Genomic DNA, 576,716 nt, shown 5'->3' on the forward strand with positions numbered 1-576,716 from the left:
ACAGAAACAGCACTTTCTAAAGTCTGTAATGACCTGTTCCTTGCCAAATCCAGAGGCCACTACTCCATCCTCATCCTCCTGGATCTATCCGCTGCTTTTGACACTGTCAATCATGACTTACTTCTTGCCACACTGTCCTCATTTGGGTTCCAGGGCTCTGTCCTCTCCTGGTTCTCCTCCTATCTCTCCCACCGCACCTTCAAAGTTCACTCTCATGGATCTTCCTCCACCCCCATCCCCTTATCTGTTGGTGTTCCTCAGGGATCAGTCCTTGGACCCCTTCTCTTCTCAATCTACACCTCTTCCCTGGGCTCCCTGATCTCATCTCATGGTTTCCAGTATCATCTCTATGCTGATGACACCCAACTGTATCTCTCCACACCAGACATCACCGCGGAGACCCAGGCAAAGGTATCGGCCTGCTTATCCGACATTGCTGCCTGGATGTCCAACCGCCACCTGAAACTGAACATGTCCAAGACCGAGCTTATCGTCTTTCCACCAAAACCCACTTCTCCTCTTCCTCCACTTTCTATCTCAGTTGATAACACCCTCATCCTCCCCGTCTCATCTGCCCGCAACCTCGGAGTCATCTTTGACTCCTCTCTTTCCTTCTCTGCGCATATCCAGCAGATAGCCAAGACCTGTCGCTTCTTCCTCTTTAACATCAGCAAAATTCGCCCTTTCCTCTCTGAACACACCACCCGAACTCTCGTCCACGCTCTCATTACCTCTCGCCTGGACTACTGCAACTTACTCCTCACCGGCCTCCCACTTAGCCATCTATCCCCCCTTCAGTCTGTTCAGAACTCTGCTGCACGTCTCATATTCCGCCAGAACCGATATACTCATATCACCCCTCTCCTCAGGTCACTTCACTGGCTTCCGATCAGATACCGCATTCAATTCAAGCTTCTCCTTCTTACCTACAAATGCACTCAGTCTGCTGCCCCTCACTACCTCTCTACCCTCATCTCCCCTTACGTTCCCGCCCGTAACCTCCGTTCACAGGATAAATCCCTCCTCTCAGTACCCTTCTCCACCACCGCCAACTCCAGGCTCCGCTCATTCTGCCTCGCCTCACCCTATGCTTGGAACAACCTTCCTGAACCCTTACGCCAAGCCCCCTCCCTGCCCATCTTCAAGTCTTTGCTTAAAGCCCACCTCTTCAATGCTGCGTTCGGCACCTAACCCTTACCGTTCAGTGAATCCAGACTGCCCCAATTTGACTGCCCCGATCGGACCGACCGTTCACTTGTCTATTAGATTGTAAGCTCTTTGAGCAGGGACTGTCTCTCTTTGTTAAATTGTACAGCGCTGCGTAACCCTAGTAGCGCTCTAGAAATGTTAAGTAGTAGTAGTAGTAGTAATTTCATAACCGTGTACCATCTGCAAAAAGTCCCGAAAGCTGCCTTTTTTTAAGCCTATTTAATAAAGGCAACTTAGACCCCTCTGTAAAATAGGCTCCCGGAAGCAGCCCAAATAGCGTGCAAATAGTCAAATATATATTTATATACCTGCTGCAAGGAAAGTATAAATGTGTGTATAAGCCCTGCATATTTTATAGTACATTACCCAGACTGTGTCCCAGGAATGCCTATATGCAGTGAGAATATAAATACAAACTATTTTTTGACACATTTATTTGGCCACATAACTTTATAAAAGTCCTCCTCTGCATGTAAAACAAGGTTTTATACAGGAAAAATGCTTCATAAAACTACCACAAGAGTTTGTGCCAATGCAAGTTATTTGTTTATTTATTAGGTTTTATTTACCACCTTTTGGAAGACATTCACCCAAGGTGGTATACAGCAAGAATAACCAGGACATAGGTAGTATGCAATAAAAGCAGTAAAACAACAATACATAGAAACATAGAATATGACGGCAGATGAGGGCCCATCCTCAGTAACCACTAACTCTTCATTTCCTAAGGGATCCCACATGCCTGTCCCATGCTTTCTTAAATTCTGACACAGTCCTCATCTCCACTGCCTCCACCAAGAGGCCATTCCATGCATCCACCACCCTTTTGGTGAAAGAGTATTTTCTTAGATTCTTCCTAAGTTATAACATAGAACGCTATTTCCAATGTCATTGAAACATCTGAATAGACAGTGCAGGGGAAGGTGGAACATATGGACAAATCAGAGTAACAGGAGTTTAATAAGCGTGACTAATTTAAGGAAGGAAATTGATCATGAGTTTATAAAAGTTATATATATATTGTAAGCTTAGCCTGCCCTTTGGTACATGAATTTTGGCCACTAAGAGGAAGACAGTTTTCAACCAGGAACCTGTATAAATTCATTGGTATTATACTTCTTCAAACAGTCTTAAAAGTGCCTGTAGTGTTTGCAGCCCTTTACAATGGAAAGATACATTTTCTTTGTCTTTCCTCTTTCCTGTTAATGATTGATTTCCATCATGCAGTTCTGATCTTCCAGTTAAATTGCAGTCTGTTCCCTCTCTTTCTTACAGGAAGGAGTATATATTTATGGACTATACTTAGATGGAGCTGGGTGGGACAGACGGAATGGAAGACTCACCGAGTCTACGCCAAAGGTTCTGTTCACTACTCTTCCTGTAGTACACATGTTTGCTATTAGTATAACTGATAGCAAGGACACCAAACTCTACACCTGCCCTGTGTACAAGAAACCACGGAGAACCGATCTGACCTATGTTACTGCCATCTTTCTGAAAACCAACCAGCCGGCAGACCACTGGATACTTCGGGGAGTGGCCCTTCTGTGTGACATCAAGTAAATCAATTCGTTCAAGCCATACTGAAATGCTACAAAACCCCTCTAATTTACCAGTCACTTGCTCTAATTTTAGTTTGACTTTCCTGACAATGTACTCAAGTTCCATTGGCATTATTGTGATTTATGCAGGCTTCTTTTATTGCTTGTCTATTGTATGCTACAGTGTAACAACAGGGTTGAAATGACACTTGTAAATGGATTTCTGTCTGATTCATCACCAGAAGTTAGCACTGGTTTCAGGTTATCTTTGTAGTCGTGCAACTTTTTAAAATGTTCAGACTAATGATATACTCATTAAACATATTGAAGAATAAACCTGTGAAAAAGTGAAATTGATTAAAAACAAACACTAGCGTTTCAGCAGTTTAGTGACATGGCTTTCCACGTCACACACATATGAAACGCACTTTTACTCTCCCAACTGGAGATACAATTCTCCTCACGGTACAGTGTCAAACAGTGCCGTAACTCCAGGTGGGCCTGTGGCACCCCACATCAACATCTCTCCTCCTTCGTGGCGTCCCGGCATCTTCCCACCCATTGCTGAACCCCGTCCCTTCTTGGTGTACCTTACAAGCATCCTCGGCGCCTGCAGTGAATCCATTATTGCTGTCTGCAGGCTTCCATCGGCCGGGTCCCGCCCTCGCCTTTATCATTTCCTGTCTGGTGGGGTAGGGCCAGCACAGACAGCAATAATGGAATCACTGCAGACACCAGGGATGCCTGTAAGGTACACCAGGGAGGGACAGGGTTCAGTGATGGGTGGACAGATGGCAGGACGTCGCAGAGGAGAAGAGACGTTGATGTGGGGTAGGTGAAAAAAATCTATAATTTTTTTTAATATCTCGGGGGGAGGGCTGTGGAGTGCCATGCCATGCCATGCCATGGAAGGGCCCGTCTAAGTTAGCTCTGGGCCCATCCAAAATACTGGGTCTGGCTACGCCACTGATTCAAGCAGAAGTCAGCAGGATTTTTTTTTTCAATGCTCACTGTGGCGGTCAAAAAGTATCTTGTATTCAGTGCCATTATCCAGATAGTGGCCAGCGCTGATTATCTGGATAAGGCGGTCAGTCTGGAACTTATCTGGATACTGGCATTATACAGTCTGCTATTTGGATCTGAATAACTTAAGACACCACTAGAGTCAGTATTCAAAGACACCAGATTAGCAGGTGCTGATGAGCAGATATATGCCGGCAAGAATAGCATTAAACATAGTTTAGAGTTATTCTATGAAGACTAGTATAAGGCTGCTGGGGGCAGAACATTGAGTCTCAGAGTGCCCCGACAGCCAGAAATGCAAGACTGACACATCACTGCTAGGCCTCCTCATCATTCTAGCAGACTGCACTTTTAAAGATTAGTTTCTTATAGAAGGATGAATGTTCACATTCGGAAACTGTATTGGGAAAAGACTTTTAAGTTAAAATGATGTGCACTGCTAGATAATGGAAAACAGTTATAAAACAAGTTATACGAAAGGGAATCTTTCATCTGATCTCACAAACCATGAAAGCTGTTTTCAGTGCACAGTGATGACCTGCCACTTAACTGTCAGATACTTAAGTATTTTATTCATGATTTCCTCATGAAATTCAGTACAGATTTCTGCTGCAAAATTGCTGTCTGCAAACACAGGAGTTTTATACTGTGACGACCTGGAAGTTTAATTTTTCCAACTTCTGAAATGTGTATGTGAAACTACTCTTCCCATGTAGGTAATATGGAACATGACATTGAGATGTAAAAGCAGAAAGAACATCAGAAAAGAAAGGCAGGAAGGAGGATGGGTAGAGTAGAAACATAGGAAAAGTTGTAATGGATGTAAGGGGCTAGTTACTAAGCTGCAGTAAAATCTTGCAGGGCAGTATTCAGCCCATGGCAGCTGTTTAAGCCGCTGATCTCTACAGACCCGAAAGCTATGGACTCCTTTTACTAAGTTGTGCTGAAAAATGGCCTTCGCTATTGTAGATGCGTGTATTGGATGTGTGCAGGTCCATTTTTAAGCGCGCCTGCAAAAAATGTCTTTTTTTTTTAGCCAAAAATGGACATGCGGCAAAATGAAAATTGGCGCATGTCAATTTTGGGGCTGAGACCTTACTGCCACCCATTCACTTAGCGGTAAGGTCTCACGTGTTAACTGGGTGGTATGCGTGTGACGTACCCGGAAGTACGCTGACGTCAATTCAGGAGATGGATACAGCCTTACAGAGAGCACGAATGCTTCAAGGCTTCACTGCCACGGAGTCAGCTTCAGAACGTTGGAGGTGCTTTTTATTATATAGGATAATGCATGATTTTGCTATTTAATGCATGCTAAGAGACAAGTATCATGCATAATTCCCTTAACACATTAAAATTGTCCTTTATACGGAGGCTAAAACTTCATTCGGGTTTTCATAACCCACATACTTTTACCCATATTAATAAAAAGCATTTCTGAGGTTATGTTTCAATCATAGAGTGAAACAGTGCATGCAGATGGGATTTTGAAAATGTCATGGACTGTTTTAAACTTTCCAACTTCTGCCCACAAAAACAGCAGGTACAAATTTACAAAGCTACTTTGTGCACTTGTTTCTAATAGGCAGTTTTTAAAAAGAATCTACCTGGGCAATTTCCTTTTGAAAAATAGCTACAAGCTCCCTGTGAACCAGATGGGAGCCTGGACTGGGCTTATGCCTTGCCTTCCATTCTCACTGCAATGGGAAAAAAAGGGAACCTAATTACAGGGTTCTGGTTGACAATCTGACATGAGCACTGTGAATACTTGAGTGCTTGTGTATTTTGCAATTCAGCAGGCTATTAAATATGGTCCCCTATTGTTTGACAGAAGATGAATTCTAAACAAGGGTCATGATATGAAGCTGAATGAAGGTAAACTCAGGAGTAATGTAAAGAAATGTTTCTTCAAAGAAAGGATTATAGCTGTTATAGAACTTGTAAGATGTCATCCAAGCCACCCAACAGCTGAGGGATTCTCTGTCCTGGTAGTTCATCCAATCAAATGTGGCTCGGGCATTTCCTTCCAAGTTCCTCCTACTAAAATTGTTCTAAACATGGATGTATTAAGAGCCGGCTGAGGAGTTAATGCAGATGGACCTCCAATCTGCTTGGGAGAATCTTCATTAGATAAACTTTTAGAGATAAATGCAACAGAGAATGCTCTAAAAACTTTCAGAGAACAAATGTAATACAAAACCATCCTAATTCACAGAGACAATCAGGTAGCTATGTTGTATCAGGTATGGTTGTCTTGTCTGTTATGCCCTATATTTACCCTTTTTTATAGGCTGTATATCAAATAAAGTTAAAGTTGAACTTCTATGTGAACAAGCATGGATGAACAAGCTCATACCTCCTATGTTTGGAGACTATCAGGATGTAGAACTACGCTTCTCACATGAGATGGCCCTCAAAGCCATGTACTTGGCAAGAAAGGACAATATCTTGGTAGACATGTGAGCGCATACAGATACAACCCTTTTTGGGGTGTTATTGAGGTATCTGATATGCAATGAAGCTACAAAGTAGTACATTTAAAATGAATCAGATAAAAGTTTTCTTCACTCAATATGTAAAACTCTTGAATTCGTTGCCAGAGAATGTGGTAAAGGCGGTTAGTTTAGTAGGGCCTCCTAAAGGAAAAGTCCATAGACAATTATTAAAATGGACGGGTAAAATCCACTGCTTATTTCTGGGATAAGCAGCACAAAATGTTTTGTACTTTTTTGGGATCTTGCCAGGTATTTGTGACCTGGATTGGCCACTGTTGGTCTTTCCCAGTATGGCAATACTTATGTACTTAGCATAAATTCTAACAGAACTAGGTCTCTGGTGATGCCAGCCTTAGTGAGTGAGGTGTCAGAAGCAAATACGTCCCCTCTTATCCTTAGATCCAAGTTCACTGTGCTCTAAATAATAGAAAGAACCAATTCCACAACCAAGTATTATAAACAATAAAGTGTGCATTTATTTACAGGAGCAGCAAAGATAAGGTGCAAATAAGGCAAGGATAAAGACAAGAAGTCTTGTCACAGAAACAGCTTAGAGTACACACACATGAATCCTTAACTAGACCCCCTAAGTAAAAGAGACACTCTGAACCCACAGCCCTTATACATAAGTACATGGCAAACATACAACCTGATGCAGACCTCTAGATGGCAGCATGTTCCTCAAATGGTCAATCAGGTCCAACACAGTTCTGCTCCTTGGATAGAATGTCAACACAGCAGCCCCTTGCCTCAGATAAGAGCCCCCTTTTAATACAGAAATCATGGGCTGCAGCTGTGCTGATGACATATATTCTGGCTTGGGGATGACACACACATAACTTTGTTTACCCCAAATATTGTGGCTTCAAGGGCCAACTGATTGTCTCACTGGCACCACACTGAAGGAGTCACCTTGACATGAAGCCGGGGTTTCATAAACAATGTGCAATTTGCCAGTCACAGCGTCTCTCCAGCTGCAAGGGCAATTCCAAGAATCCTTGGCTGTTCTGGCCATGACATCAATGCTGATGACATTCTAACACATTGGAACCTTTGTCAGCAGTCTTTGTCTGTATGCAAGGTTGCAGCTTCAGCTAATACTAGGCTTTGCATTGCAAGATGGAATAAGTTTATGTCTGCATTTTTGAAGTCAGGTTATTAATGCTGGATAGTGCCATGTTGTACTATAATCCCATATAGCTTTGCTATATAGGAACACATTATTGGCACTAATTGACGATGATTAGAATTTACACACGCATCTTTATAGTTGCTATTCTATAAAGACATGCACGTAAATGTTTCCACTTAAATCTGAAAAGGGGGCATAGCCATGGTGGGTCAGGGGCATTCCTAAGATTTGCATGCAGTGTTATAGAATTCAGGAGTTCAGTTGGTATAAATCCATCATGCCTAAAACTGGGTGAATGGGCTGTGTTGGCATTACCGCACGGCTTTCTAAAGAGCGGGTAAATTTGGAAACTTCTATAACTGGAGATGTTGAATACGCCTCTTGCTTTTTTCAGTAAAGAATATTTTTTTAAAAATCCAACTTTCCTCCTCCACACCCCCATATCCATTTTTATAATTTCCAGATTGCCTTCATTAAAAAAATGGAAAATGTATTTGTTCCCAGCAAATTCTTGTTGCTTTTTGCTTGTTGGTCTGCTGGGGGGGGGGGGGGTTCTTTCATTTTCCCCATTTTTGTTAAAGGCAACCTGTAGCTAGGGATCACCATGTGTGAGGACTGCTATTCTGCTTGCCCTTGGGAAAAACAAATTTGCTTACCTGTAAAAGATGTTCTCCAAGGATAGCGGGATTGTCCTCATAAACCTACTGGCCTCCACTAGGAGTTGGCTTCTCTGATAAGTACACCATTGAGAAAGGCAAAGGAAAAAGGAGACAAATCCAAGGAAAACAGCAGAGGTGGTTCACAAACAGACTTTTATTGAAGAATGACCCTACTTGGCCAAGTTTCGGCACTAGCCTTCATCAGGAGTCTACAAACAGAAATAAAAGTAACAACAAAAACCATACATACAAATAAATAAATACATGCACTCATGAAAAAATTATAATCTAACCAAAATAAGAAAATATAATATGATCACCGATCAGATATTTATCATCACAGTCTTCAATATTAGCCCAACTGAACATATATAATCTCCCTGTGGGAACAGAGTACAAGAATCTATATAAATTGATATATGTATATAAGTAGTTTAATGTGATATCCAAAGTAAAACACTATACAATACCCAGCTGCTACTTAAAAATTAATCAAAACCATAATATAAAGCCATGTGAGCTTTGTTTACCATTTCTAACCAGGGATCCATCCATGAAACCATCTTAATATCCTACTGTCCTCTGAGAACACGTCTTACAGGTGAGCGCTTTTATTTGCTTTCATGTTTTTCAGTCTGTGAGTTATCTGTGTCAATATCATGGCACTGGCTTATGATTAAAGTTTCTTGTCTTTAAGTGTTATAAATTTGGGTGTTTATATTCCTACTAATTAGGGATTATTTTGAAGGTACAAAAATTGGTTTGTCAGAGTTTTCTTGGTGCAGCCACCTTTTCTGGCTGAAATAAATACTATAAATTCCATAGCAAAACAATACAGGCATTGCCCCTGATAATTAGCGTCAGTACTTACATGTTTTCAATCACTAGAACATGCCCCCACCTAGCCCTATTTCCCCTATAATGTTCACAAAGCTAAGAATTTCCCCGCCCCCACCCCCCCAAAAAAAATAATACCAGACTCACGCTCAAAAGGGTCAAGGACCTACAGGAAACCAGTTTGTCTGAAGCCCTTTTTATTTTATTTTCTTTGGGGGGGGGGGGGGGGGGGGGAAATGATTCAAACGAAGTGCCTTCAGTGACGAAAAGAGGAATAGCTGTGGGCTAGTAGCTACCCTCAGATTTAAAAACAAAGAAGTAACACATGAGGCATCCAGGCCACTGATCTAAACAAGAGGAAGGAAATGGAAAGTGTCTTCCTTATACAATTCCAACTCATAAACTGGATTGAAATGGGGATGTGTAAGCCTATTCCTCTGGCCTATAATGTCTAGCATCACCCTTTGCCAGGAACACAGTTCTCAGTAAAATCCCCAGTGCAGCCTTACATACAATGAACTTGTAACTCATCCCTAATAGGATATCAAACATAAAGATGGATACAAAGGAAAGGGGTCTCAATGTCATCCCATTATTCCGTCCCCCCTTAAAGCCACAGGGGCATAATCGAATGTCGCCGGCGATCTATTTTGGTGCCAGCGCAACAGCTGGCCGGAACCGTATTATCGAAAAAAATGGCCGGCCATCTTTTTTTCAATAATACGGTTTAGCCCAGCCAAATGCCAGAGTTTGCCAGGGTTGAGATCGCCAGTTTTGTTTTTCAGCGATAGTGGAAAAAAATGCCAGTCATCTCAAACCCGGCGAAATCCAAGGCATTTGGTCGTGGGAGGAGCCAGCATTTGTAGTGCACTGGTCCCCCTGACATGCCAGGACACCTACCGGACACCCTAGGGGGCACTTCTAAAAATTTAAAAACAAAATACAAATAGCTCCCAGGTGCATAGCTCCCTTACCTTGGGTGCTGAGCCCCCCAAATCCCCCCCAAACCCACTCCCCACAACTCTACATCTTTACCATAGCCCTTATGGCTGAAGGGGGGCACCTACATGTGGGTTTTGGGGGGGGGGGGGTTTGGAGGACTCAACACTTAGCACCACAAGTGTAACAGGTAGGGGGGGGGGTGGACCTGGGTCTCCCTGCCTGGAGTGCACTGCACCCATTAAAAACTGCTCCAGGGACTTGCATACTGCTGTCAGGGAGCTGGGTATGACATTTCAGGCTGGCATAGAGGCTGGCAAAAAAGTGTTTTATTTTTTTAGTGTGGGAGGGGGTTGGGGACCACTGGGGGACTACGGGGAGGTCATCCCCCATTCCCTCCGCTGGTCAATTGGGGCACCTTTTTGAGGCTTGGTCATGAAAATTAAAGGACCAAGTAAACCCAGCGAAATACTGCTTAACGCCGCTTTTTTTTTTCCATTATCTGTGAAAGCCGGCCATCTGGTAGCCACGCCCATGCCCACCCATGTCCTGCCTTCGCTACGATGCTGACACGCCCCCTTGAACTTTTGCCGGCGAGGAGACGGGAAAGCGGCGATGCTGTCAAAAAAGCAGCTTTCCATTATACTGATTTCACCACTTTTGAGAGATCACCGGCCATCTCCCGATTTATGTCGGGGAAATGGCTGGCGATCACTTTCGAAAATAAGCCTGAACGTCACCTTAAACATCTTGCATAAAGCCAGAATGGCAATGAATATTCAAAATAGAACTGATTCAATCACAAAAAAGAACTGTCCAGCACAACAGAAATGTAGAAACTGGGGGTGTAACACACCAAGAATTGCTTTGAGGAAATGAAAAAACGTAATGGGGGTGTTAATTTCCCAGATTTTAAGTTATATCGTTATGCTTACCTGATAGCTGCTGTAGTGACATGGCTTACGGATGGGGCAGATGGGAGGAGGGTGCCTAGGTGGCTACAGTTGGCAGAAGGTAATGGCTAGTGTATTTCTTCAGAGTAGTTTGCTAACAGATCAGGCTCGGAAAGCGGTATCTCATAATGAGGCAGCCATGGGCAAAGAAAGTGTTAACTCTGAGAAATAATTATATATATATAAGAAATGATATTAAAAGCTTGAAGTTTGAATTCTTTTCACTCTGCCAGCAAAGTAGTGAAGGAATGCAGGCTGGAATTAATTAGAGTCTAGTTTGGCCGAGCTAAGGTTAGGAAAGGTCAGTGAGAAATGAAACTCTGTCCCTTGTGAATTGCCAATGCTAGCTGGCACATCTGTAAATTATTAGGCTTACTGAATAGTTTTGTAAGCAGGCACGAGCCAGACATATGACATATTGTAGTTTAAGAATAGGCTGAAATACTATTTAGAAGTGCTTAATATGTAGATAGCTTAGATATAGATATATCTGATTATGCTTATTTTAGAATATGCTGTATTCTGTGTAAATTAATAAGTTTTGTGTCTATGTAGAATGTCTGTTAAATCCTGTATTACTCTTTGTCTGACATTTCAAGCAAAGACTGCTGTGAGGAGATCAACATGTGTTTTGAATTAACTATGGTCTTAGCTAGTTCTGTGTATGGAGCTGAGAGGTGAAAAAGGTCAGAACTAGTCAGCTCTCTTCTCCTTGATTAATTATAGGTAAAATGCAGGAATGGTCTTGGAAGTAATAACCTGATATGTATGCTATTAATTAAGATTGGCTTTTGACCTCTTTAATGAATGCCAGAGTTTAGTTAGCAGTTAGTACTAGGAATATGAGAAATCAATCATAATAACATGTAAGAGTTCTGGAGACCAAATGTCTGGCTTGAGGGGCCCCAGGTCACAGGTCAGTTTAGGATGTCTGGAACCTATGTAACTGATATTTCAAAAGTAATGATTGGTTGAGGCAAGGTAGCCAATCTAATTCCTTAACCAATTGGAGAGTAAGGGGGCTGGGCTAGGCTAGGCTGGATAGAACAGTATTTAAGTGGGAGCAGAAGCAGTTTACGTCAGAAAGAACTCAGAAGGAGCTCAGAAGAAAGAGAAGGACAGAAGGAGCTCAGAAGAAAGAGAAGGACAGAAGGAGCTCAGAAGAAAGAGAAGGACAGAAGGAACAGACAGAAGAAGGAGAAGACAGCATAAGAAGAGAAGCAGCTGAGACAAAGACACAGAGAGCTGAGAGAAAGAGAAGAGAGCTAGAACTGATGTCTTGCTTTGTTTGCTGGCAAATAAAGAAGATTTTTCTCTCATACTGGTGTGTGCTGTCTGACTCCTGAGGCATCACAAATTCATGCATCAATTCCTGCAACAATTCTTGGTGGCAGCGGTGGGATCCTGAATCCTGCATTAATCCCAGCACCTAACTGACTGGAGAACATTCGCCGGGTATGTATTTTGTATTCTGTATTGTAATCCTAGCTAGGAAATTGTAAACCAGCCCCTCAAGAAAATTGAGGAAGGAGAATCTGATCAATTCTCAGCAAAGGCCCTAGTACCTTCTAGTCGCGGGGACTAGAAGCGAAAACGCTTGAGCTTATCTGTATTTGAGAAATCTGAAATTGTTGGGTGGGATTTTCTGTATGGAATGTGTGATGCGTGAATGCTAACTGAGTGCGGACTTCTTATAGCTGCATTTCCAATTAACGCGAGTTCAATTGGTCAGCAACGGAAGGAAGCGATTGCTGTCTGTCTACCTAGTGTCTCGAGAGTGCGGACCCCTTACTGCACTCTCAAAAATTCCCTCCCTTTTTGTGTGTTGTAACTGTAAGCATTATGGGTGGGACATCATCTAGACAAATTGTTACCCCCCTAGATTGTATGCTTAGAAATTTCAAAAAAGGCTTTTTAATTAATGACTATGGACAGACTTTAAGCTCAGGTACTTTAAGAACCTTGTGTGAAGTTGAGTGGCCATCTATGGGAGTGGGGTGGCCCCCTAGTGGCAGCTTAGATATTGAAGTAATCCGGAAGGTATACAGCATAGTTGTAGGAGAATCAGAATATTCTGAACAACTCCCTTATATAGATTCCTGGGACAGCCTTGTGACTGACCCTCCCTCCTGGTTGAAAACTTATATGGGATCCCCAGTAAAATTCATGTTAGGCCGTGTTCAAAGAAAGATTAGAAAATCTAAACTAGAAGAGGGAAAGAGCCCCAGGAAGCCTACCACCCAATCGGTGGCTTCCGCCCCTACCCTGTCCGAGAAACCCATACTCTCTGATGACCCCTCAGACCTTGAGCCACCACCTTATGGCCCATTGTTGGGGTTCCGTGCCGCCCCTAGAGATCCACGCCGCCCAGCTCAAGCCTCTCCAGTACAGGCTTCTCCGGATAGTTCTTCCCCTCCTGTGCGAACCCCACCACACCCTAGGTTGGACTTTTCACCTGGCCTCTACCCTTCTGTGCCAAATCCTCTCCTGTTAACCTCTGTAGACCCACTTTGGGCTCCACTCCCTGACTCCTCAACTCCTGACAGCCCAGCCTCTCCCTCTAGTACCCCTACCCACTCATTAGGGGCCCGGCATCCCTTTCAATGGACTGAATCACCTGTGACCACCTCTCAGTCTATGAGTACCCCTCCCCATCCCTCAGGATTTCAACCTACCTCCACTGAATGGGTTAGACCCGCTGCAATTACCTTTGAGCATGATAGGAGGGTAGCTCCTAGCTCTACCTCAGGTTCCATTCCCACCTCCTCGAGAGTTCTGCCACTTCGTCAGGTAACTACCACTCGACCGGATCCTAATAATCAGGGTCAGGTTATACAGGCACAGGCCTATCAGTATGTACCCTTCACAACCACTGATCTCCTGAATTGGAAGACGCATTACCCCTCTTATACTGAAAAGCCTCAGGCAGTGGTGGACCTAGTGACTAGCATTATGGCCACCCATAACCCAACCTGGACTGATTGTCAACAACTTCTCCTGACCCTCTTCACAACTGAGGAGAGGCGGAAGATTTTGCAAAATGCTGAGGCCATCACGCGAGAGCGTGTTCCCGACGGGACACAGGATCCAGAGGGATGGGTTAGAGCTCGGTTTCCTCGCGCAGCTCCAGCTTGGGATCCAAATGATGGGCAGCACTATGAACTGTTGTCTGGCTATTGCCGGGACTTACTGGAAGGTATGAGGAAAGGCATAAAGAGGCCCATTAATCTGGCAAAGGTCTCTGAAATTCTCCAAGGGGCAACTGAATCCCCTGGGGCCTTTCTAGAGCGACTAATTGAAGCCTACAGAACATACACCCCATTTGACCCTGAAGCCCAAGAAAACCAGAGAATGGTGAATAGCGCATTGGTGGCCCAGAGTATGCCAGATATCCGGAAGAAGTTGCAGCGTCAGGAGGGATTCGCAGGGATGAATACCACCCAGCTAATTGAGATCGCAACCAAGGTTTTCATTAATAGAGATCAGGAGGTGCGCCGAGAGGCTGACCGGAAGATGCAGAAGAAGGCCGACCTTTTAGCGGCAGCCATTACTAATTCCACCCTTAACCGAGGTCGACCTCTAGCTAATGGGAAGCCAAAGTGGGACCCCGGACCACCAGCCAGGCCCCGAGATTCCTTCAATCAATCCCGGCCAAGGGGGGAGAATCCCAGACCAAGATTGGAGAGGGACCAGTGTGCCTATTGTAAGGAAAGAGGGCACTGGAAAGATGAATGCCCCCAGAGGCGCCAGGGACTGAGAAGGGGACCAGGAGATCGAGGAAGCCGAGGCCGAGTTCGAGAGGGAAGATATGAGCCTCCTGAATCTGACATCATCGGGATAGCCGAGATGGCAGAATGGGACGAATAGGACAGACCGGGTTCCTACAAACTGGGCTCCCAGGAACCTATGGTCAAGCTAACTATAGGGAGCCGCTCAATTCCATTCATGATTGATACAGGAGCTGAACATTCTGTTGTGACAGAGCGATTAGCGCCTGTGTCTGGAAAAACTGTCCGAGTGGTGGGAGCCACGGGGGTGCAGAACCGGAGGCCTTTCCTGACAACCCGTAGATGCCAATTAGGCTCACACATAGTCACTCATGAATTCTTGTATATGCCAGACTGTCCAATCCCTTTGTTAGGTCGAGACCTGCTGTCCAAGCTTAGGGCCCAAATTTCTTTTGACTCTGATGGCCAGACTTCAGTCTCCTTTCGGCCCCCGACATCCAGCCCTAAGGGTATATTGAGTTTCTGTTGCCCTCTTGAAGAAGAATGGCGGCTGCATCAGTCACATGGCCAAGTTGACCTACCCCTGGCAGACAGCTTTCAGGTCAGTGGGGTATGGGCAGAAGATAATCCCCCAGGGTTGGCCCGAAATATTCCTCCTGTACATGTAGACTTACTTCCAAGTGCCCGGCCAATCCATCTTCGCCAATACCCAATTCCCAGAAAGGCTCTGGAAGGGATTCAAGCACATTTGAATCGTCTGTTATCCCATGGAATTATTCGTCCTTGCCAGTCTCCATGGAATACGCCACTATTGCCAGTTCAGAAGCCAGGGACTGAGGACTACCGGCCAGTCCAAGACTTACGAGTGGTCAATAAATCCACTATCTCATTACACCCTGTAGTGCCTAATCCATATGTCCTGTTAGGATTGATACCTTCTGGAGCTACCCATTTCACAACACTAGACCTAAAAGATGCCTTCTTTTGTATTCGGGTGGCCCCAGCCAGTCAATTGCTTTTTGCCTTTCAATGGGAAAACCCAGTAACAGGAAGGAAGCTTCAGTATACATGGACTCGCCTGCCACAGGGGTTCAAGAATTCCCCCACCATTTTTGGGACTGCCCTAGGACAAGACCTTAAGACTTTTAAATCTGAGCCTTCCAGGCGAGTTTTACTCCAGTATGTAGATGACCTCCTGATTGCAGCAGTGACCCAGGAAGAGTGTTTTGAGGCTACCAGAGAATTGCTGGAGCTACTCTTGGATGCAGGCTATAAGGTCTCACGCTCAAAGGCCCAACTTTGTCAGTCAGAAGTGAAGTATCTGGGCTTTTGCATTTCCCAGGGAAGTCGGAGACTGGATGCTAGTAGGAAGCAAGCGGTAGCTGCAATTCCCCAACCCAAGTCCAGAAGAGAAGTTAGGGAATTTCTGGGAGCAGCCGGATTTTGCAGAATTTGGATTCCAAATTTTGCATTGATGGCGAAACCCCTTTACCAAGCCACAAAGGGGGGTGAAAAGGAACCATTTGAATGGGGACCTACTGCTCAACAATCCTTCATTGCCATAAAGAAAGCCCTACTCCAAGCCCCTGCGTTAGGCCTTCCTGATGTGGAGAAACCTTTCTCACTGTATGTCCATGAGCGACAGGGGGTTGCTCTGGGTGTGCTGACCCAGATGATGGGATCCTGGCAGAGGCCTGTTGCATACCTGTCTAAACAGCTGGATGGAGTGGCTAAAGGATGGCCAGCCTGTATGAGGGCCATTGCAGCAACAGCCTTACTGGTCCAGGAAGCTGATAAGTTGACCTTGGGGCAAGAACTGGTTGTTAAAGTCCCCCATGCAGTTCTCACCCTCATGGAGTATAAGGGCAATCACTGGTTTACAAATAACCGTATGGTTAAGTACCAAGCTAGCTTGTGTGAGAATCCACGGATACACCTGGAAACAGTGGCTACATTCAATCCCGCCACTCTTTTGCCAGCATCTGAGGGACCACCGGATCATGACTGTATCCAAACTATGGATGAAGTGTACTCCAGTCGACCAGATCTTAAAGATGTTCCGTGGAGGGACCCAGATGTAATTTATTTCACAGATGGAAGCAGTTATGTGGAGAACTCCAAGCGATTGGCAGGCTATGCTGTGGTGACAGAAGACAAGGTGATAGAAGCAAGAGCCCTGCCCCAAGGAACTTCAGCCCAGAAAGCAGAACTTGTGGCCCTCATACGAGCTCTGGAGCTAGCAGCAGGACTGGTGACTAACATTTATACTGATTCTAAGTATGCTTTCACAACCCTACATGCTCATGGAGCTTTGTATAAGGAAAAGGGACTCATAAATGCTGCAGGCCAACCTGTTAAGTATGGACCCGAAATACTTCAGCTGCTAGAGGCTGTGTGGGCCCCTAAGAAGGTAGCTGTCATTCATTGCAGGGGACACCAAAGGATAGATACTCCAGTGGCCCGAGGGAATCGCCATGCTGATCGGGTGGCCAAGGAAGCTGCTCGAGGACCCCCAGCAAGTACTGTGACCCCCCTGTTCCAAATCCGACTGCAAGAATGGACACCTATATATACCCAAATGGAAGAGAAATGGGCTCAAGAAGAAGGTGCAGTAAGGAGACCTGATGGCTGGTTACATCTCCCTGATACCAGAGTTCTGGTGCCACGCCACCTAGCTTGGCCTGTAGTGTCTCAAGCTCATGACCTATCACACTTAGGGAAAACAGCACTAGCCCGCCTACTCAGTCGAGTAGTGGTGCTGGAAGGATTGGATAGTCTGGTTGCCACTGCCTCTGCCCGATGTACTCTCTGTGCCCAGAATAATGCCCGTCAGGGACCCCGTATTCCACCAGGAGTTCAGTCTAGAGGTCTAACACCCTTTGAGTCCCTAGTTATAGACTTCACAGAAATGCCCAAGAGCGGTAGGCTCCGATACCTCTTAGTCATGGTCTGTACCTTTTCTGGGTGGGTGGAAGCATATCCTACAGTCACTGAGAAAGCCACAGAAGTAGCTCGAGCTCTCCTTAGGGATGTCATCCCCAGGTATGGACTGCCCCTTGCCATAGGTTCAGATAATGGTCCCGCCTTTGTTGAAGCTACACTTCAGGCCCTGTCCCGCGCATTGCGCATTACCTGGAAATTGCATTGTGCCTATCGTCCCCAGAGTTCAGGGCAGGTTGAGCGAGCAAACAGAACCTTGAAAAATAGCCTAGCAAAGATTTGTCAGGAAACCCAATTGAAATGGCCACAGGCATTGCCACTAGCCCTCTTTCGCCTCCGATGCACCCCAACTAAAGGAACAGCCCTTTCTCCCTTTGAAATTGTGTATGGGAAGCCCCCAGCCATTTTACAGGGAATTAAGGGAGACATAGGGATTTTAGGGTCTGCCCAGGTGCAGGAACAGGTAGCCCTCTTGGGTAAGATAATTTCTGAGCTTCAGTTTTATGTGAGAGAAATAAACCCTGTCCCCTTCCAGGCTCAGGTACATTCCTTCCTGCCAGGGGATAGAGTTTGGGTGAAAGACTGGAAGCTCCAGCCTTTGGGGCCCCGATGGAAAGGACCTTTTACTGTTTTGCTTTCTACCCCTACAGCTGTGAAGGTCGCAGGGATTACTCCATGGGTCCATTGGTCTCGAATTAAGTCTGCTGACCAGACTGAGCCCAGCACGGATCAGACGGAGCCTAAACAGTGGAGAGCAGAAAGTGATCCAGCGGAGCCATTGAAGTTGCGCCTGACCCGAACCAAAGAATCTACTAGCTGAAAAGAAGGGTCAACTGCATACTGCAGGAGCGGCTGAACTTCGGCTTCACACTGAGACTCTTTCTTGCCTGATTCTGGCTTTCTTGGAATTTGAAAGCTTGATCCTTGTCAGTTGAGGGTCTATCCCAACTGGTATAAGAACTCAAAGACTGAGAACATTATATGAGAGTAATCTGTGATTAGCACAGACTGTTGAAATATTATTGCTTAATTAGTTTGCTGTATTTGTTTTAGATTAGGAAGAAAGAAAATGTTAGTAGTTTGGATGCTTTTGTTGTTTTCTACTCCTTGCCTCCTTGTTCCTAATATCCCAACTCGCTCCAACCTTTGGTTACACTCAGTCCAGGAACTAATTAGCCAGGCAAAGATTACTTCCCCTTGTATTGTGTGTTCCCGATTTTCTCCTTATACCACAGATGTCCCAGCTGTTCCTGTTCCTGTGCAACTCCCAGCTCTTATACCTCCCTACTTTTCGAGTTCAGGTCCTTGGAGCCAGGATTATACTTGGTGGTCCTTTTATAATGCTACTTCCCCCTCTGAATCTTCTCTAAGGCCAGTTTTTACGTCCCCCTATCCAGCCTCTGGAGTGTTTTGTTTAACAAGAAGCATCTCAACTGTTCTTCCCATTCCCTGTAACTATACTAATGTTCTCCCAGAAAAAGGAGAATCTGTGTGGGTAGTTTCTCCAGGTACTCCTATGTGCCCTGCTACCATACCTGTAGATTATGACCCAGGTGATTATCTGGCTCCTAAGCGTACCACTGAGAAGACTATAGTGTCCAAGCTTATTTTCTACTTTCATAAGTCCCCGGGGTATGAAGAGTTACTAACAAATGAGCAGCCTGTCACAATTGGGGATTGGCGCCTATGGTGTGCAAAGTCTCCATTTCGTCTTCGTTCCCCCTGGGATAGGGGCTCGCATTATGGGCACCCTAAGTACCCTGTCCAGCCTGAGCCAACATTTATTGGGAACTTTCCTCACCCTCTCCTTGGTCATTACTGGCTCTGTGATAATGTCCTCCACATGATTCTTCCCTCCACATATGATTTTTGTGTATTGGTAACCTTGAATTATTTTCCTAAAGTTATTCCTCTTAAGCCGCTATCCCCGCACCGCTCTAAGCGAGAGGCTTTGTCCTTACCTTCCTCCGTTGCCACAGAGGATGAGGCGATTGAATTAGCCCTCCAGTATATTAATTCTACTTATCCTCTGACTAAAAAGAGACTTGTAGCCCTTTCTGCCACGGCCTGGATTCCAATTGGAGGCCCGGTAGCGGGTATTACTGAACTAGGTATGGCTACCCGGAGACTTCAATCCCTACTCCATGTTTTAGTTCATGAGCTGAACGTGGTAGTCAATGCATTGCAGGATCAAATTAATGAATTAAGTATAGTTTCTCGGTATAATCGTATGGGCCTTGACTACCTCTTTGCAGCTCAGGGTGGCCTCTGCACAGTGCTAAATTCTTCAGAGTGCTGTACTATTGTCATAAATAGGACGCATGTAGTTAGGCATGCTATGGATAAAGTCCTACAGTTGGCCAGCCTTAATGTGGAGGATTACCGAGGAGGATTAGATCTTACCTCCTGGTGGTGGTCATTGACCTCCTGGATACGTCCCTTGTTCATTTCCCTAATAGTCTTAGTTTTAGCAGGGTTTTTGTTTTGTTTCTTGGCCTCATGTGCTTCGGCAGTATGCCGTCGAACCTTAACAAGTAGGGTAATGGTGATTCACAAGTCTATTCCTAGTTAGGATCACTATAATCTCCAGAGTTTGAGATGTGAGACTTATTTCTGCATAAGCTGATTTTAGTCTCAAAGGGGGGAATGAGGCAGCCATGGGCAAAGAAAGTGTTAACTCTGAGAAATAATTATATATATATAAGAAATGATATTAAAAGCTTGAAGTTTGAATTCTTTTCACTCTGCCAGCAAAGTAGTGAAGGAATGCAGGCTGGAATTAATTAGAGTCTAGTTTGGCCGAGCTAAGGTTAGGAAAGGTCAGTGAGAAATGAAACTCTGTCCCTTGTGAATTGCCAATGCTAGCTGGCACATCTGTAAATTATTAGGCTTACTGAATAGTTTTGTAAGCAGGCACGAGCCAGACATATGACATATTGTAGTTTAAGAATAGGCTGAAATACTATTTAGAAGTGCTTAATATGTAGATAGCTTAGATATAGATATATCTGATTATGCTTATTTTAGAATATGCTGTATTCTGTGTAAATTAATAAGTTTTGTGTCTATGTAGAATGTCTGTTAAATCCTGTATTACTCTTTGTCTGACATTTCAAGCAAAGACTGCTGTGAGGAGATCAACATGTGTTTTGAATTAACTATGGTCTTAGCTAGTTCTGTGTATGGAGCTGAGAGGTGAAAAAGGTCAGAACTAGTCAGCTCTCTTCTCCTTGATTAATTATAGGTAAAATGCAGGAATGGTCTTGGAAGTAATAACCTGATATGTATGCTATTAATTAAGATTGGCTTTTGACCTCTTTAATGAATGCCAGAGTTTAGTTAGCAGTTAGTACTAGGAATATGAGAAATCAATCATAATAACATGTAAGAGTTCTGGAGACCAAATGTCTGGCTTGAGGGGCCCCAGGTCACAGGTCAGTTTAGGATGTCTGGAACCTATGTAACTGATATTTCAAAAGTAATGATTGGTTGAGGCAAGGTAGCCAATCTAATTCCTTAACCAATTGGAGAGTAAGGGGGCTGGGCTAGGCTAGGCTGGATAGAACAGTATTTAAGTGGGAGCAGAAGCAGTTTACGTCAGAAAGAACTCAGAAGGAGCTCAGAAGAAAGAGAAGGACAGAAGGAACAGACAGAAGAAGGAGAAGACAGCATAAGAAGAGAAGCAGCTGAGAGAAAGACACAGAGAGCTGAGAGAAAGACACAGAGAGCTGAGAGAAAGACACAAAGAGCTAAGAGAAAGAGAAGAGAGCTAGAACTGATGTCTTGCTTTGTTTGCTGGCAAATAAAGAAGATTTTTCTCTCATACTGGTGTGTGCTGTCTGACTCCTGAGGCATCACAAATTCATGCATCAATTCCTGCAACAATAATCCTGTGATAAGTTTTTTAGGGGTTATAAAGTTTGTGATCCATTGTTTGAAACTGTCCTGGCCTAGGCCAAAGTTTCTCTCTCTCTGGTTCAATCATGAGCTAAAGATATATGAGGAAGTGTTTAGCTGGCCTGAGTGGAAGGCTCGGGGTGTTTGGTTTGTGCATCAGCTTTATCAGGAGGATAAATGTAAGATTTTGGAGCTGATTGACAGGGAATTTAAAACTGCAAACTAGGCCTCATTATCAGTGGATACAGATAAAGCTTTTCCTGCAGCACATGCAGGCATTTTGCTCAACTGGTGTGGCTTTTGAATCGACTGATTTTTGTGCGACTCTGGCAGACTCTCCCAAAATGGCATCTACTCTGTACAAGCTGATGAAGTCTTGTAGTGGATATACCTGTGTTGCGCCTGAGTGAGTTTGGGAGTTTGATTTACGGAAGGGCTTTCCTGAGCCACACCGGGCATCTTTTTGGACTGAAGTTTGCAGGTCATCACTGTCTGTATTATTTGGCTCACACAACCTTATGGACCCCTTCGAAAGTTGCAAAATTAGGGACTGGTGGTTCTAACAAATGGTGGCCTTGGGCAGGGCCGCCAAGAGCGTGAGCCGGGGCAGGGCCACCGCCCCACCCACACACACAGAATCGTCATTGCCCCCGCCCGCCCGAAGCACCTTGGCTGGCCCCCACCAGCTGCAGGCAGTGAGGCTCCTTCCTCTGCTCAGCATTGCCTGCCCCTGCAGCTGCTTTCCTCAGGTCGCACATGCCTGGTCTCAAAACTGAGCATTCACGGCCTGAGGGCCCAGCAGCTGTTAGGCAGGCAATGTAAGGGGGGGCCGGCCACCTGAGTTTTCTCTCTCCTGCTCTTGTCAGGACGCGATCACCCGGGTCCCGTCAGGAGCAGGAGAGAGAGAGAGAGAGACTCCGGCGCCGGACCCCCTTGGAGGCCCGGGGAATTTTGCCCCCCTACACCTCCCTCTCAGCAGCCCTGGTCTTGGGGGTCTGCTGTGGGAACTCTATCTCATATGCTGTTTGCCTGTACAAATTTAAAACAATGTTGGGCCCCAGTATGGGGTAGAATTTTAAATGTGTTAGCAATTCATGCTGAGCTCAATTATAAGGTTGTTGTGTTGCAATCAGTCACTTTATCTCATTTATTAAGGGATCCTTTTACTAAGGTGCGCTGAAAAATGGCCTGCACTGTTATCGGTGTGTGTATTGGACGTGCGCAGGTCCATTTTTCAGCGCGCCAGCAAAAAAGGCCTTTTTTTTTGGTCCGAAAATGGATGTGTGGCAAAATAAAAATTGGCGCGTATCCATTTTGGGCCTGAGAACTTACCGCCACCCATTGACTTAGCGGGAAGGTCTCACGCGTTAACCGGGTGGTAATCATCAGCGCACGTACACTGTCGATTACTGCCCGGTTAGCGCCACACGGTAGAAAATAAAAAATATTTTATGCCCGCGTATCGGGTGCGTGTAAAAACAGGAATTACCGCCCGGGGCACGCAGTAGCCGAGTGGTAGTTCCAAATTGATGCACGTTGGATGCGCATAGGCGCCTATGCGCCTTAGTAAAAGGGCCGCTAAGTAAGGAGGCTACTTATGGCCATAGCTATATGGTCTATATTGTCTGAGCTGAAAGATAATACAGTCTAGTTTGAAGAATTGCCTGATGGAATACTGTGCGTCTCACTAGGAAGGAAGAAATTGCTGCAGTTAAGAGATGGAGTTTTACAGTATTAAGAAAGATCTGGGCTCCATTAGATTTGTTTTGTCAATTGGTTGATATATACAGTGGATTGAATTTTGGTCTTTGTTGAAAGGATCCAGACTTGGAGGGGGGAGGTTTAGGTTTTGTTTGTTTTTATTATTATGTTACTATGTTGGATTTGGTTTGGATTTTTGGCACCTCTGTTTGTGAAAATAAAATGTTTAAACTAAAAAAAAAAAAAAAGGAAACTGGGAATCCAGTATGTACGTTGGCATGGTCTATAGCCACTCATGATTTTTACAGAATATCAGCACTTTTTCACCAGCACCAAATATCAAATCAATCACCGGAGTCAGGTTTGACACATGGGTTTCAAACTTATTCTAGAGGAGGGATTTTGGGATCTATCAAGAGCAGGACTGAGGTATACATTGCAATTAAAAGGATAGACTGGGAATTGAGACAGGAGAAAGAAGAGTTAAAAAGGGTGAGTCAGGGGTAGCAAGAGATGAAAAAAAGCAAAAGAGGAGAAAAGGAAGGCTTGAAAGGGAAAAGAGAGAACACATGAAATGTTGAAAAGAAATAAAGGAAATAAATGGGGAAATGGGATGATATACCGTCTTTCTGAGGTTTTGCAACTACATTCAAAGCGCTTTACACATATTCAGGTGCTTATTTTGTATCAGGGGCAATGGAGGGTTAAGTGACTTGCCCAGAGTCACAAGCACTTGCAGTGGGAATCAAACTCAGTTCCCCAGAATCAAAGTCCACTGCACTAATCACTAGGCTACTCCTCCACTAGCAACATTCCATGTAGAAGCCTGTGTGGCCGCGTTGCTGATCTGCAAGGGCAGGCTTCTACATGGAATGTTGCTAGTGAAATAGCAACATTAACATTCCATGTAGAATCTCAAATAGTAGCAACAGAATCTCAATAGTAGCAACATTCCATCTAGAATCTCCAACAGTAGCAACATTCCATGCAGAATCTCAAATAGTAGCAACATTCTATCTAGAATCTCCAATAGGGAAAGGGAACTGGGACTTGATATACTGCCTTTCTGTGGTTTTTGCAACTACATTCAAAGTGGTTTACATAGTATATTGAGGTATTTATTTGTACCAGGGGCAATGGAAGGTTAAGTGACTTGCCCAGAGTCACAAGGAGCTGCAGTGGGAATTGAACTCAGTTCCCCAGAATCAGAGTCTGCTGCACTGACCACTAGGCTACTCCTCCACTAGCAGCATTCCATGTAGAAGCCTGTGTGGCCGCATTGCTGATCTGCAAGGGCAGGCTTCTACATGGAATGTTGCTACTGGAATAGCAACATTAACATTCCATGTAGAATCTCAAATAGTAGCAACATTCCATCTAGAATCTCCAACAGTAGCAACATTCCATGCAGAATCTCAAATAGTAGCAACATTCTATCTAGAATCTCAAATAGGGAAAGGGAAATGGAACTTGATATACCACCTTTCTGTGGTATTTTGCAACTACATTCAAAGCAATTTACATATATTCAGGTACTTATTTTGTACCAGAGGCAATGGAGGGTTAAGTGACTTGCCCAGAGTCACAAGGAGCTGCAGTGGGAATTGAACCCAGTTCCCCAGAATCAGAGTCCACTGCACTAACCACTAGGCTACTCCTCCATTCCACATAAAGACCACATAACAAAGAATGTTTAGAAAAATATGAATGAATGCAAACATGAAAACTGATGTCCCAGAGTTAGCACATAACTTTGAGCAGTGCAGAAGTATTTTCTACTCTTTGCCACAGAAAAGCAGTGTTACAGGTAAATAACTAACCCTCCCCCCTCCCTGGCAGTTTCTCCAGGCCCAGATTAAAGAATAAGCATCAAGGCAACTGCCTAGGGCATCACTAGTCACTCTGCCCTCCCACCACCCCCAACTTTCTCTTCTGCCTATTGTAATCAACGTTTCAAATCCAGCCCTATGCTTCTCCCCCACAGAGCCTGCTGTCTGTGTGACTCATATCGTCTTAGCTGATTACTAGCCAAAGGGTATGATTAATCCTACGCAGAATCATTCTGTCCTTCTTTCAATCTTTATTTTTATTAAATAATCAAGCAATGTAGATAGGTACATGCTGCAATATAGGCTCCAGTGTAATAAACTCAAAATGCTGTATCATTCACACCATTAGAAGGAATGACATAAACAGGATGCCATTTAGCAGCTATGATCCAGACACTTAAGTGGATATTCCCCACTGAGCTACAGCACCAAGCATTTTTATGTTGATATATATTGAATAAACCTGATCAAAATTAACAACAGGTCTGCGTCGTAAATGTTGGCCATGAGTTGTTTCGTTTTGCTTATGTGCAAGCCAATCTGAAACCAATGGTGTATGCATTTTCTGTTTTATTATGCACGCTAAACAACTTAATACGACCTGGTAACAAACCAATTTAAAGGGCCCTTCGCCCAGTGATAAGTCACTGTCAGGCTCATTTTCAAAACACTTACAACTTACAAAGTTCCATAGGTTACTGACTAACTTTGTAAGTCTAAGTGCTTTGAAAATACGCCTTTTTTCCATTTAATAGTTATACTTTCTGTTATATTCGGTTCAATAAAAAAGAGCAGTATTTTGGCACCATCAGGGGGAGCTCTTCAGCTGGTGGACCTTGGGATCTCCAGCAGCTACCGCTAAGAATGGTGCCACTGTTAGGTGGACCTGAGCCCTAAATGGGCGGGGCCTGGCCTACCCAGGCCCACCCATGGCTACGCCAGTGGTAAGAGTATTCAGACGCACTATCCAGAGTGAATATCCTGGTCCGTGGCACTTCTCCAGATAGCAGGTCCAGCTACCAGATAAATATCTGGATGTTTGGGGGCAAACAATTTGAATCGTTCATGATGCCCTTGACACTTCCTTTATCCTAAGATGTTGTAAATGTGTTATTAATTACAGTGATGCTAAATATAGGGGAGAGGGTGCTGTAAGCAAGTAAGATTTTTCCTTGATGCTAAACGTTTATTGGATCACCCCCCCCCCCCAAAGTAAGTGGGAGGAGACTATTTCCTCATTAATCTCATTAATGTTTTTTCCACCTGTCCCTATTTTAAGGACTAACTTAAGCTGAAGAAATTACAATATTATGGTTTCTTCTTGTGAATTATCTTCTGGCTGGCGTAAGATGCACTTTTCAGCTGCGTTTCTTAAATGCAGGTTTATCTTGGGATATGTTTTGTTTGAAATAAATGTTTAGAAGTGTGGTCGAGAGGCTCTGCATATCGAAGAAAGGAATGTTTCTACTCCAGTTTCTCTTTTACGTGTATCTCATGTGCGCAAAATGATGAAATAAAATGGAGAAAAATGAAAAGACGTCCTGTCTTTTCCCTGCCAGACCTTCCATTTCTCCTCTTTTGCTTCTTTCTTATACTGCCCCTGTCTCAGTCCCCCACTCTATCCTTTTAATTGAAGCATACACCTCAGTCCTGGCCTTGATAGATCCCAAAGTTCCTCTAGAATACGTTTGAGACCAGTGTGTCAAGCTTGACTCCAATGATTATTTTGATCTTTGGGTGCTCATCGAAAAAGTACTGATATACAGTAATACCTCGGTTTTCGTTGACTTCGGTTATCGTCGATTTCGGTTTTCGTTGATTTTTTTCCACGAAAAATTTGTCTCGGATTTTGTTGGCATGCCCATGTGACCTCGCTGCTAATTTTGCAAAAACAAAGGGTGACCCACGCGTTCTCCTGTTCAATGTGGCATTTTTTCTCCATCATGGGACCAAAGAAAGTTTCCAGACCTAGCAGCCCGTTGAAGAAGAAGGCCAGGAACAAAATGTGTTTTTGGTATGTATTTTGGAGTGCCTCAGTTTTTGTTGGGTTTCGGATTTTGCCGATACTTTTCAGACGGATTATCAATGAAAGAGTGATACCTCGGTTTTCATCGATAATCGTAAAGATGGTGGATGCCTGGAATGCCCTCCCGGTAGAGACAAAAATAGTGGCAGAATTCAATAATGCATGGGATAGACACAAAGGTGGCGGAGCCAGTGGGGGGAAGAGGGGTTGGTGGTTGGGAGGCGAGGATAGTGGAGGGCAGACTTACACGATCTGTGCCAGAGCCGGTGGTGGGAGGCGGGGATAGTGCTGGGCTGAGATATACGGTCTGTGCCAGATCTGGTGGTGGGAGGCGGGGCTGGTGGTTGGGAGGCGGGGATACAAATCAAGGTAAGGTATACACATGAGTTCATCTTGTTGGGCAGACTGGATGGACCGTGCAGGTCTTTTTCTGCCATCATCATTATCTACTATGATCCCTAAATAGAAAGAGGATAGTATCAGAATAAAACTTAACACATCAACAGCTGCAAGTTCATTTATTTATTTATTTATTGCATTTGTATCCCACATTATCCCACCTATTTGCAGGCTCAATGTGGCTTACATAGCACCGTGCTGGCGATCATCAGTTCCGGTATGACAAGTACATAGTGATAATATGGTAGAGATCATGTGTGACAGACACATTATGGACTAGGAAAGGAAAAGAGTTATGTCACGTCCATTTCGAGTGTTAGATTCGTTGTGTTGCACGGTTTAGGCATTTAAGTTGGATCATTCGGATATAGACTTTTCCTCTAGGAATTTGACCAAACCTTTTTTTTAAACACAGCTACATAAATAATAAAAATGAATTTATTAAAATAATGTATAGTCTGCGAGAACCTGTTCTAGGCCGGTAACAATAAAATATACATGATTTAAATATTGAAGATCAACAAACCAGTGGTGTAGCCAGACCTCTCATTTTGGGCAGGCCCATAGTTTTATTTTTATTACATTTGTACCCTGCGCTTTCCCACTAATGGCAGGCTCAATGCGGCTTACATGGGGCAATGGAGGGTTAAGTGACTTGCCCAGAGTCACAAGGAGCTGCCTATGCCGGGAATTGAACTCAGTTCCTCAGGACCAAAGTCCACCACCCTAACCACTAGGCCACTCCTCCACTGTTGCTACTATTTGAGATTCTACATGGAATGTTGCTATTCCACTAGCAACATTCCATGTAGAAGTCCGCCCTTGCAGATCACCAATGTGGCTGCTTCTGTGAGTCTGACGTCCTGCACATACGTGCAGGACGTCAGACTCACAGAAACAGAAGCCTGCGCAGCCTTCTACATGGAATGTTGCTAGTGGAATAGCAACATTCCATGTAGAATCTCCAATAGTAGCAACATTCCATGTAGAATCTCCAATAGTATCTATTTTATTTTTGTTACATTTGTACCCTGCGCTTTCCCACTCATGGCAGGCTCAATGCGGCAGGCAATGGAGGGTTAAGTGACTTGCCCAGAGTCACAAGGAGCTGCCTGTGCTGGGAATTGAGCTCAGTTCCTCAGTTCCCCAGGACCAAAGTCCACCACCCTAACCACTGGGCCTTCCAAAACTCCCCCCTTTTTTGTCCTGCATCTATCTCCCTCTCCTCCACTCCCGGTTCCAGCATTTGCCCCCTCCCCCACCCCTGTCCCAGCGACTCATTTTTTCCAGTGGTGGCAGCGACACACAACCGCTGCCCGCATTGGCCCTGCAGGCTTCCTTCCACTGCTTCCTACCAGAGAGGAAACAGGAAGTGACACAAGTGAGGGCGGGATGTGACATCATTTATGATGGGCAAGACTGGTGCTTAGATGGCAGATCCAGCAATGGAGAGGTGAGGCTAATGCTGGATGAACTTCTACATGGGCTGGAGTGTGTGTTGATGGCAACTCCAGTAGTTGGGAAGTAAGGCCAGTGCAGGGCAGACTGGATCGGGAGCAAGTATACATATTTTATACCACATTTATAAGTGTGGGTCTTTTATCTCTCAGTGAGGGAGGGGAAGATATCACACAGTGGAACTTAGTAAAATGTTATAATAATACTATTGGATTCTTGGTTCAGTAATGCTTTAGTAATGAATGTGACTGTTGGGCAGACTGGACGGACCATGCAGGTCTTTACTATGCAACCACACATACTAGATCTCCAGTTTCTAAGAGATATAATGCAGGTGGCCATACTGTGTAACCGGTAGCCGGGATGTGTCTTTAGCAGCAGGGTCAGATTTAAAATGTGGGCACGTATAGAGAATCGAGAGACAGCTCCTGTCCCTTTCTTCCTTTTCCTACGTAGTTCCTACCTCTTCACTTGTCAACATTTGCAACAGGGCAGACATCCAGGATAGTGTAGATAACATGAGAAGGAATCTGGCAAAGCCTGAAGAGTGACCTAGAACTTAGCAGCTTAGATTTAATACTAAAAAAATAAAAAATGCAGGATAAAGTACAGTAGTTACCATGTTATTTCAGTTTAATAAATAATAAATTGTCTTGAATGAAAATGCAACCACAAATTTTGCATCTCAAGGGAGTGGTACGGTATAGGAGTTGAAGTACTGGACAGGAAAGAAGAAAGAGACCTGGTGTGATTATATCTGATGATCTTAAGGTGACCAAACAGGTAGAAAAAATGACTAGAAAACCAGAAGGATGCTTGGGTGTATAGGGAGAGGAATGGCCAGCAAGAAAAAGGCGGTGATAATGCCTCTGTATAAGTCTCTGTTGAGATCTCATTTGGGATACTGGGAACAATTCTACAGACTGCACATTAAAAAAAGATATATACAGGATTGAGGCAATGCAGAAGGGTAGCTACTAAAATGATCAGTAATCTTCCACATGGAAACTTTACCATAACATCCCATATGCTCTAACAAGGGCAATGAGCACTGAATCAAGACTCCACTTATCAGGCTGAAAGTTCCAACAAAAACTAACAGAGCAGGAAAAACCTCCACCATACCTTTTACCAATATGGAAATACACATGTGCCAACCAGGCAGAAAGCTGTCTGGATCCCGCTTCTTAGTCCCTCATACACTCAGGGTGAGGAAATGATAAATTAATATATTATCTTCTACCTTCATAAACCATATGGATAAGTTCTTGGCAGGCAGTGTGTTATGCAAATTAACTCCACTTTCCTCTCTGGCTAGAAGCAGTGAAGACACAGATTAGTTTCAGCTTCAGGAAAGTACTGCTCACCTCAGCATTTATCCTCTCTCACAGGCAGCTGAGCTTAACTTGGGGTTTACTACTTCAATGTCCAAAAACAAGGCTGGCTCTGTCTCTCCTCGGCTTGAGCTCAGCCTTCAACAGCCTTCACACCCTGGATAGTACCAAAACCTTTTCTTATCCTTTACAACCAGGGCAATTTCTATACTAACCTACCCCCCTCCCCTTTTACAACCAGGGTAGTTCCTTGTCATAACCAGGACAGTTTCTAACCAACCCCCCTTTTCAGGGGTGTGCTGGTAAATTTTTAACAACAGGCTCTTTTTCCGGATGTAGCCAGCTCTGCAGTTGGAAGGGCCGGGGTGGCCGGGTGGGGAGGGGGGGGGGGGGAGCAACACTTGCCTCTCTCTCCTCCTTCCCTTTGTGCAGGCACGCTAGGCATACCTTTGCTGACAACCAATAAATGGACTGCCACCACTCCCAACGTCTTGCTCTGAGCAGCATGCTGGAACTTCTCAAACATGCTGGAGAAGTCCCAGCCTGCTGCTCAGAGCTGGAAACAAGGAGCGGGGAGCAGCAGTAGTCTATTTACTTGGCTGGCAGGGCTGAAAGTGAAGTAAAAGAGAATTCAGCAGGGGGCCCAAGCCCACATTTTGGGAGCCAGTTGTTAAAGTAGCCATGGAGGGCCCTACTTTAACAACCGGCTCCCAAAATTCTTAAAAACTTAACAACCGGCTCTTGCGAGCCTGTGAGAGCCTGCTTCAGCACACCACTGTTCCTTTTACATTTTAAAGGACTTTTACTTATCTTAATTCCTTTACCATTCCATTTCTCTGGCTCTTTCCCTCAGAAAGCTTTTATCTTCAGGCCTTTCCCTGGGTTTCTCAGCCTGCTTGTCTCACCTTTCTGGGGATCTCTTTTAGGGTCCTCAGCTCTGGGAGATCTGGCTCCCCTTCTATCAGCTTCCTCCTTGAGGTTTTTCCCCTTTTTTTTCTTTCTTAGTGCTAGCAAGTGTTGCCAGATGGAAAAAACCTTTCCCCGCCCAAAAACCGCCCAAAGTCATTTGCATATGGATGACATCATCAATAAATATTAATAAGGCAATTTGCATACAAATAACGTCATTAAGCCCGCCTCCGTGGGGCTTCTATTGGCCGCGGCCGCAGGAAACAGCCAACCCACAGCCGGTAAAAAAACCGTGGCCCGCCAAAAAAACGCGACCAGCCAAAAAATAGCCGCCCAAAATCCCGCAACCCGCACGCAGCGTAAAAAAGGCGCAGCGGGTCACGGAAAGGAGCCCAATTGGGTGGGAAACCCGCAGCCCTGGCAACAGTGATGCTCACAGGTAAATTAGCATCTCTCCTCCTCCTTCTCTGTGATTGGAGCCTTAAGTTTCCTGGATGGAGCAAAGAAGCCTAACATGCTAGGATCAAGGAGGTTTAATGACAGGAGGTGGTATGAGCCTATCTGGCCCATTATCTGGTCTGAAGCCAGTGGGTGGAGCTTGCAGCCATATTGGTATGTCCAAAACAATAGCTAATGCTATTGAAAACAGTAGCAAACCTATGAGGTTTATATTGTTTTGCTTTATTTCTGTTAGGAAGTGATCAAGGGGATGGAAGGGGAGTTGGGGGGGGGGGGGGGTTGGGGAGTTTTACAGAAGTCTGTGAAAGAGGAGGGTGGTTATAGTCAAAATGTTTTTGTCAGTGTGCCAGAGCTTGCTTTGTTATTTGCAAAGCTGTTTTGTGGATTCAGTGCTTATGATGACAATAAAGATATTTCTGCGTAACGAAAATAGCAAACGCTTATGACTGCCTATGTGCGGTGCATCTGTAGAAAGTCTAAAGTTGTTCCAATTGGATAGGCAGTGCCTTAAAAGGTGGAGGATAAAGGATTTAAAAAAATGTATTTGACAGTTTGTTTATTTATTTGAAAGCGTCCCATATGTACATATATATTATGAAATAAAACTGAAAATCACTAAACAGCATAAAAAATTATTGTCGGACTTGACTTGGCTTTATAAATGCAGCTTTCTCAGCGGCCCAGCGTGAGTATAAAAATGATTATGTGTTTACAGGGCACTCTTAAGCCTGTGCCATGTGTCTTTCTTGCAGCTTTCGCCAAAGAGTGACTGGGATGGATTCACCGAGGTCTAGCAGAACGCGGGTCAGGACTGGGAATCTCAGGTGTGTGAGCGTTAAATAACTGATGAACGAATCCGCTGCCACATTTTTATTACTACCCTCTGTTAAATTACATCCCCCCTCCCCCACGGAGCTGTTATAGGAGGAAACTAGAGAATGACATGGGGACAAAGTTTGTCTCCGCCCCCGCCCTATCCCCGCAGGTTCTGTCTCCGTCCCCGCCCCATCCCCGCAGGTTCTGTCTCTGTCCCCACCCCGTCCCCGTGGGCTCTGTCCTCATCTGCAGAAGCCTGGAACACTTATGATTTTATATTTAAATATTTTTATTAAAATATAAAAAGGAACAATATGCTGTGCAACTGTTGTGTATAAATTACAAATAGAGAACAATAATAACAATGAGCAGCTATAATAACCCTCCTTCCCACCACCACCCTCTACCCTTCCAACCCCAACACCAAGGAATCCTAATTCACACTGTTAAAATGTCCAGGGGTATAAAATATAACCCCTGCTATATGCCCTAGAGGGGAAAAATATGCCCTATAAAGCACTGTTATGTTTTTTTAAATCTGTGGATAAATAAGAAATCATCAACAACCTCAGGATTCAATCTATCTCTCCTGTCTTCCACAGTCCTTCCTGGAATAGAAGTTGTCTTCTTAGAAGATGTGCTGGTAGCAGGATGTACAGGATCCCCCATACAAATTTCGCTAGTTGTGGCCAGCATGTTTGCTTGTTTTTCCAAAAAATCAAAATATCTTTGTAGGTATCACTTAGACATAAATAACAGTCCAGTTCATTAACAGGCTTCAAAGTAGAAAATGACATGGGGACAAAGTTTGTCCTCTGTCCCCGTCCCTGTGGGATCTGTCCCCGCGAGCTCTGTCCCCGTCCCCTCGGTTACTGCGGTTCCCCGTCCCCATTTCATTCTCTAGAGGAAACATGTCAGCTTCTCACTGAGGGAAGCTGTAGCTGGTGGCATGTGTATGGTGCATTTATAATCTGACTGGAGGTAGATTGCTGCTATCACATTTTGTTAATTATTGCTTTTACCAGAAGAGGACAGACCATTCAGGCAACCAGGCAGTGCCCGAGGGCCCAGAGGCTCAAGGAGACCCAGAGGATCTGCCTGGTTGCCCCACCACCACTGCTGCACACTACAGCCCCCCCCCCCCTCCCCCCGGTCAGGGCCCTGGTAGTCTAGTGGCCTCTACGGGGAGGCAGGAAAGAACCCCACTCTTTCCTGCCCACTGCTGCTACTCTGCCCGGTGCCACTGTGTTCTAAAAATGGCTGCCAAGGCTCCCTGCTGCAGTCTTGCGAGACTGTCAAGACCTACAGGACTACAGCGGGAAGTCTTGGCCACCATTCTGAATAGTGGTAGCAGGCAGGAAAGAGTGGTTCTTTCCTACACCCAAAGAAGCAACTAGACTACCAGGGCCTTTCAAGGTAGGGCTAGTTAGAGGAGTGTGGTAGCCGTGTTAGTCCACTCTTAAGGTTATCAATAGAAATCAAACAAAATAAAACATGGAAAAGAAAATAAGATGATACCTTTTTTATTGGATCTGAGGAAGAAGGGCAACCTTCGAAAGCTAATCAAGAAATGGATTAAGTTATGTCCAATAAAAAAGGTATCATCTTATTTTCTTTTCCATGTTTTATTTTGTTTGATTTCTATTGATTCTACATGGAATGTTGCTATTCCACTAGCAACATTCCATGTAGAAGTCGGCCCTTGCAGATCACCAATGTGGCCGCGCAGGCTTCTGCTTCTGTGAGTCTGACGTCCTGCACGTCAGGACGTCAGACTCACAGAAGCAGAAGCCTGCGCGGCCGCGTTGCTGATCTGCAAGGGCAGGCTTCTACATTACTACTACTACTTATCACTTCTATAGCGCTACAAGGCATACGCAGCGCTGTACACCATACACAAAAGACAGTCCCTGCTCAAAGAGCTCACAATCTAAATATGGAATGTTGCTAGTGGAATAGCAACATTCCATGTAGAATGTTAAATAGAGGAGTGTGGTAGCCGTGTTAGTCCACTCTTAAGGTTATCAATAGAAATCAAACAAAATAAAACATGGAAAAGAAAATAAGATGATACCTTTTTTATTGGACATAACATTTATAGGATGAATAACTCTTCTGGGCAAAGCTACCCAATGAGTAATTCCCAGGTTCTGTTTACATGAGTCTGGCTAAACCAACTTCCTAGCTCTGTCCAGGGGTTATATATTATAAAGGAACCTGGCTGTTCTGGGCCTACACCAGAACTTTTCTTCTGTTAGAGAGAACTGGAATAAAGCAAAGTCACTGCTGAAATATATTAATTTATTATCTAGGTAAGAAAATATAAATAAAACACCCTACACTACAGCTCAGCTGTACAAATGTAGCTCCCTTATGCTGATAAGCAACTGTAGAATGTATTGTGTAACTAAAACACTGATATCACTGGTTACTAGGTTATTACACAATCCTGATTAGTAATACTGACTAGGTCATGAAGTAATACAGTTAGCAGCACATCTTCCTGATCACAAAGTTCTGACTAACCCGCCTTTGCTTAGGTAAGAACCCACTAGCTAATCCCTGACTATAGGAAATAAATCTCTGTAATCCTCACCGAGCCGACTCTAGGTGGTCTCTCAGATGAAGTGGACACAGGTTTTCCCCTTTAGACTCCAGCTGTTTTCCACAGCGAGTCCCCGTCTCAGGAAACAACACAGGTTCTGCAGCATGCAGGATTACAGTCTCTCTGGCCGGTAGAGCTGAACCAACAGGTACTTTCTTCAGATGGTCAGTTCACAAGATTGTGGACACTTCAGGTCTCATTGGTCTTCTTTTCAGCTACCCTTCTTCCAGTAGAACCAGACAAATTCTCCCTTTCTTCTTTTCTTTCTTCTTCTGTCTGTGTCTCGGGGGACTGTAATGTGTGGGAGGGGGCAGCAGCTGTGGCAGTAGGTGGGTTGGCAGCGTGGCGGTGTGGGGAGTGTGGCAGGCAGTGGCTTGGGGGGGGGGGGGGCAGATCAAACTCACTGCCTGAGGGCCCAGATAAATGTATTAAGTTATGTCCAATAAAAAAGGTATCATCTTATTTTCTTTTCCATGTTTTCTTTTGTTTGATTTCTATTGATAAGGTAGGACTAGGAAGGGCCCACTGAGACTCGGGGGACTGTAATGTGTGGGAAGGGGCAGCAGCTGTGGCGGTAGGTGGGTTGGCAGCGTGGCGGTGTGGGGCTGGCAGCGTGGAGGTGGGGGGAGTGTGGCAGGCAGTGGCTTGGAGGGGGGGCAGATCAAACTCACTGCCCGAGGGCCCAGATAACTGTCAATCTGCCCCTGGCTTTTACGGATCAGTATCAGCACCAACAATTACACTTAAAAGTTGTTCAGGGTTTTGGGAAGACATTAGTGAAGGTTTGAAAGTTGGTGCAGTTTCTTTCTGTTATATTCTGTAGACGTAGACTACTGCAAGGTAACACAATTTAATCCTAATAAATCTAGATTTTGTTGCCACCCAGTTTCATATACCCATTGGGACTGAATGCCAGGTACCATTTTCAGTTTAGAATGATATAATTAACATTAAATAATAATCAACAATGACAACATGGATGCAGCAGCCGATGGTTTATTTTGGACATACCAAGATGGTGGCTGCTGGGTGAACCGGCTTCAGCCTTGTGACATCATGCCGTCCCCTGTCATTAAACTTCCTTGACTGGGACATTCACCAACATTCTACTTGATGCTCCCCTTCCCCAGCTCTTAAAGGGAACCACACATATTCCCTTCTATTAACTTCCTTCTTATTATAGGGTCATAGCCCTGTGATAGGGCCCTTTAAGGACTCAGGCTCTGCTCCCTGGAAGAAAAGCAGGAGTGGGGAGAGATGATACAGGTATTTAAATACTTCCTTGGCATAAATACCCAGGAGGCAAGTTTCATCTTGGAAAACAGACGGCTGAGGGGGGATATGATTGAGGTTTACAAAATACTGAGTGGTGTAGAATGGGTAAATGTAATTCGATTTTTTTTACTGTTTCAAAAAGTACAAAGACTAGGGGACACTCAAGGAAGTTGCATTGCACTACTTTTAAAATGAACAGGAGGAAATATTTTTTTTCAGTCAATGAACTGTTAAACTCTGAAAACTCACTGCTGGAGGATATAGTAATAGTGGTTAGCGTATTTGGGTTTAAGAAAAGTTTGGATAAGTTCCTGGAGGAAAAGTCCATAGTCTGTTATTGAGATGGACATGGGGGCAGCCACTGCGTGCCCTGGGATTGGTACCATGGAATGATGCTACTAATTGGGTTTCTGCCAGGTACTTGTGACCTGGATCGACCACTGCTGGAAGCAGGATACTGGGCTAGATGGACCATTGGTCTGACCCAGTATGGTTATTCTTATGTTCTTGTGTTCAGTTGAAAGGAAGCTCCACAGTGAGGGGTTAGGATGAAGGTGAAAGAGAATAGACTCAGAAATAATGTAGTGAAATATTTCTTTATCGAAAGGGTGGTGGGGATGTGTAGAGCAGCTGCCCAGAGAATGGGGCTGAAGAAGTTGAGCATGGGACAAGCACCGTTAATGCCACTGAAAATCTAGGAATGGCCCTGGATAAGTGGCACGGAATTTTGGGCCGCTCGATTTTAGGTTAAGCAGTATATTAAGATTAATAAACAGAAACATGCTGCGGTGCGGCGCGAGAGGTCGTGAGCAGCGGAGGCGATCGACGAGAGGCTGTGCGCCACGAGACCGCGTGTCCACGTGGCAGCCGTTCGTCCCTCGCTTCCGCTGCCTGGTAACCGGAGCAGCGTGTACCAGGAGACTGAGGTGGGGGCGAGGCAGCGAGTGATCGGCGCCTGGGAGTGCTGCTACTCGATTGCAGCTCTGTCCCTTTGGCGTGGGGAGCCAGGAGACCTGGGGCAGCTGACCCACAGGCCCTGATGTTGATCCTTCTGAGAGGAGCTTGGGGAGCCAGGTGTCCTAAGCAGCTAATCCCTAGGCCCTGGTGTTGATCCTCTCCCCCTCAGACCCATTCTCTTGCCTGCGTGATCCCTGCCGGCTCTGATCCTTGCCTTGCCCTGCCGCCAGCTTGCTCTGGTCCTTCGGCTCTGGCCTGTTCCAGTCCACTGCTCTGCTCTCCTCTGCTTCTGCTCCTGCTTCTCTCAATCCGTCTATTCCGGCTTGCTCTGGTCCAGCTGCTCCGCTGTCTTCTGCTCCAACTCGTCCCAGCTTATCTTTTCCAGCTTGTTCCTGACCTTCTGTCCAGCCAGTCCCAGTCTGTTCCAGCTTGTTCCGGCTTGTCCCAGTCCATCCGTTCCAGCTTGTTCCAGTCCGTCTGTTCCAGCGCGTCCCAGCCCTACTGCTCTGCTGTCTTCTGCTCCAACTTGTTCCAGCTTGCTCCAGGCCGCCCGTTCCAGCTTGTTCCAGGCTGTCTATTCCATCCTGTTCCTGTCCGTCTGCTCCAGCTTGCTCCAGTCAGTTCCAGCTTGTTCCAGTTCTACTGCTCCAGTCTGTCCAGCTTGTTCCAGTCCTACTGCTCCAGTCTGTTCCAGTCCTACTACTCCAGTCCATCCGTCCGCCCTTCTGCTCCAGCTTATTCCAGTCCGTCCATTCCAGCTTGTTCCAGTCACATCGCATCTACCTGCCTGCTATCAACCAACCTGCCTGCTTGTCAGCTCATTAACCTGCTTGTCAGTCCATCAACTTGCATGCTTGTCAGCTCACCAACCACCTGCCTGCCTTCAAGCCTGCACAACTACATAACTGCCTCCCCGCCGACCGGCTTGCCAGCCCATTCACCTGCCTGCCTCCCAGCCCATCAACCTGCTCATTAACCTACCTGCCCCTACCCACCCATCAACCTACCTACCCACCTACCGGCCCCTCTACCTACCTCCCCACCTGCCTCAATCACTACATTTGCACCTCAGTCACTACTTATGGCCCCTATACACATTCTCCTCATCGCCCTATCCCTTCCTAATCTTCTCCCCCTCCCCCTACCGCTGTCTACCACAGGGACTCACTGCCCATCCTTGTCCTCACTCGTCCTGCTAACTACTGCAACACCCTACCCACTCCTGCCCATCCCTTCACCATCTCTCCTATCTCCCTCCTCCCTCTTAGCTCTCAACCTTCATCACTTCCTTCCTGCCATTAACCCATCCCCATTCCTCCTAAGTGCACCCCGTCTTCGTCGCCTTCGTCGCCCTCCCCCCCCCTCCCTCCTCCGCACTCTTTTGCTCATTCTCCTGCTATCTGCCGGAGACATCAATCCCAATCCAGGTCCCCCGCACCTGTCCTCATCTTACCCATACAAACGTTTCCGGGATGCCTCCAATCTCATCTCTATTCCCCTCCTCCCCCCCTCCTCCCTCCCCTTCTCTTGTGCCCTGTGGAATGCCCACTCTGTATGCAACAAACTTTCCTTCACCCATGATCTCTTCATCTCCCGTTCCCTTCAACTGCTCGCCCTAACCGAAACCTGGCTCTCCCCTGATGACTCTGCCTCAGTCGCTGCCCTATGCCATGGAGGTTATCTTTTCTCCCATTCTCCCCGCCCAGTTGGCCGTGGTGGCGGCGTCGGGTTACTACTCTCGCCCTCCTGCAGTTTTCAACCTCTCCTCCTACCGCAGTCTCACTGCTTCTCATCCTTTGAAGTTCATTCTATCCGTCTATTCTACCTGATGCCACTCAGAGTTGCAGTCATATACCGCCCCCCCAACAAGTCCCTCCCCTCCTTCCTCACCGACTTTGATGCATGGCTCTCTGTCTTTCTTGAGCCCTCATCCCCATCCCTCATTCTTGGAGATTTTAACATACACACTGATAACCCATCCGGCACATACACTTCTCAGTTCCTCACTCTAACATCCTCCTTCAACCTCCAGCTGAGCTCCACCACCCCTACTCACTAATCTGGCCACTGTCTTGATCTCGTCCTCTCCTCTACCTGCTCACCCTCCAATTTCTGCACCTCGACTCTTCCTCTCTCTGACCATCACCTGATCACCTTCACACTTCATCACCCTCCCCCTCTGTCCCACCCTACATTAACCACTACCTCCAGGAATCTCCAGGCTGTCGACCCTCCCACTTTATCCTCTAGTATCTCTGATCTCCTCCCTTCCATCTTGTCCTCCGAGTCTGTTGACAAGGCTGTCTCCACTTACAATGCCACTCTCTCCTCTGCACTGGATGCCCTTGCACCATCCATCTCCCGTCCCACTAGGCGTACTAATCCCCAGCCCTGGCTGACCCCTTGCACCTGATACCTTCGCTCCTGCGCCCGATCAGCTGAACGCCTCTGGAGGAAATCTTGCACCCATACTGATTTCATCCACTACAAATTCATGCTATCCTCCTTCCAGTCCTCCCTATTCCTCGCCAAAAAGGACTATTACACTCAATTGACTAATTCCCTCATCGTCTCTTCGCCACCCTTAACTCCCTCCTCAAAGTGCCCTCCGCTCCCACCCCCCCCTCACTCTCTCCTCAATCACTGGCTGACTACTTCCGCGACAAAGTGCAGAAGATCAACCTCGAATTCACCACCAAACCATCTCCTCCTCTTCACCCTATAGCCCACTCCCTCAACCAACCTACCCATGCCTCCTTCTCCTCCTTTCCTGAGATCACCGAAGAGGAAACCGCCCATCTTCTTTCCTCCTCGAAATGCACCACCTGTTCCTCGGATCCCACCCCCACCAACTTACTTAACACCATCTCTCCTACTGTCACTCCCACCATCTGTCATATCCTCAACCTCTCTCTCCCACTGCAACTGTCCCTGACACCTTCAAGCATGCTGTAGTCACACCTCTACTCAAAAAACCATCACTTGACCCTACCTGTCCCTCCAACTACCACCCCATTTCCCTCCTACCCTTCCTCTCCAAGATACTTGAACGCGCAGTTCACAGCCGTTGCCTTGATTTTTCTCTCCTCTCATGCCATCCTCGATCCGCTTCAATCCGGCTTTCGCCCCCTACACTCGACAGAAATGGCACTATCTAAAGTCTGCAATGACCTGTTCCTTGCCAAATCCAAAGGTCACTACTCCATCCTCATCCTCCTCGACCTATCTGCCGCTTTTGACACTGTCAATCACAATTTACTTCTTGCCACACTGTCCTCTTTTGGGTTCCAGGGCTCTGTCCTCTCCTGATTCTCCTCTTATCTCTCCCACTGCACCTTCAGAGTACACTCTCATGGCTCTTCCTCCACCCCTATCCCGCTCTCTGTTGGAGTTCCTCAAGGATCTGTACTTGGACCCCTTCTTTTTTCAATCTACACCTCTTCCCTGGGCTCGCTGATCTCATCTCATGGTTTCCAGTACCATCTTTATGCTGACGACACCCAGCTTTACCTCTCCACACCTGACATCACTGCGGAAACCCAGGCCAAAGTATCGGCCTGCTTGTCCGACATTGCTGCCTGGATGTCTAACCGCCACCTGAAGCTGAACATGGCCAAGCCCGAGCTTATTGTCTTCCCACCCAAACCCTCTTCTCCTCTCCCTCCACTCTCTATCTCAGTTGACAACACCCTCATCGTCCCCGTCTCATCTGCCCGCAACCTTGGAGTCATCTTCGACTCCTCCCTCTCCTTCTCTGTGCATATCCAGCAGATAGCCAAGACCTGTCGCTTCTTCCTTTACAACATTAGCAAAATTCGCCCTTTCCTTTCTGAGCACACCACCCGAACTCTCATCCACTCTCTCATCACCTCTCGCCTCGACTACTGCTACCTACTCCTCACTGGCCTCCCACTTTGCCAACTAGCCCCCCTTCAGTCTGTTCAGAACTCTGCTGCACGTCTTATCTTCCGCCTGGACCAATATACTCACATCTCCCCCCTCCTCAAATCACTTCACTGGCTTCCGATCAGGTACCGCATACAGTTCAAGCTTCTCCTCCTAACCTACAAATGCATTCGATCTGCAGCCCCTCCCTACCTCTCTACCCTCATCTCCCCTTACGTTCCTACCCGTAACCTCTGCTCTCAAGACAAATCCCTCAAGTCGCAGGAGGAATGTGAATGATTACAGGAGGACCTTGCGAGACTGGGAGAATGGGCGTGCAAGTGGCAGATGAAGTTCAATGTTGACAAGTGCAAAGTGATGCATGTGGGTAAGAGGAACCCGAATTATAGCTACGTCTTGCAAGGTTCCGCGTTAGGAGTTACGGATCAAGAAAGGGATCTGGGTGTTGTCGTCGATGATACGCTGAAACCTTCTGCTCAGTGTGCTGCTGCGGCTAGGAAAGCGAATAGAATGTTGGGTGTTATTAGGAAGGGTATGGAGTCCAGGTGTGCGGATGTTATAATGCCGTTGTATCGCTCCATGGTGCGACCGCACCTGGAGTATTGTGTTCAGTACTGGTCTCCGTATCTCAAAAAAGATATAGTAGAATTGGAAAAGGTACAGCGAAGGGCGACGAAAATGATAGTGGGGATGGGACGACTTTCCTATGAAGAGAGGCTGAGAAGGCTAGGGCTTTTCAGCTTGGAGAAGAGACGGCTGAGGGGAGATATGATAGAAGTGTATAAAATAATGAGTGGAATGGATCGGGTGGATGTGAAGCGACTGTTCACGCTATCCAAAAATACTAGGACTAGAGGGCATGAGTTGAAGCTACAGTGTGGTAAATTTAAAACGAATCGGAGAAAATTTTTCTTCACCCAACGTGTAATTAGACTCTGGAATTCATTGCCGGAGAACGTGGTACGGGCGGTTAGCTTGACGGAGTTTAAAAAGGGGTTAGATAGATTCCTAAAGGACAAGTCCATAGACCGCTATTAAATGGACTTGGAAAAATTCCGCATTTTTAGGTATAACTTGTCTGGAATGTTTTTACGTTTGGGGAGCGTGCCAGGTGCCCTTGACCTGGATTGGCCACTGTCGGTGACAGGATGCTGGGCTAGATGGACCTTTGGTCTTTCCCAGTATGGCACTACTTATGTACTTATGTACTTATGTACTTCAGTACCCTTCTCCACCACCACCAACTCCAGGCTCCGCCCTTTCTGCCTCGCCTCACCCCATGCTTGGAATAATCTCCCTGAGCCCATTTGCCAGGCCCCTTCCCTGCCCATCTTCAAATCCCTGCTAAAAGCCCATCTCTTCAATGTCGCCTTTGGCACCTAACCACTACTCAAGAAATCTAGACTACCCCAACTTGTCATTTCGTCCTTTAGATTGTAAGCTCTTTTGAGCAGGGACTGCCCCTTTTTGTTAAATTGTACAGCACTGTGTAACCCTAGTAGCGCTATAGAAATGTCAAGTAGTAGTAGTAGTAGTAATTGTACTTATAGGGCTTGATTCTATATATGGCATCTGAAAATTCCACATGCCTAGGCGTATTCTGTAAAGTACGCCAACATTTTATAGAATAGGCTTAAATTTCCACACAGTATATAGAATTACCCCAAGCGCCTCTCCACACGACCACATTTAGTCGTGGCCATTTATGTAATGTTGTACTTGGTGAAAATCCTGACGTCTAAATTACGTGCAGAGCGGGTATATTCTATAACATAGATTTTAGAAACTCCCACACTTCGCCCATGGCCATGTCTCTTTTCAACTATGTGACTTAGAATTTACATGCACCACGTTACAGAATACGTTTAGCGAGTTGGATGCATAAATCTTAATTAATGTCAATTAGTGCTGATAATTGCTTGTTAACATCTAATTAACAGCACTGATTAGCTAGTTAAACAAATAGTTACACACATTTTTATAGAATACGCTTCGATTTGTGACCGGAAATTAAGGCACAATATATTTCCTGGGGGTAATGCTACTACCTTGCAACTTTCATCCATGAGCATCCAAGGTCACACTATACTTGGTAAGCCCAGCTCTTCTGGAAGCATGATTTTCTAGTACAAAGGTATCTCATTGAATTAAAAAGAACATTTTCCAGAGAAAGAGCCAATCATTTTGAGTTTACGATATCTTTAAAGCTAAGATTTATTTCCTGTGCAGAGCTAAAGCGAGTGACAGTAATATACTAACCATGAAATTACCAGACCACGGTACCTTGTGAGGAAAAACAAATTTCTGAGGAAGAAAAAGAAACACAACGCTGGTGCGAAGATGAAGATTCACTGGCAATAAAGTCTAATGATACAGCTCTATGCAGCGAATCTATACTTTCCAAAAGAACAGTGCCTTGGGCATTTTCACATGATCTGAGCTTTACGCAGACAATACAATGAATACTAAGGCTGCAGAGAACAGAAAAAAAACATTAAGCGGATATCGACTTCTGTTGGGATCAGCATCAAGATTTATTGACCAAAGAGGTAAAAATTGATTGAGGCAACTGAGGTCAGTATTCACCCCAAGGGATAGAAAATTGTGTTATTGCTTATTTCTATTTACATTGTTACATACATTCTATTTCAGAACAACTATCCCTAGGGTTTTACTGAAAACAGTATATCGGTGTCTCTAAATTTTCGCTAATACTGTTGTATTTCAGAAAAGGTATTGAATAGATTTCTCTCCAGGTATAAGCATAGCCAACAAAGTCATGCTGATGACCTGTTGCACGCCTGGTCAGACATTAGCCAGGGCCATTAAAAAAAATTACCATGTGAGTGGTTTCCGCCAGCTTTTTGAAGATGATAAGGGTTCATGAGGTAGACCTGCACTACTACTACTACTACTTATCATTTCTAAAGCACTACTAGACGTACGCAGCGCTGTATACTTGAACATGAAGAGACAGTCCCTACTCGACAGAGCTTACAATCTAATTAGAACAGACAAACAGGACAAACAAGAGATAAGGACAAAGGGTAGCAAGATTCCAGAATCCCAAAGAGTAGCAAGATTCTGTGCGGAATCCTAAAGAGTAGCAACATTCCGGAACCCAAAGAATAGCAAGATTCCGGAATCCTAAAGACTATTACTACTAATCATTTCTATAGCGCTACTAGACATACGCAGCGCTGTACACTTGAACATGAAGAGGCAGTCCCTGCTTGACAGAGCTTACAATCTAATTAGGACAGACAAACAGGACAAATAAGGGATAAGGACAAAGGGTAGCAAGATTCCGGAATTCCAAAGAGTAGCAAGATTCCGGAACCCAAAGAATAGCAAGATTCCGGAATCCCAAAGACTACTACTTCTACTACTACTACTACTTATCATTTCTATAGCGCTACTAGACGTACGCAGCGCTGTACACTTGAACATGAAGAGGCAGTCCCTGCTCCACAGAGCTTACAATCTGATTAGGACAGACAAACAGGACAATTAAGGGATAAGGACAAAGAGTAGCAAGATTCCGGAATTCCAAAGAGTAGCAAGATTCCGGAACCCAAAGAATAGCAAGATTCCAGAATCCCAAAGACTACTACTTCTACTACTACTACTACTACTACTTATCATTTCTATAGCGCTACTAGACGTACGCAGCGCTGTACACTTGAACATGAAGAGACAGTCCCTGCTCCACAGAGCTTACAATCTAATTAGGACAGACAAACTGGACAAACAAGAAATGCACATACTAAGGTAGATGTGCTAAAGGGTTTAGCACAGGAACACCCTCTCTTCATTCCTTCCTTACACACCCCCTCACAAATATATATGTTTTTAGCAAGCAGTTAACACATGCGCTGTGCCAGATATTAGTTTGTCTGATTACCCCCCCCCCCAACAAAAAAGGTGTTCTGCTGCCCTTGTTGCAGGGGAACATTTATCAAAGGAGGGGAAGAAAAAGAAGAATAAGGGTAAGCATGGGAGAAAGTGAGAATCAGGCTTATTCATGGATTTGCAAGTGCTTTTTCAAAAATCACTCTTGAATTGAGGTCATTTTTGTTACAGTGCGTGCCAGGTTCATGCTCCACCTTCCTGTTTCACCCAGATAGATGGCGAGTTGAATGGACTGAAGAAATATTGGGAGGAGTGATCTGGTGATTAAAGGAATGGACCAAGACGTTGTAATGGTATCAGTTTATTATCAGATATATACACCAATATATGTGTGCAGCTTTTAAATATATATATTTGACACTGCAGCAGAGAGAATAGTTTAATTTCAAGCCCCTCTCTCCCCATCCCTTTTTCTGGGAACTTCTGAGAGCAGGGATAGTTAATTACAAACACTTAACAAACACAAAAGAGCTTCCTCTGCCCTCCCACCTAAAAAGACTGAACAAAAGGTGGATACCTGGACGCTCATCAGGACATCTCTGAAAACCAAAGACCCAAGAGACCGAAAGTCTGGAGAGCCCATTGAAGACAAAGACTTCAGAGGGGAAACCATAAACAGGACATTTGCTTGTCAAAGGTATACCTGCCCCTCCCATCAGCTTTCAGACATGTGCAGAAAGGAAGGACTTATAATGTGGTCATGTGAACAGACTACATTAACCATAATGCCTTGCAAAATATCCAGGACATGCACACACCATGCTTCTCTGCTAACATTATAAAAGGCCTGGAAACAGCCCAGCTCGCTCTCTTGGAACCTGCCTCCTCTTGGGACCTGCTGCTCTCTTTGGGGTCCGCTGATGCCTTGCTCCTGAAACATGTGCTCATCAATCAGCTGGACCATAGCATGCTTGTAACAAGGACTTGTAAGTAACATAACTTTTGATCTAGACCTGCTACTTTGCCTTACTTAAGCACAGATTATCTGTAAAGATCTCTTAAAACCTACCTCTCGTGTGCAATTGTATATTAAATCAACCTTTTTGAAGCTAAAAATACGGTCTCTTTGTGTTCTGAGTATATGGTATCTTTTATATATACTTAATTTATTTAATTTATTGCAATTATCACCTTTGGTGATTGGTGGAGAAATTAATATCCTAAAACTTATAAATACAGCACCTGCTCTTAAATTATAAACAGTAGCGAGTGCTCTCTAGAGCTATTTTCCCCAAAATAAATAATTTCTTGTAACAACGTAAGCAAACCAGATTGAAATTGCATTTTCTCCCACGGACACCCCTTTTGACCTTTGGCAAGTCACTCCAACTCCTGTTGCTTCAGTGGCCAGTTAGATTATTGTGAACCACTTTAAGCATGAATTTGAAGACAGTCTCAAAAAAAGTGCGATAAATAAAGAAATTCTTTGGGAAAGGGATTTTGCTGCACCTGAATTCAAGTCATGCTGCAAATCATTTTCAGCATGGTTTCATAAGCTGGGTTAACAATCTCTGATGTGCCACCCTCATCTCTCCCTACACTCCTTCCCAGGAACTCCGTTCACTAGGCAAATCTCTCCTAATTGCACCCTTCTCCTCCATCGCTAACTCCAGACTCCGTTCCTTTTTTGTCTGGAATAGACTTCCTGAGCCACTACATCAAGCTCCATCCCTGGCTGCCTTCAAATCCGGGCTAAAGGCCTACCTGTTTGATGCTGCTTTTAATTCCTAACTTGTCACCTGCTCGTAACCTTTATCTTGTCTCCTCTCTTCAATAGTCCTTTTTTATTATTATTTATTTATTTTTTGTTACATTTGTACCCTGCGCTTTCCCACTCATGGCAGGCTCAATGCGGCTTACATGGGGCAATGAAGAGTTAAGTAACTTGCCCAGAGTCACAAGTCACAAGGAGCTGCCTGTGCCGGGAATCGAACTCAGTTCCTCAGTTCCCCACTTGTATCCCACATTTTCCCACCTATTTGCAGGCTCAATGTGGCTTACAAATACCTGTCATAGCATTGCCATTTCAGGGTAAAGAAATACAATTGATGTTACAAAGATGTCAAGAATAACAAGGTTAACATATCAATATAGTCAAAGAGTTATAGAAAGGAAACAGTTATAATCAGGAGTCGTGATGGTATATTGTGGTTAGTTATGGATTCTCGTGGTAAGCTTTAGTGAAGAGATAGGTTTTTTTTTTATTTTATTTATTTATAATTTTCAACTTAATACATAAAGATGGTATTACATCAAAATGCATGGAATTCACAAAGTATATACAATCCAAGAGAATTGTTTTATATATATTACAATAAGAAACTACCAAAATAATTAGTCCACAATGGACAAGATCCAAGAAAGAAAATAATACAAAGCAATAAACTTAATCAACTTAAATTAACGACCAGATGGAAGTTTGAGTCAAGCAGCCTAGTCAGCACATTTAACTAGGAGATACCAGTTCAGGGGTATCCCTTACAGTCTATCGAGCCAAAACAAATTCTTGTAGTCTTTTAGGGCATGTAAAAAAAGAAGAGATAGATTTTTAATGATTTACGAAAGTTGGTTATTTCATTAATTGTTTTTAAGTATTTTGGTAGTGTATTCCACAATTGCGAACTCCTGTAGGAAAAGCTGGATGCGTGTATTAGTTTGTAGTTTAATCCTTTGCAACTGGGGAAGTGTAACTGAAGAAAAGTACGGGCAGATCTTTTGGCATTCCTGGGTGGGAGGTCCACTAGGTCATGCATGCATGATGGGGCGTCTCCGTAGATGATTTTATGAACTATTGTGCAAATCTTGAACGTGATACGTTCTTTAAGAGGGAGCCAGTGTAATTTCTCTCTTAGGGGTTTTGCACTTTCATATTTTGTTTTTCCCTATGTGTCCTATCTGTCTGTCCTACCCTTATCCCTTATTTGTCCTGTCTGTCTGTCTATCCTGATTTAGATTGTAAGCTCTTTTGAGCAGGGACTGTCTTTTCTTCATGTTCAATTGTGAAGCGCTGCGTACGACTGGTAGCGCTATGGAAATGATTTATAGTAGTAGTAGTAGAAGCCTGCCCTTGCAGATCAGCAACATGGCCGCGCAGGCTTCTGTTTCTGTGAGTCTGACGTCCTGCACGTACGTGCAGGACGTCAGACTCACAGAAACAGAAGCCTGCGCGGCCGTGTTGCTGATCTGCAAGGGCAGGCTTCTACATGGAATGCTGCTAGCAGAATAGCAACATTAACATTCCATGTAGAATCTCAAATAGTAGCAACAGAATCTCCAATAGTAGCAACATTCCATTTAGAATCATTCCTATGTGTCCTTCTACTCTTATCCTTATTTGTCCTGTCTGTCTGTCCTGATTTAGATTGTAAGCTCTTTTGAGCAGGGACTGTCTTTTCTTCATGTTCAATTGTGAAGCGCTGCGTACGACTGGTAGCACTATGATTTGTAGTAGTAGTAGACTTGTGGTACTGTAGCTCTTTCAGCCCCGGTTAAACAATGCTGAAAAAGCAGCTAGGACTGACTTGCAAAGTGAGACAAATCACAAAAATATACATTACCACCCAGCCTCCCATAGTGTAGATCCCAGGCTTTTTAAATGCCTCCAAATCACTTTAGATATTTAATTTTTTGAGAAGCTATTTCAACACTTTGTCTTGTCTCTTTAAGATTAAGTGAGAGAAAGGGTTGTGATTGAATACATATTTGCATAGATATTAGTTTTCCGTTAATGGAGACAAAATGATATTAATGCACACAGAAAGCAATCAGATTCTACAGGAACTACAATGAAGACATTAGCATCCAGACAAAATTTACCACAGTTCTATAAATCTGACTCGTAACGCATCTGCATTACTGAGGCCAGTGTGTGTAGGAAGGGAGATTTCTGATGGATCACTCCACCGTATCATTATAAAAGGAGCAACCTTCCAGTATGTTTTTCAAGGATGGACAAGCCAAACTGACTGCCAAGTGTTCGAAAAGTAGAAGCTCACTGCAAAATCAGTGCCAGCAAAAGCCTGCTAACGAGGATGATTTCATTAAAGCCTAACATACTACCCCTCTCCTCAAGTCGCTTCACTGGCTCCCTATCCGTTTTCGCATCCTGTTCAAACTTCTTCTACTAACCTATAAATGTACTCACTCTGCTGCTCCCCAGTATCTCTCCACACTCGTCCTTCCCTACACCCCTTCCCGTGCACTCCGCTCCATGGATAAATCCTTCTTATCTGTTCTCTTCTCCACTACTGCCAACTCCAGACTTCGTGCCTTCTGTCTTGCTGCACCCTACACCTGGAATAGACTGAGCCCCTACGTCTTGCCCCATCCTTGACCATCTTTAAATCTAGACTGAAAGCCCACCTCTTTAACATTGCTTTTGACTCGTAACCACTTGTATCCACTCGCCTCCACCTACCCTCCTCTGCTCTTTCCTCTACACATTAATTGATTTGCTTGCTTTATTTTTGTCTATTAGATTGTAAGCTCTTTGAACAGGGACTGTCTTTCTTCTAAGTTTGTGCAGCGCTGCGTACGCTTTGTAGTGCTATAGAAATGCTAAATAGTAGTAGTAGTAGTAGTAGTAACATAGTAAATAGTAGATGACGGCAGCTAAAGACCTGTATTGTCTTGATTTGTCCTTGCCATTTTCAGGGCATAGACTGTAGAAGTCTGCCCAGCACTGTCCTTGTTCTACAATTTCTGAAGTTAACGTCAAAGCCCCTGAAAAGCTATACTCCAGCCCATCCAAATCTATTCAGTCATGATCAGGGCACAGACTGTAGAAGTCTGCCCTGCACTGGCTTCACTGCCCAATTACCAGTGACGCCACCTAATCTCCGCTAAGCTTCTGTGGATCCATTCTTTCTAAACAGGATTCCGTTGTGTCTATCCCATGCACTTTTTAATTCTGTTACCGTTTTCACCTTCCTGACATTATTCCTGAGTCAGCCCCCTTTCGACCTCAATTCTGCCTCGCCTCACCCTATGCCTGGAACAACCTTCCTGAGCCCTTACGTCAAGCCCCCTCACTGCCCATCTTCAAGTCTTTGCTTAAAGCCCACCTCTTCAATGCTGCCTTCGGCACCTAACTCTTACCTTCAGGATATCCAGACTGCCCCAATTTGACTGCCCCTATCGAACTGACTATTCACTTGTCCTTTAGATTGTAAGCTCTTTGAGCAGGGACTGTCCTTTTATGTTAAATTGTACAGCGCTGCGTAACCCTAGTAGCGCTTTAGAAATGTTAAGTAGTAGTAGTAATTCTTGTCCTCTAGTTCTACCGCCTTCCCGTCGCTCGAAAAGGTTTGATTGCAGATTAATACCTTTCAAATATTTGAACATCTGTATTATATCACCCCTGTTTCTCCTTTCGTCCAGGGTATACCTGTTTAAGTCAGCAAATCGCTCCTCGTATGCCTTGCAATACAAATCCCATACCATTTTTGTCGCTTTTCTTAGAACCACTTCAAGTCTTTTTACATCCTTAGCAAAATACAGCCTTCAAAACTGTGCACGATACTCCAAGTGGGGCCTCCCCAACGACTTGCAGAGGGTCATCAACTCTTCCTTTCTTCTACTGGTTTTACCCCTCTCTATGCAGCCTACCATCCTTCTGGCTACGGCCACCACCCTGTCACTTTTTGGCTTTAAATTTTAACTCTTATAATTCACAGGTTTAAATATACTTCGATGTGCCTTTATATTGTTAACATAGTTTCCTATGATAATATTCAACATAAAAGGAATAACATATTTGCATTGCATTGTTGTAATTTAAATGTGTTTATTCAGCCGATTGGAATTGTGGATTGGAACATGCAAGGAACTAAATAACATATTTTTAATAACATGGTAGAATGAGTTTGAATGCTTAGAGATAACATTTGAACAAAGGAGAGAAGAGCTAAGGGCACGTGATTCCTTTGCTCCTTCAGAACGATTAACACTCTTCAGATTTGAATAATAGGATTGGTGATTGAAGAGATTTTAATATTATTGTTATTATAATATCAGCTGAATAAACACATGTAATTTACAGCAGTACTGTCACGCTTCACATGAAACACTGGATAGTGAGCCCTTGGGCTACTGACGAGGGCGGCAGCGGCAGGAGGAACACCCACCGGAACAGAAGCCACAGCAGGGAGCAGGAAGATAGTCCACGAACCCAGCAGAACCGGGGCCAGGCAAACAAAGTCAAGGTCCAGCTCCAGGCACGGGTTCCAAGGCAGGCAGCAAACAAAGTCAAAGTCCAGGTCCAGGCAAAGGTTCAAAGGCAGGCGGCAAGCAAAGTCAAAGTCCAGGTCCAGGCAAAGGTTCAAAGGCAGGCGGCAAACAAAGTCAAAGTCCAGGTCCAGGCAAAGGTTCAAAGGCAGGCGGCAAACAAAGTCAAAGTCCAGGTCCAGGCAAAGGTTCAAAGGCAGAAACTGAAAGTAGCAGGGAAAGCACAGCAACAAACAACCGCAGAAGACACACCTCTGAGGACCTCTGTTGCAAGGCAAACTAGAAACACTTCCAGGTGGTTAATAAAGGCCAACAGCCAGGGAGTTCACCAGGTACAGAAACAGCTGAGTTCCAAAACGTCTCGAGACCAACTGGCAGGCTAGAAAATCCGGACCGGACCTGCATGACTTCTGGAACCGGGAAAACCATCAACAGACAGTCCATTGTGACCACCAGTTCTGACCACCAGGGGGCGAGATGAATGAGAGCATGATAAGGGGGCAGAGTCATAACAAGTACAATGCAAATATGTTATTCCTTCTCTGTTGAATATTATCATAGGAATGTATGTTAACAATATAAAGGCACATTGAAGTATATTTAAACCTGTGAAATATAAGAGTTATAAACGAGCACAGGGATAATTGGTATACTCTCCAGTTGATAAATTTGTACATTTTTAATTTTAACTGCAATACCCTTGACCGTTCTTCTAACGTTTGGAGATCCCTTCTCATGGTTTCTACTCCCTCCAGGGTATTCACTCTATTGGCTATCTTTGTGTTATCTGCAAAAAGGCAAACTTTTCCTTCTAACTCTTCAGCAATGTCTCTCACAAGTAAATTAAAAAGAATCGGCCCCAGCACTGACCCCTGAGGCACCCACTACTCACCTTCCTTTCCTCTGAGCGGATTCCATTTAGCACCACTCTCTGTCGCCTGTCGGTCAACCAGTTTTCTATCCAGTTCACCACTTTGGGTCCTAAGTTCAGCCCTCTCAGCTTATTCATGAGTTTTCTGTGGGGGACCGTATCAAAGGCTTTGCTGAAATCCAAGTAGATTACATCTAGCGTACGTCCTTCATCCAGTTCTTTGGTCACCCAGTCAAATAAGTCAATAAGATTCATTTGGCAAGTTTTTCCTTTGGTAAAGCCATGTTGCCTTAGTTCCTGTAACCCGTTGACTTCTAGAAAGTTAACTATCCTTTCCTTCAACAGCGACTCCATTATTTTTCCTACTATCGACGTGAGGCTTACCGGCCTGTAGATTCCCACTTCTTTCCTGTCTCCGCTTTTGTGAAGAGGAGCCACATCCATTTGTCTCCAATTCCACGGAGCCTCTCCCATCTCTAAAGATCTATTAAATAAATCTAAGAGATCCCACCAGGACCTCTCTGAGCTCCATCAGTATCTCGGGATGTATCCCATCTGGCCCCATAGCTTTGTCCACTTTCAGATTCTCAAGCTGTTTATAAATGCTTTTTTCAATGAATGGCACAATATCCTCTACATTCCCAGATATTCCCTCTGTAGCTGACCACGGTCCTTCTCCAGGGTTTTCTTCCATAAATACCAAAGAGAAGTATTTGTTCAGCATATTCGCTTTATCCCCATCACTCTCCACATAGCCATTCTCAGCATCTTTCAGTCTACCAACTCCATTCCTATCTTTTCTCCTTTCCCCAATATATCTGAAAAGGTCTTGTCACTTCTCTTTACATCTTTAGCCATTTTTTCTTCCACCTGCACTTTTGCTAGTTGTATTTTCCTCTTCGCTTCTTTGAGTTTAAACTGGTAATCTTTTCCGTGATCCTCTTGTTGCGTTCTTCTGTATTTCTTGAATGAAGTCTCTTTTGCCCTTATCTTTCCAGTCACTTGCTTGGAGAACCATAAAGGCTTCCTGTTTCTCTTGTTTTTGTTTACTTTCCTTGCGTAAAGATCAGTTGCCATATTTATAGCAGCTTTCAGCTTGGACCACTGTGCTTCCACTTCACCTACGCCTACCCATGCCATCAGTTCTTTCTTCATGTATTCTCCCATTTTACCAAAATCAGCATGTCTGATATCCAACACTTTTGAGTTTTGTGCATCTGCACTCCACCTTTGCTCTTACATCAAACAATATTGTGTGATGATCACTATTACATAGGTGGGCACCCACTTCATTTGTGAGCACTAGATCCAGCATCGACCCTTCCCTCATGGGTTCTGTCACCATTTGTCTGAGCAGGGCACTTTCTGATTCTGCCGATGTGGTGTTCCAATCTTCATCAGGCCAGTTGAAATCTCCCAACAGTAGCACCTCCCCTTTCATCCTTAGCTTTTGAATATCTTCTATCAGATCCTTTTCCAGCTTCTCCATTTGTGCCAGAAGTCTGTAGATAACACCCATGTGGATACAGGTTCCATCTTCTCTTTCCAGGATGATCATCCATGTATCTTCTTTCTTTCCCCAGGTTCCCCTCATTTCAGCTGCTCTGATATTGTTTTTCACATAGAGTGCAACTCCTCCACCTCTTTGGCCCTCCCTATCCATTTCTAAAAGGATTATAGCTCAGTATGGTCACATCCCATTCACGGGTGTCTCCGTAATAGCAACAATATCCACGTTTTCCTCAAACATCAGGGCTTGCAAATCTTGAACCTTTTTACTTAGACTACGAGCATTTGTGCTCATTGCTCTCCATATGTTACGTGAGTTTGGATGGTTTTCTATATTTACATGACCTTTCCCTCTGCCATCATGTTTATTCTGTGGGTGACTTTCTGAATTCCCTTGTTTCCTTTTATCCCCCTCACCTTCTAGTTTAAATGTCTAAAAACATACTGTATGAATTTGTCCCCAAGGATCCTTTTTCCTGTCACAGAAAAATGTAGCCCGTCATGACAGTACAGCCTGTTATTTTTCCACGTATTATCCCATGCTCCTATGTATCTAAAGCCTTCTTCTTTACACGGAGATTCGAGCCACTTATTGAATTCCTCTGTTTTACGTAGTCTTTCCTCTCCCTTCCCACATGTAGGAATTACTTCAGAAAAAGCAGCAGTCTGAACCAAAGACTTCAGTCCCTCCTCAAGCTTCTGGAATGCTCTCTGTGCTCTAAACTTGCTATTGTTGGCTGGGTCATTCGTCCCCAGGTGGATTACAATATCAGTATTAGAATCCTTGCTCTCTTCTCTGATCACGTTCAGTATTTGGTTGGTACTTCTGGTAGCTGAGGATCCTGGAAGGCATTTCACTATGTTGGGGCCCTTGAATTGTGTTACTAAGTTAATGCCTCTGATAAATGGAGTCTCCCAGCAGTAAGAAGTGTGAAAAAGTGAACTGTGTTAAGGGATATGAATGAGTAGGACTGACCAATTAGGGTGTATTGAAAATACTTGTCTCTTGATTTTCCTTTATAGAGGGAGTAACCTAGGGGTGGGTGGGACAGGCATAGGCAGGGAAAGGTTATTTGTTTGTTTGTTTTTTTCTTTATAGGATGGAGGTAAAGTCAGCAAATTATCAAGTAGATATTAAGATAATAAGAGAAGTGGAGGAGTGGCCTAGTGGTTAGGGTGGTGGACTTTGGTCCTGGGGAACTGAGGAACTGAGTTCGATTCCCACTTCAGGCACAGGCAGCTCCTTGTGACTCTGGGCAAGTCACTTAACCCTCCATTGCCCCATGTAAGCCGCATTGAGCCTGCCATGAGTGGGAAAGCGCAGGGTACAAATGTAACAAAAATAAAATAGATACTATTGGAGATTCTACATGGAATGTTGCTATTCCACTAGCAACAGTCCATGAACAAGGCTGCGCAGGCTTCTGTTTCTGTGAGTCTGACGTCCTGCACGTATGGGACCTCCCAGTCACTCTCTACCCGGGCTTACTCTATCAGCAAATCTCATTCTAAGCAGGGGGGTTACACAGTGGTATTAAGTGACCTAGGCAGTCTTTAGCCTTGTGCCTCCCCGGCACCTAACTCTTACCGTTCAGTAAATCCAGACTGCCCCAATTTGACTGCCCCTATCGGACTGACTGTTCACTTGTCTTTTAGATTGTAAACTCCTTGAGCAGGGACTGTCCCTCTATGTTAAATTGTACAGTGCTGCGTAACCCTAGTAGCGCTTTAGAAATGTTAAGTAGTAGTAGTAGTAATTAACCTTTAGAACCTGGTGCCCCTACTCAGATTTTAATGAAGGGAAACATAGTAACATAGTAGATGACGGCAGAAAAAGACCTGCATGGTCCATCCAGTCTGCCCAACAAGACAAACTCATATGTGCTACTTTTTGTGTATACCCTACTTTGATTTGTATCTGTCAGTTTCAGGGCACAGACCATAGAAGTCTTGCCCAGCACTAGCCCCGCCTCCCAACCACCAGCCCCGCCTCCTACCACCGGCTCCGCCACCCAATCTCGGTTAAGCTTCTGAGGATCCCTTCCTTCTGAACAGGATTCCTTTATGTATATCCCACGCAAGTTTGAATTCCGTTACCGTTTTCATCTCCACCACCTCCACCAAATCCAGGGTAAAGGGTACTGGACTTGATATACTGTCTTTCAGTGGTACATCCAAAGTGGTTTACGTTTAATATATGCAGATACTTAATGATCACCTCTTGTTAGATAATGCCCTTAAAGACTCTTGTCTCGGGTTGCCATCTGGATCCAGATTCACCTGACAGAAGCGATCCAGTCCTGGGTTTACCCCATTGCATGCAGGAACTTGTAGTGGAGGAGTGGCCTAGTGGTTAGGGTGGTGGACTTTGGTCCTGAGGAACTGAGTTCGATTCCCACTTCAGGCACAGGCAGCTCCTTGTGACTCTGGGCAAGTCACTTAACCCTCCATTGCCCCATGTAAGCTGCATTGAGCCTGCCATGAGTGGGAAAGCGTGGGGTACAAATGTAACAAAAAGAAAATAGATACTATTGGAGATTCTACATGGAATGTTGCTATTCCACTAGCAACATTCCTTGTAGAAGCCTGCGCGGCCACATTGGTGATCTGCAAGGGCATGTTGCTAGTGGAATAGCAACATTCCATGTAGAATCTCAAATAGTAGCAACAGTGTAGGAGTGGCCTAGTGGTTAGGGTGGTGGACTTTGGGGAACTGAGGAACTGAGTTGGATTCCCACTTCAGGCACAGGCAGCTCCTTGTGACTCTGGGCAAGTCACTTAACCCTCCATTGCCCCATGTAAGCCGCATTGAGCCTGCCATGAGTGGGAAAGCACAGGGTACAAATGTAACAAAAAAAAAAAGGACACAGGTAAGATCAGATTTGAATCTATCAAACCAGATCTGAAAATGCACAGCTTAGCTCTGCATCAGTCCAAAGCAAAAGAAGTTCTGTTTTTGTTTTCTTTCCAAAAGGCTACACAAAACTGCCCTTCTCTAAAGGCACACGTGATCTGTCACCAGGTACAATGGAACCAAACTGATTAGATTAAATCACAGGCACAGACGGTACAAACACAGTTCTGATGATAAAAGCACCTTTAAAACAATTTCAGCATAAAAATATAAAAACACAATGCAAGAGAGCATTTCTAAGTTATAAAGCAATTAGTCAGGATGAGTCAGAGATATAGAAAAATTTAGAGGCCAGAACCTCTGCGAGTGAAAAGAAAGGAAAAGGGTTTTTTTTTGTTGTTTTTTCTTTATAGAACGGAGGTAAAGTCAGTAGATATTAAGAAAAAGACAGATAAACTCAGATTAGAATCTATCAAACCAAATCTGAAAATGCTCAGAGCAGTGTATGATGTGATGAAAGGGAAGTTACGTTAAAATGAGTGGTGAGAGGGAGAACGGTGTGATAGAGGGGAAGGTGATGTGCTGAGAAGACTTCCAGAGAGGGAGAGATTTTCACTGGCAAGTCTTTGCTGGGAAATTGTTTTTAAACTTGATGAAGTTACTCTGCTTACATAGCAAAAGATTTTAAGGAATAGTCTTTCTTAGCATATAAAGTCTCTGTTACACTTCCATAGGCTAGCATTTAAGGAGGCTATTTTTACAGTCACTATAGTATCAGTACAAAGCACAGAAAGTTATAACATTGTTAGGTTTTTCTCTGGACTCAGGATTGACTATGAAAAATCAGGTGGTAAATGTTATTCGGTCATTTTTTGCCCAATTTCGGTTATTATCTAGGCTACAGCCTATGCTGCCCTAATTTGATTCTCGTGGAGTGATGGTTCTGTCACGTTTGGATTACTGCAATGCCCTTTATCTCGCTATCGTGTAAGTTCAGGATTTGAGCGTTTCAGTTAATACAAAACACCAGGGGTGTAGCCAGACCTTGGCAGGAGGGGGGTCCAGAGCCTGATTTGAGGGGGCACAGTTTAGCCCGCCTCCCCCAGCCGCCGATCACACGCCACTTTCGGCCCCCTGCTTCCAGCACCCCCTGCCACTTTCGACCCCCCTCTCGCCGCCGACCCTCCCCTGTCGCCGCAAGGAACCTTTGCTGATTCAAAATGGCTGCTGAGAGTTGAAGTCTTGCAAGGTCACGTCAACTCTCGACGGCCATTTTGAATCAGCGCCGAGATCACCAACAGGAAGGATGCATGCAGGGCTGAGCTCCGGGCAGGAAAGAGGGGGCTCTTTCCTGCCCCGAAGGCGGAAGAGGTCACTAGACCACCAGGGCAGTAGTAAGTAAGGGGAGGGGAGGCTAGCATTCTGCCCGTTTGTCCAGAAATCCAGACAAACGGGCAGATTGGCAAAACCCGCCAGGTTGCCCGGACATGTCCTCAAAAAGAGGACATGTCCGGGTTAATCCGGACATATGGTAAATGCCACCCCAGGTTCTCTCTTCCTCCCTTCCCCCCACAGATACCCCAGGTTCTCTCTCCCTCCCTCCCCCCCCACAGCCACCTGAGGTCTTCTCTCTCAACCTTCTCACCCCACAACCACCCACAGTTCTCTTAATTCACCACTTCTGCCCACATGTGGTCTGGCATCTCCTCCACCCAACCGCCGGTGGCTTTCTCTTCCCTTCCCACCTGGTTTTACCTTTTTTTTCATTTTCAGTAAAATCTTTGCCCAGCAGCCATGACAGCGATTCTGAAAAGCTGCCTGTGGCCTGCACTGAGCCTATACATAAGAATGGATTAATATGACAAATCCAAGATAGATTTAGTCAAGGGAAATCTTGCCTCACCAATCTACTACATTTCTTCAAGGGGTGAATAAACATATGGATAAAGGTGAGTCGGTCGATATTGTATATCTGGATTTTCAAAGGAAATTTGAAAAAGTACTTCATAAAAGACTCCTGAGGAAATTAGAAAGTCATGGGATATAAGGTAATGTTCTGTTGTGGATTAAGAACTGGTTAAAAGACAGAAAACAGAGAGTGGGATTAAATGGTCAGTATTCTCAATGGAGGAGGGTAGGTAGTGGGATTCCCCAGAGGCCTGTGCTGGTGCCACTGCTTTTTAACATATTTATAAATGATCTAGGGATGGGATTGACTCAGTGGCGTAGCTACAGGTGGGCCTGGGTGGGCTGTGGCCCACCCTATTTGCACCCAGGCCCACCCAAAATTGTGGCTCTCTTGATATGTGGATGGTGGGAATCCTCAAACCCCACCAGCTAAAGATTTCCTCCTTGTTAGGCAGCCAGTGCTCTGCCACACACCAGCCCCTCTGCACGTGCTCAGTTTTCACCAGGCGGAAGCACTGAGCATGTACGGAGTACTGGCAGAGGCGTCTTGCTTCTGCTGTTTGGAAGAGCACTGGCTGCCCGAGGAGGAGGAAATCTTCAGCTGGTGCAGTTTGGGAATCCCCACCAGCTTGGGTATTTAATATTTTGTGTTTGAGGGTAGGGGGAGAGCAGAGTCGAAGGGGCCAGGAGGGTCTGAATTCCGTGCCCATCCATTTTCGGCTCAGGCCGTCTGGCTACGCCCCTGGAATGACTAGTGAAGAAATTAACCTCTCTGCTAACTAAGCCCACTTAAAGCGAAAGGGTTGTGTCAGCATTAGCGCAAAGCAGTCACTAGCGCAGCTTAATAAACAGGGAGGTAAATTTGCTGAAGACATAAAATTATTCAAAGTTGTTAAATCGCAAGAGGATTGTGGAAAAATTGCCAGAGAACCTTACGAGACTGGGAGACTGGGCATCCAAATAGCAGATCACATTTAATGTAAGCAAGTGCAAAGTGATGCATGTGGGAAAGAAGAACCCAAAATATAGCAATGTGATGCAAGGTTCCACATTAGGAATCACCACCCGAGAAAAGGATCTAGGTGTTGTCGTTGATGATACGTTGAAACGTTCTGTTCAGTGTGCATACACAGTAATCACTCACTCATCACGTTACCTTTGGAAGCTGAGAATATCGACTTCTCGATGTACAGATTCTCTATCCTCATTGTTGCTAGCTCATTTTTACGTACATTTGCTCCCCCGCATGTTGTCCTCAAGGTCTTTTTGAAAGAAGGCATTTTTGCTTTGTAGAAAGATGGAATGGTTGTGTATGGGTGGCAAGGTCACACATTTATCTTTATACTGAGAGCGAGACAATAAAACAGATGAAGAGACACCAGAGCTCAAGGAAAATAAATACTATTTTAAATTTCAAATGCAGGACATTTCTTCTAAGAATCTTTGACTTCTGCTTTTACCTTTGCAAATTCGCGTGTCAGATGTACACAAATACTTACAAATACATGGAGACACATAATACTGTACAGAATTCTTATGTGATTCTGGGCTCGGTAATTTGTCCATTTTGTCCAGCTCAGTGGGATCCAGGTGTGGGAGCTGGAGTCTAGAAATGTGTTTTCTTTTTTCAAACAACACAGAAGCATCAAAAATATTTATTATTTCATTCTGTCTCTCACTTTTGTAATGAAACCACACACACAAAAAAAAGACATGGTGATTTGTTGTTTGTTTTGGTGCTTCCTATAGAGGGGCATAACTGAACGCGAACGCCCATCTCCATGGGCATCTATCTCCATGAACGGGTACGTGAAGGGGCGGGACAAACTGTATTTTCGAAAAAAAAATGGGCGTCCATCTTTTTTCCGATAATACGGTTAGTGCCAGCCAAATGCATCGGATTTGTGCGGATTTGAGCTGGATGGTATCGTTTTTCAGTGATAATGGAAACTGAAGGCTTCCAGCTCAAAAATGAACAAATCCAAGGCATTGGGTCATGGGAGGGGCCAGGATTCCTAGTGCACTGGTCCCCCGCACATGCCAGGACACCAACCGGGCACCCTAGGGGGCTCTTGTAAAAAGTAAAAAACAAAAGTTAACTACCTCTAAAGTCCATAGCTCCCTTCCCTTGGGTGCTGAGCCCCCCAAATCCCCCCTCCAAAACCTACTGCCCACAACTCTACACCATTACCATAGCACTTATGGCTGAAAGGGGGCACCTAGATGTGGGTACAGTGGGTTTTGGGGGCGGTTTGGAGGGCTCCCATTTACCACCACAAATGTAACAGGTGGGGGGGGGGGATGGGTCTGCTGGGTCTGCCTGCCTGAAGTGCATGCACCCACTAACAACTGCTCCAGGGACCTGCATACTGCTGTGATGGAGCTGGGTATGACATTTGAGTCTGGCATAGAGGCTGGAAAAAAAAAGTTTTGAAGGTTGTTTTTTTTGGGTGGGAGGGGGTTAGTGACCACTGGGGGAGTCAGGGGTGGTCATCCCCGATTCCCTCTGGTGGTCATCTGGTCATTTAGGGCACATTTTTGGGACTTGTTCATGAAAAAAAAGGGTCCAAAAAAAGTGACCCAAATTCGCGCTAAAACGCCTTTCTTTTTTCGATTATCGGCCGAGGATGCCCATCTCTACTCGGTCAATAAACACGCCCCAGTCCCGCCTTCACCACGCCTCCGACACGCCCCCGTCAACTTTGGCCATTTCCGTGACAGATTGCAGTTGAAGACGCCCAAAATGGGCTTTCGATTATACCGATTTGGGCGTCCACGGGAGAAAGACGCCCATCTCCCGATTTGGGTCGAAATATGGGCGTCTTTCTCTTTTGAAAATAAGGCAGATAGTGTCTTATGTATTTAGCTAAGAACATAAGAACAGCCATACTGGGTCAGACTGATGGTCCATCTAGCCCAGCATCATCCTGTTTCCAACAGAGACCAATCCAGGTCACAAGTACCTGGCAGAAACCCAAATAGAAGCAACATTCCATACTACAAATTCCAGGGCAAGCAGTAGCTTCCCCTATGTCTGTCTCAATAGCAGACTATGGACTTTTCCTCCAGGAACTTGTCCAAACCTTTTTTTTAAACCCAGATACACTAACCACTGTTACTACATCCTCCGGCAGTGAGCGCCAGACCTTAGTTATTCGTTGAGTGAAAAAATATTTCTTCCTATTTGTTTTAAAAGTGTTTCCATGCAACTTCATTGACTGTTCCCCATCTTTGAAATTTTGAAAGAGTAAAAAATTGATTCACTTCTACTTGTTCTACACCACTCAAGATTTTGTAGACCTCAATCATATCTTTTCAGTGGTAGATCAAGGTGAGTTACAGACAGGTACTTTCCTATCCTTGGAGGGTTTAAAGTCTAAGGGGCACTTTTACTAAGCTGTGGAAGGCTGTACGCCAGGGGCGTAGCCAGACTTCGGTGGGAGGGGTGTCCAGAGCCCGAGGTGAGGAGGCACATTTTAGCCCCTCCCCCGGCACCTCCGACCCCCCCCCCCCCCCCGCCGCCGCCACCACCACCAACTTTGACCCCCCCCCCGCCGCCAACCCTCTCGATCCCCCCTCCCGCCGCCAACCTTCCCACGCCGTCGCCTACCTTTGCTGGCGGGGGACCCCAATGTGCAGGACGTCAGACTCAGAAACAGAACGAAGGAAGAAGACCTTGGCTGGCGGGGGTTGGAGGTCCCCCGCCAGCTAAGGTAGGCGAGGGCGGGTTGGCAGCGGGAGGGGGGTTGAGAGGGTCGTCGGCAGGGGGGTTCAGGGCCAAATCTACGGGGGCCCAGGCCCCCGTGGCCCCACGTAGCTACGCCACTGCTTTACACGTGTGCAGCATGCGCCAAAATGAGACTACGACCAGGCCAGCGCGCTGTCCTGGCAACAATTTCAGATTTGGCACACACCCTTAATGTCTAGATGAATTATTTATTTATTTCCTTCTACGCACGCCGGCTCCAGTGGTAGTCGGCACTTGGCGTTCACCAACCAGTCACCGAGTGTGTAGCACGTGAGCCTTTACCACTAGATCAATGGGTGTTGTTAAGGGCTCAGGCCAGTTTTGGGAACATGCTGGTTTCATTTTTACCACAGGCCCTTTTCCCGTTCCATTAAAAAAAACAACAACACACATTTTCTGTAGATGCGGTAAAAACTGGCCCGGCTCGTGACCAATACACGCGCCTACACTACCGCAGGCCACTTTTTGCTGCGGCTTAGTAAGAGGACCCCTAAGTTGATACAGGAGCAGCAGCATTGACGATCTTTGGTCGGCTGCCACCTGGGTTGGATCGCCACTGTGCACTCCTCCCCCCTTCCAGTTTTGGACGGAGTCTGACGTCGCAGCACGTTGTACGTGCAGGACGTCAATGTGCTGCGATGTCAGACTCCGTCCAAAACTGGAAGGGAAGGGATGCAGCTTTTAACAGCACAGCACGAGGAAGAAAACTTAAACAAGACCTCGGCTGGGCTGGCAGGGGTTGGGGTCCCCCGCCAGCTGAAGTAAAAGGCACCGGCAGGCAGGAGGAAGCGTTCCTCGGTGGGGGTAGGTGATGGCGGGGGAGGGTTGATGGTGGTAGGGGGGTCCAGGGTGAAATCTGTGGGGGCCCAGGTCCCTGTGGCCCCACGCAGATACACCCCATAGTCATAAAAACAAAGAATCAATAATACAATAACACGCAGCACATAAAAGCAGGGTCCCCAGGAAATACAGTCCCAGGCGACCCAAATGCATGCTAAAATCAAGCAAAGATATTAAAAATCTAAACAAAACAAACATGTTAGGTCAGAGCATCCTTACTGGCTACATCAGCCGTCATTCACATGTACAGGAGAATTTTTCTCTTATTTTAACTCCCTGATCTATGACTGCAGCTACGATCCTCAGGCCAGGAGCTGCTCACCAGCGTTCCTTCTGGAACTGGGAACTGTGGGCTGCAAACTCAGCCACCGGGTTTCACCCTCAATGATGACCTTCACTCCAAGGGCTGTGAGCGCTAGGGATAGGCAGTCCGAGAACGTTGATTCCATTGTGTTTTCCATGTCATTTGTAGCATTGTTTGTTTTGTGCTTTGGTCATTTCGGGAGCATTCTTTGCAAAATAAGTGGCACCTACAAATCGCTCTGAAAATGATACGCACTGAGCGCTGTCCTATAAAGGGTATGCGTCCTTTATAGAATAGCGCTTAGGGCATAAACCGCATCTCACTTTGGACACCGACAATCACACCTGCTAAAAGCTGATGTGCAATTAGGCGCGCTTCGGCATGTATTTAGATGCCCAGTCTTCCAGTTTCCTAAGGTCTTCCTACAATATTTCACAGCTCGCATGTGTTTTAACAACCTTGAATAGTTTTGTATCATCTGCAAATTTAATCACCTCACTCATCCCGATTTCCATATCATTTATAAATATGTTAAATACTACTACTACTACTACTATTTAACATTTCTAGAGCGCTACAAAGTGTACGCAGCGCTGTACAAACACAGAAGAAAGACAGTCCCTGCTCAAAGAGCTTACAATCTAATAGACAAAAAGTAAAGCATTTAAATTTAAAATATTTAAGCAGTCAAGCACAAGAGAACAGTCACAGAAGGACAGAAGATGTTGAAGGGTGGTCAGTGTGATTAGGTGTAACTCTGGTGGAATCTTCAGATACTATGGACGATTTTAATGACAGGTTACATATTACTAACAGCAGATCAGCAATTTCATACTTGAGTTCTGTGAGTACCCTTGGATGTACTTGTACTTACTTACTGCCTACTTCTAAAAACAGCGTGTGGCCATTAAGTCAGGAAAATGGAAAATTGGCCATCTTCCAGCAGCGGTAAAAATGTCCTTAGCACATGGGAAAGACCCATTTAGGCCCTGTCTTCCACAGCTTTGTAAAAGGACCCATAACTCTACTTATAGAGATTACAGACCTTCAAAAACATGTCCTAAGCAGGGGCGTAGCTAGGTGGTGCCACGGGGGCATGGGCCCCCCCAGATTTAGCCCTGGCCCCCTGCTTTCACCTCCCCCGCCACTGACCCTCCCCTGCCACATTTTGACCCCCCCTCCTACTGCCACCAATCTTCCCCCCCCCCCCATCTCCAACAGGTACCTTTGCTGGCGGGGGTCCCCAACCCCCACCAGCCGAAGTCCTCTTCAGCACCGGTGTCCAGCGCATTGCTGATCTGGATTCTGTTTCTGTGAGTCCTCACAGGAATAGAATCCAGATCAGCGAAGGTGCCAGACTCAGAGACTGGCGCTGAAGGGGACTTCAGCTGGCGGGGGTTGGGGGAAGGTTGGCGGCGGTGAGTCCTCACAGGAATAGAATCCAGATCAGCGAAGGTGCCAGACTCAGAGACTGGCGCTGAAGGGGACTTCAGCTGGCGGGGGTTGGGGGAAGGTTGGCGGCGGCGGTGGAAGGGGGGTTGAAAGGGATGGGGAGGGACGGCGGCACCGGGGGAGGGGGGGGAGTCCAAAGTGTTGGGGGGGTGGTGGCGCCGGGGGGGGCTAAAATGTGCCCCCTCACCTCGGGCTATGGAATCCTCTCCCACTGGTCTGGCTACGCCCCTGGTCCTGTTAACCCATTAGTGCCCAATGTTTCCAAATTGTTCCCATATTTGTTCCCAAATATGGGAACATTGCGCACTAATGGGTTAATTAAACCACGGGGATGTTATCAACGTGGGCTACCGTTAAGATGGGCTATTTCACTTTTGACCTGGGTTAACAGTAACTAGGTCTCATTGCATAAAACTGGACTTGTGCTAAAATGTAACTGATGTGAGAGACGGGTCGCAAAAGAGAGAATAGGCCAGTGCTGGAGGCAGGGCAGAGTATGGGAATCGCTGTCGATGATAATGACTTTTGTAAGACAAGAAAAGAAGGTAGGTTTGGGGAAGGGGGTTGAGGAAGGAAGTGTCACGTTTGTGACTGCTTTCCATGTGGGTGCTCTCCTTGCCCTCTGGTGGCCAGAACTGGTGGCTGCTATGGACTGTTTTCTGCTGTCTTCCATGTTCCAGACTTCAGTGAGTCCGGTCCGGATTTTCCAGGTTGCCAGCCTTGCTCTGCTGGAACAGCACCCTTACTTGGCTGGTGATTTACTGCAGCTGTGGGTCAGCTGCTGAGGGGCTTATTAGCTTCTGTGAGCCTTGCTTGCCTTGCCTTGGTATCAAAGGTCATCCATGAGTTCCTGGTGGTTTGTTGGAGTTCCTCTGAAAGTTTCCTTTGTGTTGGACCCTGCCTGTTCCTGGACTTTGACTTTGCTTGCTTCCTGTGCCTGTGACCCTTGGCCTGGACCTGGACTTTGCTTTCCGCCTGCCTATAGACTCTGGTTAGTTTATGGATTACCCGTGTTTGCTGCCGGCCCCTTTGACCTTGCTGTGCTACTGGATAATGTTTACTGTCTACTATTAAAGCCTCTTCTAGTTATATTTTGTGGTTCCTGCCTGTTGTGTTCAGCACTGCTTTCTGCTTGGGTGATTTGCTTGCCGCTGCCGCTCCTCGACAGTGGCCCAAGGGTTCACAAACCTAGTTCCTGCTTTGAGAACGTGACAGGAAGGCTGGGGGGGAGATGTCAAACCACGGCCGCTCTGTGAAGAGTGCTGCCTGAGGCCCCCTGCCTCAGTTGCCCTAATGGTAGGGCTGCCACTGACTTATCTTTACCTGGTGACTAGGTTGCTGAGTATTTCATGGGTTTGATGTACTGCCTTTCTGTAGTACAACCAGAGCAATTTACATATATTTATACATAGATATTTTCTCAAAATATTTCTTCACTCAACGTGTAATTAAACTCTGGAATTCGTTGTCAGAGAATGTGGTAAAGGCGGTTAGCTTAGTGGAGTTTAAAAAAGATTTGGACAGCTTCCTAAAGGAAAAGTCCATAGACCATCATTAAATGGACTTGGGGAAAATCCACTATTTCTGGGATAAGCAGTATAAAGTGTTTTGTACTTTTTGGGGGACCTTGCCAGGTATTTGTGACATGCGTTGGCCACTGTTGGAAACAGGATGCTGAGCTTGATGGACCTTTGGTCTGTCCCAGTATGGCAATACATACGTAGGCTCACAATCTGAGTTTTGTACCTGGGGCAAAGGACAGTTAAGTGTCACAAGGAGCTGCAGGGGGATTTGAACTCAGTTCCCCAGGTTCGCAGCTCACTGTACTAACCATTAGGTTACTCCTCCACTTTCATACAGGTCCACGTCAAGCCAGCAGCTATGGGGCAGAGTTAATCAAACACATGTGTCTCAAAATATTCACTCATATTTGTCTGAATAGAAATACAGTTTCTTATCTGGATAAATCTGAATGGACAAAACTAGGCTGTCCAAATTCAACTATGTTATGTGTGTGGACAAACGTCTGCTCAGATTGGCGCTGATGGGCCAAATCTGACATTTCTGACTTGGCCCCCTTTTATTCAGGTAACTTTGTTCACTCAGCTATTCTGGGTGGATAGAATTACCCAGATAAATGTGGCATTGGTAAACAGGAAAATTTGTGCAAATGAAAGATGATTACGGCAAGAACATACCAATCAGTCTAGCCGTTCTGTCCTGTTATTTCTATCCACAGCGACAAAGAAATACCCTGGCTGCATGCTAGAGAGCTTGACCCTTTGTAGAATATCATTTCCTTTCAAAGATGGTCCTTTTGTTCTTCCTCCTTAATTCCCAGCTGATATTCTTCAGTTTGGAGAAGAGACAGCCGAGGAGAGATATGACATAGGTCTATATAATCAAGAGCAGAGTGTATCAACCACAGATTAGTCTTTCCCAGTCCACGAACGGCACATGTATGAAAGTACACGGTATTGTGGCCTTCTTTTCGTTGCCCCAGCACTTTGGAATTCGCTCCCCTTACTGATTTGAGGTGAGCCATCTCTCAGAAACTTTAAAACTGCAACCAGGCCTACGAAACATGATTGGGGCAGGGGGGTACCCAGGGATTCCAGTCTACTATGTCCTGTTTTGAATATTATCTCTGGAAGCCATTGGCTGACCTGGTGTGAATCATTTCTGTCCGTTCATGAATTGTAGTTCTTTTTCTGTTTTTCTTTGTGTAATTTTATATTGTAAACTGCGTTGTCCTACCTTGTCAGTTAAAGGCTGATAATAATGAACCTGTCTGGGCCTTCTCTGAACCAAAGTCTTGAGGCCTAAAGCTGTTTGCTTGATCTAAAAATCATGTTCTTTGTCTGACCCAGAAATGGGCTTTCGTGACAGAAAGAGGAACCTACAGTTAATATGTTTCAGCCAGGGGCGTTGGACAGAATACTACTACTACTACTTATCATTTCTATAGCGCTACTAGACGTACGCAGCGCAGTACACTTGAACATGAAGAGACAGTCCCTGCTCGACAGAGCTTACAATCTAATTAGGACAGACAAACAGGACAAACAAGAGATAAGGGAATATTAAAGTAAGGATGATAAAATAAGGGTTCTGAACAAGTGAACAAGGGTTAGGAGTTAAAATTAGCATCAAAAAGGTGGGCTTTTAGCTTAGATTTGAAGACGGCCAGAGATGGAGCTTGACGTACCGGCTCAGGAAGTCTATTCCAGGCATATGGTGCAGTAAGATAAAAAGAACGGAGTCTGGAGTTAGCAGTGGAGGAGAAGGGTGCAGATAAGAGAGATTTACCCAGTGAACGGAGTTCCCGGGGAGGAATGTAGGGAGAGATGAGAGTGGAGAGGTACTGAGGAGCTGCAGAGTGAATGCACTTATAGGTCAATAAGAGGAGTTTGAACTGTATGCGGAAACGGATAGGAAGCCAGTGAAGTGACTTGAGGAGAGGGCTAATATGAGCATGACGACACTGGCAGAATATTAGTCATGCAGCAGAATTTTGAACAGATTGAAGAGGAGAGAGATGGCTAAGTGGGAGACCTGTGAGAAGCAAGTTGCAATAGTCTAAGCGAGAGGTGATAAGAGCGTTGATGAGGGTTCTGGTAGTGTGCTCAGAAAGGAAAGGGTAAATTTTGGTGATATTATAGAGAAAGAAACGACAGGTTTTAGCAGTCTGTTGAATATGTGGTTAGGGGGTTTTAGAGCTAGCTGGACCTGCAGGCATAAGATAAAAGGTTGCTGGTGAAATGGACTGTGAAGCAAGCTAGTAAACATTCTAATCGGTGTGATGTTGCTCTGGACCACCCTAATAATCTTGATCAGCTTTGGAAGCAAAGGGGAAGACGAAAAAAGGCAGGACTAATGACAGGTATCCCATAAGACTCAATGTTAAGTTTTCCATATATAAGTGATTGTAATTTCTACTTCTGTGGAGATGTGCCTAGAGATTGCACCTGTCTGCATCCTTTGTACACTCCCATGAGAAAAGCATTATAGACTTATTGACTGTCTGTCTTTCAGACTTGGTAAGTGAATAAAGCTCAGTATTTTCTCATATCCTCCTTAGCTACTGGAGTGCGTGGAGCATTCCTCTGGGTTGGGAAGAGCAGATAAATAAATAAACAAGGCAGTGTAGCAAGTCAGAAATAAATAAATAAATGTATAAATAGCCGTGAATCGTTTTGTTTACTTTTTCCAAAAGTACAAGGACTAGGGGGCAGGCAATGAAGCCACTAAGTAATACCGTGTTTCTCCGAAAATAAGACACTGTCTTATATTAATTTTTGCCCCCCAAAATGTGCTAGGTCTTATTTTCTGGGGCTGTCTTATTTTTCGGGGAAACATCGGGCTTGGCCCGCCCGCCCTCTGTCGCTCCCGGAACTAACCTTAAACGCCTCCTTTCACCTTCGCAGCAGCAGGGCAGGCCACTCCTTCCTTCCGTGTCCCGCCCTAGCCTGACGTAACATCCGCGAGGGCAGGGCACGGAAGGAAGGAAGGAGAGGTCTGCCCTGCTGCTGCTTGCTGCGAAGGTGAAAGGAGGCGTTTAAGGTTAGTTCCGGGAGGGACGGAGGGTGGGTGGAGGGGGGGCCCGGCGACCTTGGGGGGGGGGCAGCCCGGGGGCGGCTTTGTCCGGCTCTCGGCGGCCCTGATGTCAAACAAAAATTTGCTAGGTCTTACTTTCGGGGGAGGCCTTATATCTACCAATTCAGGAAAACCTCTACTAGGTCTTATTTTCGGGGGATGTCTTACTTTCGGGGAAACAGGGTATATTTAAAACAAAATCAGAGAAAATATTTCTTCACTCAGTGTGTAATTGAGATCTGGAATTCGTTGCCAGAGAATGTGGCCAGAAAAGCGAATGGGATGCTAGGAATTATTAGGAAAGGGATGGCAAATAAGATCAAGTTTTACTGTAGTTGCCTCTGTATCACTTCATGGTGTGACCTCACCTTGAGTATTGGGTTGAATTCTGGTCACTGTATCTGATAAAAGATATAAAGGAATTAGAAAAAGGTTCAAAGAAGAGCGACCAAAATGATAAAGGGGATGGAACGGCTCTCATATGAGGAAATGCTGAAGAGGTTACGGCTGTTCAGCTTGGAAAAGAGACGGATGAGGGAAAATACGATAAAAGTCAACAAAATACTGAGTGGTTTAGAATGAGTAGAAGTGAATCGATTTTTTACTCTTTCAAAAAAATACGAAAACCAGGGGACACTTAATGAAGTTACATGGAAATACTTTTAAAACAAATAGAAGGAAATATTTTTTCACATCATTGAATAGTTAAGTCCTGGAATTCGTTGCCGGAGGATGTGGTAACAGTGGTTACCATATTTGGGTTTAAAAAAGGTTTGGACAAGTTCCTGGAGGAAAAATCTATAGTCATAAGTAATGCCACACTGGGAAAAGACCAAGGGTCCATCGAGCCCAGCATCCTGTCCATGAAAGCGGCCAATCCAGGCCAAGGGCACCTGGCAAGCTTCCCAAACGTACAAACATTCTATACATGTTATTCCTGGAATTATGGATTTTTCCCAAGTCCATTTAGTAGCGGTTTATGGACTTGTCCTTTAGGAAACCGTCTAACCCCTTTTTAAACTCTGCCAAGCTAATCGCCTTCACCACGTTCTCTGGCAATGAATTCCAGAGTTTAATAGTCTGCTATGGAACACATGGGAAAGCCACTGCTTATCCTGGGACTGGTGACATGGAATGTTGCAACGATTTGGGTTTCTGCCAGGTACCTGTGACCAGGATTAGCCACTGTTGGAAACAGGATACTGGGCTGGATGGACCATTGGTCTGACCCAGTATGGCTATTCTTATCTTCTCTTTAGCAAATATTAACTGTGATCAAGATTGAATTAGTTGATAAGCATTTACAAGCTCCTTGGTGGCTAAGTGATAGACACTGCGGCTGTGCAGTGATGGAATTATCAGCTGGTAAATAGTTCTTTTCCTCTCCTGCCTGCTATGGATGAAATGGCAGGATGCTCGGAAGTTACAGCAGGTATTCTGAATGAATCCTCTTTCCTCATTCCCTGGACTACATAGGTGTAGAAAGGTTCCCCATACCTTCCTACTAAAACAAGCTAGCAACTGGGTTTTGGCTCTGTTACTTGTCCCTTGGTGCCAGGGCCGCCGAGAGGGGGGGGGGGAGCAGGGGGGCAAAATTCCCCAGGCCCGGGCCTCCAAGGGGGGCCTGGCTCTGGGGTCTCTCTCTCTTTTTCCTGCTCCTGATGGGACCCGAGTGATCGCGTTCCGACAGAAGCAGGAAAGAAAGAACTCCGGCGCCGGGCCCCCCCCTTGAAGGCTGGGGAGGACCCAGAGCTTACTCCAGCGCTGCTCTGCTGAGTAGCTGCTTTTCCTCTCAGGCGCGCATGCTGGGTTTTGAAACCGAGCATACCCAGAGAGGAAAAGCAGCCGAAGGGGCGGGCAGTCAGCGTTGGAGGAAGACGTCTTCTGCTGGCGGGTCCTCGGGATCCCCGCTAGCCAAGCTATTTCCTATTGCAGCAGCAATGAAGGGGGGTGCCAGCAATTGGGTGGGGGGGGGGTGGCAGCGGATGACAATTTGGGGGGGGGGGGGGCGGCAGAGGCCCTGCCCCGGGCCCGGTTCAGTATCTCAGCGACCCTTGGTGCTTAAATCTTTATTCCTTTAGCAAGCACCTATTAGTGCCAACTCATGGGGGTATTTATTTATTTATTTGTACATTTGTACCCCACATTTTCCCACCTATTTGCAGGCTCAATGTGGCTTACATAGTACCATGAGATGTTAGCCACCTCTGGTGACGACAACAAATACAGAGTGTTGTGATTATCGAAAGAGATGATGTGTTACAACATTAGGAGAATCGTAGAGATGAAGTGTTCATTACGGGCTTTCTTTTCGTAGTGTTGCTGGGTTCAGGCACTTAAGTTGGGTCAGTGGGGTTATGCCTTTTCGAACAGGTTGGTCTTTAGTGATTTCCGGAAGTTAAGATGGTTGTGTGTTGTTTTTATAGTGCGTTCCATAGTTGCGTGCTTATATTGGAGAAGTTGGATCCGTAAATTGATTTGTCCTTTGCAGCTAGGGTAGTGAAGATTTAAGTATGTTCGTGATGGTCCAGTTGTGTCTCTGGTTAGCAGGTCTATAAGGTTGGTCATGTATCCCGGGGCTTCGCAATAGATAATTTTGTGGACCAGGGTTACTGCATCAGAATGAACAGGAGGGAATTACCTCTTGGCATTGGATCGCCTGCGGTTCCACTAAGGCTTTGCCATTACCGTACTTAATACTTTTAACTTAAATGCAAAAACGCCATTAATGTAAGCTTTTCATAGCTAAATTATGGTATTTCAGATGAAGTTTGAGATGTTATAGCTATGCATAAATGTAATTTTCTTGGGTTTTTTTTTAATATGTGATAAGCTATAACTACAATGAAAAGATTTAGGAAATGTGAGAAAAGTCACTCAATAGAATATTTTCTGTAACTTTTTTTTTTCATTCCATTTCAGTGGAAGTTAAGAAATTTAAAAGAAAGACGCTGGTATCACTGATTACAGAGGGAAAGAACATTTATACAATGTATGAAATCTAAGTTTTCCTTTTGAGCTGAAAGTCATGGCAGTACTTTCGATAACCATGCATGCATTTAGGAGATTGGAAACAAGCCTACATATTAATGGGCTATTTTCAAGCAAAGCTGCCATTCTGGAATAATGATTATTTTAACATTTAAAAATCACTTAGAAACTGGAGAGCTTGTAAGTGAAAGGAATTGGGACAACTGGGCAACTATTAAAAGGGAAACAGCTTGAAATTGTGCCCTGAAATGTAAAAGAAATCTTGGTTGGTGGCAGGATTAATGCAAAAGCAAAACAGGCCATGCCTAGAGCACACAGACCCCCAAAGAGGGGCATAATTGAACAAAAACGTCTATCTCCATGGGCGTTTATCTCCAAGAACGGGTCCGTGAAGGGGCGGACCGAACCGTATTTTCGAAAAAAATAGACGTCCATGTTTTATTCGACAATTTGTGAGCTGGGCGTTTTTGTTTTTCAGCGATAATGGAAAATGAAAGCGCCCAGCTCAAAAACGAATAAATCCAAGGCATTTGTTCGTGGGAGGGGCCAGGAGTCGTAGTGCACTGGTCCCCCTCACATGCCAGGACACCAACCGGGCACCCTAGGGGGCACTTTTACAAAAACAAAAAAAAAGGTTACAGAGCTCCCAGGTGGATAGCACCCTTCCCTTGGGTGTTGAGCCCCCCCCAAATCCCCCTCAAAACCCACCACCCACAAGTCTACACCATTACTATAGCCCTAAGGGGTGAAGGGGGGCACCTACATGCGGGTACAGTGGGTTTGGGGGGCGGTTTGGAGGGCTCCCATTTACCAGCACAAGTGTAACAGGTGGAGGGGGGATGGGCCTGGGTCCACCTGCCTGAAGTCCACTGCACCCCCTAATAACTGCTCCAGTGACCTGCATACTGCTGCCAGGGAGGTGGGTATGACATTTGAGGGTGAAAATAAAAAGTTGTGAAACGGCATATTTTGTGGTGGGAGGGGGTTTGTGACCACTGGGGGAGTCAGGGGAGGTCATCCCCGATTCCCTCCAGTGGTCATCTGGTCATTTAGGACACTTTTTGTGGCCTTATTCGTGGAAAAACTGGGTCCAGGAAAAGTGCCCTAAATTCTCACTAAAAACGCATATTTTTCTTCCATTATCGGCGAAAGGCGCCCATCTCTGATCGCCCGATAACCATGGCCCAGTTCCGCCTTCACCACGCCTTCGACACGCCCCCATCAACTTTGTCCGCATCCACGACGGAGTGCAGTTGAAAATGTCCAAATTCGGCTTTCGATTATACCGCTTTATTCGTTTTTGTGAGATAAACGTCTATCTCCCGATTTGGGTCGCAATATAGGCGTTTTTCTTTTTCAATTATAAGCTGGAAAGTCTCCCATCTCACAATGGTAAATTCCTGCAAGATATGGAATATTTAGGGAAAACCTTTGAATGGGCAATATAATTGTCCATTGTCTGCTGGTGCTCTAAATCCCTCCCCCTCCATAGTCTTTTTCCCTCCATATGGTTCCAGTATTTTCCAGTTTCCATGAATCCCTCCCTGCCTGCCTATACTCTCCCCTCTGTCTCCTCCTCAACCAGCCTCCCCCCCTCACTGTTCCCTCTATACTAGGGTTACCATATTTTGTCCTCTGAAAAAGAGGACACATGTCCCACCCCCTGCTCTGCCCATTGTCCCACTCACAACCCTCCTCCCCCTGTCACATATCCCCCTCCCCCGGGTCACATATTCCTCCCCCCGGTCACCTCCCTCCCCTTACTTACTATCTACTGCCCTGGTGGTCTAGTGACCTCTTTGGGCAGGTAAGAGCCCCCTCTTTCCTGCCCGGAGCTCTGTCCTTGCCCTGCATCCTGTTGCTGTGACGGTCTCGGGATTCAAAATGGCCGCCGAAAGTTGAAGTCTCGCAAGGCTGCTTCAACTCTCTGTGGCCATTTTGAATCCTGAGACCATCACAGCAACAGAATGCAGGGCAAGGCAGCACTCTGGGCAAGAAAGAGGGGGCTCTTTCCTGCCCCAAAGAGGTCACTAGACCACCAGGGCAGTAGATAGTAAGTAAGGGGAGGGGAGGCTAGGATAGGCCCGCCGTCTGCCCATCCGCCCGTTTGTCCAGAAATCCGGACAAACGGGCGGACTGGCAAAACCCGCCCGGACATATCCTCAAAAAGAGGACATGTCCGGGTAAATCCGGACCTATGGTAACCCTACTCTATACTGAATGGCAGTCCTCCAACTGCATTGCTACCAGTGACGGGTGGTGCTTTAATATTATGTTTTCAATCACTAGGGACAAGTAGATTCCCTGGAGTCATGCAGAGCTTGCCTGTCCCTCACTATTGGAAATGGGATAGTGAAACAGCGCCACCCACTGGCATCAATGCAGTTGGAGGACTGCCATCATAGAGGAAACAGTGCCCCTCCCCCCAGACTAAGGAGGTTAGGGCTCTTCAGCTTGGAGAAGAGATGGCTGAGGGGAGACATGATAGAGGTATATAAAATAATGAGTGGAGTGGAACAGGTGGATGTGAAGTGTCTGTTCACGCTTTCCAAAAATACTAGGACTAGGGGGCATGCGATGAAACTACAGTGTAGTAAATTTAAAACAAATCGGAGAAAAGTTTTCTTCACCCAACGCATAATTAAACTCTGGAATTTGTTGCCGGAGAACATGGTGAAGGCGGTTAGCTTGGCAGAGTTTAAAAAGGGGTTAGACGGTTTCCTAAAGGACAAGTCCATAAACCACTAAATGGACTTGGGAAAAATCCACAGTTCCAGGAATAACATGTATAGAATGTTTGTACATTTGGGAAGCTCGCCAGGTGCCCTTGGCCTGGATTGGCCGCTGTCGTGGACAGGATGCTGGGCTCGATGGCCCTTGGTCTTTCCCCAGTGTGGCATTACTTATGAACTTATGGAAAAAGCCCAGGGGAGCTGCAGGGATTAGTCCCAAATAAGCCCAGAGGTTGTGAGTGGGTGGAAGGACTGAATGAATATGCATTCACAGACTGCAAAGTTGCTCTGCCTGCTTATGGGTTATATAAGGAAAACAGGCCCTGTGAGCATGTGATTATTCAATGCCTCTGCTGGTTGGTAACCTTTTGCTGCCTCCTCTACCCAGATCCAGCCCTTGCAGTTTTTTCCAAGCCACATCAGAACAGATGTCCTGGGGGAGAGGCATAAGAAGTGAATGGGAACCCTGTGAAGAAGGGGATCAGGGAACAGAGAGGGGGGGGGGGTACCAGCGGAGGAGAAGATAAGGCCTAGAGGAGGGGACAACCCAGATTCTTAGCTCAGGGAGTTCCACGTGTTAGGAGAAGGCATAGATCATTTTCCTCAGAGGGCTGGAGGCAGAGTAAAAACTAGGATTCCCAGCAGCCCTTGAGGAGGTCTTACAACAGAATCAAAGACTTCCTATCCCAGCAGCCCCCAGTGGAGCCCAAGCAGGGTTGCCAGCTGGGAAAAATTTTCCCAGCCCCAAACGAGCCGTAAACCCGCCCAAAAACCTCCCTTAGCCAATCCCCGTCTCCCGCGTCACCGAACCCCGCCCCCGCATCACCAACCCTGCCCCCCGCATCACCTAAACCCCCCGCCACTAGCCCCGCCCCCTACATCATCCCTGACGTCAACCCCGCCCATGAAAGGCTTCTATTGTACCAAATTGGACCAATAGAAGCCCCGGAAAAGCTTCAATTGGACCGAATTGGACCAATAGAAGCCCCGGAAAAAAAACGCCGAACTCGCACAGCGGTGACGGGAAAACCGCCCAAAAAAACGCATCCCGCGGCCGGCGAAATTTTCCCCGCCGCTGCTGGCGAAAACCTGCCCAATTGGGCGGTAAAACCGCCCACCTGGCAACTCTGAGCCCAAGGGAAAAGCAGGTAAAGGTGAAACCCAAGACACGGTGGGGAGGCCAGGAATGGAGGAGGAGCTTCTAAGCAGAACTGATCAGGGGGAGGAGCCCATGGAATGGAAGGGGGAAGAAAAGGAGGAGGAAGTGAGGCAAGAGGAGCCGATGGCAACTCTGGCAAGATCCAAAGGTGGAAAGTTCAAACAGTAGGTAACCGCTTGGTGCGAGGTCTGGGAAGGCAGTGGCTATCCTGGAGGAGCCAGGAAGCGACGGGGGGGGGGGGGGGGGGGGGGGGTCAAGTGGGAGGAAGCCAGGAGATAGAGATGGCCAGAGAAGGGTGGGACCCCTGGAGGCTCTCTCCCTCTCAACTGCCGGGGGGGGGGGGGGGGGTTTTTAAACTGCTTGCTTTTTAACTGCCTGTTTGGAAGTGCTTGTTTTCTTTGAATGGTTTTTGATTTTGGAATTGCTTATTTTGAATTGCATCATTGTGACTGCTGAGATTCATGCCCTGTTCGTGTTGAACTGCATTATTGAAACTGATGGGGGGGGGGGGGGGGGGGGATTTCTGAGCTGGGTGTTTATGAACTGCAATTTTGAAGCTGTTCAGATTCCTGAACTGTTTTGCTTTTGGAACTGCATTATTAAAACTACTGGGTTTTTTTTTAATGTTTGTTTTTGGAATTATATTCTTGAAACTGCTGGAGTCATAGGAACCAACTTTTCAAAATTATTGGGGGTGCTAAGCCCAATGGAAATGACCCCTCCCTGGACACATACAAGGAATGTTCTCAGCATTGGGGGTGCTCAAGCACCCACAGAGTCGGCTCCAATGGCTGGAGTTATTTTCCTGACTGTATATTTCGGGAGCTGTGCTGAAATTGTGCTGCTGACGTACCCCAGGTCGGAGGGCACATCTGGGGATTACAGGGTGTTGTATTTCAGTGTACAGCGCTGCGTACATCTAGTAGCGCTATAGAAATGATAAGTAGTAGTAGTGGATTATCATATATAAAACTTGGGCCGGAGGCCAGAGTTTTCCTTAAAGGAGCGGAGGGATCCTTCACAACTCACAGATATATGCTTGACTTGGGTCCAACATAGAGTTAAGCTGACCATTATTTGATCTCTCTAATAAAGAGTATTGTCTGTGGCTTCAGTTACAACATTGCATAAAGATCAGCAAATTAGCTTTAAATTCAATTTCTGGTGAGTGAGAATTGGAAGGCATTAGCAATAAACTGTCCTTAGCACCAAAATCAGTGTCTAATTTTTATCAGCTACTAAAGGAAAACTTGAACATAGGATTTGTTGGTACTGAATGCATAATTAAGCTCTGGAATTTATTGTCAAAGAAGATGATAAAAGCAGTTAGCATAGCTGGGTTTAAAAACAGTTTTGGACAAGTTCCTGATGCAAAACTCCAGAAACCTGAGGGAAGGCAAGTAAGCTGCAGGATAAAGGTGGAGCCAGAATGAGAGCACTGCAGGGGAAAAGAGACAGGGGAACAATGGAGTCAGCAAATACTGCAGGGGAAAGGAGAGAATAGAGCAGCGGGATTCCTGGGCATGTGTAGAACATGGACATTTACCGAGAGTCTGTTCTGCGTATCTTCTGCGTGCTACTGAGCTCCTTGCCGAATTGACGTGAATCTCGTTTGCAAGTGATTTTCTTTGAGCACTGCTCGCTATTTCAAAATCTGTAATTTCTACCGTGGATCTACTACTACTTAACATTTCTAGAGCGCTACTAGGGTTACGCAGCACTGTACAGCTTAACAAAGAAGGCCAGTCCCTGCTCGAAGGAGCTTACAATCTAAATGCACACAGTTGTTAATGGGGACTTTAGAGCATTGGCCCCTCAGTTTATTCTTTGGTTTGGGTTGTGCATCTGCAAATTCTTTCTCTGATTTCCTTTGTGCTGTATGCTGTCTTGTTCTTCTTCCTTTGACCTTTGCTTTCTCCTGTCCAATTATGATAACACATTCTTTTTCCTTTCCTAAAACCTAGACTGTACACTACTTCTGTATGCAGGCTCATAAGAGGTGGTACAGCAAATTCTATATTACACGTTGATGTGTTAGACATTCGCATATATAAAATTGTTGTTCCCACCACACATAACCAGTACATACATGTGCATTCTTGTATGTAGTTTAGAAGAGGTTCTCATTGACAGATCCTTTCCTGAAATACTATCGGATTCTACATGTTCCAACCCGGACGTCTTCATTCCAGTTTCTACATTCTATCTAAACTGGGTGGCACATGAGTTAACTATGATTATGATGTTACAGTCACTTTTGGAATGGTTTTAGAGGTAGGGTTACCATATTTTGCCCCCCCAAAAAGGAGGACACATGCCCCGCCCCCTTCATGCCCTCTCCGCCCCCTGTCACACACACCGTCACTCCCCCTCTTCGTCACCCCCCTCCCCTTACCTTACTACTGCCCTGGTGGTCTAGTGACCTCTTCGGGGCAGGAAAGATCCCCCTTTTTCCTGCCCGGAGCGCTGCCCTGCATGCATCCTTTCTGTTGCTGATGCTTGGCGCCGATTCAAAATGGCCACCGAGAGTTGAAGTCGGCGCCGAGATCAGGAACAGGAAGGATGCATGCAGGGCAGCGCTCCGGGCAGGAAAGAGGGGGCCCTTTCCTGCCCCGAAGGTGGAAGAGGTCACTAGACCACCAGGGCAGTAGTAAGTAAGGGGAGGGGAGGTTAGCAATCTGCCCGTTTGTCCGACGGCCCACCCACCAGCCTGCCCGTTTGTCCAGAAATCCGGACAAACGGGCAGATTGGCAAAACCCGCCCGGTTGCCCGGGCATGTCCTCAAAAAGAGGACATGTCCGGGCAAATCCGGACATATGGTAACCCTATTTAGAGGCCCTGAAGGAAAGTTAGGTCAGATCAGGCTTTGCTATGTAGCTGTTTCAGACCAGGCCTGAACTTTTTTATTTTTCTAAAAGAATTAAGCAGTTAGCGTTATTGATCTATGCTGGTGTACCAGAGAAGATTTACCTGTCGGCAGCCTGTTGCGGTTCTTAACCTTTGACTTCCACTCCATTCTTTTTTTCTGCCAGTGGGAATTGGGTTCCTACTGGTACAGCGGAAATCACACTACTGCAGGGTTTTTTTTTCATCTTCACCATAGGGGTTGAGCTTCTTGTGACACCGAAAAGTATCATCACTGGCCCCTACTCAGTGTCACGTGGAAGGGTCTGACTTCCTTGCCACCCTGCTGTTTTATGCTCTGTGGCTTCTTTTCATGTTCTTCTTGCAAACTTGGTATACCTGCTTAATCTGATGACCAGATGCAGGCAGACAGAGAAAACTAAGAGACGTACAGAGGACGGAATCTCCCTAACAGATGTTATGATATCAGTGACGTGCATGAAAACTGGCCCATTTTTATTGAGGTGTTGCAGTCGTGGAAACTGAATTTCTGATATCACTGCATTGCTGCTGTGACAGCGGAGCTCCGTATACGTGTAACCCTTCTTCAGCTGAATACGTTCGAGTAAAATGTTATGTTTGTTGGTGGCTCCGGGCCGAGACCAGCAATCAGTAGGCAGCCGTTGGCAAATCAATAGGGAGCCATTGGCAAAATCAAATGACCTAGTGGTTAGGGTGGTGGACTGTGGTGGACTTTGGTCCTGTGGAACTGAGGAACGGAATTTGATTCCCACTTCAGGCACAGGCAGCTCCTTGTGACTCTGGGCAAGTCACTTAACCCTCCATTGCCCCATGTAAGCCGCATTGAGCCTGCCATGAGTGGGAAAGCGCAGGGTACAAATGTAACAAAAATAAAATAGATACTATTGGAGATTCTACATGGAATGTTGCTACTATTGAGATTCTGTTGCTACTATTGGAGATTCTACATGGAATGTTGCTACTATTGAGATTCTGTTGCTACTATTGGAGATTCTACATGGAATGTTGCTATTCCACTAGCAACATTCCATGTAGAAGGCTGCGCAGGCTTCTGTTTCTGTGAGTCTGATGTCCTGCACATATGTGCAGGACGTCAGACTCACAGAAGCAGAAGCCTGCGCGGCCACATTGGTGATCTGCAAGGGCCGACTTCAACATGTAGAATCTCAAATAGTAGCAACAGTGGAGGAGTGGCCTAGTGGTTAGGGTGGTGGACTTTGGTCCTGGGGAACTGAGGAACAACTACATGGAATGTTGCTACTATTGGAGATTCTACATGGAATGTTGCTATTCCACTAGCAACATTCCATGTAGAAGGCTGCGCAGGCTTCTGTTTCTGTGAGTCTGACGTCCTGCACATATGTGCAGGACGTCAGACTCACAGAAGCAGAAGCCTGCGCAGCCACATTGGTGATCTGCAAGGGCCGACTTCTACATGTAGAATCTCAAATAGTAGTAACAGTGGAGGAGTGGCCTAGTGGTTAAGGTGGTGGACTTTGGTCCTGGGGAACTGAGTTCGATTCCCACTTCAGGCACAGGCAGCTCCTTGTGACTCTGAGCAAGTCACTTAACCCTCCATTGCCCCATGTAAGTCGCATTGAGCCTGCCATGAGTGGGAAAGCGCAGGGTACAAATGTAACAACAAAAAAAAAAGAAAGCCATGCACTCCACACGCTTCTGGCATGCAATAACTCAGTCCAAACCAGAATTTGGGTTATGAACCAAAAGGGTTTATTTTAAAAGGGACAACATTCTACCAATTTTGAACTATAGGTAGGAAAAAGTGAGTTACCATCATAACACTTACAATCTTTCTCTGTGACTGCAGAGCTCTCCTTTAGAAATGGTTGTGCCATCCTTTTAAGGCTGTTCTCTATCTGAGTGGTAATGTTTCCCCTGATGGTAGGTGTGAATGCTGATCAAAAATACCATCCTGGAAGCCTAGGTTAGTTATATTTCATGCAGTGGCGTAGCTAGGGTAGTTGACACCCGGGGCCGGTCATTTTTTAACACCCCCCCCCCCCCCCCCCAAATCCAGTACTAGGCATGCCGAGAATACAAAACACTCAGGACCTATAGAGCAATTCTACCATACCATAAGCAGTCATTTCTATGAGTCACACAAGGAAAAGGAAAGCATCTTAAACACTACAGTAATCCACTATAGAATAAGTAATCATAAACTTTCTATTTAGACAAAAATTAAACTGAACCCTCAATGCCAGACTCTGCATACAATGCAACACCACAGAAACAGATACTGTCCCCTAGTACTGTGCAAAATATAAAGACAGCAGATGTAAATTTGAAAAAAAAACCCTAACAAGTACCAATCACCACTTTACAAATTAACAAATAGAAATAAAACAAATATAGAAAGTAAAATAATACCATTTTATTGGACTAATACATTTAGCTTTCAGAGGCCAAAACCTCCGTCCTCGGGTCAGTACAGTATAGTGCTGTTACAGTATCCTATCCTGACTTGAGGAAGGGGGTTTTGTTCTCTGAAAGTAAGTCAAAATGTATTAAAATTAGTCCAATAAAAAGATTACCTTATTTACATGTTCTATTATAAACATTTAACACATCTACAATACTTTATCCTAAAGCAAAAAAAATAAAAAAATATATTTTATTTACAGTTTGTTGTCTCTGGTTTCTGCTTTCCTCATCTTCATTTCACCATCTTCCTTCCATCCAGCATCTGTCTTCACTCTCTCTCTCTCTCTGCCATCCAGTGTCTGCCCTCTCTGCCGTCCCTTCCAACCACTGCCTGCCCTTTCTCTCTGCCCCTTCAATCCACCATTTGCCCTCCCTCTCCCATCCATCCAGGGTCTGCCCTCCCTCTCACTCCCCCTTCCATCTAGGATCTGTCCCCTCTCTCTCTCTGCCCCTTTTTTCAGCCTCCAGTTCCAGCCCCCTTCTCCCCTCTGAACACCCCCACCCCAGTCCCCTTCTCCCCTCCCCTTCTCCTGTCTGAGACCCCCACCACAGTCCCCTTCTCCCCTCCCCTGTCTGAGACCCCCACCCCAGTCCCCTTCTCTCCTCTGAACACCCCCACCCCAGTCCCCTCCCCTCCCCTTCTCCCCTCTGAGATCCCCTTCTCCCCTCCCCTTTTCCCCTCTGAACACCCCCACCCCAGTCCCCTTCTCCCCTCCCTTTTCCCCTCTGAACACCCCCACCCGAGTCCCCTTCTCCCCTCCCCTTCCCTTCTCCCCTCCCCTTCTCCCCTCTGAGATCCCCACCCCAGTCCCCTTCTCCCCTCCCCTTCCCCCATCTGAGACCCCCTCCCCTTTTCCCCTCTGAACACCCCCACCCCAGTCCCCTTCTCCCCTCCCCTTCCCCTTCTCCCCTCTGAGATCCCCACCCCAGTCCCTTCTCCCCTCCCCTTTTCCCCTCTGAACACCCCCACCCCAGTCCCCTTCTCCCCTCTGAACACCCCCACCCGAGTCCCTTTCGCCCCTCTCCTTCCCCACCTCAGTCCCGTTAAAACCGGCGAAGCAGCGTTGCAGGCAGCGCTTCGTGCCCTGCTTGTAAAAAAAAAAAAAAATCAAATCTCCTTCCTTCTCCTCGTCTTGACGTCGACTCGGGCCCGAAGGCCCGAGTCGACGTCAAGACGAGGAGGAGAAGGAAGGAGATTGATTTTTTTTTTTTTTTTACAAGCAGGGCGCGAGGCGCTGCCTGCAACGCTGCTTCGCCGGTTTTTTTAATGTGCGGCGCCGCGGGAACGGCCACGGGAGGCGGCGGGAGCTGAGCACCCCCCACCGGCACCCGGGGCGGACCGCCCCCACCGCCCCCCCCCCTTGGTACGCCACTGATTTCATGTATTAAAAAAGTAGAAAGAAAAGACAAGCAACAGCCGGCATGATTAAAAAGTGAGGTGAAGGAAGCTATTAGCGCTAAAAGAAAATCTTTCAGAAAATGGAAGAAGGAACCGACTGAAAATAATAAGAAACAGCACAAGGAATGTCAAGTCAAATGCAAAGCGCTGATAAGGAAGGCAAAGAGGGACTTCGAAAAAAAAGATTGTGTTGGAGGCAAAAACACATAGTAAAAACTTTTTTAGGTATATTAAAAGCAAGAATCAGTTGGACCGCTAGATGACCGAGGGGTAAAAGGGGTACTCAGGGAAGACAAAGCCATAGCAGAGAAATTAAATGACTGGCTTCCACTTAAAGAACGAATCGCATTCAAGATTTGTACCTTAACTCATAAAATCATTCACGGAGATGCCCCTGCCTACATGTCCGACCTAGTAGACTTACCACCCAGGAAGCTAAAAGATCATCCCGCACGTTCCTTAATCTTCACTTCCCCAGTTGCAAAGGTCTAAAATACAAACTAATGCATGCGTCAAACTTTTCCTACCTGAGTGCACAGTTATGGAATGCGTTACCGCGCAACTTAAAAACTATCTATGAACTAACTAACTTTCGTAAATCTCTGAAGACCCACCTCGTCAACAAGGCATACCACAAAGATCAACGAAGTGTAAAAGTAACGTATCTCCACCTTACCTACATTCAGAACTTTTTTCATATATCTGCTTGCTTAATTTTCTATTATGTTATTCACGATCTTTTTGTAACACTAACTGTCTACCTTCTAATCTATTATCCACCAAGAACGACACATTGTAACCCTCATTGAGCCTGAAAAAAGGTGGGAAAATGTGGGATACAAATGCAATAAAATAAATAAATAAATAAATAAATTCTTTGCTTTGATCTTCACCGAGGAAAATTTGGGAGAGATACCGGTGCCAGAAGTGGTTTTCAAAGCCAACGAGTCAGAGAAACTGAATGAAATCTCTATAAACATGGAAGATGTAATGGCGCAATTTGACAAATTGAAGAGTAGCAAATTGCCTGGACCAGATGGTATTCATCCTAGAGTACTGATAGAACTGAAAAATGATCCTGCAGAATTATTGTTAGTAACATATAATTTATCTTTAAAATCAAGGGTGGTACTGGAAGATTGGAGGTTCCAGAGATTATCTTATAGACCGGTGAACCTGACATTGGTGCCCGGCAAAATGGTAGCGACTATTATAAAGAACAAAATTACAGAACATATTCAAATAGAAAACAGAGAGTAGGGTTAAATGGTCAGTATTCTCAATGGAGAAGGGTAGATACTGGGGTTCCTCAGGGGTCTATGCTGGGATTGCTGCTTTTTAACATATATATAAATGATCTAAAGATGGGAGTAACTACTACTACTACTTATCATTTCTAAAGCACTACTAGATGTACGCAGCGCTGTACACTTGAACATGAAGAGACAGTCCCTGCTCGACAGAGCTTATAATCTAATTAGGACAGACAAACAGGACAAATAAGAGATAAGGGAATATTAAAGTGAGGATGATAAAATAAGGTTAGGAGTTAAAAGCAGCATCTAGTGAGGTAATTAAATTTGCTAACGACACAAAGTTATTCAAAGTTGTTAAATCGCAAGAGGATTGTGAAAAATTACAAGAGGACCTTACGAGACTGGGAGACTGGGCGTCTAAATGGCAGATGATGTTTAATGTGAACAAGTGCAAAGTGATGCATGTGTGAAAGAGGAACCTGAACTATATTTACGCAATGCAAGGTTCTACATTAAAGAGATCTAGGTGTCATCATTGACGATAGGTTGAAACCCTCTACTCAGTGTGCGCTGGCGGTTAAGAAAGCAAATAGAGTGTTAGGAATTTTTAAGAAAGGAATGGAAAACAAAAATGAGGACGTTAGACATATTTGTTCATACCGGAATGGTGATCGCCTTTACGGTACTATGTAAGCCACATTGAGCCTGCAATTAGGTGGGAAAATGTGGGATACAAATGTAACAAATAAATAAAATAAATAATGCCTTTGTATTGCTCCATGGTGCGACCGCACCTCAAAAACTGTGTGCAATTCTGGTCACCGCATCTCAAAAAAGATGTAGTGGAATTAGAAAAGGTACAGAGAAGGACGATGAAAATGATAAAGGGGATGGGACGACTTCCCTATGAGGAAAGGCTAAAGCGGCTAGGGCTCTTCAGCTTGAAGAAAAGATGACTGAAGGGAGAAATTATAGAGGTCTATAAAATACTGAGTTGAGTGGAACGGGTAGACGTGAATCGCTTGTTTACTCCTTCCAAAAATACTAGAACTAGGGGGCACGCAATGAAGCTACAAAGTAGTACATTTAAAACAAATCGAGAGAAAATATTTCTTCACTCAACATGTAATTACATTTTGGAATTTGTTGCCAGAGAATGTGCTAAAAGTCATTAGTTTAGCGGGGTTTAAAAAAGGTTTGGCTAACTTCCTGAAGGAAAAGTCCATAAGCCATTATTAAGATGGACTTGGGGAAAAACCACTGCTTATTTCCAGGATAAGCAGTATAAAATGTATTGTACTGTTTTGGAATCTTGCTGGGTACTTGTAACCTGGATTGGCCACTGTTGGAAATAGGATTCTGGGCTTGATGGACCTTCAATCTGTCCCAATATAGCAACACTTATATACTTCTGTAGGTCTCGTTATTTTTGTGCATCCCTTGTCCAGTCCTGCTTCTCAAAACTGGATCTTCTATTAGTTCTCCAGTGGTTTTTTTTTTTATTGTGCTCTCCTTTATCCTCTTCTGCAGAATGTGGCAGTGGGCTGGTTCCTCATTCCAGCTTATACCCGATGGCTAGTGCACTTCTGTCACTGCTCTGCACTCCTTTATTCTCCAGGTGCAATAGCTGAGCTTGACAGAGACCTTCTTCCTCTTATCATTGGAGCCGACTCTGTGGGTGCTGTGGGTGCTTGAGCACCCCCAATATTGAGAACATTCCTTGTATGTGTCCAGGGAAGGGTCATTTCCATGGGGCTTAGCACCCCCAATAATTTTGAAAAGTTGGCTCCTATGCCTCTTATTGTGTGTTAACAATGGCCAGAGAAGCAGGAAAGGAACCAAAGACGATGAAATTCAAACAGGGCTTGGGTCTTTTTATTCCCATCACAGCTTCCCTCCAACTGGGGTCTCCTTCCACCGTTCCTTCACAGGTCAGGAGAACCTTCCTTTTTTTCTTTAGAAGCTGTGAGGGTATTTACAAGTCAAGTCCCAATAGTCTAGTAGAGGGGTCTCACCATATGGATATGTGTAACCCTGGATTAGAGAGGAGATCTTTTGATAGAGTGAGCCCCAGGCAGAGAGTCACTGGGGGGAGTGACTGAGAGGACTTGGGAGGGACTTTAGAAGTAGATAAATAGAGAAGCCTTGGGAGGGAAGGCTGTCCCTGGTTGCCTAAAGTTATAGTACCTACAAACCAGTGGCGTAGCTACACGGGCCCCCGTAGATTTGGCCCTGGTCCCCCCTGCCGATGACCCTCTCGACTCCCCCTCCCGCCACCAACCCTCCCCCCACGCCGTCGCCGATGCTACCATTGCTGGCAGGAGACCCCCAAGTCCCGCCAGCCGAGGCCCTTTTCTTCCGGCGCAAGGCTTTGTTCTGTTTCTGTGAGTCTGACGTCGTGCAGGACGTCAGACTCACAGAAACAGAATGAAGCCTTGCGCCGGAAGAAGAGCACCTCGGTTGGCAGGGGTTGGGGTCCCCCGCCATCAAAGGTAGGCGACAGCGGGGGAGGGCTGGCTGCGGGAGGGGTGGTCGAGGGTCATTGGCACGGGGGATCAAAGTTGTTGTTGGCGGCGGCGGGGGGGGGGGTGGGGGGGTGGGTAAAATGTGCACCTCACCTCGGGCTCTGGATCCCCCTCCCGTCGAAGTCTGGCTATGCCCCTGCTACAAACCCCCGCCAATGGACCCACAGAGAAGAAAGGGGGCACCTGCAGAGCCAACCCTAGTAGACTGGATTAAGGGATCAATTGCTGTCATAAGTACATAAGTAATGCCACACTGGGAAAAGACCGAGGGTCCATCGAGCCCAGCATCCTGTCCACAACAGCGGCCAATCCAGGCCAAGGGCACCTGGCGAGCTTCCCAAACGTACAAACATTCTATACAATCAAGCCATTGTGACATCACTAATGAGGTTGGCTCTTATTGGTGGAATGAGCCACTATGACATCACAATAGGTTAAATCACTGCTCTATGTAATAAAAGTGAGCCAAGTAGAGGACATAAGTACATAAGTAATGCCACACTGGGAAAAGACCGAGGGTCCATCGAACCCAGCATCCTGTCCACGACAGCGGCCAATCCAGGCCAAGGGCACCTGGCGAGCTTCCCAAACGTACAAACATTCTATACATGTTATTCCTGGAATTGTGGATTTTTCCCAAGTCCATTTAGTAGCGGTTTATGGACTTGCCCTTTAGGAAACCGCCTAACCCCCTTTTAAACTCTGTCAAGTGAGTCATAGCCATTAAAGAGAGACTGAACTTCGGGTTGGATTGGGGAATCCAGCCTGTAACCGAGGCTCAGGGTAAGATGAGGTCTGCCCATGGCCGATTGCTACCTTTGGAGTGATACCCACGAAGGATAAGGACAGTAATACAGGATCCAGATATAGAGTAGATCCGACAGGGAAATCCTTTAAAAGCATAGCTGAAGTTTACATCACTTGCCAAGCTGAAGATCATCACAGTATGAATTTGTTACTAATGTTATAATAAAGTTAAGTTTATTCCTGATCCTCCTGGTATATTGTGTGGTTCCTGTACTGGGAGCTGAAGGGAACCTGGACTCAGATATCTGTCTCCCCAACTCCAATTTAAACTCCAGATCCCTAGCCATTCCCAGTGGACTGAGGGGAGCTTGGAACAGTAAGAGCGAGTGGCTTGAGAGTGATTCAAGCTGTGGCTTTCCAAAAATACTAGGACTAGGGGGCATGCGATGAAGCTACAATGTAGTAAATTTAAAACGAATAGGAGAAACTTTTTTTTCTTTCAACGTGTAATTAAACTCTGGAATTCGTTGCCAGAGAATGTGGTAAAGGAGGTTAGCTTAGCGGAGTTTAAAAAAGGTTTGGGTGGCTTCCTAAAGGAAAAGTCTATAGACCATTATTAAATGGACTTGGGGAAAATCCACTATTTCTGGAATAAGCAGTATAAAATGTTTTGTATATTTTTGGGATCTTGTCGGGTATCTGTGACCTGGATTGGCCACTGTTGGAAACAGGATGCTGGGCTCGATGGACCTTTGGTCTTTCCCAGTATGGCAATACTTATGCACTTATGTACTTATGGCATTGGGAAGCACTCTCTCCTTGGGACTTGGGTCCCGGAGCTAACCCGGGTGAGTCCGGGTTACAGATGCCTTACTGCCGTGACATTAGCACAGCGCTCCTGCATAGTTCCATATATGGGCATGCATTCCTGCAGTGACATCAATACAGCTCCATATATGGATATGTATTTTTATAGAGCTATCAGAAATCTTTCCATTTATTATACCAGCAAGTTCAACCACATTTATATAAAAGCAGATTTGTAAAATGCAGGCCTCCTGTGGTAAGTAATTACCGTACTCAGCAGCAGTAATATTTCAGTCTTACACAATGCCCAGTGCCCCCTTCTCCCTCTTCAGCAGGCTGTCAGTGTAGTTCAGTGATTAGAGAACAAAGCAGTGAATCTCTCCTGCCTTCATTAGTCAGCTTTTACAGTGAATCAAGTCACTCACCTTCCCTTTGCAAAACTCAGAACCCTCCTGGAAACAGCAGGCTGCCCGTTCCATAAGTGCATCTTTTTGCAATCAAATTACTGACGATCCCTATAGCAAGTAAAGAGAAAATCAATCACGCCAACTAGTTACTCTGTGCACAGGTGTCTAGGTCCGAATAAAACTTATTAGTGCTTAGAACATTGGTCTTCATTTGTTTTTCAGTTGGGGCCACTTTGGATTCTAATGAGCTGGAGGAGAGCTGCCAGATATCTTCCCATGTGGGACCATGTCACTGCTGACCAGTCTGTGTTAATGACATCCATCCCTACCAGCCCACCTTCAGACTTCATTGGGGGAGGGGTATCCTCAAGGTTTCAGTGGTGCACCAAGGGTGGGGCGGTTCGCCCTGGGTGCACGCTGCAGGAGGGGTGCAGGGAACAGCCGTACAGCTGTCAGCTTCGCTGGTTCCCTGCTCCCTCTACTGTTACTTCCTGTTCCAGGGCAGAGGGAGCAGGGAACTGGCGGAGCCGACAGCCATGCGGCTGCTCCCAGCACCCTAGCAGGTAAGAAGAATGCACATGGGGGGGGGGGCTTGGAGGTGATGCGTGGGGGGGGCAGTGATGTGCCAGGGGGGGTCGCTATACCCAGGGGAGGTGTCGTGCTGCTGCACCTGGGGGGGGGGGAGGTGGACAACGCTGCACCTGGGGGGTGGGGGTGGGGGTGTGCACAACGGTGATCCACCCCGGGTGGCAGCCGACCAAGGGATACCACTGCAAGGTTTTGAGCATTTCCAGATGCTAGGGCTTTTCAGCTTGGAGAAGAGACGGCTGAGGGGAGACATGATAGAGGTATATAAAATAATGAGTGGAGTGGAACCAGTGGCGTACCTAGGGTAGTTGACACCCGGGGCCGGTCATTTTTTAACCCCCCCCCCCCCCCCAAAATCCAGTACTAGGCATACCGAGAATACAAAACACTCAGGACCTATGGAGCAATTCTACCATACCATAAGCAGTCATTTCTACGAGTCACACAAGGAAAAGGAAAGCATCTTAAACACTACAGTGAGCACTAGAACATCAATTCACCTATTGTAAAATGAAACCAGACAGAATAATACAGATCGTAGATCCTGCACAGTCAGTGCCAAGTGAAAGCCATGTCTTTTTCACAAACACAGGTACACCCTAATCCACTATAGAATAAGTAATCATAAACTTTCTATTTAGACAAAAATTAAACTGAACCCCCGATGCCAGACTCTGCATACAATGCAACACCACAGAAAGAGAAAATGTCCCCTAGTACTGTGCAAAGTATAAAGACAGCAGATGTAAATTTGAAAAAAACTAACAAGTACCAATCACCACTTTACAAATTAACAAATAGAAATAAAACAAATACAGAAAATAAAATAATACCATTTTATTGGACTAATACATTTAGCTTTCAGAGGCCAAAACCTCCGTCCTCAGGTCAGTACAGTATAGTGCTGTTACAGTATCCTATCCTGACCTGAGGAAGGGGTTTTGTTCTCTGAAAGTAAGTCAAAATGTATTAAAATTAGTCCAATAAAAAGATTACCTTAGTTACATGTTCTATTTATAAACAACACAGCTACAATACTATATCCTAAAGCAAAATAATAAAAATATATATTTACAGCTTGTTGTCTCTGGTTTCTGCTTTTCTCATCTTCTTTTCACTGTCTTCCTTCCATCCAGGATCTGTCTTTGCTCTCTCTCTGCCATCCAGTGTCTGCCCTCTCTAATGTCCCTTCCATCCACTGTCTGCCCTCTCTCTCTCTCTCTCTGCCCCTTCCATCCACTGTCTGCCCTCTCTCTCCCTTCCATCTACCATTTGCCCCAGTCTGCCTTCTTTCTCTCTCCCCCTTCCACCCACCATCTGACCTTTCTCTCTGCCCCTTCAATCCGTCTGCCCTCCCTCTCCCATCCATCCAAGGTCTGCCCTCCCTCATGCTCCCCACTTCCTTCCAGGGTCTGTTGTCCCCTCTCTCTCTGCCCCCCCTTTTCAGCCCCCAGTTCCACCTGCCCCTAGTTCCAGCCCCAGCCCACATCTCTCACCGGCCCCCCTTTTCAGCCCCACTATCCCACCAGTCCCCAGCCCTTTTCTCCCATCAGTCCTGAGCTTCAGCCCCCAGCCACTTCTCCCTGTCCCCTTTTCAGCCCCTAGTTTCAACCCCAGCCCTTTTCTCTCACCAGTCCTGAGCTTCAGCCCCAGCCAGTTCTCCCTGTCCCCTTTAAAGCCCACAATTTCAGCCCCTGCCCCATTTCAGCCCACAGTTCTAGCACTAGCCCCCTTATCCCAAATACCCTCCATTTCAGCCCCCAGTTCCAGCCCCCTTCATCCACCACATGCTTTGCAACCCCCCTTTTCAGCCCCAGACCCATTCTCCCACCTGCCCCAGGCATGGACCCATTCTCCCTCCTGCCCCCTTGTCGGACCCCAGTTCCAGCTTCAGACCCTTCTCCCCTCTGAGCACCCCCACCCCTCCCCAATCCCCTTCTCCCCTCTGAGCACCCCTCTGAGCTCCCCCATCCCTCCCCAGTTCCCTTCTCCCCAGTTCCCTTCTCCCCTCTGAGAACCCCTCTGAGCTCCCTTGTCCCCTCTGCGAACCCCTCTGAGCTCCCCCACCCCTCCCCAGTTCCCTTCTCCCTTCTGCGAACCCCTCTGAGCTCCCCCCACCCCTCCCCAATTCCCTTCTCCCTTCTGCGAACCCGAGTTCCCCACACCCCTCCCCAATTCCCTTCTCCCTTCTGCGAACCCCTGAGCTCCCCCACCCCTCCCCCACCCCTCCCCAGTTCCCTTTTCCCTTCTGCGGACCCCTCTGAGCTCCCCTCACCCCTCCCCAATTCCCTTCTCCCCTCTGAGCTCCCCCACCTCCTTCTCCCATCTGAGCCCCCCCCCCTCCGTGGAGAGCGACAGAGCCCTCTTCTCCTGCCACCATCCTGCGTTTTTTTTTTAAATCCATGCAGCGACGCAGGCAGCGCCTCGTGTCTGCCCTGCAGTGTGCTGTCAAAAAAGAAAATCGCTTTGCCGGCGTCGGGCCTTCTCTCGCTATGTCCCGCCCACTTTTGAGGTAACTTCCTATTTCCTCGAGGGCGGGACATAGCGAGAGAAGGCCCGACGCTGGCAAAGCGATTTTCTTTTTTGACAGCACACTGCAGGGCAGACACGAGGCGCTGCCTGCGTCGCTGCATGGATTAAAAAAAAAAAACGCAGGATGGTAGCAGGAGACGACGGAGCACCCCCCCACCCGCCGACACCCGGGGCGGACCGCCCCCACCGCCCCCCCCTTGGTACACCACTGAGTGGAACAGGTAGATGTGAAGCGTCTGTTCATGCTTTCCAAAAATACTAGGACTAGGGGCATGCGATGAAACTACAGTGTAGTAAATTTAAAATAAACCAGAGAAAAATTTCTTCACCCAACGCATAATTAAACTCTGGAATTCGTTGCCGGAGAACGTGGTGAAGGCGGTTAGCTTGGCAGAGTTTAAAAAGGGGTTAGACGGTTTCCTAAAGAACAAGTCCATAAACCACTATTAAATGGACTTGGGAAAAATCCACAATTCCAGGAATAACATGTATAGAATGTTTGTACGTTTGGGAAGCTTGCCAGGTGCCCTTGGCCTGGATTGGCCACTGTCGTGGACAGGATGCTGGGCTCGATGGACCCTTGGTCTTTTCCCAGTGTGGCATTACTTATGTACTTATTTTCTTGTAGTTATTGAGGAATGCCTTGTCCTTCAGGCATGCGGTTCTTCCCCCCCCCATCCCCCCCTGTGCATTTTCCCCATTTTGTCCTGAGCGTGGGTAGAGAGCACTGTTCCCGCTAAGCTGAGCAGGAGTCCTCTAACCACATTGCTGCCAGTGGTGGTGGGGGGGGGGGGGTGCCTCAATATTGTGTTCTCAATCACTAGGGACAGGAAGGCTCCCTTGAGTCCTGCAGAAGTTGCCTATCCCTCATTTATTAAAATGTGATAGTGAAACAGCTCCCCCCACTGGCAGGACTGCAGATGGAGGGAGGACTCCTGCTCCGCTTAGAGGGAACAGTGGTAGAGAGGCAGAGTAGCAGAAAAAAACCCAGAAAGACAATGGGGGCTTGCTCCGGGGGTTGCCATTGGTCCCCCGGGCCCTGCTTAGGATGTCAAGGTATCTCTATAAGAAAACTTAATAACTGTTTGATTATAGGGTCTTAACACAGTCTCTAGCAGATCAAATCAAGAAATATATCAACAAAAGGTAGACTGTGAACTCACTGGGAAGATGGGGAGAAAAAGTCTCATTGATCACCAGGTTACACTCTATCCCCATAAGGAGATTGGTTGAAAGACCTTTGCGATCCTAAATACAGCAGCATGATTCCCGTCTTACATTGTAGGCTGGTAGGAGATGATATAAGACAGGAGTCATGCTGCTGTATTTAGGCTCATTTCCCTTGAAAAAGCATATGGCAAAATGGATGCCCGTCGGGAAGTACAGCGCCAAAGATAAGTGCAGCCCCGCTGAATACATGTCTCATTAGTTACTCAGCAATTTAATTCATGATAATTTTGGCATCAGTTACATTGTATGCACAGATGCTCTAATTTTGAGTCACTTAATTTCATGTCACTTTAATATGGCTGGAGGGGTTTTTTTTGTCAATGATAAGATCCATCACCACACAGGTCTTTCAACAAAGCTCCTTTTGAAGGGATAGAGTGTGACCTGCTGATCAAAGAGACTTTTTCCCCCATCTAATATAATAATTCGCACCTCCAACGTTCTGAAGCTGACTCCGTGGCAGTGTGGCAGTGAAGCCGTGTAGTGTTCGTAGGGTTCGTAATTGCCCCGCCCTCGAGGGAACTCTGTATAGTTGCCAGGAAAAGAAATGCGACATCAGAAGGAGAAGGGACCAACCACAGGCCTCGCTCTCAGTGCCCCGCCCTCGGAGGGAAGGGAAGGCTGCATATAATATTCACCCACCGGAAGTTCGTTCCCGCCCTCCGAGTTCCAGGGTCGTCGTCCGTCCCCCCTCCCTCCCTCCCCAATTCCAGGGTCCCCCCTCCCTCCCACTTCCAGGGTCGTCGTCCCTCGCTCCCTCCCTTCCAATTCCAGGCCCCCACCCTCCGAATTTTAAAAGTCATTCAAGCATTCTTATTTATCTAAATATCTTATATTGAAGGGCAATGGTATGCTGTATATTTCAAAGCTGCCTCTCTTTCCCCACTTTTAATGAAGCATTATTGGGAAAGGCAGGACTATAAATTTCACCATATATCAGGAAGGAGGATCAAAAACCCAGGCTAAACAACTGTAATTTGTTAAAGCCTACTATACTAAAGAGTCAATCTATTATAAGTCCACCAGATGGCACTATTCTCTCTTAGAGTTTCAAGTGTGTTATTTATTTATTTGGAACATTTCTTTCCTGTCTGTCATAAAAGCTAAGCAGAATACAAAACAAACATAATAAAAAAACACACATCAATGTTCATAACAAAAAAATAAAACAACAACAAAAAACCCACAACATGTTCACATGTCACAGCGTCAGAAGGTAGAAGCCGCACAGCGTCAGAGCGTTATAAGAAACTAAGGGTCCTGCTCCTTATGAAGCATCAAGCGAAACTTCTACTTCAAGTGCAACAGCAGCTAAGTGTTTATTCATTTTTTTAAAAAACACTAAAGTACAAATAGTATCATAGGATTATATATGAAAAATTAAAATTAAAGAAAAAAGAATGTAAAGGGTGAGGTTTTTTTTGACTCATGACGATGCTTGCTAGCAGCCTTACAAAAAAGAAAAATTTATTTCATGTGTAAGTGCTAAGCAGCGCAGTCCACTATTAAAAATACAGTAAGTGGTTACCGGGTATCTGAAGTCTTTTCCTCTATCCCCTACAAACATTACAGATAACAAAGTTACCTGTGAGTGTGGATAGATAAACATCTGCAAAGCAGGTTTTGAAAGTACTGATTTGGACATTTTTGTGAGAAAAACGTCTAAATGCTGCTTTAGGCCACTTTTTAAATGTTTTTCTCTTTCAAAAATGAGCCCATAGTCTCTGAGAAATGCACCATCTGCATGCTCGTTATGGACAGCAGTTGCGTACCTTCTGAAGGTAATCAATAGAAATCAAATAAAATAAGATGATACCTTTTTTATTGGCCATAACTTAATACATTTCTTGATTAGCTTTCGAAGGTAGCCCTTCTTCGTCAGATCGGAACTAAGCAAATGTGGTAGTTGACAGTATATATAAGTGAAACATCCAAGCATTTCATTCACAATCTAACAGGGTAGGGGTGGGTTGGAGGTATGCATTTGTCCATTCACCGGACAGATAACTCCCCTTATGCAGTGGACCTTCAGCCGAAGAGCTCTCTCATTCTGGCAGGCTTGTTGGCTGCCATCATGTGGACGGATAAAGGAGCGGATTTCAACTCCATTTCCATCATGCAAGGTCATCCTGGTGTGTCCGGTCCATTTACATCGCTTCCAGCTGACAGAGGTTCAGCCTACTCCAAGGATTCATTATATAACCTGAAGTCCTTCCTAACAACATGTCTGCGGACCATTTTAGACTCTCTTCTCCTTTCCCTATTTTCTTCTTTCCCTGTTTCTTCTATTCTAACAAATTTAATTGTAACCATATCACCGCTGATCTGGCGATAGCCTATCAGCACATTGTAAGCCACTTTGAGCCTGCAAAACTGTGGGAAAAACGTGGGGTATAAATATGCAAATAAATAAATAAACAAACAAACATCAAAGCATTTCATTGATATTCTAACAGGATGGGTGTGGGTAGGTGAGAGGAGGGTGATAAACAGAGAAATACAACTTTATGGTTTATAATGGTGTCAAAATATTCAATCATTCTGACTTCAAAGGTCCTACGTTCCTGTATTGTTTTAAAGTTACCTTTCAGGATTCTTACTGTGAAGTCACTGGTACAGTGATCTGGTTTTGTAAAGTGCTGCCCCACAGGGGTGGGAACCAGGCTGGCACCAGCATTGTTCATGTGATGTCTATGTAAATTAAATCTTGTCTTAAGCATCTGGCCTGTTTCTCCAATATAGCATCCTTCGTTACATTTTTTACACTGAATGATATATACCACATTGGAAGATGAGCAAGTGAAAGATCCCTTTTTGTTGAATATCTTTCCTCTGTGCATGACTGTGGGGTCCTGTGAAATGTTTTGGCATAGCTTGCAGCTGGATATATTGCCAAGGATGTGTGCCCTTCTCTTCTTTTTCAGTCTGTGTTGGGAGTTTACTGTTAGACTGTCAATGAAATGCTTGGATGTTTCAGCTATACATACATACTACTACTACTTATCATTTCTATAGCGCTACTAGACGTACGCAGCGCTGTACACTTGAACATGAAGAGACAGTCCCTGCTCGACAGAGCTTACAATCTAATTAGGACAGACAAACAGGACAAACAAGGGATAAGGACAAAGGGTAGCAAGATTCCGGAATCCCAAAGAGTAGCAAGATTCTGTGTGGAATCCTAAAGAGTAGCAACATTCCGGAACCCAAAGAATAGCAAGATTCCGGAATCCTAAAGACTACTACTACTACTTATCATTTCTGTAGCGCTACTAGACATACGCAGCGCTGTACACTTGAACATGAAGAGACGGTCCCTGCTCAACAGAGCTTACAATCTAATTAGGACAGACAAACAGGACAAACAAGAGATAAGGGATTATTGAAGTGAGGATGATAAAATAAGGGTTCTGAACAAGTGAATAAGGGTTAGGAGTTAAAAGCAGCATCAAAAAGGTGGGCTTTTAGCTTAGATTTGCAGACGGTCAGAGATGGAGCTTGACGTACCGGCTCAGGAAGTCTATTCCATGCATATGGTGCAGCAAGATAAAAGGAACGGAGTCTGGGCAGACTTCTATGGTCTGTGCCCTGAGAATGGCAAGTCTCTCCCTACATTCCTCCCCGGGAACTCCATTCACTGGGTAAATCTCTCTCTTATATATACTGTCATCTACCACATTTGCTTATTTCCAATCTGACGAAGAAGGGCAACGTTCGAAAGCTAATCAAGAAATGTATTAAGTTATGTCCAATAAAAAAGGTATCATCTTATTTTATTTTGTTTGATTTCTATTGATTACCTTTAAAAGTGGACTAACACGGCTACCACACCTCTCATACCTTCTGAACAAAGGGACTGATTCAACCTATAAATGTTCAGAGGTCAAGCGTTTAGTTGCTTTCTGTTTACTTACTGATCCCCCTTCTTGGAGGAGAGACTTTTTACGTCCTGTCTCAGGCTGTAGCAAAATGAAAATCCCTGTGTACTGAACAAAGTCCTGTTTCAGATTACTTCTGTATCCTGCTCCTGAATATTATGGAATAAACTCTCTGTCTATAACAGCTCCAATTGGGCAAATTCTCAAGTCAGAGACGTGAGTCAGTCAGCAGCTGTGATACTGGTAGCAAAAGAGACATGCATGAAATAGAATCAGAGTGCAATATCAGTTTTCATTCCCACTACTACTACTACTACTACTTAGCATTTCTATAGCGCTGCCAGGGTTACGCAGCGCTGTACAAGTTTAAACATGGGGAAGGACAGTCCCTGCTCAAGAGAGCTTACAATCTAAAGGAAATCCAGTAAGGAGCCACAACCAAAAGAACAGTTATTGCCTTTTTTATTATTATTATTATTGGTCTGTTTTGATGAGGAAGAGGAGGGGGTATTTGTATCCTCACGAGAGGAGCACTTTAATCAGATCAGGTTATCTCATGCACGCCAGGCATTGTATTATTTTTAGGTGGAAGGAAATGTACTTAATTGGATCAAAGGTTTTCTAACCACCAAAACTTATCAAGTGAAATCAAACTCAAACATCTCACCACCATGGAAAGCAGCCTGCGGAGTACCTCAGGGATCACCATTATCACCAATACTCTTCAACATGATGATGATCCCACTGGCAAAGTCCTTATCCAATCAAGGCCTCAACCCATTCATCTATGCAGATGATGTCACAATCTACATCCCCTTTAGACAGGACTTGACAGAAATAACCAATGAAATCAACGCTGGCCTGAACATCATGGACTCTTGGGCAAACTCATTCCAACTGAAATTGAACACTGAAAAAACACACTGCCTCATCCTCTCCTCTCAACATAACCAATACAAACCCGCAACCATAAACACCCCAGGACACACCCTCCCTACCTCAGACAGCTTAAAAATACTCGGGGTCTCACTCGATCGCAACCTCACTCTTGAGAGCCAAGTAAACTCCGTAATAAAGATAATGTTCTATTCAATGTGGAAACGATTAAAACCTTTCTTCCCAAGGGAAAAATTTTTGAAACCCAATACAATCAATGGCCCTAAGTCATGCAGATTATTGCAACAGAATCTATGCGGGATGCAAAGAACAACTCACAAAAAAACTCCAAACTGCCCAAAATACAGCAGCCAGGTTGATATATAGCAAAACACGCTTCGAAAGTGCCAAACCTCTCTGAGAAAAACTGCATTGGCTCCCAATCAAAGAACGGATCATATTCAAAATCTGCACTTTGGTCCACAAAATTATATATGGCGTAGTCCCAGGATACATGATAGACCTTATAGATCTACCAATAAGAAACAGAACTGAATCATCACGATCATACCTAAACCTACATTACCCAAACTGTAAAGGACTTAAATACAAAACAACTTACGCGTCCAGTATCTCCTACATAAGCGCACAACTATGGAATGGACTCCCGAAAGCTGTGAAAAGAATTCATAACCACCTGAACTTCAGAAAATGACTAAAAACCAACCTATTCAAAAAGCCCTACCCCAACGATCCTACGTAAACTCCTTCACCCAGCAACACAGCATGACCAATGATTGTACTGGACATCATACAATCTTCATCCCTCCTGACTCTTCACAACTGCCTCATTCGATCACTATACAACCTTGTATTTGTTCTCAACCGACTTGGCGAACGCCTTGACGGTACTGTGTAAGCCACATTGAGCCTGCAAATAGGTGGGAAAATGTGGGGTACAAATGTAACAAATAAATAAGTAAAAAGGTGGTGGAGGAGGGCACTCCCGATTATCTAGTGAGCTTGCCTATACCTTATGCTCACTCGTGACTTTTACAGTCTCTGAATGATCGGAGATTAGTATTGCCTGGTCTCTCGAGGGCACGTTGGGAATCTACGCAACATAGTTTATGGAAATTAGACTGGAACTATCCTACACACAATTTAAGACTAAACTGAAGACTTTTTTTTTCAGGAAGCTTTTGGAGTCCTGGTGCTGCTGAATACTGGGAGATGAATGGCGTTAACATTCTTTTAATATTCTTTGTTGTATGTGGTCATTATTATTATTATTATTGTTTAACACTATGTATTCTGAATGATTGGCCTTGAAATGATTATTCTGTCCTAGATTTTATTAGAGTTCCTTTTCTGTTTTTTTCTGTATTGGATTAGCATTGTAAATCGCTTAGATTTGGCTATGCCCTAGATCGGCGATTCAGCAGATTTTGAATAAACAAACATTCAGGTGTAGTATGCATATTTCTGTCCCCGGAGGGCTCACAATTAAAAAAAAAAAAATCACGAAGAGACTTGCAAGAAACAAAAGTGCCAGTGAATTTCTGCAAGGACTAATTTGGGCGCTGTTAATTGTGTGCTAATTAATAAGTGCAGCTGTGCAAAAATAGTTTTTTTTGGCACAATCCCTTCTCTCCTTCCCTCCCCCACTGGTAATCTGCAACTACAAGACTGTGAAACCAAACTTATGCAGGATTGATTTAAGCCATTTTATTCATGTGCTGATTAATAGGCACATATGCTACCAAATATATTTATAAGCTAGTAAAACAGGCCCGTTTCTGACACAAATGAAACGGGCGCTAGCAAGGTTTTCCTCGGAGTGTGTATGTTTGAGAGAGTGTATGTGAGAGTGACTGTGTGTGAGAGAGAGAGAGAGAGTGAATGTGCGAGTGTGTATGTGTGACAGAGAGAGAGTGAGACTGCTGGGTGCGAGTGTGTCTGCTCTGTCCCCTGCCCCCCCTCCAGCCACCCAGTGATTATCCTTGTTCCTTGGCCCCCCCTGTATCCACCCAGGGATGCTCTTCTCTTTCCTGGCCCCCTTCCGCCACCTAGCGAGTCTCCTCTGTCCCCTGCTCCCTCTCCAGCCACCCAGTGATTCTCCTCTCTCCCCGGCCCCCCTCCAGCCACCCAGCAATTCTCCTCTCTCCCCTGCCTCCAGCCACCCAGTGATTCTCCTCTCTCCCCTGCCCCCCCTCCAGCCACCCAGCGATTGTCCTCTCTCCCCTGCCCCTCCTCCAGCCACCCATCGATTGTCCTGTCTCCCCTGCCCCCCCCCTCCAGCCACCCAGTGATGTTAGTATTTCCTCTGGCCCCCCTCCAGCCACCCAGCGATTCTCCGGACGAAAGCAGCGTTAAAAGGCGTGCAGCCTCGGGCCTTCTCTCTCTGTTAGCTCTGGTCCCGCCCTCACTGCGAAACCAGGAAATGAGGGCGGGACCAGAGCTAACAGAGAGAGAAGGGCTGAGCCTGCACGCCTGGGGCGGCAACCTGGGGGGGGCGTGGTGTTGCGGCAAGGGCGGCAGGGGTGGGTCCTCATGTTGCTGTGTTTCGGTTTGTCAGTGCTGCGGGTGACGTACCCGGAACGACGTGATGTCAGTCCTGTAGATAGAGCCTAACAGAGAGCACTGCGCAGGAATGCTTCAGCCACGGAGACAGCTTCAGAACGTTGGAGGTGCGTTTTATTACCATGTTTCCCCGAAAGTAAGACATCCCCCGAAAATAAGACCTAGTAGAGGTTTTCCTGAATTGCTAGATATAAGGCCTCCCCCGAAAGTAAGACCTAGCAAATTTTTGTTTGAAAGCAGGGCCGCCGAGAGCCGGACAAGGCCGCCCCCCCACCCGAGGTCGCCAGGCACCCCCTCCACCCACCCTCCGTCGCTCCCGGAACTAACCTTGAATGCCTCCTTTCACCTTCCCAGCAAGCAGCAGCAGGGCAGACCTTCCTTCTGTGCTCCGCCCTCGCGGGCGTTATGTCAGGCGAGGGTGGGACACGGAAGGAAGGAGTGGCCTGCTCTGCTGCTGCTTGCTGCGAAGGTGAAAGGAGGCATTTAAGGTTAGTTCCGGGAGCGACAGAGGGCGAGTGGGCCAACCCCGATCCAACCCCGATGTTCCCCGAAAAATAAGACAGCCCCTGAAAATAAGACCTAGCGCATTTTGGGGGGCAAAAATTAATATAAGACAGTGTCTTATTTTCGTGGAAACACGGTATATAGGATGAGCAGATACATGCATGTGCAAGAACGGTAAAATTGTTTTTCATCACCTGCACAACCCATCATTACTGCACAAAATAAATGCACATGCGTACAGCAGTGGCGTGGCTACGGGTGGACCTGGGCGGGCACAGGCCCACCCAATCTTGGTTCAGGCCCACCCAGTGGTGACACCCCACATCAACATTTCTCCTCCTCCGTGGCATCCTGGCATCTGCCCGCCCATCGCTGAACCTCGTCTCTCCCTGATGTACTTACAGGCATCCCTGGCACCTGCAGGCTTCCATCGGCAGAATCCCGCCCTCGCTTTCATCATTTCCTGTCTGGAGGGACCTGGCTGATAGAAGCCTGCGTAGTTGCTGCAGGCAGCAATAATTGAATGATTACAGGCGCTGGGGACATCTGTAAGGTACACCAGGGAGGGATGAGGTTCAGTGACGGGCGGGCAGATGGTGGGATGACGCGGAGGATGTTGAAGTAGGGAGGTGATATAAGCACTGGTACGACTACCGAAAATGTAGTGTGTACCAAACTGACACTGCTGCCCAGTTAGTTCGCCCACCCGACGGTAATTTCGAAGGTGGCACGCACTGTTTCCCGCGGTAGAAAATATTTTTCTATTTTCTACTGCAGGGGCGTTCCTGGCAGTAATCATCAGCATGGCCACATTGGCGTGAGCTGTATGAGTACCACGTGTGTAGCGTGTGAGCCCTTATCGCTAGGTCAGTGGGTGGCGGTAAGGGCTCAGGCAGTAAATAGCCACGGGCTACCTTTAATTCTAGCTCACGGCCATTTACTGCCCCCATTAGAAAACTTTTTTCCCAGCCGCAGTAAAAATAAATGGCCCAGCGCCCACAGTACCGCAGGCCACTTTTTAAAAAAATAAATATTTTTATTGAATTTTCATAAGTAACATGGAGGGGCATAATCGAACGGAAACGTCTATCTCCATGGGCATTTATCTCCGAGAACGGGTCCGTGAAGGGGCGGACCGAACCGTATTTTCAAAAAAAATAGACGTCCATGTTTTATTCGACAATTTGTGAGCTGGGCATTTTTGTTTTTCAGTGATAATGGAAAATGAAAGCGTCCAGCTCAAAAACGAATAAATCCAAGGCATTTGTTCGTGGGAGGGGCCAGGATTCGTAGTGCACTGGTCCCCCTCACATGCCAGGACACCAACCGGGCACCCTAGGGGGCACTTTTACAAAAACAAAAAAAAAGGTAAAAGAGCTCCCAGGTGCATAGCACCCTTCCCTTGTGTGTTGAGCCCCCCAAATCCCCCTCAAAACCCACTGCCCACAAGTCTACACCATTACTATAGCCCTAAGGGGTGAAGGGGGGCACCTACATGTGGGTACAGTGGGTTTGGGGGGTTGGACGACTAATAAGCATTAAGCAGCACAATTGTAACAGGTAGGGGGGGATGGGCCTGGGTCCACTGCACCCCCTAACAACTGCTCCAAGGACCTGCATACTGCTGCCAGGGAGGTGGGTATGACATTTCAGGGTGAAAATAAGAAGTTGTGAATCGGCATATTTTTGTGGTGGGAGGGGGTTTGTGACCACTGGGGGAGTCAGGGGAGGTCATCCCCGACTCCCTCCAGTGGTCATCTGGTCATTTAGGGCACTTTTTGGGGCCCTATTCGTGGAAAAACAGGGTCCAGGAAAAGTGCCCTAAATTCTCGCTAAAAACGCATATTTTTTTCCATTATCGGCGAAAGGCGCCTATCTCTGATCGGCCGATAACCACGCCCCAGTTCCGCCTTCACCACGCTTTTGACACGCCCCCATCAACTTTGTCTGCATCCGCGACGGAGTGCAGTTGAAAACGTCCAAATTCGGCTTTCGATTATACCGCTTTTTTGTGAGATAAACGTCTATCTCCCGATTTGGGTCGCAATATAGGCGTTTTTCTTTTTCAATTATAAGCTGGATAGTAACATAGTAGATGACGGCAGAAAAAGACCTGCACGGCCCATCCAGTCTGCCCAAGATATGTGCCACTTTTTTGTGTATACCTTACCTTGATTTGTACCTGTCTTTTTCAGGGCACAGACCGTACAAGTCTGCCCAGCACTATCCCCACCTCCCAACCACCAGCTCCGCCTCCCACCATCGGGTCTGTTATCCAATCTCACACTGGGAAAAGACCAAGGGTCCATCGAGCTCAGCATCCTGTCCACGACAGCAGCCAATCCAGGCCAAGGGCACCTGGTGAGCTTTCCAAACAATAATGCATCAATCAGAAAAAACAAAACAAAACGTACTATCCTACAATACAATGGTATACATTAAGCTGAGTACAAACATTGGTCAGTAGCTAAGCCATAGATAATAGAAAGAGATCCCAAGTTTTCCACTTCTGAGGACCATTAGTAGGTCCAGGTAGAAAGCGTATCGACAGTTCCTCAAATTTTTTGTACAACAAGACCCAGTTCCACCAAAGAATAACGTTAACTGGAGAGGTGTTCGGCGCTGCGTGCGTCTGGTAGCGCTATACAAATGCTAATAATAATAATTATTATTATCTTTCCAGTGGGGTGTTATTAATTTCAACGCAATAGAGACTAAGAAATCGAACAATTGTTTATCGCTCTCTGAAAATAGAAATGGGGTGCAAGTGGACTGGTTCTTCTGGTGGCTGATTTGCATAAAAAATACTGTCGCTAGAAGGAAACGATTCCTAGCACTGCGGCCACGCTTAAAAAGCGTAGGAGCCAGATACGGCTTGTTTTCCCCTGCGACAATGAAGATCAGCATCAATAATGCTAAAACGTCTTTTGAAGATCCAGAAGCATCGTTGAATTACTTGGATCAACAAGGTTTTTCTCCTATGGATGTTACTGTTAAGAGGCTTTCATCTGACTCTTAGATACTATTTAACTTTTGATGTTTTGTGGTTCTGATGTTAGAGTCCTTGAAACATAGTATTTTATTCTGTTTCACTGCAGGGACGCTGTAGCTCACTTGCTGGCTGTGTGTTAGGCTCGTGAAGGCAATTAATAAGTTACCTATACCCATGATCTGTTCCATATTAGGGTCCATGTATGTTACCATGAATGTATGCACCTTAACGCAATACCATATGTAATCCTGTTAACCGGAAATAGCAACCGCCATTACAGCAAATGTAAGCCACATTGAGCCTGCAAATAGGTGGGAAAATGTGGGATACAAATGCTACAAATAAATAAATTTACTTAATTTATATAATTTTTAGTTTGTGAGTCTTTTTTTCTGACATATTCTTCTTTCAAGAGTCTAGGAGTCCACCTAACTACTACTACTATTTAGCATTTCTATAGCGCTACAAGGCGTACGCAGCGCTGCGCAAACATAGAAGAAAGACAGTCCCTGCTCAAAGAGCTATGTAATAAAAGTGAGCCAAGTATAGGACAATCAAGCCATTGTGACATCACTGATGAGGTTGGCTCTTATTGGTGGCCTGAGGCATTATGACATCACAATATTAGCTCTGGTTACAAGAGACTACTACTACTACTATTTAGCATTTCTATAGCGCTACAAGGCGTACGCAGCGCTGCACAAACATAGAAGAAAGATAGTCCCTGCTCAAAGAGCTTACAATCTAATAGACAAAAATAAAGTAAGCAAATCAAATCAATTAATGTGAACGGGAAGAAAGAGAGGATGGTAGGTGGAGGCGAGTGGTTACAAGTGGTTACAAGTCAAAAGCAATGTTAAAGAGGTGGGCTTTCAGTCTAGATTTAAAAGTGGCCAAGGATGGGGCAAGACGTAGGGGCTCAGGAAGTTTATTCCAGGCGTAGGGTGCAGCGAGACAGAAGGCGCGAAGTCTGGAGTTGGCAGTAGTGGAGAAGGGAACATATAAGAAGGATTTATCCATGGAGCGGAGTGCACGGGAAGGGGTGTAGGGAAGGACGAGTGTGGAGAGATACTGGGGAGCAGCAGAGTGAATACATTTATAGGTTAGTAGAAGAAGTTTGAACAGGATGCGAAAACGGATAGGGAGCCAGTGAAGCGACTTGAGGAGAGGGGTAGTATGAGGAAAGCGACTCTGGCGGAAGATGAGACGGGCAGCAGAGTTTTGAACCGGCTGGAGAGGGGAGAGGTGACTAATTGGGAGGCAATATTCTATCCTAGATTCAATGACCAATATACTTAATTTTCTTTCAATCAACATACAGTAAAAGGTCTAAATAACCGCAGGCCGCTTTTTACTGTGGCTTAGTAAAAAAGAGTTCTGAACTGGGATGTATGTTCCAAACCAGGAGTGGCTGAAAAATCTCCCTCCTGAAGCTGGGAAACTTGGCATAGCTCTGGAGCAGTGTGCTGAGAACCAGGGAAGCTGAAGAAGACATTCTCACCTTCCTTTGCCTCTGGTGGGAACTAGAGATGTCAAAAGTGGATCACCACGAAAAAGTGAAATTTATGGGTGACGTGTTTTATATGTGAAAAAACTTCATAAATGGAAGAAGCAAAAGAAAACGATACTTAGCTTTCTTTGGTATATGTGAAAGGATATGCACAGAGTGGAGGAAGTATAAGCAGGGTATGCATGGCAGGGGGTTGCCAACATTCGGGGGGGGGGGGGCACCTGGCTTTAGCCCTCCCCAGCTGCCCTGCTCTTTTTCCCTGCCACCGTTCTGCCTCTAGTCGAATGGTTCTGGTGTGCCAGCGGCACCGTGTACTCCTCTGATGCTTCGTGAGACCAGAAGTAGCTAATCTGTGGCTCGGAGGAGCATGCATTGCCAGCATGCCAGACTCATTTGACTAGAGACAGAGCTGGAGGTGGGAGCTGATCTAGGGGGTGGGTGAGAGAATGGAGCTGGAGATGGGACTGAAAAAGGGGGAGGGTGGGAGAAGGGGGGAGGGAGAAGAGAGAAAGAAAATGCTTGACCGGGGCAGGACGACTGATAGTTTGCGGGGGGGGGGGGGGGGGGGGCACCAGAGACCTTAGCACCAGCCCTGAGTATTAGGGCAGTTCTCAAAGGAATTTTCCTGGGATACATTTCCCAGGCTGAAAATTTCCCTTCATTTAGCATGTCCACAGATACATTTGTACTTACGAGGTCTCCACTCCAGCCCAATTTTTCAAAGGAGGCTGTTCCCACCAGACACACAGAAACATGCATGTACTCTCACTCTTCAGACACGCACATGCACACTCTCAACTCTTTGGGTACACATGTCCATCCACGCCTCCTGTCACTTTTCAGACATACACATGCATACTTACACTCTCTCTCTCTCATGGAGCTAAGCCGATTCTGCTCTTCGTGTCCTCGTTCAGTCTCTCGGTGCAATCCTGATATCATTTTCATCACCTTCCACTGAACCACTTCAAGTCTTCTTACCTCCTTAGCAAGATATGACCTCCAGAACTGAACACAATACTCCAAGTGGGGCCTCACCCATGACTTGTACAGGAGTACTAACTCCTCCCTTTTTCTGCTGGTGATTCCTCTCTGTGTGTAGCCCAATGTCCTTCTGGCTTAGCCTTGAGATCCTCAGATATTATCAGCCCAAGGCGTCTCACCCAGTCCTCTCACTTCCTAACATATAGAGGTGCTTTGCATTTTTACTCCCAAGTGCATCACTTTGTACTTCTTGGCACTGAATTTTATATTTAAACGGTTTTTATTTTTTATTTATTTTTTTATATTTAAACGTTTTTTGTTTTGGCACTGAATTTTAACTGCCAAACATTAGACCATTCTTCTAAAATTTATAGATCTCTTTTCATGTTTTTTTATTCCCTCTGGGGTGTTGCAAATCTTCACGTCATCTGCAAAAAGATGTACTTTTCCTTCTAATTCTTCAGCAATGTCACTCAAAAAACAAATATTGAGCAGAATTAACCTACTTTTCCCTTAGATTCATCTTAAGATTGCAAGCCCTCCATAGACAGGGAAATAACTTGTATATCCATATGTAACCAAGAGGTCTCGGATTCTGATGTTGTAGTTATCAATGTGAGCCAGGGGCAGACAGACTTACCATTTGGGCAACCGGGCAGTGCCCAAGGGACCAGAGGTTCTAGGGAGCCCAGAGGCTCTGCCCGGATGCCCACCACACATTACAGCCCTCCCTTTAAATGCGCCACTGGTGACCTAGTGGCCTCTGTGGCGGGGGAAAATGTTCTTTCCTGCCCATTGTGCTGCCGCTATTCCCCCTGCCCGGCACCACCGTACTTTAAAAATGGTGGCCGAGGCTCCCTGCAGAAGTCTTGCGATACTGTTGAGACCCGAAAGACTACCGCGGGAAGTCTCGGCCGCCATTTTCAAAACATGGCAGCGCTGGCAGGCAGGGAAATAATGGCAGTGCAGCGGGAAAGAACATGCTCCCCCTCCCCCTCCTGCAGAGACCACTGCACCACCAGGGCCCTTCAGGTAGGACCGGGGCAGCAGGGGCGTCGGCTGCAGTAGTAAGGTGGTAGGGGGGTGTCAGGCAGCGGCCGGGCAGGGGGCCCAGACTCAGGGCCGCCGAGAGGGGGGGGGCAAAATTCCACTGGCCTGGCCTCCAAGGGGGGCCTGGCACCAGGTCCTGGGGTCTGTCTCTCTCCTGCTCCTATTAGGAACCGGTCCGGTACACTGGAGCAGGTGAGAGACAGGCTGCTGTGCCAGGCCCCCCTTGAAGGCTGGGAAGGGGCAGATGCATTGACGTAGGGGGCGGGGCCCCTCAAGTCAGTGCATCAGTTTCTCCCAACCTCAAAGGGGGGCCTGGCGCTGGGATCTCTCATGGCAGCAGCAGCGGCTGTATTCCAGGTTAGGCTCGGTGGCTGTATTCTAACTGTGGGTGTGGGGGGGGGGCATCGGCTGCGTCCTGATGGGGGGGCCCGGTGGCTGCGTCCCAAGTGTGTGGGGGGGGGGGGGAGTGGCGGCTGCATCCCAAGTGCGGGTGGGAGGGCCTGGGTGCGTCCCAAGCTGGCGGGGACCTGGCGGCAGCCTTGCTCCGGGCCCGGCTCTGACTCTCGGCGGCCCTTGTCATGAGCTACTGTTAAGACATGTTATTTTACCGCTAACTCATGCATTTTATGCAGTGAGACATAGAGGTCCTTTTACTAATAGATTTAGCATGAGCCAATGAATTAGGGCCTCTTTTACCAAAGCGAATGGACGTTGTTGCCATCACCATGCCAGGAATTGCTAGCGCAGTTCGGTAATAGACGCCCTTGGTGTGCATTAAGTACCATACAGTCCATAGGAGTTAACAGTAAAATGACAACAGTAGCCCACACTGGTAACTTCCCCCATCCCTTTCCTTTATAGAATAGGCACAACTTAGGCACCTAAATATAGACACACTGGTATAGAATGTGTATACAAAAAGAACTAACCACACAAAACAACAGAAAGTGTACACAAAATGAAATAATAATACAAAACAACAGAAAAAATGTACACAAATCAAGATAATTGACCCACAATTTTTGTTTTGCAAGCACACCTCTTGAGATGGCCGTTCTCAAGGGAAGCAGGAAATTACTCCCTTTGTGTACAATATTATGAATCAAGTAAAAACACTTAGGGCCTGTTTTATTAAGCTGCCCTGGCAGAATCAAGTGTGGTAACACCCACAAAACCCATTCACTTTGAATCGGCTCCGTCGTCAATGCCGTGCGGGAAACGCTAGTGCGGCTGGATAAAAGAGGCCAGAACGAAGAAGATATTGCAAGTGGTTGTCAGCAAGACTCCTGTTATCATCCAAAGTGTTTTCACAGTGCTTCCCCTTTAAGTCAGGTTTTAGCATCAAATGCCAATCTTAGATCATGGATTTTGCTCGGCAAATATTAAATGTCCTCAAATGAAGCTCACTGCAAACTCCCCATACTCAGTTCTGTTTTCAATGACTCATTATGTTTATTAACATTTGAATGTGTTTTTTTCCCCCAAAATATGTATTTGTTTCCTGGAGAAAGTTTCAAGCCCTCTACCTCGGGGACTCACAGAAAGAAAGCCTCGGTGACTGTGTGTGCATCAAAAACTGTTCTGCCCACTCCTTCTTCCTTATGCATCTCGTCTTATATTTACTGAAACTGTTATTTTTCTTCTTATTGTTCCTTTGTGCATGGGCTCAGTCAGACCCGGCAACGTCTGAGGCTACCCAGGGTTTCCACCCTACTTCCCTCCCACCCTTCTAGCTCAACTTTCACAGTGAGAGCCTTTGTTCAGGGGCCACAAATGTTGCTTCCTCTAGAACCCAATATGGAGACCTCCTAGTTGGATGTAGGTACGTCATCTATCAAGTTTTCCTCCTCACTTCACCATGGACTTGCTCCTCAAAAACAGCAGACTAACAGGGCCAACGAATTTTAAGCCATCCACCCATCATATAATTACATAAGTACATAAGTATTGCGGAAAGACCAAAGGTCCATCGAGCCCAGCATCCTGTTTCCAACAGTGGCCAATCCAGGTCACAGATACCCGGCAAGATCCCAAAAATGTACAAAACATTTTATACTGCTTATCCCAGAAATAGTGGATTGTCCTCAAGTCCATTTAATAATGGTCTATGGACTTTTCCTTTAGGAAGCCATCCAAACCTTTTTAAAACTCCGCTAAGATAACCGCCTTTACCACATTCTCTGGCAATGAATTCTAGAGTTTAATTACACGTTGAGTGAAGAAACATTTTCTCCGATTCGTTTTAAATTTACTACATTGTAGCTTCATTGCATGCCCCCTAGTCCTGTTATTTTTGGAAAGCGTGAACAGACGCTTCACATCTACCCGTTCAACTCCACTCATTATTTTATAGACCTCTATCATATCTCCCCTCAGCCGCCTTTTCTCCAAGCTGAACAGCCCTAGCCGATTTAGCCTTTCCTCATAAGGAAGTCGTCCCATCCCCTTTATCACTTTCGTCGCCCTTCTCTGCACCTTTTCTAATTCCACTCTTCCCTTTGATTTGTGTGTCCCAAATCCATGACTCTGCACTTCTCTGAATCCTCCGTGATTGCTTGGCAATAAACGACAGTCAAGTATTTGGGGAACAGAAATAAAAAGGAGAAGGTGCATGATGGATGCTGATGGGTGATTGTATCTGATGATTCTTCCCAAGATCCGTCTTTCGTAGCCTAGTGCAATCCCTCGAACTCAGTCATTTGGATTACTGCAACTCACTGTACGCAGGTTGCAAAGAGCAAATACTGAGGAAACTTCAAACAGCCCAGAACACAGCAGCCAGACTCATCTTCGGAAAACCAAAATATGAAAGTGCAAAACCCTTACGAGAGAAGCTACACTGGCTTCCACTCAAGGAACGCATTACTTTTAAAGTATGCACATTAATCCACAAAATCATTCACGGCAAAGCTCCAGCCTCCATGTCTGAGTTAATAGACTTACCACCCAGAAACGCCAAAAGATCATCCCGAACTTTCCTCAACCTCCACTTCCCTAATTGCAAGGGCGTAAAATACAAGACGCTACATGGATCAACCTTTTCTCACATGAGCACGCAGTTCTGGAACACACTGCCGCGCAACCTGAGAATGATCCATGAGCAAGCCTCCTTCCGCAAACTACTAAAAACCCATCTTTTTGATAAAATTTACGGAAAGAACTAAAACACATAAAGTCCACACTAACTGTTCACTAATGCTCAATACATCTATTTCTGAACTCTCACCCCCGTAATCTAACTTCACTCATACCTTTATCCACAGATATATGTATACCACACATAATGCCCTTCTAGCTTCCCGCTGTCCCCTTCCAATGTTTCAAAGCTTTGATCCATTGTTATATTCTGCAACAATACTTTGATTGTCTCGCATAACTCTTCACAATGTAATCCATAACCAAGTTGTAACAAATTGTACTTCCATCATTCATATCATATTGTAAGCCACACTGAGCCCGCAAAAAGGTGGGAAAATGTGGGATACAAATGCAATAAATAATAAATAATAATAATAATAATTTCAAGGTAGTGAAGAAGTGTGAAGGGCAGTGGTCAGAGCCAGGAGGATGGTGAAAGACCAGGGAGAGGTACGAACAGCAGGAGAAGATATTTGTCTGTTTACAATTTCTTGATATACCACAAGGCCATTACTGGCTTTGATTCAGTTTACAATAATAGACTAAAAAAAGAAAAGAAACCATAGAAAAAGGGAGAGGAGGTAAAATGAAAGAAAGGCAGTAGTAAAGGTTATGAACGCTTCTGTTAAGCTTTTGGGAAAGTTAGAACAGAGATAGGTCTTGAAGGCAGCTTTGAATTGAATACACTGCTACTAACAGAAAATCAGCAATTTCGTGTTTGAGTTCTTTGAGTACCCTTGGATGTATGCCATCCGGCCCAGGTGATTTACTACTCTTTAATTTGTCGGTTTGGCTCAGTACGTCTTTCAGGCTCACTGAGATTTCTTTCAGTTCCCCCGCATCATCACCCTTGAAAACCATTTCCGGCGCAGGTAGATCTCTTAAATCTTCTTCCGTAAAGACCGACGCAAAGAATTCAGTCAGTTTCTCCACTATGGCCTTGTCTTCCCTGAGTTCCCCCTTTCCCCCCTCATGATCTAACGGTCCCATACAGTGGCAATCCTAGGTCGGTTGCCACCCGGGGCAGATCACCGCTGTGCACGCCCCGGGTGCAGCGGCGTCCGTCCCTCCAGGGTGCAGCACAACACCCCCCCCCCCGGCGCAATGACACCCCCCTCCCCGGCGCATCAAGTCCCCCCCAGGTGCATTCTTGACTGCTGGAGGGTGCAGAGATCAGCCGTGCGCCTGTTGGCTCCACTGGCTCCCTCTGCCCCGGAACAGGAAGTAACCTGTTCTGGGGCAGAGGGAGCAGGGAACCAGCAGAGCCGACAGGCGCGCGGCTGCTCTCTGCACCCTCCAGCAGCGTGCACCCGGGGCAGACCGCCCCCACCACCCCGCCCTTGCTACGCCACTGGTCCCATGGATTCTCTCGCAGGCTTTCTGCTTCTGATGTACCTGAAAAAAGTTGTTACTGTGAGTTTTAGCCTCTGTGACAAGTTTCTCTTCATATTCTCTTTTAGCCTTCTTTATTAATGCTTTGCATCTGACTTACCAGTGCTTATATTGCTTCTTATTTTCTTCATTTGAGTCCTTTTTCCATTCTTTGAAGGTCTTTCTTTTGGCTGCAATAGCCTCTTTCACTTCACCTTTTAATCATGCTGGCTGTCGTTTTCTCTTCTCTTATGTCCACCTTTGTAAATACATGGAATGCATCTGGTCTGGGCTTCCAAGAAGGTAGTTATGAACAACGAGGGTCCAAGAAAACAACAGGGCAACCGGTCTGCAATCTCCAAAATGGAAACACAAAAGAGCAGATCGATAAGAGAGAAATATCAATTTATTAAATAACAAAAATATTCGGAATCAGCCCGACACAGGCCGTGTTTCGCCCAGCAGGGCTGCGTCAGGGGCTACATAATATGCCTTTACTGTCGAGGAAATATTAGTATCGCTGTATAAAATGTCTAGAAGGTGTGGAAGCATATATCTTCAAAGGGTTGTGCAAAAAAACAGCATATCGGATAAGTCATAAAAGGGAGTTGTGTGGGTGCAGGACGGATCTTGCGTCGCTCCCTTTTATGACTTATCCGGTATGCTGTTTTTTTGCACAACCCTTTGAAGATATATGCTTCCACACCTTCTAGACATTTTATACAGCGATACTAATATTTCCTCGACAGTTTGTCTTTTTGAAAATTAAATGTACAACAGTAGATTTTCTTTGTGACTTCACTCCAGATATTAGCTCAGACTTGATCGTGTTATGATCACTGTTTCCCAGCGGACCCAACGCCGTTACCTCTCGTACTGTGCCATGCACGCCACCAAGGACTAGATCTAGAATGACTCCTCCTCCTCTTGCTGGTTCCTGGACCAGCAGCTCCATGAAACAGTCGTTTATCACATCTAGAAATTTTATCTCCCTGGCTCTCCAAGGTGTAACATTTATTGAGTCAATTTCGGGGTAACATCACCCATTATTTTTTCTTTTTTTTGTTACATTTGTACCCCGCGCTTTCCCACTCATGGCAGGCTCAATGCGGCTTACATGGGGCAATGGAGGATTAAGTGACTTGCCCAGAGTCACAAGGAGCTGCCTGTGCCTGCAGTGGGAATCAAACCCAGTTCCTCAGTTCCCCAGGACCAAAGTCCACCACTCTAACCACTAGGCCACTCAATGTGGCCACGCAGGCTTCTGCTTCTGTGAGTCTGACATCAGACTCACAGAAACAGAAGCCAGCGCAGCCTTCTACATGGAATGTTGCTAGTGGAATATTCCACTAGCAACATTCCAAGTAGAATCTCCAATAGTAGCAACATTAGATGTAGAATCTCCAATAGCCAATAGTAGCAACATTCCATGTAGAATCTCCAATAGTATCTATTTTATTTTTGTTACATTTGTACCCTGCGCTTTCCGACTCATGGCAGGCTCAATGCGGCTTACATATTGTATACAGGTACTTATTTGTACCTGGGGCAATGGAGGGTTAAGTGACTTACCCAGAGTCACAAGGAGCTGCCTGTGCCTGAAGTGGGAATCAAACTCAGTTCCTTAGGACCAAAGTCCACTAGGCCACTCTTCCACTGTTGCTACTATTTGAGATTCTACATGGAATGTTGCTATTCCACTAGCAACATTCCATGTAGAAGTCGGCCCTTGCAGATCACCAATGTGGCCGCGCAGGCTTCTACATGGAATGTTGCTAGTGGAATAGCAACATTCCATGTAGAATCTCCAATAGCCAATAGTAGCAACATTCCATGTAGAATCTCCAATAGTATCTACATTTGTACCCTGCGCTTTCCGACTCATGGCAGGCTCAATGCGGCTTACATATTGTATACAGGTACTTATTTGTACCTGGGGCAATGGAGGGTTAAGTGACTTACCCAGAGTCACAAGGAGCTGCCTGTGCCTGAAGTGGGAATCAAACTCAGTTCCTTAGGACCAAAGTCCACTAGGCCACTCCTCCACTGTTGCTACTATTTGAGATTCTACATGGAATGTTGCTATTCCACTAGCAACATTCCATGTAGAAGTCGGCCCTTGCAGATCACCAATGTGGCCGCGCAGGCTTCTGCTTCTGTGAGTCTGACGTCGTGCTGCACGACGTCAGACTCACAGAAACAGAAGCCTGCGCAGCCTTCTACATGGAATGTTGCTAGTGGAATAGCAACATTCCATGTAGAATTTCCAATAGTAGCAACATTCCATGTAGAATCTCCAATAGTATCTATTTTATTATTGTTACATTTGTACCCTGCGCTTTCCCACTCATGGCAGGCTCAATGCGGCTTACATGGGGCAATGGAGGGTTAAGTGACTTGCCCAGAGTCACAAGGAGCTGCCTGTGCCTGAAGTGGGGATCAAACTCAGTTCCTCAGGACCAAAGTCCACCACCCTAACCACTAGGCCACTCCTATTATAATGCTGCCCAATTTGCCAGCTTTCCTAATTTCTGTAAACCTTTCTACATCTGTCCTGGCAGATGGTAGTACAGCCCTCCCAGTATACTCCTTCCCTTCACACATGGAATTTCTATCCATAATGATTCCACGCTACTATCATTTCATGTGGAATGTTTATTTTATTTGACTCAATTCCTTTATTAACAATCCCCCCCCCCCACACCAGCTGTTTGCCTTCACTACCCCACTCCCTTTAGATCCCTCAGATGGGGTAAGAGGAGATAGGAGGGTTCAGGGGGTATGGGGTGACGGCAAGGCTTTGGGGCTTTTAGTTTAACTTTTGTGGAGGGGAGGGGTTGGGCTGCCTTTTGAAAAGGACCAAAATTATTTGTTTTTATTTTAAATTGTTTATTTTAAATGAAATATGCTTTGGGGTTTTCCCCAGTTTTTGGCTGAACTTTTATCATTTCTAATCAGAGACCATTTATTCTGTATGTGGCTGAGGTGAGGTACATAAGTACATAAGTAATGCCACACTGGGAAAAGACCAAGGGTCCATCGAGCCCAGCATCCTGTCCACGACAGCGGCCAATCCAGGCCAAGGGCACCTGGCAAGCTTCCCAAATGTACAAACATTCTATACATGTTATTCCTGGAATTGTGGATTTTTCCCAAGTCCATTTAGTAGTGGTTTATGGACTTGTCCTTTAGGAAACCGTCTAACCCCTTTTTAAACTCTGCTAAGCTAACCGCCTTCACCACATTCTCTGGCAACAAATTCCAGAGTTTAAACGTTGAATGAAGAAACATTTTCTCTGATTCCTTTTAAATTTACTACACTGTAGTTTAATCGCATGCCCCCTAGTCCTAGTATTTTTGGAAAGCGTGAACAGATGCTTCACGTCCACCTGTTCCACCCCACTCATTATTTTATATACCTCTATCATGTCTCCCCTCAGCCGTCTCTTCTCCAAGCTGTATAGCCTAGCCTCCTTAGTCTTTCTTCATAGGGAAGTCGTCCCATCCCCGCTATCATTTTAGTCGCCCTTCGCTGCACCTTTTCCAATTCCACTATATCTTTCTTGAGATGCGGCGACCAGAATTGAACACAATACTCAAGGGATCTGTAACAGTCTGGCTTATTCTATTTTCCAGCAGAAGGTTTACTACTTTTCTTCCCCAATCCCCCCCCCCCCCATTCTCGGCATACTCTCCCCTCTATGTTTTTCACTCTTTGTAGTCTCTCTTCAGCTTCCTGACAATCTCTCCTTCCCTAACTGCACTTGAACGTAATTCACCTGAAACTACTACTGAGGAAGCAGAACCTAAATAATAATAATAATGATAATGATAATAAGAGTAACTGATGTTTTCACATTTTCTGTGGGGGCCAGTCTCCCTCAGTGTCTGTCTCCCTCTCTGACAGTCTGTCTCGGCTTCCCTTTTCCAGCACTCTTTTGCCCTCTGATACACTCTCTTATTCACACACTTTCTCTGCCCCTTGCCACTCTCACTTCTCCCTTTCTCAGACTCTTTCCCTCCCACACTCTCTCTCTCATTCACACACACACACACACTGCTCCTTGCCACCTCCCCCTCTGACTCTCTCCATTCCTCATTCCTTCTCTGACACTCTCTCTTTCTCATTCATACATTCACCCTGCCCCTTGCTTCTCTCTCTCTCATTGGCACACACACACTGAGACTTACCACTCTCCTCCCTTTCTCAGCCTCCTTCCTTCTCCCCACACTCTCTCTCATTCACACACTTCTGCTTGCCACCTCTCCCTCCCCCCCCCCCTCTCCATCCCTCTTTCCTTCTTTGACACAGTCTCTGGTTCATACACTCATTCTGCCCCTTGCTTCTCTCTCTCTCTCTCTCATTGGGACACACACACTGGGACTTATCACTCTCCTCCCTTTCTCAGCCTCCTTCCTTCTCCCCACACTCTCTCTCTCTCATTCACACACTTCTCCTCACCACCTCTCCCTCCCTCTTTCCCTCTTTGACACAGTCTCTCGTTCATACACTCATTCTGCCCCTTGCTTCTCTCTCTGTCTCTCATATTGGAAGACACCTTCTCTGCTGTTTGCCACGTTCTCCTCTGGGGCTCTAAGCAATGGGTTCTCTGGTTCTGGTGACTTTTTTCTTGCTCCTGGAGCTGGTGAAATCGGGACCCCGACGGCAGGTACGTTCTTTTCAGCTGTAATGAATAACCAGTTCTCTCTTAACTGTCAGTCTGGTCCGGGTTATCTCTTATCTCGTCTGCTGTCAGTCTCTGTGCCGTTTGCCTGTGATGGTCTTATCTCTCCTCTGCTATCCCGTTGGGACCACCAGTGTCCTGTCCAGCTGTCTGAGCCTGCGCCCGTGTTCTCTGCTGTCAGTCTGTCCCGAGTTATCCATCGGCTACCCGCGCCTGTCCCGTGTTACATCTGCAGAGCCCCAATCTGAACTCACTGCAACTTCCCTTCCTCCAGGAACTTATCCAGTCTCAAAGCGGGAGCCATCATTTTAGACCTGGGTCTAGACTGTGCTTAGACCGGGATCAGCTTTCGCAGCAGACTCCAGATTTCTATCAGATTATCCGATCTGGCTCTTTCCTTTTTCAGACCCGGATCCCTCAACAGACCCTGTCCACGTTCGGTCCAGAATCCAAAAACTTCCCTCTCTTTTTTGTGCATGGGCTGTTTTCTGTGTTCTTGCTGGGAATGTGTGTCAGAATCTGCTCAGTGCAGTAATCCACCCTGTCAAATGGGGGCGCTTTTCCATAGAATATGTTATCGATGTGCGTGTTAGTTGGGGGTGGGGGGGGGGGGGGGGAGGCTGGCGGGTTGCGTCCCACTTACAGAGGCTCCCCACTTTAGATCCCATTAAGACTTAGGTTAAGACGGACGGACTCCTATACAATGAGCAGAGCCACCAGCAGCAGGAACCTTTCCTTAACCCTTCCTTAACTCTCTTTCACCCTCTTGCTTTCTCTCTTTCTGTCCTTTGCCCACTCGCTTAGTGTCTTTGGCCTGTACCCTTTCCCTACCCCTCTAGTCTCCTCTGTTAACTTCCCCTCCCCCATACGAAGACACTAAGGAAAGAGCGAGGGGGATGGGGGCGAGGGGCAAATAAAGTTTGTGGGGCATAAGGAAAGCCCAATGGGGGCAGAAAGGGGGACGGAAAGGGCCCGTTGTTGAGGCAGTTTTGCTTCCTACCTGATAATGGTCTGGATCGACCTTTTCCCCTTCCCTGGAGAGCTTCGGGTGCCCTCAGTACCAGGTCTGCGCAGGGGTTGCAGGATAGGATATATTTCCCATTAGAACTGATTACATTGGAGTTTGAATCTGTGTTTCACGGTTTAGTTAGATCTAACTTAACGTGACATTTTGTTTGCCTAGATCTGATTTAAAATGGAAATAAGTTTGGATCCACAGTTTTAGTTAGACTTGATTTACAAACTCGAAGTCTGAAAGTTTTCTAGGCGTCAGGGAGTCGGTCCAGACTCCAGCTCACCTTGTGTTGACAATAAGCAGGCCGGGAGGCAGTCCTTCCGATTGGAGTGGGGGGGGGGGGGGGGAGGGATGCTTCCCCATGGAGGCTGCAGTGGGGATGGGGGAGAATGTTGGCTGCAATGGGGATGGGGAGGGGAATGCTGGCTGCAGCGGGGATGGAGGGAATGCTTCCCCATGGAAGCTGCAGTGGGGATGGGGGGGATGGTGGCTGCAGTGGGGATGAAGGGAATGCTTCCCCATGGAGGCTGCAGTGGGGATGGGGGGTGGGGGTGGGGGGGAATGCTGGCTGCAGTGGGGATGAGGGGGATGCTTTCCCATGGAGGCTGCAGTGGGGATGGGGGTGGGGTGGGGGGGGGATGCTGGCTGCAGTGGGGATGAGGGGGATGCTTTCCCATGGAGGCTGCAGTGGGGATGGGGGTGGGGTGGGGGGGGATGTTGGCTGCAGTGGGGGATGGAGAGGGGAATGCTGTTGCAGTTGGGATGGGGGGAATGCTTTCCCATGGAGGCTGCAGTGGGGATGGGGGGGGGGGGAATGCTGGCTGCAGTGGGGATGGAGGGATAGGAAGAGGTTCAGGCCGAGTGCTGAACATCTAACATGCAATGCTAGCATACTGTGTCCAGGTCCTGCTGTTTAGCTGTAGCCAGGGATTGAAGATCATCAGGGTGGGTGGGGAAGCCCTGCATCTTTAATTTCGGCATACTCCCCATCCCTAGTTTCAGTACCGTGTCCGAAGCAGTACGTTTTCAGTCTTGGAAATTACAAAAAGAGAGATAGAGGCATTGACATCCCATCTTACAGGGAAATTGCATCCTAGTCTCATTACCCAGCTCTGCAATCATATAGTTAACCTATAGACCAATACATGCTTCCATGCAGCTTCAGTATAAGGCTGGGCTGCTTTCAGATCGCACCCCCTTCTTTGCCATGGGCTAGTAATAGGACTTCTTACTTTTAAATTTGCTACTTTTTTTTATTGGCCGATTAATGATGAAATGGGACTGAAGTACAGGCTTTAGTGAAACAGCATTAAAGAGGCTATTTTCAAAGCCCCTAACTAACCTAAGTGCTTTGAAAATGAACCCCTTAGTCTCTTTAGAATTCCATAGAGTTGTCTCTGACAAGGCAGTGAGACGCTGAAAGACACCTAGAGGGCGATTCTGTAACTGGGCACCGATGCCATGCTTAAAGTATAGCATCATCTGGGCACCCAGATTCATATAGGTGGAGGAGAGGCCTAGTGGTTAGGGTGGTGGACTTTGGTCCTGGGGAACTGAGTTTGATTCCCACTTCAGGCACAGGCAGCTCCTTGTGACTCTGGGCAAGTCACTTAACCCTCCATTGCCCCATGTAAGCCGCATTGAGCCTGCCATGAGTGGGAAAGCGCAGGGTACAAATGTAACAAAAAGAAAATAGATACTATTGGAGATTCTACATGGAATGTTGCTACTATTGGACATTCTACATGGAATGTTGCTACTATTGGAGATTCTACATGGAATGTTGCTATTCCACTAGCAACATTCCATGTAGAAGGCTGCGCAGGCTTCTGTTTCTGTGAGTCTGACGTCCTGCACGTACGTGCAGGACGTCAGACTCACAGAAGCAGAAGCCTGCGCGGCCACATTGGTGATCTGCAAGGGCCGACTTCTACATGGAATGTTGCTAGTGGAATAGCAACATTCCATGTAGAATCTCAAATAGTAGCAACAGTGGAGGAGTGGCCTAGTGGTTAGGGTGGTGGACTTTGGTCCTGGGGAACTGAGTTTGATTCCCACTTCAGGCATAGGCAGCTCCTTGTGACTCTGGGCAAGTCACTTAACCCTCCATTGCCCCATGTAAGCCGCATTGAGCCTGCCATGAGTGGGAAAGCGCAGGGTACAAATGTAACAAAAATAAAATAGATACTATTGGAGATTCTACATGAATGTTGCTATTCCACTAGCAACATTCCATGTAGAAGGCTGCGCAGGCTTCTGTTTCCGTGAGCCTGACGTCCTGCACGGCCACATTTGGTGATCTGCAAGGGCCGACTTCTACATGGAATGTTGCTAGTGGAATAGCAACATTCCATGTAGAATCTCCAATGGTAGCAACAGTGGAGGAGTGGCCTAGTGGTTAGGGTGGTGGACTTTGGTCCTGAGGAACTGAGTTTGATTCCCACTTCAGGCACAGGCAGCTCCTTGTGACTCTGGGCAAGTCACTTAACCCTCCATTGCCCCATGTAAGCCGCATTGAGCCTGCCATGAGTGGGAAAGCGTGGGGTACAAATGTAACAAAAAGAAAATAGATACTATTGGAGATTCTACATGGAATGTTGCTACTATTGTAGATTCTACATGGAATGTTGCTATTCCACTAGCAACATTCCATGTAGAAGGCTGCGCAGGCTTCTGTTTCTGTGAGTCTGACGTCCTGCACGTACGTGCAGGACGTCAGAACGTCAGACTCACAGAAGCAGAAGCCTGCGGCCACATTGGTGATCTGCAAGGGCTGACTTAAGTCACTTAACCCTCCATTGCCCCATGTAAGCCACATTGAGCCTGCCATGAGTGGAAAAGCGCAGTGTACAAATGTAACAAAAATAAAAAAATAAGTAGCTAAGTACATAAGCATCGCCAAGGGTCAATCAAGCCCAGCACCCTGTCACCGACAAGCAATTTGTCCCACCCATCCTAGAAATACTGTATTCTATTCCATTATATACTGGCGCACATTGACATTGGGGTCCGTAGAAGAAAGGGTATGGGGTATGGAGAAGAGGGGAGATGGAAGGATGAGACGGTGGTGGTGAGGAAGTGGGATGTGTAAGAGTTAAGGGAAGGTGAGCACGGGGGGGGGGGGGGGGGGGAGAGGAGAAGGCTAGAGAAACAAGGAAAGAGGAAACATGGATTAAGACAAGTAAAGAAAAGAAGACACAAATAGCAGACGGAGAAATAAAAATGTTTGGAAATATTGTTTTACTAAATTACGCCTTATTTTTTGTTTAGAAAAGCTCTTAAAATGTATTTATTTTCATTGTATAAATAAGTTTATACGTTTTAAGGAATTTGAATCATATATTGTCTCTTTATTCTTTTCGACTAAGAATGTGTTATCTTTTGTAATCCCGCTTGGAATATAAATCACAGAATAGAATAGAATGGGCATGAACAGTTTGGCCCATTGTTCCCGCCAGCTGAGTGGGAGTCCTCCAACAGAGGGTGGCGCTGTTTCACAATCAAATTTTCAAGAGTGAGGGACAGGCAAGGTCTGCAGGACTCCATGGAACCTGCCTGTGTCTGGTGACTGAAAATACAATATTGAAGCCCCCCCCCCACCCCACAGCAGTTGGAGAAACAACCACTCAGCTTAAGAGGAAACAGTGGTTATGCCGTGTCTGTGGCAGTCGTAATAGTTGATGCCTACAAGTGACATTTTAGCATGTAACTTATGCACATAACTGGGAGAGCGACCCCTGGCCTGCCCACTTTCCACTCATTTGTCTGCCCCCTCATGCTAAGTGAATTTATGTGCGTAAGTTACAGAATAGTACCCAATTATGCACACAAGCAGGGCCACTGAGAGACTGAGCTAGACCCAGGGTAGGGTTGCCACTGCGAGCCCCCCCAGGATCGCTGCCAGCCCCCCAGGATCACCCCTGCCACCCCCCAGACTGCCACCTAGCCAGACTACAAAAATTGAGGGGGGTGGAGCCAAAGTGTGTGGGGGGGGGGGGGGGGTCACATTTTGCCCCACCTCCCTGCCCCCTGGCAGGGGTCCCCAAGCCCCCTGCATTGCCTCACAATGTGAGGGGAAAACAGCCACAGGGCAGGCAACGTGGTCGGAGAACAGTGCTGGAGGAAGGTTTCTCTGGGTGGGGCTTGGGGACCCCTGCCAGCCAAACCAGAAGCTCCTCCTCAGCCTCTAAGGGGGGGGGGGGCAGCGCTGGAGTTTTTTCTCTCCTGCTCCTGTCAGGACACGATCACCCAGGTCCTGTCAGGAGCGGGAGAGAGACAGACCCTGGTGCTGGGCCCCCTTTGGAAGATGGACTTGGGGAAATCATACCCCCCCTCCTCTTGGCGGCCCTGCACATAAGTAGCATTACAGGTGTATATGTTTTGCTATTCAATAACTGACCTGCACAATCAGCACCTAACTTTTTTCAGCTTGGAGAAGAGACGGCTGAGGGGAGACACGATAGAGGTATATAAAATAATGAGTGGAGTGGAACAGGTGGATGTGACTAGGACTAGGGGGCATGCGATGAAACTACAGTGTAGTAAATTTAAAACAAATCTGAGAAACTTTTTCTTCACCCAACGCGTAATTAAACTCTGGAATTTGTTGCCGGAGAACGTGGTGAAGGCGGTTAGCTTGGCAGAGTTTAAAAAGGGGTTGGCTGGTTTCCTAGAGGACAAGTCCATAGACCGCTACTAAATGGACTTGGGAAAAATCCACAATTTCGGGAATAACATGTATAGAATGTTGGTACGTTTTGGAAGCTCGCCAGGTGCCCTTGACCTGGATTGGCCGCTGTCGGGGACAGGATGCTGGGCTTGATGGGCCTTTGGTCTTTTCCCAGTATGGCTGTACTTATGTAACTTTAGATCCACGTTACCGAACAAAGCATCCGCTGTTTTCAGGCTGTGAGCCTGGTCTCTAAGGGGCCCTTTTTCCAAGTTGCAGTAAATGAGGCCCTGCGGTAGCATCAGTGCATTGATTCACCGCATGCCGAGGCCCCCCTTTTACCACAGCAGGGGTCCTGCGGTAAACGTGAACCACGCCTGCCTCAGGGGTCCAAGTTCAATACCGAGATACACAGGTAGGGAGCTCAGTAAGAGCAAATTCTTAAATTGGCATCTTCCTCCGTACATTTCAAAGCTTTTAGATGTTGGTTAGGGTTTTGAATTGCCCATGTAATCTGCGTTATCACCAGTACTCACCTGTTCACTTATAAATAGAAGAAGAAAAACAGTACTTGCCCAATGTGAGCAGAATATTAATGAGCCGTGTCACATGAGAATGCATGCAAAACAGTCATTACTACCAAAAAGGCTTAGAAAAGATCATGACAAACCTTGCAATCTGCAGTAAACCTTTGAATATTACTCTCACGTCAAACTTTCCCCTAAATTCGTTGGCATGATGTCATTCCTAATATACATATACTTTTTTATACATATTTTATATGTATTTTTTTCAAATATTTGTCTTTTTTTTTTATGTTAAAACTAGTACAAAAGGCCCGTTTCTGAGAAATGAAACGGGCGCTAGCAAGGTTTTCCTCGGAGTGTGTATGTTTGAGAGTGTGTGTGTGAGATTGACTGTGTGAGAGAGAGGGAATGTGCGAGAGTGTGTGTGTGTGTGACAGAGAGAGTGTGACTGGGTGCAAGTGTGTCTGTGACAGTGATAGTGTATGTATGAGAATCAGAGTGTGTGCCAGGGGCCCATCACTCCCGTCCCCCTCCCTGTGCACCCCAGCTGACCTTGTTAATCACCCAGGGCAAGACTGTGGGAGGAGTTAATTGCTTTACTTGCAACTCTCTTTTCCTTTGTGTACTTGCTAAACCGGATATCTATGCCACCTCAAGTTTCCGGCTGGAGGCTTCAATTAGAACGTTGGAGGTGCCTTTTATATATAGAGATACATTTGTTAATGTTTTAATATCCCTGTTCAGTTTTATCCTCTTTGTCGTTGTATATTGATGTCATTGTTTTTCACATCATATATATCTAATATAATAAAACGCACCGTGAACGTTCTAATGAGGACAACGTTCTGAAGCCATCTGACGTCACTCCCTGAGTCCCTGGCTGTAGGGTTCGTGGCGTTCGTGGTGTGAAGCCACCCAGCCGTCTCTGCCCCGCCCTCGCGTCTAAACAAACAAATCCGGAAGCGAAGCGTCAGGGAAGGAGGCGGCGCTCCCGACGTCTAGCCTTCCCTTCGCTGTGTTCCGCCTTCAAAAAAAAGGCGGAACACAGCGAAGGGAAAGCTAGACGTCGGGAGCGCCGCCTCCTTCCCTGATGCTTCGCTACCGGAAACGCCACGGAGGTAAAGTTAAAAAGAATTAAAAAAACAAAAAAGGGATGCATGGATGCGAAGGGGGGGGGGCATGGATGCGAAGGGGGGGGGGAGAAGAGGGCGGGCCAGGCTGGGACATGGGAGAGAGAGGAGCATCGAGGAGGGGCCATGGAAGGGAGAGAGGGGACTTGCTGGAAAAGGATGAATGGAGGCAGCAGGGGACAGAGGAGCATGGATTGGGAGGGCAGGGCTCAGGGAAAGAGGGAAATTGCTGAAAAGGGATGAATGGAGGGGGCAAGGGACAGAGGAGCATGGATGGGCATGGATTGGGAGGGCAGGACTCAGGGAGAGAGGGAAATTGCTGGATAGGGATGAATAGAGGGGACAGATGGGCATGGATGGATATGGATTGCAGGGCAGGCCTCAGGGAGAGAGGGCAATTGCTGGATAGGGAAAAATGGAGGGGCCAGGTGACAGAGGAGCATGGATGGGCATGGATTGGAAGGGCAGGACTCAGGGAGAGGGGAATTGCTGGATAGGGATGAATGGAGGGGACAGATGGGCATGGATGGATATGGATTGCAGGGCAGGCCTCAGGCAGAGAGGGGAAATGCTGGATAGGGAAAAATGGAGGGGCCAGGTGACAGAGGAGCATGGATGGGCATGGATTGGAAGGGCAGGACTCAGGGAGAGGGGAATTGCTGGATAGGGATGAATGGAGGGGACAGATGGGCATGGATGGATATGGATTGCAGGGCAGGCCTCAGGCAGAGAGGGGAAATGCTGGATAGGGAAAAATGGAGGGGCCAGGTGACAGAGGAGCATGGATGGGCATGGATTGGAAGGGCAGGACGCAGGGAGAGGGGAATTGCTGGATAGGGATGAATGGAGGGGACAGATGGGCATGGATGGATATGGATTGCAGGGCAGGCCTCAGGCAGAGAGGGGAAATGCTGGATAGGGAAAAATGGAGGGGCCAGGTGACAGAGGAGCATGGATGGGCATGGATTGGAAGGGCAGGACTCAGGGAGAGGGGAATTGCTGGATAGGGATGAATGGAGGGGACAGATGGGCATGGATGGATATGGATTGCAGGGCAGGCCTCAGGCAGAGAGGGGAAATGCAGGATAGGGATGAATGGAGGGGGCAGGTGACAGAGAAACATGGATGGCCATGGATTGGTAGGGCAGGGCTCAGGGAGAGACTCACTCTCTCTCTCACACACTCACACTTTCACTCTGACTCTCAAACAGTCACTCTCACATACACTCTCCCAAAAATATTAACAATACACACTCCGAGGAAAACCTTGCTAGCGCCCGTTTCATTTGTGTCAGAAACGGGCCTTTTTTACTAGTATATATATATGTGTGTGTGGGTTTTTTTTGTAGACTCCTGATGCAGGCCTAGCAGCCGAAACACAGCGTTTGTGTCGAGCCTTTTAATCAAATAAACGTTTGCTTTTGAAGAATTCATCTCTCCGGTCTTTGGTTTCCGTGGTCAAACATCTCACTCTTTCTCATACCTTGAGTTCTTCCGTGGGACGTTCGAGTTCTCCGCCTCAGGCGCATTATCCTGGATGATGTCATGACTGTCTATGTTCTCCAGTTCCCATCCCTAAAGGGCCAGTAGGTCCCAAGTGACTTCTCCTACCTCAACCTTTCCCTATCAATGGCAAAAAGCAACTCCCCCCCCCCCCCCCGCAACCACCAAATAGCCTCTCCAAATAGATTCACCCCTCCAGCTCCAAAGCCTGTTTTTCAACACAATACACCAAAAACTGTACCTCCTAGCACTGGACTCCTATAGACCCCCACCCCCTTACCTGTTGGAGTCCAAGGGGTATAAAATACTTGTCCTGGTGACAGCAAAATCCCAATTGTATATTGAGTATATAGAAACTGATTTTCAAAGCGCATAGACTTACAAAATTACATAGGTTACTATCCTGCTTATTTTCGAAGGAGAAGGGCGCCCATCTTCCGACACAAATCGGGAGATGGGCGGCCTTCTCTCAGGACCGGCCAAATCGGCATAATCGAAAGCCGATTTTGGCCGGCCTCAACTGCTTGGTATGCGTTGGGCGTGCATAAACAAAAATGAAATTACCGTGTGGGCCATATGGTAGCTGGGTGGTAGTTCCAAATTGGTATGCGTTGGGCACGCTTAAAAAAAATGAAATTACCGTGTGGGCCACGTGGTAGCTGGGTGGTAGTTCCGAATTGGTATGCGTTGGGCGTGCGTAAAAAAATGAAATTACCATGTGGGCCACGTGGTAGCTGGGTGGTAGTTCCGAATTGGTATGCGTTGGGCGTGCGTAAAAAAATGAAATTACCATGTGGGCCACGTGGTAGCTGGGTGGTAGTTCCGAATTGGTATGCGTTGGGCGTGCGTAAAAAAATGAAATTACCATGTGGGCCACGTGGTAGCTGGGTGGTAGTTCCGAATTGGTATGCGTTGGGCGTGCGTAAAAAAAATGAAATTACCATGTGGGCCACGTGGTAGCTGGGTGGTAGTTCCGAATTGGTATGCGTTGGGCGTGCGTAAAAAAATGAAATTACCATGTGGGCCACGTGGTAGCTGGGTGGTAGTTCCGAATTGGTATGCGTTGGGCGTGCGTAAAAAAATGAAATTACCGTGTGGGCCACGTGGTAGCTGGGTGGTAGTTCCGAATTGGTATGCATTGGGCGTGCGTAAAAAAATGAAATTACCGTGTGGGCCACATGGTAGCTGGGTGGTAGTTCCGAATTGGTATGCGTTGGGCGTGCGTAAAAAATGAAATTACCGTGTGGGCCACATGGTAGCTGGGTGGTAGTTCCGAATTGGTATGCGTTGGGCGTGCGTAAAAAATGAAATTACCGTGTGGGCCACATAGTAGCTGGGTGGTAGTTCCGAATTGGTGTGTGTTGGGCATGCCTAGGCACCTATGCAGCTTAGTAAAAGGGCTGCATGGCCCTTAATGCACACTAATTCATTAGCGCACGCTAAATCCGTTAACGCACCTTAGAAAAAGGACCCCAGAGTCTTTTGAAAAATATTCTGTATGAGGATGGCTGGAAATATACGTAAGTGTCAGCACATAAAAGAAGAGCCATCTATTTTAGTAAAACACACATTCAGGAAAAGAAAGGCATCACCCTGGGCTTTGAACTCATCTCATGTGTAAATGCCACACAAGCTTTCCTCCCTCCCCCCTTCCCCCTCACTCTTCTACAGTGTGCATGTTTCTTCTAAACCGATTAATGAGAAGCATCCCAGGGGGATTGGAGTTTGTGTGACTTCTGAAAGACCGGAGTCTCAAATCTACCTGCCTCGTTCTCTGGCAAACCTCTGCATCGATTTAAAGCAGGTAAACTTTTGCAGATACTTTGCACTCACTGCAGTTTTCAGAGGGAAGGGCAATGCATGTGTTTTCCCTCTGAAATTTGCTGCAAAGTCCTTGAGTGGAATGTGTTTGCAGAATTTACAGTGCAGTGGATGGTTTATTTATTTGAAATATTTACAACCCTCTCTATCTACCCAGTATGGCTACTCTTATGTTCTTATAATTTTTTTGTTACATATGTACCCCGCACTTTCCCACTCTTGGCAGGCTCAATGCGGCTTACATGGGGCAATGGAGGGTTAAGTGACTTGCCCAGAGTCACAAGGAGCTGCCTGTGCCTGAAGTGGGAGTCGAACTCAGTTCCTCAGTTCCCCAGGACCAAAGTCCACCACCCTAACCACAAGGCCACTCTGTGAAGCGTCTGTTCACGCTTTCCAAAAATACTAGGACTAGGGGGCATGCAGTGAAACTACAGTGTAGTAAATTTAAAACAAATCAGAGAAAATTTTTCTTCAACCAACGCATAAGGAAAAATTTTACTCACCCCAATACCTAAAGACACAAAGAAAAACGCAAGCGAATTAACCAACTACAGACCAGTAGCATCCATACCACTAACAACCAAAATAACCGAAGGAATGGTAACTAAACAACTCACAGATTATCTAAACAAACACTCAATACTGCATGATGCCCAATCAGGATTCCGGTCGAATCACAGCACAGAAACAGTACTGATTACCCTCATGACTAAATTTAAACAAATGATTGCAACCGGCAACAATATACTCCTCCTACAATTCGACATGTCAAGTGCCTTCGACATGGTCGACCACGGAATCCTACTACACATACTTGAATACTTTGGTATTGGAGGAAATGTCCTAAACTGGTTCAAGGGGTTCCTAACTCAACGATCATACCAAGTCACATCAAATTCAACCACGTCTGCTGCCTGGACACCCGAATGTGGAGTACCACAAGGATCTCCCCTTTCACCAACCATTTTCAACCTAATGATGATCCCCCTGGCGAAACTCCTATCGAACCACAACCTCAACCCATATATTTACGCCGATGATGTAACTATATACATCCCTTTCAAAAAAGACATTAAAGAAATCTCCAGTGAAATCAACTTAAGTCTACACATCATGAACACCTGGTCAGATGCTTTTCGCCTGAAACTAAATGCAGAAAAAACTCAATGCCTGATACTCACGTCCCAATACAACACGAAAGAATTCACCGCTTTAAACACACCAACACTAAACCTTCCAATCTCAGAGACGCTAAAAATCCTTGGAGTCACTATCGACCGCCACCTAACACTCGAAACTCAGGCAAACAACACAACCAAAAAGATGTTCTACTGCATGTGGAAACTGAAAAGAATAAGACAATTCTTCCCAAGATCCGTCTTTCGTAGCCTGGTGCAATCCCTCGTTCTCAGCCATCTGGACTACTGCAACTCACTATACGCAGGTTGCAAAAAGCAAATACTGAGAAAACTCCAAACAGCCCAGAATACAGCAGCCAGACTCATCTTAGGAAAACCAAAATATGAAAGTGCAAAACCCTTACGAGAGAAGCTACACTGGCTCCCACTTAAAGAACGCATTACCTTTAAAGTATGCACATTAGTCCATAAAATCATTCACGGTGAAGCCCCAGCCTACATGTCGGATTTAATAGACTTACCACCAAGAAACGCCAAAAGATCATCCAGAACTTTCCTCAACCTCCACTTCCCTAATTGCAAAGGCTTGAAATACAAAACACTGCACGCGTCAACCTTTTCCTACATGAGCACGCAGTACTGGAATTCATTGCCACGCAACCTGAAAACGATTCAAGAGCAAAAAACCTTCCGCAAACTACTGAAGACCCACCTCTTTGAGGAAATTTACGGAAAGAACCATAACACATAAAACCGCACTCACTGTCCAACGATGCATCACTACAGCCACTCTGAATTCCCTTCCCCTACCTCACCTTCTCATCTCCCGCAAACTTACCTCAATCATACCTGTTTCCCGCGGGTTCCCTCCAATGTATCGCCCCACTTAGTTTCCCGTTCTTTCCTTCCAATGTCTCAATGATCTTTTCCATTATTATATTCCTTGTTACAAAACTTGTCTCATAACACTTCATAATGTAATCCATAACTGAGCTGTAACAAAATGTACTTCCAGTCTTCATAACTTACTGTAAGCCACACTGAACCCGCAAAAAGGTGGGAAAATGTGGGGTACAAATGCAATAAATAAATAAATAAATAAATAAATAAATAATTAAACTCTGGGACAGACCATCCAGCTCATTTTCAGAAGAGATCTCCGGCCATCTTCCGACACAAATCGGGAGATGGCCAGCAATCTCCTGAAACCGGCCAAATCGGTATAATTGAAAGCCGATTTGGTTCAACTGCTTTCCGTCGCGGAGCCGGCGAAACTTCAAGGGGGCGTGTCAGTAGGGTAGTGAAGGCAGGACGGGGGCGTGCTCACGAGATGGCTGGCTTCGCCCGATAATGGAAAAAAAAAAGCCAGGCTTGACGAGCATTTCGCCGGCTTTACTTGGTCCCTTTTTTTTCACGACCAAACTGCAAAAAGGAGCCCCAACTGACCAAATGACCACCGGAGGGAATCGGGGATCACCTCCCCTTACTCCCCCAGTGGTCACCAACCCCCCCCCCCCAAAAAAAACTTTTTTGCCAGCCTCTATGCCAGCCTCAAATGCCATACCCAGCTCCATCAAAGCACTATGCAGGTCCCTGGAGCAGTTTTAGTGGGTACTGCAGTGCACTTCAGGTAGGCGGACCCAGGCCCATCCCCCCTACCTGTTACACTTGTGGTGGTAAATGGGAGCCCTCCAAACCCCCCCCCCCAAAACCCACTGTACCCACATGTAGGTGCCTCCCTTCACCCCTTAGGGCTATGGTAATGGTGTTGAGTTGTGGGGAGTGGGTTTTGGGGGGGATATGGGGGGCTCAGTACCCAAGGTTAGGGAGATATGTACCTGGGAGCTACTTTTATTTATTTTTTTAATTTCTAGAAGTGCCCCCTAGGGTGCCCGGTTGGTGTCCTGGCATGTGAGGGGGGCCAGTGCACTACAAATGCATTTCGCCGGGTTTGAGATGGCCGGGCCCAGTTTCCATGATGGCTGAAAAACGAAGCCGGCCATCTCCTCTACACCCCAACCGAAAATACGGTTGGCTCCGCCCCCTTGTGGAACCAGCCCCCGAAGATGGCCAGCGCCATTCGATTATGCCCTTCCAAGGGTCCATCAAGCCCAGCATCCCGTTTCCAACAGTGGCCAATCCAGGTCACAAATACCTGGCAAGATCCCCCCAAAAAGTACAAAACATTTTATGCTGCTTATCCCAGAAATAAGCAGTGGATTTTCCCAAGTCAATTTAATAATAGTCTATGAACTTTTCCTTTAGGAAGCTGTCCAGACCCTTTTTATACCCTGCTAAGCTAAGTGCCTTTACCACATTCTCTGGCAACGAATTCCAGAGTTTAATTACACTTTACCTCTCTACCCTCATCTCCCCCTATGTTCCCGCCCGTAATCTCCGCTCCCAGGACAAATCCCTCCTTTCAGTTCCCTTCTCCACCACTGCCAACTCCAGGCTCCGCTCATTCTGCCTTGCCTCACCCTATGCCTGGAATAATCTTCCTCAACACCTACGCCAAGCCCCCTCCCTACCCATCTTCAAATCTCTGCTTAAAGCTCACCTCTTCAATGCTGCTTTCGGCACCTAACCTTCCGTGAAATATAGCATGCCCTATTAGTCGGACTCTACACTTGTCTTTGACTGGACACTTGTCTCTAGATTGTACACCTGTCTTTTAGATTGTAAGCTCCTGGAGCAGGGACTGTCCTTCTATGTTTGAATTGTACAGCGCTGCGTAACCCTGGTAGCACTTTAGAAATGTTAAATAGTAGTAGTAGTATGTACAATGGTTGAAAGGTACAGACTCAACACGGGCCCTGTTTCAGCACAGTTGCCTTCCTCAGGATTCCAATCAGCAACCAATGAAGGCGATCAAGCCAAAAAAAGAAATCTTCTATATGTAGCACCAAAAGTGTCACCGAGGGCTGAATCTCTGCCGCGGCTGTGGAAATGATCCTCACGGAGGCTGTCTGGAAAAGAAACTTGGGATATGTACTAGTACAGCCATTCAGCTAGCAGAGGCGCTGATGTCTAAAGTTTGTTGCGCAACTGTAGACTTATGCTATCATTGGATAATGGCAATCGCACTTCAGTTTCCATGATATAATTCACACTTAGCCAACCTTGCAGCCGGCAGCAAGCAGTAGGATTTGTAATCGCCAATTTCTCTCTTAAACCTTGGAGCCGGGACCCGTTCGACCCGTCATGCCCCTCCCCTCTTTTCTCCTCACCTTTCCCATCACCAATAACTCTCTTTACACCAAGGTGGGATAACCATAGGCCGCAGCTTGATTTAACAATCCAACTTTAAGATTATAACAGGATAGCTCCCCCCCCACCCCGAGCTACAAGTGTCCAGGCATAACCTCAGCAGTCGACCCCCACCGCCGCTCGCCATGTTAGCAAAGCAGCACTTCCGCTTCTGGCCGCCCACTTCCGGGCTCCGCCTTCGCAGCAAGTGCCCCGATCCGTGTGGACCTCCACACAATTTCCGGGTCACCCGACCCGCCTTTCAAGCTCTGGCTCAGACCTCCTGAGCCCACTCCCCGTAGCTCGGGGTTTGTTTTTGCCGCTGCAACAACTCCACTGCCATGCATCTGAAAGACACAAGAACAAGGAACTCCACCGCAACCTGTCGCCTCACCTCCTACACCTGCTATGAGGGTGGGAGGGTGGGCAAACCGCCTCCGAGGGTCTTGCTTTTCATCTTTCCCTTAGCCCTGCCCCCTAGCCGCCTTTCCTCCAATGGGCAACTCCGTTGGGTTAACAGGGCACACCCGCATCCTATGAATTGACCAACCACGCTCCCCCCGCTCTCTCACTCGGGTCTCGCTCCCCCCCCCCCCCCCGACTCCCCCTGCCCGCTTCCTCTTCCCGAGCCTTCTTGAACGGGCCCAGCACTCGTTTAATGGGGGCCCTTCGAGACAAGCTCTCGGGCCGGTTTTTCTAACGTACATCGTTCTCAACATGAGTCCCCAGCAGTGGTGAAAATATTCGATTACTGCTTAAACGTTATACATGGTAGAAGGCTTTGGCAACCTCTTAAGGGACTCTGTTTCGGTTTTATATGTGCTCCTTCTTTCTTCAATAAAGATGATTTCAACAGCATCAGTCAGCACAGCAATTCTGCAGGCAAGTGTGGAGCCGCGTTGGAGAGAGTTCTGGCCATATTTCGAGGACATTTTCAGCCAGAAGGGCTTGGAGGTCCTTGCCAGCTACAGCAAGAGTTTGCCACTGCTGAGTGGGCCCAAGTCAAAAGTGGACGGGCCCCTGTCCACCCGGGGCCCAGCTCTGGCTATGTCACTGGTGATGATGCATCTATACATCACCCCTCTCCTCAAATCACTTCACTGGCTTCCGATCAGGTACCGCATACAGTTCAAGCTTCTCCTACTAACCTACAAATGCACTCAATCTGCAGCCCCTCGTTACCTCTCTACCCTCATCTCCCCTTACGTTCCTACCCGAAACCTCCGCTCACAGGACAAGTCCCTCCTCTCGGTACCCTTCTCCACCACTGCCAACTCCAGGCTCCGCCCTTTCTGCCTCGCCTCTCCCTATGCTTGGAATAAACTCCCTGAGCCCATACGCCAGGCCCCCTCCCTGCCCATCTTCAAATCCTTGCTCAAAACCCACCTCTTCAATGTCGCCTTCGGCACCTAACCATTATACCTCTATTCAAGAAATCTAGACTGCCCCAACTTGACATTTCGTCCTTTAGATTGTAAGCTCCTTTGAGCAGGGACTATCCTTATTTGTAAAACTGTACAGCGCTGCGTAACCCTAGTAGCACTTTAGAAATGTTAAGTAGTAGTAGTAGTAGTGTTGGGTAGTAACATATTTCCGGTAACATATTACTTTTAAAAAGTAATGATTGACTCGGCTCGGTGTTGGAGGGGATGTGGGGAGTTGGGGACCATGAGACATATTTGGTGGCCATGTCCTAAGGCGAGGGCTTATTGGAGGGGCGTGCAGTCTCGCCTTCAAGATTGGGTGGGTAGATCTGTGCAGTGGCACCCTGCGGTCTTTTTGCTTGGGCAGAAACCAGAGGGATTTACAGCGAATCAATTTTTGTTGGTGAAGGGGGGTCCTACACGCTGCTTGCATTCATTTGGCGAAGTGTTGGAAATCTCCTCAGGTCCCTTCGTTAGTGGGTTGGATATCTAAGGTGTGGTATATATGTGAGATGGAATGCCTGACTGCGGTGAAAAAGAAAGCATTGTCTAAATGGGAGATGTTGTGGGATCCTTTTGTGTCAGCCTGCTCAACGTGATTGGTGATTGGTTTAGTCTCTAATTGTTTGAATAAGGATAGATGAATGGTTGGGAGGCGGGGTTGAGGACTTTTGGAGGGGGTCTAGGGGGTGGGGGGGCTTTGGGGGGTTTTGATTGAAAACACTTTAAAAAATTTGAGGTACGGTTGATACTCATTGCCGCATTGATGCTGTTTTACCCTTTTGGTTTTCTGTGCGTGCTTTTATAATCTGCCTTATGTATTCAGGTTGTGTATGCATTGCTTTGTATCTTGCATTCATTATTTTGTGTCCTAGGCTGTTGTAATGCCTTTTCAATGCTTAATAAAGACCTTTATAAATTAAAAAAAGTAATGATTAACTGTAATGATTACGTTTGTGCAAATGTTCTGAAATAACTGTAATGTATTACATTTTTTCAGTAATGAGTAACATAATTTCTAGTGACTTTATATAGTTGCGTTTTTTTAGTGACACCCATCTGATTTTCTTCGCGTCACGAGGTCCACTGTTGGACTGTTTCCAGTTTCCGGCGAACTTCCTTTTGGGTGAAATTGTTCACGCGTGCCACACGAGTCGCTAAAGACGGCTGGGTCTGTGACATTTTAAGTGCTCTCTTTATGTCAAAGTTTTTGATTTAGGGGTCCTTTTACCAAGGTGCACTGAAAAACGGCCTGCGCCAGCGTAGGCGTGTGGTTTTGGATGCGCACAGGTCCATTTTTCAGCACACCTGTAAAAAAATGCCTTTTTTTGGGCCGAAAATGGACGTGCGGCAAAATGAAAATTGACGCGCATCCATTTTGGGTCTGAGACCTTACCGCCACCCAATTCGCTTAGCGGTAATATCTCATGCATTAACTGGGCGGTAATCGTCAATGCACCTACAATGCCGACGACTGCCCGGTTAGTGCTGTGCGCCAGAAAACAAAAATAATTTACTCCACGCATAGTGGATGCGCGTAAAAAATGAAATTACCGACTGGGTCCACATGGTAGCCGGGCGGTAGTTCTGAATTGGCATGCATTGGGAGTGCATAGGCGTCTACACGGCTTAGTAAAAGGGCCCCTTAGTAAGCAAAAAAGATAATACAGTGATACCTCGGTTTTCGCCGATAATCCGTCCGAAAACAATCGGCGAAATCCGAAACCGACGAAAACCGAGGCAATTATTTCCATATGAATAAAAACACTGGAAAGCAATGGAATTGTTTGGCTAGATGCACGGGGTGATGCTCACACAACGAGAAGCAACGCCACAGTGAGCAGGAGAACGCGTTTTCGCAAAATTAGCAGCGAGGTCATGTGGGCAAGCCGACGAAATCTGAGGCAAATTTTTCGTGAAAAAAATCGACGAAAACCGAAACCGACGCTAACTGAAGTCAACGAAAACTGAGGTATTACTATATTTATGTTAAGTACAAGTTGTGTCTGGTAGGCCACAGACCTAAGATTAATGAAGTGGTGCCAATACCAGTAAAAAAAATAAAAAGTTGTTCAGTGAACTGTTGATTTTAACCAGGACATGAAAGTGTTGCAGACTCAAGTGGATGACCCTATCATGAACTTGGTACAGACCTTAAACAGGCCACACCTCTGGTTCGTGCATTTCAACGTGGACTCGATGAGCGTTTTGCTCATTATCTTGACTGCAGAGATTTGATTCTGGCTGCAGTTTTGCTGCCACAGATTTGTCCTTGTTGGGTTGAAGGTGATGAAATGAAGACGAAATCCAAAAGTTCTTTTCAAACTGCTCCAGCTTCATCCAGCAGTGATTGTGGTGATGCCGATGGCAGTGACAAGAAGAGATGTTGCTCCTGAATCGGACCTATTTCTAAATGAAGTATAAATCAACATACGCGTCAAGTTTCTCTTACATATGCACACAGCTCTGGAATTATTATTATTATTATTTGTTGCATTTGTATCCCACATTTTCCCACCTTTTTGCAGGCTCAATGTGTCTTACATGGTACAAGTTGCGATTAATATCAAGGTGATATTATGGTAGAGTGAGATACATGTATGGTAAAGACAATTGGGGAGAACTTAGAGAGGGAAAGGAAGAGTCAGGATATGTCCGTTACGATCTTTGGTTAAGTTGTGTCGCAGATGTCCAGGTTTTTTATGTTGGGTTGGTGGGGTATGCCCTTCTGAACAGTTCTGTTTTTAGTGCTTTCCGGAAATTCATGTGGTCGAGTATGGTTTTTACTGCTTTTGGTAGGGCGTTCCACAATTGTGCGTTCAGGTAGGAAAAGCTGGAAGCATAGGTGGATTTGTATTTGAGTCCTTTTGCTGCTTGGGTAATGGAGATTTAGGTATGATCTTGCTGATTTTATGGTGTTTCTGGGTTTTATGGTGTTTTATCTGCCAAAACTCCTGAAATCTACAAATAATCATCTAGAATTCCGAAAAAAAACCCCCTAAAAACTCACCTGTTCAAGAAGGCATACCCCACAGTATCTATCACAAACACCGAATAATGTTGGGTTCCATATGCCCCCAAGTTAGTCTGGATGGGTCATGTCGTTCTTCATCTGCCATCACTGACGATACCAACTTGCGTTATGGCGTCATCATATATACCAAAACTGTCCACCGTAGTAAAAAAAACACTGGAATCCCATGAAGGATACAAGGATAAGACAATGGGAAATGGACTATGACCCTTCAAGGACAAACGGAGAAAACTTCAAGAATTCAATGAAACACTGTTTATTGGGGATTGAAGACTCAACCCAGTACTGTGTTTTGGCCAAAGGCGAGCTTCAGGAGTCTTGATGCTGTATCTGAAGGAAAATATCCAATGGTTTCAAAGTACCAATAGGTATTTAGAAAATGTTCTTAAGAAAGACCGTTGGAAAATCTTCTGTAAGTGCAGGTCTTCTCACTGGTTAATGGCTAAAACATGGATTGCATCAAGTACCTGTTGAGCTGTGGGTAACCGAATTAAATTTTCATTCTGAGACACCAACAATTCATTCAAATTATAGCAGGAACCTGCCATAAAAGCATTTAGAAAGAGCTTTTGTGTCATACATGAAAAGAATTCTTTCCAGTACTTAGATACAGGGCAGGAAAGGGCATTAAGCATTGTAGTCCATGGAAGAATAGAAGGTTGCATTCAAACAATCCTTGAAGACAGAAACCCAAGCGTAAAATGTGCTTCACTCGGGAATGATTGAAATTTTCAAAGAATCTTTTAAACATAATATAGAGTACTTTTTAACAGATAATCAAACCTAGGGAGACAAAACATATTTATAATGCAGTAAATGCAGAGAGACTTGTGCATATCTAACCATTCATTTAATAATTCAATGTCAGGTAATGTCGTTCTTTTTATTTAAGCTAATTAAAATTCCAAAACTAAACAGTCTTATGTAGGCAAAATTGGAAAGTTGAAACTGGTCTTGCATCTTTCTCCTCCTTGGAGTAAATGAACATGTGGTCAGATTTAAGCAAGTGGAAGACAGTTCTGTAGCTGTGCACCAGCGGTGAGATCCCCCGTGCACACATAAATAGTGTCTTAATTCCACTTACATGTGCACTTGCTCTATCTATAAGGGTACCTATAAGAGCCAGCAGACACCTCTATGAGGGGGGTGTACACATGGGCATGTCTTCCATTGACACACATAAGAACATAAGAATAGCCATACCAGTGGTGTAGCTACGTGGGGCCAGGGGGGCCTGGGACCACGTAGATTTGGCCCTGGACCCCCCTCCTGACGACCCTCTCGACCCCCCTCCCCAACCCGCCGTCGCCTGCCTTTGCTGGTGGGGGACCCCAACCCCCACCAGCCGAGGTCCTCTTCTTCTCGCAAAAGGCTTCCGTCTGTTTCTGACGCCCTGCAATCATCTCACAAGGCTGATCAGTTTAGCAACGTGGTCTTTCATTTTTAACTTAGGGGCCCTTTTACGAAGCTGCGTAAGCGTCTACACGCACCAACATGCGCCAAAATAGAGTTTACCCTCACTTTTGAAAGAATGATGTTCACTATCATTAGCCGCTGGGGACCAGGCACGCAAGGGGAAAGAATGTTTCTTAGCAAGTCCTGCATAGTGGGGAAAAAATGCATTCTTAACCATTGGACAACGGAGGAGGCCCCCTCCTATTGGTACTGGAGGAATAAGATGCATCAATTAATGTTATTTGAAGCAAGAGGGGCGAGCCTCACACCCAAGAGACAGAGAAAATTCTTGGCAATCTGGTCACAATACTTACATATTTTATCACCCAGGGCAAGTAGTCAAGTAATGAATCGGCTCCCTTGGGGGCGCACAGGGTGAAGAGCATCGCGGGAATGGGTTACATAAACAGGATGTGGGGGGGGGGGGACATTGGGGCGGGGGGGGGAGATAGGGAGTAGTTTGTTATAAAACATAAAAAAGTCTTTGATGATGGAAGTTAGAATTGTTGTTTCTTCATGGAAAGTTCTGATATTAGCACGAATGTTTTTGTTGAACACAGAATGTATTTTTCAGTTGAATATCATCAATAAAAAAATATTGAACATAGAGTTATCGCATGGCTACCGTGTGGCTCTTGCGGTAATTGCAGTTTTGGCACGAATACGATACGAGCAGCTGAAAAATAATTTTTATTTTATGCTGCGTGTATTGGACGTGTGATAAGTGGCATTTGGCGCACGAATGTCATTACCGCCAAGTTACCGCGTGAGATTTTACCGCTAGGTCAAGGGCTGGTGGTAAGGTCTCAGACCCGCAATGGACGCGTGGCAATTTTCATTTTGCTGCACGCTCTTTTTTGGCAAAAATTTAAAAAAAAGGCCTTTTTTACAGGTGCGCTGAAAAATGATTCTGCGCACACCCAAAAACTGCACCTACACTACTGCAGGACATTTTTCAGTGCACCTTAGTAAAAGGACCCTTTAGTGAATAAGATGCGTAATTTGGGGGTTATCTCGGACACAATCTTAATCGCCATCCCATCCATCATAAAAAAACAGAAGGATTATCAGAGCAGACACACCTTGATAATAATAAAATCTGAGGTGAGGGGGCACATTTTAGCCCCCCCCAAGCACCGCCGACCCCCCCCCCCCACCGCCACCACCACCACCACCAACAACAACTTTGACCCCCCCCTTCGCCGGCAACCCTCTCGACCCCCCTCCCGCTGCCAACCCTCCCCCGCCATCACCTACCTTTGCTGGCAGGGGACCCCAACCCACGCCAGCTGAGGTCCTCTTCTTCCTTCGTTCTGTTTCTGAGTCTGACGTCCTGCACGTTGTCACGGTGATGGCGGGAGGGAGGGGTCAAGAGGGTCATTGGCAGGGGGGTCCAGGGCCAAATCTACGGGGGCCCAGGCCCCTGTGGCCCCTCGTAGCTACGCCCCTGCTGTACACATTATGAGCAGGTACTTTCTCTCTCCCTAGAGGGCTCACAATTAAAGTTTTTATACCTGAGGCAACGGAGGGTTAAGTGACTTGCCCACAAGAAGCTGCAGTGGGAATTGAACCCAGGTTGCCAGGATCAAAGCCTGCTGCGTTAACCATTAGGCTACGCCTCCACTATATGTGCACACAAATATGCCGTTATTTTAACTGTTTATGCACGTATGTGAACACGTTATAAAAACACTCCTAAATGTGCAAGGCCCTGATAGGGTTTGGGCTTGTTGCAGCCACATACATCAACACACTAAGGAAGGACACATCCATGTACCTGTCCTGGAAAACAGGCTCCTGGAGTTCTGGGTGCAACTTCTTGGCTGAAAATGATTAACGGATCACACCATCCAGGTAAACGTGGTAGTTTCTTTCTCTGTGAGGAGACTGAGAGTCTGCATCGAGCGTGCTGGGATTTCAATTTTGAGAGCCTTGGGCTTAAACAGATGTGACAGATAAATGTTTTAGACAGCATAACTCTGTCTTTAACTTAATGAAGCCTAAATACCAGTTTACTTTTATGAAGTTGTTTTTACACTACTCTTGGCTTCATGTTCCTTATCTCCATAATACTGAAGTGTTCTTGATTCAGTTACTGTATGTGTGGCTAAATTATCTGTCTAATTAGATATTTTCCAATGGTTTGCCTTGTGCAACACCCCCAAATGCCCCCTAAACTGCACCCTCTCTGACAGGCTGATGTCATAAGTACATAAGTATTGCCATAATGGGAAAGACCAAAGGTCCATCCAGCCCAGCATCCTGTTTCCAACAGTGGCCAATCCAGGTCACAAATACCTGGCAAGAGCCCCAAAATGTACAAAACATTTGATACTGCTTATCCCAGAAATAGTGGATTTTCCCCAAGTCCGTTTAATAACGGTCTATGGACTTTTCCTTTAGGAAGCCATCCAAACCTTTTTTTAAACTCCGCTAAGCTAACCGCCTTTACCACATTCTCTAGCAACGAATTCCAGAGTTTAATTACACGAGTGAAGAAAAAGTTTCTCCGATTCGTTTTAAATTTACTACATTTTAGCTTCATCGCCTGCTCCCTAGTCTTAGTATTTTTGGAAAGTGTGAACAGACGCTTCACATCTACCCGTTCAACTCCACTCATTATTTTATAGACCTCTATCATATCTCCCCTCAGCTGCCTTCTCTCCAAGCTGAAGAGCCCTAGCCGCTTTAGCCTTTCCTCATAGGGAAGTCGGCCCATCCCTTTTATCATTTTCGTCGCCCTTCTCTGCACCTTTTCTAATTCCACTATATCTTTTTTGAGATGCAGCGACCAGAATTGAACACAATATTTGAGGTGCAGTCGCACCATGGAGGGATACAAAGGCATTATAACATCCTCATTTTTGTTTTCCATTCCTTTCCTAATAATACCTAACATTCTATTTGCTTTCTTAGCCGCAGCAGCACACTGAGCATAAGGTTTCAACGTATCATCAACCTTACCATGCTAGGAACGTCCAATTTTCACTGGTTCTATCCAGTTTAGCGTCCATGTTATTTAGCGAGCAATGCACAAAAGGGTTCGACATCCATCTTACCGATCGCAGTAGCAGGCAACGATAATCCTATGCAAATGTATTAGAATGAACTGATTAGTATTAAAATGAGCATTCCGAGCGATGCACAGTTGTTTCCGAGTGATGCACAGAAAGAAGCGCCTACAAACTTTTTCGTGAGGTCTGGAGCAGTCGTCGTGTGAGGGTGACTTCTGGAAGAAGCATTCTGGTTGCATTTTTCAATAGCAAACTTGTCTGAGAATCAGCCTGCCACCGAGGAATGCATTAAGACTATCCCGTTCATACCTTAACCTTCATTATCTAACCTGCAACGGGCTTCAGTATAAATCCACATATGCTTCATCCTTCTCCTTCATCAGCTCACAGTTATGGAATTCCTTGCCAAAAGCTATAAAAACCATTCACAACCATCTAAATTTCAGAAAATCTCTAGACTTTGTTATCTGGAAAAGCTTACCCCCAAGGACTCAGCTCATGAAGTTTGTTCCTCCAATGCCAGAAGGACGGTGGGTGATCCTGAGTCCAATAAAGGAAGATGCATTTCCTACCTAATATGCAGGCCTCACCCAAAAACTGTTTTGTCACCCTTAGATCCAACAGTCCACTGACCCGGTGTACTAAATATGGCTCGCTCAAAGGTTAAGATAATCCTTTCTTCTTGTCGAACTTTAAATAAAAACACTAGCCTGTGCTCAATTTAACCATTGTTTGAGTGGAGTAGTGGCCTAGTGGTTAGGGTGGTGGACTTTGGTCCTGGGGAACTGAGGAACTGAGTTCGATTCCCACTTCAGGCACAGGCAGCTCCTTGTGACTCTGGGCAAGTCACTTAACCCTCCATTGCCCCATGTAAGCCGCATTGAGCCTGCCATGAGTGGGAAAGCGCGGGGTACAAATGAAACAAAAATAAAATAGATACTATTGGAGATTCTACCTGGAATGTTGCTACTATTGGAGATTCTACATGGAATGTTGCTATTCCACTAGCAACATTCCATGTAGAAGGCTGCGCAAGCTTATGTTTCTGTGAGTCTGACGTCCTGCGCAGAAGCCTGCGCGCCACATTGGTGATCTGCAAGGGCCGACTTCTACATGGAATGTTGGAACATTCCATGTAGAATCTCAAATAGTAGCAACAGTGGAGGAGTGGACAGTGGAGGAGTGGCCTAGTGGTTAGGGTGGTGGACTTTGGTCCTGGGGAACTGAGGAACTGAGTTTGATTCCCACTTCAGGCACAGGCAGCTCCTTGTGACTCTGGGCAAGTCACTTAATCCGCAAGTCACTTAATCCTCCATTGCCCCATGTAAGCCGCATTGAGCCTGCCATGAGTGGGAAAGCGCAGGGTACAAATGTAACAAAAAATAAATACCAAGTCTAAGGATTGACCAAGTATGTTCCAGCTTCAGGACAGAAGCCAGCTCCTTATATAGAGAATTTGATATGTTGTACACAAAAGATCAAAAGAATACATAAAAAAGATTCATTACTACAGGAGCATAAGTTAGTTTACTAATGACAGCGTACGTATGGTTTATAGCCTCTGGGATGGACACCTTCACCCCTTGACCAGCAGATGAGCCAGTTTATTTGCTCCCAAGTCAACCTACAAATGGCTTACAATGTTTTTCCTTTCCTAAAGGTCTCTTTGGCAAATAACATTACACCCTGCTATTCAAGTTTATGATGGTGAGGTAATGCACATTCAGCCAAAGGTCATATATAGGTTACCTGACTAGATTCTAGCCTAATACTAAATTGATAAGTATATTTTCAAAGGTAGAATTTTTTTTCCAGATTCTCAGTTTGCTGGCGTTGTGTTCTACACATTTCTAGTACCACACCTAGCTGCAAAGTTGCTCACATAATTTCAAACAGGCAGGCAACCATCCTGATTTTCAAACAAGCTACCTGTAAAACTTGACTTCGTAGTTTGGGGTGCTGTGTTAATGCATATTGAGTGGCGGAGTAGCCTAGTGGTTAGTGCAGTGGAACATGGAATGTTGCTACTATTTGAAATTCTACATGGAATGTTAATGTTGCTATTCCACTAGCAACATTCCATAAGTACATAAGTAATGCCACACTGGAAAAAGACCAAGGGTCCATCGAGCCCAGCATCCTGTCCACGACAGCGGCCAATCCAGGCCAAGGGCACCTGGCAAGCTTCCCAAACGTACAAACATTCTATACATGTTATTCCTGGAACTGTGGATTTTTTCCCAAGTCCATTTAGTAGTGGTTTATGGACTTGTCCTTTAGGAAACCATCTAACCCTTTTTTAAACTCTGCCAAGCTAACCGCCTTCACCACGTTCTCTGGCAACGAATTCCAGAGTTTAATTACATGTTGGATGAAGAAACATTTTCTCCGATTTGTTTTAAATTTACTACACTGTAGTTTCATCGCATGCCCCCTAGTCCTAGTATTTTTGGAAAGCGTGAACAGACGCTTCACATCCACCTGTTCCACTCCACACATTATTTTATATACCTCTATCATGTCTCCCCTCAGCCGTCTCTTCTCCAAGCTGAAAAGCCCTAGCCTCCTTAGTCTTTCTTCATAGGGAAGTCGTCCCATCCCTGCTATAATTTTCGTCGCCCTTCGCTGCACCTTTTCCAATTCCACTATATCTTTCTTGAGATGCGGTGACCAGAATTGAACACAATACTCAAGGTGCGGTCTCACCATGGAGTAATATAACGGCATTATAACATCCTCACACCTGTTTTCCATACCTTTCCTAATAATACCCAACATTCTATTCGCTTTCCGAGCCGCAGCAGCACACTGAGCAGAAGGTTTCAATGTATTATCGACGACGACACCCAGATCCCTTTCTTGGTCCGTAACTCCTAACGTGGAACCTTGCATGACGTAGCTATAATTCGGGTTCTTTTTTCCCACATGCATCACCTTGCACTTGCTCACATTAAACGTCATCTGCCATCTAGCCGCCTAGTCTCCCAGTCTCGTAAGGTCCTTCTGTAATTTTTCACAATCCTGTCGCGAGTTAACGACTTTGAATAACTTTGTGTCATCAGCAAATTTAATTACCTTGCTAGTTACTCCCATCTCTAAATCATTTATAAATATATTAAAAAGCAGCGGTCCTAGCACGGACCCCTGAGGAACCCCACTAACTACCCTTCTCCATTGTGAATACTGCCCATTTAACCCCACTCTCTGTTTCCTATCCTTCAACCAGTTTTTAATCCACAATAGGACATTTCCTCCTATCCCATGACCCTCCAATTTCCTCTGTAGCCTTTCATGAGGTACCTTGTCAAACGCCTTTTGAAAATCCAGATACACAATATCAACTGGTTCCCCTTTGTCCACATGTTTGTTTACTCCTTCAAAGAATTGAAGTAAATTGGTCAGGCAAGATTTCCCCACACAAAAGCCGTGCTGACTCGGTCTCAGTAATCCATGTCCTCGGATGTGCTCTTTAATTTTGTTTTTAATAATAGCCTCTACCATTTTCCCCGGCACCGACGTCAGACTCACCGGTCTATAATTTCACAGATCTCCCCTGGAACCTTTTTTAAAAATGGGCGTTACATTGGCCACCTTCCAATCTTCCGGTACCACGCTCGATTTTAAGGATAAATTGCATATCACTTGCAGTAGCTCCGCAAGCTCATTTTTCAGTTCTATCAGTACTCTAGGATGAATACCATCCGGTCCAGGAGATTTGCTACTCTTCAGTTTGCTGAACTGCCCCATTACGTCCTCCAGGTTTACCATGAAGTCAGTAAGTTTCTCTGACTCGTCCGCTTGAAATATCATTTCTGACACCGGTATCCCACCCAAATCTTCCTCGGTGAAGATCGAAGCAAAGAATTCATTCAATCTCTCCGCTACGTCTTTGTCTTCCTTGATCGCCCCTTTTACCCCTCGGTCATCCAGCGGCCTCTTTTGCCGGCTTCCTGCTTTTAATATACCGTAAAAAATTTTTACTATGCTTTTTTGCCTCTAATGTTATCTTTTTTTTCGTAATCCCTCTTGGTCTTCTTTATCTGCGCCTTGCATTTGCTTTGACACTCCTTATGCTGCTTCTTGTTATTTTCAGACAGTTCCTTCTTCCTTTTTCTGAAGGCGTTTCTTTTAGCCCTAATAGCTTCCTTCACCTCACTTTTCAACCAGGCCGGCTGTCTTTTGGACTTCCGTCTTCCTTTTCTAATTTGCGGAATATGTTTGGCCTGGGCCTCCAGGATGGTATTTTTGAACAGCGTCCTTGCCTGTTGTACAGTTTTTACCCTCTCAGTTGCCCCCCCTAAGTTTTTTTTCCACCGTTCTTCTCATTTTATCATAGTCTCCTTTTTTAAAGTTAAACGCTAACGTATTTGACTTCCTTTATATAGTTACTTCAAGGTTGATATCAAAACTGATCATATTATGATCACAGTTATCAAGCGGCCCCAGTACCATAACATCCCTCACCAGATCATGCGTTCCACTAAGGACCAAGTCTAGAATTTTTCCTTCTCTCATTGGCTCCTGCACCAGCTGCTCCATAAAGCTGTCCTTGATTTCATCAAGGAATTGTACCTGTCTAGCGTGTCCCGATGTTACATTTACCCAGTCTATATTTGGATAATTGAAGTCACCCATTATTATCACATTGCCTATTTTGTTTGCGTCTCTGATTAGCTTAGCAGGGTTTAAAAAAGGTTTGGATAATTAACTAAAAGAAAAGTCCATAACCAATTATTGAGATAGACTTCGGAAAATCCTCTGCATATTCTATGATAAGCAGGATAAAATCTGTTTTACTGGTTTGGGATCTTGCCAGGTACTTGAAACCTGGATTGGCCACTGTTGGAAACAGGATGCTGGGCTTGATGGACCTTCAGTCTGTCCTAGTATGGCAATGCTTATGTCCTTATGTTCTTATGTACAAGAGACTTGAAAAGCATTTCAGCATCTGCTTCAGTTCTCCTGATTTGTCCAGTGTAGTGCACTTGATATGAAGAGATACTTCAGTGCTAGACAGCTTTTTAGCAAGTCCTTGTGATTATTTTGAAAACAGGCTATAGAAGTCTGTCTTTTTGTGTAGTCTTTAGTATGTAAAATAATCCTCTTTTGAAGTCTGAATGAATGTTTCATTAGTGTTATGCTGACATCATATTATATCTCTGTTATTTGAAATTGGAGTGGAGGACTAGCCTAGTGGTTAAAGCAGTGGACTCTGATCCTGGGGAACTGGGTTTGATTCCCACTGCAGCTCCCTGTGACTGTGGGCAAGTCACTTAACCCTCCATTGCCCCTGGTACAAATAAGTATCTGAATACATGCAAACTGCTTTGAATGTAGTTGCAAAAACCCACAGAAAGGTGGTTTATCAAGTCCCAGTTCCCTTTCCCTATTTGAGATTCTACATGGAATGTTGCAACTATTGGAGATTCTAGATGGAATGTTGCTACTATTTGAGATTCTACATGGAATGTTAATGTTGCTATTCCACTAGCAACATTCCATGTAGAAGCCTGCCCTTGCAGATCAGCAACGCGGCCGTGTAGGCTTCTGTTTCTGTGAGTCTGACGTCCTGCATATATGTGCAGAAACAGAAGCCTGTGCAGCCGCGTTGCTGATCTGCAAGGTCAGGCTTCTACATGGAGTGTTGCTAGGGGAGGAGTAGCCTAGTGGTTAGTGCAGCGGACTTCAATCCTGGGGAACTGGGTTTGATTCCCACTGCAGCTCCTTGTGACTGTGGGCAAGTCACTTAACCCTCCATTGCCCCTGGTACAAATAAGTATCTGAATACATGCAAACTGCTTTGAATGTAGTTGCAAAAACCCACAGAAAGGTGGTTTATCAAGTCCCAGTTCCCTTTCCCTATTTGAGATTCTACATGGAATGTTGCAACTATTGGAGATTCTAGATGGAATGTTGCTACTATTTGAGATTCTACATGGAATGTTAATGTTGCTATTCCACTAGCAACATTCCATGTAGAAGCCTGCCCTTGCAGATCAGCAACGCGGCCGTGTAGGCTTCTGTTTCTGTGAGTCTGACGTCCTGCATATATGTGCAGAAACAGAAGCCTGTGCAGCCGCGTTGCTGATCTGCAAGGTCAGGCTTCTACATGGAGTGTTGCTAGGGGAGGAGTAGCCTAGTGGTTAGTGCAGCGGACTTCAATCCTGGGGAACTGGGTTTGATTCCCACTGCAGCTCCTTGTGACTGTGGGCAAGTCACTTAACCCTCCATTGCCCCTGGTACAAAACAAGTACCTGAATATATGTAAACCACTCTGAATGTAGTTGCAAAAACCTCAGAAAGGCTGTATATCAAGTCCCGTTTCCCTTAAACGGGTATATTTTTTTATAGTTTCATGTTAGTCCTATTATAAAGTTTTAGGGGTCCTTTTACTAAGGAGCACTGAAAAATGGCTTGCACTCGTGTAGGCGCGTGTTTTGGACTCGCGCGGATCCATTTTTCAACGCGCCTGTAAAAAAATGCCTTTTTCTTAAAAAAAAACACCTTTTTGGCTGAAAATGGACATGCGGCAAAATGTCAATTGGCACGCATTCCATTTTGGATCTGAGACCTTACCGCCACTCATTCACTTAGCAGTAAGAGTCTCATGCATTAACCGGGTGGTAATTGTCAATGTGCGTACAATGCCGATTACCGCCCAGTTAGCGCCACACGCTGGAAAATAAAATATATTTTCCGGCAAGCGTAGTGGACATGCGCAAAAAAATGAAATTACCGCAGGGGTCACGTGGTAGCCGGCCGGTAGTTGCGAATTGGCATGCATTGAGTGCGCCTATGTGGCTTAGAAAAAGGGCCCCTTAATTTGCTGCTCTCAAGTTTACCTCATTTATTCATATTTGCTCATTTTTGTTATTATTATGTTAACAAAATTGAAGTTTTATGTGAAACTGGACCTGCTGTACATGGCCTTGGGTGAATCTCTTCATAAAGGCACTTAATAAATCCCAGTAAAGCCTATATACACCAGGGGCGTAGCCAGACTGGCGGGAGGGGGGTCCAGAGTCCGAGGTGAGGGGGCACCGCCGACCCCCCGCCGCCATTGCCCACCCCCCTGCTGCCGCCACCACCACCACCACCAACAACAACAACTTTGCCCCCCCCCCCCCCATCTGATGTAACTTCCGGTTTCCGCGAGGGCGGGACACAGGGAGGGAAGGCCAGAAGAGAGGGCAATCTGCGACTGCCGCTTTGAATGCAAGGGGGCCCGGAGTCTTGAAGCCAAGGAGGCAGGCAGGTGAGACCGGGAACTGCAGCGCCGGCGGCCTGACCCCAGCACTGGGCCCCCCTTGGAGGCCCGGGGAATTTTGCCCCCCCCCTGCCCCCCCCCCCTCTCGACGGCCCTGTTTCAAACTTTTAGGAAAGGCTTTCACTTAGCTTAAAAGTTGAAAACAGGTCTCAACACGGTCTATGTTTCGCCGAGGCTGACTACAAAGGGTTTGCACCAGCTCCAACTGAGGCAGAAAGCTGCAGCAAGACTAATAGAAAGTTGTAAGCGACGTGACCTCATCATTTTTGCAAAAAACTTCACAGGCTACCAGTACAATACGAGACTAAATGTGAAACTCTATGTCTGATCTTCAAGGCCCTTAAAGGAAATGGCCCTAAGTACTTGACGAACAGGATCACCTCCAAGGATACTAAGGTGTTCCCAAGGAGTATCCTTAACCACACCCTCTCCAAAGAACATTACACGTTCTAATACCCGCAAGCGAGCCTTCTTCGGAGTAGCCCACACACTTTGGAACGCACTCCCTGAAAGGCTTCACTTAACGCAAAGCTATCTCTACTTCAGGAAGGAGGTGAAAGCTTGGTTCTTCAACCAGACTTTTAATGGAAGAAGTAACTAACTTGCCAGTCTCATATACTAAAGTAACATAGTAGATGACGGCAGAGAAAGACCTGTACGGTCCATCCAGTCTGCCCAACAAGATAAACTCATATGTGCTGCTTTATGTGTATACCTGTCCTTGATTTGTATCTGCCATTTTCAGGGCACAGATCGTAGAAGTCTGCCCAGCACTAGCCCCGCCTCCCAATCACTAGTCCCGCCTCCCCCCACCGGCTCTGCCACACACACACACACACACACACACACACACACACGAGTGGCATTGGCTGCACACTATGGCAAGACATGTTTGTCCACTCCTACCCTCGTTAAGGTAGTATTTGAGCGCCTATCTGACTTCATGTGGACCTTTCTTTAAATTGGTCTCCTTATTTTATAACTCCTCCTACTCCTCAGACAGCGAATCTCTTTTGTTGACAGAGCTTGACCATCCCTGCCAGCCCCACATTGCTTTGGTGCTGCTGGTGATGCTTTCTGAGTTGGGGTTTGGGGTTCTGCAGTATATGGGGTTATTATTTACCAATGCTTTGGTTATGGAGCAGGACATGGCAACAGTTACTGAACTAATGTGCTGAATCACTTGTGAAAAGACTCCGGTACTGCCAATAAGAATATTGTGATGAAGCAAAGACGTTCTTGAGCCATACCGACTCAGGTTTGTTTTACAGGAGGTGGAGATCATGATGCCAGACAATGCTGTCTGGTATGACTGATACAAGTATGACATACCTGTCTTTCACTTAAAAGGACAGTTAAGTATATAAGTGTTGCCACACTGGGACAGACCAAAGGTCCATCAAGCCCAGCATCCTGTTTCCAACAGTAGCCAATCCAGGTCACAAATACCTGGCAGGATCCCAAAAATGTACAAAACATTTTATACTGCTTATTCCAGAAATAGTGGATTTTTCCCAAGTCCATTTAATAATGGTCTATGGACTTTTCCTTTAGGAAGCTGTCCGGACCTTTTTAAAACCCCGCTAAGCTAACCGCCTTTACCACATTCCCTGGCCACGAATTCCAGAGTTTAATTACACGTTGAATGAAGAACAATTTTCTCTGATTTGTATTAAATTTACTATCTATAATCTGCACATGGCCCCTGGCTACATAGTAAGATGTCATTGCACCAAGTCAACTGTGGGAAACTGGAGAATGAGCCTTCCAGGCTGGAGCAGGAATGTGACGAGCAATCAGAGCCTGAAGACCTGCTGCTTCTCTTCTGCTTCTTTTGGTTTTCAGAAACCTCAGCAACGTCTTGGTTATGCAGTTACGATGCAGTTTTGGAGGGGGCTTGAGCCCAAAGTGTATGTGTATTGGTGGTGGTGGTGGGGGAGAACACAGGCCCCCGAAGCCCCCTCCCCCATGGCTATGCCACTGGTTGAACCTGCAATTTACAACTCTGTCTCTCTGAAGGTGAACCCCTGATTTACCAAACAGCAGAAAAGCAGCTGCTCTGAGTAAGAATTAGCAGCTGTTTAGATAAAAGTTAACATTAATTGAAGAAAGTTCATTAAAGATTCCCAGCCATTCTGTAGTGTGAAGCTTGGATAAGCCCTCAGGATCTGCAAACTGGTCTGTTTTTCAGGATAACCAAACTTAGCCAAGACGGCATGCCAGATGAGTGTTCATTTCAGCTCTCCTGAACCCAGGACTGGTTTGCAGTTCTTGAGGAGAGATCATGACCCACCCTGTCATCACTTGGACTACTGTAACACCCTGTACGCAGGCTGTAAAGAACAGACCATTAAAAAACTCCAAACAGCCCAGAACACCGCAGCCAGACTCATCTTTGGAAAAGCTAAATACGAAAGTGCGAAGCCCCTAAGAGAGAAACTGCACTGGCTCCCGCTCAAGGAACGAATTGAGTTCAACATCTGCACAACCATTCACAAAATCATCCACGCAGATGCCCCACTCTATATGTTAAACCTAGTGGACAGGTTTAACATATAGAGTGGGGCCCAGAAACGCCAAAAGATCGGCCCGCAAATTCCTCAATCTGAACTTCCCCAGCTGTAAAGGAATTAAATACAAACAGCCATACGCTACTACTTTTGCATACAAAAGCACACAGATACGGAACACATTACCCATGACCCTGAAAACCACGGACAATCTAACCAGCTTTCGCAAATCGTTGAAGACACATCTCTTCAACAAAGCCTACAAAAGACATCCTTAGTGAAACAAATCATTCCTTAAACCTCTCAGGTTCATCAAAAACACCTCTCACATGACCTTACCCAACACCTTCCCATCTAAATCCTCATCTACCTTCAGCCTACTATCGATTGTATTTAAGACCATGTAATGACTACATCATAATAACACTCTGTAAGCCACATTGAGCCTGCAAAAAGGTGGGAAAATGTGGGGTACAAATGCAATAAAAATAATCATACCTGAGGGCATTTGTTGTCCCACCAGAGGCAGACCACAGGTGAAAAGGGACAGGAAAAAAGAAAGCATTCAAAGGGATGGAAGGATTGGGGAACCTTGCCATCGTTTCTGTGTAGAAGTAATATGCAAGAGAAGTTTCTTGGTGCTTAAGATTCAGTGACCAAGAAAGAAACCTTCTCTCTATGTGGCAGAAATCCCTCCGTTAATCTGACTGCAGTGTATAGAACAGAAGTTAGCAGGGCTGGGCCCGTTTATCAGCCGCTGAGCCTGGTGGTTGGTAAATGAGGTTTTAATTTGTTGTGCAAAGGGAACAGGTTCTGAGTCTGCTCAAGAAAACAAAATCCCCTCAGCAATGTCTCATCGCAGAAATCAATGACAATCTATTTGTTTAAAGTGGAGCCCAGGGACCTTGGGGGAGGTAAAATTCCTGCCTCGCAAGCTGTCACCGTCAATCTTCACACCGCGCTTATTACGGTGATAGGGGAAATAATGGTTGGACTTATATTATATTAGAACTCGATCCGGCACAGATGGTCATGAAAATGGGATAAAATATATTACTGAACATGGAAAACAGAGGATGGGTACAAGAGTTCTCAGATATGGGTAATTTCATGATGCGACTTTGTTATTCCTCTCAATAAGGCCAGTGCCTGGCAGATTTCTATGGTCTTTGCCACGATTGTGGCTACACAGATCTGGATGGGCTGGGGGGGGGGGGGGGCTTTGACAGCAACTCCACTAGTAGGAGAAATAAAACCAGTTCAAGGCAGATTTCTACAGTCTGTGCCCCAAAAATGGTAAGAATGGATCAATCTTATTTAGATTTTTTAGATTTTGCTCACAAAAAAGATATAGTGGAATTAGAAAAGGTACAGAGAAGGCCGTGGAAAATGATAACGGGGATGGGACAACTTCCCTATGAGGAAAGGCTGAAGCGTCTAGGGCTCTTCAGCTTGGAGAAGAGACAGCTCAGGGGAGAAATGATAGAGGTCTATAAAATAATGAGTCGATTGGAATGGGTAGACGTGAATCGTTTGTTTACTTTTCCAATAATACTAGGACTAGGGGGCATGCGATGAAACTACGAAGTAGTAAATTTAATATGAATCGGAGAAAAGTTTCTTCACTCAATGTGTAATTAAACTCTGGAATTCGTTGCCAGAGAATCTGGTAAAGGCGGTTAGCTTAGCGGGGTTTAAAAAAGGTTTGGACAGCTTCCTAAAGGAAAAGTCCATAGTCCATTATTAAAATGACTTGGGGAAAATCCACTGCTTATTTCTGGGATAAGCAGCATAAAATGTATTGAACTTTTTTGGGATCTTGCCAGGTATTTGTGACCTGGATTGGCCACTGTTGGAAACGGGATGCTGGGCTCAATGGACCTTTGGTGTGTCCGTGTGGCAATACTTATGTACTTGTGTACTTTTTCAGTAGTTACTCAAGGTGAGTTACATTCAGGTACACTGGGTATTTCTCTGTCCCTGGAGGGCTCACAATCTAAGTTTGTACATGAGGCAGTGGAGGGTTAAGGAGTCCTTTTACTAAGGTACAATGAAAAGTGGCTTGCGCTGGTGTAGATGCGTGTATTGGACATGCGCAGGTCCATTTTTCATTGCACCTGCAAAAAAGGCCTTTTGTTTTGGCCGAAAATGGACGTGCGGCAAAATAAAAATTGGCGCGCATCCATTTTTGGCCTGAGACCTTACCACCACCCGAATTCACCTAGCAGTAAGTTCTCAAGTGTTAACTGGGCAGGGCGGTCCGGCCTGGGTGCACGCCATTGGAGGGGTGCAGACAGCAGCCGCATGCCTGTCGGCTCCGCCGTTTCCCTGCTCCCTCTGCCCCAGAATAGGTTACTTCCTGTTCCGGGGCAGAGGGAGAGGGGAGCCAGCAGAGCCGAGAGCCACGCGGCTGCTCCAAGCAGTCCAGAATGCACCCGGGGGGGTAGGGATTGATGCGCTGGGGGGGTGGTGTCGTGCTGCACCTGGGGGGGGGGGGTGCACTGGTGATCCGCCCCGGGTGGCAGCAGACCTAGGAACATCACTGCCAGGCAGATAAGGGTCTACGCGCATACAATGCTAATTACTGCCCGGTTAGTGCTACTCGCCGGAAATTTAGTGGACCCATGTAAAAAATGAAATTACCGCGTGGGCCATGCAGTAGTTCAAAATTGATGCATGTAGATCGAGTGGTAATGCCTGTGTAAAATGACCCCTAAGTGACTTGCCCAAGATCACAAGGATCAGTGGGATTTGAACTGGCCAGGGCCTCCGAGAGGGGGGTAGGGGGTGGCAAAATTCCCCGGGCCCGGGCCTCCAAGGAGGGCCCGGTGCTGGGGGCAGGCCGCCGGCGCTGCAGTCCCCGGTCTCACCTGCCTGCCTGCACGGCTCCAGGCCCCCTGCATTCAAAGCGGCAGTCGCAGATCGCCTCCCTTTGGGCCTTCTCTCCCTATGTCCCGCCCTCATCTGATGTAACTTCCAGTTTCCGCGAGGGCGGGACACAGGGAGAGAAGGCCAGGAGAGAGGCGATCTGCGACTGCCGCTTTGAATGCAGGGGGCCCGGAGCTGTGGAGGCAGGCAGGTGAGACTGCGAACTGCAGCGATGGGGGCGGCAGGGGGAGTGATGGGGGGGGGGGCGGAGGCGGCCACCTCTGGCTGTACAGACCAGTGCTTTAACCACTAGGCTGCTCCTCCACTCCAGATACTGCAATGTACTATATACTTCTGCATGTTTAAATCACTTGTCTGTAGCAAACCACTGACATTCAGCAGTACTTAACCAGTTCGTGCTGCTGGATATTTGTACTTAGCGCCTGTGGGCATTCCGGGGACAGAGTTGGCACTTATGCGGTTAAATGCTGATATTGTCCCCCTGTACATGCAGAACTGGAAACAAGAATAACCAGTAAGGTGATCAGTTTTGCCGATGACACAAAGTTTATTCAAAGTTCTTAAATCATAACAGGATGGTGAGAAATTGCACAAACCTCATGAGACTGAGAGGCTGGGCATCCAAATGGCAGATGAAATTTAATGTGAGCAAGTGCAAAGTCATGCACGTAGGGATGAGTGACCCAAACTACGCCCACATGATGCGAGGTTCCCTATGAGTCATCGCCCAAGAAAAGCATCTGAGTTGATGAATATGTTGAAACCTTTTGCTCAAAGTGCGGGGGACGGCTAGGAAACACCTTGAATATTGTGTAATTCTGGTCACACATCTCAAATGGTGGAACGCGTTACCAAAAGCCTTGAAAACTAGGTACGACCACCTACACTTCCGGGAGAACACTAAAACAATCCACCATAAACACCTGATCTCTGAAACACAACAAAACCAAAAAACGTAATGAACATAACACAACTCCTTCGTTGCAAGATTCCCTTATGTGGCCGTAACACATGAACCTTATCTTATCTCAACATCACTCTGTATTTGTTTACACCGGAGCCTGCAAACGCATCTCCGGTACTATGTAAGCCACATTGAGCCTGCAAATAAGTGGGAAAATGTGGGATACAAATGTAACAAATAAATAAATAAAAACATACAGCAAAGTTAGAAAGGGTACAGAGAAAGGTGACCAAAATGAATAAGGGGATGGAACAACTCCTCTGTGAGGAAAGGCTAAAGAGGGGAGACATGAATTGCTTCCCCACTTGCAAGGGCCTGAAATACAAGACGCTACACGCGTCAACCTTTTCCCACATGAGCACGCAGGCTTGGAATACACTACCGCGCAACCTAAGAGTGATCAACGAACAAGCTTCCTTCCGAAAACTACTGAAGACTCGCCTGTTTGAACAAACTTACGGAAAGAGCCAAAACACATAGAGTCCATACTCACTGTTCATCAATGCAACATACATCCACTTCCGATCCCTCATCCCGTAATCCAGTCAATCATACATTTATTCACGGAACTATGTACACCATATGTCTTTGTGTCTAACGCTGCCCTTTTAGCTTCCCGTTGTCTCCTTCCAATGTTTCTATGTTGATGTCCCATTGTTATATTCCTAATGATATTCGAATGTCTCGCACAACTCCGCACAATGTATTCCATAACCAAGTTGTAACAAATGTAACTCTATTATTCATATCTTATTGTAAGCCACACTGAGCCCGCATAAAGGTGGGAAAATGTGGGATACAAATGCAATAAAATAAAAATAAAAAAATAATCACCCCATTAATACAAGGACTAGAGGGTATGCAATGAAGTTTCCAAATTTATTAGTTTCCTTATATACCGCCAATCAATAGAAACCATCTTAGTGGTTTACAAAATAAATTAAAATAAATAATAAATTACAATTAAAAAAGTTAGTTTAAGAATAGAGAATAGACAGATCAGTTTACATTATGGGGCTCGTTTTCAAAATGTCCAAAAAATGGCAGAAGGACATTTTCCTTTCAATAACATCCAACTTGTGATTTTCAACACCCCAGCTTTAGACGTTTTGCTCCACAGTTCGTCCATATTTCAAGGGGGGCGTGTTTTGGGCAGAACATGAGCAGCACCAAAGATAGACATTTTTCTGCAATAATGGAACAGAATGAAAATTAGCCTGCTTATTTTCGAAGGAGAAGGCCAGCCATCTTTTTTATATATATTTGTACCCTGCGCTTTCCCACTCATGGCAGGCTCAATGCGGCTTACATGGGGCAATGGAGGGTTAAGTGACTTGCCCAGAGTCACAAGGAGCTGCCTGTGCCTGAAGTGGGAATCAAACTCAGCTCCTCAGGACCAAAGTCCACCACCCTAACCACTAGGCCACTCCTACACTGTTGCTACTATTTGAGATTCTACATGGAATGTTGCTATTCCACTAGCAACATTCCATGTAGAAGTCGGCCCTTGCAGATCACCAATGTGGCCGCGCAGGCTTCTGCTTCTGTGAGTCTGACGTCCTGCACATATGTGCAGGACGTCAGACTCACAGAAACAGAAGCCTGCGCAGCCTTCTACATGGAATGTTGCTAGTGGAATAGCAACATTCCATGTAGAATCTCCAATAGTATCTATTTTATTTTTGTTACATTTGTACCCTGCGCTTTCCCACTCATGGCAGGCTCAATGCGGCTTACATGGGGCAATGGAGGGTTAAGTGACTTGCCCAGAGTCACAAGGAGCTGCCTGTGCCTGAAGTGGGAATCAAACTCAGTTCCTCAGGACCAAAGTCCACCACCCTAACCACTAGGCCACTCCTCCACTGTTGCTACTATTTGACCACCCTAACCACTAGGCCACTCCTCCACTGTTGCTACCATTGGAGATTCTACATGGAATGTTGCTATTCCACTAGCAACAATCCATGTTGAAGTCGGCCCTTGCAGATCACCAATGTGGCCGCGCAGGCTTCTGCTTCTGTGAGTCTGATGTCCTGCACGTACGTGCAGGACGTCAGACTCACAGAAACAGAAGCCTGCGCAGCCTTCTACATGGAATGTTGCTAGTGGAATAGCAACATTCCATGTAGAATCTCCAATAGTAGCAACATTCCATGTAGAATCTCCAATAGTATCTATTTTATTTTTGTTACATTTGTACCCTGCGCTTTCCCACTCATGGCAGGCTCAATGCGGCTTACATGGGGCAATGGAGGGTTAAGTGACTTGCCCAGAGTCACAAGGAGCTGCCTGTGCCTGAAGTGGGAATCAAACTCAGTTCCTCAGGACCAAAGTCCACCACCCTAACCACTAGGCCACTCCTCCACTGTTGCTACTATTTGACCACCCTAACCACTAGGCCACTCCTCCACTGTTGCTACCATTGGAGATTCTACATGGAATTTGACTGCCCCGATCGGACCGACCGTTCACTTGTCTATTAGATTGTAAGCTCTTTGAGCAGGGACTGTCTCTCTTTGTTAAATTGTACAGCGCTGCGTAACCCTAGTAGCGCTCTAGAAATGTTGAGTAGTAGTAGTAGTAGTAGTATGTTGAAGTCGGCCCTTGCAGATCACCAATGTGGCCGCGCAGGCTTCTGCTTCTGTGAGTCTGACGTCCTGCACGTACGTGCAGGACGTCAGACTCACAGAAACAGAAGCCTGCGCAGCCTTCTACATGGAATGTTGCTAGTGGAATAGCTTTTGAGTCCTGGTTTGTGGTTATTAGCTAGTGGAATAGCAACATTCCATGTAGAATCTCCAATAGTAGCAACATTCCATGTAGAATCTCCAAAAGTATCTATTTTATTTTTGTTACATTTGTACCCCGCGCTTTCCCACTCATGGCAGGCTCAATGCGGCTTACATGGGGCAATGGAGGGTTAAGTGACTTGCCCAGAGTCACAAGGAGCTGCCTGTGCCTGAAGTGGGAATCAAACCTAGCTCCCCAGGACCAAAGTCCACCACTCTAACCACTAGGCTATTCACTCCACTCCTCCACTCAGACACAAATCGGGAGATGGCTGGCCTTCTCCTAAGCCTGGCCAAATCAGTATAATCGAAAGCAGATTTTGGCCGGCTTCAACTGCTTTCCGTCGCAGGGATGGCCAAAGTTCAATGGGGCATGTCGGCAGTGTACCGAAGGCGGGACGGGAGCATGGTTAAGAGATGGCCATCCTCGGCCGATAATGGAAAAAAGAATGCCAGCCCTGATAAGCATTTGGCCGACTTTACTTGGTCCTTTTTTGTTCACGACCAAGCCTTGAAAAGGTGCCCGAACTGACCAGATGACCACCGGAGGGAATCGGGGATCACCAACCCCCTCCCACCCAAAAAAAACATTTTTGTGCCAGCCTCTATGCCAGGTCCCTGGAGCGCTTTTAGTGGGTACTGCAGTGCACGTCAGGCAGACGGACCCAGGTCCATCCCTCCCCCACCTGTTACACTTGTGGTGGTAAATGTGAACCCTCCAAAACCCAGCCAAAACCCACTGTAGCCACATCTAGGTGCCCCCCTTCATCCCTAAGAGCTATGGTAGTGGTGTACAGTTGTGAGGAGTGGGTTGTGGGGGGGGTTGGGGGCTCAGCACCTAAGGTAAGGGAGCTATGCACCTGGGATCAATTTGTGAAGTCCACTGCAGTGCCCCCTAGGGAGGAATGGATCCTCAGGAGCTTAGTCAAGATCGGGAGGTGGGGCTGGTGGTTGGGAGGCGGGGATAGTGCTGGACAGACTTGTACGGTCTGTGGCAGGGCTGGTGGTTGGGAGGCGAGGATAGTGCTGGGCAGACTTATACGGTCTGTGCCCTGAAGAGCACAGGTACAAATCAAAGTAGGGTATACACAAAAAGCAGCAAATATGAGTTATCTTGTTGGGCAGACTGGATGGACCGTGCAGGTCTTTTTCTGCCGTCATTTACTATGTTACAATAGATAATCAAAGAGAGAGAAAAAAAAGAATCCCTATCAACAAATGAACAAATTTCAAACATAACAATAACGTTGACAAAAGTTTGCTTTGAAATTGAGCCTCTTAACGTACTGTTAAATACTGTGCTCCAGGACATTGTGCAGCACAGTGTGAGAACAAGTACAGGAGAAATCTGAGAGCTGCCTTCAGGGTCATATTTATGGAATTGTTATTTCAACTATTTCTCCACTGCTGCGCTGCCTTTATATAAGCTCTTTTCATCTAATGAATCGGTCACTGATTTTCAAACCAGTTCAAAATGAATATGTGAGCTCTGTGGGCATAATTTTCTCAAGGGTTTTTCAAGCATATCAACTAAATAACTCTTATAAAATTACACCACGCGTGCAAGTAGGCATGACGACAAGAAAACGCTTATAGTTGTACACAGATTTTGGATGGGGTATGAGCAGAGTCACAACTTATGTGCATACTTTATAAAATGTGCCCAGTCACACAGACATAAGTACTACTACTACTATTTAGCATTTCTATAGCGCTACAAGGCATACGCAGCGCTGCACAAACATAGAAGAAAGACAGTCCCTGCTCAAAGAGCTTACAATCTAATAGACAAAAAATAAATAAAGTAAGCAAATCAAATCAATTAATGTGAACGGGAAGGAAGAGAGGAGGGTAGATGGAGGCGAGTGGTTACAAGTGGTTACGAGTCAAAAGCAATGTTAAAGAGGTGGGCTTTCAGTCTAGATTTAAAGGTGGCCAAGGATGGGGCAAGACGTAGGGGCTCAGGAAGTTTATTCCAGGCGTAGGGTGCAGCGAGACAGAAGGCGCGAAGTCTGGAGTTGGCAGTAGTGGAGAAGGGAACAGATAAGAAGGATTTATCCATGGAGCGGAGTGCACGGGAAGGGGTGTAGGGAAGGACGAGTGTGGAGAGATACTGGGGAGCAGCAGAGTGAATACATTTATAGGTTAGTAGAAGAAGTTTGAATAGGATGCGAAAACGGATAGGGAGCCAGTGAAGGGTCTTGAGGAGAGGGGTAGTATGAGTAAAGCGACCCTGGCGGAAGATGAGACGGGCAGCAGAGTTTTGAACCGACTGGAGAGGGGAGAGGTGACTAAGTGGGAGGCCAGCAAGAAGCAGATTGCAGTAGTCTAAACGAGAGGTGACAAGGGTGTGGATGAGGGTTTTGGTAGAGTGCTCGGAAAGAAAGGGGCGGATTTTACGGATGTTGTAAAGAAAGAAACGACAGGTCTTGGCGGTCTGCTGGATATGAGCAGAGAAGGAGAGAGAAGAGTCAAAGATGACCCCAAGGTTTCGAGCTGAGCAGACAGGGACAATGAGAGAGCCATCAACAGAAATAGAAAACGGGGGGAGCGGGGAGGTGGGTTTGGGGGGGAAAATGAGAAGCTCGGTTTGGTCATATTTAATTTCAGGTGGCGTTGAGACATCCAGGCAGCAATGTCAGACAAGCACGCTGAAACTTTGGTTTGGATGCAAGGTGAGATATCAGGGGTAGAAAGGTAGATTTGGGAGTCATCGGCATAGAGATGGTAGGAAAAGCCATGGGATGAGATTAATGAACCAAGGGAAGAAGTGTAGATAGAAAAGAGGAGGGGACCAAGAACAGAACCCTGAGGTATGCCGACAGGCAGAGGGATAGAAGTAGAAGAGGATCCACCAGAGTGAACCTTGAAGGTGCGGAGGGAGAGGTAGGAAGAGAACCAGGAAAGTCAGAGCCCTGGAATCCAAGAGAGGACAGGGTATCGAGGAGTATGCTGTGATCGACAGTGTCAAAAGCAGCGGAAAGATCAAGAAGAATGAGGATGGAATACAGACCTCTGGATTTAGCCAGTAATAGGTCATTGGAGACTTTAGTAAGCGCAGTTTCGGTTGAGTGGAGAGGGCGAAAACCAGATTGTAATGGGTCAAGAATAGCATGTGAGGAGAGAAAATCAAGGCAGCGGCGGTGAACAGCACGCTCAAGTAATTTGGAGAGAAAAGGAAGGAGGGAGATGGGTCGGTAATTAGAGGGACAAGTAGGGTCGAGTGAAGGCTTCTTAAGGAGAGGTGTGACCATAGCATGTTTAAAGGCAACAGGGACAGTCACAGTGGAAAGTGAGAGGTTGAGAATGTGACAGATAAAAGGAATAAGAGCAGGAGAGATGGCTTAAGAAGGTGGGTGGGAATGGGATCAGAGGAACAGGTGGTACATTTTGAGGAAGAAAGGAGAAGTGTAGTTTCCTCAATAGTAACTTCAGGAAAGGAGGAAAGGGAATGAGGGGAAGGAGAGAGAGGGGAACGGACTAGTGGAGGGAGAGCTGGTGAGGTAGAGAAAGCAAGGTTTATCTTTTGAACCTTGTTGTGAAAGAATTCAGCAAGGGTCTGAGGAGATAATGAAGGGGGAGTTGGGGGAGGGGGCACCTTGAGGAGAGAGTTCAATGTGGTGAAGAGAAGTCGAGGATTAGAGCCAAGAGAGTTGGTCAGTTGGATATAATAATCCTGTTTGGCAGGTAAAAGAGCAGATTGGAAGGAGGTCAGCATGAACTTAAAGTGTAAGAAATCAGCAAGGGCCCGAGATTTACGCCAGAGGCATTCGGCGGAGCAGGTACAGGAACGTAGGTAGCGGATATTAGAAGTCAGCCAAGGTTGGGGTTTTGTACGCCTTACAGGGCGGGTCATCAAAGGTGCAAGAGTGTCTAAGGCAGAGGATAGAGTATTGTTGTAAGAAGAAACAGCATCGTTGACAGACGTGGATGGTGTCACAGTAGAGAGGAGGTTTGAAACATGGGAGGATAGAGATAAGTACATAAGTATTGCCATACGGGGAAAGACCAAAGGTCCATCGAGCCCAGCATCCTGTTTCCAACAGTGGCCAATCCAGGTCACAAATACCCGGCAAGATCCCAAAATTGTACAAAACATTTTATACTGCTTATCCCAGAAATAGTGGATTTTCCCCAAGTCCATTTAATAACGGTCTATGGACTTTTCCTTTAGGAAGCAGTCCAAGCCTTTTTAAAACTCTGCTAAGCTAACCGCCTTTACCACATTCTCTGGCAACGAATTCCAGAGTTTAATTACACATGGGGGAAATTCAATGCATGGCATCTAAATTTTGATGCTGAGATTATTATCTGTGCTAAGCTGGTTTTCTGTAAAGGACGCACCGTGAGGAATAAGCTTTACAGAATACTTTTACAAAGCGGCAGGAAACCCAGTGTAGGCACCGGTGGTATTTTCCCACGCTAGCAGAAATATTCTGAAAATATTTACGCAGGCGCTAACCCGGCGGTCATCAGGCAGCACCACTCGCTACCCGATTACTGCTGGCTTAGTGTGGGAGCCCTTACCACCACCTCATTAAGGGCTCCCTCCCTGCAAGCCAATCAGTAAGTGAAATCTTACCGTATGATCATGTCTGTTTTTTGCGTTTTTACCCACTGCGGTAAAAAGGGCCTCAGCGCATGGCTAAAATGGACTCCACCGCTAGCGTAGGGCACCTTTTACCACAACTAGGTAAAAGGACCCCTCAATGTGCATTTTGTACCTAACCTTGGGCATAAGCATTTATGAGCCGGTACGTCGAGCTCCATCTCTGGCTGCCTTCAAATCTAGGCTAAAAGCCCACCTTTTTGATGCTGCTTTTAACTGCTAACCCTTACTCGCTTGTTCAGTACCCATGTTTTATCATTCCTACCTTAGTAATTCCCTTATATCTTATTTGTCCTGTTTGTCTGTCCTAATTAGAGTGTAAGCTCTGTCGAGCAGGGACTGTCTCTTCATGTTCAAGTGTACAGTGCTGCATACGTCTAGTAGCACTTTAGAAATGATAAGTAGCAATAGTAGTCTTTGGGATTCCGGAATCTTGCTACTCTTTGTCCTTATCCCTTATTTGTCCTGTTTGTCTGTCCTGATTTGATTGTAAGCTCTGTCGAGCAGGGACTGTCTCTTCATGTTCAAGTGTACAGCGTTGCGTACGCCTAGTAGTGCTTTAGAAATGATAAGTAGTAGTAGTCTTTGGGATTCCGGAATCTCGCTACTCTTTGGGATTCTGGAATCTTGCTACTCTTTGGGATTCCGGAATCTTGCTACTCTTTGTCCTTATCCCTTATCTGGCCTGTTTGTCTGTCCTAATTAGAGTGTAAGCTCTGTCGAGCAGGGACTGTCTCTTCATGTTCAAGTGTACAGCGCTGCGTATGTCTAGTAGCACCTATAGAAATGATAAGTAGTAGTAGTAGTCTTTGGGATTCCGGAATCTTGCTATTCTTTGGGATTCTGGAATCTTGCTATTCTTTGGGTTCCGGAATCTTGCTACGCTTTGGGGTTCCGGAATCTTGCTACCCTTTGTCCTTATCCCTTATTTGTCCTGTTTGTCTGTCCTAATTAGATTGTAAGCTCTGTCTAGCAGGGACTGTCTCTTCATGTCCAGTGTACAGTGCTGTGTATGTCTAGTAGCGCCATAGAAATGATAAGTAGTAGTATAAGCATTTATTATTATTTTTTTGCTCACACCTTTTTCAGTAGTAGCTCAAGGTGAGTTACATTCAGGTACCCTGGGTATTTCCGTTGCTGGAGGGCTCACAATCTAGGTTCATACCTGAGACAATAGAGGATTAGGTGGCTTGCCTGAGATCACAAGGAGCAGCAGTGGGATTTGAACCAGGGGCGTAGCCAGACTGGCGGGAGGGGGGTCCAGAGCCCGAGGTAAGGGGATACATTTTAGCCCCCCCTGGCGCCGCCGACACCCCCACGCCATTTACAACCCCCCCACCACCGCCGTCAACTTTGACCCCTCCCCTGCCGACAACCCTCCCCCGCCGTCGCCTACCTTTGCTGCCGGGGGACCCCAACCCCCGCCAGCCGAGGTCCTCTTCTTCCTTCGTTCAGTTTCTGAGTCTGACGTCCTGCACGTTGTAGGACGTCAGACTCAGAAACAGAACGAAGGAAGAAGGGGACCTCAGCTGGCGGGGGTTGGGGTCCCCCGCCAGCAAAGGTAGGTGATGACAGGTTGGCGGGCAGAAGGGGGGTCGAGAGGGTCATCGGCAGGGGGCTCCGGGGCCAAAACTATGGGGGCCCAGGCTCCCGTGGTCCCATGTAGCTACGCCCCTGATTTGAACTGGCCACCTCTGGATGTCAAGACCAGTGCTCAAAACCTCTAGGGCACTCCTCCAATTCTGTCTGAAAAGGCTGATGTAAATGCATTTGCCCAACTGAAGGCAGTTAGGTGCACAAATGCAGGTATTCTATAACATTATTTTTATTACATTTGTACCCGCACTTTCCCACTCATGGCAGGCTCAATGCGGCTTACATGGGGCAATGGAGGGTTAAGTGACTTGCCCAGAGTCACAAGGAGCTGCCTGTGCCGGGAATCAAACTCAGTTCCTCAGTTCCCCAGGACCAAAGTCCACCACCCTAACCACTATTTGAGATTCTACATGGAATGTTGCTATTCCACTAGCAACATTCCATGTAGAAGTCGGCCCTTGCAGATCACCAATGTGGCCACGCAGGCTTCTGCTTCTGTGAGTCTGACATCCTGCACGTACGTGCAGGACGTCAGACACACAGAAACAGAAGCCTGCGCAGCCTTCTACATGGAATGTTGCTAGTGGAATAGCAACATTCCATGTAGAATCTCCAATAGTAGCAACATTCCACGTAGAATCTCCAATAGTAGCAACATTCCATGTAGAATCTCCAATAGTATCTATTTTATTTTTGTTACATTTGTACCCTGCGCTTTCCCACTCATGGCAGGCTCAATGCGGCTTACATGGGGCAATGGAGGGTTAAGTGACTTGCCCAGAGTCACAAGGAGCTGCCTGTGCCTGAAGTGGGAATAGAACTCAGTTCCTCAGTTCCCCAGGACCAAAGTCCACCACCCTAACCACTAGGCCACTCCTCCACTGTTGCTACTATTTGAGATTCTACATGGAATGTTGCTATTCCACTAGCCAGTTCACCAATGTGGCCACGCAGGCTTCTGCGAGTCTGACGTCAGACTCACAGAAACAGAAGCCTGCGCAGCCTTCTACATGGAATGTTGCTAGTGGAATAGCAGCATTCCATGTAGAATCTCCAATAGTATCTATTTTATTTTTGTTACATTTGTACCCTGCGCTTTCCCACTCATGGCAGGCTCAATGCGGCTTACATGGGGCAATGGAGGGTTAAGTGACTTGCCCAGAGTCACAAGGAGCTGCCTGTGCCGGGAATCAAACTCAGTTCCTCAGGACCAAAGTCCACCACCCTAACCATAGGCCACTCCTCCACTCTATGACTAATTGCTGAAAATGCCATTGACTCACCTAGGCCCCTCCCATGGCCACATCATGAAATTTAAGCACATCTGTTATGGAATAGGGTGTAGGGCAGATCAACGCATAACTCCTAATTACTGCCAATTAAGTGCTTGTTAACACCAATAATTGTTATCGTCTAATTAGTTCATCTGGGATCAGCATCCAAACTTGTATTCCTGTCTTTGGATGGTATATGTGCAAACATTTATACCTGCTCCTACCTTCCAATGTTACTGGTGCCTGGGGAGGGGTAAAGGGGCTCTGAGGGGTATTGGGGGGTCCACGGGCCTCCAGCATATTTTTGTGGGAGAGGGGAAGGGAAGGTGCAAGGAGCCAATTGGGTCACCAGGTATAATCTTCAGGGTAGGAGGGATGAGGGGTTGGGGGTCCAGGAGCTCTGGGCCACCAGATACATTTGTGAGGAGAATTGGGAGTCCAGAGAGTTGAAGGTGTCAGGAATGTCTGTGTGTGTGTTGGGAGGGGGGAATTGGGAAAAGTTGGAATGGGGAGTGTTGGGTCTTGTTGATTCTACTGCAGTCTAGTGTGTGCATATGTCCGGTATACTGTCCCATGTTACCACATGTTTTTTGCTCATCCTATTTGCATGTTATGTGTTTACCGCATTGGGCAGCAAACTTAATGTTTATTTTCTCATTTCCATGTTCCAAAATTCTAGACAGCAGATGTACAGATCAGTAGAACTCAAAATAGTCCAAAACAAGTAAAGTCAGAAATAACACAGTTTATATCTAATTGTTCAATCACCCTTAGGATTCACCTTGGGTTTAAAAAGAAAAACCCATGTGCATATAAGGACTGGAGTGGAGTTGAACGGTAGATGTGAAGCGTCTGTTCATGCTTTCCAAAAATACTAGGACTAGGGGGCATGCGATGAAGCTACAATGCAGTAAATTTAAAACGAATCGGAGAAAATTTTTCTTCACTCAAACTCAACGTGTAATTAAACTCTGGAATTCGTTGCCAGAGAATGTGGTAAAGGCGGTTAGCTCAGCGGAGTTTTAAAAAGGTTTGGATGGCTTCCTAAAGGAAAAGTCCATAGACCGTTATTAAATGGACTTGGGGAAAATCCACTATTTCTGGGATAAGCAGTATAAAATGTTTTGTACATTTTTGGGATCTTGCCAGGTATTTAAGACCTGGATTGGCCACTGTTGGAAACAGGATGCTGGGCTCGATGGACCTTTGGTCTTTCCCAGTATGGCAATACTTATGTACTTATGTAACCTTTGGGGTTACCCGTGTGTTAGAAAACCATGCACTGAGTGTCTCTATTTAGAGACTCCTATTATTCAATGGGAAATGCTGCGGACTGCAGTATTTGTAGGCTGAAAGCACAGTGGACATTGCAAGCAATGTGGGCCATTCCAAATGGTCCCTATAAGGGAACATAGTAGATGACGGCAGAAAAAGACCTGCACGGTCCATCCAGTCTGCCCAACAAGACAACTCATGTGTGCTACTTTTGTGTATACCCTACTTTGATTTGTACCTGTGCTCTTAAGGGCACAGACCATATAAGTCTGCCCAGCACTAGTCCCGCCTCCCAACCACCGGCTCTGGCACAGACCGTATAAGTCTGCCCAGCACTATCCCCGCCTCCCACCACCGGCTCTGGCACAGACCGTATAAGTCTGCCCTGCACTATCCCCAACCTCCAGCCCCGCCTCCCACTACCGGCTCTGCTATCCAATCTCGGTTAAGCTCCTGAGGATCCTTTCCTTCTAAACAGGATTCCTTTATGTTTATCCCATGCATGTTTGAATTCCGTTACCATTTTCCTCTCCTGTGACATTTGGCCAATGCAACATTTTTTCACAAATAGCAGATTTCTTATCAAAAGAAGGATTCAGCATTGCTTTGGACTATGCTAACATGACTAATGGGCTCATTTTCGAAAGAGAAGGATGCCCATCTTTCGACATAAATCGGATGATGGACGTCCTTCTCTCAGAAACGTCCAAATCGGTATAATCGAAAGACGATTTTGGACATCCCCAACTGCACTCCGTCGCAGAGACGGCCAAAGTTCAAGAGGGCGTGTCGGAGGCGTAGCAAAGGCTGGACTTGGGCATGCCTAACACTTACGAAAAAAACAAGGACGTCCCTGACGAACACTTGGACGTTTTCAACCGGACCTGTTTTTATTACGACTAAAGCACAAAAAGGTGCCCGAACTGACCAGATGACCACCGGAGAGAATAGGGGATGAACTCCCATTACTTCCCCAGTGGTCACTAACCCCCTCCCACCCTCAAAAATATCTTTCAAAATATGTCACGCCAGCCTCTATGCCAGCCTCAGGTCCGTGACAGCAGTATGCAGGTTCCTGGAGCAGTTTTAGTGGGTGAGTGCACGTCAGACAGGTGGACTCAGCCCCCCCCCCCCCCACTTGTTACGTTTGTGGAGGAAACAGCGAGCCCTCCAAAACCAACCACAAACCCACTGTACCCACATCTAGGTGCCCCCCTTCACCTGTAAGGGCTATGGTAGTGGTATACAGTTGTAGGTAGTGGGTTTGGGGGGGGGGGGTCAGCACACAAGGTAAGGGAACTATGTACCTGGGAGCAATTTATGATGTCCACTGCAGTGCCCCCTAGGATGCCTGGTTGGTGTCCTGGCATGTCAGGGGGACCAGTGCACTAGAAATGCTGGCTCCTCCCACACCCAAATGAGTTGCATTTGGTCATTTCTGAGATGGACGTCTTTGGTTTCGAAAATCGCTGAAAATCAGAAACATCCATGTCTAGGGACGCCTATCTCTAAAGACGACCAAATTTAAGGATTTGGATGTCCCTGACGGTATTTTCAAAACGAAAGATGGATGTCCATCTTGTTTCAAAAATACGGGTTTCCCCGCCCCTGGATCAGGATGTTTTGCAAGGACGTCCAAATCGAAACATGGACGTACCTTTCGAAAATGCCTCTCTAAATGTTCCTGGACTTTATCAACTAGAAACATTGTTTTGTAAACTCGGTTGCAATGTAAAATGCTGTAATCCAGAAGCAGAAGTCAAAGTAGAGATGGAATCGGAAGTTTTCATAACTTTTTGTCCAAAAACATTCAAGCCGGTTGGGAATCCTACCCAAAAATCCTACCCAAAGTGATGCATGTGGGAAAGAGGAACCCGAATTATAGCTACGTCATGCAAGGTTCCACGTTAGGAGTCACCGACCAAGAAAGGGATCTAGGTGTCGTCGTTGATGATACGTTGAATCCTCCTGCTCAGTGTGCTGCTGTGGCTATGAAAGCAAATAGAATGTTAGGTATTATTAGGAAAGGAATGGAAAACAAAAATGAGGCTGTTATATGCCTTTGTATCGCTCCATGGTGCAACCGCACCTCGAATATTGTGTTCAATTCTGGGCGCCACATCTCAAAAAAGATATAGTGGAATTAGAAAAGGTGCAGAGAAGGGCGACGAAAATGATAAAGGGGATGGGACGATTTCCCTATGAGGAAAGGCAAAAGCGGCTAGGGCTCTTCAGCTTGGAGAAAAGGCTGCTGAGGGGAGATATGATAGAGGTCTATAAAATAACGAGTGGAGTGGAACGGGTAGATGTGAAGTGTCTGTTCACGCTTTCCAAAAATACTAGGATTAGGGGGAATGCAATGAAGCTACAATGTAGTAAATTTAAAATGAATCGGAGAAATTTTTTCTTCACTCAACATGTAATTAAACTCTGGCATTCGCTGCCAGAGAATGTGGTAAAAGGCGGTTAGCTTAGCGGAGTTTAAAAAAGGTTTGGCCGGCTTCCTAAAGGAAAAGTCTATAGACCGTTATTAAATGGGGAAAATCCACTATTTCTGGGATAAGCAGTATGAAATGTTTTGTACAGTTTTGGGATCTTGCCGGGTATTTGTGACCTGAATTAGCCACTGTTGGAAACAGGATGCTGGGCTCGATGGACCTTTGGTCTTTCCCAGTATGGCAATACTTATGTACTTACGTACTATGTATTTTATTCTTCAGTGACATCCATAGCTCTGTACTGCTGATGACTGACGTTAACTGTGTACTATTCCTCTGAGAACACAGAACAGAAACCAGTGCTGTGCTAAACTAATGCAGGACTAAAGTATTAAGTGAATGTCACTCTCCTGCTAGGGGAGGGGGAGAGGGGTTCTGGGGATGACAGCTTACCCAGCACTTCCCCTCCTGAGTGGTTCCAAACATAGCAGTACCATGGCTGCTTTGCAGGGACTGACTCATCAGCCCACCTTTTATTATGAGCCAAACAGGAAAATGGGCGGCAGGGAGACAAGTGAGGAAGATGAGTGGGAGGGGAACTTTGAGCCAGGACAGGTGGAGGACAGATGCTCAGTGGCTTATGATGAGACTTTGTGGCTTGATTGCAAAACTGGCGAGGTTGCCAGGTGTAGAATCTCACCAGGCTGCCCTAAACCAGGAGCTGTGCCATCCCCCAGCATGTGGCGCTGACTAATTACATGGTATTAATTAAAGTTTATTTGGAATATTTATAGTAAATGCAACAGAAGAGCAGAGCACATTAAAAAAAATACAGCAGTGTTTACTGGCTATTGTACACCTCGTAACTGATAACAACTAGAATTTATATTCTATTTGTTCATCTGTTTTATTACAGTTATTATACCTCTGCCGCAGCGCTGCGCCTGCTGACATCTGGCAAGTAATTGAGGGGTCAGATGCCCACGTCCGTGTGTGTGACGAGGGCAGAATTCTCATTATAGCAGCGCCGCATCCTTTCCTGTAGAAAACCTAATGTACAAATTGATACCTAAATGCTATCAACTATATAACGATGGTGTTTTTAAAACGTTACACTTCTTGCCTCCTATTCTATGCAAAATATCTCAGTGGCGTTTTTAGTCTGGTCCATTTTGACGTAGCTCAAGCTGTTCTGTTTGTATTTATTTTCCTGTCAACTTTCCACGGATATGAAACTCTGCTTGTTTTTCAAAAGTCTAAGTATGAATAGATGGACCGTGTTTGCAATAAATACTCTGGGCCCTTTTACTAAGCCACATAGGTGCGTACATGGGTCCTAGACAGAGGTGTAGCCAGACTTCGGCGGGAGGGGGGTCCAGAGCCTGAGGTGAGGGGGGCACATTTTAGCCCCCCCAGTGCTGTTGCCCCCCGCCATTTTTGACTCCGCCCCCCGGTGCCACCGCCACCTCTGACCCCCCCCGGCGCCAACCCTTTCGACCCCCCCTTCCCACCACTGCCAACCCTCCCCCGCCACTGCCGTTAGGTACCATTGCTGCGGGGGTCCTCAACTCCTGCCAGCTTAAGTCCTCTTCTCTGATGTGGCCACAGATCAGCAACGCAGATCAGCAATGCGGCCGCACAGGCTTCTGTTTCTGTGAGTCTGAAGTAATTTTTATTTTTCAATTAAGGATACAGTATATGTTATTGTACTCTTTGCTGAATTTTCTGTTTATTCTTCAGTTCTGCGGCAGACATCACTTTGCACTTTAATGTTACACCCTGACATTTCATAGGCAATGTGCTTCACGGGAAAACATGGAGGGAAAGGGCAGCCAGCATTGAATTATTTATTTATACATGCAGTGCATAGTCTTTACATCATTCTAAAGTGTTTGACTCACTCACAGTATGAAGGATATAAATTATATCTTAACTACTGGAACCCAGCCCGTTTTCTCAACAATGAAACGGGCCCTAGAAAGGCTCTCTTGTAAGCGATTTTTTGTCTCTCCCCTCCCCTCCATGTCCAGCGATTCTCCTCTTCCCTGCTCTCCCATCCTTGTCCTGCAATTCTCTTCTCTCCTGTCCTGTGCAGTAGCGAGGGCGGCTGACACCTGGGGCGGTTCGCCGCTGCGCACCCCCCCCCTCGGCGCGCAAGTACCCCCCCCCCCGGAGTGCATTCTTACCACTAGAGTAGGAAAGGGGGCGGGCGGGAGGACCGGTCCGCCCTGAGTGCACGTCGCTGGAAGCTGCGTCAGCTCCGCTGGTTCCCTGCTCTCTCTGCCCCGGAACAGGAAGTAACCTGTTCCGGGGCAGAGAGAGCAGGGAACCAGCGAAGCTGCCACCCTCCCCAGCGGTGTGCACCCGGGCAGACCGCCCCATCGCCCCCCCTTCCTACGCCACTGCTCCTGTCCTTTCCTCTCCTCCCATCCCATCCCATCCATGTCCATCAATTTTGCTCTGCTCTGCCCTGCCCTCCCCTCGATGTGCCATGATTCTCTCTTCCTTTGTACCTCATCGATTTCTGGCTGCCCTGGCTGGCTTCCCTTCCGTTGGTAACATCCTGACGTCAGCTCGCCTCCAGCGTTCTCTTCCCTCTCACTGTTCCGCCCTCTGACGTCATTACGTTTTGACGCGAGGGCGGGGCAGTGAGGGGGAATGGAACGCTGGAGGCTGGCTGACGTCATGAGAGGTTACGAACCTAGGCAGCCAGACAGCGATGGAATGTTGGAGGTGCAAATGATTATATAGGATATCACACACGCATAACTGGAGAGATTACTTTGCCCTGCGACATCACAAAATAAAAGGAATTCAGAATGAATGCTTTATTCATTGCACTACACCAATTATGTAGTTAAACAATATAAAAAGATTATGAGAGGATGGCAGTCCATTCTGTCAAAGGAGAGGTGAAGTGGAGAATTTTGCCACTCAGTTTTGACAGTATCTGCGCTAATCGCTATTATATCCGTTAACTATGGGAACTAGTAACTTGCTGATACTACAGGCTGGAGTATAAACAGATTAGTACCAGTAGATTATAATATCACAGAAATGTGTCTGTACTCTCTATGCCTGACAGCAGCAGGGCCGCTGAGAGACTAGGCCGGGCCCAGGGCAAGGCTGCCCCTGCCCCATCGCTCCCCCCCGCTGCTGCAGTCCGCGGTCTCAGCTGCCAGCCTCCACGGCTCTGGGCCCCCTTCATTCAAAGCGGCAGTCACAGATCGCATCTCTTCTGGCCTTCCCTCCCTGGGTCCCGCCCTCCTCTGATGTAACTTCCGGTTTCCGTGAGGGCGGGACACAGGGAGGGAAGGCCAGAAGAGAGGCGATCTGCGACTGCTGCTTTGAACGAAGGGGGCCCGGAGCCGTGGAGGCAGGCAGGTGAGACCGGGGACTGCAGCGCCGGCAGCCTGACCCTGGCGCCGGGCCCCCCTTGGAGGCCCGGGCCCGGGGAGTTTTGCCCCCCCCCCACCCCTCCCTCTCAGCGGCCCTGGACAGCAGTTTAGAAATAACTAGTAGTAACAGATATTAGCTCATTTAACATGCCTAAAATCAATTCCTTTTCAGTTTTTTTTTCTTACAATACTGGATTCCTGAGACGATGAGCAGTTGTGCTTTCCTATTCGAATATTGTTTTCAGATTTGGTAGAAGCTATTTTTGATCACTGGCTTGTACTAACATTGGGGTCCTTTTACTAAGGTGCACCAAAAAATGGCCTGCACTTCTTTTTGGCCAAAAATGGACGTGCAGCAAAATAAAAATTGGCGTGTGTCCATTTTAGGCCTGCGACCATACCGCCACCCATTGACTTAGCAGTAAGGTCTCACGTGTTAACCTGGCAGTAATCGTCAGTGCACATACACTGCCGATTACCACCACACAGTAGGAAAAAATATTTTTTTTCTGCCGTGTATCAGACGCGTGTAAAAAATTGAATTACCGCCCAGGGCCCCATTATGTAACCCTGGTCTCATCGCTCAGTACAGACACCAGCAAGCTCTTCAGGTCAGAACCCAAAACCAAGGCCACAAGCAAAAGTTGTATTTCACTGAGCTGGGTGCAGGCCGGGGCTGGAATAAATCCGGTGGGCCGAAGGGTTTTTAGGCCGCACTTATACTTATTCTCTTTGTTAGTCTGTGAGCAAATCGGTTTCACTCGCTCTCCAAAGAAACTCTCTTCTCCGGGGTTTACAAAAAAAATGCAATTACTTTACTGGAACGTTGCAACAGGCAGATATCCAAACGTCATGCTTTTCTTCTAACAGTGCAGCATGGGGCGCACTCCCCCCCCGGAGCGTGTACTTACGAGGGAGAGCACGGAGGATAGGCGGGAGGGCCGAACCAACCCGAGTGCATGTCGCTGGGAGCTGCGTCGGCTCCACTGGTTCCCTGCTCCTTCTGGCCCGGAACAGGTTACTTCCTGTCCCGGGGCAGAGGGAGCAGGGAACCAGCGGAGCTGACACCCCCCCCCCCCCCCAACGGCGTGCACCCGGGGCGGACCGCCCCCCCCCCCCCCCCGTTTCCTACACCACTGTCTTCTAACAAACAGTTCCCTTTTTATCAAAACAGTTTGCTTTGCTGAAAGAGGTTTTTGTGCCAACCTAAGACTTTTGGTATACAGTTCCAGCTCCTAATTTAGAAGTCTCTCATACCCATTGTTTCTGGCAGAAGAATTCAAGGCTATGACTCCCTGCCCTTTTCTGCGGTAAGTTGTCCCACTGGGCTTTTACCCAGTCACCGGACTCACTCAGGACCAGACCGCCCTATCTGTCCTTCCTGTTCCAGAGGGGCACTTCCATGAGTTATTTTTTTATTTGTTACATTTGTACCCCGTGCTTTCCCACTCATGGCAGGCTCAATGCAGCTTACAGGTACTTATTTGTACCTGGGGCAATAGAGGGTTAAATGACTTGCCCAGAGTCACAAGGAGCTGCCTGTGCCTGAAGTGGGAATCGAACTCAGTTCCTCAGTTCCCCAGGACCAAAGTCCCCACCCTGACCACTAGGCCACTCCTCCACCTCTGGCACCGAACAGCTATTCCTGTTCTGCTCCCGAAGGGTTAACCCTTTCTACCCACACAGAGCACTCTGCACAGTTACTGCTTTTATTAATAGCAACTACCTCTTTGGTGAGCCTTAGGTTATTTGGCCTGATCAGGATACTCCCTCTCTCCTCACGTGTCCTGGTGGAGGTGAAGGTAACCAAAGAACATGTGCTCAATAATCTTATCACTTTTATAAACTACTAATCTCATCCCAGCTATGACACCGATTTAGGCTTATTTTCGAAAGAGAAGGACGCCCATCCCCCCCCTACCTGTTACACTTGTGGTGGTAAATGTGAGCCCTCCAAAACCCACCAGAAGCCCACTGTACCCACATCTAGGTGCCCCTCTTCACCCCTAAGGGCTATGGTAATGGTGTACAGTTGTGAGTAGTGGGATTTGGGGGGCTCAGCACACAAGGTAAGGGAGCTATGTACCTGGGAGCAATTTATGAAGTCCACTGTAGTGCCCCCTAGGGTGCCCAGTTGGTGTCCTGACATGTCAGGGGGACCAGTGCACTATGAATGCTGGCTCCTCCCATGACCAAAGGGCTTGCATTTAGTCATTTCTGAGATGGGCGTCCTTAGTTTCCATTATCGCCAAAAATCAGAAACGACCAAGTCTAAGGACGACCATCTCTAGAGACGAACTAAATGTCAAGATTTGGGCGTCCCCAACCGTATTACTACTATTTATCATTTCTAAAGCGCTACTAGACGTATGCAGCACTGTACACTTGAACATAAAGAGACAGTCCCTGCTCGACAGAGCTTACAATCCGATTAGGACAGACAAACAGGACAAACAAGAGATAAGGGAATATTAAAGTGAGGATGATAAAATAAGGGTTCTGAACAAGTGAATAAGGCTTAGCAGTTAAAAGCAGCATCAAAAAGGTGGGCTTTTAGCGGCCAGAGATGGATCTTGACGTACCGGCTCAGGAAGTCTATTCCAGGCATATGGTGCAGCAAGATAAAAGGAACAGAGTCTGGAGTTAGCAGTGGAGGAGAAGGGTGCAGATAAGAGAGGTTTACCCAGTGAACGGAGTTCCCGGGGAGGAATGTAGGGAGAGATGAGAGTGGAGAGGTACTGAGGAGCTGCAGAGTGAATGCACTTATAGGTCAATAAGAGGAGTTTGAGCTGTCTACGGAAACGGATGTGAAGTGACTTGAGGAGAGGGCTAATATGGGCATAACGACCCTGGCGGAATATTAGTCGTGCAGCAGAATTTTGAACAGATTGAAGAGGAGAGAGATGGCTAAGTGGGAGACCTGTGAGAAGCAAGTTGCAATAGTCTAAGCGAGAGGTGATAAGAGCGTGGATGAGGGTTCTGGTAGTGTGCTCAGAAAGGAAAGGGTGAATTTTGCTGATATTATAGAGAAAGAAACAACAGGTTTTAGCAGTCTTGAATATGTGCAGAGAAGGAGAGGGAGGAGTCGAAGATGACTCCAAGGTTACGAGCTGATGAGACAGGAAGGATGAGAGTGTTATCCACAGAAATAGAGAATGGGGGAAGAGGAGAGGTTGGTAAAGGGGGAAAGATGAGAAGCTCAGTCTTGGTCATGTTCAGTTTCAGATGGCGGTGAGACATCCAGGCAGCAATGTCAGACAGGCAGGCTGATACTTTGGCCTGGATTTCACCTGAGATTTCTGGTGTGGAGAGGTAGATCTGGGAGTCATCAGCGTAAAGATGATAGTGAAAACCATGAGGTGAGATCAGAGTACCAAGGGAAGAAGTATAGATGGAGAAGAGAAGAGGTCCCAGGACAGATCCCTGACAGTGGGATAGAAGTAGAAGAGGATCCACTAGAGTATACACTAAAGGTACGCTGGGAGAGATAAGAAGAAAACCAGGAAAGAACAGAGCCCTGAAATCCAAGTGAGGACAGCGTATCAAGGAGTAGGCTGTGATCAACAGTGTCAAAAGCAGCAGATAGATCGAGAAGGATGAGGATAGAATAGAGACCTTTGGATCTGACTAGGAACAGATCATTGGAGACTTTAGCAAGTGTTGTTTCAGTTGAATGAAGGGGGCGAAAGCCAGATTGAAGTGGATCAAGAATAGCTTGAGATGAAAGAAAGTCAAGGCAACGGCAGTGAACATCACGTTCAAGTATCTTGGATAGGAAAGGAAGGAGGGAGATGGGGGCGATAGTTGGAAGGACAGGTAGGGTCTAATGAAGGTTTTTTTTTTAAGGAGTGGTGTGACTACGGCATGTTTGAAGGCATCAGGAACAGTCACAGTGGACAGTGAAAGATTGAGGATATGACAGATAAAAGGGATGACAGTACATCCTCAGGAAAACTTGGGTGCCCCTTTCGATTATGCACCTCTTAGTCATTTATTCTCTGTTGATCATCCCTCTAGGCTGGGCTCTTTACCCTCCCACTCATATTGTTCTCCCCCTCCCCCTCAAGTGAATCTGGAGAGTTCTAGAAATCCACTGAGGAAATTTCCACACTCAACTCACCAGGGGATTACAATTACATTCAGGGGCCCTTTTACTAAGCCACGTAGGTGCCTCACGCGTGTCCAACGCACGTCAATTTTACTGCCCAGCTACCGTGTGGCCCTTGCAGTAATTTCATTTTTGATGCGCGTCCGCTAGGCGCACTGGAAAATATTTTTATTTTTTGGCGTGTGGCCGGTAATCGACATTTTACGTGCGTAAACCATTGCTGCCTGGTTACTGCATGAGACCTTACTACTAGGTCAATGGCTGGCGGTAAGGTCTCAGACCCAAAATGGACGCGTGGCAATTTTCATTTTGCCGCACTTCCATTTTCGGCAAAGATTTTTAAAAAGGCATTTTTTTACAGGTGAGCTGAAAAATGATTCTGTATGGGTCCAAAATACACGTCTACACTACCGCAGGCCATTCTTCAGCGCCCCCCTCAGATTTTCAAGATTTTCCAGTTATTGGTACCAGTGTGAGAAGAATTTAGAAGATGTAGTTTGTTGGAAAACTGTGGTCAGTCTTACTCATATTGCATATTGCACATGGTGTTGTTCCACAGCAGAAGTTCTGAAGGGAGACATCCTAGAACAGAAAGTTTGTTGCTTAAGTACTTCTTTTTTTTAACAGTTTTAGTAGATATTAAAGATACAGCCAGCCAAAAAGGCAGTGCAACAAAATAAAGCAAACAATGCAATACACAAAGCCGAATTCAAGTCGTAAAATTAGTCCATAGAGGAGAGAAAAAGGTCTAAAGATTTCCATTTTTGATTAGCAGTTTTATGACCAAGCCTGGAAATGACTGTAGATTGCTCATACTTTTTGTATAGCAGAATCCATTTGCACCAAACCACCACATTTACGTGGGAACTATCTTTCCAGTGCGAGATGATCAGTTTCAGTGCAACTGAGACCAAAAAGTCAAACAATAACTTGTCATTTTCTGTAAAGAGAAATGAGATGTGTGTATAAACAACTTGGAAAGCTAAAGGTGGACAAAGCCATGGGACCGGACGGGATCCACCCCAGGATATTAAAGGAGCTCAGAGAGGTCCTGGCGGGTCCTCTTAAAGATTTGTTTAATAAATCATTGGAAATGGAGAGGTTCCGAGGGATTGGAGAACGGCGGATGTGGTCCCTCTTCACAAAAGTGGTGATAGGGAAGAAGCTGGAAACTACAGGACAGTAAGCCTCACTTCGGTTATTGGAAAAGTAATGGAATGGAAGCCATGCTGAAGGAAAGGATAGTGAATTTCCTGGAAGCCAATAAGTTGCAAGATCCGAGACAACATGGTTTTACCAAAGATAAATCGTGCCAAACGAATCTCATTGAATTCTTCGACTGGGTGACTGGAGAATTAAATCAGGGATGAGCTATAGACGTAATCTACCTAGATTTCAGCAAAGCTTTTGACACGGTTTCCCACAGGAGGCTCTTAAATAAACTGGAGGGGCTGAAGATAGGACCTGAAGTGGTGAACTAGATTAGGAACTTGTTGACGGACAGACGCCAGAGGGTGGTGGTGAATGGAATTCGCTCAGAGGAGGAAAAGGTGAGTAGTGGAGTGCCTCAGGGATCGGTGCTGGGGCCGATTCTGTTCAATATATTTGTTAGTGACATTGCCAAAGAGTTAGAAGGTAAAGTTTGCCTTTTTGCGGATGATACTAAGATTTGTAACAGAGTGGACACCCGGGAGGGAATGGAAAACATGAAAAAGGATCTGCGGAAGCTAGAAGAATGGTCTAAGGTTTGGCAATTAAAATTCAATGCGAAGAAATGCAAAGTGATGCACTTAGGGAATAGAAATCCACGGGAGACGTATGTGTTAGGCGGTGAAAGTCTGATAGGTACCGACGGGGAGAGGGATCTTGGGGTGATAGTATCTGAGGATCTGAAGGCGACGAAACAGTGTGACAAGGCGGTGGCCGTAGCTAGAAGGTTACTAGGCTGTATAGAGAGAGGTGTGACCAGCAGAAGAAAAGAGGTGTTGATGCCCCTGTATAAGTCGTTGGTGAGGCCCCACCTGGAGTATTGTGTTCAGTTCTGGAGGCCGTACCTTGCTAAGGATGTAAAAAGAATTGAAGCGGTGCAAAGAAAAGCTACGAGAATGGTATGGGATTTGCGTTACAAGACATATGAGGAGAGACTTGCTGACCTGAACATGTATACCCTGGAGGAAAGGAGAAACAGGGGTGATATGATACAGACGTTCAAATATCTGAAAGGTATTAATCTGCAAACGAACCTTTACCGGAGATGGGAAGGCGGTAGAACTAGTGAGCATGATATGAGATTGAAGGGGGGTAGACTGAAGAAAAATATCAGGAAGTATTTTTTCACGGAGAGAGTGGTGGATGCTTGGAATGCTCTCCCACGGGAGGTGGTGGAGAAGAAAACGGTAACAGAATTCAAACATGAGTGGGATAAACATAAAGGAATCCTGTTCCGAGGGAATGGATCCTCAGAAGCTTAACCGAGATTGGGTGGCAGAGCCGGTGGTGGGAGGCGGGGCTGGTGGTTGGGAGGCGGGGATAGTGCTGGGCAGACTTGTATGGTCTGTGCCAGAGCCAGTGGTTGGGAGGCAGGGATAGTGCTGGGCAGACTTATACGGTCTGTGCCCAGAAAAGGACAGGTACAAATCAAGGTAAGGTACAGTGGGGGAAATAAGTATTTGATCCCTTGCTGATTTTGTAAGTTTGCCCACTGACAAAGACATGAGCAGCCCATAATTGAAGGGTAGGTTATTGGTAACAGTGAGAGATAGCACATCACAAATTAAATCCGGAAAATCACATTGTGGAAAGTATATGAATTTATTTGCATTCTGCAGAGGGAAATAAGTATTTAATCCCTCTGGCAAACAAGACCTAATACTTGGTGGCAAAACCCTTGTTGGCAAGCACAGCGGTCAGACGTCTTCTGTAGTTGATGATGAGGTTTGCACACATGTCAGGAGGAATTTTGGTCCACTCCTCTTTGCAGATCATCTCTAAATCATTAAGAGTTCTGGGCTGTCGCTTGGCAACTCGCAGCTTCAGCTCCCTCCATAAGTATTCAATGGGATTAAGGTCTGGTGACTGGCTAGGCCACTCCATGACCCTAATGTGCTTCTTCCTGAGCCACTCCTTTGTTGCCTTGGCTGTATGTTTTGGGTCATTGTCGTGCTGGAAGACCCAGCCACGACCCATTTTTAAGGCCCTGGCGGAGGGAAGGAGGTTGTCACTCAGAATTGTACGGTACATGGCCCCATCCATTCTCCCATTGATGCGGTGAAGTAGTCCTGTGCCCTTAGCAGAGAAACACCCCCAAAACATAACATTTCCACCTCCATACTTGACAGTGGGGACGGTGTTCTTTGGGTCATAGGCAGCATTTCTCTTCCTCCAAACACGGCGAGTTGAGTTCATGCCAAAGAGCTCAATTTTTGTCTCATCTGACCACAGCACCTTCTCCCAATCACTCTCGGCATCATCCAGGTGTTCACTGGCAAACTTCAGACGGGCCGTCACATGTGCCTTCCGGAGCAGGGGGACCTTGCGGGCACTGCAGGATTGCAATCCGTTATGTCGTAATGTGTTACCAATGGTTTTCGTGGTGACAGTGGTCCCAGCTGCCTTGAGATCATTGACAAGTTCCCCCCTTGTAGTTGTAGGCTGATTTCTAACCTTCCTCATGATCAAGGATACCCCACGAGGTGAGATTTTGCGTGGAGCCCCAGATCTTTGTCGATTGACAGTCATTTTGTACTTCTTCCATTTTCTTACTATGGCACCAACAGTTGTCTCCTTCTCGCCCAGCGTCTTACTGATGGTTTTGTAGCCCATTCCAGCCTTGTGCAGGTGTATGATCTTGACCCTGACATCCTTAGACAGCTCCTTGCTCTTGGCCATTTTGTAGAGGTTAGAGTCTGACTGATTCACTGAGTCTGTGGACAGGTGTCTTTCATACAGGTGACCATTGCCGACAGCTGTCTGTCATGCAGGTAACGAGTTGATTTGGAGCATCTACCTGGTCTGTAGGGGCCAGATCTCTTACTGGTTGGTGGGGGATCAAATACTTATTTCCCTCTGCAGAATGCAAATAAATTCATATACTTTCCACAATGTGATTTTCCGGATTTAATTTGTGATGTGCTATCTCTCACTGTTACCAATAACCTACCCTTCAATTATGGGCTGCTCATGTCTTTGTCAGTGGGCAAACTTACAAAATCAGCAAGGGATCAAATACTTATTTCCCCCACTGTATACACAAAAAGTAGCACATATGAGTTTATCTTGTTGGGCAGACTGGATGGACCGTGCAGGTCTTTTTCTGTCGTCATCTACTATGAGATACATACAGATTTCCATATTACATATTTAGGCAAAAAAGATTCTTGGAAACCAAAAATCTCTTGCAATTTTTCCCAGACATCTGACCAAAATATTTCAAGATGTGTATAAGAGTTCCAGTTTTGTTGTTACAGGACCAACACAAATCGCATCTAGAAGACCCAGGCAATTTACTCTTTCTAGGCGTCCAAAGAGCCCTGTCATACATAAAGAAAAGAGATTGTATTATGGCAGCTGACAATGACGCCCTAGGGCCAGTCGACCAAATACAAGACCATTGGGCCTCAGACAATGAATCATTCAAATCCAGTTCCCATACGTGTTGTGTGGAACTCCGTGAGGCAGCAACATTGGACTTCACAAGTTCTGAATTTGTGACGTACGTCATCATTTGCCCTCTCCTATATGTGGGACACACAAAACAAGCTTGCGATTAAATGAGCATCAATGTACATTAAATACAATGAATTTCAGCTGCTCCAGTAGCTGGACAGTCATTCAAAAATTGTTTCAAAGATCTATATGTATGTACTAGTAAATAAGGCCCATTTCTGGCAGAAATGAAACGGGCACTAGCAAGGTTTTCCTCGGAGTGTGTATGTTTGAGAGAGTGTGTGTGAGAGTGACTGTGTGTGAGGCAGAGAGTGATTATGCGAGTGTGTGTGTGTGACAGAGAGTGATTCTGGGTGCCGAGTGTGTGTGACACATAGTGAATGTGATACAGTGTGAGACATAGTGCGACTGTGGGATAAATGGGATAAATCCAGGCCTGCGTCTGTTTGTCCCTCATGTTGGAATTTTTGCCAGCCGGGGGGGGGGGGGGGGGGGGGGGGGAGGGGCAGAATCTACTCAGTCTCACACCCCGCAGGTCCCTGTCGCCCCATCCCACCGGTGTCTTTCTGACAGTGGTGTGTTCGTGTCACGGAATACCCAACCTTGAACTACCGGCTCTGTAACTGAACAAACAGCGGTTATCGCCACTTCCGGCACTTTAAGCGACGCCGATACCTCCGAACTTGGCCAGGGCCCCCCACCCCCACTTACTGAGCTCATCCTGGGCCGAGGCGGCCGCCGCTGCAGCCTTGGCCCTCGGTTCGCCTTCTTTGTCGCCTCACGTCGTTGATGGGCTGTAGGCCTCAGCAGGGCCAGAGGAAGGCAGCATGCCCAAAGCCAGCCTCCGATGGCCTCTGTACTTTCGCTTAAGCCATTGCCCCCACCCTCCTCCTCCTGCCAGCAGGTTCGGTAACTTCACCTGACCCCAGGCCTCGGTTGAGCCATCGTTGGGAGTTTTTTTCGACCTCGCAATCTTTCGCAATTGCATGGGGGGGCGTGGTGGTGGCTGCAGATGGGAGTGGACCGGTACCGGATCACTGACACTGATTCCTAGGCTTTGTGGTCCGGCCTCGACGTCTTCGCTCCTTCCCTCTGTCCTGTAGCCTTGCAGTAACATTGACTGACTCGCGCTGGTGTGCTGTGATTGGACACAGTCGTAGATGACGTCATCATGTCAGGAGATGGATGCAGGACTGAGCACGAATGCTTCAAGCTTTTTGTCCACGCTGCCAGCTTCAGAACATTGGAGGTGCGTTTTATTATATAGGATATGTGAAAGAAAAAGCAAGCAAAAGAGCTAATAACGAAAAAAAACAGCTTAAACAAAATATTGGGGAGAAAAATACCCTCAGTATTCTTGCTAAAGCCAAATATCAATTGTATTCAAGGAAGCAACACGTGAGTATGAATAGCACAATTCCAATCAACTCCACTAACTGAAACAAGCAAAGCTACCACTTTAATCTTTAAGAATACGACAGGCCCTTTTACTAAGCCACATACGCCAAAATGGAGTTACCACATGGCTACCGTGTGGCTCTTGTGGTAATTTCATTTTAGCCGCGCGTCCGAAAAATAATTTTTATTTTCTGCCGCGCATATCGGACGTGCTCCAAGTGGCATTTGTCGCGCGTAGGTCAATATCACCCGGTTGCCACGTGAGACCTTACCCGCTACGTGCGCTGGAAAATATTTTTTCTTTTCCGGCGCGCGGCGCTAACCAGGCAGTAATCGGCATTGTACGTGCGCTGACGATTACTGCCCAGTTAACGCGGTAGCTAAGTCAATGGGCGGCGGTAAGATCTCGGACCCAAAATGGACGTCGCAGCAATTTCGTTTTGCCGCATGTCCATTTTTGGCAAAAATTTTTAAAAAGGCCTTTTTTACAGGTGCACTGAAAAATGATTGTGCGCGCGCCCAAAAACTGCGCCTACATTACTGCAGGCCATTTTTCAACACACCTTAGTAAAAGGACCCCTTAGGCAGAGCAATACAAATTCAACAACTTTCCAGATTATCCATACATACACAGCTGTTACATAGCTTGATAATATTAAGAGGTGTTACGCTGTGAGGCAGGGTTGGTATGCTAGCCTTCCCCCCCCCCCCACCCCCACCCCTACCTCAGCCTAGTAAAACTAATTCTCTCACAATTACATGGCCACAAGAAAGTGAATGCACTCGAGCTTCTAAGACTCTCTCTCTCTCTCATGTATTAATTATCCTCTTAGTTAAATACTGTAATTATCATGAGCTTAATCTCTTCAAGAGCCACATGTCGGTAGCAAAGCTTGCTGGTGTATTGCCAACTTATGCAGTCACCCTGTGCCCATGCTATATTGGAATCTTGCTGATTCTGTGCTCCAAGCAAGAACTTGATTTCTTTCTTTCTCTGATGGGCCGGTGCTCAGAACCCCCGGCGCTGTAAAGAACATAAGTACATAAGCATCGCCATGCTGGGACAGACCGAAGGTCCATCGAGCCCAGCATCCTGTCACCGACAGCGGCCAAAGGAACAAGCAATTTGTCCCGCCCATCCTAGAAACACTGCATTATTCCCTCGTCCATTCAATAACATTCTATGGCTTTTTAAGCCATCCAACCCTTTTTTGAAGTCCGCTAAGTTAACCGCCTTAACCACCTTTTCCGGCAGTGAATTTCAGAGTTTAACTACGCGTTGAGTGAAGAAACATTTCCTCCGATTCGTTTTAAATTTACTACACTGCAACTTCATCGCATGCCCCCTTGTCCTAGTATTTTTGGAAAGCGTAAACAGACGCTCCACATCGACCCGTTCCATTCCACTCATTATCTTATAGACTTCTATCATATCTCCAGGCTGAAGAGCCCCAGCCTCTTCAGCCTATCCTGATAGGGAAGCCGTCCCATCCTCTGTATCATCTTTGTCGCCCTTCTCTGCACCTTTTCCAATTGGTGGGGCGAAAGGAGGCGCTTTCCGAAAGAGGTGCAAGCCAAAATCTATCCATTCTCAAGAAAGTTCCGGCCACAACCTGTTGACTTCTTTCCCCACCCAGGCCTAAATTAGGATGCTTAGCTATGTGGAGAACCTCTCCTGCCTGCTTAAATCCCTTTGAATATCAGCCCGCGTGCGTTTAAAAGCCGAGGAGTGTTTGGTTCTATCTGGAGAGCAGAGGCTGTTGATGTCTGAGCTCAATCTGTCCAGAGAGAGCCAGTCTTATTCTTGTTTGGACATTAAAGCGAAATGCCCTTTTTGGCTTTTATCTGTGTCTCTTAGAGAGGACAGACTCGTGAGGATAAAGAGGACAATGAAACTGAGCTGGGAGAGAAGGGTTTCCTGAGATGAACTGTTCTGCCTATTCCCTAGCTCAAGTGGGAGAGCTGGGGAACTAATTTGCATAGATAACTGCCTGCTGGGAAATTGTTCTTTGTTCTAAGAAACTGGTGATTAAAGTTAATCCACATATAAAGGTACCTGAAAAGGAAGATGTTGTGGCTAGGTTTTAGGGTATTGTACTCATGTAATAAATATTAAAGTGTTGTTTTTATTCACCCTGACTATACAAAGGACTGATGACCAGACAGCTTGGTGCTAGGTTTGAGAAGTTTTTCCCTGTTGATAAAAAGAGGTCATTTTGGACTTTTTCTGATCCTGTAGAAGGCTTCAGCTCACCAGAATAAGTAATGTTCTCTTGCCCAAGCCCTGGATGGAACATAGTAGATGACAGCAGATAAAGACCTGTATGGTCCATCCAATCTGCCCACCAAAATAAGCTCATGGTATGAAGTATGATGTAATACTGTATTATACTTGATTTTGATTGGTCCTTGCCATTTTCAGGGTACAGACCTGAGTGCCCTGAAAATGGGCACTCAGTAACTTTGTTCTCCAACTACTGAAGCTTGAATCTGTCCAGCCATGATAGTAACATAGTAGATGACGGCAGAAAAAAACCTGCACGGTCCAGCCAGTCTGCCCAACAAGACAAACTCATATGTGCTAGTTTTTGTGTATATCTTACCTTGATTTGTAACTGTCTTTTTCAGGGCACAGACCGTACAAGTCTGCCCAGCACTATCCCCGCCTCCCAACCACCAGCCCCGCCTCCCACCACCGGCTCTGGCACAGACCGTAAAAGTCTGCCCAGCACTATCCCTGCCTCCCAACCACCAGCCCTGCCTCCCATCACCAGCTCTGCCACCCAATCTCAGCTAAGCTCCTGAGGATCCATTTCTTCTGAACAGGATTCCTTTATGTTTATCCCACGCATGTTTGAATTCCATTACCGTTTTCCTCTCCACCACCTCCCGCAGGAGGGCATTCCAAGCATCCACCACTCTCTCTGTGAAAAAAATACTTCCTGACATTTTTTTGAGTCTGCCCCCCTTCAATCTCATTTCATGCCCTCTAGTTCTGCCGCCTTCCCATCTCTGAAAAAGGTTCGTTTGCGGATTAATACCTTTCAAATATTTGAACGTCTGTATCATATCACCCCTGTTTCTCCTTTCCTCCAGGGTATACATGTTCAGGTCAGCAAGTCTCTCCTCATACGTCTTGTAACGCAAATCCCATACCATCCTCGTAGCTTTTCTTTGCACCGCTTCAATTCTTTTTACATCCTTAGCAAGATACGGCCTCCAAAACTGAACACAATACTCCAGGTGGGGCCTCACCAACGACTTATACAGGGGCATCAACACCTCCTTTCTTCTGTTGGTCACACCTCTCTCTATACAGCCTAGCAACCTTCTACTTACGCATAGGCGGTCGGTGGCCAAACTGTTTGGGGAGGCTAAAGGGGGTGGGGTTAGCGGTGGGGCCAGGGGTGGAGCTTAAATCCATAATTGTCTGATAACACACAGAAAAAAATAAAAATAAAAGTCACAATTAATACCTTTTATTAAATTTAGATATTAGATATGTATCATATGTCAAAGAATAAAGTGGTTGCTCAAAGCATATACTAACCACAATCGCTCAACTGCAAAACACTATGCACAACTTTGTCGAAAAACACACTCAGAACCTTACTGTACCATAAATATTACACTGGGCAAACCCTAATACACCAATATACCACCCATACGGAAAATGCAGACTGTCAACAATATGAAACAAGGGATCATATCATCATAATTCTCATGTAGAGCCACAAAACACCCTAATTCATGTTTAATGTGGGATAAAATGCCATAAATAAGTAAATAAATATAAACTTTTAATGTTGAGCACCTGATTCTCAAAGTGGACATATTCCAAACACTAAAATGAAAATAAAATGATCTTTTCTACCTTTGTTGTCTGGTGACTTTTTATGATCATGCTGGCCCAGTATCCGTTCTGCTGCTATCTGTCCTCAGTGCAGGTCAGGAAGTCATCCTCGTTAAATATCTCCCTGGCAACCCAGGACACCTCCAGCCAACCCCCCCTGCTTTCCCAGCAGTAAGGTAAACAAACCATAAACCAATTTCTACAACTGCTAGAGGGCTTTCACTGCAGCTCCTGCTGTGAGGGTGGAGGTAAATAAACAATTTAATCCCCTCAGAGCAGCTGGACTCCACAGCTGATCCATTCTGCTGCAGCAGGGGGGAGGCTTAGCCTCTCCAAGCCTCTTATACCGGGCGCCTATGTACTTACGGCCACCGCCTTGTCACACTATTTTGTTGCCTTCAGATCCTCAGATACTATCACCCCAAGATCCCTCTCCCCGTCGATGATGAGGGCACAGACCGTAGAAGTCTGCCAGCACTGGCTTTGCTTCCCAATTATTGGTGTTGCCATCTAATCACCCCTAAGCTTGTTTGGTTCCACACCTTGTCTACAGGATTCCTTTGTGGTTATCCCACACATTTTTTTTGACTTGGACGTTTCTTCTTGTTCGATAGTCACTGTTGGACATTCTAAATTTGAGCCCTCCCAAGTCCCGCTCTAAACACACCCACAGCACGCCCCCTTACTATTTGGACGAACTGCAGTGTAAGTCATCCAAATTCTGTCTTTCGAAAATTGCGATTTGGACATTTTTGGCAGATGGATGGGGTATGAGCTGTCCATATGCTTTGAAAATGAACCCCAAACTCTACTAGGGGGATCCTGAGCACTTCAGTACCCTGGAAGAAAGTTCTTATGTGGTTAAAAAGGAAGGTGTTTTTTTCTCGGTCATGAAGATCTGTATGTGGGGTCCCTCGTGGATCCCCTTTGTCACCTACGTTGTTTAACATTTTTATGTTGGAACTCAGTGGTATTATGGTGGGAGAAGGTGAATTGATTCTTTCCTATGCAGATCGCGTGGTTCATCCTTAACTCAGGCATCTTCCTATGTTATTTTTGTAAACAATTAAAAACATTTTTGTTTCATAAATATCAAAGGTCCCTTTTACCAAGTTGGGGCAAAAGGGGGCCTGGTGCCGGTGTCAGCACGTGTCTTACACACACGCTGAGGCCCCCTTTTACCAAAGATGATAAACAGGAAGTCTCGCTTTTCTACAGGAAATGGCCGTGTGGCAAGTAAAGCACTTGCTGCACGGCTATTTCGGGGGGGGGGGGGGGGGGGGGAACCCTTACCGCCACCCATTGAGATGGCAGTAAGGGCTCCCGTATTAAACCAGCGATAGCCCGGGTACACTCCAGCGCTACAAAAATAACTAAATTTTTATAGCACCGGAAATGACGGTGAGCTAGGGGTGGGAAGTACCGCTGAACTGCTGCGGTTGCCCAGCGGTACTTCCAGGGCTGCCGAGAGACTGAGCCGGACCCGGGGCAAGGCCGCCTCTAGCCTCCCCCCCCCCCAAAGGATCACCGCCACCCTGCCCCCACCTCCCCTCAATCGCCACTGTTGCTGTCGCCTCCCTCTCCTTCTTCTAGTCCGCCGGCGGCGCAGTCCCCAGTCTCCACCTACCTTCCCTCACCTCCCTTCTGTCTGCCATTCGACCCCCTTCATTTAAAAAAAAATGTTGAAATCGGCAACGCAACACCTTCTATGTGAAAGCAGCAGATCGCCTCAGGCGGGCCTTTCCTCACTGTGTCCCGCCCTCGCGGAAAAAGGAAGTTACATCAGAGGAGGGCAAAAAATTGAGATTTAAGTAGTCTATAGTTAGATTAGATTAGAAAACATTTGCTACACACACTGTAACTTAGATCAGTTCTTTCGCTCATTAGATTGTAAACTCCTTGGAGCAGGGACTGTCCTTTTTTGTTAATCTGTACAGCGCTGCGAAACCCTAGTAGCGCTCTAGAAATGTTAAGTAGTAGTAGTTCTTTATATATTGTTTAACAGTACAAAGAACTTGACTTGAGTTTAGCCACCCATCTAGTAATCCCAACTGTCTCTGTAGCACCCATTTTGTCTCTGTCTTTATATCTGCACTCGGCCCCTGATCTATATGGTAAACTGTATTGTAGAGAAGCATTAGCATCATATCTATGTTATTGAATGTTCTAATGCATGCTTTTAGATGTCTCAGTAGTAGCAGACTGGATAGGCCATATGGAGGGGCATAATTGAACGGCGCCGGTCATCTATATGGGCGGCCATCTATATGGCCGGCACCGCAAACAGCAGTCCCGAACCGTATTATCGAAAAAGATGGCCGGGTTTGAGATGGCCGGCATTGGTTTTCGCCGATAATGGAAACAGATGCAGGCCATCTCAAACCCGGCCAAATCCAAGGCATTTGGTCATGGGATAGGCCAGCATTTGTAGTGCACTGGTCCCCCTGACATGCCAGGACACCAACTGGGCACACTAGGGGGCACTGCAGTGGACTTCAAAAATTGCTCCCAGGTGCATACCTCCTTTACCTTGTGTACTGAGTCCCCCAAATCCCCCCCCCCCAAAACCCACTCCCCACAACTCTAAACCACTACCATAGCCCTTATGGGTGAAGGGGGGCACCTACATGTGGGTACGGTGGCTTTTGGGGGGTGGGGGTTGGAGGGCTCCCATTTACCACCACAAGTGTAACAGGTGGGGGGGGGGGGGTGGGCCTGCCTGAAGTGCACTGCACCCACAAAAAACTGCTCCAGGGACCTGCATACTGCTGTCAGGGAGCTGGGTATGACATTTCAGGCTGGCATAGAGGCTGGCAAAAAAATGATTTTTAATTTTTTTTGGGGGGTGGGAGGGGGTTGGTGACCACTGGGGGAGCAAGAGGAGGTCATCCCCGATTTCCTCCGGTGGTCATCTGCTCAGTTGGGGCACTTTTTTGAGACTTGGTCCTAAAAAAAAATGGACCAAGTGAAGCCAGCGAAATGCTCCTCAGAGCCGGCCTGCTTTTTTCCATTATCGGCCGAAGCCGGCCATCTCGTAACCACGCCCCTGTCCCCCCTTTCATACCCTGCCAAAACGCCCCCTTGAGCTTTGACTGGCCCTAGGACGGAAAGCAGTTGAAGCCGGTGAAAATCGGCTTTCGCCGGCTCCAGGAGATGGCTGGCCATCTCCCGATTTGTGTCAGAAGATGGCCGGCCTTCTCCTTCGAAAATAAGGTGGATGGTTTTTATCTGCCTACATTTTTCTCTGTTTCTTTGTTTTTTCTCTGTTTCTATTATGCTGACATTGTATTAGATCTCTGTTATTTCAGTGCTGTTAAATGTGTATATTTTTTATACTGTTTCACGGTAGTTCTATTATCAAGTTTCGGTTTTCCGTTTTCAAGTTCACCTCGTTGATTGTATTAATGTTTATATTAGGTCATTTTTACTATTGTTATACTGTTAACACAATTGTAAGTTTTCTATTACACTGTCCCTGCTGTACACCGCCTTGGGTGAATCTCTTCATAAAGGCAGTTAATAAATCCCAATAAATAAAGAAAGAAAGAAGGAAGGAAGGAAGGAAGGAAGGAGTGCTGGAAAAGGAGGGCATTTCAGGTGAGAGCAGTGGTTGAGTGACTGATGCAATGAAGGGAGCAGATATAACAATTTAGAAACAGCACTGAAAACTTTTTTGTTTCCTTGATTTTAGATTTTGTGCTCCTTTTACAAAGGAAGGGGGTGCTACCGATTACTGGTACGCTGAATGCGAAGAAGCCCATTCAATTCCCATGAGCTTCTTCACATTCAGCACACGCTAATCGGTAGCGCCGCCTCGTAAAAGGAGGCTGTTGTTAGTGGAAGTTTTGAATATTTTATTGTTTTTTCCGTACACCATCCTGATTTAACATCTGTATGTCGAGGAGAGGGTATATAACTTTTATAAATAAATAAATAAATATGGTCTCTTCCACCTCAGCTCGGCATTCCCTTGCCACACTTATTTCAAAAATACAACTCTATTAACTCAGCAGATTTATAAGGAGAGCTGTCATTTGCTCAGCAGATAATTCTGGAATTGCAAAGAAGAAAAAGCCTTCAAAATAAATACGGCCCTTCTCCTACTACTTATCATTTCTAAAGCGCTACTAGACGTACGCAGCGCTGTACACTTGAACATGAAGAGACAGTCCCTGCTCGACAGAGCTTACAATCTAATTAGGGCAGACAAACAGGACAAATAAGGGATAAGGACAAAGGGTAGCAAGATTCCGGAATCCCAAAGGGTAGCAAGATTCCGGAATCTCAAAGAGTAGCAAGATTCTGTGCGGAATCCTAAAGAGTAGCAACATTCTGGAACCCAAAGAATAGCAAGATTCCAGAATCCTAAAGACTACTACTACTTATCATTTCTATAGCCCTACTACTAGACGTACGCAGCGCTGTACACTTGAACATGAAGAGACAGTCCTTGCTCGACAGAGCTTACAATCTAATTAGGACAGACAAACAGGACAAACAAGATATAAGGGAATATTAAAGTAAGGATGATAAAATAAAGAAGTGTGTCAGGTGCTTCTCAGTAAAGAAGCAGTCTACTCTTATCTTATACCACTAACATAATAACAAAGTAACTGAGAAATGAGATAAACATTGGAAGGCAGCACAAGCCTTTTAAGGACTCTAGACTCCAACTGTTTATTTGAATTCTTGAAAGAAGTCCAAGCAATTATTTACAGTCTGCTGTTACGGGTGATTATTACACGGTAGCACCATTTGCAAACGATTAAGTTGCGGTGGGAGCAAATGAGACCAAGGACAAAGGATTCTGTCGTGAGAATCACTATAGGATTGTGCAGGGTTCCATTCTAACTGGTCATTATTCATCCATGAGCCCTGAAGTTTGGTTAAGTACATAAGTATTGCCATACTGGGAAAGACCCATCGAGCCCAGCATCCTGTTTCCACCAGTGGCCAATCCAGGTCACAAATACCTGGCAAGATCCCAAAAAAGTACAAAACATTTTATACTGCTTATCCCAGAAATAGTGGATTTTCCCCAAGTCCATTTAATAACGGTCTATGGACTTTTCCTTTAGGAAGCCTTCCAAACCTTTTTAAAACTCCGCTAAGCTAACCACCTTTACCACATTCTCTGGCAACGAATTCCAGAGTTTAATTACATGTCGAGTGAAGAAAAAGTTTCTCCGATTTGCTGTCAATGAAGTGCCTCTTATCTGTCCTGCAATCTTTTTCCTGCTAGCTGTGTTTAATGTTAATAAGAGATTGAGGTCATTCTACTTTTTTTTATTGCCCAGAATTCAACTGTGACGCTCTCAGAAACCATGCAGAAGTGGATGGAGTACAAACGCCACTGTATGGAGTATCTCCACCATACACCCTTACCCAGGGCAGGTAAGCCTATTTGTTGCCGCTATGTACCCTTCTGTAGCCAGCTGTGATCAGCTATCTGCCTCCCACCTATGAGGAGAGGGATTCCCTTTGCCTCAAAAAAAGAAAACTACTAAGCCATGGTAACACTTCATAATGCTGAAAATAGGAAGGAGGTTGGCAGCTACGAGTCACTTATGCTGACCATAGTCATGGGCACTGAGTAAATTAGTGGAGTCACTATTAAAGAAATGGATAGGAGACTATCTTGAATCTAGTAGACTGCAGAATCCAATGTAACATAATTTTCATTAGATGGAGACTGTGTTGGAAAAAATATGATCAGTTTTGTTGGCTGGGGCAAGCAGTAGATATGGTAGACCTAGATTTCAGTAAGATTTCTAGTATTGTCCCACATAGGAAGCTCGTAAGCTTAGTTTCATAGGGATGGGCCTTAAGGGTTGATGAGGTGGACAACATGAAGGGTGATCAAAGGATCAAGCACTTGGAAATTAAGGTTCAATGAAACATTTGGGGTATGGAAATCCAAGGGAGCAATATATGATGATGGGGTGGGATAAGGTCCAGGACCCCAAAGTCCATCAGCAGGCTGTATCATTTTCAATTCAATTGCTGTATACAGCTAATATCCCCTTTCCAGGGTTCAGTGTGGTTTACATTCTAGGTGAGACAAAAGTGTTAGTGTTAAGTATGAGAAACATTAGAGACCTTTGGTGTAATACATGAGACTAAAAACCTTAAAGGGAAGGATAATGGATGATACAAGGATGTAGAAGTCATGATGGATTATTATGAAGCAGTCTTGCTAGAAGTGGCCTAGTGGTTAGGGTGGTGGACTTTGGTCCTGAGGAATTGAGTTTGATTCCCACTTCAGGTACAGGCAGCTCCTTGTGACTCTGGGCAAGTCACTTAACCCTCCATTGCCCCATGTAAGCCGCATTGAGCCTGCCATGAGTGGGAAAGCGCAGGGTACAAATGTAACAAAAAAAAAGAGAAAGGTTTTTAGCCTCTTCCTGAAGCTGAGGTAGCTGTTTTCTGTTCTGATGGGAATAAGTAGGGAGTCCCATATTTTGACTCCAAGTACGGGGAATAGAAAGATGAAAATCTTCTGATTTCGAATTGTCTTTTGAAATGGTGATGCTAACATTATTTGTTGTTTCAGTCTGTTAGACTGGACTAGATATAGCAAAGCGGTCTTAGTCAGCAGTTCAGAGGTGAAGCCCTGTAAGATTTGAAAAACTAAACGAGCAGCTTTGAACCTGAGTCTTTCTGCTATGGGAAGCCAGTGCAGTTTGTTTAGATGAGTTGAAACACTAGTATATCTATTCAAGCTGTACATTAGTCTAGCAGCTGTATTCTGTATGGTTTGCAGCTTTTTCTGATATTGACACTTAATACCAAGACATAGAACGTTACAGTAATCCAAGTGAGGTAGGACTAACATTTGGATTAGTAGTGTGAAGGCTTTTGGGTCAAAGAATGGTCTGACTAGATGTAGCTGTCTCATTTTGAATAGTGTTTTCTTCCATAGCTGATTAATATGGGAAGAGAAGGTGAGTGAAGAATCAAACAAGACCCCTAATACTCTGGATTCAGGTTCGATTGTAAAGCTTTGACCATTGGACAAAGATATTGATGATGGGATCTCAACTCCCTGATTTCAGAACCCTTCGCATTCAGTTTATGGGTCAGGGCCCATGCGCTAACAGCAATCATACCATTCGCTACAGACTGAGTCAGGTCCTTGGTTGATGCTGTTACTGGTAAGAGAAGCAGAATGTCATCCACGTAGGATAATAGTAGTTCATTGTCCCAGGTGTATTGAGGCAAGGGATGACATAAAGAGGTTGAACAGGATCGGTGAGATTTAGGTAGGCTTAGGAGACCCCATGTAGCATGGGAGCCCAGGGCAATTGCCCTATTGCACCCTGCTAACACCAGCCCTGGGTGAGATGCTGATGTGCACCAATAAAGGGAGAAACCTTGGGGTTTTAAGATAACAAAACAATATGACAAGGATATGGCCAGAGCCTGAGTGTACAGGAAGGACCATAACCAGCAGAAAAAAAGTGAGTGAATCTGTACAGGTCAGAGACATTATCTGGACCAGTGTTTCCCAAGTCAGCCCTGGAGTACCCCTTGCCAGTCAGGTTTTCAAGATATGCATATACTGCCTCCATTATATGCACATCTCTTTTGATACATATTTGTTGTGGATATCCTGAAAATCTGACTGGCGGGGGGATACCCCAGAACCGACTTGGGAAACAGTGATCTGGACTACTGGGTTGAATCCTAGAGGAGAGGTAGGAAATTCCAGTCCTCAAGAGTCCCAGGCAGGTCAAGTTTTCAGAATATCCACAATGAATATGCATTCTTGTTAATTATCGGAGTTCACAATCTAAATAAAAGTGATAACAATATCTTCAATTGGGGAAACAAAATGGGAACTGGGCAGACTTCTACGGTGTACGCCCTGATCGTGACTGAATAGATAGGGATGGGCTGGAGTGTAAATTTTAAGGAGCTTCGACATTAGCTTCAGAACGTAGTACAAGAACAGTACTGGGCAGACTTCTACGGTCTGTGCCCTGAGAATGGCAAGGAGAAATCAAACGCGGATATAAAGTATCACATACCATGTAAAATGAGTTTATCTTGTTGGGCAGACTGGATGGACCCTACAGGTCTTTATCTGCCATCATTTACTATGTTACTATGTTTTATTAAATACAAACACAACATTTAAAAAAAATCCTTTACTAAATACTAAGGTTGTGAATGCTGTGTCTTGTCGCTATCGACCACTAGCTCTGACATGAATCTAATACATGCTTAGCTATCGTTCATAGCTCATCAATGATTAGCTGTTCAGCTGTTGAAATGAATGAAGTTCTAGATTGCACTTGACAATGTCCCTTAAATGCTCTCAGCTCATCAAGGTACCCTGAAACAGACTGTGTCCTGTTAAACTCTGTTCGATACGTATACACCATCCTCAATCAGTCTGAGCACTGTGAAACAATCCACTGCATTCAAAAATCCAAGGTCGCAAACTGTTCACTGGTTGTTTTTTTTTTTAAAGACTTGCACATTACTACTACTATAAATCACTTCTATAGTTCTACCAGTCGTACGCAGCGCTTTACAATTGAACATAAAGAAGAAAGACAGTCCCTGCTCAAAAGAGCTTACAATCTAAATCAGGACAGACAGACAGACAGGACCAAAAGGGAGAAGGGAAGGACAGACAGAAGGACACATAAGGATAAGATAAAAGTGACAAGTCAGGAGTCGAAAGCAGCATCAAACAGGTAGGCCTTTAGCCCGGATTTGGAGGCGGCCAGGGATGGAGCCAGACGTAATGGCTCAGGAAGCCTATTCCAGGCATAAGGTGCGGCGAGATAGAAGGAGCGGAGTCTGGAGTTAGCAGTGGAGGAGAAGGGCGCAACTAGGAGAGATTTGCGTAGTGAGGTAGCAGTCCATAGTGACAAGGGTGCAGCAATCACGAGCATAGCAGGATTTTTTTTAATGTTCTGCTTGTATTTAATAAAGTAGATCATATTGAGAAAATTGAATCTAAAGTGGTTGATTATAATAGCGAAGCAACAAATATGCATGAGATAGATTAGCATCCCGAGGAGGCAGTGCATACAAATCTATCTCCGAAAACAGCAAGGCAAACGATCTGCGAAATCCAACGTGGAAAATGAGCAAGCAGATCAGTATTTTATCCAAAATATTTTTATTGAAGATACCGTATTTAAGACGGTTGTCCAACACAGGACGTGTTTCGCCCACAAAAGGGCTGCGTCAGGGGCTAGTCCGTATCTCTACGAATAAGAACAATTGGAAATTGCATATCAGGACAAGGAAAGAGGAAATGCTGGTGATTTGGAAACACAACAGGACACGCTGTTTGTGCTGGTTTTCATATGCATTTCCTTTTTCCTTGACCTGATATGCAATTTCCAATTGTTCTTATTCGTCAAGATATGGACTAGCCCCTGACGCAGCCCTTTTGTGGGCGAAACACGGCCTGTGTTGGGCAACTGCCTTAAATACGGTATCTTCAATAAAATATTTTGGATAATATACTGATCTGCTTGCTCATTTTCTACAAATCTATCTCCTGCATACTCATTTTGGATATCCTGAAAACTTGACCTGCCCGGGTCCTGAGTCTGTACCTCCAAAAGGTTATAAGCAAGATAGAGGTAGCCCAGAGCAGGACAACTGAAATGTTGGCAACACTTATCTTGGCAACATATCTTCCCTGTCCCAATACAACATTTTGTACCTATCCCGTACCGGATTTGGCGAATGCCTTCACGGTATTATGTAAGCCACATTGAGCCTGCAAATATGTGGGAAAATGTGGGATACAAATGTAACAAATAATAATAATTATGCACATTTTTTTGGTTTTTTTTACAGCACAGGCCAGCTGCTTAAAAGATAGTATGACCAAACATGCAAAGTTCCCGGCTGCAGAAACACAAAAATTAGTACCATAGAATTCACTAACCTATGATACTGAGGTGTGGCAAACTGTTGAATTCCATGGTAAAAGAGTACAAATGTGCAGTTTTACCAGCGGTTAATAAACAGGGCCCTTTAGTTGATCAAAACAATGTCCCGTTTATTGTGCAAAAGCAGTCTGACTCTGAATGCAGTTCAGCTGCTCCTTAATCCTTTGCTCCGACTCCATATTTCTTGGTTCAGACGGAATGGAGCTCCTTTAAAGCTGACCTGGATGGCGCCTCCCGAATGGTAAGGGAGGTAGGGTGATGGTTATAATGGGGGTATATAGGACACAGGCTGTGAGGAATGAAAGGAGGAGCTGGATGATGGTTATTACTGGGGGTGTGGAGGTCACGGTGTGAAGAGAGAGAGGAAGGGTTTGGGTGATGGTTATTACTACTACTACTACTTAACATTTCTAAAGTGCTACTAGGGTTACGCAGCGCTGTACAGTTTAACAAAAAGGACAGTCCCTGCTCAAAGCAGCTTACAATCTAAAGGACAAAATGTCAAGTTGGGGCAGTCTAGATTTCCTGACTAGAGGTATGGTGGTTAGGTGCCGAAGGCGACATTGAAGAGGTGGGCTTTGAGCAAGGATTTGAAGATGGGCAGGGAGGGGGCCTGGCGAATGGGTTCAGGGAGTTTATTCCAAGCATGGGTTGAGGCGAGGCAGAAAGGGCGGAGCCTGGAGTTGGCGGTGGTGGAGAAGGGTACTGAAAGGAGGGATTTGTCTTGAGAGCGGAGGTTACGGGTAGGAACGTAGAGGGAGATGAGGGTAGAGAGGTAGGGATGCAGACTAGGATACAGGGTGAGGAATGATAGGAGGGGCAGGGTGATGGTTATTACTGAAGGCAGGGCCGTGCCGACGCGGTAAGCGAGGTAAGCATGGCAGGAGGGCGCCATCCTCTGGGGGGTGCCCCGCCGCACCATGCTTACCTCGCCCTCTTCTCCCCAGATCCTTTTTTTTTGTTTAAATTTACCTCTCCGGCGCGCGGCAGCGCTCCCCCGCCCCGACGTGTCTTCCCTTCGCTCGGTTCCGCCTTCTTCTGACGTCATTTCTGATGTCAGAAGAAGGCGGGACACAGCGAAGGCAAGACACGTCGGGGCGGGGGAGCGCTGCCTCCTTCTCACTTACGCTGCCGCGCACCGGAGAGGTAAATTTAAACAAAAAAAAAAGGATCTGGGGAGAAGAGCGCGGGTAGTGTAGCGCTCGTTTTTGGGGGGGGGCGCGCCGGAGAGGCCAACTGGGGGGGGGGGGGCGCCGGAGAGGCCAACTGCAGGGGGGCGCCGGAGACCCAAGGCACGGCCCTGACTGAAGGTGTAAGGGAGATGGGGTGAACATAGAGGGTTGTTTCTCTAGGCATAGAGGAGATGGGTGAAGAGTGACAGGCAGGGCAGGGTGACGGTTAATAGTGGGGGCGAGGAGGGCATAGAATTAGGATTGATAGGAGGGGAAGAGTGAAATAAATCATCGTATGGAGACATTATTGTACAAATTCCTATTCATTTCACCTCCAGACAGCTGATGTAATTTCTATTATAATTCTGTGATTTTTTTGCACTGATGGCAGCTTTGCTTGGGGGATGCATTCTTCTTACTGTCTCGCTGCAGACTGGCAGCGCCAGAGGTCCGGAACTAAATCATTAACGCGCTTAATATGCTTTCATGCTAATATGTGGCTCTGGGCTGAAATATTTTGCTCACATATCATTTTATTAGTTTGATGCTCCCGGACGTAAGACAGCGAGGAACATTTGCCTGTGTTTATGTTACGAAAAAGAGGCAGAAAGAGCAGCAGAATTATTTGCTGTTCAGCATATGACAGTCAGATGCAGAGACTCAGAGGTGCAGATAGCGGAGCTCTGACACATCTCCGGATTCTTTAAGTTCCATCCGAACGAACGTCACCCGTGTTTTGAAGTCTTTATTATGCAAATAACAGGGCAGAACTACAAGCAACATAGCAATCGATTTTATTTAGTTTGCTTTATAGCAAAACATTTCTGAAACCTTTTAGTACTATAAATAAACAGAGACCAATAAACATGGGGCTTCCAGTAGTCGACACCAGGGGCGTAGCCAGACCTCGCGGTGGGAGGGGGCCAGAGACCGCTGAGTGTCAGCGTGCACAAGAGGAGCAAGAAGAAAGAAGAGCAGGGGGGCAGGCAGCGAACGCGGCTGCGCCGGAGACTGCTGAGCATTAGCGTACACAAGAGGAACAAGAAGAGCAGGGGGCAGGCAGCGAACGCGGCTGCACTGGAGACCGCTGATTGGATGATTGTAACACAGAGTGGCTAGACCACAATATATGTTTTTTTTGAAAAGATTTTTTCGATAAGCAATTTGTAGAGTGTTCTTTGGTTTGGAAGTGTAACCAGTTGGTTCTAGCTCCGGACCCAGACCACAAAAGAAGTTCACTGTCTCTCTCACTTCAAAGCTCACAGTCTCCGCTTTCACACGGGCCGTTCTTACCACACACCTCAATTCCAGTTCGCTTACAGTCAAGCTGGGCTGGGCCAGTGGTCCGGAATAGCGATCCAGGGGTTTGGGAGACCCAGTGGCGTAGGAAGGGGGGGGGGCGGTGGGGCGGTCCGCCCCGGGTGCACGCCGCTGGGGGGTGTCGGCGCCTCGCTGGTTCCTTGCTCTCTCTGCCCCAGAACAGGTTACTTCCTGTTCCGGGCGAGAGCAAGGAACCAGCGAGGCGTCGACACCCCCCAGCGGCGTGCTCTTGGCGGATTGGCCCTCCCACCCACCCCTCACCGCCTTCCAGGTATGTTCTCGTGGGCGGGCGGGGGGGGGGTGTTGCGCTACGGAGGGGGGAGGGTGCGTCGCGCTGCACCCGGGGGGGGTGCGCAGCGGCGACCCGCCCCGGGTGTCAGCTGCCCTCACGACGCCACTGGGGAGACCCTTTCCAATTCAGTCCAGGAACCAAGCAGCATTCCAAAGGCTTAATAATAAGCTCAACCTTTATCGTAACTTCCACAACAAGCAGATGGCAACTTTATTTACTTGCGACACAATTGATCGTAGCATTCTGTTATAACTCAATCTCCACCTTCTGTCATTCCGTGAAGAACACCTATACCACTTTCTTCAGTGCTCCTGGCCATGTCTATCCTGGGAGGCAGTGCTAAATCCCAAAGGCTGTTTTCTCCTCTCTCTATCAAATTGTCTCCAGTGGGCTCAGACCCCTCACAGTCTGACCCTTCTCCAGTGGTGATCTCTCTCTAAAACCACACTGGACCTGGGACTGAGCTCTCCCTGGCTCCAATCCCACTGATCCCAGGCTGGGACCCTTCTCTGCCCACCTGTAGCACTCTTCATCCTCCCCCCCTTCCTTGTCAGCCAAAGGTTCCACGCCTTCCAACAGGACTCCCCCCTCTCCTCCAGATCCATTGGCAGGGGATTTTCAGACAACCAAAAGATCATGTGCTCTCACATGCAGCTACTTTTATTAACCCCTAGATGTCACTCACCTCAACATGGGCACGATCTTTCTTCATTTTATTCCATAAACACTCCTCATGGGCTGGGATTCCTCCCACCCAGGGACCTCTCAACCACTCTCCCCAGTGAATGTCTACCCGAGATCACTCCTATCAATAATCCACCTAACCCCCTGGTTACAGAGGTAATCCACAAGGAACATCAGTTGACCCCATTCCTACATTATTATTGACTTTAATACAATAATTGGATGTGGCCACAATATTTGAAATAAACGATATTTAAACAATTGGAATGGCCAAGTATAATAAGGCTGTTATTATTCGCGTTATTGGAGGAAAAAGCCTCTGTATTCCCGATTCAGAACATATTTGAGTCTGCTGAAACGGGATGGAATCTTCATTGGCTCAAAAAACCTCCGTTAGTGTCTCGTGTCAATCTTTTGTCTATTAAAGTTAGATTGACACGAGACACTAACGGAGGTTTTTTGAGCCAATGAAGATTCCATCCCGTTTCAACAGACTCAAATATGTTCTGAATCGGGAATACAGAGGCTTTTTCCTCCAATAACGCGAATAATAACAGCCTTATTATACTTGGCTACATTATTATGGAACATGATGAAAGAGTCCATAGAGTCATGTACAACATAGGACCAGCAGGGCTCTACATCAGGGCCTGGGCTTTTCTGTTTGCTTGGGGGGGGGGGGGGGGGGGGGGGGGGGAAGGGACAATGTCTCCAAATAATTTTGTCTTGTGCATACTATAACAGTAATGAACCTCACTCCTAAACTTGTATATATGGATTTACTGCTGGTAGCCATTCTGCTTCTCTGTTGTACTCTGTTGGATGATATAAACTTCTCCAGAACTTCTGTCTTAGCATTAATTGATGGCATTTTAACTGCAATAACGCTATTCCTTAACTACCTATGAGGCTGATACTTAAAGGTTTGTCCAGGACGAACTTTGGGAGTTATCCAATCTTGTATTTTGAATTTATTTATTTATTTATTTATTTATTGCATTTGTATCCCACATTTTCCCACCTATTTGCGGGCTCAGTGTGGCTTACAATAAGACATGAATAATAGAAATACATTTGTTACGACTAAGTTATGGATTACATTGAACAGAGTTGTACGAGACATTCGAATATCAATGGGAGTATAACAATGGGACATCAACATAGAAACATTAGAAGGAGACAATGGGAAAAAAGGGCATTGAAAGTATCATGGTACATTGTTCCGTAGGTAGGTGAATGATTGACTGGATAAAGGGATGTGGGATCAGAAGTGGATGTGTATTGAGTTGGTGAACAGTGAGTGTGGTTTCTAAGTGTTTTGGCTTTTTCCGTAAGTTTGTTCAAACAGGTGAGTCTTTAGTAGTTTACGGAAGGAGGCTTGTTCGTTAGTCGTTCTTAGGTTGCGCGGTAGTGTATTCCAAGACTTCGTGCTCATGTAGGAAAAGGTTGACGCGTATATCGTCTTGTATTTCAACCCCTTGCAAGTTGGGTAGTGAAGGTTGAGGTGAGTTCGGGATGATCTTTTGGCGTTTCTGGGTGGTAGGTCTATTAAATCAGTCATGTACGCTGGGGCTTCACCGTAAATGATCTTATGGACTAGTGTGCAAATTTTAAAAGTAACGCGGTCTTTGAGTGGAAGCCAATGTAGTCTCTCGCGCAGTGGTTTTGCCCTTTCATATTTAGGTTTTCCGAGGATGAGCCTGGCTGCTGTGTTCTGGGCTGTTTGAAGTTTCTTCAGTATTTGCTCTTTGCAGCCTGCGTATAATGAGTTGCAGTAATCCAAGTGGCTGAGGACGAGGGATTGCACTAGGCTGCGGAAGACGAATCTTGGGAAGAATGGTCTTATCCTTTTCAATTTCCACATGCTGAAGAACATCTTCTTGGTTATGTTGTTTGCGTGGGTTTCAAGTGTTAGGTGGCGGTCGATAGTCACACCGAGGATTTTTAGCGTTTCTGAGATTGGAAGTTTTAGGTTCGGTGTGTTTATCACGTTGTATTCGGTTGTGTTGTATTGGGAGGTGAGTATCAGGCATTGGGTCTTTTCTGCATTTAGTTTCAGGCGGAATGCATCTGCCCATGTGTTCATGATATGTAGACTTTGATTGATTTCGTTGGAGATTTCTTTGGTGTCTTGTTTGAATGGGATGTATATTGTCACATCATCGGCGTATATATATGGGTTGAGGTTATGGCTTGATAGGAGTTTCGCTAGAGGGATCATCATTAGGTTAAATATGGTTGGTGAAAGAGGTGATCCTTGTGGGACTCCACATTCAGGTATCCATGCTTTGGACGTGGTTGAGTTTGATGTCACTTGATACGAACGCAGGGTTAAGAACCCCTTGAACCAGTTCAGGACACTTCCTCCGATGCCAAAGTATTCAAGTATGTGTAGTAGGATTTCATGGTCGACCATGTCAAAGGCGCTTGACATGTCAAATTGTAGGAGGAGTATATTGTTGCCGGTTGCAATTATTTGTTTGAATTTGGTCACAAGGGTGACTAATACTGTTTCTGTACTGTGATTCGAACGGAATCCTGATTGGGCATCATGCAGTATCGAGTGTTTGTCTAGATAGTTTGTGAGTTGTTTAGTTACCATGCCTTCGGTTATCTTGGTTATTAGTGGTATGGATGCTATTGGTCTGTAGTTCGTTATTTCGTTCGTGTTTTTCTGCAGCCTGGACAACTCATCATCCCCCCAAAATTTAACTGGTTAAATATGAGAGGGGAAGGAGGTGTGTCAGGGATGCAGTTATACCTTATCTGGATAGTGCTGGTATTAATTCCCCGCCCCCATCCTCCTTTCCCGGATATATATAGACATTAACAAAGGACGGGAAGGTTTCAATAGGAATTTGTAGAATCTTCTTCATATATTTCTTCAGCTTATCTATTGGAAAAGTTGACAAATGTAAGATTTTTCTTCCTTGGTGCATTCCCAACTGTTTGATTCTCTTATGGTTAATTATCTTTAACAAATGCAGCATTACACACCAACACTATGGAGACCAATTACTTGATTCCCACAAATGCCAATAATTTTTTGCATTAATAATATCTCAAACCTGTAATTTGGAGGCAACTTCTAGATAATAGAGCATAAATCATTTATACGACCCACTAGTGAGTTTTTCATATGAGTAGTGCCAAACCAATATTTTTTCCTGATTGTGCGGAAATTTTCTGGACGGGGCCTTCTTTAACTTTCAGAACTTGAGAGATGATATTAAACGACACTTAACCAGTTAGCAAGTGCATCAGCATTATCCGGACTGAGCTGGGGCAGTCAGTGGATGGAACTTGGCCGGAGACATTTTAAAGGGAAAGTTATCAATGGGGGCTATTGTTAAGATGGCTTTACTGTTAACCCAGGTTATTATAACTAGATCTCAGTGCAGAAAATGGGATCTGTGCTAAAACTGCACGAGTTAATGGTAAAATAACCCACCTTAAAAGTAGCTCACATTGATAACTTCCCCCCTAAGACCGCTAAGTGAATGACTATCCAGCTTACTTTCGAAGGAGAAGGGCGCCCATCTTCCGACACAAATCGGGAGATGGGCGGCCTTCTCTTAAGGGCGGCCAAATCCAGCATAATCAAAAGTCGATTTTGGCCGTCCTCAACTGCTTTCCGTCGCAGGGACGGCCAAAGATTAAGGGGGCGTGTTGGCAGTGTACCGAAGGCGGGATGGGGGCGTGGTTAAGGGATGGCTGTCCACGGCTAATAATGGAAAAAAGAAGGGCGTGCCTGACGAGCATTTGGCTGACTTTACTTGGTCCCTTTTTGTTCACGACCAAGCCTTGAAAAGGTGCCCAAACTGACCAGATGACCACCGGAGAGAATTGGGGATGACCTCCCCTTACTCCCCCATTGGTCACCAACCCCCTCCCACCCAAAAAAACAAATTAAAAAACATTTTTTGCCAGCCTCTATGCCAGCCTCAAATGACCATCACAGCACTATGCAGGTCCCAGGAGCAGTTTTTAGTGGGTACTGCAGTGTACTTCAGGCAGGCGGACCCAGGCCCATCCCCCCCCTACCTGTTACACTTGTGGTGGTAAATGGGAGCCCTCCAAAACCCACCCGAAACCCACTGTACCCACATCTAGGTGCCCCCCGCTACCCTTTAAGGGCTATGGTAGTGTTGTACAGTTGTGGGTAGTGGGATTTGGGGGGCTCAGTACACAAGATAAGGGAGCTATGCACCAGGGAGCAATTTGTGAAGTCCACTGCAGTGCCCCCTAGGGTGCCCGGTTGGTGTCCTGGTATGTGAGGGGGACCAATGCACTACAAATGCTGGTTCCTCCCACGACCAAATGGCTTGGATTTGGCCGGTTTTGAGATAGGCATCCTTAGTTTCCATTATCGGCGAAAAACCAATGGCAGCCATCTCTAAGGGCCCCCTCACCTCGGACTCTGGCCCCCCATCCCGCCTGCTACGCTGCTGGTCCCCACCCTCCTCTGATATAACTTCCTATTCCCGCGAGGTCCTCATTTTTGTTTTCTATTCCTTTCCTAATAATACCTAACATTCTATTTGCAGAAGGTTTCAACGTATCATCAACGGCGACACCTAGATCCCTTTCTTGGTCGGTGACTCCTAACGTGGAACCTTGCATGACGTAGCTATAATTCAGGTTCCTCTTTCCCACATGCATCACTTTGCACTTGCACTGGTTTTGGGGGCAGGTGAGCAACTGACTGCAGTACTGAATTTCTACTTTTTGATTTCTGTTTGAGGTTTTTTTTTTTTAAATGTATTTTTAGAGGATTTTTATACAGGTTAAAATGTTTCTGTTTATTGTCCGATGAATATCTCCTATCATCTTCTAGTGTTTCTTGCACAACTTTGTGGTGTGGTTCTGTTGTGAATTGTGGTCAGGTTTGTTTCTCAGTGTACAGTGGAGACGACCACAAGACCATCGTGCAGCCAGAAAAGCCTTCAAAAAGGTCCTTTATTGAAAACTACTCAGATAACATTCATTGAAGAGCAAAGTTCTGTTCAAGGGATTGTGGGTAGAATGTGGGAGGAAGAGAGAGAAGGGAATTCTGGGAAGAGTGTGTGGAGGGGTTTCTGGGCCAAAGGTGGGCAAAGATAGCGAGAAGACATTTTTTTCCAGTAGCTGTCACATAGCAACAATTGCCTTTCAGAAATCAAGATGATCAATAGAAATCAAACAAAATAAAACATGGAAAAGAAAATAAGATGATACCTTTTTTATTGGACATAACTTAATACATTTCTTGATTAGCTTTCGAAGGTTGCCCTTCTTCGTCAGATGGGAAATAAGCAAATGTGCTAGCTGACAGTGTATATAAGTGAAAACATTCAAGCATTACTATGACAGTCTGACAGGGTGGGAGGATGGGGGTGGGTTGGAGGTATGCATGGGGACATCAAAGCATATCATTGATATTCTAACAGGATGGGTGTGGATAGGTGTGGACAGCCCATTATAAACCATAAAAGCTGTATTTCTCTGTTGATCACCCCACTCCTCACCTATCCACACCCATCCTCCCACCCTGTCAGACTGTCATAGTAATACTTGAATGTTCTCACTTATATACACTGTCAGCTAGCACATTTGCTTATTTCCCATCTGAGGAAGAAGGGCAACCTTCGAAAGCTAATCAAGAAATGTATTAAGTTATGTCCAATAAAAAAGGTATCATCTTATTTTCTTTTCCATGTTTTATTTTGTTTGATTTCTATTGATAACCTTAAGAGTGGACTAACACGGCTACCACACTCCTCTACTTAGAAATCAAGATGAAAATTAAGTGATAAAAATGATCATAAAATCCATCATCACTCTTTCTTTCAGCCAATAATTACAGCTTCAGAATACAGTGTAAATCTGTAGCGTCAAATACCAACTACAGTGTCATCATCCATTGAACAGACTATGCTTTATAAGTTTTAGTGTTTGAACATTAACAGCGCAAAAGCATTTTACTCTAGCAGTTTAACTTCAGCTTTCTTTATAAATGAAATATTCAGCACTGAGCCAGACCTAATCCCTCTCCTCACCTTCCCTCCCCCTCTTTCTGATGAGTGATGACTAACTCCATTAATAAACTCTACATAAACAAACAGCTCTTCAATAGCATGAGTGATTAACAGTATAATTAGTTGGGTTTCAGAAATGTGTTACTAGGAAAGAGAGGCTCAAAAAAATGTGTGGAAAACAAATCAAGCCACTTTAGGGGGATTCACAGAAGAAAAAAGGATCCTTTCTGCACTAAAGAAAAGAGAGAACATTCTGCCAGGGAGAACTCAACGTAAGCTGTTAAACTGAAACAAGGTTGTCTAGATAAAGTTTACTTGGCCTTTTATAAATCAAATAAATATAGCCATCGAGGTTATCATATTTGCTCTGACAAAAAAAAAGGACACCCGACACACCCCACCACGACCCCTGCCACACCTCAACTAGTAGTACTACTACTACTTAACATTTCTAAAGCGCTACTAGGGTTACGCAGCGCTGTACAATTTAACATGGAAGGACAGTCCCTGCTCAAAGAGCTTACAATCTAAAAGACAAGTGTACAATCTAAAGACAAGTGTAGAGTCAATCTGATAGGGCATACTATATTTCACGAAAGGTTAGGTGCCGAAAGCAGCCTTGAAGAGGTGAGTTTTAAGCAGAGATTTGAAGATGGGTAGGGAGGGGGCTTGGCGTAGGGGTTGAGGAAGATTGTTCCAAGCATAGGGTGAGGCAAGGCAGAATGAGCGGAGCCTGGAGTTGGCAGTGGTGGAGAAGGGAACTGAAAGGAGGGATCTGTCCTGTGAGCGGAGGTTACGGGCGGGAACATAGGGGGAGATGAGGGTAGAGAGGTAGTGAGGAGCCGCAGACCGGGTGCATTTGTAGGTAAGGAGGAGAAGCTTGAATTGTATGCGGTATCTGATTGGAAGCCAGTGAAGTGACTTGAGGAGAGGGGTGATATGAGTATATCGGTTCTGGCGGAATATAAGACGTGCAGCAGCGTTCTGAACGGATTGAAGGGGGGATAGATGGCTAAGTGGGAGGCCGGTGAGGAGTAAGTTGCAGTAGTCAAGGCAAGAGGTAATGAGAGCGTGGACGAGAGTTCGTGTGGTGTGCTCAGATATGCCCCCTGTCACACCCCTGCACCACAGGGTCACCTTGACCCCCCCCCCCCAAGAAAGCCAGATTCCCTCCCTCGTCCCCCATGTATGTCCCCTCCCAAATCTTTTTTTACAGCTCCATCCCTCCACCCACCCGCATACATGATTCCGATTCATATCCCCTCCCCTCCATCCCTGTACCTTTTCCTTTTCGTGTTTGCATTGCCTGATGTTCTAGTGGCCTCTCTTCAGGGCAGGAAACAGCCCCCGCTTTTCTGCCCCGGGCTTCTGCAGCTCGTTCACTGCCAGCGCCGCTTCAAAATGGCTGCCGAGAGTTCCAGCGGTGACCTCACAAAGCGGAAGTCTCACGGGGTCACCGCTGGAAGTCACAGCAGCCATTCTGAAGTGGCGCCAGCAGCGAATGGGCTGCAGAAGCCCCGGGCAGGAAAGAGCCCCCTGAAGAGAGGCCACTAGACCTCCAGGCATGAAAAGGAAAAGGTACAAGAGGGGAGGAGATAGCATCCTGAGGCTTGCCTGCCTGAGTCATATGCCGGTGGGAGGGGGGATTGGAAGGAGGGATTTACTGATGTTCTGGGGGCTGGGAGGGAGGGTTATTAGAAGGAGGGGCTTGATGATGTTCCCACAGTTGGGAGGGGGATTGGAAGGTGGGAGTTTGATGATTTCTGGGGTGGGAGGAGAGAGAGGGGCTTGATGTTCCTACAGTTGGGGAGGATTGGAAGGAGGGAATTTGATGATTTCTGAGGTGGGAGGGGAGAGAGGGGCTTGATGTTCCCACAGTTGGGGGGATTGAAAGGAGGGAGTTTGATGATTTTTGGGGTGGGAGGGGAGAGAGGGGCTTGATGTTCCCACAGTTGGGGGGGGATTGGAAGGAGGGAGTTTGATGATTTCTGGGGTGGGAGGAGAGAGAGGGGCTTGATATTCCCACAGTTGGGGGATTGGAAGGAGGGAGTTTGATGATTTCTGGGGTGGGAGGGGAGAGAGGGGCTTGATGTTCCCACAGTTGGGGGATTGGAAGGAGGGAGTTTGATGATTTCTGGGGTGGAAGGAGAGAGAGGGACTTGATGTTCCCACAGTTGGGGGGGATTGAAAGGCGGGAGTTTGATGATTTCTGGGGTGGGAGGGGAGAGAGGGGCTTGATATTCCCACAGTTGGGGGAGATTGGAAGGAGGGAGTTTGATTATTTCTGGGGTGGGAGGGGAGAGAGGGGCTTGATGTTCCCACAGTTGGGGGGGATTGGAAGGAAGGAGTTTGATGATTTCTGGGGTGGAAGGGGAGAGAGGGGCTTGATATTCCCACAGTTGGGGGAGATTGGAAGGAGGGAGTTTGATGATTTCTGGGGTGGGAGGGGAGAGAGGGGCTTGATGTTCCCACAGTTGGGGGGATTGGAAGGAAGGAGTTTGATGATTTCTGGGGTGGAAGGGGAGAGAGGGGCTTGATATTCCCACAGTTGGGGGAGATTGGAAGGAGGGAGTTTGATGATTTCTGGGGTGGGAGGGGAGAAAGGGGCTTGATGTTCCCACAGTTGGGGGGGATTGAAAGGAGGGAGTTTGATGATTTCTGGGGTGGGAGGAGAGAGATGGGCTTGATGTTCCCACAGTTGGGGGGGGATTGGAAGGAAGGAGTTTGATGATTTCTGGGGTGGGAGGGGAGAGAGGGGCTTGATATTCCCACAGTTGGGGGGGGGGGGGGATTGGAAGGAAGGAGTTTGATGATTTCTGGGGTGAGAGGAGAGAGAGGGGCTTGATGTTCCCACAGGATTGGAAGGAGAGAGTTTGATGATTTCTGGGGTGGGAGGGGCTTGATATTCCCACAGTTGGGGGGGGGATTGGAAGGAGGGAGTTTCATGATTTCTGGGGCAATTAGTAAGTGATCTTCCTCCCAGGACTTCGGCTACAAGTCATTGTTTGCTAGCTGATCCAGAATTTGTTTTTATTTAGGTTGGTTTTGAGCAGGAAAGGGAAAAGGGGGGATGGGACTTGGTTGTTCCAATCAAAGCAATTTACATATATTCAGGTACTTATTTTGTACCTGAGGCAATGGAGAAGCTGTCTGATTTTACGAAAGTTCCTGTGATATGATGTAACAAGTCTAAATGAAATCTTGAGGAGAGAAGCAACTATGATAATACGGGAAAAGTTTGAATCTACCTACACTGTAACTTCTAAGGATTGCATTTAGCGTCTTGAAAATATTATGGATTATATTGTTATAATATGATGGTTGTACACATGTAAAACCCAATTTCAGAAAGCTACTCTTTACAGTTGGAAGTCCATAGTACATAGAGACTTGAAGGGAGCAAAGTTTGTGAAGAGTTTTGGCAGGACTAAAATCCAATATGGCTACTTCCTATTTTATGGGTCCTTTTACTACGGTGGGCTGAAAAATGGCCTGTGGTAGTGTAGACACAATGTATTTTGGGCGTGTGCAGAATCATTTTTCAGCACACCTGCAAAAATGCCTTTTTTAAAATTTTTGCCGAAAATGGACGTGCGGCAAAATGAAAATTGTCCTGCATCCATTTTGGGTCTGAGTCCTTACCGCCAGCCATTGACCTAGCGGTAAAGACTCATGCGGTAACCGGGCGGTAAAGACCTACGTGCGTCAAATGACACGTCCGAATAAAAATTATTTTCCAGATACGCATATCGGACACGCGCCAAAAATGAAACTACCGCAAGAGCCATGCGGTAGTCGGGCGGTAACTCCATTTTGGCGCATGTTGGGCATGCATAGACGCTTACACAACTTAGTAAAAGGGCCCCTTAGAAAGCGAATATACATGCAAGTGGGAAAAGTCGAACATCTTCAGCTTGGAGAAAAGGCGGCTGAGGGGTGTTAATATGTGTTCTAGCTTGAGACCTATCCACTGGAATGGTGATGGGCCAAGCTACACAGCTTAAAACAGCTGAAAAGCACTGACTAGGCCTGATAACCAGCTGATGGCCTTATAGCAGAGAACCTGCAAGAGCAGGACTGCTTGGTGAGTCTTAATGAAACCTGGTACAACTTTCAAATTGAGTGTAACACTTAAGATGAGGAAATTACTGACAAAAATGGTAAAAAGTTTGGTTCTTAAGATGGAGATTGTCTTTATAAAATGGCTCCCAGTATCACAAGATATAAAGACACAGATCTCTCTCTTAGGATTAAGCAAGAGGTTTTAAAAGTGTCGAAATTGGCACTATGAAGCAATCTTTGAGAGGAGGGGCAGGTGGGCACCTGATCTGCGGTCAAGTGTGACTCAGAGATGAAGCAAGATTAGAAAAAAAAGTCCCTTTCCATAGACTTGTATGGGGACCAGTTTGTATATAAGGAGGGTGCATCAGAGCGATCGTTGGAACGAATCCCCAACGCATCTTAGGGAGCAGAGCTCTGGCCGGTTGGACCCAGAATCTGTCCACTGAATGTACCAGATTAAAGCCTGATTTGGGTAAGAATAAAAAAAACTATTTCTGTAACTAAACTGTTTCTGTCTTTACTTCTCTATCTTCCATCTGTTTTACAAAATAACACACACATAAGTAAGATTTCTCCCTGAAACAATTTTATAGATATTTTATAGATTTTATGTGGGAACATAAATGGCCAAAGATTCACTTAGATCCAAATAGACAGAAAGCTGTGGTCATGGGAATTAGATTTGAACTGCGCCTTCTGATACCTCCCCAGCGCCGATACCCATGGGAAGGGGTGTCACTGGAATTCAGGGAGGCGGTTAAAAAGATCTTAGAAGGACAAACCCTTTATACTCCTCCGTGTGGAAGGGTCCTGCGGGGGTCTAGAGAGGGGTAGATAAAAACAGGGGTGATATGATAGAAGTCTACAAGATAATGAGCGGAGTAGAGCGGACAGATGTGAAGCGTTTGTTTACACTTTCAAACAACAATAGAACCAGGGGACACAAGATGAAGCTAGAATATGGTAGATTTAAAACAAATAGGAGAAAGTTTTTCTTTACTCAGCGTGTAGCTGGACTATGGAACTCGTTACCGGAGAATGTAGTGACAGCAGCTGGCCTTATGGAGTTTAAGGGGGGTTTGGACAGATTTCTGAAGAAAAAGTCCATTGAACATTTATTTTTTTTTAAAAAAAGGAAAAAAATTATTATTATTATTATTATTATTTTTTGTTTTGCCGGGTTCTTGAAGCCTGGATTGGCCGCTGTCGGAGACGGGATGCTGGGCTTAATGGACCCTTGGTCTTTTCCCAGTATGGCAGTGCTTATGTGCTTATATACCTGCTGAAAAGCATGTATATAGGTTTTGTAAAAGTGCTTCTTTCGACCAGTCTTTTTACAAGAGGGGTTAAGGGATTTTTCCTTCTCATTCCCCCATTGTTTATTTTCCCCTCCATATAGGGGGAAAAAACCAGCCTCTATGGTAAATTGGCAGAATTCACACATATAGGTGGGCAAAATGCCAACATACAAAATCAAAGTGAGGGTGTGGAATCACAAAATGAACTACAATCCAAACCAAATGTTCTACTTCAAAAATAAGACAAGAAAATTAATTCTTTAATGCCAGAATCAGGAAGGCAAAGCCTCAAATAGCTAATGACTTATAGAGAGAGGTATGTTGATCGATAAGATCTACTCCTCATCACTGGCAAAAACCTTACGTTCATTATAAATGTCCCAATGAAATAACACCCGTAAAGTGTTCAGTTCAAAGTGAAAATACTCAAAATGTCATGCAATCACTGCTCTTATCTTAGAGGACCAGCTTCTTGTAAATAGATAAGGTCCCCCAGAAGCTGCCTGGCGAGAAGCCCTCTAAGATATGATAAGTCCAGTGATTGCATGAAATTTGGAGTATTTGCACTATTTCAACTGAACACTTTATGGGTGTTATTTCATCGGGACATTTATAATGAACGGAATGCTTTTGCCAATGAGTAGATCTTATTGATCAATAAAGCTCTATAAGTTGTTAGATTTGGAACTCTTTGAAGCTTTTCCTTCCTGATTCTGGCATTAACAAATTGATTTTCTTCTCTTATTTTTGAAGTGGAACATTGTGTTTGGATTGTATTTCAAAATGCTAACATACACATGGATGATGAGAAATAGTAACTTTTTAAACATGTAAGTTGCTGAGGTTCCAATGTTGATATTTCCATGTCTACCTTTGCAAAATGGCTCCTCACTTTGCATGTGCAGACTTAAGTACTGCATGCTATTTTATCGCCATTACTGCAAGATCGACCCCTATCCCAGAAGTCCAAAGATCAAGGGCGTTAATCAGCAAACCTTCAAGAAAATAAATGAGCTTTTACAAGGCCCCAGAATCAAAGATAGAACAGTTCGGTACGAGTAGCAAGAGGAAGAGAATTCCAAAGAAAGGGCGCCACAGAGAAGGCCGAATGGCAAGTGGATTCCAGTCTAGAACCATATAAAGGAGGGGTGGTAAAGTTGATGGCTTGACGAAGAATGGAGGGTTCTCAAGGCCAAGAAGATGTGATGAAGCGTGCCAAATAAAGACGGGTACCTCTACGTAGGGTCTTAAAATGTCAATGTCAGAATCTTATGCATAATTTAAAACTGAATAGGTAACCAATAATGTTGCTTCAACAGCGGGTATACATGATCAAAACGACGAGCATGACCAAGCATACATATTGCAGTGTTCTGGACTGTTTGAAGTTTCCTAAGAGCAAGTAATGGAAAGCCAGCATACATCACATTACAATAGTCTAATTTGGAGGTGACCAGGGAGGGCATAAAGAAGGGTTGCACAACTGGTATCATCAAGAAAAGGGCAAACAGAGTGGATTAAACAAAGACAGTAACAGCAAGATTTGACAACAGCGGAGAGATTTCCCTTTTACCCACTGTTGTAAAAGGGGGCGTCGACCTGTGTGAAAAACATGCACTGATGCCAACACAGGCCCCCTTTTTCCACAGCTTGGTAAAAAAGGGGCCCTTTATTATTATTATTTCCTAGTTTATATTATTTCTTATAACGTTTGGATAGTCAATGCCTATTTTACCGTACAAAGTTTGGACTTTGCGTATACTTGAAAATTCTATAAATAAAGAAAAAAAAGAGAGTAAAACAGATTTTATGTTGCTTCTCCTAGAACTAAGCAGTGGATTTTCCCCTAGTCTATCTTAATAATGGCTTATGGACTTTTCTTTTAGGAAATTATCCAAACCTTTTTTAAACCCTGCTAAGCTAACTGCTTTTACCATATTCTCTAACAAATTCTAGAGTTTAATTACACATTGAAGGCCCCTTTTGCTAAGGCACACTAGTGTTTTCAGCACATGCTAAAAATAAGCATGGGCTAAATGCTAGACATTCCCATATATTTCTATGGTCGCCTTTACCATTTAGCGTGCACTAAAAATGCTAGCGTGCCTTTGTAAAAGACTCCCTGAGTGAAGACATAATTTCTCCAATTTGTTTTAAATGTACTACTTAGTAGTTTCATTACAAGGACGAGGTGGCATGAATTTTTGGAAAGAGTAAACAAGTGACTCACATCTACGCCAGTATTTATTTATTTATTTGTGACATTTATAGCCCACATTATCCCAAACAAGTATAGGATACATAACAAAGAATAATGCATAAGAAAGTAATTTGTTGTAAGAATCCAATTTTACAATACATTATCATAAACATACTGGGATAACTATGGATGTTTAACATTTAGAAAATCTATTATTGTACTGCTATGGATTTACAGCCTGTCTCACTGACACAGACTACTCAATAGTTACTGTGGATTCTTTTGGATTCATATTAGGTAAATGAGACCTTTATTAGAGGTGCTAAAATCTACAATGATTAAGATATATATACAATGATTAAATCATCTAACTAAAAGAAAGCTATAAGACAGATATTTACATATTATACATACAAGATCACTGGTCAGGAATTTCAGGCCCTTATCTCATCAGCTGGGAGGCCCATTGCAGCGAAAGCCCGAAGTCTCCTCATGACCAGGAACAAGTCCTCTGCGCGATACGTCTACTCACAGATGAGCCTCAAAACTCTGCTGCAACAAGCCCCCCTTTCTATTAAGCTTAGAACTCATATTCAGAGCTAAGGAAAATTACAGAATGCTTCTCTGTTTAGGTAAACAAGCCATACTGTGGGAACGTGGTCACATGTTTTCCAAGTCCAGGTGGCCAGGCTGAACTCCGAAAACAAGCACCATCCTCCTCTTCACATAGCAAATTATTTGAGCTGTGTCTTATCTTCTGCATTCCAACTTATTTTCACATAATCAAAGTTAAACAATCATTCTTAAACAGAATTACTTCTAATCAACAATACAGACCCCGAGTGCACTGGTCGGTCAAGACAGAGTTGAAAAACAATCTTTAAATTTCACTTTTATTGCAATTATGAATGAGAAATTGTACATGAAGCAAAGAGAAAGTTAATGGTAAACAGAGTAATAACCAATTCAGGGGCCCTTTTACTAAGGTGTGCCTAAAAGTGGCCTGCGCTGTATATGGCAAAATTAAAACCAGCGTGCATCCATTTTTGGCCTGAGACCTTACCGCCACCCATTGACTTAGCGGTAAGGTCTGACGTGCTAATCAGGCAGTAAGTAGCCAGTGTGCATAAACTGCCGATTACTGCCGGGTAAGTGCCACACGGTAGAAAATAGAAAATATTTTCTACCGCGTGTTTTGGGCGTAAGCCAAAAATGCAATTACCAGCCGGGCCACGCGGTAGCCGGGCAGCAGTGCCAATTTCACACACGTTGGACATGTGCAGGTGTCTACGCACCTCAGTAAAAGGGCCCCTCAGGTAATAATTAATTGTTTCCAGGATAATTCGCCTGAGGCGGAGAACTCGAACGTCCCACGGAAGAACACAAGGTAAGAGGAAAATTGGGATGTTTGACCATGGAAAACAAAGACTGGAGAGATGGATTCTTCAAGAAACAAACATTTATTGGCTAAAAAGACTCAGCACAAACGCTGTGTTTCGGCCACTAGGCCTGCATCAGGAGTCTTTACCAGCTCATAATGACACTGCGGTAGCTGGGCAGTAGCGCTAATTTGACGCACGTTGGACATGCGTAGGTGTCTACGCGCCTTTGTAAAAAGGCCCCTCAGGTAATAATTAGTTGTTTGACATATGGTTGTTCTTTTTGAGGGTTTGAATAGGAACAATTTTATGTAATCTGGTATATTCCTGTATATTTCTTATTTTGGGTGGTAAGTGAAGTCTGCAGAGTAGACAGTTTTGTAGATCACTTTTTTTCTGTTTTGTTTTGTAGATCAGTAAGAATGCCCAGGCACAAATAAGCTTAATTTGAGGGCCCTTTCACCAGTGGCGTATCTTGGGGGGCCTGGGCCCCCTTAGATTTGGCCCTGCCCCCCTGCCGATGACCTGCCTGACCCCCTCCTCCCACCGCCAACCTGCCGTCGCCTACCTTTGCTGGCGGGGGACCCCAACCCCCCGCCAGCCGAGTTCCTCCTCACAAAAGGCTTCCTTCTGTTTCTGACGTCCTGCACGTACAACGGGTTGTCGTCGGGGGGCAAAGTTGGTGATGGCGGGGTCGACAATGACTGGCGGGCGGTGTCGGCGGCAATGGCGGGGCGGTGTCTGCGGCAATGGGGGGGTCGGTGGCGCCGGGGGGGGGTCTAAAATGTGCCCCCTCACCTCGGGCTCTGGCCCCCCCTCCCGCCGAAGTCTGGCTAAGCTCCTGCCTTTCACTAAGCCGCATAAGCATCTATGGGCACCCAACGCGTGCCAAAATGGAGTTACCGCCTGTCTAGCATGTGGCTCTTGCGGTAATTTCATTTTTGGCGCGTGTCCAATACACACATCCGAAAAATAATTTTAATTATCGGACGCGCGCCAAGTGGCATTTGATGCGCTTAGGTCATTACCGCCCGGTTACCGCGTGAGATTTTACTGCCAGGTCAATGGCTGGCGGTAAGGTCTCAGACCCAAAATGGACGAGCGGCAATTTTCACTTTGCCACACGTCTATTTTCAGTAAAAATGTTAAAAGGCATTTTTTTTGCAGGTGCTCTGAAAAATGATTCTGTGCCTACACTCCTGTGGGCAATTTTCAGTAAAAGGACCCCTTGCTTTGGTAAAAAACATTTTTAATTAGATAGATAGATAGATAGATAGATAGATAGATAGATAGATAGATAGATAGATAGATAGATAGATAGATAGATAGATAGATAGATAGATAGATAGATGTAATATGCAAATGACACTATTCCTCCAATCAATCTGGACTGACATAAGAACATTTCTAAACATGTATCTTCCTTCTAGAAAACCTAATTGTGGGGGTTGAGGATAGAGGCCGCAGGCAAAGGGCTGGCTTTTGTGAACATTAAACGTAGAAATGTGCTGTTATAAATGCTTTAATGATTGCGCGGGAGCCCGATACCAGGAACAGAGAAAGAAGCAAGATCACTGTGGTATCATTTATCTCCTTAGCTATTCATTCACGTCAACAGCTGGTGCAGGGTAAGAAAAATAGATTACTCGAGCAAGGGGAAAGCCAACACAGCCAGTCCCAAACCGTTTGTAAAACCAGTGACAAACGTTGCCTAGGGAATTAGTTTCATTACTGGCAGTTTTAAAATAGATGAGAAAAATCTTAACTCGTGTATACATATGTGCTTTTACTTAATTCTACTACTACTACTGCTATTTAGCATTTCTATAGCGCTACAAGGCGTACGCAGCGCTGCACAAACATAGAAGAAAGACAGTCCCTGCTCAAAGAGCTTACAATCTAATAGACAAAAAATAAATAAAGTAAGCAAATCAAATCAATTAATGTGTACGGGAAGGAGGAAAGGAGGGTAGGTGGAGGCGAGTGGTTACGAGTCAAAAGCAATGTTAAAGAGCTCCTTGTCTTTCCTCCTAAACCCACTTCTCCTCTTCCTCCACTCTCTATCTCTGTTGATAACACCCTCATCCTCCCCGTCCCATCTGCCCGCAACCTCGGAGTCATCTTCGACTCCTCCCTCTCCTTCTCTGCGCATATCCAACAGACTGCCAAGACCTGTCGCTTCTTCCTCTTCAACATCAGCAAAATTCTCCCTTTCCTCTCTGAACACACCACCAGAACTCTCGTCCACGCTCTCATTACCTCTCACCTTGATTACTGCAACTTACTCCTCACCGGCCTCCCACTCGGCCATCTATCCCCCCTTCAATCCGTTCAGAACGCTGCTGCACGTCTTATATTCCGCCAAAACCGATATACTCATATCACCCCTCTCCTCAAATCACTTCATTGGCTTCCGATCAGATATCGCATACAATTCAAGCTCCTCCTCCTTACCTACAAATGCACCCAGTCTGCGGCTCCTCACTACCTCTCCACCCTCATCTCCCCCTATGTTCCTGCCCGCAACCTCCGCTCACAGGACAAAGCCCTTCTCTCAGTACCCTTCTCCACCACTGCCAACTCCAGGCTCCGCTCATTCTGCCTTGCCTCACCCTATGCCTGGAACAATCTTCCTTTACCCATACGCCATGCCCCCTCCCTACCCATCTTCAAATCTCTGCTCAAAACTCACCTCTTCAATGCTGCCTTCGGCGCCTAACCGCTCGAGAAATATAAAATGCCCCAATCTATCCACCCTATCAGATTAACTGTTCACTCGTCCTCTAGATTGTTCACTTGTCTTTAGTTTGTTCTCTTGTCTTTTAGATTGTAAGCTCTTTGAGCAGGGACTGTCCTTCTATGTTTAAATTGTACAGCGCTGCGTAACCCTAGTAGCGCTTTAGAAATGTTAGTTAGTAGAAATGTTAGTTAGATAGGGCAAGACGTAGGGGCTCAGGAAGTTTATTCCAGGCGTAGGGTGCAGCAAGACAGAAGGCGCGAAGTCTGGAGTTGGCAGTAGTGGAGAAGGGAACAGATAAGAAGGATTTATCCATGGAGCGGAGTGCACGGGAAGGGGTGTAGGGAAGGACGAGTGTGGAGAGATACTGGGGAGCAGCAGAGTGAGTACATTTATAGGTTAGTAGAAGAAGTTTGAACAGGATGCGAAAACGGATAGGGAGCCAGTGAAGCGACTTGAGGAGAGGGGTAGTATGAGTAAAGCGACCCTGGCGGAAGACGAGACGGGCAGCAGAGTTTTGAACCGACTGGAGAGGGGAGAGGTGACTAAGTGGGAGGCCAGCAAGAAGCAGATTGCAGTAGTCTAAACGAGAGGTGACAAGGGTGTGGATGAGGGTTTTGGTAGAGTGCTCGGAAAGAAAGGGGCGGATTTTACGGATGTTGTAAAGAAAGAAACGACAGGTCTTGGCGATCTGCTGGATATGAGCAGAGAAGGAGAGAGAAGAGTCAAAGATGACCCCAAGGTTTCGAGCTGAGGAGACAGGGAGAATGAGAGAGCCATCAACAGAAATAGAAAATGGGGGGGGAGTGGGGAGGTGGGTTTGGGAACTGCTAATCCAGTTTTCCAGATCTTCACCCACAGCTTGCATTTGCATTCATTCTCCACCTCTGCTTCATTAGGTGGTAATTAATTTTGCCACTGCTGATCTAATTTACCACATTCGTATTGTGTTCACGCTTTATGTGAATCAGTGTGATGCCTGTGTAACCTTTAATTGCCTGAGGGGTCCTTTAACTAAGGTGTGCCGAAAAGTGGGCGGCGCTGGTGTAGATGCGTGTATTGGACACGTGCAGGTTCATTTTTCAGCACAACTGCAAAAAAGATCTTTTTTTGGTCCGAAAATGGACGTGCGGCAAAATGAAAATCGGCACGTGTCCAGTTTGGACCTCGGACCTTAACGCCACCCACTGACCTAGCGGTAAGGTCTCACGCTTTAACCAAGTGATGTCTGCTGAATATCCACCCTTCAGCTCTTCATGCTGTATTCATTCTTCAGTGTGATACTTGCATGGGGGGGTCTTATGCTCTTCAGCTGTCTGTGCTGTGTTCCTGCCTTCCATCTATCAATGTGATGTCTGCACAGGGTTCTGCTGAATATCCACCCTTCAGCTCTTCATGCTGTATTCATTCTTCAGTGTGATACTTGCGTGGGGGGTCTTATGCTCTTCAGCAGTCTGTGCTGTGTTCCTGCCTTCCATCTATCAATGTGATGTCGTCTACACAGGGTTCTGCAGAATATGCACCCTTCAGCTCTTCATGCTGAATTCATTCTTCAGTGTGATACTTGCATGGGAGGTCTTATGCTCTTCAGCAGTCTGTGCTGTGTTCCTGCCTTCCATCTATCAATGTGATGTCGTCTACACAGGGTTCTGCTGAATATCCACCCTTCAGCTCTTCATGCTGTATTCATTCTTCAGTGTGATACTTGCATGGGGGGGGGGGGGGGTCTTATGCTCTTCAGCAGTCTGTGCTGTGTTCCTGCCTTCCATCTATCAATGTGATGTCGTCTACACAGGGTTCTGCAGAATATGCACCCTTCAGCTCTTCATGCTGTATTCATTCTTCAGTGTGATACTTGCATGGGAGGTCTTATGCTCTTCAGCAGTCTGTGCTGTGTTCCTGCCTTCCATCTATCAATGTGATGTCTGCACAGGGTTCTGCTGAATATCCACCCTTCAGCTCTTCATGCTGTATTCATTCTTCAGTGTGATACTTGCATGGGGGGGTCTTATGCTCTTCAGCTGTCTGTGCTGTGTTCCTGCCTTCCATCTATCAATGTGATGTCTGCACAGGGTTCTGCTGAATATCCACCCTTCAGCTCTTCATGCTGTATTCATTCTTCAGTGTGATACTTGCATGGGGGGGGGGGGGGTCTTATGCTCTTCAGCAGTCTGTGCTGTGTTCCTGCCTTCCATCTATCAATGTGATGTCTGCACAGGGTTCTGCTGAATATCCACCCTTCAGCTCTTCATGCTGTATTCATTCTTCAGTGTGATACTTGCATGGGGGGTCTTATGCTCTTCAGCAGTCTGTGCTGTGTTCCTGCCTTCCATCTATCAATGTGATGTCTGCACAGGGTTCTGCAGAATATGCACCCTTCAGCTCTTCATGCTGTATTCATTCTTCAGTGTGATACTTGCATGGGGGGGGGGGGGTCTTATGCTCTTCAGCTGTCTGTGCTGTGTTCCTGCCTTCCATCTATCAATGTGATGTCTGCACAGGGTTCTGCTGAATATCCACCCTTCAGCTCTTCATGCTGTATTCATTCTTCAGTGTGATACTTGCGTGGGGGGTCTTATGCTCTTCAGCACTCTGTGCTGTGTTCCTGCCTTCCATCTATCAATGTGATGTCGTCTACACAGGGTTCTGCAGAATATGCACCCTTCAGCTCTTCATGCTGTATTCATTCTTCAGTGTGATACTTGCATGGGAGGTCTCATGCTCTTCAGCAGTCTGTGCTGTGTTCCTGCCTTCCATCTATCAATGTGATGTCGTCTGCACAGGGTTCTGCTGAATATCCACCCTTCAGCTCTTCATGCTGTATTCATTCTTCAGTGTGATACTTGCATGGGGGGGGGGGGGGTCTTATGCTCTTCAGCAGTCTGTGCTGTGTTCCTGCCTTCCATCTATCAATGTGATGTCGTCTACACAGGGTTCTGCAGAATATGCACCCTTCAGCTCTTCATGCTGTATTCATTCTTCAGTGTGATACTTGCATGGGAGGTCTTATGCTCTTCAGCAGTCTGTGCTGTGTTCCTGCCTTCCATCTATCAATGTGATGTCTGCACAGGGTTCTGCTGAATATCCACCCTTCAGCTCTTCATGCTGTATTCATTCTTCAGTGTGATACTTGCATGGGGGGGTCTTATGCTCTTCAGCTGTCTGTGCTGTGTTCCTGCCTTCCATCTATCAATGTGATGTCTGCACAGGGTTCTGCTGAATATCCACCCTTCAGCTCTTCATGCTGTATTCATTCTTCAGTGTGATACTTGCATGGGGGGGGGGGGGTCTTATGCTCTTCAGCAGTCTGTGCTGTGTTCCTGCCTTCCATCTATCAATGTGATGTCTGCACAGGGTTCTGCTGAATATCCACCCTTCAGCTCTTCATGCTGTATTCATTCTTCAGTGTGATACTTGCATGGGGGGTCTTATGCTCTTCAGCAGTCTGTGCTGTGTTCCTGCCTTCCATCTATCAATGTGATGTCTGCACAGGGTTCTGCAGAATATGCACCCTTCAGCTCTTCATGCTGTATTCATTCTTCAGTGTGATACTTGCATGGGGGGGGGGGGGGTCTTATGCTCTTCAGCTGTCTGTGCTGTGTTCCTGCCTTCCATCTATCAATGTGATGTCTGCACAGGGTTCTGCTGAATATCCACCCTTCAGCTCTTCATGCTGTATTCATTCTTCAGTGTGATACTTGCATGGGGGGGTCTTATGCTCTTCAGCAGTCTGTGCTGTGTTCCTGCCTTCCATCTATCAATGTGATGTCTGCACAGGGTTCTGCTGAATATCCACCCTTCAGCTCATCATGCTGTATTCATTCTTCAGTGTGATACTTGCATGGGGGGGGGGGGGTCTTATGCTCTTCAGCAGTCTGTGCTGTGTTCCTGCCTTCCATCTATCAATGTGATGTCTGCACAGGGTTCTGCTGAATATCCACCCTTCAGCTCTTCATGCTGTATTCATTCTTCAGTGTGATACTTGCATGGGGGGGGGGGGGGGGGTCTTATGCTCTTCAGCAGTCTGTGCTGTGTTCCTGCCTTCCATCTATCAATGTGATGTCTGCACAGGGTTCTGCTGAATATCCACCCTTCAGCTCATCATGCTGTATTCATTCTTCAGTGTGATACTTGCATGGGGGGTCTTATGCTCTTCAGCAGTCTGTGCTGTGTTCCTGCCTTCCATCTATCAATGTGATGTCTGCACAGGGTTCTGCTGAATATCCACCCTTCAGCTCTTCATGCTGTATTAATTCTTCAGTGTGATACTTGCATGGGGGGGTCTTATGCTCTTCAGCAGTCTGTGCTGTGTTCCTGCCTTCCATCTATCAATGTGATGTCTGCACAGGGTTCTGCTGAATATCCACCCTTCAGCTCATCATGCTGTATTCATTCTTCAGTGTGATACTTGCATGGGGGGTCTTATGCTCTTCAGCAGTCTGTGCTGTGTTCCTGCCTTCCATCTATCAATGTGATATCTGCACAGGGCTCTGCTGAATATCCACCCTTCAGCTCATCATGCTGTATTCATTCTTCAGTGTGATACTTGCATGGGGGGGGGGGGGTCTTATGCTCTTCAGCAGTCTGTGCTGTGTTCCTGCCTTCCATCTATCAATGTGATGTCTGCACAGGGTTCTGCTGAATATCCACCCTTCAGCTCTTCATGCTGTATTCATTCTTCAGTGTGATACTTGCATGGGGGGTCTTATGCTCTTCAGCAGTCTGTGCTGTGTTCCTGCCTTCCATCTATCAATGTGATATCTGCACAGGGCTCTGCTGAATATCCACCCTTCAGCTCTTCATGCTGTATTCATTCTTCAGTGTGATACTTGCATGGGGGGGGGGGGTCTTATGCTCTTCAGCAGTCTGTGCTGTGTTCCTGCCTTCCATCTATCAATGTGATGTCTGCACAGGGTTCTGCTGAATATCCACCCTTCAGCTCTTCATGCTGTATTCATTCTTCAGTGTGATACTTGCATGGGGGGTCTTATGCTCTTCAGCAGTCTGTGCTGTGTTCCTGCCTTCCATCTATCAATGTGATGTCTGCACAGGGTTCTGCAGAATATGCACCCTTCAGCTCTTCATGCTGTATTCATTCTTCAGTGTGATACTTGCATGGGGGGGGGGGGGGTCTTATGCTCTTCAGCTGTCTGTGCTGTGTTCCTGCCTTCCATCTATCAATGTGATGTCTGCACAGGGTTCTGCTGAATATCCACCCTTCAGCTCTTCATGCTGTATTCATTCTTCAGTGTGATACTTGCATGGGAGGTCTTATGCTCTTCAGCAGTCTGTGCTGTGTTCCTGCCTTCCATCTATCAATGTGATGTCGTCTGCACAGGGTTCTGCTGAATATCCACCCTTCAGCTCATCATGCTGTATTCATTCTTCAGTGTGATACTTGCATGGGGGGGGGGGGGGTCTTATGCTCTTCAGCAGTCTGTGCTGTGTTCCTGCCTTCCATCTATCAATGTGATGTCGTCTACACAGGGTTCTGCAGAATATGCACCCTTCAGCTCTTCATGCTGTATTCATTCTTCAGTGTGATACTTGCATGGGGGGTCTTATGCTCTTCAGCAGTCTGTGCTGTGTTCCTGCCTTCCATCTATCAATGTGATGTCGTCTACACAGGGTTCTGCAGAATATGCACCCTTCAGCTCTTCATGCTGTATTCATTCTTCAGTGTGATACTTGCATGGGGGGTCTTATGCTCTTCAGCAGTCTGTGCTGTGTTCCTGCCTTCCATCTATCAATGTGATGTCTGCACAGGGTTCTGCAGAATATGCACCCTTCAGCTCTTCATGCTGTATTCATTCTTCAGTGTGATACTTGCATGGGGGGGGGGGGGGGTCTTATGCTCTTCAGCTGTCTGTGCTGTGTTCCTGCCTTCCATCTATCAATGTGATGTCTGCACAGGGTTCTGCTGAATATCCACCCTTCAGCTCTTCATGCTGTATTCATTCTTCAGTGTGATACTTGCATGGGGGGGTCTTATGCTCTTCAGCAGTCTGTGCTGTGTTCCTGCCTTCCATCTATCAATGTGATGTCTGCACAGGGTTCTGCTGAATATCCACCCTTCAGCTCATCATGCTGTATTCATTCCTCAGTGTGATACTTGCATGGGGGGGGGGGGGGTCTTATGCTCTTCAGCAGTCTGTGCTGTGTTCCTGCCTTCCATCTATCAATGTGATGTCTGCACAGGGTTCTGCTGAATATCCACCCTTCAGCTCTTCATGCTGTATTCATTCTTCAGTGTGATACTTGCATGGGGGGGGGGGGGTCTTATGCTCTTCAGCAGTCTGTGCTGTGTTCCTGCCTTCCATCTATCAATGTGATGTCTGCACAGGGTTCTGCTGAATATCCACCCTTCAGCTCATCATGCTGTATTCATTCTTCAGTGTGATACTTGCATGGGGGGGGGGGGGGGGGGGTCTTATGCTCTTCAGCAGTCTGTGCTGTGTTCCTGCCTTCCATCTATCAATGTGATGTCTGCACAGGGTTCTGCTGAATATCCACCCTTCAGCTCATCATGCTGTATTCATTCTTCAGTGTGATACTTGCATGGGGGGTCTTATGCTCTTCAGCAGTCTGTGCTGTGTTCCTGCCTTCCATCTATCAATGTGATGTCTGCACAGGGTTCTGCTGAATATCCACCCTTCAGCTCATCATGCTGTATTCATTCTTCAGTGTGATACTTGCATGGGGGGTCTTATGCTCTTCAGCAGTCTGTGCTGTGTTCCTGCCTTCCATCTATCAATGTGATATCTGCACAGGGCTCTGCTGAATATCCACCCTTCAGCTCATCATGCTGTATTCATTCTTCAGTGTGATACTTGCATGGGGGGGGGGTCTTATGCTCTTCAGCAGTCTGTGCTGTGTTCCTGCCTTCCATCTATCAATGTGATGTCTGCACAGGGTTCTGCTGAATATCCACCCTTCAGCTCTTCATGCTGTATTCATTCTTCAGTGTGATACTTGCATGGGGGGGGGGGGGTCTTATGCTCTTCAGCAGTCTGTGCTGTGTTCCTGCCTTCCATCTATCAATGTGATGTCTGCACAGGGTTCTGCTGAATATCCACCCTTCAGCTCTTCATGCTGTATTCATTCTTCAGTGTGATACTTGCATGGGGGGGGGGGGGGGGGTCTTATGCTCTTCAGCAGTCTGTGCTGTGTTCCTGCCTTCCATCTATCAATGTGATGTCTGCACAGGGTTCTGCTGAATATCCACCCTTCAGCTCTTCATGCTGTATTCATTCTTCAGTGTGATACTTGCATGGGGGGGGGGGGGGGTCTTATGCTCTTCAGCAGTCTGTGCTGTGTTCCTGCCTTCCATCTATCAATGTGATGTCTGCACAGGGTTCTGCTGAATATCCACCCTTCAGCTCTTCATGCTGTATTCATTCTTCAGTGTGATACTTGCATGGGGGGGGTCTTATGCTCTTCAGCAGTCTGTGCTGTGTTCCTGCCTTCCATCTATCAATGTGATGTCTGCACAGGGTTCTGCTGAATATCCACCCTTCAACTCTTCATGCTTTATTAATTCTTCAGTGTGATACTTGCATGGGGGGGGGGGGTCTTATGCTCTTCAGCAGTCTGTGCTGTGTTCCTGCCTTCCATCTATCAATGTGATGTCTGCACAGGGTTCTGCTGAATATCCACCCTTCAGCTCATCATGCTGTATTCATTCTTCAGTGTGATACTTGCATGGGGGGTCTTATGCTCTTCAGCAGTCTGTGCTGTGTTCCTGCCTTCCATCTATCAATGTGATATCTGCACAGGGCTCTGCTGAATATCCACCCTTCAGCTCATCATGCTGTATTCATTCTTCAGTGTGATACTTGCATGGGGGATCTTATGCTCTTCAGCTGTCTGTGCTGTGTTCCTGCCTTCCATCTATCAATGTGATGTCTGCACAGGGTTCTGCTGAATATCCACCCTTCAGCTCTTCATGCTGTATTCATTCTTCAGTGTGATACTTGCGTGGGGGGTCTTATGCTCTTCAGCAGTCTGTGCTGTGTTCCTGCCTTCCATCTATCAATGTGATGTCTGCACAGGGTTCTGCTGAATATGCACCCTTCAGCTCTTCATGCTGTATTCATTCTTCAGTGTGATACTTGCGTGGGGGGTCTTATGCTCTTCAGCAGTCTGTGCTGTGTTCCTGCCTTCCATCTATCAATGTGATGTCGTCTACACAGGGTTCTGCAGAATATGCACCCTTCAGCTCTTCATGCTGTATTCATTCTTCAGTGTGATACTTGCATGGGGGGTCTTATGCTCTTCAGCAGTCTGTGCTGTGTTCCTGCCTTCCATCTATCAATGTGATGTCGTCTGCACAGGGCTCTGCTGAATATCCACCCTTCAGCTCTTCATGCTGTATTCATTCTTCAGTGTGATACTTGCATGGGGGGTCTTATGCTCTTCAGCAGTCTGTGCTGTGTTCCTGCCTTCCATCTATCAATGTGATGTCGTCTACACAGGGCTCTGCTGAATATCCACCCTTCAGCTCTTCATGCTGTATTCATTCTTCAGTGTGATACTTGCGTGGGGGGGTCTTATGCTCTTCAGCTGTCTGTGCTGTGTTCCTGCCTTCCATCTATCAATGTGATGTCTGCACAGGGCTCTGCTGAATATCCACCCTTCAGCTCTTCATGCTGTATTCATTCTTCAGTGTGATACTTGCATGGGGGGTCTTATGCTCTTCAGCAGTCTGTGCTGTGTTCCTGCCTTCCATCTATCAATGTGATGTCGTCTACACAGGGCTCTGCTGAATATCCACCCTTCAGCTCTTCATGCTGTATTCATTCTTCAGTGTGATACTTGCGTGGGGGGGTCTTATGCTCTTCAGCTGTCTGTGCTGTGTTCCTGCCTTCCATCTATCAATGTGATGTCTGCACAGGGCTCTGCTGAATATGCACCCTTCAGCTCTTCATGCTGTATTCATTCTTCAGTGTGATACTTGCATGGGGGGTCTTATGCTCTTCAGCTGTCTGTGCTGTAGTCATGCTTTGCATGTCTCAGTGTGATGCCTGGACGGGGCTGTGATACAGATCTGCTCTTTTACTTTCCTCTCTCTCTCTTTTAACTTATTTTCTCTCCTTGCTGTATTCATGCTTTTCATGCATCAGTGTAGTGCCTGCATGGAGCTCTCATAGAGATCCACATTTCAGATCTCCGTGCTGTATTCATTCATTAAGGGTCCCTTTTAATAAGCTGCGTAAGGCTCTACATGCGCCAAACGTGTGCCGAAATGAACTTAACGCTCGACTACCATGCGCCTCTTGCGGTGATTTCATTTTTGGCGTGCGTCCAATACGCACGTCTGGAAAATAGTTTTTATTTTCGGATGCGCGCCAAGTGGCATCTGATGCGCGTAGTTCATTACCATGCAGATTCCTTACCGCTAGGTCTATGGCTGGCGGTGATTTCAGACACCCAAAATGGACGCGCGGCAATTCTGATTTTGCCGCACGTCCATTTTCGGCAAAAAATTTTTAAAAAGACATTTTTGGTACGTGCACTGAAAATTATTTCTGCACGCACCCAAAACCCGCGCCTACACTACTGCAAGCCACTTTTTACTGCGGCTTAGTAAAAGGACCCCTATATGTCTTACTTTGACGCCTGTATGGGGTTCTGATGAAGAACCGCACTTCAGATCTCCGTGCTGTTTTCATGCTTTCCATGCATCAGTAACAAAAAAAGGAAGAGCAAGCTACTCTAAATGAAAAGTCTAGCAAAATCCACAAGAGTAGGGTTGTTCCACGGATATCCACGAAAAAGAGGAAACAACGGAGGCCAATCGTAACTGAGCAGGTAGTATAGTAAGACACAATGAACAAGAGTAATATCAGTCTGAAGTCCACCAGAAATACGTGTGAATACAAGGGACCTTTTCCGTTACAATTGGTCTCCAGTGTTGCCTGTTTTTTCGTGGATACCCGTGGACCAACCTTACATGCATCAGTCATACCTGAATGGGGGTCTGATGGAGATCTACATTTCAGCTCTCCGAGCTGTATTCATGTTTTACATTGTATGGAGCTGTTTGGTTTTGCAGATCAGTCAGCTTTGTATAACATTCCTTTTTCTTATTTAGTAGCGCAATTAGTTAGCTTGTGTCATGGTTTTCTCACAGACCATAGACAGGCTTGCTTAGCCCTAGTAATGGGCCATAAACTTTATCAAGTGTCTGTTTGTTTGTTCAAACAGACTCTGAAGTAACACAGGGGCATTTTCAGTGAAGGACCAGTATGAGTGATAGGCAAGGGGGGGCAGGGGGGGACAAAATTCCCCGGGCCCGGGCCTCCAAGGGGAGCCCGGCACCGCAGTCCAACCCGCCCGCCCTCGGCTCCGTCGACCGTCCGCCACCGGGCCGGGCCCCCTCCATTCAAATCACAGCGCCTCACCACCTCGCTCTGTGTGAAAGCGCAGCAGCGGCAGCCTGCAGATTGCCTCCCTTTGGGCCTTCCCTCCCTGTGTCCCGCTCTCGTCTGACGTATCTTGCGCGAGGGCGGGACACAGGGAGGGAAGGCCCGAAGGGAGGCGATCTGCAGAGTGCCGCTGCTGCACTTTCACACGGAGCAAGGTCGAGGTGAGGTGCTATGATCTGAATTCAGGGGGCCCGGCCCGGTGGTGGATGTAGGGGGGCAGTGACGATGACGACTTCGGGGAGGCGGCGATGACCTCGGTCGCCGGGCCCGGCCCGGTCTCTTGGGGGCCCTGGTGATAGGTATTCAAGGGAAGGAGGTTACGAAGGGCAAATGATGAATATTTGAGAAAAATACAAAAGAAACAGAATTATGTGAAGGTGACCTTAGAGGTCAGAGTTGAAGAATACCAGATAAGTAAGAGAGAAAATATAAGGCATTAAATGATTGGACAAAATTAAGCTTCAGTAATCTGATAGCTTCCAAAGGAAAGACAGAGAGAGAGAGAGAGATTTTATTTTCCTTATGCTGAAGTTTGGACTGATATAAATAAGAATTCAATTTTCTGTAATACTGGAATAAAATAATTTTTATTGTAACCATTTATTTACTCTAATAAATTTTAGCATTATTATAAAAGAGACAAACTGAACTCTAAAGTGTTTTTCCTTTGCCAGAAGGGTTTTTTTTTTCAGTCTCTTCTGTTCAGCTCCCCCCTCCCTTTTAGAGGCAAGAAGGGGGTGCCCTATATACAACATGCATCAGTGAATGGGGGTCCGATGCAGATTTGCTCTTTTTCTCCCCCCTCCTCTTCCTCTTCTAAACTGTGTTCTCTCTGTGCTCTATTCATGCTTCAATACACAAAAAAGGTAGGAACAGAGGAAGGCTAGACAAACCTCAGGAACAATACAATTAAAATGTATTATTTAAAATATGTATAAAAATAGCATAAAACAAGCACTCAGAAAATAAACACAGCAGCCAGGCTTGTATTTGGAAAAACACGTTTTGACAGCGCCAAACCACTCAGAGAAAAATTGCATTGGCTACCAATCGAAGAACGTATCACTTTCAAAATCTGCACGACTGTTCATAAAATTATTTACGGCGAGGCACCGGGATACATGACAGACCTCATCGACCTGCCAACCAGAAACACCACAAAATCTGCACGATCATACCCAAACCTCCACTACCCAAGCAGCAAAGGACTCAAATATAAATCCACCTATGCATCCAGCTTTTCCTACCTAAGCGCACAACTACGCACTGCCAAAAGCAGTAAAAACTATGCCCGACCACCTAAATTTTCGGAAAGCAGTAAAGACAGACCTGTTCAGAAGAGCATACCCCACCGACCCAACATAAGAAAACCTGGACACTTGCGACACAATGCAACCAAAAACCGTAACGGACATTACCTGACTCTTCTTTCCCCTTTCCCTCTCTAAGTTCCCCCCAATTGTACCTACCATTCTTGTACCTCATTCTACCACAATATCACTTTGTATTCATTCATACCATGTATTTGTTCAGACCGGAATCGGCTAACGTTGTTAACCGTGATACGTAAGCCACATTGAGCCTGCAAAAAGGTGGGAAAATGTGGGATACAAATGTAACAAATAAAAATAATAATAACTAATATATATACAGTAATACACAATGACATAAATATACTGAAAATCGTACAATGTACATTAAAAATAATCTCAAAGCTAAAGACTCGACACGGCACCGTGTTTCTGGCACGTGTAGAGGACGCATGTAAAAGACAAAATTACCGCCTGGGCCATGCGGTAGCCGGGCGATAACTCCGAATTGACGCGACTTAGTAAAAGGGCCCCCAACTTATAGAACCAGGGGAATGAATAGTCCTCTAAAACAGAAGTAGAAAGTAAGTTACTTTTCTTTAAATTTCTAAGCGCTGCTGTTTCCGCTTACAACGGTCCTTTGTTTTTCTGCAGACAGATTCTGTAATAGGACATTTGATAATTACGCCTGCTGGCCCGATGGATCTCCTGGAGCCTATACAAATGTGAGCTGTCCTTGGTATCTTCCCTGGGCCAACAGAGGTAAGAATCTGCCGATGACCAAAGCAGAAATCAGTCTCTTACAGTCTAATTCATTTACTCTGCAACCAACATGTGTTCAAGATGAAATATTATGTTCAAACTCTAGGTATGATGACTGCAGGGTTTCAGTGTATCAAAGATGGAAAAACTGTTACGAGGCTAAGTTCCATAGGTTTCTATGGAACTTTGGGAGGCTAACCAGCTTATAATCGAACGAGAATAACGCCCAAGTTCCGACCTAAATCGGGAGATGGGCGTTCTTCTCACAAAAACAAATAAAGCGGCATAATCGAAAGCCGAACTTTGGACGCTTTCAACTGCACTCCGTCGCGGATGCGGACAAAGTTGACGGGGGAGTGTCGGAGGCGTGGTGAAGGCGGAACTGGGGCGTGGTTATCGGGCGAACAGAGATGGGCGCCCTTCGCTGATAATGGATGCGTTTGTAGCTAGAATTTAGGGCACTTTTCCTGGACCCTGTTTTTTGACGAATAGGGCCCCAAAAAGTGCCCTAAATGACCAGATGACCCCCAGAGGGAGTCGGGGATGACCTCCCCTGACTCCCCCAGTGGTCACTAACCCCCTCCCACCACAACAAATGATGTTTCACAACTTTTTACTTTCACCCTCAAATGTCATACCCTCCTCCCAAGCAGCAGTATGCAGGTCCCTGGAGCAGTTGTTAGGGGGTGCAGTGGACGTCAGGCAGGTGGACCCAGGCCCATCCCCCCCCTACCTGTTACAATTGTGCTGCTTAATGCTACTAGTCGTCCAACCCCCCCAAACCCACTGTACCCACATGTAGGTGCCCCCCTTCACCTCTTAGGGCTATAGTAATGGTGTAGACTTGTGGGCAGTGGGTTTTGAGGGGGATTTGGGGGGCTCAACACCCAAGGGAAGGGTGCTATGCACCTGGGAGCTCTTTTACCTGTTTTTTTGGTTTTGTAAAAGTGCCCCCTAGGGTGCCCGGTTGGTGTCCTGGCATGTGAGGGGGACCAGTGCACTATGAATCCTGGCCCCTCCCACGAACAAATGCCTTGCATTTATTCGTTTTTGAGCTGGGCGATTTCATTTTCCATTATCGGTGAAAAGCAAAAACGCCCAGCTCACACCTTGGCGAATAAAACATGGGCGTCTATTTTTTTTTTTAAAATACGGTTCACTCCGCCCCTTCACGGACCCGTTCTCGGAGATTAACGCCCATGGAGATAGGCGTTTCTGGTCGATTATGCCCCTCTAAGTGCTTTGAAAATAAGCTAGGTGTCCTTAGCTCATTGTGTGTGTGTGTTGGGGGGGGGGGGGGTCCTTTTACTAATGCGCACTGAAAAATGGCCTGCGGTAGTGTAGACGCCTGTTTTGGGCGCGCGCAGAATTATTTTTCAGCCCATCTACAAAAAAATGCCTTTAAAAAAATTTTTTTTGCCAAAAATGGACGTGCGGCCAAATGAAAATTGCCGCCCGTCCATTTTAGGTCTGAGACCTTACTGACAGCCATTGACCTAGCGGTAAAGTCTCATGCGGTAACCGTGCAGTAATGACCTGCGTGGCGTCAAATGCCACTTGGCGCGCGCTCGATACGCGCGTCCGAAAATAAATATTATTTTTCGGACGTGCGCCAAAAATGAAATTACCGCAAGAACCACGCAGTAGCCGGGTGGTAACTGCATTTTGGCCCGCGTCGGGCCCGCGTAGATGCATACACAGCTTAGGAAAAGGGCCCCTGTGACTTCTTGCCAGTGCATTCTCAGTTTGCATGGCAAAAAGAGAGAAGCATTTCACCTATACTTTTGGTTAGAAATTAAGCAGAGACCTCCCTGAGTTAATGATCTGTAAAAGGCATGATCGAAACTTGGCTGTTTTCTCTGTGATGTTCTTTAGAAACAAGATTATTATTGTTTATAAGTGTTTATTGTCAAACTGTGTTTTTACTGTTTCATTTTTTCATGAATTGACTGTTTGAGAGATTGATAGTTTTATTCTTATACTTTGCTCTGTTACTATTGTTTTTGTTTTATTGTACCCTGCCTCAAACAATTTAGTAAGCTGTGTAATTTGGAGGGGCATTTTCGAACGGAGATGACCATCTCTAAGGGCGGCCAACTATAAGGATGGTGCCGCGAAGGGGCAGGCCAACGTGTATTATCGAAACAAAATGGACGTCCAAATTTCGTTTCAATAATACAGTCGGGGACGCCCAAATCTTGACATTTAGGTTGACCTTAGAGATTGTCGTCCTTGGTTTTCGGCGATAATGGAAACCAAAGACGTTTATCTCAAAAACGTCCAAATCCAAGCCCTTTGGTCATGGGAGGAGCCAGCATTCGTAGTGCACTGGTCCCTCTCACATGCCAGGACACCAACCGGGCACCCTAGGGGGCACTGCAGTGGACTTCAGAAATTGATCTCAGGTGCATAGCTCCCTTACCTTGGGTGCTGAGCCCCCCAACCCCCCCCCCCCAGGTCCGCCTGCCTGAAGTACACTGCACCCACTACAACTGCTCCAGGGACCTGTATACTGCTGCGATGGACCTGAGTATGGCATTTGAGGCTGGCATAGAGGCTGGCCGGAGGGAATAGGGGATTACCTCCCCTGACTCCCCCAGTGGTCACTAACCCCCTCCCACCCTCAAAAAAACAACTATAAAAAACTTTTTTTCCAGCCTCTATGCCAGCCTCAAATGCCATACTCAGGTCCATCGCAGCAGTATACATGTACCTGGAGCAGTTGTAGTGGGTGCAGTGTATTTCAGGTAGGCGGACCCAGGCCCATCCCTCCCCCACCTGTTACACTTGTGGTGGTAAATGTGAGCCCTCCAAAACCCACCACAAACCCACTGTACCCACATCTAGATGCCCCCCCTTCATCCCTAAGGGCTATGGTAGTGATGTACAGTTGTGGGGAGTGGGTTTGGGGGGGGGCTTGGGGGTCTCAGCACACAAGGTGAGCTATGCACCTGGGAGCAATTTTTGAAGACCATTGTAGTACCCCCTAGGGTGCCCGGTTGGTGTCATGGCATGTGAGGGGGACCAGTGCACTACGAATGCTGGCTCCTCCCATGACCAAAGGGCTTGGATTTGGTCATTTTTGAGATGGCCGTCCTCGGTTTCCATTATCGACGAAAACCGAGGTCGCCATCTCTAAGGTCGGCGATCTCAACATTTAGGTCGACCTAAATGTTGAGATTTGGGCATCCCCGACCATATTATTGAAACAAAAGATGGACGCCCATCTTGTTTCGATAATACAGGATGCCCCACCCCTTCACCTGGATGTCCTTAGAGATGGGCGCCCTTAAAGATGGGCGCCCAATTCGATTATGCCCCTCCATGTCAAGTGTGTTGAAACTCCACCCAATGACTCACAATGGGTGTTGACAAAGTTGTAGTATTAATGCATGACATGTTCAGTGAGATGTTGTTTAACAGGTCTTGAAGACCTCCCCACATATAATAAGTCACACGGTCATTTGATTAGATAAATTACGTAGCTACTATTGCATGTAGTATTACTTTGAGATGCTACCTTACGATGGGAATGGGGATCCTGCCAAGTGATTCTCTCCATAGTAAGAGAACACCACTGACAACTGCCACACTTCATGTGTCCAGAAAGTGATGCCTCATGATGACTATAATCACTATGTTTGTAGGATAAAAATTCCCCTATCATTCTAGATCTCTGATAGACAACCAAGGAACGTTCTCGAAAATAAGTATTCACTTTGAGAACTGCCCAGTACTTATGTGTTAAGACAGTAACCCTTGAAATACCACTCACAAAAGGTAAAACTACCACTATCCAGATTGTAAGCTCCTTTGAGCAGGGACTGCCCCCCCCTTTTTGTTAAATTGTACAGCGCTGCGTAATCCTAGTAGCGCTATAGAAATGTCAAGTAGTAGTAGTAGTAGTATCCAATCTTTCTGAGTGTCATTAGAATATTCCAACAAAAAATCACACTGTGCAAATCTAACTCTAAGGTATGCCTTCCTAATGACTTTGGGCGGTACCCTCTTTGAAGAAATCTCTCATTTAATAATTGAGCTTGTCACTCAAACTCAACTTCTGTGGAGCAAATCCATTTTATTCTAAGATATTGACTAATGGGCAAGCCAGTTAAGTTTATATGGATGGAAGCTCTGAACATGTAGCAATATGTTCCTAGCTATTGTCTTCCGATAAACGGTGGTTTGTATACAACCCTCAAAAATGCTCAATCGCACATCCAAAAAATCAATAGTGGCATGATCAAAAATCATGATGAATTGTAAAGCGGGCAAAAGAGAATTCAACCGCTGCAAGAACTTCTGCAACTTCTCAACTAAACCCTCCCACAAAGAAAAACATATCATCCAAAAACCTCTTCCAAAACGTAATATTAGCAAACCATGATGATGAATACAAGATGGTCTCTTCAAACAGCTACAAACAATGTGGCTACTGGGATAAACATAAAGGAATCCTGTTCAGAAGGAATGGATCCTCAGAAGCTTAGTGGAGATTGGGTGGCAGAGCCGGTGGTGGGAGGCGGGGCTAGTGGTTGGGAAGCGGGGCTAGTGCTGGGCAGACTTCTACGCTCTGTGCCCTGAGAATGGCAAGGACAAATCAAACTCGGGAATATATATAAAGTATCACATACCATGTAAAAAGAGTTTATCTTGTTGAGCAGACTGGATGGACCGTTCAGGTCTTTATCTGCCATCATTTACTGTGTTACTATGTTACTCTTTGGGGTTCTACATGGAATGTTGCTACTAATTGGGATTCCGGAATCTTGTAACTCTTTAGGATTCCAGAATCTTCAGAACTTTTAGCACAAGAGTGCTGGGCAGACTTCTATGGTCTGTGCCCTGAGAATGGCAAGGACAAATCAAACTCGGGTATACATATGAAGTATCACATACCATGTAAAATGAGTTTATCTTGTTGGGCAGACTGGAAAACTCTTTTTATTGGAAAAAACTAAAAACAAATAACATACAAATCAAAACCAAGCCCCTAGCTATACACGGTCCTCCTATCTATGTACACCCCCTCCCCCTCCTCAATAGTACAGTGGAAACTGTTTATTAGAAAGACCAAAGAAAAAAACCGGACATGCAAATCAAACCCCAGGCTCCTAGCTAGACATGGTCTGCCTATCTATGTACACCCCCTCCTCAATAATACAATGGATCCACCCCCCCCCCCCCCCCCGACCCCCCACAACCCCTTCAGACAACTGGCACACAATCCCCTGGGAAGCATGTCCCCTCATGGCGGCTTAAGCCTCACGTGTCTCCACCACCTCGAAGCCACCCCCACCCCTTTTTCCACCCTTTCCCACTTCGCCGCTTCCTGCACCGCCCTTACCACATCCCAGCTGACTACCTCCGCCGGCCGGACCTCCTGGTACAGGGACACCCTGCAGCGCGCCATCCAGAGGCAGTACCGCAATATCACCGAAATCAGAAAGCGTGTTACCGGATCCCCGCGTCCCTCTCCACCCTCTGGGCCATACACCCAGTCCGCATAGCTGTAGTTGCGGAAACTGGGGATCTGTAGCAACGAGGAAACCCGGTCAGAGACCTGGACTGTAAATGGGCACCTCACCAGGAAATGCTCCATCGTCTCTTCAGTTCCAGCACATTCCTCCCGTGGGCACCCTCTATCCCGCACATTGCGATATTTCAAATTTCCTCGGACGTACAGTCTACCGTGAAAGGACAGCCACGCCAGGTCTTTATACTTCACCGGGATGCGGTTCGAAGCAATCAACCGTAACCCCTGCTGCATCCGTGGGGCCGGCGCGTCCCTCAGCGCCAGAGGAGCTGAGAACACCTGCGCCCGTACTCTGTCCATCCAGACCCCCCGTTGTCCTGCCTTCACCTCCCCCACCGTCAGCCCCCACACCCTCACCAATTTCACTAGGGTCTTGCAATAACTCACCCCCCCCGGAGCCCCCCTTCGCAGTGCCACTACCCTCCCCCCCTCCCGCCATAGGTCCCAATATCTCGGCCACCACTGCAGGACACTCCTAGCCCACCCCGGTGGCTCCCGCCCTACCGCCCTCCCCAGATTGAACTGCAGGAACAAAGCGCTGAAAAACAGGACTGGGTTTATCATGCCCACCCCCCCCTCCCTCCTAGGCAGATAGGTAACATTCCGTTTTACCGGATTCGTCCTGTTGCCCCAGAGCAGCCGGAAGAACACCCCATACAAGGCCGTGTACCGGCTCTCCGGCAGCAGGCAGATGTAACTGACGAACAGAAACAAAGGAACTAAGTGTGCCTTGATGAGCTGTACCCGCTCCCCCATGGTCATTTTCCACCCTTTCCATCTATCCACCCTCCCCTTCACTTCTTGGAGACACCTATCCCAGTTGTAGAGCCTATAATCCCCCTTCTCGAAGTATATTCCCAAGACCCGTATACGTTCCACAGCTGTAGGAAACCTACCTCCCAACTCAAATTGCAGCCCCTGATCCCCAACCCACAGGCTATTGGACTTTTGAAAATTGACCTGCGACGCTGTTGCCTGCGAGTATTCCTGGATCAGGTTCTGCAATCTACCTCCCTCCCTCTGGTCCGCTACCCACACTGTAACGTCATCTGCATACGCCACGACCCTTAACTGGTTATTGTCCCCCACCTCCACCCCTTCCAGCCCCTCCGCCCCCCCCTTCTCCAGCCGTCTTATAAAAGGGTCGATGGCGTATGCATACAACAGCGGGCTGAGTGGGCACCCCTGTCGGACCCCTGCCCCTACCTCAAACCCCTGCCCTCTCCACCCGTTAACCAGGGGAAAACACCCCGCATGCCGATAGAGTAGCTGTAATTGCTCTATCCAACCCTTCGGAAACCCATAGCGCTCCAGAATGCTCCATAGGACACCCCACTGCACTCTATCAAACGCTTTTTCCTGGTCGAGTGTTACCAACAGCCTACCATGCCCTCCCACTCTACTGCGTTCTACCCCCTCCCGCACCCACGCTGCAGCTTCCAAGACCCCTCTCCCTTTAACCCCACATGCTTGCGAGGCTGCTAGCAAATCCCCAGACACCTGCCTCATTCTCTGGAATAGCATTCGCGCAAAGATTTTTCGATCCGTATTAAGCAGTGCTATAGGCCGCCAGTTGGCCAGCATCGCCGGGTCCTTCCCCTTACTTAGTAGGATAAGAGCCGCCTCTGTCAAGGAACTAGGCAAGGAACCCTCCAACTGGGCTGCCCCCCATACCCTCACCAGGATCGGCACCAGCTGCTCCTTAAAGGCCTGGTAGAACTCAGTTGTTAGCCCATCCGGCCCCGGCGAGGTCTTCCTGTGGAGCGCCCCGATGGCTTCCTCCACCTCCTGTTCTGTCCACGGGTTCAAGAGGGCCTGAAGCTGGGGTCCCCTGTGACCTATCCCCGGGGTTCCTTCCACATAACACTCCATCTGCTCCATATCAATCTGCTGGGCTGAAAGGAACGCCGCAAAGTGGTCCCTCACTGCCCCCAGAATCCCCTCCTTGGTGTCCTGCAGGACCCCCTGTGCATCCCGCACCCCCTCCATCACCCTGCGCGCCCTCCGCTCCCGGCAGCATGCGAAGGGGTCCGGGCTACACATTTTCCCGAAGTCCCGCTCATACACCAAGGAGGTGTAGCGGTTGTACTGTACCTGCTCCAGGAGTGCTTGGAGATCATGTATTTCTTCCTCCCTCCCCCCTTGTGAAATCAATGTGTCCCTCTTTTTCTTTATTGCCATGCCCAACTTTGTCCTTTCCCTCCCCTCCCTTCTCGCCTGTCTGAGAAAGAATCCCCGCGTTCGTCTTTTCACTGTATCCCACCACTCCCCCAATGACTGAAATGCCCCCTGCACTGACACCTGATCTTCCAAAAACCGGCGGTACTCCTCCCGCACCTGCTCGCTACCTAACCACTTTAAATTTAGTCGCCATAACCCCCTCCCTGGCCTCTGCGCTGCCGCCCCCCCCACCTGAAGGAGGACCATGTGGTGGTCTGAAAAGTCCACGTCCACGGTTCGTGGACCCCCCAGACAAACCCCCTTCTTTACCAGGAATCTATCGATTCTACTTTTACACTGCCCTCGAAAGAACGTGAACCCCTCCTGTTCCTCACAGAAGGCCACATGCGCGTCTACCAGCTCCGCCTCCCGCATGATCCCTGCCAGCCTCACCCCGTCATAGCCCACCTGTACCGATCGTCCCCCACTATCCTTTTTCCGCAATATGGTGTTAAAATCTCCCCCCCAGACTACTTGGCGCGAAGTGTATAGGTAGGGCTTGATCTTCCCAAAGAGGAGCACCCTTTCCTTCTTGCTTTGGGGCCCGTACACATTCACCACCCTCAGTGCTCTATCCTCCCAAATCGCATCCACAACAAGACATCTCCCCACCCCCAGCTCCACCACTCGCTGAATATTCACCCGGTGGGACTTAAATAAGATCCCCACCCCACCATACCTCTCCCCCCTCCAACCCCCACACCGAGGGACCCCACTTCCAGGCCCGCCTTGCCCGCCTGATCACCTCAATGGACCGCAGCCGAGTCTCCTGGAGCAGGAAGCAATCTGCTTGGACCCTCGCGAACCAGTCATACGCTAAACCCTGCTTCTTCGGAGAGGCGATGCTGGCCACATTCAGCGTGGCAAATGTCAACACTAAGCCTGCCATCCTCATTGCGAGTCACGGGTCTGCTCACTCCCAACTTCTTTCCTTATCTCCTGGGATACCCCCTTCTTACCCTGAAGCAGGTCCTCTGCTATGCGGTCTACATCATCCCCTGCCAGATCCCCCTCCCCCCCCCCGCAGCCGTCCTGTCTGCACCTTACCCCCCCCTCCCCCTTTCTTCCTTCCTTTCTTCTTTGCTCTATCCGGACCCACCCCCTGATCCCTCCCTCTCCCCTCTTCACCCCCGCCCCCTACCTCCTCCTCCGAGTCCTCCACCTCCCCCAAGTCCTCCAAGTCCTCCAGATCCTCCTCTAGCTCCACTCTGTCCCCCCAAGCCTGCACTTGGGCCTTCACCACCTGCCCGGCCCCCTCAGCTTTCCTCTTACTCCCCTTTCCCCTCCCTCCCTCCCTTCCCTCTTCCTCCTCCCTCACCCCTCCCCCTCCCCCCAGAGCCTTCCCGCCCTTCTTCCTACCACCAGTACCCTCCTCCAGTGCTTCCTCATATTTCCGTTTGCCCTCTCCAATCCCCCCCTGCCGCCCCCTCTTCCTCCATTAACTCCACCTCTTCTCCTTCCCCCTGTTCTTCCTCCTCCCTCCCAACCTCCCTATCCTCCTCCTCCTCCTCCAACACCTGAAATCTGTTCCTCCCCCTCTTCCCCTGCAGCGACCCCTCCCTGCCCACCCCTACTTTCCCCCCCCCCTCCGAAACTTCCCTTTCCTCTGTGGCACTTGTACCCACTCCCCCTCTCCCCCCTGCTCCACTCCTGCCCCCGCCCCCTGCCGCCCCCCCTCCTGCATCCCCTCCTTCTCCCCCCCTTGCCCCTCCCTGCCTATCACCCCCTGCCCTATCCCCTCCTCCATTACCCCCCCTCCCCGTCCCTTCCCCCACATATCCCACTCGTTATGGGCCGCCCTAGGGCAGTTCCGATATGCATGGCCTAACCCGCCGCAGAGGTTGCACCTGATCGCGGTGCAGTCCTCTGTGGCATGCTGATCCCCGCATCTTCCACACTTTACCACTGGGCATGACATGCTGAAGTGCCTAAACGAACCACATCTGAAGCACTGCCGCGGCTGCCCCTTGTAAAAGCACAGTATCCTGTCACGACCGATAAAGGCAGCCGAAGGAATGTGCTGGACCACATGGCCTCTCCTGTCTCAATTTGACCAGGGCTCCCCAACCTCCTGCCCAAACCCTGCTTGGATCCGGTAACTTTGTAAGTGGGGATCTCAGCTCCGCGTACCTCTGTAGCCAGTAGGCTAAATCTGCCCCAGAGATAGACTCATTTCTCACGAGCAGGGTGATCTGCACCAGGTCCGGCTTGCTGACTGGAATGGCCCTGAGGTCCCGCCACTCCCCCTTTCCCCTCACCCCCTCGTACCTTTCCCAGAATATTTCCATCCCCCTCTGGGGCATGAAGCTCAAGACATATACTGGGATGTTGATGGGGTGTATACACGCGTAAAAGTCCTCGGGTATAAACCCCATCCCATCACCAGCCTCAAGACCCGATCCCTGGAGGGCATTGCCCCCTCCCCTATCCATTTGAGCTGTACCACATTTCGCCGCTTAGGCAGCTGTCCACCCCCTGTCCCCGCTCCCCCCCAACCCCTCCCTGGGCCCTCAAAACCACCCGATCTCCCCCCCTCCCTCCTCCCCCCTCCCTGGACTACTGCCGCAAAGGACTTGGACCCCAGCCCCCACCGCCCCCCCTCCACACTTGTTCCAGCCCTTCCCTCTGCCTCCCCCCCCTTCTGTCCCTCTGCCCCCTCCCCTCCTCCCTCTCCCTTCCTCAATATCCACCGCCCCCTCCCCCTCCCGTTGTCCCCCGTCCCCTTCCCTCTCAGACAAACATCCAGCAACGTCCATAGTCAGTTCTGCGGCTTGGGCTGCCTCCAACTGATTGTCCTGCCCATCACCACTTCCTGGAACGTCCCTGCTCGTCCCTGCCACTGCAGGCTCCAGCCTCTGGGCTAATCGCCTCCTCTCCTCTGTCTCCTGGCGATACTCTGGCACCTGCCCAGTCAGGTCTGCAGCTGGCGATACCAGACTCCCTGCTCGCTCTGCCCCCGAACTCCCTCCAACCTCCGGCACCAGGGGCGAAGCCTCCGGAACTCCGCCGCTCCCCTTGGCTCCTCGCTCCCAGCCGTCCTGCTGGCAGGTCTGCTCCACCACCCGCTGCACATCTGTTAGACTTGCCATGTCCACTTCTGTAGTCAACGAAAGTCTCTCAACAATCGGGTTACTTCCCTCTTGCTTCTGGTGCAGTCCCTCCTGCGTTCTCCCAATGGCTGGCGCTTCCCGGGGGCATGGCTTGTCTGTTCCTGATTCCGCCACAGGCTGGCTGTTAGCACCCCCCGATTTCACCTCTTGTAATGGACAGCTGGTCAAATGAGCTCCCAGCTGCTGCCCGCTCCTATTCCTCTCTCTCCGACCCCTCTCCTGTAAACCGCCAGCTACTCCATGCTCAGGGAAGACATCCCCTGCTCCCGGACTTCGTGGGCGGGGCTTCTCCAGATGCCATGCTGCTTCGGTTTCCACTTCAGTCATTGCAGACCCGGCCAAAAATACCGGAGTCTGCCTCTGCTGACCCTTTTCCAACAGGGCCTCCTTCACGGCAACTGTCTCTGCTGTTTGCACAACTGCAGGTAAGCCCTCTGAGACTTCGACCACCACCTCTGTAGAAAACAGGCTGCTACCTGCGTCTCCCTCTGCTGCCTCCATTATCTGGAGTTTTGAAAAGTTACTGAGTTCTGTCCTCCCCTCCACAGGTAGGATCTCTACTCCAGCCCCCACCTCAGAGCCATGTCCTGCCGCTGCCTCCTTATCCTCTGGCTGCTGGGTAAGTGCTCTAGACTGTGTTGCCAACTGTCTCATGTATTTTAAAGTGGGGTCACCTCTGAACCCAGACAACTCTTTTGAGTCTAATGCTGCTGAAGACACTGAAGCTTGCTGCAACTGTAGTGTTCCTGAACCCCCAGACTGTGGTATTGAAGCCATCCTTTCTCGGTTAACATAGAGCTCCCTCAAAGGATTCACAGAGCCCTTTTTTAAACAGTTCAACAAGTGTTCTTTTTTCCCCAACAACTTTGATATCCGGGCTTCCTCTTTAACATACATTTGTCTGTGCTCCGCTGGGGCAAATTTACACATAGTTCTTGCCATTTTCAGACGTTTTCCTAGCTCCACTACTTCTTTTTCCACCAGCTTAATTCGTCTTACAATATTTACCACACTACTTGCTGGATCATCAGGGTCATAGCTCACTTCAAGGAACTCCTCATCTGACGATCCACTCTCCTCACTCTCACTCTCAGCTGCCTCCAGCAAAGGCTTCTGGCAAACTTCCATCGCCTCTTCCTTCTCCCTTCCTTGGAAGCGCCCTTCTGGGGCCTGTACTATCTTCCTCCCCCCTCCACTGTCTTCTCGCTTACCTTCCGCAAGCTGGGCCATGGAGGGGGAAATGCTCTGGTGGCCTCCACTGGGCTGCTTCTCCCTTCGGTCCACTGGACTCCTTTCCCTTCTCCCGGTAGTCAAACCAGGGAGAGAGCCACTCCTTTCGGCCTTCTGGTCCCGGGCCCCAGGAGGCCCCATAGCCTGGGACTTTCCTGAGGCCTTCTCCCCAGGGACCCTCCTCATCTTTGGGGAGGGAGCTAGGTCTCACTCCCTTTCCACTGGAAGTCAGCAGAGCTCTCTAAAACACCTCCTTCCTCCTCAGCAGACTGGATGGACCGTACAGGTCTTTATCTGCCATCATATAATATGTTACTATGTTACAAAGACTCAAAATCATCACGATGACATGTTCTTGTGACAGTTGTTTTATCGGTTACTACATGGTGTTTGACAAGTGGTTGATCAATATTTTCATGAGTGATATAGCAGAGGAGTTATCTATTTCCAGATGGCACTAAGATCTGCAACATGGTGGACACTCCTGATGGAATAGACAAAATAAGGGGCAATCTAAGATTGAACGCCTATGGTGCAATCGAGACATACTGTATGGCTTCTAAGATTTAGTACAAAATAATACAGTCCTGATTTTGGGGTGCTGAAATCCATGGGATCAATATGTGATTGGGGAGGGAGGAAGGGCAGAAGGCAGAAACCACCAAGGGCAGTGGAAAACCTTTTTCTTTGGGATGCCCAATCGCCACCCCCAAGATAAACCAGGTGATCTTTGGAAAGCCATTGCACATCATTGGAAATTAACTAGAGGAAACATCTGCTCTTTGGGATCTGTTGGGTGATCACTGTCGGAGACAGGATGCTGGCCCCGATGGAGCTTGGTCTGACTCAGCATGGCTTTTCTGATGTTCTTATATTCTTAATTGTTTATAATTGTAGATTTAGATGTTTATTTTTCAGCTGGCAGAGACTTCTTAGAGAGTACAAAAATTCAGTATCTATTGTGTTGCGGACATCAGTAGAGGGTATCTTTACCAGCTTAATGAGATATAGACATTTGTGCAGCCAAGCTGTCATCAGTGCTAAAAAAAAAACAATAAAACAAACAAAAATAAAAGCACCAAATCAAGTGCGGAGAAGTATCCAAGACAGTCCCATTCCCACCCACCTTCTTAATGCCATCTCTCCTGCTCTTATTCCTTTTATCTGTCACATTCTCAACCTCTCTTTCCACTGCGACTGTCCCTGCTGCCTTTAAACATGCTGTGGTCACACCTCTCCTTAAGAAGCCTTCACTCAACCCTACTTGTCCCTCTAATTACTGACCCATCTCCCTCCTTCCTTTTCTCTCCAAATTACTTGAGCGTGCTGTTCACCGCCACTGCCTTGATTTTCTCTCCTCACATGCTATTCTTGACCCACTACAATCTGGTTTTCACCCTCTCCACTCAACCAAAACTGCGCTTACTAAAGTCTCCAATGACCTATTACTGGCTAAATCCAGAGGTCAATATTCCATCCTCATTCTTCTTGATCTTTCCGCGGCTTTTGACACTGTCGATCACAGCATACTTCTCGATACCCTGTCCTCACTTGGATTCCAGGGCTCTGTCCTTTCCTGGTTCTCTTCCTACCTCTCCCTCCGCACCTTCAGTGTTCACTCTGGTGGATCCTCTTCTACTTCTATCCATCTGCCTGTCGGCGTACCTCAGGGTTCTGTTCTTGGTCCCCTCCTCTTTTCTATCTACACTTCTTCCCTTGGTTCATTAATCTCATCCCATGGCTTTTTCCTACCATCTCTATGCTGATGACTCCCAAATCTACCTTTCTACCCCTGATATCTCACCTTGCATCCAAACCAAAGTTTCAGCGTGCTTGTCTGACATTGCTGTCTGGATGTCTCAACGCCACCTGAAATTAAATATGACCAAAACCGAGCTTCTCATTTTCACCCCCAAACCCACCTCCCCGCTCCCCCCGTTTTCTATTTCTGTTGATGGCTCTCTCATTCTCCCTGTCTCCTCAGCTCGAAACCTTGGGGTCATCTTTGACTCTTCTCTCTCCTTCTCTGCTCATATCCAGCAGATTGCCAAGACCTGTCGCTTCTTTCTTTACAACATCCGTAAAATCTGCCCCTTTCTTTCTGAGCACTCTACCAAAACCCTCATCCACACCCTTGTCACCTCTCGTTTAGACTACTGCAATCTGCTTCTTGCTGGCCTCCCACATAGTCACCTCTCCCCTCTCCAATCGGTTCAAAACTCTGCTGCCCGTCTCGTCTTCCGCTAGGGTTGCTTTACTCATACTACCCCTCTCCTCAAGACCCTTCACTGGCTCCCTATCCGTTTTCGCATCCTGTTCAAACTTCTTCTACTAACCTATAAATGTACTCACTCTGCTGCTCCCCAGTATCTCTCCACACTCGTCCTTCCCTACGCCCCTTCCCGTGCACTCCGCTCCATGGATAAATCCTTCTTATCTGTTCCCTTCTCCACTACTGCCAACTCCAGACTTCGCACCTTCTGTCTCGCTGCACCCTACGCCTGGAATAAACTTCCTGAGCCCCTACGTCTTGCCCCATCCTTGGCCACCTTTAAATCTAGACTGAAAGCCCACCTCTTTAACATTGCTTTTGACTCGTAACCACTTGTAACCACTCGCCTCCACCTACCCTCCTCTCTTCCTTCCCATTCACATTAATTGATTTGATTTGCTTACTTTATTTATTTTTTGTCTATTAGATTGTAAGCTTTTTGAGCAGGGACTGTCTTTCTTCTATGTTTGTGCAGCGCTGCGTACGCTTTGTAGCGCTATAAAAGTGATAAATAGTAGTAGTAGTAGTCTCTTGTAACCAGAGCTAATATTGTGATGTCATAATGCCTCAGGCCACCAATAAGAGCCAACCTCATCAGTGATGTCACAATGGCTTGATTGTCCTATACTTGGCTCACTTTTATTACATAGCTCTTTGAGCAGGGACTGTCTTTCTTCTATGTTTGTGCAGCGCTGCGTATGCCTTGTAGCGCTATAGAAATGCTAAATAGTAGTAGTAGTAGTCAAGGGGAGAGGCGAGAGAATGCAATAGGAAATGGGAATTTCCAGTGTTTAGACAGGAAACTTTCACTTTTTTTTAATGTATCAGAGTGTTTTAGAAATTGCTATCAGTTAAAACCTAAAGTCACAAACCCTATATACATTATAAGTACATAAGTATTGCCACACTGGGACAGACCAAGGGTCCATCAAGTCCAGCATCCTGTTTCCAACAGTGGCCAATCCAGGTCACAAAAACCTGGCAAGATCCCCAAAAAGTTCAATACATTTTATGCTGCTTATCCCAGAAATAAGCCGTGGATTTTCCTCAAGTCAATTTAATAATGCTCTATGGACTTTTCCTTTAGGAAGCTGTCCAGACCCTTTTTAAACCCTGCTAAGCTAACCGCCTTTTCCACATTCTCTGGCAATGAATTCCAGAGTTTAATTACACGTTATTTCAATTAAAAATTTTAGAGTGCTCGATTATCTCCTTTCATTGTTCATTTTCTGGCAGTAGGGGTAGCAGAAGCGATAACAGCATCAAATACCCCCCTACGGCCATATTATTCCTGGGATATGCTGACATCACTGTTCTATGGCTTCAAGGTCACAATTTACATTTTTTTCTGCTTACTCATCAAACGTTAGTTAAGGAACTGTAAAAAAAATGATATGAGACCTTTATGAATAGTGAGAATCTTTTCCCTCGTTAGTCATTTTATGTGAGAACAGAGCTCTCTTCAGAAATTCAGCTTAGCTACTTAGAAAGGACATAGAAAAACATCTTAACACTGTATGACAGGGACCCTAGAATTTAAGCTATTATGACTTTGATTTATCACCTTTAATTTTATTTGAGCAGGAAATAGGCACTTAAGGTCTGGCATTCATTAGATAATAGGAGTTTATCGCTCATTTGCGAAGAGAATGGTAGGCGTTCTGGCTGGCTCCCAACCTTCTCTTGCTGTGGACCTATAGGGAATTGCCAATTCGGCAAGCAGGGTAAGAAATGTAGAGTTTGAGAATGTGAAACCACACTCTCCTTCAGAATAAGTGTGTTTGCAAAAATGATAAATCTACTGTGCGTGTGTGGAGTTACTTGATTCCCCAGCCCCCGGGTCACAGTCGGTGTGTGGATGGAAAGGGAAATGGGACTTGATATTTTTATTTTTTTTGTATTACATTTGTACCCCATACTTTCCCACTCATGGCAGGCTCAATGCGGCTTACATGGGGCAATGGAGGGTTAAGTGACTTGCCCAGAGTCACAAGGAGCTGCAGTGGGAATTGAACCCAGTTCCCCAGAATCAGAGTCCGCTGCACTAACCACTAGGCTACTCCTCCACTAGCAACATTCCATGTAGAAGCCTGCCCTTGCAGATCAGCAATGCGGCCGCGCAGGCTTCTGTTTCTGTTTCACAGAAACAGAAGCCTGCGCGGCTGATCTGCAAGGGCAGGCTTCTACATGGAATGTTGCTAGTGGAATAGCAACATTAACATTCCATGTAGAATCTCCAATAGTAGCAACAGAATCTCAATAGTAGGAACATTCCATCTAGAATCTCCAGTAGCAACAGCAACATTCCATGTAGAATCTCAAATAGGGAAAGGGCCTTTCAGAGGTTTTTGCAACTACATTCAAAGCGGTTTACATATATTCAGGTACGTATTTTGTACCAGGGGCAATGGAGGGTTAAGTGACTTGCCCAGAGTCACAAGGAGCTGCAGTGGGAATCAAACTCAGTTCCCCAGGATCAAAGTCCACTACACTAACCACTAGGCTACTCCTAGTGCTCAGCCAAGTACTATGAGCTGCTTTAAGTTCTAATACTCTCTAAAGGAATTGTTTAAAAATTCATTTTGAGCACTGTTGTAACTCACGTATTCTTATCCAAGGGAGGATTTTTGCCAATGATGAAGCAGCCCTGCTCCCGTGGCATTTAGCTGGGAGCTTCTTGAGGCTTTCTCCTCCGTATTTCTTAATATAATTTACTCACCGCTCACTAAGCATTATACAGAGAATCTCGTTGATTTGTCATTTTGATTAGAAGATTTAGATTCTCTTCCTCATTAAATATTTAGTTTATATTCCCCCCATTTGCCTCATATATACACTTTCTGACCACTTTATTAGCTTGAAATCAGGAAGGAATCCTCTGAATGAACTGGGACGCAGCATCTCCCAACATACAGGCACTATGCCATCACTGCTTTTGTGGCAGTGCTTCGTAATCGTTCCTCACTCTTTCTCCACCAGTCCCATTTCTCTGCACAGCCACTGAGCCCAGCCGGCCCCTGCCCTTCCCCAGGAATAGCAGTGCTAGAGTTGAACTGCCCACAGTTTTCACCTCCCTCCTGTTGACACTTCCTTCCCAGGCCTAGCCTTGCACTATTGTTGTCCGTCTGTGACAGGGGCGTAGCCAGACACCAAGTGTTCTCCCCCTCCCTCCCAAAAAATATCTAAGCTGGTGGGAAAATGTTTCTCTCCACCTTGGCAGTCTGCAGCAGGCATGCGCTGAAAACTGAGCATTCACAGGTGCCAGTAATGTGGAGCAGACCATTTTCATTACCATCAGGGGGAAGTCTTCAGCTGATAGAGCTTGGAATCCCCATCAGCTACTGCTAAACATGTGCTACTGTTGGGTGGGCCTGAGCCCTAAGTGGGTGGGCCCTGGCCCACCCAGGCCCACCTGTGGCTATGCCACTGGTCTGTGATGTGCACCCAGGCCTCAAGCTGTAGAAAAAACTGGTTCTGGCCAGGTTGCTGGGCTTTATTGGGACACTCCTGCTGCTGGCTGCCAGGTGAGTGTACCCCAGGAGGTATTTCATTGTGAGTGATGAACAGCAGAGGGAGGGGTTTCATTGTGAGTGATGAACAGCAGAGGGAGGTATTTCATTGTGAGTGATGAACAGCAGAGGGAGATGTTTCAATGTGAGTGATGAACAGCAGAGGGAGGGGTTTCATTGTGAGTGATGAACAGCAGAGGGAGGTATTTCATTGTGAGTGATGAACAGCAGAGGGAGATGTTTCAATGTGAGTGATGAACAGCAGAGGGAGGTGTTTCATTGTGAGTGATGAACAGCAGAGGGAGGTGTTTCATTGTGAGTGATGAACAGCAGAGGGAGGTATTTCATTGTGAATGATGAACAGCAGAGGGAGGTGTTTCATTGTGAGTGATGAACAGCAGAGGGAGGTGTTTCATTGTGAGCGATGAACAGCAGAGGGAGGTGTTTCATTGTGAGCGATGAACAGCAGAGGAAGGGGTTTCATTGTGAGTGATGAACAGCAGAGGGAGGTGTTTCATTGTGAGTGATGAACAGCAGAGGGAGGTATTTCATTGTGAGTGATGAACAGAAGAGGAAGGGGTTTCATTGTGAGTGATGAACAGCAGAGGGAGGTGTTTCATTGTGAGCGATGAACAGCAGTGGGAGGGCAGTGTGGGTGTGGGACATCATGGGTGTAGTTGGGGGGAAGGGGGTGAGGGGGGCAATGCCCCCCCCCAAATGAACTGCAGCAGCATCTAGCTTTCTCTCCTTCCTCCACCACCACAGCACTGGAGTCTTCCAGTTCTTTCTCTCCTTCCAGCCTCATGGCACCCGGTACGCCTTCCCCCTCCCGAGTCCTCCAATCCCCCGAGCCTCTGGCAGTCTCACCGAGAAAGCAGTACACCTGCCCCCGGAAGCCTTTCTTTCTCCTTCAACTTCTTGTTCCCACGTAGGCGGGAAGCTGTAGGAGAGAGAAGGGCTTCCGGGGCGGGTCTAAAGCAGGGAAGTAAAGGCCAAGAGCAGATGTTGCAAGTCCTCTGGGTGAGCAGCAGGGAGAGAAGGAGACGAGTTGTACATGACCTCTTAGAAGTCAGGCCTCCTGCGGGAGCCTTGCAGTCAGAGCTGGAGAAGCAGGGGAACCTAGAAGGGAGAGAGAAGGAAAAGGAGGAATGTGGGATAGAAGTAGGGTTACCATATGTCCGGATTTACCCGGACATGTCCTCTTTTTGAGGTCATGTCTAGGCAACCGGGCGGGTTTTGCCAATCTTCCCGTTTGTCCGGACAAACGGGCAGATTGCTAGCCTCCCTTCCCCTTACTTACTACTGCCCTGGTGGTCTAGTGACCTCTTCGGGGCAGGAAAGAACCCCCTCTTTCCTGCCAGAAGCGCTGCCCTGCATGCATCCTTCCTGTTGGTGATCTCGGCGCCAAAATGGCCGCCGAGAGTGAAGTGACCTTGCAAGACTTCAACTCTCGGCGGCCATTTTGAATTGGCGCTGAGATCACCAACAGGAAGGATGCATGCAGGGCAGCGCTCCGGGCAGGAAAGAGGGGGCTCCAAAGAGGTCACTAGACCACCAGGGAAGAGCTTCTCATTTCCCCCCCCAAACCCACCTCCCCGCTCCCCCCGTTTTCTATTTCTGTTGATGGCTCTCTCATTCTCCCTGTCTCCTCAGCTCGAAACCTTGGGGTCATCTTTGACTCTTCTCTCTCCTTCTCTGCTCATATCCAGCAGATTGCCAAGACCTGTCGTTTCTTTCTTTACAACATCCGTAAAATCCGCCCCTTTCTTTCCGAGCACTCTACCAAAACCCTCATCCACACCCTTGTCACCTCTCGTTTAGACTACTGCAATCTGCTTCTTGCTGGCCTCCCACTTAGTCACCTCTCCCCTCTCCAGTCGGTTCAAAACTCTGCTGCCCGTCTCGTCTTCCGCCAGGGTTGCTTTACTCATACTACCCCTCTCCTTAAGTCGCTTCACTGGCTCCCTATCCATTTTCGCATCCTGTTCAAACTTCTTCTACTAACCTATAAATGTATTCACTCAGCTGCTCCCCAGTATCTCTCCACACTCGTCCTTCCCTACACCCCTTCCCGTGCACTCTGCTCCATGGATAAATCCTTCTTATCTGTTCCCTTCTCCACTACTGCCAACTCCAGACTTCGCGCCTTCTGTCTCGCTGCACCCTACGCCTGGAATAAACTTCCTGAGCCCCTACATCTTGCCCCATCCTTGGCTACCTTTAAATCTAGACTGAAAGCCCACCTCTAACATTGCTTTTGACTCGTAACCACTTGTAACCACTCGCCTCCACCTACCCTCCTCTCCTCCTTCCTGTTCACATTAATTGATTTGATTTGCTTACTTTATTTATTTTTTGTCTATTAGATTGTAAGCTCTTTGAGCAGGGACTGTCTTTCTTCTATGTTTGTGCAGCGCTGCGTATGCCTTGTAGCGCTATAGAAATGCTAAATAGTAGTAGTAGTAGTAGTAAGGGGAGGGGGGTGACGGGAAGGGGGAGTGATGGGGTGTGTGATGGGGGGAGGGGAAAATGTGACAGGGGACGGAGCGAGGGCTTGAAAAGGGCGGGGTGGGTTGTGACATGGGGTGGGGCGGGGTGTGTGGTGGGGCAGGGCATGTGTCCTCCTTTTTGGGGGACAAAATACGGTAACCCTAGATAGGTCTTAAACATAGGAAGTACAATACAATTTACAATAAGGCACATTAGCATATACTGGGGGGGAGGGCTGCACCATGTTTAGAATATTTTTTAAATTATGTGTAAATTAACAACAAAATTAAATGGAAATCTGTAACAGGTTTGGAGGCCTGTGCTTTGACATCGTATTGGTATGATTGCTCTGGACAGATGTTAATACCACATTTCTCTGTAATGTCAGTCTGTGAGCGTGCAAACCCAGAAGAGAATGAGGATGGTAAAAGAACTCTGTTCTAAGCGTCATTTCATCTAGCAACTGCCCTCCTGCAGTGTTCAAACAAGCAGAAAATCCCCAGACCTTTCTTCACTGGTGTCAGAATATAACTTAGTTTCCCAGCCTATATTGCTGGTGGCAGTGAAAAAGTACAGCTTTTAATAAGACCTGAGCAGTGATGGGCTACAATACCTGGAACTTTAATAAGGAGACGTGAGTATTACTGGGCTGCAATACCGTAGCTTTAAAAAGAAGATATGAGCACATGGACGTGCACGAGTTGGAAAAATCCAGCACGAATATCCGTTTTATAAACTGAAAAGTCCAAACTATAAACGAGGCAAAATGAGGAACTTGGACATCTGTATTATAGTAACATAGTAGATGACGGCAGAAAAAGACCTTCACGGTCCATCCAGTCTGCCTAACAAGATAAACTCATATGTGCCACTTTTTGTGCACACAATGTCCACACAACTCCATGTGCAGGAATGGACTAACGGGTAGAGTGTAAATCTCTTACCAATAAATGAAAATTATTTTAGGGTGCGGAAATCCAACTTGACATGCGTAGGCGATTACCACACGGTTAACGTGAGAGACCTTACCGTTAAGTCAATGGCTGGCGGTAAGGTCCCAGACCCAAAATGGACGCACACCATTTTTAATTTTGCCGCACCTCCATTTTCGGCAAAAATAAAAGTGGATCTGCATGCGCCCAAAACACGCGCCTACAGTAGCGCAGCCCATTTTTCAGCCCACCTTAGTAAAAGGACCCCTTGGGGGCTTTCACAGAGAATATGTCCAAAACAGCCTGGTGAACGCTGTCCAGGGTCCTGATTTGAAGATGCGTCTGTGTGAATGTGTGGAACTTAAAATACATTTATACTGGGTAAACTGAGTTAACAAGATAAAAATGAATTTCCGAGACAAACTAAAGACTGGAAAACTGAGCTGGCGATTAGTAGCTGTTAGATTTACTGTTTCCCCCGGAGTCTATGAAAAGTTTGTGCGTCTTGTACATCAGTAAAAGGAAGTGAGCTGATTGGAAACATTAAACTGATCAGTGCCAATTATTTCTGAGCCCTGATCATTTTTTTCCTATAAAGAGGAGAGATTTTAGAAAAACTGGACGCTGCCAGAAGAAATAAACTGAGCTGTAAAACTGCACCACAGAAGCCAGCTTTTCAAATTGATTGGGGGAGCCAAACTCAGCACACAAAAGCATGGTGGATTGTGGACGCAACTGGCCAGGCTGTATTTAAATACAGAGCACAGCAGGTGGTGCAAACACAGTGAGGAATTGTGGTAAAAAGACGAGCTAGGTGAAGGACTGCAAGTCCCTACTGGTTTCCCCAACATCAATCATCACCACAATCTACCACCCTACATTCTGCTGCATGACTAATATTCCGCCAGTGTCGTTATGCTCATATTAGCCCTCTCCTCAAGTCACTTCACTGGCTTCCTATCCGTTTCCGCATACAGTTCAAACTCCTCTTATTGACCTATAAGTGCATTCACTCTGCAGCTCCTCAGTACCTCTCCACTCTCATCTCTCCCTACATTCCTCCCCGGGAACTCCGTTCACTGGGTAAATCTCTCTTATCTGCACCCTTCTCCTCCACCGCTAACTCCAGACTCCGTTCCTTTTATCTTGCTGTACCATATGCCTGGAATAGACTTCCTGAGCCAGTACGTCAAAGCTCCATCTCTGACCGTCTTCAAATCTAAGCTAAAAGCCCACCTTTTTGATGCTGGTTTTAACTCCTAACCCTTGTTCACTTGTTCAGAACCTTTATTTTATCATCCTCACTTTAATATTCCCTTATCTCTTGTTTGTCCTGTTTGTCTGTCCTAATTAGATTGTAAGCTCTGTCGAGCAGGGACTGTCTCTTCATGTTCAAGTGTACAGCGCTGCGTACGTCTAGTAGCACTTTAGAAATGATAAGTAGTAGTAGTAGTACTTGCTAATGCCTTTCAGTCCACCCTGGCCCATCTGTACAACTCACATTCTCCCTTTCCCAGCCAGTGCTCAATAGTCTATCTTCCCTACCTAACCTGTACATACACTTTCTCTTCTCCCAGACACCCCCATTTCTTTCTCTCTCCCCCCCTTAATGTCTTCTTCCTCCTCTCTTCGTATTCTATTTTTCCCTTGCTTCTTACCCCCAATGCTTAGTTTGATATTTGTTTGGGGATAGAGGGTTTAGTACCCCTCATACCTGCTCCCCCCTCCATTCTAAATGTCTCTGCTTCCTTCTTCCACCTGCCCTAGCTCCTAATAATTCCTCTCCTCCTTAGCATCCCCCTCATCCTTTCCTAATCAGTGTCCCTTCCCTGCAGGCTAGGCTCTCCCACCCCTCATCCCACCACAGCAGATTTATCTCGCATCTCAATTTCTTATTCCTCCTTCCTCACAGGTATGGATCACATTCGTGCTTCCCCCTTCCCAGAGCTAAAGAGAATCCACGTACGTGGAGAACTCCATAGAACCCACGGAGTAAAAAAGTGAAATCAAAAAGGAGTGGGAATGTAAACCAGGCTTATCCAAAAACTGGAACCAGACAACAAATATATTAATAATCAAACATACAAAGTTTATTAATATTTTTTAAAAATGATTCGACACAATGTTGTGTTTCGGCCTGGTGGCCTACATCAGGAGTCTATGAACAGAAACAATAAATATTACATAACCAAAATAAAATATACATAAAATATTGTTTCTGTTCATAGACTCCTGATGTAGGCCACCAGGCCAAAACACAACGTTGTGTCGAATCATTTTTAAAAAATATTAATAAACTTTGTATGCTTGATTATTAATGTATTTGTTGTCTGGTTCCAGTTTTTGGATAAGCCTGGTTTACATTCCCTGCAGCAGTTCTCTTGGAACCCATAGCTTGCAGGATAGCAACAGTTCCACTTCCAGGAAGTCCTTAGGACCTGCTGCACCACCTGCATGAACAAGCCTTGGAAGCTCGGCCGTCGGATGTTCCACAGCTCCAGGACCTCAGATGAACATGGTGCTTTCTGCCCTCACATTGAAAACCCCGGAGATCACTGGACCCACCGGCCTCCATTCATATCAACCCCCTGTATGCCAGACCACCCACTAAAGCTCCACTGGTCGCAAAGTAAGTGGCTGGCCTGGAGAGCTGAGTTAGGGTTGACTCTAGGCAAACCAGTGCCTTCTGCACAAATGGAAACTGGCATTAGGAAAGGGATGGAAAACAAAAATAAGGATGTTATTCTGCCATTGTATCGCTCCATGGTGCGACCGCACCTCGAGTATTGTGTTCAATTCTGGTCGCCGCACCTCAAAAAAGACATAGTGGAATTGGAAAAGGTGCAGAGAAGGGCGACAAAAATGATACAGGGGATGGGACGGCTTCCCTATCAGGATAGGCTGAAGAGGCTGGGGCTTTTCAGCCTGGAGAAAAGGCAGCTGAGGGGAGACATGATAGACGTCTATAAGATAATGAGTGGAATGGAACGGGTCGATGTGGAGCGTCTGTTTACGCTTTCCACAAATACTAGAACAAGGGGGCATGCAATGAAGCTGCAGTGTGGTAAATTTAAAACGAATCGGAGGAAAGTTTTCTTCACTCAACGCGTAGTTAAACTCTGGAATTCGCTGCCGGAAAAGGTGGTTAAGGCGGTTAACTTAGCGGACTTCAAAAAAGGGTTGGACGGCTTCCTGGAGGAAAAAGCCATCGAATGTTATTGAATGGATGAGGGAATAATACAGCATTTCTAGGAAGGCCAGGACAAATTGCTTGTTCTTTTGGCCGCTGTCGGTGACAGGGTGCTGGGCTCGATGGACCCTTGGTCTGTCCCAGCATGGCAATGCTTATCATGCTTATACCCCTGGGTAGTAGCTTTAGCACAATGCCCCCCCCCCCTCCTTTAGTATTAATAGTGACTCCAATACAACATCCCTCTTTTTCTCTCCTTTTACCACATAACTGGCATAACATAACTCCTTTTACCATAATAACTGGTAATATTCAGCGCTGACTGGCTACGTTTATCGGACATATCGGACTGCATAAATAGCAGTCCTATTTTTATCAACCATCCCTTTCTTTATTCCACACTCTCTGCCCAGCATTGTCATCCCCCCACTCCACTCGTTCACTGAGCCACATGATGTGCAAAGATAAAGGGGGAGCACATCACTATATTGTCCTGGGATACATGACAGACCTCATAGACCTGCCAACCAGAAACACAACAGGATCAGCACGAACATACCTAAATCTCCACTACCCAAGCTGCAAAGGACTCAAATACAAATCAACTTATGCATCCAGCTTTTCCTATTTAAGCGCACAACTATGGAACGCTTTACCAAAAGATGTGAAAACAACTTATGATCACCTAAATTTCCGGAAATCACTAAAAACAAACCTGTTCAAAAAGGCATACCCCACCGACCCAAGATAAAAGCCTGAATACCTGCAACACAATGAAACCAAAGCTCGTAATGGACATATCCTAACTCTTCCTGTCTAAGATCCCCTAAGGTGTCTATCACACATGAACCTTATTCTACCACAATATCACCTTGTATTTGTTCATACCGGAATTGGCGAACGCCGATATGGTACTATGTAAGCCACATTGAGCCTGCAAATAGGTGGGAAAATGTGGGATATAAATGTAACAAATAAATAAAATATTAGTACCCCCATATTCATGGAGCCACACAGATCACACCCCCCCCCCCCCCAAACTAGCCTGAGCTGAGTCAGGAGTTCAGCAGCAAAGCTGTGCTTGGAGTGAGAAAGAAAAGTCAGGGCTGAGTAGCTGAGCCAAGAGGCAAACCAAACCAAGAAACACATAGAATTTAGGGACAGCATACCCCTTGCCTCTTCCAAATTACGCCCATCTGTCTAGTCACATCTTCCTGTTGCTGCCATGCAGTTTCATTGTGCCAATGCAGCATAATGAGCTCAATTAGTCCATCCTCACTGTCTGCCATAAGTTGTAACAGGGGAATGATTGTTTTATTTTTGTGATAAAAGGGAGACAGTGTTCCTCCCCGTTCCCCTTTCAATCTGAGATTTGCCTGCAGGTCCTTTCTGTTACAGAGCTGGGAAAGTGGACCAACTTTTAAAAGACTTTTTAGACTATGGTATCGCAGACGCCAACAGCTCCTTCCTGCTCCCCCATATCCACAAAGCAAAAAAATAACATATCAATCCTGATGACCAGAGGGCGGGTGGAGAGCAGCAAAATACCTTCTACTCCCTACTTTTGACCTAGCCCAACTAAGTAAAGATATCGTTACTAAAAAGGTCAACAATATTCCAAACTCGTAAAAAAGAATATACAATTTGTAGCCCAGTAACCTCAACATCTGTTGAGCTGTGACCTGCTGGCTGCTGCAGACCTGCGAGGCAAGTGCAGTCAAGGCATCCACTCTCGTATTGCTTTGAGCAGGGCTCCTATGTATTTCAATTGCTATACTGGGTGCAGTTGGTTTCCTCTCTGCCTTTGTGTTCCTTGTTGGTTAAGAATTCTCTTCCAGTTTTCCTTATGATTTCTCTTTCTTCCATGTGTGCTTGTCTGTCCTTAGTGTTTCCCTACATCTCTTCTCATAAGAACATAAGAGTAACTATACTGGGTGAGACCAATGGTCCATCTAGCCTAGTATCCTATTTTCCAAACAGTGGCCAAGCCAGGTCACAAGTACTCTGGCAGAAACCCAAATCGTGGCAGCATTCCATGTAGAACCCCAAAGAATAGCAAGATTCCGGAATCCTAAAGAGTAACAAGATTCCATGCAGAAACTCACAGTAAAGCTAAAACCAAATTTTATTAATTAGTATATTTGACTCAAATATACTAATTAATAAAATTTGGTTTTAGCTTTACTGTGATCCAGTCTCTGGGCCTCCTGGTTTTGTGCCCACTTTTCTGTTTGTTTTACAAAGTATCCGTGGGTCTTCTTTGAGTTCTCCACGCTTTGTGGATTCTCTATTGACTGAAACTCAGAGCAGCAACATTCCATACTACAAATCCCAGGGCAAGCAGTTGCTTCCCATGTCTGTCTCACTATCAGACTATGGACTTTTCCTCCAGGAATTTGTCCAAACCTTTTTAAAACTCAGATACGTTAACCACTGTTACCACCTCCTCCAGCAAAAAGTTCCAGAGCTTAACTATTTGTTGAGTGAAAATATATTTCTTCCTATTTGTTTTAAAAGTATTTCCATGTAACTTCCTGAACGAGTAAAAAATCGATTTACTTCTACTCGTTCTACACCACTCACCCCACTTCTTACCCTTTTTCACCTTTGTGTCTTTTCTGTCCACCATGACCCTCTTCCTCTGAGCTCCTCTTTTCCCAATTTCACATAGAGACTAACTCTTTCAGTCCCTCTTCCATCTGCAGTTTGTGTCCCTCTCCCAGATCATGTCTCCTTCTGTCACTTCCCCTGCCGTATTACAGCCCATGCTCCCTCTTCAAGTTCTCACAGCCTGTTTCTACTCCTCTGGCACAGTTCCAGTCCCTGTGTTCTGTCCTCTGACAGCCTCGCACTAGTCTATAATGTGATCCTAAAATGTGTGTAATGCCTTTACTGTTATTCTCATTTCTAATGACTATCATTGCTGCAGTTCTCACTCTACAAAGATAGGTGAGCAAGGCATTGTGTGCAATGTAGTTCACAGGCAATGCAGCCACACTTGTCTGTCTGTATAAGAACGGTTACCACTGGTTGTGAGGCTGCCCAGACCTTCTCTCTCTCTCTCAGCCAAGCTTGGCCCCATTGTCTACCTGCTATCATTTCCTGGTCATTCTTACTATCTCTGTCCTGAGAGGTCAGCCAGGTATGACCTTTCCCTCCAATCGAGGGCCATACTCTAGCACCTCCCTTGCCACCCGGTGGCAGGCTCTGTTCCTATTGGTCCTTACCTGCTCCTCCCTGTGTGAGGCTTTTTGACCTCCTTGTCCCTTCAGCCATGAGGTATTCACCATCTTGCTTCAGACGGCACTGTCCTGCTGAAACTCCCTGCACTGAACTTGGTTTTTTACCTTGAAAATATCTCCTCCCTAATGAGATATCTCACACTCCAGTCACCCAGCTTTGAACCACTTCTATCTGCTCAACTATCTCTCACCTCTGCAATAAAGCTAACTCTCTTCAGATCTCCACCTCCAACCACTGAAACAGCTCTCAGGATTACGGAGTCTCTGTGCCCTGGAGCAATACTTCTGAACATCTGACTATGAGCAAATTACCTGTGTTTATGCAATAAAAGTAACTTCAGAAAATAATAGACTTCAGGTTTGTCTGGTGTGCCAAGGTTATACTCCAAGCTATCATAGACTTTACAGTAACAAGTCTATGAGAGGCTTGAATACCCTGTCCCCATCACTCAGCCTCTCTTCCCCTTACAGTTCTTTTCTGCTATTTCTAGCCCTTCACAACAACATTCTTTCTCCTAGTCAGAAACTCCTTTCAGTTTCCTTCACCACTTACTAGCCCCTCTATTCCTCTGCCAGTGTTTCTGTCTTTCTCATCTTAACTGCTAAACACATTACTTTGGTAACATATACAGTTACACTTTATTTATATCCCACTAATGCCAACTACGTAGTTCATAGTGGATTACTGTTTCAGATGGTAGATCAAGAAAATCTAGGATGTTATATAATAATCCAAAAGTTAAAATTATTAGGTCAATAAAGTTAGCTAGCTGTTTCCGTGCCTTTCCTCAGTGCCTATATGCAGCACATCCCCTCTGCATTGGCAGTTGCAGGCAGGAAGTGTGTCTATCCTAGGCTACAGCAGATCCCTCCTCCCCCTACAGCCATCAGTCAGACACAACCAGCCAATAGACTATAGCAGCTTTATTTTCCTTCTGTCTTGTCTGACGACTTGTGAGCCCTTGGGTCCCTCAGGAAAGCGTGGGGAGTCCCAGTTGTTTCCCCAAAAGAGAGCCGAGCACCCCGAATCTTCACCCGCGGCGACCACCGTTCACCAGGGGTTGAGCCCCCAGCTGCAGGTGGCCAGCGGGGCTTCCGGAACCGTGGGGGTGGATGGACTGACCGGACACTGGGGAACTGAACCCACAAACAACAGCCAGGGATAGGTCCGGCAGGCAACCAAGAGTAGTCCAGGAACAGGCAGAAGGTCAGGGCAGGCGGCAAGCAGAAGGTCAAGGCAGGCGGCAAGCAGAGTAGTCCAGGGGCAAGCAAAGGTCAAAGCAGGCGGCGAGCAGAGTAGTCCAGGGACAAGCAGAAGGTCAAAGGAAGCTGTCGGGAAAAGCAGCAAATCCACAGAGCACACACATAGGCTAGAACCTCTGGAGTCAGAAGCCGAAGCAAAGATCTGCGGAGAACCTGCTCCTTAAATACTGTCAGCCCGCCTCAGCTGACAGGGGCGGAGACTTCTGATGACTTCCCTTGCGGAAACCTCTTGGAGTGGCTCTGCATCGGTCTTCAGGTGGGACCTCTGTTCCTTCTGCCCAATCAGGGTTCTCCAGGGCGGGGTCTTGGTTCCCGTGCCCAAGACGCAGAACAGACGCCAGCCCGGGATCCCGGCGCCATCTTCCCCGCTGGGCTGCGCGGGAACTCTAGAGCCGGCGATGGGGAGCAAGGGGTCGTGAAAGCCGGCCCTGAGCCCCGATCCCAGAACGGCCGGCCAGCTCCCCGACAGATCCCGGCCAAACCCACCCCGGGACCATGATGGCCGGCCATCAGGGCAGGAACCAGGTAAGCCGCCCAGTGGCGGAATTACAACCGGCCAATCCCGCGAGGGTTCCTCTTTGGGGCTCGCGTCCATAGGGGAGCAGGCTAAGTTAGAGAGGGACGCGACACCTTCTACAGCCCATTGGTCAGACCTAGCCAGCCAATAGATTTTAAGGGCAGGTGGGAGCAGTAACTAAGATACAGAAACCTTTCTTCTTGCCGTCCCCTGCCTGCATGGAGCTTTCTGGTCCAAATCAACAAAACAGAATATTAGAGATGCCCAGGCACGGACAGGGCTGGTGGCTGTTGGCCATCAGGTTGCCAATATTTAATGATCTATCAGAGAAAGAAATGCTGTTTGGTACAGAGCGAGCAGAAACCCTAGAGATGGTACCCTGGTTGAACTGAAGTAGGAAAATTGAGCACATGCTGGTAGGCAGCTATTGCAAGAGGAGTGTGAGGTAGTGAGGGACCTAGTGCAGATGTCCCTAGAGATATTCCCTGTGGGGAGTTGCGGTTTAGCCATCCTATAGCAGGTGGCATTGGACCTGCTGTGTCCCTGAATAACTGCAGAACTACTATGGCAGGACCCAGTGCATTGTGGGGAAGTGAGGCTGTCTGCCCAGGAGGGAATGGCTTCACAGTGTATGGAGTTAAAAGGTCTAGGTCAGAGCAGAAGGGAGAGGCTCTGAGAGGAGAGAGCCCAGGAGGGGCAAGGTCCTGATACAGAGACCTTGGCAAGAGAGACCTCGCGAGGAGGAAGGTCCCAATATAGAGACCCATAAGAGGAAGAGTAGAAGCTCAGAGTGTGACCTGCCTGATTGTATTTTGAGCTGTGGTGATCTGGCTGAGAATTATCATAAGAGTGAATACAAGTTATGCTGTGTGGCTGAGGGAAGCCCTGAGTATAAGTAACGAAAAACAGAAGCGGTGGCAGTCACCACTTAACAAGTTGTTATGACCCGGTAGTAGTGAGCCCCTGTGCCCCGACTGTGCACGGCAGAGATGGAGTGACACCGCACTCGGTCAGGCAGCCAGACAAACCCCTAGCTTCACCTGGGAATCGACCACCGTTCACCAGGAGTTGAGCTCCCAGCTGCAGGTGGCCACCAGGACTTCTGGAACCGGCGGGGTTGCACAGCCGCTGACCAGGCTGGCAGGAAACAGGCACAGTCCAGAACTAGTACTCCAACAGGCAAAGAATAGTCAAAATCAGTCCAGGGTCAAGGCAGGCAGCAAACAAGCAATATCCGAGAAAACTAGCCAGAGTCCGGTACACAGGAAAACAGGAACAGAAGTTAGTTGGTGAACAGCACTCCGACAGCAACTCCTCAGAACAATTGAGGCCGAAGCAACAAAGGACTGGAGGCAGGGCTTTAAATAGAGCAGGAATCAATCCTAAACATGTGCAGCTGAACCAAGATGGCTGCCCCCATCAGCAGAGAAATCCAATGCCCAAATATGGGCTTCCTTCCTGCAGCTGGCCAACCCCAAGATGGCTGCCACAAGCTAAGATGCCCATCCCAAGATGGCCGACCTATCCTGGAGAAACACCACCAAGATAGCCGATTAGCTCTGCCAAACCGGCCGTGCAGGCCTGGAACCAGGTGAGGAACGTAACGCAAGTATATTCAGAACTACTGAATATATTGAAGAAATATATTAATTAAATACTGGCACTGTTTTTTAGGTAATTGAGTTGGATAACAGAATATGAGGATCAGAGGAGTAAGAACAACCACTTTAGAAGTATATTAAGAACTACTGACTATACTGAAGAAATATATTAATTAAATACTGGCACTGTTTTTTAGGTAATTGAGTCGGATAACAGAATATGAGAATCAGAGGAGCAAGAACAAAAAAAATGAAGGTACCCAAAGTGCATACACTGCAGAAATGTACGACAGCAATTAACGTAAAGGCACAGAACTGAATGCATTTTCTTTTTGTATCTGTACCTGTTTAGAAAAAGATTTTGCAAAGTAGACAGAGACAATCTAGAAACACCACATAAAATAAAAGGAAGAAAGGAATGCCACTTATTAAGATAGGATATTTTATTTATTTATTTATTATATTTGTACCCCGCTCTTTCCCACATACAGCAGGTCCAGTGCGGCTTACATAGTAAAAGAAAGCATCTTACATGGTAAAGAATACAGTAAAAACGAGGAAATGTAGGAACAGTATTATAAATTGTGATGATCATAACTACTTACATTATGAAAGGCATTACAAAGGACGTAATGAACTAGAATAGGGAAGGTAGACAAGGATATGATAGGTGAAAGGGAAGGAGAATGGGAGGGAAATGGTAAAGGATGGAGGGAAGAAGATGAGGGATTGAGTATAACATTCTACATGGAATGTTGCTACTGTTTGAGATTTTGCATGGAATCTTGTCACTCTTTAGGATTCCAGAATCTTGCTATTCTTTGGGGTTCTACATGGAATGTTGCTACTCTTTGAGATTCTGCATGGAATCTTGTCACTCTTTAGGATTCCAGAATCTTGCTATTCTTTGGGGTTTATTTTATTTATTACATTTGTACCCCACTCTTTCCCACATACAGCAGGTCCAGTGCGGCTTACATAGTAAAAGAAAGCATCTTACATGGTAAAGAATACAGTAAAAACGAGGACATGTAGGAACAGTATTATAAATTGTGATGATCATAACTACTTACATTATGAAAGGCATTACAAAGGACGTAATGAACTAGAATAGGGAAGGTAGACAAAGATATGATAGGTGAAAGGGAAGGAGAATGGGAGGGAAATGGTAAAGGATGGAGGGAAGAAGATGAGGGATTGAGTATAACATTCTACATGGAATGTTGCTACTGTTTGAGATTTTGCATGGAATCTTGTCACTCTTTAGGATTCCAGAATCTTGCTATTCTTTGGGGTTCTACATGGAATGTTGCTACTCTTGGAGATTCTGCATGGAATCTTGTCACTCTTTAGGATTCCAGAATCTTGCTATTCTTTGGGGTTCTACATGGAATGTTGCTACTCTTTGAGATTCTGCATGGAATCTTGTCACTCTTTAGGATTCCAGAATCTTGCTATTCTTTGGGGTTTATTTTATTTATTACATTTGTACCCCGCTCTTTCCCACATACAGCAGGTCCAGTGCGGCTTACATAGTAAAAGAAAGCATCTTACATGGTAAAGAATACAGTAAAAACAAGGACATTTAGGAACAGTATTATAAATTGTGATGATCATAACTACTTACATTATGAAAGGCATTACAAAGGACGTAATGAACTAGAATAGGGAAGGTAGACAAGGATATGATAGGTGAAAGGGAAGGAGAATGGGAGGGAAATGGTAAAGGATGGAGGGAAGAAGATGAGGGATTGAGTATAACATTCTACATGGAATGTTGCTACTGTTTGAGATTCTGCATGGAATCTTGTCACTCTTTAGGATTCCAGAATCTTGCTATTCTTTGGGGTTCTACATGGAATGTTGCTACTCTTTGAGATTCTGCATGGAATCTTGTCACTCTTTAGGATTTCAGAATCTTGCTATTCTTTGGGGTTTATTTTATTTATTACATTTGTACCCCGCTCTTTCCCACATACAGCAGGTCCAGTGCGGCTTACATAGTAAAAGAAAGCATCTTACATGGTAAAGAATACAGTAAAAAAAACAAGGAAATGTAGGAACAGTATTATAAATTGTGATGATCATAACTACTTACATTATGAAAGGCATTACAAAGGACATGTGAAAAGAACGTAATGAACTAGAATAGGGAAGGTAGACAAGGATATGATAGGTGAAAGGGAAGGGGAATGGGAGGGAAATGGTAAAGGATGGAGTGAAGAAGATGAGGGATTGAGTATAACATTCTACATGGAATGTTGCTACTGTTTGAGATTCTGCATGGAATCTTGTCACTCTTTAGGATTCCAGAATCTTGCTATTCTTTGGGGTTCTACATGGAATGTTGCTACTCTGAGATTCTGCATGGAATCTTGTCACTCTTTAGGATTCCAGAATCTTGCTATTCTTTGGGGTTCTACATGGAATGTTGCTACTCTTTGAGATTCTGCATGGAATCTTGTCACTCTTTAGGATTCCAGAATCTTGCTATTCTTTGGGGTTTATTTTATTTATTACATTTGTACCCCACTCTTTCCCACATACTGCAGGTCCAGTGCGGCTTACATAGTAAAAGAAAGCATCTTACATGGTAAAGAATACAGTAAAAACAAGGAAATTTAGGAACAGTATTATAAATTGTGATGATCATAACTACTTACATTATGAAAGGCATTACAAAGGACGTAATGAACTAGAATAGGGAAGGTAGACAAGGATATGATAGGTGAAAGGGAAGGAGAATGGGAGGGAAATGGTAAAGGATGGAGGGAAGAAGATGAGGGATTGAGTATAACATTGGGGTCAGAGTTCAAACATCATACAACATAAGCAAACAGAAAGGAAAACAGACAAATTAAAATCAAATAAAAATTGTTCAGGTCAGTGAATCTGCAGGGCCAGACTAACACTAAGCACATAAGCACAGCCACACTGGGAAAAGACCAAAGGTCCATCAAGCCCAGCACTCCATCTCCGACAGCGGCCAATCCAGGCCCCAAGAACCTGGCAAAACCCCAAAATTTAATAACGATCAATGGATTTTCCCTTCAGGAATCTGTCCAGACCCCCTTTAAACTCAGCAAGGCCAGCTGCTGTCACTACCTTCTCCGGCAATGAGTTCCAGTCTAACTACGCGCTGAGTAAAGAAAAACTTTCTCCGATTTGTTGTAAACCTACCACATTCTAATTTCATCTTGTGTCCCCTGGTTCTATTATTGTTAGAAAGCGTAAACAAATGCTTCACATCAGTCCGCTCTACCCCACTCATTATTTTGTACACCTCTTATCATATCACCCCTCAGCCGCCTTTTCTCCAGGCTAAAGAATCCTAGCCATCTTAACCTCTCCTCATAGGGTAGTCGTCCCACCCTTTTATCATTTTTGTCGCCCTTCTCTGCACCTTCTCCAATTCCTTTATACCTTTTTTTGAGATGAGGCGACCAGAACTGAACACAATACTCCAGGTGCGGTCGCACCATGGAGCGATATAACGGCATTATAACAGCCTCATGTTTGTTTTCCATCCCTTTTCTAATAATACTCAACATTCTGTTCGCCTTCTTAGCCGCCGCAGCACATTGAGCCGAAGATTTCAACGTCCTATCCACGATGACTCCCAGATCCGTTTCTCGGTCCGTAACTCCTAAAGCGGAACCTTGCATAACATAGCTGTAATTCGGGTTCCTCCTTCCCACATGCATCACTTTGCACTGCCATTTGGACGCCCAATCCCCCAGTCTAACGAGGTCTTCTTGTAATCTTTCACACTCATCCCGCGACGAGATGACCCTGGATAACTTTGTGTCATCTGCGAATTTAATTACCTCACTAGTTACTCCTATTTCAAAGTCATGTATAGATTAAACATGAGCAATAGACAATCACAGCAGTAAAAGTATTCAAATAACAATACAAAGTATGACATGGTATACTACTTACGTCAACACAATACGTAATAGAACATTTAATTGATAGTGAAGGGTGAAGCAAAGATGGAATATATAGATAGGTAAGAGAGTAAGAAGACTTAGAAAATAAGGTGACCAATTTAAAGAAAGTTGTACATGAGGTCAGAGAGATGGTTAACATATAGATAGGTAAGAAAGTTAGGTGACTAATTTAAGGAAACGTGCATATGAGGTTAGAAAGATAGTTAAATTTGATCGCAGCTAGGGTAGGAGTGGATAAACATGTCCTGCTGCAGTATGAGCAGCCCGTGTCACTCCTTATGTGTGTGAGTGAGACTAACCAGTTAGTTACTTCTTCCATTAAAGGCCTGGATGAAGAGCCAATCTTTCACCTGCTTCCTGAAGTAGAGAGAGTCTACTTGATTCTAAATGATTCTATAGGAACATAAGCGCCTATGTTCTGGATATCAGTGTGCCTAATATTTAGTCACGATCATTTACACCAGCCAAAGGGCTGTTGTGAGTATCTTTATGCAGCAGGAACAAGTGTCACTTACAGTTTTCTGTAAGTTATCCCCTGGATTCTATACAGTGCGCCTAGCGTTCCGCGCTGAAATCCAAGCGGATTCTATAAGAGCGCATGTAACTTGCGTTGTTAGCAGCACTTAACAAGCAATAATGAGCACTGATAGACAATAATTTAAATTTACACGCACAACTCCTTAAGCGTATTCTGTAATGCAAGCGCCTTAATTTTAATGCACACAGGCAAAAGGGACGTGGTTATAGGCGGGGAAATGGGCAGTTCGTGGATGTTCTAAAATTTAGATGCACAGTTACAGAATAAGGCTCAGTGTGCCTAAATCTACATGCCAACATCAAGACAGAGAGGGTCCAGAAGTACACAAAATGTAATAACGAAAAGAACAAAGCCCAAAGGGGCCTCCAGAACTGGAACGATGACGCTATCTTTATTAAAATGACCCGACAAGGGCCATGTTTCACCGCTCAACAGCACCTGCCTCAGGGGTCAAAATCAATGCTTTGCGAGTCATACACTTTGCTTCGTGTCAAGAAACCGTTCCGCAATCCGGTGTCAAAAGCCCTGCACGCCGACTCATGCACTAGAAGCTATGGAAAAAGTTCTAGATAGACCATTCGAGTGGTCATTTCCAGTGCTGCTACTGGGAGAGATAGATCGGCTAAGAGAGGAGGGCCTCCTAGAGGTGCAAGGTAGGTTTGTCCTCCTGGCGACCCTATTGGTCAAAAAATGTATCTTGCGGGCCTGGGTGAAGCCATCACCGCCATCAGCGCAGCACTGGCACCAGTTAATGAAAGAGATGGCAGAATGGATAGAATTACAATATAAGCTGACCTCTCCAGACGCGAAGGGCGAGACCCCTCACTGAAAAAATTTATTAGAACCACTGACTCTAACGGGAGGTACCTGGAAAGGGGTGGTGGGGGGGAGGGGTCGGAAGGAAGGAGAGAGGGTTGGAGGGGGTTTATTATTAAAAGAAAAAGCCAGAAAGAATGAAGCTTTGGACATTCTCTTATGGGGCATTGAACAAATTGGGTGAACTTCGTTGCCAGCTTTCAAAGGCGTGCAGCGCTTCTGACACCGGAATGCGGAATGGTTTCTTGACGCGAAGCAAGTGTATGGCTCGCAAAGCATTGATTTTGACCCACTGAGGCAGGTGCTGTTCAGCGCCGAAACACGGCCCTTGTTGGGTCATTTTAATAAAGATAGCGTCATCATTCCAGTTCTGAACGCCCTTTTGTGCTTTGTTCTTTTCATTAAATCTAGGAGCCGGAATTGACACCATGTTTTCATTGGTGTAAATGGCCGCATGTAGTTTTAGGTGCTGGGATATCAAAATCTAGGCAGAAATGTTTTCCACATGGATATTTTAGGCGCTGTATATAGAATCTCCCCCCTATGTGTATAAGTGGGAGCCCCGCCTATGGCTTGCCATGCTCCCCCACTGTATATGTCCCCTTGCAAATATGTACTATGTAAGTTTAAATGGGTGTTTGCAGAATACCACTTAGATGGCATGCTAGAATTTCCATACATGGCCATGTGCATGTATACAAATTCTAGTGTTCGAAACATCTATGCATGCGAGTAAATGTTAGCAGCTAGTATATAGAACTTTTCCAATAATGCCTGCGAAAATTGTTGTAACCACTTCAACAGGCCATAGTTTTGAGGGCACAGGGGTTGGGATTTGATATACCACCTTTCTGTGGTTGCAGACAAAGCGGTTTCCATATTATATATAGGCATTTATTTTGTACCTGGGGCAACAGAGAGTTAAGTGACTTGCCCCAAGTTGCAAGGAGCTGCACTGGGAATTAAACCCGGTTCCCCTGAAGGACCTGTGCAAACCAGCTCAGTGGGGCTCCCCCCACCCGCACCCACCCACCAACTAGGGGCGTAGCCACAGGTGGGCCTGGGTGGGCCCAGGCCCGCCCGCCCACCCAAGCGCACACACTGCAGCAGCCTTTTTTCACATGTTTTCTACTGTGTGACGTGAGTCATCGCGTAGCGTACCACGGCAGACGGCACCCGCTCAGCTGATCTCCAGGCTCCAGCGAGTCCAGCCCACCTACCTTTTGGCTTGCAGAGGCAGACTCGGAGTCGGCACTGAAATGCAGGTCGCGGCGCATCTCGTTGTTCCATCCTACGTGGTATGACCCAACCGTATGCTCAGCCTCGCTCTTGCTCCGCTCCGTCCGCTTGTGGCCATCAGGGCAGGCTAAAAAAATAGGTGCATGCAGGGTTGAGCTGCTCAGCATTGAACTAGTGCGAGCCTGGCCCTGGAAACGTGGGAAAGGTTCTTCGAGAATCGAGTTCCAGTCTCGTCGGTACCGAACCGTGGTGCAACTTTACTGCCAAGCAGCTGCCAGCCCAGCACAGCAGGTAATACAATTTGAAATGCTTTTTTTTTTTACATCATAATTTTAACATCATCGTCTCTCTCTCTCTCTCTCTCTCTATATATATATATATATATAGTGCCCACCCATATTAGCTCTGGGCCCAGCCAAAATGTCAGGTCTGCCTACACCACTGCCACCACCACCACCATATGCCATAATTTATCAGTTTAAAAGGAGGTTTAGAGCTCTTGGAAACCTGCCCTTGCAGAAGCAGGAAGTGACATCAAATGGGGGTGGGATGCAGCAGCAAAGAGGCTCTGGGCTCAGCAGCTGACAGGATATGAAATTCACTGCCGCTGCTTGATGCTCTCTACTACAATGTGTATGTACATTAAGGTACGGAGCAGGGAGGTGTTCCGAGACAGCAGGACTGACGTGCCAGAGATGCGGGGCTACTAGGAGCGCAAGGCCCTGTGCAGCTGCCCCTGTTGCCCCTGCCTAAGACTGGCCCTGATTAGGCTACTTCCCTAATTCTATGTACAATCAGCACCACTGAATGGAAATTTGGAAAAAGATAACACTACGCTAGTCAAAACAGGGAAAAAGTACCTTACTACTACTACTACTACTTAACATTTCTAGAGCGCTACTAGGGTTACGCAGCACTGTACAGTTTAACAAAGAAGGACAGTCCCTGCTCAAAGGAGCTTACAATCTAAAGTACGAAATGTCAAGTTGGGGTAGTCTAGATTTCCTGAGTAGAGGTGTAGTGGTTAGGTGCCGAAGGCGACATTGAAGAGGTGGGCTTTGAGTAAGGATTTGAAGATGGGCAAGGAGGGTGCCTGGCGTATGGGCTCAGGGAGTTTATTCCAAGCATGGGGTAAGGCGAGGTAGAAAGGGCGGAGCCTGGAGTTGGCGGTGGTGGAGAAGGGTACTGAAAGGAGGGATTTGTCTTGAGAGCAGAGGTTACGGATAGGAACGTAAGGGGAGATGAGGGTAGAGAGGTAAGGAGGGGCTGCAGATCGAGTGCATTTGTAGGTTAGTAGGAGAAGCTTGAACTGTATGCGGTATCTGATCGGAAGCCAGTGAAGTGACCTTACATTGTACTCATGCAAGAATTATCCAAAGATGATTGTTTATCGTATATTAGGTTTTGATATACCATCTTAGACAAGTCAAAGCATTTCACACACAAAACAAATCTAAGTCTAAAAGATAAAGGAACTTCAGAAAATGACAGGAATGTCTGTGAGGGTTTCAAGACACCATAGGCCTCATGTGATAAAAGGACTTTTGGGTTTCCAAACTCAGCCCCGACATCATTTTCTAGATAATTCTTGTACTGGTCCAGTAAAACTAACACAGCTTAGAAAGAATCCAGTTTTCCACCGTACTAATATGGCAGCTGGACCTCTGTATTACTGAGAAATATGGTTCGACACTGTTGGCGTTTAAGATTTGTGATGCCAGTTTGGACTGCAGTAGAACTGAGGTGTGTGATATCATTTTTGTTGCTTATTAACCTTATCGACATAAGTGAGTTACCTGCTTTATTACTGATGCATGTAATATTGATTTTACTGCCGTGAATGATGTTCTGTTTGTTCACCTCATTTGCATGTTAATGAGATGAAGTAAGTACTCTTTGTTTTTCTACTGAGATATAAGTTCAGTTATATTATGGAGTTTCTTTTTACTTTTTTGGTCTTTTACTCTTCTGTAATATAGTTTGGTTGTGAAAATTAAACCAATGTAAAATCGGTTCAAAACTCTGCTGCCCGTCTCATCTTCCGCCAGGGTCGCTTTACTCATACTACCCCTCTCCTCAAGACCCTTCACTGGCTCCCTATCCGTTTTCGCATCCTGTTCAAACTTCTTCTACTAACCTATAAATGTACTCACTCTGCTGCTCCCCAGTATCTCTCCACACTCGTCCTTCCCTACACCCCTTCCCGTGCACTCCGTTCCATGGATAAATCCTTCTTATCTGTTCCCTTCTCCACTACTGCCAACTCCAGACTTCGCGCCTTCTGTCTCGCTGCACCCTACGCCTGGAATAAACTTCCTGAGCCCCTACGTCTTGCCCCATCCTTGGCCACCTTTAAATCTAGACTGAAAGCCCACCTCTTTAACATTGCTTTTGACTCGTAACCACTCGTAACCACTCGCCTCCACCTACCCTCCTCTCCTCCTTCCTGTACACATTAATTGATTTGATTTGCTTACTTTATTTATTTTTTGTCTATTAGATTGTAAGCTCTTTGAGCAGGGACTGTCTTTCTTCTATGTTTGTGCAGCGCTGCGTACGCCTTGTAGCGCTATAGAAATGCTAAATAGTAGTAGTAGTAGTAGTAATTTAAGGGAATACATTAGGTCTTGTCATTTCTGCACCCTAATCTAATCTAATAATTCGCACCTCCAAAGTTCTGAAGCTGACTCTGGTGTTCTCTGAAGACAGCAGGACAAACGTTCACATATATAGAGATGGATTCAATATATGGTACTGAAAAAATGACTTTTCTATAGGCTGCACTTAAAGTTAAGCACGGTTTATAGAATAGCGCTTACGCCCGGGACTCGCGCCTAACTTTAAGCACAGCTATTTGCAAGTGTACATGGCTAAATTGGGTGCATAGGGGCGTAGCCAGACTTCGGCGGGAGGGGGGTCCAGAGCCCGAGGTGAGGGGGCACATTTTAGCCCCCCCCCGGCGCCGCCGATCCCCTCCCAGCCATTATCAACCCCCCCCCCGCCGCCACTGACGACCCCCCACCGACGACCCTCTCGACCCCCCCTCCCGCCGCCAATATATTCATATATATATATATATATATATATATATATATATATTCTTTTCTTTACATTTTCTATTACAAAATTGGAGTTCCTTTCTAATGAAAACTTTTAATTTGTATACCGCTTTGTCAGGCCTCCAAGAAAGGCAGCTTATCAGGTCCAATAAACCATAAACCATAAAATGGATGCATCAAACCTACAATGGGGAGTTCACGAAGATGGGCTTCACACTCAAGATCAGTAGACCTTCAAGAAGACTCAGCTTCACATAAACCTCCTGGAACTCCGAGCAGTATGGAACTCTCTAAAGGCTTTCAGAAATTGACTGATGCATACAATTGTTCTTATCCAAATGGACATTCAGGTTGTAAAGTACTACATCGGCATGCAGGGAGGCACGTTTCATACCTCCTGTGATAGGAAGTGCTCAGTCTGTGATCCTCGGCATCCAAACATGGGATGTTTCTTAGGGCTACTTACCTAGCCAGAAAATGCACCAACCTGGTGAACAGACTGAGAAAGGTGATCATCCGCATGAGTGGTCCTTCAACATAGACAGAGCTTGAAATATCTTCAGAGAGTGGGGTTGCCTCCTTTGTTGTTTATATGAGTGGCAAAGAAATCCACCAAGTCCCTCACTAGTTCTCCAGACTGAGGTCACACGGCAAGCTAGCATCAGATACCTTCCTGCATCACTGGGGGACAGGTCTTCTGTATATGTATCCTCCCATACCTCTTCTAGTAAAAACTCTGCTGAAACTCAAGCAGGACAAAGGGACCATGATCCTCATTGTACTATATTAGAAGATATGGTTCCCTCTACTTCTGACCTTAGTCTCCAGAGATCTGTGGAGACCAGAGTGCTTTACGACCCTAATCACCCAGAACGAGGGATCACTTCTACATCCCTGCCTCCAGATCCTGGCTCTCACGGCTTGGATGTTGAGAAGATAGTGGTTGATTTCTTTCCAGCTGCATGAAAGTCTCTTGTGAGTCCTACTTGCTTGCATTTGAAATGATATGATCTCTTAGTGGAAGCTTCAAATGGAAGAGGTTTGCCATCCCTTTTCTTGTTCTTTTTCCTGTCATGCACAAAAACTGCTGGAATGCCTTCTACATTTGTCAGAGTTGGGTCCCAAGACCAATTCTGTTAAGGCTCACCTGTGTGCAATAGGCACTTATCACTGTGTAGAGGAAAAGCCCATCTTTGTACAGCCTCTATTTGTTTGATTCATGAAAGGTTTGCTTCTATTCATACCCAGTCAGACCTCCTACAGTGTCATGAGATCTCAATGTTGTTCTCACCCAATTGATGAAAGCTCCATTTAAGCCACTTGATTCCTGCTACTTGACGTAGTTGACCTAGAAGGTTTTATTATTGGTGGCAGCCACTTCAGCTTGCAGGGTCAGTGAGCTTCAGGCCCTAGTAGATGATCCACCTTACACAAGGTTTCATCACAATAGAGTAGTTCTTTGTACTCATCCTAAATTCCTTCCCAAAGTTGTGTCAGATTTCCACCTTAATCAGTCCTTCATCTGCCAACATTCTTTCTCAAGCACTGTGCCCATCCCAGCGAAAGCACACTGTACACTTTGAACTGGAAGAGAGCCTTGGCCTTCTACCTGGAGTTGACTAAAGCCCATAGGCAGTCCACCAAGCTATTTGTTTCTTCTGACCCTAATAGGATGGGAACAGCCTAGCAAACTTTATTTACACCCAGGTTGAGCTGACTCTAGAAGGACATGTCACAGCTCATATTATGTATGAGGCTAAGCCATGGCTTAATCGGTAGCTCACCTGAATTTAACATCGCCGCATCAGATAACTGGTTTGCTGGCGGGGGTCCCCAAACCCTGCCAGCCGCCAAAGAGAGTCTTCTTCAGCGCCAGAGTAGCGCCTTCGTTCAACGAAGTTCTTGGTGTGATCAGCTGTTTCTGATGCCTTACGTCCTGCACCGTGCATGTAGCCCTGTGCAGGACATAAGGCATCAGAAATAGCTGATCACACCAAGAACTTCGTTGAATGAAGGCGCTAATCCGGCGCTGAAGAAGACTGTCTTCAGCTGGCAGAGTTCGGGGACCCCCACCAGCAAACAAGGTATCTGATGTGGTGGCGGGGCAGGCAGCGACGGCGCGGGAGGGTTGGTGGCGGGAGGGGGGTTCAATGGGATCATTGGCAGGGGGGCCAGGGCCAAATCTGCGGCGGCCCAGGCCCCCTCAGGCCCCACGTAGCTACGCCACTGGCACAAGCTAATCATAATGCGCCCAGTGGCGTAGGAAGGGGGCGGGAGGGGCGGTCCACCCCGGGTGCACGCGCTTGGGGGTGTCGGCCCTGCTGGTTCCCTGCTCCCTCTGCCCCGGAACAGGTTACTTCCTGTCCCGGGGCAGAGAGAGCAAGGAACCAGCGGAGCCGACGCAGCTCCGAGCGACGTGCACTCGGGGCGGATCGGCCCTCCTGCCCGTTCCCCGCAAGTAAGAATTTGCTCCGGAGGGGGGGGCGCCGCGGAGGGCGGGTGCGCACCGTGCTGCCCCGGGGGGGGGGGTGCACAGCGGCGACCCACCCCGGGTGTCAGCTGCCCTCGCTATGGCCTGAATGCACCTGCTGGTTAATGCTTCTATGCCCATGCTCTACCCATGCAATGCCCATGCTCTGCCCATGTCATGCCCTCTCAGAGGAAAATTCTTTTTTTTTTAATAAGAATTTAAATTTACAAGCAATAAAATAACTTGCCAGAAATACAGAGAAAGTAATACACAAGAATTATGTCAATCAGGTAATTCTATACTCTTCCTTAGACCACAAAATAGGGAGAGTGAAACAAGACAAGGAGATCAATTAAACAACAGTTAACAGAAAAAACGTGGTATTAACTTGATTATCCCCAGTATTATTTTTCTGAATCATTATTCCACATTGATCGTCTGGTCGGCTTCTTCAAACCCCAAACGGTATATATTCAATTTATTTTGTTGGAAACATACTTATTGTCCAATAATACACCTAATTTCAATTTTTCTCTTTTAAAACCAGAAATTATTTAACAATGCGAACGCTTGAGTCTCTAATCCAATTCCCACTGATTAAGGTAATCCCAGTTTCACAGGCTTCACTCCTTTTGAATTAATTTTACTAAGTAATAATTTATATTACTAAGAGGAATCATTACAAAGGAAAATAACAGAAGGCAGGACGGGGGCGGGATGGGGGCGTGGTTACGAGATGGCCGGATTTGCCCAATAATGGAAAAAAGATGGCCGGATCTGACCAGCATTTCGCCGGCTTCACTTGGTCCATTTATTTTTACGACCAAGCCTCAAAATAGTGCCCCAATTGACCAGATGACCACCGGAGGGAATCGGGGATGACCTCCCCTTACTCTCCCAGTGGTCACCAACCCCCTCCCACCCTAAAAAAAATATTTAAACATTTATTGCCAGCCTGTATGCCAGCCTCAAATGTCATACCCAGCTCCCTGACAGCACTATGCAGGTACCTGGAGCAGTTTTTTGTGGGTGCAGTGCACTTCAGGCAGGCGGACCCAGGCCCATCCCCCCTACCTGTTATACTTATGGTGGTAAATGGGAGCCCTCCAAACCCCCCCAAAACCCACTGTACCCACATGTAGGTGCCCCCCTTCACCCCTTAGGGCTATGGTAGTGGTGTAGAGTTTTGGGTATTGGGTTTGGGGGGGATTTGGGGGGGCTCAGCACCCAAGGTAAGGGAGGTATGTACCTGGGACCAATTTTTGAAGTCCACTGCAGTGCCCCCTAGGTTGCCCGGTTAGTGCCCTGGCATGTGAGGGGGACCAGTGCACTACAAATGCTGGCTCCTCCCACAACTAAATACCTTGCATTTCGCCGGGTTTGAGATGGCCGGGCCCGGTATCCATTATGGGCGAAAACCGAAGCCACCCATCTCTAAACCCGGCGATCTCAACATTTGACCTAAATGTTGAGATTTAACCGGCCCAAACCCTATTAATGAAAGAAAAGATGGCCGGCCATCTTGTTTCGAAAATACGGTTGGCTCTGCCCGGTTGCGGAGCCAGCCCCGGAGATGGCCGGCGCCCTTCGATTATGCCCCTCTATGCGCCTTAGTAATAGGGCCCCATAATTTGTGTCTGCCCATAGCAGCAATGGTAATGCAATTCCACTCGTCACCTACTGAAAAAAGGTGTGAGCAAAATCCAAATAAAATAAAATAGCAAACAGACTTTTCACAGCTAGATTTTTTTTTTATTATAGATTTTATTATAGAAAGAAGGAAACACATATAACAAACTGCAAAGACAAATGTGCAGCAGGATACAACTGACGTCAACCTAGTCGATCGAGCCAAAAATTAAAACTGTAACGTGCCTGTCAAGTAAGCTGGGGCCAACTCATACAGAATTTTAAAAGCAGAAATCAAAAGTATGAAGAAAATGTGAACCTTAAATGGCAGCCAACAGAAACAAACTTAATTTAGCTGCGTCATTTTGCAGAACCTAAAGAAGATGTAATAGTTGACAAGTAGACCTAATTAATTTCCGTAAGGCACTGAAGACATATCTCTTTAACATGACATACCATAATGATTCATAATTGGAACCGTAATTCGCCATCATTTATTTAATAACTAGCCGTTAAGCCCGTAACAACGGCTAGTTTTTTGTTTTCCTATGGCCTCTCCCCCCCCCCCCCCCCCCCCCGTCCACCAACCCTGCTCTCTCCCCTGCCCTCCCCCCAGCGTCTGTTTCCCTCAGTTCCGCCCCCTCCTTCCCTCCCTGCACCCTCCTCCTCCGATTTCCACGCCCATGTCCAAGCCCTCCTCCCTGTTGGGCTGTACTGCTGGTGTAGGCAGGGCTTGGACTTCTACACTCTCAGCATTTAGACTCTACTGCGCATTTGCAGGTGAGTCGGTCACTTGCCGTTTATATGTTTGATAGGATCATTTTCTCCCTATATCGTTTTGTCCAATTTCATTATGTAATCCATGTTCAATATGTGTTACCTGACTGTTCATTACATTATCCATGTTCTATATGTATTACCAATTGTATCTGTATTCTGAAATGGCATAAGATTGGGTGGCAGAGCTGGTGGTGGGAGGCGGGGCTGGTGGTTGGGAGGCGGGGATAGTGCTGGGCAGACTTATACGGTCTGTGCCAGACCCGGTGGTGGGAGGCGGGGCTGGTGATTGGGAGGCGGGGATAGTGCTGGGCAGACTTGTACGGTCTGTGCCCTGAAAATGGCAGATACAAATCAAGGTAAGATATACACAAAAACTAGCACATATCAGTTTGTCTTGTTGGGCAGACTGGATGGACCGTGCAGGTCTTTTTCTGCCGTCATCTACTATGTTACTATCCAGCTTATAATCGAAAGACAAAAACGCCTATATTGCGACCTAAATCGGGAGATAGGCGTTTATCTCCCCAAAACGAATAACGCGGTATAATCGAAAGCCGAACTTGGACGTTTTCAACTGCACTCCATCGCGGAAGCGTACAAAGTTGACGGGGGCGTGTCAAAGGCGTGGTGAAGGCGGAACTGGGGCGTGGTTATCGGCCGATCAGAGATGGGCGCCTTTCGCCGATAATGGAAAAAAAATATGCGTTTTTAGCGAGAATTTAGGGCACTTTTCCTGGACCCTGTTTGTCCACGAATAAGGCCCCAAAAAGTGCCCTAAATGACCAGATAACCACTGGAGGGAATCGGGGATGACCTCCCCTGACTCCCCCAGTGGTCACTAACCCCCTCCCACCACAAAATATGCCGTTTCACAACTGTTTATTTTCACCCTCAAATGTCATACCCACCTCCCTGGCAGCAGTATGCAGGTCACTGGAGCAGTTATTAGGGGGTGCAGTGGACTTCAGGCAGGTGGACCCAGGCCCATCCCCCCCTACCTGTTACAATTGTGCTGCTTAATGCTTAGTCGTCCATCCCCCCCAAACCCACTGTACCCACATGTAGGTGCCCCCCTTCACCCCCTAGGGCTATAGTAATGGTGTAGACTTGTGGGCAGTGGGTTTTGAGGGGGATTTGGGGGGGCTCAACACACAAGGAAAGGGTGCTATGCACCTGGGAGCTCTTTTACCTTTTTTTTTGTTTTTGTAAAAGTGCCCCCTAGGGTGCCCGGTTGGTGTCCTGGCATGTGAGGGGGACCAGTGCACTACGAATCCTGGCCTCTCCCACGAACAAATGCCTTGGATTTATTCGTTTTTGAGCTGGGCGCTTTCATTTTCCATTATCACTGAAAAACAAAAACGCCCAGCTCACAAATTGTCGAATAAAACATGGACGTCTATTTTTTTCGAAAATACGGTTCGGTCCGCCCCTTCACGGACCCGTTCTCGGAGATAAACGCCCATGGAGATAGACGTTTTCATTCAATTATGCCCCTCCACGTAAGTCATGACGGAAAAATTGTAAGTCACATTGAGCCTGCAAATAGGTGGGAAAATGTGGGATACAAATGCAACAAACAAACAAACAAACAAACAAACAAATAAATAAATAAAATCTGGACAATTGGACATAGGCTACCCTATAAAAAATAAGATTTAATCTGTTGAATCAATCAACCTTAATTTGAAATATATCTTATGCACAATCTTGTTAACATGTAGCTGCATTGTTAAGAGATGGATAATACTTTCTTAGATCAGGCATCTGTAATCTGGAATTGTTTACCTAGTACTCTTTGGTCTCTACAATCTTATCTAATTTTTCACTGTTGATTGAAAGCTTTTTTGTTATTTTTTAAATTGTTTTCTTACACTATTTTATGGATCTTTTGTCATGAAAGCATTGTGTTAATTATGACATCTGTATTTCTCGGTATTTTGTACTGCTTACATTATTGTAATTGGCTTTGGACCCTTATGAAATGCTGGTGGAATATAAATGAGTGCATTGTATTGTAGAGATGAATTTACAATAAATTTGTATTGTAGAGATGAATTTGTAATAAAAACTTCAATGAAGTAACCAAGGAGACACTAATACCTGCAATATTAAGTTGAGAGAGGGGCAAATCTTTCCACGCAATCAACAACTGTTTCTTCTTTAACGATGGTTAGAAGTTATCCATGTATTCACCCTATAAAAACAAGTAGCCGCTGATTCATAAGCTTGTTCCCAAGATAACTGAAATGGTATTAATAGCACAATCTAAAACATAAAAGTTGATTGTACATTTTAGCAAGCAATAACAGCAACCACTCAAACTCTCTTCAAATATCAATAAGATGTTGTGTTAAGAATAGGGATATCAAACGTCATGCCATGACCACATTACAAAGAGTCATGTGTCAGATCTATTCACGTATCCCATTCAGAGTTTGAAATGGTTTATGTGCCTCTGCCATAGGTCAATGAAGACAACAAAAATAAACTTATCTGAACTTTCCAAAATATAACAGTGCAAATTCAAAGATGCGTAGGAGTTTATTTTCAAAGAATATGTACCTCTCAAAATGCCCAAATGGACGTCCATGTGCTTGAAACGTCCAAATCCTGATTTTGCAAAGGCGGAAAAGGGACGTCTAACATTGCAGTTCATCCAAATAGCAAGGGGGGGTGTTGTGGGCATGAGTTGGGCGGGACTATGAAGGACCCAAAATCAGGATGTCCAGCAGCGATTAAGGAATGGGAAGAAACATCCAGGTCTTAAAAGAAGGACATCCTAAGTTAGAATTCAGGGGCGTAGCCACGGGTGGGCCTGGACGGGCCCAGGCCCAGCCACTTTTGCTGCAGGCCCACCCAGCCTCTTCTGCCCGCTCTCCCCGTCTGCGTGGTCTGCTCACTTTTACTGCCCTGAAGCGTCGTTCTCCCTCCAGCACCGGCGATTCCCATAGCCAGCCTTCTGCCAACGCGCGTCGTCGGAGCCTCTTGTCAGGCGTGTCCCGCCTACTCTGCAACTTCCTGTTTTCCGCAAAGGTGGGACGCAGGAAGTTGCAGAGTAGGCGGGATGTGCCTGAGAAGAGGCTCCGACAACACACGCTGGCAGAAGGCTGGCTATGGGAATCACCGGTGCTGGAGGGAGAACGGCGCTTCAGGTCAGTAAAAATGACCAGAACTGACCATGTGCAGGGGGCTGTTGCGGGGGGGGGGGGGGGTAGCAGGTGGAAAGGAAATGCGAGGCCTATGCCCACCCAGTCCACCTCCAGGCCCATCTAAAAATTAAACTCTGGCTACGCTACTGAGTTAGATCTGTTTTAATCACATCCAGGGTAGGAAAAGGTGCACTGATTAAGCAGCTGGCCAGTAGAGGAATTAAGGCATGACCTCGCCTTAATTCCCCAGTGGTTGCTATCCCCCTCCCTCTCCCCTGAAAGTGAAACTGAAGGGGGATTCCAGGCTCTATGACAGCTTCAGCTATTATGGGTGTTCTAAGCAAAGCAAAAAGCAGGACGGAGGAGTAGCCTAGTGGACCTTAAACCCAGGGGCTCAAGTTCTAATCCCACCTAACTGCACTTAGTCTCTATTCTATAAGATAGAATGTAACTGCAAGGGAGGGTAAGCATGTGGGCGGAGCATGGTTGGATCACAAACTTAGGCGCCAAATTTAAAGAATACTGTACATTGCAAACCCCAGATGCCAACTTAGGATCTGTTATACAATGGGAATCTGGGCGCCTATTTGGCGAAGGACGTCAGACTCACAGAAACAGAAGCCTGGGCGGCCGCGTTGCTGATCTGCAAGGGCAGGCTTCTACATGGAATGTTGTTAGTGGAATAGCAACATTAACATTCCATGTAGAATCTCAAATAGTAGCAACAGAATCTGCAATAGTAGCAACATTCCATGTAGAATCTCAAATAGTAGCAACAGAATCTCAATAGTAGCAACATTCCATCTAGAATCTCCAATAGTAGCAACATTCCAGAATCTCAAATAGGGAAAGGGAAATGGGCCTTGATATACCACCTTTCTGAGGTCTTTGCAACTACATTCAAAGTGGTTTTACATATATTCAGGTACTTATTTTGTACTAGGGGCAATGGAGGGTTAAGTGACTTGCCCAGAGTCACAAGGAGCTGCAGTGGGAATCGAACCCGGTTCCCCAGAATCAAAGTCTACTGCACTAACCACTAGGCTACTCCTCCACTCTATTGACCCCCCTAAGTGCTGTTTGGGCACTAAACAGTATTCTGTAACTTTAGGATGCAACTCACTTAGGGGCCCTTTCACTCTGCTGCGCTAAAAAGTGGTCTACGTTATACACGTGGGTTTCCCAAGCACTGAGGCCACTTTTAGTGCAACTGTAAAATGGCCAGAATTTCTTTTTTTTTTCCATTAATGGCCAGGTGCTAATTTCCCAATTAGCACATGGCCATTAGCGTGGGAACCCTTACCGCCACCTATTTTGTAGGCGGTAAGGGCGCCCGTGCCAATTGACAGCGTGCGGTGATGTGCCGATTAGTGCAGGGCATGCTTACTCTCTGCCCTCAAACACGCCCCCACATTAAAAATATTTATTATTTTTTAGTGCGGGATTGGTGTTCGCCGATCCCAGAATTACCGCAGGAGCCTGAGTGCATACTGCAGTAAGTCCATGGGTGCTACTGTATTGAACAATAAATCCATCACTTTCACACTACAATAACAAGTTATTCAATCACATCACCATCCCAGCAAGACAGAACAGTAAAACTAAAGCAGTAAATCTCAACTCTTCAGATGCATGATTAAATTGAATACAATGTGACACTAGAGGCACATCCACTTTATGAGTGTGAATACAGCTTCTGTGCTCAATGATGTGCGTCTTCAAAGCACAACTTGTCTTTCCAATATAGCATAACCGGCGCCAACACACAATTAAGTACAAAACAACAAAACAGAGCAGAGATAGTCCAGAGAAGGAGAAATCTCAAGTTAATAAGCAAAGTTTGTTGGCAAATGACCAAGTCAATAAACTTCACTAATGAAGTTGAGGTTTCTCCTTCTCTGGACTATCACTGCTCTGTTTTGTTGTTTTGGACTGTTTGTGCAGAGTATTTTGCTTCTGTTTTCATTGCGTTGACACTATTAAGTGCATCGCATAAGTGCTTTCATAGGTAATTAACACTTGTTACTGAATGCAATGTCTATTTTCAAGAGAAATGTGTTGCCGGATATTGACTGCAAACAGATCAGTGTCCACAAGGACAATGTCCACAAAATTTCACTGGAACAATGTTTGATGTTGGTACAGTAGACCACAGGAGAAGCAGGAAACAGGAAGTTCCTCTATGACCATCCACAGAAAACAACAGAGAAGTAGAGAATGACACACGACCTTCAGGCAGGGAGTATGGATCGAAAACCTTTATTGTGGCACCAACAATAGAGATTCGACACAGGTCCGTGTTTCAGTGGACATACCACCTACTTTAGGAGTCAAGAATTTTCAGCCTGAAAATTCTCGGAGTTACAATTGACCGAAATCTCACACTAGAAAGCCAAGCGAAAAATACAACAAAGAAATTTGTTCCACTCAATGTGGAAACTCAAAAGAGTAAAACCTTTCTTCCCAAGAGAAATATTCCGCAGCCTGGTACAATCAATGATGCTAAGCCACCTAGATTACCGTAATGCCATCTACGCCGGCTGCAAAGAACAAATCATTAAGAAACTCCAAACTGCCCAAAACACAGCAGCCAGACTCATATTTGGAAAAGCGAAATACGAAAGCGCCAAACCCCTAAGAGAAAAACTACACTGGCTCCCACTAAAAGACTACTACTACTACTACTACTTATCATTTCTATAGCGCTACTAGACGTACGCAGCGCTGTACACTTGAACATGAAGAGACAGTCCCTGCTCGACAGAGCTTACAATCTAATTAGGACAGACAAACAGGACAAACAAGGGATAAGGGAATATTAAAGTGAGGATGATAAAATAAGGGTTCTGAACAAGTGAACAAGTGTTAGGAGTTAAAAGCTGCATCAAAATTCTGTACCCCGGTCCATAAAATCATTCACGGTGAGGCCCCGGCAAAAAGGTCAGCACGCACATTCCTGAATCTCCACTACCCCAGTTGCAAAGGACTTAAATATAAATCAACATACGCATCCAGCTTTTCCTACATTAGCACGCAACTATGGAATGCACTACCAAACGTCATAAAAACAACGCACGACCTAACAATCTTCCGAAAATTGCTAAAAACCAACCTGTTCAAAAAGGCATACCACAATGATCCATCCTAAATGCCAGACAACGAAACTCTTCCAAAACTAGACAAAACCGAACTCTCTATACCTGACTGCTTCAGTCACTCTGTCACTAACAAACGTTAACGCACTACCACCTTATTTCTCACGTCGGAAATGAACTGATTATCTAATCTACTGCATAATTTACTCTACCATTTATGAACTTAATTCAATACCACTTTGTATTTCTCAATCCGGAAATGGCGATCGCCACTACGGCATAATGTAAGCCACATTGAGCCTGCAAAAAGGTGGGAAAACGTGGGATTCAAATGCAACAAATAAATAAATATATGCGTGTGTGTGTGTGTGTTAGGTATTGTACTTAGTGCAACAGCTGCATAACCAGTAGAGGGATATGTCCAAGGACAACAGGAACTACTGTGCTTTCTGAAAGAAACACTATCGACCGTAATCTGGCACAAAGCTTACGGCAGTGTTTCTTTCAGAAGCACAGTAGCCTTCGGTACAGTAGTCCAACCAACATTTTGTTTCTTTTGATCCTAATAAACTGAGGTACCTTTGCCAAACATACTCTATACAATTGACTAGAAGGCTTGACTTTTAAAGGTCACATCATGGCTTATAACTTCAGAGCTATGCCTGCGTCAGTTGCCCACTTGAGGTCAACCTTTATGGAGGAAATTTGCAAGTCTGCGACATTGGGTTTCTGCCAGATACTTGTGACCTGGATTGGCCACTGCTGGAAGCAGGATATTGGGCTAGATGGACCATTTGTCTGACCCAGTGTGGCTACTCTTATGTTCTTATGACAGAACTCTAGTAGAAACATTCCAAAGATCTGGGTTTTCTGGCCCATTATAAACCATAAAATTCTACTGCTTTGTCACCATCTTATCACCATGCATATCTCCCTGTCCTTCATCCACCCAGCACTCCCTGTCTCTCACCTAACCCACCCCACCCTCATCCTGTTAGACTGTCACTGAAATGCTTTGATGTTTCACTTACATATACTGTTATTTATCAACATTTGCTTATTTCCGATCTGACGAAGTGCTACCTTCAAAAGCTAATAAAAACATGTATTAAGTTAGTCCAATAAAAAAGGTATCATCTTATTTTCTTTTCTATGTTTTATTTTATTCTATTTCTATTGATTACTTCTACGGATTAGAATCAAACTGATGGTAGCGAGAATCTGTATGAAAACGATGGCCGTTCCCAGCTCGGAAGGGAATATCAAGCAGACACAACTTTATCCTCCTGAGGATCTTTCCTCATGTCCAGGCTGCTTTCAAAAATAAAAAAAATAAAGGGGAAAAAATGAAGTAAAGACTAGTTGTCACCAAGAATATTTGTTGGTATCTACCCAGAGAAAGTACTTTTCCGTATTCTTAGTTTCCTCATTTTTTGTTGAAGGCAGACTGTAGATAGGGAATCATACGCTGTGAGGACTTGCTATCGTGCTTGTCCTCAGAGAATACCAAGTTACTTTCCTGTAGCAGGTGTTCTCCATGGAAAACAGGATACAAGTCCTCATATATCCGCCCTGCCAAAGATGAGTATTCTACTCTAAGCGGTATACTACTACTACTTACTACTACTTAACATTTCTAAAGCGCTACTGGGGCGCTACTGGGGTTACGCAGCGCTGTACAATTTAACATAGAAGGACAGTCCCTGCTCAAAAAGCTTACAATCTAAAGGACAAATGTACAGTCAGTCAAGTAGGGGCAGTCAAAATGGGGCAGTCTAGATTTCCTGAATAGAGGTATAAAGGTTAGGTGCCGAAGGCGACATTGAAGAGGTGGACTTTGAGCAAAGATATTGCGTGATATAATTGGCGTGCTGCTGGTTAAGTTTGACAGCCATATTTGGCCACGCCAATAGGTGGAATATCTTTGACCAGTTCTGACGTAACAGGCCAGCGCTGAACATCGGCTTGGCCGGTAAAGTTGATACTTGCCAAAATTTAACTGGATATTCAATGCCAGTCATTGGAACAGCCCAGCACTGACTATCCAGGCTCAGCACCAACTGCGGGAGGCAGCCCAGCTATCTTCCACAATCTGAATATCAGCCCCTTAGTTTTCTGCACTCCTGATACACAATTGCACTTTTTTGTATTCAGTAATGGCTACCATAAGTACATAAGCATCACCATGCTGGGACAGACCAAGGGTCCATCGAGCTCAGCACCCTATCACCAACAGCGGCCAAAAGAACAAGCAATTTATCCCGCCCATCCTAGAAATACTGTATTCCCTCATCCATTCAATAACATTCTATGGCTTTTTCCTCCAGGAAGCCATCCAACTCTTTTTTGAAGTCCGCTAAGTTAACCGCCTTAACCACCTTTTCCGGCAGCAACTTCCAGAGTTTAACTACGTGTTGAGTGAAGAAAACTTTCCTCCGATTCGTTTTAAATTTACCGCACTGCAGCTTCATCGCATGCCCCCTTGTCCTAGTATTTTTGGAAAGCGTAAACAGACACTCCACATCGACCCGTTCCATTCCACTCATCATCTTATAGACCTCTATCATATCTCCCCTCAGCCGCCTTTTCTCCAAGCTGAAGAGCCCCAGCCTCTTCAGCCTATCCTGATAGGGAAGCCATCCCTTCCCCTGTACCATCTTTGTCGCCCTTCTCTGCACCTTTTCCAATTCCACTATGTCTTTTTTGAGGTGCGGCAACCAGAATTGAACACAATACTCGAGGTGCGGTTGCACCATGGAACGATACAATGGCAGAATAATATCCTTATTTTTGTTTTCCATCCCTTTCCTAATGATACCCAACATTCTATTCGCTTTCCTTGCCGCAGCAGCACATTGAGCAGAAGTTTTCAACGTATCATCAACGACGACACCTAGATCCCTTTCTCGGTCCTTGACTCCCAACACTGAACCTTGCAAACTCTTGATTACTCTAAGTTTTCTTAAATTCTCTCCTGATTCTTGCAGCTCCCTCTGATGTATCACCTTTGTCGCTTATCTTGTCCCATAAGAACATAAGAATAGTCATATTGGATTAGACCAATGGTCCACCTAGCCCAGTGTCCTCCTTTCAACAAAGTAGCCAATCCAGGTCAAAAGTACCTGACAGAAACTCAGGTCCCATATATCAAATCCATTACCCCTAACCCTTCTTGTGGTCTGGAGCAATGGTTCCAGGGCTGGTGTTAGATCTGCAGAGGCCTGGGGCATAGAAACAGAGAAAAATGTATGCAGATAAAGACCAGTCTGCCCATCCATGCCATCTACTCTCCCTATCACTCCCTTACACATCCTATTTACTTGTCCCAAGATCTCGTGAATTCAGAAACTTGGGAGGAGGCCTCAAAGCTCTCCTTTAGGCTTTTTTTCCCTTAGTTTCCGCCAGTGTCGTTATGCTCATATTAGCCCCCTCCTCAAGTCACTTCATTGGCTCCCTATCCGTTTCTGCATTCAGTTCAAACTCCTCTTACTTACAAATGCATTCACTCTGCAGCTCCTCAGTACCTCTCCACTCTCATCTCTCCCTACACTCCTCCCTGGGAACTCCGCTCACTGGGCAAATCTCTCTTATCTGCACCCTTCTCTTCCACCGCTAACTCCAGACTCCATTCCTTCTATCTTGCTGCACCGTATGCCTGGCATAAACTTCCTGAGTCGGTACGCCAAGCCTCATCTCTGGCCATCTTCAAATCTAGGCTAAAAACCCACCTCTTCGATGCTGCTTTTAACACCTAAACCTTCAACTGTCCCCTATCCCTGATATGTCCTGTCTGTCCTAACCCTTATCCCTTACTTGTCCTGTCTGTCTGTCATAATTAGATTGTAAGCTCTATTGAGCACGGACTGTCTCTCCATGTTCAAGTGTGAAGCACTGCGTATGTCCGGTAGCGCTATAGAAATGATAAGTAGTAGTAGTTTGAGCCAAGTTTGTGGCCACTGGAGACATAGGATCCCAGGACGTTGCCCGGTTACCGCCCTTTAACATTGGCCCCGAGTGGTTTTAAAACCTGTCCTGAGGGACCCCCCCCCCCCCCCCCAGCCACTGTTCCCTCTAAGCTGAGCAGGAGTTCTCCACCTACAGTCCTGACAGTGGGAGGCGCTGTCTCACTATCACATTTTCAATAGCAAGGGACAGGAAGACTCTAAAGGACTCTAGGGAACCTGCCTGTCCCTAGTGATTGAAAATACAATATTGAAGCACCCCCACCCCCAACGGCAGGAATGCAGTTGGAGGTCTCCTGATCAGCTTAGAGAGAACAGTGACCCCAGCTGGGCAGATTTTCAGGATAGCTACAATGAATATACATGAGAGAAATGTGCATGCGGTGAAGGCAGCGCAAGCAAATCTTTCATAAATATTCAATGAGCCCATGTGCCGGCGTTTTTTCGCTGGGCAGGTTTGCCTGTGGATGGTGGAATTTCTTACCGTCCTGTATCCATGAATGGGGTGTATCTTTCAATTGAACCCGACTCCTGATGATGCTGAATGATATAGCGAAACACAGACTCAGGGGCGTAGCCACGGGTGGGCCTGGACGGGCCCAGGCCCATCCAGTTTCCCTCCAGGCCCGCCCAGCCCCGGGTGTCAGCAGGTGGGGAGGGGGGTGCTCTGCTGGCGCTGCAGTCCCCACCAGCCTACCAGCTCCACGATCGACGAGCAGACGACCCTTGTCTTCCATCCGGCATCGAGTCTTAAAAAAAAAAGCCCGGAGAAACGCCTCGCGTCTGCTGTGCACTGCTGTAAAGCAAGCAGCAAATCGTCTCATCGGTCCTTCCTTCACTGTGTCCCGCCCTCTGATGTAACTTCCTATTTCCGCAAGGGCGGGCACAGTGAAGGAAGGACCGACGAGACGATTTGCTGCTTGCTTTACAGCAGTGCACAGCAGATGCGAGGCATTTCTCCGGGCTTTTTTTTTTTTTTTTTAAGACTCGATGCCGGATGGAAGACGAGGGTCGTCTGCTCGTCGATCGTGGAGCTGGTAGGCAGGTGGGGACTGGGTCGTGCAGGGGGGCTCAGATGGGATGTCGGGGTGGGGTGGGGAGGGGTTCAAATTTATAGTATTTAACTTTTAAAGTTCATGGGGGGGGGGGGGTAGAGAAGGGAAGAAGAAATGCATGCCCACCCAACCTACCCACTGGCCCACCCAAAAATTACATTCTGGCTACGCCACTGCACAGACTTTGTTGGGTCTGGGGAGATTCAACTGAGTGGATGGATTAATGGAGCACACTAGCTGAGAATCTATGGAATTGAATATGCTACCCGTTTGAGTATCTAGTGACCATGGACATTTGATGTGGAGTGGTTGGATGTTGGATGACTCTTGGGACGATAAAAGCATTACATCAATAAAATAATCTGAGTTGTGTGGAAAAGAACAACTATTTGAAAACACAGAGATTCGGTATCAAGAGGAAGTAAAATGGACTTCAATGGTGGATTTTAAAAAAAACCTTTTTTTGTGGTCTAAGGGAGTAGCTAGTGATGATTTGTATTAGTAAGTTCTCTCAGGGTGTGTAATAGTGTCAAAATACATGGTTGTAGGGAGAATGAGTATGAATGTGAAAACTGTAAGCTCCTTCGAGCAGGGACTGTCCTTCTTTGTTAAACTGTACAGCGCTGCGTAACCCTAGTAGCGCTCCAGAAATGTTAAGTAGTAGTAGTAGTAGTAAAAACTTTTGTATTAAGCAATAAATGAGTTTCAAGCATAACTGATTGAGTTCTGCATAAATATTCAATGTGGATATCTTGAGAAACCTTACTGGGTCTCCCAGGCAAACTTGGGAACCGCCGCTCCGAGGTGTTTCTAAAGAGGCCCGTCTCAGCACCCGTCCTTAACTGCGCTCACCGGTCACCTCTTCCACGCTTCTGCTGTTCCATCCTCAGTCTCACAGTTCCACCTCTACACTTCCTGCATCGTAAATAAAGGTCTTATTGCCTCATTGAACTGCCTCAGCTATTTTTCTCTTTGTCAATTTCTTTCCCCTGAGTGGTTTCCCTGCTTCCCTCAGCCTCTCCAGATATGATTACCTGTCTTCCTCCCCCTGCGAAACCTTTTATCATCTAAATGCTAATCTTTTCCCTTTTTTTACCTTTTCAGCCAACAATTTTGAAAACCATGCTGGTTTTTATTTTTAACCATTTCTTCTTCTTCTCGTTTACCTGAATGTAAAGGTTTTCTGTCCTTATGAGTAGGGTTAGATTTCACAGGTAGCCTGACCTATAAATGTACTCACTCTGCTGCTCCCCAGTATCTCTCCACACTCGTCCTTCCCTACACCCCTTCCCGTGCACTCCGCTCCATGGATAAATCCTTCTTATCTGTTCCCTTCTCCACTAGTGCCAACTCCAGACTTCGCGCCTTTTGTCTCGCTGCACCCTACGCCTGGAATAAACTTCCTGAGCCCTTACGTCTTGCCCCATCCTTGGCCACCTTTAAATCTAGACTGAAAGCCCACCTCTTTAACATTGCTTTTGACTCGTAACCACTTGTAACCACTCGCCTCCACCTACCCTCCTCTCTTCCTTCCCATTCACATTAATTGATTTGATTTGCTTACTTTATTTATTTTTTGTCTATTAGATTGTAAGCTCTTTGAGCATGGACTGTCTTTCTTCTATGTTTGTGCAGCGCTGCGTATGCCTTGTAGCGCTATAGAAATGCTAAATAGTAGTAGTAGTAGCTCTGGTAGAAATACTAAGGAAGAGTTAAGCCTCTTATTATAGAATATGTAAATAAAGATCCATTTAGCTTAACCATCATATTAGTCCATGTCATCTGGTGCAAATGTTCAAGGGTGTCATGACCTATGACAGATGCTGAAGAGAATGCAATAGCTCTTCCACTTGGCCATCACTCACTCAGTCTAGTGGCAATTGCTAATTCTTTAGCCCACTAAGTGGTGACTCCCTCAAGGCTGCACATCTGATGGCCTGAGGAGAGGGCCAGACAACAAGAAGGACTGATAGAGTGGAGGAGTGGCCTAGTGGTTAGAGCACTGGTCTTGCAATCCAGAGGTGGCTGGTTCAAATCCTGCTGCTGCTCCTTGTGATCTTGGGCAAGTCACTTAATCCTCCATTGCCTCAGGTACAGACTTAGATTGTGAGCCCTCCTGGGACAGAGAAATATCCAGAATACCTGAATGTAACTCACCTTGAGCTACTACTGAAAAGGTGTGAGCAAAATCTAAATAAATGAATAAAAAGCATTTGAGAGAAGATAAGATAATTGGGAAACAAAACAAGAGCTGGGCAGACTACAGTCTACACTGATCATGACTGAATAGATAAGGTTGGAGTGTAAATTTTAAGGGGTTTCGACGTTAGCTTCAGAATTTAGTTCAAGGGAAGACTTCTACTACAGTCTGTGCCCTGAGAAAGGCAAGGAAAATCAAACTCGGGTATACATATAAAGTATCACATACCAAGTAAAATGAGTTTATCTTGCTGGGCAGACTGGATGGACCGTATAGGTCTTTTTCTGCCATCATTTACTATGTTACTATGTAAGGCGTCTTTGTAGTGTGGGCTTCTTCGGAGAGTATGAGATAGAGGTTGGGAGCTGGAAGGCTTTCTTGGAATAATAAAAGAGAGAGACAGAAGGCTAGAGGGATGATAGGCAGAGGTAGGGATAGATGGGAAATCAAGGAGGAAACGGAAAGGGCTCAGGGAACCAGAAAAAAGGGAGATGGAGAGCAAGGAGGGGATGAGACGAAAGGAGATAAGTTGGGAAACCATAGAGATGTAACATGAGAAAGAAGAAATGGAGGGCTAGGCAGAAGACCCTTTGGTAGGGAATGGAGAGGTGAGAAGGCAGAATAACACAGAGGGATGTGGTGAAAACTAGAGAAGGGGAAAGATGTGAGCTCAGACTGAGGGAGGGAATGAAGGCAGAGAAGACAGGTAGTGAGAAATGCTATGGGGCACAGAATATGTATCAGATAGATGAAGGCCTTTCTGTGGTTTTTTTGCAACTACATTCAAAGCGGTTTACGTGGAGGGGCATAATCGAATGGGGCGCCCAAGTTTTCCTGGGGCCGTCCTCGCAGGACATCCCGCGAAGGGGCAGGGAAACCTGTATTATCGAAACAAGATGGGCGGCCATCTTTCATTTCGATAATACGGTCGCGGACGCCCAAATCTCCACATTTAGGTTGACCTTAGAGATGGTCATCCCCGATTTTCTGTGATAATGGAAACCGAGGATGCCCATCTCAGAAACAACCATATCCAAGCCATTTGGTCATGGGAGGAGCCAACATTTGTAGTGCACTGGTCCCCATGACATGCCAGGACACCAACCGGGCACCCTAGGGGGCACTGCAGTGGACTTCAGAAAAAGCTCCCAGGTGCATAGCTCCCTTACCTTGTGTGCTGAGCCCCCCAAAGCCCACTCCTCACAACAGTATACTACTACCATAGCCCTTAGGGATGAAGGGGGGCACCTACATGTGGGTACAGTAGGTTTCTGGTGGGTTTTGGAGGGCTTCCATTTACCACCACAAGTATAACAGGTAGGGGGGATGGGCCTGGGTCTGCCTGCCTGAAGTGCACTGCAGTACCCACTAAAACTGCTCCAGGGACCTGCATACTGCTGTCATGGAGCTGGGTATGATAGTTGAGGCTGGCATAGAGGCTGGAAAAAATATTAAAAAATTTTTTTTTTTAGGGTAGGAGGGAGTTAGTGACCACTGGGGGAGTAAGGGGAGGTCGTCCCCGATTCCCTCCAGTGGTCATCTGGTTATTTAGGGCACATTTTTGTGGTTTGGTCGTAAAAAAAAGACCAAGTAAAGTTGGCCAAATGCTCGTCAAGGACGCCCTTTTTTTTCCATTATCGGCCAAGGACACCCATGTGTTAAGCACGCCCCAGTCCTGCCTTCGCTATGCTTCCAACATGCCCCCGTGAACTTTGGTCATCCCCGCGACGGAAAGCAGTTGAGGACGCCCAAAATCGGCTTTCGATTATGTCGATTTGGGTGACCCTGGGAGAAGGACGCTCATCTTCCGATTTGTGTTGAAAGATGGGCGTCCTTCTCTTTTGAAAATAAGTCTGAAAGCCAACATGGATTTAGTCCAGGGAAATCTTGCCTCACCAATCTACTACATTTTTTGAAGGGGTGAATAAGCATGTGGATAAAGGTGAGCCAGTCAATATTGTGTATCTGGATTTTCAAAAGGCATTTGACAAAGTACCTCATGAAAGACTCCTGAGGAAATTAGAATGTCATGGGATAGGAGGTAGTGTTCTATTGTGGATTAAAAACTGGTTAAAAGATAGAAAATAGAGCGTAGGTTTAAATGGTCAGTATCCTCAATGGAGAAGGGTAGTTAGTGGGGTTCCCCAGGGTTCTGTGCTGGGACCGCTGCTTTTTAACATATTTATAAAAGACCTAGAGATGGGAGTAACTAGTGAGGTAATTAAATTTGCTGATGACACAAAGTTATTCAAAGTCGTTAAATCGCGGGAGGATTGTGAAAAATTACAAGCGCACCTTACGAGACTGGGAGACTGGGCGTCTAAATGGCAGATTACGTTTAATGTGAGTAAGTGCTAAGTGATGCATGTGGGGAAGAGGAACCCGAATTATAGCTATGTCATGCAAGGTTCCACGTTAGGAGTCACGGACCAAAAAAGGGTGTTGTCATTGATGATACGTTGAAACCTTCTGCTCAGTGTGCTGCTGCGGCTAAGAAAGCAAATAGAATGTTAGGTATTATTAGGAAAGAAATGGAAAACAAAAATCAGGATGTTATAATGTCTTTGTATCGCTCCATGGTGCGACCGCACCTCGAATATTGTGTTCAATTCTGGTCGCCGCATCTCAAAAAAGATATAGTGGAATTAGAAAAGGTGCAGAGAAGGGCGACGAAAATGATAAAGGGGATGGAACGACTTCCCTATGAGGAAAGGCTAAAGCGGCTAGGGCTCTTTAGCTTGGAGAAAAGGTGGCTGAGGGGAGATGTGATAGAGGTCTATAAAATAATGAGTGGAGTTGAATGCTTTCCAAAAATACTAGGACTAGGGGGCATGCGATGAAGCTACAATGTAGTCAATTTAAAACGAATTGGAGAACATTTTTCTTCACTCAACGTGTAATTAAACTCTGGAATTTGTTGCCAGAGAATGTGGTAAAGGCGGTTACCTTAGCGGGATTTAAGAAAGGTCTGGACGGCTTCCTAACGGAAAAGTCCATAGACCATTATTAAATTGACTTGGGGAAAATCCACTGCTATTTCTGGGATAAGCAGCATAAAATGTATTGAACTTTTTCGGGATCTTGCCAGGTACTTGTGACCTGGATTGGCCACTGTTGGAAACAGGATGCTGGGCTTGGTGGACCTTTGGTCTGTCCCAGTGTGGCAACACTTATGTACTTATGTGCTTGGGATTCTGAATGGAATGTTGCTATTCTTTGGGGTTCCAAATGGAATGTTGCTACACTTTGAAGTTCTGCATGGAATCTTGCTATTCTTTGGGGTTCTACATGGAATGTTGCTACTATTGGGTACTTGTGACCTGGATTGGCCACTATTGGAAACAGGATGCTGGGCTTGATGGACCTTTGGTCTGTCCCAGTGTGGCAATACTTATGTACTTTTTTCTAGTGATTTTTGCAGATTCACTTTAAACTGCCTGCATAATATAACTCTTTTTCTCATTCGTTCTGACCTTATCCTGAAGAGGATTATTGTCCAGTCCAGCCAGTACAGATTCTTCTCCTGTAATTGTTTCTTTTCGCTTTTAGGTCAAGTGGATCATCAGAGTGGAGCAATTTTTTTTTGCATCACTTAGCCAGGCTCTCTGCAACCGCACTCCTTCTGTCCTCTTAGAGCTGTGTACAGTGAATGTTAGAGTACAATGTCCTGTGTGAGGCTTGCCTTTACACCCACGTACTGAAGAACAAACAAGGTCGCGAAGCGTGGGCATGGAGGGAAGATAAGTGTGTACGCTGATGTGCAGGAAAGCTAGTTAATGGGCCCCTTTTCTAGTATCAAATGCTAAAACACAGGACAAATACGTTCCCTGGACAGAAGGGTGTTATGACGAAGCCATTTGGTTCTGATAGCCTGAGATATTCAGGGTGGAGGAGCGGAGTCAAGGATATGAACTATCGCCCTGATATTCAATGGCAAATATCCAGAGAGCGGCTGCCATTATCCAGATAAGTGAATAAGCTCCATCTGTGAATTTTCAGCGACACTATGGGGGTAATTTAATAAACTACTAGTATTCAAAACCAGTTTGAACTTGGGCTATTTCTCCCACAGTGTGAAAATAGGTGACTACTTATCAGAGTGGAGGAGTGGCCTAGTGGTTAGGGTGGTGGACTTTGGTCCTGAGGAACTGGGTTCAATTCCCACTGCAGCTCCTTGTGACTCTGGGCAAGTCACTTAACCCTCCATTGCCCCAGGTACAAATAAGTACCTGTATACAATATGTAAGCCACATTGAGCCTGCCATGAGTGGGACAGTGCGGGGATAGTGCTGGGCAGACTTATACGGTCTGTGCCAGAGCCAGTGGTGGGAGGCGGGGCTGGTAGTTGGGAGGCGGGGATAGTGCTGGGCAGACTTATACGGTCTGTGCCCTGAAGAGGACAGGTACAAATCAAAGTAGGGTATACACAAAAAGTAGCACACATGAGTTGTCTTGTTGGGCAGACTGGATGGACCATGCAGGTCTTTTTCTGCCATCATCTACTATGTTACTATGTACAAATGTAACAAAAATAAATAAACAACAGACCTCAAAGCTTCCGAGTAAGGCAATTCCAACTTAGAGAGCGCCTTTACTATATTTGGAGCAGATCCTATCAATTGGTCCATATAATCTTATTTAACTGGGCAAAAGAACAAAATGAGATTATATGGACCAATTGATAGGATCTGCTCCAAATATAGTAAAGGCGCTCTCTAAGTTGGAATTGCCTTACTCGGAAGCTTTGAGGTCCGTTGTTGATAAGTAATCACCTGTTTTCACACTGTGGGAGAAATAGCCCAAGTCCAAACTGGTTTTGAATACTAGTAGTTGTGCCTGAATTACCAGTTGGTCCTCCATTGCATTATTTGAGAAATCGTAGGTAGAAACATAGAAACATGACGGCAGATAAAGGCCATATGACCCATCCGGTCTGCCCATCCTCTGTAACCCCTAATTCTTCCTGTTCCTAAGCGATCCCACATGCTTATCCCATGCCTTTTGAAATTCTGGAACAGTCCTCGACTCCACCACCTCCACCGGGAGGCCATTCCATGCCTCCACCCCCCTTTCTGTGAAATAGTACTTCCTTAGGTTACTCCTAAGCCTATTCCCATTATGACATCACAATATGAGCTCTGGTTACCAGAGACTGAAACTCTTCACACTAAGGGGGGAAAGTAAGCCAAGAATGGGACAATTGAGCCATTGTGACATCACTGATGAGGTTGGCTCTTAGGCATTGGTGGAATAGAAACATAGAAACATGACGGCAGATAAAGGCCATATGACCCATCCAGTCTGCCCATCCTCTGTAACCCCTAATTCTTCCTGTTCCTAAGCGATCCCACATGCTTATCCCATGCCTTTTGAAATTCTGGAACAGTCCTCGACTCCACCACCTCCACCAGGAGGCCATTCCACGCCTCCACCACCCTTTCTGTGAAATAATACTTCCTTAGGATCAGGGGCGTACCAAGGGGGGGAGGCGGTGGGGGCGGTCCGCCCCGGGAGCACGCTGCTGGGGGGTGCCGCGGCGCGCACCTGCTCCGAGTTCGCTAAACTTTGTCGCTCATTCGCTGCAGCTCCCTCTGCCCCGGAACAGGTTACTTCCTGTTCCAGGGCAGAGGGAGCTGCAGCGAAGCGAAGTTTAGCAAACTCGGAGCAGGCGCGCGCCATGGCACCCCCCCCAGCGGCGTGCACCCGGGGGGGGGGTGTCATTTCACTGGAGGGGGGGTAGGTGTAATTTAGCGGGGGGGGGGGGGGGGGGCGCATTGGCGCTCCGCCCCGGGTGCCATCCAGGCCAGGAACACCACTGCATAGGATACTCCTAAGCCTATTCCCTCTTAACTTTGTCATATGCCCCCTCATTCCAGAGCTCTCCTTCATTTGAAAAAGGCTCTCTTCCTGTACATAAATGCCCTTGAGATATTTAAACGTCTCTATCATGTCTCCTCTCTCCCTCCTCTCTTCCAGCGTATACATGTTGAGATTCATAAGCCTGTCCCTATAATTTTTGCATTCAAGACCGCTTACTAATTTCGTAGCCGCCCTCTGGACTGACTCCATCCTGTTTATATCTTTCCGTAGGTGTGGTCTCCAGAACTGCACGCAGTACTCTAAATGAGGCCTCACCAGAGACTTATACAACGGCACTATCATCTCCTTTTTCCTGCTGGTCATGCCTCTCTTTATGCACCCAAGCATCCTTCTGGCTTTGGCCGTCACTTTTTCTACCTGTTTGAAAGCTTGAAGGTCGTCAGACACAATTTAATAAAGTCATTTTCACATTGATGTGGCCACATACATTAATAGCCTCTAATAAAATGCCAACCGGTGTCAAAGCACGCACCATGACCTGATGACACGTACTTTGCCAGTGGGTATGTACAGGAGCGGACTTTGGGTAAATCATGTACATAAGTACATAAGTGTTGCCATACTGGGAAAGACCAAAGGTCCATCGAGCCCAGCATCCTGTTTCCAACAGTGGCCAATCCAGGTCACAAGTACCCAATAGTAGCAACATTCCATGTAGAACCCCAAAGAATAGCAAGATTCTAGAATTTCAAAGTGTAGCAACATTCCATTTGGAACCCCAAAGAATAGCAAGATTCCATTTAGAATCCCAAGCACATAAGTACATAAGTATTGCCATACTGGGACAGACCGAAGGTCCATCAAGCCCAGCATCCTGTTTCCAACAGTGGCCAATCCAGGTCACAAATACCTGGCAAGATACCAAAAATATACAAAACATTCTATACTGCTTATCCCAGAAATAGTGGATTTTCCCCAAGTCCATTTAATAATGGTCTATGGACTTTTCTTTTAGGAAGCAGTCCAAACCTTTTTTTAAACTCCGCTAAGCTAACCGCCTTTACCACATTCTCTGGCAACGAATTCCAGAGTTTAATTACACGTTGAGTGAAGAAACATTTTCTCCGATTCGTTTTAAATTTACTACATTGTAGCTTCATTGCATGCCCCCTAGTCCTAGTATTTTTGGAAAGCGTGAACAGACGCTTCACATCTACCCGTTCAACTCCACTCATTATTTTATAGACCTCTATGTGGGGGCACACAATGAAGCTACAAAGTAGTAAAGATTTTACAAATAGCCACATCTTCAGTAAAATTGTGTATGTTCCTTACACTGTCACAGAGATTGGTATTCCTTGCCAGTTTGGCTCTTGGGGGGGGGGGGGGGGGACAAAAACCACTGGGGGTAACTTCCCCTAATCCCTCTAATGGACTGCTGCTTAATCAGAGCAGTTTGCGAAAATCTAATTGTGCTTGGTAGCGGGTATAAATCCTGATGTCAGTCTGTTAGGACACTGATGTCCGTTTCCCTTCTGAAACGGAGAATAAACATGTGTCTCCCTGGCATTCCCTAGTCCCACCCAAAACAGAACACACCCTCTTGCCATTTGCATGAACTTGGGTTTTTGATGTGCGTAAAGCTGCCTCTGATAATAGCAACTTAGACATTTATGTAAGGCAGGGGCATAGCCAGACTTCGGCGGGAGGGGGGTCCAGAGCCAGAGGTGAGGGGGCACATTTTAGCCCTCCCCTGGCGCCGCCAACCCCCCCCCCCCCCCCCCCGCCATTGCTGAACCCCCCTCGCAACCAACTTTCACCCCCCCTGCCGACTACCCTCCCGACCCCCCCTCCTGCCGCCAACCCGCCGTCGCCTACCTTTTGCTGGCGGGGGACCCCAACCTCCACCAGCTAGGGTCCTCTTCTTCCCAATCCCGCGCAAGGCAGGACGTCAGACTAGAACGAAGCCTTGCGCGGGATTGGGAAGAAGAGGACTTTGGCTCGGCTGGCGGGGGTTGGGGTCCCCCACCAGCAAAGGTAGGTGTCGGCGGGTTGGCAGCGGTGAGGGGGCACATTTTAGCCCTCCCCTGGCGCCGCCAACCCCCCCACCACCATTGCTGAACCCCCCTCGCGACCAACTTTCACCCCCCCCCCCCGCCGACTACCCTCCCGACCCCACCTCCTGTCGCCAACCCGCCGTCGCCTACCTTTTGCTGGCGGGGGACCCCAACCCCCACCAGCCAAGGTCCTCTTCTTCCCAATCCCGCGCAAGGCAGGACGTCAGACTAGAACGAAGCCTTTGGCTCGGCTGGCGGGGGTTGGGGTCCCCCACCAGCAAAGGTAGGTGTCGGCGGGTTGGCAGCGGTGAGGGGGCACATTTTAGCCCTCCCCTGGCGCCGCCAACCCCCCCACCACCATTGCTGAACCCCCCTCGCGACCAACTTTCACCCCCCCCCCCCGCCGACTACCCTCCCGACCCCACCTCCTGTCGCCAACCCGCCGTCGCCTACCTTTTGCTGGCGGGGGACCCCAACCCCCACCAGCCAAGGTCCTCTTCTTCCCAATCCCGCGCAAGGCTTCGTTCTAGTCTGACGTCCTGACGTCAGACTAGAACAAAGCCTTGCGCGGGATTGGGAAGAAGAGGACCTCGGCTCGGCTGGCGGGGGTTGGGGTCCCCCACCAGCAAAGGTAGGCGACAGCGGGTTGGCAGCGGGACGGGGAGTCAAGAGGGTCATCAGCAGGGGGGTCCAGGGGCATATCTATGGGGGCCCAGGCCCCCGTGGCCCCATACTGGCTACGCCACTGATGTAAGGTAAATGTTTAAGTACCAGTTTATGAATGCTTCAAATGTGACTAGCCCGTCTAAAATAACACCATAATTGATCATATCACAAAGGAAGAGAAGGATCAGAATAGTTCATGTCTTTAACTCAGTCCTTAGGACACACCCAGGTTATCAGGTTACCCACAACGAATATGCCTTGGGATAGATTTACTTACAAGGGAGGAAGTACATTCAAATGCATCTTATATCCTGCAAACCTGACTGGCCGGGTGTGTCGCGGGGATTGCGCTGAGAACTCCTGCTTTAACTGTCCTGTTTGTCTGCCTTGAATAGACTGTAAGCTCATTAAGCAGGGACCGTCTCTTGTGTGAATGTGTACAGCATTGCATACAGGCAGTAGTGTTATAGAAATGATAAGCAGTAACGTGAGTGACGTGGAGGGGCATTTTCGATATGACGTCTGACTTTGGACATTTTGCAAACAAACCGTCCAAAATCCAAATAGGAAAGAAGGTCATTTTTAAAAAAAAACAAATTGATTGAATTGATGAGACTGGAAAGGCTGGAGATACAGGATTGGAACTCGGAGAGAGGTGTGGAATACCAAGACTGTTGGAACCCCTTCTGGAGATCGTTGTCACCTGGAGCTCGAAGCAGACTTTTAAATGTTTAAATACTTGCCTGTTCTTCTGGGAAGGGAGGGAGGAAGGGAGGGATAGGGAGTTAACATTGGGAGGGGGAGGAGAAAAATAAAATGTTTGGTGACGCAGTTAGAAATGAAGATATGACATGATCTTGTTTATGTTCGTGTTGGAACATTGTATCAGTTGTGTTACCAATAAACAGAATTAAACATAAAAAAAAACAAAGTCTATCTTTTGTTTTTGAAAATACTGTTTCGAACAACGTTTTGTGATTTGGACGTTTTGTTTTTTGGTCCATTTTCGGAAAAAAAAAAACGTCCAAGTGCAAAACGCACAAAATCAAGCCATTGGGATGTAAGAGGCACCGGCATTTTTAATAGACTGGTCCCCATGATATCTCAAGACAGCAATAGGGCACCCTAGGGGGCACTGCAGTGGACTTCATAAAATGCTCCCAAGTACACATCTCACCATTGCTCCCTTACCTTGTCTGCTGAGCCCCCCAAAACCCACTACCCCCAACTGTACATCACTACCATAGCCCTTACAGGTGAAGGGGGCACCTAAATGTGGGTACAGTGGGTTTCTGGTGAGTTTTGCAGGGCCCACAGTTTCCTCCACAAGGGTAACAGGTAGGGAGAGGTACGGGCCTGTCTGCAGTGCACTGCACCCACCACTACACTACTCCAGGGACCTGCATGCTGTTCTAATAGACTTGAGTATAAACATCTGAAGCTGGCATAGAGGTTGGTAAGTAATGTTTTTCATCACATTTTGGGGGGGGGGGAGGAGGGAGGGGGTTAGTGACCACTGGAGGAATAAGGGGAGGTCATTCCTGATTCCCTCCAGTGGTCATCTGGTTATTTAGGGCACCATTTTGTGCCTTATTTGTAATAAAAACAGGTCTAGCTCAAAACGTCCTGGACGGTTTTGTTTTGTTCCATTAAGGCTGAAAAACGTCTGTCTTAGGAACACCCGAGTTCTGCCCTGAACACGCCCCCGACACTCCCCCTTGATATTTGGACGCACTTCTGGCGGACTTCAGAGAAAAACGTCTAAAAATAGGTTTCATAAATGCTGATTTGGACGTTTTTCTCTTTTGAAAATGAGCCCAGTAGTAAATGATGGCAGATAAAGACCTGAACGGTCCATTCAGTCACACTCGTTATCAATTCATGATTACATCAACAATGAATGTGATGGAAAATCAGTGCACTTTTTCTAGTGAAAAAGGTGCCGGTACTCAAATGCTAGGCCACCCTTCAGAGGTGGGGGTAATCACTGAGGGACCCTCCCCACAATAGCCAGGCCCCCTGCAACCAGTCACAGAACCTATGACAAGGCAGAATTAGTGTGTAGAGCCTGAGCTCTTTCATTAAAACTTAGGGACCATGGGTCAATTTTAGCAGACAATGGAAAAGGTGCCAGTACTCAGTACCCCCAAGTACCCCCTCAAAAAAAGCAATGTGGAAAATACTTGGCCATGGTCTTTCCTTGGCATTTCTGGGACATAAACCGCATAAGTCCGCCCTGCCTTGTACTTATGTTCCAACTACTGGAGTTTCTGTCGAAGCCCACTCCAGCCTATCTGTCTTGTCATTTGCGGGACACAGACTGTAAAAGTCTGCTCAGCACTGTAGTTGTGTTGGAAGCTCTTTCCAGCCCATCCTAAACCGGATTGCCATATACAGGACACGGACCGTACAAGTCTGCCCGGCACCGGCCTCAGTTCATCACAGCCAGAGTCGCCCATATAAGCATCACTTGTCACATCCACACTCATGCAACCATTTAAGATCAGAGGGGTTTTTTTTTATACCACCCGTTTTCTATTAGAAATCCTCTGTGTTTATCCCAAACCATTTTGAATTCCGTCACTATTTTTGTCTCTACCACCTCCCTACTAGTTGAAGTACTAATGTTTCTCAGACAGCCAATTTATGTGAGGAAAATGCTTTTTATCTTTGAAAATCACTTTGAAATTGACCACCCTGTGACTAGGCTCTTAAGATCTATGAAGCAATTTGCAATAAATACCAGCTGTAGATGTATCCAGCGGGTACATAAGCTATTTATCTATATATCAGATGTGACACTACTTATTGAAATATTACTAGTCTGAAATTATCACAAAATACTAAAGTTTCGGTGTTAAGTCAACAGACAGAGTATACCACAGTAAATATTTCAGCTGACTTGCAATTCTAGAAGTGTCAAGACTCTTCTGAAATATGTTGAGCTCCCTGTCATGCTCTGTGATGACGCTAATCAATATCCCTAATGAATCATTATGATATTGAGCTCTCTGTGTACTCTCCTTATATCCGTCAGTGCTCCGAGGACGAGTATATCGGTTCTGCACCCTTGAAGGTACCTGGCTTCTGAATGAGAACTCTACCACAGCATGGCGGAATCTCTCGGAATGCGAGGACACCTTAAGTAAGGTAAGGAGAACTCACATGAAAGGTAACAACGTAATATTTTTCCTCTGCAGATACCTTGGACTTTCTCAACAGATTGTGTCTGTTGGCACTGGGGTATTGTAGGAAGAACCGTCAAGTTGTTTTTATTATGAAAACTCACTGAGGGGCCTTTCTATTAAGCCGTGTAGGGCCTACTTGCACCCAACATGTGCCAGTTCCGAGTTACCGCCCGGCTACAGCATCTGTCGAGCTGTAATTTCATTTTTGGCACGCGTCCACTACGCGCGCCAGAAAATAATTTTTATTTTCGGACGCAAGGTGCTACCGGGCGGTAAAGGCATTTGACGCACATTGACCCTTACCATCTGGGTAACGCATGAGACCTTACCACTAAGTCAATGGCTGGGGTAAGGTCTCAGACCCAAAATAGTCGAGTTTTTAGAGGTGCACTGAAAAATGAATCTGCGCGCGTCCAAAACATACGCTTACACTACCTCAGACCATTCTTCAGCGCACCTTAGTAAAAGGAACCTTGAGTGCCTTGGATAGTAGCCAGCATTTCTATGGGTTTTTCGACCGACTTTGCAGGCTGTCTTTTCTCAACAATGAACATGGTCCGGCCTCCAAAAGTTGCTTGGAGGTACTCTCATTCCCACCCAGCTCTGTCCCAGAAAATGGGACCCGCATTTCTATTTCCAACCTTGAGCAGAGACTTCCCCAACACTGGACTCAGCGTACAAACTGAAGATTGTTGAGGGCGAAAAATTGACAAACTGGGTCTGTATCAGAAAAGGAAACGGTCACTGCTTGTACCAAGTTTGTGTAGAATGAACGATACACAGTTTGTTTGTTTTCTTCTCATGCAGGGTCTCTTTCCGTGCTTCATCCCATGCAGGAGTCACCATGCACAGCCTCTCTCATTTTCCATTTCATCTGCTTCTCATCAAGAAGTCATCGTGCACAGCTATTTCCTTCTTCCACCTTACTTGACTATCCCAAAGGAGTGATTACGCACAGCCTGTCTCTTCCTATCTGGCTCTCAAGGAATCAGCTTCTCACATAGCTCCAGGGAACTGCAGAAGACATTCCTCTGAGGAAACATCATCTGAAATGCATATTAAGGTTAGAGAGCATGGAGGGGTTCTTATGCTATTTTCCCTCTTTTTATTTATTTTTTTAATTTAAGTCATTGGCCATGAACTATCTGCAGTTAGATTGGAACTGTGGGATCCTTTTACTAAGGTGCGCTGAAAAATGGCCTGCGGTAGTGTAGACGCAGGTTTTGGGCACGCGCAGAATTATTTTTCAGCGCACCTACCAAAAATGATTTTTGCCGAAAATGGACGTGCGGCAAAATGAAAATTGACGCGCGTCCATTTTGGGTCTGAGATCTTACCGCAAGCCATTGACCTAGCGGTAAGGTCTCATGCAGTAACCGGGCAGTAATGACCTACGCGCGCCATAAATTTAAAAATATTTTTCGGACGCGCACCAAAATTGAAATTACTGCAAGGGCCACGTGGTAACCGGGCGGTAACTCCAATCTGGCGCACGTTGGGCTCACGTAGGCGCCTACGTGACATAGTAACAGGGCTCCTATATTTCCTTTACCTGTTGCTGCCCTGCAAGCTCTATCCCCTTCAGATTGCAGGCCGAATACAAGTAACTGCCCCCCCCCCCCCTCTTCATATCATCTGAGAGTCATCATACATAGCTGCTTTCTTTACCTTTGCATGGATTGCTTTCTGCTCATTTCAGACTGATCTCATTAGGGAACTTATAATGTACCTCTTTGTACTCATTTCTTATCTGTGGACAGGCATGGAAGCTCCAGTTCACCAGCCTCCATTTTGTTCAAACGTTTTAGCCTACTTTCAAAGGCATTTTCGAAACAGAAGGGCGCCCATCTTCCGACAGAAATCGGGGGATGGGCGTCCTTCTCTCAGGGTTGCCCAAATCGGCATAATCGAAAGCTGATTTTGGGCGCCATCAACTGCAGTCCATCGCGGGGACGACCAAAGTTCCCGGGGGTGTATCGGAAGCATGGCGAAGGCGGGACTGGGGCGTGCTTAAGAGATGGGCGTCCTCGGTTGATAATAGAAAAAAGAAGGGAGTCCCTGACGAGCATTTGGTCGACTTTACTTAGTCCATTTTTTTTCATGACCAAGCCTCAAAAAGGTGCCCGAACTGACCAGATGACCACCGGAGGGAATCGGAGATGACCTCCCCTTATAACCCCAGTGGTCACCAACCCCCTCCCACCCTAAAAGAAATTTTTTAAATTTTTTTTCCAGCCTCTATACCAGCCTCAAATGTCATACCCAGCTCCATGACAGCAGTATGCAGGTCCCTGGTGCAGTTTTAGTGGGTGCAATGCACTTCAGGCAGGCGGACCCAGGCCCATCCCCCTCTACCTGTTACACTTGTGGAGGAAACAGCGAGCCCTCCAAAACCCACCACAAACCCACTGCACCCACATCTAGGTGCCCCCTTCACCTATAAGGTAGTGGTGTACAGTTGTGGGTAGTGGTTTTGTGGGGGGGGGGGGGGGGTTCAGCATCGAAGGTAAGGGATGCACCTGGAAGCAATTTCTGAAGTCCACTGCAGTGCCCCCTAGGGTGCCCGGTTGGTGTCCTGGCATGTAAGGGGGACCAGTGCACTATGAATGCTGGCTCCTCCCATGACCAAATGGCTTGGATTTGGTTGTTTTTGAGACGGGCGTCCTCGGTTTCCATTATCGCTGAAAACCAGTGACGACCATCTCTAAGGTCCCCCAGCTCAACATTTATGTCGACCATCTCTAAGGTTGACCTAAATGTTGAGATTTGGGCATCCCCGACCGTATTATTGAAATGAAAGATGGACGCCCATCTTGTTTCGATAATAGCGGTTTACCCCCACCCCTTCGCCTGGACGTCCTTAGAGATGGGCGCCCTTAGAGATGGTCATTCCCGTTCGATTATGCCCCTCTTTGTCTCCCGTTTGCAGGTCAAATTCTACAGGAGACACTTGGAGGCCAAGCAAAACGAGGCTACTCATCAGTTTGTCTATGTTCCTTGCAATGTCATTATTTTGACCAAGCAGGAGGCCTTTCCCTGAGCAATATGTTAACATTAACATTGATATTCCGCCATATACCTCTCGTTTCAATGTGGACATTTCCAGGAAGTAGACAAATAATCAATATAAAATAATGTACTATATACTAATAAGAATAATAGTCTTACTAACCATTACCATCCAAAACACATTTCCCGGTTTTAATGTGCTTATGAAACTGATTATAATTGCTTACAGAAAGCAACACATCCTGAACATGTTTATCCAAACAAGCTGCCTGAAACGAAAAAAGAATATCTAATAACCAAGGGGCCCTTTTACTAAGCTGCGGTAAAACATGGCCTGTGGTAATGTAGGCACATGTATTGGGTGCGTGCCGGGCCAGTTTTTACTGCATCTACAAAAAGGGGCATTTTTTAATGGGACAGGAAAAGGGCCAGCGGTAAAAATGAAACCAGCACGCACCTAATACCGGCCTGAGCCCTTAACGCCACCTATTGATCTAGCGGTAAAGGCTCGTGCGCTACATGTGTGGTGACCGGTCGGCATGCACCAAGTGCCGATTACTGCCAGAACTGGCTCGTGTAGGAGGAAATAAACAAATAAATCTTCTACGCGCTATGGGCATGAACCAAATCTGAAATTTTTGGACAGGAGGTTGCGCTGGCCTATCAGTAGTCTCATTTAGGTGCACGCTGCAGGCACATAGAGCCTACCGTGGCGTAGTAAAACGCCCCCCCCCCTAGTTCTTTTTAAATTCTTTAGGGGTCCTTTTACTAAAGCCGCATAAGCATCTACGCACACCCAATGCATGCCAAAATAGAGTTACCGCACATCTACCGCGTGGCCCTTGCAGTAATTTCATTTTTGGTGCGCGTCCGCTACGCACGCCCAAAAAATATTTTTTATTTTCTGGTGTGTGTCAGCTTTGCACACTAACTGGCATGTGGTGTGCGTAGCTCATTACCGCATAAGACTTTACCACTAGGTCAATGGCCGGCGGTAAGGTCTCATAGCTAAAATGGATGCGCGGCAATTTTGATTCTGCCGCACATCCATTTTTTGGCAAAAATTCTTAAAAGGGCTTTTTTTTTTTTACAGGCAGGCTGAAAAATGGATTGGCACGTGCCCAAAACCCGGGCCTACACTACCGCAAGCCATTTTTCAGCGCGCCTTTGTAAAACGACCCTTTAGCGAGGGAAAAGTGAAGAGAGTCATAGTAACATAGTAGATGATGGCAGAAAAAGACCTGCACGGTCCATCCAGTCTGCCCAACAAGATAACTCATATGTGCTACTTTTTGTGTATACCCTACTTTGATTTGTACCTGTGCTCTTCAGGGCACAGACCGTATAAGTCTGCCCAGCACTATCCCTGCCTCTCAACCACCAGCCCCTCCTCCCACCACCGGCTCTGGCACAGACCGTATAAGTCTGCCCAGCAATATCCCCGCCTTCCCAACTCATCAGCCCCGCCTCCCACCACCGGCTCTGCCACCCGATCTCGACTAAGCTCCTGAGGAATGGATCCTCACTGTTCTTGTAATTCTGGGCATTTGTTGGAGCACAGAATGATCCAACAAATAAAGGAGGAGCAAGGCCATGTAATAACTTAAAAATGAGACAAAAAAATTTGAACAGCACCCTAGCGTTTTCTCTCCAAATTACTTGAGCGTGCTGTTCACCACCGCTGCTTTGATTTTCTCTCCTCACATGCTATTCTTGACCCACTACAATCTGGTTTTCGCCCTCTCCACTCAACCGAAACTGCGCTTACTAAAGTCTCCAATGACCTATTTACTGGCTAAATCCAGAGGTCAATATTCCATCCTCATTCTTCTTAATCTTTCCGCTGCTTTTGACACTGTCGATCACAGCATACTTCTCGATACCCTGTCCTCACTTGGATTCCAGGGCTCTGTCCTTTCCTGGTTCTCTTCCTACCTCTCCCTCCGCACCTTCAGTGTTCACTCTGGTGGATCCCCTTCTACTTCTATCCATCTGCCTGTCGGCGTACCTCAGGGTTCTGTTCTTGGTCCCCTCCTCTTTTCTATCTACACTTCTTCCCTTGGCTCATTAATTTCATCCCATGGCTTTTCCTACCATCTCTATGCTGATGACTCCCAAATCTACCTTTCTACCCCTGATATCTCACCTTGCATCCAAACCAAAGTTTCAGCGTGCCTGTCTGACATTGCTATCTGGATGTCTCAACGCCACCTGAAATTAAACATGACCAAAACCGAGCTTCTCATTTCCCCCCCCAAACCCACCTCCCCACTCCCCCCGTTTTCTATTTCTGTTGATGGCTCTCTCATTCTCCCTGTCTCCTCAGCTCGAAACCTTGGGGTCATCTTTGACTCTTCTCTCTCCTTCTCTGCTCATATCCAGCAGATCGCCAAGACCTGTTGTTTCTTTCTTTACAACATCCGTAAAATCCACCCCTTTCTTTCCGAGCACTCTACCAAAACCCTCATCCACACCCTTGTCCTCTCTCGTTTAGACTACTGCAATCTGCTTCTTGCTGGCCTCCCACTTAGTCACCTCTCCCCTCTCCAATCGGTTCAAAACTTTGCTGCCCGTCTCATCTTCCGCCAGGGTCGCTTTACTCATACTACCCCTCTCCTCAAGTCGCTTTACTGGCTCCCTATCCATTTTCGCATCCTATTCAAACTTCTTCTACTAACCTATAAATGTACTCACTCTGCTGCTCCCCAGTATCTCTCCACACTCATCCTTCCCTACACCCCTTCCCGTGCACTCCGCTCCATGGATAAGTCCTTCTTATCTGTTCCCTTCTCCACTACTGCCAACTCCAGACTTCGCGCCTTCTGTCTTGCTGCACCCTATGCCTGGAATAAACTTCCTGAGCCCCTACGTCTCGCCCCATCCTTGGCCACCTTTAAATCTAGACTGAAAGCCCACCTCTTTAACATTGCTTTTGACTCGTAACCACTCGCCTCCACCTACCCTTCCCTGCTCCTTCCTGTACACATTAATTAATTAATTAATTAATTTATTTATTGTTCACTTATATCCCACATTTTCCCACTCATGCAGGCACAATGTGGCTTACAAACATTAAATAAAATACAGAATAGGAAAACTTAGAAGAATATACAAGGAGTATGCAGGGGGAGAAGCATCTAACAGGGCGAACTAGCAGGGTAGGAGCCAGGGAGGGTGCATCAAGCAGCGGTATAAAGTGAGGAGTAGGTCTTGGCAAAGAAGTAGGTCTTCAACAACCTCTTGAAGAGGGCTTGGTCCGCTTGAGTTTTAAGGTGTTGCGGGAGAGAATTCCAGTGCTTAGGACTCCAAGAGCGGAAAGACGAGGTGAAGATCCTCTTGTACTTGACACCCTTACAGTTTGGGAAGTGAAGGTGGAGGAAGGAACAAGCAGCAGGGTTGGCATTCCTGGGCGGGAGGTCAATCAAGGGTTGCATATACTCCGGGGCAAACCCATAGATAATTTTATGGGTCAAGGAGCAGAGTTTAAAGGCAATGCGCTCCTGAACAGGCAGCCAGTGTAATTTGAACCGTAAGGGTTCGGCATGTGCAAAGCATCGCTCTCTCAGGATGAGTCTCGCAGCAGTGTTCTGAACTGTTTGGAACCTTTTCAACAGAGAGGCCTGGCAGCCCGCGTAAATTCCGCTGCAATAGTCCAAGTGGGAGAGGACAAGCCAGTGGACAAGTGTGCGGAACAAATCTCTAGGAAGGAAGTATCTGATACGCCAAAGCCTCCACATGGGGTGAAACATTTTTTCTTGATTTGATTTGCTTACTTTATTTTTTGTCTATTAGATTGTAAGCTCTTTGAGCAGGGACTGTCTTTCTTCTATGTTTGTGCAGCGCTGCGTACGCCTTGTAGCGCTATAGAAATGCTAAATAGTAGTAGTAGTAGTGTCTACAGGAAGCCAATGAAGCTTTCTATATAACATAGAGACACTGTCAAATTCTTTTTCAATGAATAGCTCAAATGCAAAGCTACATTGTGAATTGTATGCAACTTTTTCATCATTTGCTTAGGGGCTCCTAAATAGATTACACTGGAATAGTCCAGTAGACTTAACATTAGATTGCAGCACAAGGTGAAAGACATCTGTAAATTGCGCATCATTAGAAAAGATTTTTGAGTACGTTTTTTTAATCTGTCTAGAGATAGCTTATTATCTAGCAGGACTCCTAATAGTCTTATATAAGGAGAAAACTGATACATTTGGTTTAATATCACACTAGTTCCATTCTCATCTCTGAAAACACCGACTGTCACGAAATATCGACCAAATCTCAACACTAGCATAGTAACATAGTAAATGACAGTATTGAAATTATCCTCAGGAGCTTAGCCTAGAATGGGTGGCAGAGCTGGTGGTTGGGAGGCGGGGCTAGTGTGGGCAGACATATACGGTCTGTGCCAGAGCTGGTGGTTGGGAGGTGGGGATAGTGCTGGGCAGACTTATACGGTCTGTGCCAGAGCCGGTGGTGGGTGGCAGGGATAGTGCTGGGCAGACTTATACGGTCTGTGCCAGAGCTGGTGGTTGGGAGGCGGGGATAGGGCTGGCCAGACTTATACGGTCTGTGCACTGAAGAGGACAGTACAAATAAAAAAGTAGCACATATGAATTTATCTTCTTGGGCAGACTGGATGGACCGTGCAGGTCTTTTTCTGCCGTCATCTACTATGTATATGCACGCTGTTAGTGTTGAGCATTGGACGTTAAATGGGGAGGAACGTTCCTGGCGCACATGCCCACAAGAGCTGTGAACATGCCCAACGGGCAGCGCAAAACACTGCTGGCCCGGCAGGGGGGAAGCTGGAGATCGAAACGGTGATTAAAGAGCAAAAGCTGTTTAGCAATGCTCAGGTGGCAGAATTGGTGCGGGGAGATGTGCCATGCCCATGCAGCTATGCTTCCTCAAAATTAGAAGATATGACTACAAGTTCAAAATTCTGCTGCATGATTTATATTCCGCCAGTGTCGCTATGCTCATATTAAGCCTCTCCTCAAGTCACTTCACTGGCTTCCTATCCGTTTCCGCATACAGTTCAAACTCCTCTTATTGACCTATAAATGCATTCACTCTGCAACTCCTCAGTACCTCTCCACTCTCATCTCTCCCTACATTCCTCCCCGGGAACTTCGTTCGCTGGGTAAATCTCTTTTATCTGCACCCTTCTCCTCCACTGCTAACTCCAGACTCCGTTCCTTTTATCTTGCTGCACCATATGCCTGGAATAGACTTCCTGAGCTGGTACGTCACGTTCCATCTCTGGTCGTCTTCAAATCTAGGCTAAAATCCTACCTTTTTGATGCTGCTTTTAACTCCTAAGCCTTACTCACTTGTTCAGAACCCATGTTTTATCATTCCTACCTTAGTAATTCCCTTATCTCTTATTTGTCCTGTTTGTCTGTCCTAATTAGATTGTAAGCTCTATCGAGCAGGGACTGTCTCTTCATGCTCAAGTCTACGGCACTGCATACATCTGGTAGCGCTATAGAAATGCTAAGTAGCAGTAGTTGTATGAAGGCAGCAAACATTTACAGACCTTTAACTCAAAGCAAACTGGTAGGGCACGGGGTTTTTGTGCACCATTTCTCAGAGCATTGGAGGATAATGGCCTCAACTGAATACTAGCGAGGTCATTTACTTAGAACTTTCAGTCGCTGTCTTCTGTGCACAGTAAAAACAGTGCCGAAAGCCTTTGTGCATTAGGGTGAGGAATAACGTTTCATTTAGACTGGCTAAAACCAGTCTAAATGAAACGTTGCAAGCCCGGTTTGCTTTGAGCCCCCCCACCCACCCCAGAAAGTGGATGAATGGCATGATATAGAACATAAGCTGACTACCTGATAAAGCCCTAGTGTGGGATTTGAAATCCAGGTTGTGGGAGCAGTAGGCCAGCAACCTACACATTGCACCAAGAGGCCTTATCATTTAATTAGCAAATGAGCTTCTCTATGGAGAGTTATAGGATATTAGTAAATAAAAGCCCGTTTCTCATTGAAATGAAACGGGCGCTAGCAAGGTAATCACCTTCTGCCATGAATGTTTTTAAGGAAAGTTCCAGCATCCCCCCTCCCTCCCAGTTCCAGGCTCCCCCCCTCCCTCCCTCCGCCCTCCCTCCCAGTTCCAGGGCCCCCCTCCCAGTTCCAGGGTCCCCCCTCCCTTCTTCCCAGTTCCAGGGTCATCATCCCTCCCTCCGAGTTCCAGGGTCATCGTCCCTCCCTCCCTCCCAGTTCCAGGGTCCCCCCTCCCTTCTTCCTAGTTCCAGGGTCGTCGTCCCTCCCTCCCAGTTCCAGGGTCCCCCCTCCCTTCTTCCTAGTTCCAGGGTCGTTGTCCCTCCCTCCGAGTTCCAGGGCCGTCGTCCCTCCCTCCCTCCCTTCCAGTTCCAGGGTCCCCCCTCCCTCCCTCCCTCCCTCCCTCCCAGTTCCAGGCTCCACCCCTCCCTCCCTCTGCCCTCCTCCCAGTTCCAGGGCCCCCCTCCCAGTTCCAGGGTCCCCCCCTCCCTTCTTCCTAGTTCCAGGGTCGTTGTCCCTCCCTCCGAGTTCCAGGGCCGTCGTCCCTCCCTCCCTCCCTTCCAGTTCCAGGGTCCCCCTCCCTCCCTCCCTCCCTCCCTCCCAGTTCCAGGCTCCACCCCTCCCTCCCTCTGCCCTCCCTCCCAGTTCCAGGGCCCCCCTCCCAGTTCCAGGGTCCCCCCTCCCTTCTTCCCAGTTCCAGGGTCATCATCCCTCCCTCCGAGTTCCAGGGTCATCGTCCCTCCCTCCCTCCCAGTTCCAGGGTCCCCCCTCCCTTCTTCCTAGTTCCAGGGTCGTCGTCCCTCCCTCCAGTTCCAGGGTCCCCCCTCCCTTCTTCCTAGTTCCAGGGTCGTTGTCCCTCCCTCCGAGTTCCAGGGCCGTCGTCCCTCCCTCCCTCCCTTCCAGTTCCAGGGTCCCCCCTCCCTCCCTCCCTCCCTCCCTCCCAGTTCCAGGCTCCACCCCTCCCTCCCTCTGCCCTCCCTCCCAGTTCCAGGGCCCCCCTCCCAGTTCCAGGGTCCCCCCTCCCTTCTTCCCAGTTCCAGGGTCATCATCCCTCCCTCCGAGTTCCAGGGTCATCGTCCCTCCCTCCCTCCCAGTTCCAGGGTCCCCCCTCCCTTCTTCCTAGTTCCAGGGTCGTCGTCCCTCCCTCCCAGTTCCAGGGTCCCCCCTCCCTTCTTCCTAGTTCCAGGGTCGTTGTCCCTCCCTCCGAGTTCCAGGGCCGTCGTCCCTCCCTCCCTCCCTTCCAGTTCCAGGGTCCCCCCTCCCTCCCTCCCTCCCTCCCTCCCAGTTCCAGGCTCCACCCCTCCCTCCCTCTGCCCTCCCTCCCAGTTCCAGGGCCCCCCTCCCAGTTCCAGGGTCCCCCCTCCCTTCTTCCCAGTTCCAGGGTCGTCGTACCTCCCTCCGAGTTCCAGGGTCATCGTCCCTCCCTCCCTTCCAGTTCCAGGGTCCCCCCTCCCTTCTTCCTAGTTCCAGGGTCGTTGTCCCTCCCTCCGAGTTCCAGGGTCGTCGTCCCTCCCTTCCAGTTCCAGGGTCCCCCCTCCCTTCTTCCTAGTTCCAGGGTCGTCGTCCCTCCCTCCCTCCCTCCCAGTTCCAGGCCCTCCGAATTTTAAGTCATCCTAACCTACCTCATCGGGGTTACGGCAGCCGGAAGCAGCGGTAAAAAGCATGCAGGCTCGGCACTTACTTCAGTTTTTCCCTTCTCTGTCTCTCAGCTCTGGTCCCGCCCTCATTTCCTGTTTCCGCAAGGGCGGGACCAGAGGTGAGAGACAGAAAAGGGAAAACTGAAGTAAGTGCCGAGCCTGCACGCTTTTTACCACGCGAGGTAAGTCAGGATGACTTTACAATTTGGAGGGAGGGGGCCTGGAACTGGAAGGGAGGGGGGACCCTGGAATTGGGAGGGAGGGGGGATGCTGGAACTGGAATTGGGAGGGAGGTACGACGACCCTGGAACTGGGAGGGAGGGGGGGACCCTGGAATTGGGAGGGAGGGGGGACGCTGGAACTGGGAGGGAGGGGGGACGGACGATGACCCTGGAACTTGGAGGGAGGGAACGAACTTGCGGTGGGTGAATATTATATGCAGCCTTCCCTTCCCTCCGAGGGCAGGGCACTGAGAGCTAGTGCGAGGCCTGTGGTTGGTCCCTTCTCCTTCTGACGTCGCGTTTCTTCCCCTGGCAGCAACTATACAGAGTTCCCTCGAGGGTGGGGCGATTACGAACCTTACATGGCTTCACTGCCACGCTGCCACAGCGTCAGCTTCAGAACTTTGGAGGTGCGAATTATTAGATTAGATTAGGGTGCAGAAATGACAAGACCTAATGTACAGAAGTGGATCAGCATTGATTCTAGTTTACAGTGTTCTGATTGCCTCCAACGTTCAAGGTCCTGAGCCTTTCAGGGGAGCAGGTCTGACCTAATACTGTGGCCGAGACTGAGTCGTGCTTGTGAGAAAATGCTGCCCGTACAGATGAAGAAGCACCAAATGAAAAAGCCAAGTTTAATTACAGCCTAGACATTAATGTTTTCTGATGGAACAATTATTACTTCTCTGTGGAAAAGTAATTTGATGGCATACATGGAGAAAATAAATTTTACAATGGATCACTGGCTGTCACAATGCCTGCAGTATTTGAAAAACAAATTGCAGGCTGCCTTCACTGTGTCATAACAGTCAGAAAGTACATAAATAATGTGAGAAAGATATTTACGTTATGCTACCTTACCTGCCAAATTCTAGTACTGCAGACCATATGGGAAGTTGTTCCTGATTATATGTTAACGTTTTCATTTTTTTGACCATAGTGCTGAAGCCCCAAATGTGCAGTTTTTCATCTGAACACATCCAAAATTTACTCATGAGCCAATTATTATCCACTTGTGCATCTGTGAAGAAATGGCAGGTTGGAAACAAGTGATTTTGTTGCAAACATTAACCCTTTGGTGGACTCTGGGCAAACAAACGCACTGGGTCCTGGCCCCACTCTCACCACCCCCCTTCTCTAGTCCAGCATCTTTCTCCCACCTCCTCCCAATCTAGCATCACCCTATTCCCCCTCCCCCTTCTGGTCTAACAAGTCCCTAGCTTTCCAAAAATACAAGGACTAGGGGGCATGCGATGAAGCTACAATGTAGTAAATTTAAAACGAATCGGAGAAAATGTTTCTTCACTCAACGTGTAATTATTAAGCTCTGGAATTCGTTGCCAGAGAATGTGGTAGAGGTGGTTAGCTTAGCGGAGTTTAAAAAATGTTTGGACAGCTTCCTAAAGGAAAAGTCCATAGACCATTATTATTAAATGGACTTGGGGAAGATCCACTATTTCTGGGATAAGCAGTATAAAATGTTTTGTACATTTTTGGGATCTTGCTGGGTATTTGTGACCTGGATTGGCCACTGTTGGAAACAGGATGCTGGGCTCGATGGATCTTTGGTCTTTCCCGGTATGGCAATACTTATGTACTTATGAGGCTTACTAGCTTTGTTTCTCGCTACTTACCTATTTGTCTTGAGTGGGCTGAGGGAGAGAAAGCACAGAAAACGTTACTGTACATACGCATCCTGCCCTGGTGACCACAGATGAGGAGATATTAGCCAGCCCAGAGCAACGTTTCCAATGGTTGCCACCTCATGCAAGGTAAATTTTGCACACATCTGATGACATCACATTGTATTGATACCAAAGGCTGAATGCAGCAATGTGACCTCATCAATACACACATGTTGAAGAAGTCATACATTAGTCTAAATACCACTCAGAAGCTTGTAGATTATCACTTCGTTCATGAACCAATCAAAATATAAGATATCTACAGTTGACGATGTAATAGAGTTTACTAACGAGGAAAAGCCTTAAATAAACGTTGGGACATTCCGTTGTTAATATAGTTAATTTGAAGGAGGCCAACACATTCATCACCGGCTGAAAAACCTCCTGCTTATACTAATACCAACTCTAGATATGAAAAAAGACTTATCTTTCCAGTCACCCAGGAGTCTGCTGCATCTCTAACCACTAACCACGGCCCTACCAACTCTTCAAAAAAGCTGTTAGGTTTAGATATGAAAAAAGACTTATCTTTCCAGTCAACTTTGGCCAAGGTTTCGACTCCTGCATCAGGGTCCGCGGTGTACAAAAACTGGAAAATTACAAGAGGACCTTACGAGACTGGGAGACTGGGCGGCTAAATGGCAGATGACGTTTAATGTGAGCAAGTGCAAGGTGATGCATGTGGGAAAAAAGAACCCGAATTATAGTTACGTCATGCAAGGTTCCACGTTAGGAGTTACGGACCAAGAAAGGGATCTGGGTGTCGTCGTCGATAACACGCTGAAACCTTCTGCTCAGTGTGCTGCTGCGGCTAGGAAAGCGAATAGAATGTTGGGTATTATTAGGAAAGGTATGGAAAACAGGTGTGAGGATGTTATAATGCCGTTGTATCGCTCCATGGTGCGACCGCACCTTGAGTACTGTGTTCAATTCTGGTCGCCGCGTCTCAAGAAAGATATAGTAGAATTGGAAAAGGTGCAGCGAAGGGCGACTAAAATGATAGCGGGGATGGGACAACTTCCTTATGAAGAAAGACTAAGGAGGCTAGGGCTATTCAGCTTGGAGAAGAGACGGCTGAGGGGAGACATGATAGAGGTATATAAAATAATGAGTGGAGTGGAACAGGTGGATGTGAAGCATCTGTTCACGCTTTCCAAAAATACTAGGACTAGGGGGCATGCGATTAAACTACAGTGTAGTAAATTTAAAACAAATCGGAGAAAATATTTCTTCACCCAACGTATAATTAAACTCTGGAATTCGTTGCGGGAGAAAGTGGTGAAGGCGGTTAGCTTAGCAGAGTTTAAAAAGGGGTTGGACGGTTTCCTAAAGGACAAGTCCATAAACCGCTACTAAACGGACTTGGAAAACTCCAAAATCCCAGGAATAACATGTATAGAATGTTTGTACGTTTGGGAAGCTCACCAGGTGCCCTTGGCCTGGATTGGCCGCTGTCGTGGACAGGATGCTGGGCTCGATGGACCCTTGGTCTTTTCCCAGTGTGGCATTACTTATGTACTTATGTCCTCTACTTGGCTCACTTTTATTACATAGAGCAGTGATTTAACCTATTGTGATGTCATAGTGGCTCATTCCACCAATAAGAGCCAACCTCATTAGTGATGTCACAATGGCTTGATTGTATAGAATGTTTGTACGTTTGGGAAGCTTGCCAGGTGCCCTTGGCCTGGATTGGCCGCTGTCGTGGACAGGATGCTGGGCTCGATGGACCCTTGGTCTTTTCCCAGTATGGCATTACTTATGTACTTATGTACTTATCCAGCACTGAAAATCCCAGTTTTTGTACACCGCGGACCCTGATGCAGGAGTCGAAACCTTGGCCAAAGTTGACTGGAAAGATAAGTCTTTTTTCATATCTAAACCTAACAGCTTTTTTGAAGAGTTGGTAGGGCCGTGGTTAGTGGTTAGAGATGCAGCAGACTCCTGGGTGACTGGAAAGATAAGTCTTTTTTCATATCTAGAGTTGGTATTAGTATAAGCAGGAGGTTTTTCAGCCGGTGATGAATGTGTTGGCTTCCTTCAAGTTAACTATATGAAGAAGTCATACAACCATGTATGACCTACAGTGATGTCATCAAGTGCAAGCATAACTTAACCTAAACAAGGCGGCCATCACCAGAGCTGTTGTGTTGGTATTAAGGTAAATAGCTGTTGCTCTGGGCTGGCTACCATCTCATTCATGGTCACCAGGGCATGAACTTCACAAAGGCAAAAAGTGTTTGAAAAAAAAACAAGGCTGAATCATGTGCCTAGTCTTCCTATGTTTAATCTGGCCCTGGTTTAGTTTTGAGTTTCATACCGAACCCTTGTTAGAATACTATCAGGAAAACTGGATACCTAGAGGGCTGAGCATTTATAATTTCCCATGACTCTATCATGAGAAGTCAGAGTTTTTGAAGTTCCATTCTGAATAAAAGTTCTCTTGATCTAAAGATCTTTAATGTAGATACTGCTGACATAGAAACCAATAATGTAAACAAGCAGGCAATCACTGAATTCAAGGTCCAGAAGATCAACCTTAGATTCTCTGCCAAGCCGCCTCCTCCTCTTCTTCCCTTAACCCACTCCCTTAATCACCCAACCAATGCCTCCTTCTCTTCCTTTCCTGATATGACCGAAGAGGAAATCGCACACCTCCTTTCCTCCTCGAAATGCACTAAACATAGTAAACATAGTAGATGACGGCAGAAAAAGACCTGCACGGTCCATCCAGTCTGCCCAACAAGATAAACTCATATGTGCTACTTTTTGTGTATACCTTACCTTGATTTGTACCTGTCCTTTTCAGGGCACAGACCGTATAAGTCTGCCCAGCACTATCCCCGCCTCCCAACCACCATCCCCACCTCCCACCACCGGCTCTGGCACAGACCGTATAAGTCTGCCCAGCACTATCCCTGCTTCCCACCACCGGCTCTGCCACCCGATCTCGACTAAGCTCCTGAGGATCCATTCCTTCTGAACAGGATTCCTTTATGTTTATCCCACGCATGTTTGAATTCCGTTACCGTTTTCATTTCCACCACCTCCCGCGGGAGGGCATTCCAAGCATCCACCACTCTCTCCGTGAAAAAATACTTCCTGACATTTTTCTTATTTATTTATTGCATTTGTACCCCACATTATCCCACCTTTTTGCAGGCTCAATGTGGCTTACAGGGTGTTAATGTGATATAGTCATTACATAATCTTAGATACAGTCGATAATAAGCTGAAGATAGATGAGGATTTAGATGGAAAGGTGTTAGGTAAGGTCGTGTGAGAGGTGTTTTAAAGCACTTGGGTGGTATAAGGAGTGATTTGTAGGCCTTGTTGAAGAGATGTGTCTTCAAAGATTTGCGAAAGCTGGTTAAGTTGTCCGTGGTTTTCAGGGCCATGGGCAGTGCGTTCCATATCTGTGTGCTTTTGTACGCAAAGGTAGTAGCGTATGCCCCCCTTCAATCTCATTTCATGTCCTCGATACTGGCACTGAAATACTTCAGAAGGATAATAAATAATGCACTAATGACAAGCGTTCATACAGATGAAAGGATGTCTTGGATATGGGGTCACAAAGTGAAGTTGGGAGGAATACATATTAAGGATCAAATCCTACACAGCATGTGACAGAAAGGATGCTAAACGGATAAAAACTTCCTCTCAAAAAGGGTGATGCAAGTAGACAAAATAATGGAATTCGACATGTTCACAGGGAAACTAGTAAATATGGAGACCAAGTGTTACGATAAGAACAGTCAGACTGGAAAGGGCTTTGCAGTTGTCATCTGCCATCAAATTCCCTGTCAGCATATATGTCTAGATTATGACAGTGTATATCTCCAGTAGGTAATCAATAGAAATAAAACAAAATAAAACATGGAAAAGAAAATAAGATGATACCTTTTCTATTGGACACAACTCAATACACTTCTTGACTAGCCCCCGAAGGCTGCCCTTCTTCGTCAGATCGGATATAAGCTACCTGTCCCTCTGATCCCATTCCCACCAACTTACTTAAGTCCATTTCTCCCACTATCATCCCCTCTATCTGTCACATCCTCAACCTCTCTCTTTCCAGTGCAACTGTCCCTGATGCCTTTAAACATGCTGTGGTCACACCGCTCCTCAAAAAACCATCATTAGACCCTTCCTGTCCTTCCAACTACCGTCCCATCTCCCTCTCCAAGTTACTTGAGCATGCTGTTCACAGCCGCTGCCTTGATTTTCTCTCCTCTCATGCCATCCTTGATCTGCTTCAATCCGGTTTTCGCCCTCTACATTCGACTGAAACAGCGCTCACTAAATTCTGTAATGATCTATTCCTCGCCAAATCCAAAGGCCATTACTCCATCCTTATCCTGCTCGATCTATCCGCTGCTTTTGACACTGTCAATCTTAGTCTTCTTCTTGCCCCACTGTCCTTGTTTGGATTTCACGGCTCTGTTCTTTCCTGGTTCTCCTCTTATCTCTCCCACCGTACCTTCAGAGTGTATTCTGGTGGATCATCCTCCACCCCTGTCCCACTCTCAGTTGGAGTTCCTCAGGGATCTGTCCTTGGCCCGCTTCTTTTTTCCATTTACACTTCTTCCCTGGGCTTTCTGATCTCATCTCACGGTTTCCAGTACCATCTTTATGCCGACGACACTCAGCTCTACCTCTCCAAACCTGACATTACTGCTGAAACCCAGGCCAAAGTTTCAGCCTGTTTGACCGACATAGCTGCCTGGATGTCACACTGCCACCTGAAACTGAACATGGCCAAAACTGAACTTATTGTCTTTCCCCCCAAGCCCACCTCGCCCCTCCCCCCATTCTCTATGTCAGTAGATGGCACCCTCATCCTCCCTGTCTCATCTGCTCGCAACCTAGGAGTCATCTTAGATTCCTCCCTCTCCTTTTCTGCTAACATCCAGCAGACAGCCAAAACCTGTCGTTTCTTTATCTACAACATTAGCAAAATTCGCCCCTTCCTCTCTGAATACGCTACCAGAACCCTTATCCAAACCCTTGTCACCTCTCGCTTGGATTATTGCAATTTGCTTCTCACTGGTCTTCCGCTCAGCCATATCTCTCCTCTCCAGTCTGTCCAAAATTCTGCAGCACAACTTATTTTCCGCCAAAATCGTTTTACCCACACTAGCCCACTCCTCAAGTCACTTCACTGGCTCCCTGTCCGCTTCCGCATACAGTTCAAAGTTCTCTTACTGACCTTTAAATGTATCCATTCTGCAGCCCCCCATTACCTCTCCTCTCTCCCTACATTCCTCCCCGTAATCTCCACTTGCTGGACAAATCTCTCTTGTCGTCCCCCTTCTCCTCCACTGCTAATTCCAGGCTTCGTTCCTTTTCCCTCGCAGCACCTTATGCCTGGAATGGACTTCTTGAGCCTGTACGCCTAGCTCCATCTCTACCTGTTTTCAAATCTATGCTAAAAACCCACCTTTTCACCACTGCTTTTGGCTCCTAACCACTACTCAATTCCCCTATCCTTGTTCCTTCTCACCCAGTACTTCCCTCGCTCTTAATTGTCTTGTCTGTCTGTATTTTTAGATTGTAAGCTCTACTGAGCAGGGACTGTCTCTCTGTGTCAGGTGTTCAGCGCTGCCTGCGTCTGGTAGCGCTATGCAAATGTTAATAATAACAACATTTCCTGTAGAAGCCTGCCCTTGCAGATGAGCAACGCGGCCCCGCAGGCTTCTGTTTCTGTGAGTCTGACATCCTGCACATATGTGCAGGACGTCAGACTCACAGAAACAGAAGCCTGCGCGACCGCGTTGCTCATCTGCAAGGGCAGGCTTCTACAGGGAATGTTGCTAGTGGAGGAGTAGCCTAGTGGTTAGTGCAGTGGAACATGGAATGTTGGCTACTGTTGGAGATTCTACACGGAATGTTGCTACTATTGGAGATTCTACACGGAATGTTGCTACTATTGAGATTCTACATGGAATGTTGCTACTATTGGAGATTTTAGATGGAATGTTGCTACTATTGAGATTGTAGATGGAATGTTTTGGCTCCTAACCACTACTCAATTCCCCTATCCTTGTTCCTTCTCACCCAGTACTTTCCTCACCCTTAATTGTCTTGACTGTCTGTATTTTTAGATTGTAAGCTCTACTACTACTACTATTTAGCATTTCTATAGCGCTACAAGGCATACGCAGCGCTGCACAAACCGCCTTGATCTTGTAAAGCTAGTCAGTATATCAAATTCAATAAATGATAAATGAGAAGGGACTGTCTCTCAGTGTCAGGTGTTCAGCGCTGTGTGCGTCTGGTAGCGCTATACAAATGTTAATAATAATTGAGATCCTCTTTCTATGAATTAAAAATGAATAGTACTAAACTACACACTCGTACACTTGACTCTGGCTTAAAATTCCCTAACATCCGAAATGTTAATGCAGAAGTTGTCCTGCCAGTGGTTGACTAAAGCTACATATTAACGTCTTATCAGAAGAGTTACATTTGATTTTTCAGTTGAAAATCATTTCGGTGATGAAAGATACCACAAATCTCCAGATGCTGTACTCATACTTTTTCCATTTTACAGAGAGAGACAACAGAAAATGAAACAGATGTTAAGATAAAGACAAAAAAAATGATCTTGTCCAGCAACACAAGACTCTCCCGTTAACAAGTAGTCTTTCCCTTATGATTGATTTTTTAAAATCCTATTTGTTGCCCCATCGGGCTTCAGCTATCGTTTATCATTTATTGAATTTGATATACTGACTAGCTTTACAAGATCAAGGCGGTTTACAGCAATACAAATAAACATAAGAAAGGAACTCCACGTATAAAATAGGAAAGACCTAAAGAATACAAGAAATATTCTATCATGCCAGGAGTGGGCCCTGCTAAATCGATTTAGATTGGTCAAGAGCTGTGTACTGTATATTGCTTCCTCTGCTTATTGTGAACTCCTGTTGTAGTTGTGACAAGTTACATACCCTATGGGGGCAATTCTGTAAGGATCCTATTCTATAAAAAATGAAGGTACCTAGTTTCCTTTAGAGAATACTAGCCTGAGCAGGTATTAAGGCACCTCAGAATCAGGCACAAGGCACTTATGCCAGCCATAGAGCTGATGTCTCAGCTCCTAAATGCTGCAAACATTTATGTAAGTTTGGGTCTTACCCATAAGAAAATAATAGCCATAAAGGGTCAGACCAATAGCCCCTGTAGCCCAGTATCCTGCTTCCAGCAGTGGCCAATCCAGGTCACAAGTATCTGGCAGAAACCCAATTAGTAGCAACATTCCATATAGAACTCCAAAGAATAGCAAGATTCCGGAATCCCAAAGAGTAACAAGATTCCATTCAGAATCTCAGAGTAGCAAGATTCCGGAATCCCAAAGATTAACAAGATTCCATTCAGAATCTCAAAGAGCAGCAAGATTCCGGAATCCCAAAGAGTAACAAGATTTCATGCAGAATCTCAAAGAATAGCAACATTTCTATGCTACCAATCCTAAGGACAAGCAGTGGATTCCCTCATGTCCATCTCAATAGCAGACTATAGACTTTTCCTCCAGAAACTTGTCCAAACCTTTTTTAAACCCAGATACACTAACCTCTGGCAACGAGTTTCACAGCTTAACTATTCACTGAGTGAAAAAATATTTCCTCCTATTTGTTTTAAAAGTATTTCCATGTAACTTCGAGTGTCCCCTAGTTTTTATACTTTTTGAAAGAGTAAAAGATCGATTCAAAACCAGTTTTTAGACGTTTTTCTATGAAGTCCATCAGAAGTGCATTTAAATCAGAAGGGGCATGTCAGGGTCATCTCAAAGGCAGGATCTGTGCATTCCTAACACTTGGATGTTTTTCAGCCATAATGGAACAAAACAAAACCATCCAGGACTAAAACTAAGACATTCGCGGGAGGTGGTGGAGATGAAAACGGTAACGGAATTAAAAAATGCATAGGATAAACATAAAGGAATCCTGTTCAGAAGGAATGGATCCTCAGGAGCTTAGCGGAGATTGGGTGGCAGAGCCGGTGGTGGGGTGGGGCTAGTGGTTGGGAGGCGGGGCTAGTGGTTGGGAGGCGGGGCTAGTGCTGGGCAGACTTCTACGGTCTGTGCCCTGAAAATGGCAGATACAAATCAAGGTCAGGTATACACAGAAAGTAGCACATATGAGTTTATCTTGTTGGGCAGACTGGATGGACCGTGCAGGTCTTTATCTGCCGTCATCTACTATGTTACTTACTATGTTATTTTGAGATAGACATGTTTTTATAAAGAATAAGGCAAAAAAGGGTGCCCTAAATGACCAGGTGACCACTGGAGGGAATCAGGGGTGACCCCCTTAATACCTCCCCATTAGTCACTGACCCCCTCCCACCCCCCACCAATGTGAATACAAATATGATTTAGCAACCTCTATGACAGCCTCAGATGTTAGAGCCAGGTCTATTAGAGCAGCCTGCTGGTCCCTGGAGTAGTGTCGTGGTCAGTGCAGTGTACCATGGCGTGGGGAACTCTGGTCCCTATCTCCCTCTACCTGTCACATTTGTGGTGGAAACTGTGAGCCCTCCAAAACTCACCAGAAACCCACTGTACCCACATATAGGTGCCCCCTTCACCCATAAGATCTATTGTGTACAGCTGTGGGCAGTGGTTTTGATGGGCTCAGCAGACAAGCTAAGGGAGCAACGGTGAGATGGGTACCTGGGAGCATGTTTTTGAAGTCCACTAGGGTGCCCCATTTATCTCCTGAGATGGCTGGGGGACCAGTCTACTAAAAATGCTGGCCCCTCTTACATCCATCCCATTGGCTTGATTATCTAGGTTTTTCACTTGGGACATTTTTTTTTAATGGACCAGAAAACAAAACGTCAAAGCACAAAACCTTGTTAAAAACAGTATTTTCAAAAACAAAGGATAGACATTTTCTTTTTGGAAAATGAACTTCTTTCTTGTTCAGATTTTGGACATTGTTTTGCAAAATGTCTAAAGTCAGACTTAGACGTCATATTGAAAATGTCCCTCATTGTCAACTAAATAAAAACAGTTTATAAAAGGTCTCAGACTCATGCAGTGGCGTACCAAAGGGGGGGCGGGGCGGTCCGCCCCGGGTGCACGCCGCTGGGGGGTGCCGCGGCGCGCGCCTGCTCTGAGTTCGCTGACTTCGCGTGTTCACTGCAGCTCCCTCTGTTCCGAGTCAGAGGGAGCTCCAGCGAACGCGCGAAGTCAGGGAACTCTGAGCAGGCGCGCGCTGCGGCACCCCCCCCCAGCGGCGTGCACCCGGGGGGTTCCGCGCTGCATCGGGGGGGGTGCTGCACCCTGGGGGGTCTGCGCTGCATTGAGGGGGGGTGCTGCACCCGGGGGGGCGGGGCGCCGCCCCGGGTGTCCGCCCCCCTAGGAACGCCACTGGACTCATGTTGTGCGAATATGGGCGTCCCTAGCCATGCAATCAGTTGAGAAGTCCATCGGAAACAAAGGGGTGCAAAATTGAAACCAAAGAGTGGAGAAAAGGTCCTGAGATGTTTGCCTTTCCATAATCACCAAAATTGCTGTGAAATTGTGTCTAAAAATATCGCAAAACAGCTTAAAATCTTTTAAAACGTGGTGGAATGCATTGAGACTATAATAAGGTGTAATTAGAGTCCACTGGATCATTAATGATAAGGGGTAGTTCTGATTATGTTAAGCCTGAGGTATAAGCCTTCTTAAACAATATTGTTTTCAATGATTTCCTAACGTTTAAGTAATTCTGGGTAGTTTTTGTTAATTTGGGCAAGGCATTCCACAATTGAGTGCCAATGTAAGTGAAGTTTGTGGCATAAATTGATTTCTATTTTAATCCACCGCAGTCTGGGTAGTGCAAATTCCGATATGACCGTGAGGAACTAGTTCCGTTTCTGGGTGGTAAGTCAACCAATTCGAGTATATATTCTGGTACCTCACCGTAGATTATTTAATTGTGGAATTTACTTGTTTTAATTATGTCTTGGGTTTTGTGGTAGAAATTATATTGTAATTAAGGCCTCTTTATGCATTCGTACTACACCCCCTCCCCCAACACACACACTTTTCTTTTATTATTTTTAATTGATTTTGTTCTTGTTGAAAACCACTCGAATACCTCTGACAGGCAGTACAGTGATACCTCGGTTTTCGTCTATAATCTGTCCGAAAACAGTCGGCGAAATCCGAAACCGATGAAAACCGAGGCAATTATTTCACAATGAGAAGCAACGCCACACTGAGCAGGAGAACGCGTGGGTCGCCCTTTGTTTGCGCAAAATTAGCACCGAGTTCACGTGGGAACGCCAACAAAATCCGAGACAAATTTTTTGTGGAAAAATCGACGAAAACCGACGATAACCAAAGTCAACAAAAAACGAGGTATTACTGTATATCAAATAAAGGCAACTTATGGATTATGACTTAAAATACCTTAAAAATACATATCATCACTCATCCCTAATATATGTATTTTTCAGATTGTTTGGATTAACTCAGGAATCATTTATCTCTAACACAATTTTCACGTGCAATTCATCCAGAATTTGATTAATTGACAATGAAGATTTTTTTTTATTTGGCAAGAAATTAGTCTAATCAATTTACTGTAGCATTTGATTAACTGTACTTAAAGTGATATTGATTGATAGTTTTCCCAGTTCACTTTAATTCATTTGATATTGTTTTTCTAATCATCCAAGAACTCTGGGGGTTCAGTTCTTTCATAGCTGGAACCAGTTCCCTAGCGAGCAGAAACCATTTGCAGTAGTAAAGATGGCATTTGGCTATTCTCTCTCTTGAACCATGGGGCCTATTTCCAAAAGTGCATTTGCTATTTAAAATGAGTTTTCTTAATGTGCCTGAGCAATCGGTAACACTTATTAAATACTATTAAAGCATGTGTAACCCTTTCTTGCCTGGTGAGCATCAGGTTGTTACTTTTTAAATAATTTAAAGCTTGTAGGGCAGTGATCAGCATGAGCTGGAAGGCCAATGGCACAAGAAAATCCACTCACTCCGCACTCTCCTTTCATCTAATAAGTCAGTCCAGGCCAGAATTTGTGTTCTGAACCTTTTACTTAAATTTGGATCCTTCAGGCAGTAGTATACCAAGGGCAGGATGGTGGGGGTGGTCTGCCCCATGTGCAGGCAGCAAGGGGGTGCACAGAGCAGGTACACTGAATATTTCTCTGTCCCAGGAGAGCTCACAATCTAAGTTTGTACCTGAGGCAATGGAGGGTTAAGTGTCTTGCCCACGATCATAAGGAGCAGCAGTGGGATTTGAACCCACCACCTCTAGATTGCAAGACTGGTGACCTAGCCACTCCTCCACCCTGGTTTGGCTTCAGGTGAAGTTCACAATGTGCCCTCTTAATCTCATACAAGGGTTGAGTGCAGAGGTTCTGGAAAACATTTAAGTAACAGTTGGTGAGCGAAATCTCATACATTTGAACCCTCCAAGCCTTCGGGTTCCCCAACAAGTCTCAAATTAGATCTTCTAGCCTGATTTTCCTGGTCTCCAGCTTATCGCATAACTGATCCACTTGCCTTCTGAGAGTTTCAGTTTGATCCCGCGTAATGCATTTGTGCTTCTTCCATCACGTGAAGATGGCTCTCTACCTCATCCAAATTTTCCCGGAGAGCCACTAATTTTTCCTCCTATTTCAATACCACCACATCTGTGATTTCTGATTTGGCGGTCCACAGTTCTTGCAAGACTTGATTCAGCACATCATTGTTGCTACGGCTTGCCAGGAGACCTGAGGTGCTCGTCAAACTCCCCACTGGAATGGCACTTCCAGTCACTTCCTGCTCACCGCACACGGCAGGTTTTGCAGTCTTACCAGCATACAAGTCCTTGATGCGGGAGTTGATTTTTGCTTCAACACTCGTGGCATCTCGCACAGGAGTAACAAGTGCAACTGTTCCAGAAGGTATTGTTTCTCTGGGAGCCGTCCAAGTACAAAATCTAGTGCGAGCTCAGGGAAATTTTGGTGAGGGAAGGAAGAGCACACTTAAGCGCATCTACACAGCATGGTCACCACACCGGAAGTCATTCTTTTTTGACTTTGACACAAATGTTGGAATTGCATAAAACACGTTCTTCTATGAGCTGTATTGCCTAATGGTTAATGCAAAATAAGCTAGCCTTAAACATTGGCGAACTAAAGTGATAGTGGTTAGCTGTTCACAATCTCTTAATATTGGGGATCAGGTGGTTAGCTGTTGACAAACTCTTGATATCGGGGATCAAATGATTAGTATAGTTCAACACGTTTGCAAACTAGGCAAGATTCTAGATGTAGGATTGACACTAAAACCTTGAATGTTCTTCGAAGTCCTCTTATTAATCTTTAAAAGGTACGTCAGGCCAGTACTTCCCTCTACGTGTCTAAACTGTTAATCCCATATTCCCCCATCAGAGCCCTATGTTCCTCCAAGCGCAACCTCCTCAATGTTCTGTCATTTCATCACATCTGTCTTGATTCCATTTGACACAAGATCATTAGTGTAACTGTCCCAATCGTGTGGAATGCCCTAACCCTATCACTCAAGTTGGAGCAATCAGCCAAAAATTTTAAATCAAGCCTAAAAACATTCCTCTTTTTAGATGCATATGGTCACTGATTGACGTTGCCTGGCCTACTGTCCTGGATCATTGGGATTGGGGACAACTGTCCTACCTCTTTTCAGCCCAAATCTCTGCCCCTCCCCCTACCTGCTTTCCATTTAATTAGTAAATTTACTTTCTTCAGTTATTGACTGTACTGGCAATGCAGGAAAATGTCTCCTGTCTGCCGCTAATTTGGCGATTTGTTTTTGAGGAAAAAGTATGGTCTATTCGAAACACCTTACCTAATACACAAGATATTGAATCCTACTTGATTAATAATGATATGGGTATACCATCTGATTGGTTATGAGAAATTTATGAACCTACGACAGCTGTAGAGGTTACTAGGTTATTAAAAAAGTTTGCATCATCTTATTGTTCTTTGGATAGTCGTCCCTCTTATCTTATGAGGTCTCCCAGTCCTAGCGTTATATGTTTTTTTACTAATTGGTTAAATATACAGTTACAACTTGGCAGCTTTCCTAATTTTTGGAGTGGTATTGTTTTGACACCAATACTAAAAATACTACTACTACTACTACTTAATATTTCTAGAGCGCTACTAGGGTTACGCAGCGCTGTACAAATTAACAAATAAGGACAGTCCCTGCTCAGAAGGACGAAATGTCAAGTTGGGGTAGTTTAGATTTCCTGAGAAAAGGTGTAGTGATTAGGTGCCGAAGGCGACATTGAAGAGGTGGGCTTTGAGCAATGATTTGAAGATGGGTAGGGATGTATCTGATGTGATAAACTATACACCTGTGGCATCCATCCCTTTGTTTATCAAGGTGATGGAAGACTAGGTAACTGAGAAGTTGAATCTTTTTTTTTGGATACGTTTCAACTACTGCATGGACCTCAATCAGGTTTTTGTCAGGGCTTTAGAACTGAGACCATGGTCTGCTCTTTGGTTACATCTGGCCAGAAATTACTGAGCCAAGGTCAAAGTTCTATTATCATTCAATTCGACGTCTAGTGCCTTTGACCTAGTAGACCATGGTATCATGCTGTTGCTCCTTGACTCGTTAGGGATTAAGGGCCCAGTATTATCTTGGTTTCAAGGTTTTCTCACTAGATCATATAGGGTGAAAATGCGGTGTGTGGCGTTCCTTGGGGGTTCCCTCTCTCGTTCTCACTGTTCAATATTCTAATGAAACTTTTAGCAGAGTTACTCCAGTTGCAGTTTTACATATAAGCAGATGACATCACAGTACTAGTACCTTTTATGCCAGGCAATTCTTCTCATGAGCTTAATATGTTGCATTGCTTACAGGTGGTTGAGGATTGGGTACATTCATTTAGGCTGAAGTTAAACAAAAAAAACTTGGTTTTTCTTGGATTGGTCCTTTAGCCTTTCATAGAGATAATCCTATCATTAAGTCATGCAGTTCTGGTATAACCCTTGATTTAGTCTCAAGAGTCTAAGGGGCCCTTTTACTATGCTGCGTAAGCGTCTATGCATGCCCGATGTGCGCCAAAATGGAGTTACCTCCTGGTTACCACGTGGCTCTTGCGGTAATTTCATTTTTGGTGTGCGGCCGATACACGCGGGCGAAAAAAAAAGGATTTTCAGATGTGCGTATCGGACGCACGTCAAGTGGCATTTGACACGCATAGATCATTACCACCCGGTTACTGTGTGATACTTTACCATTAGATCAATGGCTGGCGGTAGGTCGCAGACCAAAAATGGATGCGCGGCAATTTTGATTTTGCCGCACATCCATTTTCGGCAAAAATGAAAAAAGGCCTTTTTTTACAGGAAAAATGGATTAGCGTGCCCCCCCAAACCATCACCTACACTACCGCAAGCCATTTTTCAGCACACCTTAGTAAAGGGTCCCCTTAGGCTTCGAACTAGACAGTCAACTTTAATGCCCAACTTAACAAGGTGGTTAGTAAATCTTTTTATTTAGTAGTGTAGGTCTTTAATTTTGCCATCATTGGATTATTGGAATTCCATCTATATTGGCTGTACAAAATCTTTAATTATGAAGTTACAGAGAGTACAAAATGCTGGAGCTGAGTCATTCTTTTTGGCAGGCAATTAGGATTCCATTTCTCCCTTCGTCTCATAGTTACGTTGGTTGCCAGTGGAAGCCAGATTGCAATTTAAAGTTTTGGTTTTCATCTTTAGGGCTTTTCACGGAGATGTTCCGAGTTATTTAATAGATCATTTTGTTCTCAACAGGAATCACGGGAGAGTTACCATCAATCTTTTTTTTGTTAGATTTCCCTTCTGTTCATCCTTTAAAATCCTCTCTGACTCATCAAGCAGCCTCTAGTTGGTATTCTTGTCCATCTTTTTTAAAGACAAAAATTACAGATCTGCAGTCAAAAAAAGGTTAGACCCTTGCCGCACTTAATAGCAGTGGAAAAAGCCTCAAAGTCCCTTTAAATCTTGAATTGATTCAAAAAGATATAACGGGTCAAATGACCTCTTTCATCATCACTGGCATAAAAAACCACTGCTTGTGCAACTATTCATTTATGATTAACCGTGATTATGTTATGGTAAACACCTAATTCCACACTTATCTTTAGGGTGGATGCTTCTATAAATCTAAACACTGAAAATCATAAAGAACTACCACACTCACCGAGTTGAGAGGACAGCTTCGTTAAACACTTCCTTACTGCTTAACTTTTCAATCAAAGATGGCTTCTCTATAAACAGTTCACTGACGTCAGACGCTGTTAAAAGCATCGACGATCCAGGGGGGTGTTTACAAAAAATGTTTCCATTCTATACGATGGTTTAGTCCTGTCGGATGCAGAGACCTTAACCTAAATATCCACTTTTGCTCGTTTTGTAGAAGGAGCTTTTGATATTCACCTCCTCTCTGGGACTGATAAATGAAGATTTGAAGATTTAAGATGTGTAGTACTTCAAACCATTTATCAGTCCCAGAGAGGAGGTGAATATCAAAAGCTCCTTCTACAAAACGAGCAAAAGTGGATATTTAGGTTAAGGTCTCTGCATCCGACAGGACTAAACCATCGTATAGAATGGAAACATTTTTTGTAAACACCCCCCTGGATCGTCGATGCTTTTAACAGCGTCTGACGTCAGTGAACTGTTTATAGAGAAGCCATCTTTGATTGAAAAGTTAAGCAGTAAGGAAGTGTTTAACGAAGCTGTCCTCTCAACTCGGTGAGTGTGGTAGTTCTTTATGATTTTCAGTGTTTAGATTTATAGAAGCATCCACCCTAAAGATAAGTGTGGAATTAGGTGTTTACCATAACATAATCACGGTTAATCATAAATGAATAGTTGCACAAGCAGTGGTTTTTTATGCCAGTGATGATGAAAGAGGTCATTTGACCCGTTATATCTTTTTGAATCAATTCAAGATTTAAAGGGACTTTGAGGCTTTTTCCACTGCTATTAAGTGCGGCAAGGGTCTAACCTTTTTTTGACTGCAGATCTGTAATTTTTGTTTTTGTATTATTAGTCGATCTGCGTTCGAGCACATATATATTATAGTTGATTCTAATTTAGTTGGTTCGTTTTTGAAGAATGACTTCTCAATCTCACACACAATCCTGGAAGACAGGACATGGCTTCACTACTGATCACATCTCAGACACTCTTAAAGGCGTGTCTCTAATGCAAATGCAAGAATCATCAAGTTCTACAACGTCTTGGAGTGCTTTATCCAATGGAATGAAAAGATTAATTAAATCAGAATTACATAGTGCCACGTTAATTGAGTATTGTAAAAATGAAATAATACCACGTGGTTTACGAATTGTAAAAGAACCAAAAATATTTTTGAATGATAAAGATTTTCTACAGAAATGGGCGGGCATATTAAACAAATGTTCATTGGACCTAATGGTTTTGATTATAGATAAGACCACAGAAATTACTTCAAATATTAAAGTTGAAATCAATATACTTACAGAAGGTTTAAAAGGGAAAGAAACTCTTGAAACTTTTCAAAGGCAGCATGACGATCTTCAATATAAGATTGATTTGTTTAGATCGGATCTACAGAAGCTCAAAGTTAAGAAATTTCAAAGAGATACGAAAGATCATGAAAAAAATATTTATTCCTGGTTAGATAGAGCAGATGAAAGTACCTCGATACCCTTCGATGAAGATGAGAGAGATATTTCTGAAGATAGCTCATCCAGTGTAGAGAGGCCTTTTTTATCGAGAGGCAGAGGGAGACGAGGCAGAGGACGAGGAGGCAGATCGAGAAGAGGTGGGCGGACGGTAGATTATCCCACACAAGAGCCCATTCAACAGAGGCCAACTACTCGGTCCCGTCCTCAATAGAAGAAACTGTAGTGGTAAATTTATCAAATCATACACTATCGGAAGATGAGATTAAGTTATTATCCAAGGGTCTTTCTTTTGTTCCCGCAAAATTTGTAGATTCCTTTCAAATAAGAATGGAACTAGAAAAGTTCATAAGGAAACTGCAATTGAGAGTATTTTTTGGCGAGGAAGAAGATCAAAGACCGGATATTTCTATTGTTAAAAGAGAATCCAAATGGGTTCCTCCTGAACCACTGCATCCGGTTTTGTCTGCGTTCCGTACATTAGTGTTACAAGATTTTGAAGTTATTGAACGGAGTCCAAGAAGTAACTTCAAAAATAATTTGACAAGAAAAGAAAGGGACGCTATAGAGTCCCTAAAAAGTAACAAAGAAATTGTTATTAGAAGAGCAGACAAGGGCGGAGCTATAGTGGTCATGAATCGATCACAATATAGAGCTGAGATTTTGACTCAACTCTCAGTATCTACTGATTATTTACCTTTGCAAGTAGATCCTACATTACAGCTCCAGGAACACATTTTTAATGTTACTAAGAGAGCATATGCAGCCGGAGTCTTGACACAGAAAGAATTTCACTTTTTGAATACAATGAATCCCAAGATACCGGTTATCTATGCGCTACCTAAAATTCATAAAAGACTTGTAGATCCACCAGGCAGACCGATCATATCGAGTAGAGGCTCAATTTTAGAGCCTTTATCGATGTTCGTCGATTGTTTTTTGCAACCTTTTGTAAAAAGTGGGGCATCCTATTTAAAAGACACAACACAATTTTTACAACTATTGGATTCACACAATGGTAGAATTAACGGTATGTTGATGGCTACATTAGATGTGTCTTCTTTATATACAGTCATACCACAGGATGAAGCCTTGGAAGTAATTGAGATGTTTCTAAATGAAAGAGAACAAAGTAGGTTTCCTACCTCTTTTGTTTTAACTCTTGCTGAGCTAGCAATGAAAAAAATTTTTTTCTTTTTGAGGAGCAAATATATCAGCAAGTGTCAGGAGTAGCCATGGGTGCAAGTATGGCACCCTCTATAGCGAATTTATACATGAGAGCTTTTGAGGAGAAATTTATATATACCACTGAGCTTTATCGGTATGTAGCCCTCTGGGTTAGATTTATAGATGATATTTTTTTATTATGGACTGGTCATGAAGAACTTTTAATGCAATTTGTATCAGTTTTGAACAGTAGTCATCCACGCATTAAATTTACAGCACAGATAAATGCGATACAGATTTCATTTTTAGATGTACTTATTACTAACAACAATGGAGACATCAGTACATCTGTATTTCATAAACCCACGGATAGGAATACATTCCTTAATTATACCAGTTGTCATCCTAGATCTTTAAAAGATAATTTACCGTTCTCGCAATTTTTAAGACAACGGCGGATTTGCTCCACTGACATTGAATTTAAAAAACAATCCAAGAGATTAATGCGTAAATTAGCATTGAGGGGCTACCCTGATTATATACTTCGGAAAGCATACAATAGAGCAAGATGGAATACTAGAGAATTATTATTGACTCCAAATGTAAACGATCAGTCTGACTCTGATACATATATTACATATGTTACTCAATACAACGTGAATTCATTTGAATTAACAAAGACTTTAAAGAAACATTGGTCTTTGATTAAAACACTACCGAATTTTGAAAATATTAAATTGAGGTTAGCGTACAGTAGGAGTTCTAATCTCAAGGAACAACTTTGTCCATCTGTATTGCCTTTAACTACTTTGCTCAATAATGGACATAAAGGGCACCAGAAATGTGGAAGCTGCAGTTATTGCTCCATTATGGAAGAAACCCAGGAATTTATTAACCCTGTAGACAACAAGAAATACGTATTGAGACACAGTACGAATTGTAAAACTAGTGGAGTGATCTACAGTTTACGATGCCCATGCAACAAAATTTATATTGGGCAAACTAAAAGGTTGCTAGCAGTGAGACTGAGTGAACATAAAAGTTCTATTATAACCAATCGAATTGGTCTCCCATTGGTAACACACTGTAACATTCAACAACATTCTTTTGAAGATTTAAGATGTGTAGTACTTCAAACCATTTATCAGTCCCAGAGAGGAGGTGAATATCAAAAGCTCCTTCTACAAAACGAGCAAAAGTGGATATTTAGGTTAAGGTCTCTGCATCCGACAGGACTAAACCATCGTATAGAATGGAAACATTTTTTGTAAACACCCCCCTGGATCGTCGATGCTTTTAACAGCGTCTGACGTCAGTGAACTGTTTATAGAGAAGCCATCTTTGATTGAAAAGTTAAGCAGTAAGGAAGTGTTTAACGAAGCTGTCCTCTCAACTCGGTGAGTGTGGTAGTTCTTTATGATTTTCAGTGTTTAGATTTATAGAAGCATCCACCCTAAAGATAAGTGTGGAATTAGGTGTTTACCATAACATAATCACGGTTAATCATAAATGAATAGTTGCACAAGCAGTGGTTTTTTATGCCAGTGATGATGAAAGAGGTCATTTGACCCGTTATATCTTTTTGAATCAATTCAAGATTTAAAGGGACTTTGAGGCTTTTTCCACTGCTATTAAGTGCGGCAAGGGTCTAACCTTTTTTTGACTGCAGATCTGTAATTTTTGTTTTTGTATTATTAGTCGATCTGCGTTCGAGCACAATTATAGATATTATAGTTCATCTTTTTTAAAGACCTACAGTATAGATCATCTCCCTGAGTTTCTGAAATTACTTATGACTTTTCTTTTTTTTAAAAAACTATGTCTTACGTTTTATAGACATTGTGCTTGGGCTTTCAAGTTTGTGATTGCTCAACTTTATTATTATTATTATTATTATTATTATTATTTATTGCACTTGTATCCAGTGGTGTGCTGGAGCAGGCTCTCACAGGCTCTCGAGAGCCGTTTGTTTTTAAGAATTTTGGGAGCCGGTTCTCCATGGCTACTTTAACAAATGGATCCCAAAATGTGGGCTTGGGCCCCTCCTGAATTCTCTTTTACTTTGCTGGCGAGAGAGAGCCCCCTGTTAACAATTTACCAGCACACCCCTGCTTGTATCCCACATTTCCCCACCTGTTTGCAGGCTCAACGTGGCTTACAAAGACCTGTTATGGCATCGCCATTTCAGGGTACAAAAGATACAATTGGTGTTACAAATATAACAAGGATAACAAGACGATCTGTTCAAGTAATTATAGAAAGAAGATACTCAGAATAAGGGAGGAGTGGTGATGTACTGTAGTTAGTTATGGATTCTCGTGGTAGGCTTTGTTGAAGAGATAGGTTTTCAGAGATTTGTGAAAGTTAGTTATTTCGTTAATTGTTTTCAAGTGATTTGGCAGTGCATTCCACAACTGCGTGCTCATATAGGAAAAACTGGACGCGTGTGTCAGTCTGTATTTTAGTCCTTTGCAGCTGGGGAAGTATAGATTAAGAAAAGTGCGGACAGATCTTTTAGCGTTTCTGGGTGGGAGGTCCACGAGGTCTAACATGTATGGTGGGGCGTCTCCGTAAATGATTTTATGAACAATTGTGCAGATGTTGAACGCGATACGTTCTTTGAGTGGGAGCCAATGTAATTTTTCTCTTAGGGGTTTTGCACTTTCTGGCGTAGGCTCCTTTTCTTGTTGTTAATGTAGCTCTTTTCATTTACTATATTAAACCTAATTTGGACGCTAAAAATAGGCCTATGCTAAACGCTAAAGACACTCATACACGTTGGCGTCTTTAGTGTTTAGCGCACGCCTGTTTTTAGCATGCACTAAAAACGCCAGTACGCCTATGTAAAAGACCCTATTTGACTATTTGTAAACCACCTCAACAGCCCCCTCTAGGGTGGTATATCAGATTTTATTAAAAACTTGAACCTACGATCTCGTCAGAGGATTTCAGAATAGTGATGCAAAGTAATGTGTTATCTAAATTGGACTACTGCAATGCGTTATATTTAGGCCTTCTAGTATAAAATCTTTACAAATTGTCCAGAATGCAGCAGCTTGTATCATTACAGGGTCTTCTCATTACCAGCCTATTTGTTTTAAAAGTATTCCCATGCAACTTCCTCGAGTGTCCCCTAGTCTTTGTACTTTGGAAACGAGTAAAAAAAAAATCGATTTACTTCTACTCGTTCTACACCACTCAGGATTTTGTAGACCTCAATCATGTCTCAATCGTGGAACCAAGCACAAAAGTGAATTCCTTCGCTGGATGCAAAAACTATGAGTAATCAGTTTTGTAGTTGTTTAACTAGTTATTTCACTGATATTGCCTGGGACCTGCATAAGCTCTGGTGGCCAGTGTACTTTGATTTCGCCCCAGATATTCCGCGTTTGCGTCCAGACATGGCCTGGCACTGAGTATCCCTGGCTAATTAATTCTATCTGTGTTTAAAAAAACCTCCGACTGCCGCAGGCTGATTATCAACCGGAATAAAAACAATTCTATGAAATCAAAACAAATAACATTCACAATCTACATAAGAGCCTCAAAATCCAATTAATTACCCCAAATCCACCTATATCAAATATCAAACATATAAATGGCAAGTGACCGACTCACCTGCAAATGCGCAGTAGAGATTTCCCTCTCTGTCCCGCCCTCGCATCAAGACGTGATGACATCAGAGGGTGGAACAGAGAGGGAAACGGAGTCGGACTGTCGGACGCTGCCGCTGAAGCCTGCAAATGAACATCACGCGCACCTACCTCCACCCTCCCCCCCATCCCCGCTGCCGCTCCCGCCCCCCTCTGTATCGGGCCCCCTGCACTGACCTGACAGCGCCTCTCACCTCCGTGTGGAAGTGCTGCAGGCAGCAGCAGAGCGATCTGCTGCTGCCTGTAGCGCTTTCACACGGAGGTGAGAGGCGCTGTCAGGTCAGTGCAGGGGGCCCGGCACAGAGGGCGGCGAGGAGGGCTGCTGGAAATCTCACCCGTTTTAACAGGCTTAACGGCTAGTACTATATAAAAGTGAATGCACTCACTTGAATCCTCTCTTACTACAGCCAGAATTTTGCAGTAAAAATACATGCAAACATTTGAAAATACAAATACCTCTCTCGACCTAAGCATGCCCTGGAAATGCCTCAATGTGCCTGAAAGTATATATAGGCAATTTAAAGGTCATTCCAAAAACCACTCTACTACTAAACATTTCTAGAGCGCTACTAGGGTTACGCAGCGCTGTACAATTTCACAAAGGACAGTCCCTGCTCAAAGGAGCTTACAATCTAATAGATAAGAGTGAGACAAATATAGGACAATCAAGCCATTGTGACATCACTGATGAGGTTGGCTCTTAGGCATTGGTGGAATGAGGCATTATGACATCACAATGTCAGCTCTGGTTAAATCACTGCTTTGAGCCAAGTATAGGACAGTCAAGCCATTGTGACATCACTGATGAGGTTGGCTCTTAGGCATTGGTGGAATGAGGCATTATGACATCACAATCTCAGCTCTGGTTAAATCACTGCTATATGTAATACTACTACTACTACTTAACATTTCTAGAGCGCTACTAGGGTTACGCAGCGCTGTACAAAATAAACAAAGAAGGACGGTCCCTGCTCAAAGGAGCTTACAATCTACTCTAGCAGTAGAATAGTGTCTATATTGGATGGGGGGAAAGTCTCAACCAGCTGTGGCAAAAATTACAATCGTTCATTGCACACAGTAAAAAGTCATCATAGACTAAAAAAAAAACCCCTTCTTCGTCTATCGAGTCTCTTTGCTATCTATTATTTCGTATTATTTTTTTAATTTTTTGTTTTTTCAAGAATCGAGCATCTTCCTGCATCAAGTTTTTCCAAGTCTCATTTGAATCAAAAAAAGATAACTTTAAATGAACTTATCTTGATATTATAGACTCCAGCTTGTATAATGATTCACATGCGTTCCCAACGGTCCCGTTTCGCGTTGCTTCCTCAGGGAACCACACCGCAGAGCATCATAGCTTACGATTGCTGTTTGTGCAGCGCTGCGTACGCCTTGTAGCACTATAGAAATGTTAAATAGTAGTAGTAGTAGTAGCAGGAGAACTTACTCTCTTCTGGGTTTTTTTAGTCATAAGTACATAAGTATTGCCATACTAGGAAAGACCAAAGGTCCATCAAGCCCAGCATCCTGTTTCCAACAGTGGCCAATCCAGGTCACAAGTACCTGGCAGAAACCTAAACAATAGTAACATTCCATGTAGAACCCCAAAGAGTAGCAAGATTCTAGAATTCTAAAGAATAGCAACATTCCATGCAGAATTTCAAATCATAGCAACATTCCATTTGGAACCCCAAAGAATAGCAAGATTCCATTCAGAATCCCAAGTACATAAGTATTGCCATACTGGGAAAGACCAAAGGTCCATCAAGCTCAGCATCCTGTTTCCAACAGTGGCCAATCCAGGTCACAAGTACCTGGCAGAAACCTAAACAATAGTAACATTCCATGTAGAACCCCAAAGAGTAGCAAGATTCTAGAATTCTAAAGAATAGCAACATTCCATGCAGAATTTCAAATCATAGCAACATTCCATTTGGAACCCCAAAGAATAGCAAGATTCCATTCAGAATCCCAAGTACATACAGTAAGTTTTGCCATACTAGGAAAGACCAAAGGTCCATCAAGCCCAGCATCCTGTTTCCAACAGTGGCCAATCCAGGTCACAAGTACCTGGCAGAAACCTAAACAATAGTAACATTCCATGTAGAACCCCAAAGAGTAGCAAGATTCTAGAATTCTAAAGAATAGCAACATTCCATGCAGAATTTCAAATCGTAGCAACATTCCATTTGGAACCCCAAAGAATAGCAAGATTCCATTCAGAATCCCAAGTACATAAGTATTGCCATACTAGGAAAGACCAAAGGTCCATCAAGCCCAGCATCCTGTTTCCAACAGTGACCAATCCAGGTCACAAGTACCTGGCAGAAACCTAAACAATAGTAACATTCCATGTAGAACCCCAAAGAGTAGCAAGATTCTAGAATTCTAAAGAATAGCAACATTCCATGCAGAATTTCAAATCGTAGCAACATTCCATTTGGAACCCCAAAGAATAGCAAGATTCCATTCAGAATCCCAAGTACATAAGTATTGCCATACTGGGAAAGACCAAAGGTCCATCAAGCCCAGCATCCTATTTCCAACAGTGGCCAATCCAGGTCACAAATACCCGGCAAGATCCCAAAAAAGTACAAAACATTTTATTCTGCTTATCCCAGAAATAGTGGATTTTCCCCAAGTCCATTTAATAACGGTCTATGGACTTTTCCTTTAGGAAGCCGTCCAAACCTTTTTAAAACTCCGCTAAGCTAACTGCCTTTACCACATTCTCTGACAACGAATTCTAGAGTTTAATTACACGTTGAGTGAAGAAACATTTTCTCCGATTTGTTTTAAATTTACTACATTGTAGCTTCATCGCATGCCCCCTAGTCCTAGTATTTTTGGAAAGCGTGAACTGACGCTTCACATCTACCCGTTGAACTCCACTCATTATTTTATAGACCACTATCATATCTCATCTCAGCCGCCTTTTCTCCAAGATGAAGAGCCCTAGCCGCTTTAGCCTTTCCTCATAGGGAAGTCATCCCTTCCCCTTTATCATTTTCATCGCCCTTCTCTGCACCTTTTCTAATTCTACTATATCTTTTTTGAGATGCGGCGAACAGAATTGATGACTTTTTACTGTGTGCAGTGAATGATTGTAAATTTTGCCACAGTTGGTTGAGACTTTTCCCCCATCCAATATAGACACTATTCTACTGCGAGAGTGGTTTTTGGAATTATCAGTATCGTTAAGCAGTAACATCGATTGGTGAGGTGTGTCAATTTACAGGTCAGCCAACCAATACCAATCCGAATAGGTGACTGTGAAAATGGTTAACCAGAGGATATTGTTTTGAAGATTTTTCATAGTCTTGTATTAATTTCTTTAACCAACTAACATTATAATACTGGTAAAGCAAACTTAGTTTTTCAGAAAAACGAAAGAAATATGGCAATGATGTCACTAGGCTTGAAAATTAGGAGCTCAGTAGTCGGTGCTAATTAACCGACTAGTGGGTCCTTTTACTAAGGTGTGCTGAAAAATGGCCCGCGCTAGTGTATTGAACGCACGCTGATCCATTTTTCAGCACGCCTGTAAAAAAAGGCCTCTTTTTGGGGGGCCGAAAATGGATGTGTGGCAAAATTGACTTAGTGGTAAGGTCTCATGCATTAACCAGGCGGTAATCGCCAGTGCACGTACCCTGCCAATGACCGCCTGGTTAGCGTCGCGCATTGGAAAAATCCGCGACCTAACTAACTTTTGGTGATAATTGAAGACCAGCCTGTTCCAAAAGGCATACCACAACGATACAGCCTAAATACCAGACAACGAAACTCAAGCCTGAACTAGATAAAACCCAACTCTCAATACTTGACTACCAAAGTCTACTCTACCACAAATGACCTTTAAAGCAACACCCCTCTATCTCTATTCCAAATATGAACTCTTTATACATGACTGTTTATTCTACTATGCCAATCATGATTTCTAATGTAATACCACTTGTATCTCTCACTCCGGAAATGGCGATCGCCACGCCGGACAATGTAAGCCACATTGAGCCTGCAAATAGGTGGGAAAATGTGCGATACAAATGCAACAAATAAATAAATAAAAAGAGTGAAAGTGGGATTTGAACCTGGGTCCCTTGGTTTACAGTGTGCTGCACTAACCACTAGGCTGCCCCTCTGCTCTGCGTTGGTTTGACTTTATTTGTACCCACATTTTTAGTGTACCAAGCCCTTCACTCTGGAACGCTTTCCCACTATTTTACATCTAAAACAATCTTTTATTAAATTTAAATACGGTTTAGAAGCTTTTCTATTTAATGATGCTTTAAACAACCAGCCAGCGCTGAATATCGGCTTGGCCAGTTGTTTAAACTGGCCAAAATTTAACGGGCTATTCGTGGCATTGAATATCCGTTCTCACCCGCTGACCGTGGCAATTAGCCGGGCTGTCTCTCTCACGGTCTGATTATCAGCCCTTAGTTTGCAGATGTTCGGCGCTGAACAAACGCGGTCAGGCTCCACTCCTCCTCTGTCTTTGATCCCTTGTGCATAACCATTGATTTGGGTAACGGGCATCCCTGGTTCTGGGCAACCTACCTCCCTCTGATGCAATACACACAGTCTCTCCTTTCTGGGACCTACTTCCAACCAAGTTCTTCCTCTTGTACAATCCAGGGTCGGTCTTAGGCAGGGGCATCAGGGGTGGTCGCACAGGGCCTCGCTCTCCTAGGGGCCCCGCATCTCTGGCACGTCTGTTCTCCCGTCTCGGAACACCTCCCTGCTCAGTACCTTAATGTGCATCCACGTGTCAAGAGAGAGCATCAGGCAGTGGCAGCGATTTTCATATTTTGTCAGCTGCCGAGCCCAGAGCCTTCCTCGCTGCTGTGTCCTGCCCCCTTTTGATGTCACTTCCTGCTTCCTTAAGGGCGGGATGAAGCAGTGAGGAGGCTCTGGGCTAGGCAGCTGACAAAATATGAAAATTGCTGCCACTGTCTACCGCTTTCTACTGAAACGTGGTGGAGGAGTGGCCTAGTGGTTAGGGTGGTGGACTTTGGTCCTGGGGAACTGAGGAACTGAGTTCAATTCCCACTTCAGGCACAGGCAGCTCCTTGTGACTCTGGGCAAGTCACTTAACCCTCCATTGCCCCATGTAAGCCGCATTGAGCCTGCCATGAGTGGGAAAGCGCAGGGTACAAATGTAACAAAAATAAAATAGATACTATTGGAGATTCTACATGGAATGTTGCTACTATTGGAGATTCTACATGGAATGTTGCTGCTATTGGAGATTCTACATGGAATGTTGCTACTATTGGAGATTCTACATGGAATGATGCTATTCCACTAGCAACATTCCATGTAGAAGGCTGCACAGCCTTCTGTTTCTGTGAGTCTGACGTCCTGCACGTACGTGCAGGATGTCAGACTCGCAGAAGCCTGCGCGGCCACATTGGTGATCTGCAAGGGCCGACTTCTACAAGGAATGTTGCTAGTGGAATAGCAACATTCCATGTAGAATCTCAAATAGTAGCAACAGTGGAGGAGTGGCCTAGTGGTTAGGGTGGACTTTGGTCCTGGGGAACTGAGGAACTGAGTTCGATTCCCACTTCAGGCACAGGCAGCTCCTTGTGACTCTGGGCAAGTCACTTAACCCTCCATTGCCCCATGTAAACCGCATTGAGCCTGCCATGAGTGGGAAAGCGCAGGGTACAAATGTAACAAAAGAAAAATAGATACTATTGGAGATTCTACATGGAATGTTGCTACTATTGGAGGTTCTACATGGAATGTTGCTACTATTGGACATTCTACATGGAATGTTGCTATTCCACTAGCAACATTCCATGTAGAAGGCTGCACAGCCTTCTGTTTCTGTGAGTCTGACGTCCTGCACGTACGTGCAGGATGTCAGACTCGCAGAAGCCTGCGCGGCCACATTGGTGATCTGCAAGGGCCGACTTCTACATGGAATGTTGCTAGTGGAATAGCAACATTCCATGTAGAATCTCAAATAGTAGCAACAGTGGAGGAGTGGCCGGGTGGTGGTGGTGGACTTTGGTCCTGAGGAACTGAGTTCAATTCCCACTTCAGGCACAGGCAGCTCCTTGTGACTCTGGGCAAGTCACTTAACCCTCCATTGCCCCATGTAAGCCGCATTGAGCCTGCCATGAGTGGGAAAGCGCAGGGTACAAATGTAACAAAAATAAAATAGATACTATTGGAGATTCTACATGGAATGTTGCTGCTATTGGAGATTCTACATGGAATGTTGCTACTATTGGAGATTCTACATGGAATGATGCTATTCCATGTAGAAGGCCGTGCAGGCTTCTGTTTCTGTGAGTCTGACGTCCTGCACGTATGTGCAGGACGTCAGACTCACAGAAGCAGAAGTCAGCGCGGCCACATTGGTGATCTGCAAGGGCCGACTTCTACAAGGAATGTTGCTAGTGGAATAGCAACATTCCATGTAGAATCTCAAATAGTAGCAACAGTGGAGGAGTGGCCTAGTGGTTAGGGTGGACTTTGGTCCTGGGGAACTGAGGAACTGAGTTCGATTCCCACTTCAGGCACAGGCAGCTCCTTGTGACTCTGGGCAAGTCACTTAACCCTCCATTGCCCCATGTAAACCGCATTGAGCCTGCCATGAGTGGGAAAGCGCAGGGTACAAATGTAACAAAAGAAAAATAGATACTATTGGAGGTTCTACATGGAATGTTGCTACTATTGGACATTCTACATGGAATGTTGCTATTCCACTAGCAACATTCCATGTAGAAGGCTGCACAGCCTTCTGTTTCTGTGAGTCTGACGTCCTGCACGTACGTGCAGGATGTCAGACTCGCAGAAGCCTGCGCGGCCACATTGGTGATCTGCAAGGGCCGACTTCTACATGGAATGTTGCTAGTGGAATAGCAACATTCCATGTAGAATCTCAAATAGTAGCAACAGTGGAGGAGTGGCCGGGTGGTGGTGGTGGACTTTGGTCCTGAGGAACTGAGTTCAATTCCCACTTCAGGCACAGGCAGCTCCTTGTGACTCTGGGCAAGTCACTTAACCCTCCATTGCCCCATGTAAGCCGCATTGAGCCTGCCATGAGTGGGAAAGCGCAGGGTACAAATGTAACAAAAATAAAATAGATACTATTGGAGATTCTACATGGAATGTTGCTACTATTGGAGATTCTACATGGAATGATGCTATTCCATGTAGAAGGCCGCGCAGGCTTCTGTTTCTGTGAGTCTGACGTCCTGCACGTATGTGCAGGACGTCAGACTCACAGAAGCAGAAGTCAGCGCGGCCACATTGGTGATCTGCAAGGGCCGACTTCTACAAGGAATGTTGCTAGTGGAATAGCAACATTCCATGTAGAATCTCAAATAGTAGCAACAGTGGAGGAGTGGCCTAGTGGTTAGGGTGGACTTTGGTCCTGGGGAACTGAGGAACTGAGTTCGATTCCCACTTCAGGCACAGGCAGCTCCTTGTGACTCTGGGCAAGTCACTTAACCCTCCATTGCCCCATGTAAACCGCATTGAGCCTGCCATGAGTGGGAAAGCGCAGGGTACAAATGTAACAAAAGAAAAATAGATACTATTGGAGATTCTACATGGAATGTTGCTACTATTGGAGGTTCTACATGGAATGTTGCTACTATTGGACATTCTACATGGAATGTTGCTATTCCACTAGCAACATTCCATGTAGAAGGCTGCACAGCCTTCTGTTTCTGTGAGTCTGACGTCCTGCACGTACGTGCAGGATGTCAGACTCGCAGAAGCCTGCGCGGCCACATTGGTGATCTGCAAGGGCCGACTTCTACATGGAATGTTGCTAGTGGAATAGCAACATTCCATGTAGAATCTCAAATAGTAGCAACAGTGGAGGAGTGGCCGGGTGGTGGTGGTGGACTTTGGTCCTGAGGAACTGAGTTCAATTCCCACTTCAGGCACAGGCAGCTCCTTGTGACTCTGGGCAAGTCACTTAACCCTCCATTGCCCCATGTAAGCCGCATTGAGTCTGCCATGAGTGGGAAAGCATGGGGTACAAATGTAACAAAAAAAAAGGTATGGGGTGAGGTGGGGTTTTGAGAGCTCTAAACCTCCTTTTAAACTGATAAATTATGACTTATGGTGGGGGGTGGGGGGCAGGGGGGCGGGCACAGGCGTGGGGGGGCCTGCTGAACTGGTTAGCAATTGCTCAGACCAGCCCTGTAGTCCAGTTCCAAAATGGAGCTTCTCTCTCCATGGTCCCATCATGTTTAGGCCACCCCTCTCTTACAGAATAGCAGGCAGAGGGGCAGGTAAAACTTCTGAACTGATATACTCACTTCACAATGAGCGCAAACTGAAAAGGTTAAGGGATTCTACACGAAACAGGACATAAAAAAGGCCCCAAAGGCTGAGCCTTCACACAGATTCCACTGTGGACTCCAATTCCATACAGTACCAAACCATACCATACACTCTCTAAGGGCTCTTATTTATATAGGGCAGACAGTACCATTGCAGCCATTTCAGAGAGGGGAAGGTGCTCTAACTAGATAATATATATAAAAAAAACACGAACCATGGAGAGGTTCTATGATTGAGAAGCTTGTCCACCCTTAGAGACATAAATCACTTGCGTGTAGTCTCGCTTGGGTGAGTTAATACTCTGAGAACTCTCCACTTTCACTTATCAAATTATTTAGCTACTAGTAAAAAAAAAGGCCCGTTTCTGACTCAAATGAAATGGGCGCTAGCAAGGTTTTCCTCGGCTCCCCTGCAGCCACCCATCCAGCGCCTCTCCTCTCCCCCTGCGTCCACTGCAGCTACCCATGTCCAGCGACCCCCCTGCCTCCCCTGCAGCCACCCATGTCCAGCGACCCTCCTCTCTCCCCTGCCCCCCTCCAACCACCCATGTCCAGCGACCCTCCTCTGTCCCCCCTCCAGCCACCCATGTCCAGCGACCCTCCTCTCTCCTCTGCCCCCCCTCCAGCCACCCATGTCCAGCGACTCTCCTCTGGACATGGATCAGCTGTGAGGCATGGTTCCCCCCCCCCCCCCGGGTTCTGAAGTTGACATCATAATGGCTACGGTGATGTCAGCCTGATCTACGGAGCCTAGCAGACCAACTCGGAATGAGCCATGGTCCCAGGCAAGTCAGAACGCTGGAGGTGAGAATTATGATATAGGATTTAGCTTTGAAGTGTAGGATCAATCTTCTATCTATATGTTGACTCCATTCTATAGTTCTCTGGTTCTTTTTTGGTATTTGATGATTCTTACCAGGGATTTACTCTGGGATCATTTTTTTTTTATTAGCTGGTCTAACTAGATAATGTACACCTCCTTTGTACTCTGCCTTGGTATGGTCCTGGCGGGGCAGTGAAGGACTTTGTATATGGTAACCAGGCTGAGCAGGCTTGAAGGCTTTGACTAAAAATGTTGAAGGAATCTTTGAGTCAGTCAAAAGAATTATATAGCACAGTTGGACAAATGGTGCCCGGGCCTCCCAGAACGACATTCAGCCAGTCTGTGTGCTGAAGATTTATCTAAATATTTTGCAAATAGAGCGATTAATTTGTATGCTATGACTGCTACCTTGTTGGTCCCCCGAGACTGGTTCTTCTCATTTATCACTGTTTAGAAGGCTTCGGTGGCATTTACACATGTAAATTACTGGATTACATATGCAAATGTGTATTACTGTAAGGAGCAATTTTAGAAAATGACACTCTGGTCAATATTTAAACTCCACAGACAGCATTTTACTGTAAACAGCAGCCACAGAGTTAGCAAAATTACTCCCTCATAGCAGATGCTCTCCGAAGACAGCAGGATGGATGACGTCATTTGATTGTAACCACAGAAAGGCGATATATCAAATCTCTTCCCCTTTTCCTCGGTGTTCTTCTCAAAGTTTTTGGAAGCAGCCCACCATCTCTGCATAGGACCAGCTCAGCCTAGTATAGTGGCTGATGGGCAGCAGTGGCGTAGCCACAGGTGGGCCTCACCCAACAGTAGTACATGTCTAGCGGTAGCTGGTAGGGATCCCAAGCTTTGCCAGCAGATGACTCCCCCCCTGATGGTAATGAAAACGCTACTCTCCACGGTACCGGCACCTGCACATGCTCAGTTTTCAGCGCTTGCCTGCTGCAGACTACCAAGGTGGAAAGAAGCGTTTTCCCGCCAGCTGAGATATTTTTCTGGTCGTATTGGGGGAGGGGGGGAGAACACTTGGTGCCCACCCACTTCTTGCTTAGGCCCACCCAAAAGCTGTTGTCTGGCTACGCCCCTGATGGGCAGGGCAGGGCAGTGTGAGAACATCTGCTACAGATCAGTAACTTTGCTTTTCCTGGAGGACAAACAGGTTGATATCTCCACGCCGATGGGAATCCCTAGGAACTACTACTACTACTTAACATTTCTAAAGCGCTACTAGGGTTATGCAGCGCTGTACAATCTAAAGGACAATTATGCAGTAAATCAAATGGGGCAGTTTAGGTTTCCAGAATAGAGGTAAAGGGTTATGTGCCGAAAGCTACGTTGAAGAGGTGGGCTTTAAGTAAGGATTTGAAGATGGGCAGGGAGGGGGCTTGGCGTATGGGCTCAGGAAGTTTATTATTTTATTTTTGTTACATTTGTACCCCGCGCTTTCCCACTCATGGCAGGCTCAATGCGGCTTACATGGGGCAATGGAGGGTTAAGTGACTTGCCCAGAGTCACAAGGAGCTGCCTGTGCCGGGAATCGAACTCAGTTCCTCAGGACCAAAGTCCACCACCCTAACCACTAGGCCACTCCTCCACTCCGAGCATGGGGTGAGGCAAGGCAGAAAGGGCGGAGCCTGGAGTTGGCGGTGGTGGAGAAGGGTACTGAAAGGAGGGATTTGTCTTGAGAGCAGAGGTTACGGGCAGGAACGTAAGGGGAGATGAGGGTAGAGAGGTAAGGAGGGGCTGCAGATCGAGTGCATTTGTAGGTTAGAAGGAGAAGCTTGAACTGTATGCGGTACCTGATCGGAAGCCAGTGAAGTGACCTGAGGAGAGGGGTGATGTGAGTATATCGGTTCAGGCGGAATATAAGACGTGCAGCAGAGTTCTGAACTGATTGAAGGGTGGATAGATGGTTGAGTGGGAGGCCAGTGAGTAGTAGGTTGCAATAGTCAAGGCGAGAGGTAACGAGAGAGCGGATGAGGGTTCGGGTGGTCTGTTCAGAGAGAAACTAGGCTGTTTTAAATAAAAGAGGAAAAAGAAGAGACCTGCAACTAGCAAAGCCTAACAACCAAAAAGAGAATTGTTCTTGGGATTTTCTCTCTTTTGGGGGGGGGGGGGGGGGGAACAGAAACAAATGAGCCTAGAGGGGTGGAGTTGGATTCTAGACCCCAAATAGATTTTGAAGAACTGTCTGACCAAACTGGCTATCGTGTCAGGAATCGTGTTCTAGACAGTAGTGAGAGCTGAATGTTTGAACTGAGTGTTTGTGTCACTACTCTGTAAATTGTGCAGCTCTGGAAATTTCCTCTATGAAGGCTGATCTCAAGGGCTATCAATGCGGCCATTGCTCAGATGTTATGAGCCGTGACATGACTCTCCAAGGTCAGAGCAGCCTGGGCATAGATCGGTGCAGTGGCGTAGGAAGGGGGGGGCGGTGGGGCGGTCCGCCCTGGGTGCACGCCGCTGGGGGGGTGTCGGCTCTGCTGGTTCACTACTCTCTCTGCCCCGGAACAGGTTACTTGCTACGGCACTGGATAGGTGATTCCCAAACCTGGTCCTAGAGACACCCCAGCCAGTCAGGTTTTCAGGATATCCACAATGAATATTCATGAGAGAGATTTACATGCACTGTCTCCACTGCATGCAAATCTCTCTCATGAATATTCATGATGGGTATCCTGAAAACCTGCCTGGCTGGGGTGCCTCCAAGGTGAGGTCTGGGAACCACTGGCATAGATAAAAGAAAATGCAATCTGTGAGGCAATTAGACAGAGTCCCCCTGATAGTGAGAGAAATGGTCATTTAACCCTACCCTCTGTTTTCTATCCAATAACCAATTCCTAATCCACAGAAGGACATTGCCTCCTATCCCATGACTTTTTAATTTTCTCAGGAGTCTCTCATGAGAAACTTTGTCAAAAGCTTTCTGAAAATCCAGATATACTACATCAACTGGCTCATATCAACCTGCTCACCTTTATCCATATGTTTATTTATACTTTCAAAGGAATGAAGCAAATTGACTTCCCTTGGCTGAACCCATGCTGACTCTGTCCCATTAAACCATGTTTGTCTATGAGTTCCGTAATTTTATTCTTTATAATAGTTTTCACTATTTTCCCCAGCACTAGTCAAACTTACCGGTCTAATTTCCGTGATCACCCCTGGAACCCTTTTTTTAAAAAATCGGCGTTTCATTGGCCACCCTCCAATCTTCAGGTACTACAGATGATTTTAACAACAGGTTACAGATCACTAACAAAAGATCAGCAATTTCATGTTTGAGTTCTTTTAGTACCCTGGGGTGTATGCCATCTGGTCCAGGTGATTTATTGTGCTTTACCTTGCTCATTATTATTGTTTTCTATTTGTGAATTATAAACAGCTGTACAGAATATTGTTCCTTTTTATATTCTACTAAAGATTTAAATATAAAATCATAAATGTTCGAGGATTGTGCAGATGGGGACAGAGCCCACGGGGATGGACACAGAGCCCACAGGGATGGGAACAAACTTTGTCCCCCTGTCATTCTCTATTTATCACCTCGTGCTGCATATGCTTGAACAATGTCACTCTAAAGGAAATTTGCCAGAAACTGGAAGCAGCCCAATAATGGGCCTAATGACACAAAGAAAATTGGATGGATGTCACTAAAAAGTAACTACTGTGAGCACTCTGGAGTGCTGTTGCGGGGAAAAGGGGATAGGGGTTCTTTCAGCCGTCAGCATCCCCGGTCATTTAGCCCAGCTAGGAGAGCGGTGCGCCCTCTAGGGGCCAAACTGACAGAGAAACTACACTCCCCAGAAGCCAGTGCAGGGTCAGCTGAAGTCCCAGGAGGGGGAGGGAGGAATGACTGATTGGGAGATGAGGTCTGATCCTGGAGATGGGGAACAGCTGGTGGAGCTTGGGGAGGAGGAGGAGTTGGATTGGAATAAAGAGGAGGTGGAAGGAGAAGGGGGAGAGGAGTGTATGGAAGTGTCATGTGGAAAATAGGACTGAACTTTGTCGGAAATAATGACTGTTAAGGATAAGTTGAAGTATCTGTGCTCAAGGAGGGATTGAACTATGTGACAATAATGACTGTTAATAATAAGCTAGACTATTCGTGCTGGAGGAACTGATGCAAGTCACAGCTAATACTGTGTTTAAAGAGCTTGAACAATAAAGCCTTGGATTTTTATAAGAGCTTTGAGTGTGTTAAAGTCTCTGGAAGTGGGTGGAGAAAGAAACTAAGGGCTATACTGACCCTGACCAAGGGAGGGAGAGACTGAGTGAGAGGAAGCCAGCCTGATCCAGGAGGTGTGCAGGAGAGCTCAGCTCATGAGAAGCAGCTGAAGCTAAGCAGGAACAGTCTTGGTCCCATCTGGAAGGGTGACCCGCTTACACTACATAAAGTAATTAGACATTATAGACCAGATTCAGTAAATTGTGCAACACTAGAGAACTAGAAAGAATTGTATGTTCTGTACAGTGCAAAAAAGGGCGACAGACATAAATTCTGAACACTGACATCATTAAACTGAAAATACAAAAATGTTTCCTACCTTTATACTTTTTTTTTTGTTACATTTGTACCCTGCGCTTTCCCACTCATGGCACGCTCAATGCGGCTTACATGGGGCAATGGAGGGTTAAGTGACTTGCCCAGAGTCACAAGGAGCTGCCTGTGCCTGAAGTGGGAATCAAGCTCAGTTCCTCATGGCCGCGCAGGCTTCTGCTTCTGTGAGTCTGACGTCCTGCACGTACGTGCAGGACGTCAGACTCACAGAAGCAGAAGCCTGCGCAGCCTTCTACATGGAATGTTGCTAGTGGAATAGCAACATTCCATGTAGAATCTCCAATAGTATCTATTTTATTTTTGTTACATTTGTACCCTGCGCTTTCCCACTCATGGCAGGCTCAATGCGGCTTAAATGGGGCAATGGAGGGTTAAGTGACTTGCCCAGAGTCACAAGGAGCTGCCTGTGCCTGAAGTGGGAATCCAACTCAGTTCCCCAGGACCAAAGTCCACCACCCTAACCACTAGGCCACTCCTCCACTGTTGCTACTATTTGAGATTCTACATGGAATGTTGCTATTCCACTAGCAACATTCCATGTAGAGGTCGGCCCTTGCAGATCGCCAATGTGGCCGCACAGGCTTCTGCTTCTGTGAGTCTGACGTCCTGCATGTACGTGCAGGACGTCAGACTCGCAGAAACAGAAGCCTGCGCAGCCTTCTACATGGAATGTTGCTAGTGGAATAGCAACATTCCATGTAGAATCTCCAAGAGTAGCAACATTCCATGTAGAATCTCCAATAGTATCTCTTTTATTTTTGTTACATTTGTACCCTGCGCTTTCCCACTCATGGCAGGCTCAATGCGGCTTACATGGGACAATGGAGGGTTAAGTGACTTGCCCAGAGTCACAAGGAGCTGCCTGTGCCTGAAGTGGGAATCCAACTCAGTTCCCCAGGACCAAAGTCCACCACCCTAACCACTAGGCCACTCCTCCACTGTTGCTACTATTTGAGATTCTACATGGAATGTTGCTATTCCACTAGCAACATTCCATGTAGACGTCGGCCCTTGCAGATCGCCAATGTGGCCGCGCAGGCTTCTGCTTCTGTGAGTCTGACGTCCTGCATGTACGTGCAGGACGTCAGACTCGCAGAAACAGAAGCCTGCGCAGCCTTCTACATGGAATGTTGCTAGTGGAATAGCAACATTCCATGTAGAATCTCCAAGAGTAGCAACATTCCATGTAGAATCTCCAATAGTATCTCTTTTATTTTTGTTACATTTGTACCCTGCGCTTTCCCACTCATGGCAGGCTCAATGCGGCTTACATGGGACAATGGAGGGTTAAGTGACTTGCCCAGAGTCACAAGGAGCTGCCTGTGCCTGAAGTGGGAATTGAACTCAGTTCCCCAGGACCAAAGTCCACCACCCTAACCACTAGGCCACTCACTGAGGGGGTTACTCTTTCTCCCAAGTGGAGGGCTTACCCAGGAAAATCACTCACACAACCGATTGTCAACTTCAGCAAAAATGTTCTTTATTTTATTATTATTATTATTTATTGCATTTGTATCCCACATTTTCCCACCTTTTTGCAGACTCAATGTGGCTTACAATGTATCCTAATTGGTATATAATAGACAGGTAGATGACAATTAGTGTTACATAAAGACCACGATTAACATACTAGAAATTTAAACAAGCAGATATAGGAAAAAGACAGTTCTGATTATAGGTAAGGTGGAGATGTGTTACATTTACAATTGCTGATCTTTGTGGTAAGCCTTGTTGAAGAGGGGGGAGGGTCTTCAGAGATTTGCGAAAGTTAGTTAGTTCATAAATAGTTTTTCAAGTTGCGCGGCAATGCGTGCCATGACTGTGTACTCAGGTAAGAAAAGTTTGACGCATGCGTTAGTTTGTATTTTAGATCTTTACAGTTGGGGACGTGAAGATTGCGGAATGTGCGGGATGATCTTTTAGCGTTCCTGGGTGGCAAGTCTACCAGGTCTGACATGTAGGCTGGGGCATCTCCGTGAATGATTTTATGAACTATAGTACATATTTTCTCATACTTAATTCGGCAGTCAGCAATCAGAAGCAAAAAAAACAAGCAGAGTGCAGCTAGCAAGACAAAAAGAGAAAGATTAGAAGTAGGAGCTAGGAGCAGGGGCTTAGCCAGACACCCAATTTTGGGTGGGCCTGGGCCCAAGATGGGTGGGCAGAAGAACCTCGCCCTGTCCCACAGGTGATTTGGTCTCTCCTTCTCTCGCCTGCATGCCATCTGGTCTCTCAAACATCCCCCTATCCTGCATACCTTTTAAACAGCAGATTTTCACTGGCAGCGAGCAGCAACTAACACACACTGCTCATGTTGGCCCCACAGCCTTCCCTCTGATGTAACTTCCTGTTCCCGCATAGGCGGGAATACATCAGAGGGAAGCAGTATGTATCAGTCGCTGCTCATTGCAGGCAAAGATCTGCTAATTAAAAGGTATGCAAGGAGGGACAATTGTTGAGAGTTTTCGGCTGGTGGGACTTGGGGATCCATGCCAGCCACATCAAAGGTGTGCTGCTACTGGGTGGGCCTGAGCCCAAAGTGGGTGAGCCTGGGCCCACCCAAGCCCACCCTTGGCTACGCCACTGCCTAGGAGAAAGCTCAGCTTCCCAAATTTTCACCTAGAACTCCCTCAACCCTATGTGCTTGTTTCCCTTTTAATACTATATCTGTCCCACCCCTCCCCACAAAAGTTCCTTTCTGTCCCTGCCTCCACCTTCTGGCTGTTTGTAGTTAGCTAGCACAGTGGCATAGCCAAGGGTGGGCCCGGGTGGGCCCAGGCCCACCCACCTATGAAGTGTCTGGCAGGGATCCCCAAGCCCCAACAGCCGAAAAAACCCAACAACTGGCCTTCCTGCATACCAGCCTTCCCTCTAATGTATTCCCGCCTATGCAGAAACAGGATGTTGCATCAGAGGGAGGGCTGTGGGGCCAACATGAGCAGTGTGTATTAGTCGCTGCTCGCTGCCAGTGAAAATCTGCTGTTTAAAAGGTATGGGGGGAGGAGGATGTTTGAGAGACCATATGGCATGCAGGTGAGAGAGGGAGAGACCAAATCACTGGTGGGACATGGCGGAGGTCTTCTGCCCACCCATCTTGGGCTCAGGCCCACCCAAAATTGGGTGTCTGGCTACACCCTTAGCATATCCTGTCTCCAATGGTCAGAACTTCCCTTTCTATAACAAACGGAAGCAAGCTAAAATAGGCGTTTACAGCTATTTTCTACCATTTGCAATGCTCAGGGTGCCCCACCCTTTCTTCACAAGCAGCAGCTGCTATACTGGTCACATACGCTATTTGAGGTCATTTTTTTCTCATGTCTCTGGTATGGTTGACCACACCAGGTCTGCACTGAATCTCCTATCTGATTCTTCTTAGTTATTGGACTGACCGCCCTCTAACAATAACATAGTCTGGTGATTTTATTATTCCAATCATCTTGTTCTCAATCTTTGTTTCTGCTTTCCTCTGTCTGTGCTTGTAACTCTGTTTCCAGAGCTTCCTTTCCATTTTTGCAGTTTCTTTTCTAACCTGCTGCCCTGTCTGTTTGGTTTTGATCTTTCACATTCAGCTTTCTTCAATTTCTCTACCTCCTTCTCAAATCTATTTTGTTTTCCCTCTCTCTTCCCTTCATGTGCAGCCTATCTCCCATTTTCTTTTCCCTTCCACACATGTGCAGACTGTCTCCCCTTCCCTCCCACACATGTGCAGCCTGTCTCCCCTCTCCCTCAGGCCTAATCTCTTCTCCTACTTTCCTCCCCCACCCTTTGGGCCTCTGTCTCCACTACAATTCCTTGCATCGCCGTCAGCTTTTAAAACAGACCTTCCTCTGGCCATTACCAAGCTTTCCCTCTGCCATGTCCCTCCTGCACAGCAAAAGGAAGTTGGGTCAGAGGAAGACATCTTGGGCTGGCCAGAGGAAGGCCTATTCTAATAACTGCCAGCAACTGTAAAGTTTGAAGATCGCAGCGGACAGGAGAGAGACCCGAGGGGTGGGAGGAAGAAGATCATAGGCATCGCGAAACTTGCCGGGTTATTTAGAGGGTATTTCCAGACTCCTCCTGGCACACCAGTTAAAAATGCTGCTCTTAACCCTCTAGTCCTAGAGGTTACAGGTTCTGTATTCCTGTGTGCATCCTCTGAACACTCTAGTCCTACAGGTGGCAAGCTCTCTATCCCTATATCCATTCCCTGTAGGGACAGGCTGTCATTTGCAGCAATATAGAAAAAGTCAACAATATATATTACTAGTAAAAAAGGCCCATTTCTGACACAAATGAAACGGGCACTAGCAAGATTTTCCTTGGAGTGTGTATGTTTGAGAGAGTGTATGTGAGAGTGACTGTGTGTGAGAAAGAGAGTGAGTGTGTGTGTGTGTGTGAGAGAGAGTGAATGTGCGAGTGTGTGTGTGTGTGAGAGAGAGTGTGTCTGTGAGAGAGAGAGTGTGTGTGTGAGAATGAGAGTGTGTGCAAGTGAGTATGTGAGACACAGTGTGTGAGAGAGTGTGTTTCACACAGATACAGTGTGTGCGAGAGAGAGAGTGTGTGTGTGAGACACAGACTCTCTGTGAGACTGAGTGTATGAGACCAAGAAAGTGTGTGAGTGACTGTGTGACACATAGAAAGTGAATGTGATACAGTGTGAGACATAGAGTGTGTGAGAGACAGCGTGTGAGAGTGAGAGAGAGAAAGACATTGACTGTGAGAGTGTGTGTGACAGAGATACCTCCCCCCTCTCTCTGGTGTCAGGCCCCCCTCCCTCTCTCTGGTGTGTGAGCGTTACTGTGCAGGACGCTGAGCTCTGGCTGTGCTTCAAGGAACTGACCAATCCTATTTAATAGAATGCACCTCCAACATTCTGAAGCCCAGAAACCTCGTGTGGTTGGTCACTTCTGCTTGTGACGAACCCGGAAGTAGGTGATGTCAATTCAGGAGATGGATACAGAGAGCAGGAATGCTTCAGCCATGTAGCCAGCTTCAGAATGTTGGAGGTGCCTTTTATTATATAGGAAAGGAACTGACCAATCCTATTTAATAGAATGCACCTCCAACATTCTGAAGCCGAGAAACCTCGTGTGGTTGGTCACTTCTGCTTGTGACGAACCCGGAAGTAGGTGATGTCAATTCAGGAGATGGATACAGAGAGCAGGAATGCCTCAGCCATGCAGTCAGCTTCAGAACGTTGGAGGTGCCTTTTATTATACAGGATTACATTTCTTTGAAGGGGGTGAACAAACATGTGGATAAAGGTGAGCTGGTCAGTATTGTGTATCTGAATTTTCAAAAGGCGTTTGACAAAGTACCTCATGAAAGACTCCAGAGGGACTTGGAGAGTCATGGGATAGTGTTCTATTGTGGATTAAAAACTGGTTAAAAGATAGATAACAGAGAGTAGGATTAAATGATCAGTATTACTGTGGCTCACCTACGCTACGTTATTTCTATAACAGAACAAAATTAAATGGCATAAATATTCTGAACATTTACATGCATTCGTAAGCAGATCTTTTGTAGTCTGTTTGGGACAAACGCTGCTCCCTAAGAAACGTGTGTTGATTGCCTTTACGCTCTGAATAATCGTTACTTTTTCTGGCTCTTTTTCCTCCCCGCCTCCTGTCATTAGAAGAGAAGAAAAAGCACCGACCGCAACAGTATCCAATAATGACCTTATACCCTTTCTTCCTTCTGTGTTTCAGAAGCCGCCAGAGGAACAGCTCTTATCCCTTTCCATCATCTACACCGTTGGATACGCCCTTTCTTTCTCGGCACTTGTCATAGCAACGGTTATCTTACTTGGATTCAGGTGAGTGCGGTGTGTTTTACAAAAAAGGCAAAACTTTTCATTTAACCCTTCAGCAATATCTCTCACAAATACATCCAGCAGAATCTGCCCCTGAGACACTCCACTGCTCACCTTCCTTTCCTCCAAGCGGATTCCATTTACCACCACCCTCTGTTGCCTGTCGGTCAACCAGTTTCCAATCCAGTTTACCATTTTCGGTTCTAAAATCAGCCCTCTCGGCTTATTCAAGAGTCTTCTGTGAGGAGCCGTATCAAAGGCTTTACTGAAATCCAAGTAGATTACATCTAGTGTATGCCCTTTATTCATTTCTTTGGTCACCCATTGAGGCAGGGCTGGCCCTAGGGTTTCTAGCGCCCTCCTGCAGTCTATTAGTCGGCGCCCCTACCCATCCAGGGACGGGATCACTATGGCTCCGCCCCCACAGTAGACACACCCCTTTCACCAGCCATGGCATCATTGAAAATATTACACCAGTATAGAAGAAAAATAACTTAGCACACAGACCAGGAATTAGGAGAACAGACAGTCTTGCCAACTCTGAAAGACAATGTGTTATCAAAATTTCAGAATCTAACAAACAGATCCCTATTCAGACACTTGGCCTTGCAGTCACACATGTAGAACAGAGATAGCCCCTCTTCAAATTCTTCAAAAATGAACCTGAAATCCTAAGAAGTTAGACTCTGCATGCAGCTCAATAGCCTTCCCATCGAGCACAGCTTAGGATCTAGCTAGGACAGACTTAATCAGCATAAACTAACATATTCTACAATCTGAGTTGGACAGACTAACAGGAGTTACTGAAGTGGGAATGAGAGATAGGTGATGGTTAGGAATTGAAAGCAGGCATCTAGCCCTCCTGTCCTGTGAGTTGCTGTGTTGGGGGTGGGGGTGGAAAAGGGTAGGTCAGGTGCAGCACTAAACAGCAGTCTCTGACAAAACAAGGGTCCAGGCTCTGCTGTGCTGTCTCTGAGCCCTCTCTGGGCTGGATTCCAGCTCCTGGTTTCACTCTCAATCCCAATGTGTTGAAGGGGTGGCTGCAGAGAATACTATGCTGCTGCTTACAGTGCTTACCTCCTGAGTTCAGCCAGGCATAGTGAGTGCCTGTGCTGGAGCCTCCTCAGGCTTTACTTCTTGCCCTGAAGCCCCTTGTCACCAGGGGGGGGCAGGGGGCAGAGGTTAGCTGAGCTCCCACAAGTTATTTCGGAGCCAGATTCAGTTGGAGCAGTGGCATCCTCTGACAAACACAAGGAGGATATTTCTCTGCTTGGGAGGGGGGAGGGGACGGGACGCTTTGGAGCCAGACCGAGATGAGCTGCAGAGATTAGATACTGAAAAACAAATGCCTCAGCAGAGCTTGCTGGCGCCCTTGAAGGCAGGCGCCCCCCTGCAGTGCTTACCCTGCTTACCGGGTTTGACCGGCCCTGCATTGAGGGGCATAATCGAACGACGCTGGCCATCTATTTGGCCGGCGCCGTACAGAGCAGTCCCGAACCGTATTATCGAAAAAGATGGCTGGCCATCTTTCGTTTCGATAATATGGTTGGGGCCGGCCAAATGTCAAAGATAGACAGGTTTGAGATGGCCGGCATCAGTTTTTACCGATAATGGAAACTAATGCCGGCGATGTCAAACCCAGCCAAATCCAAGGCATTTGGTCGTGGGAGGAGCCAGCATTTGTAGTGCACTGGTCCCCCTGACATGCCAGGACACCAACCGGGCACCCTAGGGGGCATTGCAGTGGACTTCAAAAATAGCTCCCAGGTGCATAGCTCCCTTACCTTGGGTGCTGAGCCCCCCATATCCCCCCAAAACCCACTCCCCACAACTGTACACCACTATCATAGCCCTTAGGGATGAAGGGGGGCACCTACATGTGGGTACAGTGGGTTTTGGGGGTTTTTAGAGGGCTTAACATTTACCACCACAAGTGTAACAGGTAGGGGGGGATGGGCCTGGGTCTGCCTGCCTGAAGTGCACTGCAGTACCCACCAGGGGCGTATCTGGAATCCGGCGGTAGGGGGGGCCACAGCCAGAGAGGGGGGGCACATTTTTGCCTCCCTCCCCCCCCCCGCCGCCGCCGCCGCCGCCGCCTCTCTCCACCCCCTCCCCGCCGTCAACCCTCCCCCGCTGCTTACTTTTGCTGGCGCCGAGGTCCGACCCGCAATCTCCGTTTTTCGTCTTCCTCCGTGGCCATGCTTCCAGGAAGTAACGCTGCAGTGCTGATTCGTTGAATCCAGTTCGACGTCTGACGTCAGACGCCGAACTGGATTCAACGAATCAGCACTGCAGCATTACTTCCTGGAAGCATGGCCACGGAGGAAGACGAAAAACGGAGATTGCGGGTCGGACCTCGGCGCCAGCAAAAGTAAGCAGCGGGGGAGGGTTGACGGCGGGGAGGGGGGCCCAGGCCCCTGTGGCCCCACGCAGATACGCCCCTGGTACCCACTAAATACTGTGCCAGGGACCTGCATACTGCTGTCAGGGAGTTGGGTATGACATTTGAGGCTGGCATAGAGGCTGGCAAAAAATTTTTTTTAGGGTGGGAGGGGGTTGGTGACCACTGGGGGAGTAAGGGGAGTTGGGACACCTTTTTGAAGCTTGGTCCTGAAGAATAGGGACCAAGTGAAGCCAGCGAAATGCTCGTCAGGGCCGGCTTTCTTTTTTTCATTATCAGGTGAAGCCACGCCTCTGTCCTGCCCCCATCCCGCCTTCTCTACCCTACCGACACGCCCCCTTGAAGTTTGGCTGGCTCCGCGACGGAAAGCAGTTGGCGCCGGCCAAAATCGGCTTTCGATTATACCGATTTGGCCGGGTTCAGGAGATCGCCGGCCATCTCCCGATTTGTGTCGGAAGATGGCCGTCGATCTCCTTCGAAAATAAGCTGGCCAGTCAATTAGATTCGTTTGGCAGGATTTTCCTTTGGAAAAGCCACATTGCCTCGGATCCTGCAACCCGCTGGATTCTAGAAAGTTAACTATCTTTTCTTTCAGCAATGCGAGGTTTACAGGCCTGTAGTTTCCCTCTTCCTCCCTGTCTCCGCTTTTTTTAAAGAGGGACATCTGCTCTTCTCCAATCTCAAGGAACCTCTCCCATCCAGTGGCGTAGCCACAGGTGGGCTTGGGTGGGCCAAGGCCCACCCATTTGTGGCTCAGGCCCACCCAACCGTAGCACATGTTTAGTGGTAACTGGTGGGAATCCCAAGCTATGTAAGCTGAAGATTTCCCCCTGATGGTAACAAAAACGCTACTGTCCATGACACCGGCACCTGCGCATGCTCAGTTTTCAGTGCATTCCTGCTGCCAAGGTGGAAAGAAGCGTTTTCCCACCAGCTGAGATTTTTTTTTTTTTTTGGAGAGGGGGAGAACACTTGGTGCCCACCCAGTTCTTGCCTAGGCCCACCCAAAATCTGTTGTCTGGCTACGCCTCTGCTCCCATCTCTGAAAGATCTATTAAATATATCCCTAAGAGGTGCCACCAAGATCTCTCTGACCCCCCTCAGTATCCTGGGATGTATCCCATCCAGCTGCATAGCTTTGTCCATGTATAGAATGTTTGTACGTTTGGGAAGTTTGCCAGGTGCCCTTGGCCTGGATTGGCCGCTGTCATGGACAGGATGCTGGGCTCGATGGACCCTTGGTCTTTTCCCAGTGTGGCATTACTTATGTACTTACGTACCTTCAGATTTTCAAGTTGTTTATTTCCCAGATATACTCTCAGCAGCCAACCATGGTTCTTCTCCAGGATTTTCTTCTGCGAACACCGAAGAGAAGTATTTAATTAGCACGTTTGCTTTATCTTCACCACTCTCCACATAGCCATTCTCAACATCTTTCAGTCTTCCAATTCTATTCCTCAGTAATTTTTATTTATTTATTTTTTATTTATTTACTGCATTTGTATCCCACATTTTCCCACCTATTTGCAGGCTCAATGTGGCTTACATTGTTCCGACATGGTGATCGCCAATCCGGAGTAAGAAATACAAGAGGTGTTACATAAAGATCATGAATGACGGTAATAGATTATGGTATAAAGAGTTCATATTCAGAATAAGAGAGAGAACGGTATTCCATTCATAGGATGGGTTGTTGGAGTATGTCTTGATGAGGACATAGTAGATTCAAATTTGGAATGGGAGATAAGATGACATAGCTTGAGGAAGACTGCTCCTAGGGGAGGTGGGAGAGTATGGGAGAATACTTGGCCTGCGGTCTTCAAAGAACATCTACCACAAGTGAAGTGAGTAACTTCACTTTCTCCAAGAACAAGCAGGCCAGGGGTATTCTCACAGGTGGGAATCCCTAGCTACCAGGCTCACTGAAAACAACAGTGCTTGGACAATAGGGACTCGAAACATTGAGACCTCAAAGTCAATTAGCCTTAAACTATTTGGTTGTGAAGGTGCAGTATGGAACAGAACAAAATTAGGCCTAGGAGGGTGGAGTTGGCTTCTAGACACCAAACAAATTCACTATCTGGCCGAACTGGCTGTCGGTATCCTGCTCAAGGCACTAGTGAGATGTGAATGTGTGGACTGAAGACAACATCGCAGCCTTGCAAATCTCCTCGATGGAGGCTGACCTCAAGTGGGCTACCGATATTATGAACCGTGACATGACCCTCAAGACTCAGTCCAGCCTGGTGCATAAGCGAAGGAGATGCAATCTGTTAGCCGATTGGAAAGTGTGAGTTTGCTGATGGCTACCCCCCATCCTGTTTGGATCTAAAGAAGCAAAAAGGTGGGTGAACTGTCTATGGGCTTTATTCCACTACATATAGAAGGTTAAGGCTCACTTGCAATTTAATATATGCAGTGCACGTTTGCCAGGATAGGCATGAGGTTTTGGGCATAGGCGCCCCGTATAAGAGGCTTGGGGAGGTTAAGCCTTCCCAGCCCAGCTGTGACCTTCCCCACCTGCTTTCTTCTCAAATGTGGCCCCACCGGTACAGCCAAGAGCAAATTGTATCTTCCACCTCCGCCCCCTGGCTGAGCCCGCCCTCAACTCCCCGACAGCCCTCCATTCCGTTCCTGACGCAGCCGCCCTGCGTTTAAACCTGTTATTTTAAGTTGCAGCTGCAGCTCGAGTCCAGTCTTTTCCTTCCCGCTCAGTGTCCCGCCTTCCTGTGATGAGGTATTTCCTGTTTCTGCGAGGGCGGGACATTGAGCAGGAAGGGAAAGGCTGGAGCCTGGAGGCGAGCCACCATTGCAACTTAAAATAAAAGGAACTTCCTGCCCTTCTTCTGGCCGATGTAGTCAAGTCTGTTCAACCAGGGCAGGAGGGGCAGGGTTCTTCTAGCATAGTCAATTGTTTCCTGAATTATGGGGAGAAGGGTGCCCAGGGAAACCATCCTGAACTTTTCTTTGACCAAATATCAGTTCAGGGACTTTAGGTCTAGGATGGGACAAAATCCTCCCATCTTCTTGGTTACTAGGAAGTACCTGGAATAGAACCCTGCCCCTCCTGCCCTGGTTGAACAGACTTGACTACATCGGCCAGAAGAAGGGCAGGAAGTTTCCCTAGAATAACCTGCTCATGCTGAGTGCTGAGAAAAGACATTCGTGGAGGACAATTTGGAGGTGTTAATTGCCAATTGAGAGTGTACCCTGCTTGGACCATTTGGAGAACCCACTGGTTGAAGGTTGCAAGGGTCCACCTTTCTTGGAAAGCATTCAGCCTTCTCTCTACTGGCAGGTCATCTGGAATGGATACTTTGATAGTTGCTATGCTCTCCTGGAGCCAGTCAAAAGCTTGCCCCCTTTTTTGCCTGGGGAGCAGGTTGTGACTTCCATGAATGTTGCTGGCAGGCCTGAGGGCACTGAGACTGGGACTGCTGTTGAGTATGGATGGAAGAGGTAAACCTACATATTTGAGAGTAATAGGAACTTCTTTGAGACCTGCCAGTGAACCTCCTAGTAGTAAAGGCTGTAGGAGGTCACCAGGAGAGGGACTGGATGGTCTATTCCTGTGGGAATGTCTTCAAAGTCTAACATACTATGAGCCAAGGGCTGCAAGTATATATTGTGTAGAGCTGGTAGTCCTGGATGTGGGAGACTAGCATCCAGGCCTGATAAACCTTCCTCCCAAAAAAGACTAGGTCTCTCTGCTTGGGGGTGCCGAGGCATGAGACCTGGAACTCCTAGCCCTTTCAACAGTAGATTTGACCACCAAGGAGTGGTGTGGCAGCTGGGCCTTCTCGAATCCAGGAGCCTTCTGGATCTCTTACATGGAATCCACCTTCTTGGGTGCCACTTGTACAGAGAGGGGGGTCTCCTAGTTCATCATCTGTGCATCCCAAAGAATCTTGTGCAGAGGGACTGTCACAACATCTCTGGGTGAAGAATCAAAATCCAGGACCTGAAACAACTCAGCCCTAGGTTCGTCCTTTGTTTCCAACTTAAAGGGAATCGCTTCTACCAATTTTCTTGACATAAAGGGTGAAGGAGAGAGGCTTAGGTGGAGACTTTCTTCTTTCATCAGCTGGAGATGGTCTGAGGGTGTGCTTTACAACCCCTCCTCTGAGAGGTCATCTAGCTCTTCCTCAGACTCCCATGACTAGTCTGTCAGACTCATTGAAATAGTCCTTGGACTTCTGAGGATGCACCTGTCTCAAGTGACTGGAAGAAAGTCCAGGCTTTGGGGCTAGGCGCTGAGGTTCCTGCTCAAGTCTCGACTTCAAGAAAGCTTCCTCTCCTGCGGTTGTGTTACCATGCACAGAGAGTCACCATCATCGATGCCTCTCGAGGCAATGGAGTCAAAGACCGCTCCACAGGTGAAACAAGGGCCTCAAGTTCAGAGTGACCGAGTGCTGCGGCTGGTGCAAGTGCCCTCAATGCATGAGCACTTTCTAGGCATCAGTAAGGCTGGATCAGAAGCAGGGTCCCAGCTGCATGGGGGCTGAGGTAATGGCACCAGGATAACAGATGGGGAGTAGTCCTCACAGCACCAATGCTTTCGAATGCTGGCGATGCCGATGTCCCAGAGCTCCTGGCGCCCTGCGTCGAAGGGGATCGATATCAATGCTTCTTGGCCTTCGCCCGATGCCTGACATCAGGGGTCTCTTGGTGCCCATGAGGACGGTGTCGAACCTACACATGTCCTCGATGTTAGGTCCAATGCAGATCAGTCCTGGGGCCTGCTAGCAGTGCCCAACGCTGAGAGAGGTGGAGACCTCCTCAATGCCGGCGCACTCCCAGCGTTGGACACCTGCTTTCCCTCGGAGAATCCATTTACTCCTGGGTTGTTTGATTTTTTTTTTTTTTGTGGAAGTGGGGATGAACAGGCTTCCTATTGAATTACGGGCGAGGCTTCTTTTATTCCCTCAGCAGAGAACTGGAGACATCTGAGGCGAGCTTTAAGTCTCCAAATTGATTCCCTAGAATTAAGGTGCTGCAACTATTTCACATAATAATGTCATTTTGATTAATTGATGCGATATAGAGAAGTTATTTTTAAAAAGGCAAAATCACAGAGAAAGCTAATTGAAGGGAATGCTCTATGGATTAGGCAAACTACGTAAGAAAATCGGCCCTGGGGTGAGTTTCTTAAACATGCAAGCCCTGTAGACCGTGTACAGACTGGAAGCAATCCCTAATCCCTTATTTATTAAAAGCCAGTACAGAAAATAGAAAAGCCAGAGACTTTACAGCTCAGTGTTTAGCAGTTTATCAATAGATTAGAGCCCTGTTCTCTGTTGAGAAGGCAAGGCAGAAATGGAATTTTTTTGTTTGTGCAGGCAAATCACAATAAAAGCAACACAGACAGCAGAATATCTGAAAAATATATTAAAAAAGAAGCCAGAAATTGCTTAGCTGAGGGGGAATCTGGAATCTGCAGTGAGCCACAGCACATGTATGTGAAAACAGCTTCCCTGTGATTTAAGCCTTTAAGAACCGCAGTATTCAAATCAAAACTAAACGATTGCTTTTTCTTCAATAGCTGCTGATTGATATTCCCGGTTTCCACCTCGACAAAAGCCCTGTAGGGCTGAATCTTCTTTCCCTTTTGCAAAGAGCGTTCCGTCGTTTTATCTGTCATCTCTCTCTTAATGCAACTTTTCTGCTCATTAACTCCAATTCTAAATTTCCTCTTGGTTTTACTGATATAAATTAAATCGCAAGGGCAAATCACTGAACAGAACACTTTCTCATCGTTGCAATTAAGAAAACCATTAAAGAACATATTCCAGATCGGAAAAACCCTTTTATATTTAATGAAACCTCACAAACAGGATAAGTCGCACATTTGAAATGTCCTCTCTCTCTTCCCTTATCTCTTCTGCAATTTGTAGAAGGGGCTACAATGTACTTAATGTTTCTCCCCCCTGGTAAATGCTGTAGTAAATTTTTTTTTTTTGGCTGCAAAACACTCTAAGCTTTGTAAAATTTGTCAATTTTGTCTTGATGACTTTTATAATTTCAAGGCATAAGTGAATCTGTCACTGCTGCTTTTTATTTTATTCCTTTATAAGTCTATCCTTTTTCAGATAAACATAGCATATTTAAATGAGATTAAATGAGATGCTTATCTAGATATTAATTTGGAGATGTTTAAATTAGTGTTTTGTTATGGCAAGGATGGAGTGGCCTAGTGGTTAGGGTGGTGGACTTTGGTCCTGAGGAACTGAGTTCAATTCTCGGCACAGGCAGCTCCTTGTGATTCTGGGCAAGTCACTTAACCCTCCATTGCCCCATGTAAGCTACATTGAGCTTGCCATGAGTTGGAAAGCGCAGGGTACAAATGTAACAAAAATAAAATAGATACTATTGGAGATTCTACATGGAATGTTGCTACTATTGGAGATTCTACATGGAATGTTGCTATTCCACTAGCAACATTCCATGTAGAAGGCTGCGCAGGCTTCTGTTTCTGTGAGTCTGACGTCCTGCACGTGCAGGACGTCAGACTCACAGAAGCAGAAGCCTGCGCGGCCACATTGGTGATCTGCAAAGGCCGACATCTACATGGAATGTTGCTAGTGGAATAGCAACATTCCATGTAGAATCTCAAATAGCAGCAACAGTGGAGGAGTGGCCTAGTGGTTAGGGTGGTGGACTTTGGTCCTGAGGAACTGAGTTTGATTCCCACTTCAGGCACAGGCAGCTCCTTGTGACTCTGGGCAAGTCACTTAACCCTCCACTGCCTGCCACATTGAGCCTGCCATGAGTGGGAAAGCGTGGGTTACAAATATAACAAAAATAAAATAAATATCCTGTTGCTGACACCTATTGATGTCCGAGCGATTCCCCTGTTTCTTGGTTTTACAGAATCATTTAATAAACATCTGTTGTTTTTTATTCAGTTGTTGTTATTGAGACTTTCTTGCCCTCTTGGGGTCTATTATTTTTGTTCCTAGCCATTAGTTGTGGATTCTTGCCTCTCTCTCCCCCCCCCCCCCCTTCCCCCAAGCCAAAATTCCGCCTATTCTGCTGAGAGCTTGCATTTATTTTTATAGTAAGGATACACATGGGCAGAGTCAGGCCCCCTCCCTGCCCATCTTCAAATCCTTGCTCAAAGCCCACCTCTTCAAAGTCGCCTTTGGCACCTAACCACTATTCAAGAAATCTAGACTGCCCCAACTTGACATTTCGTCCTTTAGATTGTAAGCTCCTTTGAGCAGGGACTGTCCTTTTTGTTAAACTGTACAGCGCTGCGTAACCCTAGTAGCGCTCTAGAAATGTTAAGTAGTAGTAGTAGTATTACATATAGCAGTGATTTAACCAGAGCTGAGATTGTGATGTCATAATGCCTCATTCCACCAATGCCTAAGAGCCAACCTCATCAGTGATGTCACAATGGCTTGACTGTCCTATACTTGGCTCAAAGCAGTGATTTAACCAGAGCTGACATTGTGATGTCATAATGCCTCATTCCACCAATGCCTAAGAGCCAACCTCATCAGTGATGTCACAATGGCTTGATTGTCCTATATTTGTCTCACTCTTGTCTATTAGATTGTAAGCTCCTTGAGCAGGGACTGTCTCTCTTTGTTAAACTGTACAGCGCTGCGTAACCCTAGTAGCGCTCTAGAAATGTCAAGTAGTAGTAGTAGTCTGCGCAGAAACATGGGTGAGATGTTTAATAATCTAGACAGTGGCGTAGCCAAGGGTGGGCCCAGGCTCACCTACTTTGGACTCAGGCTCACCCAGTAGCAGCACACCTATGAAGTGTCTGGCAGGGATTCCCAAGCCCCACCAGCTGAAAGTTCCTATCCTTCCTGCATACCAGCCTTCCCTCTGATGTATTCCCGCCTATGCGGAAACAGGAAGTTGCATCAGAGGGAAGGTTGTGGGGCCAACATGAGCGGAGAGTATTATTTGCTGCTTGCTGCCAGTGAAAATCTGCTATTTAAAAGGTATGGGGGGAGGGGGATGTTTGAGAGACCATATGGCATGCAGGCGAGAGAGGGAGAGACCAAATCACTTGTGAGACAGGGCGGAGTTCTTCTGCCCACCCATTTTGGGCCCAGGCCCACCCAAAATTGGGTGTCTGGCTACGCCCCTAGAAGTTACGCATGTAAGTGTAAGTTATATGTGTACCTCTGGCACTTAAAGCTGGCATAAGTTCGCACACCCTATGGCTGGTGCAAGTGGTCATACCTAAATTATACCTCCCCAAAACACTAAGGGCCCCTTTTACTAAGCCGCGTAGGCGCCTATGCGCGCCCAACTCACACCAAAATGGGAGTTACCGCCTGACTACCACATGGCTCTTGCAGTAATTTCATTTTTGGCGCGTGTCCACTACGCGCATCTGGAAAATATTTTTTTTAGTTTCTGGCGCACGTAGTGGACGCGCGCCAAGTGGCATCTGGCACCACCCAAATTCTTTACCGCTAGGTCTATGGCCGGCGGTAAGGTCTCAGAGCCAAAATGGACAATGTAGATTTGGCTGCCCAGCCATTTTCGGCAAAAAAAAAGGCCTTTTTTATAGGTGCGCTGAAAAATGACTCTGAGCGCGCCCAAAACCCACGCCTACACTACCGCAGGCCATTTTTCAGCGCGCCTTTGTAAAAGGACCCCTGAATTCTTTTGGGGAGCTGTCATAAACTTCAAAATCTATTACTTTCCCACAGGAAATGAATATACCGCATACCTCATGTTTGTGGTGTATTCATTTCCTATGGGAGAACAATAGATTTTGAAGTTCGTACCTAAATTATAAGCATGTATTTTTGCTGGTATACTAGTATTCTAGAAATGAAGGTGGGCATTTGGGTTCCTTTTTGGGATGGGCTCCTACTATGTGCCCAGTTGCAGAATTACCCCCTTAAAGAACCGAGCCCAAGTTATTTATCCAAGTCATTAATTCTGTGTTCTAAGGTCCTTAAAGCCAGCAAATTCTTGTCCCTTCACTTTCAGAGGCTTGCAGAACAAGAGCCTTTTTAGATATTGCTCCCACCCTCAGAGCCCTTTGCTAAAGGATGTGGAACTAGCCATAAGTTCTTATCTTTTATTTATTTGGATTTTGCTGAAACCTTTTTCAGTAGTAGCTCAAAGTGAGTTATATTTAGGTACTCTGGATATTTCTCTGTCACAGGAGGGCTCACAATCTAAGTGTTTGTACCTGAGGCAATGGAGGGTTAAGTGATTTGCCAAAGATCACAAGGAGAAGCAGTGGGATTTGAACTGGCCACCTCTGGATTGCAAGACTGGTGTTCTAACAACTAGGCCACTCCTCCACTAGCAACATTCCATGTAGAAGCCTGCCCTTGCAGATCAGCAATGTGGCCGCGCAGGCTTCTGTGAGTCTGATGTCCTGCACATACGTGCAGGACGTCGGACTCACAGAAACAGAAGCCTGTGTGGCCGCGTTGCTGATCTGCAAGGGCAGGCTTCTACATGGAATGTTGCTAGTGGAATAGCAACATTAACATTCCATGTAGAATCTCAAATAGTAGCAACAGAATCTCAATAGTAGCAACATTCCATCTAGACTCTCCAATAGTAGCAACATTCCATGTAGAATCTCAAATAGTAGCAACATTCCATGTTCCACTGCACTAACCACTAGGCTACTCCTCCACTAGCAACATTCCATGTAGATTGTCACATATTTATTTATTTAGATTTTACTCACACCTTTTTCAGTAGGAGCTCAAGGTGAGTTACATTCAGGTACACTGGATATTTCTCTGTCCCAGGAGGGCTCACAATCTAAGTTTGTACCTGAGGCAATGGAGGGTTAAGTGATTTGCCAAAGATCTCAAGGAGCAGCAGTGGGATTTGAACTGGCCACCTCTGAATTGCAAGACTGATGCTCTAACCACTAGGCATAATGTAAGCCTGGCATTGCAGCCACCATTTTAAAAGTTTGATCTTGTTTTTCACTTTTCTATTGTTTTAAGGGACATTGTTGCCAAAGTGTGGTAAGTTTTTGCATTCACAGCACCTTAAGTCCAAAATTAAAGCAAACACTAGAGAGTTGCACGGGGACAGAAATCTTACCCATACCCGCCCATCCCTGCTGGAATCTTACCCGTCCCCACCTGTCCCCACTGGAATCTTACCCGTCCCCACCCATCCCCGCAAGAATTTAACCCATCCCCACCCATCCCCGTAAAATTTAATGGTACATAAAATAAAATTCCAGTCAGCTCCCTCAGTCTGTCTGTGGATTTGAGCCACAGCACTGTAGGCAAGGACGGACCGGAAGTTGGAACACTCTGGTGCGCACATGTAAGATTTGTCTCTGATTCACTGGCATTGTGTGCTGAGAGGTCGCCACATGCACGCACCAGTAGGTCAGGTGACATCTGATTCTCGTGCCTGTGTCAGAGCTGAGGTCTGTGCACCAGCCTGGGAGCAAAGAGGATTAATAGTAACATAGTAAGTGACAGCAAATAGACCTGAACTCTGCCCAATAGTCACACTCATTATCAATTCATCATTAAATCAACGAGTGTGATATTATATACCTGATTATGGTCTTTCTTTCGTGTTTCTGGAACAAAGACCACAGAAGTCTATCTGGCCCTATCCTTATGTTACAACTACTGGAGTTGCCGTTGAAGCTCACTCCAGTCTATTCGTCTTCTCATTTGTGGGACACAGACTGTAAAAGTCTGTCCAGCACTGTCCTTATGTTCCAGCCACTGAAGTTGCTGTCTAAGCCCTTTCCAGCCCATCCTAAACCAGATTGCCATGTATGAGACACAGACCATACAAGTCTGCCAGGTATCAGCTCTAGTTCATCACAGCCAGAGTCGCCATCTAAGTGTCACTTGACACATCCACACACATGCAGCCATTTAAGGTTAGGTTTTATATAACTTCCGCTTTCTAATTAGAGAGCCTTTGTGTTCATCCCATGCCTTTTTGAATTCCGACATCATTTGAGTCTCTACCACCTCCTTAATGGAAGACTTTCCACGTTTGTGCTGTTAAAGCAAGGATGAAGAAGAGGAGGAGGAGACAGCACTCAAAGAACTTGGTATTCGGTAGATGAGAGGCTGGTGCAGGTGCAGCTTATACTTTCACGGGAATCCCGCTGACCTGCTTCCGTCCCCGCGGGAACCCTGCAGGAACCGCCTCCGTACCTGCGGGAATCCCGCGGGTCGAACCCCGTTCCAGTGCAGCTCTCTAGCGAACACCTGAGCTACTTGCTTAGTGCAGCTTATAAACATCCCCCCCCCCCAAAAAAAAAAGCAAGAGGCTCAATTCAATGAAACCGTCCTTCCCTCACTCTGTGGAGGTGAAAGAGTTAGTATTTAAGAATATTTGGATGAAAAAATAAATGTTAATAAGAGGAAGGAGGGGAAGTGGGTGCTTAAATGCAGCATGTTCTGTCCCTTTTGCCTAACTGGATGTAAATAAAAGTGGATGTTTTGGTTGCAGTGATGGTTATGGTTCATTCCCACCCGCTGCCTCCCTGACACCATGGCTGCAAGAAAACTGAAACGAGGCTTAAGACACAGAGGAAATGCTGCATGGCTGTGTAAAGGGAGAGAAAGAGAGAGAGAGAGGCACACACACACACACAGAGAGGCAATGCTGTGTTGCTGAGGAGACCCCCCTGGGAGACCTCCCCACACACACACACAACACACAGAGGAGATGCTGTGTGGCTGAGGATACACACACACAGAAGAAGCTGCGTGGCTGGGGAGAGAGAGACACACACACACACAGAGGAGATGCTGCATGGCTGTGCAGCCACACACACACACACAGGAGATGATGCGTGACTGGGGAGACCGACCCCTCCCCCCCACACACACACAGAAGAAGCTGCGTGGCTGGGGAGAGAAAGACACACACAAAGAGGTGAAGCTGCATGGCTGGGGAGACCCCCCCCACACACACACACACAGGAGATGCTATGTGGCTGGGGAGACTGACCCCTCCCACACACACACACACAGAGAGGACATGCTGTATGGCTGGAGAGACACCCCCCCCCCCCACACACACACACACACAGAGAGGACATGCTGTATGGCTGGAGAGACACCCCCCCCCCCCCCACACACACACACAACACAGACGAGATGCTGTGTGGCTGGGGAGACACACACAACACACAGAGGAGATGCTGTGTGGCTGAGGACACACACATACACACAGGCAATGCTGCATGGCTAGGGAGACTGACCCCTCCCCCGCACACACACACAGAGGACATGTTGTGTGACTGGAGAGACACCCCCCCCACACACACACACACACAGAGGAGATGCTGCATGGCTGTGCAGCCACACACACACACAGGAGATAATGCGTGACTGGGGAGACCGACCCCTCCCCCCCCCCCCACACACACACAGAAGAAGCTGCGTGGCTGGGGAGAGAAAGACACACACAAAGAGGCGAAGCTGCATGGCTGGGGAGACCGACCCCTCCCACACATACACACAGAGGTCATGCTGTGTGGCTGGGGAGACCCCCCCACACACACACACAGGAGATGCTATGTGGCTGGGGAGACTGACCCCTCCCACACACACACACACACACAGAGGACATGCTGTGTGGCTGGAGAGACACCCCCCCCCCACACACACACACACACACAACACACAGACGAGATGCTATGTGGCTGGGGAGACACACACAACACACAGAGGAGATGCTGTGTGGCTGAGGACACACACATACACACAGGCAATGCTGCATGGCTAGGGAGACTGACCCCTCCCCCGCACACACACACAGAGGACATGTTGTGTGACTGGAGAGACACCCCCCCCCCCCCACACACACACACACAACACACAGACGAGATGCTGTGTGGCTGGGGAGACACACACATACACACAGGCAATGCTGCATGGCTAGGGAGACCGACCCCTCCCACACATACACACAGAGGTCATGCTGTGTGGCTGGGGAGACCCCCCCCCCCACACACACACACACAGGAGATGCTATGTGGCTGGGGAGACTGACCCCTCCCACACACACACACACACACACACAGAGGACATGCTGTGTGGCTGGAGAGACACCCCCCCCCCCACACACACACACACAACACACAGAGGAGATGCTGTGTGGCTGAGGACACACACATACACACAGGCAATGCTGCATGGCTAGGGAGACTGACCCCTCCCCCGCACACACACACAGAGGACATGTTGTGTGACTGGAGAGACCCCCCCCCCCCCCCCACACACACACACAACACACAGACGAGATGCTGTGTGGCTGGGGACACACACATACACACAGGCAATGCTGCATGGCTAGGGAGACTGACCCCTCCCCCGCACACACACACAGAGGACATGTTGTGTGACTGGAGAGACACCCCCCCCCCCCCCCCCCCCACACACACACACAACACACAGACGAGATGCTGTGTGGCTGGGGAGACACACACATACACACAGGCAATGCTGCATGGCTAGGGAGACTGACCCCTCCCCCGCACACACACACAGAGGACATGTTGTGTGCCTGTGGAGATGCCTCCCCTCCCCCCCCCCCCCCCCCCCCCCCCCCCACACACACACAAGAAGCTGCGTGGCTGGGGAACCTTTTAGTCTGGAATATTTATGCTGGCAACTAATTAGTTACCCTAGCAAATTCCTTTGAAAATTGCCCCTCCCTATCTGTATCCTTTCAGAGGATCATATTATATTGCTTTTTTTTATTTGCAAACACTCAAAAAAACATGCCTTTAAAGAAAATATAAGACTATTCAAACAACATATATTTGTTTGAAATAGTTTATATGGGAAATAAATCTTTTTGCAAAGCAATATGACACTTACATCTCTCTAGATTTTTATGCTGGCCACACCGTCTGAAAAAAAAAATCTCTCTTAAGGATGATAAAGGTCACTCTGGGCTGGTTTCCCTTTGGTGTCTCTGCACACATTACTAGTAACTAGGTCCCATTACAAAAATTGGGACCTGCAGTAAAATAATAAATGAAAATGGTGATATCATCTGCCAACACAGAAGCACGCTTTAGGGTTGTGCAGCCCAAATACATTCATTTTCTTTCGTTTTCTATATTATTTACTGGGATTTTTATGTTGGGTTTTTTGTTTTTTTTTTCATTTCAGGAGCTATATTGTTAACGGTGCGTATTTAAACTGAGCACTTTTCTGAAAAAGCATCAGCTATGGAAACTGTGCACTACTCGTGAAAAATGTACATACAATCTGAGCCCTGTGTTCGAGGGATGAAAGTCCAGGCCCCAAGGGGTTAAGATTTGTGTACCCATATTGCAAGACACCCCAGAGGCGCTTCTGAGTGCCCTTCCCAAATTAACCTTGTTGTTTTGGTTTGATCGTGTTAGCAGTTCCGTGAAAGGCACAGAATCAGATTAGTGGTGGATGAGAACAGTGAGCTGAACTGTGTGAACTGACCCATTAATAGTGCTGGAAATTTTCACAGCAGAAACCCTGTCCTCACGTTTGAGCACTTTAATGGGCACATTTTAATTTTGTGCAGAAGTATTGGAGAACTGCCTGTGCCCAGCCGATGACCAGAGTTTAATCCGTTCCCCTTTTGCCACTTCTTTCACCTTTTAACCCTCGCTGACAAGTGCTAATTAGCCCAGCCTATGGGTGGAGTTCGGAGACAGCTGGCACGCGCCGCCACACAGTTCGTTTTGAGCATTGCGGTCAGAGGCACGGGAGTTGCCAGATGGTGAAATTTTTCCAGCCCAAAAGCAGTCCAAAACTAGCCCCAAAATACTCCAGTATTAATATAAATATGAGTAAGGTCAATATCAGGTGAATTTTCGAAAGAGAAGGGCGCCCATCTTCCGACACAAATCGGGAGATGGGCGTCCTTACTACTACTTAACATTTCTAGAGCGCTACTAGGGTTACGCAGCGCTGTACAAATTAATAACTAAGGACGGTCCCTGCTCAGAAGAGCTTACAATCTAAAAGACAAAATGTCAAGTTGGGGTAGTCTCGATTTCCTGAGTAGAGGTGTTGTGATTAGGTTCTCTCAGGGTCGCCCAAATCGGCATAATCGAAGGCTGATTTTGGCCGTCCTCAACTGCTTTCCGTCGTGGGGATGGCCAAAGTTCACGGGGGGGTGTCGGCAGTGTACCGAAGGCAGGACGGGGGCGTGGTTAAGAGATGGGCGTCCACGGCCGATAATGGAAAAAAGAAGGGCGTCCCTGACGAGCATATGGCCGACTTAACTTGGTCCCTTTTTTTCCTCGACCAAGCCTCGAAAAGGTGACTGAACTGACCAGATGACCACAGGAGGGAATTGGGGATCACTTCCCCTTACGCTCTGGCTCCCTCCCTCCTCCGTCCCAGACTCACGCGCTTTCTTCTGCCTCCTCTGGCTCCGTCCTTCTCTCTGGTGGCAGCCGCAGGTCCCCCTCTCCTGATGATCTGCTCTGACTCCGAAAGCAGATCAGGAGGGGGACCTGCCACCGGAGCCAACATCGTCCACAGTCCGTCTGTCTCCTGTCCTGCCCCTCACTTCCTTCAGCTGGTTGCTGCCAGGGTGCAGGCCACGTGGAGGATCCACGGTCGGAGGGAGGACGCAGAGACCAGACCACCACACCACCATTCTGAAAGAGAAAAAAGGTACGCAGTCATGAGACCCAAGGAGGAGGTTTAATAAACAGGAGTGGAAGTGCCAGTCCACTGTAAGAGCTGAATCCAGTAGGCAGAGCTTGCCACGGTTTTAGTACACCCAAAACAACAGCAAAAGACTATTAGAAATAAGGGATTGCCTATGCGTGGTCCATCTGTAACAAGTCTGAAGCTGTTCCAGTTGGATAGGGAGTGCCTTAAAAGATGGAGGACTAAAGTTTTTAGTTTTGTTTTACTTATTTGAAAGCTTTTTAATTTATTTGAAAGCTTCCCATATGTAGATATAAATATCATGAAATAGAATTACATAAGTACATAAGTAATGCCACACTGGGAAAAGACCAAGGGTCCATCGAGCCCAGCATCCTGTCCACGACAGCGGCCAATCCAGGCCAAGGGCACCTGGCGAGCTTCCCAAACGACAGGTAGACGTGAATTTCTTGTTTACTGTTTCCAAAAATACTAGGACTAGGGGGCACGCAATGAAGCTACAAAGTAGTAAATTTAAAACGAATCGAAGAAAATATTTCTTCACTCAATGTGTAATTAAACTCTGGAATTCAATGCCAGAGACTGCGGTAAAAGCAGTTAGCTTAGCGGGGTTTAAAAAAGGTTTGGCTAATTTCCTAAAAGAAAAGGCCTTATGCCATTATTAAAATGAACTTGGGAAAATCCGCTTCTTATTTCTGGGATAAGCAGCATAAAATGTATTGTACTGTTTTGGGATCTTGACAGATACTTGAGGCCTGGATTGGCCACTGTTGGAAACAGGATACTGGGCTTGATGGACCTTCAGTCTGTCTCAGTATGGCAACACTTATGTACTTATGTAAGTGTCAAAATATATACAGTAACAAGGAGATGAAAACAATGAGACAAATGATCCCCCGCATCAGGGGAAATCCTACACTGTGCCCTACAGAACAGGGAGATCCTGACGGGAATTGGATTACAAATCTCTACCATTTACAGTCTTCAAGGAATCTTTTGTAAGTGTGCTGTTCTGGATTGGGTTACATTAAAGATAAGTCTTTTTGGACTATTAAACGAAATCTGTAGCTGAGAGTAATTGAGTGCTGTTCCTTGAGGCCTTATATGTTATCAAAAATATTATAAAAATTGTCAGAGTTATGAAAGTGGAGGGTTTTTTTTCAGTTGACCTTTGTTGGTGGATATCTCGCTCTTGTCGTGTGGTAGAGCTGAGTGTTCATTCTCAGGTTTTTTTTCCCTCCACTTTTTTTAGCAGTGTTCTAGTCCCTTATAAATGTCTATTAGTTGATATTAGAGGCAAGAAAACACAGCGGAGACAATGAAGATTACTACTACTATTTAGCATTTCTATAGCGCTACAAGTCCAATGGACTGAAACAGTTAACATCAGAAGTTTATTTCAGAAAAAATACTGGACTCGACACTAATCGTGTTTCGGCCACAGAGGCCTGCTTCAGGAGTCCCTGTAGTTTGCATGTGTTACAAATTCTGAAAGTACTAGAACCAGGGGCGTAGCCAGACCTTGACGGGATGGGGGGACCAGAGCCCAAGGTGGGAGGGCACATTTTGGCCCGCTTCCCCACCGCTGCCCTCCTGCAGCCACTTCCTCCCCCCCCCCCCCCCCCACCATGGCTGCTATCGCCTCCCTGCCACCGCCCTCCTGCTGCTGCTTCTCCCCCCCTGCCGCTGATCCCCCCCCCCCCCCCCCACTGCCACTGCGAAGGTACCTTGGCTGGTGGGGATCCCAAGCTAAAGCATTTGCCCACGCTGGTCTCACATTGCCTGGCGCCCACAGGGGCCCCAGAGCCAATTTGGGGAGGCCCAGGCCCCCATGCCCCCCCTTAGCTACACCACTGACTAGAACATCTGTGAATGGTGAACCGATAAGAAATGTAAGGCAGAAACATACACTGAGTCGTCTCAAATGCACAGCATCAGTACGTGTACGTTTGTGCCTTATATCTTATCAGTTCACTATTCATAGATGCTCTAGGCGTTTCAGGAATCGCAACACTCACAAACTACAGGGACTCCCGAAGCAGCCCTCTGCGGCCGAAACACGATTCGTGTCGAGTCCAGTATTTCTTTGTGAAATAAACTTCTGATGTGAACTCATCATCTTGTCTCCTTCGCTGTGTTTGCCTGCCTGTTTTGACCTGTGCCAAGGTTCCTTGTTCTTCTGTGCTTGTTGATTTTAGAGACAGTTTTGATTAGAGACAGAAGCCTGTGCAGGACGTCAGACTCACAGAAACAGAAGCCTGCCCTTGCAGATCAGCAACGCGGCCGCGCAGGCTTCTGTTTCTGTGAGTCTGACTATGAGTAAATGCCAGCGTCTGATCCCACAACATCGTTCCTTGTGTAACTCACCTTGAGCTACTACTGAAAAAGGTGTGAGCAAAATCTAAATAAATAATTGAGATTCTACATGGAATGTTGCTACTATTGGAGATTCTACATGGAATGTTAATGTTGCTATTCCACTAGCAACATTCCATGTAGAAGCCTGCCCTTGCAGATCAGCAACGCGGCCGCGCAGGCTTCTGTTTCTGTGAGTCTGACGTCAGACTCACAGAAACAGAAGCCTGCGTGCCCGTATTGCTGATCTGCAAGGGCAGGCTTCCACATGGAATGTTGCTAATGGAGGATTAGCCTAGTGGTTAGTGCAGTGGACTTTGATTCTGGGGAACTGGGCTCAATTCCCACTGCAGCTCCTTGTGACTCTGAGCAAGTCACTTAACCCTCCATTGCCCCTGGTACAAATAAGTACTGTATATACTATGCAAACCACTTTGAATGTAGTTGCAGAAACCACAGAAAGACACTATATTGAGTTCCCTTTCCCTATTTGAGATTCTCCATAGAATGTTGCTACTATTGAGATTCTGTTGCTACTATTGGAGATTCTAGATGGAATGTTGCTACTATTGGAGATTCTACATGGAATGTTAATGTTGCTATTCCACTAGCAACATTCCATGTAGAAGGCTGAGCAGGCTTCTGTTTCTGTGAGTCTGACGTCCTGCACGTACGTGCAGGACGTCAGACTCACAGAAGCAGAAGCCTGCACAGCAACATTGGTGATCTGCAAGGGCCGACTTCTACATGGAATGTTGCTACTATTGGAGATTGGAGATTCTACATGGAATGTTGCTACTATTGGACATTCTACATAGAATGTTGCTACTATTGGAGATTCTACATGGAATGTTAATGTTGCTATTCCACTAGCAACATTCCATGTAGAAGCCTGCCCTTGCAGATCAGCAACATGGCCGCGCAGGCTTCTGTTTCTGTGAGTCTGACTATGAGGAAATGCCAGCGTCTGATCCCCCAACATCGTTCCTTGTGTGCAGTCTCATTTCTAAGAGCGCCAGGCTACTGTCCACCTACCTCAACAATACCATTGATCCCAGGCTCGATGTGTTACAGGCATTTGCACTGCACCAGGAATTACATCCACCTGAACCTCTTCAGCTCTTTCATTCTGAGGGCGGTTTCTGTCTTCATCAAAGACTCGGTGATGAAGTGGATGTACAGCACAGCGATGTATCGTAACCAGTGGGACGGAGTGTTCTTCTATCAGGTAATTTGTACTACTCTACAGACACATCTGGGGGGGGGGGGGGGAGGGGGCAGGCTGGGACTGGAACTCGCCCTTCCCAAACAGTCCTGTGCACATCTTTTGCTTTCGGTCTGTTCCCAGCCTCCATTTACCAAATTAATGACCAGTCTGGGTCTCCTTCAAGAACAGACCATACAAAGGGAGATGTGATGGATCTGGTGCAGGTGGTCTCAACCCAGTCCTCAAGACACATCCAGCCAGTCAGCTTTTCAGGATATCCACAATGAATATGTATGAGATAAATTTGCATTTGAATGTCTTTCATGCATATTCAGTGGTGTTCCTTGGTCGGCTGCCTCCCGGGGCGGTTGCTGCTGTGCCCCCTTCCCCCTCAGGTGCAGCATCATCCGTCCCCCCCGGGTGCAGCATGAACCCCCCCCCCCCCCCCGACGCATAACCTCCAAGCCCCTCCCCTGGGTGCATTCTTCTTGCCTGCTGGGGTTCACGGAGCAGCCACATGGCTGTCGGCTCCGCTGGTTCCCTGCTCCCTCTGCTGTTTCTTCCTGTTCTGGGGCAGAGGGCATTCAAATGTAGTCAAGCTCCTGTAAATGAGGTCCTGTTGTATTCCTTCCCAATGCTCAGAAAAGAGCGCCCAAAACAAAACTGCCTTACCGCTGCAAAAAATAACGCCAGGTTAGAGTGTCGGATTTCCCAATTAATTCTCATGATTCTCTCTTGAATCTTTCTGCAAAAATCTGCCGGTTGCGATTACTTTTTGGAAACGGAAGGAAGCCTGTGCGAGCCCTTAAGTGCTGGTCATGAGCAACGGCAGACCCGAGCAAAAGCACACACTGGCGATTATATTTAGGCCGTAGAAAACAGACGCCAATGCGTACTTTACATTTGGGTTTTATCAGACACATGCGCGCAGGAGCCGAGCTTATTGCGGAACTGTTCTCCGCACGGCCAAGAGCAATCCTCCTGCACCAAAGCACAACTCCCTAATGCTCGACGCAATGAGCGTACCTATATTTGCAATTCTTTAGCACTGAGCATTAGGGCGTTGAACTGCGCTGTTCTGATGGTATTCGGAACAGCGCTGGAGTTTTGAGCATTGGGGTGTTAATGTTTTTGTTTTCTTAGATACTCAGTGTTAGATTTAAAGTTTAATATAAGGGACCTCTTTTCTCAAGTCGATTGCGCTTGCAGGACCAGTGTTAAAGATTTAGCAGTAAAATAACTAAGGGGCCCTTACAAAGCGGTGGTAAAGCCCAACTCGGGCTTACCACTCACTAAAAAGGAAGTACCACTGGGCTACTGCAGCAGCCCAGCGGTGGTTCCCACCCCCAACGTGCCGTCCTATCAGTGACGTAGCTACATGGGGCCAGGGGGCCTGGGCCCCCATAGATTTGGCCCTGGACCCCCCTGCCGACGACCCTCTCGACCCCCTCCTCCCACCGCCAACCCTCCCCCGCTACCTTTGCTGGCGGGGGACCCCAATCCCCGCCAGCTGAGGAGGTCCTCTTCTTCCCGCGAAGGCTTCGTTCTGTTTCTGACGTCCTGCACGGACGTCGGACTCACAGAAACAGAACGAAGCCTTGCAGATCAGCCAGCGAGGCCCTCTTCTTCTGGCGCAAGGCTTCATTCTGTTTCTGTGAGTCTAACGTCTGTTTCTGTGGCTGATCTGCAAGGCTTCGTTCTGTTTCTGTGAGTCTGACATCCTGCACATAATGTGCAGGACGTCAGACTCACAGAAACAGAACGAAGCCTTGCAGATCAGCCAGCGAGGTCCTTTTCTTCCGGGGCAAAGCTTCGTTCTGTTTCTGTGAGTCTGACGTCCTGCACCTATAACATGCAGGACGTCAGAAACAGAACGAAGCCTTCATGGGAAGAAGAGGACCTTGGCTGGCGGGGATTGGTGTCTCCCACCAGCAAAGGTAGGCGACGGCGGGGGAGGGTTGGCGGCGGGAGAGGGGTCGAGAGGGTCGTCGGTAGGGGTCATCAAAGTTGGCGGCGGTGGCGGGGGGGTCGGCAATGGCGGGGGCTCGGCAGCGGTGGGAGGGATCAATAATGGCTGGGGGTCGACGGTGCCAGGGGGACTAAAATGTGCCCCCTCACCTCGGGCTCTGGACCCCCCTCCTGCCAAAGTCTGGCTATGCCCCTGCGTCCTCTCCAGCACTACAAAAATATTTTTATTTTTGTAGCGCCGGTGTGTATTTGGCTGTAATCGGGCAGTGCCGTGCACTGCCTGGTTACCGCTAGGTTAGCACGGTAGCCCTTACCACCACCTCAATGGGTGGGGTAAGGGCTCCCCTCTGAAATGGCCACGCGGCAATTGCTTCACTTGCCACGTGGCCATTTCCTGAAGCAAAGAAAGACTGACCTTCAAAAGCACGTCCCGACGCCAGCGCAGGCCCCCTTTTGCCGCAGCTTGGCAAAAGGGGCCCTAAATATTTTAAAATTTTGCTTGGAGCTTAAATTTTTTTAAAAAGTGAGCTCCAAGCAAAAACCTCATGTCATGTTTATTGTTCTGCGAGCAAAACATTGCACAAGAATAATGTGAGAGAGATTTGGTTTGCACAGTCCTGAAGTAACAGCAGCTTGGCCAACATAATAAATTTAACTGTAGGGAAGAAAAACGTGTGCAGAAACACTGTGTGTGTGGGGGGGGGGGGGGGGGGGGGGGGGGATTCTGTACTGGTTGCCCAAAGTGAGGTGCTCGATTTTGCTCACGGATCCAAGATCCGCCCACAGAATAATTGGCTCAATTGATGGTAATCAAAAAATTGTCGTTAACAAGCACTTAATTGGCAGTCATTAGCAGTTACGCATGGATCTGCCCCTACACCCTACTCTATAAAATACGTGCCTAATTTTCATAGCCCGCAACTCCAAAGGGGGTGTGGCCACGGCAGGGGTGTATCTACGTGGGGCCACGGGGGCCTGGGCCCGCGTAGATTTGGCCCTGGATCCCCCCTGCCAACGACCCTTTCGACCCCCCCTCCCACCGCCAACCCACCATCGCCTACCTTTGCTGGCGGGGGACCCCAACCTCCGCCAGCCGAGGTCCTCTTCTTCCTTCGTTCTGTTTCTGTGAGTCTGACGTCCTGCACGTTGTACGTGCAGGACGTCAGACTCACAGAAACAGAACGAAGCCTTGCGCTGGAAGGAGAGGACCTCGCTGGCTGATCTGCAAGGCTTTGTTCTGTTTCTGTGAGTCTGACGTCGTGCAGGACGTCAGACTCAGAAACAGAACGAAGGAAGAAGAGGACCTCGGCTGGCGGGGGTTGGGGTCCCCCGCCAGCAAAGGTAGGCGACGGTGGGGGAGGGTTGGCGGCAGGAGGGGGGGGTGAGAGGGTTGGCGGCAGGGGGGGTCAAAGTTGGTGGCGGCGGCGGCGGCGGTGGGGGGGTCGGCGGCTCCGGGGAGGGCTAAAATGTGCCCCATTACCTCAGGCTCTGGACCCCCCTTCCGCCTAAGTCTGGCTACGCCCCTGGGCCACGGGAAGGTCTTGGATGGGTTAGGGGCGCTCTCAGAATTTAGGCGCGCCTCATTTACGTGACTAAATGCATTACTTGGACGTGAGCATTTCCAGCAGCCTTTGGCAGGCGTAAGCGTGCCCAAAGGATGGCGCAGAATGCACATGCTAAGCTAGTTTTCTATAAAGGTCTTTCTGCGATGGAGTTGAGAGTCGAGGAGAGTACAGTGCTGGGCCACATTGGATGCCCTGGTTGCCCTTACCAGAGCAAGCCCACGCCGGTAAAACTGTGTTGCCCGGAGTGCAGAGCCGGGTTTTACAAGAAGGAAGGGGGCAGCAGCCCTGCACCACTGCCGAGGGAGAAGAGTGAGGACTGGGCCAAGTCAGGTCAGACCCCGAATCCAGGAGCGCCCAGTAGAGGGGCGTTACATGAGCATAGTGAAGTTGTGAAGATAAATTTTGAATATATACTGAATTCATTCTTAATGCGATTCATCCCGGCACCTAACTTTGGGCAAATTATACAGAATTTCCCTGTGTATGGACTCGGAGAATGCCATGAGACTTTCTCCCGTTCCCTCTTAACCTGGATCTTAGGAACTCCACTCTGTAAATATTCTCTCAGATTTTGAACTCTGCCTTCTCCTTGTCCGGGGTCCCTCTGTATTAAAACCAGGGCTTTTTTTGAGGGGGTACAAGGGGGTACTAAGTACCGGCACCTTTTCCAGTGTCTGCTAAAATTGACCCATGGACCCCAAGTTTTAATGAAAGAGCTCAGGCTCTACACACCAATTCTGTCTTGTCATAGATTCTATGACTGGTTGTAGAGGGCCTGGCTATTGTGGGGTGGGTCCCTCAGTGATCACCCCACCCCTGAAGGGTGACCCGGCATTTGAGTACCGGCACCTTTTCCATTGTCTGCTAAAATTGACCCATAGAACCCAAGTTTTAATGAAAGAGCTCAGGCTCTACACACCAATTCTGTCTTGTCATAGATTCTGTGACTGGTTGCAGGGGGCCTGGCTATTGTGGGGTGGGTCCCTCATGATCACCCCACCCCTGAAGGGTGGCCTGGCATTTGAGTACCGGCACTTTTTTTGCTAGAAAAATTGCACTGATTAAAACACATTCTTCGTTCCTTCAGGAATCCATAAGCTGCCGGCTGGTCTTTGCCATGATGCAGTACTGTGTGGCTGCTAATTACTATTGGCTTCTGGTGGAAGGTGTGTACCTTCACACTCTTCTGGTCCTCTCCGTCTTCTCAGAGCAGAGAATCTTTCGGCTGTACCTCTGCATTGGTTGGGGTGAGTATTACCTGTTCTGCTGTGTACAGAATAGTTGTTTACATGAATTCCAGTCTTCCGAAATAAGAAGGGTGAGATGCAAAATACTGCCATAAAGCTGCTCACTAATTCAAGGAAATTCGATCATGTCATTCCCTCTTCTGCAAGAGGCACATTGGCTTCCTGTCTCCCATTGGGCGATTTTTAAAATGTTGACCCTAATTTATAAGTTGTACGCTCTGGATCCCCCACTTTATCTGTTGCAGCACCTGACCTCATATGTTCTATCCAGAACCCTACGTTCATTGCTTTCTAATATGTTGCAGGTCCTTTTGCTCCAACAATTACATCATAACCCTGTTCATTCCAAACTTTTTTCTGCCATTGGCCCCTCCCTTTGGAATGCGCTACCCTCCCAATTACGGCTGGTGCCTACATACCCAGATTTTCAGTTTGCTATTAAAAACCCACCTCTTTGGGGATACCGATACTCAGTAACTCTCCCACATGGGAGTGGAGGAGTAGCCTAGTGGTTAGTGCAGTGGACTTTGGCCCCTGGGGAACTGAGTTCAGTTCCCACAGCAGCTCCTTGTGACTTTGGGCAAGTCACTTAACCCTCCATTGCTCCTGGTACAAAATAAGTAAAACAGTTTCCACAGAGTTCAAAATCCAAGCAGTTCATGTAAAGCAGTTTCCACAGGGTTCAAAATCCCAGCAGTTCATGTAAAGCAGTTTCCAAAGGTTCAAAATCCCAGCAGTTCATGTAAAGCAGTTTCCACAGGGTTCAAAATCCCAGCAGTTCATGTAAAGTAGTTTTCACAGGGTTCAAAATCCCAGCAGTTCATGTAAAGCAGTTTTGAAAGGTTTCAAAATCCCAGCAGTTCATATAAAGCAGTTTCCACAGGGTTCAAAATCCCAGCAGTTCATGTAAAGCAGTTTCGAAAGGTTCAAAATCCCAGCAGTTCATGTAAAGCAATTTCCACAGGGTTCAAAATCCCAGCAGTTCATGTAAAGCAGTTTCCAAAGGGTTCAAAATCCCAGCAGTTCACGTAAAGTAGTTTCCACAGGGTTCAAAATCCCAGCAGTTCATGTAAAGCAGTTTCCAAAGGTTCAAAATCCCAGCAGTTCACGTAAAGCAGTTTCCAAAGGTTTCAAAATCCCAGCAGTTCATGTAAAGCAGTTTCCACAGGGTTCAAAATCCCAGCAGTTCATGTAAAGCAGTTTCCAAAGAGTTCCAAATCCCAGCAGTTCATGTAAAGCAGTTTCCAAAGGTTCCAAATCCCAGCAGTTCATATAAAGCAGTTTCCACAGGGTTCAAAATCCCAGCAGTTCATGTAAAGTAGTTTCCACAGGGTTCAAAATCCCAGCAGTTCATGTAAAGCAGTTTCCACAGAGTTCAAAATCATCATCCACTGGGCCAGCACTACTTCCAGCCAACTCAGCCCATTGGACCCTCCTGGAAAAACAGCTTCTCAGCTCCCCTTTGGAGAAAACCACCTTCTTCCTTTTTTCATCCAGCTCCCATACCAAGCTCCCAACTGCTGCTTTATCTCACCTTTTAGTTTAGCTAGAGCTGAGGTATCCATCAGCTGCTCCTGTTCTCTTTCCTCTCCCTTTTCTGCCCCTCCTTTCCTTGATTGGGCAGATTCAGGACCTCCTCCCCTAGCCTAGTTCTCTGTGTCAGGGTTTTCCAATGTCCTTCTCTCAACCTCCTCTGGGAGGGATGGGAATGGAAGTCCCTGCTGCGATGGTATGCCTCCCTTCGGGGCTGCTGGGAAACGTAGTCCTGCATTCTAGGTTGCGCTCCTCTTGGGGACTGGTGGGAGTCTTTCTCCTTTCTCCACTTCTCTGGGGAATAGGATCTGCTCCTTTCTCTAGACCTGTCTTCCCACCTATCCCCCTCATATTCCTTACAACAATTGTTTTCAATTCATTGGTGTACAACCGTATTATTTGTTTGTAAACTATTGTAATCCCCTGTTAGGTTGGGGATTACTAAGTAAAGTCCCTGTGGAGTTGTCACTGAGGGGAGTGACTGGGAAGTGCCTGGGTGGGAGGAAGCCCAGCCTAAGGGGAGTACTTTTCAAATAAAGTACAGAGAGATAGTGCCCTGGGACTGAAGAGTGACGGGGGGGGGGGGGGGGGGGGGAGATTGGAAGGAGATAAGGAGGCATGTTTGCCCTTTGAAGGGGTCTTTGGTTGTCTGATGGTCCCCTGCCTCTGACCTGGAGGAGTAAAGGGGAATCCCAATTAGGAGAAACATGGCCATTGGATGTCAAGGGGATCTGTGGCTCAGCAAAGCAGCAACTGTGGATGAGGAGAGATACGGGTGGGCAGAGGAGAGACCCAGCCTTGGAGCGTGGGATCAGAACCAGGGAGAGTCAATCCTAAGACCAGGATGGATCCGAAGTAAAGGTCACCCTGGAGGGAGGTCAGGTCACAGGGGGTCTGGACCTGTGAAACTTAGAGGAGCACAGCCTGAGACACTATTCTATGGGATAGGCAAGGAGCCTGTGAAAAAATGTACGTAGTCCTGCTGAGAAGAAGTGGTACAGGAGTTCCCTTGAAGAACAACGCAAGGATTGTGGATTTTTAAAGCATTATGCTGAACGTTTGGACAGTTCATACCATTTGATGTTCCTGATTTTGCAGAGTTTGAAGAATAAACAGTTTGAGTTTGCATTCCTCGGATTTCAGAGAATATAAGTGTCTCCTATACCTGCCTAATCTAGCAGCCAGCTTTGTTCCCCACAGTTTTCATTTGAACTTTTTTTGTTGTTGGTTTCCTGGGAGGAGAATAGGGTAATTCCACCCGCTAGCACTTCTTTTCCCCAGGTGGAGGTACCCAGCACCAAGCAAGTGTAGGGAACCAACAGAAACTGCCTTCGGGAGGCTCCAGCCAGGTTAGACCCCGAATCCAGGAGTGCCCATTAGGAGGGCATTACATTAAATTGTTGAGGCACCGCTGGGATTTGGAAGAGTTTGAAAAAATGCTTTTATTTTAAACTGCAGAAAGACTGGCCTTGAGAGAGCGAACTACACTTTGTGGAATACAACAAATATCTCATGTTTGTGGATTACAAATTCAAGTGTTGCAAGGATTACAAAATTTGGCATCTGAGAATATCGGAGGGACTATTGGCACAGACCCGGTAAAGTTTGAAATTTCCAGAAAAAGCCCACCAAACAGAAAGCATGCCAAAGCTGTGAGTACCTGGGTAAAGGTCGGGAAGAACTTGCTGAACCATAATGGCGGCTGTTCCTGCGCCAGCCAGGGAGGAGGAGGATAGAGTGATCCAGTAATAACACGCTGCAGAGACTTTGGGAGCGATCTGTCATTGGACAGATAGGTTGTGTGACGTCACTCGTAAACCCCAGAGAGCATAGGGCAGGCACGTGGGTCGACCGTGCAATACCACCCTATAAAGAGAGGAGAATCTGCATAGCCATGTGGGACTTTTGTTTGGAAATGTGACCAATGAAGTGGAGAGGCATTCAGAGAGAATGGAACACCGACTGCGGGCTATCGTGGAGTTGGGAGTCGAGGCAAGAACGGTGCTGGGCCACATTGTATGCCCTTTCCAGAGCAAGCCCGCGCCGGTTAAACTGTGTTGCCCGGAGTGCAGAGCCGGGTTTTACAAGATGGAAGGGGGCAGCGGATTGTCTGGCAGTGTGAGCCCCACTCCACTGCTGAGGGAGAAGAGTGAGGACTGGGCCAAGTCATTTGGAGGCTCCAGCCAGGTCGGACCCTGAATCCAGTAGTGACACTGGAATATAAATTGTGCAGATAAATTATGAATATATTGAAGGGGAAAGAGAGAATTCAGTGGGAGACTTGTGCAAAGAGAAGGTTGCAATAGTCTGAAAGGTGTTTTTTGATATTTTGGTAGTGTGTTCAGAAAGGGGGTGGGATGACTTCCCTATGAGGAAATGCTGAAGCATCTAAGGCTCTTTAACTTGGAGAAAAGATGCCTGAGGGGAGATATGATAGAGGTCTATAAAATAATGAGTGGAGTGGAACGGGTAGACGTGAATCGTTTGTTTATTCTTTCCAAAAATACTAGGATTAGGGGGCATGCGATGAAGCTACAAAGTAGTAAATTTAAAACAAATCGGAGAAAATCTTTCTTCATTCAACGTGAAATTAAACTCTGGAATTCGTTGCCAGAGAATGTGGTAAAGGTGGTTAGCTTAGCGGGGTTTTAAAAAGGTCTGGACGGCCTCCTAAAGGAAAAGTCCATAGACCACTTTAAATTGACTTGGGGAAAATCCACGGCTTATTTCTAGGATAAGCAACATAAAATGTACTGAACTTTTTCAGGATCTTGCCGGGTATTTGTGACTTGGATTGGCCACTGTTGGAAACAGGATGCTGGGCTTGATGGACCTTTGGTCTGTTCTGGTGTGACAATACTTATGATTTTGGTGATATAGAGAAAGAAAGATGTGGTTTTAACAGCAGAGAAAAAGAGAGAAGTCAAAGATGACCCTAAGGTTGCAGGATGAAGGGACCAGGAGGATGATAGTATGATCAACAGAAAGGGAGAAAGGAGAAAGGACAGAGGTAGGTTTAGGGGGAAGATACGAATCTCTGTCTTGGCCATGCTAAGTGATACTACTACTACTTAACATTTCTAAAGTGCTACTAGGGTTACGCAGCGCTGTACAATTTAACATGGAAGGACAGTCCCTGCTCAAGTAGCTTACAATCTAGAAGACAGGTGTACAATCTAAAGACAATCTAAACAATCTAAAGACAAGTGTAGAGTCCGTCTGATAGGGCATACTATATTTCACGAAAGGTTAGGTGCCGAAGCAGCATTGAAGAGGTGAGTTTTAAGCAGAGATTTGAAGATGGGTAGGGAGGGGGCTTGGCGTAGGGGTTGAGGAAGATTGTTCCAAGCATAGGGTGAGGCAAGGCAGAATGAGCGGAGCCTGGAGTTGGCGGTGGTGGAGAAGGGGACTGAAAGGAGGGATTTGTCCTCTGAGCAGAGGTTACGGGCGGGAACATAGGGGGAGATGAGGGTAGAGAGGTAGTGAGGGTAGAGTATCAAGGAGTAGGTGGTGATCAATAGTGTTGCAAGCAGCAGGTAGGTGAGGAAGGATGAGGATTGAGTAAAGGCCCTTGGATCTGGTCAGGAATCGGTCACTGGAGATTTTCTGTAGAATATACAGTAGAGAGCGAAAGCCAGATTTATCAAAAATGGCTTGAGATGAAAGAAGTCAAGACAGTAGAGGTGAACAGCACATTCAAGTAACCTGGATAGGAAAGGGTGGGAGTGGGGAGATGGGACAATAGTTAGCAGAGCAAATAGGTTCCAGGGAAGGTTTTTCTGATATGATCACAGCTTGTTTAAAGACATCAGGAACAGTTGCTGTAGAGAGCGATAGATTGAGGATATGACAGACGGAAGAAATAGCAGCAGGAGACAGGGCTGAATAGATTGGTGGAAATGGAATCAGAAGAACCAAGTTGTGAGTTTGGAAGAGGAAAGAAAACGCACTGTTTTCTCCGCTGTGATTCTAGAAAGGGAAGAAAGGGTGGCAAAGGTATTAGCTCTCTTCTTACGGTCCCCCCATTCCAGCCTCCTCCCCCCAGATTAACTCTTTACACAGTGGCAGAAGACCACACGCGCCTATTCTGCCATATTAAAATGATACAGTGCCGTCGGCAGCACTGGCAGAAGCACGGCACAGTCATGGGAGTGAAGGAATAAGCCCTTGTCTCTGCGAAGGGCAAGCTAGTGAGGCTGGCTGTCAGTCAGTGGTGTTCCTTGGTCGGCTGCCACCCGGGGCGGATCACCTCTGTGCATCTCCCCCGGGTGCAGCGTGTCTCCCTCCTCCCAGCCCCCCCCCCCCCCCCCCCACCGGGTGCATTCTTCTTACCTGCTGGGAGCAGCCGCATGGCTGTCGGCTCCACCGGTTCCCTGCTCCCTCTGCCCCAAAACAGGAAGTAACAGCAGAGGGAGCAGGGAACCGGTGGAGACGACAGCCATGCGGCTGCTCCCTGCACCCCTCCTGCAGCGTGCACCCGGGGCAAACTGCCCCCACTGCCCCGCCCTCGGTACGCCGCTGCTGTCAGTGCCCTTAAGCTTATTTGACCTGTGCCTGTGTTTCACTGATTCACTCCGCAAGCTGGCCCTGGAACTCATCTACACACGTACAAAACAACCACATATATATACAAACCTTAGAGGAGACAAGAGACAATGATACAAACATTTAAATAACATAGTAACATAGTAGATGACGGCAGAAAAAGACCTGCACGGTCCACCCAGTCTGCCCAACAAGATAAACTCACATGTGCCATTTTTTGTATATACCTTACCTTGATTTGTACCTGTCTTTTTCAGGGCACAGACCGTATAAGTCTGCCCAGCACTATCCCCGCCTCCCAACCACCAGCCCCGCCTCCCACCACCGGCTCTGGCACAGACCGTATAAGTCTGCCCAGCACTATCCCCTCCTCCCAACCACCAGCCCCGCCTCCCACCACTGGCTCTCGGCACAGACTGTATAAGTCTGCCCAGCACCATCCCCACCTCCCAACCACCCGCCCCGCCACCCAGCACCGGCTCTGGCACAGACTATATAAGTCTGCCCAGCACTATCCCCGCCCCCCCCAACCACCCCGCCCCGCCTCCCACCACCGGCTCTGGCACAGACCGTATAAGTCTGCCCAGCACTATCCCCGCCCCCCAACCACCCGCCCCGCCTCCCACCACCGGCTCTGGCACAGACCATATAAGTCTGCCCAGCACTATCCCCACCTCCCAACCACCAGCCCTGCTTTCAAATGCTTGAAAGGTATAACTGAGTTTCAAGTTTACGCATCACACTTGGTTTCATTTTATTTTTCTTTCCACACGTAGACAACACAGATACATATACATGTGCATATAGAAGCAACACGAACACACGTGTGTGCCCACATACACACATTGAACGTGCAGAGGGGTTGAATGAACCATGCTCCGCATGCTTTCCCCACTTGTTATCTTGAGCATCGCTTGCTTTCATGTAAACCATGAATCTTCCTCAAAATAACTTCCATTTATGTCCAAAATTTCCTGGAAATGTGTTTTCTTGAGACATTTTAGCTACTGCACTTTTGCGTGATGTCCTTTACCTTACAGCCAAGGCCAGTCTTAGGCAGGGGTGACAGGGGTGGTCGCACAGAGCCCCACGCTCCTAGGGGCCCCGCATCTCTGGCACATCTGTCCTCCTGTCTCAGAATACCTCCCTACTCCGTACCAGGTGCCCTTGACCTGGATTGGCCACTGTCGGTGACAGGATGCTGGGCTAGATGGACCTTTGGTCTTTCCCAGTATGGCACTACTTATGTACTTATGTACTTATGTACCTTAACGTGCATCCACACGTCAATAGAGAGCATCAGGCTGTGGCAGCGATTTCCATATCCTGTCAGCTGCCGAGTCCAGAGCCTCCTGGTTGCTGCGTCCCGCCCCTTTTGATGTCACTTCCTGTTTCCACAAGGGCGGGATGCAGCCAGGGCCGGTCTTAGCAAGTGCGTGGCCCTGTGCAGACCAATTTGATGGGGCCCCATCCTAGCCTCGCCCCACCCTAGCTCCACCCCTCTGAGCTCCAGGGCCCCCCTCCCTCCGAGGCCTCCCTCCGAGCTCCAGGGGCCTCCCGCCCTCCCTCCGAATTTTAAAAATCATCTTACCTCATCGGGTTACAGCGGCAGGCAGCAACAGTGAAAAGCATGCGAGCTCGGCGCTTCAGGAGCCTTCCTTTCTCTCTCTCAGCTTTGGTCCCGACGCCCGCCCTCATTTCCTGTTTCCGCAAGGGTGGGAGGGCAGGACCAGAGCTGAGAGAGGTAAGGGAAGGCTCCTGAAGCGCCGAGCAGCTTGCACGCTTTTCAGAGGGAGGGGGACTGGAACTCGGGCGGTTGGGGCAGAGTTCAGGCGCACCGTGCGGGGCCCCCTTGAGTGCGAGGCCCTATGCGGTCACCTCGCCCTAAGACCGGCCCTGGATGCAGCAGTGAGGAGGCTCTGGCCTCGGCAGCTGACGGGATATGAAAATCGCTGCCACTCTCTACTGAAATGTGGTGGATGCACATCAAGGTACGGAGTGAAGTGGGGTTCCAAGAGCTCTAAACCTCCTTTTAAACTCTGATATATTATGGCTTATGATGGTGGGCGCAAGTAGGGGGGTGCAGGCGGGGGTGGGGGGGGACGCAGGCACGAGTGGGGGGCCTCACTGAACTGGTCTGCACGGGGTCCTGCAGTTTTGTTTTTACATTTGTACCCTGTGCTTTCCCACTCATGGCAGGCTCAATGCGGCTTACATGGGGCAATGGAGGGTTAAGTGACTTGCCCAGAGTCACAAGGGAGCTGCCTGTGCTTGAAGTGGGAATCAAACTCAGTTCCTCAGGACCAAAGTCCACCACCCTAACCACTAGGCCACTCCTCCACTGTTGCTACTATTTGAGATTCCACTAGCAACATTCCATGTAGAAGTCGGCCCTTGCAGATCACCAATGTGGCCGCGCAGGCTTCTGCATGGAATGTTGCTAGTGGAATAGCAACATTCCATGTAGAATCTCCAATAGTAGCAACATTCCGTGTAGAATCTCCAATAGTATCTATTTTATTTTTGTTACATTTGTACCCTGCACTTTCCCACTCATGGCAGGCTCAATGCGGCTTACATGGGGCAATGGAGGGTTAAGTGAGTTGCCCAGAGTCACAAGGAGCTGTCTGGGCCTGAAGTGGGAATCAAACTCAGTTCCTCAGGACCAAAGTCCACCACCCTAACCACTAGGCCACTCCTCAGAGGAATGTTGCTACTATTGGAGATTCTACACGGAATGTTGCTACTATTTGAGATTCTACATGGAATGTTGTTATTCCACTAGCAACATTCCATGTAGAAGTCGGCCCTTGCAGATCACCAATGTGGCCGCGCAGGCTTCTGCTTCTGTGAGTCTGACGTCCTGCACGTACGTGCAGGACGTCAGACTCATAGAAACAGAAGCCTGCGTAGTCTTCTACATGGAATGTTGCTAGTGGAATAGCAACATTCCATGTAGAATCTCCAATAGTAGCAACATTCCATGTAGAATCTCCAATAGTATCTATTTTACCTTTGTTACATTTGTACCCTACGCTTTCCCACTCATGGCAGGCTCAATGCGGCTTACATGGGGCAATGGAGGGTTAAGTGACTTGCCCAGAGTCACAAGGAGCTGCCTGTGCCTGAAGTGGGAATCGAACTCAGTTCCCCAGGACCAAAGTCCACCACCCTAACCACTAGGCCACTCCTCCACTATAAGTTGCCAAGACCGGCCCTGCTTAGAGCTGTTTTTTAAAATGTATTTGTTTTATGTAATCCTTCTGGATATGTTACTCCTGACGTTGTGTGTTTGGGTTAATAAATAATTTAAATTGTTGATAAATTTCCTTTAAGATAAATATGCCTCCAAAAAAATCTCAGAAAGAAATGCATCAGGTTTTTGTGCTCGTGTTTCAAACATTGCCAGTGGAAGAACCCTTTGAGGTCCTTTCCTGAGTGCCTCGATCTTCAAACATCTGTCAACCTTCTCAAAGTATTAACCTCATTTTATTCTCGGCAGAGTAGCTTTACATTTTCTAATACTAAACAAGATTCACTTATCCAAGGCCTAATCCTGTAATGCAAACTCAGTGGCAGGCGGAGGGGGGGGGGGGGGGGGTCCTCAAAATAGTTCAACATCTGTCAAAAAAGTGATGAGCAGAACTTATCCTGCAGATGAATTCTCATTTAGCTGGACAGCTGATTCTGCTTCTTTAGTCAGCCTGTTTCTCCAAACATCTGTTTAGTCATAGTTTACTGAGCCATTAAAGAACCACTTGCTTCTTTCAGCATTTTTTTTTAATTCCTTTCGACACGTTCACTCTCTGTAGAGTTACTGCAAAAGTCTCAGACAATTAGTGACTTTGGTATCAAAACAAAATTCATCAAGTTCTACTTTAGCAATCACCAAAAGACCTTTAATGTGATTTCAGAAAACACCTCTTGAGGAAGTTATATGGAAATACTTTTAAAACAAATAGGAGGAAATATTTTTTCACTCAACGAATAGTTAAGCTCTGGAACTTTTTGCCAGAGGATGTGGTAACCTTAGTAGCGCTTTAGAAATGTCAAGTAGTAGTAGTAGTAGTAACAGGGATTAGCGTATCTGGGTTTAAAAAAAGGTTTGGACAAATTCCTGGAGGAAAAGTCCATAGTCTGCTATTGAGGCAGACATGGGAAGCAACTGCTTGCCCTTGGTTTTGTAGTATGGAGTGTTGCCACGATTTGGGTTCCACATGGAATGTTGCTACTCTTTGAGATTCTTCATGGAATCGTTACTCTTTGAGATTCTGCATAGAGTCTTGCTATTCTTTGGGGTTCTACATGGAATGTTGCTACTCTGAGATTCTGCATGGAATCTTGTCACTCTTTAGGATTCCAGAATTTTGCTATTCTTTGGGGTTCTACATGGAATGTTGCTACTCTTTGAGATTCTGCATGGAATCTTGTCACTCTTTAGGATTCCAGAATCTTGTCATTCTTTGGGCTTCTACATGGAATGCTGCCTCGATTTGGGTTTCTGCCAGGTACTTGTGACCTGGCTTGGCCACTGTTTGGAAAACAGGATACTAGGCTAGATGGACCATTGATCTGGCCCAGTATGGCTACTCTTATATTCTTGTGTTATGTTCTTATGAATATAAATATACTGTAAATGAAAGAACAAAGGTCCATATTGCAAATGCATCTGAGTAGGAGCAATTCTTATCCACAGCAAGTCTGTTGCCAAAAGTACTGTATAGCCTTCCCTTAAAAGGTCTTCTTTAATGATAATATGGCATCATAAATACCAGCTTTTACCTCAACATAACTACTTAGATATGACACACGGTGAAAAAGGATTACTCATCAGTGTAAGCTGAGCTCTTGAGTCCTAAAGAACTTTGTTTTAATTCTTTTCAATCCAACAGAAGTCGGAAAGAATTATACACAAGGAGTACATAAGTACATAAGTAGTGCCATACTGGGAAAGACCAAAGGTCCATCTAGCCCAGCATCCTGTCACCGACAGTGGCCAATCCAGGTCAAGGGCACCTGGCACGCTCCCCAAACGTAAAAACATTCCAGACAAGTTATACCTAAAAATGAGGAATTTTTCCAGTCCATTTAATAGCGGTCTATGGACTTGTCCTTTAGGAATCTATCTAACCCCTTTTTAAACTCCGTCAAGCTAACCGCCCGTACCACGTTCTCCGGCAATGAATTCCAGAGTCTAATTACACGTTGGGTGAAGAAAAATTTTCTCCGATTAGTTTTAAATTTACCACACTGTAGCTTCAACTCATGCCCTCTAGTCCTAGTATTTTTGGATAGCGTGAACAGCCGCTTCACATCCACCCGATCCATTCCACTCATTATTTTATACACTTCTATCATATCTCCCCTCAGCCGTCTCTTCTCCAAGCTGAAAAGCCCTAGCCTTCTCAGCCTCTCTTCATAGGAAAGTCGTCCCATCCCCACTATCATTTTCGTCGCCCTTCGCTGTACCTTTTCCAATTCTACTATATCTTTTTTGAGATACGGAGACCAGTACTGAACACAATACTCCAGGTGCGGTCGCACCATGGAGCGATACAACGGCATTATAACATCCGCACACCTGGACTCCATACCCTTCCTAATAACACCCAACATTCTATTCGCTTTCCTAGCCGCAGCAGCACACTGAGCAGAAGGTTTCAGCGTATCATCGACGACGACACCCAGATCCCTTTCTTGATCCGTAACTCCTAACGCGGAACCTTGCAAGACGTAGCTATAATTCGGGTTCCTCTTACCCACATGCATCACTTTGCACTTGTCAACATTGAACTTCATCTGCCACTTGCACGCCCATTCTCCCAGTCTCGCAAGGTCCTCCTGTAAACGTTCACATTCCTCCTGCGACTTGACGACCCTGAATAATTTTGTGTCATCGGCGAATTTAATTACCTCACTAGTTATTCCCATCTCTAGGTCATTTATAAATACATTAAAAAGCAACGGACCCAGCACAGACCCCTGCGGGACCCCACTAACTACCCTCCTCCACTGAGAATACTGGCCACGCAATCCTACTCTCTGCTTCCTATCTTTCAACCAGTTCTTAATCCATAATATTACCCTACCTCCGATTCCATGACTCTGCAATTTCTTCAGGAGTCTTTCGTGCGGCACTTTGTCAAACGCCTTCTGAAAATCCAGATATACAATATCAACCGGCTCCCCATTGTCCACATGTTTGCTTACCCCCTCAAAAAAATGCATTAGATTGGTGAGGCAAGACTTCCCTTCACTAAATCCGTGCTGACTTTGTCTCATCAATCCATGTTTTTGTATATGCTCTGCAATTTTATTCTTAATAATAGCCTCCACCATCTTGCCCGGCACCGACGTCAGACTCACCGGTCTATAATTTCCCGGATCTCCTCTGGAACCTTTCTTAAAAATCGGAGTAACATTGGCTACCCTCCAGTCTTCCGGTATTACACTCGATTTTAGGGACAGATTGCATATTTCTAACAGTAGCTCCGCAAGTTCATTTTTTAGTTCTATTAATACTCTGGGATGAATACCATCAGGTCCCGGTGATTTACTACTCTTCAGCTTGCTGAACTGACCCATTACATCCTCCAAGGTTACAGAGAATTTGTTTAGTTTCTCCGACTCCCCCGCTTCAAATATTCTTTCCGGCACCGGTGTCCCCCCCAAATCCTCCTCGGTGAAGACCGAAGCAAAGAATTCATTTAATTTCTCCGCTACGGCTTTGTCCTCCTTGATCGCCCCTTTAACACCATTTTCGTCCAGCGGCCCAACCGACTCTTTGGCCGGTTTCCTGCTTTTAATGTATCTAAAAAAGTTTTTACTATGTATTTTTGCTTCCAACGCTAATTTCTTCTCAAAGTCCTTTTTTGCCCTCCTTATCTCCGCTTTGCATTTGGCTTGGCATTCCTTATGATCTATCCTGTTACTTTCAGTTGGTTCTCTTCTCCACTTTCTGAAGGATTGCTTTTTGGCTCTAATGATTTCCTTTATCTTACTGTTTAGCCACGCCGGCTGACGTTTAGTCTTTTTTCCCTTTTTTCTAATACGTGGAATATATTTGTCCTGAACCTCCAGGATGGTGTTTTTAAACAGCATCCACGCCTGATGCAAGTTTTTTACTCTGCGAGCTGCTCCTTTCAGTCTTTTTTTCACCATTTTTCTCATTTTGTTGTAATCACCTTTTCTATAGTTAAACGCTAGCGTACTTGATTTCCTAGTTTCACTTCCTTCAATGCCAATATCAAAACCGATCATATTATGATCACTGTTATCAAGCGGCCCTCGTATCGTTACCCCCTGCACTAGATCATGAGCACCACTAAGGACTAAGTCTAGTATTTTTCCTTCTCTTGTCGGCTCCTGAACTAGCTGTTCCATGAAGCTGTCCTTGATTTCATCAAGAAATCTTATGTCCCTTGCGTGTACAGATGTTACATTAACCCAGTCTATATGCGGGTAATTGAAATCCCCCATTATTATTGTGTTGCCCAGTTTGTTTGCGTCCCTGATTTCCTTTAACATTTCCGCATCCGTCTGTTCGTCCTGGCCAGGCGGACGGTAGTACACTCCTATCACTATCCTTTTCCCCTTTGCACATGGAATTTCAATCCACAGTGATTCCAAGGAGTGTTTTGCTTCCTGCAGAATTTTCAATCTATTTGATTCAAGGCTCTCGTTAATATACAATGCTACCCCTCCACCAATCCGATTCACCCTATCACTACGATATAATTTGTACCCCGGTATGACAGTGTCCCACTGGTTATCCTCCTTCCACCAGGTCTCAGAGATGCCTATTATATCTAATTTTTCATTTAGTGCAATATATTCTAACTCCCCCATCTTATTTCTTAGGCTCCTGGCATTCGCATATAGACATTTCAAACTATGTTTGTTGTTCCTAAGTACATCATGCTTAGTACTTGACAGTATTAATTGGCAATCTTTTGTCTGATTTTTATTGTTATTTAAAGATACCCGATCTACTACAATCTCTTTTGCAACCTCACTATCAGGATACTCTATCTTCCCTGTTATGGTGATATCTTTGAAAGATACCTTATCCCGAACCATGCTCTTTTGAGCGACTGTCGGCCTTCCCCCCATTTCTAGTTTAAAAGCTGCTCGATCTCCTTCTTAAACGCCGATGCCAGCAGCCTGGTCCCACTCTGGTTAAGATGGAGCCCATCCTTTCGGAATAGGCTCCCCCTTCCCCAGAATGTTGCCCAGTTCCTAACAAATCTAAAGCCCTCCTCCCTGCACCATCGTCTCATCCACGCATTGAGACTCTGGAGCTCTGCCTGTCTCTTGGGCCCTGCGCGTGGCACAGGTAGCATTTCAGAAAATGCTACCCTGGAGGATCTGGATTTCAGCTTTCTACCTAAGAGCCTAAATTTTGCTTCCAGAACCTCTCTCCCACATTTTCCTATGTCATTGGTACCCACATGTACCAAGACAGCGGACTCCTCCCCAGCACTATCTAGAATCCTATCTAGGTGACACGTCTGTCCATCTGGGGGCAAAATAAACTCTCAGAAAATTTAGTGGAATGGGTTGAAAATTGTGATGGGGGAAAAGTGGTGAAACAACACATTGAATCCAAAAGTGGGCCAGATCAGATTAGTAGGTCAGTCCAGAGAGATGTCCCCCAAAAAGTAACCCAGTGCATTTCTATAGGAGAAGCAGTTCCAATGGCTGTCGCATACTGTGAAGAGGAAGAAGTGAGGAGGGTCAAGAGAAAAGGGAGACAGAACAGAGCCTTGCCCTTGCTACTTCCCCAGAGAGAGAAAAGAAAAGGGTTCGCCCCACGGGAAAATGGAGGGGGAGAAAGACTACACTACCCAGCAGCCCCGTGGAAAACCCTGGTACAGAAACTATTTCCCCCAGCAGCCTCCAGGGGAGAACCTAGACAAGGCTAGGGAGTTGTCTCCCAAGAGTAATCAGGAAAAGGAGGAACAGCTGAGGAGTGGGTGGGACGAGGAACCCATGGAGTGGCAAGAGGCTGAGGAGAGAGTGAGAGAGGAGAACCTGGAGGAGCCAATGGACATAGCAGCATGGGCCCAATCATTGGGGAAAAAGCTGAGAAAGCAGGTAACCTCGTGGTATGGCAGCTGGGCTGAAAGGGGAAAGAAGAAGGGTCATGCAGGAGGAGGGTCAGTGATATTGAAGGTGTGACCCAGAAAGGGGGGGACCCTTTGCATCTCCCCAGGGAGAGTTCAGGCTGTTTTTTGAACTGTGGATTACTGAACTGTTCAGAGTAAAAAAGTGTGTTGTTTTGAGGAGGGATTATTGTTTCCCCCTATGTGAACTGCTCACAGCAAAAAGGAAACTGTTTGCCAGTGCACCTGGAGAAGACAGGTAGCAGTGGAGTCTTTCTTTGTGGGTTTTTTTTTACTGCAGCCTGGCCGTGGCTCTCCCCCCAGGGGGGGAAGGGGAGCACTGAACTGTAGGTCTGTTTAAGGTGAAACAAACTCAGTTCTGGAAGCAGTGGGGTTTATGTTGCTTTCACCCCTGCTGTGCTTCTGCCCTGAGAAGGGAAAACAGTGGGGCTGTGTTTTGGATTCCTGTTTTGTTTGGAACTGCTGAACTGTGAACTCCAAGGAAATAAAAACTTGCTGATTGTGGTTTGGAGCTTTGATTACCTGAAGTCCGGCCCTGTGGATTACAATGGGGCTATGAGGCTGGACATGAATACTGGTCTCTAGCTGGAGTCTCCAAGGTAGAGCAGCACAGATCTTTTCACAAACTTACATACAGTGAAACATAGCAGTTAGGGCAGTGGTTCCCAAAATGTTTTGCTTCACGGCACCCTTAGTGTCCAAGCAATTTTTTGTGGCACCCCTCCCTGGCCACATAGGTCTCTGCACCCCCCCAGCCACATAATTCTACACCTCCCCCCCCCCCCCCCCCGGCCACATAGGTCTCCCTTTCCTGCAGCCCCATCTTCTCACTCTAGCACAGCCCCCCACCACATAAGTCTTCCTTTTCCTGCAGCGCCCTCCTCTCACTCCAATACACTTCTCCTCCCAGAACGTCCAGCACACCTCTCCAGTCCCTGCAGATCCCATCCTCCTAGAAAGTCCAGCACACCTCTCCCTTCCCTGCAGCCCCCTTCCTCACATAAATCCAGCACAGTTCAGCCTTCCCCAAATCCAGCATCACTCACTACCTTCCTTCCTTGAGGTCCAGGATCACTGCTCCTTTGTTCTCCTGCTGCTGCTGTCACGTTCTCGAGGGCCTTGGCATCCTGTCAGATCCTCGAGGCAGGACTGGAGTTCTTGAGCCCTTGGGCCACTGCTGAGGAGTGGCAGCGGCAGGCAAGACCACCTTGGAACTGGATACCCCGAAGAGCAGTACTGGAACTCTGGACTGGAGTAGTACAAGGCAGGCAACTAGAACAGACGAAACAGGAACAGCTTCACCTGCACTTAGCCACCGTTCCTCCGGAGTTGAGCTCCGAAGTGCAGGCGGCCGGCAGGACTTGCAGGATAAGGCAGGAACTGAAGATCCAGAGAACCCACCCTGGGTCTGGGATACATGAGGGCGACAGGGCACGGAACTAGACTCAGACAGGAGCACAGACAGAGTAAACCAGGACAAAGGCTTCACCCCAACCCAGGGTAAGCCAGGGACAGAGGCTTCACCCCAACACAGGGTAAGCCAGGAAAGACCCGCAGTCCACAGACAGAGGCTTCACCCCAACTCAGGGTAAGCCAGGAAGGACCGCTGTCCACAGACAGACAGTGGAAGGGAAGACCCTCCACGGAAGGACAACAGAGACACAGACACAGAAAGAAACTGGGCTGGAACCCAGAGAGAGGCTAAGCAGTAGTGCAGCAGACACTTATTAACCTGACCTGGCCTAAGAGCATAACACTTATGCAAAGGCCTTGACTGCAAGCACAGCCCTTCCTTATGAAGGCTCTCATTGATGAGTCACCAGCAGTAGGGCAGAAGCAGGAAGTACACAGACCCCAAAGAGAGGCTTGACACACATAGGAAGTGAGCCCACAGGAAAGACAAGCAGGAGCCATCTTGGAAGCTGGCACAGAGCCGGTGGCAGCCATCTTAGATGCTGGATCCCTAGAGAGACATAGCCCGCACAGGTGAGGTCTAGTGAAGCAATCAGGTTCATGCTGGAAGCAGCCAGCACACCAGGACAGAGACAAGACTAACACAAACACAGACAGAAGCCAGCAGAGCTGCTGACCCCCAGAAAGAAGGTAAGGCTGAGGGTGGTCACGGCCACAGACGTGACAGCTGCAGTGCTTGCAGCTTACGTTTTCGGGCTGTCCACAATTCACCCAGGCACTCCGGAGCCTTCCCTCTGCCGCGTGCAGCCCTCCCTGATGCAACTTCCTGTTTCTAGAGCCGGACGTGGCAGAGGGAAGGCTCCACAATGCCTGTGTGAATTGCGGATGGCCCGAAAATGTAAGCTACTACTACAACAACTTATCATTTCTAAAGCGCTACTAGACGTACGCAGCGCCGTACACTTGAACATGAAGAGACGGTCCCTGCTTGACAGAGCTTACAATCTAATTAGGACAGACAAACAGGACAAACAAGAGATAAGGGAATATTAAAGTGAGGATGATAAAATAAGGGTTCTGAACAAGTGAACAAGGGTTAGGAGTTAAAAGCAGCATCAAAAAGGTGGGCTTTTAGCTTAGATGGAGCTTGACGTACCAGCTCAGGAAGTCTATTTCAGGCATATGGTGCAGCAAGATAAAAGGAACGGAGTCTGGGGGTAGCATTGGAGGAGAAGGGTGCAGATAAGAGAGATTTACCCAGTGAACGGAGTTCCCGGGGAGGAATGTAGGGAGAGATGAGAGTGGAGAGGTACTGAGGAGCTGCAGAGTGAATGCACTTATAGGTCAATAAGAGGAGTATGAACTGTATGCGGAAATGGATAGGAAGCCAGTGAAGTGACTTGAGGAGAGGGCTAATATGAGCATAATGACCCTGGCGGAATATTGGTCGTGCAGCAGAATTTTGAATAGATTGAAGAGGAGAGAGATGGCTAAGTGGAAGACCGGTGAGAAGCAAGTTGCAATAGTCTAAGCAAGAGGTGATAAGAGTTCTTTCTGGTGCTGTGCTCAGAAATGAAAGAGCAAATTCTGATTATATTTATTTAGATTTTGCTCACACCTTTTTCAGTAGTAGCTCAAGGTGAGTTACATTCAGGTAGACTGGCTATTTCTCTGTCCCAGGAGGGCTCACAATCTAACTTTGTACCTGAGGCAATGGAGGGTTAAGTGACTTGCCCAAGATCACAAGGAGCAGCAGTGGGATTTGAACCAGCCACCTCTGGATTACAAGACCGGTGCTCTAACCACTAGGCCACTCCTCCACTCCATTATAGAGAAAGAAATGACAGGTTTTAGCAGTCTGCTGAATATGTGCAGAGAAGGAGAGAGAGGAGTCGATGATGACCCCAAATTTACGAGCTGATGAGACAGGGAGAATGAGAATGTTATCCACAGAAGAAGAGAGGTTGGTTTAGGGGAAAAGATAAGAAGCTCAGTCTTGGTCATGTTTAATGACCAAGAAAAGCATGAGAACTGTAGAAAATGAAGAGGTTATGTTCAGCTGGGACATCCCCATCCCGACTGATAAAAAGCTGAATGCCAGAAAACCAGACATAGTGGTACAAGAGAAAAACACCAGAACGACATTGATTTTAGAGGTGTCAGTCCCAAGGGATCACTCGGTGAACTACGCAGAGAGAGGGAAGATTCTCAAGTACCAAGAAATGCAGTCCAAGACCCAAGAAAATTTGGCAGAAAGATACAGAAACATTTTCCATCATTTTGGGTGCCACAGGTTTGATCAAAAAACTTCCAAGCACACCTGGATAAGTTGCCTATACATGTTACATCTTATGAACTCCAGAAAGACGTTCTCTTTGACACAATGCAAGAACTACGGCAAACGTTAACAGTATATTTGAGAGACTGAGATCATACTCCAGATGCCCTAGCTTAGAAGTGAGGTTCATTCCTGCCACGGTATGCGCAAAACTAACTCATTTGGAGTAATTGTACCCCCAGACATATGATACACCCTCCTCCAAAACCATAGACATTACAAGACAACCCTAAGATGAAAGCATGAAAAAAATAAAATCTGTTTAAGTTAAGGAGACCATTCAAAACAGTTCCTTCTGGGACATGTGTGCCCAATGCATGCCAAAATGGAGTTACCGCCTGGCTACCAAGTGGCTCTTGTGGTAATTTCATTTTTGGCACGCATCTGAAAAATAATTTTTGTTGTCAGACGCTGTACTGCTATGGATTTACAGCCTGTCTCACTGACACAGACTACTCAATAATTACTGTGGATTCTTTTGGATTGTATTAGATAAATGAAACCTTTATTAGAGGTGCTAAAATCTATAATGATTAAGATATATAGACAATGATTAGCTATAGACACACAATGATTAGCTATATAAACAATCATTACATCACTGGTCTCTACATCTAAGCAATGCTAAGAGTTCTTAGACCAGGAAAGGAAGCAATAATACATTATATACTTACAACATCACTGGTCCTTACATCATCCAGGCTCTTAACATCAGCTGGGGGGGGGCCCGGTTCACAGCGAGAGCCAGGAGCTTCTTTGACCAGGAACAGATCCTCTGCACAGCGCGTCCACTCACAGATGAACCCCCACTCTGCTGTAACAAGTCCCCTTTTTTATTAGGCTTAGGGCTCATGTTCAGAGCTAAGGAAAATTACAGAATGCTTCTCTGTTTAGGTAAACAAGCCATACATTGGGAACATGGTCACATGTTTTCCAAGTCTAGGTGGCCAAGCTGAACTTCCGAAAACAAGCACCATCCTCCCCTTCACAGACACATACTAAATTAATTAGAGCTCAGATTTACAATTCAAAATAGTAAAATTTGGACTGAGCTCCTTCCATTATAATGAGCAAAAACATACACCAGGGAAATAAAAACTACTAGAAAGAATTATCAAAAGACTAGCAAACACCTCTAGACACCCACATAGAAATACAGAAAATTAAAGAATGCCTTCAGAATATTAGAATATTAAATGAAATGCTCAAAGACTGCAATTTATAAATCCAGGAAGCACTGACAAAGCTATTTAACCTGATTTTATTCTTTGGACAGTTCCCTAAGACATGGTCAGAAAGGCTAATTACTCCAAGTTATAACTACTACTACTACTACTATTTAGCATTTCTATAGCGCTACAAGGTGTACGCAGCGCTGCACAAACATAGAAGAAAGACAGTCCCTGCTCAAAGAGCTATGTAATAAAAGTGAGCCAAGTATAGGACAATCAAGCCATTGTGACATCACTGATGAGGTTGGCTCTTATTGGTGGCCTGAGGCATTATGACATCACAATATCACCTCTGATTACAAGAGACTACTACTACTACTATTTAGCATTTCTATAGCGCTACAAGGCGTACGCAGCGCTGCACAAACATAGAAGAAAGACAGTCCCTGCTCAAAGAGCTTACAATCTAATAGACAAAAAATAACTAGAGGGATATCACTTATCCAAATAATTACAGAGGGATCTTTGTCAATAGTAACATTAGCAAACTGTTCTGCAACTTGCTCAGCAAATGAATACAAAAATTCCTAATGAACAGCTGAAGTCTGCAACCACTGGACTCTATGCTCAATATATAGTTTATAGTTTATTTAGGGGTCCTTTTACTAAGCTGCACCGAAAAATGGGCTGCACTAACGTAGGCGCGTGTTTTGGGTGCACGCAGATCCATTTTTCAGCGCCCCTGTAAAAAAGGCCTTTTTAACATTTTTGCCGAAAATGGACATGCGGCAAAATAAAAATTGCCGCGCGTCCATTTTGAGTCTGAGACCTTACCGCCAATCATTGACTTAGCGGTAAGGTCTCACACTGTAACCGTGCGGTAATCGTCTACACGCATAGAATGACGATTACTGCCTAGTTTTTTGCCACATGCCAGAAAATAAAAATTATTTTCCAGCGCATGTCAAAAATGACATTACCGCAAGGGCAACGTGGTAGCCGAGTGGTTACTCAAAATTGACACGTGTTGGGCACGTGTGGAGGGGCATAATCAAATGGCGCCGGCCAAATAGATGGCCAGCCATCTTCGGGGACGGCTCCGCAAAGGGGCGGCGCCAACCGTATTTTCGGAATACGGTTGGAACCGGCTAAATCGATCGCCGGGTTTAGAGCAGATGGCTGGCTTTGGTTTTCAGCCATAATGGAAACCGGGCCCGGCCATCTCAAACCCGGCGAAATGCAAGGCATTTGGTCATGTGAGGAGCCAGCATTTGTAGTACACTAGCCCCCCTCACATGCCAGGACACCAACTGGGCACCCTAGGGGTCACTTCTAAAAATTAAAAACAAAATAGCTGCCAGGTGCATAGCTCCCTTCCCTTGGGTGCTGAGCCTCCCAACCCCCCCCAAAACCCACTCCCCACAAATCTACACCATTACCTTAGCCCTAAGGGGTGAAGGGGGACACCTACATGTGGGTACAGTGGGTTTTGAGGGTTTTTGGAGGGCTCAACATTAACCACCACAAGTGTAACAGGTAGGGGGGGATGGGCCTGGGTCCACCTGCCTGAAGTCCACTGCACCCGCAAAAAACTGCTCCAGGGACCTGCATACTGCTGTCAGGGAGCTGGGTATGACATTTCAGGCTGGCATACAGGCTGGTTAAAAATGTTTTATTTTATTTTTTGGGGTGGGAGGGGGTTGGTGACCACTGGGGGAGTAAGGGGAGGTGATCCCCAATTCCCTCCGGTAGTCATCTGGTCAGTTGGGGTACTTTTTTGTGACTTGGTCCTAAAAATAAATGGACCAAGTCCAGCCGGCGAATTGCTCGTCTGAGCCAGCCATCTTTTTTCCATTATGGGATGAAGCCGGTCATCTCATAACCACGCCCCTATCCCTCCACCACTCCGCCCCCGTCCCGCCTTCTGTACCCTCCCCCTTGAAGGTTGGCTGGCTCCTTGACGAAAAAGCAGTTGGCGCTGGCCAAATTCCGCTTTCGATTATACCGATTTGGCCGGGATCAGGAGATCACCGGCCATCTCCCGATTTGTGTCGGAAGATGGCCGGCGATCTCTTTTGAAAATAAGCTCAATAGGCGCCTTTTGAAATACCACTAGTCTAGTGCAACAAAGTTGGTCAAAGAGGTTACTGATATTTGTCAACATTTGCTTATTTCCGATCTGAAGAAGAAGGGTTACCTTCGAAAGCTAATCAAAAATGTATCTAGTCCAATAAAAAAAGGTATCATCTCATTTTCTTTTATATGTTTTGATTTATTTCTATTTCTTACCTTTAAAAATGGACTAACACAGCTACCACACCACTTTACTCAACATACGGTTAAAATCAAAGAAAAGAACGCCGGTTCAACAGGACAGAACCATTCACACCAAGGGTTCAAGAAGGGACAGGGATTAAAAGTGACCGGTTTGGTGAACACAGGCCCTGGTCCTTCAGGTTGAAAACCAAAAGGCCAGTTGAAAAAAAATGGGTGTTTAAAAGTTGCTTGAATCTAGAAAGGGAGGCTTTGGCTCTGATTAGGGTTGGAAGGTCATTCCAGAATTTTGGAGCAGCGAAGAAAAAGGCTGTTGAACGTGTGGTCTCATAATGGGCCATTCAAGGGGATGGGAGAGACAGGCGGTTTGCATCTAGTGTTCTGAGCTGATAGTTGGGAGTGTAGGGAATAATTAAAGAGGATAGATTAAGAATTTTGAAAATGAGTCTATAATGAATGGGAAGCCAATGAAGTCTTATGAGTAAGGGAGAAGTGTGGTCAAATCTGCATAAAAGTCAGGCTGCTGAATTTTGGAGGGTCTGTAATCTGTATGTCAAAAACTTGGGAATGCCGCAATAGACAGAGTCGCAATAGTCTAGATGTGACATCAGGAAGGTGTGTACTGGGGTGTGTAGGGAAGAGAAATCGAAGTAATTACATAGTGATCTTATACGTCTGAGAATAAGGAATCCAGTTCTTAGCAGATGGCTAATCTGAGGTGCAAAAGTTAATTCTGAATCAAAAATGATACCAAAGTAACGAAAAGAGGTAACAGTTGGAGTGGGTCTGTGGAAAACAATGGAAGGGAGTAGGGTGAAATCCTGTGATCCAAGATGTGATGGTTTTGGCTGGGTTAAGCACAAGCTTATGTGACACAAGCCAATCAGAGAGCGCACTTACACATGTTTGTAGTGGGGCGAGATTAGGTGAAAGATAAGAGAATGTCTGCATAGAAGAAAAACCTAATATTGTGATCTTGGATAAGTGTGGCTAATGGACTTAGATATTGAAGAGTAGAATGGGATAATATTCACTTTTACCCGTTCTGTTCCATTCAGGATTTTGTACTCCTCAATCATATCCCCCCTCAGCTATCTCTTTTCCAAGCTAAAGAGGCCTAACCTCTTTAGCCTTTCCTCATACGGGAGGAGTTCCATCCTCTTTATCATTTTAGTTGCTCTTTTTTTTGTTTTTAACAGTTTTTATTGATGATTCAAGATTATATAATTTAACCATGAAATATGACATTTGAAATAAGACAGCATACTTATATACATATCCAGAACTGTATCATCAATATTTTATCATTTTCTCCCTCCCTCCCCTCCCGACATTGTGCCATAACCAATAGACTTACATTTGTATTATTAAATGAGGAGAAAAAGAAATCCTATTAACAACATGACTCGACTAACATAGCTTCTAAAATTCTACAAGCAATTAGTTTAACAACTTAGCCTTCTCATGTGAGTAATCAAGAGCGTGTTTCATCAATGCCTTGTAGGATTCTCTCCTCCCCCTCTCTCAAATCAGTATCTCCAGAGCCCACATGGATGCATATTTTGTAAAATGATTACCTAAAATATTAATTTCAATTAGAATCTCATATTATACAATGTTGATATTACTATTGCTTCTTAGAATATCGAGCCCACCCATATAAGTCTGGGAACCAAGAACTGAATTTCCTAACCAGGTATCCTATCCCACCATCTAAACTCCCTCTCCCCCCCTCTCCTTACTTCTATCCAACCCCCCCCCCCCCCTTCCCAAAGGAGAAAAGAAAAGGGAAAAGAAAAGAAAAAAAAAAACAAACAAACCCCACTCTTCCTCCTAATCCGCTCCCTCTCCCCGCCCTCACATACCATTTAATACTAAACTACGCGCCCGAACAGACAAAGATTGTATATAAGGTCGCCAGATTCTCAAAAATCCCACTTAGTTGCTCTTTTTTTAACCTTTCCTAATTCTCTTTTGAGATACAGCGACTAGAATTGAACACAATACTCAAGTTGAGGTCACACCATGGAGCGATACAGAGACATTATAATATTCTTGGTATTATTTTACATCCCTTTTCTAATAATTCCTGGTACCCTGTTTGCTTCTATGGCCAAAGCTGCACACTGGGCAAAAGATTTCAACGTATTGTCTACAGTGAGACTTAGATAAGCGTTGCCATACTGGTATAGACCGAATGTCCATCAAGCCCAGTGCGGACTCCTAAAGTAGACCCCAGCATCAGGTAACTATGATTCAGATTATTCTTCCCAATGTGCGTCACTTTGCATTTGTTCACATTAAGTTTCATCTGCCATTTGGATGCCAGTCTTCCAGTTTTCTAAGGTCCTCCTGCAATTTTTCACAATCCGCATCCGTTTTCACAACTTTGAATAGTTTTGTGTCATCTGCAAATTTAATCACTTCAAGTCGTTTCGATTTCCAAATCATTTATAGATATGTTAAATAGCATCGGTCCCAGTACAGATCCCTGTGGGGCTCCACTATTCACCCTCCTCCATTGAGAAGAATGGCCATTTAACCCTACCCTCTGTTTTCTGTGCAATAACCAATTTTTAATCCACAGAAGGGCATTGCCTCCTATCCCATGACTTTTTAACTTTCTCATGAGTCTCTCCTGAGGAACTTTGTCAAAAGCTTTCTGAAAATCTAAATACACTACAGCAACTGGCTCACCTTTATCCACATGTTTATTCACGCCGATTGCCGATGCGCCCCGCCCCCCCCAGTGCAGCGCGACCCCCCCCCGGGTGCGCGCCGCTGGGGGGTGCCGCGCGCCGGTCGGCTTCCTTCGTTTCCGTGCTCCCTCTGCCCCGGAACAGGTTTCCGGTGCAGAGGGAGCGTGGAGGCGGGGGGGGGCTGGCCGGCGCGCGGCGCCCCCCCAGCGGCGTGCACCCGGGGCGGACCGCCCCCACCTCTTGGTATGCCACTGCTTGCCTCCACAACCTCCACCGGGAGGCCATTCCATGCCTCCACCACCCGTTCCTTTTATCTTGCTGCACCATATGCCTGGAATAGACTTCCTGAGCCGGTACGTCAAGCTCCATCTCTGGCTGTCTTCAAATCTAAGCTAAAATCCCATCTTTTTGATGCTGCTTTTAACTCCTAACCCTTACTCACTTGTTCAGAACCCTTATTTTATCATCCTCACTTTAATATTCCCTTATCTCTTGTTTGTCCTGTTTGTCAGTCCTGATTAGATGGTAGGCTCTGTCGAGCAGGGACTGTCTCTTCATGTTCAGGTGTGCAGCGCTGCGTACGTCTAGTGGTGCTGTGGAGATGATAAGTAGTAGTAGTAGTCTTTGGGATTCCGGAATCTTGCTACGCTTTGGGAATCTGGAATCTTGCTACTCTTTGGGATTCCAGAATCTTGCTGTTCTTTGGGATTCTAGAATCTTGCTATTCTTTGGGATTCCGGAATCTTGCTACGCTTTGGGAATCCGGAATCTTGCTACTCTTTTTCCTTATCCCTTGTTTGTCCTGTTTGTCTGTCCTAATTAGATTGTAAGCTCTGTCGAGCAGGGACTGTCTCTTCATGTTCAACTGTACAGCGCTGCGTACGTCTAGTAGCGCTTTAGAAATGATAAGTAGTAGTAGTAGTAGTAGCCTTCAAAGAAATGAAGCAAATTGGTGAGGCAAGACTTCCATTGGCTGAATCCATGCTGACTCTGTCCCATTAAACCATGTTTGTCTATGTGTTCCTTAATTTTATTCTTTATAATAGTTTCCATTATTTTGCCCAGCACTGACATCAGGCTTACCAGTCTGTAATTTCCCAGATCACCCCTGGAACTCTTTTTAAAAATCGGTGTTACATTGGCCACCCTCAGGTACTATGGACAATTTTAACAGATCACTATCAGCAGATCAGCAATTTCATGTTTCAGTTCTGTCAGTACACTGGGGTGTATGCTATCTGGTCCAGATGATTTATCACTCTGTAACTTGTTGATTTGGCCCAGTACGTCTTCCAGGCTCTCCGTGTTTTCTTTCCTTTGCTCCGCATCTTCACCCTTGAAAACTATTTCTGGTACAGATAGATTTTTTACATCTTCTTCCATAAAGACCAAAGTGCTGGGCAGACTTATACGGTCTGTGCCAGAGCCGGTGGTGGCAGGCGGGGCTGGTGGTTGGGAGGCGGGGTTAATGCTGGGCAGACTTATACGGTCTGTGCCAGAGCCGGAGGTTGGGAGGAGGGGCTGGTGGTTGGGAGGCGGGGATAGTGCTGGGCAGACTTATACGGTCTGTGCCCTGAAGAGCACAGGTACAAATCAAAGTAGGGTATACACAAAAAGTAGCACATATGAGTTGTCTTGTTGGGCAGACTGGATGGACCGTGCAGGTCTTTTTCTGCCGTCATCTACTATGTTACTATGTTCCGTAAAGACCAAAGCAAAGAATTCATTCAGTCTCTCTGCTATGGCCTTGTCCTCTCTGAGAGCCTCTTTTGCTTCTTCATGATCCATGAAAGGTCAATTTCTTGCAAATGGGAGAGTAGGATGGAATGTTTACCAGATCAAATGCAGCGGAGAGGTCCAAGGATACTACAACCTTGATCAAGATTTGCATGTAATTCTCTTAGTAAGGCTGTAATAGTTGTTTCAGTGCTGTGGAATGAACAAAGACCTGTTTGACGGGAATGGAGAAGAGAAAGCTGATCACAGTGGGAGGGTTGATTGAAGATGATCGCATAATGTGGATACAAACTGAAGGTTGGAAACGGGGCGATAATTCGCAGGAGAGGAGAAATCCAGCATGGGCTTTTAGGGGATGGGGTGACCACTGCCCTCTTCCAGGACAGTGGTACGCTCCTGGATGACAGGCTATCCATGATTAATTTGGAGCAAAGTGGTAATAAATTATGAGATGGGTAGGTGAGCCATTTAATCGGAACTGGATCTAACGAACAAGTTGTAAGGTGCATCAAGTGTAGTGTACAAGTGAGACGAGGAATAGAAGGAAGACTGAAGACATCCCAACTCAACAGAGTTGCAAGGGGGGGTGAGGCTGAAGGAGATAATATGGTAGATGTGGAACATGACAACGGGGAGGTTGGAGCAGTCGGCAATGAGTTAATTAAGGTAGTGACTTTTGTTGCAAAGTAATATGAAACAGAAGCTAAGCTACTGGACTTTTCCAGATGTTAAAGAGAGAGTTTTTATAGAATTTGGCACAAAGACCTCTCCTGCAGGAGAACAATGCCACAGCGCAGCCACGCTGGTCCATTGTGATTTGCCCTTGGTCACTAGAATACATTTTTGCAACTACAGTGGACTCCGGAGTATTTTGTTCCTTTCTGTGGTTGTCATTGCCTCTTTAAGTGTGTTGTCCATCTGCGGGGACTAGTCCTCTTTTCTTCCCCATCTCCGACAGAATTTCAGACATGCAGGAAGGGTGAGATAGGGATGTAGCCTGAGTCTCATTTTCTTTAATACCAATATCAATGATCTTCCCACAGTAGAGCCTCAGCCCCAGGACTAAAGCTAAATGACTCAGAAATCAAATGCTTGTTACATGCAGATGTTCTGTCATTTTATCTTCTGCCTCAGAAGATCTACAAAATAGTACATTTAAAATGAATCGGAGAAAGTATTTCTTCACTCAACATGTAATTAAACTCTGGAATTCATTGCCAGAGAATGTAACAAAAGCAGTTAGCTTAGCGAGGTTTAAAAAAGGTTTGGATGCCTTCCTAAAAGAAAAGTCCATAAGCTATTATTAACATGGACTTTGGAAAATCCACTGCTTATTTCTAGGATAAGCAACATAAAATGTTTTCTACTGTTTTGGGATCTTGTCAGGTACTTGTAACCTGGATTGGCCACTGTTGGAAACAGGATATCTGTCCCATTATGGCAATACTTATGTATTTATAATTTAAGATGTCATTTTGATAGTTTAAGGGAATTGTTTATATCTAGCTTCTTAGTTGTAACCCACTATAACATAGTAACATAGTAGATGACGGCAGAAAAAGACCTACACGGTCCATCCAGTCTGCCCAAGATAAACTCATATGTGTATACCTTACCTTGATTTGTACCTGTCTTTTTCAGGGCACAGACCGTATAAGTCTGCCCAGCAGTATTCCCCGCCTCCCAACCACCAGTCCCGTCTCCCATCACCGGCTCTGGCACAGACCGTATAAGTCTGCCCTCCACTATCCACACCTCCCAACCACCAACCCCTCTTCCCCCCACCTGCTCCGCCACCCAATTTCAGCTAAGCTTCTGAGGATCCATTCCTTCTGCACAGGATTCCTTTATGCATATCCCACGCATGTTTGAATTCCGTTACCGTTTTCATCTCCACCACCTCCCGCGGGAGGGCATTCCAAGCATCCACCACCCTCTCCGTGAAAAAATACTTCCTGACATCTTTCCTGAGTCTGCCCCCCTTCAATCTCATTTCATGTCCTCTCGTTTTACCGCCTTCCCATCTCCGGAAAAGATTCGTTTGCGGATTAATACCTTTCAAATATTTGAACGTCTGTATCGTATCACCCCTGTTCCTCCTTTCCTCCAGAGTATACATGTTCAGGTCAGCAAGTCTCTCTTCATACGTCTTGGAACGCAAATCCCATACCATTCTCGTAGCTTTTCTTTGCACCGCTTCCATTTTTTTAATATCCTTCGCAAGATAATGGTATTAGCAGGCTATAAGCCAACTAACTATAACTGTATACGTAACCACCACCTGAAACTAAACATGTCCAAAACCCGAGCTTATTGTCTTCACACCCAACCCACTTCTCCTCTCCCTCCACTCTCTATCTCAGTTGATAACACCCTTATCCTCCCCATCTCATCTGCTCGCAACCTCGGAGTCATCTTCGACTCCTCCCTCTCCTTCTCTGCGCATATCCAGCAGATAGCCAAGACCTATCGCTTCTTCCTCTATAACATTAGAAAAATTCGCCCTTTCTTTTCTGAGCACACCACCCGAACTCTCATCCACTCTCTCATTACCTCTCGCCTTGACTACTGCAACCTACTCCTCACTGGCCTCCCACTTAGACATCTATTCCCCCTTCAATCCATTCAGAACTCTGCTGCGCGTCTTATCTTCCGCCTGGACTGATATACTCATATCACCCCTCTCCTCAAGTCACTTCACTGGCTTCCGATCAGGTACCGCATACAGTTCAAGCTTCTCCTACTAACCTACAAATGCACTCGATCTGCAGCCCCTCCTTACCTCTCTACCCTCATCTCCCCTTACGCTCCTACCCGTAACCTCTGCTCATTGGACAAATCCCTCCTCTCAGTACCTTTCTCCACCACCGCCAACTCCAGGCTCCGCCCTTTCTGCCTCGTCTCACCCCATGCTTGGAATAACTCCCTGAGCCCATTCGCCAGGCCCCCTCCCTGCCCATCTTCAAATCCTTGCTCAAAGCCCACCTCTTCAATGTCGCCTTCGGCACCTAACCACTACACCTCTATTCAGGAAATCTTGACTGCCCCAACTTGACATTTCGTCCATTATATTGTAAGCTCCTTCGAGCAGGGACTGTCCTTCTTTGTTAAACTGTACAGCGCTGCGTAACCCTAGTAGCGCTCTAGAAATGTTAAGTAGTAGTAATGAAAGTAGTAGCCTGAGATGAAGCACATGTGGGAATTTGTAAACTGCACGTCCTTAGAGAATTGCGCGTTCAGTGCTTACACACATGCTACTTTTCTGTGCCTTTACGCATGCAAAGGGGCATGTAACCACAGATGCCAGGTTACAGAATTGCCCTTACAGTCTTCCCCCATATGGTGCTAATCAGAGAGCAATAGATCGGAATTCATTATTCCACAGAGTAGCCAGGGAAGCATTAACTAGCAAACCAGAATTTAAAAAAAAAAAAAAACAGAATATGCACAACGCACCTAAAAGAAAATATCTGTAAGGAACGTAAAAAATCTAAAATAAAAAGTAAGAACACTATTAAATCTAAAACACTGAAAAAAAACTCAGAGTAGACCATGAAATTTAAATTGGCACTTCCTGCACTCTCAGACCTTGAAACACTAGATGTGCGAACGAGGTCTCCTCCATGCCCACGAGATCATCTATAAGAATTAGTGTATACCTACATTCCTAGATCTGAAGGAGGGATGAGTCTCATAGAGATAGATTACACCTATCGAGCTACTGTCATAGGCCTCCAGGCTTACCTAATGGCGTCATCAGATCCCAACGCACAAGAAGTGCTGAAATAGGAAAAAAAAAAACCTTCCAGAATCCAGTTCCATCATCAAACTTGGACAAGCATTCTGACGAGCAGAAGGAATGGTTGAAAATCCTTCGGTACGAAAAGGCAAGGAAGCAACAGAATTTGTGAAGGAAGAGAGAAAACTCTTCAAGGAACTGGATCACCAGGGGAGAAACAAGAGGCAAATGTATAACTACAGCGGAAAATACAAAATGTTACTCTAGGAACCATTTGTGGATCAACTCTGGGCCCACGAATGGTTAAGGAGAGGTGAATTGAAACCTGAGGATGAGCAATTGCTGGTTGCATTCCAGGACAGCAGATTATGGACAAGATGGTTTTCAAGAAAACACAGGCAAACCAGCAGCGTAGCAAGGGTGGGGCGGTGGGGGCGGTCTGCCCCGGGTACATGCCGCTGGAGGGGTGCAGAGAGCAGCCGCACGCCTGTTGGCTCCGCCGTTTCCCTGCTCCCTCTGCCCCGGGTATCATCATTTGGTTGAATAAGGTCGGTGAGAGGGGGGATCCCTGTGGAACTCCGCATTCAGGTATCCATGTAGCTGATGCAGTCGAATTACATCCCTATCTCACCCTTCTGCACGTCTGAAATTCTGTCGAAGGAGCTTACAATCTAAAGGACGAAATGTCAAGTTGGGGCAGTCAAGATTTCCTGAATAGAGGTATAGTGGTTAGGTGCCGAAGGCTTTGAGCAAGGATTTGAAGATGGGTAGGGAGGGGGCCTGGCGTATGGGCTCAGGGAGTTTATTCCAAGCATGGGGTGAGGCGAGGAAGAAAGGGCGGAGCCTGGAGTTGGCGATGGTGGAGAAGGGTACTGAGAGGAGGGATTTGTCTTGAGAGCGGAGGTTACGGGTAGGAACGTAAGGGGAGACGAGGGTAGAGAGGTAAGGAGGGGCTGCAGCCAAGAATGTACCCGGGGGGGGGGGGGGGTGTCATTGCGCTGGGGGAGGTGCGCATTGGCGATCCACCCCGGGTGGCAGCCGACCTAGGGTCCTCACTGAGGCAAACAATCTGCAACATCCAAAATAGGCAACAAGCCAACAGATTGATAGTAAAAAAGGATCCAATTTTATTCACCACATAAAAGCTGACCCATGAAAAACTCAAATGCCTGACACGGCCATATTTCAACCTCTCAAAGCTGGCGTCAGGGGCTTCATAAAACTAGCCTGCAACGCAATCAAGTTTTTATACACCTACAGGGGTCAAAAGTGCTAGTTTCAGTAAAACTACATAAAAGTTCCTTTATTTGATCCTTTCACAGTTTCTGATTGTAACGTAACAAGAAAGAAAAAGGGATACCTTACTGTCATATAGGAAGCAAAGTATTTATCAAAAATGAGCATGTTGCTAAAAAGTCCTGATTTTATATAGATTTTCTCTACTACCAGTTGGTGCAGAATTTAAGTTCAAGAAAGGGAAAGGAACTCCATAAGCGTGACAAGAAAGACACAGCCAAGAGAAACTCACAATCAGAGTCACGGTTTAGTCGTAATTACTCAACCAACAAAGTATAGCCCGTTGCCTAGACCCCCAATGGCTCATCAGATGCCATAGTAAAGTACTGGGTTTTCAATGGGGTTCTGGGCTCTATAAGATAACTACTACTACTATTACTACTACTACTTATGATTTCTATAGCACTACTAGACATACGCAGCGCTGTACACTTGAACATGAAGAGACAGTCCCTGCTCGACAGAGCTTACAATCTAATTAGGACAGACAAACAGGACAAACAAGAGATAAGGGAATATTAAAGTAAGGATGATAAAATAAGGGTTCTGAGCAAGTGAACAAGGGTTAGGAGTTAAAAGCAGCATCAAAAAGATGGGCTTTTAGCTTAGATGGAGCTTGACGTGCCAGCTCAGGAAGTCTATTCCAGGCATATGGTGCAGCAAGATAAAAGGAACGGAGTCTGGAGTTAGCGGTGGAGGAGAAGGGCGCAGATAAGAGAGATTTACCCAGTGAATGGAGTTCCCGGGGAGGAATGTAGGGAGAGATGAGAGTGGAGAGGTACTGAGGAGCTGCAGAGTGAATGCACTTATAGGTCAATAAGAGGAGGTTGAACTGTATGCGGAAACGGATAGGAAGCCAGTGAAGTGACTTGAGGAGAGGGCTAATATGAGCCTAACGACACTGGTGGAATATTAGTCATGCAGCAGAATTTTGAACAGATTGAAGAGGAGAGAGATGGCTAAGTGGGAGACCTGTGAGAAGCAAGTTGCAATAGTCTAAGCGAGAGGTGATAAGAGCGTTGATGAGGGTTCTGGTAGTGTGCTCAGAAAGGAAAGGGCGAATTTTGGTGATATTATAGAGAAAGAAAGAAAGGTAAAGAAATAAATTATTCCAAAGGTGAGGAGCCAAAACGAAAAAGGCACGAGTACAAGGATCGGGGCATTGGCTTTACTTGGAGCCTCCTGAGGATATTCAGTGATTGAATGCCTGCTTCTGACACAGCACGTAAGACATAAAAGGCCATATTGGGTCAGACCTAGGTCTCTATAGCCCAGTTTCCTGCTTCTAATAGTGACCAAGGTGGGCCATAAGCAGTGGCGTAGGAAGGGGGGGGCGGTGGGGCGGTCCGCCCTGGGTACACGCCACTGGGGGGTGTCGGCGCCTCGCTGGTTCCTTGCTCTCTCTGCCCCGGAACAGGTTACTTCCTGTTCTGGGGCAGAGAGAACAGGGAACCAGCGAGGCGCCGACACCGCCCAGCGGCGTGCACTCAGCGGATTGGCTCTCCCGCCCGCCCCTCACCGCCTTCCAGGTATGTTCTCGGGGAGGGGTTGCGCTCCAGAGGGGGGAGGGTGCGCCGCGCTACACCTGGGGGGGGTTGCGCCGCACTGCACCCGGGGGGGTGCGCAGCGGCGACCCGCCCCGGGTGTCAGCTGCCCTCGCGACGCCACTGGCCATAAATATCTAACAGAATCCCCAAAAGTAGCAAGGTGTCATTCCAGCTGTCCCTAGGGATACGCAGTGGCTTTCCCAGGTCTACCTGAATAACAGTTTGTGGACTTTACTTCCAGAAATTTGTCCAACCTTTTTTTACCCCAGTTATTCTAGTTGCTTTTATTTATTGCACTTGTATCCCACATTTTCCCACCTATTTGCAGGCTCAATGTGGCTTACAAAGTCCTGTTATGGCATAGCCATATCAGGGTAAAAGATACAATTGGTGTAAGAATAAGATTAAGGGTGACTCATTCTCTGGCAAGAAGATCCAGAGTTTAACTATGCATTGAGCGGAAAAAAATGCTTTCTCCTATTTGTCTTGAAAGTATTACTATATAACTTCATGGCTTGTCCCCTAGACTTTGTACAGCTTGAAAGAGTAAACAATTGATTTGCATTTATCGGTTCCACTCCACTCTGGATTTTGTAGACATGTGTTATGTATTTCCACTCATCTGTCTCTTCTCCGAGCTGAAAACCCTATGCTCTAGCCTTGAATCATTTCGGTTACCTTTCTCTGTGCCTTTTTTTAGTTCCGCTATATCTTTTCTGGCAAGGTCTGAAGAGAAAAAGGGTTAGCTCATTCTTCTGCTGTCAGGACCAGGGAAGATTTTATGTTTGCATCTTCTCTGTCTCCAGCATATGGAACCCACAACAGCCTTGTAACAAAATAGCCCTTGACAACATGGCCCCTCCCATAAAATAACCCTAGATAAAATAGTCCCCTAGAAAAAAAATAACATCACAAAAAAAAATGATAAACTACAAGTGAAATCTTCATTGCCAAAGGTTCTGACCAGCATTTCTATTTATGTATTTAGTACATTTGTATCCCACATTTTCCCACCAATTTGCAGGCTCAATGTGGCTTACATAGTACCGTAAACGGCGTTAGCCGATTCCGGTATGAACAAATACAAGGTGATATTATCGTACAGTAAGGTACATGTGTGGTAAATACAATTGGGGGAAATATTAGAGAGGGACAGGAAGTGTTGGGATACGTCCATTACGGTCTTTGGTTTTGTATGTCACAGGTATCCAGGTTTTTTATGTTGGGTCGGCGGGTACTTCTCTGAACAGATCTGTTTTTAGCGCTTTCTGGAAATGTAGGTGGTCGAGCGTAGTTATACATTGCACTGTATAAAAGCATATATCAATAAACAAAATTCTATAGATACCAACTGGTATTCATAATCTGTTCTGCTGTTTAAGGAAACTATTCTTCCATCAACATCCTAATTTTAAAAAAACAATAATATTGTCATCATTTTCATAGTCTTACCAACCTTATCCTGTTTGGCAAGGTAAGATTATTAGGGGGAAAAAACGCAGTCCCATATACTGGGCAGCCTGATCAGACCCTTTTGTTGGGGGGGGGGGGGGGGGTTAAATTGTCAAGGGCTATATTGTGGGCAGGCCGTTTTGACAGTGGCTGTTATGTCAGGGGCTATTGTTTGGAGCTTTTTTGTCGGGGCTATTTTGACCGGGTACCCCTGAATACAGATAAGATTTTCTGATATCAGAGATCCTGCACAGACCCTGGGAGCCTTCTTATAGGTCAGAAGGTAGAGATCTGTTTCAGACAAAAATGCTGAACAAAATACATTTCTTACTGATATATATATGTGTGTATAAAACAAATGTACTTTATTTGATTTGACATTTTCAGAGCAGTAAGGGCAGAGGCAGTGCGTAAGTGCTTCACTACATAACTGCAAGGGGTGTGCACATGGGCGGAGCATGGGCGTGTCTCCAACTTACACATGCAACTTATAGAATGCTGAAAGTTGCACTTCAGTATGCTCATTTACCATTGACCTGGCGTGAATGGCAGAGCCGGAGGGGGGAGGCGGGGCTGGAGGTTGGGAGGCGGGGCTAGTGCTGGGCAAGACTTCTATGGTCTGTGCCCTGAAAATGGCAGATACAAATCAAGGTAAGGTATAAAAAAAAGGACCACATATGAGTTTATCTTGTTGGGCAGACTGGGTGAACCGTGAGGTCTTTCTTTGCCGTCATCTACTATGTTACACGTTACTATGTTAATGTAGGTGCGCCAATTTGGGATTAGATTAGTATTCTATGATGACATCTTGACACACAGAGGCCATTATAGCATTTGCGCACCTAACAAGAGGCACCAAGTTCTAGAACTGCCCCTTTTGTCCAAGGACATAAGAATAGCCAAACTGGGTCAGATCAATGGTCCACCTAGCCCAGTGTCCTGCTTCAGGTCACAAGTACTTGGCAGAATCCTAACTAGTAGCAAGGTTCCAGAATCTCAAACAGTAACAAAGATTCTGGAATCCCAAATAGTAGCAACATTCCGGAATCCTGTAGGGTAACAAGATTCCAGAATCTCAAAGTGTAGAAACACTTATCCAAACCATTTTTAAACCCAGATACACTAACCCCTGTTACCACATCCTCCAGCAAAGAGTTCCAGAGCTTAACTATTCGTTGAGCGAAAAAATATTTCCTCTTTGTTTTAAAAGTATTTCCATGTAACTTCCTTGAGTGTCCCCTAGTCTTTGTACGTTTGGATCTCTTGGGAACAAATCTCCTGCCTTTCTTGATACAGTTTCCATTCTTTTGGCGACCAGTTTGCTGGCGACGAGTTGCTGTGATTTTTCAGGGCACATCTTAAGGTCTCCAGCACCACTCAGTTACCGCACAGGGATAAGAGTGATCACCAATATCCTTCTCTCTTCTTTGTCTCCAGGTGTGCCGTTGCTGTTTGTGATCCCCTGGGGAATTGTGAAGTACCTTTACGAAAATCACAGGTTTGTGGAAAGCTATAACTATTCTGACAATGCACAATTTTCATTCTCAATGGGGAAGGTGAAATATGATTATCTTTGCTGCTTGGCCATGTATGGCAGCATGAAGTCACATTGATTTGTTGATTTGATTTCTTTCTCAGCTCCTTCATAATGTTTTAAGGGATAAATGAGAGCATCCTTGTAGCTTGCGATGTTCTGCTTGCCTTTCCTGGAAATAGCTCTGCCTGGATCAGACAATACCTAGAAGAGTAAAATAGCCTGGAGTAGGGGATGGAGGCTGACAAATGTCCTCACGTAGAGCAGAGACCTTTGTCTTACATGAGTGGAGCTGCTCTGTGGTCCGATCTGTTCAGTATAGTGATTTATAACCTGTTCATAAGTACGTAAGTAATTTCTTTAGACGCTGAAAGGGTGTTTGATTATGTTGAATGGCCATTTTTATTCCAAGTTTTGAAATGGTTTAACTTTGGTAACCATTTTACTGATATGGTATCTGTTTTGTATTTATCACCGACTGCTAAACTTTTGGTAAATTCTTCACTTCACCAGACTCGTTTCCTCTCTATAGAGGCACTGGGCAAGGATGCCCCTTATCACCTTTGCTATTCCTCTTGGCATTAGAACCTCTTCTCATAGCTATTAAAAGTCAGCCAGAAATCCAGGGTGTTCCTGTTGGGAATACTTCAATTAAACTTTCTGCGTATTCAGATGATATTATTATTATTATTATTAACATTTGTATAGCGCTACCAGACGCACGCAGCGCTGAACACCTGACACAAAGAGACAGTCCCTGCTTGGTGGTGGGAGGTGGGGCTGGTAGTTGGGAGGCGGGGATAGTGCTGGGCAGACTTATACGGTCTGTGCCCTGAAGAGCACAGGTACAAATCAAAGTAGGGTATACACAAAAAGCAGCAAATATGAGTTATCTTGTTGGGCAGACTGGATGGACCGTGCAGGTCTTTTTCTGCCGTCATCTACTATGTTACTATTGCCACACTGGGAAAGACCAAAGGTCCATCAAGCCCAGCATCCTGTGGCCAATTCAGGTCACAAATACCTGGCAAGATCCCCAAAAAGTATAAAATATTTTAGGCTGCGTATCCCAGAAATAAGCAGTGGAGTTTCCTCTAGTCCATTTTAATAACGGTCTATGGATTTTTCCTTTAGGAAGCTGACCAAACTTTTTTTAAAACCCTCGCTAAGCTAACCACCTTTACCACATTCTCTGGCAATGAATTCCAGAGTTTGTGCTGTGTATGTCTAGTAGCACTATAGAAACGATAAGTAGTAGTAGTAGTAGTAGAACACGCTTGTTCCGACTCAGTTAAGGAACAAGGTGACGGACCACCAGCAGGTTCTCTGTAGCACTATATAAGAGGCCTGGATTCAATGAGCAGACTTGCATCCTCCACTCTGTACCAGCAGAAGCCATGGGTTCTGCAGGAAGAATACTCGTCATCCACCCCACCCCCCACCCCCCCACCCCTGAGGAGGAGCCCCAGGCATGTCATCACACATGAATTAAAGGAAAACTGTCTCATTTTGAAATCTTTTCTACTTATTTAAACCAGAGGCATATCTGGCCTCCGGCGGTAGGGGGGGCCAGAGCCAGAGGGAGGGGGCACATTTTAGCCCCCCCCCCCCGCCGCAATTACCGGACCCCCCCCACCGCCACCAACGACTCTCTCCACCCCGCCGCCAGCCCTCCCCCGCTGCCGTTTCTTACTTTTGCGCCGAGGTCCGCTTCCTCCTGGGCCTTTAAAAATATTTTTAAAGGCGCAGGAGGAAGTGGACCTCGGTACAAAAGTAAGAAATGGCAGCGGGGGGAGGGCTGGCGGCGGGAGGGGGGCCAGGGCGAAATCTGCGGGGGCCCAGGCCCCTGTGGCCCCATGCAGATACGCCCCTGATTTAAACACCATGTAGTGCCCTGAATGAAAGCATGATCCGAATGTATAAAGACGATGAGAGCCAGAAGAGGTTTAAAAAAACCACCACATGCTGCTCTCCCTGGTCCATTGCCTTTGACCTTCCCAGATGAATACATGAGGAAAGGGGGAGCAGGGCTGCCGAGTGACTGAGCCGGGCCAGGGGCAGGACCTCCTCTGCTGCCCCTCACCCCCAGGCAGGACCACCGCTGACGCCCCCCTCCAGGACGCCACATAACCAGACTTCAAAAATGGGGGGGCCTGGAGCCCAAAGTGTGTGTGGGGGGGGCACATTTTGCCCCACCTCCCTCCTCCCGCCGCAGCTCCACATACTTTGGCTAGTGGGGGTCCCCAAGCCTCGCCAGTAGAAGCCTTCCTCCAGTGCTGTTCTCCGCCGCATTGCCTGCCCTGGGGCTGCTTCCCCTCACGTCGCACATGTTCGATTTCATCAAAACCGAACATGCGTGATGTGAGGAGAAGCAGCCGTAGGACGGGAAATTTGGCGGAGAACAGCACTGGAAGAAGGCTTCTGCTGGTTGCGTTAACGCGATCACCTGGATCCCGTCAGGAGCAGGAGAGAGACAGACCCCACCCCCCACCCCCTTGGAGGCCAGGCCAGGGGGAATCTTGCCCTCCCTCTCGGCAGCCCTGTGGAGGAGTTGCGATGGATGGGGCACTCATGCCCCTCCTAAAATCAAGCTCTCAGGTTTGGGTCCTCAATTTTGAATCTGTTTATCTGTTGATATCTTGATGTTTTTTCCATAAACCCTGTCAGGAACCATCCCACAGCTTTGTGCTTTGAGCCCAGCAGTAAAACAGGTATCCCTGACCTTCTGAACAAGAGGGGCTGAGCCACCTGAGGTGTATGTCTCACGTTTTACAGTTTCTAAGGCCCTGTCACCGGCTGACTTGAATAGAGCATCTGAACGATCAGCATCCTTATGTGCTGTAGGGCAGTGCTGCTTGATGGGACTACGGCCGTCGGCAGGACACAATCGAGGCTTGCCACACAAGGAACAGAATGCCAAATTAATATTGAAAGCTGTTTCTCCTTATAAAAGGTGCATAACTGACTAATAGATTCCATGACACCTCAGCACTTTAATACTGCTGAATGTTAGGTGTGTCGATGTTGGCTTAGATTGGCACTTGGTTGATGAAAGGTCACAGATGGGCTGAAGACACATTGTAAAATAATGTCAGTTCAACCCTAGAGCAACCCTTGGAACCATAATGTAATAATTGAAGAAGTAAATGATTTAAAGCGGATTTAGACACAGAGAACAGTCAGCCCCGCTGCACATCTCACCTTGCCTATTAATCACCCTCTAACGTCCACCTGAAGCTGTTCTTCCTCCTATTCATAAGAACAGAAGAATAGCCATCCTGGTCAGACCAATGGTCCATCTAGCCCAGCATTCAGTTTCCAACAGCACCTGGCAACATCCCCCCCCAAAAAATACAAAACATTTTATGCTGCTTATTCTACAAATAAGCAGTTGATTTTCCCTAAGTCCATTTTAATAATGGTCTATGGACTTCTCCTTTAGGAAGCCGGGCAAACCTTTTTTTAAACCCCGTTAAGCTAACCACCTTTACCACATTCTCTGGCAACGAATTCCAGACTTTAATTACATGTTGCATGAAGAAACATTTTCTACGATTTGTTTTAAATTTACTACTTTGTAGCTTCATTGAATGTCCCCTAGTCCTAGTGTTTTTGGAAAGAGTACACAGACGCTTCACGTCTACCGTTTCCACTCCACTCATTATTTTATAGACCACTGTTTCCAACAGTGGCCAATCCAGGTCACAAGTACCTGGCAGAGTCCTAAATAGTAGCAAGATTCTGGATTCCCCCCAAAAATTGCAAGATTCTGGAATCCCAAAGGTTAACAAAGATCCTGGAATCCCAAATAGTAGCAACATTCCATGCTACCAGTCTCAGGGCACTGGCTTCCCCTGTGTCTGTCTCAATATAGTCTTTTCCTCCAGGAACTTTTTTTTTTAATTGAAAGAAGTCTTTATTCAAATATGGGAGAATAGACAAAATGCTAACAATTAAGCAGTTATTGACACATTACAGAGTTTCAATGTCACCGATTTTCAAACTTATAACATCCAAGAGTTGGCAAAAATATGCTCCCACCACATATGAAACATTCTATAATAAACGTCAATGTTTTTAAGATTTAATACAGGTATACCCACCTCCCCCCCCCACACACACACACACAAAACAACATAGCTCCACTTCAAACCAGAACCTCACATAGAAAAAAACTCAATACCATGGTTTAATGAAGAACTGAAAGAACTGAAAACACAGGTCAGAAGATTAGAAAGAGCATGGAGCAAGAAAAAAGATGAACACACACTCAAAGACTGGCAACAGATACAGAGAAAATACAAATACACCATCAGACAAACAAAAAGAACGTACTACAAAACCATAATAAGACCAAACTACAAGGATACACATAAACTCTTCTTACTCGTAAATAAACTCCTAAATACTACTCCAGTTACCTCTAATAATACAGACACCCCATCTGCAACCAATCTTGCGAACTACTTCAATGAAAAAATTATTAAGCTCCGACTCAGGATACCTACCAACATCACTGACTACACAAGCATCCTTGAATGTCTAGACTCAAAACCTGGGGAATGCCCAGCAGATCGATCATGGACCAACTTTGACGTGATATCAGCAGATGAAATCTCGCAATGGTTCAGAAAATACGCCAAGTCACAGTGCAAACTAGATATTTGCCCTACTAGCCTAATAAGATCCGCCCCCAAACAATTCAAAAAAGACCTCACGAATCATGTAAACTACAGGCTTCAAAATGGTCTCTTTCCCACGGACAAAGGAAACATCTTACTCACTCTGCTGCCAAAAGATGATATGAAAAGTACAATGGATCTAACCAATTATTGCCCAGTAGCATCTATTCCGCTCATAACCAAACTCATGGAGGGTATAGTAGAAACAACTCACTGGATACCTAAACAAACACTCAATTCCACATGAGTCTCAATCAGGATTTCGGTCAAATCACAGCACCGAAACTGTACTAGTGTCCGCAATGAACTCATTCAAACAAGCAATAGCAACTGGCAACAACATACTCCTCCTACAGTTCGACATGTCTAGCGCCTTCGACATGGTTAATCATGGAATATTGTTATATATACTAGAATACTTTGGAGTGGGAGGTACAGTTCTCAAATGGCTCAAAGGATACCTGACCACAAGGTCATACCAAGTTACAACGAACGCGGACATATCACCCCCATGGATACCTGAATGTGGAGTTCCCCAAGGATCCCCCCGCTCACCAACTCTCTTCAACCTAATGATGATACCTTTAGGCAAACTTCTAGCCAATCAAAACCTCAACCCCTACATATACGCAGACGATGTCACGATTTACATCCTGTTCAAACATGATCTTAACGAAATTACCAACGAAATCAACCAAAGCCTCCAAATCATGCACTCCTGGGCGGATGCATTCCAGCTAAAACTCAACGCAGAAAAATCACAATGTCTTGTACTCACTTCTCAACACAACACAAACAATTACTCCACCATAACCACACCATATTGTTCTCTTCCCGTCTCACAAAATCTGAAAATTCTTGGAGTTACCATTGATCAAAACCTCACATTTGACACCCATGTGAAGAATACAATGAAAAAGATGTTCTACTCCATGTGGAAACTCAAAAGAAACCTTTCTTCCCGAGATATATCTTCCGTACCCTGGTACAGTCAAAGGTCATAAGTCATCTGGATTACTGCAACGCACTGTATGCTTGCTGCAAAGAACAGACTATCAAAAAACTCCAAACAGCCCAGAATACCACAGCCAGACTCATATTTAGAAAAACTAAATATGAAAGTGCAAAACCCTTAAGAGAGAAACTTCACTGGCTCCCACTCAAGGAACGCATTATGTTCAAGATCTGCACAATTGTACACAAAATTATTCACGCAGACGCCCCAATCTACATGCTAAACCTCGTGGACCTACGTCCCAGAAACGCCAGAAGATCAGCCTGCAAATTTCTCAATCTGCACTTCCCCAGCTGTAACGGTCTAAAATACAAGCTGACACACGCCACCACCTTCTCTTACAGGAGCACGCAGTTGTGGAATGCAATACCTACAGCCCTGAAAACCATTGATGAAATAACTAACTTTCGCAAACCTCTGAAGACACATCTCTTCAACAAGGCCTACAAAGAGAATCCATAACCTTACAAAACTACCTCACCAACCCACCCAGTTATTAAAGACCAACTTCTATACTATCCTGCCTAACACCTTCCTTCTCTCTTCCCTTATTTAATCTTTGCACATTACTAACTGTATCTGATATATTGGAATGACTATGTCATAACAAAACTCTGTAAGCCACATTGAGCCTGCAAATAAGTGGGAAAATGTGGGATACAAATGCAATAAATAAATAGTTAAATGCGAAAGAAAGAAAGAAAGGGACCCCCCCCCCCCCCCCCCCCCCCGCATTGTCCTCCATCTCTAATCCTCAACAAGAACAGTTAGAAATAAATGGGAGCCAAATAGCTTCCCATTTAGATGTGGTTTTACAACGCTTTGCCCAGAGCCTCTCCATTTCGCATATGTACCATCATTTGTTAGGCCACTTGACAAGTGAAGGTCTTTTCCCCCAGGAACTTTCTTTTACCCAGATACGCTAACCGCTGTTACCACATCTTCCACGAGTTCCAGAACTTAACTATTCATTGATTGAAAAAATATTCCTTCCTATTTCTTCCATCCAACTGCACTCTGGTGAGCATGCATAAATACTTAATCCCCCAGTTAAAAGGTAAAGTCTAGGCGAGGTCTGCTCTCAGCTCCAGTTGTCTGAGGCCTGCCCCAAGTGAAAACTGCCCCGCAGCTGTGCAGCAGGCTGTAAATTTCATTTCTTCCTCAGCTAACTTCTTGCTGATGAGAAATCATGGGAAATAAATTACAACGCTCTGCTAGGACGGCCACAGGCATAAGGCGACCCAAGGGGTGAAGTCATTCACGTAGATTGCAGCTCATCTCTCAGAATTGTTTCATTTTTTTCTTACTGCAGTGGATGGAATTAGGACCAGCAATCTTTTTGTTTTAGTCACTAAAATGTGTGCAGGTAAAAAGCATATATAGAGATGATCTGGTCTGAGTACTTGCACCACACTATAATCTCCACCAAGGGCGTAGCCAGACTTTGGCGGGAGGGGGGTCCAGAGCCCAGGTGAGGGGGCACATTTTAACCCCCCCCCTCCCACCATTGCTGGCCCCCCTGCCGCCACCACCAACTTTGCCCCCCCCTGCCGATGACCCTCCCGACCCCCTCTTCTGTCACCATCCCTCCCCCGCTGCCGCCGTCGTCGCCTACCTTTGCTGGCGAGGGACCCCAATCCCCGCCAGCCACGGTCCTCTTGCTTCCCATGCAAGGTTTCATTCTGTTTCTGACGTCCTGCATGTACACGTGCAGGACGTCAGAAACAGAACGAAGCCTTGCGCAGGAAGCAAGAGGACCTCGGCTGGTGGGGGTTGGGGTCCCCCGCCAGCAAAGGTAGCCCACGGCGATGGTGGGGGAGGGTTGGCAGGGGAGGGTTGGCAGCGGGAGGGAGGGTCGAGAGGGTCATCGGTATGGGGGTCCAGGACCAAATCTATGGGGTCCCAGGCCCCCGTGGCCCCACATAGCTATGCCCCTGATCTCCACTACAAGCAGGAAATGTCTCTCATATGTTTTTGTACAGTCAGTTGCTTCATAGATCTGATAGCATTATAGAAATGATCGCTTGTAGCAGTACAATCGTCAAAAGCTGATGCAGGGGCGTAGCCAGACACTCAATTTTGGGTGGGCCTAGGCCCAAGATGGGTGGGCAGAACTCTGCCTTGTCCCACAAGTGATTTGGTCTCTCCCTCTCTCGCCTGCATACCATTATTATTATTATTTTATTAATTACATTTGTACCCGCGCTTTCCCACACATAGCAGGTTCAATGAGGCTTACATAGTCAATAGAATTACAAAGTCTTGAAGGAGAATGTTACAAGTTGTAGTAAACATAGTAGTAGTGGGGTTTTGAGGATATGTAAATTGAGCATGGAGAGGTAAACAAAGATAGGATGAGCAAAAGGAGAAGAGATTGGGAGGGGTAAGGAGTAGGAAGGATGGAGAGGAAGAGATTGAGCAATGAGCACAAGGAGATTGTGAGACATGGTCAAAGGTATAATACTCGTCGGGGCAGGAATCATGTGGGTGGGCTTAAAAAGTTAAGTTGGGTCATTAGGGTAAGCTTTCTTGAAGAGATGGGTCTTCGACATTTTTCTGAATGGTAGATGGTCATTGATTGTTCGGATGGATCTTGGCAGAGCGTTCCAAAGCTGGCTGCCCAAAAAGGAGAAATGAGACCTTATGGTCTCTCAAACATCCCTCCCTCCCCTGCATACCTTTTAAATAGCAGATTTTCACCAGCAGCAACTAATACACACTGCTCATGTTGGCCCCACAGCCTTCCCTTTGATGCAACTTCCTGTTTCCGCATAGGCGGGAATATATCAGAGGGAAGGCTATGGAGCCGGTGCGAGCAGTATGTATGAGCCGCTGCTCACTGCAGGCCAAGATCTGCTGTTTACAAGGTAAGTGGGGGGACAGTTGTTGGGAGTTTTCGGCTGGTGGGACTTGGGGATCCCTGCCAGCCACATCATAGGTATGCTGGTACTGGATGGGCTTGAACCCACCCAGGCCCAGCCTTGGCTACGCCACTGAGCTGATGTATGTACCAATAGAGCAAACGTTTTTGGGTCGATATTCAAAGCGATGTAACAAGCCAGAAACAGCTCCTGGCAGATTAAATCGTCTGTTCTGGGCTTGCCGCTAATTTTCAGCGGCACTTAACTGGTTACTGAAGCTGAAAATAAACCGGCTGTTATTGGGGATGTTTCAGGGTCAGAGTCGGCCAGTTAAGTGCCGATGTTCAGCACTTAATTGGCCAGGCTAACCACATGAATGTGACCACATAAAAGGTTTACTCCTGCCAGAATTCTGCACCAATAAATCAAAATTCTGTGCAAAATATTTCAAAATTCTGCACAAAACAATTTGTAAATTCTGCATACAAAATTTGCAAATTATGTAAAATTCTGAGCACAAAATTTGCAAATTCTGCAAGTTTGTCATAATTTAACTCCCTCCCATACACAGATACCATCTATATTTTTTCCCAGCACCCATAGCATCCACATTTCTTTCCAGCCCCCTCCCTGCACCCACACATAGCATCCACCTTTACAGCCCCTTCCCTCCCACCCACCCATACCCACACACATAGTATCCACTTTTTTTAAAAGCTCCCTCACTGTCTGCACCATCAATATTTTTTTCAGCCCGCCCCTGTACTCGTCCATGAGGTAGGAGCTGCATGGGAGTACCTCTTCAGGGCAGGAAAGAACCCATTCTTTTCTGCCCACTGCCGCTGCTTTATCCAGATAACCGCCCAGACTTCCTGCAGCAGTCTCACGAGATTACCACTTGAGCTCTACGTGGCCATTTTGAAAAAGTGGCGGCATGACCAGGGGCGTAGACAGACCTCATCGTTTGGGGGGGTCCAGAGCCCAAAGTGGCAGGCACAGTTTGGCCCACGTCCCTGCCGCAAGCCCTGCACCGCTGCAACCCCACATACCTTGGGTGACGGGGGTCCCCAACCCTCACCAGCTGAAGCATTTCTCCAGCACTGTTCTCTGCACATTACCTGCCCTGCTTCCTCTCAAGTCATGTGCAACTGAGTATGCGTGAAGTGTTTTGAATCTAAGGGGACTGCTGCAAACAGACCCTTTCAAGCTAACTCAGTAATTAGGTTGCCCTTAGTAACCTCTGCAAATATTCTTCCTCACACCTTAATTAACACCTAATTTAGGTCAGTAGCAGTGCTACCTCTACAGCAACCAACGAACAGAAAATAACTGTCTTTTAGAACAAGATTTGACCTACTACCTTTTAAAGTTCTTTGGCTGTTAAGTTTCTATCTCTAGAAAAAGTTTCAGTTTAAAACTATGGGAAAAGTGTCTCCTTCTAGAGAAAATTTCAGTTTAAAACTATGGGAAAAGAGTTGTACACTATGGAAACTAGTTAATAATGCTTGCTTTTCTCTCTCGCTCTCTCTGTCCCCCCTCCCCCCACTAAGACTAAACTAGGTCCTGCAGTGCCTGCTAGAGGCTGTCTGTTAATGCTGTGGTATAAAGTTCAAGATTTAAAACTAGGAGGAAAAGAGTATGGAGATTAGTTGATAAAGTTTACTTTTTATATTTTTATTCTGCCTATCACTAACCTACAATTCCCCCTTTAAACCCCAATCTTTAAGTTCCCAAAGCACAAAGCAAAATAATGTTCACTTACCAGAGAAATGTCCTCTTCTGTCAGAACTTCTCAGAAAGGATCGTTTTATGCTCCTAAATTTAAGATTCAGTGAACATTTTTGAGTAAAAATTTATGCACTCGGCCCTAGCAACATTTCAGAAAGGCCAATTTATGAGCATAACTGTCAAAGCTAGGCGTATCAGTCCTTTGAATATCAGGCCTTAAGATTTTTCCTCACACTCGCTCCACTGAAACCCACTCCCCTTTGGGTATACTCCAGTTTGCCAGCTATTACGGGAACCCTGAAATAGCCTTGACTGCAGTCCCTTTTCCCAAGTACTCTCACTGCATTTGCTTCTTCACTGGAATTGTTGACACTGTTCAAGAGAAGCTGAAACCATTTAGGCTGAAGTACCCCTTTATCAGCCATTTAATTGCATGGAAGCTGAACTAGTCCAATTAATAGACTTTTGCTGTGATTGAAGTTAAGATGTGAAACCTTTAAGAGAAGCTGATGACTGTAGAACTCGCTGTTGTGTGTAAAGGTGCACTTAAGTGGAATCTGTGAAGTGTTAATAAATCAGATCTGTTTAGAACCAGTTTGGACTGCCAAGTCTGCTTATGTTGGTATTTCATCTATTGAGCAACACACAGTGGCTACCAAAGATAACCCAGTAACAGTAGATGATGGCAGAGAAAGACCTGAATGGTCCATCCAGTCTGTCCAGCAGCCACACTCATTATCAATTCATGACTAAACCAACAATGAATGTGATATAAAATACTTTATCATGCTCTTTCTTTGGCATTTCTGGGACACTGACTGTAAAAGTCTGCCCAGCACTGTCCTCATGTTCCAATTACTGGAGTTGCCGTCGAAGCCCTCTCTGGGCCATTCTAAACTGGATTACCATACATAGGGTTACCATATTTTGTCCTCTCAAAAAGAGGGCACATGCCCCGCCCCTGCCCCACCCACATCCCGCCCCTTTTGCATCCTCACCCCGCCCCCTGTCACATATTCCCCTCCCCCAAGGTCACATATTCCCCTCCCCTGCCCCCCCGTCACCTCCCTCCCCTCCCCTTACTTACGGGTTTTGCCAGTCTGCCCGTTTGTCCGGATTTCTGTAAAAAAAATTTTATTTCATAGCATGGCGCTAACCTGTTGGTAATAGGGCATCATTGCGTACTGCCTGTTACCGCTGGGTTACCGTGGGAGTCTTTACCGCCACCTCAATGGCTGGTGGTAAGTGCTCCTCCCCCACATGGCCATGCAGTAAAAGTCATATTGAGGGGCATAATCGAACGGGGCCGGTCATCTATATGGGCGCCCATCTCTAAAACCAGCCCCGTAAAGCGGCATACCTGGCCGTATTATCGAAACAAGATGGCCGGCCGTCTTTCGTTTCGATAATACAGTCAGGGACGGCCAAATCTCAACATTTGGGCTGGCGTTAGAGATCTCCGCCATTGGTTTCCCGCCAATAATGGAAACTAATGGCGGCCATCTCAAACCCAGTCAAATCCAAGCCATTTGGTTGTGGGAGAAGCCAGCATTGATACTGCAGTGGTCCCCCTCACATGCCAGGACACCAACCGAGCACCCTAAGGGGCACGGCAGTGGACTTCACAAATTGCTCCCAGGTGCATAGCTCCCTTACCTTGTGTGCTGAGCCCCCCCAAAAACCCCAAACCCACTACCAACAACTGTACAACACTACCATAGCCCTTTTGGGTGAAGGGGGGCACCTAGATGTGGGTCCAGTGGGTTTCGGGTGGGTTTTTGAGGACTCCCATTTACCACCACAAGTGTAACAGGTAGGGGGGATGGGCCTTGGTCCTCCTGCCTGAAGTGCACTGCACCCACTAAAACTGCTCCAGGGACCTGCATACTGCTGTGATGGAGCTGAGTATGACATTTGAGGCTGGCACAAAATATTTTTAAAGATGTTTTTTGAGGGTGGAAGGGGGTTAGTGACCACTGGGGGAGTAAGGGGAGGTGATCCCTGATTCCCTCCGGTGATCATCTGGTCAGTTGGGGCAATTTTTTTGAGGCTTGGTCCTAAAAATAAATGGACCAAGTAAAGCCGGCCAAGTGCTCATCAGAGCCAGCCTTCTTTTTTCCATTATCGGTCGAAGTCGGCCATCTTTTAACCACGCCCCCATCCTGCCTTCGGTACCCTGCCGACATGCCCCCTTGAACTTTGGCCAGCCCTGCGACGGAAAGCAGTTAAACCCGGCCAAAATCGGCTTTCGATTATACCAATTTGACCGGGTTTAGGAGATGGCCGGCCATCTCCCGATTTGTGTCTGAAGATGGCCGGCCTTCTCCTTCGAAAATAAGCAGGATTACCGCATTGCCATTTTTTTAGGAGCTTTTTGCCTGTTGCGGTAAAAAAGGCCCTGGCGCATGGGAAAACAGCTTAGTAAAAGGAGCCCTCTGTGATTTACCTGCATGTGTTTGGCATGTTTAGCCCCAGCCCTCTTTGATGGGTGTTCGTTTCCGCATTTTCCCCAAGGTTTCTTCTTTACAGGGTGGGGATTTGCACCCTGTCTTGGGCACCTTTTCCTCCTCCTCATTTATGTCTTCTTCAGTTAGCCATTAAATAAGAAATCAATTAATTCCCTTCACTACTTTATACCAGGGGCATAGCCAGACAACAGATTTTGGGTGGGCCTAGGCAAGAAGTGGGTGGGCACCAAGTGTTCTCCCCCACCACCAAAAAAAAATCTCTCAGCTGGTGGGATAACACTTCTTTCCACCTTGGCAGTGGCGCTAAAAACTGAGAATGTGCAGGTGCCATTATCCTGGAGAGTAGCGTTTTCGTTACCATTAGCTGGCACGGATTGGGATCCCCACCAGCTACCACTAAACATGTATTACTGTTGGGTGGGCCTGAGCCCTAAGTGGGTGGGCCCTGGCCCACCCAAGCCCACCTGTGGCTACGCCACTGCTTTATACACCGTGTTAAAAAAAAAACTATACAAAGCTTGTTTTCTACATAATCCTGTGAAAACTTGACCAATTTCAGTAAAATTTGGGATATATTATCTTGAATAGATTTGCAATAAGCCTACACTCATGCCGGTCACCTCATCTAAATGATGTCACCACCACCTAGCGATTATTGTCATGGTACACGCAGAAGCCATTTTGCTTTAGGCCTAAACAGTTACCATGATTTTCAGTCAGGAGGATCCGATCCTTATTACAAATTTGTATCTGGAAAAAGGTTATGGTTCTCCTAGACTGGGGCAAGAGTTTCCAGAAAAGAGGTGGAAGAAGGGAAGCGTAGAATATGTTTGGAAGACATTTGTGAGCAACGGGCTCAACCGATCACCAGTCAGGAAGCAGCAGGGCCCGATCCGTTCACACTGAAGAAAACATTGCAACAATTTAAGAACCAGGTAGTGAAGTGACATCGTTTAGGTGAGGTGGCCGGCGTGACTGTAGGCTTATTGCAAATTTATTCAGGATGATATGTCCCAAATTTTATTGAACGTAGCTCCATCCCTGGCTGCCTTCAAATCCGGGCTAAAGGCCTACCTGTTTGATGCTGCTTTCGGCTCCTGACTTGTCACTTTTATCTTATCCTTGTGTCCTTCTGTCTGTCCTTCCCTTATCCTTATTGATCCTGTCTGTTTGTCCTGATTTTGAGCAGGGACTGTCTTTCTTCGTAAAGTAGTCAAGTTTTGACAGAGTTATGAGAAAATCAGCTTTGTATAGGTTTTTTTTTTTTGGGGGGGGGGGGGGGGGTTGGAACAGTGTAGTTAAGATTACAGACATCCGGATCTCATCACTGGTCATCCTCTTCTATTAAAATTCTCTGTATGATGGGGGTAAATTCTTTTCCAGTCAGGGTATATTTTTCTTTTATGGGGTAATTTTCCCTACACAATTACAAATATAAATTCCTACAAAAAAGTACCCACAGAGATCTGCACCTGATTTTTCCCCTGCAATGTTACTTCCTCCAACCTAGCCCCTGCCTCCAAGTCCTCCTACTTTTTTTTGCCCTCATAAAAATGCGTGCATTGTTGTTCCTCAAATGTCCTTTTACTCAGGAAAAGGGTGGACCGTTTTCAGATAGCTAGTGGCTGGACAGATTCAGCTTCAGAAGTTGGGGAACAAGGCCAGTGCTGGGCAGACTTCTACGGTCTGTACCCTGATAGTGGCCGAATAGATTTGGATTATTATTATTATTATTTATCGCATTTGTACCCCACATTTTCCCACCTTTTTGCAGGCTCAATGTGGCTTACAGAGTGTTAATGTAATGTAGTCATGGGTTGGAGTGGAGCTTTTCAGGGGCTTCGATGACAACTTCAAAAGTTTTACAAAAAAGACCGTGCCGGGCAGACTTCTATGGTCTATGCCTTGAAAATGGCAAGGACAAATCAAGATCAGTTATACATATGAAGTATCACATTATACCTTATGTAATGAGATTATCTTGTTGGGTGGACTGGATGGATCGTACAGGTCTTTATCCGCTGTCATCTACTATGTTACTTGGCTTCTGAAAACGGCTTTCCCCTCCCTAAAAAATAGGGAAGGGACATTGGCCAACCAATAAACTGATGTAGTCCAGAGGTAGGTTGCAACAAATTTATTATTAAACAGATATCTGTTTAATAAATTTGTTGCAACCTACCTTGGACTATATTGGTTTATTGGTTGGCCAATGTCTCTTCCTTATTTTCTTGGTTTCTGTGGATGCGACTTTGTAGGGACTTGGCCTTTTTGGTGGTGTGTGCTGGTGTTTTGCCCCTCCCTAAAACATGGATGTGCCTAATGAGCCAATGGCAGTGCTTTGTGCTGCCACCCAGAAGACCTGGGTTAAAAACTTTCTCTTTGAAAGGTAGCCAACAAATTGACCACTGGGCTGCCCCACTTTCCATTGCAGTGCTGCTTCAATGCATGTTTCAAATGTATGAGACCATTCTGGGATCAGGTTTAGGTAAAGATAGTCTTTAGTGCATCAGCAGTCCATGTTGTGATTTAAATTTCTCTAGTATCTACTGGAAGAAAGTTTTTGTAAGAGTTAGAAACCATCTGGAATGATGGTTCAGTATGAATGGATTTTAAGCTCTGTAGAGCCAGGATGGCCTCTTATGTGGAATTGTCTGTGAAATCATTTTCTTAGTCCTTTGATGAACAAACGTAAGGTAGGGCTGTACTGTTCAGATCTGCAGTCTTTGTCCTTCTGTGTCTAATAGGATTGTCCCGGAGAGAATGAATGAAAAACAGATAGTGTCCGAGCTGACCTGCCGTAGCTGTGAATTGTATGAGGGCTGCAGCAGAGTCCCAGTTTGAAACTTCCATCCTCTCCACTAATTATCATGACACCAGAGCTGCATTGAAATGCCCACATCTGAATCTTACTCCTGTACTATGTGAATTTTCTCCCTCTTCTTTCTCTCTTTACCTGCAGCTGCTGGACTCAAAACTATAACATGAATTTCTGGCTCATCATTAGATTACCCATCCTCATAGCAATTGGGGTAAGTGATCGCCATTGCCCAATGGGCTGTCGCAGCTGGGAACTTCCCAGGGACTGTGAGCAAAAGTTTGTAACCTGTTCCGGGGCAGAGGGAGCTGCAGCGAACGAACGAAGTTTAGCAAACTTGGAGGAGCAGGCGTGCGCCGCGGCACCCCCCAGCGGCGTGCACCCGGGGCGGACCGCCCCCACCGCCCCCTTTGGTACACCACTGCCAAAGTGTGACACACGTATTTATGTGTATCATTACTCTGCTGCTAGAACAGTGAGGTACTTCACCCTTTCCTTTGGAGCAGTGGCGTAGCCACAGGTGGGCCTGGGTGGTCCGGGGCCCACCCACTTAGGGCTCAGGCCCCCCCAACAGTAGCACACGTTTAGTGGTAGCTGGTGGGATCCCAAGCTCAGCCAGCTGAAGACTTCCTCCAGATGGTAACAAAAACGCTACTCTCCACAATAACGGCACCTGCGCATGCTCAGTTTTCAGCGCATGCCTGCTGCAGACTGCCAAGGTGGAAAGAAGCGTTTTCCCACCAGCTGAGATATTTTTTGAGTGGTGGTTGGGGGCGGGGGAGAGAGAACACTCGGTGCCCACCCACTTCTTCCTTAGGCCCACCCAAAATCTGTTGTCTGGCTACGCCCCTGCTTTGGAGGAATACACACATTCTACAAAGATGAACAGAAAATGTATTTGGTGCTATGGATACGATTATAAAATAAGGGGACAGTATTCAGTGACACTTATCCAGGTACAAGTTGTTCCTTCCTGGATAAGTGCCGCTCGCTGGAGCTGATTTTCATTGGCGTTCTCCGGTTAATGCTGCTGAAAATCTTTACTGACTACCTAGATACTGCTGGGAAGGTCTGGAGACAGAGCCAAGGGAGGGCTGCAAGTTAGTCAAGCACTGCCGATATTCAGCACGGAATATCAGCGGTACCCGGATAACTTCATCATTACACATGAATATTCAGCATCCATATGTTTATTCCACACTTGATATACCGTCTTTCTGTAGATACAGTCAAAGTGGTTTACATATACTATTTTTGCAGGTACTGTTCTGTCCCTAATGGACTCACAATCTAGGTTATTTGTACCTGGGGCAGTGGAGGCTTAAGTGACTTGCCCAAGGTCACATGGAACTGCAGTGGGAATTGAACCCAGTTCCCCTGGTCTGGCCCAGCGCAGAATATTAGGGTACAAATTAAAATGCTACAATCAGCGTTTGAAATCAGCTCTCACTGTGGTCTTTAAGGGGCTCTTTTACTAAGCCGTGTAAGCATCGACGCGTACCCAATGTGCGCCAAAATGGAGTTACCGCATGGCTACCATGTGGCTCTTGTGGTAATTTCATTTTTGCCACGTGGCCAATACGTACGGCCGAAAAATAATTTTTTTCTGCCGTGCATATCGGACACATGCCAAGTGGCATTTGGCGTGCGTAGGTCATTACCACCCGGTTACCATGTGAGATTTTACCGCTAGGTCAATGGCTGGCAGTAAGGTCTCAGACTCAAAATGGACACGCAGCATTTTGATTTTGCCGCACGTCCATTTTTGGCAAAAAACTTTTTTTAAAAGGCGTTTTTTACAGGTGCGCTGAAAAATGATTCTGCATGCACCCAAAACCCGCGCCTATACTACCACGAGCCATTTTTCAGTGCGCCTTAGTAAAAGGACCCCTAAATATTGGGGGTAAATTTGTATGCAGGTAAATAAGCGAGGAAATTCATGGATGCTAAATAACGTAACATAATGTCTTATATTCCATCATTGACCTTGCGGTTCTACAAGGATCACAACCAAAGAAACTGGTCATTACCAGAAAATACAGGAAAAAAAATTAACATTATAAATGCAAAAGAAAAATACAATAATAATAATAATAATAATAACCTAAATAAATACTACAAAAGGAGAGACCGCTAACATCGTAGTCTACCACCCAACATCAATTCATGTCCTCTAGTTCTACTGCTTCTTCATCTATATTTTTTCTATATTAATAACTTTCAGGTATTTAAACGTCTGTATCATATCTCCCCTGTCCCTCCTCTCCTCTAGGGTACACATATTCAGGTATTCCAGTCTCTTCCCATACCTCTTTTGGCACCATCCTCTGAACTTCAAGTCTTTTTACATCATACGGCCTCCAAACTGAACACAATACGCCTCACCAACGACTGGTACAGGGCCATCAACACCTCCTTTCTTCTACTGGTTATGCCTCTCTATGCAACCAGAAATTCAGCCATCACCTTGTCACACTGTTCCGTCAACTTCAGATCCTCAGACACTATCACCCCAAGGTCCCTCTCCTGGTCTGTTCATATCAGCCTCTCACCTCCTAGCATGTATCGCTCCCTTGGATTTCTACTCCCCAACTGCATCGTTCTGCATTTCTTTGCATTAAATTTTAATTGCCAAACATTAAACCATTTTTCTAACTTTTGCAGATCCCTTTTCGTGTTGTCCATGCCCTCCGGAGTTTCCACTCTGTTGCAAGTCTTGGTATCATCCGCAAAAAGGCAAATATTACTTTCTAACCCTTTGGCAAAGTTGCTCACAAATATATTGAATAGAATCAGCCCCAGCACCAATTCTTGAGGCACTCCACTACTCACCTTTCCTTCCTCTGAGTGAATTCCATTAACTACCACCCTCTGGCATCTGTCTGTCAACCAGTATCTAATCACCACATTGGGTCCTATCTTCAGCCTGTTGAATTTATTCAAAACACTCTTATGAGGAACTGTGTCAAAGGCTTTACAGAAATCCAAGTAGATTACATCTAGTGTATGTCCTCGATCTAATTCTCTGGTCACCTAGTCAAAGAATTCAGTCAATCAGATTTATGATTTACCTTTGGTAAAACCACGTTACCTTGGATCTTGTAACTCATTGGATTCCAGGAAATTCACTATTCTTTCCTTCAGCATCGCTTCCGTTAATTTTCCTACACCAAAGTGAGGTTTACTGGCCTGTAGTTGCCCCGTTTCTTCTCTGTCACAACTTTTGTGAAGAAGGACCACATCCGTTCTTGTCCAATCCTGCGGAATCTCTCCTGTCTCCAAACATTTATTCAACAAATCTTTAAGAGGCCCTACCAGAACCTCTCTGAACTCCCTCAGTATCCTGAAAAGGATCCTATCCAGTCCCATGGTTTTATCGGGCTTCAGTTTTTCAAGTTGCTCGTAAACACTTTCTTCCGTGAACATCTCAATATCTACTCTATTCCCCTTTGTCAGTCGATCGTGGTCCTTCTCAAGAACCATTTGTTTAGTATGGTCTTTTCCTCATCACTCACCACTCTTTAACTAGTCCCTTATTTTCTTACTCCTGTTACTCTGTCATATCTATCTATAGGTTCCATCTTTGCTTACATCATATGCTGTCTATTAAAATTTTTTATTGGGTGTTGTGTTGGCATTATGATGTAGTATACTATCCACCTTATAACTGAAAGAGAAAAACGCCTGGATTTCGACCCAAATCGGGAGATAGACGTTTATCTCACAAAAACGAATAAATCGGTATAATGGAAAGCCGATTTTGGACGTTTTTCAACTGCACTCCATCGCGGAAGCGTACAAAGTTGACGGGGGCGTGTCGGAGGCGTGGTGAAGGTGGAACTGGGGCGTGGTTATCGGCCGAGGAGAGATGGGCGCCTTTCGCCGATAATGGAAAAAAAGTACCCTGTTTTCCCCGAAAGTAAGACATCCCCCAAAAATAAGACCTAGTAGAGATTTTCCTGAATTGGTAGCTATAAGGCCTCCCCTGAAAGTAAGACCTAGCAAATTTTTGTTTGAAAGCAGGGCCGCTGAGAGCCGGACAAGCCTGCCCCCGGGCTGCCCCCCCCCCCCCACCAGAGGTCGCCGGGCCCCCCTCCACCCACCCTCCGTCGCTTCCGGAACTAACCTTAAACGCCTCTTTTCACCTTCGCAGCAAGCAGCAGCAGGGAAGACCTCTCCTTCCTTCCGTGCCCCGCCCTCGCGGATGTTACGTCAGGTGAGGGCGGGACACGGAAGGAAGGAGTGGCCTGCCCTGCTGTTGCTTGCTGCGAAGGTGAAAGGAGGCGTTTAAGGTTAGTTCCGGGAGCGACGGAGGGTGGGCGGGCCAACCCCGATCCAACCCCGATGTTTCCCCGAAAAATAAGACAGCCCCTGAAAATTAGACCTAGCGCATTTTGGGGGGCAAAAATTAATATAAGACAGTGTCTTATTTTCGGGGAAACACGGTATGCGTTTGTAGCTAGAATTTAGGGCACTTTTCCTGGACCCTGTTTTTTCACAAATAAGGCCCCAAAAAGTGCCCTAAATGACCAGATTACCACCAGAGGGAATCAGGGATGACCTCCCCTGACTCCCCCAGTGGTCACTAACCCCCTCCCACCACAAAAAAATGATGTTTCACAACTTTTTATTTTCACCATCAAATGTCATACCCACCTCCCTGGAGCAGTTGTTAGGGGGTGCAGTGGACTTCAGGCAGGTGGACCCAGGCTCATCCCCCCCCCTACCTGCTACAATTGTGCTGCTTAATGCGTAGTCGTCCAACCCCCCCAAACCCACTGTACCCACATGTAGGTGCCCCCCTTCACCCCTTAGGGCTATAGTAATGGTGTAGACTTGTGGGCAGTGGGTTTTGAGGGGGATTTGGGGGGGCTCAACACACAAGGGAAGGGTGCTATGCACCTGGGAGCTCTTTTACCTTTTTTTTGTTTTTGTAAAAGTGCCCCCTAGGGTGCCCGGTTGATGTCCTGGCATGTGAGGGGGACCAGTGCACTACAAATCCTGGCCCCTCCCACGAACAAATGCCTTGGATTTATTCGTTTTTGAGCTGGGCGCTTTCATTTTCCATTATCACTGAAAAACAAAAACGCCCAGCTCACAAATTGTCGAATAAAACATGGACGTCTATTTTTTGCGAAAATACGGTTCGGTCCGCCCCTTCACGGACCCGTTCTCGGAGATAAACGCCCATGGAGATAGACGTTTTCGTTCAATTATGCCCCTCCACGCCATACCTTATATTGTTGTTTGAATATTTTTACTGTTGTAATTGTCTATTGCTTATGTTTGACTTATTCTTGAGTACAACGCCTTGAGTGAATTCCTTCGTTGTTAAATAAATCCTAATAAAAAATAATAAATAAAAATAGTCCACAGCATATTTCAGTCTTACAATTCCATTTTTAGCCTTCCTCCTTTCACTAATATACCTGGAAAAATTCTTGTCACACTTCCTTACATTTCTAGTCATTTGTTCTGCTTCTCCTTTCACCAGCCATATAGATCTCTTCAGTTCTTTCAATTTCAGCCGTTATTCTTTTCTGTGTCCCCCTTGTTGAGTTTTTCTGTATTTCATGAACGCCAACTATTTTGCCTTTATTTTCTCGGCCACTTGTTTGGAGAACCATATCGGGTTTCCTCTTTCTTCTGCTTTTATTTATTCTCCTCACGTAAAGGTCGGTAGCCAATTTTATAGCTCTTTTCAGTCTGGACCAAGTTTCTTTCCACTTCTCTTATGTCCTTCCAGCCCATCAGCTCTTTCTTCAGGTATTCCCCTGCTTTACTAAGGTCAGCACGTTGGAAATCCAAGACTGAGTTTTGTGTAGCTGCCCTCCTCTTTAGTTGTTATATCAAACCAAACGGTTTGATGATCACTACTGCCCAGGTGGACACCCACTCGTACATTTGGACACACTCTCCTCATTTGTGAGCTCCGCATCCAGTGCTGCTCCTTCCCTCGTGGGTTCCGTCACCGATTGTCTGAACGGAGCACTTTGAAAGGCATCCACGATCTCTCTACTTCTTTCCAGTTTCACACATGGAATGTTCCAAGCTGCATCCGACAGGTTGAAATCTCCCATCCACCTATTGAAGTTCTCAGTAATTTGCCATCTTTTCTCTCCCTTTCTATAGGTAGGTAGTACTTCCGGAAAAGCTACAGTCTGTACCAAAGGCTTTAACCCTTCCCCCAGCTCCTGGAAAGCTCTCTGTGCTACGTGTGGTATTTTTGGTCAGATCGTTTGTTCCCAGATGGATAACAACATCAGAATTATTAGCCTCTTCTCTGATTATAGTCAGTATTTGCCTGGTACTCCTGGTAGCTGAGGATCCTGGGAGGCATTTCACTTAGTTGGGCCTCTTGAACTGTGTTCCAAATTTAATGCCTTTGATAATGGAATCCCCTAGCAGCAACAATTTTCTGTTTTGAGAAGGTGTAAGATGTAGCTTTGAGTTTATGAGGGTTCATGGCAGAAGCGCAGCTAGATCTCGAGGTGGGGGGGGGCACTTTTGGCCTGCCCTCCCACTGCCTCACCACCCTCCCACTGCCGTTCTGTCCCCACCCACTGCTGCAGCAAATACCTTGGCTAGCGGAGGTCCCCAACCTCCGCCAGCTGAAGCCTTGTCCAGCGCCGGTCTCTAGCGCCGCCGTATTACCTGCCCTGCTCTCTCTAGCCCCTCACGTCTTGAATGCTCCTTTTAGTGAAACTGAGCATGCTCAACTTCACTAAAAGGAGCATGCAGGATGTGAGGGGGAAGAAAGGGCAGGCAACGTGGCGGCGCCGGAGACCAGCGCTGGACAAGGCTTTACCTGGCAGGGGTTGGGGACCCCTGCCAGCAAAACCAGGGCACAGAGGAAATTTTATGGGGCCAAGGCCCCTGTGGCCCCCATGTAGCTACGCCACTGGTTCATGGAGAAGCAGCCTAATAGCGCAGCAGCCTCAGAACCAGGGAAACCGGGTTCAGTTCCCACTGTAGCTCCTTGTGACTCTGGGCAAGTTGCTTAACCCTCCATTGCCTCAAGTCCAAAATAAGTACCTGTATATAATACGTAAACTGCCTTGATTGTAACCACAGAAAAGGCAGTATATCGAATCCCATCCTCTCTCATGATGAAAAGGTATAAGGAGTGGCCTTGTGTGATGTCTTCCTTAGTACTGGGTGGGAGGAGAGACTGCAGGAGAAAAGAGAGAGTCATTCCTGGGAAGGAGACACACAGACTGCACAAGTGGAAACTTTCCCTGTCCATATTTGGTCAGTATTTAATGGAGAGACGTTGAGATGTAATTGTGATCTGCTATAGAACACAGGATCTTGGGATTCCTTAAGATGCCAGGAAGAAATCATGGGGTCCTTTTACAAAGGCACGCTGAAAAATGGCCTGCGGTAGTGTTGGTGCGGGTTTTGGGCGTCTGCAGAATCATTTTTCAGCGCACCTGTAAAAAAGGCCTTTTTTTGCCGAAAACGGACAGGTGGCAAAATCAAAATTGCCGCGCGTCCATTTTGGGTCTGAGACCTTACCGCCAAACCTAATGGTAAAGAATTTGGGCGGTAATGACCTACGTGTGCCAGAAAAATATATATATTTTTCAGACGCGCGTAGCGGACGTGCGCCAAAAATGGAATCACCGCAAGAGCCATGCGATAGTCGGGCAGTAAGTCCATTTTGGCACACGGGTGCGCATAGACGCTTATGTAGCTTAGTAAAAGGACCCTCAAATTGCTTTTTTGGAAGATCACGTAATATCACGTTTTGGAGGAGCTGTGTTATGGAACGTTAGCACCGGACTGCTCCATTTCTTTTGGATAAAGGTTGCAGTGGGCTAAGAATGAACCCCTTTCAGCACATACCACACAGCCCTGCTTGTTAAAAGTGGCACATGTCCAGATAATCCACCACAAGCGGAGAACTCGAACGCCCCACGAGAGAATACAGGTATGGGAGAAAGTGGGATGTTTGACCAAGGAAAACCAAAGACTGGAGGGATGGATTCTTGATGAAAGAAGACTCGACACAAACGTTGTGTTTCGGCCATTAGGCCTGCATCAGGAGTCTCAGTCAACGGAGAACAGCTGATACAAACATTTAGAAGCACGTGGTATGGTGATCAATGAGGTTGGTCTTTAAAAAGACCTTTTTCAAAAAAACGTGCTCGTAGACAATTGAAATGTCAGCGTACGCAAGTTTTTTTGAAAAAGGTCTTTTTAAAGACCAACCTCATTGATCACCATACCACATGCTTTTAAACGCCGACTCCCCCCCCCCCCCCCCGCCATTGCTGGCCGATCCCCCCGCCGCCGCTGCCGCCACCACCAACTTTGCCCCCCATGCCGACAACCCTCTCAACCCCCCCTCCAGCCGACAACCCTCCCTCACCGCCACCGCCGTCATCACCTACCTTTGCTGGCGAAGGACCCCAATCCCCGCCAGCCGAGGTCCTCTTGCTTCCCGCGCAAGGCTTTGTTCTGTTTCTGATGTCCTGCACGTTGTACGTGCAGGACGTCAGACTCACTGAAACAGAACGAAGCCTTGATCTGCAAGGCTTCGTTCTGTTTCTGTGAGTCTGACGTCCTGCACGTTTCAGAAACAAAACGAAGCCTTCCGCGGGATGCAAGAGGACCTCGGCTGGCGGGGGTTGGGGTCACCCACCAGCAAGAGTAGCCCACGGCGACGGCGGGGGAGGGGTCGAGAGGGTCGTCGGCAGGGGGATCCAGGCCCAAATCTACAGGGGCCTAGGCCCCCGTGGCCCCACGTAGCTACGCCCCTGGTTACAATAATTTTACTCTGCAGAGCAGAGCTAATGCAGCACTTGTGAGAGCCGGGAGGCATAGCAGAGATAAACGCAGCTTAAGACCCATAGAAATGCCTGGGATTGGATGCGTATTTGATTGTATTGTCCTGCCAAATGCTGACCATCTTATAGTTTTGTAATGCCGTGGTTGGAGAGAAAAAAAATACCAACATGTCCCCAGAAGTGTGAAAGAGACCGATGATGCATAGCTTGCCCCGTACCCTGGCTCTGCTCCACTTCTGAGAAATAAGTGTTATCCAGTGATGATTAACGCGCATTACCAGTTCAATTAGCCTATGACAGGTTTGGAAACTGCTTACTCGTGATTCCGTTCACACACTGGGATCTGTTTTTATCACCCACCTATCACTGAACCTTAGTGAAGTCTGTGGGCCAGTGCATGAATTTCACGCTGTGATTGTCTCTTCCCAATGTGGCAGGTGAACTTTCTCATCTTTATCAGGGTGATCTGTATCATCATATCCAAACTGCAAGCAAATTTAATGTGCAAAACGGACACAAAATGTCGGTGAGTCGTTTGATCGACAATTACCACGTGCACCCTGCTGTCTCCTATTTACTCACCTTTACCAATGGGAATTAGTAATTCTCAATCAATTTGGTGAAGAGAGAATGAGGAAGGTCTTTGCATAAGGCTCACTGACCGATGCAGTGGAGCTGTAAGGTTCCACCGCCATGCGTGTCTTCTGACATGTCTAAGGTGGCTGGCAAAGTTTTCATTTTGAGTCCTCCTCCTTCACCTCACACAGTTTGGTAGGTCAGATGCCTCTTATCTGTCCTGGCTGGGTTCTGCAAAGGGCTGCCTGTGGAGTTTAATGGCTAATGTACGGAACTATCAACCAGGCAACCCAGGATGAGTATCCTTTTACCATTACTCACTGCTTGTCTTCGGTCTTTTGGGGGTAAAGGGAATTGCAATCATGTGAATTGTCTTGTGCTTTTACTGTTGCCTTTGGTTTTTAACAGGTTGGCCAAGTCCACTCTAACGCTGATCCCTCTCTTGGGGACACACGAAGTCGTCTTTGCTTTTCTAACGGACGAGCATGCCAAGGGCGCTCTGCGCTACATTAAACTGTTCTTTGAGCTCTCCTTCACCTCCTTCCAGGTACTGTGTGAATGAACTGATTTTTTTTTTCCTTTACAGTGTACTACTACTACTATTATTAAACATTTCTATAGCGCTACTAGACTTAGGCAGCGCTGTACAAATTAACATGAAAAGACAGTCCCTGCTCAACAGAGCTTACAATCTAAATTGGACAAATGAACAGACAGCTAGGGGTGGGGAAATTGCAGTGGTAGGGGTGATAAGTGAGGGTGTTGAGTAAGAGAGTCATGGTTAGGAGTCGAAAGCAGTAGCAAAGAGGTGGGCTTTAAGCCTAGACTTGAAGACAGCCAGAGACTGAGCCTGACGTACTGGCTCAGGGAGTCTATTCCAGGCATAGGGAGCAGCGAGATAGAAGGAACGGAGCCGGGAGTTAGCAGTGGGGGAGAAGGGGGGTTTTTAACAGGTTGGCCGTCCACTCTAACGCTGATCCCTCTCTTGGGGACACATGAAGTCGTCTTTGCTTTTCTAACGGACGAGCATGCCAAGGGCGCGCTGCGCTACATTAAACTGATCTTTGAGCTCTCCTTCACCTCCTTCCAGGTACTGTGTGAATGAACTGATTTTTTTTCCTTCACAGTGTAGATGATGGATGAGGAAAAGTCATGTTTTTATTCTGCAGATTCATTCTAGATCCAGTGAATAAATTCATAGCGCATGGTGTCATCCGTCAAAGTTTCAAAGGAGGCTGTGGAGGGCTGTAATTCTGTTAGAAAAACCTTCTTGGGTAGGAAAGAAGAGACTCAATTGACTGATTTCTCATCACATGACTAAGGTTCACCTGATACCTAGCAGCAATACCATGAAATTGACCGCTGGCCTCTATTATTCTGGACAAAGGAAAATGGTAATGGAATTCAAACATGCGTGGAATAAACATAAAGGAATCCTGTTCAGAAGAAATGGATCCTCAGGAGCTTAGCCGAGATTGAGTGGTGGAGCTGGTGGTTGGGAGGCGGGGATAGTGCTGGGCAGACTTATACGGTCTGTGCCAGAGCCGGTGGTGGGAGGCGGGGCTGGTGGTTGGGAGGCGGGGATAGTGCTGGGCAGACTTATATGGTCTGTGCCAGAACCGGTGGTGGGAGGCGGGGCTGGTGGTTGGGAGGCAGGGAGAGTGCTGGGCAGACTTACACGGTCTGTGCCAGAGCCGGTGGTGGGAGGCGGGGCTGGTGGTTGGAAGGCGGGGATAGTGCTGGGCAGACTTATAGAGTCTGTGCCATAGCCGGTGGTGGGAGGCGGGGCTGGTGGTTGGGAGGCGGGGATAGTGCTGGGCAGACTTATACGGTCTGTGCCAGAGCCGGTGATGGGAGGCGGGGCTGGTGGTTGGGAGGCGGGGATAGTGCTGGGCAGACTTATACGGTCTGTGCCCTGAAGAGGACAGGTACAAATCAAAGTAGGGTATACACAAAAAGTAGCACTTATGAGTTTGTCTTGTTGGGCAGACTGGATGGACCGTGCAGGTCTTTTTCTGCCGCCATCTACTATGTTACTATGTACTAAGTGGTTTACAATATCACATACATAACCACAGTTTAAATGTCTCACAAAGAACAACAAACAAAAAAAATGTTTACAATTGTAAATAAGAACAAATGTAAAAACTACCCAATTCTCTGACATAGTTATAGCTTTAGTTAAATGCCTGTTGGAACAGGAGAGCTTTGAGCCCTTTTTGAAATTGTAAATCATTTTCCATTTTATGCAGCTGTTCAGGAAGCATATTCCACCGTCGAGTGCCCTCTATATAGAACATCCGTAATCTATAATTGTCTAATCTGATCTGTTTGGATGACAGGGACATCTAATAGGTATTTTTCTGCTGCTTTCCTGAAACGGGTCGCCATTGTTTCTTGTAGTTGGGAGATTTGCAAAGCTGTTTGGTCATGCCGTTTTTCTAAGTCCTCCGCTCGTGTTTGGAATGCAGAGAGAGAAATGGTGATGGATGAAATTTCGATCTTTAAATCGCAAGTTGTCTCATAATGTTTTGAAGAGAGTTCCTGCAGTGCTCGGAGTTCTTCTAAAACTGCCTTTGTTAGTGCAGGAGGATGTTTCCCCAGCGGCGCGCCATTTTCTCTGGCGTCGGTGGATCTAACCTTGATCTTTTTGATCCAGAAGCAGTGGAGGTGCATGAATCTGATTTTGATGATTTAGATCCTGACATGCTTGATACGTATTGTAAAGCTGATTGTAGAAGTCATTCGCTCTTAAAGCGTTAGTCTGTGTGATTTTCTAGAACTGTTGGTGGGAAGTGAGGAATCAGGCATCCATCTTAACCGGCTGCTCACTAGCGCCCCCGGTATTTTTCTGCTGAATAAAGTGGGCAATGCAGCTATTGCTTGCTGCAGAGGGACTTCATTATTCAGAGACCCTTTTACCAAGCTACGGGGGAAAGGGCCCTGCACTGGCATTCTGGTCGCCGCATCTCAAGAAAGATATAATAGAATTGGAAAAGGTGCAGCGAAGGGCGACTAAAATGATAGCGGTGATGGGACAACTTCCCTATGAAGAAAGATTAAGGAGGCTAGGGCTATTCAGCTTGGAGAAGAGACGGCTGAGGGGAGACATGATAGAGGTATATAAAATAATGAGTGGAGTGGAACAGGTGGATGTGAAGCGTCTGTTCACGCTTTCCAAAAATACTAGGACTAGGGGGCATGCGATGAAACTACAGTGTGGTAAATTTAAAACAAATTGGAGAAAAATTTTCTTCACCCAACGTATAATTAAACTATGGAATTCATTGCCGGAGAAAGTGGTGAAGGCGGTTAGCTTAGCAGAGTTTAAAAAGGGGTTGGACGGTTTCCTAAAGGACAAGTCCATAAACCGCTACTAAATGGACTTGGGAAACATCCACAATTCCAGGAATAACATGTATAGAATGCTTGTACGTTTTGGGAAGCTTGCCAGGTGCCCTTGGCCTGGATTGGCCGCTGTCGTGGACAGGATGTTGGGCTCGATGGACCCTTGGTCTTTTCCCAGTATGGCATTACTTATGTACTTATGTACTTATTTTTCCCGCACGACAGGGTCCTTTTTACCCAGCGGATAAAAAAGCCCCCAGCACGCTCTTACCACATAGCCATGCAACAGGTATCCTAAGGACTCCCGCACTAACCTGGCAGTAACCGGGCAACATGCGGCAACGCCCAATTACCGCCCCACAGGCCATTTCTGTGGGTTTTCTTTTTCCACTGGCAGTGGCGTGCGTTCAGGGTGGGACTACCGCATGCGGCTGCATTGGGCCGGCGGTAGTCCCAAAAGAGGAGCGGTAAGCCCCCGTTGGGCTTACCGCCGCTCTGTAAAAGGGCCCCTCGACATTTTTAAAATACACATTGGGGTCTTAAATTGTATTTCCCCTGTAACTGGAAGCCAATGTAGTCTTTGCAACACTGGAGAGATTATTATTATTATTAGCATTTGTATAGCGCTACCAGACGCACGCAGCGCTGAACACCTGACACAGAGAGACAGTCCCTGCTCAGTAGAGCTTACAATCTAAAAATACAGACAGACAAGACAATTAAGGGCGAGGAAAGTACTGGGTGAGAAGGAACAAGGGGGGGGGGGAGGCAAATGAGTAGAGGCTAGGAGCCAAAAGCAGTGGTGAAAAGGTGGGTTTTCAGCATAGATTTGAAAACAGGGAGAGATATGGTTAAACCTTGAAGTGCCGCTGCATTCTGTGCTAATTGTAATGTTTTAAGTAAATTAACCGGAATCCCCGGCAGCAGAGAATTACAGTAGTCAAACCAGGGGCGTAGCTAGATGGGGCCACGGGGGCATGGGCCCCCACAGATTTAGCCCTCCCCCCCCCCCGCCGCTGACCCTCCTCCCCCACTTTCGACCCCCCCGCCGCTTCCAGGTACTTTTGCTGGTGGGGAACCTCAACCCTCGCCAGCCGAAGTCTTCTTCAGTACCGGTCTCCGGCGCGTTCGCAGATCAGCGAACGCGCCGGAGACCGGTACTGAAGAAGACTTCGGCTGGCGAGGGTTGAGGTTCCCCACCAGCAAAAGTACCTGGAAGCGGCGGGGGGGTCGAAAGTGGGGGAGGAGGGTCAGCGGCGGGGGGGGGGGAGGGGTCAAAAGTAGAGGGGGCCAGGACTCACAGAAACAGATCAGCGAATGCGCCAGAGACCGGCGCTGAAGAAGACTTCGTCTGGCAGGGGTTGGGGACCCTCGTCAGCAAAGGTACCTGGCGACGGGGGAGGGTCGGCAGTGGGAGGGGGTCGAAAGTGGCGGGGGAGGGTCGGCGGCGGGGGGGGGGGGGTTGAAAGTGGCGGGGAGTCATCAGCATACTAAACTGTGCCTCCCCACCTCGGGCTCTGGACCCCTCTCCCGCCAAGGTCTGGCTACGCCCCTGAGTCAAGCAATGATGTAATAAGTGTCTTCTGCACAACTTTTCTAAAGGTAGTGATGGCAGCTGGCCTTGCTGAGTTTAAAGGGGGTCTGGACAGATTCCTGAAGGAAAAGTCCATTGATCGTTATTAAATTCTGGGTTTTTGCCAGGTTCTTGGGGCCTGGATTGGCCGCTGTTGGAGACAGAGTGCTGGGCTTGATGGACCTTTGGTCTTTTCCCAGCGTGGCAGTGCTTATGTGCTTATATATATATCTTCTGTCAACAGTTCCTTTAATCTTCTCATTACCTTGATCTTGAAGATCTTTCTTTCAGACTATTATGGTAAGTTTTGAATAAAAAGCATAAGGGGTCCTTTTACTAAGGTGCGCTGAAAAATGGATTGTGGTAGTGTAGGCGCAGGTTTGGGGTATGCGCCAATCAGAAGCGGAGCCAGGATGAGCCAGGTTGACGGCGCGGGGGGAGCGAGAGTGGACTTCCGCCGGCACACATTTTCAGTGCCACAGAATGAAAAAAAAATAGGCAGAACTCCGTTTGGGGGAGCGGCCGCTCCCCTGGCGCCCCACCTAGCTACATCACTGGCGCCAATCCGTTTTCCAGCGCACCTGTAAAAAAAGGCCTTCTTTAAAATTTTTGCCAAAAATGGACGTGGGGCAAAATCAAAATTGCCGTCCATTTTGGGTCTGCGACCTTACCGCCAGCCATTGACCTAGCGGTAAATCCTCACACGGTAACCGAGCGGTAATGACCTACACGCGCAAAAATGAAATTACCGCAACAGCCCCTCGGTAGCCGTGCGGTGACTCCATTTTGGCGCACGTTGGGCACGCACAGACGTTCACGCGGCTAAGTAAAAGGTCTCCTAAGTCAAGAATAATAATCCCAAGATTCACAGGTATCATTCTGTTTCAAACTATTTCCAGCTTGTTCGTAATGTGACATGCCAGGGTTTAAAAAAATAAAGCATTTTACTTTAAAACAAAAGCAGATTCGTGACTGCTGCCTGCACACAAATTATTGTTTTCATTAGCAGCACAGAGGATTTCAGTGCTCTGAGTTGTACATTTATTTATTTATTTAACATTTGTACCCCGCGCTTTCCCACTCATGGCAGGCTCTATGCGGTGGGCAATGGAGGGTTAAGTGACTTGCCCAGAGTCCCACTAGCAACATTCCATGTAGAAGTCGACCCTTGCAGATCACCAATGTGGCCGCGCAGGCTTCTGCTTCTGTGAGTCTGATGTCCTGCACGTACGTGCAGGACGTCAGACTCACAGAAACAGAAGCCTGCGCAGCCTTCTACATGGAATGTTGCTAGTGGAATAGCAACATTCCATGTAGAATCTCCAATAGTATCTATTTCATTTTTGTTACATTTGTACCCTGCGCTTTCCCACTCATGGCAAGCTCAATGCGGCTTATATGGGGCAATGGAGGGTTAAGTGACTTGCCCAGAGTCACAAGGAGCTGCCTGTGCCGGGAATCGAACTCAGTTCCCCAGGACCAAAGTCCACCACCCTAACCACTAGGCCACTCCTCCACTCCCTGTATTTGTACCCTACAATCATACAAGTTGGAAACTCAGTTCGATATGGCTTGCACTGAATTGAACAGAAAATAGAGAGTCATGATGCAGAGACATGTCATTTCTCAGGTGAAGACGGTATAGAGAGAGGGGTGGCATGGTGCAGGAAGGAAGGCTATTAGGAGAAGTTTATGGTCCGTGGGAGGGGATGTTAAACTCCCTGGTGCTCCAGAAACCTTCCGCAAACCCAGAGCTGAAATGATGTGATCAGCGTGAGAGACTGCTGCAGCCTGCAGGCGACTGAGATTTTCTCTGCGGACAAAGTAGAGATTAGATCCACATTTGGTCGATGTCATTTTCGTTGCCCGAAACTGGACTTTGCGCGCTGTGGGGTCCTTTTACTAAGCCGTGGTAAAAAGTGGCCTGCGGTAGTGTAGGCGCAGGTTTTGGGCCTGCGCAGAATTATTTTTCAGCGTGCCTGCATAAAAGGCCTCTCTTCCCCTCCCCCCCCCCCCCCCCCCCCCCCCCCACCCAATGGATGTGCAGCAAAATCAAAATTGCTGCGCATCCATTTTGGGTCTCAGACCTTACCGCCAGCCATAGACCTAGCGGTAAAAGATTTGGGCGGTAATGACCTACATGTGTCAGATGCCACTTGGCGCATGTCCGCTACGCGTGCCAGAAAATAAAAAATACATTTCAGACGCACGCCAAAAATGAAATTACCGCAAGAGCCACCCGGTAGTTGGGCAGTAAGTCCATTTTGGCGCACGTAGACGCTTACATGGCTTAGTAAAAGGGGTCCTGTGTTTACACTCAGGAAATCTTTTCAGCTTCCCTGGTGGGTACCGTACTCAATGCTTGTACAGTTCACGCTTTAGTCCTTTCATGCGTGATCACAACTCTTTATAGAAAGTATTTTAAAACGGTGGTACAATTTTAAAACAAAATTACAAGAACTGCACATTCCAAAGGACTTTTCACTGAGGGTGTCCACAAAACATCAAACTAGATGCAGAATCACCTTAGGCACCTGAACCAGTTCCCCATGAGAGCAGCGGGAACCAAACATTGTCCCAAGTAGGCTCATGGAAAGCAGGGGCGTAGCTACTATGGGGCCAAGGGGGCCTGGGCCCCCGTAGATTTGGCCCTGGACCCCCTGCCGACGACCCTCTCAACCCCCCTCCCGGCGCCAACCCGTCATCGCCGTCTGCTACCTTTGCTGGCGGGGGACCCCAACCCCCGCCAGCCGAAGTCTTCTTCCTTTGTTTTGTTTCTCAGTCTGACGCCCTGCACGTACAACGTGCAGACGTCAGACTCACAGAAACAGAACGAAGCCCTGCAGATCGCAAGGCTTCGTTCTGTTTCTGTGAGTCTGACGTTCTGCATGTACAACGTGCAGGACATCAGTCTCAGAAACAGAACGAAGGATGAAGAGGACCTCGGCTGTTGGGGGTTGGGGTCCCCCGCCAGCAAAGGTAGGCGACGGTGGGCAGGGTCAAGAGGGTTGTCGGCAGGGGGGGTCACAGTTGTTGGTGGCGGTGCAGGCGGCGGCGGCGGGAGGTGTTGGCAATGGCGGGGGTGTCAGCGGTGCCAGGGGGGGGCTAAAATGTGCCCCCTCACCTCGGGCTCTGGACCCCCCTCCCGCCGGTCTGGCTACGCCCCTGATTAAAGTACTATGTCCTGTTGCAACAGCAGGGGCAGATCAATCTAATGGAACAAGTAAACAAGTCAGTGGTGCTTCAACTCTCTCCACCCAACCCCCCACCCCCCACACATACACAGACACACACTCTTAGGGCCCTGTTTACCAAGGTGTGCTAGCATTTTTAGTCAGCGCGAGCTAAAAACTTTAGCGCACCTATACTGCAAGCATAGTAAACAGAGCCCTTAGTTTCTCTGCACAATTCTGTCACACCTCCGAAAAAACGATTGGGTGATTTCCCTGGATCTGAAAGGAATTAGCAAGACTGAGATTGCAGCCTCTCCAGTGGAATCAGACGCCAATGGAATCCGCTTCCACATCCAGTATCCAGAAAAACAGAGATGTGGTGTTCGCTCCAGTGACGGTACAAACTACAGAACCCGAAGGAGGGTTGCCTTTCAAGAAACCACGAACCCAAGTAACCCTAACAGATGCCTCATTGATGGGATGAGGGGCACACCTTCATCTCCAGACTGAGGGACAGTTGCCAAAACAAAGTCTGCATATCAGAACTTTGAATACATTTTCCACGCTCTCCATACATTACATCAATGGCTCAAAGACAAGATAGTCAAAATCAAAACGGACCACGATGGTGCGATGTTTTACATCAATAAACAAGGTGGTGTGGCATCCCTGACTCTGATGAGAAGCAGTCAAAATTTGGAATCTCGGCCTCTCAATGTGAGTTTGAAGCAGAGAGCCTTTCAGGACAGAGCCACTGATTAGCAGACAGACTCTGTTAGCGATCAGACACCAAAAGTAGTACCCAGATGAGCCAACTGCCCTCAGCATCTTTAGGAATTGGGGGGGGGGGGGGGTCCAAGAAAGCACAGAGGCAGACGGTCTGCGATCTCCAAGATGGAAAACAAACGGAGCAGATCGTAGGCAAACAAAACAAGATTTATTAATATAACCCAATTACAGTATATGTATACACGCACAAAAACAGCCCGACACAGGCCATGTTTCGCCCAACAGGGCTGCTTCAGGGGCTACACAGTAATCCTTTACTGTGAAGTATAATAGATATGTGCTCAATATACTGTAATGAATATAAAGTAGATCATCTTGATTCAAAAAACAGCTGGATCAGAAATGCCACAAAGCAGAATGCTGACATAGAGTCAATCCGACAGTCACGTATCTCTGAGAATGCTACTGTGTAGCCCCTGAAGCAGCCCTGTTGGGCGAAACACGGCCTGTGTCGGGCTGTTTTTGTGCGTGTATACATATACTGTAATTTGGTTATATTAATAAATCTTGTTTTGTTTGCCTACGATCTGCTCCGTTTGTTTTCCATCTTTAGGAATTGGGACATTGCCTCACAGACCAATCAAAAAAAAATGTCTCACCTGCTCTAAATGACCAGTGAAGCATAGACTATGCTGTGATGCTTTCGATAATGCTTACCTCTAATGGGCGTTCTTTATCAGCGGCGTAGCCAGGCCTTTCATTTTGGGTGGGTCCAGAGTTTGGATGGGTGGGCCTTCTAAAATCCCTCCCTCCTCTGCTCCCAGATCCAGCATTCCCTCCTCCCAAGGCCCAACATCTCCCCCCTCTCTGAAACTACCCCCATAGCTCAGTACGTTTGACAGCAGCTGTGTACATCCACTGCCTGGCCAGCCCCGCAGGCTTCCCTCTGCCGAGTCCTACCAGGGAGGAAACAGGAAGTGATGTCAGTGAGGGCAGGGTGTGGCAAAGGGGAGCTGCTGAGGTAGAACTGGGAAGGGGTGTGTTGTGGAGCTGCAGGCGGAAGGCAAATGCCAGGTCTGGGGGGTGAAGGAGAGGGAGAGAGGAGAGTGAGGCAGCCATTGCTGAACTATTTTGAAGGCCACACAGGATGGACCTGAGCCAATAATGGGTGGGCCTGTGCCCACCCAGGCCCACTCATAGTTACACCACTGTTCTTTATAGACATCAGAGGAATGGAGTCATTCATTCCCTCCTACCAACCTCCCCTTACAATAAACATCTAAATTATGGACTGAGGCAGGAATTCAGCTGAAACTCAATGCCTAATACTCACCTACCAACATAACACGAACAAGTTCACCACCATTAACACACCAAAACTGAATCTCCCAATTTCGGACACCTTAAAAATTCTTGGAGTTACTATTGATCGACACCTAACACTTGAGAATCACACGAAAAACACAACCAAGAAGATGTTCCACTCAATGTGGAAATTAAAAAGAGGAAGATCTTTCTTCCCAAGGACCGTCTTTCAGCACCTGATACAATCAATGGTACTCAGCCATCTAGACTATTGTAACGCACTCTATGCTGGCTGCAAAGAGCAAATAATCAAGAAACTTCAGACAGCCCAGAACACTGCAGCCAGATTCATATTCGGAAAAACAAAATATGAAAGTGCTAAACCCCTACGAGAAAAACTACACTGGCTCCCACTCAAACAACGCATCACATTCAAAATATGTACCCTAGTTCACAAAATCATTCATGGAGACGCTCCAGCCTACATGTCAGACCTGATAGACTTACCACCCAGGAACGCTAAAAAATCATCCCGCACATTCCTTAATCTTCACTTCCCTAACTGCAAAGGTCTAAAAAACAAACTACTTGAGCACACAATTCTGGAACGCGCTGCCGCGCAACTTAAAAACGATCTAAGAACTAACCAACTTCCGCAAACTACTGAAGACCCATCTCTTTGACAAAGCATACCACAAAGATCAACAGATGTGAACCCTTACACATATATCCAGAACTGCCTCACAATATTTGCTTCTTACTCTACTATCCTGGAGGAGTGGCCTAGTGGTTAGGGTGGTGGACTTTGGTCCTGGGGAACTGAGTTCGATTCCCGGCACAGGCAGCTCCTTGTGACTCTGGGCAAGTCACTTAACCCTCCATTGCCCGCCGCATTGAGCCTGCCATGAGTGGGAAAGCGCGGGGTAAAAATGTAACAAAAAATAAAAAAATATCCTGCTTTATCATTATCAAGTTACCCAAGATCCTTATGTAATACTAAATGTCCATTATTCATGATATATTGTAAGCCACATTGAGCCTGCAAAGAGGTGGGAAAATGTGGGATACAAATGCAATAAAATAAATAAATACAGGCACTGAGCATGGTTGCTGCGCACACTCAAGGAAACTAAAACTTTTCTGAGTGTAAACCAAAAGTACAAGGTCCAAATTTGGGCGAAGTTGGTGGCATCACTCAAGTGTGATGCCATTCACATGCTATCCATGGAGAACATCCATTACAATCTTGCTTTAACATATGTCTACCTCTGAAACTATGGAACGCGCAGAATGGGAATGACGGAACAATGTTCCACATCATGTTTTCCTTTATTTCCTTCCTGTGTTAAAGACTCTAGAATTTTCCAGAAGGCCAGATTGTACACAGGAAGTTAAAGTGATGGCACTGTATGAATTGTTCCACCTCATCACGCTTTCTTTGTTTCTCTTGGCTTTCAGGGCCTAATGGTTGCAGTTCTGTACTGCTTTATCAACAATGAGGTAAGAGCTGCAGAATAATTTCCATGTTCCATAACGGGCACTCCTCGTTATTCAGGTTGTGAGTCTCCCAAATACAGGACTCGAAAGAATGGACAACTAAAATTTACTTGGCAACTTTAGAGAATGACTATGACTGCATCCTATGTTTAAAAAATGTAACTCAGAGGCCTTCAAAATCTAAGAAAACTCATGCAATCCCCCCTTTACTCACAGAATATGGTATCTTACTTTCAATACGTAATGTCCTCTGTATCCCTTTCCTAATATGCAATCACTATCCAGGTGTCACCAACATCTGGAACAGGAAGAAGAGGTTGCATGTGCTTGCTGGGATAAAACAGCAAAGTAAACCCACTTTCCCGCATGTCAATTACAACACTGCTCCATTTAAACAGTCTACAGGAAGCACCGAGGAAAATACATAAAGAAATACATCTTCTTTAACTTATTTCTTGGGGGTGACCTTTGATGGATTCTGTATCCCTCAGCCCACCTCACAGTTTTGCAACCAAAATGGAACCAGGGGAATAGATATTGAGAGGGATCTTAAGATTTGACGTTTGAACGTTAGAATAATGGCGCATACATACGAAAATGCCAAAATTCCAAAGTGCTATTCTATAAATATATTGCATATATCTTAAATAGACCAAAAAATATAAATAGTGGATGAATCACACTCCAGAATATAAAACATGTGATATAAACACACAATTCATAATATTCCTTGCAAATCCTTGTGTTTGATGTTGTTACATTTATTTTTAGTTATTCGTGTTTTCATTAATTATTCAAAAGTACTACTACTATTACTTATCATTTCTATAGCGCTACTAGACGTACGCAGCGCTGTACACTTGAACATGAAGAGACAGTCCCTGCTCGACGGAGTTTACAATCTAATTAGGACAGACAAACAGGACAGATAAGGGATAAGGACAAAGGGTAGCAAGATTCCGGAATCCCAAAGAGTAGCAAGATTCTGTGCGGAATCCTAAAGAGTAGCAACATTCCGTAACCCAAAGAATAGCAGGATTCCGGAATCCTAAAGACTACTACTACTTATTTCTAGAGTGCTACTAGACGTACGCAGCGCTGTACACTTGAACATGAAGAGACAGTCCCTGCTCGACAGAGTTTACAATCTAATTAGGACAGACAAACAGGGCAAATAAGGGATAAGGGAATATTAAAGGAGGAAAAAAGACCCCAGTTGGCTGTGGCTATCTTGTCTGACTGACACCACAGGTAAACTTGCAGTCAGGTAGACATCTTGTAATATATCCAAACAGCTCACATTTTTCTATCATTGTTCTTTACAACCTCCAAAAACATTTTTTTTTAATTCATAATGTGGACAACAGCTCCTTGAGTTTTCTACACAGAAACGCATATATACTGTAAGCATTAGAAATCACTTAACTTAGGGGTCGTTTTACAAAAGCGTGCTGAAAAATGGCTGGTGGTAGTGTAGGCGCGGGGTTTGGGCGCACGCAGAATCATTTTTCAGCGCACCTGTAAAAGCCTTTTTTTGCCGAAAATGGACGTGCAGGAAAAAGAAAATTGCCACGCATCCATTTTGGGTCTCAGACTTTACCGCCAGCCGTAGACCTAGCGGCCAGAAAATAAAAAATATTTTTCAGACGTGCATAGCGGACGTGTGGCAAAAATGAAATTAGCGCAACAGCCACGCAGTAGTTGGGCGGTAGGTTCAATTTGGCGTGCATTGGGTGAGCGTAGGCGCCTCACGTGGCTTAGTAAAAGGGGCCCTTAATTTGTAGCAAGAGTGCTCCTCTTCCTTATGGGGCCCAAGCAGTGCCCAGGAGGTAGTGGGGGGCAGGCCTGGCAGTGAGAAGGGAGCCAGAGGCACACCATAAGTACATAAGTAATACCACACTGGGAAAAGACCAAGGGTCCATCGAGCCCAGCATCCCGTCCCCGACAGCGGCCAATCCAGGCCAAGAGCACCTGGCGAGCTTCCCAAACGTACAAACATTCTATACATGTTATTCCTGGAATTGTGGATTTTTCCCAAGTCCATTTAGTAGTGGTTTATGGACTTGTCCTTTAGGAAACCGTCCAACCCCTTTTAAAACTCTGCCAAGCTAACCGCCTTCACCACGTTCTCCGGCAACGAATTCCAGAGTTTAATTACACGTTGGGTGAAGAAACATTTCCTCCGATTTGTTTTAAATTTACTACACTGTAGTTTCATCGCATTCCCCCTAGTCCTAGTATTTTTGGAAAGCGTGAACAGACGCTTCACATCCACCTGTTCCACTCCACTCATTATTTTATATACCTCTATCATGTCTCCCCTCAGCCATCTCTTCTCCAAGCTGAAAAACCCTAGCCTCCTTAGTCTTTCTTCATAGGGAAGTCGTCCCATCCCCGCTATCATTTTAGTCGCCCTTCACTGCACCTTTTCCAATTCTGCTATATCTTTCTTGAGATGCGGCGACCAGAATTGAACACAATACTCAAGGTGCGGTCGCACCATGGAGCGATACAACGGCATTATAACATCCTCACACCTGTTTTCCATACCTTTCCTAATAATACCCAACATTCTATTTGCTTTCCTAGCTGCAGCAGCACACTGAGCAGAAGGTTTCAGTGTTTCTGGGCAGACTTATAAGGTCTGTGCCCTGAAAAAGACAGGTACAAATCAAGGTAAGGTATACACAAAAAATGGCACATGTGAGTTTATCTTGTTGGGCAGACTGGACGGACCGTGCAGGTCTTTTTCTGCCGTCATATACTATGTTACTATGTATTATCGACGACGACACCCAGATCCCTTTCTTGGTCCGTAACTCCTAACATGGAACCTTGCATGACGTAGCTATAATTCGGGTTCTTTTTTCCCACATGCATCACCTTGCACTTGCTCACATTAAACGTCATCTGCCATTTAGCCGCCCAGTCTCCCAGTCTCGTAAGGTCCTTCTGTAATTTTTCACAATCCTGTCGCGAGTTAACGACTTTGAATAACTTTGTGTTATCAGCATATTTAATTACCTCTAAATCCTGTTGCCCTAGGTGGCCACCTAGTAGCTGGGCCAGTCCTGCTCAGAGGTAGGGACAAAATAGAAACCTGTGCTGCTGAACAAAAGAACGGTCACTGTGGGGCCCTTTCACTAATCTGCGTAAGCATCTATGCGAGTCCAACGTGCACCAAAACGAAGTTACTGCCGGGCTACCGCGTGGCTCGTGCGGTAATTTCACTTTTGGCACACGTCCAATATGCACGGCTGAAAAAGAATTTTTATTTTCAGATGTGCATATCGGACGTGCGCCAAGTGGCATTTGACGAGCGTAGGTCATTACCGCCTGGTTACCGCATGAGACTTTACCACAAGGTCCACGACTGGCGGTAAGGTCTCAGACCCAAAACGCAGAGGTGCAGCAATTTTCATTTTGCCGCACGCCCGTTTTCTGCAAAAAAATTTTTTTAAGGCATTTTATTGCAGGTACGCTGAAAAATGATACTGCGCACGACAAAACAAGCGCCTACACTACCGCAGGTGATTTTTCAGCGCACCTTAGTAAAAGGACCCTTGTGTTAGCTAGGTAAGATGTAAGGGAACAAAAACCCGGGTAGCTATGAATGAAAGCTCATGACTCTGTAGCCCCAGGAAGGGCCACTTCTGAGTTTGCTGGAAGTCAGAAAGAGGAGGAAGGAGCTACCAGGCCAAAAGAAAAAAATAAAATAAAGAGCTGATATACTAAAGGCATTCTGTGAAATAAACTAGCCTTCTGAAAATCCTTGAGTCGTAAAGCCCTAAGTCACGGACAGGTTTTCAATCCAAGTGTTATGATACAGAGCTCAAAGGTCCTTTACATTGCGAAAGGGGCAATTTGACATATAATCCCTGCACAGGCCTGGATTTATGCAAAAACCTTCTAAGCCTGAATACAGGATGGCAGATATCTCAGTGCAGTGTATTCTGAAGATGAGGCTACTGCTCCCACTCTCCAGCAGGCCTTTGGCCTCTGAACAGGACTTCAAACAGTCTCTTCCTAGCATCCTGAGCAATCCAACCTCAAGCTCCTGGGCCCTTTTTTCACTCAGGGTGAGCTGGTTCTCAGTATGCAAATTCTATGCAGATTAGCAGGTTATCCTTTCATGAACAGGGTGACCTGGTTCTCCAGAGGCAAAATTAAACAGGTCTTACCAACAGCATATTCAGGCAATTCTTTATTCCAGCCCCTGGGCACAGTTCTTCTAGCTTAAATACTTTATACATTCACATATCTTCACACTGAGCCTCCCCACACAGATACCTGGGCTCAGTGCTAACTTCAATACTATGGGGACTTCTAACCCCAGGCTTTGCAGCCTGCTTCTCAGTATGGGGACACCCAGCCCTACTTCTTCTTTGGACACACAGTCCTATTTCTTCTTTGGACCCCCCAGTCCCGGACACACAGTCCTTTCTTTCTTTCAACACACAGTTCCTCTAAGTACTGAGGCTACACAGTCCAACACTAATGCTTTAGGGACTTCTTACCCCAGCCTGTTTTTCTTCTTTGAGCACACAGTCCACCACAAGTCCATAGGGTTTTGCCAGTTCTTTCCAGGGGGATTCTCTTTCTTCAGCTACCAGCTCTCTCCTCTTTCTTTCACATCTCAGGTGGGGTATAAAGTGGTTAATTAGCTACACAGGACCCAGCCCATAACCTCCTACACCTGTGGACCTCCCAGGGCTCTCCCCGGTCCTAGCGACCTCCATCTATTCTCCTAGCGCCCTCTAGTGGCCTACCCCGGACATCCTGGACATTTTTAGGGGAACAGCGCCATCTAGTGGGCTGCCCCGGCTAGGACAGCCTCTTATTTATCACAGTATTTCTACCCACCCTGCAGGCTAACAGTCCCTCTGGACCTCCAGTCTCCTCCCTGTAATATCTTTTTGCTATCCAGTCCATGCCACTGAAAGAAGAAAAGGTTAGGAGGATCCAAGATGGCGTTAAAGTAGGACGTGGTTGATAGAAACTCCTGCCCGCGTTACCTTTTCTTCTTTGCATTTTTCTGTCTGACTTCATGCCTAAGCATCGAGAGAAACAGCGGGCTTTTCCTCAGCCCCAGTAACTTCTCCACGTTAACCGCTTATTACCTCCTTTGCGGTCCCTACACTGGGCAAATCTGCTGTCGGACTCAGGAAGGAGTAAACTAAACGGGTTTCGTAGACTTCTGTGATAGGCATTATGATGTAAGTTGTGGGGATATTAACTCGTCAATGGACTGAAACTACAACCACCAACCTGTGAAGATTACTTCCCAAACACACCCCAGTGGTTATCAATCTGTTGTGGTTTCTTTTTCTGATCTTTTCTTGATTGTGGAGGAAAAGCCTCTGCCTGCCTGCGGTCAAAATTCAAACTTTCATATGACTCACAGACTCATTCATCATCGGCTAAAAAACCTCCGTTGCTGGTTTTATGATTTCTTTTGGGTTTTTTTGTAATATATCTTTTGAATAACTCAACTCCTAACACCCATTTTTAATCGATAACATTTCGCATATTGCACTCATCTTGGGTATACATCCGACGGGGTCTCGTTTCGGCTTTATTTAACTCCGGGCTTTGTCAAGGGAATCTGTGCACGTATGCCTTTACTTCTACGGGCTCTACTTTCTTTGTCCTTTGCTTTTTGTGGATTGTATCGGATACCTGTATCAGATACGTATTTATTTATTTATTGCACTTGTATCCCACATTTTCCCACCTATTTGCAGGCTCAATGTGGCTTACAAAACCTGTAATGAAAACGGCAACGGAATTCAAACATGCGTGGGATAAGCATAAAGGAATCCTGTGCCGAAGGAATGGATCCTCAGGAGCTTAGTCAGGATCGGGAGGCGGGGCAGGTGGTTGGGAGGCAGGGATAGTGCTGGACAGACTTGTACGGTCTGTGCCAGGGCTGGTGGTGGGCAGCGGGACTGGTGGTTGGGAGGCGGGGATAGTGCTGGACAGACTTGTACGGTCTGTGCCGGAGCTGGGGTTGGGAGGCGGGGCTGGTGGTTGGGAGGTGGGGATGGTGCTGGGCAGACTTGTGCGGTCTGTGCCGGAGCCGGTGGTTGGGAGGAGGGGCGGGTGGTTGGGAGGCGGGGATAGTGCTGGGCAGACTTATACGGTCTGTGCCCTGAAGAGCACAGGTACAAATCAAAGTAGGGTATACACAAACAGCAGCAAATATGAGTTATCTTGTTGGGCAGACTGGATGGACCGTGCAGGTCTTTTTCTGCCGTCATCTACTATGTTACTATGTTACTATGTAATGACATCTCCATTCCAGGGTAAAAGATACATTTGGTATTACAATGAGATCGAGGATTACATAGAAGGACTAAGCATACAGTTATATAGAGGCATCGTTCTAAGTATGGTGGTGTGATGAAGTATGGTAGTTAGGCTATGTATTCTCATGAAAGGCTTTGTTGAAGAGAGAGGTTTTCAGAGATTTGCGAAAGTTAGTTTTTTCGTTAATTGTTTTCAAATGAGTTGGTAGTGCATTCCACAGCTGCGTGCTCAGGTAGGAAAAGCTGGTAGCGTGCGTTAGTTTATATTTTAATCCTTTGCAGTCCGGGAAGTGTAGGTTGAGAAGTGTGCGGGAAGATCTTTTAGCATTTCTGAGAGGTAAGTGAACGAGGTCTGACATATACGTTGGAGCGTCTCCGTAATGTCACTTAATAGTGACATTTAATTATGGGGTGTTTTTTTTTTCTTTGTTACTATTTCTGGATTTCTGTCAAAGTTGAATCTTTCATGTACAATTTGAAATGCTATAAATAAAAATAAATTAAAAAAATTTTTAAAAAGAAGAAGAGATTAATGCAAAGCCCCTTCCTGGGCCAGCTGACGGAAAGAGGAGATACCCTTGTGGCACACTCTTAGTCAGGGCCCAGGAAGGAGAGAGGAAATGCCAGTGTGCTGTAACCCCAGGGGGAAGTCGTGCTTCTGGGATGCCAGCTGACTAGGCGGACAGGAAGAGACTGGGAAAACGCGATCCCATTATGTTATGTATTTCCATGCATTTATGACATAGGAAGGACATTAATTAGTGTGTTGAAAAATGTTTACAGCCCACCTGGGACCACATAAAAACATCACAAGTAATAAAACAAAGACTGGCATGCCTTGCCAATGCTTTTCCTATCACAGGAACTTTTCTTTGACATAAAATGATCTTTATGATCTTTCTATAGTCGATGACCTAACTTAAGTTACAACTCACTCTATTACTCAGTAACCTCTATGCAATACCATAATGCATTCTTCTTTACCATACTTGTATGCACCTAATGCAATACAGACAGCCCAGAATACTGCCGCCAGACTCATATTTGGAAAACCTAAATATGAAAGTGCAAAACCCCTAAGAGAGAAGCTTCACTGGCTCCCACTTAAGGAAGGCATTGCGTTCAAGATCTGCACGATGGTTCACAAAATCATTCACGGAGACGCCCCAATATACATGCTAAACCTTGTGGGTGTACCTCCCAGAAACGCCAAAAAATCGTCCTGCAAATTTCTCAATCTACACTTCCCCAGCTGCAAAGGTCTAAAATACAAGCTAATGCATGCCACTACCTTCTCCTACATGAGCACGCAGCTATGGAATGCATTACCCAAAGACCTAAAGGCAATTAAGGAAATGACTAACTTTTGCAAATCTTTGAAAACATATCTCTTCAACAAAGTCTACAAAGAGAACCCATAGCTCAACAATCCACCTCACCAATCCATCCAGCTATGAAAGTCCACCTTCTAAACTTTCTCACCCAACCACTTCCTTCTTCTTCCCCTTACTCAGTCTTTACAGATTACTAATTGTATCCAATTTCCTGGAATGACAATATCATAACTAAACTATGTAAGCCACATTGAGCCTGCAAATAGGTGGGAAAATGTGGGATACAAATGCAATAAATAATAAATAAATAGTACCCGGAAATGGCGATCACCATTACGGCATAATGTAAGCCACATTGACCCTGCAAATTGGTGGGAAAATATGAGATACAAATGCTACAAATAAATAAATAAATAAAATAAGCCAACGGTTCTCAAGCCAAACCTCGGAGTACACCCAGCCAGATAGGTTTTCAGGATATCCACAATGACTACGCATGAGATAATTTGCATGCAACTCTCTCTCTCTCTCATGCATATTCATTGTGGATATCCTGCTAACCTAGCTGTGCCCCAAGGACTGGATTAAGAACCACTGAAATAAGCAATCAGTATTGATGATATCCTCTATCAATAAAAGCTAGCTGAAGATGATTAATGAAATCTCACTTTAGCTGAAGCAGACAAGGAAGGAGACACTAAGGTCCTCTCAAAGACTATCACTAACCGCACCCTCTCCAAAAGACATTACACGATGTGATACCCGCAAGCGAGCCTTCTCCGGACTAGCCCCCGCACTCTGGAATGCACTGCCTGAAAGGCTGCACTTAACACAAGACTATCTCTACTTCAGGAAGCAGGTGAAAGCTTGGCTCTTCAACCAAGCCTTTAATGGAAGAAGTAACTAACTTGTTAGTCTCACTCACACACACAAGGATTGACTCGGGCTGCACATACTGCAGTGGGACATGTTTATCCACTCCTACCCTAGCTGAGATAATATTTAACCATCTCTCTGACCTCAAGTGCAACCTTCTTCAAATCAATCACCTTACTTTCTAACACTTCCTACTTTCTTACCTATCTATATGCTACATCTTTGCTTTACCCTTCACTATCAATTAAAATATTCTATTACACATTGTGTTGACATTGTAAATAGTATACCATGCCATACTTTGTATTGTTATTTGAATATTTTTACTCTTGTAATTGGCTATTACTCATGTTTGATTTATTCTTACTGCACACTGCCTTGAGTGAATTCCTTCAAAAAGGCGGTAAATAAATCCTAATAAATACATAAATAAATACATCTACAACTTCATTTCTGGCACTCTGACTTCAGAAAATCTTCCGTCCTATCATAGCTGTGCTGGTCTTTACTGCTGCCTAGTCCCTGCTAAGTCCTACCCCACCCATGGATTGCAATCAAGGAATGTGATTGGAGATATCTGTTCCACACCACAGGGACAGAAGGACTAAGGAGCAGAGAAAATTAGTTTCTCGGTGGTCAAAATGCTTCCTGAAGATTGCTTTTGCTGATAAAAATGTTTAAAGCATCCCACATCCTTTTCTCTGTAGCTGCGTTGGCATCGGTCCAGCTTATATGGCTCTTACTGTTAGACAAGGCAGCTTAGGTTACATAGTAACATAGTAGATGATGGCAGAAAAAGACCTGCACGGTCCATCCAGTCTGCCCAAGAAGATAAATTCATATGTGCTACTTTTTTTATTTGTACTGTCCTCTTCAGGGCACAGACCGTATAAGTCTGGCCAGCCCTATCCCCGCCTCCCAACCACCAGCTCTGGCACAGACCGTATAAGTCTACCCACACTAGCCCCACCTCCCAACCACCAGCTCTGCCACCAGGTTGCTCATGAGTGTTGCAGCTCTCATCACTGCCTCTTCTGAAGAAGCTGCTGCTTCCCCAAGAGATGAATTCCACACTATGTGGTCCTTCGTGTATTCTGTTTATCCTTCGGTGTGACTAGAGTTCAAACCCCACTTCTTCCATTCACTTTTTTTTGTAATCTTTACTTTTCACTGCATCATATACGAAACTTAGGGGCCAATATTCAGCCAGCAGCAATGAGCAATTTTTTAAAATTAGATTCAGATATCCAAGTAGCAGCAGTGCATTCACTCTGCAACAACTCCTCGGTACCTCTCCATTCAAATCTTTCCGTACACTCCTTCCTAGGAACACCATTCACTGGGTAAATCTCTCATATCTGCACCCTTCTCCTCCACCGTTAACTCTAGACTCCGTTCCTTTTATCTTGCTGCACCATATGCCTGGACTAGACTTCCTGAGCCGGTACATCAAGCTCCATTTCTGGCCATCTTCAAATCTAGGCTAAAAGACCACCTTTTTGATGCTGCTTTTAACTCCTAACCCTTACTCACTTGTTCAGTACCCATTTTTACCATTCCCACCTTAGTAATTCCCTTATCCCTTATTTGTCCTGTTTGTCTGTTCCAGTTAGACTGTAAGCTCTGTAAAACAGGAACTGTCTCTTCATGTTCTAGTGTACAGCTCTGTGTATGTCTAGAAGCTCTATAGAAATAATAAGTAGTAGTAATAGTCTTTCGGATTCCAGAATCTTGCTACTCTTTGGAATTCTGGAATCTTGCTACTCTTTGTCCTTGACCCTTATTTGTCCTGTTTGTCTGTCTTAGTTAGACTGTAAGCTCTGTAAAACAGGAACTGTCTCTTCATGTTCTAGTGTACAGCTCTGTGTATGTCTAGAAGCTGTATAGAAATAATAAGTATTAGTAGTAGTCTTTCTACTCTTTTGGATTCCAGAATCTTGCTACTCTTTGGGATTCTGCATAGAATGTTGCTACTCTTTGGGATTCCGGAATCTTGCAACTCTTTGGAATTCTGGAATCTTGCTACTCTTTGTCCTTGACCCTTATTTGTCCTGTTTGTCTGTCTTAGTTAGACTGTAAGCTCTGTAAAACAGGAACTGTCTCTTCATGTTCTAGTGTACAGATCTGTGTATGTCTAGTAGCTCTATAGAAATGATAAGTAGTAGTAATATGTCTTTGAGATTCCGGAATCTTTCTACTCTTTCGGATTCCAGAATCTTGTTACTCTTTGGGATTCTGCACAGAATTTTGCTACTCTTTGGAATTCTGGAATATTGCTACTCTTTGTCCTTGTCCCTTATTTGTCCTGTTTGTCTGTCCTAGTTAGACTGTAAGCTCTGTCAAGCAGGAACTGTCTCTTCATGTTCTAGTGTACAGCTCTGTGTATGTCTAGTAGCTCTATAGAAATGATAAGTAGCAGTAGTAGTCCTTGAAATTCTGGAATCTTTCTACTCTTTCGGATTCCAGAATCTTGCTACTCTTTGGGATTCTGCACAGAATGTTGCTACTGTTTGGGATTCAGGAATCTTGCAAATCTTTGGAATTCTGGAATATTGCTACTCTTTGTCCTTGACCCTTATTTGTCCTGTTTGTCTGTCTTAGTTAGACTGTAAGCTCTGTAAAACAGGAACTGTCTCTTCATGTTCTAGTGTACAGATCTGTGTATGTCTAGTAGCTCTATAGAAATGGTAAGTAGTAGTAGTAGTCTTTGAGATTCCGGACTCTTTCTACTCTTTCGGATTCCAGAATGTTGCTACTGTTTGGGATTCCGGAATCTTGCTACTCTTTGGGATTCCGGAATCTTGCTACTCTTTGTCTTGTCCCTTATTTGTCCTAGTTAGACTGTAAGCTCTGTCAAACAGGAACTGTCTCTTCATTTTCTAGTGTACAGCTCTGTGTATGTCTAGAAGCTTTATAAAAATGATAAGTAGTAGTAGTAGTCTTTGAGATTCGGAATCTTTCTACTCTTTCGGATTCCAGAATGTTGCTACTCTTTGGGATTCCGCACAGAATGTTGCTACTCTTTGAAATTCTGGAATCTTGCTACTCTTTGTCCTTGACCCTTATTTGTCCTGTTTGTCTGTCCTAGTTAGACTGTAAGCTCTGTAGAACAGGAACTGTCTCTTCATGTTCTAGTGTACAGCTCTGTGTATGTCTAGAAGCTCTATAGAAATAATAAGTATTAGTAGTAGTCTTTCTACTCTTTTGGATTCCAGAATCTTGCTACTCTTTGGGATTCTACATAGAATGCTGCTACTCTTTGGGATTCCAGAATCTTGCAACTCTTTGGAATTCTGGAATCTTGCTACTCTTTGTCCTTGACCCTTATTTGTCCTGTTTGTCTGTCCTAGTTAGACTGTAAGCTCTGTGAAACAGGAACTGTCTCTTCATGTTCTAGTGTACATATCTGTGTATGTCTAGTAGCTCTATAGAAATGATAAGTAGTAGTAATAGTCTTTGAGATTCCGGAATCTTTCTACTCTTTGGGATTCTGCACAGAATGTTGCTACTCTTTGGGATTCCGGAATCTTTCTACTCTTTCGGATTCCAGAATCTTGCTACTCTTTGGGATTCTGCACAGAATGTTGCTACTCTTTGGGATTCCGGAATCTTGCTACTCTATGTCCTTGTTTCTTATTTGTCCTGTTTGTCTGTCCCAGTTAGACTGTAAGCTCTGTGAAACAGGAACTGTCTCTTCATGTTCTAGTGTACATATCTGTGTATGTCTAGTAGCTCTATAGAAATGATAAGTAGTAGTAATAGTCTTTGAGATTCCGGAATCTTTCTACTCTTTGGGATTCTGCACAGAATGTTGCTACTCTTTGGGATTCCGGAATCTTTCTACTCTTTCGGATTCCAGAATCTTGCTACTCTTTGGGATTCTGCACAGAATGTTGCTACTCTTTGGGATTCCGGAATCTTGCTACTCTATGTCCTTGTTTCTTATTTGTCCTGTTTGTCTGTCCCAGTTAGACTGTAAGCTCTGTCAAGCACGAACTGTCTCTTCATGTTCTAGTATACAGCACTGCGTACGTCTAGTAGTGCTATAGAAATGATAAGTAGTGGTAGTAGAATATTCAGGTCATTGAGTTATGTGGCTATGGCCAATAGTCAGTGCCACACCCACATAGCTAACCAGGCAAAGTTTGGGCTTCTAGTTATGCTGTCTTACTTGCCTGGTTAACTATGAGGGTATCTCTGGATCCCGCATAACTCCAGCCTGTTCCCAGACTCTAACCCTGCTCTGCTCCAGAACTAACTAGCGAGTGCTGTGGCAGTAAAAAAGGGTTATTGAGTGGCATTGTCCAGTTCAGTGCTACTGAATATCCCCTCCTGATCCACTCAGCATGAGTTAACCCAGCAGGAGCCTCTCCAATCAGTTACATCATTTGGAATATTGGGAACTTATATTGTAAGCCCCTTGGGACAGAGAAATACGTGCTGTACCTGAATGTAACTTGCCCTGAGCCCTGAGTTTGGATCGGAAAGACAAGTGCATTTAAAATCCAAATGAGGCCACAAATAACTGCAAAAAGAAAAATGCAACACTTAAGGGCTCATTTTCAAATGAGAAAAAAAGTCCAAAAAGTGTCATAAAGCACCTCCCTTTGAGTTCCAAGCCCCCTCTCTCCGAATTTTAAAAGTCATCTATGTTACCTCGTCGGGGTTATGGCGGCAGCAGCGGTAAAAAGCATGCAGGCTCAGCACTTAGTTACGTTTTCCCTTCTCTCTCTCTCAGCTCTGGCCCTGCCCTTGCGGAAACAGGAAATGAGGGCGGGACCAGAGCTGAGAGAGAGAGAAGGGAAAACGGAACTAAGCACCGAGCCGAGCCTGCATGCTTTTTACCGCTGCTGCTGCTGCCCTAACCCCAATGAGGTAAGATAGATGACTTTTAAAATTCGGAGGGAGGGGGCCTGGAACTCAAAGAGAGGAGGGAGGGAGGGAACGAACTTCCGGTGGGTGAAATATTGGGGGTGCTCGAGCACCCACAGCACCCATGGAGTCGGCGCCTACGCTTACCGGCCTCTATGACACTCTCAGATGTTAGTCAGGTCTATTAGAGCAGCATGAAGGTCCCTGGAGTAGTGTAGTGGTCGGTGCAGTGCACTATGGAGTGGGGAACTCAGGTTCCTATCTTCCTCTACCTATCACACTTGTGGTGGAAACTGTGACCCCTCCTAAGGACACCAAAACCCTACTTCACCCATAAGGGCTATTGTAGTGGTGTACAGTGGGGGACAGTGGGTTTTGGAATGCTCAGGGGACAAGGTAAGGGAGCAAAGGTGAGATGTGTACCTGGGAGCATTTTTATGAAGTGCACAGAAGTGCCCTCTAGGGTTCCCCCATTGCTCTCCTGGGATGTCTGAGGGACCAGTCTACTAAAAATGCTGGCTCCTCCTACATCCCAATGGCATGAATCTCTAGGTTTTGCACTTATTCATATTTTTTTTTTAATGGAACAAAAACCAAGATGTCCAAAGCACAAAACCTTGTTCAAAATAGTATTACAAAAAAGAGACCTTTTTCTTTTTCAAAAATGACCACCTTTCCTATTTGGATTATGAACGTTCTGTGCTGTAACCCCAGGATGAAGTCATGCTTCTGGGATGCCAGCTAGCTAGGCGGGCAGAGAGAGACCAGAAATGGGAATAAAGGAAAACTCAATCCCATTATGTTAAACTGTATTTCCATGCACCTATGACATAGAAAAAACATTAACTAATCGGACTTAGACATCATATTGATTTAAGACGTCAAATCGGACTTAGGTGTCATATCGAAAATGCCCATCTTGGTCTCGTTTAGCTCCTCCCTGGGGGCGTTCCTCCACTCTTTTGGGGCTCCAGAGGATAAATGCCTCCAGAAATCTGGATTCTTGCTAACAATGCTTGTAATAAGGGCCTGGTTAGGAGGGGTGTGTGGGAGGAGGATACAAATATTCTGCACAGCTGAAAAACAGAAATTCAGGGGATACAGGATGAGGGGCCATTACCGTCTTCTGCGCCACCCATGGACTGCCATATAAGGGTTCAGACACAAGTTTGCCTTTCAACACCGTAGCTGTTCATTCCTTTGTACCTTCCTAACTCATTGCTGGGTGTTTTATTGGGGGGGGGGGGGGGGTGGAAGTTGAATAATACATTTTCGTATACTTTTAAATCTTAGCTTTTATTAATGTTTGATATACCACCCATGGGATGAACTTTCAGAGCAGTTTACAATAACAAAAATATAGTAAGGAGAGAAAGGAAGAAAAAAAGAAGCAAAACTACATTTTATCTACAGGATAGGAAGGAGAAATAAAGAACACTGCAGCGCCCAGGGGCGTAGCCAGACACCCAATTTTGGGTGGGCCTGGGCCCAAGATGGGTGGGCAGAAGAACTCCGCCTTGTCCCACAAGTGATTTGGTATCATGGTCTCTCAAACATCTCCCACCCCCGCATACCTTTTAAATGGCTTGATTTTCACCAGCAGTGAGCAGCAACTAATACACACTGCTCATGTTGGCCCCACACCCTTCCCTCTGATGCATAGTAACATAGTAAATGACGGCAGATGCACGGTGCATCCAGTCTGCCCAACAAGATAAACTCATTTTACATGGTACGTGATACTTTATACCCGAGTTTGATTTGTCCTTGCTATTCTCAGGGCACAGACCGTAGAAGTCTGCCCAGCACTGTTCTTGTATTAAAAGTTCTGAAGATTCTGGAATCCTAAAGAGTTACAAGATTCCGGAATCCCAATTAGTAGCAACATTCCATGTAGAACCCCAAAGAGTAACATAGTAAATGACAGCAGATAAAGACCTGTACGGTCCATCCAGTCTGCCCAACAAGATAAACTCATTTTACATTGTACGTGATACTTTATACCTGAGTTTGATTTGTCCTTGCCATTCTCAGGGCACAGACCGTAGAAGTCTGCCCAGCACTGTTCTTGTATTAAAAGTTCTGAAGATTCTGGAATCCTAAAGAGTTACAAGATTCCGGAATCCCAATTAGTAGCAACATTCCATGTAGAACCCCAAAGAGTAACATAGTAAATGACAGCAGATAAAGACCTGTACGGTCCATCCAGTCTGCCCAACAAGATAAACTCATTTTACATGGTATGTGATACTTTATACCCGAGTTTGATTTGTCCTTGCCATTCTCAGGCCACAGACCGTAGAAGTCTGCCCAGTACGGTTCCTCTACTAAAAGTTCTGAAGTTAACGTCTGAGCCCCTTAAAATTTACACTCCAGCCCATCTATATATCTATTCAAGCATGATCTGGGCGTAGACCCTAGAAGTCTGCCCAGCACTGTTCTTGTACTAAAAGTTCTGAAGATTCTGGAATCCTAAAGAGTTACGAGATTCCAGAATCCCAATTAGTAGCAACATTCCATGTAGAACCCCAAAGAGTAACATGGAGGGGCATAATTGAACGAAAACGCCTATCTCCATGGGCGTTTATCTCCAAGAACGGGTCCGTGAAGGGGCGGACCGAACCGTATTTTGGGAAAAAATAGACGCCCATGTTTTATTCAACAATGTGTGAGCTGGGCGTTTTTGTTTTTCAGCGATAACGGAAAATGAAAGCGCCCAGCTCAAAAACGAATAAATCCAAGGCATTTGTTCGTGGGAGGGGCCAGGATTCGTAGTGCACTGGTCCCCCTCACATGCCAGGACACCAACCGGGCACCCTAGGGGGCACTTTTACAAAAACAAACAAAAAGGTAAAAGAGCTCCCAGGTGCATAGCACCCTTCCCTTGTGTGTTGAGCCCCCCAAATCCCCCTCAAAACCCACTGCCCACAAGTCTACACCATTACTATAGCCCTAAGGGGTGAAGGGGGGCACCTACATGTGGGTACAGTGGGTTTGGGGGGGTTGGACGACTAATAAGCATTAAGCAGCACAATTGTAACAGGTAGGGGGGATGGGCCTGGGTCCACCTGCCTGAAGTCCACTGCACCCCCTAACAACTCCTCCAGTGACATAAGTACATAAGTAGTGCCATACTGGGAAAGACCAAAGGTCCATCTAGCCCAGCATCCTGTCACCGACAGTGGCCAATCCAGGTGAAGGGCACCTGGCACGCTCCCCAAACGTAAAAACATTCCAGACAAGTTATACCTAAAAATGCAGAATTTTTCCAAGTCCATTTAATAGCGGTCTATGGACTTGTCCTTTAGGAATCTATCTAACCCCTTTTTAAACTCCGTCAAGCTAACCGCCCGTACCACGTTCTCCGGCAACGAATTCCAGAGTCTAATTACACGTTGGGTGAAGAAAAATTTTCTCCGATTCGTTTTAAATTTACCACACTGTAGCTTCAACTCATGCCCTCTAGTCCTAGTATTTTTGGATAGCGTGAACAGTCGCTTCACATCCACCCGATCCATTCCACTCATTATTTTATACACTTCTATCATATCTCCCCTCAGCCATCTCTTCTCCAAGCTGAAAAGCCCTAGCCTTCTCAGCCTCTCTTCATAGGAAAGTCGTCCCATCCCCACTATCATTTTCGTCGCCCTTCGCTGTACCTTTTCCAATTCTACTATATCTTTTTTGAGATACGGAGACCAGTACTGAACACAATACTCCAGGTGCGGTCGCACCATGGAGCGATACAACGGCATTATAACATCCGCACACCTGGACTCCATACCCTTCCTAATAACACCCAACATTCTATTCGCTTTCCTAGCCGCAGCAGCACACTGAGCAGACCTGCATACTGCTGTCAGGGAGCTGGGTATGACATTTGAGGGTGAAAATAAAAAGTTGAGAAACTTCATTTTTTGTGGTGGGAGGGGGTTAGTGACCACTGGGGGAGTCAGGGGAGGTCATCCCCGATTCCCTCCAGTGGTCATCTGGTCATTTAGGGCACTTTTTGGGGCCTTATTCGTGAGAAAACAGGGTCCAGGAAAAGTGTCCTAAATTCTAGCTAAAAACGCATACTTTTTTCCCATTATCGGTGAAATGCGCCCATCTCTGTTCGGCAGATAACCACGCCCCAGTTCCGCCTTCGCCACACCTCTGACACGCCCCCATCAACTTTGTCCGCATCCGCGACGGATTGCAGTTGAAAACGTCCAAAAATCGGCTTTCGATTATACCGCTTTATTCGTTTTTGTGAGATAAACGTCCATCTCCCGATTTAGGTCGGAACTTGGGCGTTTTTCTCATTCGATTATAAGCAGGATAGTAACATATTAAATGACGACACAAAAAGACCTGTACGGTCCATCTACTCTGCCCAACAAGATAAACTCATTTACATGGTATATGTTACTTTATATGTATACCCGAGTTTGATTTGTCCTTGCCATTCTCAGGGCACAGACCGTAGAAGTCTGCCCAGTACTGTTCTTGTACTAAGTTCTGAAGCTAACATCGAAGCACCTTAAAATTTACACTCTAGCCCAGCCCTATCTATTCAGTCACGACGAGGGCGTAGACCGTAGAAGTCTGCCCAGCTCCCGTTTTGTTACCAATTACCAAGTTGCATCAGTTTCCAATTGATGCAACTTCCTGTTTTCGCATAGGCGAGAATACATCAGAGGGAAGGCTGTGGGGCTGGTGCGAGCAGTATGTATCAGTCACTGCTCACTGCGGGCGAAGATCTGCTATTTACAAGGTGTGCAAGAGGGACAGTTGTTTGGAGTTTTCGACTGGTGGAGCTTGGGGATCCCCTACCAGTCACATCACAGGTGTGCTGCTACTGGGTGGGCCTGAGCCCAAAGTGAATGGGCCTGGGCCCACCCTTGGCTATGCAACTGGCAGTGTTTTTATTCTCCATTGTTTACTAGAGAAGGTTGCATAAGGTTTTGAGACAAAAAAAAGCGGGGCCACCACAATTGAGAAAACTGAGCCTTCTGTGGAGGATGAAGGCTTTCTTTTGGTATAGCCGAAGATGCCTTAGAGGAGAGACTGATAGAGAACAAGGGAGGAAGGAACACGGTTGCCTATAGGCAGGAAAGAAGGGAAAAGAAGAGAATGCTGGGTGGGGGAAAGAGAAACAGATGCTGCTGGGTGCAAGAGAGTTGGGAAGACTGCTGGCAGAAAGGAGAGACAGAAGGGAATACTAGATGGGCATAAGGGAAGAAAGAAGGAGATGCTGGGTGGAAGAAGTAGGAAGACTGCTGGCAGGGGAGGCAGGAGGGGATAGAGGATGGACATGGGCAGTGGTGTGCTGGAGCGGGCTCGCGAGAGCCGTTTGTTAAGTTTTTAAGAATTTGGGGAGCCGGTTGTTAAAGTAGGCCTCCCCATGGCTACTTTAACAACTGACTCCCAAAATGTGGGCTTGGGCCCTAACCTGAATTCTCTTTTACTTTGCTGGCAGTAATGCTGGCCCCACCAGCCAAGTAAATAGACTGCTGCTGCTCCCTGCTCCTTGTTTCTGACTCTGAGCATCAGGCTGGGACTTTTCATGCAAGCGCAAGAAGGTTCCATCATGCTGCTCAGAGCCAGAAACAAGCAGCAGAGAATGGTGGCAGTCCATTTATTGGCTGGTGGGGCTCGGCAAAGGTATGCCTAGCATGCCCGCACAAGGGAGGGGAGAGAGAGGCATGTATTCCCCCCTCCCCCCAAATTTCAGGGCCAGCTATGCCTGGAGGGAGAGCCCGTTGTTAAAAATTTACCAGCACACCCCTGGACATAGGAAAAGAAAACGAAGATGCTGATCTGTGGTGAGGATGAGAGGGGGAAATTGAGGAGTACCAAGAGAGAAGGGGATGCTACAGGACAGGAGGAGAGAGTACAGGAGGGAGGAAAGAAAGGGATGCTAGACGGAGAGGGGATACTGGGCAGAGGGAACAGAGTAGGGGGATGCTGGTCAGGAGAGAATGGAACTTGGTAGGTTATCTTCAGAATGGGGTCCCTGCACCTAGGAATACAAGCTATGTCAATCTGACCCTGGAAGCAGCATGAATTTTAGTAGACTATGTTGAGACTCACAGATGGCAGGGAAGCGATAAGGAAACCTTCTCTAATTCTACCAACAGTGGTTACCAAGCTACACACCAATGCCAGCCCCTCCTTTTACTAGCATTGCTTGCCTTACCGTGCCTTGGTTTCCTTCCTAGGTTCAAGCTGAGTTTCAGAAGCGTTGGGAACGCTGGAGACTGGAACACATGTACAGCCAACGGGACACGAACAAGAAACCTCTACAGTTCCCAGCCAACAGCCTGAGCAGTGGAGGCACCCTTGGGAGTACCATTTAAGCCGCTATTCCCAGAGACACGTTTAAGGAACACTCTAGAAACAATCTGTTGAACTCATGTGACGTGGCACTTTAATCGGGAGGCACCCAGGGTCCTGCTCATTCCTTCTGGGTGCTGAAGTCATGAATCCTCCTGAATTCAGAAACAAGAGATCTCAGTAATGCGTAGCTTCCTGGATTGCTTAATGAGAGCAGCCTCCTCGTGTAGCTCCTTCAAATCAGAAAGTTTAACCTCCAAAAGGTTGCACATTTTCTTTCCAGTTAATAATCAAGAGCTACGTTGTCCAAATATTACCTAGCAAGCAAATTATAGGTCAAATACAGGGTAATAAAAGGTTTGTCTGTTAAATCTGAGGAAAGGGTTGACTGGTCACAAAATTACATCCATTTCAAAAACTGGATAGCTATAGGGTCAAATGGACTTACTACAAGGTTCTTCCCAATTTGTGTGTGATTTCTGGCCTCTACTACGGTAAACTTTGATTTCTAACAAATATGAACTATTTTTGCTACAAAAGGCAGCAAGCTACCAAAATCTACAGTGTAGGTCACGTTCGAGAGGGTCCACTCCAATCCCCCTTTCTTAAACTCAAGCTCCAAGACATTCTGAGGGGTGGGGGGGGGGGGGGGGTTGGTCCTGTTTCCACAATAGAAAAAGAGGCACTTCAGTTCTCAAAATGCTTTGAAATGGAAACTGAACTTAAAATAAGGTTAAACCATAAGTTAAAAAGTATTTCAGTAGCCCATCCATAGTGGCCTCAAGCACTGTGGGCCGTTAACTATACTACCCATCAAGGGTGATTTATAAAGCAATATTTTAGTGGACATAATTTCTGAAGCACATTACTTCAGGAGCATTATAGCTGTAAAAATTGAAAAAAACTGATTGATGCTGACTCACTGTAAAGGGAATCTCCCATTACAAATTACGATAAGTCCTTATGGGATTGATTCAGAGTTCTCCACCCAGCAAATAACCCCCACTGCCGATAGATTATATGGCAAGAAAAGATTTTCTCAAATTGTCCGTTCTGGAATTTCCAAGCCGATAAATCTCTTCTGTGCACTGAGTAGCTCTGTGAGGCTTTTGTTTCTAGACACATTTTATTACTAAACTAGTAAAAAAGGCCCGTTTCTGACACAAATGAAACGGGCGCTAGCAAGGTTTTCCTCGGAGTGTGTATGTTTGAGAGAGTGTATGTGAGAGTGACTGTGTGTGAGAGAGAGAGAGTGAATGTGCGAGTGTGTGTGTGTGAGAGATAGAGAGTAAGTCTGGGTGCGAGTGTGTCTGTGAGAGAGAGAGTGTGTGTGTGAGAATGAGAGTGTGTTCAAGTGCGTATGTGAGACTCAGTGTGAGAGAGAGAGTGTGAGTTTCACACAGATACAGTGTGTGCAAGAGAGAGAGTGTGTGTGAGACACAGACTCTCTGTGAGACTGAGTGTATGAGACCAAGAGAGTGTGTGAGTGAGAGTGAATGTGATACAGTGTGAGACATAGAGTGTGTGAGAGACAATGTGTGAGAGTGAGAGAGAGAAAGACATTGACTGTGTGAGAGAGAGTGTGTGTGTGACAGAGATACCTCCCTCCCCCTCTCTGGTGTCAGGCCCCCCCTCCCTCCCTCTCTCTGGTGTCAGGCCCCCCTCTCTCTCTCTTGTGTCTGAGCGTTACTGTGCAGGACGCTGAGCTCCGGCTGTGCTTCAAGGAACTGACCAATCCTATTTAATAGAATGCACCTCCAACATTCTGAAGCCGAGAAACCTCGTGTGGTTGGTCACTTCTGCTTGTGACGAACCCGGAAGTACGTGATGTCAATTCAGGAGATGGATACAGAGAGCAGGAATGCCTCAGCCGTGCAGTCAGCTTCAGAATGCTGGAGGTGCGTTTTATTATATAGGATTCTTTTTATATTATTGAAAGAAATTCCCTGATTGAAGTCCCTTTCGAAGGGGGGCAGGAGGGACGGGTGTTTGAGGATCCAATCCCTGTAGTTTTTCTGTAGCACCGAGTCCAGATGAGATGTGTCCTAGATCCGACGACTGCTATCCAGAAAGGCGGGGCTTTTTCAGTTGTGGGCTATTTTTTTTTTTGTTTTTTAGGAGGGAGAGAATAAGGGAAAAGGGGTTGATGTCTATTCAGCAATTTAATTATAGTCATCCTGCCTAGAGAGTGGATTGCTATCTAAAAATAGACCACCGTCTGAAAAAGAAATCCAAATGCATTCCCCACCTTTTGGGATCATATTATAAGGGGAGAAACCAACAGCGAGCAAATGGGAATAATTCTATCGGGCAGAATTCATGGATTGTAGAATCTGTTCAAAGACTTTAATCGGCAGCAGTGAGAGGACAATGGTACCAAAGTGACAGATATCATTTAATGGCAATTGTTTATTTGTGAGTTTACCACAGTATTGTTTCCCCACTAAACAGCCCCTCTTTAATCCTGCATTTTAAATACATTCCATCCAGTGGTGGCTGTTTCATATTTAGGCAAAACGTTTTGGCCACAGGACCAGCTTTAACAGGGCTGCACAATGCCCCACACTTATCCGAGTCAGCTTTGCAAATGGTTAAAGCTTCTTTTCCCTTTCCCTCTACCTCTCCCCTTGGTATTTCTGCTTCTCCTCACTAAGGGGGTCTTTTACAAAGGCATGCTAAACATTAGAAATGCTCATAGGAATATATGGGCAGGACCCCTAAGATTACAACAGTAGTGATTAAAGAATTCTGTTTAAATAAATCCCTGACACTTCATTTGAAATCTTAAGTCCTGCCTGTGGGAGGGGGAGGAGGGGTATGAAACTGCTTTGCACAGGGCCCTGTAATTGCTAAGGCTGGCCCTGTTTGGCCAGAAATATGATGGCAATTGAGATGCAATCTTTCAGGTTGATGCAGTAATCAAGACTCTCGCCTTCATGTATGCACCACATGCCTACAAGCTCCTATGCTTACAAAATCTTTGTGCTGCTAATAAGTATGAACTGTGGAATTTGGAAACCTACTGCTTGTGTTTACTTTAAGCTTTAATGTGTTTATATATATATATATAAATCAAATTGTGCAATATATTTTTAAAAGATTTACTGAGGTTTGTCCCTTGCATCTCCAGCAATGACTAACCGAGATCAGCACCACGGACAGTTACATGCTTGCTGTTCATTTCTGTTTGATGCTAGACTGCATTGTAAGAACATTCCTTGCAATAACTGTATATTCAAATCAACAGGAACGGAATGAATGGATGAATGAGTAAAAGGCATTGTTGATTTATTTCCACTTTCTCTCTTTGAAAAAGCGCTGTACCACATTGATGTCAGTGTTGATAAAAGTCACAATCCATCAGGGGAGCCAACATTTTTAAGACTAATAACCAGCTGGCTAAGATCAACCTTTAAAAAATGATTTTTGGTATTTTACTAGCATTTGCATTCTGGCACAGGTTGAAATGACAATGCTGCAATATATGACATGTGGCGACTGATTTTTGGAGCCAGAAAAGCAAAGGGGTTATTTTGTGGACAGCCTTGTTTGGTTGTCTTCTCTGGAATCGATCCCTGCCATATTCTGATTAAGCCTCAAGGCCATCAAAAAAGAGGATCTAATTATAGCTCAGTTCATCCTGGCTACAAGAGCCCTTCTTTTCTATTATATAATACCGCAGTCTAAATATGGCACATTCTGGATGCACTTTTATATCATGGCAATCTTTGGAATGGACAGTGGGAGATGAGAGTCATTTTATATCATAGTGACTTTTTGATAGACATTTCAAGCACTAATTGAAGAAAGTCCGTCATACAGTCCCTACCGGGGGGGGGGGGGGGAGAGAATGGTTTTGTGTGCTGATATAACTGCACTGGGATTTTTCTCATGGCTGATTTTGTTGGCTGGACTCTTATGCATTAACTATATTGTCCATTTCTCACTTCCAGCTGGTTGTGACTCCCCTGCTCCAATTTAAATAATCAGAAGCTTAGTGGAGATTGGGTGACAGAGCCGGTGGTGGGGGGCGGGGCTGGTGGTTGGGAGGCGGGGCTAGTGCTGGGCAGACTTCTACAGTCTGTGCCGTGAAAATGGCAGATACTAATCAAGGTCAGGTATATGAAAAAGTAGCACATATGAGTTTATCTTGTTGGGCAGACTGGATGGACCATGCAGGTCTTTCTCTGCCATCATCTACTATGTTACTATCCAGCTTATTTTCGAAGGAGATCACCGGCCATCTTCCGACACAAATCGGGAGATGGCCAGCGAGCTCCTGAACCCGGCCAAATCGGTATAATCGAAAGCCGATTTTGGCCGGCGCCAACTGCTTTCTGTTACGGAGCTGGCCAAACTTCAAGGGGGCGTTTCAGTAGGGTAGCAAAGGCGGGACGGGAGCATGCTTTGAGATGGCCGGCTTCACCCGATAATGGAAAAAAGAAAGCCGGCCTTGACGAGCATTTCGCCGGCTTCACTTGGTTCCTTTTTTTTCAGGACCAAGCTTCAAAAAGGTGCCCAAACTGACCAAATGACCACTGGAGGGAATCGGGGATGACCTCCCCTTACTCCCCCAGTGGTCACCAACCCCTTCCCACCTAAAAAAAAATATTTTCCCCAACCTCTATGCCAGCCTCAAATGTCATACCCAGCTCCCTGACAGCAGTATGCAGGTCCCTGGAGCAGTATTTAGTGGGTGCAGTGCACTTCAGGCAGGTGGACCCAGGCGCATCCCCCCACTACCTGTTACACTTGTGGTGGTAAATGTTAAGCCCTCCAAAACCCACTGTACCCACATGTAGGTGCCCCCTTCACCCCTAAGGGCTACGGTAATGGTGTACAATTATGTGGAGTAGGTTTTGGGGGAATTTGGGGGGCTCAGCACCCAAGGTAAGGGAGGTATGCATCTGGGAGCAATTTCTGAAGTTCACTGCAGTGCCCCCTAGGGTGCCCAGTTGGTGTCCTGGCATGTCAGGGGGACCAGTGCACTACAAATGCTGGCCTCTCCCACGAACAAATGCCTTGGATTTGGCCGGGTTTGAGATCGCCGGCCTCGGTTTCCATTATCGGCGAAAAACGCTCTGCAAGCCAGTCACCTGTATTCGGTGACACTTAATTGGGCAGTGCATCTGAGTATCAGCTCTGATCGCCCCAATTTTGAAGTGGTTTGGAGAGGGGAGTTCCAAGGGCAGAGTCAGGGAGGCAGCTCACTTGTTGCCAGCGATATTTAATATCAGTGCCACCATTGCTAAGTGACCAAATAGGACCAAATAGCAGTACAAAATTTGTTCATTTAGCAATGCGGATGAAGGCACTGAAAGTTGGTCAGCATCTGCATAACTTCCAGGTCCCAACCTGAAGTGTGGCAATCCAGATCCCCCTCCCTCTCTCTCCACACACTGAAAGAACATCCAGATAACAGCCCTCCCCTCCCCCCCACCCAGATCCCCTTTAAGATCATAGCAGGTCTACTTTCCTGATCCCTGGTAGTCTAGTGGGAAATAGGCTACAGTGATTTATTGCACCCCTGGGGTTGTAGTAGAACAGAGCACTGTTGCTGCTGCTTTTCAGGGCACTAATAATTTATTATATAAGTACATAAGTATTGTCATACTGGGAAAGACCAAAGGTCCATCAAGCCCAGCATCCTGTTTCCAACAGTGGCCAATCCAGGTCACAAATACCTGGCAAGATCTGGAAAAAGTTCAATACATTTTATGCTGCTTGTCCCAAAACTAAGCGGTGGATTTTCCCCAAGTCAATTTAATAATGGTCTATGGACTTTTCCTTTAGGAAGCCGCCCAGACCTTTTTTAAACCATGCTAAGCTAACCACCTTTACCACATTCCTAGTTAGGAAATAAAGATCCAGATTTAACCTTCAAACAAAACCAACAGCATTTGAACACAGTTGGCAATGTATTTATTTCATTTGATTACACACCTCACCAAAATCATAATAATGTCCAAAGTGGCCTCCTTTCCTTGTAGTTATAATAAAATAATAATTTGCTATTAGTCTTTTGGGTACAACCACTTTAGTTTTTGAAATGACTGTACTAAGTTGCTTTTGTATTTGAAATCAAAAAATAAACAACATATTATAATCAGTCAATCTAAACCACTGCCCCTTCTTAACCTCACCAAAACTCAGCCTTTTTATTTGTTACATTTGTACCCCGCGCTTTCCCACTCATGGCAGGCTCAATGCGGCTTACATGGGGCAATGGAGGGTTAAGTGACTTGCCCAGAGTCCCACTAGCAACATTCCATGTAGAAGTCGGCCCTTGCAGATCACCAATGTGGCTGCACAGGTTTCTGCTTCTGTGAGTCTGACGTCCTGCATGTACATGTACGTGCAGGACGTCAGACTCACAGAAACAGAAGCCTGCGCAGCCTTCTACATGGAATGTTGCTAGTGGAATAGCAACATTCCATGTAGAATCTCCAACAGTAGCAACATTCCATGTAAAATCTCCAACAGTAGCAACATTCCATGTAAAATCTCCAATAGTAGCAACATTCCATGTAGAATCTCAAATAGTATCTATTTTATTTTTGTTACATTTGTACCCTGCGCTTTCCCACTCATGGCAGGCTCAATGCGGCTTACATGGGGCAATGGAGGGTTAAGTGACTTGCCCAGAGTCACAAGGAGCTGCCTGTGCCTGAAGTGGGAATCGAACTCAGTTCCTCAGTTCCCCAGGACCAAAGTCCACCCCTCCACTGTTGCTACTATTTGAGATTCTACATGGAATGTTGCTATTCCACTAGCAACATTCCATGTAGAAGTCGGCCCTTGCAGATCACCAATGTGGCCGCGCAGGCTTCTGCTTCTGTGAGTTTGACGTCCGTCAGACTCACAGAAACAGAAGCCTGCGCAGCCTTCTACATGGAATGTTGCTAGTGGAATAGCAACATTCCATGTAGAATCTCCAATAGTAGCAACATTCCATGTAGAATCTCCAACAGTATCTATTTTATTTTTGTTACATTTGTACCCTGCGCTTTCCCACTCATGGCAGGCTCAATGCGGCTTACATGGGGCAATGGAGGGTTAAGTGACTTGCCCAGAGTCACAAGGAGCTGCCTGTGCCTGAAGTGGGAATCGAACTCAGTTCCTCAGTTCCCCAGGACCAAAGTCCACCCTAATCACTAGGCCACTCCTCCACTGTTGCTACTATTTGAGATTCTACATGGAATGTTGCTATTCCACTAGCAACATTCCATGTAGAAGTCGGCCCTTGCAGATCACCAATGTGGCCGCGCAGGCTTCTGCTTCTGTGAGTTTGACATCCGTCAGACTCACAGAAACAGAAGCCTGCGCAGCCTTCTACATGGAATGTTGCTAGTGGAATAGCAACATTCCATGTAGAATCTCCAATAGTAGCTACATTCCATGTAGAATCTCCAATGGTATCTGATTTATTTTTGTTACATTTATACCCCGCGCTTTCCCACTCATGGCAGGCTCAATGCGGCTTACATAGGGCAATGGAGGGTTAAGTGACTTGCCCAGAGTCACAACGAGCTGCCTGCGCCGGGAATCAAACTCAGTTCCTCAGCTCCCTCAACCATTCCCCCTACATCAAAGCAAGAAACCATGTCATTCCTCCCCAATCAGTTACCCTGCCTCCATTACTTACAGGGATGAAAAATGATGCGTAAAGGCAAAGCTGACGAATGAACACTGAACCGATCACTTCTACTTTCCATAATGTGACATTCATCAGTAAGATGGGAAATCCTGAGGGTGTTCCAGCTGTCTCGCTGTGCTGCTTTCGCATCTGCAGGCAGTGTGGCCTGCATGCTAGCATCACTCTCTGTCTCTCCTGAGTTAACATGCTGTACTCATCACAACAGAGGGCTGGTGACAGGGACAAATCCCTAGACTCCAGTGGAAGACAGCCAGCTTCAGGAATCCACGGAAGTCTAATGTAAGTAGTCTTTTGTTTAACATTATTAGACAACTATCACAGAGCCTCTGTCTAGACATATAGGAACATATTTTTACAAGAGAAACAAACCGAAAGGTGCCTGTTTTCAGCGTAGACTTACCACCCAGGAATGCTAAAAGATCAATACTCACATTCCTGAACCGCCACTATCCCTGCTGCAAAGGACTAAAATACAAAACAACATACACATCCAGCTTCTCCTACATTTATTTATTTTAAAAAAAATTTTTTGTTACATTTGTACCCTGCGCTTTCCCACTCATGGCAGGCTCAATGCGGCTTACATGGGGCAATGGAGGGTTAAGTGACTTGCCCAGAGTCACAAGGAGCTGCCTGTGCCTGAAGTGGGAATCGAACCCAGTTCCTCAGTTCCCCAGGACCAAAGTCCACCACCCTAACCACTAGGCCACTCCTCCACTGTTGCTACTATTGGAGATTCTACATGGAATGTTGCTACTGTTGGAGATTCCATGTAGAAGTCGGCCCTTGCAGATCACCAATGTGGCCGCGCAGGCTTCTGCTTCTGTGAGTCTGACGTCCTGCACGTACATGCAGGACGTCAGACTCACAGAAACAGAAGCCTGCGCAGCCTTCTACATGGAATGTTGCTAGTGGAATAGCAACATTCCATGTAGAATCTCCAATAGTATCTATTTTATTTTTGTTGCATTTGTACCCCGCGCTTTCCCACTCATGGCAGGCTCAATGCGGCTTACATGGGACAATGGCGGGTTAAGTGACTTGCCCAGAGTCACAAGGAGCTGCCTGTGCCAGAACTGGGAATCGAACTCAGTTCCTCAGTTCCCCAGGACCAAAGTCCACCACTCTAACCACTAGGCCACTCCTCCACTGTTGCTACTATTTGAGATTCTACATGGAATGTTGCTATTCCACTAGCAACATTCCATGTACAAGTCGGCCCTTGCAGATCACCAATGTGGCCGCGCAGGCTTCTGCATGGACTGTTGCTAGTGGAATAGCAACATTCCATGTAGAATATCCAATAGTAGCAACATTCCATGTAGAATCTCCAACCAATAGTATCTATTTTATTTTTGTTACATTTGTACCCTGCGCTTTCCCACTCATTGCAGGCTCAATGCGGCTTACATGGGGCAATGGAGGGTTAAGTGACTTGCCCAGAGTCACAAGGAGCTGCCTGTGCCTGAAGTGGGAATCCAACTCAGTTCCTCAGTTCCCCACGACCAAAGTCCACCACCCTAACCACTAGGCCACTACTCCACTCACATAAGCACGCAGCTATGGAATGCTCTACCACTTGACGTGAAAAGAATACCCGACCTAATCAACTTTCGGAGATCACTGAAGACCAGCTTGTTCAACAAGGCATACCACAACGATCCATCCTAATTACCAAACAACGAAATCCAAGCCTAAACTGGACAAAACCTAACTCTCTCTACTTGACCGCAAAGCCACACTCGACCACGAACGAACTCTAATGCAACACCACCCTACCACTTATTCCGAGTATTCACTCCTTATCAATTAAGACCTTTACTGTAATACCACTCTATCTCTTACTCCGGACATGGCGATTGTCATGACGGAACAATGTAAGCCACATTGAGCCTGCAAATAGGTGGGAAAAGGTGGGATACAAATGTAATAAATAAATAAATAAATAATTTTATAAAGACAACATAGGCACCTATGGGAAGTGGACACCTTGCACCACCCCCAATAGAGTACAAATGTTGACTCACAAATTCACATCTGCTACAAAGATGTTGTAACTGTGTCTGTGTATCCCACGCTTTATAAAATACGCATGTAAACTGCAACCCTTTTCTGGTCCACATTTCACTCCCAGGAGCATCCATGCCTAGTGCACATAGAAGTACATATGATATTGTAGGCATAAATACATTAACGTAGAGAAATGCCCTTATAAGTTCATTAAAGACCTTTATCGTGTGGAAAACTGGATTTGTGTTTGGAAAACCCTTCATAAAATGAACAAGGAAAGAGACAGGATAAATGTCATTATTTATTTTCACTGAATAGCCACACCCTTAATTGTATGAAAGTCACCCAAAAATTGCATGCATAATTTAATTGAATGAGTCAATGAGTGCCAAGAATTGGCTTTTTAACAAACAATTATTGGCAGTAATTGAAACCAATTAACATGTACGTGGGTAGATTTTACACTTATCCCAGAAAAGGGGGCATGGAAATGGAAGGGTGATGGGCGTTTCAGGGTGGAGCGTGGGTGTGGATTCCAGTTATGTGTGCAATTAAAAAAATAAGGGGTTCCCCACGTAAATTTAGGCGGGGGAATTTGCACCATGTTTGCACTCAACCCCTGTGCTTAAGCGCTACTGTATAAACCGGGCCTAACTTTAGGAGCGACTTAAGAGAACAGCTCTTAAGTGTGTGTGTGGGGGGGGGGGGGGGGGTTCCATGCTGAGATTTTAGGCGCAGTTTACAAAATTCATCCGAGACTAAAGTATCTTCATTAATCCACACAATACAAACATGACCAAGAAACTATGGGGCCCTTTTACTAAGGCATGCCGAAAAATGGCCTGCGCTAGTGTAGGTGCGCATTTTGGACGTGCGCAGGTCCATTTTTCAACATGCCTGCAAAAAAGGCCTTTTTTGTGGCCCAAAAATGGATGTGCGGCAAAATTAAAACCAGTGTGTGTCCATTTTCGGCCTGAGACCTTACTGCCACCCATTGACTTATTTGGATTTTGCTCCCACCTTTTTCAGTAGTAGCTCAAGGTGAGTTACATTCAGGTACTCTGGATATTTCTCTGTCCCAGGAGGGCTCACAATCTAAGTTTGTACCTGAGGCAATGGAGGGGGTTAAGTGACTTGCCCAAGGTCACAAGGAGGAGCAGTGGGATTTGAACCAGCCACCTCTGGATTACAAGAACGGTGCTCTAACCACTAGGCCACTCCTCCACTAGCAACATTCTGTGTAGAATCTCAAATAGTAGCAACATTCCATGTAAAATCTCAGATAGTAGCAACAGAATCTCAAATAATTTATTTGGATTTTGCTCACACCTTTTTCAGTAGTAGCTCAAGGTGAGTTACATTCAGGTACTCTGGATATTTCTCTGTCCCAGGAGGGCTCACAATCTAAGTTTGTACCTGAGGCAATGGAGGGGGTTAAGTGACTTGCCCAAGGTCACAAGGAGGAGCAGTGGGATTTGAACCAGCCACCTCTGGATTACAAGAACGGTGCTCTAACCACTAGGCCACTCCTCCACTAGCAACATTCTGTGTAGAATCTCAAATAGTAGCAACATTCCATGTAAAATCTCAGATAGTAGCAACAGAATCTCAAATAATTTATTTGGATTTTGCTCACACCTTTTTCAGTAGTAGCTCAAGGTGAGTTACATTCAGGTACTCTGGACATTTCTCTGTCCCAGGAGGGCTCACAATCTAAGTTTGTACCTGAGGCAATGTAGGGTTAAATGACTTGCCCAAGATCACAAGGAGCAGCAGTGGGATTTGAATTGGCCACCTCTGGATTGCAAGACCAGTGCTCTAACCACTAGGCCACTCCTCCACTATAGCAATATTCCATGTAGAATCTCAAACAGTAGCAACAGAATCTGAAGAAGTGGCAACACTCCATGTAGAATCTTCAATAGTAGCAACATTCCATATATTTATTTATTTAGATTTTGCTCACACCTTTTTCAGTAGCAGCTCAAGGTGAGTTACATTCAGGTACTCTGGATATTTCTCTGTCCCAGGAGGGCTCACAATCTAAGTTTGTACCTGAGGCAATGGAGGGTTAAGTGACTTGCCCAAGATCACAAGGAGCAGCAGTGGGATTTGAACCAGCCACCGCTGGATTGCAAGACCGGTGCTCTAACCACTAGGCCACTCCTCCACTTAGAGGTAAGGTCTCACATGTTAACCTATCGGTAATAGTCAGTGCATGTACACTGCAGATTACCGTCGGGTAAGCACCACGCGGTGGAAAATTTCTACCATGTGTTTTGGACGTGCATTAAAAATGGAATTACCGCCCAGGGCATGTGATATCTGGGCGGTAGTTCCAATTTGACGTGTGTTCACACCCACGTGCCTTAGTAAAAGGGTTCCTATGGAAGGAGGTGCACATGTATGATTCACTGTAACACAGTAGCTGACGGCAGATAAAGACCAATATGGTCCATCCAGTCTTCACAAGATAAACTCATTACATATGATATAATGTGATACTTCATATGTATACCTGATCTTGATTTGTCCTTGTAATTTTCAGGTCTCACTTTTAACAATACGATTCAATAGAAGAACTTCTATTCCGTTACTTGCCAATAGGCTAAGTGCGGATTACATAAGAGTTTTAAAAGTACGGAACGCACATTCCTCAATCTCCACTATCCTAACTGTAAAGGGCTAAAATATAAATCCACATAAGCGACCAGTTTCTCATACATCTGCACACAGCTATGGAACGCACTACTGAGGGCTGTAAAAACAACGCAGGACCTAACCATCTTCAGAAGGCTACTGAAAACAGATCTTTTCAAGAAGGCATACCATAAACGTCCATCTTAAATACTAAATAACAACGCTATACATGATCTATATATAACTGATCTTTTACCTCATGACTGATTAACCTCTTTGATACTCATGATCAAGTATTACCACTTCAACCTTATGCTGAATAGGGACTCTCTATAATCGATGACCTAATGCATGCTACAATCCAAACTCTATAACCCAACTCTCTATAATCGATGACCTAATGCATGCTACAATCCAAACTCTATAACCCAACTCTCTATAATCGATGACCTAATGCATGCTACAATCCAATCTCTATAACCCAACTCTCTATAATCGATGACCTAATGCATGCTACAATCCAATCTCTATAACCCAACTCTCTATAATCGATGACCTAATACATGTTACAATCCAATCTCTATAACCCAACTCTCTATAATCGATGACCTAATGCATGCTACAATCCAATCTCTATAACCCAACTCTCTATAATCGATGACCTAATACATGTTACAATCCAACTTATTCTCAGAAACTTTCATGCAATACCATAATTTATTTTTCTTTAACACATATGTATGCACATGGTATATATATATATATATATATATATATATATATATATATATACCATGATCTGTTCCATATATGCCATGTTCCATGTATGTTACCATGTATGTATGCACCTTAACGCAATACCATTTGTAATTCTGTTACCCGGAAATGGCAACCGCAGTTACGGCAAATGTAAGCCACATTGAGCCTGCAAATTGGTGGGAAAATGTGGGATACAAATGCTACAAATAAATAAATAACATCCCACATTAGAATTTAAACTTATTACAGGAGATTCTAGAAATAAAGAACATACCGTCTCTGATTACTGAGTAATAAAACCAAATGTACCCATTTCAAGCCAGACATTTAATATATTTTCTAAAAAGATAGGATTTCAAAAGTTTCCTAAATCTGCGATAAGAAGGTTCAGTCTTCAGAGTATCAGTAGGAGTAGCTGCATGCTGAAATATTTAAAAGTAGAAGTATATTTTACATTTTTATTTATCCAGAACACTAAATGTTTGTGTATTTATAAATCAATAACAGCCAATGTTTGTTATAGCAAATCGTTCTGTGTGGGAAAGGAGCTGGACTGCGTGACCTCAAATATCTATCCCACAGGTGATGTGGAAGCTGATCTGACTGCAGGGCACCCGGAAAGCACTAGAACAATGAAAATTATTCAGAAATGTAACAAAGAACTCCCCGTAACCAGCAGAACCAAGGTTAAAAACTGATTTTAGCAGAGTGGAGGAGTGGCCTAATGGTTAGTGCAGTGGGCTTTGATCCCGATGTCCTAGGTTTGATTCCCACTGCAGCTCCTTCATAATTGCCTAACCTCCATTGCCTCAGGTACAAAAAAAAACAAGATCGTGAGCTCTCTAGGGACAGAGAAAGTACCTACTTATAATGTGCGATTGCCCTCCGCCTTGAACCTGATGGTTAAGTGGATTATAAATGCAAACTGAACTTCTAAGGAAAGCAAAATTGCGAAGTCTACATCAAGAAGGTGGGTAGAGAGCAAAATCAGGAATGGGTGGCCATGTCCTGAAAAAATGAAATGGGAATCAGTTGCTGATAAGGTGGAGGAATGGTCTGATAATACAGTCATAAATTAGACGAATCCTTAGCCAATAAGTTCAATTAACCTTTACACCTAACTCTTCAACAGTATTTGGGTAACAATATCAGTCCTTCTTGGAGATCATCATGCAGCCTGCTCATAAAATATCGATTCAGTCCATGCAATTCAACTTTGAACTATCATATTTGATCATGTATGTAAATTGCTAGATATATGGCCCACCTTTTTGATGCTGCTTTTAACTCCTAACCCTTATTCACTTGTTCAGAACCCTTATTTTATCATCCTCACCTTAATATTCCCTTATCTCTTGTTTGTCCTGTTTGTCTGGCCTAATTAGATTGTAAGCTCTGTCGACCAGGGACTGTCTCTTCATGTTCAAGTGTACAGCGCTGCGTACGTCTAGTAGCACTATAGAAATGATAAGTAGTAGTAGTAATATGGGATCCAAATCTTTTAAATAAATATCTCTATGGGCAAATAGAAGCTACAGTATGTCCCAACTCAAATTTTGGAACATAAATAACATATCGCTCCATGGTGCGACCGCACCTGGAGTATTGTGTTCAGTACTGGTCTCCGTATCTCAAAAAAGATATAGTAGAATTGGAAAAGGTACAGCGAAGGGCGACGAAAATGATAGTGGGGATGGGACGACTTTCCTATGAAGAGAGGCTGAGAAGGCTAGGGCTTTTCAGCTTGGAGAAGAGACGGCTGAGGGGAGATATGATAGAAGTGTATAAAATAATGAGTGGAATGGATCGGGTGGATGTGAAGCGACTGTTCACGCTATCCAAAAATACTAGGACTAGAGGGCATGAGTTGAAGCTACAGTGTGGTAAATTTAAAACAAATCGGAGAAAATTTTTCTTCACCCAACGTGTAATTAGACTCTGGAATTCGTTGCCGGAGAACGTGGTACGGGCGGTTAGCTTGACGGAGTTTAAAAAGGGGTTAGATAGATTCCTAAAGGACAAGTCCATAGACCGCTATTAAATGGACTTGGAAAAATTCCGCATTTTTAGGTATAACTTGTCTGGAATGTTTTTACGTTTGGGGAGCGTGCCAGGTGCCCTTGACCTGGATTGGCCACTGTCGGTGACAGGATGCTGGGCTAGATGGACCTTTGGTCTTTCCCAGTATGGCACTACTTATGTACTTATGTACTTATGGAAATCATAGTGAAGGAGGCTGAGAACCAGGGAAGCTAGAGGCACTGAGAGAGCCGAAATCCGCCCGGTTACTGCTGCAGTGGGAATTTTCCACTGGTTACTGACAGAGTGCAAGTTTACCATCGGATGTGCAGCAGAGGTGGTCAAACCCTTTCTGCTACTATCTACACCAGGGGTGGGCAACCTCCGTCCTCGAGGGCCACAACCCAGTCAGGGTTCCAGAATTTCCCCTGTGAATTTGCATGGGATCTATTTGCATACAATGGATGCAGTGCATGAAGGAAATCCTAAAAACCTAACTGGATTGCAGCCTTCAAGGACGAAATTGCCCACCCCTGGTCTACACTAATATCAGACGTTCTCAACAGTCTTTGGGACACATCTAGCGAGTCAAGCATTCAGGACACCCATAATGAATATGCATAAGATAGATTTGCATATAGTGGAGGTAGTGTATGCATAATTATGTTATGCATATTCGTTGTGGATACCCTGAAAGCCTGACTAGCTGAATATGTCCCAAGAACTGGATTGAGACCCCCTGATCTATATAGATTAGTTGATGGTCACACAAATTGTCCAGAGGCTCTTCTCTCACAAATCCAACTAATCACTTCCATCCCGGACATTTACTCCCCGACAGCAACTCCAGCCACAGCCCACACATAAGGAACACTTTCATCCCCAATCAGTCCACACTCAATTTTGGGGTGTTGACTTCTCCTCCACTATCTAATCCAAGCACTCTCTCTCCATCCTTCCCTGACCCAGGCACTTCTGTTCCCTACCCCAATATGCCCTCTACCTCTGTCTCCTTCGTCTTCGTCCAGTTCCATGGGTACATGTTCTTTCTATCATGGCTGCAGTGTTCCATTTGTATCCCACATTTTCCCATCGCCATTACCGGAATGAAAAATACAGAGTGGTACATAAGTATTGCCATACTGGGAAAGACCAGCATCCTGTTTCCAACAGTGGCCAATCCAGGTCACAAATACCTGGCAAGATCCCCAAAAAGTACAAAACATTTTATGCTGCTTATCCTGGAAATAGTGGATTTTCCCCAAGTCCAATTTAATAATGATCTATGGACTTTTCCTTTAGGAAGCCGTCCAAACCTTTTTTAAACTCCGCTAAGCTAACCGCCTTTACCACATTCTCTGGCAACGAATTCCAGAGTTGAATTACACTTTGAATGAAGAAACATTTTCTCAGATTTGTTTTAAATGTACTACATTGTAGCTTCATCGCATGCCCCCTAGTCCTAGTATTTTTGGAAAGCGTGAACAGATGCTTCAAGTCCACCCTTTCCACTCCACTCATTATTTTATAGACCTCTATCATATCTCCCCTCAGCCGTCTTTTCAGCATTAAAGTTCATAAGTGACAGAGTAATTTAAGCAGTCAGGTATGGAGAGTTCATTTCTCCGGAATGAGAGATAAAGCGGTATTGCGTTAACGTTCCATTAGTGATGGAGTAAATTAAGCAATCAAGTATAGAGGGTTCCGTTTCTGAAGCTATGAGCTTCAGATGCAAGAATCCACACCTCCACCAACGTTTTCCGCACGACTCTGTTCTCTGCTGGGGAAGGAGCATTACTGGGCTGGGTTTACATGAGCATCCCACCTGTAGTGACAGACAGACCCACTGCAATGTGTCCTCTGAAGGAGAGAAAGTACTTTGGACTGCCTTTACTATTTCGTACTGCAGAGCCTTGCTCGCCCACTGTGGCTTCCTGATGAATGCTGCAGAGGCCTCAGTCACCACAAAAATAAGCTGCCATTAAACTTCCATTCCCCTTTGTCTCTTGGTGCTGCAAGAACAGAAGGACTGTGAACATTACTTCTGAAAACGATTCCGTTACACATCATGGATGAGGCTTCTCGAGAATCAAGCTGTTGCCGATTATTGTTTCATTACTTTACGCATCCGTACACAGCAACCTTAAAACAGAGTACTGACTGGTAATGGGCATAATCACCAAACACCTGCTCAGCCTAGAGCACCATTTAGTACAGTGGTTCTCAACCTTGGGTTCACCAGGTACCACCAACAAGCTTACTTTTCTAGAATGGTGAAGACTGTCAGCATGGCTGATCCAGGAGAAAATGAGTAAGGAAAGGTGAGGGGGAGGGGAGAGGTCCCTCTGGAGCATGATAAAAGGGATGGGACAACTACCCTATGAGGAAAGGTTAAGACGGCTAGGACTCTTTAGCCTGGAGAAAAGGCGGCTGAGGGGTGATATGATAAGAGGTGTACAAAATAATGAGTGGGGTAGAGCAGACAGATGTGAAGCATTTGTTTACACTTTCAGACAATAATAGAACCAGGGGACACAAGATGAAATTAGAATGTGGTAGGTTTAAAACAAATCGGAGAAAGTTTTTCTTTACTCAGTGCGTGGTTAGACTCTGGAACTCATTGCCGGAGAAGGTAGTGATGGCAGCTGGCCTTGCTGAGTTTAAAGGGGGTCTGGACAGATTCCTGAAGGAAAAGTCCATTGATCATTATTAAATTTGGAGTTTTTGCCGGGTTCTTGGGGCCTGGATCGGCCGCTGTCGGAGACAGAGTGCTGGGCTTGATGGACCTTTGGTCTTTTCCCAGCGTGGCGGTGCTTATGTACTTATGTATGACAAGCAATGGTATGACAAAGGTGACACCTAAGGATTTTTCTATGCCTGTTCTTTCAACCCATCGCTAGATGTTAAACTAGGATGCTTTTGGCATCTTGCCAATGCTCAGTCTCTTTCAGTACTTTGATGTAGATGCCACCATTACAGAAAATTCATACTCACAAAGAAAAGCAGAGTGAAAAGTAGCATGTTTTTTTATTTTCTGCAAGTTTGTTGAGTTCTAGATATTTGAAATTGTAACTTCAGGCCTTCATCGATTAACAACGTCAACAATTTTTCTAATAATGATAGAAACAGTAAAAACTCTGTATCTACAGTCATAAACACATAACTTTAAGGTTTGAAAAGGTGAGATCAAATGCAATGAAATGATATGGCTCTGAACAGCAAGATTTAAAATCGTTTCTGACATCAACAGCTATCAATGCAAAAGTTGAGAACACTACTACTACTACTACTATTTAGCATTTCTATAGCGCTACAAGGCGTATGCAGCGCTGCACAAACATAGAAGAAAGACAGTCCCTGCTCAAAGAGCTTACAATCTAATAGACAAAAAATAAAGTAAGCAAATCAAATCAATTAATGTGAACGGGAAGGAAGAGAGGAGGGTAGGTGGAGGCGAGTGGTTACAAGTCAAAAGCAATGTTAAAGAGGTGGGCTTTCAGTCTAGATTTAAAGGTGGCCAAGGATGGGGCAAGACGTAGGGGCTCAGGAAGTTTATTCCAGGCGTAGGGTGCAGCGAGACAGAAGGCGCGAAGTCTGGAGTTGGCAGTAGTGGAGAAGGGAACAGATAAGAAGGATTTATCCATGGAGCGGAGTGCACGGGAAGGGGTGTAGGGAAGGACGAGTGTGGAGAGATACTGGGGAGCAGCAGAGTGAGTACATTTATAGGTTAGTAGAAGAAATTTGAACAGGATGCGAAAACGGATAGGGAGCCAGTGAAGGGTCTTGAGGAGAGGGGTAGTATGAGTAAAGCGTCCCTGGCGGAAGACGAGACGGGCAGCAGAGTTTTGAACTGACTAGAGAGGGGAGAGGTGACTAAGTGGGAGGCCAGCAAGAAGCAGATTGCAGTAGTCTAAACGAGAGGTGACAAGGGTGTGGATGAGGGTTTTGGTAGAGTGCTCGGAAAGAAAGGGGCGGATTTTACGGATGTTGTAAAGAAAGAAACGACAGGTCTTGGCGGTCTGCTGGATGTGAGCAGAGAAGGAGAGAGAAGAGTCAAAGATGACCCCAAGGTTTCGAGCTGAGGAGACAGGGAGAATGAGAGAGCCATCAACAGAAATAGAAAACGGGGGGAGCGGGGAGGTGGGTTTGGGGGGGGAAAATGTGGAAAACTTTAAATCCCACTCTCTCTTCAGACTAAGCTTTTTCTGTTTTTAAATATTGTGATCTCGGCTGCTATTTCCAACACAATGGATAGATCACCACACCTACAGAAACGATCAGAACAGCTGCCAGATATGCAAGCCTGACTAATCTTAGAAAACACAGCAGTAAAATGCCAGATGAATACTATAATTAGTGCTTTTTGTACTCAGGTGCTAGGCTGTTCAGGGGCGAGGGGCGGTGAATTGCAATGACCACTTAAGGCCACGCCCCTTGCAACCAGCCACAGAGTTTAAGAAAACCAGCACCAGTAATATAAACACTGATCCTTAGAACCGGGGTCAGATTAAGGCATAAGCAAACTACGAACATGCTTAGGATCTACTACTACTACTTAACATTTCTAGAGCGCTACTAGGGTTACGCAGCGCTGTACAGTTTAACAAAGAGAGACAGTCCCTGCTCAAAGGAGCTTACAATCTAAAGGATGAAATGTCAAGTTGGGGCAGTCAAGATTTCCTGAATAGAGGTGTGGTGGTTGGGTGCCGAAGGCGACATTGAAGAGGTGGGCTTTGAGCAAGGATTTGAAGATGGGCAGGGAGGGGGCCTGGCGTATGGGCTCAGGGAGTTTATTCCAAGCATGGGGTGAGGCGAGGCAGAAAGGGCGGAGCCTGGAGTTGGCGGTGATGGAGAAGGGTACTGAGAAGAGGGATTTGTCTTGAGAGCGGATCCAAAAGTTTAGGAGGGGCACCCTGTCAGACATATTCAGGACAACAATTTAAGTTTGCCACTCAATTCTACATGAGTCCCAATCAGGATTCCGGTCGAATCACAGTACAGAAACGGTGCTAGTGTCTGTAATGAACCCATTCAAACAATCAATTGCAACTGGCAACAACATACTCCTCTTACAATTTGATATGTCCAGTGCCTTTGACATGGTCAATCATGAAATACTATTACACATACTAGAATACTTCGGAGATTGGCGGTAAAGTTCTGAACTGGTTCAAAGGATTCCTGACCACAAGATCATACCAAGTAACAATGAACGCAGACACATCAGACCCATGGACACCCGAATGTGGAGTCCCCCAAGGATCCCCCCTTTCACCCACCCTCTTCAACCTGATGATGATACCCTTCGCTAAATTACTAGCTAATCAAAACCTCAACCCCTACATATATGCGGACAATGTCACGATCTAAACATGATCTAAACGAAATCACCAACAAGATCAACCAAAGCCTCCAAATCATGCACTCCTGGGCGGATGCATTCCAATTAAAACTGAATGCTGAGAAAACACAATGTCTTGTACTCACCTCACAGCATAATACAAACAACTTCACCACCATAACCACTCCAAACTTTTCTCTTCCTGTCTCAAACAACCTGAAAATTCTTGGAGTCACCATTGATCGATAGCTCACACTCGAAACTCACGTGAAGAACACTACGAAAAAGATGTTCCACTCCATGTGGAAACTCAAAAGAGTAAAACCTTTCTTCCCGAGATCCATCTTTCATATCCTGATACAATCAATGGTAATAAGTCACCTGGACTACTGCAATGCACTGTATGCTGGCTGCAAAGAACAGACCATTAAGAAACTACAAACAGCCCAAAACACCGCTGCCAGACTCATATTTGGAAAACTAAAATATGAAAATGCAAAACCCTTAAGAGAGAAACTCCATTGGCTCCCACTTAAGGAACGGACCACGTTCAAAATCTGCATGATAGTACACAAAATCATCCACGGAGACGCCCCATCCTACATGCTAAACCTCGTGGACCTGCCTCCTAGAAATGCCAAAAGATCATCCCGAAAATTTCTTAATCTACACTTCCCCAGTTGTAAAGGTTTAAAATACAAACTTGTTCACGCAACCTCCTTCTTCTATATGAGTACGCAGTTGTGGAACGCACTTCCAGCTAACCTGAAAGCAATCAATGAAATATCCAATCCCTGAAGACGTACCTCTTCAATAAGGCCTACAAAGAGACCCCATAGTTCAACTATACCACATCACCAATCCACTCTAATCCGAATATCATCTTTCTATACCTATTTCATTAATACTTCTTTCCATCCTTAATCTCTTTGCATCAATAATTGTATCTGACATCCTGGTATGGCATTACCATAACAGACCTCTGTAAGCCACATTGAGCCTGCAAATAGGTGGGAAAATGTGGGATACAAATGCAATAAATAAATAAATAAATAAATTGGATGTTTTCAGGCTGGCTCAAGTGTCAGGATAAAATACAAGGTTCCCTTTTCTGTATCTGGTGAGGACCTGTCCATGTTCTCCGTGTGTGATTGAGGTGAAGGATTCTGTTTGTGCAGGGGGTGGACAACCATGGTCCTCGAGGGCTGCAACCCAGTCGGGTTTTCGGCATATCCCCATTGTACACAAATAGAATTCATGCATATTCATTGGGGAAATCCTGAACACTTGACTGGGTTGCGGCCCTCAGCCCTCTATTAGTTCGTAGCATTTGTGTAGGAATCTTTAACAGTCTTTATTCTAGTTTCCCAGTAGGAGCTATATTGGAGCTTTAAGGCCCAGTGGTGGGTTAGAGCTATTATGATTGGTAAGTTTGCTATACTGGTTTTGAATGTCTTTTTGCAAGGTTTTTGTGTTATTTTGCAAAGTGTTTGGCCCTAGTTGAAACCAAGTCCTTGATACCAAAATAAAAATGCTGAACACCAGCCTCTTGGCTTTTCAGATTTGCACGAACTGCCTCCATGGTATGCAAATCTATTCATGCATATGCACTGTGGATATCCTGAAAACCTGAGAGGCTAGCAGGCTTATTTTCAAAAGAGAAGGGCACCCATCTTTCGACACAAATCGCAGGATGGGCGTCCTCACAGGGTCGTCCAAATCGGCATAATCGAAAGCCGATTTTGGGCGTCCTCAACTTCTTTCCATCGCAGGGATGACCAAAGTTCACGGGGGCGTGTCAGAAGTGTAGCGAAGGCAGGACTGGGGCGTGCCTAACACATGGGCGTCCTCGACCCATAATGGAAAAAAGAAGGGCGTCCCTGACGAACACTTGGACGACTTTAACTGGTCCTTTTTTTCTTACGACCAAGCCACAAAAATGTGCCCTAAATGATCAGATGACCACAGGAGGCAATCGGGGATGACCTCCCTTTACTCCCCCATGTGAGCCCTTCAAAACCCACCTGAAACCCACTGTACCCACATCTAGGTGCCCCCCCCTTCACCCCTTAGGGCTATGGTAGTGGTGTACAGTTGTGGGGAGTGGGTTTTGGGGGGGGGGGGGGCTCAGCACACAAGGGAGCTATGCACCTGGGAGCAATTTATAAAGTCCACTGCAGTGCCCCCTAGGGTGCCTGGTTGGTGTCTTGGCATGTGAGGGGGACCAGTGCACCACAAATGCTAGCTCCTCCCATGACCACATGGCTTGGATTTGGTCGTTTCTGAGATGGGCGTCCTCGGTTTCCATTATGGCCAAAAATCAGAGACAACCATCTCTAAGGTCGACCTGAATTTCCCGATTTGGGCATCCCCGACAGTATTATCGAAACGAAAGATGGACGCCCATTTTGTTTTGATAATACAGGTTTCCCCGCCCCTTCGCCGGGACGTCCCTTGAGGACATCCTCATGAAAACTTGGGCGCCCCTTTTGATTATCTCCCTCTAGGTGTACCCCGAGGACTGCGTTGAGAAGCACTGCTGTGGAGTAAAAACCTCAGGAATTTGTATTCCTGAGGTGATAATCACAATCTGAATATTTTTGTATGGTGGGCAGTAAGAGGGACAGCTCTGTTGTTGGGAAATATGGAAATTGTGATATAGAACTGGAAGTGCAGACTTTATATGATATATGTGATATAGAACTGGAAGTGCAGAGAATCCAGACTTCACTCCCACACAGAATTATTTATTGAACGATGCTATCAATCATAATGGTGGTTTCACCTGGTAGCTGAAACTAGCTGGAGGTGAAGAGGTTTGGGGTTTTTTTAATGCATAGGTGGCCACGGTGTCCTATATTGTTAATTTAAAAGTGTGGGGGAGAGGTGTGTGACATGCAGAAATGCCGCTTTGGCTTGCCACCCTCCTTAACTAGCTTGCCCCCTTGTTGTCACCCCAAATAGTTCTGTCTAGAGATGCCACTGCTTCAAAAAGCCAGAAAGCCATTTCAATACATGTCCCGTTATCCCTATTCCACTCAATAGCTGCAATAAAATGTAATGGTCTATCAAGTCAAATGCAGCAGATAAATCAAACTGGAGCATAACTGCAAAATGACTTTTTAAAGTAACATTTTCATTTCTGTCAGTAAAGCACCTAAGAAATTCTCTGTACTAAATGCTCTTCTAAAACCATGTAGTATACATAGGAATCTAAACAACTGCGTAGTCACCAAGGTTTCCATGATTTTGACAAAAACAGGTATGTTGGCAATTAAACAATATTTGGAGATAGAACCCTACTGAAACCAGGATCTTTGGTTTCAGATCTGTAACCAAAATCGGCCTCCCGTTTTCAGGAGAAACCAAAGCCCAAACCGAAAATGAAACTACTCCTCCAGACACACCTGCCCGCGTCAGCCCCTTCCTGCACCCAGCACCGGGCCCCCGCACCTACCTTTTCGTTGATAGATACTGGGCGCAGGACCTTCCCCACGTGTTCCTGTGCTCAGCTGGATCCAAGTGAAAATGACTTCCTGCAGCAGACTCGGAAAACTGCCACGAGAGTTCTCAGCAGCCATCTTGAGAATGGAAGCAAGCCCAAGAGGGGGCAGGTCCGGATCCAGGGCCAGGAGGGGGCTACCCCCGACAGGCTCATCTTCTATCTGGGGGGGGGGGGGGGAGAGAGGCAGAAAGTGATCGCAAGGGTGTACACCTGCATATTCGGCCGAAACACGAACCTGAATTTGGGGCTGGTTTTGGTGCCAAAATTGAAACCGAAATTCAGTCGGCCTCAAGTTGGAAATTACATTAAGATCAGATAATGAGTTTTTCAAAATAGGATTCAAGGCAGTGTCTGCCAAATAGTATGGAAAACTTCCACCCAGTTGAAAATTCATAACAAAAAAAGCTGGGGGAGCTATTTTTAACAAATATGTAGGACACAGATCTAACATGAAGTGAGAGCTAGAGAACTTTTTTTTTTTTAATAACGCACCAACTTCAAGAAAGATATTTTATTGGTTTTAATATAATGTAAATGGTACATAACAATAACAAAAATGGTAAAATATGCAAATACATATTAGTGAAGGTGTGCCAGAGAGTTATACAATTATAATTGGGATTGCAAAATAGATATTCAATATTATCTATGTAGTCTCAGCCAGATAGGAAGCAATTGGAGCCCATAAAATATTTGTTTTGATTATTATTGAACCGGTCAGACTGGCAGAGGCACCAACTTCAGATATTTAGGGAAGAGAAAACTATTCCAGAATCTATCAGCTGGAATACTTCTTATGAGAGTTATCATACAACACTCACTGCCTTCCTTTCCAAAAGGGCCAGAAAATAAAGTAAGGCCAATTAAATTGCCCTCATCTCCAAACTGCTGAACGGCCATAAATCCTCTTGGCTTGATCATCTCCCAATCAATTTCTCCAGGCAATGGGCTCCCAACTGTCATCAGTACTATGAAGCCTGTGTGCTCCTCAACAGAGATTGCGAAAGAGATCAAGCTAGCTGGCTCTTGAGGTTTGCCAGAAGGAGAAAATCAGTCTTGAACTTCTGAGATTGCACGGACCACTTCAAGAGCAAGGCATACTGAGGTGGCCTCGTACGAGTGCTTGACCATGGCACTATTTCCACTGAGGTGGCCTCGTACGAGTGCTTGACCATGGCACTATTTCCACTGAGGTGTCCTCGTACGAGTGCTTGACCATGGCACTATTTCCACTGAGGTGGCCTCGTACGAGTGCTTGACCATGGCACTATTTCAACTGTTGCCACCATGGAGCCATAGATCTAAAGATAATCCCAAGCTCTTGTGCCGTCAACTGTCCAAAAAATAAAAATTCTAAGTTACTCTAGAATCTTGACTACCCTCTATCAAGCTGTTATAAAAAGGAGACTACTCTCCTGCCGATAATCCTGTCAGAGTTTGCTCAGATCAGCCAAACATCCAATGACGAACCCGAATTCCTTCCTTGCCAAGAATGCTGCACCCAACAAACACTACTTTTGAGATCCTTCTGGAAGCTGTCACCAAACCAAAAGGAATCTGGAAAGAAATATCAGTTTTAATTTATTTTTGAACGTAATGCCACCCAGGAACTGGAGATGGGAATTGTAGCAGTATTGATAAGGGAGCAAAAGGTAAAGAACTGGTGTCAGCCGTGTGGCAAAGGCGCTTACAAACTGTGACGCTGCATAACAGAGACAGTGCAATGCTTTAAAGGTAAACACCCTGCCTGTGATGAGAATTTTACAAGTCACTATGGAGAATTATTGCTATGTACAAGTAGATAATGACATGGGGACAAAGTTTGTCCCCGCGGGTTCTGTCGCTGTCCCCGCCCCGTCCCCCTGGGCTCTGTCCTCATCTGCAGAAGCCTCGAACAATTATGATTTATATTTAAATCTTCTTATTAAACTATAAAAAGGAACAATATGCTGTGCAACTATCTAATATAATAATTCGCACCTCCAACGTTCTGAAGCTGACTCCGTGGCAGTGAAGCCGTGTAGTGTTCGTAATCACCCCGCCCACGAGGAAACTCTGTATAGTTGCCAGGGAAACAAACGCGACGTCAGGAGAAGGGACCAACCACAGGCAATCACACTCGCTTTCACTGCCCCGCCCTCGGAGGGAAGGGAAGGCTGCATATAATATTCACCCACCGGAAGTTCGTTCCCTCCCTCCGAGTTCCAGGGTTGTCGTCCATCCCCCCCCTCCCTCCCAATTCCAGGGTTCCCCCTCCCTCCCAGTTCCAGGGTCGTCATTCCTCCCTCCCTCCCTTCCAGTTCCCCTCCCTCCGAATTTTAAAAGTCATCCTGACTTACCTCGCGCAGTAAAAAGCGTGCAGGCTGGGCACTTACTTCAGTTTTCCCTTCTCTTTCTTTCTCTCAGTTCTGGTCCCACCCTTGCAGAAACAGGAAATGAGGGCGGAACCAGAGCTGAGAGACAGAGAAGGGAAAACTGAAGTGCCGAGCCTGCACGCTCTTTACCGCTGCTGCTGGCCGCTGTAACCCCGACGAGGTAAGTCAGGATGACTTTTAAAATTCGGAGAGAGGGGGCCTGGAACTGGAAGGGAGGGAGGGAGGGACAACGACCCTGGAACTCGGAGGGAGGGATGACGACTCTGGAACTGGGAGGGAGGGGGGGACGCTGGAACTTCCCTTAAAAACATTAATGGCAGAAAGTGATTACCTTGCTAGCGCCCGTTTCATTTCAATGAGAAACGGGTTTTTTCTACTAGTTGTGTATAAATTACAAATTAAAAAACAATAATAACAACGAGCAGCTATAATAACTCTCCTCGTCACCACCCTCTACCCTTCCAACCCCAACAACAGGGTAATTCTACAATGTTCAGGGGTACAAAATACAACCCGTTCTGTATGCCCTAGAGAGGAGAAATATGCCTATGAAGCACTGTTACGATATTTTAAAATCTGTGATTAAATCATCAACAGTCTCAGGATTCAATCTAGCTCTCCTGTCTTCCACAGTCCCTCCTGCAATAGAAGATGTCTTCTTAGAAGATGTGCTGGTAGCAGGATGTACAGGATCCCCCGTGCAAAGTTTGCTAGTTGTGGCCAGTATGTTTGCTTGTTTTTTCCAAAAAATCAAAATATCGTTGTCTGCATCACTTAAACATAAATAACAGTCCAGTTCATTACCAGGCTTCAAAGTAGAAAATGACACAGTGACAAAGTGTATCCCCATCTTCACGGTTACTGCGGGATCTCTGACCCCCCCGTGTCATTCTCTATGTACAAGGAATGATTGCCAGAGTAATAGTGTTGGCTTCTCATGATTCTCTTGCTCAGCCAAATGGAAGAGCTGGAATAAAAACCTGGCACAGACCTGAACTGTTTTACCTGTTTTGAGTTCTGCTCTAAGCCTAGTTCTCTCTAAAGGGACTTTGCTTTTAGTGATTGAGAGCCCTGGAAAAGAGAAGAGAAGACTTTTTTTCATCAATGCTGCACCCTGAGCCGCGACTCCCGGCCTGTGCATGCCATAGGCAGTGGCCTAGTCGTCACACCTTGACGAGAATATGAAAATATGCTTCAGAGAAGTTAAGGAAAATTAGGAATTCCCCCAGTCTAACCAAAGATATCACTGAATGCAAGGTTTCTATATGAAAATAGGAAACCTGAAGAGAGAAACTGACTCCCTTCAAATCCAGGATGAGCCAAAACACCCCCCATTTTTTAGGGACAAAATGTAGACAGTGTACAAGCCTTGGCCCTGCTCTTAAGGGAGAACAGCAATAACCACTGGATGACAACCTGCAACAGAACAAAAACACATAGGGCTCCCCTAATGGAGTAGCCGCCAAATGGATAGTGCGGTGGCCCGAGAACCAGGGGAACTGGGTTCAATTTCCACTGCAGCTTCTTGTCACTTACCTCCATTACCCCAGGAACAAATAAAGTACCTTTATATAACATGTAAATCGCTGTGATTGTAACCACAAAAAGGTGGTAAATCAAATCCCATCTCCTTTCCCTTTCCCCCTACCGCCAAGGAGCGATGGATAGCATAGGCAAATTGAAACTACACTGCTCCACAGAAACTGGCATCCACACTCACACACGAGAAGGATTCAAATCTCTCTGCCACTCCTTGTGATCTTGCCTCTTTCCAAAAATACCAGGACTAGGGGGCACGCAATGAAGCTACAAAGTAGTAAATTTAAAATGAATTAGAGAAAATATTTCTTCACTCAATGTGTAATTAAACTCTGGAATTCGTTGCCGGAGAATGTGGTGCCTGAGGAGGGGGACGATACGAAAGTACTGACAAGACTGTTAAGCCCTCCATGGACAGAAAAATACCTATTGTACCTGAATGTAACACATTCCCAAACTAGTATTGGAAAAGGTGTTACCCAACCCGAATTGAAAAAAAAAAAATCCTTAACCAAACACATCTAAAAACAGCCTGGTTCAATGAAGAATCTGAAAATATAAGTGACAAGGTCAGAAAATTTAATTCTCAACCCTGAAGCTGTTATGACCTGGTGAATGTGAGCCCTTGTGCCCCGACTGAGCACGGCGAAGATGAAGTGGCACCGCACTCGATCAGGCAGCCAGACAACCCCTAGCTTCACCTGGGGAGCGACCACCGTTCCCTGGGAGTTGAGCCCCCAGGTGCAGGCGGCCACCAGGACTTCTGGAACCGGCGGGGTTGCACAACCGCTGACCAGGCTGGCAGGCAGGCAGACACAGTCCAGGAGCAAAGAGTCAGTGAAGCAGCAAAACAGAGAGCAATTCGAAAGTCTGGGCAGGCAGCAACACAACGCGTGGTCAGTAATAGGGTTACCATTTTGTGTCCTCTGAAAAAGAGGACACATGTCACGCCCCCCTACCCCGCCCCCGCCCCGCCTCATGCCACGCCCCTGCCACGCCCCCTTCAGGTCCGGGTTCCCCCCCTATTCCCCCCCCCCCCCCGTCACATAGTCCCCTCCCCCCCATCACATACCCCCCCCCTCACTTACTGTCTAGCCCTGGTGGTCTAGTAGCGTCTTCTCTTCGGGGCAGGAAAGAGCCCCCTCTTTCCTGCCCGGAGCGCTGCCTGCCCTTGCCTGCTGCATCCTCCTCGGTATGGCTGGGGATTCAAAATGGCCACCGAGAGTTGAAGCGGCCTCGCGAGAGTTCAACTCTCGGCGGCCATTTTGAATCCCCAGCCAGACCGAGAAGGATGATAGACAGGGGAGGCAGCGCTCCGGGCAGGAAAGAGGGGGCTCTTTCCTGCCCCGAAGACGTCACTAGACCACCAGGGAACATGGTAAGGAAGGGGAGGGGAGGGAACGGGAGACCACGCGCCGATCGCCCGCCCACACGCCCACCGCACGCACGCGCCTGCCCGCACCCGCGCCCACGTTTGTCCAGAAATCCGGACAAACGTGGGCGGGGGCAAAATCCGCCGGACGCCCCGGACATGCCCTCAAAAAGAGGACATGTCCGGGGAAATCCGGACGTATGGTAACCCTAGTCAGTAAACAATCCAAGGTCAGGAACACAGGAAAACACTGGAACAGATGAAGACCACAACCTCAAAGCGAATAGAAGCCGAAGCATGGAAGGACTGGAAACAGGGCTTTAAATAGAGCAGGAATTAGGCTCAACCATGAGCAGCTGTTCCAAGATGGCTGCCCCCATCAGCAGAGGTGCCTACATCCAAATATGGGCTTCCTTCCTGACCTCGTTGCTCCAAGATGGCTGCCCCCTCCTGAGCTAGCCAAGATGGCTGCTGTCCATGATCCAACCCGGATGACGTCTGCTAGGTTAGGAAACAGAAACCAACCCATCCTGGAGAAGTGTAGCAGAGCGTAACAGAAGTCCAGAAAACCCTTCCAAGAAGATTTATATTCAAGCACCTACTTCCAAAATCATAGAAAATGTAAAACACTCTAAAATGAGATCAGAAAACATGAAGAATAAACTGTCGGAAACTGAGCGGGCCATGGCAAGCAATTCCTTCTGGAACACACCGAACAGATCCGAGCCCAAAGCTTAAATCTGAGTTAGCAATGCAAAATGGTAACATTTGGACAGATCATTTTGGGCACCTGTATAAGAATATTAAACCTGAAGAACTCCATTAGATCAAAAATATATCCAAGAGATATTAAACCTGCTGGATTCGTATTTATTTATTTACTAGTAAAAAAAGGCCCATTTCTGACACAAATGAAACGGGCGCTAGCAAGGTTTTCCTGGGAGTGTGTATGTTTGAGAGAGTGTGTGTGAAAGTGACTGTGTGAGAGAGAGTGAATGTGCGAGTATGTGTGTGTGAGAGAGAGTGAGACTGGGTGCGAGTGTGTCTGTGAGAGACTGTGTGTGTGAGAATGAGAGTGTGTGCCATGGGCCCCCCCCCCCCTCCATTCTTCCCAGTTCCAGGATCGTCCCTCCGAGTTCCAGGGTCATCCCCTCCCTCCCTTCTTCCAAGTTTCAGGTTCCCCCCTCCCTCCCTCCGAGTTCCAAGGTTGTCCCTCCCTCCGAGTTCCAGGGTCGTCTGTCCCCTCCCTCCCTCCCTCCAAGTTCCAGGGTCGTCCCCTACCTCCCAGGTTCGTCCTCTCCCTTCCTTCCCTCCGAGTTCCAGGGTCGTCTCCCCCCTCCCTCCCTCCCTCCCTCACTCCCAGTTCCAGGGTCATCCCCTCCCTCCCTCCCTTTGAGTTCCAGGGTCATCCTCCCCCTCCCTCCCTCCGAGCTCCAGGGTAATCCCCTCCCTCCCTCCGAGTTCCAGGGTCGTCCCCCCCTCCCTCCGAGGTCCAGGGTCGTCGTCCCCTCCCTCCGAGTTCTAGGGTCGTCCACTCCCTCCCTCTCACCGAGTTCCAGGGTCATCCCCTTCCTCTGAGTTCCAGGGGACCGAGTTTCAGGTTCCCCCCTCCCTCCCTCCTTCCCTCCGAGCTTCAGGGTCTCCTCCTCTCTCCGAGTTTCAGGGTCCCCTCCCTCCCTCCCAGTTCCAGAATCCCCCCTCCCTTCCAGTTCCAGCACCCCTCCCTCTGAATTTTAAAAGTTATCTTCACTTACCAAGTCGGAGTTACGGCAGCCGTCAGCAGCGGTAAAAAGCGTGCAGGCTCGGCCCTTCTCTCTCTCAGTTCTGGTCCCGTCCTCATTTCCTGTTTCCGCAAGGGCGGGGCCAGAGCTGAGAGAGAGAGAAGGGCCGAGCCTGCACGCTTTTTACCGCTGCAGGCGGCCGTCGTAAACCCAACTTGGTAAGTGAAGATGACTTTTAAAATTCGGAGGGAGGGGGCCTGGAACTGGGAGGGAGGGAGGAACGACGACACCCTCATGCGTGTGACGTTGCGTTCCTTTGCCTGGCAACTCTGCAGCGTTCCCTTCTAGTGATTGGTCACTGCTTCTTGTAACGAACCAGGAAGCACGCAAATGTCAGGACAGGAGATGGATACAGCAGGCAGCACAAACCCTTCAAACCCTTCTCTGCCACGGAGTCAGGTTTTCAGACCGTTGGAGGTGCTTTTTATTATAGTAGATTTATTTAACACATTTATATCCCACATTTTCCCACTAGTTGTAGGCTCAATGTGGCTTACACAATACCGTAGTGCAGGCTACAGTTAGTAAAATACAATTAAACAATGTGATAATAAGAAAGTAATCGAATATGAAACGTATAAGACAACAGAGATAATAAAAGATAATAGAGTCCATGAATTTTGCTGTTACAAAGAAGTAAGTTAGGTTGAGTCTGCCTTCTTGAACAGGGTGGTCTTCAGTAATTACCTGAAATTTAGATGGTTCTGAATTGATTTTAAGATTTTGGGTAGTATCACTAGTCACTCTTCTAACACAGAAAATCAAACGCTTCAGATAGGGAAGCTCAGAAACCACGTGGCCCTGATAGGAAAACAAATGCTTGAACACTGCAATACACATAACTAAGACTATTTAACACTCTGAGATGCTCAGGAAAAGGTTAATTACACCCATTTATAAACACGAGGATCCCACTAACCCAAATTACGTCAGCACAATCTGCGTCAACCGTAGCATTTGCAAAGTGACCTGTAACGTGCTCAATGAATACTAAAATTTCAAATCAGCAGCAAAATCCTGCAGAAGTCAGATTAGATTCCTGAACCCTGGCTACACCTTTACATTAAAAATCAAACATATAAACGGCAAGTGACCGACTCACCTCCTGCAAATGCGCAGTAGAGACTTCCCTCTCTGTCCCGCCCCCGCGTCAAGACATGATGACGGAACAGAGAGGGAAACTGCGCTAAGGAGTGCACCACACGGAAGGGGAGGGAGGGAACCGCCGAGGTCACTACCACTCCCCCCCCCCCCCCGGGGTCGCCGCCGCCCCCCTCCACCCGGGCCGGGCCCTCTCTTCTCCATTTAACTTACAGTGCCGAAACTGCAGCAGGCAGAACAGCTCCCGTCGGCCTTCCTTCCCTGCCTGTGTCCTGCCCTCGCTGACGTTACGTCACACAAGGGTGGGACACAGGCAGGGAAGGAAGGCCGACGGGAGGCAATCTGCCTGCTGCGGTTTCGGAGGTGAGGCGCTGTACGTTTAATGGAGAGGAGAGGGCCCGGCCCAGGTGGAGGGGGGTGGCGGCGGCCCCGGGGGGGAGCGGTAGCAGCAACCTTGGGGGGAGAGGGGCGGCGACCTAGAGGGGGAGGGAGGGGAGGGCAGGAGAAATGCTGGACATGGGAGGTCTCAGAAGGAGGGGGGCCTTGGAGCTGGGAGGGATGGATGGAGGGGGGCCTTGGAGCTGGCTGGGAGGGACGGAGGGGGGCCTTGGAGCTGGGAGGAGGGAGGGAATGGGGCCTTGGAGCTGGGAGGAGGGGGGGGTCCTTAGAGCTGGGAGGGAGGGACAGAGGGCCTTGGAGCTGGCTGGGAGGATGCTGGACATGGGAGGTCAGAAAGAGGGGGGCCTTGGAGCTGGGAGGGAGGGACAGAGGGCCTTGGAGCTGGCTGGGAGGATGCTGGACATGGGAGGTCAGAAAGAGGGGGGCCTTGGAGCTGGGAGGGAGGGACAAAGGGCCTTGGAGCTGGCAGGGAAAGAGGGAGGGCGGGGGGCTTTGCAGCTGGGAGGGGAGGGGGGAGGGAATGGGGCCTTGCAGCTGGGAGGGAGGGAGTTAGACATCAAAATAGAACATACCAATACTTGCCCGTTTTAACAGGCTTAACGGCTAGTATATTAATAAACCACTTCATATCACAGCCACATTAATGAACTGCTGCTCCAAAACCCAGTCTGTGAATATTATATTTTATTTTAAAAATCTATAGTCTGCTTAAATCTAATCAGATCACGATAAAAATACACACAACCATATCCCTCGTCCCCTATTCAATCCCGTCTGCTTAAATACTGTCCACAAGCTACGCATCCTTTACACAGTAATAAAAAGATGAGTCTCTAACAACTTCCTGAATTGCACAGTGCTGGAACACAGCCGTAAAAATCCAGGTAATCTATTCCACAGTGACGGACCAGCTACTGAAAAAGCAGCACCTCTAGTTTCAGAGTAATGAATATTAGCAAGCCGAAGCGTGGATAAGCATACGGCAGTCTCTGAGCGCAAACAGCGACATGGTTGATAAAGAGAGAGTCTGAACCACATACCTTGGAACAGTTGAATATGAGGTTTGATGTATCAGCAAAGGCATCTTAAATTGCACCCTGTGTGGAACAGGAAGCCAGTGTAGCTGTTTCAATACAAGGGTAATATGCGAAAACTTGGTGTATTTCTTTGTTCAGATCCCAGACAGGATTTCATACAGTAGCAGCCATTGATTTAAAGTAGCCCCTGCCCTAGCATTTTGAGGTACATCTACTAGGAGCGGCCTCGAATCCCTGATGGGCCAGTAGACCCAATCCCCCTGATACTCAGCCGGTGGTAGTCAGTATTTTTTTAAACGCTGATTGTTGCCAGCTAAATTAGCCCCTGATATTCAGCGCCAAGCCATGTCCTGGCACTGAGTATCGGGGGCTAATTTTGGGTAGGCTGGCCACCTGGAGCTTGTCCAGGCCCGGTTAATATTCAACTGGGGCCTGCATAAGACAGTTATATGGGCCCCTTGCTGAATATCGGGCTGGCATTCGCACAACCTTTTTTTAAAAATCTGGTCCCCCGAGCCCCCTCCTGCCCACCCAAGGTCCCCTCCTTCCCTGCCCTTCTCCCCAGTCTGCAGCAAGAAACTAGTCCCTGCCATCCAGATAAGCCTTCCCTGGGCCTACCTGTGGTCAGCAGTGGTGGTTAGGGGCAGGAGAGCAGCCCCCTCGCTCCTGCCCTTTATGATGCCCTTCCAAAATGACTGCTGCGAGGTTGCAGCAGCCATTTTGGAAAGACACAAGGGGCAGGATCAAGGGGGCTGCTCTCCTGCCCCAATGACCACTTCAGGAGCACCAGGGGTACAGGTAGGCCCAGAGGGGCCTACCTGGATGGCTTGGGAGCATTCTTGGGGGGATGTGGGACTAGTTTGTTGCTTGCTGCAGGCTGGGTGGAGGGGGCTCAGCCCACATCACTCAGCGGCTTAATTTAGGAAAGCTTTTAAGCTCCACCCTAGTGCCACCTATGACCTACCCACTTTTCTGGTGAGTGGTCACAGATTATATTCAACAGCAATGCCTGGTTTACTGCCACTGAATATCAGCAGTTGAGTGGCTCAGAGCGACTGAAGGGGGTCAGAGCCTCTGCGGCCTGCTTGAATCGCTCTGAAATCAGGCCCAATATGCCCCTGCTCTGCACCAATATGGGACTCAATAATTCAAATGTAACTTGCCCTCTCCTAAACACCATCCCCCATGAAACACCACACCTCCAAAATAAAGTGGCCTCTGGTTTAGGTCCTGCTTCCTTCCCAGCCTCAACTCAAGCCAAAATCAAATACTCCACAATGGAGCAGGAGGGATCCCCACCCCTCCTCCAAAATGGTGGCACCAGACTCTAGCGGGATGACACAACTTCCCAATGTACCACTAGTGCTGATGCACTGCTGGTTTGGAAGAGGGCAGGAATGACCGAAAAGTGCCCCTACCCCTCTGCTGGAGTCAGCTAAGGTGAAGCAAGTTGAGGCTTTGGGGGACAAGAAGGGAGAACCTTATTATTAAGCCATAGTCAGGGCAGGGCTGGGGGGGAGGGAAAGGGGTTCAGGGCCACTACCTTACCTGGAACTTAAAGGCTGCCAAGGATTCAAGCTCTGAATCAGAGCAAGATGCCCCTTTAAAACTGATGCTGCAACCACCCAACAGAGGGATTAGTTTTTAATTTCTCACATGTTGCTACAGCTGGCCACATGCAAGAAATCTCTTGCAAAAATTAGCTATAGGATTTTAATGAGGCTGTAGCTGTAGCTAAATTTCACATTAATGGCTAGACAGCGGTACAATTGTTCATGATTCAATACATCAGACTTCTTGATTAGCACACATGTAACATTCCCCTCCTCCCAGAGAGAATACTCGCATGTTTGATTGACTGTTATCTGCTCATTCTCCAAACGTTAAGATGTCTTGGCTCCTGGAGATGGCTGTCTGCCTTCACACCCCTCCAGTTTCTCTGATCTCCTACACTGTCTGCCTTTCTATGTCATGCTAGTCACCTCCCCTTCCTGTTTACATTACTTCCCTTTTTTTATCTGGATCATGTATGTTTTCTCTGTGCATTTCATTACTTCTGCTTTGTAAACCGTGATGATGTCATTTAAATCCACAACACTGCAGATGAACCACCAGGTTGGTCCGTGTGTACATTTTTGCTGGACCTCTTTGGTCATGGCCATGAGGGCCGGTGTATTTTGTTGTAAGGCTCTAGTCTAGCTGGCCCACATCATTTCGAAAATGGGACCCAATGCAGCAGCAGTGAATGGGGATTACTCCTGCCCCATTTCAACAACTCCAACTCCATGGGTTAAGTGGTGTCCGGGGAAGGAGATGGGAAAGAAGGTTTATGATTTATCAACTCCTCTTGGCTTTTCTTTTTAAATTTCCAAATGAGTAAAACCCCCAAATTTGGGAGCAGGGGCAGAAAAAGCTCACTGCATTTGAAAAAGTCAAGCAATTCTGTTACGCTTTAAATTTACTACATTGCAATGAAGCTACAATGTAGTACATTTAAAACGAATCGGAGAAACTTTTTCTTCACTCAACGTGTAATTAAACTCTGGAATTCGTTGCCAGAGAATGTGGTAAAGGCGGTTAGCTTAGCGGAGTTTTAAAAAGGTTTGGACGGCTTCCTAAAGGAAAAGTCCATAGACCGTTATTAAATGGACTTGTGAAAAATCCACTATTTCTGGGATAAGCAGTATAAAATGTTTTGTACTTTTTTGGGAACTTGCCAGGTATTTGTGACCTGGATTGGCCACTGTTGGAAACAGGATGCTGGGCTTGAAGGACCTTTGGTCTTTCCCAGTATGGCAATACTTATGTACTTATATGTACTTACGCTTTTCATTTCCATTTCCAAACGGATGCACGCCATTAGTTAAAAGAAAGAAAGACTGCCGTTCCTTAATGGTCTTACAACAGAAGGAATTTTTATTGGTTGTCTTCACACCACTCCAGCAACATAAGGCAAACATAACCGCAGCTTTCGGCCATTAACATTTAGGGCGTCTTTTACTGAGACGCTCGCACTAAAATTGCGGGCGCGTCAAATGTTACAGACGCCCATGGGAATGCACCGGTGTCTCTAACGTTTAGCACGCGCCAAAAATGTTGAGTGCGTCTTAGTAAAAAACCCTCTTAGTACCATTACCCGGCTATATCCATTATCGCATGTGCCGCTGTGGCCTGTATTAAACGACTGCTCATTAATTCAAGTCAGGTACCATCTCCAAAACCCGTGTTAACGCCTAAGGATTTGATGTTATCAACCACTCAGGCTGGAAGTCCAAGTAGCAACTTCTTTTGGAAATCCGCTTGCTAACAGATTTCAGTCACTCACTAAAAGAATCTAAAGGCAAAACTGTCCCGCCATCACAGACGGCAGAGACTAAGCAGGCCATATGCAAAGATCTATGTGTGCTTTTATTTAGGGGCCCATTTACGAAGAGGCGGTAGGGTCTATCGCCGGGTTTGCGTACGGCAAATCGGTCCTACCGCCAGGCTCGCCCAGGAGCCTGGCGGTAATTCCGGGGCTGCTGTACGCCATTTCTAGCGCCACGGCACACAGCAATCCCACGCACCGACACCACCTTTTACTGCCACTTGGTAAAGGGGCCCCTTAGGTTGCTATAAGTCTATATTTAGGCCAGTGATTGCCCTCCCCCATGTTAAGATGCCCCACCTTCATTCCTCCGGCTAGCCCTGCCCACTTTTAGGTCATGGTCACGAGGGCTGGTGTACTTCGTTAAAAAGACTCTGTTATAGTTGGCCAGTCTAACTCGTGGAGGATTTGGGGATGGGAGACACTTTTTTTTTTTTTTAATTTTGCTTGTGTTCTACAGAGTCATCGGAGATGTTCTTTTAATCAATTTGGTTTAGTAGTTCGAGCACTTGCGTTAAGTCAACTTGACTGGTGAGGGAAAAGGCACTTAAATTTAGGGACTCTGCGAGGAGAATTTTTATTTTAGCAGATCTAGACACCTAACTCAAAGTTAAATGCCTAGACTTTTTGAATATTATTGCATAAGTATATAACATATATATTGGACATAAAAAAGTGCCTGAAAGTTTATTAAAAATAAATTATTATTATTGCCCAGCCATTGGTCTGTACTGCAGTTCCCTCTCAAACTGTTCTGCAGTCAAGGTTCCTTGGAGAGACTCACAGCCTGCATTGAACACAGAATACGCACTCTTCTCCCCCGGCTTCCTCTCCCTCGGGCTGCGAGTTCCCTCATATATCCAGTAAAACATGGAAAGCACAAAATATGCCAGTCCAAATTCCAGCTCCACAAAGAGTCCCAGCAAAACCAACCAGAGAAGGAACTTCAAGAGGAGGGGATTAATCTGCAGAAGCCACCGTGACAGCAGCGGGTGGGTAGTAAACGCATCCCCTGAGGAACGTCTGCGGCTAAGAGGGATATCCTGGCAATGATGAGAGAAGAGAGTAAAGCAAAAGTCAGTAAAGGTTTGAGGAAAAAGTCTTAGAAATAGTTGTAAAGCAAATTCCACTTTACAAGTACCTAATACAAAAGAATAAGTACACTGTTCAAAGGTCTGGTATGTTGCCTTGTATGAAAATAATTCTTAAAACAAGAAGCTAACTTGACAGTATCACAATGCTATTTATTTATTTAGATTTTGCTCACACCTGTTTCAGTAGCAGCTCAAAGTGAGTTACATTCAGGTACTCTGGATATTTCTCTGTCCCAGGAGGGCTGACAATCTAAGTTTGTAGCTGAGGCAATGAAGGGTTAAGTGCCTTGCCCAAGATCACAAGGAGCAGCAGTGGGATTTGAACCGGCCACCTCTGGGTTGCAAGACCAGTGCTCTAACCACTAGGTCACTCCTCCACTCCGGTTGCTACTCTGAGATTCTGCATGGAATCTTGTCACTCTTTAGGATTCCAGAATGTTGCTATTCTTTGGGGTTCTATATGGAATGTTATTATTATTTATTTAGATTTTGCTCAGTAGCTCGAGGTGAGTTACATTCAGGTACACTGGATATTTCTCTGTCCCAGGAGGACTCACAATCTAAGTTTGTACCTGAGGCATTGGAGGGTTAAGTGCCTTGCTCAAGATCACAAGGAGCGGCAGTGGGATTTGAACTGGCCACCTCTGGCCGGTACTCTAGCCACTAGGCGGCAACTCCTCCACTCCATGTCTTATTAAAGGGATTTCTACTGCACTATACAAAAACGTTCACCTTGTAGGATCACCTTCCCAGAAATGAAATCAAATTCCTTTAAGAAAAGGTGTACATGGCCCAAACTGTATTCTCATACCAGGAATCCTGTTAAATTTGAGCATCTCCCACCTACTCTCCCCTCCTTCCCTTTTCCATTTCTTTGCTAAAAGCACAGATGTACTGAGACAGAGCAAGCAGAAGTGGTACCCAAGGTCCTGTTTATTTTCGGGTTTGTACGCCCACCAGAATTTCCTCTTGGGTGGAGCTGTCTGCCATCTGAAGGGAGAAGGCTCTTTGGGCCAGAGACAATATCTGTAGTATGGTACAGGGCCCAGTTTTGATATCGTATATGGGATGCTGCTGTTGGTAGCTATAGTTTAAGCACTGTCTTGATTTCTTACTTGTTGTATTAAGTTTTAAATGTAGTGTTTTTATTACGGCATGCTCTGCCTAGGTTGTTCACTGTTTTGAGTAGTTCTTAGATAAGGAAAACAGCAAAAGGCCCTTACCAATACACTTTGCTGGTCACTCCAAGTCTCAGCAGCAACTCCAGATGCCTGCGACTCCTCTGCCCTCCCTCTTCCGCCCAGAATTTGCAGTTTTTCTTTGAACACTGTGACGAGTCCCTTCGTCTCTTTCACGGTTTCCAGGCTCGTAGACCCCGGCTCACCTCCTTTTCCAGCTTCTGCCTTGGCTTTTTTTTTCCTGGCTCTGAATTCAGCTAACCTCTGCTCCATCGCCACCACCACACACTGTCCTGACCTGGCAAATGGAAAGAAGAGGTTAAGGTGCTTATGATGCGAAATGACAAGCTCAGAACAAAAACTTCCGCTGAACTCACTTAACCAGGAAACAGTACACAATGCTGTGTATGGATATATAACTTATGGACACGGGTACACATTAATGTATGATATCAAATTATTTATATTCTGTCTTGTGGCTGAAGCTGGTATCTCAGATACAATACAATATAATAAGCAACTTTTTCTTTTAAATTATACAGTTATCAATGCTAAAATACTGCTAACACCCGAAAAGATCAGCCCATGCAATTAAGTACATAAGTATTGCCATACTGGGACAGACCAAAGGTCCATCGAGCCCAGCATCCTGTTTCCAACAGTGGCCAATCCAGGTCACAAGTACCCAATAGTAGCAACATTCCATGTAGAACCCCAAAGAATAGCAAGATTCTAGAATTCTAAAGAATAACAAGATTCCATGCAGAATTTCAAAGTGTAGCAACATTCCATGTGGAACCCCAAAGAATAGTAAGATTCTAGATTCTACAACTTTGTTTTTATCATCATACTAACCAAGATCATGCAATACTAAATGTTTATATTACTAACATTCTTCCACTACTCATGATGTATTGTAAGCCACTTTGAGCCTGCAAAGAAGTGGGATAAGGTGGGATACAAATGCAACAAATAAATAAATAAAGAATAACAAGATTCCATGCAGAATTTCAAAGTGTAGCAACATTCCATGTGGAACCCCAAAGAGTAGAACGATTCCATTCAGAATCCCAAGCACATAAGTACATAAGTGTTGCCACACTGGGACAGACCGAAGGTCCATCAAGCCCAGCATCCTGTTTCCAACAGTGGCCAATCCAGGTCACAAGTACCCAATAGTAGCAACATTCCATGTAGAACCCCAAAGAGTAGCAAGATTCTAGAATTCTAAAGAATAACAAGATTCCATGCAGAATTTCAAAGTGTAGCAACATTCCATGTGGAACCCCAAAGAGCAGAAAGATTCCATTCAGAATCCCAAGCACATAAGTACATAACTATTGCCACACTGGGATAGACCAAAGGTCCATCAAGCCCAGCATCCTGTTTCCAACAGTGGCCAATCCAGGTCACAAATACCCGGCAATATCCCAAATATGTACAAAACATTTTATACTGCTTATGCCAGAAATAGTGGATTTTCCCCAAGTCCATTTAATAACGGTCTATGGACTATTCCTTTACACAATATTTTTACATATTTATATATGTTCAAGGTCTAATGCTGTATACCAGTGCCCTTGCTTTGCTGTTTTTATGTATATGTTCTTATATAGATATGTATTATTTATTATATATTTACATCAAAAAATGTTTGAAAATATCATATGAGTGAGTCTCCCTCTGTGCAAGGAACTTGAAAACCCAATTCCTATTTTCTTTAAATTATCAAAGGACCTCAAATCTCCTACTGGGGAAGCTACTGCAAATATCAGTCTGCAAGTATACATCTTAACCCCATTCTTATGAGGAGTCAGTTACTATCACAGGTCCTAGTGGAAGAAGAACAGGAGAAAAACAGACCAGACTCACATTTACGTGAGAAAACCGAATGATCTAAAAAAACTCTCTGTCTTCTACACCACTATAACTCTAAAGCACAGTGAGACCACCCACATAAACCAAATCACGAATACTTACTAATGAACCCAGACCTGACCCTCGGGTAACAGTTAGTCAGTCCAGGGCACCTCCCCCTAACTTCAAGAGCATTTTCAAAGTTTTTTTTACATCTGGTCTGTTTTTCTCCTGTTCTTCTTCCACTAGGACCTGTGATAGTAATTGACTCCTTATAAGAATAGGGTTAAGATGTATACTTGCAGATTGATATTTGCAGTAGCTTCCCCAGTAGGAGATTTGAGGTCCTTTGATAATTTAAAGAAAATAGGAATTGGGTTTTCAAGTTCCTTGCACAGAGGGAGACTCACTCATATGATATTTTCAAACATTTTTTGATGTAAATATTGCTATACAAGTTTGAAAAATTCCCGATTTAATTTAGAGGGTTATTTATTATATATATGTTGGGAATCGTATACATGTTTATATATATACGTTTTTTAAATACATATAAGCGTTTTTTGTGATGGGATGATATATTTATTTATTTGTATTAAGTGGTCCTTTCTATGTACACCACATACTTATTTATTCATGTTTAGATTTTACATACATGTATGTATAACATTTTGTTATCATTTTATACCTTACACATTATCTATTTGTTCATGAATATATGAGAAACTATGGTGGTATGTTGTTTTTATATTTTAAGTATGTTGTTTTTATATTTTAAATTTGATGTTTTATTTATTATAATTCAATCTGTTTGTTTATTGTAGCCCCTGACGCAGCCCTTGGTGGGCAAAACACGGCCTGTGTCGGGCAATTTGTTTACATACGGTATCTTCAATAAAATCCTTCTGATGTTAATATTGATCTGCTGGCTTCTTTTTCCATAAATTTAAAACAAACCAGAGAAAATATTTCGTCACTCAATGTGTAATTAAACTCTGGAATTCGTTGCCAGAAAATGTGGTAAAAGAAGTTCCGTTCTCAGGGTTTAAAAAAGGTTTGGATAATTTCCTAAAAGAAAAGTCTATAAACTTGTATTAAAACGGACTTGGGAAAATCCACTGCTTATTTCTAGGATAAGTAGCATAAAATCTGTTTTACTGTTCTGGGGTCTTGCCAAGGATTGGTCACTGTAGGAAACAGGATACTGTGCTGGAGGGACCTTCAGTCTGTCCCTGTATGGCAACGCTTTTCTTTGTAATAGGGACAGAGGTGCAGTATTAGTAGTTTCCTATTGCCATGCCTGCCTCCCCTCAAGTGCTCCAGGATCTCCCTGTCTTGTAACGCCCCCCCCCCCCCCCCCCGCCAGCATCAGCCCCTCAAACCTCCTTTTGTGGTTTCTGACTTCTTCCCTCTAGTGTCAGCATTACAAAGTGCAGCAGTGTGATGCGGAGGCACCCTGGCAAACATGAAGTGTATCTCAGAAAGGGAGGGACTCCGCTTTACACCCCTGAACTTTGTAATGCTGACTCCGAAGGGAAGAAGCTGGAAGCTGCAAAGGGAGGTTTGTGGGACTGGGGACCCGGGATAGGGAGATTAGATTGTAAGCTCTTCTGAGCAGGGACTGTCCTTATTTGTTAATTTGTACAGCGCTGCGTAACCCTAGTAGCGCTCTAGAAATGTTAAGTAGTAGTAGTAGTATTACATATAGCAGTGATTTAACCAGAGCTGAGATTGTGATGTCATAATCCCTCATTCCACCAATGCCTAAGAGCCAACCTCATCAGTGATGTCACAATGGCTTGATTGTCCTATATTTGTCTCACTCTTGTCTATTAGATTGTAAGCTCTTTGAGCAGGGACTGTCTCTCTTTGTTAAATTGTACAGCGCTGCGTAACCCTAGTAGCGCTCTAGAAATGTTAAGTAGTAGTAGTAGTATAGGGAGGGGGCAGTAAGAGAATTAAATGATGGGCTGGAAGAGGATAGAGAGAGGACAGAGAGGTGCTCGTGCTAGACTGGGTGAGGAAGTGGAGAGAGAGGTGGAATTGACTAGGCTGGAAGGAAAGAGCACAGAGAGAGATGAAGATGGCTGCACTTGAAGGGGGGGGAGAGAGAGGGGTGGAGATGGCTGAACTTACTGGAACAGCAGGAAAGAGAGGGAGGGTGGAGAAGGCTGGACTAGAAGGGGAGGAAAGAGAGATGGTGATGGCTTACTGGAAGGGCAAAGGAGAGAGAAAAGGTGGAGATGGGTGGACTGGAAGGGGGAGGACAGAAGAGAGATGGAAATGGTCGGGCTTACTGGAAAAAGAGAGAGAAAAGTGGAAATGGCTGGACTGGAAGGAGAAGAAAGATGGAAAGGGTCAGGCTTACTGGAAAGTGAGAGAGAAGTGGAAATGGCTGGCCTGGAAGGGAAGAAAAGAGAGATGAAGATTATAATTTTTATGGTGGAAAACTGCCAAGGTAAGGCTCCACCCTGCCTTGTCCTGCCCTCACCCATGTGCCCCAGATTTAGAAGCCAAACATCTGGTAACCTTAACTTTCTAAATGTCACCAATGTACAAGGTCTAGCTAGGTCTCCCTCTCCTCCCCTTCTCCAAGAGTTGGAATCACATAATCTCCACTCCATGCCTAACCAATCCAGACAACAGAACATAGTAACATAGTAGATGACGGCAGAAAAAGACCTGCACGGTCCATCCAGTCTGCCCAACAAGATAAACTCGTATGTGTATACCTTACCTTGATTTGTACCTGCCTTTTTCAGGGCACAGACCGTACAAGTCTGCCCAGCAGTATTTCCCGCCTCCCAACCACCAGTCCCACCTCCCATCACCGGCTCTGGCACAGACCGTATAAGTCTGCCCTCCACTATCCTCACCTCCCAACCACCAACTTCTCTTCCCTCACCTGCTCCGCCACCCAATTTTGGCTAACCTTCCGAGGATCCACTCCTTCCGAACAGGATTCCTTTATGTTTATCCTACGCATGTTTGAATTCCGTTACCGTTTTCATCTCCACCACCTCCCGCGGGAGGGCATTCCAAGCATCCACCACCCTCTCCGTGAAAAAATACTTCCTGACATCTTTTTTGAGTCTGCCCCCCTTCAGAGGTTTTAATTTAAAAATCAAATGTACCTCCTTAGTTCATGCAGTCTTGTTTCAGGATAGCCACAGGGAATATACAATTTTTATTTATTTATTGTATTTGTATCCCTCATTTTCCCACCTCTTTGCAGGCTCAATGTGGCTTACATTACATCATGAATAGTGGAAATACATAAGAAAATATACATTTAGTATTACTGAAGGATCTTGGGTAACATGATAATGATAAAACATGGTAGTAGTTTAACAAGCAAATATTATGAGACAGTTCTGGATCATTAAACTGGAAATCAAGATAATTAGCAAAAACAGTAGAGATCTAGAGAATACATGTTGTATAGTTGCGATTTGTTAATTTGAATTTATGATGAGTTGTTATTGTTGTATGCTTTCTTAAATAAACAAGTTTTCAATCGTTTTACGGAAGGTCACTACGTCATGCGTTATTTTTATGGATTGACCCCCTCAAACAGCTACTTTAACACTTCAAACAGTTCAATTAGCGTATGTAAGCTCCTTGAGCTGGGACTGTCCTTCCATGTTAAATTGTACAGCGCTGCGTAACCCTAGTAGCGCTTTAGAAATGTTAAGTAGTAGTAGTAGTATTGCAGGTTTGGAAACTGCTTACTCGTGATTCCGTTCACACACTGGGATCTGTTTTTATCACCCACCTATCACTGAACCTTAGGGTGGTGGACTTTGGTCCTGGGGAACTGAGGAACTGAGTTGGATTCCCACTTCAGGCACAGGCAGCTCCTTGTGACTCTGGGCAAGTCACTTAACCCTCCATTGCCCCATGTTAGCCGCATTGAGCCTGCCATGAGTGGGAAAGCACAGGGTACAAATGTAACAAAAATAAAATAGATACTATTGGAGATTCTACATGGAATGTTGCTATTCCACTAGCAACATTCCATGTAGAAGGCTGCGCATGCTTCTGTTTCTGTGAGTCTGACGTCCTGCACGTAAGTGCAGGACGTCAGACTCACAGAAGCAGAAGCCTGCGCGGCCACATTGGTGATCTGCAAGGGCCGACTTCTACATGGAATGTTGCTAGTGGAATAGCAACATTCCATGTAGAATCTCAAATAGTAGCAACAGTGGAGGAGTGGCCTAGTGGTTAGGGTGGTGGACTTTGGTCCTGGGGAACTGAGTTTGATTCCCACTTCAGGCACAGGCAGCTCCTTGTGACTCTGGGCAAGTCACTTAACCCTCCATTGCCTCATGTAAGCCGCATTGAGCCTGCCATGAGTGGGAAAGCGCAGGGTACAAATGTAACAAAAATAAAATAGATACTATTGGAGATTCTACATGGAATGTTGCTACTATTGGACATTCTGCATGGAATGTTGCTACTATTGGAGATTCTACATAGAATGTTGCTATTCCACTAGCAACATTCCATGTAGAAGGCTGCGCAGGCTTCTGTTTCTGTGAGTCTGACATCCTGCACGTACGTGCAGGATGTCAGACTCACAGAAGCAGAAGCCTGCGCGGCCACATCTGCAAGGGCCGACTTCTACATGTAGAATCTCAAATATTAGCAACAGTGGAGGAGTGGCCTAGTGGTTAGGGTGGTGGACTTTGGTCCTGAGGAACTGAGTGCAATTCCAACTTCAGGCACAGGCAGCTCCTTGTGACTCTGGGCAAGTCACTTAAGACTCCAATGCCCCATGTAAGCCGCATTGAGCCTGCCATGAGTGGGAAAGCGCAGGGTACAAATGTAACAACAAAAAAAAAAGTCTGTGGGCCAGTGCATGAATTTCACACTGTGAGTCTCTCTTCCCAATGTGGCAGGTGAACTTTCTCATCTTTATCAGGGTGATCTGTATCATCATATCCAAACTGCAAGCAAATTTAATGTGCAAAACGGACACAAAAGGTCGGTGAGTCGTTTGATCGACAATTGCCACATGCACCCTGCTGTGTCTCCTATTTACTCACCTTTACTAATGGGAATTAGTAAAATGCAAGAGGAAACACAAACTATCATGTTCTAACATTATCATGTAACCCACACAATGTCTATTCTCTTCTTATTTACACCACTCATGATGTACTGTAAGCCACATTGAGCCTGCAAAGAGGTGGGAAAATGTGGGATACAAATGCAATAAATAAACAAACAGCCTTCTTACTGGACAAATGCAGGAACAAAGTTTTCCTGGAATTGCTCTGCCAGGCAATGATGAAATCCTATTTAACTGCACTGCTCTCTTCAAAACTGCACAGGAGGCAAATGAATTTTAGTGCAGTAATAACCCACCTGCCAGGATTCAGGTGTCCCTACAGGGTTTCGGCCGAATACGATTCAGAACGTTGTCTCTAACTCGTGCTGACTCGCTCTCTGCATTGTTCATCATACGTCATTGCGTGGCGCAGACTGATGACATCACCAGGTCGCGGAGGCTATTTCGTTCCAGGAAGTCAGACTGCCGTTAACAGTTTAGAACTAGTTACTGCTCTAACCGATGAAAGCAATATTTCATCTGTGTGCATCCGGCATGTTTGAAAATAATAAATGAAATCAAATAAAATTTGCCTACCAACAATAAAGAACGACAACATACATGGACACAGGAGGAGGAGCAGCTCATGGGTGTTTGCTTGCTTTGGGTGAACGGGGATGATGGCCGCGCGGAGGCGAGGGAAAGGGAGATTAATCCAATGGGCTTCAGCAAGGAGGATTAATAGACGGGAGTGGAAGTGAACCTATCTAGTCCACTGTTTGTTTGTTTTGTTACATTTGTACCCTGTTGCAAAATAACTCTCCTCTCGTGTGTCTGGGCAAAAAAACTCTTTATTTGGGAGTCAATCCCCTTCTTATATACTCTATGAATATTCATGGATATTACATGTATTATCATTACTATTGGTTACATTTTGCTTACACAACCATGATCATGCATTGCTTACAAGAACAACTCTACATGAACAGCTCGTGAACCTGCTCAGGAATGTACAAACATCACCTGCTATTCTGCTACTTTCTCAGGAAAGAACAAAAACATCACATGCTAGATTCTCAGGAATATACAAAACATCATCTGCTGCCTGTATCCAAATACATTCTATCTACATCTCCACCTTTTTTTTTTTTTTTTTTTTTTAATGAAATCTCCGTGGTGTGCCAGCTGGAGATGGAGGTGGAGATGTTTGTAATAGCTTATAAACATATTGAGCAGAGTGACGTGTTGGAGCGAATGGACGAGGAAAACATAAAGAAAAAAGGTTAGGAATGCATTGTATACAACAGCAAAAAATAGTGAAAACAAAAATACCAATGACTAAATACTGGATAATAGGGCGGAGCCAGGTCCAAGGGATCCATTGCCACAATTGATCCCATACATCAGAGAGTAGGTTATTATGAATAGTAATATGAGTAGTTAAATTCCGTAGGAAAGCTAATTGTTTGTCAATGGCCTTTGAATTGTCAGATAAATTAAAACAGCACATGTCCTGAAACTCTTCGCAACCATGATGGTTAAGTAATAAAAGATAATCAATGGCTGCTCGATTTTGTAAAACTCCATGACGTAATTGCTGTTGCTCAGCATTAAGTAAACTAATAGCAGTGGAGGTTGCATTGATTGATTTAATTGCCCAACAGGCTAATTCACGAATATTTTTTTGCATTTGCCGCTGCCAATGCAGGGACACCTATTAATGAAAATGCAAGTGCCAGATATTCAGTTTGACTCAGAAATTTAACATTATCATTGCAATTGGCAGCAAGGGTCATACGCTTGGATCGCATATGTGAGGAGTTAGAAAATAAAATATGTTTACTGGGAAGTACCATAGTGAGTCGACTTAGACAGCATGTAGTACCATCAGATATATTAGCTGGAATATAATTAAAGGTATACATTCCACATGACCAAAACCAGCCAGGGGGTAAATGAGTAAATTTATAAATATATGAAACATTTTCGTAGGAGCTACAATTTAACAAAGTTGGTCCAAAATTAACACAATTTGATCGGGTACAATTAACCATACGAGCACATGTCATATTGATACTAGCTATTTGATTGGTTCTCACATGCATTGCCAAAGTAGGCGGCAACAGGGTTTGTGTTCCCCAATTATGGTATTCATAAGAAGCATTTCGATAGGATGAATTAACAGGAAGCTGTGAATAAAACCAAGTATCATTTTGCATATCTTTAGGATCATGACATACTGGAATCAGGCAAGTTGCCAAAACTTCTCCAACTGCCTTTTGATGAGAAAGACAGAAATCAGTTTGGTTCAGTGAAATTGCAAACGCTTCCCAAATATTTTTTGTGGGAAGTAATTGTGACTGTCCACAAGGTATGTACAAACAACAACACAGTAGAAGCAATGTAATGGAATTAGCATTAAGCGCTGCAATAATAGCCACTACGAAGTTATCATCAGTCTTTTCAATATGAGCTTTTTCTAAAGTCTCTGTAGCTTGTTGACTCAAGGCTTTAATTTGTCCCCAAGTAACAGGAGCATTAGGTTGACGAGTCACTGACCGTTTGCGTGTTTGCATCTGCGGTCCTTGAAGGGTGAGTGTGAAATTGGGAATTGGGTTGTGAAGACCTTGATGCCACGACATGAGGTTTCACCCACTTTGCTGGAATCCACACCGGGCCAGAATCTGTTTGAACAGCAGCGTAACCACGACCCCAGGTAAGGAGAGGCACAGGGGAACTCCACTGATCAGAAGGTAGTTGTCGGTATATGACCAAAGGACGAGATAAAGGTGGGGCAGGAGTACGAAAATGTTGTTCAAATCTGGAAGAAAAAGTTTTTGTAGCAGGATTATTGATGAGATTGAGATGATTCAGTGTGTAAAGGATTTGTGCTAAGCATTCATCAATGCTTACTCTATGACGGAGAATACCGTCTTTTTTTGTAGTCAGATTACTTAAAGCAGTTTTCAGTGTGCGATTAGCACGTTCAACAATAGCTTGACCAGTGGAGTTATAGGGGATACCAAAAAGGTGCTCAATATGCCAGAGGGTCAGGAACTCCTGTAAGGAGGTGGAAGTATAAGCAGGGGCATTGTCTGTCTTGAGAGTTTTAGGAACACCCATGACCGCAAAAGTTTGGAGAAGATGAGAGCGGACATGAGATGTAGTTTCCCCTTTTTGTGCAGTGACCCACAAAAATCCAGAATGAGTATCAACAACCACATGAAGCTTAGACCATTGACCAAAAGGGGGAAAGTGAGTAACGTCCATTTGCCAGAGGCTATTAACTTCCAGACCACGAGGATTAACTCCAGGAAAAAAGGTAGTAGGAGCTGAAAAGGAACATTGTGGACAATTTTTGATAATAGCTCTAGCTTCTTCTAAAGAAATTTGAAACTGGCGAGCTAGGCTAGGTGCATTTTGATGATGAAGTTCATGACTGCAGTGTGCTGTGGAGAAAAAATGAAGATGGCGATCCGCTCGAGCATTCCCTTCAGACAGACCACCAGGAAAAGGTTGATGACTGCGGATATGACCTATAAAGAGAGAAGAAAGGCGATTCTCCAAGTAACCTTGGAGGGTTAACAGTAAAGCATAAAAGAGGCATCCATATAATGATATACCAAAAGTTGAGGGAAATAGGCACGAAATGGTTGCAAGGCTTGATGAACATAGTATTGACAAATAGTGGGTGAATTTAACATTCCCTGGGGCAAAACTTTCCAACAATACCTAGTAGTAGGGTGTGCATTATTGTAAACAGGTACAGTAAAAGCAAAGTATTTATAATCTTTTTCCTGGAGAGGAATTGAAAAAAAACAATCCTTCAGATCTATAATAGCTAATTGATAATCATAAGGAATCAAATTAGGATTTGGAATACCACATTGTAACGGGCCCATTGGTTCTAAAATCGCATTAATAGCTCGTAGGTCATGTAAAAATCTCCATTTTCCGGATTTTTTCTTGATCACAAATACCGGAGTATTATATGGAGAATTGGTAGGCTCAATGTGATTTAATTGTAATTGTTCTTCCACCAATTGATGTAAAATCAACAGTTTTTCTCTGGTAATCGGCCACTGCTCTACCCAAACAGGTTTGTCAGTTTTCCATTCCAAAGGAAGAGAAAAAGACATATTTATGAACTGTTAATCAGGTAGGATCAATGATGCATCTAATTGTTCCAAAAGGTCACGACCCCATAAATTAAAGGGTACTTGTAAAATACAGGGCTTAATATGTCCTAGAACCTTGGTATCGTTAGGATATGTAATAGATAACCATTGAGAACTTTGGGAGGCTGACTGAGTTCCCCCTATTCCTGTCACATGTGAAGTATCTTCAATGGGCCATTCCACAGGCCATTGTTTATAAGCTATGACAGAAACATCCGCCCCGGTATCTAATATACCAACAAAGGGCTTTTGTTGCAATAAAAATTGAGCAGTGGGTCGTGCATTAGAAACCGGTTTTAAAACTGCACTTACCTGTCGCGTAGATCCAAAGCCCCCTGTACGAGAGACAGTAGAAGGAATAGGTGCTGTAAAATATGGTAAAATAATTAATTGTGCCCACGAGTCCCCGGGAGAAATTGTTAAAGGTGATGAGGACCATACTTGAATTTTAACAATGCCTGTGTAATCAGCATCAATAACTCCAGGGATAACATGAATACCTGCCTTCGATGCAGAGGAGCGAGGTAATACTAAACCTACAGTAGCCGCTGGAATGGGTCCTTTAAAGGTAGTATTATATACCAAAACTTCATGAGGTAAGATGGCAGTTTTACATTCCGCTGCAATAAGGTCAATTCCTGCACTACCTTGTGTAGCAGTAGTACTATGAGCAAAAGACCCTTGCACTCCCTTTGGACCGAGGTTAGGAGTTAACCCGGAGCAAAGTTTTTTGGGGGTGGCGGTGTGGAATTAATTGGATTAGAGCGACATTGATTGGCCCAATGATATCCTTTTTGACATCGAGGACATTTTCGAGAAGGTCGAGAAGGTCCTTTTGCAAAGTTGGCACCCCCTCCTGGGGCTCTACACTGAGCTCGAAAATGTCCTGGTTTCTTACAATTAAAACACGTCCCCTGTGGCTTATTACCTTTTTGTATAGCTCCTGCTAACAAATTCATAGAATAACCATGAGTCCCCACATCTGCACATGCGCTCAATAAATCTGCTAAAGTAATTCCTGGGCGATGAGCTACAGTCTGCAATGCCTTTTTGCAATCTGAATTTGCATTTTCTTGGGCTAATTTAATCAATAACTCTGTTTGCGCATCAAGATTATCAATTTGCCTAGTTACAGCTTCCTGCAATCGATTAACAAATTGAAGGTAAGATTCGGTTGCACCCTGTTTAATTGATGCAAAAGATTTTGTTGGTTTATTCCCTTCTGGTGTTCTTTTAAATGCTCGCAAGATACAAGTGCCTATGGCTTGAAAACAGGTATCGTTTTGTTGAATTTGCATATCAAGGGTTGAAAATGGTCCCGATCCATAAATTTGATCAGGCACCAAATTAGTCCCAGTGATAAGTTGTGCTGCTTGCTTATATTCATTATCCCACACTACATATTGCGCAGGAGTTAACAGCATACGGAAAAGGTCTTTCCAATCTTTTGGAGTCATTAAGTAACCGTTACTAATCCCTTCTATCATGCCTTGAACAAATGAACTTTTTAAACCTGATTCTACGATAGCTCTACGTAATTCTCTCAAAACTTGATAAGGTAGAGCAGTCCATTCTGCATGATGTGTTTCGTTCCCTGCCTCTATTGTTGTAGTTCTAGTAACTGGGTATAAATTAGGATTAGGTTCCGAATTATCCCATAGATCATCGTTCCAAATGAATTCACCATTTTTTCGTGCTTGCTGTATACCTAATTGAATTAAACTAGGTCGTTCTACGCTCTTTGGTGTTTTGGTAATAATAACGCTATCATTAGCGTTGTTGTTTTGGATATTTTCAATTGGTTTATTAGGGGTAGTAGTAGTAAAGTCAGGAGTTTTGTTTTGCTCTTCCCTTCCCATATCGGTGGCCAGCCGACAAGAAGGAGGAGAAGGTGTAGGTCCAAGAGTCGCGGGAGGTAAAAGAGACCAGGTCTTGCCTGGCAATTTGTTGGATATATTTTCGTTAGTAATGCCTGTCAATCCAGAAGAGAGAATTACTATAGTAGAATATATCTCTCTCCAAGTCAATAATATAGGAGTCGAAACTCTAGGCTCTAAACGAAACTGCTGCCCTATCTTTTCCCATGTTTGAGGATCGAATGATCCCTTCTCTGGATACCAGGGACATTGACAAACTATTTCCTCAATTAAACGCTCTATATCTTTAAGAGTTATTGGATTTCGGGAGGAACCATATCTTTGCGTTATAGTATATAGCTCCTGTGCATGTTGTTTATGTGATGATGTTAAATTTCCCCCCATACTTACAGTGTTCCGTAGAAGGAATGGCGCGCTGACTGTTCCAGTCGTAGTAAGTACGTCACGTTTTCACCGATCACGTCGGGGATCACCAGATGTTGCAAAATAACTCTCCTCTCGTGTGTCTGGGCAAAAAAACTCTTTATTTGGGAGTCAATCCCCTTCTTATATACTCTATGAATATTCATGGATATTACATGTATTATCATTACTATTGGTTACATTTTGCTTACACAACCATGATCATGCATTGCTTACAAGAACAACTCTACATGAACAGCTCGTGAACCTGCTCAGGAATGTACAAACATCACCTGCTATTCTGCTACTTTCTCAGGAAAGAACAAAAACATCACATGCTAGATTCTCAGGAATATACAAAACATCATCTGCTGCCTGTATCCAAATACATTCTATCTACAGTACCCCGCACTTTCCCACTCATGGCAGGGTCAATGCGGCTTACATGGGGCAATGGAGGGTTAAGTGACTTAAGTCGGCCCTTGCAGATCACCAATGTGGCCGCGCAGGCTTCTGCTTCTGTGAGTCTGACGTCAGACTCACAGAAACAGAAGCCTGCGCAGCCTTCTACATGGAATGTTGCTAGTGGAATAGCTGAAACCACTTAAATCTCCACACCACAAAATCTTTGGTAAATATAATCACGCTCTTCACAAATCCAAAGATAAGAACTATGTGTGTGTGCAAACAGCCCGTCCAAGAAATGATTGTATTATATATTTAGTTTGTGGGTTTTTTTATATATATATATATTTTTTTTTTTAGGAGCCCTCGGAAGAAACCACTTTAAGGCAACTTCATTGTTTTATGCCTAGTGGCATAGTCTCTCTTCATTGGGTCATCCTTTTATATGACTATTTATAAATGCTGTTGCAAACACTCACTACAAGGTGCTCAAATATATACGTGCTCTAATGAAAAATAAATGAAATGAAAAACTTATCTTAAATGCCACTTCGTATTTCTTACTGTTGGAGTCCACTTAGGCTACGAGAAGCGATGTGCATAGACTGTTGGGAATTCAAAGCGGGCCATTCTAACCCGAGTCCCTGATGAAAGCAGTGAAACCCGCGGCGTCGGGCGCAATTTAGGGGAAGCCTAAGTGGACTCCAACAGTAAGAAATACGAAGTGGCATTTAAGATAAGTTTTTCATTTCATTTATTTTTCATTAGAGCACGTATATATTTGAGCACCTTGTAGTGAGTGTTTGCAACAGCATTTATAAATAGTCATATAAAAGGATGACCCAATGAAGAGAGACTATGCCACTAGGCATAAAACAATGAAGTTGCCTTAAAGTGGTTTCTTCCGAGGGCTCCTAAAAAATATATATATATATATATATAAAACCCCACAAACTAAATATATAATACAATCATTTCTTGGACGGGCTGTTTGCACACACACATAGTTCTTATCTTTGGATTTGTGAAGAGCTAGTGGAATAGCAACATTCCATGTAGAATCTCCAATAGTAGCAACAGAATCTCAATAGTAGCAACATTCCATGTAGAATGTCCAATAGTATCTATTTTATTTTTGTTACATTTGTACCCTGCGCTTTCCCACTCATGGCAGGCTCAATGCGGCTTACATGGGGCAATGGAGGGTTAAGTGACTTGCCCAGAGTCACAAGGAGCTGCCTGTGGTGGGAATCGAACTCACTTCCTCAGTTACCCAGGACCAAAGTCCACCACCCTAACCACTAGGCCACTCCTTCACTCTGTAAGCAAGGAAGCCAAGTTGGTTAATCTCAGTTTCCACTCCCCCGCGCAGCCGTCGTCTCTAGTACACTCAAAACAAAGTAGAGAGGTGCAAACCTATCAGCTGCTGCATCCACGTTGTCGTTCTTTATTGTTGGTCCATCTGAAACAAGTCTAAAGCTGTTTCAATTGGATAGGCAGCGCCTTAAAAGGTGGAGGACAAAAGTTGTTGGGTTTTTTTTGCTTATTGGACAGCTTTTTAATTTATTTGAAAGCTTCCCATATGTAGATATAAATATCATGAAATAACAACTGAATATCACTAAAACAGCTTAAAAAATGATTATAGCTGGTAGAAACAGCAATTTTAAACTCTGTATTTTGTGCTCATTTTTCTACACTAAAAACTAAATAAATACACTGTATTGAATACAGATGGCCAAATTTCAGTGAGGATATCCTGTTTCCTGATGGGTTCGTCTTAACTGTTGTAATCTGCCTTGGGAAGCCTGGTGTTATAAAGATGATGGAATATATTGAAATTAAATGGAAGTAGAATTAAACTCTCCTTTCATTGGGGCACATGGAATCACATCTTCATCTGTTCTGTAGAAGTTTACCTTTTAGATACACAAATGGGTGTTTCAGGGGCAAGTGGTTTTATAAGTCAAAATAAAAATAAATATTTTGTTTCGTGCAGATCTCTTTTGTTTAAACATAACTAAATGGGCTATAAACCCCTAATGCAGCCCATTGGCTTTCTTATATTTTGTTCTTGTGATAACTTATACTGTGCCAAAACTGAAAACTCTTCTCTATCTGGTTGATAATAAAAGGAGCTCATTGTGAACACTACCCACCCTAAAGGTTGTTTTGTGGCCGAACAAGAAGAATTGTGACATTGAATGAGTGTATGTTTGTGTCCCTAGTCATGCATCCCAAGTTTATATAATCCTTTCAAGAAATCCAGTTAATCTTTTAACTTATTAGTGGAGCATAACCACAGAGGCATGGTATGTTCACATTTTCAATATGGTAATACTAGGGCCCAGCTAAGGAACAGGTTATTTTGAGTTCGTCTTCACTGGACCAAACTTGCTTTCCTTGTGCCATCTCTATGCAGCAGGTAGGCAGTGTCTTAAAAGGTGGAGGATAAAGGATTTTATTTTTTTGCATTTATATCACACATTATCCCAAGCAAAGTCAATGTGGCTTACATTTGAAAATACAGTGAAACAGAATAATAGACTTCAGTTGTATCATGGGAATAAATAGATATGGATATGTCTGAAACATTTAACAAAGTTGAGATTAGCATTTAAACGTTTGTCCTTTAATGATACCATATGTTCAGACATCCATAGCCATTAGTATAGGTAGTTATTCAAAGATTATCACATGCACACACCAGAACAGGCATCCATCACATCAAACAACAACTTCTACAGAGTACATCCACAATTTAATTTTTATTTCCATATTTCTATCTTCCAAAATTCCAGACAGCAGATGTACAGATCTGTATATTGCAGAAGCCAGCATGTTTGAAAATATGAGATTAATACAAATGCTACCAGCAATAAAGAATGACAACTTTGAAGGAAGTGAAACTAGGAAATCAAGTACGCTAGCGTTTAACTATAGAAAAGGTGATTACGACAAAATGAGAAAAATGGTGAAAAAAAGACTGAAAGGAGCAGCTCGCAGAGTAAAAAACTTGCATCAGGCGTGGATGCTGTTTAAAAACACCATCCTGGAGGTTCAGGACAAATATATTCCACGTATTAGAAAAAAGGGAAAAAAGACTAAACGTCAGCCGGCGTGGCTAAACAGTAAGATAAAGGAAATCATTAGAGCCAAAAAACAATCCTTCAGAAAGTGGAGAAGAGAACCAACTGAAAGTAACAGGATAGATCATAAGGAATGCCAAGCCAAATGCAAAGCGGAGATAAGGAGGGCAAAAAAGGACTTTGAGAAGAAATTAGCGTTGGAAGCAAAAATACATAGTAAAAATTTTTTTAGATACATTAAAAGCAGGAAACCGGCCAAAGAGTCGGTTGGGCCGCTGGACGAAAATGGTGTTAAAGGGGCGATCAAGGAGGACAAATCCGTAGCGGAGAAATTAAATTAATTCTTTGCTTCGGTCTTCACCGAGGAGGATTTGGGGGGGACACCGGTGCCGGAAAGAATATTTGAAGCGGGGGAGTCGGAGAAACTAAACAAATTCTCTGTAACCTTGGAGGATGTAATGGGTCAGTTCAGCAAGCTGAAGAGTAGTAAATCACCGGGACCTGATGGTATTCATCCCAGAGTATTAATAGAACTAAAAAATGAACTTGCGGAGCTACTGTTAGAAATATGCAATCTGTCCCTAAAATCGAGTGTAGTACCGGAAGACTGGAGGGTAGCCAATGTTACTCCGATTTTTAAGAAGGGTTCCAGAGGAGATCCGGGAAATTATAGACCGGTGAGTCTGACGTCGGTGCCGGGCAAGATGGTGGAGGCTATTATTAAGAATAAAATTGCAGAGCATATACAAAAACATGGACTGATGAGACAAAGTCAGCACGGATTTAGTGAAGGGAAGTCTTGCCTCACCAATCTAATGCATTTTTTTGAGGGGGTAAGCAAACATGTGGACAATGGGGAGCCGGTTGATATTGTATATCTGGATTTTCAGAAGGCGTTTGACAAAGTGCCACACGAAAGACTCCTGAAGAAATTGCAGAGTCATGGAATCGGAGGTAGGGTATTATTATGGATTAAGAACTGGTTGAAAGATAGGAAGCAGAGAGTAGGATTGCGTGGCCAGTATTCTCAGTGGAGGAGGGTAGTTAGTGGGGTCCCGCAGGGGTCTGTGCTGGGTCCGTTGCTTTTTAATGTATTTATAAATGACCTAGAGATGGGAATAACTAGTGAGGTAATTAAATTCGCCGATGACACAAAATTATTCAGGGTCGTCAAGTCGCAGGAGGAATGTGAACGATTACAGGAGGACCTTGCGAGACTGGGAGAATGGGCGTGCAAGTGGCAGATGAAGTTCAATGTTGACAAGTGCAAAGTGATGCATGTGGGTAAGAGGAACCCGAATTATAGCTACGTCTTGCAAGGTTCCGCGTTAGGAGTTACGGATCAAGAAAGGGATCTGGGTGTCGTCGTCGATGATACGCTGAAACCTTCTGCTCAGTGTGCTGCTGCGGCTAGGAAAGCGAATAGAATGTTGGGTGTTATTAGGAAGGGTATGAAGTCCAGGTGTGCGGATGTTATAATGCCGTTGTATCGCTCCATGGTGCGACCGCACCTGGAGTATTGTGTTCAGTACTGGTCTCCGTATCTCAAAAAAGATATAGTAGAATTGGAGAAGGTACAGCGAAGGGCGACGAAAATGATAGTGGGGATGGGACGACTTTCCTATGAAGAGAGGCTGAGAAGGCTAGGGCTTTTCAGCTTGGAGAAGAGACGGCTGAGGGGAGATATGATAGAAGTGTATAAAATAATGAGTGGAATGGATCGGGTGGATGTGAAGCGACTGTTCACGCTATCCAAAAATACTAGGACTAGAGGGCATGAGTTGAAGCTACAGTGTGGTAAATTTAAAACGAATCGGAGAAAATTTTTCTTCACCCAATGTGTAATTAGACTCTGGAATTCGTTGCCGGAGAACGTGGTACGGGCGGTTAGCTTGACGGAGTTTAAAAAGGGGTTAGATAGATTCCTAAAGGACAAGTCCATAGACCGCTATTAAATGGACTTGGAAAAATTCCGCATTTTTAGGTATAACTTGTCTGGAATGTTTTTACGTTTGGGGAGCGTGCCAGGTGCCCTTGACCTGGATTGGCCACTGTCGGTGACAGGATGCTGGGCTAGATGGACCTTTGGTCTTTCCCAGTATGGCACTACTTATGTACTTATGTACTTATGTACTTGGATGCAGCACTAGATTGTAAGCTCTTTGAGCAGGGACTGTCTTTTGTGTATGGTGTACAGCGCTGCGTATGCCTTGTAGTGCTACAGAAATGATAAATAGTAGTAGTAGTAGTAGCAGCTCATAGGTTTACTTGCTTTGTTTGTGTGTATGGTGATGACGGCTATGCAGGGAAGGGGAAACTTAGACTGACCTAATTGGCTTCAACATTTTGACGTCACTTGGTCTGTCTATTAAACCTCCTTGGGCTTCAGCTTTTTGACGTCATCCCTTCTCCTATTCTCAATCTGATTTTGTTTCAGAATATTGTTGAGCAACATGAATGACCATGGAGGTTTGGTTGAGAACAGGAGATGGCATGACATCAAAAAGTTGAAGCTTTACTTAGGCTAGTCTATGTTTCCCCCTCCCCACACAGCCGTCATTCTGCGTACACTCAAAACAAAGCAAACAAACCTATGAGCTACTGCATCCACATTGTTGTTCCTTATAGTTGGTAGCATTTTTATTTAATCTCACTTATATTTTCAAACATGCTGGCTTGTGCAGCATACGGATGTACACCAAGAAAGTATAATAACGGAGTAACATTTCATAGGTAGAGTAGTAATTTGTTATAAATTGTAATCAGTGTGTCATTTGGAGGGGCTGGTTATAGGGACACCCTAGCATGTGTTATATTTGTGCAGAGATTTTGTTTTTTTCTCCTGGTAATGGGCCACTAAAACAGACATCATGTTATGAGAATCAGGTGGTCAACATTCAGAGTTTCGATCTATTTATTTATTTACTTATCTATGATATATATATATATACCCTACATTAAACATGAATTAGGTTGAAACCTGGGAGATTTAAAATCTTTTTTTCCTGTGCCTAGATCAAAAGAGAAAGATGGCTTGTGGGAACTTTCTCCTTTTGTATTGTGGAACTCAGTGGTATATTATAAAAATACACTTAATATTGTTTATTACTACTATTTAAAAGAAATGTATTAAATAATGAGGGCAGAGCTACCTTCATGCAGAACTCCAGTCTAAATGTGCCAACATTTTCCAGTTCTCTGATATATATTTATTTCTTCTTCAAATCAGTTTTCATCCACATTTTACTACTACTACTACTTATTACCCAAATGTGAACACAATTATAATGCTAATTAATAAGTTTTGGATGTTACTGAATTCTATTATTCTGTCTCACTGTATTTCCAGTTTTGGCACAGGATAGGTCATCACAAGGACAAAATATAAGAGAACCAATGGACTGCATTAGGGGCTTATAGCCCATTTAGTTAAACAAATGAGAGATCTGCATGAAAGAAAATATTTATTTTTATTATTTTGACTTATGAAAACCACTTGTTCCTGAAACATGCTCAAAACAGAATAATCCATTTCTTCAAAAGAGATGAGTTGAAGATGTGATTCCATGTGCCCCAATGAAAGAATTTCATTTTACTTCCAATCTTTATAACACCAGGCTTCCCAAGGCAGATTACAGCAACAGTTAAGATGAACCCATCAGTAAACAGGATATCCTCACTGAAATTTAGCCATGTATTACTGTATTGTATAGAACAGTGTAGAAAAATGAGCACAAAATACAGCCTTTATTCGTGCTGTTTCCACCAGCTACAATCATTTTTTAAGCCGTTTTAGAGAGATTCAGTTTTGATTTCATGATATCTATAGTTGAGAGGTGTGGTAGCCGTGTTAGTCCACTTTTAAAGGTAATCAATAGAAATAACACAAAATAAAACATGGAAAAGAAAATAAGATGATACTTTTTTTATTGGACATAACTTAATACATTTCTTGATTAGCTTTCAAAGGTTGCCCTTCTTCCTCAGATCAGAAATAAGCAAATGTTGGTAGATGACAGTATAATCCTGTGCCGAAGGAATGGATCCTCAGGAGCTTAGTCAAGATCGGGAGGCGGGGCTGGTGGTTGGGAGGCGGGGATAGGGCTGGGCAGACTTATACGGTCTGTGCCAGAGCCGGTGGTGGGAAGCGGGACTGGTGGTTGGGAGGCGGGGATAGTGCTGGAGAGACTTGTACGGTCTGTGCCAGAGCCGGGGTTGGGAGGCAGGGCTGGGGAGGTGAGGATAGTGCTGGGCAGACTTATACGGTCTGTGCCTGTGCCAGAGCCGGTGGTTGGGAGGTGGGGCTGGTGGTTGGGAGGCGGGGATAGTGCGGGGCAGACTTATACGGTCTGTGCCCTGAAGAGCATAGGTACAAATCAAAGTAGGGTATACACAAAAAGCAGCAAATATGAGTTATCTTGTTGGGCAGACTGAATGGACCGTGCAGGTCTTTTTCTGCCGTCATCTACTATGTTACTATATGTTACTATGTTACTATATGAGTGAAACATCAAAGCATTTCAGTGACAGTCTAACAGGATGGGGGTGGATAGGTAAGAGACAGGAGTGATGTATGATATCTATACATATGGGACGCTTTCAAATAAATTAAAAAGCTGTCAAAAAAATCTTTTGTCCACCTTTTCAGGCATTGCTTATCCAACTGAAAAAGCTTTAGATTAAGACTTTTTACAATTGGACCACACATACTGTAGGCAGTTCCTTGTTTCTAATAATCATTTTCTACTGCTTTCAATAGTATTTGCTATTTTTGGGGTGTACTTGTGACTCCGCCTGCTGGCTTATAAGTATATAAGTATTGCCATACTGGGACATACAAAAAGGTCCATCAAGTCCAGCATCCCGTTTCCAACAGTGGCCAATCCAGGTCACAAATACCTGGCAAGATCTCCAAAAAAGTACAAAACATTTTATGCTGCTTATCACAGAAATAGTGGATTTTCCCCAAGTCCAATTTAATAATGCTCTATGGACCTTTCCATTAGGAAGCCATCCAACCCTTTTTTAAACTCTGCTAAGCTAACCACCTTTACCACATCTTCTGGCAACGAATGACAGGGATGGAGAATATGAGAGGAGTCAACTGGATAAGCATAAAAGGCTAAATGGATTTTTTTTTTAACGATTTAGCTCACACCTTTTTTCATTGGTAGCTGAAGGTGGGTATTTCCTTGTCCTTAGAGGGCTTAAACATAAGGGTGCAATATTCAAAGTATTTATGCTCCTAACTTTGGGGCCCTTATACTGAAAGTGCGGTAAAATCTGGGTTTAGTGCATTCTACTGTGGGACTTTCCCTTGCGCTAAGCCCAGATTTAACCCAGCACTTTTTAGGACTTGAATGTATTTATTTTTGCAGGTCATAAGTACATAAGTATTGCCATACTGGGAAAGACCAAAGGTCCATCGAGCCCAGCATCCTGTTTCCAACAGTGGCCAATCCAGGTCACAGATACCCGGCAAGATCCCAAAAATGTACAAAACATTTTATACTGCTTATCACAGAAATAGTGGATTTTCCCCAAGTCCATTTAATAACGGTCTATGGACTTTTCCTTTAGGAAGCCGTTCAAACCTTTTTTAAACTCCGCTATGCTAACTGCCTTTACCACATTCTCTGGCAACGAATTCCAGAGTTTAATTACACGTTGAGTGAAGAAAAAGTTTCTCCGATTCATTTTAAATTTACTACATTGTAGCTTCATCGCATGCCCCCTAGTCCTAGTATTTTTGGAAAGTGTAAACAGACGCTTCACATCTACCCATTCAACTCCACTCATTATTTTATAGACCTCTATCATATCTCCCCTCAGCCGCCTTTTCTCCAAGCTGAAGAGCCCTAGCCACTTTAGCCTTTCCTCATAGGGAAGTCGTCCCATCCCCTTTATCATTTTCGTCGCCCTACAAAGGCATTATAACGTCCTCATTTTTGTTTTCCATTCCTTTCCTAATAATACCTAACATTCTATTTGCTTTCTTATCCGCAGCAGCACACTGAGCAGAAGGTTTCAACGTATCATCAATGACGACACCTAGATCCCTTTCTTGGTCTGTGACTCCTATTGTGGAACCTTGCATGACGTAGCTATAATTCGGGTTCCTCTTTCCCGCATGCATCACTTTGCACTTGCTCACATTAAACGTCATCTGCCATTTAGACGCCCAGTCATGCACCAATATTGTCATTGGCATGTGGTACCTGTGAAAAAAAAGAAAAAATAATTAACATACCGTGTTTCCCCCAAAATAAGACACTGTCTTATATTAATTTTTGCCCCCCAAAATGCGCTAGATCTTATTTTTCAGGGAAACATCGGGGTTGGCCCGCCCGCCCGCCCTCCCTCCGTCGCTCCCGGAACTAACCTTAAACGTCTCCTTTCACCTTTGCAGCAAGCAGCAGCAGGGCAGGTCACTCCTTCCTTCCGTGTCCCGCCCTCTCCTGACGTAATGTCCGCGAGGGCGGGACACGGAAGGAAGGAGAGGTCTGCCATGCTGCTGCTTGCTGCGAAGGTGAAAGGAGACGTTTAAGGTTAGTTCCGGGAGCGACGGAGGGTGGGTGGAGGGGGGCCCGGCGACCTCGGGTGGGGGGGGGGCGGCCTTGTCCGGCTCTCGGCGGCCCTGCTTTCAAACAAAAATTTGCTAGGTCTTACTTTCGTGGGAGGCCTTATATCTACCAATTCAGGAAAACCTCTACTAGGTCTTATTTTTGGGGGATGTCTTACTTTCGGGGAAACGGGGTAGGAGCACTTACCTCCTCCTATTTAGGAGACACTAAATGCTCCCATATTAACCCTGTGTTATCCAGTTAGTGCATGCTAATCATAACATGCTAGCTAGATAACACAGGTACCCCCACTCTCTGTCCATGACACTCCCCCTCCTAAAAATATTTTCAAACAAATAACATGTGCTAACAGGCAAAATACCACAAAATGCTCTAATTCATTTTCCAGTAGCCTGTTGGCATCTGAAGGGCTTAATGCCATTTATAGAAAGGGCCTCCTTGAAAATTTATTAGAGCTAATGCATAAGATTTTGCTCAAAATTTCACTAAGGGCCTCTTTTACTTACCCGTGCTAGTTATTCCCTGAAGCCCATTCACTTTGAATGAGTTTCATCAGCATTGCTGAGTGGGAATCGCTAGCCTGGTTTGGTAACAGAGGCCCTAAATTCTTAAATTTAGGAGCATAAAAAGTAGATAGCAACTGGAAAAAGAAGTTAGGCACTTAGCACTGAATTCCAGTGGAGGAGTGGCCTAGTGGTTAGGGTGTTGGACTTTGGTCTTGGGGAACTGGATTTGATTCCCACTTCAGGCACAGGCAGTTCCTTGTGACTCTGAGCAAGTCACTTAACCCTCTATTGCCCCATGTAAGCTGCATTGAGCCTGCCATGAGTGGGAAAGCGCAGGGTACAAATGTAACAAAAATAATACTACTGGAGATTCTGCATTGAATGCTGCTACTATTGGAGATTCTACATGGAATATTGCTATTCCACTAGCAACATTCCATGTAGAAGGCTGCGCAGGCTTCTGTTTCTGTGAGTCTGACGTCCTGCACATACGTGCAGGACGTCAGACTCACAGAAGCAGAAGCCTGCGCGGCCACATTGGTGATCTGCAAGGGCTGACTTCTACATGGAATGTTGCTAGTGGAATAGCAACATTCCATGTAGAATCTCAAATAGTAGCAACAGTGGAGGAGTGGCCTAGTGGTTAGGGTGGTGGACTTTGGTGGTCCTGAGGAACTGAGTTAGATACCCACTTCAGGCACAGGCAGTTCCTTGTGACTCTGGGCAAGTCACTTAACCCTCCTTTGCCCCATGTAAGCCGCATTGAGCCTGCCATGAGTGGGAAAGCGCAGGGTACAAATGTAACAAAAATTAAAAATTCCAGTACTAGGCTTGTAAATTAGGCTGATAAATCTAGGCAAAGAAAGGAACCTATGTTTGACTGAAAATAAGGCACAAATTTAGGAGCTTTTTTTGAATATTGGGTCCTCTAAAAATTAGAAGAATGGTCAAAGGGTAAAATTTAGTGTGAAGTGTAGAGTGATGCTCTTGGGGTGCAGAAATCCAAAAGAAATGTACCAGATAGGAGGAGAGAGATTGATAAGCACAGCTCAGGAGAGACTCCTTGGGGTGATGGTGTCCGAGCATCTCAAGGTGATGAAACAATGCGACGGCAGTGGCCAAGGCTAGAAGGATGCTAAGCTGCGTAGAGAAGGGTATAACCAGCAGAAAAATGGAGGTGTTGATGCCCCTCTGCAAGTCATAGATGAGGCCCCACTTTGAGTATTGCGATCAGTTTTGGAGGTTATATCTTGCTAAGGATGGAAAAAGACTTGAAACGGTTAAAAAAAAAAAAAAAAAAAAACATTTCAAGAGAGACTTGACCTGAACATGTATACCCTGGAGGAAAGGAGAAACAGGGGTGATATGATACAAACGGCCAAATATTTGAAAGGTATTAATCTGCAAGCAAACATTTTCCAGAGGCGGAAGGTGGTAGAACTAGAGGACATGAATTAAGGTTGAAAGGGGCTGAAGCATTTTTTCACCGAGAGGGTGGTAGATACCTGGAATGCCCTCCTGCGGGAAGTGGTGGAGATGAAAATGGTAACGGAATTTTAAAATGTGTGGGATAAGTACAATAAGTATTGCCATACTGGGAAAGTCCAAAGGTCCATCGAGCCCAGCATCCTGTTTCCAACAGTGGCCAATCCAGGTCACAAATACCCGGCAAGATCGCAAGCTCCCCAAAATACAAAGGAATCCTGTTTAGAAGGAATGGATTCAAAGAAGTTTAGCGTAGATTAGGAAGCAACACCGGTAACTGGGAAACAAAGCCAATACTGGGAAGACTTCTATGGTCTGTGCCCTGATCATGGCTGAAGTGGAGCTTTTCAGGGGCTTCAATGACAACTTCAAAAAGTTTAGAACAAGGACAGTGAAGGAAAGGATAGTGAATTTCCTGGAAGCCAATAAGTTGCAAGATCCGAGACAACATGGTTTTACTAAAGGGAAATCGTGCCAAACGAATCTCATTGAGTTCTTTGATTGGGTGACAGGAGAATTAAATCAGGGACGAGCTATGGACGTATTCTACTTAGATTTCAGCAAAGCTTTTGACACGGTTCCCCACAGGAGGCTCTTAAATAAACTGGAAGGGCTGAAGATAGGACCCGAAGTGGTGAACTGGATTAGGAACTGGTTGACGGACAGAAGCCAGAGGGTGGTGGTGAATGGAATTCGCTCGGAGGAGGGAAAGGTGAGTAGTGGTGTGCCTCAGGGATCGGTGCTGGGACCGATTCTGTTCAATATATTTGTGAGTGACATTGCCGAAGGGTTAGAAGGTAAAGTTTGCCTATTTGCGGATGATACTAAGATCTGCAACAGAGTGGACACCCGGGAGGGAGTGGAAAACATGAAAAAGGATCTGAGGAAGCTAGAAGAATGGTCTAAGGTTTGGCAATTAAAATTCAATGTGAAGAAATGCAAAGTGATGCACTTAGGGAATAGAAACCCTCGGGAGATGTATGTGTTAGGTGGGGAGAATCTGATAGGTACGGACGGGGAGAGGGATATTGGGGTGATAGTATCTGAGGATCTGAAGGCCACGAAACAGTGTGACAAGGCGGTGGCCGTAGCTAGAAGGTTGTTAGGCTGTATAGAGAGAGGTGTGACCAGCAGAAGAAAGGAGGTGTTGATGCCCCTGTATAAGTTGTTGGTGAGGCCCCACCTAGAGTATTGTGTTCAGTTTTGGAGGCCGTACCTTGCGAAGGATGTAAAAAGAATTGAAGCGGTGCAAAGAAAAGCTACGAGAATGGTAAGGGATTTGCGTTACAAGACGTATGAGGAGAGACTTGATGACCTGAACATGTATACTCTGGAAGAAAGGAGAAATAGGGGTGATATGATACAGACGTTCAAATATTTGAAAAGTATTAATCCGCAAACGAACCTTTTCCGGAGGTGCGAAGGCAGTAGAACGAGAGGACATGAAATGAGATTGAAGGGGGGCAGACTCAAGAAAAATGTCAGGAAGTATTTTTTCATGGAGAGAGTAGTGGATGCTTGGAATGCCCTCCCGCGGGAGGTGGTGGAAATGAAAACGGTAACAGAATTCAAACACGCGTGGGATAAACATAAAGGAATCCTATTCAGAAGGAATGGATCCTAAGGAGCTTAGCCGAGATTGGGTGGCAGAGCCAGTGGTGGGAGGCGAGGATAGTGCTGGACAGACTTATACGGTCTGTGCCCTGAAGAGGACAGGTACAAATCAAAGTAGGGTATACACAAAAAGTAGCACATATGAGTTTGTCTTGTTGGGCAGACGGGATGGACCATGCAGGTCTTTTTCTGCCATCATTTACTATGTTACTATGTTAAATAGATTTCTACGGTCTATGCCCTCAAAATGGCAAGGATAAATCAAGATCAGGTGTACTGTACATATGAAATATCACATACTACATGTAATGAGTATCTTTTTGGGCACACTGGATGGATTGTACAGGTCTTTATCTGCCGTGATGTACTATGTTATTATGACAAAAATGGTATGGAGTTTGCACCACAAGATGTATGAGGAGAGATTTGATGACCTGAAGATGTATACCCTGGAGGAAAGAAGAGACTGGAGTGATATAATACAGACATTCAAATATTTGCAAGGTGTTACTATACAAACAAACCTTTTCCAGAGACAAGAAGGTGTTAGAACTAGAGGACATGACTTTAGATTTCAGGAGGGCTGACTCAGGAAGTACTTTTTCACGGAGAGGATTTTGGATGCCTGGAATGCCCTTCCGTGGTAGAGATGAAAACAGTAACAGAATTCAAAAATGCATGGGATAAACACAAAGGAATCCTGTATAGAAGGCATCGAACCAAACAAGCTTAGAGGTGATTAGTTGGCAACACCAGTAACTGAGAAGCAAAGACGGTCCTGGGCAGACTTCTATGGTTTGTGTCCTGATCGCAGCTAGACAGATTCAGCTTCAGTACCTGGTGAACAAGGACAGCGCCGGGCAGAGACAGATTTAGCTTCAGCACCTGGAGAACAAGGACAGCGCCAGGCAGACTTCTATGGTCTCTGCCCTGATCGCAGCCAGACAGATTCAACTTCTGTACCTGGAGAACAAGGACAGCGCCTGACTCATCACTCCATAAACATTTAACTTGTTTACCCACTCCTACCCTAGCTGGGATAATATTTAACCATCTCTCTGACCTCATGTGCAACTTTCTTTAAATCAGTCACCTTACTTTCTAACTCCTCTTACTCTCTTACCTATCTATATGTTCCATCTTTGCTTGACCCTTCACTGTTACTTAAAATGTTCTATTATGTATTGTATTGTCATTGTAAGTAGTATACTATGAGGCATATTTTCAAAGCACTTTGGGAGGCTAAGTTCCATAGGTTTCTATGGAACTTTGGGAGGCTAAGTGCTTTGAAAATAAGCCTCCATGCCATACTTTGTATTGTTTGAATATTTTGACTGCTGTAATTGCCTATTGCTCATGTTTGATCTATTCTTACTGTACACTGCCTTGAGTGAATTCCTTCAAAAAGGCAGTAAATAAATCCTAATAAATAAATAAATAAATAAACTTGTTAATACCATACAGATAGTGTCCCACCCAATCCTGATCAAAAAAATGTCTTATCTTGTGCAAAAAGCACACAATATGTTCTCCAAGTGTTTCTTACATCCAACCGAGTGTCATATACAATTGCCAAGTTCAACCATCCAATATGGATAAATCCTCCAGGATCAGGGACTAAACAACCACCAGATAGCACCTCGAGGTGCCAGGTTGTATGCTGCAACAGTGGCATAGCTATGTGGGGCCTGGGCCCCCCCCCCCCCAATTTCCTCTGGGCCCCTGGTTTTGCTGGTGGTGGTCCCCAACCCCCGCCAGCTGAAGTGTTTTCCAGCGCTGGTCTCCGGCGCCACCGCATTGCCTGCCTTGCTCTGTCTTCCCCTCACATCCGACACGCTCCTTTTAGTGAAACTGAGTATGCTCAATTTCACTAAAAGAAGCGTGCACAACGTGAGGGGAAGACAGAGCAGGGAAGACAGAACAGGGCAGGCAACGCGGCGGCACCAGAGACCAGCGCTGGACAAAGCTTCAACTGGCGGGGGTTGGGGGCCCCCACCAGTCAAGGTATTTGCTGTGGCAGTGGGTGGGGAGTGACAGGGCGGTGGCGGGGGGGGGGGGGGAAGGTGGTGGGACTGCAGACCAAAATGTCATCGTCCCCCACCTCGGGCTCTGTCCCCTATTGCAGTACTTCAGTATTTCAATATTGCACGTCAGCCAAAGTAGAAATCACCAAGGAGATTCATACAACACTCCACTACCGAACTCATCACGATCCATGTTTCGCTCCCATTAGCGTCATCAGGGGTCAGATTCCTGAAAATAAACCACCCATTACAACAAGCCCATGTACATCCCCAACCCAAACCCATAAATTCTAAAAACCTTCCAAACCATACTTACAAATAGCATCTTAAAACTAATTCATGGACACAAGACAGTCAGAGGCTCCAACTCATGCTCTCCAATCCACCTCCAGAGCTCCAAAGAATGCCGACACATGTGTATGGAACCTCTGAACTCTCAACAGTTCAAATACCTTAAGCTCCACCTCCTTCATACATTCAACCATTCCACTTCCTTATTCAGACCTTGGGGAATGATCGTGTTCCAGGTAAATATAAGTCTCTGTTCCTTATGTAGTAACTGCATAAGGATATTACCACCCCTAATGCTCTTACATTGACATAGCACCACAAATTTCAAATCTTGAACAGCGTGCCCCATCACAACCCAATGTGACAGGGGGCCTCCTGTCTTTGCATACATCATGAGAGGTGCATAATCTGCCCCCACGGTCACATGCCTCTATATGGCCCAATATGAGGAGAAATTTGTTTATTCTTCTTAATTTTTTTAAGAAGTGTTGGGTCAATTCCTTCAGATACGCAGATTATGCACCTCTCATGATGTAGTTAAAGAACAAACCCAAGCCATGTCCACCCATTTGAAGCAGAGAGGGTACCCTTCTAAAATCATCCATAAGGCAACTAAACATGCCTTTCATATCCAACGGGCATGGTTAAATTATTGTACCACAGGACAGGATGTTCAGAGGCTAACGTGTTCTGCAGTATACCCATGCTAGTGTTGCGGTAGAGAGGGTTAATATTAGGACGTTTTGGCCTATTTTATCAGTGTGTGCCCACTTTCAGCAAAAGCCTCGGTTTACGTTGCAAACTGTACAAGGAGAGACTTGCTAACCTGAGCATGTATACTTTGGAGGAAGGGAGAAAGAGGGGTGACATGATGCAGACGTTCAAATACTTGAAAGGTATTAATCCGCAAATGAACCTTTTCTGGAGATGGGAAGGTGGTAGAACTAGAGGTCGTGAATTGAGGTTGAAGGGGAGGCCGACTCAGGAGTAATGTCAGGAAGCATTTTTTCACAGAGAGGGTGGTGGATACATGGAATGCCCTCCCGCGGGAGGTGGTGAAGATGAAAATGGTAATGGAATTCAAATATGTGTGGGATAAACACAGAGGAATCCTCATTAAAAGGAATAGATCTACGGAATCTTAGCGGAGATTGGGTGGCAACGCCGGTAATTGAGAAGCAAAACCAGTGCTGGGCAGACTTCTACGGTCTGTGCCCTGATCATGACTGAATACATAGGGATGGGCCGGAGTGCAAATTTGAAGGGGCTTCGATGTTAGCTTCAGAACTTAGTACAAGAACAGTACTGGGTAGACTTCTACGGTCTGTGCCCTGAGAATGGCAAGGAGAAATCAAACTCAGGTATACATATAAAGTATCACATACCATGTAAAATGAGTTTATCATGTTGGGCAGACTGGATGGACTGTACAGGTCTTTATCTGCCGTCATTTACTGTGTTACAATGTTACCTAAACCCGAGGTAGGAATTTAGGGGAGATGCTTTTGCGACATGACGCACATACTGATAGATGTGATGACAACACAGTGGGGGGAGGGTCATAGTGCGTGTGGGGCATATATATACTGTAAATATGCACTACAGATTAGTCAAATCAATGTGCCACACTCAGTAAGGCGAGTGTTTGAACTGATTGTAATGACACATTGTGCATATGGGATTCGTCATCCCTAAGGGTTGTGGTATATTGGACATACCATACGCAAGATTAAGCGTAAGATAGCTCAGCATTTGAGTAATCTTGGTGTGCAGAGACAGGAGCCCCCCTCCCCTAGTGTCACATTCAGGGCCATGCCTAGAGTCTCTGGTGCCCCCCTGCAGACCATCAGTTGGCGTGCATGCACGTGTGGCCCCCCGTGCTTTAAATTTACCTCTCTCCGCCTCCAGCTCCGACATCTGCGCAGCGTTAGTGAAAGCGCTGCCTGTCTGACGTCTCTCCACCAGCCTTCCCTTCGCTCATTTGTTCCCTCTGTGTCCCGCCTTCTTCTGACATCATTTCCTTGAGGGAGGGACACAGAGGGAATGAATGAGCGAATGGAAGGTTGGTGGAGAGACGTCAGACAGGCAGCGCTTTCACTGACGCTGTGCAGACGTCGAAGGCGGAGCGAGGTAAATTTAAAGCGCTGTGGAATCGGGGATGGAGCAGAGTTTTTTTTAAAAATACAACTTGACGGCTCGGCACCCTTGAAGGCAGGCGCCCCCTGTGGCGCTTACTGCGCTTACTGTGTTGGCACGGCCCTGGTCACATTGGATAGATATGTTGTATAAGTGATGTAGGAGTCAAGGTATATAGGAATTGGGAGATTGAAAAAAAAAACCCAAGTGAATATATCCCATTTGTTTTAAATGAGTATTTGAATATTTAATAAAGAATTTTGATATGGTCATAGTTGTCTAGAAAAGGGGTAGAGAAAGCTGGGGACTGAACTTAGGGGAAGGGATAGGAACTGATGGGCAGATGATCAAAAGCCCCGCGCTGTTCCAAACAGTGCTCAAAAAATAGCGCTGGAACAACGTGGGGCTTTACCGCCCCTATGATCAGAGATCATATGATCTGCTGCTCCCCAGTATCTCTCCACACTCGTCCTTCCCTACACCCCTTCCCATGCACTCCGCTCCATGGATAAATCCTTCTTATCTGTTCCCTTTTCCACTACTGCCAACTCCAGACTTCGCGCCTTCTGTCTCGCTGCACCCTACGCCTGGAATAAACTTCATGAACCCCTACGTCTTGCCCCATCCTTGGCCACCTTTAAATCTAGACTGAAAGCCCACCTCTTTAACATTGCTTTTGACTCGTAACCACTCGCCTCCACCTACCCTCCTCTCTTCCTTCCCGTACACATTAATTGATTTGATTTGCTTACTTTATTTTTTGTCTATTAGATTGTAAGCTTTTTGAGCAGGGACTGTCTTTCTTCTATGTTTGTGCAGCGCTGCGTACGCCTTGTAGCGCTATAGAAATGCTACATAGTAGTAGTAGTAATTGCATACAAATTTAAGCACGCAATTCTCTCTGATCATGGGGGTGGAAGTGCGGGAGGATTGTGCCTGAGCATGTGCTCAGGCACCTTCCTCCCACACTTGTTTGACAGGTCTGGGCTGTCAAAAGCCCAGACCTGTCAAACACAGGGGCTGGAGGTCCATGGGACCACCAGACACCAACTACTCTTGCCCGAGCCAAGCAAAACGGGAGCTGGAGGTCCGCGGACCTCTGGTCCCCTCCGACCCCCCTGACATAGGATCAGGGGAGGCTGGAGATCCGGTGGGTCTACAGCCCCCCTTACCCCCCCCCCCCCAGCTTCCCTCTGATGTCCCTGGTGGCCCAGTGGGCTACTAGTAAATCCCCCTCCCCCACCTGGTGGTCTAGTGGCCATTCCCCACCCCACTACCTTCAGTTGGAGGAGGGAGGTGGCCTCCCTCCTCTTCCATCGGCACCACCTAGAAAATGGCGGCGCCCTGCCCAATGCATCCTGGGATGCGCTGGGTGGGGCTTTACACCATATAAGGGAGTGAGAGAGAAATGGAGAAGGTGAAACCTGAGGAGCGAAACTGCTGTGGTAAGGGAGGGGGGCATTTCATACCTGGGAGGTGTGGTAGCCGTGATAGTCGACACCCACCAGTCAGGACTTAACAGAGAGCTGGGCTTTCTAGCCCATTATAAGCCATAAAATTGTAAATTGTACTGCTTTGTTTGTCACTCTCCTGTCTCCATGCATATCCCCCTGTCTCACCTATCCACCTCCAACCCCACCCTGTTAGATTGTCACTGAAATGCTTTGATGTCTCACTTACATATACTGTCATCTACCAAGATTTGCTTATTTCCGATCTGACGAAGAAGGGCAACCTTCGAAAGCTAATCAAGAAATGTATTAAGTTATGTCCAATAAAAAAGGTATCATCTTATTTTCTTTTCCATGTTTTATTTTGTTTGATTTCTATTGATAACCTTAAGAGTGGACTAACACGGCTACCACACTCCTCTATTTAACATTCTACATGGAATGTTGCTATTCCACTAGCAACATTCCATATTTAGATTGTGAGCTCTTTGAGCAGGGACTGTCTTTTGTGTATGGTGTACAGCGCTGCGTATGCCTTGTAGCGCTATAGAAGTGATAAGTAGTAGTAGTAATGTAGAAGCCTGCCCTTGCAGATCAGCAACGCGGCCGCGCAGACTTCTGTTTCTGTGAGTCTGACGTCCTGCACGTACATGCAGGACGTCAGACTCACAGAAACAGAAGCCTGCGCGGCCGCGTTGCTGATCTGCAAGGGCAGGCTTCTACATGGAATGTTGGTAGTGGAGGAGGAGCCTAGTGGTTAGTGCAGTGGAACATGGAATGTTGCTATTACTTCAGATTCTACATGGAATGTTGCTACTATTGGAGATTCTACATGTTATCAATAGAAATCAAACAAAATAAAACATGGAAAAGAAAATAAGATGATACCTTTTTTATTGGACATAACTTATTGGACATAGCTTATTTCCGATCTGAGGAAGAAGGGCAACCTTCAAAAGCTAATCAAGAAATGTACTAAGTTATGTGTGGGGAAATCTTGCCTGACCAATTTACTTCAATTCTTTGAAGGAGTGAACAAACATGTGGACAAAGGGGAGCCAGTTGATATTGTGTATCTGGATTTCCAAAAGGCGTTTGACAAGGTACCTCATGAAAGGCTACAGAGGAAATTGGAGGGTCATGGGATAGGAGGAAATGTCCTATTGTGGATTAAAAACTGGTTGAAGGATAGGAAACAGAGAGTGGGGTTAAATGGGCAGTATTCACAATGGAGAAGGGTAGTTAGTGGGGTTCCTCAGGGGTCCGTGCTAGGACCGCTGATTTTTAATATATTTATAAATGATTTAGAGATGGGAGTAACTAGCAAGGTAATTAAATTTGCTGATGACACAAAGTTATTCAAAGTCGTTAACTCGCGACAGGATTGTGAAAAATTACAGAAGGACCTTACGAGACTGGGAGACTAGGCGGCTAGATGGCAGATGACGTTTAATGTGAGCAAGTGCAAGGTGATGCATGTGGGGAAAAAAGAACCCGAATTATAGCTACGTCATGCAAGGTTCCACGTTAGGAGTTACGGACCAAGAAAGGGATCTGGGTGTCGTCGTCGATAATACATTAAAACCTTCTGCTCAGTGTGCTGCTGCAGCTAGGAAAGTGAATAGAATGTTGGATATTATTAGGAAAGGTATGGAAAACAGGTGTGAGGATGTTATAATGCCGTTGTATCGCTCCATGGTGCGACCGCACCTTGAGTATTCTGTTCAATTCTGGTCGCCGCATCTCAAGAAAGATATAGTAGAACTGGAAAATGATAGCGGGTATGGGACAATTTCCCTATGAAGAAAGACTAAGGAGGCTAGGGCTTTTCAGCTTGGAGAAGAGACGGATGAGGGGAGACATGATAGAGGTATATAAAATAATGAGTGGAGTGGAACAGGTGGATGTGAAGCGTCTGTTCACGCTTTCCAAAAATACTAGGACTAGGGGGCATGTGATGAAACTACAGTGTAGTAAATTTAAAACAAATCGGAGAAAATTTTTCTTCACCCAACGTGTAATTAAACTCTGGAATTCGTTGCCGGAGAAAGTGGTGAAGGCGGTTAGCTTAGCAGAGTTTAAAAAGGGGTTGGACGGATTCCTAAAGGACAAGTCCATAAACCGCTACTAAACGGACTTGGAAAACTCCAAAATTCCAGGAATAACATGTATAGAATGTTTGTACGTTTGGGAAGCTTGCCAGGTGCCCTTGGCCTGGATTGGCCGCTGTCGTGGACAGGATGCTGGGCTCGATGGACCCTTGGTCTTTTCCCAGTGTGGCATTACTTATGTACTTATGTCCTCTACTTGGCTCACTTTTATTACATAGAGCAGTGATTTAACCTATTGTGATGTCATAGTGGCTCATTCCACCAATAAGAGCCAACCTCATTAGTGATGTCACAATGGCTTGATTGTATAGAATGTTTGTACGTTTGGGAAGCTTACCAGGTGCCCTTGGCCTGGATTGGCCGCTGTCGTGGACAGGATGCTGGGCTCGATGGACCCTTGGTCTTTTCCCAGTATGGCATTACTTATGTACTTATGTCCAATAAAAAAGTTATCATCTTATTTTCTGGAAATGCCAGCCCTTACAATAGGGAAATTATGACCAGAAAATGGCAAAGAAAGTGTGCAGAATTTTCAATATTTTTGCTCAGAATTCCCCCAGTTAGTCAAATAAGAGGATAGCAATCTGGCGATCAAAATATTAGTAAAACACAAAAACACTCAAAGGCTGTTCAGCTTTCTTTCCCTTCTTGCGTACCCTGAGCAGCTGTCTGTATTGCCCAGCACTGCTGAGACCGCCAGTTCTGTGGCTGAAGGACTTCTGTATCTCAGACACATCCATTCTCAGCAAGTTAAAGGATGTTTACAAATGAAAGCATTTACAGTTATAGTTAAAACAAATACACTTAACGCAGAAATATACAATAGCCCTGCCGACTCCAGGAGTTCTGTTTTCATAAAGGTTTATTCCAGTCTCCAGCTGTAGCAAGGCTCTTGCACGCAGGCCTCTGGTGGAAAGACATCTGGACAAAGCGTACATTTCAGAAATTCCGTGGCGTTATTCTTAGTAAACACAAAATGTGGAAGGAAAAACTGCTCGCAGCTCAAAATGCTGCTTCTTGTAGAAATACAGAAAATTCATGCGTTGAAATGCGTAGCAGGAAATATTTATCTCAGAGGGTTTCGGAGTGAGTTGTACGGCAGTTGCTGAGGTCGACCCTTGTAGGTCTTCTGCTTTCTTGGGTTCTCACTTGCTGACTCTTTATTTATTCATTTGTTGCATTCGTATCCCACATTTTCCCACCTATTTGCAGGCTCGATGTGGTTTACATTGATCCGTCATGGCGATCGCCATTCCAGAGTGAAAGATACAAGTGGTATTACATAAAGAACATAAGTGATATAGTAGAATTAAGCAAACAGGTATAACGAGATCAAAATTAGAATAATAGATACAGTGGTAATGCGTTACAGTTCATATAATGCATTCAAGTTCCCAATCCGGAGATGCTCTTTGGAAAGCTGCAAATGCTTGGACCAATTCCGCAGGGCATGCGATAATTTTCGCTCCGAGCCATAATTGTGGCCAAGTTAAACATTTTAAAAGCATGGCTGTCCCTGAAAGCCCCTTCGGTTCAGTCTTGGAGAGGGGAGATGATACAGCTTATGAGATTTGAAAGGCTGGAAGCAAAACAACAACCCCCCTCCCCCGCCAGAGAGAAACGATTCTACCGCAGGTGGGGACCCTTTTTGGACACATTGACCCCCCAGGGCACGAGGCCACCTATTGAATATGTGACAAAGAAAGCAAGGACTTGGTTAATAGGTTAAGAGACTGAGTTACCTCTAGGGGGGGAGGGGAGGGGTGGGCAGTAGATTAACGGGGGGGGGGGGAAGAGGAGGTGGATGGGGGGGGAAAGGGGATGGGAGGTAGGGAAGGTTAAGGGGTTGGATGATCAGTTGTTATTTGCAGAGACTTGCAATGTTGCGAGTATGTTGCATAATGTTGATATGTATATGTCTTATGAAAAACTCAATGAAAATCATTTAAACATACATTCAGGTTCAAAAAATGGGTCGATGCGGTATGCCTTGTTGAAAAGGTACGTCTTCAGTAATTTCCGAAAGTTGGATAAGTCGCCTATTTTTTTCACGTCAAGTGGTAATGCATTCCATAGCTGCGTAGGAAAAGCTAGATGCATGTGTTAATTTGTATTTTAGTCCTTTGCAGCTTGGGAAGTGTCGATTCAGGGGTGGCAGGTCTATCAGGTCTAACATGTAGACTGGGGCATCTCCGTAGATGATTTTATGAACCAGGGTGCAGACCTTGAACGTAATACGTTCTTTAAGTGGAAGCCAGTGTAGTTTCTCTCTTAAGGGTTTGGCATTTTCGTATTTTGTTTTACCAAATATGAGTCTGACTGCAGTATTTTGGGCTGTTTGAAGCTTCTTGGGGATTAGTTCTTTACAACCAGCGTAGAGTGCATTGCAGTAGTCCAGGTGGCATAGAGGGGCATAATCGAACGCAAACGCCCATCTCCATGGACGCCTATCTCCGAGGATGGATACGCGAAGGGGCGGGACAGACAGTATTTTCGAAAATGATGGGCGTCCATCTTTTGTTTCGATAATACGGTTGGTGCCGGGCAAATGCATTGGATTTGGGCGAATTTGAGCTGGGCGGGATCGGTTTTCAGCGATAATAGAAGCCGAAGGCGCCCAGCTCAAAAATGAACAAATCCAAGGCATTTGGTCATGGCCAGGATTCGTAGTGCACTGGTCTCCCTCACATGCTAGGACACCAACCGGGCACCCTAGGGGGCACTTGTAACAATTTTTAAAAAAAATTAAAATACCTCCTAAGTCCATAGCTCCCTTACCTTGGGTGCTGAGCCCCCCCAAATCCCCCCCAAAACCCACTCCCCAGAACTCTACACCATTACCATGGCCTGAAGGGGGGCACCTAGATGTGGGTACAGTGGGTTTTGGGGGAGGTTTGGAGGGCTCCCATTTACCACCACAAGTGTAATAGGTAGGGGGGGATGGGCCTGGGTCCACCTGGGTGAAGTCCATTGCACCCACTAACAACTGCTCCAGGGACCTGCATACTGCTGTGATGGAGCTGGGTATGACATTTGAGGCTGGCATACAGGCTGGAAAAAAAAGTTTTTAAAGTTCTTTTTTTTTGGTGGGAGGGGATTAGTGACCACTGGGGGAGTCAGAGGAGGTCATCTTTGATTCCCTCCAGTGGTCATCTGGGCAGGTTAGTGACCACTGGGGGAGTCAGGGGAGGTCATCTTCGATTCCCTCCAGTGGTCATCTGGGCAGTTGGGGCACTTTTTGGGGACTTGTTCGTGAAAAAAAAGGTCCAGAAAAAGTGACCCACATTCTCGCTTCTGGTGCCCTTCTTTTTTCCATTATCGGCCGAGCGCACCCATCTCTCCTCGGCCGATAAACACGCCCCAGTCCCGCCTTCACCACACCTCCGACACGCCCCCGTCAACTTTGTTCGTTCCCGCGACAGACTGCAGTTGGAGGCGCCCAAAATCGGCTTTCGATTATACCGATTTGGGCGCCCACGGGAGAAAGACGCCCATATCCCGATTTGGGTCAAAATATGGGCGTCTTTCTGTTTCGAAAATAAGCTGGCTAGTACCATTGATTGTACCAGACTACAAAATATTTTGAGATCAGAACAGTGACTCAACTCCAGATTAGAAATCAGCAGCTGTGTCCCCTACGCACAGGAAGATTTTAATTGAAATTAAGGGCTTGCTTACTAAGGTGAGCTAGTGTTTTTAGTGCGTTCTAAAAATTAGCATGCCCGTGTAGATGCTCATGGGCTTAGTAAACAGGGTTCTTACTTTTATTTATTTGGATTTAGCTCATACCGTTTTCAGTAGTAGCTCAGTGTAACTTACATTCAGGCCACACTAATATGTTTGCACACGAGGCAATGGCCAAGATCACAAGGAGCAGCAGTGGGATTTGAACCAGCCATCTCAGGATGTCAAGATTGGTGCTCTAACCACTAGGCCACTTGTTGTGAGCTGAAGACATGGGGGTGGGAGGATTTGCAGCAGTCCAATTTCAAAACAGAACACTAAACTTAAGAGATTGGGGGGTTCTTTTACTAAGGTGCGCTGAAAAATGGCCTGCGCTAGTATAGACGCGTGTATTGGACGCGTGCAGGTCCATTTTTCAGCGCACCTGCAACAAAGGCCTTTTTGGCCAAAAAAATGGACGTGCGGCAAAATGAAAATTGTTGCGCATCCATTTTGAGCCTGAGACCTTACCGCCACCCATTGACTTTAGTGGTAAGGTCTCACGCGTTGATCGAGAGTAATCGTCAGCGCGCGTACACTGCCGATTACCGCCCGGTTAGCGCCAAGCGGTAGAAAATAGAAATTATTTTCTGCCGGGCGTTTTGGACGCACGTAGAAATTAGAATTACCGCCCAGGCACGAGGTAGCCGGGCGGGAGTTCTGATTCGACATGTACGCGCGTAGGCGCCTGCAAATCTTAGTAAAAGGGCCCCTGAGTCTGCCAGATGACTCCTTCTCACTCAGGCAGACTGAGCCCCATAGCATGCACAGAGATGTATCTCTGATCCCCCTAGTGGAGAGCAGCGGTAGCAACAGGTCATCAGCAAACTATCCCTGATCCCCCTAGTGGAGAGCAGCAGTAGCAACAGGTCATCAGCAAACTTACCCAATTGTGATCCTGCCAGTGGTGCTTCTACAAACACAGAAGCTTGCATGTGAAAACAGGGAGATTTCCTACTGACTCAAAGTCCAGTCCTTCCATCCACTGACAATATTCTGCACTGCTCCTTTGCAGCATTGGGCTCAGGGCCACTCTGACCTGCTGACCTAAATTAAATGGATAGTGGCCAGCGAAAAATACATATTTCCTTATTGGTGCCAGCTCTGTGGCTGCTTGAGTACCCCCTATCAGTGGCTTAGCTATGTGGGGCCACGGGGGCCTGGGCCCCCATAGATTTGGCCCTGGACCCCCCTGACGATGACCCTCTCGACCCTCCCTTCCTGCCGCCAACCTGCCATCACCAATCCGTTGTCGCCTACCTTTGCTGGTGGGGGACCCCAACCCCCGCCAGCCGAGGTCCTCTTCTTCCGGTGCAAGGCGTCATTCTGTTTCTGAGTCAAAGGTGTTGGCGGCGGCAGCGGAGGGGGTCGGCAATGGCGGGGTCGGTGGCACCGGGGGGTGCTAAAATGTGCCCCCTCACCTCGAGCTCTGGACCCTCCTCCCGCCGAACTCTGGCTACGCCCCTGCCCCCAATGTGGCGCAAACTCTATTACTCTGACAAGGAAGCGTTCACTTGTGTTGAGTGTAGCACCCCCAATCATTTTGAAAAGTTGGCTCCTGCTGGAGCAGTCCAGTCTAGAGGCTTATGTCTACCCGTAACCTCCGCTCTCAAGACAAATCCCTCCTTTCAGTACCCTTCTCCACCACCTCCAACTCCAGGCTCCGCCCCTTCTGTCTCGCCTCACCCCATGCCTGGAACAAACTCCCTGAGCCTATACGCCGTGCCCCCTCCTTACCCATCTTCAAATCAATGCTCAAAGCCCACCTCTTCAATGTCGCCTTCGGCACCTAATCAGGAAAACTTAACTACCCCAACTTGACATTTCGTCCTTTAGATTGTAAGCTCTTCCGAGCAGGGACCGTCCTTAATTGTTAATTTGTACAGTGCTGCGTAACCCTAGTAGCGCTCTAGAAATGTTAAGTAGTAGTAGTAGTAGTATGTCCCTTTAACAGCAGACAAAGGCAGAGAAAAAATGTGTAGATTCTAAGACATCACTGGTGTAACAGGTGGTGGAAAATTGACTAGTATAATGGACATTTGTGGCAACAGGCCTAACTCCCCTGGATGCACACTGCAGCCTGTGTCCAGTGGTAGAGGCTAGCTTGTGTAGGCTTCCAGGAAATGAAAGATGGACGCCCATCTTGTTTCGATAATATGGGATGCCCCGCCCTTCACGGGGACGTCCTCAGAGATGGGCGCCCTTAGAGATGGGCGTCCCCGTTCGAAAATGCCCCTCTTAGTCTGACAAGACCAGCGCATGCACACTGCGTACTCACAGAGTGATGCAATGCTGGCAGTGGCCATTCCTGCTACCACACAGAAGAGAATACATGAGCCTTTTCAAAAGTTGTCTGGACCAGGGTACCGGGTGGCTCAGCTCTTTCTGACCCCAATGCTACTTAACCATAAGGGCAGAATAATAAGGAATTAATCTACCCTTTGGGATCCTGACAGACATTTTTAACCTGGTTTGGCCACTGTCAGAATTAGAGTGATGAATTTGATGGACCTTTGGTCTGCTCTGACCCAGTACGGCATTTCATATACTTGAATAGAGGAGTGTGGTAGCCTTGTTAGTCCACTCTTAAGGTTATCAATAGAAATCAAACAAATTAAAACATAGAAAATAAGATGATACCTTTTTTATTGGACATAACTTAATACATTTCTTGATTAGCTTTCGAAGGTTGCCCTTCTTCCTCAGATCGGAAATAAGCAAATGTGCTAGCTGACAGTGTATATAAGTGAAAACATTCAAGCATTACTATGACAGTCTGACAGGGTGGGAGGATGGGGGTGGGTAGGAGGTATGCATGGGGACATCAAAGCATATCATTGATATTCTAACAGGATGGGTGTGGGTAGGTGAGGGGAGGGTGATCAACAGAGACATACAGCTTTATGGTTTATAATGGGCTAGGAACCCCAGATCCTTGTTAAGTCCTTTCTGTTGGGTGTTAAAATATTCAATCATTCTGACTTCAAAGGTCTTACGTTCTTGTATGGTTTTAAAGTTGCCTTTCAGGATTCTCACTGTGAAGTCACTGGTACAGTGTCCTGGTCCTGTAAAATGTTGAACATAACATATACTTGAAGAATTTTTCAGGAGTATTATTTTGAGTTTGACATTATATTTGATGGCCACAAGATGGCACTCTTGTACAAGAGCACTAGTGAAAGAGACTCTACCCATCCCATTACAGTGAAAATAGCTGAGGCCAATAAAAATTAGCTGGAACTAGGTGCTACTGCAGGGGGTGGCCAGGAAGGGCAACCAGTGTGGGTGCCAGATTAGAAGAAGGGGGAGGCAGAACATCACCCACTTTGTCACATTCTGTGAGCATGCAAGCCTGGAAGGGAAGGAATGCCTGAAGCAACACTTCTCCAGTGGCTTCCTTTCTCCAGGTAACAAATAGATCGAAATCAAAACAGAGAAAAGAAAATAAGATGATACCGTTTTTATTGCACTAACTTAACACATCTTTTGATTAGCTTTCGAAGGTAACCCTCCTTCTTCAGATCAGAAAAGGTATCATCTTATTTTCTTTTAACACGGCTTCCACGTCCCTTTCTCCAGCAACTGCGCTCTACGAGACACCTTAGAAAGAACATGCTGATACTGGGGAATAACCTGCCTGGTCTAGGGCCAAAGATTTACTGGCTTAAAAATATGCTTCAAGCCAGGGGCGTAGCCAGACACCCAATTTGGGGTGGGCCTGGGCCCAAGATGGGTGGGCAGTTGAACTCTGCCTTGACCCACGAGTGATTTGGTCTCTTCCTCTCTCGCCTACATGCCATATGATCTCTCAAACATCCCCCCCCCCCCCCCCTCCTCTGCATACTTTTTAAATAGCAAATTTTCACCGGCGGCGAGCAGCAGCTAATACACACCGCTCATGTTGACCCTACATCCTTCCCTCTGATGCAACTTCCTGTTTCTGCATAGGCAGAAATACATCAGAGGGAAGGTTGTGGGGCAGCTGCAGGTGAAGATCTGCTATTTACAAGGTATGCAGCAGGAGAGACAATTGTTGGGCGTTTTGACTGGTGGGGCTTGGGGATCCCTGCCAGCCACATCATAGGTGTGCTGCTACTGTGTGGGCCTGAGCCCTTGGCTACGCCAGTGCTTCAAGCTATCACTGCTGGAAATCTCAGGACAGAAGTAGGTACCCACCTGAATATACACTTGAAGCCTCCATTTCCTACAGTGTTTCAAGAGGATGACAGAAAAAGGGGAGGCAAACCTAAGATTTCCACAGGCTTCCTTCTCCCTTACGCACGACTCTATTCAACATTCTCTTTGCAGTTTTCCCTCTCTTAGGGGCAGATGCTCAAAGCTCCGGCGCTGTACTGAACAGCGTCAGAGAAATACCGCCGGATCAGCACAGAACAACTCCCAAACGCTTAACCAGTGCCTCATATTCCAACGGGCATCTCTAAGCATTTAGCAAGCGCTAGAAACGCTACCACGCCTCTGTACAAGACCCCCTGAATTAACTGCTAAAAAACGCTGATATTATTATTATGGGGTACATTACAGGCAATATTAACTGCTTTTAATTCCATTAATTCAGGTCCTACCCACGAACCCTGGGAATCAGAGAGACAGCAGCGCAAAATGTATGTTGTTCCTAGAAGGGTCGTGTTTTTTTTTTTTTTTACAAAATTGATAGGGTTACGTCTTTTATATTTAAAGTTTCCAAGGGATCCTTTTACTAAGGTGCGCCGAAAAATGGCCTGCGCTGGTGTAGACACGTGTATTGGACGCGCACAGGTCCAGTTTTCAGCGGACCTGCAAAAAAAAAGGCCTCTCTTTTTTTGGGCCGAAAACGGACTTGCGGCAAAATGAAAATTTGCGGGGGTCCATTTTGGACCTAAGACCTTACCGCCACTCCTTGACTTAGCGGTAAGGTCTCATGCGTTAACCGGGCGGTAATCGTCAGCACGCGTACACTGCCAATTACTGCCCGGTTAGCACCGTGTAGCGGATGCGCATAAAGGATGAAATTACCATCCGGGCCACGCAGTAGCCGGGCGGTAGTTCAAAATTGATGCACGTAGGACGCACATATGCACCTAGGTGGCTTAGTAAAATGGCCTCCAAATATCTCGGAAGTCTAATCAGCATTGCTCCAAGACAGGGGAGTAGCTACGTGGGGTCACGGGGGCATGGACCCCCATATATTTGGCCCTGGGCCCCACCCGCTGCCAACCCCCTTCCGCCGCCAACCCTCCCCCGCCGTCGGGTACCTTTGCTGGCAGGGGTCCCCAACCCCTGCCAGCCGAAGTCCCCTTGTCCGGCGTGGCCGCGTTGCTGATCTGCAATTGCAGGCAGGGCCACCGAGAGGGGGGTGCAGGGGGGACAAAATTCCCCGGGCCCGGACCTCCAAGGGGGGCCCGGTGCCGCAGTCCCCTCCACCCGCCCCCCCCCCCTCCGTCCACAGCCGGGCCCCTTGAATTTAAATCATAGCCCCTCACCTCGACCTCACTCCGTGTAAAAGAAGTGCAGCAGTCTGCAGATCGCCTCCCTTCGGCCCTTCCCTCCCTGTGTCCCGCCCTCGTCTGATGTAACTGCTGTGCTTTTTTCACACGGAGTGAGGTCGAGGTGAGGCGCTATGATTTGAATTTAGGGGGCCCGGCCTAGTGGTGGACGGAGGGGGGCAACGATGACCTCGGGGGGGGGGCAGGGGTAGGGCCCCGGGGGTGGCCTTCCCCCGGGCCCGGCCTAGTCTCTCGGCGGCCCTGATTGCAAGCTGCTGTTTCTCACAGCAACAGAAGCCTGCCCTTGTAGATCAGCAATGTGGCCGCGCAGGTTTCTGTTTCTGGACAAACGGGCAGGCTGGCGGGTGGGCCTAATGGTGTCCCATCCTAGCCTCCCCTCCCCTTACGTACTCTACTGCCCTGGTGGTCTAGTGACCTCTTTGGGGCAGGAAAGAGCCCCTTCTTTCCTACCCGGAGTGCTGCCCTGCATTCTGCTCCCCTTGCAATGCTGAGTGCTGACGGTCCCGGCACCGATTCAAAATGGCCGCCGAAAGTGGAAGCGGTCTCATGAAACTTCAACTCTCGGTGGCCATTTTGAGCACTAGTGAAAGAGACTCTACCCATCCCATTACAGTGAAAATAGCTGAGGCCAATAAAAATTAGCTGGAACTAGGTGCTACTGCAGGGGGTGGCCAGGAAGGGCAACCAGTGTGGGTGCCAGATTAGGAGAAGGGGGAGGCAGAACATCACCCACTTTGTCACATTCTGTGAGCATGCAAGCCTGGAAGGGAAGGAATGCCTGAAGCAACACTTCTCCAGTGGCTTCCTTTCTCCAGGTAACAAATAGATCGAAATCAAAACAGAGAAAAGAAAATAAGATGATACCGTTTTTATTGCACTAACTTAACACATCTTTTGATTAGCTTTCGAAGGTAACCCTCCTTCTTCAGATCAGAAAAGGTATCATCTTATTTTCTTTTAACACGGCTTCCACGTCCCTTTCTCCAGCAACTGCGCTCTACGAGACACCTTAGAAAGAACATGCTGATACTGGGGAATAACCTGCCTGGTCTAGGGCCAAAGATTTACTGGCTTAAAAATATGCTTCAAGCCAGGGGCGTAGCCAGACACCCAATTTGGGGTGGGCCTGGGCCCAAGATGGGTGGGCAGTTGAACTCTGCCTTGTCCCACGAGTGATTTGGTCTCTTCCTCTCTCGCCTACATGCCATATGATCTCTCAAACATCCCCCCCCCCCCCCCCCCCCCCCCCCTCCTCTGCATACTTTTTAAATAGCAAATTTTCACCGGCGGCGAGCAGCAGCTAATACACACCGCTCATGTTGACCCTACATCCTTCCCTCTGATGCAACTTCCTGTTTCTGCATAGGCAGAAATACATCAGAGGGAAGGTTGTGGGGCAGCTGCAGGTGAAGATCTGCTATTTACAAGGTATGCAGCAGGAGAGACAATTGTTGGGCGTTTGACTGGTGGGGCTTGGGGATCCCTGCCAGCCACATCATAGGTGTGCTGCTACTGTGTGGGCCTGAGCCCTTGGCTACGCCAGTGCTTCAAGCTATCACTGCTGGAAATCTCAGGACAGAAGTAGGTACCCACCTGAATATACACTTGAAGCCTCCATTTCCTACAGTGTTTCAAGAGGATGACAGAAAAAGGGGAGGCAAACCTAAGATTTCCACAGGCTTCCTTCTCCCTTACGCACGACTCTATTCAACATTCTCTTTGCAGTTTTCCCTCTCTTAGGGGCAGATGCTCAAAGCTCCGGCGCTGTACTGAACAGCGTCAGAGAAATACCGCCGGATCAGCACAGAACAACTCCCAAACGCTTAACCAGTGCCTCATATTCCAACGGGCATCTCTAAGCATTTAGCAAGCGCTAGAAACGCTACCACGCCTCTGTACAAGACCCCCTGAATTAACTGCTAAAAAACGCTGATATTATTATTATGGGGTACATTACAGGCAATATTGACTGCTTTTAATTCCATTAATTCAGGTCCTACCCACGAACCCTGGGAATCAGAGAGACAGCAGCGCAAAATGTATGTTGTTCCTAGAAGGGTCGTGTTTTTTTTTTTTTTACAAAATTGATAGGGTTACGTCTTTTATATTTAAAGTTTCCAAGGGATCCTTTTACTAAGGTGCGCCGAAAAATGGCCTGCGCTGGTGTAGACACGTGTATTGGACGCGCACAGGTCCAGTTTTCAGCGGACCTGCAAAAAAAAGGCCTCTCTTTTTTTGGGCCGAAAACGGACTTGCGGCAAAATGAAAATTTGCGGGGGTCCATTTTGGACCTAAGACCTTACCGCCACTCCTTGACTTAGCGGTAAGGTCTCATGCGTTAACCGGGCGGTAATCGTCAGCACGCGTACACTGCCAATTACTGCCCGGTTAGCACCGTGTAGCGGATGCGCATAAAGGATGAAATTACCATCCGGGCCACGCAGTAGCCGGGCGGTAGTTCAAAATTGATGCACGTAGGACGCACATATGCACCTAGGTGGCTTAGTAAAATGGCCTCCAAATATCTCGGAAGTCTAATCAGCATTGCTCCAAGACAGGGGAGTAGCTACGTGGGGTCATGGGGGCATGGACCCCCATATATTTGGCCCTGGGCCCCACCCGCTGCCAACCCCCTTCCGCCGCCAACCCTCCCCCGCCGTCGGGTACCTTTGCTGGCAGGGGTCCCCAACCCCTGCCAGCCGAAGTCCCCTTGTCCGGCGTGGCCGCGTTGCTGATCTGCAATTGCAGGCAGGGCCACCGAGAGGGGGGTGCAGGGGGGACAAAATTCCCCGGGCCCGGACCTCCAAGGGGGGCCCGGTGCCGCAGTCCCCTCCACCCGCCCCCCCCCCTCCGTCCACAGCCGGGCCCCTTGAATTTAAATCATAGCCCCTCACCTCGACCTCACTCCGTGTAAAAGATGTGCAGCAGTCTGCAGATCGCCTCCCTTCGGCCCTTCCCTCCCTGTGTCCCGCCCTCGTCTGATGTAACTGCTGTGCTTTTTTCACACGGAGCGAGGTCGAGGTGAGGCGCTATGATTTGAATTTAGGGGGCCCGGCCCAGTGGTGGACGGAGGGGGGCAACGATGACCTCGGGGGGGGGGGGCAGGGGTAGGGCCCCGGGGGTGGCCTTCCCCCGGGCCCGGCCTAGTCTCTCGGCGGCCCTGATTGCAAGCTGCTGTTTCTCACAGCAACAGAAGCCTGCCCTTGTAGATCAGCAATGTGGCCGCGCAGGTTTCTGTTTCTGGACAAACGGGCAGGCTGGCGGGTGGGCCTAATGGTGTCCCATCCTAGCCTCCCCTCCCCTTACGTACTCTACTGCCCTGGTGGTCTAGTGACCTCTTTGGGGCAGGAAAGAGCCCCTTCTTTCCTACCCGGAGTGCTGCCCTGCATTCTGCTCCCCTTGCAATGCTGAGTGCTGACGGTCCCGGCGCCGATTCAAAATGGCCGCCGAAAGTGGAAGCGGCCTCATGAAACTTCAACTCTCGGTGGCCATTTTGAGTCGGCGCCGGGATCGTCAGCACTCAGCATTGCAAGGGGAACAGGATGCAGGCCAGCGCTCCAGGCAGGAAAGAGGAGGCTCTTTCTTGCCCTGAAGAGGTCACTAGATCACCATGGCAGTACAGTACGTAAGGGGAGGGGAAGCTAGGATAGGACACCATTAGGCCCGCCCACCAGCCTGCCCATTTGTCTGGAAATCCGGACAAATGGGCAGGCTGGCAAAACCCGCCCGATTGCCCAGCCATGTCCTGAAAAAGAGGTAAAACCAGGCATATGGTAACCCTACACCGGATTATATGCAGCCCTTAATAACTATTCCCTGGTTCTAGGGACCACCTTAGACTTCATCTTCCAGATTGCAAGAGAGTATGCTATAAGGGCCCCTTTTACCAAGTTGCAGCAAAAGGGGGCTGGCACTGGCATTGGCAGCTGGTAAAAGGGAAGTCTTGCTTTCCTAAAGGAAATGGCTGGGCGGCAAGTAAAAGCACTTGCCACAAGGCCATTTCGGGGGAAGCCCTTGCCGCCACCCATTGAGGTGGCAGTAAGGGCTCCTGCGTTAACCCGGAAGTAACCGGGCAGCATGTGGCACTGCCCGATTACCGCCAGGTACACACTGGCTCAACTGGCACGCACTGAATGCCATGGTCTATTTTAGAGTTGTCCCATAATTTAGTGCGTCTTTTCAGTAGTAGCTCAGGATGAGTTACATTCAGGTACACGAGGCGTCTTCCCTGTCCCTGGCAAAGCTTGTACCTGAGGCAATGAGTGACCCCCTTCTCCTTGATCTTAGCGTTCTTCAGAAAATGTCGGCCTAGAGCATCTTATTGAAGCCTGCCACACACTTGAATGTTTCTGTCATGCCTCTGCCGTTCCTCCTTTTCTTTTCGACAGGGTGCTCTTCAACTTCTTAGTTTTTCTATTAAACTCCTTTTGTAGATGTGGTGTCCTTGCGCTCCCCGGGGCCCCATGGCCCTCCCTGAACCTACCTTAATGCAAAGCACACTGGTGCTGGTGAAGTGACATACTAGGGGTGGGGCGGGGTGGGCAGTGCTCCTCGGGTGCCGCTCATGAAGAAATGCTGCCGTGAGCGCCTGTCCCCCTCCCTGACTGGTGCGGTATTCTTCTCCTGCCTCTCTCCACACCCCCGCCCGCCCACCTGCCTGCCCGCTGCAGGCAGCGAATCAGCGATGTAAGCGCCGCCTTCAGCCTGTCCCCGAAGCCTTCTTTCTACAGCGTCCCGCCTACGCGGGAACAGGAAGTGGCTGTACAGAGAAGGCTTCCAGGGCAGGCTGAAGGCGGCGCTTACATCGTTGCCAGTGCCGGCGGCCTGGAAGTTTGGAGGCCGGGGCTGCGGGACACCATGCTGCCTCCCTCCTGTGCTCAGCTCCGAGCTCTTCTACATCCTCCTCTCGCCGGCTGACATCATCCAGCTCTGGTGGTATGCGGCAGCGACCCCACCCTCCTCAACCCAGAGGCGGGGCTAGGTAAGGAGCTGGGGGGGGGGGGGGGCCCTGCCGAACTGGTCTGCACAGGGCCCCACAATTGCTTAGACCAGGCCCTGCACACAAGCATTTCCCTCCTCCGGGCCCTGGGTGAAAAGTAATCATAAAGCCTGTTTCCATGCCTCGGCACCTAGACTTTTTTTGAGGATTGTCCTGAGCGGGTGCGTGTGGTCCAGGAGAAACATGTCTTGTGTCCCAACACCCCAAGTCTCTTCCTGCATCCTGGTGTGAGAATTCTACAGCTGTTTACTCTTTTACAAATAAGCTGCTTTTTAATGGGTTTCCCAGTGACTCGTTGGCAGAATTAGCTTTGTCCTCACATCTCAATTATAAACAGGATGTAAATCTGTTGGAACAGTCAAAGTTTCCAATTGTATGAGCCAAAAGAAATGGTCTCAGTGAGCATGGGAGTCCTCTGCTCTGGGCCTGTGCCACCTGCATGTAAAGAGGGTATCCTTTGGCACATCAGCATAGTTTGCCTTCTTTGTTTGGGAGGGGGCAAGGCTTAGGGAACTCAGGGGCCCTTTTACTAAGGCAAGGTAGGCGCCTACGCGTGTCCAACATGCGTCAAATTGGAGCTACCACATGCCCTGGGTGGTAATTCCATTTTGTACGCATGTCCAAAAGAAGCGGTAGAAAATATTTTCTATTTTCTACCGCGTGGCGCTTACCCGGCGGTAATAGGCAGTTTATGTGCACTGACCTCCTACTGCCCAGTTAGCGCAAGAGACCTTAACGCTAAGTCAGTGGGTGGCGGTAAGGTCTCAGGCCCAAAATGGACAGGTGCTGGTTTTTATTTTGCTGCACATCCGTTTTTGGCCACAAAGTAAAAGAAATGCCTTCGTTCCTGGCGCCTGAAAAAAATTACCTGCGCGCGTACAAAACATGCACCCACACCAGCGCAGGCCACTTTTCGGCGCACTTTAGTAAAAGGTAGGGTTACCATATGTCCGGATTTACCCGGAATCTGCCTGTTTGTCCTATAGGCCAGCCCGCCCGCCAGCCTGCCCATTTGTCCAGAAATCCGGACAAACGGGCAGATTGTTAGCCTCCCCTCCCCTTAGTTACTACTGCCCTGGTGGTCTAGTGACCTCTTCCGCCTTCGGGGCAGGAAAGAGCCCCCTCTTTCCTGCCCGGAGTCCTGCCCTGCATGCATCCTTCAGTCTGTGCCCTGAAAATGACTAATACAAATCAAGGTAAGGTATACACAAAAAGTAGCACATATGAGTTTATCTTGTTGGGCAGACTGGATGGACCGTGCAGGTCTTTTTCTGCTGTCATCTACTATGTTACTGTGTTCCTGATCTCGGTGCTGATTCAAAATGGCCGCCGAGAGTTGAAGTGACCTCGCGAGACTTCAACTCTCGGCGGCCATTTTGAATCGGCACCGAGATCAGGAACAGGAAGGATGCATGCAGGGCAGCGCTCCAGACAGGAAAGAGGGGGCTCTTTCCTGCCCCGAAGAGATCACTAGACCACCAGGGCAGTAGTAAGGTAAGAGGAGGGGGGGTGATGGGGGGGAGGGGAAAATGTGACAGGGGACGGAGCGAGGGTGTGAAAGGGGACATGCTGGGGTGTGTGGTGGGGGGCGGGGCATGTGTCCTCCTTTTTGGGGGACAAAATATGGTAACCCTAGTAAAAGGGCCCCTCAGATTGGTGGGGGGGAGCTTCCCCACTCTCCACTTCCCCCTCCCACATTGGTATCTGTTAGCTTTCTCTCTCCCCTCTCCCCAACACTCACCCTCTCTTCCATACACTTACATATTACACATTAACACAGGCCTGTTGTCACCAGGCTAAACCTTCACATCTGTTCTGTAACATTTTCACACCTTTTAATTTCTTAATATATTCTTATCTTCCTTTATCTTCTTGTTATTTGGTTTAGATTTAATTTTTATTTCTCTAGCCTTTCCTTATTAATTTATCATATCATGTTGCACAGTTCCTCTCCCCATTGATTTGTAAGGGCCCGACATTCAGACCACAGGAGGCAGGCCCGGCTAACTCCGGCGGTCAGTGCCAAACCCGGGTATTTAATGCCGGGTCACTTACAGTTTCCGGCATTGAATATCTGGTTTGTTTTTGAGTGGTCTAAACTTAACCGGCCAAGCCGATATTCAGCTCTGGCTGATTAAATTCAAACCAGCCAAAGATATTCCACCTGTTGACACGGCCATATTTTTGGCCGACAAACGTAGCCAGCCAGATGCGGAATGCCGGCGCTGACCGGCTATGTCACACAATGTAGCCTTTCATCCAGCTAAGGCACTAAGCGCTAATATTGGGTAAGTATCATTTAACTGGCCATGTGCAGTTCCTGGTCAGTTAAATGGTTTTGAAAATCAAGGGGTAGGTTTTTACTTCTGTTGTTCATTTTATTCTCTAGATTTTTCCATCTTGTTGTTGTCTTTTTTTATATTATGTTTCATTTCTATTTTCCCCCTTTTTCTTCTTGTTTTTATCATATACTCTTCCATTCTCCACTCCCTCCCCTCCTGCTCTAATTCCCTCATCGTCAACCTCTGTGCCGAAGGAATGGATCTTCAGGAGCTTAGTCAAGATTGGGAGGCGGGGCTGGTGGTTGGGAGGTGAGGATAGTGCTGGGCAGACTTATACGGTCTGTGCCAGAGCCGGTGGTTGGGAGGAGGGGCTGGTGGTTGGGAGGCGGGGATAGTGCTGGGCAGACTTATACGGTATGTGCCAGAACTGGTGGTGGGAGGCGGGGCTGGTGGTTGGGAGGCGGGGATAGTGCTGGGCAGACTTATATGGTCTGTACCAGAGCCAGTGGTTGGGAGGCGGGGCTGGTGGTTGGGAGGCGGGGATAGTGCTGGGCAGACTTATACAGTCTGTGCCCTGAAGAGCACTGGTACAAATCAAAGTAGGGTATACACAAAAAGTAGCACATATGAGTTATCTTGTTGGGCAGACTGGATGGACCGTGCAGGTCTTTTTCTGCCGTCATCTACTATGTTACTCTTTCTTACATCTTCATTGACACCCTTCCCTCCTTCCTTCTCTCTCCATTTTGTTTCATATCTCTGCTTTTGTCTTGTCTTTACAATCTCTCTTCCATCCTTTATCCTCCCTCATCAAGCCCTCCCTATTATTTCCCTTTTTTCTTATTATTTATTTTATTTATTTTATTAGGATTTATTTACCGCCTTTTTGAAGGAGTTCACTCAAGGCGGTGTACAGTAACATAGATCAAACATGAGCAATAGGCAATTACAACACTAAGAATATTCGAAAACAATACAAAGTATGGCATGGTATAGTACTAGCAATGTCAACACAATACGTAATAGAACATTATAATTGGTAGTGAGGGGTAAGGCAAAGTTGTAACATATAGGTAGGTAAGAAAGTAGGAAGAATTAGAAAGTAAGGTGACTGATTTGAAGAAAGTTGCACATGAGGTCAGGGAGATGGTTAAATATCATCTCAGCTAGGGTAGGAGTGGATAAACATGTCCCGCTGCACTATGTGCAGCCCGAGTCACTCTTTGTGTGTTTGAGTGAGACTAACAAGTTAGTTACTTCTTCCAATAAAGGCTTGGTTGAAGAGCCAAGCTTTCACCTGTTTCCTGAAGTAGAGATAGTCTTGTGTTAAGCGGAGCCTTTCAGGCAGTGCATTCCAGAGTGTGGGAGCTACTCCGAAGAAGGCTTGCTTCGTGTAATGTCTTTTAGAGAGGGTGTGGTTAGTGAAAGTCCTTGGGAGGACCTTAGTGTCCTTGGCGGTGTGTGGAGGATTATCCTATTCTTCAGATACTCAGGGCCATTTCCTTTCAGGGCCTTGAAGATCAGACATAGAGTTTTAAATTTAGCCCTGTATTGTACTGGTAACCAATGACGTTTTTGCAAAATGGTGTGATGTGGTCACATCGCTTGCAACCTTCTATGAGTTTTGCTGTTCCATTCTGAATCAACTGGAGCTGGTGCAGGCCCTTTGTAGTCAGACTATTGTATAGTGCATTGCAGTAATCTAGTCCTGATGTTACCATGACATGCACAACTGGGATAAGATTTACCTTCTCAATGGAAGGAGAGAGGCAGCGTAGCTGTCGCAAATAGTAGAAGCAGTTCTTGAAGGTTGCTTGGATTTGGGGAATCAGAGTATGTGTTGAATCTAACTGTATTCCAAGGTTCCTGATTTGTGATTTGAGGGGGAGTTTGTACTTCCCAAAAGGGATTTTGATGTCAGGCATGTATCCACTTGTGTTAGGGACCCAGAGAAGCTCGGTTTTACTTGGGTTCAGGCAAAGTTTGTTGTGTTTAGCCCATTCTTGAATTGATGTTAGACAAGTAATCAGTTTATTCAAGGGTGTAGGTAAGTCAGGTTCAATGGGTATGAGTAGCTTCACATCATCCGCGTAGATGTAGAACTGAGTGTCTATTGACCGAATCAGCTCAGCTAGTGGCTTGAGGTAGATATTGAACAGAATAGGTGACAGTATCGATCCTTGTGGTACCCCACAGGTCAGTGTCCATGGTGGTGATGAATTGTTGCCAAACATTATGAATTGTTGCCTGTCTGATAGATAGGATCTGAAACAGGCAAGTACTGTTCCATTGATACCTGTTTCTGTCATTATATCATGATCCACAGTGTCAAAAGCTGCTGAGAAATCTAACAATACTAACATCGAGGCAAATACCTTGTCTCAGTTTCTGTGAAGATCATCTAGCAGGGATACGAGGACCGTTTCTGTTCCATAACCGGGTCTGAATCCAGATTGACATGGATCTAGCCAGTTACTCTTTTCTAGCCATTCATTAAGTTGAACACAGACTGTTTGTTCTATGAGTTTCCCTAGAAACAGGATGTTGGATACTGACCTGTAACTTTCAAGTTTGTCCTGGTCAAGGTTGTTTTTCTTTAGCAGAGGGTGAACCACTGCCCTTTTTAATGCTGTTGGTAGTTGCGCATTAGAAAGAGAGGTGTTCACAATTTTTGTGGCGCCTTCTATAAGGCCCATACTTGCCTCTTGCACTATCTTTGATGGGCAGGGCTCAAGGGAGCAGGTAGTTGGTCAAAGGTCTCTTAGGATTTTGTCAAGGCTCTCCTCTGTCATTAGGTTAAAAGTGTTCCATCAGTCTCTGCTTGGAAGGGGCGAGTTTGTGCACCCCTGGTTGACTGGTTGGGCACTGGGTGGGATTGCCTGTAAATCCTGGTGGAGACTTTTAATTTTGTTGGCAAAATATGCAGCAAAATCATTGCAGTTCAGTTTAGACTGGACAGGCTGGTTCTGTTGTGGGGGTTGCATCTTTTCTTCCCTTCACTGCCCTGCACTCTCTTTTTCCTTCCTCCTCTTGGCTCTCTCTCTCTCTCTCGCTTTTCTGCTCCATTTTTCTGAGCCTCTCAGTCACACCCTCCCTGGCACACTCTGAGGGGCATAATCAAAAGGGACGTCCAAGTTTTGATGAGGACATCCTCGTAAAACGTCCCGATGCAGGGGCGGGGAAACCCGTATTATCGAAACAAGATGGACGTCCATCTTTCATTTCGATAATACAGTCAGGGAAGTTCAAATCTTTAAATTTTGGTTGTCCTTAGAGATGGTCATCCCTAGACTTGGTCGTTTCTGATTTTTGGCGATAATGGAAACCAAGGACATCCATCTCAGAAACGACCAAATGCAAGCCCTTTGGTCATGGGAGGAGCCAGCATTTCTAGTGCACTGGTCCCCCTGACATGCCAGGACACCAACTGGGCACCCTAGAGGTAGGGTTACCATATGGCTCCAGAAAAAGGAGGACGGATTGAGCCAGCCGGGTTTTACTTCCATTGCTTTCAATGGAAGTAATTGAGCCAGCCGGGTTTTACTTCCATTGCTTTTCCATTAAAAGCAATGGAAGTAAAACCTGGCTGGCTCAATCCGTCCTCCTTTTTCTGGAGCCATATGGTAACCCTACCTAGAGGGCACTACAGTGGACTTCAGAAATTGCTCCTAGGAACATAGCTCCCTTACCTTGTGTGCTGAGCCCCCAAAACCCACTCCTCACAACTGTACACCACTACCATAGCCCTTACAGGTGAAGGGGGCACCTAGATGTGGGTACAGTGGGTTTTGGAGGGCTCGCTGTTTCCTCCACAAACGTAACAGGTAGGGGGGTATGGGCCTGGGTGTACCTGCCTGAAGTGCACTGCATCCACTAAAACTGCTCCAGGGACCTGCATACTGCTGTCATGGACCTGAATATGACATCTGAGGCTGGCATAGAGGCTGGCAAAAAATATTTTGAAAGATATTTTTTGAGGGTGGGAGGGGGTTAGTGACCACTGGGGGAGTAACGGGAGGTCATCCCCGATTCTCTCCGATGGTCATCTGGTCATTTTAGGCACCTTTTTGTGCCTTGGAGTAGCCTTGTGGAGGAGTAGCCTAGTGGTTAGTGCAGTGGACTTTGATCCTGGGGAACTGGGTTCAATGCCCACTGCAGCACCATGTGACTCTGGACAAGTCACTTAACCCTCCATTGCTCCTGGTATAAAATAAGTACCTGAATATATGTAAACCACTTTGAATGTAGTTGCAAAAAAAAACCTCAGAAAGGTGGTATATCAAGTCCCAGTTCCCTTTCCCTTGGTCGTGAGAAAAACACAACCAGGTAAAGTCATCCAAGTGCTCGTCAGGGACGTCCTTTTTTTTCCATTATGGGTCAAGGGCGTCCTAGTGTTATGCACGGCCAAGTCCCGCCTTCGCTACGCCTCCGATACGCCCCCTTGAACTTTGGCCGTCCCTGCGACGGAAAACAGTTGCAGACGTAGAAAATCGGCTTTCCGTTATACTGATTTGGACGACCCTGTGAGAAGGACTTCCATCTTACGATTTGTGTCGAAAGATGAGCGTCCTTCTCTTTCGATAATGAGCCCGTCTGTCTCCCTATTAGCACAATCCTTGCCCTTTCTCCCTACATCCAGTCAGGGCTGCTGAGAGACTGAACTGGGCCCAGGGCAGAGCCCTGCCGCCGGGCCCGAGCTGCCGACCTCCTCCCCCCCCCCCCCCCCACGATCGTAACCGCTACCACCCCACCACAATCATCATCCGCTGCCACTCCCCCCACGATCATCGTCCACTGCCCCCCCACCATGATCGTTGCCCCTGCATCCCCCCCCCCCCCCCCCCGCGATAGCTGCCGCTACTGCAATTCAAATACCTTGGCTGGTGGGGATCCTGAGGCCCCGCTAGCAGAAGAGGTCTTCCTCCAGCGCTGACTCTTCACTCTGCTGATTGCCTGTCCGTGCGGCTGCTTTTTTCTCTCAGGGCATGCTCGGTTTCAAAATCGAGTATGCGCGACTGAGAGAAAAAGCAGCCGCTTAGCAAGCAATGGGCAGAGTGAAGAGCAGCACTGGAGGAAGACCTGCAGTGTGTGCTCTTCTGGGTCCGCCCAGCCTGGGGCCTGGCGCTGGAGTTTTCTCTCTCCTGCTCCTGTTATGACGCGATCACTCATGTCCCGTCAGGAGCAAGAAAGACCCCGGTGCTGGGCCCTCCTTGGAAGCCTGGGCCTTTGCCCTCCTGCCCCTGCATTTCTAACATTTCTGTTACTTTATTTTCCACTCTGTATATATTCCCGGAGTTGGTACCAGGGGCGTAGCTGCGTGGGGCCACAGGGGCCTGGGCCCCCGCAGATTTCGCCCTGGCCCTACCGCCGTCAACCCTCCCCTCCGTCGCTTACTTTTGCTGGCGGGGGACCCCAACCCCCGCCAGCCGAGATCCGCTTCCTCCTCCGAGTCCTACCTTTAAAAATATTTCTTCAGCTGGCGGGGGACTCCAACCCCCGCCAGCCGACCCGAGATCTTCTTTAACTTTCTTCTATCTTCGTCCTCCGCGTGGCCGGCAACATGTTGCTGCTGTTGTGCAAAGCTGAAATCCAGTTTCGGAGTCTGACTGACGTGGTAACGTGCTGCGATGTCAGACTCCGAAACTGGATTTCAGCTTTGCACAACAGCAGGCTGCAGCAACATGTCGCCGGCCACGCGGAGGACGAAGATAGAAGAAAGTTAGACGAAGATAGAAGAAAGTTAAAGAAGATCTCGGGTTGGTTGGCGGGGGTTGGAGTCCCCCGCCAGCTGAAGAAATATTTTTAAAGGTAGGACTCGGAGGAGGAAGCGGATCTCGGCTGGCGGGGGTTGGGGTCCCCCGCCAGCAAAAGTAAATGACGGCGGGGAGGGAGGGTTGGCGGCGGGAAGGGAGGGGGTGTCCGGCAATGGCGGAGAGGGGGGCGGCGGGGGGGGCGGCTAAAATGCGCCCCCTCCCTCTGGCTCTGGCCCCCCCTACCGCCGGAGTCCAGATTCGCCCCATCCTTTGTCTCTCCCTGTGATTCTCAGCCCCAGACTATCATATTTCCCTTTTCCTCTTCTCCATCCCCACCCTCAATTCCAGCATCTCTTCCTCACCTTTCTTGCCTCCTTCCCCCTTTCAAACCTCTCTTCCTGACAGGGCAGCAACAGCAAATTTATAAACAGTGACCATCACAGAGCTTTCACACTCTTATACTGCTGAAGTCCTTGTTGCAACAGGAAGTGCATGTCAGAGGGGGCAGGAGGGCAGGAGCTCCAGTGCTACAGGAGCAGAAAGGCTCTGCTGTTGGCACTCCCCCAGGAAGAAGAGGTTGAAAGGGAGTCACTAGGCCAGGGGCGTAGCCAGACACCCAATTTTGGGTGGGCCTGGCCCCGAGATGGGTGGCTAGAAGTACTCTACAAGTGATTTGGTCTCTCTTCTCTTACCTGCATACCATATGGTCTCTCAAACATCACCCCCTCCACTGCATACCTTTTAAATAGCAGATTTTCACTGACAGTGAGCAGAAACTTATACACACTGCTCATGTTGGCCCCACAGCCTTCCCTCTGATGTAACTTCCTGTTTCCGCATAGGTGGGAATACATCAGAGGGAAGGCTGTGGGGCTGGTGTGAGCAGTATGTATCAGTCGCTGATTTGGTTTTTTTTTTTATTTGTACCCCGCACTTTCCCACTCATGGCAGGCTCAACACGGCAGGCAATAGAGGGTTAAGTGACTTGCCCAGAGTCACAAGGAGCTGCCTGTGCCGGGAATCGAACTCAGTTCGTCAGTTCCCCAGGACTGCTCACTGCAGGCGAAGATCTGATATTTACAAGGTATGCAGGAGGGACAGTTGGGAGTTTTCGGCTGGTGGGGCTTAGGGAATCCCTGCTAGCCACATCATAGATGTGCTGCTACTGGGTGGGCCTGAGCCCAAAATGGGTGGGCCTGGGCCCACCCGAGCCCACCCTTGGCTACGCCACTGCACTGGGCAATGGAGCAAACAGGGGAGGAGGGATCAGAAAACAGGGCAGCACCAGCAACCACAAAATTGTCAGTGGCACATAACCAGATAATTCTGCTGAAAATCCAGCGAGACCACTGTGGTGAGTACTGCTGTGGTTTGGGAGCAGAGTCAAGGTGGAGCCAGGAGTTACCTGGGCACCACTGATCTTCAGGGCAGTACCTGGATAGCTACCCTGTTAGCGTAGGACAGAAAAATGGCTTGTCTAAGTTAATTGAATAGCTATCCGGGTACTGCTGTTGATTATCAGTGGTACCCAGGTAACTCCCAGCAGGCTACTGACTTCCTGGATATTCAGTGCCAGCACCTAATTGCCTTGGGATCCCGCCAGACCCAAAGTATCTCAGATCCTAGGGGGAGGGGTGGCAGCGGTGACAATCTGGGGGGGGGGGGGGCAGCGGCGATCTGGGGAGGGGGTGGCGGCAGCAGGGGCCCTGCTCAGTCTCTCAGTGGCTCTGCCAATGGAAAAACAGGTTTGTGAACTCCTATATTATCTGCAACTTAGAAATTCATTTCACCAAAAAGGGAGACTTCAAGATTTTATGACAGAGCTCACTTCTTTTCAGAAATTTGTGTTGATCTGGGAAAGCCAAGTTCCCAGGATAAGGGAATTATTTCACAGTGTGAGAGCAGAGTGCACATGCCTAAAAAAAAAAAAAAAAATGCTTACATTCATTGTCTGATCTCCATTGTGGACTTAATTTCATTACAATATTCTTTGTGCCGGCACCACAGAAGGTCACATGGCGTGAGCCTTCTTTAAGCACATTATTTTGAAAGGACATGTTCCTTCTTTTAAACAGTTTATCAGTATGGTATGATTTCAGCTGATGGCTGACTACAGTGGATGTCTTGGCCAAGCGCACCTCTGGGAAGTTGCTTATCAGTAAAACTTCATATTTTCCAGCACTTTGCAGGAGCCTCGGATCGCCATTAACCCTCATCTCTGTCATTCATTAAATGTATACAGCTATCCAGGCTCTTGCAATTTTTCTCAGGCTCCACAGAATGTTATTTGGGCTGTCTCTGAGGATATTAATCTCTATCCCACGGAGATTTACTCATGTGCATTGTTAGTAAACTTCCAGATTCTGCAGGATACAAGCCTTGGATGAAATGTACCCTGACCTGAAGAGCTGACAGTCTAAATTTTGAGGGTATTGGCCAATCAGATAGTTCCGTCTTGCTGGATGAAAAATGACTTGCGTCATCACTGAGTGGAAAAGCAGACTTCCACTTTTCAGATTTTAATCTCCCATTGCTCTCACAGTTGAGGACAAGCGGCCTAGTGGTTAAAGCACTGGGCTGAGAAGCCGGGAAGCCAGATTTCAGTTCTCATTTCTGCCTCTGCCAGTTTTTCTGACCTAAAGCGTGCTAATGGATTTAGCATGCGCTAAATGATAAGGACTAGATTCTATATAAGGCGGCTGAAAATTCCATACGGTAAAAAAAATGCGCCTAGGTGTATTCTGTGAAGTACACCTAAATTTTATAGAATAGGCTTAAATTTTCACGTGGTATATAGAATACACCTAGCGCCTCTCCACGTGACCAAATGTAGTCACAGACATAAGCACCGCCATACTGGGAAAAGACCAAGGGTCCATGAAGCCCAGTATCCTGTCTCCGACAGCGGCCAATCCAGGCTTCAAGAACCCGGCAAAACCCATTAAAAAAAATAATTTTTAATAATGTTCAATGGACTTTTCCCTCAGGAATCTGTCCAAACCCCCTTTAAACTCCATAAGGCCAGCTGCTGTCACTACGTTTTCCGGCAATGAGTTCCAGAGTCCAACTACATGCTGAGTAAAAAAAACCCTTTCTCATATCATACCAAAACATATCTCCTGGTGTGCGTCCCCCCCCATGACCGACTCCCCTCCTGTCCTGACCCCTGGAAAATAGTCCTAGTGTCTAGTAGCCCCCTCCCAGGGCTGCTGAGGGGTGGGGGCAAGTGGGGCAAAATTCCCAGGGCCCGGCTCCAAGGGGGCCCCGGCACCAGAAGGTTCTGCTTCTTCGGTCTGTCTCTTTCTTGCTCTTGCGTGTCAGGACCTAGGTAATCGCGTTAACGTGATAACCTGGGTTCCGGCACACAGGAGCGGGAGAGTGACAGATCGAGGGAAAAGCAGACGCAGGGGTGGTGGCCAGAATGGGGGGGGGGGGGGGGAGCAGCAGCTGCGGTGGCCCTGCCCCGGGCCCAGCTCTGTATCTCAGTGGCCCTGCCCCCTCCCCTTCACATAGGTCAAAAATAGGCCATATTTTATAGATGGCTATTTACATAGCCATCGGTGCAACCTTTCTTTGAAACTTCATTTAAGGAAAAAGAAAGTTCACAGCACTATGGATCATCGTGGTTCGTCTTGTAACTTCTTGAATCCCAGTACCATTGGCAGTCAGCAGCGCTGAGAGGTTGTTCCTTGCACTTCCTCTGCTTCCGCCTTTAGATTGTAAGCTCTCTTGAGCAGGGACTGTCCTTCCCCATGTTTTAACTTGTACAGCGCTGCGCAACCCTTGTAGCGCTATAGAAATGCTAAGTAGTAGTAGTAGTAGTGAAGGGCAATCATGGCCCTGTGGTGAGAAAGATGGCGGCAGCCCTGTGGCTTTGTAAGGTGATTGCTAGCAGAACTCTTTCTCCGAGGCGCTACTGACCCACCTGTCCCAGCCAGCAATCGGTTGCAGACCTTGAACAACAGAGTGCAAAACCCCTGAAAAATATTTCTAAGTTTTAAAAACTGAATTTGTGTGTCTCTTTTTTTTTTCCCCCTGTAGAAGCCTAGCTAAGAGCAGAACAGTGGTTAAAGGGACACCCATCACTCATTTGCCTTGGTAAGAATACTAGCTGTGATTTAACCCTGTTATAGAAGGCTGAGATTTTGGAAATGGCATCCATAATCCTTTTTGAAAATTTAAAATAAAACAAGCTCTCACAAGCTACACATGGATTTTCAGCCACTTCCAAAAACTTTCCCTGGTAGTCTAGGACCCTCCCACCCATCCTTTGACCCCTTACCTATGCCACCCTGACCCTGTAACTTAAATGAGGCAGGAGCGATGACCACTCGCTCCTGCCTACTACGCCATCGTCTCCAAAATGGTGGCGCCCAACCCTACACAGTGCATTCTGGGATGAACCGAGAAGGGTTAATTTGAAGATGACGGCACTGGAGGCAGGAGCGAGTGGACATAGCCAGCATCCTCAAGGCACCTAAATGAAGGTTCCCAGTGGTAGAATTTCTCCTGAAAGTGTAGAATACGTTGTATTGATTAGTGGAACAAACTTTTACTTTAATGCATTTTGAATTGAATGGTGAAAAATGCACACAGGTGTGAAAACTTTTACAAGCCACATTACAAGAGGCAGCAGAAGAGTGTTTTAATGGAGCAGATACACTAATTGTGCCTAGTCGAGTAGAAACAGGAACCAGTTGGTACAAAGTGATACACCAGAAGCAGAAAGGGTACTGGGAAGCAGAAAGCAAATAGGGGAGGCAGGAGATTTTGGATTTAGCTCATGCCTTTTTCGGTAGTTAGCTGTAGTCTCAAGGACTCAGAAGCAGGGGCGTAGCCAGACTTCAGAGGGAGGGGGGTCCAGAGCACGAGGTGAGGGGCACATTTTAGCCCCCCCCCCCCCCCGGCGCCGCCGATTCCCCCCTCCGCCATTGCCGACCGCCGCCACCACCAACTTTGCCGACGATCCTCTCGACCCCCCCCCGCCGCCAACCCTCCCCCGCCGTCGCCTACCTTTGCTGGCGGGGGACCCCAACCCCCACCAGCCGAGGTCCTCTTCTTCCGGCGCAAGGCTTCGTTCTGTTTCTGTGAGTCTGACGTCCTGCACGTACGAAGCCTTGCGCCGGAAGAAGAGGACCTCGACTGGCGGGGGTTGTACGTGCAGGATGTCAGACTCACGGAAACAGAACAAAGCCTTGCGCCGGAAGAGGACCTCGGCCCCCCGCCAGCAAAGGCAGGCGACGGCAGCAGCGGAAGAGGGTTGGCAGCGGGAGGGGGGTCGAGAGGGTCAGCGGCGGGGGGGGGGGGGGGGCAAAGTTGGTACATTTGTCCTTTAGATTGTAAGCTCCTTTGAGCAGGGACTGTCCTTCTATGTTAAATTGTACAGCGCTGCGTAACCCTAGTAGCGCTTTAGAAATGTCAAGTAGTAGTAGTATGTTTATTCATTGAAAACCTGAATGGCTATGGACTCCCCAGAACCAGTTTGGGAAGCCATGGAGCAGAGAGTGTCACATACATTGGATCCCCCCCACCAGCGTTTCCTATTACAGGCAGAAGAGCTGCGACACATTTATAGCTCTTGCCCAAGTTCTCCCCATAGAACAGAAGATCAAAGAAACATGATTAGTGTCCACACACTTTATAAAACTTTCAGTCGCATATTGTTCTTTCAGTGTCATTGAAAGAAATATAAATAGACTTTGTTAACAATATACTGATAATTCTGAATAAATAACGTCTCCATCTGTGCCATGAGAAAAGGAAGACAGGGTCTCACGGAGGATCCCGAGGAACAGGTATGTCAGCTGACCAATCATGTGACACACTCATGGCTTTCTGGATAATAGCCACAGGGGACGCCATTCTGCAGTCACACTGCCATAAATACTTGGGGTCGCAAACAGTTCCAGGTCACATGTAATGGGGTAAAACTCAGGCCCAGCACTGGTTCTCAAAGCTGTCCTGGGGGAGCATAAGATACATTTTCATGCAATGGAAGTAATGCATGTAGAACTACCTCATGAATATTCATTGCAGACGTCTGAAAACCTGACTGGCTGAGGTGCCCAGGACGGGTTTGAGAACAGGAAAGGGAAATGGGACTTGATATACTGTCTTTCTGAGGTTTTTTGCAACTACACTCAAAGCGGTTTACATATATTCAGGTACTTATTTTGTACCAGGGGCAATGGAGGGTTAAGTGACTTGCCCAGAGTCACAAGGAGCTGCAGTGGGAATTGAACCCAGTTCCCCAGAATCAAAGTCCACTGCACTAACCACTAGGCTACGCCTCCACTCTTTCCACCAATAAGAGCCAACCTCATCAGTGATGTCACAATGCCTTGATTGCCCAATACTTGGCTCACTTCTGATATTGTGATGTCATAAGGGAAATGGTACTTGAGATACCGCCTTTCTGAGGTTTTTGCAACTACATTCAAAGCGGTTTACATATATTCAGGTACTTATTTTGTACCAGGGGCAATGGAGGGTTAAGTGACTTGCCCAGAGTCACAAGGAATCAAACTCAGTTCCCCAGGATCAAAATCCACTGCACTAACCACTAGGCGACTCCTCAGCTGTATAGATTTTTCTAGCACAGGAATCCTCAAACCTTTCCTAGTGACCCCGCAGCTAGCTGGGTTTTCAGGATACCACAATGACTGCGCAAGAGAGAAATTTCCATGCAGTGGTGACCTCTGCAAATTTATCGTGTGCATGCTCACTGGGGACATCCTGAAAGCTTACCAGGCAACTTTGGGAAGGTCTGTTTTTAGGGCTTACAATGGTTCTTAACATTCAGCAGTGGAACTGTCTTATATTTGTTACTAATGTTGAAAGAAGCTGGGTTAATACTTAGAAAGTTTCACAAAAATGTGTGACTCCTAATACACAAGGGCAAAGTGCCAGCTTCACTAGGTCTGCTAACAAGAGGAAGTGCAGGAGACCATGTTCCCAAGAGGGGGGGGGGGGGGGTAGGGGGCAGGTAAGGACAGACGTGACAGTGAGAGGAGGGAAAGCAGACAGGTAACAGTGAGGCAATGAGACTAAGTGGCAGAGAATAACAGGGAAGGGGTGAAAGTGAGAGTGACAGGGGGTGAGTGACAGGATAGGAGACACTGGCTGGGTAACAGTGAGGGGTGAGACAGCGAGTGACTGAGTGGGAGACATTCGCTGGATAACAGAGAGGGGTGAAACAGAGAGTGACTGAGGGGGACGGGACACTGGCTGAATAACAGTGAGGGGGTGAGAGACGAAGTGACAGAGGGGGAGACCCTGGCTGGATAGCAGTGAAGTGGTGAGACAGGGAGTGACTGAGGAGATATTGGCTGGATAACAGTGAAGGGGGAGAGACAGACTGAGGGGGAAACACTGGTGGTTGAGTAACAGTGAGGGGGTGAGACGGAGTGACTAAGAAGACAGATGGAGTGACTGAGGGGAAGACACTGGCTGGATAGCAGTGAGGGGGTGAGAGACGAAGTGACAGAGGGGGAGACACTGGCTGGATAGCAGTGAGGGGGTGAGAGACGAAATGACAGAGGGGGGGACACTGGCTGGATAGCAGTGAGGGGGTGAGAGACGAAGTGACAGAGGGGGAGACACTGGCTGGATAGCAGTGAGGGGGGTGGGACAGGGAGTGACTGAGGGGGGGACACTGGCTGAATAACAGTGAGGGGGTGAGAGACGAAGTGACAGAGGGGGAGACACTGGCTGGATAGCAGTGAGGG

General features: G+C 46.2%; 3 protein-coding genes across 3 annotated transcripts in view; 2 read left to right on the top strand and 1 right to left on the bottom strand.

Moving 5' to 3' along the window:
- The window catches only part of DNAH8 (dynein axonemal heavy chain 8), a 1,267,128-nt gene extending 1,264,107 nt beyond the window's left edge, over positions 1-3,021 (top strand). Inside the window, 1 exon segment of the mRNA XM_030199255.1 lies at positions 2,485-3,021. Coding sequence (XP_030055115.1) covers positions 2,485-2,772 — 288 coding nt within the window. The 3' untranslated portion in view covers positions 2,773-3,021.
- A 212,385-nt stretch (positions 3,022-215,406) lies between these two features.
- On the top strand, positions 215,407-472,589 carry GLP1R (glucagon like peptide 1 receptor). Its single transcript, XM_030199256.1, is given in 12 exon segments — positions 215,407-215,509; positions 229,010-229,117; positions 299,755-299,867; positions 353,360-353,463; positions 374,902-375,055; positions 379,655-379,814; positions 416,122-416,182; positions 431,935-432,004; positions 441,020-441,108; positions 441,567-441,705; positions 452,745-452,786; positions 472,377-472,589. Coding segments are annotated over 12 exon segments (1,356 nt in total).
- A 36,984-nt stretch (positions 472,590-509,573) lies between these two features.
- LOC115464211 (SAYSvFN domain-containing protein 1-like) lies at positions 509,574-518,992 on the bottom strand. The gene is made up of 3 exons (XM_030194601.1): positions 518,893-518,992; positions 511,711-511,963; positions 509,574-510,436 (listed from the first exon to the last, which is right to left on the bottom strand). Exons 2-3 carry the CDS (start codon positions 511,936-511,938, stop codon positions 510,101-510,103), a joined length of 564 nt encoding a protein of 187 aa, XP_030050461.1. The 5' UTR covers positions 511,939-511,963; positions 518,893-518,992; the 3' UTR covers positions 509,574-510,100.
- Positions 518,993-576,716: the final 57,724 nt, after the last annotated feature.

Source organism: Microcaecilia unicolor, chromosome 3, assembly GCF_901765095.1.
Source record: "Microcaecilia unicolor chromosome 3, aMicUni1.1, whole genome shotgun sequence".
In the NCBI taxonomy this organism is placed as follows: Eukaryota; Metazoa; Chordata; class Amphibia; order Gymnophiona; family Siphonopidae; genus Microcaecilia; species Microcaecilia unicolor.

What these genes read in the sequence shown, in the direction of transcription:
- LOC115464211 (XM_030194601.1), bottom strand. Translation starts at nt 511,938, where the DNA reads ATGGAGCAGAGGTTAGCTGAATTCAGAGCCAGGAAAAAAAAAGCCAAG. An exon ending in GTGACCAGCAAAGTGTATTG is followed by an intron (nt 510,437 to 511,710) that starts GTAAGGGCCTTT and finishes CATCATTGCCAG; the next exon opens with GATATCCCTCTTAGCCGCAG.